Genomic DNA, 533,994 nt, shown 5'->3' on the forward strand with positions numbered 1-533,994 from the left:
CAAAATGCTTGTTTACAAAGCTATTATACTACCAACCTTACTGCATGCCTGTGAAACATGGACCACTTATGAATGCCATCTCCAACTCCTCGAAAGATTCCTTCAATGGTGTCTCCGAAAAATTTTACACATTACTTGGGAAGACAGGTGAACTAATATCTGGAAGAAGCAAAGATTCTTCAACATCAACTTCGTTGGACTGTTCATGTTGTTTGGATGCCTGATTATCGTCTTCCAAAGCAACTACTCTATTCCGAACTTGAAAATGGAAAGCGTAATGCTGGCGGTCAACAAAAGAGGTTTAAAGACTCTCTCAAGGCAAATCTAAAAAAATGTAGTATAAACACTGACAACTGGGAAACATTGGCCTATGAGTGCTCCATGTGGAGAACAGCCTTTGCCAAAGGTGTCATGGACTTTGAAGACACTCAAACCCAGGACACAAGGGAGAAACATGCTAAGAGGAAGGCACGCTTGGCAAATCCACACTGTGATCAACTCCCGTCCAGAAACCAATGTCCCCACTGTGGAAGGACGTGTGGATCCAGAACTGGCCTCCACAATCACTTATGGACTCATTGTTAAAACCATGTTTATCGAAGACAATCTTATTTGGCTATGAGTGATCGCCAAAGAAGAAGAAGTATCACCAGCCAAACATTGTGGTCTGGCGATATACCACAATGTTGAGAAAACAAGCTGTGTTGCCCTCACTCCACAAGGTGCTAGGTGAAACTGCCACAGCTGTCACCATGGGAGATGATGTGGTTTGACCCTAGCTCCTCATGGGCTGGAACAATGCAGCTTGTTTGCATGGCTCAATTGGGCGCAGGAGGGCTCTTGATCCCCAGCTGAGCCAGCCCCGGTGCTCCCACCACACTTGTGCGAGTGGTGGAAGCATTGGGGCTCCTTTGTGCAGCCAGTGTGGTGTAGTGGTTAAGAGTGGTAGACTTGTAATCTGTGAACCGGGTTCACTTCCCCGCTCCTCCACATGCAGCTGCTGGGTGACCTTGGGCTAGTCACACATCTCTGAAGTCTCTCAGCTCCACTCACCTCACAGAGTGTCTGTTGTGGGGGAAGAAGGGAAAGGAGAATGTTAGCCGCTTTGAGACTCCTTAAAGGTAAAGGTAAAGGGACCCCTGACCATTAAGTCCAGTCGTGGCCAACTCTGGGGTTGCGGCGCTCATCTTGCTTTATTGGCCGAGGGAGCCAGCGTACAGCTTCTGGGACATGTGGAAGCATGACTAAGCCGCTTCTGGCGAACCAGAGCAGCGCACGGAAACACCGTTTACCATCCCGTCGGAGTGGTACCTATTTATCTACTTGCACTTTGATGTGCTTTCGAACTGCTAGGTTGGCAGGAGCAGGGACTGAGCAACGGGAGCTCACCCTGTTGCGGGGATTCGAATCACTGACCTTCTGATCGGCAAATCCTAGGCTCTGTGGTTTAACCCACAGCGCCACCTGTGTCCCATTGAGACTCCGTAGGGGAGTGATAAAGCAGGATATCAAATACAAACTCTTCTTTTCAGCTGGGGGGCAGGAAAGCTTCTGCCCCCCCCGAGCATTAAACTGCTTGCGCCCCCCCAGCTGAGCGAGCCCCAAACTTCTCTGGATCCCGCGTCAGGTATTGGGGCTTGCTCAGCTGGGGTGGGTGGGAACAGTGGGAGAAGAGGTCGAGAGAGGACTAAGCTGTAACAGTTCCGTGGTGGCCAAGTGACACCAGCATGCCGCGAGACATGCTAATGTCATGTTTCCATGCTGCAGGGGCGTGCTGATGTCAGGAGCGCATGCCATGGGTGCTGACATCGGTCGGCCCCAGCCCCCCTCCATCGCTGGGTGAGGCAACGTGTGTGGCAAGCGAAGAGCTATATCAGGAACAAGGGGGTAAGAAAGATGGACGTCGGGATCCTGGGAATCCTGCCGCCTGAGGCACTTTCTCCTCATGGGTGGACCGGTCCTGACAGATCACACACATTAGGCTGGACACATGTAGGCAGGCCTCTGCTTGATGCATGTGAAAACAGATGCTGGACTAAATAAAAAAACTGTCCAGTAGCACCTTAAAAAGGTAAAGGGACCCCTGACCATTAGGTCAAGTCGTGACCGACTCTGGGGTTGCGGCGCTCATCTCGCTTTATTGGCCGAGGGAGCCAGCATACAGCTTCTGGGTCATGTGGCCAGAATGACTAAGCCGCTTCTGGTGAACTAGAGCAGTGCATGGAAACGTCGTTTACCTTCCCGCCAGAGTGGTACCTATTTATCTACTTGCACCTTGACGTGCTTTCGAACTGCTAGGTTGGCAGGAACAGGGACTGAGCAACAGCTCACCCTGTCGTGGTGATATGAACCGCCAGCCTTCTGATCGGCAAGTCCTAGGCTCTGTGGTTTAACCCACAGTGCCACCCGTGTCCCAATAGTAGAACCTTAGAGACCAACTAAATACCGGTATGTTCTGGGTACTGTATAAGCTTTCGTGTGCAGGCACACTGCTGGACTAGATGGGGTACTGGTCTGATCCAACAGGCGAGTCCTAAGCTCTCTTTTTCAATTTTTTCTTACTTCTGTACTTCAACGTGTAAATTTACTCTCAAGGAAACTTTCTTTAATAAGGAAACCACAACCTGGCTGGTCAGTATTTCCCAGGAACTGCATTTTGTGTGAAATGTACTCACTTCTTATTTCCCCCTGTGTTTGGCTGTTTAAACTCTTGAGCTACCCGTGTGCTGTATTTCCCTTTCCCCTGTTTAATTCCTTAGTGAACGCTTGTGCCTGCATGATAGATGAATGACCGCGTGACCTTCCCCAGCCGTATTTGCGTGCCTATAAGGCAGCGTTGATCTTGCTGAGAATGGAGGCGTTGTATGTTGAGATTCCTGCATTTCAGCGGGTTGGACTAGATGACCCCAGGGTCCCTCCCAACCCTACAAATCTATGTCTATGAATGAAGGTCCCCCTCTCTCTTTCTCATATTCCAATTGATTCCCATTTCCGCCGATCGATCCCCGAAGCTCTCTCCCAGCGAAATCCCCCGCCGTGCGTAATTACGCTTCGCCATCGCTGATCCTGACGCTTCCACCGGGAAATCATGACGGTGCGTTTCTCCTCTCCAAACTTTCCCCGGCGCTTTGCCGGCCGGCGCAGCCCTTTTGGCTACGAGCTCCCCTCCTTCTCGGCACGCTTCCGACCCCACCTCCCCGTCCGGCCTCCCTACCTCCTGAATAAAGGCGACGGCGCCGAGCAGGACACCTCCCGCAGCCATAGGAGAGAGGCGGGGCCGAGGGAGGCGAGCCAATGGGCGAGGCGGGGGTAGGTGGCCACGGGGGCGGGCGCTGCCGCAGTCCTCGGGTGGGCAAGGTAGGAGCAGGCGGAGGCTGGCCGGCCGCTCTGACAATAGGGGCGGGCCGAGGGCACGACGCGGCTGGGCGGGCGGCCTCGCCTCGCTGCGGAGCGCCGGCCGAGGGATCGCCAGCCGGAGCAGCCGCGGAGAGGAAGGCGGAGGAGAGGAAAGCCATCTCGGCTGCGCGCCCGCCTGGCCGGCTTGCAGCAACAGCAGGAGGAGGCGGGGAGAAGCCGGTAAGTCCCCTTAGCGCGATGCCACCAGCCGCACACGCGGAAGCAGCCGCAGAGCCAGCGCTGCTCCGACCAGCCGCGTCTCCAAATTCCCAGGCGCGCGCCGGCGCTGCGCTCCGGGCGCTGCCAAGTTTGCGCCTTCGTCGGCAAGAGTTCCTTCTCTCTCGCTCGCTCTTTTTCGCAGCGGGAAGGGCGAGGACGAAAGGGATCCTCCTGGTGAAGTTTTTTTTTTTTGGGGGGGGGGGTCCGATTAATTTTTTTGGGGGGGGGCGTTGCGTGGTGCATCTGCCGCACCAAAACAAGAAGGACACGACTGTATCGCCCTTCCTGAAAGGGCCGGTTCTCGTTCTTCTGCATTTCATAGAATCCCAGGTTTCCCCGCCCCCCCCAGGTGGGGGGGTGTGCGCACATGAAATTGATTTTCACACACACACGCCCCCACGCGAAAAAGGCACCTATGGAATTAGAAAAGGCGCTCGGCAGAATGCTTCCTTGTCTGAATGCAAAGCTGAACGTTTTGTTTGCCCACCTCTCCACGCCCCCTTCCCCAAATAAGCAAATAAGAAGATCTGCCCCCCCCCCCGAAAGTGGATGGTGATGGGCCGCCTCCGTGTCCCTTCCATTCAAAAGAATCTCCGCTCCTTCGATGGGCCATTTAACAAAGGGACTCGACTCTGGGCTGCCGGCGCCCCTCCTTTTTTCCCAGGCTGAGTTGAGGACTCCTTGCCTCCGGTGGGAGGATGGGGGCCGGCGGGTGTGTGAAGCACCTGGCTCCTTTTATCTGCCATCCGCTTGAGGAATTTAACAGCCCCCCTCCCACAACAAAGGCTTTTAAAATTGTTTGGGAGGCTTAACAGTACAATTCTCAGAAGTATGTCCACCGCTCCCAATACAATTAGGTTCATTGGGACTTACTCCCTGGGAAGTGTCTTTGGGGTGGCATGCTCAGCATAAATGCAATTTTTGCAGAACTGCTGAAATGTTTAGTTCCCCCTTTAAAAAAAAATCAGTTTTGTTTTGCTTTGGTATAATTGCAATGTGCTTTGGACACTGGAAGAAGAGGGTCAGAGTTAAATTTCCCTAGCATCTCAGGGAACAGGATGAAACAAAAGTTGATCTCTTTTGTCCAAAGCTCTAAAGTATTAGGGGGGTGGGTAGGTGTGAGTGAAATTTCCCAGCCTAGCCTTTTTTGGGGGGGGTGGGTGGGAGAATCTTCTCCAAATAACAAACCAGGGCTCTTATTTTCTAATTGCCCCTGTGCACCCTGGGGTATTTCTGGTGCTGGTGGGATTGCATACTCAATATTGCTTAATGCAAATTGATTGCGACTTAGTATGCCTTAAGGGACGAGGGTGGCGCTGTGGGTTAAACCACAGAGCCTAGGGCTTACCGATCGGAAGGTCAGCGGTTTGAATCCCCGCAACAGGGTGAGCTCCCGTTACTCGGTCGAAGCTCCTGCCAACCTAGCAGTTTGAAAGCACGTCAAAGTGCAAGTAGATAAATAGGTACCGCTCTGGTGGGAAGCTAAACGGCGTTTTCGTGCGCTGCTCTGGTTCGCCAGAAGTGGCTTAGTCATGCTGGGCACATGACCCGGAAGCTGTACACTGGCTCCTTTGGCCAATAAAGCTAGATGAGCGCTGCAACCCCAGAGTTGGCCACGACTGAACCTAATGGTCAGGGGTCCCTTTACCTTTAGTATACCTTAATCTTTTTGTTGACCGCAAAATCACTGGTATGGTGAGTTGGTTTTTTTTAATGCATTACTTTGCCCTTTGGAGGTGTTGATTCAGATCTGCCTGCAGATCCCTTGATGACTGCAACATGATGACTCGCATGGGGGAATGAGGCATCACAGAGCAGACCTTTATACTGTATTGGCCAACCACTCTGTTTCTCAGTGGAGGCAGTTCACACATCTGAGCAATGTACATTTCACATGTGAACTAGACTTGATGCTTTACTGGCTAAGGGAGCTATTTACCTTCCTGCCGGAGCGGTACCTAGTTATCTACATGCACTTTGACGTGCTTTCGAACTGCTAGGTTGGCAGGAACAGGGACTGAGCAACAGGAGCTCACCCCGTTGCGGGGATTCGAACTGCCAACCTTCTGATCGGCAAGCCCTAGGCTTTGTGGTTTAGACCACAGCGCCACCCGCGTCCCCTCCCAAATTGAATAGGATGCGCCAACACAATACTATGTAGGCTGGTGCTTCCACTTCCATAGCTGAGTGGTGGAGAGGTGCTTTGCATTCAGAAGGTCCCCTGCTCATTCCCTGGTATCCCCAGGTAGAGGGAGAAGGATCAGGTAGGTGGTGGGTAAGGCTGTGCTTCGATACTTTGGAGAGCTGCTTTCAGTTAGAATAAACTGAGCCTGGGTTAGATGGACCAGTGGCCTGACCCACTTTTTGTCGTTCTCGTTGGCACCGTATGTCTCGAGGCGCCTCCAGGGTTGAAGCCAAACCGCTGCCTTTGCAGCACAGAAATGATCTCCTTGGGGCACAAGCCTGGGCAGTGTGTATGGAGGCCCAGACGACAAGACCCCTCTTTCGGCCTCACTGATATGGTCCAAAGAAAAGCCGGGCAAGATGTTTGGCACCAGCTTTGCTGTGGGAGTCGCCAGGAGGCGGCATACAAGGTGCCATCCAACTGTTTTAGGGACTCCACTGGATTTGTGTAGCCTTTAATTAGCTGGAAGAAGCATTTTACAGGAATACGTACCTTGGATCTGAAAGCCTTGCGAGTCAAACATTTTGGCTCCCGAATGCTGCAAACCTGGAAGTGAATGTTCTGGTTTGCGAACATTCTTTGGAACCTGAAATTCCGGCACAGCTTCCGTGGCTTCTGATTGGCTGCAGGAGCTTCTTGCAGCCAATTGGAAGCCACGCCTTTGTTTCCAAACGTTTTGGAAGTTGAACAGACTTCCGGAACAGCTTCCATTCGGAAAGGCAAGAAATGGATAATTTCTGAGCATCAGATCAGTAATGATTTCCCCCAGCGTTCCTCTTCATCTCTCTCTCTCTCTCTCTCTCTCTCTCTCTCTCTCTGTGTGTGTGTGTGTGTGTGTGCTTAGTGGAAATACTTTCAGGAGAAGCCCTGGATTCCCTTCAAATTCGAGTAGCTCAGGCTTTGCGGGTGCCTTGTGACCAACCGTCTGTGGCAGCGCATGATTCCTGGGAAGGGTTTGTGTGCGCATTGTTTTATCCAGTTGGGGTCATCTTGCCTAAATGCCCTGGGTCAGTTTCCCCCACTGCTGCTGCGGAGAAGGAGGGGGGAATTGGGAGTGCAGAGATGGATCGTGCTCTTTCTGCAGGGCAGAACTCTATAGAGGGCATTCACTTTCAGAAAGGGATCCTCACCAAGAGGTTTCTTCTCTATTGAAGGCATTGTTCGCCATCCCTCAATGCAAAGTGTCGGGAATCGTGATCTTTGCTCCCGTTAATGGCCCCTGCAACCGTCCAATAATGCCAGCGTCTTCGGTGCTGGCAAAACAGAGCTGCAGCCCACGCATTTCCTCTGGGTTCAACTGAGCTTTTATGGGGAATTGGTTTGCACTAAGATAAAAAGGAGCAGAAGGCTGTTTCAGCACATGGCCTGAGTTTCCTGTAGGCAATCACAGCCAGCCCATCATATGAAAAACAAGATTTCAGAGCCATCTTATCAAAAATGGCAACTAGACATTCCGTTTTGACAATTGCAACTTTGGTTTAAGGGGCCATTTGGTACCTAGCTAATATATCTTCAGCTTCTTACGTTACTTTAAACCTCACCTCGTGTGTCATACCCCGAGTTCAAATCTCGCCTCTTCCCAGAAATGAGTCTCTATGCTATACAGGACCCTTTTTTTTTTAAAAAAAAAAAAAGCTTCAAGCTACTTCCTTTTCAGCGAAAGGGAGTTAATCACAGGGGTGCCTGATGGGTTGTTAAAGCCGTGAATGAAATAAACGGCCTTTATTCTGAAAGCCCTTAAAGACCTAATGGGAGGCTGGCCGGCCGCTCTGTTGGACACAAGGATCCTGATTGTGAGTGTACAATTTCTAATGATGTGTTTTAACAAGAACCATGTGTGATTTGAAAACATGCCAGAATAACCCCAAACGAGCCACGCTCCTCTATTCTTTTTCGTCCGCCCGCTCCTCATGCCGCCACCCCCTGACTAATGCCGGCCCACACACCATCTCGAAAACCCATGTTCCAAATTGCATGATTCCAAACACCTAATTTTTTTTTTTAAGTGATGCTGCAACCATGTCCTTTTCAACACCTCCTTTGTCTGAAACGGATTACACAACCGCTAGGGTTAGAAGTACACAAACTCACTGTGCAGGCTGTTTTGCTTCCCCGAGAAACCTGTACACAGCAGGGGTTAACGTTTAACCTGCCCCACCCTGCCCAATGACCCGGGCCAGAATGACAGACTATCAGTGCTTAAGGGAAGCAAGCCCTTGTTTGCAGCTTTGAGCAACTGAAAGGCGAGATGTGATAGGCCTCTGTGGGTTCGGGATCCAGGCCTCTTGCACACCTGTGGTTGTGCACTGCAATCTGGAACCCAGCTGGGGATCTGGTATCAGTAGATCAGTGCCTGGGCTGTTCAGCTTCAGGCTGTGGGTGGGAGTTCACAAGACTGACTGCGTCTCCTTGCAGAGGTTTTCCCCACACAGAGGAAAGTAGCATGTCTGGGAGAAAGCTAGGCTACAGCCCTTCTACCTGATATGCCAATACGACTTCTTGGTTCCTGAAATTCCTTCCGATTAATATAATATAATATAATATAATATAATATAATATAATATAATATAATATAATATAATATAATATAATATAAATGGTCTCGGCCCAGTATACTTGAAGGAGCGTCTCCTCCCCCATCATTCTGCCCAGACACTGAGGTCCAGCTCCGAGGGCCTTCTGGCGGTTCCCTCATTGCGAGAAGTGAGGTTACAGGGAACCAGGCAGAGGGCCTTCTCGGTAGTGGCACCCGCCCTGTGGAATGCCCTCCGATCAGATGTCAGAGAGATAAACAATTACCTGACATTCAGAAGCCCTGTTTAGGGAAGTTTTTAATGTGTGACATTTTAGTGTATTTTTTGTCTTTGTTGGAAGCCACCCAGAGTGCCTGGGGAAACGCAGCCAGATGGGTAGGGTACAAATAATAAATTATGATGATGATGAAGAAGAATAGAATTCTACAGGATGTGTTACTCGTGTGTGAAAATAGTCCCGATCCAAGGATCCCCAGGCATGCACCTCCAGATGGTGGCGACATCAGGCGCCATTCTGGCACCTGGGCATCTTCACTTGGTGAAGCCAATAGCGAGGTACAAATTTCGAACACTGTGCAGTTTGTTATGGGTGCTGAGAGTTATTAGGTAAAGGGACCCCAGACCTTTAGGTCCAGTCATGGCCGACTCTAGGGTTGTGGCGCTCATCTCACTTTATTTGCTGAGGAAGCCGGCGTACAGCTTCCGGGTCATGTGGCCAGCATGACTAAGCCGCTTCTGGCGAACCAGAGCAGCGCATGGAAACGCCGTTTACCTTCTCGCCACAGCGGTACCTATTTATTTACTTGCACTTTGACATGCTTTTGAACTGCTAGGTTGGCAGGAGCCGGGACTGAGCAATGGGAGCTCACCCTATCGTGGGGATTTGAACCGCCAACCTTCTGATCAGCAAGCCCTATGCTCTGTGGTTTAACCCACAGTGCCACCCGCGTCAGACTGAGAGTTATTAGGAGATCTCTGTTTGCCTCCCACAGCTAGAATCCCCATACAGTGGTACCTTGGGTTACATACGCTTCAGGTTACATACGCTTCATGTTACAGACTCCGCTAACCCAGAAATACTGCTTCAGGTTAAGAACTTTGCTTCAGGATGAGAACAGAAATCGTGCTCCGGTGGCGCAACAGCAGCAGGAGACCCCATTAGCTAAAGTGGTGCTTCAGGTTAAGAACAGTTTCAGGTTAAGAACTGACCTCCGGAATGAATTAAGTACGTAACCAGAGGTACCACTGTACTATTTTGGGGGGACAGGGGGAACAGTTTCAGGTTAAGAACAGACCTCCGGAACGAATTAAGTACTTAACCTGAGGTACCACTGTACTGGTTTAACAATCCATTTCTCTTCCCAGGGAACCCAGAAGCCACGATAGATCACATCCACACAATACATTTAAAGCACTAAGTCCTAAGAGGAGCAATTGAAAGAGCTGGGTAGGAGGATCTCCAGGCATGTACCTCCAGATGGTGGAGACGTAAGGCACCATCCTGGCACCCGGGCATCTTCGCTTGGTCGCAAGTGGCTGGTAGCCAGGTGCAAGAATGCTCCTGGGAGGAGTGGGAGATTAAGGCGGACATAATTGGCTGCCTTCAAATTTTTGAAGGGCTGTCGCTCGGAAGATGAAACAGGCCTGTCCTCTCTTGCTCCAAGTGAGCAGCACGAGATCCAGTGGGTGGAGATTGGGGCCAAACAGATTTTGGCGAAAGATTGGAAGGTACTTCCTGGTGGCAGGAGCTTCTTGATAGTGGAACAGGTTGTACCAGGAGTGGGCGAGCTCTCCTTCCTGGTAAGTACTTAAGGTGAAAGCCAGGTGGCCATCTGCCAGGGATTCTGGAATTTGCTTCTTGTGCTGCAGATCCTGCAATCTGCATGTGGTTGGACATCGTGACGTCCAAGGTACTTTCCAAGGTGCTTTGGGGGAAAGGCCATAGCTCAGTGGCACAACATCTGCCTTGTAAGCCTCTTCTCAGGTTCGATCCCCAGCTTCTCCAGGAAGGGCAACATCTAGATATATTGTTTGTTGTTTAGTTGTTTAGTCGTGTCCGACTCTTCGTGACTCCTGTCTTCTGGCACACTCCTGTCTTCCACGGCCTCCTGCAGTTTGGTCAAACTCATGCTGGTAGCTTCGAGAACACTGTCCAACCATCTCGTCCTCTGTCGTCCCCTTCTCCTTTTGCCCTCCATCTTTCCCAACATCAGGGTCTTTTCCAGGGAGTCTTCTCTTCTCATGAGGTGGCCAAAGTCTTGGAGCCTCAGCTTCAGGATCTATCCTTCCAGTGAGCACTCAGGGCTGATTTCCTTCAGAATGGATAGGTTTGATCTTCTTGCAGTCCATGGGACTCTCAAGAGTCTCCTCCAGCACCATAATTCAAAAGCATCAATCCTTCGGCGATCAGCCTTCTTTATGGTCCAGCTCTCGCTTCCATACATCACTACTGGGAAAACCAGAGCTTTAACTATACGGACCTTTGTTGGCAAGGTGATGTCTCTGCTTTTTAAGATGCTGTCCAGGTTTGTCGTTGCTTTTCTCCCAAGAAGCATCTAGATATATCACCACGTAAACTTTGCAATATACCCATATATCATGATGTCTGAAATAAGCATGGGGCTATGTAGAGGCATTGGCTGGTTTCGTATTTGCTGTTACTTCGGGATTCTTACGAACACCCATATCAGCTTTGAAAAGTCCATCCTGCCATCTTGACTCAAAATGATGTCCAGTTTTATCCAGATGTGGGCAACAGCTGATCTTACGAACTGTCTTGCAAAATTTGGTTACGACATCCTCAGAGGTATCCAAGTAGTAGATTTGGGCTGGCAGTACACAAGCAAACATGTATTTGCTTGTGTATATGTTGTGCAGCCAAGATGCATCTAATCCAGGGATAGACTGATTCCGTTGGCTGAATTCCCACATGTTGGCACTGGGTAGGCCAGAAGCCAAAGGGGGTGTGTCTCCTTTTCTGTCCCCTCCCTGCCCCCCCCAGCTGCCATGGAACGGACAGAGTATTCTTTCCAGAGATCAGACCTGATTTCTTACCAAAGGCTGCATACAACGTCCTGATCTAATCCGCTGCCCAGATTCAGTTTTGTATATCATTTTTAGATGTTCAGATTCTAAGTATGCATAGGGAGGTTGAGCAGCTGACTTAAGTCTCAATGTATGCATGGTCATTAGAATATACGTGCATGGAAAGCACTCTGTATGTGGCCAGGAACCCAGCAGTAGGGGCTCCCTATAGATGCCCCAACCCACATGTTTCCCATATGCCCTGCCCCACTGTCTGTTTGCTGTAAACCAGGGGTCAGCAAACTTTTTCAGCAGGGGGCCAGTCCCCTGTCCCTCAGAACTTGTGGGGGGCCGGACTATATTTTGAAAAATAATAATAATGAATGCATTTCTATGCCCCACAAATAACCCAGAGATGCATTTTGAATAAAAGCACACATTCTATTCGTGTAAAAATACCGGGCAGGCCCCACAAATCACCCAGAGATGCATTTTATATAAAAGGGCACATTCTACGCATGTAAAAACACGCTGATTCCCGGACCGTCCGCGGGCTGGATTGAGAAGGCGATTCGGCTGGATCCGGCCCCCAGGCCTTAGTTTGCCTACCCACACACTCTGGACATACCCAGCAAGGGCTCCTGTAGAAATCTGAAGAATTCTAGGGTAAGTTTGTATAAGCGAAACAATTTTTTTAAAGGAAGGGGAATAGGGGCACAGACTTAGCAGGGGGTGTCCCTTGCAAATCGAGACCGCTGGAGCGCTTGACATAAGTTGCAGCAGCTTCCCTGTGGGTGTTCTGAGTCCCTCTTTTCCCCCTGGTGCCTGTCAGTTGCAATTCCACTGCGAAAAGAGGACTGTCCAACTCTTAAGGCTTGTGGACAGAGGCACTCTGGTGGGAGCCTTGGGTATATCACCTGCTTGAGTGGCTCTTTGTGACATTCCTTCCCCTTCTCAACGCTGTAGCAAATCTGCCCATTTCCATCAAAGATCATTCAGTTTGGTTCTTCAAGATCAGTTCATGCGGGATGCTCAGCGTGGATCAAAGACTTGCAGCTTTGGCTTGCTGCTTCCTATCGATAGCCTTAATTAGGATTGCTCTTTATTTTTACGGAGTGACATAGAGGTCCGGTTTTCCTGGCAGTGATTTTTTCTGCATCGGCGGGGGAATTGGACTAGATGACTTCTGAGGTTCCTCCTCTAGTGACGCTCCTCTGTCAGCGCTCACAAAACTTTAGGAGGTGGAGGGCGGGGGGGTAGGAACTTGCCCCTAGGACCGTACAATCTAAAAAGCCTTCACCTATTCCCCCATTGGGGACGCAGGTGGAGCTGTGGGTTAAACCACAGAGCCTAGGACTTGCCGATCAGAAGGTTGGTGGTTCGAATCCCCACGATGGGGTGAGCTCCCGTTGCTCGGTCCCTGCTCCTGTCAACCTAGCAGTACAAAAGCACGAAGTGCAAGTAGATAAATAGGTACCTCTCCGGCGGGAAGCTAAACGGCGTTTCCGTGCGCTGCTTTGGTTTGCCAGAAGTGTCTTAATCTTGCTGGCCACATGACCCGGAAGCTGTACGCTGGCCAATAAAGTGAGATGAGCACCACAACCACAGAGTCGGTCACGACTGGACCTAGTGGTCAGGGGTCCCTTTACCTTTTTTCCCCCCACTGGAGCCTTTTAAGGGGCCTTTGGATGAAGGGTGTTATACAGTGGTACCTCCGGTTATGAACTTAATTTGTTCCGGAGGTCTGTTCTTAAGCCGAAACCATTCTTAACATGAGATGCGCTTTCGCTAATGGAGCCTTCTGCTGCCGCCGCGCTGACTTCTCCCTGTGTCTCAGGGCAAAGGTTGCAACTAGGGGCATCTACTTCCGGGTTAACGGGTCGCATTAGCCAAACCATTCATAAGGGGGACAGTACATAACATGAGTTTCCACTGTACAGATTTGATCATCATCAACAACATATTGCCAACTCTTATTACCCGTTGGTGAGCTGCCACCTACACTCTCATATGCCTCCTTGATTTATAGCAGTAGTGGCCAAACTCGGCCCCCCCCCAATGTTTTGGGACTACAATTCCCATCATCCCTGTCCACTGGCTCTGTTAGCTAGGGATGATGGGAGTTGTAGTCCCAAAAACATCTGGAGGGCCAAGTGTGGTCACCACTGATAGGATCCTAAACCACTGCTTGATGCGAACAGACACCCAGGGCTAGAGCATCTGTCTGTGGGTCCCCAGACGTTGTTGGACTACAACTCCCATCATCCCTGAGCTCTTGCTAGGTAGCTAGGGGTGTTGGGAGTTGTAGTTCAACAACATCTGGGGACCCACGGGTAGAGAAAGGCTGGAACTGGTGCTTGAAGGCCTTCAGCCAAAGAGAGTCCACCTTTCATACAGGAGAGAAATTAGAATCTTTGGGTACGCTCTGCAATATTTCTGCTGTTCAGCGAATGGTTTTAGGGCCATAATTCCTGACTTGATCAGCTACTGTGCTGTTAAGGAAGGAATAGCTGGCTGGAGCAAATGTTTCATTAAAGTGCTTCTCCATGCTAGAGATTTCTTGCTCTCTCTATAATTTATTGCTCTGGCTCAATCAGCCTGTGCTGGAGATGGTTAATGCTGCATCAGACGTAACAGCGGTTATAAGAGGCTGAGCCATAAACCTCTCTCATCTTTTTATTCCTATCTGCAACATGGGATAATAACGCTAGATTGCCTTACAGGGTGGTTGTAAGGATTATTAAGACAGCAGATGTTTTTGACACTCAAAGTGTGTTTTGAATGCAAGTAGCAGCACTTATTCCAGAGCTGCTGAAGAGTGACCCATCGTTGGAGGGAGACTGTTGTCTCTCTGCAAGAGTTGCTGCTCTGGCTTCTGTAACTGTTGCTTCTGTGTTTTGGGTATGTGGCTGGATCACTTGGTTACGCCTAGTTCAGAGATACAGCCAGCTGGCACTCAGAGGAGGCTTCATGGTTTTATCTCTGAGTTGCATTCGTAGCTCTCCATATCTTGGTAAAGACACTCGTGCAGAAACACGGGAGAGACTCGCCTCACCAGAACACGGGAAGAGCTCTGTTGCGTCGGACCAAAGGCACCTTTAGCACTCCTTTTCTGCAGTGGCCAAGGAGATGCTTCCAGAAAGCCCAGAAGCCGGGTGTGAAAGCAATAGCTTTCATAGAAGTTTTTTGTTACTAGCATGGGTCCAGTTGCAACCACGTAGCCCCTCCAGCTTGCTTAAACAGGTCAGCAGATGAGCTTTATCTCTCTTCTTTTTCTCCAGGGAATACATACTTCACCCCTACATCCTCAGTTATTTCCTACGACGAGCCTGCGAGGTAGGTTAAGAGACCGTGACTGACTCCAGGGTCACCTATTGAGCTTCCTGGCTGAGTGGGGACTTGAACCCTGATCTCCCAGGTCCTAGTCCGACACTCTAACCACTAAACCACACAGGCTCCCTAGAGTCCTTCTGCTATGGGGCAGCTGTATAAATTAAGTACAGTGGTAGTTCCGGTTGCAAATGGGATGTGTTTTGGAGTCCGGCTGCATCCCAAGAAATTCGCAACCGGAGGACCGCTTCTGCGCATGTGTGCAGCGCAGTTTAGCACTTCTGCGCATGCACGCTTGGCGAAACCCAGAAAAATACTTCTGGGTTTGTCGCGTTCGCATCCTGAAGATTACATATCCAGAGGGATACGTAAGCGGAGGTACGACTAGGTAAATAAATATGGGGATAGCAAAATGTCCCTTTGAGAAGGATCTGAAAGACTTTCCTGGAAGCTTGAATTCATTTTATTTTGTTTTATTTGGTGTTTCAATTTGTTGTAAACCAGTTTGAGTTTTTCTCTTTAAAATATAAAGAGGTATAGAAATGAAACGCGGGTGGCAGGACGCAGGTGGCGCTGTGGGTTAAACCACAGAGCCTAGGGCTTGCTGATCAGAAGGTCAGTGGTTCAAATCCCCACGACGCGGTGAGCTCCCATTGCTCAGTCGCGGCTCCTGCCAACCTAGCAGTTCAAAAGCACGTCAAAGTGCAAATAGATAAATAGGTCCCGCTCCAGCGGGAAGGTAAACGGCGTTTCTGTGCGCTGCTCTGGTTCGCCAGAAGTGGCTTAGTCATGCTGGCCACATGACCCGGAAGCTGTACGCCGGCTTCCTCGGCACATAAAGTGATATGAGCGCCACAACCCTAGAGTCGGCCTCGACTGGACCTAAAGGTCAGGGTCCCTTTACCTAATAACTCTCTTTTTTTATCAAATTTTTTATTAAATTTTTCCATAAAAACTCCAATCATACAAATTTCCACATCACATATTTTAACTTATTCGACCTCCCTCAACTTCTCTGACAATCATTCGTAGTTAAATTCCTGTCTTCACATTCCTTAATTTTAGTATTGCCTTTAAATACAATATTTCTATCCTCATTTACTTTCTTACAATATTCCTTATATTTTCACAAAGCTTCTTTAAAACACACTAGCGTTGTATATTCCTCACATACAGTTTTCAAGTACTCTGTAAATTTTCCCCAGTCCTCAAAAAACTTGTGGTCCTTTTGGAATCTGATTTTTCCAGTTAGTTTATCCAGTTCTGCATAATCTGTTAATTTTGTTCTCCATTCTTCCAAGGTCGGTACTTCTTCTTGTTTCCATTTTTGAGCCATCAATATTCTTGCTGCTGTTATTGTGTATTGAAAAAGTTTACAGTCCCTCTTATTTATATCCATTCTTGTTATTCCCAGCAAAAAGGTTTCTGGTTTCTTAACAAAGCTATATTTCAGCATTTTCATTATATATCGTCTCCCAGAACCCCTTTACTTTCTTACAGTCCCACCACATATGCATAAATGTACCTTCTTTCTCTTTACATTTCCAGCATTTGTTACAAGTTTTGTACATTTTTGCTAATTTTACTGGTGTCATATACCACCTATATACCATTTTCATAACATTTTCTTTTAATGTAATACATGCTGTAAACTTCAAATTTTCATTCCATATTTTATACCAATCTTCCATCTCTATGTTATATCCTAAGTCTCTGGCCCATTGAACTTTACCTAATAACTCTCAGCACCCATAACAAACTGCACAGTGTTCGAAATTTGCACCTGGCAAATGCTGGCCACATGACCCGGAAGCTGTATGCCGACTCCCTCAGCCAGTAAAAGGAGATGAACACTGCAACCTCAGAGTCAGCCATGACTGGAACTAATGGTCAGGGTTCCCTTTACCTTTACTTTATAGAAATGAAATGTATAATTATTATTATTATTATTATTATTATTATTATTATTCACCTAGCCATTTCATTGTGGCCACTGTAACCCAGGTTCAAGATGCCATTTGGCAATTAGCCAATTAGCGGCGGGAAGGTAAACGGCGTTTCTGTGTGCGGCGCTGGTGCTGGCTCACCAGATGCTGCTTCGTCATGCTGGCCAGGTGACCCGGAAGTGTCTTCGGACAGCGCCGGCTCCCGGCCTCTTGAGTGAGATGAGCGCGCAACCCTAGAGTCGGTCACGACTGGCCTGACGCGCAGGGGTACCTTTACCTATTAGTGTTTCTAACACTGCATCCTAGCCAGTAACCATTCATAGGGTTGTTCATGAATTTGGGTGGTTCCATTTTAGCAACACAGAAAGGCTGCCAGACCATTGAACTATATCTGGTTCAGTTCTGTTCACAGTGTTTAGCAACAACTCTTGGGACCGGCCCTATCGTTCGACAGAGTTAGGCAGCAGCTTTTGGGCATGAAGACTGAAAGCTAGCAAATTGTTAGGCTGGGGAGGGTGGGGGGCTTCAAAAGCTGGCAACAGCCGGCCTTTCACATATTTATAAAACTAATTCATTAAGACAATTAAGATACCTTTTTTTTTAAAAAAACAAACATATAAATTCCAAACTCCTTTTTCATGTGTGTGCAGAGGGGAATAATTTTACACGTTGCGACCTGGAAAGTGATATATCAGGGCAGTGGAAACACCCATTTCCTCCTCAGACCACAAAAGAGATTTAACTCTTGGTGACAGTTCAAATTTCCTGACACTCGAGACATTCCCTTGCAATGGACCACTGACGCCAAGTGGGTTTGGGTTGGCTAGGTTTTTCAAACCGCAAGACTTCGAGAGACTTCAGCAAGAGTCTGGCTTCGTCTCTCTGCTGTGCCAGTGGAGCATCGCAGATAAAAGCCAGTGCGAGATGATTGAGGGTTTGGGGGACGAATGGGGATACAGAAAGAGGGAAAAACGAGATTCTGTCTTCTTCTTTTGCTTGATAAAGGCCTAGAACAATTGCCTTAAAGTTGCTTTGCTTGCAGTTGCATGGATAAGGGAGGCTTTACTGAAAGCGATATTCTTTTCCTGCACTGCTAATTAATTTTGTACACATTGCAAGCCCTGCCTTTGCCCTTGCAGTCACTATATGCAGGGGCGCCGACTTATAAAAAATATTGGGGGGGCGGGGGCCCATACCGACTTATAAAAAATATTGGGGGGGCCCAAGACCTCCAAACCGCTGCTGCTGGGGGAACGAAAGGGGCGAGCCCCGGGCTGCCCCGACCTTAAGTGAACCTGTGAGGGCCCGCCCTTTGCGGCAGCCGATTGGCTGCCGCCGTGGGCGGTGAATATTAATGAGCTAGGGGGAATCCCCGCTTCTCGCGGGGCTGACGCCAGCCCCGCGAGATTGTTGATGGGTCGAGAGCCCGCAACCCCACCCTCTCTCTAGATCGGGAGTGGCTTTGTTTTAACTCATTACTGAATGTATTTTAAAAGGTAACTATCGTCAAACAAGGAAAATAAAAAATACCAACATAATTTTGTGATTTTACAAAGCATAATATAACTAATAATTTTCTTAAATTATTGGGGGGGCAGAACCCCCCCAAACGAATTTTTGAGGGGGCTCAGGCCCCCTCAGGCCCCATGGAGTCGGCACCTATGACTATATTACATGAGAATTGGCAGTCAAGCTTGGCAGGAAGAAGATGCAGGGAACTTTCAGATCTGCCTCTGAGGTGTCGTTCCCTTAAGGCAGGGGTAGGCGGAGTGTTTTCTGCCTTGGGTGGTCTCCTCCCCACAACAACTAGAATCCCCGCGGTTCACCAATGTGTGTTAACGTAGGAAACTGCCTTATGCCAAGTCAGATCACTGGTCCATCTAGATTACCGTATTTTTCGCTCTATAGGACGCACCGGACCATAGGACGTACCAGACCATAGGAGGGGGAGAACAGGGTTTTTTCCTTCTTGTTCTCCCCCTCTAAAACAAGGTGCATTCAAGGTGCATTCACCCAAAGCCTCCGGAGCGCAGCTATCCTTAGCGCAGCTACCTTGGAAGCCTGGAGAGCGAGAGGGGTCGGTGCGCACTGACCCCTCTCACTCTCCAGGCTTCAGTGAAGGCAACCCGAAGCCTCTGGAGCATGGGGGGAGTTCCCGCTGGGCTCCGGAGGCTTCAGGTTCCTTTCGACCTGCTCTTTGGGGCTGGTGGGGGGAAGCGCTGCTTTTCCCCACCGCCAGCCCCAAAGAGCAGGTCGGGGAACAGCGCAGCCATCCCCAAGCTAGAAGAGCAAGACGGAATGCTTCGTCTCGCTGTTCTGGCTTAGGAACAGCCTTTAGCCTCTGCAGGGCAGCGGGGTGAAGCCCTGCAGAGGCTTTTTGCGCGCAGCTATCCCCAAGCTAGAACACTGAGACGGAGTGCTCCGCAGCGCTCTGTCTCCCTGTTCTGGCTTTGGGCTTAGCCGCGCAGCCTGCATTCGCTCTATAGGACGCACACAAATTTCCCCTTAATTTTTGGAGGGGGAAAAGTGCATCCTATAGAGCGAAAAATACAGTAGTTCTGTCTACACTGACTGTCAGCAGCTGTCCAGGACTTCAAGCCGGATTCTCCCAATCCTAACTGGAGATCCTGAGGATTGAATCTGGGACCTTGCAAGGCAGACACTGCCACTGATCTATAGCCCATCCCCATAAATTTATTTCTTAGATTAGTTTGAAATCTCATAAGAGGTAAGGCAGTCTTCCCGCAAACCTCCAGAAGTTGGACTACAACTCCCTTCATCCCTGACCATTTGACCATGTTGGTGTTGGGCTGATAGTAGTTTTAGTCCGAAATATCTGGAGGGTCACCAAAAGCGATGTGTTTTTTCTTTCTTTCTGGAAAATGTTAAACTGTTCTCCATTTCCTGGGCGGGTGAACCAGAGCTGTAGCTGAAGTGAGGTTGCAGTTGAATCGGAATAAGCTGGCACTGCCTTTGGGAGCCTGATGGGGTACTGTTATCCCAGCAGAGGACGGGGAGAGACTCCAAGGCGGTGTTAGAAACTCAGATATAAAACCTGGGTGCCAAATGGCTCCTTAAACCAGGATTACAGTTGCCAAAATGGAATGTCTAGTTGCCATTTGGGGGACAGACAGCTCGTCAGTTGTATTTTTCTCTATGACTTTTTGCTTCCTGACATTTGTTCTGGTTGTGCAGATAAAATATCACAGATAGATAGTGCGTTTTTTAGTTTGTGAAAACAGCCCCGATACAATGATCCCCAGGCATGCACCTCCAGATGGGGGAGACGTCAGGTGTCATCCTGGCACCCGACCATCTTCACTCGGTTGCAAGTGGCTGATAGTAAAGGTAAAGGGACCCTGACCATTAGATCCAGTTGTGACCGACTCTGGGGTTGCGGCGCTCATCTCGCTTTATTGACCGAGGGAGCTGGTGTACAGCTTCCGGCTCATGTGGCCGGCATGACTAAGCCGCTTCTGGCAAACCAGAACAGCGCACGGAAATGCTGTTTACCTTCCCGCCAGAGCGGTACCTATTTATCTGCTTGCATTTTGACTTGCTTTCGAACTGCTAGGTGGGCAGGAGCAGGGACCGAGCAACGGGAGCTCACCCCGTCGCGGGGATTCGAACCGCCAACTTTCTGATTGGCAAGTCCTAGGCTCTGTGGTTTAACCCACAGCGCCACCCAAGTCCCAAGTCAGGTGCAAAATGCTCCTGGTGCCTGATGAATTTCAAACACTGCTGCGAGGTGTAAATAATAGCCTTGCTTAGCTCCTTCCTTTCCTGGTCATCTGCTGGGTTGCAGTGGTGAAGGTGGTGAAGGTCCTGTGTGAGTGTCTGGAGGCGGTTGGAGGATGGATGGCGGCCAACAGATTGAGGTTGAATCCTGACAAGACAGAAGTACAGTGGTACCTCGGGTTACATACGCTTCAGGTTACAGACTCCACTAACCCAGAAATAGTACCTCGGGTTAAGAACTTTGCTTCAGGATGAGAACAGAAATCGTGCTCCAGCGGTGCGGCGGCAGCAGGAGGCCCCATTAGCTAAAGTGGTGCTTCAGGGTAAGAACAGTTTCAGGTTAAGAACTGACCTCCGGAATGAATTAAGTACGTAACCAGAGGTACCACTATACTATTTTGGGGGGACAGGGGGATGGTGGGTGTGGGGGACTCCCTGGTCCTGAATGGGGTAACTGTGCCCCTGAAGGACCAGGTGCGCAGCCTGGGAGTCATTCTGGATTCACAGCTGTCCATGAAGGCACAGGTCAATTCTGTGTCCAGGGTGGCTGTTTACCAGCTCCATCTGGTACGCAGGATGAGACCCTCCCTTCCCGCGGACTGTCTCGCCAAAGTGGCGCATGCTCTAGTTATCTCCCGCTTGGAGTACTGCAAGGCGCTCTACGTGGGGCTACCTTTGAAGGTGACCCGGAAACCGCAATTAATGCAGAATGCGGCAGCTAGACTGGTGACTGGGGGTGGATGCCGGGACCACATAACACCGGTCCTGAGAGATTTACATTGGCTCCCAGTATGTTTCTGAGCACAATTCAAAGTGTTGGTGCTGCCCTTGAAAGCCCTAAATGGCCTCGGTCCTGTATACCTGAAGGAGCGTCTCCACTCCCATCGTTCTGCCCGGACACTGAGGTCCAGCGCCGAGGGCCTGCTGGTGGTTCCCTCATTGCGAGAAGTGAGGTTACAGGGAACCAGACAGAGGGCCTTCTTGGTAGTGGCGCCCACCCTGCGGAACGCCCTCCCTTCAAATGTGAAGGAAATAAGCAAATATCTTTAAAAGACATCTGAAGACAGCCCTGTTTAGGGAAGTTTTTAATATTTAATGCTGTATTGTTTTTAACGCTTGATTGGAAGCTGCCCAGAATGGCTGGGGAAACTCAGCCAGATGGCGGGGTATAAATAATAAATTGTTGTTGTTGTTGTAGTTGTTGTTGTTGTTATTATTGTTACCAAGCTGCCCTGCCTGGGGCTGAGGGTACTTGGAAGAGGCGCCAGATTCGGAAAGGGAGACCATTGCTACAGTGGCTCTGTGTTGCATCTGGCACACTGAGATGCGTGGAGTCCGAAAACTGGCAACTTTTGAAGCCTGATACTGCATAAACATATATATGGAAATAACTACAGTGGTACCTCGCAAGACGAAAAACGCGCAAGACGAAAGAGTTTTCCGTTTTTTGAGTCGTTCCGCAAGACGAATTTCCCTATGGGCTTGCTTCGCAAGACGAAACGTCTTGCGAGTTCTTGCGAGTTTGTTTCCTTTTTCTTAAAGACGCTAAGCCGCTAATAGCCGTGTTTTGCAAGACGAAAAAACCGCAAGATGAAGAGACTCGCGGAACGGATTAATTTCGTCTTGCGAGGCACCACTGTATTCATTCGTAAAATGCTGCAGTCCTGGGTGAGTTGATCTGAGGGCAAGTCTTGCTGATGTCGATGGGGTCCACCTCTGAGCGAAACACTCCTGTTTTTCCTGGTTTGTTTTACATACGGCCTTTTCACGGACGGGATATTTTAATCCAAATGTGGATGAAGAGCATAGGAGAACTCGTATTGTACATTCCGGGGATACCATCTCCCACCGCTCCCTCTCATTCCCACTCTCCTGTTTTTGATTCATAATGAATTGAACCTCCAAGCATCTCAAAGGGAAATTTTATCGCTGACCTTGAGTCGTATCAAGTTAGCGTTTCATCTGCTTATTCCTTTGCCTCCTGGTGAGTTAGGCTTGTGATGATGAGACACATTTAACAGCGCCGTGCTTGTGGTTTGCTATGGCTGCTCTGGGCTAGGAGAGAGTGCTAATGCTTATTTTTTTAAAGAAGCAGGTTTTAAAAAGGTTTTGTTTTTGGTCTATTAAAACAGAATGGCTTTTCCACAAGACTGGAAACAAAACCTGGATTTATGTCGCTAGTCGAAATCTCTGGATGGCTGCAATCGTATTGTACTCTCAGAAGTAAGCCCTACTGCTTTTGGTTGGCCTTCATTCTAACGTAGAATAATAGAAATGTAGGGTTGAAAGGGGAGCCAAGGGTCATCTAGACCAACCCCCCGCAATGTGGGAATCACAGCTAAAGAACACCCGGACAGGAAGCCACCCAACCTCTGTTTGGAAACCTCCAATGTAGGAGCGTCCACCATCTTCCATTTTCAACTCTGCATTCTAGTTGATTACCATATTTTTCCGCTCTATAGGACGCACTTTTCCCCCTCCAAAAATTAAGGGGAAATGTGTGTGCATCCTATGGAGTGAATGCAGGCTCCTTGGCTTCAGCCATAGCAACGCGAAGCCACCGAAGCCCAGAGGGAGCGCTCTTTCCGCGCTCCGAAGGCTTCGCATTGCTTTTGCGGAAGCCTGGAGAGCGAGAGGGGTCAGTGCGCACCGACCCCTCTCGCTCTCCAGGCTTCAGGGATAGCCGCCTGAAGCCTTTGGAGTGCAACGGGAACTTCCCCCCACCGCCAGCCCTACAAGCTCGGGGGGCAGTGGGAAGGCTGCGCAGCCTTTCCGCTGTTTCCCGACCTGTTCTTTGGGGCTGGCGGTGGGGGGAAGCAGTGCTCCCCCCTGCCAGCCCCAAAGAGCAGGTCGAAAGGAACCCAAAGCCTCCAGAGCCCAGCGGGAACTCCCGCTGCGCTCTGGAGGCTTCGGGTGAACGCACCTTGAACGCACAGAACACACCTTGTTTTAGAGGGGGAGAACAAGAAAAAAAATTCTCCCCCTCTCTGTGCAGCGCCCCTTCAGCGAAGCGGGAGCAGAAATTGAAGGGGCTCTGTTTCTCCTGCTGCTTTGCAGAAGGGGCGCTGAGCAGAGAGGGGGAGATATATTTTTTTCTTGTTCTCCCCCTCTAAAACGATGTGTGTCCTATGGTTGGGTGCGTCCTATAGAGCGAAAAATAGGGTAACCTGCTGATCCAATGCTTAGGCCGTAATAATACAGTGGTGCCTCGCAAGACGAAATTAATTCGTTCCGCAAGTCTCTTCGTCTTGCGGTTTTTTCGGCTTGCGAAGCACCCCTATTAGCAGATTAGCGCAATTAGCGGCTTAGCAGCTATTAGCGGCTTAGAAAAAGGGGGGGAAAGGGAAAAAACTCGCAAGACATTTTCGTCTTGCGAAGCAAGCCCATAGGGAAATTCGTCTTGCGAAGCACCTCAAAAGACGGAAAACCCTTTCGTCTAGCGAGTTTTTCGTCTTGCGAGGCATTCGTCTTGCGGGGCACCACTGTAAATTGGTTTCCTCTGCCCCAGCTCATTTTCCTTCCAACCTTTTTGGCACGAGACACCATCTGTTTCAAGTTTCTGCAAGGACAGTAAGTTACGTGTCTTAATTATTATATTCGGCTGTGGGGGTTTGAATGTTTGATTGGGGACAGGAGGAGGGGCTTTCACAATGAAACAGCTGTGATTGGCAGAAGCTGATCTCCATTAAGCGGGTTTTTTTGTTTTTTGAAAAAAAAGGTTATTAAAAATTCCAAAGCACCTTCTTACATTATTCCTGGTTCAGTTCCCCCTCTTTTTATGAACAGTAAGATTCTCCATTTGGAGCGCTCCAAAGGCATCAGAGCAAAAGGGAGGCTGTTTTATTTATGTGCAAGCTGTTCTGTTTTCCTGGGTTTCCTTTCATAGGTGCTAGAATATTGCAAGCAGAACCAGCAACAAATGGTTTGCAGTCTGAAAGATCTGCTCTTTAGGATTCCAGCCCCCCGATAAAAATAAAATAAAAATCAGGCCCAATCAGAAGAGGTATTAGCTGTTAAACCATTCTGGGAGTTGCAGCTCTCTGAAAGAAGTGGATGTCTCCTAGCAACTATCCGCACTCTTAAACTACATTTTCCAGGACTCTTTGGGGGAAGCGATGGCTGTTAAGGTTGTATCATAGTGCTTCCAGTTGTGCAGGTAAAATATAACTGATATAGAATCTTACGATTTGGAAGGGACTGTCAGGAGTTAAGCCTACACTCGAGTAGAACCCTGGTAGAAACGCATACCCGACTGGCATGTTCCCTCCCTCCTGGTCGATCGTTCGGGAGCTTCAAAAGCTTTCTTCTGCCTGAACATCACAGCTACCGATGTCAACAGACATCGGCACACTTAGGGATCCGCAGAGTCTTCCCAGTTGCGTAACAGACCTCAGCAACTCAGCATTTTGGCTAATCTACTTTATTTACATATAAACACACACGGAGCACTGCAACATGGCTCCCTCTCTCTCTAGCATCAGACAGCAAAGAGAAAAAGAACAAAGGACAATAGTCCCACTACACGGAACACAGTAATGCAAACATCCTGTCTTTGTCACTTCCCACTCTGTGGAGTCAAAACATACACTGTCATGTGAAAGACAAAGCTCCCATGACTGCAATCACGGATCAGGAATTCTAACAGGGACCCCGAGGGTCATCTAGTTTAACCCCTCTGCAATGCAGGAATCTCAGCTAAAGTATCCAGGACAGATGCCTGTCCAACCTCTGCCAAAAAGCTTCTAAAGAAGGAGAGTCCACCATCTCTTGTGGGAGTCTGTTCCACTGCTAAACGGCTCTTATTGTTAGAAGGTTTTTTCGAATGTTCAGTTGGAATCTCCTTTCGTGTAACTTGAAGCCATGGGTTCGAGTCCTACCCTCCAGAGAAGGAGAAAACAAGCATGCTCCCTATTCCATGTGACAGCCCTTGAGATAGCTGAATATGGCTATCATATCTCCTCTTAGTCTCCTCTTTTCCAGGCTTGATACAGGTGAAACTCGAAAAATTAGAATATCGTGGAAAAGATCATTTATTTCAGTAATTCAACTGTCAGGTCAGCAGCCTTCCCCATGATTGTTCTTCCTACTGAACCAGACTGAGAGACCATTTCAAGGCTCAGGAACCCATTGCAGGTGTTCTAGATTGAATAGCTACTGCACCTTCTCACAATATTCTAATTTTCTGAGATTGTTAATTTGGGGTTTTCATCAGCTGTATGCCATGATCATCACAATTATAACAAACAAAGGCTTGACATATCTCGCTTTGCATGTCACGAGTCTATCTCATATATTAGTTTCACCTTTTAAGTTGAATTACTGAAAGAAACGAACTTTTCCACGATATTCTAATTTTTCGAGTTTCACTTGCATACCCACTCCTTCAAGCGCTCTTCGTAAGGCTTTGTTTCCAGAATTCGGCAGGATGTGGTGGCATCAGTGTGTGAAAACAGTCAAAATCCAATGATCTCCAGGCATGCGCCTTCAGTTGGTGGAGATGCCAGCGCCATTTTGGTCGCAACAGGTGGAAACCCTGGTTAATTTCAGACACTGGAGACGGGGCCTTTTCAGTGTTGGCTCCCAACCTGTGGCATTTTCTTCCGCACAGCTGGCTCCTTCAGTTGCAAGTTGCAAAGGAAGCTGTAAAAGCTCAACCAGTTCCCCTTGCCTTTAATTTAATCTATTATACTTCTTTATTTTATTTACTGTATCGATGCTTGTTGTTTTTTGTCGGTATGCTTTGAATTGCACTGGATGTGTTCTGTTCTGTTGACATTTGAATTATGCCTTTTAATGTTCCTTTTTAAAAAAACACACACACGAAATGGTACACTTGTTTAATTTAGTGGCTTTGGGAAGGCTGTCGTTTTGAAAGGCAGCTCGGAAACATCCAAAATGGAATAAATGAAAGGAAGTAAGATGAAGAGCTGGTCTAATCCATCCGCTCTCTCCTTACGAGGCTGAGTCACTTAGCACAGAGCAAAGCCAAAAATCAAAAAGTGCTTTATGCTTTAAAAACAAAGCCCTACCTAGCTTTGTGCTGCTTGCTTTGATAGCCAGGCCACCTCCTGGGACTCGTGTCAAAGGTCTTTTCCCAGCACCTGCAACCTGGGAAAATACGAATTCTGCAAGGGCCTTTAGGACTGTTCCTCCACTGAACTGTTAGAATTCCTGCTCCATGATTGCAGTCATGGGATTTTTGTCTATTTGAGGGTTCTGGGCGGATATTTGCACCCCGGCACCACATCTGCTAAAGCCAGCCTTGACTGTATTTGCAGACTTTGACAAAGCTTAGGGTTTGCAGTGGAAATCAACAACCTTTAGAGCGTCCTCCTCCAAAAACAGCCCACGGAGGACTTGCTCGGTATCGCAGAATTGTAGAGTCGCAAGGGTCACCTCTCCCATCTATGAGACTTGTCTTATAATTTCTGTTCATATGTCTGTTCATATGTTGCTGAGGTCTGTCACGCGAGATGTGCAATCTCTGCAGATCCCTAAGTGTGCCGATGTCTGTTGGCATCGGTCGCTGTGATGTTCGGGCAGAAGAAAGCTTTTGAAGCTCCCAAACGATCGACCAGGAGGGAGAGAACAAGCCAGTTGGGCATGCGTCTCTGCCAGGGTCCTACTCGAGTGTAGGACGAGCTCCTGACATGAAATACACCCCCTTGCAGCTCCTTTCTTCTTGGGGAGCGAAAAAAATTGGCACCCTCCCCCACCTTAGTGTAGACTGTTTTCCCCAGGATAGTTCCCTAACATTATGCTGCTTTACCCCAAAGATTATCTTTAAATTGCAAACGACTTATCTCTGATTGATGTCATCTTCCCAGCAGCCTTCAGAGATGGAGGCATGTGAATTATATATTAATTAAGAGTGAAGAAGGAGCTGTTTGCACAACCCCATTCCAGAAATCTATATTGGGAGAGGCAAATGTGCCCTAAGGGATTGCCAGGGGCAAGGTGGTGGTGGGGGGTTGGGGCGGTCGGGCAGGCAGGGGGAGGGGTCTTGCCTAGAGAATCTGTCGAGCGCTGCATTTTTTATCCCATCCAATTGTGTTCACACACCGGGGATTTCCTTTAGCGACCGTAGCTGGTGGGATAAATCTGCACTGGAACAATTTCGTAAGAAGCTGCATGTCATATCTGTGTCGAATAGGCACACAATGTATAGAAGGGGAAAAAATTAACTCAAAAGTCTTAGCAAGCTTTTCTTGGTGCAGCAAGAACAAGCCAAGCGAGGGAAACAGTGTTTGTGTCTGTGTGTTTAAAAATGCAAAGTTGCTGATTCATATAGGACTCTTCCGTCAGACCAGGGTGTTCAGGGATGAAAAATGGTGTGTTTTTGTGTGTATTTATTTCATACAGTTCATATACCACTTGGTTGTAAAAGCAGTACCTCAAAGCAGTTTACAAAAGCGATGGAGATAAAATTGTCGATAGTTTTGACCATTTCAGAACCAACTCTTACATAGAATTGCCGAGTTAGAGGGACACCTCACCAGCCACCACTGTAAGCATGTAAAGGCCTTACATTTAATAGAATCGTATTAAATCGAGGGAGACCGTTCCACTGTTGAACCATCAGAAAGTTCTTCCTAAAGCAGGGATCAGCAAACTTTTTCAGCAATGGGCTGGTCCACTCAGACCTTGTGGGGGGCTGGACTATATTTTGAAAAAAATGTCTGGATCAATTCCTATGCCCCACAAATAACCCAGAGATGCATTTTAAATAAAAGCACACATTCTGCTCATGTAAAAATACCAGGCAGGCCCTACAAATAACCCAGAGATGCATTTTAAATAAAAGCACACATTCTACTCATGTAAAAATACCAGGCAGGCCCTACAAATAACCCAGAGATGCATTTTAAATAAAAGCACACATTCTACTCATGTAAAAATACCAGGCAGGCCCTACAAATAACCCAGAGATGCATTTTAAATAAAAGCACACATTCTACTCATGTAAAAACACCAGGCAGGCCCCACAAATAACCCAGAGATGCATTTTAAATAAAAGGACACATTCTACTCATGTAAAAACACACTGATTCCTGGACCGTCTGTGGGTCAGATTGAGAAGGCGATTGGGCCAGATTCAGCCCACGCACCTTAGTTTGCCTATCCATGCTATAAATGCACAGCTTAAAAGCGTTTAATTAATAGCACAATGAATAAATGGATATAGTACAGGATAAACCATTTTTTTCAGGCAACTACTCCTCAGAAGCACATATACTGTATTTATGCACCATCAATTTAATGTGTTGATAGTTCTCAGGGTCTTATTTCCACCACCGCCCCTTGAAATCTAAATAATGCAAGCAAAGTGGCACACTGTCGAGTTGTCATGTCTCAAAACATTTCTACAAGTGTCCTGATGAAATTAATCCCCAAGTAGAGATTTGCATTTGTTTGAACAGAAAGTGCACAGCGTGCTATATAAATGTTATTTACCTTATGGACCACCTGAACCATGTCCCAGTCCAATCCCTGAGATCTCCTGAAGGAGTGCTGTTAGTTTTCCCATGTATTTCAGAGGCCAAATACATGGCTGGAAGTTGGACTTTTAGTGTTGCAGGTTTCACGTCAGGGGTGCCAACTTAAATAAAATACTGTGGGGGCTCAGGTAAGCCCCACCCTGCATAACTGATCACAAGACGCAGTGCACACACACCATTTGAATGGCGATGGCCATCAACTTTGTGGGGGTCCGGTCCCCTCAAATATTTTCTTGTGGGGACTGACGTCCCACGGCCCCTAGGAGTTGGCTCCTATGTCGCATGCTGTCGAAGACTTCTTAAATTTCCAAAGATGGTGTTAAGTGGTGGGTGAACATATTAGACGACACAGCGATTCTTCAGACAGCTCTTGTTTATTCACAGGCCAGAACAGAACTGAGCTGAAGGGTTCAGCCAACCTGCTTATATAGAGCTCCAGTACAATGCAACTGTAACAACTTTCTGTAGCTATCCAATCACTGAATGTCACTTTCAATCTCTTATTTGCATATGTGGACCTGAGTGAAAACTATCTACAGTATCCCCCTGCTGGCCCAGGGTGAGAACTTCAGTACATAACAGATGGCTCTTTAAAAACATTCTTCTTTTTTCTGCCCCCCCTTTTCTTTTCACCAATTTAATTTTAGGGCTCATTCTGCGGTCTCTTTTAGCATTCCCACATGCTGAGCGTCTACGTAGGTGAGACCCAGATTTTTCGGGTGCTACTAAAATATCTCCCTTGGTCTGGTCTCAAGGGAAAGTCAGATGAACCCCAGCTATCAAACTGAGGAATACTTGTTAGAATTACTTGTTTCGGTTTCACACCTTACTGCTTTCTTCTCACCCCTTTTTTTTGGGGGGGGGCTAATTTGCTATTGTCCAGCCTCCCCCAAAGCAGGGAGCTGTAATATTGAAGGGCCTTGCTTAGGACTGTGTATTTATTTGTATAGCAACTTGATAGTCTGCTCTTAAAATAGTCCACCTTTCCTCATAGTGTCTGCTGCCCTAATTTAAAAGCTTCCTATCCAACAAAGCCATGATTTTCTTTAAAGAAAAACCCTCAAAAATTGAGAAAGAGCTGGTTCTGATAGAGTAAATCTTAAAACTGATAAGCAACTGAGGAGATAGATGGCTAAGTTTGTGGCTGATACTTTCAGAAACAATTAGTCTTGCATATGTCATCTTCTTGTCATGACACCAGAAACATGTGGACTTTCTGTAAACTTTTGAATCGGGAGGGTATTTTGCTGCTCTGTAAATTGAATTTGACCCAGTTTTTAGCATGTGCATTTGACTACAATTTAGTTAATGGGAAAAAAGGTACTGTTTTGGTTTTATGTGCTGCATAGCTGTCAAAATTTTGACCCGTTGCTTAAGAGCATTTGAACTAAAGGAAAAGGTAAATAACTTTTATATAGCACGCTGTGCACTTTCTATTCAAACAAATGCAAATCTCTACTTGGGGATTAATTTCATCGGGACAGTTGTAGAAATGTTTTGAGACGTGACAACTCGACAGTGTGCCACTTTGCTTGCATTACTTAGATTTCAAGGGGTGGTGGTGGAAATAAAACCCTGAGAACTATTAACACATTAAATTGATGGTGCATAAATACAGTATATGTGCTTCTGGGGAGTAGTTGCCTGAAAAAAATGGTTTATCCTGTACTATATCCATTTATTCATTGTGCTATTAATTAAACGCTTTTAAGCTGTGCGTTTATAGCATGGGTAGGCAAACTAAGGCCCGGGGGCCGGATCCGGCCCCATCGCCTTCTCAATCCGCCCGCGGATGGTCCGGGAATCAGCGTGTTTTTACATGAGTAGAATGTGTCCTTTTATTTAAAATGCATCCCTGGGTTATTTGTGGGGCCTGCCTGGTGTTTTTACATGAGTAGAATGTGTGCTTTTATTTAAAATGCATCTCTGGGTTATTTGTGGGGCATAGGAATTCGTTAATTCCCCCCCTTCAAAATACAGTGGTACCTCAGGTTACATACGCTTCAGGTTACATACGCTTCAGGTTACAGACTCCGCTAACCCAGAAATAGTGCTTCAGGTTAAGAACTTTGCTTCAGGATGAGAACAGAAATTGTGCAGCAGCGGCGCGGCGGCAGCAGCAGGAGGCCCCATTAGCTAAAGTGGTGCTTCAGGTTAAGAACAGTTTCAGGTTAAGAACGGACCTCTGGAACGAATTAAGTGCTTAACCTGAGGTACCACTGTATAGTCCGGCCCCCCACAAAGTCTGAGAAACAGTGGACCGGCCCCCTGCTGAAAAAGTTTGCTGACCACTGATTTATAGTGGTGGAAGAATTTCTGCGATAAACACAAGTCTGTTCCTCTTTCTCTCCTGCGCATTATGCATCGCCCTTCGGGGTGAAATTGGCGCATTCATCCCTAGCCTGAGCAACACTCCTCTGGGCATTTGAGAAGCCCAGAGATCTGTGAACAGAGGTGTGCACCCTGATTCCTTTGCACTCCAGGCTTGCCATTTCTTTCTTTCTTTCTTTTTTAAAAAAATAATATTTATTTTTATATTTTCAAGATACAAAAACATTTAAAGCATAAACAAACAAAAACAGGAAAAGGCAAAAGAAAAAAGAAAAAAAGAGAAAAAAGTAAACAAGATTCAAAATAACTTCATTTCATTATCTTGTGTCTTAGACCTCCTCATACCTCCCCTTTTTGTATTCCAATTTAATCATTGTTTCAGCAAATTCTTCCCATATTTATATAAAAAAAGAAAGAATAATTTATCTTAACAATCTATTTCAAATTTATCAATATTACCTTTAACTTTATCTTTACTTTCAAAGCCATATACCTTTAAGTTTGGACTTTAAATTATATTTATACTTATTATCTTCGAATCTTTCTACTAAAGCCAATTATTTCCTTTCCACCACAGTCTATTATTTCACAAATGTTACTCAGAAATAGCCAAATATATATATATATATTCAATTCAATTCAATATAAGTTCAATTCTAGTTTTGTCCATTTCAACCCTTGCAGTCCTCTTCTGCGGTGATTCACTCATTCCTCAGGGCCCTCAAAAGACTAGCTGTCAAAAAATCTCCCCCCCCCCCCCGGCCAATTTTAAAGGCTGCTTTCTCTCGCCCCTTGTGTTATTAAACTTCCCTGACAGCTGGCGAGATTTGATTTGCGCTTGTGTGAGGGAGCTCCCTAATTTGTGATTTAGCTGCCTAATCCGGGGGAAACGGTTTCGGGAATCCCTGCGGCTACGATTGGGCTTTGGGGCATGATGTGAAAGCAAAGGCAGAACAGAAGCAGGCTTAGTGTCAGCGACGCTTGCTTCTGCATAAGCAGGGTGTGGGGTTGCCAACTCCCAGAGACACCCCTCCCTGCCTGCTTTTTGACTCCCCAGCCCTCCTCTGGCACCCATGCGCGCACTCATCGTGATTCCCAAGGTATCGCCACGTCAAATACAGTGGTACCTTGGTTCTCAAACTTTATTCGTTCCGGAAGTCCGTTTCAAAACCAAAGCGTTCCAAAACCCAGGCACACTTTCCCCATAGAAAGTACAGTGGTACCTCGGGTTACATACGCTTCAGGTTACAGACTCCGCTAACTCAGAAATAGTACCTCGGGTTAAGAACTTTGCTTCAGGATGAAAACATAAATTGTGCTCCGGCGGTGCGGCAGCAGTAGGAGGCCCCATTAGCTAAAGTGGTGCTTCAGATTAAGAACAGTTTCAGGTTAAGAACGGACCTCCGGAACGAATTAAGTACTTAACCCGAGGTACCACTGTAATCCGTTCCAGACTTTTAAAAACAACGCCTAAAACAGCAATTTAACATGAATTTTACTATCTAACGAGACTGTTAATCCATAAAATGAAAGCAATAAGCAATGTACTGCGGTCACACAGTCAATCAATCAGTAGCTGAACTGGGTTCCACACAGTCACAGAAACGAAACAAAAAAGCCTCAAAAGCAAAAATGCAAAATAAATAGCAAAAATAGCTCTGGTCCATGGGGTCACGAAGAGTCGGACACGACTAAACGACTAAACAACAACAACAACAAAATAGCAAAAACGGACAGACTTCAGCGTAACACTCAAAGCGGAAGTGTGGCACTTAAAACGGAGCACGTTCGGCTTCCGAAAAAGGTTTGCAAACTGGAACACTTACTTCCGGGTTTGCAGTGTTTGGATTCCAAGTTGTTCAAGTACCAAGGCATTGGACAACCAAGGTACCACAGAAACTGTTTCCACAATTTCTATGGCTTGGACTACTGCAATGTGCTCTACGTGGGGCTACCTTTGAAGGTGACTCGGAAACTACAACTAATCCAGAATGCGGCAGCTAGACTGGTGACTGGGGGCGGCCGCCGAGACCACATAACACCGGTCTTGAAAGACCTACATTGGCTCCCAGTACGTTTCCGGGCACAATTCAAAGTGTTGGTGCTGACCTTTAAAGCCCTAAACGGCCTCGGCCCAGTATACCTGAAGGAGCGTCTCTACCCCCATCGTTCTGCCCGGACGCTGAGGTCCAGCTCCGAGCGCCTTCTGGCGGTTCCCTCATTACGAGAAGCAAAGCTACAGGGAACCAGGCAGAGAGCCTTCTTGGTAGTGGCGCCTGCCCTGTGGAACTCCCTCCCATCAGATGTCAAAGCGATAAATAACTACCTGACATTCAGAAGACATCTTAAGGCAGCCCTGTTCAGGGAAGTTTTTAATCTGTGATATTTTAGTGTATTTCTGGTTTTTATGGAAACCGCCCAGAGTGGCTGGGGAAACCCAGCCAGATGGGCGGAGTACAAATAATAAATAATAATAATTATTATTATTATTATTATTATTATTATTATTATTATTATTATTATTATCATCACAATGTGAACTTCAACCAATTTTGGATGTATTGATATATTGCCCAGCGCTAGCTATGAGAATCAGGATTCTGGGTGTGCTACTCAGCAGATAGGGAAGGAGACAGAGCAGGGATCAGCAAGGTTTATCTTCCCTGGGCTGGATCAGTCCCGCAGAGATCCTTCTGTGGGTCGGATTGTGCGCACGCATGAGTGCGTGCACCTGCGATTTCCGGCGGCTGCGCGTGTGCAGATGTGATTTCTGGCACCGTGGAAACGAGTCCCCATGCTGCGCCGGTTTAGCGCAGCACGTGAGTGGGCAGTTCAGTTCGGGGGCGGCTTGTGGGCTGGTCAAATGACCTTCGTGGGCTGCTTCCGGCCCATGGGCCTTAGGTTGCTGACCCCTTAGTTAGAGGAACTTGTAGGTGCCTCATCTCCTGAAAGACAAGGGGTGGTGAATGCCAGCCAGTGGGCCAAATACGGCCTGCGGCCAAATTTTACTGGTCTGCAGTGAGCTAGCTGAGATATCTAAGGCACTCACTGCCCCCCTATCCTCTGCCCTCCGCCTCCATTTGCCTTTCTTCGCCCTTCCCTTTGTTGAGCTTGTAAACTTGGTTTAAGGAGCCATTTGGTGCCTAGCTTATATATCCGAGTTTCTTTCTTTCTTTCTTTCTTTCTTTCTTTCTTTCTTTCTTTCTTTCTTTCTTTCTTAAAATAGTTTTTCAAATTCTGAAATTTACAGACAATTGTCAAACAACCAAAACAAAAAGAGAATTCTGTAGATTCCCCTGGAATTCCCTCCTCCCCTTTGTGGGTCCTTAGTTAACCTTTTCCTCTTGCATCTTCTGTATTAAATCTATTAAATTTCCATTACAACCATAATTCAACGTTAAACTACAAGTATTATTTCAACCCTACTAATAATTTTAATTGTTTAACAATGGTTTTTAAGGTAAATGATATATTCCCCCCATTCCTTATTAAAGTTTTGGTCTTCCTGATTTCTGATTCTTCCGGTTATTTTTGCCATTTTGACATAGTCCATCAACTTAATCTGCCCTTCTTGTGTGGTAGAGACTCTGTCTTCTTTCCATCTCTGGGCTAGTAACATCCGAGCAGCCGTGGTTGCATACATAAATAGTCTTTTCTGATCTGTTGGTATTTTGACACCTAGAATTCCTAGAAGAAAAGCTTTGAGTTTGTTTTTTTAAAAGAAAAAGTTATTTAAACATTTTTTTTCAGTTCATTGTAGATCATCTACCAGAATTCTTTTCCTGCTTTACAAGTCCACCACATATATTAAAAGGTGCCTTCTTTTTCTTCATACAGTGGTACCTCTGGTTAAGTACTTAATTCGTTCTGGAGGTCTGTACTTAACCTGAAACTGTTCTTAACTTGAAGCACCACTTTAGCTAATGGGGCCTCCTGCTGCTGCTGCGCCGCCGGAGCACAATTTCTGTTCTCATCCTGAAGCAAAGTTCTTAACCTGTGGTACTATTTCTGGGCTAGTGGAGTCTGTAACCTGAAGCGTCTGTAACCTGAAACGTATGTAACCCGAGGTACCACTGTATATGAGTTTCTAACACTGGCTGTCCCCTCTGGCCCTAGCCAACCATTCTGAGCTTGGTTGGATGGGTTGAGATGAATTGGGCAGCCTTCCCCATCTCTGATTTAAATCTGAGGCAGAGAAGAACTGAGGACCTTCTAATGTTTGTCTTCGCTATGAGGCGACCATTACCCAAACCCCTTAAATTTGTTCCTGGGCTTGAGCCCCGAATGTTTTGCCAGTATCACTAACAAGAACCATATTCCCTTTCAAACGAAGTATCAAAAGCTTACTGGAACCCCTGGTTTTCAGTTGTATTTTTAGCCAGTAGAAATTTTGCAGTTCTTTGGAACAGCTGCCCCATTTCCCCCATGTCTAATAATCTAGATACCCTTCTACATATTACGGGCATCTTGGCACAATTGGGTGTGCACAGAACCTATATGCAAGCAGATGTTCACACAGACTCCTTTGCTGCAGATGACCACAATAATGTCTATCTTGGGACCATGGCAGAAACAGAGGGCTGTGCATGTGCTTCAGAAAGAACCCAAATTCTTCCAGATTTCGTGATTCTAATGAATTATGCAAGCTGATCAATTTTACAAAGATCTGCATCTTTTGCATGCTGTATTGTGCTTGTGTTGGAACAACCAGGGGACGCAGGTGGCGCTGTGGGTTAAAGCCTCAGCGCCTAGGACTTGCCGATCGAAAGGTCGGCGGTTCGAATCCCTGCGGCGGGGTGCGCTCCCGCTGCTCGGTCCCAGCGCCTGCCAACCTAGCAGTTCGAAAGCACCTCCGGGTGCAAGTAGATAAATAGGGACCGCTTACCAGCGGGAAGGTAAACGGCGTTTCCGTGTGCGGCTCTGGCTCGCCAGAGCAGCGATGTCACGCTGGCCACGTGACCCGGAAGTGTCTCCGGACAGCGCTGGCCCCTGGCCTCTTAAGTGAGATGGGCGCACAACCCCAGAGTCTGTCAAGACTGGCCCGTACGGGCAGGGGTACCTTTACCTTTACCTTTACCTGGAACAACCACCTTCGCTGAACACCAAAATTATTTCCTTGGGCTACTGGGAATCCCGATGGGTCTTCCTGTAGCTTCGAAAATGTGACCAGATGTTGCCCATATGTCATATTTTGTTCTTGGTATAGTCTCTGTATCTGTAAAATCTATAAACTTCAATTTTCAAAGCCCTGGGTTCAAGTTTTTCAGGATACTGGATTCTGGACTTGGATACTAAATCCTGCAATTGTGTGGCGTAATTCGGATTATTTGCAGTTTGTTAGTTTATTGCATTTATATCTCACCCTTTTCCTCCAAGCAACTCAAAGTAAGCATACATGGTTTTACCTCACTCATCTTATTTAACCCCTGCAACAACCCTGTGAAGTAGGTTAGACTGAGAGGCAGTGACTGGCTCAAGATTCACCAATTGAGTTTCACGGCCAAGTGAGGGGTTTGAACCCTGCTCTTCCAGGTCCTAGTCCGACACTCTAACCACTACACCACACCGTTTCCATCACTGTACACAGCGCTTCTACAAATAAATGCAAGCAACAAAAATGTGTAGGTCTCTGTCCCGAACAGCTTACAAGAGGGGTCAGCAAACGTTTTTTTGGAGGGGGCCGGTTCACCGTCCCCCAGACCTTGTGGCGGGCTGGACTGTGTGTGTGTGGGAGGAAGGGTGTGAGAGGGAGGGGGGGAATATGGCACCGAAAAAAATGGTAGTGCCGTTGTTTTTTGTTTTTTTAAAAAAACAAAAACAGAATCGCCGATCCATGGAATGTCTGCAGGCTGGATCCTGAGGGCAATTGGGCCAGATCCGGCCCACGGGCTGTAGTTTGCCAACCCCTGGCTTACAACCTGAATTTGTATTTTATTGTTTGTATAATTGGCTTTTCATACACATACACGGTTCAGAACGCTAATTTGGCATCAAGCAGTATATAAAGAAATAATAATAATAATAATAATAATAATAATAATAATAATAATGATGCCACGTATGATTCTCAGGAAGGCATCAGAGGGGAACCAGAGATGGACGTGGAGAGCTTTAGATAACTCTGCCTTGCCTCCAGCTGGGGATGAGAGCCCAGGGAGGAAGGCTTGCCACCCAGGTTATGTTGAAGGGAAATTAAAATCCTGCTGACGTGGCTTTAAAAACATCCATATTGGTGGCCTTAGGGGAGACATCTTGCCTGCGTTATCTGTCACTCTTTGATTCCGTCTTTAGCAGTTTGACCGTTGGGGAGAATCATGCGACTCCAAAGGCCTTTAATGAGGCACTTGAGAGTTGATGGATGGAGTTCCTGATGACATCATGGAAAGCGTCTTCCCTCAGCACCAGGCGCACAGAGCCAGCTGTTCTCCGTTGGGGGACCTGCCTGCTACGCGAATCGTCTAGCTGCATGATAAAATAGACGCGAACCCTCCATGTAGATTTTTTTTGGGGGGTGCCCTTTACGGTTGTTTTGTCAGCAGTTTTTGGGGGCAGGAATATTTGCAAAGCGCAGTGGCGTGTATCTTGGGGGTTATGGGCCTGCACAGTCTGCCATGCTGCTCCTCTCAAAGCCGCCCCTCCCCACCGCGCGTTTGATTTTCGCTCCGTTCTTCAGGAACGCCGCTCTGTGCCGAAGGCCAGTGATGGAAAACGCAGCTCATTGGAATTGCAGATCGTTCTTCGCTCCTGCATAATGCATGCGGCTGGCGATACATCTGTGCGGGCCGGGTGGACGGCAAGCAAGGGACATGCTTGGGGAGGGGAGGAATCCTGCGCTAAAACCTTAAAAAATATACGACAGGATTAAATGACACACCCACCCGTGTGCCCTTAATTTCATAGCCCCCTGCCCTGTATGGACCTCATCCCTCGCTGCGTCTGGCCACCTCTGCTCTGGAAGTCTTTGTCAAAGGAAATTGGGGAGGGGGCACGTGGAAAGTCCCTGTCTCAGCTCCTTGTGTCTCCGATTAAAAGCAGCGGTGACTAACCGTTTAGGCTTGAGGGCCGCAGTCGCCGCAGCCCCGCCTTTCAGCTGCCACAGAGTTGTGGTGCGTGTGACCCAGGCAGTTTTACACACACTGTCAAAGAATGAGCCGGCCAGCTGTTTACTAGCAAAAACATGTTGAGCAAAGCAGCTCATCTCCGCTGGATCTTGCCCCATGCATCAGTTGCCGAGACTGAAAAGTCCCAGCCTAAGTCCCCTCCTCACCAGGGTTTGCCCAAGCAATAGGAGACTGCGCCTGCGTGCAGCCTCTCCCCTGCCCTTTTCATGCCTCTTCTGGTTCTGAGAGACAGCAGGGATGGGAGCTGGTCACAGCCAATGTTAGAAACTCAGGTGTATAAACTCAAATGGCTCCTTAAACCAAGGTTACAGTTGCCAAAACGGAATGCCTAGCTGCCATTTTTGGGTAAGACTGCTCTAAAGTCATATTTTTCAACTGATGGACTGACTGTGATTGATTCTCAGTTAAAAAATCTGGCTACTTCAGATGGCAGCCTTGAGCTAGGTTAAGAACTTTGAGAACTTAAAGAACAAAAGTCACTTGATCCAGGGACAGTCCACGTCTACATTGGCCTATTCCGACCTCTTTTTCCTAATGGTGACTGCTCCTGCTCAGGCTGCACAGAAAAAGCATCCCAGAAATTCATTCCGATTGTGCAGATAAAATACAACCGATAGAATTCTACAGGATGTAGAATTAGGGTGTGAAAACACAAGCAGTTTAACAGTCAATCCTTCTACAAAGGGAACTCTGGCAACTGTGAGTGGAATTAATTGTAACTGCACATTTTAATTTGATACAAAATAAAAAGAAGATTGTTATCTGTGTTGCTTCACAGAAATGCCTAATAAATCGTAACCCATTGAACCCACCAAATGTATCCAAACCTACATAAAAATGTAAACCGGGATGGTATTTCATTGAGATATTCCGGTTTTGCTGTATAATCAATGAAATCAGACCAAAATTTTCTAAAATCTGCAGGTTTTTTTTACCACCACCCTAAATAATTGCACTTTCTGGGTCAACTCCTTCGAAACTGCCCAAAGCGATACCTTTTCATACCACGCCTGTCTAGAGAAATTCTTGAGGGCTGACTACAGAGAGAGGAAGGATTGGCCTCATCCTGCCCTCTGGGTTTGAGATTCCCTACCCTGTGCAAATAGAAACCTTCCATCAGGAGGACACCTTTGAATTCAACCCAACATTTGCATCCAACTCATGATAGGACGCAGGTGGCGCTGTGGGTTAAAGCCTCAGCGCCAGGACTTGCCGATCTAAAGGTCGGCGGTTCGAATCCCTGCGGCGGGGTGCGCTCCCGCTGCTCGGTCCCAGCGCCTGCCAACCTAGCAGTTCGAAAGCACCTCCGGGTGCAAGTAGATAAATAGGGACCGCTTACCAGCGGGAAGGTAAACAGCGTTTCCGTGTGCTGCGCTGGCTCGCCAGATGCAGCTTTGTCACGCTGGCCACGTGACCCGGAAGTATCTTCGGACAGCGCTGGCCCCTGGCCTCTTGAGTGAGATGGGCGCACAACCCCAGAGTCTGGCAAGACTGGCCCGTACGGGCAGGGGTACCTTTACCTTTACCTTACCATGATAGGAAATGTATTCAAGTGCAGCAACTTTCCTGTAGGAGAATGACCAAGAATCCATCTCCCTCCAGAATATTGTGTGTGTGTCCTTATTTTCAGCTCTGAGCCGAGGTTATGTAATTCTGGCTAAAGAGAGAGGCAACGTGGGTCATCGTTGTTCAGCAGCATTTAGACAATGTTCAGGAAGTTATCCTACAGTTAATCCTGAGTTCCTGGGGCTGATGAGAGTTTTCATCCAAAATGCCCAGAGGACCCCCAGATTGACAAAGGTTGTTCTCCAGCTTCAGCTTATTTGTGTTGCAAAAGCCTTCTTTTCTTCTCAAGTATATGTAACTGGAGCACTTTTAACCCAACCCGGCAGGGTTATTGTCGTTTAGTCGTGTCCGACTCTACGTGACCCCATGGACCAGAGCACGCCAGGCATTCCTGTCTTCCACTGCCTCCCGCAGCTTGGTCAAACTCATGCTGGTAGCTTTGAGAACACTGTCCCATGATCTCGTCCTCTGTCATCCCCTTCTCTTTGTGCCCTCCATCTTTCCCAACATCAGGGTCTTTTCCAGGGAGTCTTCTCTTCTCCTGAGGTGGCCAAAGTCTTGGAGCCTCAGCTTCAGGATCTGTCCTTCCAGTGAGCACTCAGGGCTGATTTCCTTCAGAATGGATCGGTTTGATCTTCTTGCAGTCCATGGGACTCTCAAGAGTCTCCTCCAGCACCAGAATTCAAAAGCATCAATTCTTCGGCGATCAGCCTTCTTTATGGTCCAGCTTTCACTTCCATACATCACTACTGGGAAAACCATAGCTTTAACTCTATGGACCTTTGTTGGCAAGGTGATGTCTCTGCTTTTTAAGGTGCTGTCTAGGTTTGTCATTGCTTTTCTCCCAAGAAGCAGGCGTCTTTTAAACCTGGCAGGGTATCTCCAGGTAAAATGATAATAGCTCTTCTGTTTCTACGCAGTGGTCTCTTTCCAAAGCTCGTTTTGTTTTGTTTTGTTTTGAAGCAACTTTTAATTCCCAGCTTTATGCAACAGTTGCACAAGACATTCACTCGGCTGAAGTCTCTCTCTCCCTTCCTAAAATCTCCAGTGCTAAAGTTGGTTCCTGATGGCTTCTCTGCTGCCTCTCCCTTGAAAGTACCTGCAGTTCTTTAAAGAACAAATGCATTTTCTCTCCAGAGCATTCGAATGTAATACTGAACCTTAATCTAGCATTTTGTGCACGATTCTTGAGATTGTGTTCTCCCCTATTGTTGCATGCAAGAGACCAAAAATGCCACCTTTAATTTGAAATCAACTGGTTGGTTGCCCTTTCACCCAACCGGGGCAAATGTGGTGGGTTTAAACTAGGGTGGGGTGAACCTTTAAAGCCCAACGCCCTCATTCCCCGGAGCTGAATGCTACCGTATTTTTCGCTCCATTGGACGCAGTTTTTCCCCTCCAAAAATTGAGGGGAAATGTGTGTGCGTCCTATGGAGCGAATGCAGGCTTGTTCCATAGCGCAACCCCAGTGGCAGGGAGAGGCTGCACGGGGCTATGGCTTCTTTAGCCCCGAGCAGCTTCTCCCGGGAGGGAGAGGTTGCGTGGGGCTAAAGAGGAAGCCAAAGCAGCCAGCGGGATCCATCCCGCTTGCTGCCTTAGCTTGTGCCATAGCCGCGTGCAACCCCTCTGGCAGGGAGAGGTTTTGGGCAGCCTGTATGCTGCTCTTTGGGGCTGGGGGGGGAAAGAGATTTTTTAAATTGATTTCCCCATCTAAAAACTAGGTGCGCCCTATGGTCCGGTGCGCCCTATGGTGCGAAAAATACGGTATTTGCGGGTGAGGCCAGAGGCAAAAGTGTGTGTCTTTCATGGTGGCACTGTGCCTTTTCAGCCTATTGCTGGAGGGCACAGTGCAATGCATGGGTCTGATAACGGTCTATGCACTGATGCTCCTTCCTATACGAGGGGGAGAACATCTCAAGAAAAACAAACCAGGATTCCTTGAATGACACACAAGGAAAAAGGTACAGGGAGGGAAGAGGAAAAACCCAAACCCATTCTGAAATGGTTCTTATAATGACCAGCTGGCCCAGTTCAAGGGTAGGAGGTGCCTGGTGGAGCTGAGCTTTTGGCAAAGATGACGGGGTTAGCCCTGCTTTTCCCGTCTCTCCCGCTGAAGGAGTTTGCTGGAATGGCTCCCCCCAGGTGACAGGTGAGGGAGGGAAGGCCTGAAGGTGCTGGTCTGTCACAGCAGAACTGATGGAGATAATCCCTGTGTTGGGTAAGGATGGTCTGGCACTCTAACCATTGCACTATACCACCACTTGGACGGTGCTATTCCAGGAAGCGTTTCAGTGCATGGCGAAGACAACGCAGCGAGGTCTTTTGGTGATAGGAGAGCCCATTGCTGGGACTTCTGCTATTCCCTCTTTGCTGGAGGGCAGACGATGAACCGCGGTCGCTGTTTGAATCGTATCTCACGTAACGCCAGTAAATACATAATAGATAAATGCTGTTAGAGCAGCGGAAGAAAAGGAAGAGGGCTTTTCTCTTTTTTTTGCGGGTTCCCTCATCTTCCATGAAATGCTATTAAATCCGGCAACAAGCTTTGCTGGGTGCAATTAATCAACAAAATCTTAATCCAGTTTTAAAAAGCTCCAACAATGGGTCTGTCGACAAGCAAAGCGCTTGGGTTGGGGGCTCTGCCACGTCGTGGGTTTCAGAAATGTGCTGGCTTTATAATGAGAGTACGCAGCCTCTTTCTCTTTCCAAATTTATCTCGGAGACTAGGAGGGAGCCTGTCCTTTCCGAGGTGAAACTACAGTTCTTTTTGGTCAAATGATAATAAGAACCGCAGGTTGCCGAAGCTAACAAGGATTCGCTGGTATTGATGTATCTTTGCAAAATATGGGTCTTTCCATTCTTCTGTGTCCTTTTGAATTTATTTCTATATCTTTTCAGCCTCGTTGACTCTGCTGCGATAGGGAATGTTTTCTAGGTTGGAGAAAAATAATTAGTCCAGGGGTGAAATTCTGGGTGCACAAACTCAGAAGTTAGTCCTGTTGCATTCAGCAGAGTTTACTCTTCAGTAAGTGCAGACAGGATTGCAGTCCCAAAGTGGGTTTTTCCCTTGTGGTGCAACCTCTCTTTCAAATCAGAACCAGTGAAGGCGGTGAAGGTCCTGTGTGAGTGCCTGGAGGCGCTTGGAGGATGGATGGCGGCTAACAGATTGAGGTTGAATCCTGACAAGACAGAAGTACTGTTTTGGGGGGATGGGGCGGGCTGGTGTGGAGGACTCACTGGTCCTGAATGGGGGTAACTGTGCTCCTGAAGGACCAGGTGCGCAGCCTGGGAGTCATTTTGGACTCACAGCTGTCCATGGAGGCGCAGGTCAATTCTGTATCCAGGGCAGCTGTCTACCAGCTCCATCTGGTACGCAGGATGAGACCCTCCCTGCCCATAGACTGTCTTGCCAGAGTGGTGCATGCCCTGGTTATCTCCCACTTGGACTACTGCAATGCACTTTACGTGGGGCTACCTTTGAAGGTGACCCGGAAACTACAACTAATCCAGAATGAGGCAGCTAGACTGGTGACTGGGTCTTGAAAGACCTACACTGGCTCCCAGTACGTTTCCAAGCACAATTCAAAGTGTTGGTGTTGACCTTTAAAGCCCTAAATCGCCTTGGCCCAGTATACCTGAAGGAGTGTCTCCACCCCCATCATTCTGCCTGGACGCTGAGGTCCAGCGCCGAGGGCCTTCTGGCGGTTCCCTCATTCCGAGAAGCAAAGCTACAGGGAACCAGGCAGAGGGCCTTCTCGGTAGTGGCGCCCGCCCTGTGGAACGCCCTCCCATCAGATGTCAAAGCGATAAACAACTACCTGACATTCAGAAGACATTTTAAGGCAGCCCTGTTCGGGGAAGTTTTTAAAGTGTGACATTTTAGTGTATTTTTGGTCTCTGTGGAAGCTGCCCAGAGTGGCTGGGGAAACCCAGCCAGATGGGCTGGCTACAAATAATAAATTATTATTATTATTATTATTATTATTATTATTATTATTATGCATTTTTGGTCTCTGTGGAAGCCGCCCAGAGTGGCTGGGGAAACCCAGCCAGATGGGCGGGCTACAAATAATAAATTGTTGTTGTTGTTGTTGGACTGCAACTCCCATCAGCCCCAGCCAGTTTGCCCAATAGTCAGGAACGACAGGAGTTGGAGTCTAGCATCAATTGTCATTTCAAGCCATAGGAAACAGGCTTATCTCTGATCTTAATGCTGTAGATTCACAGCGCTAAGATAAGCCTCTGCTGCTGCATTTTTCCACTAAGCAGAAGCTTGTCTCCCACCATGGCGCTAAGGTCGGAGAATAGAGAAATGCTGGCTTCTCTTTGAGAGTTCACTGTGAAAGTGTAGGCAAAGATTTTAGCTCTGATATTAGCGTTCAGCACCACAGCGCTACAATCGGAGATGTTATCTTTCATTTTAGCGCTATGGTGCTTAGTGCTACAAGCAAAGATAAGAGATCCTTTATCTTCAGTCTTGATGCATAGCAGCTGAAAGGTGGCAATCCTTGCCCAAAATGCAGTGTTTGAAATGCAGGTATATCAGGTAATCACCAAATTGCACCTTAAATCTAGGTTACAGTCACCACAACAGAATGTCTAGGCACCTTTTTTTGCGGTGAATTTTAAAATTGTTGTTGTTGTTGTTCATTTCATTTCATTTCTATACTATATATTTTAAAGGAAAAACTCAAAGCGGTTTACAACACATTAAAACACTCAATAAAACAATCCAGAATAAAGCAAATTAAAGCTGGAAAGGTAATATTTCAGCTCCTTCTCTAAAGTGGAATCTAGACACATATAAAAAAAAGATGTGAAAATGCTTTTTTTAAAAAAAAAGTTTTGAAAAATATATACTGAATTTGCCATAGCTCACCATCGCCATCTAGTGTTACATTTGTATAATGCACATTTTAAACATTATATTTGCAGCTGTATAGCTGAGTCTTAAGTGACATTTTGCTTTCCCCATATTTATTTCCCTTCTTAATTTATAGAGCTGCTCCATAGCAGAAGGGCTCTAGGAAGCCCGTGTGGTGTAGTGGTTAGAGTGTCGGACTAGGACCTGGGAGATCAGGGTTCAAGTCCCCACTCAGACATGAAGCTCACTGGGTGACGCTGGAGTCAGTCATAGCCTCTTAGCCCTACCTCACAGGATCGTTGTAGGAATTATCTGATGAGGGGGAAGAACCATGTATTCCTTGGAGAAAAATGTGAGATGTAAATGCAATCTCGGTGTTTCGATTTCTGGGAATGGAGTTGAGAGATGACCTAACATGTGTTTCTTCCCAAGTTCAGCAACTGTTGTTATTGTTGTTGTTGTTTAGTCGTTTAGTCGAACCAGGTAGAGGGCCTTCTCGGCAGTGGCGCCTGCCCTGTGGAACACCCTCCGATCAGATGTCAAAGCGATAAATAACTACCTGACATTCAGAAGACATCTTCAGGGAAGTTTTTAATCTGTGATATTTTAGTGTCTTTTTGGTTTCTATGGAAGCCGCCCAGAGTGGCTGGGGAAACCCAGCCAGATGGGCGGGGTACAAATAATAAATTATTATTATTATTAGTCGTGTCCGACTCTTCGTGACCCCATGGTGCTGTCTGAGCCAGGTGATCTGTGGGCAGCGCAGCACTCAAAGACAGCATTATTTTTTTTTGCTGCGCTTCCCCGCAGATCAGCTGATTTGCACAGCAGTGCAGCACCAAAAGAGGCATTACTTTGGCTGTTGTGCCGCCCCACAAACCAGCGGACTGGCACGGCATGGCAGCAGTGCCAGCCAGCTAGATGGAGATGTTAGTTGCCAGATTTCGTGATCAGACATCTTCACTTTCTCGGAAAAGGCCAATTGCCGGTTGCAGTATGAGACTGGTGCCCGGTTAGTTTTGAACGTTGCTAGACACTGTTGAGCTAAGTAGACTCGTAGGTGCTACTGAGAGATTGTTGAAATATTACATGGCATATAAGTGCTTCCAAATGAAAAATATGCTTCTGTGTTGACATAATGTGCACAACCTTTTTGAGTTTTCTTATCTTTAGCTAGAGTTGTCTTATGTGTGGAATGTCTCAGACAAAGTTGGAATACAGTGGTACCTCAGGTTACATACGCTTCAGGTTACAGACTCCGCTAACCCAGAAATAGTGCTTCAGGTTAAGAACTTTGCTTCAGGATGAGAACAGAAATTGTGCTCCGGCAGTGCGGCAGCAGCAGGAGGCCCCATTAGCTAAAGTGGTACCTCAGGTGAAGAACAGTTTCAGGTTAAGTACGGACCTCCGGAATGAATTAAGTACTTAACCCAAGGTATCTTCTTCCTTGGAGGTATTTAAGCAGAGATTGGATGATCTGCATGTATGATCTCATAGAATCATAGAATCATAGAGTTGGAAGAGACCACAATGACCATCGAGTCCAACCCCCTGCCAAGCAGGAAACACCATCAGAGCACTCCTGACATATGGTTGTCAAGCCTCTGTTTAAAGACCTCCAAAGAAGGAGACTCCACCACACTCCTTGGCAGCAAATTCCACTGTCGAACAGCTCTTACTGTCAGGAAGTTCTTCCTAATGTTCAGGTGGAATCTTCTTTCTTGTAGTTTGGAACCATTGCTCCGTGTCCGCTTCTCTGGAGCAGCAGAAAACAACCTTTCTCCCTCCTCTATGTGACATCCTTTTATATATTTGAACATGGCTATCATATCACCCCTTAACCTCCTCTTCTCCAGGCTAAACATGCCCAGCTCCCTTAGCCGTTCCTCATAAGGCATCGTTTCCAGGCCTTTGACCATTTTGGTTGCCCTCCTCTGGACCCGTACCAGTTTGTCAGTGTCCTTCTTGAACTGTGGTGCCCAGAACTGGACACAGTACTCCAGGTGAGGTCTGACCAGAGCAGAATACAGTGGCACTATTACTTCCCTTGATCTAGATGCAATACTCCTATTGATGCAGCCCAGAATTGCATTGGCTTTTTTAGCTGCCACGTCACACTGTTGGCTCCTGTCAAGTTTGTGGTCAACCAAGACTCCTAGATCCTTTTCACCTGTACTGCTCTCAAGCCAGGTGTCACCCATCTTGTATTTGTGCCTCTCATTTTTTTTTGCCCAAGTGCAATACTTTACATTTCTCCACCCTTTATCAGTAGATCTCAGTGCAGTTCACAACATAAAATTACATCACAAAAACCCTAAAATAAATAATAAAAATATGTATTTGTAGTCCAAAGGAAAGCAGAGCAAGACGTTTGGCACCAGCTTGGTTGCAGAAGTTGCCGGAAGGAGGCGTAGAAGGTGCCATCCAACTGCCTTAGGGACTCGGCTCTGGGTTTGCGTAGGGTTTACTCCCAAGCATTTATTTGTCCCAAAGATATGTACAAGGCAGTGGAAGTTTAGGATCAGAGTTTTCCTTCTCCTAGATGGGTTCCCTTCCCAGGTGGATGAGCCCCATCTGCCCCACACATTTACAGCCTTTGGTCTCGTCCGCTCAGAGTGAAGATGGTCTCCAACTCCTGCTCCTGTAGACTGACATACGGTTTCTGGTTCTCTTACCTGGTTTTCGCAGCAGGGAGCTAGCGCTATTCCTTCCTCTGAATGGAAGGCCGCCGGGGCGAGGCATCAAAAACATTAGCTGGAGAGAGAAGCGTCCCTTGACAGGCGAGGCTAAGAAATGCTGGGCACCTGCCCAGTGATAGCCTTTCAGTGAATGGAGGGATACAGGGTTTTGCTGAGTGAGGTGCTTTATAATTAGAAACGCTCAGCTCCATCCAAGCAGCCCTCTTGGGAAGGGATGTCAGCTAAGAGAATAATGTCTCTGCACCTCTGGCGGTTGGCTGAAGCCAAGGCCGTTGCTTGCAGAAATCGGATGAAACCAGGACTCCGTTAAATGGGGGCTGTGGAAGCTGGCAGGGCTGTGTTTGTGCTCAAGGAGGTAGTTAGGAAGTTGGCAGTAGCAGCATGGGAGTTTTTTGGTGGAAGGTTGTTGTGGTTTTTCCTCTCTGTTGAAGCTAAAAGGTAAAGGTAAAGGTACCCCTGACCGTTAGGTCCAGTCGTGACCGACTCTGGGGTTGTGGCGCTCATCTCGCTTTATTGGCTGAGGGAGCCCTGCGTACAGCTTCCAGGTCATGTGGCCAGCATGACTAAGCCGCTTCTGGCGAACTAGAGCAGCGCACGGAAACGCCGTTTACCTTCCCACCAGAGCGGTACCTATTTATCTACTTGCACTTTGACGTGCTTTCGAACTGCTAGGTTGGCAGGAGCTGGGACTGAGCAATGGGAGCTCACCCCGTTGCGGGGATTCGAACCGCCGACCTTCTGATCGGCAAGTCCTAGGCTCTGTGGTTTAACCCACAGTGCCACCCACACCCGTTTCTGTTGAGGGAGCTCTGGATAAACCTGCCAAGTTTGTGCCAGATGTAATCTTGGTCATGGTTTCTGGACACGAGCCATGCCCCAATTAACCAGAAAATAAAACTTCCAGGTTTTATTAAATGATAGTTTACTGGTAGAGTTGCAACAGGAAACCATGGCTGATTCCTAACTAAAACGTAAAGGACCCCTGGATTTAAGTGGGATATCCTGGAATTACAGAAGCCATTCCTGGCTTCTGACTGGATCCCAGAATGTGTGTTTTTTTTGGCGCTCTGGTGATTCTGCTGGCTTTCATGGGACCAAAAAAATTCTGAGCATCCCAATTTGGATCACTCGGATGTTGATGGGTATGGTAAAGTAAAAGGCAAAAGGTAAAGGGCCCCTTTAGAGGTAAAGGACCCCTAAAGATGACTACGGGGTTGCGGCGCCCATCTCGCTTTCAGGCCGAGGGAGCCGGCGTTTGTCCACAGACAGCTTTCCGGGTCATGTGGCCAGCAGGACTAAACCGCTTCTGGTGCAACGGGACACTGTGACGGAAACCAGAGCGCACGGAAACGTCATTTACCTTCCCGCTGCAGTGGTACCTATTTATCTACTTGCAGTGGCGTGCTTTCGAACTGCTAGGCTGGCAGGAGCCGGGACAGAGCAATGGGAGCTCACCCCGTTGCCAGGATTCGAACTGCCGACCTTTTGATCAGCAAGTCCAAGAGGCTCAGTGGTTTAGACCACAGCACCACCCGCGACCCTCTTCCTAAGTAGCATGTTGGTTTCATATATATCCAAACACAAGTTGTTTCCTGAAGGAAGAAATAGTCTCAAGTGTTTCATTATATGTAGCCAAAACCCTACATATAAAGGATGCATAACTCGTCTCTGCTACGGGGGGATGCCTTGTTTGTTGGGTGAAAAACTGGCGATTTCTTGGCGAGGGGAGAACAGCTACAGCTGAGATCTTTTGCAGGATAGGTCAGGAAGCATTTCTCAGTTAGCAGGTGCAACCCACACTCAATAAAAAAAGAAAGATAAAAACTTGCATATGAAAGAAATGAGATTAGCTCAGCAGTTCTGTCTGCATCTAGGCGTGCATGAATTATAAATGCTTTGCTTTTATGAGTGCTGGTGAGACTCCAACAATCAATATGCTTTAGATAATCCTTATCTGTGTGCCCTTTAGATACCCTGTACCTGAACTATATGCTGCTGATGAAATGTGAGGGCCACAACTTACGTGACTTTCAGACAGAATTAAATGAAGGATATCGGTCTGTCGAAACCATTAGCTGCATCACCGAAATAGAGCCTCGATATTCAAAAGCAGTATATCCTATTATTGACAGCAAGCTGCTCTTCAGATCAGGGGTCTTTATGTACCCAAAATTTCTGTGTTGACATGCTGAGTTGACGGCTGACTTGAGGAACAACGGCGCCATTTTCAGAAGTACAAAAAATGGTTTTTTTGGGGGGGGGGAATCCCAAGCGGGATGTGGAGATTCAGGACCCCTGGGAGGTCTCTGCATGCTCAGTGGATGAGGGATGCTCACTGATTCTTGAGTGGGAGGGAATAGGAAATCATAGGGTACGTAATGGAGTGTTCTGGAAGTGGGCATGGCTGGCTGGAGGGAACACTGAGCAGCAGGAGCCTGCAGGGAAACACTTTATTGCAGACCACACATATACTTCTGAAATTTTCAAGGGAAAGCCATTGTTTCCGTGTTCTGTGTACCAGATGCTTCCGGCTATTTCTTTAGAGGTAGATTCTTGGACTGGAGATGTCATCACCATCTTCAGATATCTGAAGGGCTGTCATATGGAGGGTGGAGCAAACTTGTTTTGCTCTGGAGCAGGGGTCAGCAACCTTTTTTTACCTGTGGACCGGTCTACCATCCCTCAGACCATGTGGTGGGCCGGACTATATTTTGAAAAAAAAAAAAAAGAACAAATTCCTATGCCCCACAAATAACCCAGCGATACATTTTAAATAAAAGCACACATTCTACTCATGTAAAAACACCAGTCAGGCTCCACAAATAACCCAGAGATACGTTTTAAATAAAAGCACACATTCTACTCATGTAAAAACACCAGTCAGGCTCCACAAATAACCCAGCGATACATTTTAAATAAAAGCACACATTCTACTCATGTAAAAACACCAGTCAGGCTCCACAAATAACCCAGAGATACGTTTTAAATAAAAGCACACATTCTAGTTATGTAAAAATAACAGGTAGGACCCACAAATAACCCAGAGATGCATTTTACATAAAAGGACACATTCTACCCTAAACGGCCTCGGCCCAGTATACCTGAAGGAGCGTCTCCGCTCCCATCGTTCAGCCTGGACGCTGAGGTCCAGCACCGAGGGCCTTCTGGTGGTTTCCTCACTGCAAGAAGCAAAGCTACAGGGAACCAGGCAGAGGGCCTTCTCGGTAGTGGCACCCACCCTGTGGAACGCCCTCCCACCAGATATCAGAGATAAACAACTACCAGACATTTAGAAGACATCTGAAGGCAGCCCTGTTTAGGGAAGTTTTTAATGTGTGACATTTTAATGTATTTTAAATCTTTGTTGGAAGCTGCCCAGAGTGGCTGGGTACAAATAATAGATTATTATTATTATTATTAATGTAAAAACACGCTGATTCCCGGACCGTCTGTGGGCTGGATTGAGAAGGCAATTGGGCCATGAGAGTAGGACCCAAACTGATGTATTCAAGTTAGAAGAAAGCAGATTCCAGCTTAAAATCAGGAAGAACTTTCTGACAGTAAAAGCTGTTAGACAGTGGAATGGTGTCTCTCTGAAGGTTGTGGACTCTCCTTCCTTGGAGGTTTTTAAGCAGGGGTTGGACGGCCACCTGTCATGGATACTTTAGTTTTAATTCCTGCCTTGCAGGGGGTTGGACTAGATGACCCTTGGATCCCTTCCAACTCTACAGTTCTATGATTCAATTCTATGATTCTGTAACTGTGGTTTGATCCAGGAGGGCTGCTCTTCTGTGCTTGGATGTCTGCATGAAATCTTTTCCGCATGAGATCAGCTGCCAAGTAGGCTCTTGTCCACAGTTCAGCCTTAACGGTTTTAGTTTTTCTTTTTTACTTTCTCAGCCGAACGTTTCAGATTGTGATCTGAATTAATACGCACACTTGAAGTATCCAATTTGGTTTTCTTGGCTTCATGTTGATTACAGGACAGGTGGTGGCGACTTTGAAGCTGACGCAGAGGAGTCTAAATTTAGTAGTTTTGGGAGATGTGGTTAAACGTCGCTGTTGAGAATTAATAACGCTCTCCATTTAAATAATGCTTTCAGAGCAGCCTTGCACACATTATTTGAGTGTGAATGGCAAAGATACTTCAAAAGCTGCAATTACCACTGGTGTTTTGTGCCTTTGGATGGAAGACATCAATTTCTGAGCTTTAATTTCTCAGGCTTCTTTTGAAGAACTCTGCTTTACACAGCTATTTTATATATATAGTCTCTCCATTGGTTCATTTTCGGAGTCTTGACCTGGAAGATGATATACGAAGGCAGTGCGATTGTGCCAGAGCATGAAAGAATCGTCCCCATCTGAGTCGTCGTGAGAAGTTGGCTGCTTAATTGGGTTCTGCCTTTAATATTTGCAGATGATGAATTTGTAAGACGACTCTTCCTTCTCCTTTATAGCACTGTGCAAAACACTAAATATTGCATAGCTCATCAGCCTCTCTGGAATTTTTTTTTTTTTCTTTGTGCCCAGAAGACTTCCAACAAGGAGTGCGGGTCTGTGAGGGTGATGAGCTGGGGCCTCTTTGGCGCAACCATGGGCGTTGCTAAAAGTAAGGATTTGCAGGCAGCGCTGGGATTTCAGCAAAGTGTGAAAGGGACAGGCAGCCTTCCCCTGCCATGTCCTGCAAGATGTGGGGCAAGATTAGTTGGGAGGCACCGGTGGGGTGGGGAAGAAACTGCTGGTCTGAGTCTGCTCCCCCACCAAGCAGTAAATGTACCGTATTTTTCGCTCCATAGGGTGCACCGCCCTATAGGACGCACCTTGTTGTTTTTTTTTGGGGGGGGGGGAAATAAAGGGGAAAAAAATTATTTCCCCCTCCAGGGGCGGGGCTGGTGTGGGGGAAACCCGAGCTTCCCCCGACCCCAGCCCCCAGAACAGCCTGCTATCCGCAAGCCTAGGGAGCCCGGCGGGAAGTCGCGCCGGGCTCTCCAGGCTTGCAGAGAGCTGCGCGAAGCCGGGGACTGCAGGCAGCTCCGCACAACCCTAGGGAGCCCGGTGCGAAGTCGTGCCGGTCTCCCTAGGGATGCGCAGAGCTTCCTGAAGCACCGACCCCTCTTGCTCTCCAGGCTTCAGCGAAGCCTGCATTCGCCCCATAGGACGCATGCACATTTCCCCTTCATTTTTGGAGGGGAAAAAGTGCGTCCTATAGGGCGAAAAATCCGGTAACTTTTTAAATTTAAATTTTAATTTTTATTGAATTTTACAAGAAAAAAAGAGAAACAAAGAACAATACATAACACTGTAAACACATTTATATACATGTTTTCCAAAATGCAAACTAAAAAAAAGACAAAAGACAAATGGAAAGAAAAGACCAACACGGCCACCTACCTGTGACTAGGTGATGGCTTAGAAAGAGATCCATTCACATCAAAGGAGAGAAGTACAGTGGTACCTCGGGTTAAGTACTTAATTCGTTCCAGAGGTCCGTTCTGAACCTGAAACTGTTCTTAACCTGAAGTACCACTTTAGCTAATGGGACTTCCCGCTGCTGCCGCGCCACCGGAGCACGATTTCTCTTCTCATCCTGAAGCAAAGTTCTTAACCCGAAGCACTATTTCTGGGTTAGCGGAGTGTGTAACCTGAAGTGTCTGTAATCTGAAGTGTATGTAACCTGAGGTACCACTGTATATTAATGGCCATTATTCATGTAAGCATAACCAACCTGCAAGTCCAAAGTCAAGACTTGATTTTCATAGACCTGGGGTTCTAAACAGGTACCACAACACCTTCAGACACCCAATAGCATCTGCCAAGGCCCCTTACCTTTCTGAATTGTTAAATTTTGTGTGCATGTGGGGGAGCGAGGGCGGGTTGCTGCTTCTTCTTTTCCTTCTCCTCCTCCTGTTTGGGGGATTGGTTCTGAGAATCACCACTATATTTCTTCCGTGAGCTGAATATTTTTGTGAATGTTTTCCCACAGCAGTTTCTGGCGTTTCTAAGCAAGTCTTTGGTCCGGAAAAAGGTGGCCAACCCCTGAGATGGGGGATAATAACCTGTTATCCTGTTAATAACCCCCATCCCCCTCCCCCATTTTTAAGTTCCTTACTCCCTTGCGGTTCTGAGACTGCATGCAATTGCTGGCATGGTTCACCTTCCATCGTTAGACAATGTCCGCTGTTTAATGAGCATTCAGTCCGATTGTTCGTGGGGAGGTTGGACGATGTTGCGCCAAAGTGTCACCTCACACTTTCCAGTGCCTCTACCCCACCCGCACTGTCCTTAAAAATGAAAATCCAATCTTTTTGGGGAAGTGGATTTGTTGCCCAACTCCCCATTCCCAAATCCACTGCTCCGCCAGAATTTTGTGGTCTCTGATTGAATCCCACCCAAAAAGTGTGGCAGTCCGGAAGCGCCCCGTGTCACAAGCATAGCTGTCAACCATCCCTTATTTGGCAGGAAAGTCCCTTATCCCAGCGCCGTTTCCCGCTGCTGTCCCTTATTGATGATGTCCCTTATATTTCCTGGGTTTCAGAGGAAGCAGCTCCTCTCCCTCCCTCGCTGCCGGCCAGGGAGGAGGGAGGCTCCAACTGTGTTGCTTGGCTGCATTGCTCACCCAATAAGGAGTCTAAGAACGACTGGGGGGTGGAGCTTGCATGCCTTGTGCCGATCAAATCGGCCGCGTTGCTGGGGACTCACCTTTGCTCAGCGCTTCCCAGCGGAGAGGTGACGGTGGTTTTCCTTGCTGCATCCCCTTTGCCGGGTTGCTGCGCTGTGGGAACCACCGCTTGAGGCTTCGTTTGGCTGCTGGCTGGGCTTTCTGCCTTTGGCTCAGAGGGGCTCAGAAGTTGAACATACCTGTGTCTGCAAAATCCCTTATTTTGGCTGCTGATCCCTTATTTTCGAGGCTGCTGGTCCCTTATTTTCAAATCTGTAAGTTGACAGCTATGGTCACAAGTGATGTATTTTATTGACAAACACGACAGCGTGTTTTAAAATGCAGCCGAGGAGCCCTTTTCAAGCAGCTCTGATTCTCGTTCTCCCCTTTCCCCAATCCAGCTGTGCCTCCAGCTGTCAGTTTTCGTTTTGCTCTGGCCTGAGATCACGCTGGGGGAATGTCTAAGGTGGCCGGCAGCCAGGGGCATGAACAGCAGGCAAGGGAGAAAGTTGGTGTCTGAAACACCCACCTGGACTGCGGAGATTGCTGGAGAATGTCTCCATTTGCCAAGGAGAGAACTTTGCCCCGGACCACGTCAACAAATCCCTTCCTGCGGGGATTTCCTAATAGAAAAATGTTCTGGGTGCTGAGAATCAATTAAGGTGCCGTTCGTTTAAAATGCCTCCTGCACCGGTAAATCAGGAATGGACAGCTCTGAGCTTGGAATCCTGTAGGATGCCAGCTTGGGTGAAGTACACAGAGGCACACATAGGTTTTTGGTACTGTGTTTTAGGATTTTGCAAGGGTTGTGTGTGTATAAGATTTTGCATGGGTTGGAGAAGGAGACTAGGGAGAAAACTTCTGACATAACGCTTGAACTTTTGGACACCCAACGAAGCTGATTGCCGGAAGGTTCAGCACAGGCAAAGGAAAGGACTTCTTCCTGCAGCGCGTAGTTCAGCTGTGGAACTCACTGCCACAAGAAGTAACGGTTGGCTTTAAAAGAGGAGTAGGCAAGTTCACGGGGGGAGAGTGCTATTGATGGCTACCAGTCATGCTCTCCATGTCCTGCCCATGTCATGCTCGCGGAGTCCCCACAGCCATCAGCCACAGTGAGAACAGAAGGTTAGGTGGGCGTTGGCCTGATCCAACAGGCCTCTTCTTCCCATCTTGTAACCATCCAAAATACATTTTCATTACGTGAATAAATGCAATGCAGCTTACATAAGTAGCACACACCTGATTCTTTTATTTAAGACAGTTTCTCTCTTTTAATTCCTCCCCATCGGCCTTGGATATGTGAAAACAAAAACAACAACATTTTTTATTTATACCCCACCCACCCCCGGCCAGAGCCGGGCTCAGGGCGGTTAACACTAGTAAAATTACAATAAAAACATAATGGGGGGGGGGGGACCAATTTAAAATACAGGTTAAAATGCAGTTTAAAATGCAGCCTCATTTTAAAAGTAGCCCATAGATCAAAACCATAAGGGAAGGGAAACATAAGGGTAATAATATTTAATAATAACAATAACAATAACAATAATAATTTATTACTTATATGCCGCCCATCTGGCCAGGCCTCCCCAGCCACTCTGGGTGGCTGCCCACAGAATATTAAAAACACAGTAAAACCTCAAATATTAAATACTTCCCTAAACAGGGCTGCCTTCACAAGTCTTCTAAACGTCAGGTAGTTGTTTATTTCCTTGACATCTGCTGGGAGGGCCTTCCACAGGGCGGGTGTCACCACCGAGAAGGCCCTCTGCCTGGTTCCTTGAAACCTCGCATTTTGCAGTGAGGGAACACACACAAGCACACAAAATCAGTTTCACGGCATCACATAACGCAGGGAAGGAATTTGGATCCCTGGTGTTAGAATGCAGCGTTCTGACAACCATGGCCTTCATTCAGTTAAAGCAAGTTTCTAGACCTTACGGCAGTGGAGGCTTTTATGCCCTGATGCTTGGGGAAAACATCAGCAAGGCTGGGTGAGAGGTAAGCAAGTGCCGACATTCTCCCTAGATGTTTTCCCCTCTCTCTCCCGCCTCCTCCCCCCCCTCCCCCGGCCATGTTCTGCAGAGGCAAAGCAAATTATGCAAAATAAACCAGCCTGCTTTGCATATCTGATTTGAGATTGCTGTGTTTGCGTGACCTTGGGGAACACTCTGAATGCTTTCCTACACTGGTTCCCGTTTTGGTGGGAGCGGCGGTTTTCAGATTTCTCCTCATCGTGCCGAGAATCCTTCCTAAGTGATAATATATAATAATTTATTATTTGTACCCCGCACATCTGGCTGGGCTTCCCCAGCCACTCTGGGCGGCTTCCAAAAAAGATTAAAAATACATTAAAATGTCACTCATTAAAAACTTTCCTGAACAGGGCTTGGTCCTCTGCCGGCTGATGGAAGCACTGAATGACCTATGATCTGTGGGCTAATACAGTGGTACCTTGGGTTAAGTACTTAATTCGTTCTGCAGGTCTGTTCTTAACCTGAAACTGTTCTTAACCTGAAGCACCACTTTAGCTAATGGGGCCTCCTGCTGCTGCGCCGCCGGAGCACAATTTCTGTTCTCATCGTGAAGCAAAGTTGTTAACCTGAAGCACTATTTCTGGGTTAGCAGAGTCTGTAACCTGAAGCGTATGTGTAATGGTTGTGAGGGGTTACTTGTGCGTAAATTGCCTTCAGTTTAGTTAGTTTGCTTGCCCAACCATGCTTAGGGTCAGAGCTCGCCCTCCGTGACCTGTTAGTCACTTGCAGAATCCGAGAGTGGGCGTCTCTTGAACCTCTTCCAGCATAAAAGCTGTTTGACCCCGAGTCTCCTCCTATGTTCCCTGCGCGGAACGCGTCTGCGCAAGTAAGGGGAAGGCAGGAGCGTCCCAGCGCTCTCTCCACTAGTTTCAGGTGAAGGGTCTTGGAGCCCTGTCACCAATTCCTCCCTCTCCCTCTCTTCTCTATGGGTGTTACGCTGAAATCCTTCCCCCCTGCTAGTCCCCTCTCCGGCATCCCTTGGGAGCCCTGCCTCCGTTTCTTGCTCTGATGGCAGTTCCCTGACAGTATGTAACCTGAAGTGTATGTAACCCGAGGTACCACTGTATGCCCAAATGTGAGTCCCGGTTGCAAGTATTTATGCAGTGACTCCACCTTCCTTGGGGTTCTTCCCCAGGTAATACAATAATCTACAGAAGGTGCCAGATAGTTAGCAAGTCTGTCTTACCATAAGGTAAAAGGTGGCACTGTGGTCTAAACCACGGAGCCTCTTGGGCTTGCCGATCAGAAGGTTGGCAGTTCGAATCCCCGCGACAGGGTGAGCTCCCATTGCTGTGTCCCAGCTCCTGCCAACCTAGCAGTTCGAAAGCACACCCGTGCAAGTAGATAAATAGGTACCACTGTGGCAGGAAGGTAAATGGCATTTTCATGTGCTCTGGTTTCCGTCACGGTGTCCCATTGCACCAGAAGCGGTTTAGTCCTGCTGGCCACATGACCCAGAAAGCTGTCTGCGGACAAACTCCGGCTCCTTCGACCTGAAAGCGAGATGAGCGCCACAACCCCGTTGTCGCCTTTGACTGGACTTAACTGTCCAGGGGTCCTTTACCTTTTGCCTTTTACTTTGCCATACCCATCAACATCTGAGTGATCCAAATTGGGATACTCAGATTTTTTTGGTCCCATGAGAGCCAGCAGACTCACCAGAGCACCGGAACAAAAAAACATTCTGGGATCCAGTCAGAAGCCAGGAATGGCTTCTGTAATTCCAGGACATCCCACTTAAATTGGGACAGTTGAGCAGTATGTCTTAACACCTTCTTCCTCACCTTTCTCTATGTTGAGGTCCTCTTCAGCCACTCAGATACACACACACACACACACACACACACACAGTGATACCTTGGGTTAAGTACTTAATTCATTCCGGAGGTCCGTACTTAACCTGAAACTGTTCTTCACCTGAGGTACCACTTTAGCTAATGGGGCCTCCTGCTGCTGCCGCACTGCCGGAGCACAATTTCTGTTCTCATCCTGAAGCAAAGTTCTTAACCTGAAGCACTATTTCTGGGTTAGCGGAGTCTGTAACCTGAAGCGTATGTAACCCGAGGTACCACTATACACACACACACACACACACACACACACACAAAATATAGTACAAAGACCGGAAGAAACACTATGGACAGAACAAGAAGAATAAAGACAGAGTATGAATGCTTCACCTATAGGATTATAAATCATTTAATGTGTTAATGCGAATGGAAATCGCTAAAATTGTAGCTGTGGTATAAGGGTTTGTTTTTCTGACTGGTGTGTAATTGGAATAAGATTATGGAACACATAAATTATGTAAATAATCAAACTCTAGCATGCGGGTGGCCATATAAATTGTATAATTTGGCATTTGAAAGATTGGCATTATTAATTGTATTATAATTTGGTATGGACATAATGAGGCTTTTATTGCATTATTGCAGTGCTTTTTTTCTGGGGGTACGCATACCCCTAAACAGTTTGTGAATCTAAGTTTGACCTCATTGAGGGGCAGTATTTCAGTATGAGTAAGAAAATGAGAGTACACCTAAACATTTGGTTTTTTTTTTAGAAAAAAAGCACTGGGTTGTTGTAATTGAAAATTAATAAAAATTATTATTGGGGGGGAAAGGAACTCAGATATGTAAGTCTCTCCATTAATTCGTTTAATCCTCTTTTAAAGCCATCCAAGTTGGCGGCCGTCGCTGCCTGCTGTGGCAGCGAGTTCCATTGTTTAACTAAGTGCTGTGTGAAGAAGTACCGTATTTTTCGCTCCATAAGCTCCGTATTTTTCGCTCCTTCCTAAAAAGTAAGGGGAAATGTCTCTGCGTCTTATGGAGCGAATGCGTGGTCCCTGGAGCCAAATTGCCCAGGGGCGAAAAGCAGATCATGCTTTTTTTTTTTTTTAAAGAGGGAAGTGGGTGTTGAAACAAAGCCACTGATTGCAAGCGATCGGGAGCAAGATAAGGGAGGCTAGCAATAAAGGAGGCTGCCTGGGAACGGGGAGGTAAAGACAGCAAACTTGCAAGGAGAGGAGACAGGAAGACTAAAGCAATGAGGAGAGAAAATAGAAGAAAAGTAGGAGCAAAAAAATGCCCCAGCTAAGGAAAGGACACTAAGGCAAACAAGAGGGAAGGGAGTGTTGAAAGGAAGCAGCTGATTGGTGGGATCGGAAGAGAGATAAGGGAGGCTAGCGGAGGCTGCCTGGGAGGGGGGAGGTAAAAGCCCATGGATCCTCAGGATTTTTGCATTGGGTCACCCCAAATTCACCATCAGATCACATAGCATGTCCATGGCTACAGCCTGCACCAAAAAAACACGCACCCACTGTTTTGTGGGGTTGCAATGGTGCAAAAACCTGGGTACAAAGCACGGATCCACATGGATCCTCAAGATTTTTGCATTGGGTCACTCCAAATTCACCATCAGATCACATGTCTGTGGTCACAGCATGAACCACAAAAATCATACATCCACTGTTTCGTTCAGAATCTCCCCCCCCCCCCGTTTTCCTCCTTTAAAAACTAGGTGTGTCTTATGGTCAGGTGCATCTTATGGAGCAAAAAATACAGTACTTTCTTTTATTTACATACATTTCAGGCCAAGCACAGCTGAGGCTTGTTGGGTCTCCGAACTGGGCTGAAAAGTCCCAGTTGCTGGCGGAACAAGAGCAGGCACTGCCAGTTTTTCATCTGGCATCCCTAGTCCTGCCATCATCGCCAACTTTTCTCTTTTTGCATGTGGCTAAAAATAGTTGGAGCCACTTGCTTTCTAACCGCTGCCTGACCTGTGGCAATATAGCAGGGGGAAGCTTTTCCTACTGAATCGATAACTGGAAAAGCTTTGACTTCCTCAACTCTTGCCTGCCACAGAGATCTTTCAAAGGCACAGGTAGCGGCGACTCCTCGTTGGAAAGCTGGGGTCACGAGATCGAATCCATCGGTTTGGTTGAATTTTAACTAAACAGTTCTAATTGGATTTTGAATAAATATGCAATTATTCGTGACTGCTTCAAATGTCATTGTGATATTATCTTCCTTAGCGGTAGTGCACACCGCTTTCTGAATAATGCTTTTTATAGGCGAGGGGGCACTGGGGGCGAGTTTGGGAAAAAGTTTGGGAACTAGTGATACACCCCAGAATGAACTTAATTCATGTTCAGTTCACCCGATGATTACGAGAACTATTCTCAGGTGTAGTTCAGAGATTTTTTTTTAATGAATACAGTGAACTTTATTCTGCTCCTGAACTGGTTCTCATTCCAAGCCCAGTCCAAATTTTATTTTAGCCCCAAATCCATTGCTCATAAGGCAGCGGAATACAGTGGTACCTCGGTTCTCAAACGTCTCTGTTGACAAATGTTTTGGAACCCAAACACTGAAAACCTGGAAGTAAATGCTTCCGTTTTTGAATGTGCCTCCTTCCGCTGCGTGTTTTTCAATTTTCTCAATTGAATTGAGGCTTCCATATTGAGTTTTTGGTTTCCAAACGTTTTGGAATTTGAATGGTCTTCCGGAACGGATTACGTTTGAGAACTGAGGTACCACTGTAGCAGAATACCGTATTTTTCTGTGTATAAGACGAGGTTTTTTTCTTTAAATTTTTTGTTAAAAATTGGGGTTCGTCTTATACATGGATAGTACATAGGGGGGAAGTGTGATTGGTTGCTGCTGCGAGCTGGAGATTGTCAGCAGCTATTGGGTTTGTTATTGTTGACTGCGTCAAGGGCTGATAGGCTTTTGCTATGGGTTCGAGTGACAGCATAGGTCAGGCAGATGAGCAATTTTCGGCAATCCCCCCTAAAAAAGCTCAACAACTATGGGCAATCCAAATGCATTTTATATAATAGGGTATATTTTAAATATAAAATATATAAAATAATAGGGTATGTTTTATATACCCTAAAATGTATTTTATATAATTGACTTTTTATTTTTATCCTTTGTACAGTCATACCTCGTTTTACAGCTTCTTCAGGTTGCGTTTTTTCGGGTTGTGGACTGCAGAAACCCTGGAAGTACCGGAACGGGTTACAGTGGTGCTCCGCAAGATGAACGCCTCGCAAGACGGAAAACCCGCTAGACGAAAGGGTTTTCCGTTTTGGAGGCGCTTCGCAAAACGAATTTCCCTATGGGCTTGCTTCACAAGACAAAATGTCTTGCGAGTTCCTGCGGGTTCCCCCCCTTTCCCAAGCCACTAAGCCGCTTATCAGCTGATCCGCTAAAATCGCTAAACCGCTAATAGCGCTAATCCTCTAAGCTGTCAATGGGCTTGCTTCGCAAGACGAAAAACCGCTATACGAAGAGCCTCACGAAACGGATTAATTTCGTCTTGCGAGGCACCACTGTACTTCCGGGTTTCAGCAGTTGTGCATGTGCAGAAGCGCCAAATTGCAACCCATGCATGCGCAGACGCGGGTTGCGAACGCTGTGGGTTGAGAACATGCGTTCGCAACCCGAGCAAATACTGTATATCATATTGTTGTTTTATTGCTATGGCCGATGGCTGATGCAAATAAAGATTCAATCAATCAATCAATCAATCAATCTTCCCACCAAAAAACTCTGGGCAATCTCCACCCATTTTCTTAATTTGGAGTCCCCCAAAATAGGGGGCGTCTTACACACGGAGACATGTTATACATGGAAAAACGCGGTATACTCGCCTCTACCTGTTTTCCGTGCGCCTCAATCTACTGGGTCCAAACCCTGTGTTTCTTTTGATCCTAGTTGTAGCTGTCATCGCTGAAGATGTCCAATAATGGCCTAGAAGCAGAAGACAAGCCCCCGGCTCCTCCAATGAGGAACACTAGCACGATGATAGGCAGCGGGAGCAAAGAGGCGGGACCCTTGAACCACGGCTCCAAACCTTTGCCTCCTAATCCGGAAGAGAAGAAGAAGAGGGACCGCTTTTACCGTTCCATCTTACCGGGAGACAAAAGTACGCTGGCCTCGTTTTTTGACTTTTGCTCACTCGCTCATTGATTTCATTTGAGATTCGCTCCACGTGAAACAGCTGCTCTTCCAAGAGGAGGTTTTTAAGCAGAGGTTGGGTGACTGCAATTCCCCGCGTTGCCGGGTGTTGGACTAGAGACCTTTGGGTTCCCCTCCAAACCCACCTTTCTAGGATTCTGTCTCGGAATCGTGTTCCAGAATTGCAGAATTGAAAGGGACCCCAAGGATCATCTAGTCCAACAGGTCAATAGCGATCTACTGGTAGATCGTCGGGTGTTCCTGGTACATCCTAGTTGATCTCTGTCCCCCTCCCAACTTTGGCTTACTAAAAAGCAACCCCTCCCAACTCTGGCTTACTAAAAAAAAGCTCCACAACTTTGGCTAGATATCTGAAGGAGCGTCTCCACCCCCATCACTCTACCCGGACACTGAGGTCCAGCACCGAGGGCCTTCTGGCGGTTCCCTCGCTGCGAGAAGCCAAGTTACAGGGAACCAGGCAGAGGGCCTTCTCGGTGGTGGCACCCGCTCTTTGGAACGCCCTCCCACCAGATATCAAAGAGAAAAACAACTTCCAGACTTTTATAAGACATCTGAAGGCAGCCCTGTTTAGAGAAGCTTTTAATGTTTGATGCATTACTGTATTTTAATATTTTGTTAGAAGCCGCCCAGAGTGGCTGGGGAAGCCCAGCCAGATGCGCAGGGTATAAATAAATAAATAAATAAATAAATATGGTTAGATCAATGCCAGTTTTTTTATACTGTGATTAGATCGCAGTCTATTGGGAGTTGGCTGTCCCTGATCTAGTCCAATGCTGGACTAGTCCAAGAAATGCAATTGCTTGGTTTCATTGACATGAGCCCTTTGGATCATTTGACAGAGCCCTGTCTCAAGGCACCTCTGTTGCCCCCTGCAATCCTGGTTTCACACCCTTCTTTTTCTGGCAGGGTTCTTTCTGTGACAGGCCAAAGCTCAACAGGTGAAGCTCCGACACCGCTGCATCTCTATGCTGGGAAATGCCTAATCTGTTGGATGTCTGTCAGCCACATTGCCGTTTAAAAAGCAAACCCTTCTAACGGCAGGAGACGTGGCTTCGGCAAGTCAGATCAGGAAAACATCTCATTGCTGTTTCTTCAGTCGTGAAGAAATCAAACAAACCCTTTGCATATTTTTAGCAGCAAGTCAAGATTGTTTACTCTTGGGTTTAAGTTGCAATCTTGAGCTAGAATTCTAATTGAGGCTAGAATCCTCAAGACACGTCCTTGGGTGCAATTTATTTTTTTTTAAGCGAGAGAATTTGCGGCTCGAGTAAATATGTTTGGATCTGACATATTTACTCAGACGTAAGCAGCGACTTTGAGAGAGGCTACATCAATAAAGTATTTCCGAAGGAATTGCTTCTCATGAGGCACCTCCAAAGTGATTTTCGATATATGTATAAAACAGTTAAATATATAACATCTTGCTTACTGGAAAACAATTAAAAAAAATAGATACATATATTTTTTAAAAGCAACTGCACGGACACAAAATCAGTATACAGTTGTACCTTGGAAGTCAAACAGCTTAGTTCCCGAACATTTCGGCTCCCGAACATCGCAAACCTGGAAGTGGCTATTCTGGTTTGCCAACTATTTTGGGAAGCCGAATGTTCGACGGGGCTTCCGTGGCTTCTGATTGGCTGCAGGAGCTTCCTGCAGCCAATCAGAAGCCGCGCTTTGGTTTCCAAACGTTTTGGAAGTCGAACGGACGTCCGGAACGGATTCTGTTCAGCTTCCAAGATGCGACTCTAATTCCAAGTCAGATGCCAACGGGGATAAGGGTTTTAAAAGGCTTGTTGAAAGAGGAAAGCCTTTAACAGGGGCTGAAAAGTTGATGGAGAAGGCACCCCCTCTGATACTAATAGGAGAGAGATCCTATTAGTAGAGGAACCATCATATCAGAAGGCCCAATTCTGACATCATGAGGATCAGACCTTCCTGATAGAATGGTAGCCGTGGGGTGCACTTCTGAAAACACAGCAATCGGTTGGATATGTGGGAATATTTTGCCCCTCCCCAAGCTATGTAGCGGTTCGTACATCGAAACCATACCTTGTATAGTATTTCCTTACTATTTCTTTATTAAATTAATATGCTGCCCTTTATCCGAAGATTGTGGTGCGGCTCACAGTATAAAAATGCAGAAATGCATAACAAACAAAATAATACCCCCCTCCCCACACATTTAAAAGGCAATTATTTAACTATCCCAAGCCTTGGAGAAGAGAAATATTTTTGCCCAGCACCCAAAGTTATATAATGATGGCGCCCGTGTTGCTACCCTCCGGACCTTTCCTGCGGGAGGCACACAAAGAAGGGCCACAGATGATGGCGCAGGGGCCGGGTCAGTTCATATGGAGAGAGGCGGTCCTTGAAGTATTGCGCTCCTGAGCCATTTAAGGCTTTATAGGTCGAAACCAGCACTTTGAATCGGGTCCGGAAACCAATTGGCTGCCAGTTTAGTCGAGCCAGGATTGGTGCTCAAACCGTCTTGTCCCAGTGAGCGGCCTGGCCGCTGAATTCTGCACCAGACTGTATAATGTATTGCAGTAGTCTAACCCAGTGTTTCCCAACCGGTGTTCCACGGCACACTAGTGTGCCGCGAGACTTTGCCTGGTGTGCCGTGGGAGGGAGGCGGGCTCCATGTGCTTAGAGCAACAGGCTGCCGCCCCAAGCCTCGCGCGCCCGACGGGAGCTCCTGCCGGGTGCGCAAGGCTTGCAGACACTCGCCCGAAGCACGGGGCACCCTCCGGAGGGCTCCGCGTGCTTCGGGCAACAGGCTGCCGCCCCAAGCCTCGCGCGCCCAGCGGGAGCTCCTGCCGGGCGCGCAAGACTTGCAGACACTCGCCCGAAGCACGGGGAGCCCTCCGTAGGGCTCCCTGTGCTTCGGGCAACAAGCTGCCGCCCCAAGCCTTGCGCGCCTGGCAGGAGCTCCTGCCGGGCGCGCAGGGTTGCAGACACTCGCTGGAAGCACGGGGAGCCCTCCGTAGGGCTCCCTGTGCTTCGGGCAACAGGCTGCCACCCCAAGCGGCATATAGTCAATATAGGCACAGAGTTAATTTTTTAAACATTTTCTAATGGTGGTGTGCCTCGAGATTTTTTTCATGAAACAAGTGTGCCTTTGCCCAAAAAAGGTTGGGAAACACTGGTCTAACCAAGAGGTTAAGGGACGCGGGTGGCGCTGTGGGTTAAACCACAGAGCCTAGGATGCCGCTTCGAACCCCCGCGACGGGGTGAGCTCCCGTTGCTCGGTCCCAGCTCCTGCCAACCTAGCAGTTCGAAAGCACGTTAAAGTGCAAGTAGATAAATAGGTACTGCTCTGACATGAAGGTAAGCGGCGTTTCCGTGCACAGCTCTAGTTCGCCAGAAGCGGCTTAGTCATGCTGGCCACATGACCCGGAAGCTGTACGCCAGCTCCCTCGGCCAATAAAGCGAGATGAGCACCGCAACCCCAGAGTCGGCCACGACTGGACCTAATGGTCAGGGGTCCCTTTACCTTTACTTTAACCAAGAAGTTGCCAGCGCATAGACAGTAGTAGTTAGTGTTATATACTGAAGTTCTCACCCTGGGCCAGCAGGGGGATACTGTAGATAGTTATGCAAATAAGGGGTCGAAAGTGACGTTCAGTGATTGGATAGTTTTAGAAAATTGTTACAGTTACGTTGTCCTGGAGCTCTATATAAGCAGGCTGGCTGAACCCTTCGGTTCTGTTCTGGCCTGTGAATAAACAAGAGCTGTTTGAAGAATCGCTGTGTCGTCTGATATGTTCACCCACAACTTAACAGTTAGGCTATCCCTGTCTAAATAGCGGCACGGCTGGGCCACTGTCGCCACCTGAGCCCCAAGTGATAGCTGAGGGTCCAGAAGTACCCCTAAACTACGTACCCCCTCCTCCAGAGGAAGTGTAATCTAGCCCAGCTTGGCCCCCTACCCACAAATATTGAGGGGGACAAAGTACCTTCTGTCCCCTATAGTTGGCATCCGAGCATGCCATGATCTTCGGCACAACAACCTACAGGAAGCCACTGGTTTTTGGCTAACCTTCTACCAGTTTGGGGAAAGAGTAACCCGTTAGAGAAGGGAGAGGCCTGCTTTTATGAATCCTGGTTGTAAAGGTTTTAAAGTTCTGGCCTTGCTTTTAAAGGCCCCGTTGAAAATTCCCACAAACGCTATCAAAAGGGATTAGATTGCAAATCCGGGTTCAGCGGGCCTTAAAATTGCTAATCCCCATAAGCTCCTGCCTCACACTGCTCTGTACAGTGTTTTAGCATTGCGGGGGGAAAAAGAGATAGAGAAAAAAAGGGGAAAAAAGATTATAGCGTTAATATTTTAATGCGTTCAGACTCAGGCCACCAAAGCTCTTTGGATTTTGGTCGGCAAAAACCATCTGTTGCTCGTATGCTCATGTAATCCGCCCCCATCCCATAACAACGTACGGGCCAGTGGTATTTAACAGGGTTTGCAGGTAATTAATGTAGTTCTCCGTAGCTGCAGTCGTGTGTTTTGCTTTTAAACTGCTTATGCAAGGACACAGAAAGAGTTAATGGCATTAGCAGAGGACCCTCCATGCTGGGCTAATTTAGAGGGACTCTCTAAAGTGGGCAGCCCAGTAACCCTGGTTAGCGTGGGTTTCTGCATTTTAACAGCTTTAGGATAGCGTTAAAATACCACGTGAAAATTAAGAGCTAACTCCGAAAGGTTCTTTAAAAAATTGTATTCTAATATTCATGTTTTTTACTGAAAGAATTAGCATTTAAAGGAAATAAAGTGGTACTAAGAAAAAAAGGGGGAAGGGGGAGGGAGGAATGAAGATGTGTAAAATAAAGGGGGGGGGGAGAATCTTCAAAAATGCAATGTAATACACTCCCATAATACAGGAGGAAGTGCTGAACAGCATAACCCTGACTGTGCAGAAAAATTTACATCTCTCAGCAGAGAATATTCTTTCGAACTATATACCTGCAGTATGAAAATTAACAACAGGACATTGAAATGGATTCTACATGCCTTAATGGTGGCCAAGAGACTGATATTCATGAATTAGAAGAATAAAGACATGATACCCTTGAATCAATGGATCAAAATAATAATAATAATAATAATAATAATAATAATAATAATAATAATAATAATAATAAAAACATTATAGCATATGTATCCATGTTTGTTAACTGATGTGGTTAAATGATTTTTTTTTAAAAAAAACCTTAGACTGAGTTTTATCACACATGAAAAACTTAAAACAAATCCTTATTTCCTTATGAATAGTCTTTGGACTATAATGTAACAAATAGAAAACTATCTTTAAAATGGTTTTTCCTCCAAAAGCATTTTATTTTAAAAATCCAATTTAAATAAAAAAATTCCGACATAAATTTAATTTTTTTAAAATAAAAAAACCACCATTGATTTTTATCCAACCTCTTCCAAACTTTTCATGTCGGTGACACACTTTTTAGACACGCCATCATTTTGCGATGTAGTAATTCATTCGCGACACGCAGTATGGAAAGCTCTGCCATAGTCGTTTGTTACTTTCCTTGTGTCAGATTTCAAATGGGAAGCTTCTTGGGGCAGAGACCTGTCGTCTTGCGCTCCATGATGCACCCTGCGCCTTTGAAGCGAGTATAAACTATCTTGTCTGTCTATATAAATTGATAGTAACAGTGCTGGCTAACGTAGTCCTTTCCCTTTTGGGGGTGTTTTTTTTCTTCCCCTTGAAACAGCCAACAAGAAGAAGGAGAAAGAGCGCCCTGAGATCTCTCTGCCTTCCGATTTTGAGCACACGATTCACGTTGGGTTTGATGCTGTCACAGGCGAATTCACAGTAAGGAGAATGGGGGACAGCCGGGGTGAGGGGTGGCAGCGAGAGATATGAATGGAAATGGTGGACGGTTCTTACCGGTTGTGCTGATTGATATAAACTGCAGGCCATCCGTGATTTGTTTAGTAACTGATGGCTGGGGTATTTATTTTTTTCTCTACCCAGCGATTGATTCATGGGCCACACCGTGGTGTCTTCCCCTCAAACTTTTATCCTCACAACAACCCTGTCTTTTAGGGCTGGGCGATACCTGGTTTTCAGCACTGCAATATTATCACCAGTGATATACTGATAACATCACAATGTCCTAAATAAGGATGGAGCTTTTGTAGAGGCATTGGCAGATTTTTGCATAGCACACACGTAGAGCGTGATTCGCAATATATTGCCATGTTCAGACCCAGAAACCTTCCCCCTAAAAAAATTCACACTTGACTCAAATTTTGGTTTTTGGCAGAATTTAGGCCACAACTTTATTGATTACAGAAAGTGACTGGTTGCATAGGCTCTGGTTCGACTAGCTCCCTGCCATGCAGGTAGCGCTGACCCAGGGTTCCAGCATCGGTCAGCCAAGAATGAACACCCGGATGAGCGGAAAGCCGGGAATGGGCTAACTCCACCACCCAAATGCCCCCCTGGACTCAGGCACGGGCACAACCCCCTCTCAGGGCTTGACCAAACCATCGAGTCCCTGGATTCCTTTAACGGAATACCCTTCACATAGGGATGGTGACAGCGTTCTCCCACCCCTATCACCTGAACCACAGCCTATCCGCAACCTTACAAGTTGTGACGATTTGCTATGCGGCAGGCGAAACCCAAATGGCAACAGCCCATCAGCCAGGTGGGGGAAATTCCTGCCATGCCCCTGTCCCAACGACAGACGACACATGACGGCATAGCAAGGTCAAGCGCAAAGCCCTAAAAGTAGGGAGAGGTGGGCAGGTGTTCCGAATGCATGCGCCAAAAGAGGAAGCTCTGGGTCACGTTCATAAGCATAAATAGGTCTCTCGAACCGTTTGGACTGCGTCCCATTGGCCAGATTGCACCCAGCTACGAGGGACCTGGGACGTGGCTGGCGCTGTGGGTTAAACCACAGAGCCTAGGACTTGCCAATCAGAAGGTTGGCGGTTCGAATCCCTGCAACGGGGTGAGCTCCCATTGCTCGGTCCCTGCTCCTGCCAACCTAGCAGTTCAAAAGCATGTCAAAGTGCAAGTAGATAAATAGGTACCGCTCTGGCGGGAAGGTAAATGGTGTTTCCGTGCGCTGCTCTGGTTCGCCAGAAGCGGCTTAATCATGCTGGCCACATGACCCGGAAGCTGTACGCCAGCTCCCTCTGCCAATAAAGCGAGATGAGCGCCACAACCCCAGAGTCTGCCACGACTGGACCTAATGGTCAGGGGTCCCTTTACCTTTACCTTTTATGAGGTACCTACCAGTCGGTGTTGTGGCTGATCAATCGTACCCACCCACAACACAGGGTGTCGGTTATCCAGGTCTGACCACAACACGTGCCCTCTTTAAGGGAGGACCCAATTTATGGAACCGACATCACAATATGGACTTCCAAAGTGGTTTTGGATGATCTATTGATATACCGTATTTTTTGCTCTATAAGACTCATTTTTCCCCTCCTAAAAAGTAAGGGGAAATGTGTGTGCGTCGTATGGAGCGAATGCAGGCTGCGCAGCTATCCCAGAAGCCAGAATAGCAAGAGGGATCGCTGCTTTCGCTGCGCAGTGATCCCTCTTGCTGTTCTGGGTTCTGGGATTCAGAATATTTTTCTTCTTGTTTTCCTCCTTCAAAAGCTAGGCGCGTCTTGTGGTCTGGTGCATCTTATAGAGCGAAAAACATGGTATCACCCAGCCCTACTCTGCGGTAGGATGGGCTGTGAGAGAAGGTAGCTGAGCTACGCTCACCCATGGCTGATCGGGGAGCACCCTAACTGTTGAAATATGACGGCTCTCTTAACAGGGCATGCTGAACTGAGTGGCACCTTGATTTTGATCCCCGCCCCCTCCATAAAAAACCACACCTTGTGCTCTTTTAAGCAGCCTTGGCCAGCTGTGCTGGCAGGAGCTGGTGGAAGCTGTAGTTCACAATATCCAGAGGGCACCAGCTTGGCACCAGCATAAAGGCTGCTCTTTATGCGTGAGTTGCATGCGTGGGAATGCTTAAGGTAATAAAACTGCAGCCATTGCTGTGGTCCTGAATGGGGTAACTGTGCCCTTAAAGGACCAGGTGCGCAGCCTGGGAGTGATTTTGGACTCACAACTGTCCACGGAGGAACAGGTTAATTCTGTGTCCAGGGCAGTTGTTTACCAGCTCCATCTGGTACACAGGGTGAGACCCTACCTGCCCGTGGACTGCCCCGCCAGAGTGGTACATGCTCTAGTTATCTCTCGCTTGGACTACTGCAATGCGCTCTACGTAGGGCTACCTTTGAAGGTGACCCGGGAACTGCAGTTAATCCAGAATGCGGCAGCTAGACTGGTGACTGAGAGTGGCCGCCGGGACCACATAACACCGGTTCTGAGAAATCTGCATTAGCTCCCAGTACGTTTCCGAGCACAATTCAAAGTGTTGGTGCTGACCTTTAAAGCCCTAAACGGCCTCGGTCCTGTATACCTGAAGGAGCGTCTCCACCCCCATCGTTCAGCCCGGACACTGAGGTGAAGGTCTGAGGGCCTTCTGGCGGTTACTTCGCTGCGAAAAGCCAAGTTACAGGGAACTAGGCAGAGGGCCTTCTCAGTAGTGGTGCCTGCCCTGTGGAACGCCCTCCCTTCAGATGTGAAGGAAATAAGCAGCTATCTTCTCTTTAAAAGACATCTGAAGGCAGCCCTGTTCAGGGAAGTTTTTAAAATTTAACACTATATTGTTTTTAACACTTGATTGGGAACCGCCCAGAATGGCTGGGGAAACTCAGCCAGATGGGCGGGGTATTAATAATAATAATAATAATAATAATAATAATAATAATAATATTTATAACATTCTTCTTTGCGTGCAGAAGGTCCCAGGCTAAATTCTTGGCATTCCCAGCCAGGGCCGGGATTTCTCCCTGTTGGAAATCCTGGAGAGCTGCTGCCGTTCAGTACAGACAGTACTGGGCTAGACTGTCTGACTCTGTGCAAGGAATCTTCCCGTGTTGCTACAAATCTGTCCTCATGGCTGCGCTGCTTGCCCTCTTCCCAGGGGATGCCTGAGCAATGGGCCCGCTTGCTGCAAACCTCCAACATCACCAAATCGGAGCAGAAGAAGAACCCTCAGGCCGTGCTCGACGTCCTAGAGTTCTACAATTCCAAAAAGACCTCCAATAGCCAGAAGTATATGAGCTTCACAGGTAGGCCATGATGAATGGATGGATGAGAAACCCTTCCTTGCACAGGTAGCCAGGTACACTTGGTCAGCTTTTACTTGGTTTGCCTGTGGGGTATTTGTTGTTTTTTTGAGACACCAAGAGAATTTACACATATCCTGGCTACAAATCGACCTGCTGGATGTTCTGGTGGTGTTATTTATTTATATATATGTGTGTGTGTGTTAGGAGGATTCAGGTAAATTCAACAGTACAGTCGTACCTTGGTTTTCAAACAGCCTAGTTCTCGGACATTTCGGCTCCCTAACGAACGCAACATGGAAGTGAGTGTTCTGGTTTTCGAACGTTCTTTTGGAAGCCGAATGTCCAACAGGGCTTCCGGGGCTTCTGATTGGCTGCAGGTGCTTCCTGCAGCCAATCAGAAGCCACGCTTTTGAACATTTTAAGTGATTAAAAATGAGATGGTAGGTGCTCTCTTCTTGGTGGTTGAGGCAGGTCTGTTTTTGCCCTTCCTCAATGTGACGTTTAGGGACACAGGTGGCACTGTGGGTTAAACCACAGAGCCTAGGGCTTGCCGATCATAAGATTGGCGGTTCGAATCCCCATGATGGAGTGAGCTCCCGTTGCTCGTTCCCAGCTCCTGCCCACCTAGCAGTTCAAAAGCACGTCAAAGTGCAAGTAGATAAATAGGTACCACTGTGGCAGGAAGGTAAACGGCATTTCCAGGCACTGTTCTGGTTCGCCAGAAGCGGCTTAGTCATGCTGGGCACATGACCCGGAAGCTGTATGCTGGCTCCCTCGGCCAGTAAAGCGAGATGAGCACTGCAACCCCAGAGTCGTCTGTGACTGGACCTAATGGTCAAGTGTTCCTTTACCTTTTCCTTTAATGTGACGTTTAAGCCTCTCATACTGAGAAGTCTTTGACGGGGGACTAAAAGTGTGTAACCCTTATTAATTTAAAGGAATTTTACCCCACTCTGCAGCCAGAGCAGTTTGCAGTGGTCAGTTCTAAGATGCTCTCTGCCTTCGGCCTTAAATTAGAAAAGAAACATCACAAAAGGAAAAGGGACTGGGAGGGAGGAGGAAGAAAGCAAACTCCAGCAGTAGCTCTTGGTTACAAAGTTCTTATGGAGGAAAGGTTGTTCTGAAACAAATGGCTCTGCAGATTTAGTCTCTTTGCCTTTTCTGTTGGCGATTTTAGAGAATTGGTCTTCAGTGCTTTGATCTAGATTGCCTTTGGTTTGAATTTGATTTCATGTGTAGGGGATCTGAAAGGTGTTCTGTTTTTCTTTCCCCTTCCAGATAAATCTGCAGAAGACTATAACTCCTCCAACACGCTGGTAAGTCTAAGTTGAGTCTCGTAGCTATATCGAAGGCTGTAGTCGCAGGCGGAGTCAGCGCTAAAACCAGGAGGCTGATATGTCCCTAACTCAGGGGTGGGGAATCTGGGGTCTGCAAAGCCACCTTGCTCAGCGGTTCCTAAGCACCTGGCAATCTGCTGGTTATTGGGCGCTGCCAAGCCCTATCCTCATCACTTGGAATGCAGAACCTGTGTGACGCTTTCAATATTGAGAGATTCCAGTTTGCATGTGCCCCAGCTAGCATGGCAACATCTGGGGAGTCACAAGTTCCCCATTAACCCCCATCACTACACCAAATTTTCTTCTTCTTCTTTGGCGATCTCTCGTAGCCGAGTAAGATTGTCTTCCATGAACACGGTCTAAACAGGGAGTCTGTAAGTGACTGTGGAGGCCAATTCTGGATCCACACGTCCTTCCACAGTGGGGACATAGGTTTCCGGGCAGGAGTTGATCATGGTGAGGGTTTGCCAAGCGTGCCTTCCTCTTAGCTTGTTTCTCCCTTTCATCCTGAGTTTGAATGTCTTCAAAGTCCATGACACCTTTGGTAAAGGCTGCTCTCCAACTGGAACATTTGCAAGCCAGTGTTTCCCAGTTATCGGTGTTTATACTTCATTTTTTTATAGATTTGCCTTGAGACAGCCTTTAAACCTCTTTTGTTGACCACCAGCATTACACTTTCCATTTTTAAGTTTGGAATAGAGCAGTTGCTTTGGAAGACGATCATCAGGCATCCGCACAACATGACCAGTCCAACGAAGTTGATGTTGAGGAATCATTGCCTCAACACGGGTGATCTTTGCTTCTTCCAGTACACTGGCATTAGTTTGCCTGTCTTCCCAAGTGATATATAGAATTTTTGGGAGACGCCGTTGATGGAATCTTTCAATTTTCTCCTGGTTGAAGTGCGGAGTGTTTGAGGACCGAGACATTCGCAGGGAAACCAAAATGCTTGTTTACAAAGCTATTGTGCTACCAACCTTCCTGTATGCTTGTGAAACATGGACCACTTATAAACGCCATCTCCAAATACTTGATGGAGATGTCAGCGGAATGTGTGTGAAGACTTGATGTCCTCTTCTGAAGGGAAGGGGATGATAGGCATGTGGAGTTTTGGATTATCTGTTGCCCTGCTTCCCAGTTTGTCTGTGATTAGGCCCCTCCGATGTCACTGGCATAAAGAGAGCATTGTGATAGGTGGTGTTGCATCAGGGATGGGGGCCTGTGGCACTCGAGTTGTGGCTCCCATCATGTCTGGGGCCTGTGGCCTTTGGGGCCCGAGAACAGCTGGAGAGAAATAGGCTCCCCATCCCTGCATCACATCTTCGTTTTCCAGCCTCCACCTCTTCCATCCTACCATGGCAGATGTGCAAGTAAATGGGTAATCTCCTTTAAGATACCTTTTCTGTGCTACCCCAATGGTGGCCATAGTATACCCACCTTCGATTTCGGCCAGTTTGCTCAGTTACGCTCACTGGAGGCAGTTGGAGGATTGATGGCGGCTAACAGATTGAGGTTGAATCCTGACAAGACAGAAGTACTGTTTTGGGGGGACAGGGGGCGGGCAGGTGTGGAGGACTCCTTGGTCCTGAATGGGGTAACTGTGCCCCTGAAGGACCAGGTGCACAGCCTGGGAGTCATTTTGGACTCACTGCTGTCCATGGAGGTGGTCAATTCTGTGTCCAGGGCAGCTGTTTACCAGCTCCATCTGGTACGCAGGCTGAGACCCTCTCTGCCCGCAGACTGTCTCGCCAGAGTGGTGCATGCTCTAGTTATCTCCCGCTTGGACTACTGCAATGCGCTCTACGTGGGGCTACCTTTGAAGGTGACTCGGAAACAGCAATTAATCCAGAATGGGGCAGCTAGACTGGTGACTGGGAGCGGCCGCCGACACCATATAACACCGGTCTTGAAAGACCTACATTGGCTCCCAGTACGTTTCCGAGCACAGTTCAAAGTGTTGGACAGCAGCTCAAGAAGTTTGCTTCCCCTTTTAAAACGTTCAGGTGAGGCCTAAGGGCAGAGGGGACGTGAAATGAATCTGAAGTCAGGGAGAACCGGCAGGGCCAGTAAAAACTGTTTTGCAAATTGGGAAGTTGATCTAGTTTTGCTACTGTGGTTGTTGTTCTGTTCTTACTGGAATAAAGGAAAAACACACACACACAGACTTCTTTCTCGAGTTGAAATCGAAAACAAGCGCAGGAAAAATAGTAGGTATGATGTAATTGCATTAAAACCATCTCTTCCAAAGAACGAATAAAAATAAGACATCTGTATTTAACACCTACACATTCATCTGGCTTTCTCACTTTGGAGAGATCGTGCTCATTTTTCTTCTGCTGAAGATATTGTTGTGGACTCTCCTTCCTCAGAGATTTTTAAGCAGAGGTTGGATGGCCATCTGTCACGAGTGATTTAGTTGTGATTCCCACACTGCAGGAGGTTGAAATAGATCATGGGTAGACGAACTAAGGCCCGGGGGCCAGATCTGGCCCAATCGCATTCTAAATCTGGCCTGCGGACGGTACAGGAATCAGCGTGATTTTACATGAGTAGAATGTGTCCTTTTATTTAAAATGCATCTCTGGGCTATTTGTGGGGCCTGCCTGATGTTTTTACATGAGTACAACGTGTGCTTTTATTTAAAATGCATCTCTGGGTTATTTGTGGGGCAAAGGAATTCATTCATACCCCCCCCCCAAAAAAAAATATAGTCCGGCCCCCCGCAAGGTCTGAGGGATGGTGGACTGGCCCCCTGCTGAAAAAGCTGGCTGACCCCTGGACTAGATGAACCTCGGGGTCCCTTCCGACTCTAAAATTCCATGATTCTACGATATCCTGCAAGGCAGCAGAGATATAGGATCAAAAGCCCTCCTTAAAAATGTGGATTTATCAGGGACTGAGGGAAGTTTTAACTTCTCCCTGTCTTCCCCAAGTGTTCCAGAAATGAGTGCTTGCCCACCAGTTTTCTCCAGAAGCAGGGAGGAGCAAGAATTTGCCCAGACACTTTCTGCCACCTTCCAAACTCTTTTCAAGACTTCAGTGGAGGTGCCCTCTTTCCACCTGGCCCATCTAAAAGAATAAGCGTTTTATTGTCGTTTAGTTGTGCCTGACTCTTCGTGACCCCATGGACCAGAGCACGCCAGGCACTCCTGTCTTCCACTGCTTCCCGCAGTTTGGTCAAACTCATGTTTGTAGCTTCAAGAACACTGTCCAACCATCTCGTCGTCTGTCGTCCCCTTCTCCATGTGCCCTCCATCTGTCCCAACATCAGGGTCTTTTCCAGGGAGTCTTCTCTTCTCCTGAGGTGGCCAAAGTCTTGGAGCCTCAGCTTCAGGATGTGTCCTTCCAGTGAGCACTCAGGGCTGATTTCCTTCAGAATGGAGAGGTTTGATCTTCTTGCCGTCCATGGGACTCTCAAGAGTCTCCTCCAGCACCAGAATTCAAAGGCATCAATTCTTTGGCAATGGAAGTGGTCCAGCTCTCACTTCTATACATCACTACTGGGATGCGTTTTATTTGTCAGGTACAAAAGGCATGTGGCGTTCTTATTACCCAGCAGGTGAGACAGCAGTGTTTCCCGAACAAAAGAAGTCCGGGGAGAGCGAGCGAGAAAGTGCCCAGCGAGAGTTTTGATAACCGGAGCAATCAAAGCAGTTGGCGTGGGCCGTCGGCTAAACTGTCCTTCGTTAGCATGGCAAGAGCATGTTGCTGTGCCAACGAACTGCCTTTGATGTCGTCTGGTGGTTTTTCTAAAGAGCGAGTCTGGGGGAAATGGCTTCGCTCTCAAGCGTGGCGGTGGCAAATGGTCTCTTCCCTCCCCTTGCCCCCGGCGCTTCTGTTTTAAAAATAAATGGCTGTTTATAAATTATAATAACCACCTGAAGTTAGGGAAAGGTTCAGCCTTTTGGAAGCACGGGTCTGATTACAAAACATAACAAATGGTTGCCTTTTCTTTGAATAATTTAATTGGCCGACCTGTATCTTTCTTTGTTGTTGTTGTGTAGTCTTTTAGTCGTGTCCGACTCTTCGTGACCCCATGGACCAGAGCAACCCAGGCACTCCTGTCTTCCACTGCCTCCCTCAGTTTTGTCAAACTCATGCTGGTAGCTTCGAGAACACTGTCCAACCATCTCGTCCTCTGTCGTCCCCTTCTCCTTGTGCCCTCCATCTTTCCCAACATCAGGGTCTTTTCCAGGGAGTCTTCTCTTCTCCTGAGGTGGCCAAAGTCTTGGAGCCTCAGCTTCAGGATCTGTCCTTCCAGTGAGCACTCAGGGCTGATTTCCTTCAGAATGGAGAGGTTTGATCATCTTGCAGTCCATGGGACTCTCAAAAGTCTCCTCCAGCACCATAATTCAAAAGCATGTCTCTTTCTTTAATATGCCCAATTTATAGCCTTATCCATACATGCAGTTTCACAAGCCGCCAAAAGACGTTCCTTGTGGAACGGACTCCCTTGGGATGTTGTGGACTCTCCTTCCTTGGAGGTTTTTAAGCAGAGGTTGGGTGGCCATCTGTCATGGCTGCTTTAGTTGACATTCCCTCATTGCAGGGGGGTTGGACTAGATGACCCTCGGGGTCCCTTCCCAATCCACAGTTCTGTGATTCTTTATAGAAGACACAGATACTGTCCCTTTTTTCCAAGACCACCTTTGCTGCCACCAAAATATTAAGCGTGAATATCTTCTTTGCTCAGTCCAGTCTGGGTGGGGGCCTGTTTTAAGATAATTCTTGAATCACCCATGCTTAGATTCACATGAGTTACCTGAAAGATTTCTGTATTGCATTCCACCAAGGGACCTTGAGCTTTGACCACCTGATAGGATAGGATAGGATAGGATGGAATAGGGACTGAGCCTCTTGGGCTTGCCGATCAGAAGGTCGGCGGTTCAAATCTGTGCTACGGGGTGAGCTCCCGTTGCTCTGTCCCAGTTCCTGCCAACCTAGCAGTTCGAAAGCACACCACTGCCAGTAGATAAATAGGTACCACTGTGGCAGGAAGGTAAATGGCGTTTCCGTGCACTCTGGTTTCTGTCACAGTGTCCCGTTGCGCCAGAAGCGGTTTAGTCATGCTGGCCATATGACCCGGAAAGCTGGCTGTGGACAAATGCTGGCTCCCTCGGCCTGAAAGCGAGATGAGTGCCACAACCCCATAGTCATGTTTGCCTGGACTTAACCATCCAGGGGTCCTTTACCTTTTTACCTTATAGGCTGCAAATCTGCAACATTAGCACTGTACTTTCCTACCGTCTACGTGTGGGTGGGCAAACTGCAGCTGTGCGGCACAATGTGCCCTCTCTCGAACCCAGACCCCTTTCAGTGGACCACCCTGTTCTCTTGTCAACTACCCTGATAATGCTTCCGGCTTGCTTGCTTGCCTCTGTGGATCTCTGACTTCTGCCTGCCTGGAATGCAGCCAGCTGTACGAAATGACATCCATGGTCCCGCCCATGTTTTTCCTCTGGCCCCGCCCACCATTGGCATGTGGCCCCTGAAAGCCTTCCCAATAGAGAATGTGGCCCTCGGACTCAGGAACGTCCCCCACCCATGATCTAGCAAATTGACCTGAAATACATCAGCTTTTGTGACATCGTCGGTAGAGCCTGGTTCTCTTAATCTCAGGGTTGTGGGTTCAAGTCACACGTTGGGCAAAAGATTTCTGCATTTTAGGGGGTTGGACTAGATGACCCTCGTGTTCCCTTCCAATTCTATGATTCTAAACATTACTTCCTTCAAGGTCTGCAGTCTCCTCCCCACCTCCTTTTTTATAAAGTGTCTTCTTTTTATGAGGAAGAAAGAAAACAGGCCGGCTGGAGTTTGCCAGCAGGAGAAAAACTGATTAAGAGGAAAGTTTGGCTTTCCTTGGCAAAACAGCTGTCGTTATCATGCAGTTTGTACGTCAATTTTGCCAGTTCCACATAGTCCATCAATTTCTCTTGCCACTGTTCTTTTGTTGGGGTTTCTTCATTCTTCCATCCTTGTGCTATTAAGACTCTTGCCACCGTTGTCACGTACATAAATAAATATGTTCTTGATTTTCCTTTGCAGGTCTTTTTCTACCATCCCTAACAAAAATGCTTCTGGGTTTTGTTTTGTTTTTTACAAATGTTAATTTAAACATTTTCTTCAACTCATGGCCTGCTATACATTCCCACCCAGATACGCTATGCCCACAACTTACACGTAGGTTCCGGGGATCATGCCTGCAGCGAAGATTGCGCCTAATCAAAACACATTAGGTTCAACGGCGGGTGGGATTGCCAAAGCCTTTTCCCCCCCAGATGCCCGTCACTTTTATAATATTCTTAAATTTGTTTCGCCAAGCGTGTGAAAGTCAAGGCGCACAAGTTAAATGCGCGTAAATTGAGAGCTTGCCGTGGTTTCGTTTCCCTCCTCCTAAGCGCCTCTCTTTTCCATGCAGAATGTGAAGGCGGTATCTGAGACCCCCGCCGTGCCCCCTGTGTCGGAGGACGAAGATGATGAAGACGATGCTGCCCCTCCCCCGGTCATCGCTCCCCGACCTGAGCACACGAAATCCGTAAGTAGAAATCTCAAAGCAGCTGGGCTCCCACTTGAGTAAAGCATTGGGCCTTCGGAGAATTGATTCGAGTGTCTTCTGCCCCACAAGTATAATGTCGTCTGGGTGAAGGATGGACCCCTACCCATTGCATGAACGGAACCACAATAATAAAAAAATATTATTATATAAATTATGAGTAGGGATTTGAACTCTGCCCAGCTCCATCCCTGAAGCGCAGCTCCACTGCTTAAAAGTGCAGAATTATGTTATTCAGTAGCTGGATAGCCAGATGCCTGAAACTTGGGTCTCCAGCTGTTTTTGGACTACAATTCCAAAAGTCAGGGATGATGGGAATTGTAGTCCCAAAGCAGCTCGAGGGCCAAATTCGGCCATGCCTGTTTAGGCCAACTTTTTAAACACCCACCCACTGGATTTTCAGTTTTGGAGTCACTTTTCACAGGACTGCAGCACTGTGTACTGCAGTGGTGAATCTCAGGAAGTTTGGGACTAAGCGAGAATCTCCTTTTTAGCCGCTTGTAGTGTCTGATTCACCTCAGAACTATTTACATATATATTCTACCTCCCCTCCCCGCAGATATACACCCGGTCGGTGATCGAACCCCTTCCTCCAGCCCCGACCCGAGACGTGGCCACCTCTCCGATCCCATCGCCTTCCGAAAACAGCACGACCCCTCCAGACACGTTGGCAAGGAGTACGGAGAAGCAGAAAAAGAAACCCAAAATGACAGACGAGGAAATCTTGGAGAAATTAAGTAAGTCTTCTCACTGCTGGGTTTTTCAAATGGAACCTCAGGGAAATGGATATATTTCAGGTCACCTCACACTGTGAGGTTGTCGCCACTTCACAACTGCGCTCCCCTCCCTCTCTCACACACACACACACATTCTCCTCAGGCTCCACCTTGTGCTCCAGCCGAAGTGCAAAATTTAGCACTTTCATGACACCGAAGAGATGTTTTCGTTCTTCAAAACCCCCCAGCTTTCTGAATCCTCTCCCAGTGGTGTCAGCTGGTGGGTTCAGCTTCTTCAAAGGAGGAGAGATGCTCTCTCTGTGTGTGTTTGTGTTAGGTGTGAATGTCAGAGCTAACCTAGAAACTCCTTTCAGTTTCAAAACCCTGGTATGTGTGAGGCTGTATTCTACCCTTGCTGGGGAATGCAAAAACATTTCAAATGCAAGAGCGGCCCTGTTGGATGGGAACAAAGCCATCCTGTTTTCCAGAAGTGGTGAACCAGACGCTTCGAGAAAGCATTCTGGTTGTGTGCGAATGCAACAGCCTTCTCATTGCTGCCTGTCCTCTGACCCACACCCCACTATATAAACTGCATTTTCGTGCGCTGCTCTGGTTTGCCAGAAGCGGCTTAGTCATGCTGGCCACATGACCCGGAAGCTGTACTCCGGCTCCCTCGGCCAAAGCGAGATGAGCACCACAACCTCAGAGTCGGTCACGACTGGACCTAATGGTCAGGGGTCCCTTTACCTTTAACATGAATTTCATTATCGAACGAGACCATTGATCCATAAAATGAAAGCAATAAACAATGTACTGTGGTCACACAATCAATCAATCAATCAATCAATCAATCAGTAGCTGAACTGGGTTCCACACAGTCACAAAAACAAAAAAGATCCGCAAAAACGCAAAATAAATAGCAAAACCAGACAGACCTCAGTGTAACCCTCAAAATGGAAGTGGGGCACTCAAATCGGAAGCGTAACACTCAAAACGGAGCACGTTCGGCTTCTTCAAAAAGTCCGCAAATCGGAACTCTTAGAGTTTGCAGTGTTTGGGTTGCGAGTTGTTTGAGTACCAAGGTGTTTGAGAACCAAGGTACCATTGTATTTGCAAACTTTGACAAAGCCTAGGGTTTGCAGTGGGCCGGTAAGGAAATCAACAACCTTTAGAGCGTCCCCGTCCAAAAACACCCCACAGACAACTTGCTCGGTATCGTAGAATTGTAGAGTCGCAAGGGCCATCTCTCCCATCTATGAGACATATCTTATAATTTCTGTTCATATGTCTTAGTTGTAGTGGATTGGGATCAGCACGGGACTCATATATACCCCGTATATAATGCATATTTGTGTTAGAATTCCTGCTCCACGATTGCAGTCATGGGATTTTTGCCTATCACATGACATGGTATGTTTTGACTCCACAAAGTGGGAAGTGACGGAGACAGGATGTTTGTGTTACTGTGTTCTGTGAAGTGGGACTATATTGTCCTTCTTTCTTTTTCTCTTTGCTGTCTGATGCTAGAGAGAGAGGGAGCCATGTTGCAGTGCTCCGTGTGTGTTTATATGTAAATAAAGTAGATTAGCCAAAATGCTGAGTTGCTGAGGTCTGTTACGCAACTGTGAAGACTCTGCGGATCCCTAAGTGTGCCGATGTCTGTTGGCATCGGTCACTGTGATGTTCGGACTGAAGAAAGCTTTTGAAGCTCCCGAATGATCGACCAGGGGGGAGGGAACATGCCAGTCGGGCATGTGTCTCTGCCAGGGTCCTACTCGAGTGTAGGACGAGCTCCTGACAATTTGATGCAGGCACCCTGAAGGCAGCTCATATAAAGGACGAAAGCAGCAGCGGCACATTGATTAATGTATCAGCTAACAGCTAAAGCAATATTCCTGAATACCAGGGAACTTTAAATCACAAGACAACAGGAACGGTTTTGCCCGGTGCCTAAGAGGCAACAAAGATGGCACCAGGTGAACGTGTCCTTAGTTTATCTGCTTAGCGAAGCTAATTGCATTCCCAGGGGTCTGAGGTCTTGCAAGGAGCTCTGATTAGCTCAGATTCTGTCATGCTTGCTTTTGAATTTGTTTGTTCAGGAGAGCTGAGCTGCCTTCCAAAGCTCTTTCATTTTATCCTAATTTTTGTTTTCCTTCTTTTTTTTTTTGAAGGAGGTATTGTGAGTGTGGGTGACCCCAAGAAGAAATATACAAGTTTTGAGAAGATCGGGCAAGGGTTAGTATATGGTTTCCGGCTTCCTTCACCTCTTCTGCCTTCAGCATGAAATGAGCATGGAACTGGAATTGCTCAAAATGCATTTTATCCTTTCCTAGAGCATAGCGACCAGTTGTGATGGCTTATTAAAGGTAAAGGTAAAGGTACCCCTGCCCGTACGGGCCAGTCTTGACAGACTCTGGGGTTGTGCGCCCATCTCACTCAAGAGGCCAGGTGCCAGCGCTGTCCGGAGACACTTCCGGGTCACGTGGCCAGCGTGACATCGCTGCTCTGGCGAGCCAGAGCCGCACACGGAAACGCCGTTTACCTTCCCGCTGGTAAGCGGTCCCTATTTATCTACTTGCACCCGGAGGTGCTTTCGAACTGCTAGGTTGGCAGGCGCTGGGACCGAGCAGCGGGAGCGCACCCCGCCGCAGGGATTCGAACCGCCGACCTTTCGATCGGCAAGTCCTAGGCGCTGAGGCTTTAACCCACAGCGCCACCTGCGTCCCCGTGATGGCTTATTACTGAATCCCAATTGTCTGTGCTCTCAGGTATGTGACTGAATGCCTGAACACAATTGTGACTTATTAAAATTTAAAAATCCCTGGGCTGTTTCCCAGTTTGATTAGGTGTGACGAGATGACTCTACAGTTCTATAAAATCATAGGATTGTAGCTCTGGAAGGGACCCCAAAGGTCACCCAGTCCAACCCCCTGCAATGCAGGAATCTTTCCGCCCAATGTAGGGTTCGAACCCACAACCCTGAGATTAAGAGTCTCATGCTCTCCAGCTGCTGAGCTGTGAAAAAGCAGTCTTAGTTGATTTGATTGACTCAAATCCACATCTTCTGGTAGAAAACAGCAGTTTTAAAGAAACCAAAGCATATACCGTATTTCCCTGTCTATAAGATGCTGCCCCCCATGTATAAGATGCCCCCTATTTTGTGGGGACTCCAATTTAAGGGATGCGGGTGGTGCTGTGGGTTAAATCACAGAGCCTAGGACTTGCCGATCAAAAGGTCGGTGGTTCGAATCCTCGCAACAGGATGAGCTCCCGTTGCTTGGTCCCTGCTCCTGCCAACCTAGCAGTTCGAAAGCATGTCAAAGTGCAAGTAGATAAATAGGTACCGCTCTGGCGGGAAGGTAAACAACATTTCCGTGCGCTGTTCTGGTTTGCCAGAAGCGGCTTAGTCATGCTGGCCACATGACCCGGAAGCTGTATGCTGGCTTCCTCGGCCAGTAAAGCGAGATGAGCGCCGCACCCCAGAGTCGGTCACAACTGGAACTAATGGTCAGGGTCCCCTTTACCTTTTACCGATTTAATAAAATGGGGGGAGATACTATCCGTGTATAAGACGAGCCAAGATTTTGAACCTTAGTTTAGAGCAGGGGTTAGCAAACTTTTTCAGGAGGGGTCAGGTCCACTGTCCCTCAGACCTTGTGGGGGGCTGGACCCACCGCCTCCTGAAAGCACCCCCCCTCCCGAAAGGTCCCCTGGCCTATGCCACTCAAGCCGCAGCCACTGATGCTGCCTCTTCTTCGGCAGCGGCAGCGTCCTCTGTCTCTGTGGGGCACAGAGCCCAGGCCGTTGGCCTGGGCGGCGGAGGCAGCCTCCACACCGCTGCCGTTTCCTTCCTGCTCTGCCGCTTCCTCCCTCTTGACCACCTTAGCAGGAAGGAAGAGGCGGTGCCCAGAGGTGTCCACGGCTTCCTGCAGCCAATCAGAAGCCGTGCCACGTCGTGGAAGTCAGTCTCCGCACGGCGAGGCCTATGCACTGCGCCTGTTTACCTATGGGGGCTTGGTGAAGAGGTTGACTCACAGTCCGAGCTGTGAAAATCTTCAGCCGAGGCGAGCTTTTGCCTTGATGTCACGTGAAATGAGCTGGCAAGCGTTTGCAGAGAGCAGTTCAGAGAAAGTCTAGCTTAAGCATGTTAAAATTAGCTGAATGTTTGCCTCTAAAACAGTGAAGGTGAAAAGGTGCGCACACTATTCCTTTTGTGTGTATGCGTGCGCACAAACGCTCTTGACTCTCACAGCTATTGTGTTCACCTTCTCTATGGTCTATTCTGGGGCTGCTAACTTTCCCTCCCAGCGTGATCCCAACCAATTAGTGATGGTCGTGAGAGCAGAATGATGTCACAGCGCCATACAACCAATTGGCTCTTGCTGTGCAGTGATGCCGCCAAAGGGAAACAAAGCCTCAGTGAAAAACCCAAGAATTCTGAATCTCTGCTGGAATGACTAACCTTGGCTTCCTCCTACTGACTACCAAGCTTTCGCATACCTAAGTTGCTTGCGGGCCACTTAACTTGAGTTATTCTTTTTCCAAAATTTGCTCTATCTGTGGTTGTTTTTAGCTGAATCTGGCTTGCAACAGACTAACTTCCCCTGAAGGCCTATAACGTAGTTGCAGAATATCTGCTTTATGCGCAGGTATTTAACTCACCATAGCATCTCCAGATAGGATCATTCCCTGCTTGCAACCTTAGAGAGCCACTCCCAGTCCGTTCAGACAGTGCTAAGGTGTTGTTGTTTAGTCGTTTAGTCGTGTCCGACTCTTCGTGACCCCATGGACCAGAGCACGCCAGACACTCCTGTCTTCCACTGCCTCCCGCAGTTTGGTCAAACTCATGTTGGTAGCTTCGAGAACACTGGCCAACCATCTTGTCCTCTGTCGTCCCCTTCTCCTTGTGCCCTCCATCTTGCCCTAGCATCAGGGTCTTTTCCAGGGAGTCTTCTCTTCTCATGAGGTGGCCAAAGTCTTGGAGCCTCAGCTTCAGGATGTGTCCTTCCAGTGAGCACTCAGGGCTGATTTCCTTCAGAATGGATGTGTTTGATCTTCTTGCAGTCCATTGGACTCTCAAGAGTCTCCTCCAGCACCAGAATTCAAAAGCATCAATTCTTTGGCGATCAGTCTTCTTTATGGTCCAGCTCTCACTTCCATACATCACTACTGGGAAAACCAGAGCTTTAACTAGACGGACCTTTGTTGGCAAGGTGATGTCTCTGCTTTTTAAGATGCTGTCTAGGTGCTGTCTAGTGCTAAAGTAGATGGAGCAATGGTCTGATTCTGTATAAGGCAGCTTCCTATGTTCCTGTTACCGGGGGTGACTGGTTATTTAACTAGCTTCCCTGGCGTTCTTAGAAGAGCAATGTCATTTTGCAGTCACAGCAAAAGGAGGACACAAGGAGAAGGGGACGACAGAGGGTGAGATGGTTGGGTAGTGTTCTCGAAACTACCAGCATGAGTTTGACCAAACTGCAGGAAGCAGTGGAAGACAGGAGTGCCTGGCGTGCTCTGGTCCAGGGGGTCACGAAGAGTCGGACACGACTAAACAACAACAAAAAGTCCATGATCGGTCAGAGAATAATGGATGGAGACAGGATCCAGTGGAAGAAAGGCAGATTTTGTTTTTAGGTTGCAGCAGACACACACACACCCCTTCCAAGGAGGTGAGGACAAAGAACCAAGTGCACAGGAACCTTTAATTATTTTAGGCGTTGCCCAACCCCTTAGCTAAAGACCACCCAAAAAGCCCCATTCATACATGACAGAAAGAGGCAGCTCTCTCCTGTCTGTCAAGATGACCTGATAATGTTTTAACAATTGCATTACCTGGGTTGCCTGGCCATTCTTTTGAGACGGTAAGTAGGTCACACAGGCCTTACCCTATTCATACAGAAAATATACCCTTAAGACAGGATTTGTATGATTTGTAAGTGAAAAGAACTAAGGGGAAAGGTTTCTCCAATATATTTGCTTCCGCAGAGGAAATATTTGGGGTCATGAAGAATCAAGATGGCTTCAGGATTGCTTTCCTGTACTATTTCAGATGTGGGATTTATATACTTGGAGTACGTGTGTTTTACCTTGTGCCTTTATGAACATTTATTTATTGAACATTTACAATAATAGCATGCCTTAGCGGGTTGTCCTTTCTTTCAGAGCTTCAGGGACAGTTTACACAGCGATCGATGTAGCTACAGGTCAGGAGGTAAGTGTTATGGGGATACTGGAGCTGTTTCACTAAATGAGAGATGCTTTGATTTTGAGCCTCTCTTCTCGATCCCCGCTCCCCGATTCCCTCCAATTCAGAATTGTGAAAAGGGACACAAGAGCTGGAAACTTAAATTAGACCCAGCTTCAAACAACTAGAGACTTAATTGTAATTATTCCTCTTCCCTCTTCCCCGCCTTCATTTCAGGTTGCAATTAAGCAGATGAACTTGCAGCAACAGCCCAAGAAGGAGCTGATAATTAATGAAATTCTCGTCATGAGGGAAAACAAGAACCCCAACATTGTCAACTATCTGGACAGGTATCCGCACTTTTTTTCTAAGAGGGAATGTCATGTGTACAAGATTCAGGGCAGATGAAAGAAAGCACTTATTTACTAAGCGTGTTGTTAAACTGTGGAACTCTCTGCCACAAGAAGCAGTGGTGGCCACCAGATTGGATGGCTTTAAAAGAGGATTGGACAAATTCAAGGAGGAGAGGGCTATTGAAGGCTACTAGCTGTGATTGCTGTGTTCTACACACAAGGTTCCAGTAGTGATGTATGGAAGTGAGAGCTGGACCATAAAGAAGACTGGTCGCCGAAGAATGGATGCTTTTGAATTATGGTGCTGGAGGAGACTCTTGAGAGTCCAATGGGCTGCAAGAAGATCAAACCTCTCCATTCTTAAGGAAATCAGCCCTGAGTGCTCACTGGAAGGACAGATCGTGAAGCTGAGGCTCCAAGACTTTGGCCACCTCATGAGAAGAGAAGACTCCCTGGAAAAGACCCTGATGTTGGGAAAGATGGAGGGCACAAGGAGAAGGGGATGACAGAGGACGAGATGGTTGGATAGCGTCTTCGAAGCTACCAGCATGAGTCTGACCAAACTGCGGGAGGCAGTGGAAGACAGGAGTGTCTGGCGTGCTCTGGTCCATGGGGTCACGAAGAGTTGGACATGACTAAACGACTAAACAACAACACACACAAGGTTGGAGGCAGTATTGCTTTTGAATGCCAGTTTCTGGAGAGAAGGGCTCTTGTGCTCAAACTTGGTTAGGGACAAAACCTGATTGGAATACTAGATGTGCCTCTTTGTAGTATTGACCAGAGGAGGGGAGAAGGTAGATTGAGATCTGCTGGCAGATATTGGGGCAGTTTGAAATAGATCAGTGCTGATTTCTGACCCACCGTTGCTTAATAATGGCAACTACAAAATGACAACAGCAAAATGTAAAAATGGGAGGGAACTTTGGAGTGAGCTCTGTTCAGTTTTGGCATTTGAAATGAATTCCCCGGTTAGGAATTCATTAATTCCAAGTGCCTGTCTTTGGCCCCTGACCTCTATTTGGTGAATCTTGAGTGTCTAGTAAAAATAAAATAAAGCGAATTCCACAAGCCTCAAGTCTGCCTGCCTCTGCAACACAGAATCCCAACCACAAAAAGGCCTGAAGTTTACATCTGTATGCTTTGCACATATCCAAGTCCCCCCCCCCAATTTTAGTTTTTGTATATCATATCTGTTGATGCCTCCTTCTAGTGTGTGGATGATGCAGTTTTGGCCGCATAAAGAGCCTCAGAGAATATCTGCTGTTACTATGCAAGTTACATGCACTTTAAAAAAAAAAAGGGGGGGGGGAGAGACGATTTACTTGGAGAACAATGGCGTCCCTGATTAACATTCTCTTGAGCAAGGAATGTACACATCTCATGTTGGCCCAAACTGTCTTTTAAAATTAAACCACAGTTCAAAAGTTGAGAGGAGCATTATTTTTTTAGCAGCTTCTGAAGACCAGTGGTTTCCCCACAAAATGTGTGTCTTATTTTCCCCACCAGTAGTTTCCCCACCTCCTAAGTAGGATAGTAGCTTTGCGCAATAACAAAGGATAATCTCTTCAGGAGACAGGAAGATCTTCTTAACTTGATGCAGCCTCCAACTTTAGTGGACTTTGATTAAGAACATAAGAGCCTGTTGGATCAGGCCTGACTGTTAATGGGGAGGGAACAAAAAACTTTGGAGGTGGACTGGAGTATGGCAGAAGGGGGCATGGCTGGCTGACTGGCTGGCTGGAACAGGAGTGGCCACGTTCAGACATTTTTGGAATAGGGTAATATAGGGTAATAGCGGGTGGCGCTGTGGTCTAAACCACAGAGCCTAGGGCTTGCCGATCAGAAGGTCAGTGGTTCGAATCCTTGCAATGGGGTGAGCTCCCGTTGCTCAGTCCCTGCTCCTGCCAACCTAGCAGTTAGTTTGAAACCAAGTAGATAAATAGGTACTGCTCCGGCGGTAAGGTAAACGGTGTTTCCGTGCGCTGCTCTGGTTTGCCAGAGGCGGCTTAGTCATGCTGGCCACATGACCCGGAAGCTGTCTGCGGACAAACGCCGGCTCCCTCAGCCTATAGAGCGAGATGAACATGCAACCCCAGAGTCGTCCATGACTGGACCTAACGGTCAGGGATCCCTTTACCTTTACCTTTTAATATTGAATGATAAAATTAAGTATGTGATTGGAGATTGTTCAGCGAACATGGCAATGGATCATTAACCAATGTGAGCAATTCAATAAATAATATTAGAATCATAGAACTGTAGAGTTGGAAGGGACCACGATGGTAATCTCTTTGAACCCCCTGCAATGCAGGGATCTTTTGGGCAAAGTGTGTCTTGAACTCACAACCCTGAGAGTTGCACTCTGTACCAACTGAGCTATCCCAGCAACCTATTTAATCCCGTTCAAGCACTATGTACTTTGACACCGCAGAGGATCACGTTTGCAAAAACGTGGAAGAGTAGCCGAGGAAGAAAAGAATCAGTTGGAAGTCGTAACAGTAAGAAAGAAGCCCACGGGAACAGATGGCAGTTGTCAGGTTGACAATGATCTGTTTTTTTTAGAAAGGGGAATTGGCGACCTCTTATAAAAAAACTATTGAGAAGCTGGTGACCATACGGTCCTAAGACATTGGATGCTGTGAGTTCAGCTCAGAAGGGGGAGCATCATCTTCCTGCTAGCTTCTAGACCTGCTGCTTTTGGCTCGTTTTCTTTCCTCCGGGGAGGAGAAGTCGCTGCTGCTCTGAGCGCTTCGCTTCCTCCTTTCCCAGTGGGGCAGAAGTTGCAGTGGGGCCAGCTGAGCTGCTTTTGCCAGAAACATGTTTGTGCTGAGATTTTCTGGACTGAAAAAGTCCCCTGCTGCGGCTGTCCCCGAAGCAGCCATCACAGATGCCCTTAGCTGTCACAGTTCTCAGGCAGCCTGGTCCCTGTTCATTCATCTAAAGCCGTTTTAGCCTATTCTGAAAAACAGCACTGAGTTGTTTTGGTGGGGAGGAGGACAGAAACACCAGGATATTTTCGTTAAGAGATGGGGCACCTGTGAAAATTCATGGGTGGAAACGAAGGGTGGGGAAATTATTTTTTGCTCTATAAGACTCACTTTTCCCCTCCTAAAAAGTAAGGGGGGATGTGTGTGCGTCTTATGGAGCGAATGCAGGCTGCGCTGCTATCCCAGAAGCCAGAACAGCAAGAGGGATTGCTGCTTTCACTGCGCAGCGATCCCTCTTGCTGTTCTGGCTTCTGAGATTCAGAATATTTTTTTTTCTTGTTTTCCTCCTCCAAAAACTAGGAGTGTCTTGTGGTCTGGTGCGTCTTATGGAGCGAAAAATACGGTAACCTCGAAACATAGGAAAGGGGCTCGTCCTGAGTCAGACCACTGGTCCATCTAGCGCAGTGTTGCATACACTGGCTGGCAGCATCAGGATTTCAGACAGGGAAGACCCCTGGCCATAGCTGGAGATGCTGTAGTTTGAACCAAGCACCTTCTGCATGCAAGTCTAGTGCCCCAGCCGCTGAACGTATGGCCATCTCTAGCACGCACTGCTGCTAGAAGGGTCCTTTAGGTTGGAGAAGGGCTACAGTGATCATAGCTGTCAACTTACAGATTTGAAAATAAGGGACCAGCAGCCTCGAAAATAAGGGATCAGCAGCCAAAATAAGAGATTTTCAGACCACAGGTATGTTCGACTTCTGAGCCCCTCCGAGCCAAAGGCAGAAAGCCCAGCCAGCAGCCAAACGAAGCCTCAAGCGGTGGTTCCCACAGCGCAGCAACCCGGCAAAGGGGATGCAGCAAGGAAAACCACCGTCACCTCTCCGCTGGGAAGCGCTGAGCAAAGGCGAGTCCCCAGGCAACGCGGCCGATTTGATCGGCACAAGGCATGCAAGCTCCACCCCCCAGTCGTTCTTAGACTCCTTATTGGGTGAGCAACGCAGCCAAGCAACACAGTTGGAGCCTCCCTCCTCCCTGGCCGGCAGCGAGGGAGGGAGAGGAGCTGCTTCCTTTGAAACCCAGGAAATTTAAGGGACATCATCAATAAGCACAGCAGCAGGACACGGCGCTGGGATAAGGGAGTTTTCTGCCAAATAAGGGACGGTTAACGGCTATGCAGTGGATGCTTGGGTTGTGAATGTGATCCGTGTGGGAGGCATGTCCGCAACCCGCAGTGCCACATCTGTGCATGCATGGGTTGCGATTCAGCGCTTCTGCGCATGCGCAAAGCGTGATTTAGTGTACCTGCGCATGCGCGAGCGCCGAAACGTGGAAGTAACCTGTTTCAGCACTTATGGGTTTCAGCGCATCCGTAACCTGAAAATGCGCAACCTGAAGTGTCTGTAATCCGAGGTATGACTGTATATCTCAGTGTAGAGCATCTGTTTTCCCCATAGAAGGTCGCAGGTTCCATTCCTGGCATTGCCAGGAATGGAACCGCCCCCTGTCTAAAATCCCAGAGGACCACTAAAGGGCAGTGTAGACAAAATGGATGAAGACAGAACAATGGCCTTAAAAGGCAAAGGTAAAGGGACCCCTGACCATTAGGTCCAGTCGTGGACGACTCTGGGGTTGCGGTGTTCATCTCGCTTTATTTGCTGAGGGAGCCAGTGTACAGCTTTCGGGTCATGTGGCCAGCATGACTAAGCCGCTTCTGGTGAACCAGAGCAGCGCACGGAAACACCGTTTACCTTCCTGCCAGAGTGGTACCTATTTATCTATTTGCACTTTGACGTGCTTTCGAACTGCTAGGTTGGCAGGAGCAGGGACTGAGCAACGGGAGCTGGTGCCCTTCAGATATTTTGGCCACGCTGGGAATTGTCGTCCAAAGCATATGAAAGCTACCAGGCTGGCAATGTTTGATGCAGACCCCTCTTTCCCCTGTCATTTGACAAGAGACGTGTGACCCACCTTATTTCTATAATTATAATTTGTTTTCAATTTTAAATTGTTGTAACCTGTCCTGGGACTCGCTGGTGAAGGGTGGGTCATAAATTTGAGGATGATTTGTTTGCATGCCCAACTGGGGACTGGGGTGCCATCTCTTCAGGGTCGCAGAATGTGGGAACGCCCCACCGGAGGTCTCTCTGCTGGTGTTTCCTCCCTTTTCTGCTAGCAAAATACTCAAATGTATTCTCCCCCAAATTTCCCAGCAACTGCACATTCCTTTCTTGACTCATTAGGGACAGTTTTCAAGCTGGGGAGAAGACAATATACCATTTTTCTCTCCCCCAACCCATTTTGGGCCACGCACAGGGACTTTCTCGGCCACATATAGAAACAAAACCCCATTGATCCTGCAACCATCCCTTTCACGCTTTAGAAGATAGCCACAAGATTCCTGCCTGTTTCGCCCTCACAACAACCTTGCGAGGTGGGTTCGGCCGAGCAAGAGACTGCCTCCTCCCTGCACTTTGGTTTGCCGTGGTTTTATTGATTATAGTTTAGAAATTATTTATTGTAACTGTTGAGTGGATTTCTGTTTAACTTTTATACGTTACAGTCATACCTCGGGTTGAAGTAGCTTCAAGTTAAGTATTTTCGGGTTGTGCTCTGTGGCGACCCAGAAGTAACAGAGCGCGTTACTTCCGGGTTTTGCCGCTCAGGCATGCGCAGACACTCAAAATGACATCACGCGCATGCGCGGAAGTGGCAAAATGCGACCCGCGGACACGCAGTCACATCCTACGTTTACTTCAGGAAGCAAACGGGGCTCCGGAACGGATCCCGTTCATATCCAGAACTACCACTGTATTATTATTTAATACTATTCTAATGATTGTTGAATGTTACTTTTTTTGATATAGGTGGCCTCTTTTAAAGTTTTATTATCCCATTTTTGTATTGCATCAGATTGTACATTTTTTGTTTCTTCAGCTTGTAAACCGCCTTGAGTATTGTAAGATAGAAAGACGGTATACAAATTAAAAAATGATGATGGTGATGGCCACTCAGGAAGCTGAAACGCGGAGCAGGAATTTGAACCCAGGTCCTCCCCCAGCCCGATCCATATCTGACCCGCAAGCCTGTTATTTTCCACTGTCCATTTTGCGCTACCATTTCGCTCTGCTGTCAAAATAGCTCTGCTCTCTTGGTTTGGCAATGCGGGTGTGTGTCTCTCTCTCTGTGTGTGTGTGTGTGTCTGTGTGTGTGTGGTGAAAGGGACACAATGACCGTCTGTTATTTCTCTGGCTTCCTGCAGTTACCTCGTGGGGGATGAATTATGGGTAGTCATGGAGTATTTGGCAGGCGGTTCCTTGACAGACATGGTGACAGAGACCTGCATGGATGAAGGGCAGATTGCCGCCGTGTGCCGGGAGGTAAGGACTTAAACTCCGAATATATTTCATTCCAAATGGAAGTCCAGGGCTTTGCTGGCGAATGGGATGTGCAGCTTGGAGCTCCTATGCGCGTGTGAGAGAGATGGAATTATTTGAATTTCCTGGAGAGCCTCCAGACTGTCAGTATATTTCGGGAGGGGTGCAAGCACGTTCCAGGAACTCTAGGCGTGCACAACTGAAGTAAGTCAAAGTTCTCTGTTGCCCCAGCACAACAAATCCACTTTTTTCAAAAAAGAAACAACATTTTCTAAGTCAAAGGGAAATGCAATGCAAAGCATTGGGATGAATAAAAGATTAACATTTATGCACCCTGCAAGCGGATCAGGATGAATGCTGGATAAATGTTGCGGTTTAAATAGGTGCCTAAAAATAGAGCGGTGATGCTTAGGGGGTCGTGTTCAAATCCTGGCACGTCTAGTCAAAAAGATCAAGTAGCAGCTAATGGAAAAGACCCTTCTCTGCCTCAGTCCGAGGACAGCTGCTGCCAGTCTGTGATGGAGGAACCTTTGTCCTCCCTGAAGCATCAGGCAGCATGGCCAAAGACCAGCTGCGACGAGAGTAGTAGTATACTTGTTTCTTATTTTATTTATTAAAGTTATATACCGCCTTTCATTCGAAGATCTCGGGGCAGTTCACAAGAAAAAATACAGGATAGAAGCACAAAATAAATAGTTGAAACAAAACAAAAACAAATTTTAAATGCTGTAGAATATTAATCAGCCCAAGGATGGTTGAAGAGGAACTTTTTTGCCTAAAGGTGTATAATGAAGGCACCAGGCGAACTTCCCTGGGGAAAGCATTCCACAACCAGGGAGCCACTACAGAGAAGGCCCCGTTCTCGTGTTGCCACCCACCGGACCTTTCACGGAGGAGGCACACAAAGAAGGGCCTCAGAAGATGATCTCAGAGTTGGGGGTGGTTTATATGGGGAAAGGCAGTCCTGTTATTATATGCGCCAGAATGAATTTTCTGCAAAAGCATTCTGTGAGAAGTGACACACATATACTTACCTAATTTCATTTATGCACTGTCTTTCCTCAAAGAGCTTGAGCTGGTGTTACGTTGATCTCCAACCCCCATTTTGTCCGCACAACAACCGTGTGAGGTAGGCTAGGCAGAGAGTGAGTGACTGTTCCGAGGTCACCCAGTGAGTTTTGTGGCTGAGTGGGGATTTGAACCCTGGTCTCCCAGGTCCTAGTCCAGTGCTCTAACCACCACACCACACTGGCCTGCACAAAACCTCATTGTTGTTTGCAGTACTGATTGTTGCTGCCTGTTTTTTCTTCTCCCGCAGTGTCTCCAGGCATTGGAATTCCTCCATGCCAACCAAGTTATCCACAGGGACATCAAGAGTGACAATATTTTGCTGGGAATGGATGGCTCTGTCAAGCTAAGTACGTGGACAGGATGGCTGGGGAGAATTGTACATCTGGAATTTCAAAGCCACCCTCTTTTGTTTTGTTTGGAGGATGGATGGATGGTGGCTAACGGATTGAGGTTGAATCCTGACAAGACAGAAGTACTGTTTTGGGGTGATGGGGCGGGCGGGTGTGGAGGACTCCGTGGTCCTGAATGGGGTAACTGTGCCCCTGGTGCGCAACCTGGGAGTCATTTTGGACTCACAGCTGTCCATGGAGGCACAGGTCAATTTTGTGTCCAGGGCAGCTGTTTATCAGCTCCATCTGGTACGCAGGATGAGGCCCTACCTGCCCGCAGACTGTCTCGCCAGAGTGGTGCATGCTCTAGTTATCTCTCGCGTGGACTACTGCAATGCACTCTACGTGGGGCTACCTTTGAAGGTGACCCGGAAACTACAACTAATCCAGAATGCGGCAGCTAGACTGGTGGTTGGGAGTGGCTGTCAGGACTTTATGTAACACTGGTCCTACAGAATCTATATTGGCTCCCAGTATGTTTCCAAGCACAATTCAAAGTGATGCTGCTGACCTTGAAAGCCCTAAATGGCCTCAGCCCAGTCGACCTGAAGGAGCATCTCCACCCCCATTGTTCAGCCCAGACACTGAGGTCCAGCTTCGAGGGCCTTCTGGCAATTCCCTCCCTGCAAGAACTGAGGTTACAGGGAACCAGGCAGAGGGCCTTCTCGGTGGTGGTACCCGCCCTGTGGAACGCCCTCCCATCAGATGTCAAGGAACTAAACAACTATCTGATGTTTAGAAGACATCTGAAGGCAGCCCTGTTTTAGGGAAGTTTTTAACGTTTGATGTTTTATCGTGTTTTTAATATTCTGTTGGGAGCCGCCCAGATTGGCTGGGGAAACCCAGCCAGATGGGTGGGGTATAAATAATAAATAATGATGATGATGATGATGATAATGATGATGATGAAGGTGTTCCAGAAGGGAAGGAGCTGTAGCCCTGCTCTGTTTTCCTGCGTCCCCTGGGATGGCTCAGCCAGTAGAACGTAAATATTAAAGAAGATAAGACCTTGCAGTCTAAAACTTTGACGCGGAAACCTAAATCTGCCCGGGCTCTTCCAAAACAAAGGAAAACTGTTTCTTCTACTGCTGCTCTTTTTCTGATTTTCCTCTTCTCTTCTCTCCTTCCCTGTCAGCCGATTTTGGCTTCTGTGCTCAGATTACTCCCGAGCAAAGCAAGCGCAGCACCATGGTGGGGACGCCATATTGGATGGCGCCTGAGGTGGTGACGAGGAAAGCCTATGGACCCAAAGTGGACATCTGGTCTCTGGGGATAATGGCCATCGAAATGATAGAGGGGGAACCTCCGTACCTCAACGAAAATCCACTGAGGGTGAGCGTTTTCGTACTAACTGAGAGGCTTCCCGGATTCTCTGCCAGTTCGTTTAGGCCAGCTGTCCCACCGGGGATTATAAATGTTTCTCATTTATCCAGGGTGGATAAAAATCAATGAATTTGCTTTCGTAGATTTTCACGGGTACAGGAATGCAGGTTTTGGTGTCCTCGGGTGTCTTCCCGTGTAAAAGTTGGGGTGTCTAGGCGACGTTTCGACGAGGTCTCACTCGTCATCTTCAGGCTGGTGCTTTCGGCTTCTTGTTACTGGAACAGAGCGGGATCTCAATGTTTGAGTTCCTATAAATACTGTAGAGGGGGTGTGGTGTCTAGCCTCCAATGTTCTGGGCAGAGAGGAAGTTCCCAGGCTAGTGTGCCTTTTCTTCTTTTGTTCCTTAATTACTTGAGAGATACCTTGAGTGATTTCTTGAGTGATATCCTGAGTACCACTTAGGTGGGTCATTAGGTGTGGATTAGTTGCTAAAGTCTTTGTGTCTTGACCTCTTGAACTTTGTGAAGAGTTTTCCTGAGAAGATGGCTGTATTGCACTTAGTTGTGCTTTGGCTTGGCTTCGTGTATAGGGGCGAGCTGTGGTTTTGTGGCTTGTGTCAGCCAGATCTGTGTAGGGATTGCAGGGGGGTGCAGCATCCGGAGGTGCCACCATGGATTGGCTACTGGATGGTGTCAGTAATTCATCTGTGGAGAGGGTCTGGGTTTGGGTCTGGTGTGGTTGATTGGTGTTGGCGTTCTGTGTGCCTCTGGATCTGGTGTCAGTATTTGTGGGGAGGGCTAATTTCCAGATGTCTGGCAAGCGGGATGTGTCGTCACGCTTGTTCATGTTGTGAGGGTGTTTCTCTATCTCGATGGCTTCCATGATTATTCTCTTGTGGTGATGTTCCGTGTTAAAGAGCAATTTGGAATCTGCAAAATTAATTTCGTGTCCTGTTTCTTTCATGTGTTGGAAAAGAGAGGAAGTTTTTTCTTCTTTTTTGACGGCATTCTTGTGTTCTGCGATACGTGCATTTATTCGTCTGTTTGTTTGTCCAATGTACGTGGCTGGGCAGACTTTGCAGGGTATTTCATAGATCCCTTGGTTTTCCAACTGGATTTTATCCTTGGGGTTTCTGAGGATATTGGCTATTTTTTGGTTGGTGCAAAAGGCTGTTTTGATATTGTGTTTATGGAGGATTTTGCTAATTTTATCTGTAGTGCCCTTGATATAAGGAAGGAGGGCCATGCCATTGTTTTCTTCTGTGTCTTGGTTTTTGGGGGGTGTTTCCTTTTGGATTAGCTTCGTAATCCTGTTTTGCTGGTATCCATTGGCAATTAACACATTTGAGAGATTCTGTAACTCAGTTGTCAAGTGGTCTTTGTCAGCCAGGCGTTTGGTTCTGGAGATGAGAGTCTTGGCTACGGAGTTTATTTGTGCAGGGTGGTGGTGTGATTGTGCATGTAAGTAGCGGTTGGTGTGTGTTTTTTTCTGGTAGATAGTGTGTCCTAGGGAGCCATCAGGTTTTTTTGTAGATTAGGACGTCAAGGAAGGGAAGTTGGTTGTTGGCTTCTATTTCCATAGTGAATTGTATTTTGGGGTGTAAGTTGTTGAGATGTGTGAGGAAGCTATCCAGTTTTTCCTTCCCGTGTGGCCAAATTACAAAGGTGTCGTCAACATATCTGAGCCAAAGTTTGGGTTTGTGTTCTGACTTGTCTAAAGCATTGGTTTCAAAGTGTTCCATGTACAGGTTTGCGATGACCGGTGAGAGGGGTGATCCCATAGGTGCTCCTTCTATCTGTTTGTATCTTTGTCCATTGTGGATGAAGTACGTGTTGGTTAGACCCTCTCCACAGATGAATTACTGACACCATCCAGTAGCCAATCCATGGTGGCACCTCCGGATGCTGCACCCCCCTGCAATCCCTACACAGATCTGGCTGACACAAGCCACAAAACCACAGCTCGCCCCTATACACGAAGCCAAGCCAAAGCACAACTAAGTGCAATACAGCCATCTTCTCAGGAAAACTCTTCACAAAGTTCAAGAGGTCAAGACACAAAGACTTTAGCAACTAATCCACACCTAATGACCCACCTAAGTGGTACTCAGGATATCACTCAAGAAATCACTCAAGGTATCTCTCAAGTAATTAAGGAACAAAAGAAGAAAAGGCACACTAGCCTGGGAACTTCCTCTCTGCCCAGAACATTGGAGGCTAGACACCACACCCCCTCTACAGTATTTATAGGAACTCAAACATTGAGATCCCGCTCTGTTCCAGTAACAAGAAGCCGAAAGCACCAGCCTGAAGATGACGAGTGAGACCTCGTCGAAACGTCGCCTAGACACCCCAACTTTTACACGGGAAGACACCCGAGGACACCAAAACCTGCAAATCAATGAATATATATATATATATATATATATATATATATATATATATATAATCTAAAAAATTGGATTTTTAAAATTTTAAATTGGATTTTTTTATTATTTAAATTGCATTTTTCAAATAAAATGCTTTCAGAGGATTTTTTTCTTCTCAAGATAGTTTTCTGTTTAAGTTACATTATAGTCCAAAGGCTATTCATCAGGAAATAAGGATTTGTTTTAAGTTTTTCATGTGTGCTAAAACTCAGGTTTGTTTGTTTTTAAAATTTATTTAACCACATCAGTTAACATACATGGATACATATGCTCTAATGTTATTGTTTTAGTTAAATAAATTGTTATTAAGGAAATGATTATTTTTCTCCTTCCAATCAAGAACAGCAGAAAAGTTGTCCAAATAGACACAATTTACTTATTAAACCTCACAATAACTTCATAATTATCGGTCTATGTATTTCAAATAGGATAACCAAATAAGTAATTTTCGATATAACTGTAAAAACTACTCTGAAAACTTATTATTCCGAAAATGAAACCTTCATCTGGTTGTAAATATTAAGATGATACCAGCAAGAATGAGCCTTTCTGTGAAAATATGATATAAATCAAGTTTTACTGACTGGTGATTTAAATCATGGGTTCAAATCGATTTGATTTAAATCAAATCCACCCTGCGTTTGTCTAACTTTGCATTGGTACCTCTGGTATTTATTTATTACATTTATATCTCACCTTATTCTTCCGAGGAGCTCAGGGGCTAAACATGGTTCTCCTCCCCATTTCATCCTCACAACAAATCTGTGAGGCTGGTTAGGCTTAAGAGATGGTGAATGGCCCAAGGCCATGCTGTGAGTTTTATGGCCTAGTGGGGATTCGAACCCTGGACTCCAACACTGTAACCCAGACGTAGGCAAACTAAGGTCCATGGGCCAGATGTGGCCCAATCGCCTTCTCAATCCGGCCCACGGACGGTCCGGGAATCGGCGTGTTCTTACATGAGTAGAATGTGTCCTTTTATTTAAAATGCATCTCTGGGTTATTTGTGGGGGCTGCCTGGTGTTTTTACATGAGTAGAATGTGTACTTTTACAGTGGTACCTCACAAGACGAATGCCTCGCAAGACAAATGCCGCGCAAGACGAAAGGGTTTTTCGTTTTTTGAGTTGCTTCGCAAGACGATTTTCCCTATGGGCTTGCTTCGCAAGACGAAAACGTCTTGCGAGTTTGTTTCCTTTTTTAAAAAAACCGCTTGAAGAGGTGTAGTTGTGACTGACCGTGGGTTATTTATGGGTTATTTATGGGGCCTGCCTGGTGTTTTTACATGAGTAGAATGTGTCCTTTTATTTAAAATGCATCTCTGGCTTATTTGTGGGGCATAGGAATTTGTTCATTTTTTCCCTTCAAAATATAGTCCGGCCCCTCACATGGTCTGAGGGACGGTGGACCGGCCCACGGCTGAAGAAGATTGCTGACCCCTGCTGTAACCATTATGGCATAAAATAAAATCTCTGAGCTGAGCCCTTCTTTCTTCTTCTTCTATTCCCACCTGCTTCTGTCCTCTCTTTTAGGCTTTATATCTTATTGCTACCAACGGGACCCCCGAGCTGCAGAACCCAGAGAAGCTTTCGCCCATCTTTAGAGACTTCCTTAATCGCTGCCTCGAGATGGATGTGGAAAAGAGAGGGTCTGCGAAAGAGCTCCTCCAGGTAAACGCATCAATTTGAAGAAAGATTGCTTGTTGTTAGTCCTTTAGTCATGTCCGACTCTTCTTGACCCCCTGGACCAGAGCACGCCAGGCACTCCTGTCTTCCACTGCCTCCCGCAGTTTGGTCAGGCTCATGTTTGTAGCTTCAAGAACACTGTCCAACCATCTCGTCCTCTGCCGTCCCCTTCTCCTTGTGCCATCTCTCCCAACATCAGGGGCTTTTCCAGGGGCTCTTCTCATGAGGTGGCCAAAGTATTGGAGCCTCAGCTTCAGGATCTGTCCTTCCAGTGAGCACTCAGGGCTGATTTCCTTCAGGCATTTAAAGGCAGGATCGTACCACTTCTAAAGGGACAGAGCCTTTAAACCAAAGAGCTTAGGGCTTGCTGATCAGAAGGTCAGTGGTTCGAATCCCCGCGACGGGGTGAAGCTCCCGTTACTCAGTCCCAGCTCCTGCCAACCTAGCAGTTCAAAAGCACGTCAAAGTGCAAGTAGATAAATAGGTACCGCTCCGGCAGGAAGGTAAACGGCGTTTCCGTGCGCTGCTTTTGTTCGCCAGAAGCTCCTTAGTCATGCTGGCCACATGACCCGGAAGCTGTACACCGGCTCCCTTGGCCAATAAAGCGAGATGAGCGCCGGAACCCCAGAGTCGGCCACGACTGAACCTAATGGTCAGGGGTCCCCACAACACTGAGCTCATTGTATCAAAGGTCTCACCCAGGTCTCAGGCAGCTTCCCATGTGCCAGCCCACCTTCAAATTTACCCCCATTGGTTTATTGCTTGAGCCGGCCGTTCTTCCTTTGCCGAAACCTGTCTCCTTTTTTTCCAGCACCAGTTTCTCAAAATCGCCAAGCCCCTCTCCAGCCTCACTCCTCTGATCATCGCGGCAAAGGAGGCAGCGAAGAACAACCACTGACGTGCTCCGCGGGGCCGCCGTCGCTGTGCCAAACCCTCTTGGCTTTTAACTTTTCCTGAAAACACCTGTTTCAAAGAGCCCGGCTCTCCCCCGACTTTTATGGCCGCGCCTCGAAGCTTTTTATCCTGCGAGATCGGGACCGCGGCATCGACGTGCATCCGAAACTCAAAAGCAGACACCTGGGGGAGGAGACAGCTGTCACCCTTGAAACTGTGACCTCCCATGCGGAATGGGTGTGTGGGGCAGAATTTGTATGTTTGAAAGGGCCATTAAGGGGCTCTCTGATCTCGAACAAAATAAGTTGCCAAGCCAGTATGTTTTCATATCTTTTAGTGTGTTGTTGAATTTAAAAAGAGAGGAAAACATGATTCCATGCAACCTTTAGGACAATTGGAGGAATTGCATTTCTAACTGCCTGTGTTTTCTTTTACCTCTGCGAAAAGCCCCTTGTTCGTAAGACTACTGAGAGACGGGCATAGTTTGGATTACATGAAAACGAGCACAGGGAGTGTTTTTTCTTTTTTAAAAAATAATCTCAAGGGAAATGGAATTTCTTCCACTGAACCAGAAATGAGCATCCTGTATCTGTTGGAGGATGGCAGTTAATGAATGTTCATCATGCTGTGTGTTTGGGGGCTGGATGGTGGTGGGGTTTTTTGTGTGTGAAACTTAATTGCTCTCTGATTAAATTCTCGTCCTTGTTTCCACCCTTCTGACCGGCATCATCTGTGTAAATCTGTGCTTTTAATTGCGTTGTGAATTTGTCAGAAAGGTGAAAACAAAAAATTCCTTCTAGTAGCACCTTAAAGACCAGCTAAGTTAGTTCTAGGTATGAGCTTTCGTGTGCATGCACACTTCTTCAGATACAGTGTGCATGCACACTTCTGAAGAAGTGTGCATGCACACGAAAGCTCATACCTAGAACTAACTTAGTTGGTCTTTAAGGTGCTACTGGAAGGAATTTTTTGTTTTGACTATGGCAGACCAACACGGCTACCTGTCTGTAATCAGAAAGGTGAAGGCGCTTTTGTATACGCAGAGGGCTCTGTTGGCCAAAAGGCCATGTCTGATATCAAAGGACAATTGAAAGTACAGCAATTCAGAGAGACCAAAGTACCAGAGGCTAAACTGCGGGAGCAAGAGACATTTGGAGACAGACAGACAGACAGACAGACAGACACACACACACACACACACACACACACACACACACAGCTGTCAACTTACAGATTTGAAAATAAGGGATCAGCAGCCAAAATAAGTGAATTTCCAAGCACAGGTATGTTCAACTTCTGAGCCCCTCTGAGGCAAAGGCAGAAAGCCCAGCCAGCAGCCAAACGAAGCCTCAAGTGGTGGTTCCCACAGCGCAGCAACCTGGTAAGGGGATGCAGCAAGGAAAACCACCGTCACCTCTCCGCTGGGAAGCGCTGAGCAAAAGCGAGTCCCCAGGCAACGCAGCCGATTTGAACGGCACAAGGCATGCAAGCTCCACCCCCCAGTCGTTCTTAGACTCCTTATTGGGTGAGCAACGCAGCCAAGCAACACAGTTGGAGCCTCATTCCTCCATGGCAGGGAGGGAGGGAGGGAGAGGAGCTGCTTCCTTTGAAACCCAGGAAATTTAAGGGATATCATCAACAAGGGACAGCAGCGGGACACAGCGCTGGGATAAAGGACTTTCCCGCCAAATAAGGGACGGTTGACAGCTATGACACACACACAGACTGTATTTGTCTGTGTTTATATACTACTATAATACTAGACACCTCATGGGCGAGATGGGGCACTCTGATTTGCAAGACGGCCTCGATATGGTGCGTGTAACGGATCCTTGGAGGAACGGAGAGAATAATAGAATTGTAGAGTTGGAAGGGACCCCAGGGGTTATCTAGTCTAACCCCCTGCAAGGAAGGAGCGAGAAGTTGCACTGATGTTGGTGCCACTCTATACTTTAAAGAAGACATAAAAGCTGTCCCATATGGGGATCGAACCAGCAACCTGGGCTGACATGTTGGAAGGTATGAAATACCTGAAGCAGCTCACATCCCCTGCTTGTGTGTAAGGGGTTTATCCACACTTAACATTCCTCTGGTTGCCCGAAGCACAGTCCTTGCTTTAAAACTCCATGTTTTACACATGAGCGCTCTTTTTCTTGCTCTGCAAAAACTTGCTCTTTAAAGCTGAATCAAGCAAATAGCAATCCATGGAAAAACTGAATTGATGTTTGCTCCGATTGAGCACCAAAGAGCAGGTTTATATTGGGCAAAAAACCATACACTGATACGGAGCTTTTAAGGAGAAACCTGTGCCTAGAAAGAGCAGGGTGAAAAATAAGTCTGGATAAGTCAGGAAATGCAATTTGCATGATGATGTAGATACAACTCCCATCTCTCTTATTTCTGCAAATGCCTCTCTAGCAAATCCATGATAATTTTATTCATAATTTGCTGGCTATAATTTATATGCTATGTTATCTGACAGCGGCTGCACCTGAGACAGCTAAGAAATGAGTGAAAATGCAGTAAAATCCCATATTAAAACCACTTGTCGGTTCAGTTTATAAGCACGTAAAGGTAAAGGACCCTGGGACAGTTAAGTCCAGTCAAAGGCGACTATGGGGTTGCGGCGCTGATATCGCTTTCAGGCTGAGGGAGCCAGCGTTTTTCCGCAGACAGCTTTCCGGGACATGCGGCCAGCAGGACTAAACCGCTTCTGGCACAACGGGACACCGTGATGGAAACCAGAGCGCACGGAAACGCCATTTACCTTCCCACCGCAGTGGTACCTATTTATCTACTTGCACTGGCGTGCTTTCGAACTGCTAGGTTGGCAGGAGCTGGGACAGAGCAACGGGAGCTCACTCTGTCGCAGGGATTTGAACTGCCGACTTTTCAATCGGCAAGCCCAAGAGACTCAGTGGTTTAGACCACAGCGCCACCTGCGTCCCTGAAACATAAAACCTGGGCCCAAGACCTATCTTGACACAACCCTATAAAATCCGCAAAATGATATAGAAATGGCTCACTGGCTTTGATGCCACGAAGCTGTCTCCTCACCTCCAGATGTCATGGCGGGAGGGATGACAAATCTGTCACAGAAATGCCACATGATGGAGGGTGAAAGCTAGAAAGTTACTTTGAGATAGACTCAGTTACCTTTTGAAAGAATGTTATCGGGCTGCCTTTGGGCAATAATAATGGCATTCAGAAGCACAATTGCCTCCACAGCTGGAGGGGAGAGTTGGACTTGCGTTCAAATCCTGATTGCTGCATTCCCACAGGCATCTGGTCAGCCACTGTGAAAACAGGATGCTGAACTGGGTGGGCCATTGGCCTGATCCAGCAGGAAATAATAATAATAATAATAATAATAATAATAATAATAATAATAATAATAATAATAATAATTTATTTTTTATTTATACCCCGTCCGCCCCAGCCAAGACCGGGTTCAAGGCGGCTAATACCAAGTATAAAAACGATTGATAGAAATACAACTTAAAAACAACATTAAAATACAACATTAAAATGCAGCCTCATTTCAGTAGGAACTCAAATCAAAAACTTTGGGGGATGAAACCGTCAAGTCTTCACCAAGGCCAATTATCCAGACTGGTCCTATGTGGGCCAGAAAAAGCCAGGGAAGTCCCCAAATAGGAGTTCCATCACAGGAGAAAGGAAAGAGGGGGAGGGATTCAAACTGATTCCAAGCCAAAGGCCAGGCAGAACAACTCTGTCTTACAGGCCCTGCGGAAAGAAATCAGATCCTGCAGGGCCCTGGTCTCATGAGACAGAGCGTTCCACCAGGCCGGAGCCAGTGTAGAGAAGGCCCTGGTTCTGGTTGAGGCTAATCTGACTTCCTTAGGGCCCGGGACCTCGAGGGTGTTGCTATTTATGGACCTTAAGGTCCTCTGTGGGGCATACCGGGAGAGGTGGTCCCATAGGTACGAGGGACCTAGGCTGTGAAGGGTCCTTAACAATGATGAAATCAATGGTACTAATATAATGAACATCTACACACCTCCTGACACCTCCACTCTTTCAAATATTTGTTTTATTCATTCATAAAAGCATTTACTTGCCACCTTCTCTCAAATTGTTGGGGTGATATTATGGAGCGACACAAAAACATTTAATGCAATAAAGGGCAATCATTGAAATGACTGGTGACTTAAAAAACTGGACAACTGCATACACCTGTTGGCATAAAAAAGCTACTGAGAGGCAAATGAAAGTCAAAACTCAGGATTTTCACCGGGAGAGTGCGCCATAGCATGTGATCAGCAATGACACTCAGTGCTGGACTTCTGGTCGAGTCCAGTCAGGCCTCTGTAACATGGGGGACAAATGGCAGCGCTCCTCTGGAAACGGGGTGTGATAAAAGGGTTCAGGTGGACCAGCGGTGGTCAAGTCAGACAGATGCCTCTTGAGAAGATCACAACAGGACCAGAGGCAATGTGGCGTAGTGGTTAGAGCATCAGACTAGGACCTGGGAGACGAGGGTTCACATCCCCACTCAGTCATGAAGCTTGCTGGGTGATGGTGTTGACCACTCACTGCCTCTCAACCTAAGTAACCTCGCAGGGTTGTTGTGGGGGGTTCAATGAGGAGAAAACGATGGAGCCCCCCTTGAGAAGAAAGGTGGGAGTTAAATGCAGTTACCAACTGCACTGGCTCCCGGTGGAGTACAGGGTCAGGTTTAAGGTGCTGGCTTTTACCTTTAAAGCCCTACGTGGCCTAGGACCCTCGTACCTACGGGACCGCCTCTCTTGGTATGTCCCACGGAGGACTTTAAGGTCCACAAATGACAACACTTTGGAGGTCCCAGGTCGCAAGGTGGTTAGATTGGTCTCAACTAGAGCCAGGGCCTTTTCAGTACTGGCCCCGACTTGGTGGAACGCTCTGTCACAAGAGACCAGGGCCCTGCGGGACTTGACATCTTTCCGCAGGGCCTGTAAGACAGGAGCTGTTCCGCCTGGCCTTTGGTTTGGACTCAGCCTGACCCTTATGTTTCCCTCCCCTTATGATTTTGATCTATGGGCTACTTTTAAAATGAGGCTGCATTTTAAATTGCATTTTAACCTGTATTTTAAATTGGTTGTCCCCCCCCCCCCCCCCATTATGTTTTTACTGTAATTTTACTGGTGTTAGCAGCCCTGAGCCCGGCTCTGGCCACAGAGGGCAGGGTACAAATTATTAGTAGTATTAGTATTATTAGTAGTAAAGGTAAAGATAAAGGTACCCCTGCCCATACGGGCCAGTCTTGACAGACTCTAGGGTTGTGCGCTCATCTCACTCTATAGGCCGGGAGCCAGCGCTGTCCGCAGACACTTCCGGGTCACGTGGCCAGCGTGACAAGCTGCATCTGGTGAGCCAGCGCAGCACACGGAAACGCCATTTACCTTCCCGCTGGTAAGCGGTCCCTATTTATCTACTTGCACTTTGACGTGCTTTCGAACTGCTAGGTTGGCAGGCGCTGGGACCGAGCGACGGGAGCGCACCCCGCCGCGGGGATTCGAACCACGACCTTTCGATCGGCAAGTCCTAGGCACTGAGGTTTTACAAACAGCGCCACCCGCGTTCCATTATTAGTATTAGTATTATTAAAACAAATAAACAGAATTAGCAGTAACAGACACAGAGATAAATACCCCCCTCTGTGAATTGTTCTGCCTTTTTAAAGGCAGTGGGTGGCTGCAACAACAACAACAACAACAAACAACAAACAACAAACAACAAACAACAACAACAACAACGTAGAGTCGGAAGAGACCCAAGATTCATCTGGTCCAACCCCCTGCAATGCAATGAGTTGTTTATTGCTGTTTATTATATTGTTTATTATATTTATACCTCACCTTTCTCCCTGAAAGATGGGCAGCTGACAGATAAAAATAAGAACCGTCAAAACCACAGGAGAAAACCACTCATTTAAATCCTGCGTTTTATTACTAGGGCTTTGGACTAGGGCAAGTTACAGGGAACCAGGCAGAGGGCCTTCTCGGTAGTGGCACCTGCCCTGTGGAACGCCCTCCCACCAGATATCAAAGAGAACAACAACTACCAAACTTTTAGAAGACATCTGAAGGCAGCCCTGTTTAGGGAAGCTTTTAATGTTTATTAGGTTATTGTATTTTAGTGTTTTGTTGGAAGCTGCCCAGAGTGGCTGGGGAAACCCAGCCAGGTGGGTGGGGTATAAATAATAATAATAATAATAATAATAATAATAATAATAATAATAATTGAACATGAAGGCAGTTTATCCCAGTGGCCCAACTCCTCCTTCCCCTCCTTTAACCCGAACTAGTGGAAATGTGTGAGCTATGAAGCCTAAGCCGGACAGAACATTTTGAGTCTTTCAATCTGTGGTTAAAATGGGTCCTGCTTGGTGCTTTCCCTCCTTTTAATTCTTTGAGCACCAGGCCTTTTCTCAACCAGCTCCCTTTCCACGCCCTCTGAGAATGATCTCAGGCCTGAGCATTGTGACATCAGCTGCAGGCCAGATTCCAGCAGCCAGCCTTGGAATGGTTGGGGCTGAGTTCCAGGAGAGCATGTAGGCAAAAACCTTTCAAAAACTCTGGCTCTTGGGTGAGTAGCCAATGCTTGGATTTCTGCTTTCATTTCATCGCCTCCTTTTCTACATGAAACCAATCAGAGGCCCTGACCAGGAGTGCCAGCTTGGCCTCGCGACCGTAGGTGCCCGGGGCCTGAGTGCCATGCAGTGTGCCTGGCTATGGCATCAAACCTTTCACGGGAAATTTTCATATGTACTGAAGTTCTCACCCTGGGCCAGCAGGGGGATACTGTAGATAGTTTTCACTCAGGTCCGCATATGCAAATAAGGGATTGAAAGTGACGTTCAGTGATTGGATAGTTACAGAAAATGGTTACTGTCGCGTTCTAGTGGAGCTCTATATAAGCAGGCTGGCTGAACCCTTCGGTTCAGTTCTGTTCTGGCCTGTGAATAAACAAGAGCTGTTTGAAGAATCGCTGTGTCGTCTGATATGTTCACTGACAACTTAATAAATTTTGTGGGTGCTCAGACACCCAGGGCCCCCGGGAATTGGCACCTATGGCACTGGCATTTTGAGGTTGCTTGAATTTATTTCCACTGCGCCCATAGCATGTAACAAATGGCACCCACTTATTCTCAAATCCAAAACAAGGAGACGGGTGAGAAAGCAGTTTACAAAACGTTTCAAGCAATACAGAAATCAGCCCCATTAACAAACACAGAAGAAACTCAATATTGCAAAAGAAATAATCTAGACTGAAATAAGTAAAATGCTTTTGCGATTATTCGTTTCATAAAATTAATTCGCTGATTGATTGTAAAAAAAAACACAAAAACCCAACAGCGTCAACGTGGTTTTAAAATTATTGGGGGGAAACAGCTGTTTAAAACATTCAAAATATATAACCAGCAATGAACTAAAAACAGATTAAAACATGCATCAAAATTCTACACAGCTGGGTAGGCTTTTCTAAACAAAAATGGCTTTAGCGGGCGCTGAAAAGAGAAGAAGAAAAAGAAGAAGAAGAAGAAGAAGAAGAAGGAGGAGGAGGAGGACGACGACGACGACTTTGGATTTGATATCCCGCCTTTCACTCCCTTTAAGGAGTCTCAAAGCGGCTAACATTCTCCTTTCCCTTCCTCCCCCACAACAAACACTCTGTGAGGTGAGTGGGGCTGAGAGACTTCAGAGAAGTGTGACTGGCCCAAGGTCACCCAGCAGCTGCATGTGGAGGAGCGGGGAAGCGAACCCGGTTCCCCAGATTACGAGACTACTGCTCTTAACCACTACACCAGACAAGCAGTGAAGGCGCTTGTGTGATATCAATAGGCAGGGAGTTCCAAAGGGTAGGTGTTGCCATGCAAAAAGATGGATTTCTTCCAAACGTGGAGCGAGTGTTATGTGGCGTCTGCAAAAGTACCAGTCCTACAGACAGAAGCGTTTGTGGGGGTACACCTATTGGGTAAGGCGATCTTGCAGGTAAATTGGTCCCAAGTTGTGAATAAACTGTTGAATTGCAAAATAATCCTCTACATTTAAAAAAGCAAATTACAGAAGCATTAAAATATAAATAAAATATGCAATAAAATAATGCCATTCCATTGTTAAGTCCAGTCAAAGGCGATTATGGGGTTGCGGCGCTCATCTCGCTTTCAGGCCGAGGGAGCCGGCGTTTGTCCACAGACAACTTTCCGGGTCATGTGGCCAGCAGAACTAAACTGCTTCTGGTGCAACGGGACACCGTGATGGAAACCAGAGCACACAGAAACGCCATTTACCTTCCTGCCGCAGTGGTACCTATTTATCTACTTGCACTGGTGTGCTTTCGAACTGCTAGGTTGGCAGGAGCTGGGACAGAGCAACAGGAGCTCACTTTGTCGCGGGGATTCGAACCGCTAACCTTCTGATCGGCAAGCCCAAGAGGCTCAGTGGTTTAGACCACAGCACTACCCGCATCCCTATGCCATTCAAATAGCATAGCAGAGACCCTAGTATCATGCCATCATAGAATTGTAGAGTTGAAGGAGCCAAGTGTCATCTAGCCCCCTGCAATGCAGGCGTCTCAACTAAAGCATCTACAGTTCCATTCTTAGAACAGCTCTTACTATCAGAGAGTTCTCCATGAATTTGAGTTGTGCTCTCCTTTCTTGAAGCTTGAAGCCATTGGTTCGATTCCAGAGCAAGAGAAGAGGGACCAGCTTGCTCCCTCTTCCATGTGACAGCCTGTGGTGATCACACAGGGTCCCCGGACGTTTCACCGTCTATTGATCCCTGTGCCACCACTTTAGTTCTCGCTGCCACCACACAGGCCCTACCTGGTACAATACTGAGTCCAGTCAGGTTTAAATTGAAACATAAACTTCTGTTTATTTGTTGCAGTTTAACAAGCGTGTGGTTTCATAAACTGTATCGGTCAATTACATTCACGGGGTGCCTATCCAGACCTATAACTTCCGCTACCTGCTCTCCCTCACTAAACCACCTCTCAGATATTTACTCATCTTCCTAGCTCCTAACTGTTCCTGACTCAGCTTATTTCGCTACACTAACTCAACCTACCCACAGACTCTATCCCAATTCACTCCCACTCCAACCAACTCCCAACAAACTCCACCCTTTGCCCTCCCAGAGCTGGTTTTATAGTCCCTCTGACTTCACCCCCTGGGTCCTGATTGGGTAACCTGTTTAACTATTTCACCTCCAGCACTCTCATATGCTAACGTCACACAGCCCTTGAAATATTGAGAGCCCAAGAAAGATGAGATGTTGTTTATTCCCACATTGCCTTTTTCATCTCTGCAGAGCCCACAGCCCCTTTGTTCCTCTCAGAAGCCAAGCCCTGTCACACCATGGACAAGTCTGCGCTGTACCACCTGACAGATGCCAACGGGAATTTGAAAAACCAGATCTGGGACCTGAGAGAGACAGCCGCCAACCTTGACGCCGAGAAACAGGAGATCCTGACGGAGAACAGGAGCGTCAAAGAGCAGAACCGGAGCCTGGAAACCAAGATCGAGTGTTTCAAAGCCATGGCAGAGGACTTCGAAAAGGAAGAAGAGGAACTCCAGGGAGTTCTGAGGAAGCTGGAGGAGACGATTGCGCAGCTGGAATCCCAGAACACGGCCTTGAAAGGCACCAACAAGATGTTGAGGACCGAAATACAAAAGGTGTCCGGCCACATCGTTCTCTTCCAGGATTACAAGGCAACGCAAGACCAGGACATCTGTCGCATGAAGCAGGTGATGGAGCACATTGTGAGCTACTTCAAGCAGCTGGAGTCAAAGATCGAGACAGCCGAGCAGAGATTCGGTGATGAGCAGAGTGAAGCCGCCGAGCTCCAGCGCACCTTGGATGAGCTTGAGCAGATCCGCGAGGTCCAGGAGAACGAGATCCTCTGCCTGAAGGACCAGCTGGAAGAGGCGTCCTTCATGAGGCTGGAGAAGGACGAGAGCCTCAAGGTCCCATCTCTGCTGCACGAGATGGTCCAAGCCAAGCTGGTCCAGGATTCCTTGGCCATGCAGAGCAGCCTTCTCCTGCTGTTGTCCAAAGTCGTGTGGCTGTTTCTGGCGGTGGCCGTCTGCCTGGGGTTCCTGAGCGTCTTGGCCAAAGTCTACCTCTTCGTCTTCAACCAGGACCTGGAATCCGGAAGCCAAGCTCTGCTGTTCACGGATCGCCTCCGCCTGCTGGCGGAAGTCCTCTCTCCGCATCCCATGGGGAGGTCGAACGGCTTGCTGCCCTTTTGAGACGGACGCCGCGGCGCGGGAAGCAAACCCGGCGGAGCTAGCCGCGCATTCTTGTATCAAAACCATGTGCCTTCAAAAATTAAAATGACTCCCTTCCCCACTTAAGAAATGCCCCAGCCTAAATTTCCATCTGATTCTACTTGATCTTGCCGAAATATTCAGCACAGGTGCGCCCCCCAACCACTTACGTTCTGGTACCCCACCTGCATAAGTGAAAATTGCATAATTGGGGAATCCACCTCTAAACCCCCTTCAAGGGAGCCAGTGTGGTTTAGTGGTTAAGAGCGGTAGTCACGTAATCTGGGGAACTGGGTTCGCATCTCTGCTCCTCCACATGCAGCTGCTGGGTGACCTTGGGCCAATCACACTTCTTTGAAGTCTCTCAGCCCCACTCACCTCACAGAGTGTTTGTTAGCCGCTTTGAGACTCCTGAAGGGGAGTGAAAGGCGGGATATCAAATCCAAACTCTTCTTCAAACCCCCTCTCTGCCACTCTCTTTCCCACCCAGACCAAAATTTGAAATCCAGACCAAAATTCAAACTAGGATTGAAGCCCTGGGGCTGGCTGGAGGACGAGCAGGGAAGTAGCTGCTGCTGCTGCTGCTGCGCTACCACACATATCAGCTGTTTGGTGGGGAGGCTGAGCAGCTGTCAGGCAGCCAACAAGGAGAACAGGTTGCTTGCAAATCAGAGAAAGAAAGTGAAACTCTGGCTAACTTGCAGCTACCGTATTTTTCGTTCCATAAGACGCATTATTTCCCTCCTAAAAAGGGGAAATGTGTGTGCGTCTTATGGAGCGAATGCAGGGGGGGGGGAGGCAGGCAGGAAAAGCCCCCAAGAGCTGCACACTGCGCGACTCTTGCGGGCTTTTCCTCAGGAGGGAAAAGGGACTGACGCGGCCAGTCAGTCCCTTCTCCCTCCTTGTAGAAAGGGTGCACGGCTCCTGTGGGCTTTTGCGGGAGGTGGGGGAATTGCCATAGCCGCGTGCAGCCTCTCCCGGCTGGAGAGGTTGTGCGCGGCTAAAGAGGAAGCCAAGACAGCCAGCAGGATGGATCCTGCTTGCTGTCTTGGCTTCTTTGCTCTTTGGGGCTGGGAGGGGGGAAACCCGGCCTTCCCCTGGCAGCCCCGAGAAGCTCTGGGAGAAGCGGACAGGCTGCATACATATTTTTTTTCTTGATTTCCCCCTCTAAAAACTAGGTGCGCCTTATGATCCGGTGTGCCTTATGGAGCAAAAAATACGGTAGTTTCTTTATTAAGGAAGCAGAATAAAACGCAGAGATTACCGAGGGTTGCTCTTGTCTAGGTGAAGCAGTTGCTCATGCTGGCTTGCAACTCCCCCTTCGCTCCCCATCCGTCTTTGTCAGGCCCCTTCCTCTGTCTACAGCGAGCCCCAAGGGACCCTCTCTGTGTCTTCCGGACTCTCTGCTCTGTAACACGCAAAAGATGTCTTGTTCCGGGCCCATAACACAGTGAGCCCAATTCCCATTCTATACAGTGGTGCCCTGCAAGACGAATGCCTCGCAAGACGAAAAACTCGCTAGACGAAAGAGTTTTCCGTCTTTTGAGTCATTCCGCAAGACGAATTTCCCCATGGGCTTGCTTCGCAAGACGAAACATCTTGCGAGTTCTTGCTAGTTTTTTCCTTTTTTTTTTAAAGCCGCTAAGCTGCTAATAGCCGCTAAGCTGCTAAGCCGCTAATAGCCGCTAAGCCGCTAAGCCGCTAAGCCGCTAATAGCCGCTAAGCCGCTAATAGCCGTGCTTCGCAAGACGAAAAAACCGCTAGACGAAGAGACTCACGGAACGGATTAATTTCGTCTTGCGAGGCACCACTGTAGTTCAGTCCATATAATTATAGAATTGTATAGTCGGAAGGGGTCCTGAGGGTCATTTAGTCCAACCCCCTGCAATGCAGGAATGGCAACTAAAGCATCTAGGGCAGATGGCCCTCCAACCTCCGCTTAAAAACTTCCTATGAGAGGAAAGTCCATCAGCTCCCAAGGGAGACTGTTCCACTGTCAAAAGCTCTTACTGTCAGCTTTTTCTCATGTTTAGTCAGAATCTCCTTTCTTGTAACTTTAAGCCATTGGATCGGGTCCTACTTTTCCCTAGCAGGGAAAAACAAGCTTGCTGCCTCTTCCATGTGACAGCCCTTGAAAGATTTGAAGATGGCTTTTGGCTTGGGTTCAAATCCTACCGTCACCCATGAGCAATTACTCCATCTTTGTGGGGGTTGCCTTGTGGTTGGCTGAGACAAAACAAAAACTCTGTGTCAACACTTTCCACAGGCTAAATAGACGGTTGAGAATTGGCAGTTTGTGCTTCTGAACATTCATGACCAAGCATTATGGGAGCTCCCCCATGTGGAGTATGTTGAGAAAGTGCAGACTTAATTTTAAACATATTTTGTTGCACCCTCTGGAGGCTGTAGCTAGATGGTTTTCATCCACCATGCTCAGGTTGTGTTTATTTGCTTTTAAAAACAGTCTATGCTTTAAACATCTAATCTGATTTGCATATGTTAATTTGCATTATTGAGTCTTCTTTTTGCAGTCTGAAGGAGGAGCAAGGGAACATTTTGAACTGATATACCTTATGTACAACATCTCTTGTCCTTGAAACAGTCTCTCAGAACTTCCCACAAATGCTAAATGGCTATTGCTATCATTATTATCAATAGCGATGATTTATTTCCATTATGAATTGCTTCCCGTGAGAAATCCTGAAGTGGTTCACAATATAATAAAAACATTTTTAAACAATTGCATACATAAACATGATGTTTAAGTGTGTCCGTGCACACACACACACACGTCACACATTAATTATTTTCAAATACAACAGAGATACCAGTTGGTGAGTTGGTAAATATGGGTCAGGACTGTACCACTTCCGATTACAGGTGGAGAAAAACCTATGATGGAAGACTCCTTGTTTCTGGGGAAAGGAGGAAAGGAATTGAAATATACTTGGAGTCGAGAGTGGATTTCATGCTCTTTATTCAGTTCATTGTGGTGAGGAGGAATGAAATTTCCCCCAAAGTATCTGCTTTATATACATTATTTACACAATGGGCCCCACATGATTGGCTAATTCTGGGATTCTCCTGTAGGCCAGTCAGGTTGTGGATTCACTTCCATCTGGAGCTGGATTGGGTGGGTCCTGCAGACCAATCATACTGCTGCATTGTTCTAGGACCAATCAGACTGCTGCATTCTGAATCCTGTTGTTCTAGGACTAATCAGACTGCTGCGTTTTGGATCCTATTGTTCTAGGACCAATCAGACTGCTGCATTTTGGATCCTATTCAACTCAGTACATAACAGGAATAGAGTGCCTTTCCCTGGCATGGCAGATGCCAAGACTGAGGATATACAGTGAGGGGGGGGGAGTATTTGATCCCCTGCTAAATTTGCCCATTTGCCCTCTGACGAAGAAATGACCAGTCCATAATTTTAATGGTAGGTTTATTGCAGCTGTGAGAGACAGAATAACAACAAGAAAAAACCCCAGAAACCCAAAAGACAAAAGTCAGAGTTTGATGTGCATTATAATGAATGGAATAAGCAGCGTATTTTTCGCTCTATAACATGCACCCGACCATAACACGCACGTAGTTTTTAGAGGAGGAAAATCCGTAGGCATGCCACCCATAGGCATTACCTCCATAACACAGACAGACATTTCCCCTTACTTTTTAGGAGGAAAAAAGTGAGTGTTATGGTGCAAAAAATACAGTATTTGATCCCTTTGCAAAAGATGACTTAGTACTTGGTGGCAAAACCCTTCTTGGCAATTACAGAGGTCAGATGTTTCTTGTAGGTGGCCACCAGGTCTGCACACATCTCAGGAGATATTTTGTCCCACTCCTCTTTGCAGATCCTCTCCAAGTCAGTAAGATTTCGAGGCTGATGTGTAGCTACTCGAACCTTCAGAATAACCTTCTGTCGCTCACAGCTACAATAAAATTATGGACTGGTCATTTCTTCAACAGAGGGCAAACGGGCAAATTTAGCAGAGGATCAAATACTTTCCCCCCTCACTGTAGAGCATGCTCTTTCGCATTCCTTTGGGGAAGACCCGTAGATCAGTGGAAGAGCACTTGCTCTTTAATGTAGAAGGCCGCAGGTTCAATTCCTAGTGTCTCAAAAGACTTGCTGCCTGGAACCCTGGCGAGCTACTGTCAGTCAGTGTAAAGGTAAAGGTAAAGGGACCCCTGACCATTAGGTCCAGTCGTGGCCGACTCTGGGGTTGCGGCGCTGTTCTCGCTTTATTGGCCGAGGGAGCCGGCGTACAGCTTCCGGGTCATGTGGCCAGCATGACTAAGCCGCTTCTGGCGAACCAGAGCAGCACACGGAAATGCTGCTTACCTTCCCGCCAGAGCGGTACCTATTTATCTACTTGCACTTTGACGTGCTTTCGAACTGCTAGGTTGGCAGGAGCAGAGACCGAGCAGCGGGAGCTCACCCCGTCGTGGGGATTCGAACCGCTGACCTTCTGATCGGCAAGTCCTAGGCACAGCGCCACCCGCCATCTATTCAAAGCACATCCCCACCTGCAAAAGTGTAGGGTTGCCATATGTCTGGACATACCTGGAATACTGCAGTCGGCAGCAGTGTTTGGGCAGAAATTGGTTGAATGTCTGGGAAAATCTGGACAAATGGTATCCTGTTTCGGCAGTGCCTTTTCTGCCAATTTTCTATAAAAATAGCTTTAAAATGCGGTGGGGTTTTTTGTGATTTTGCCCAAAAAAGCTCAACAACTTTGGGCAAAACCAAAAAAGCCTCAACAACTTTGCCAAAAAAGGGGTCTGGATTTTCACTGTTTGAAATACGGCAACCCTACAAAGTGTGTCAAAAAAAGGGCTTCCTTGCTTAGGTGTTTCTTAGGTGTAAAGAAACTGCTTTTTGGCATTCAAAACAATCTTATCGGGCTGAGTCATTGCGTTATCTAGCTGTACTCTGTTTCAAGGCCAGGAATGAGGCCTGCTAAATGGGAAATGGTTTCAGCTGTGTGGGAATGCATGTATGCCAAGGTTCCAGAAGTTTCCAGCCTCAAAGCCTTCTGATTGGCTCAAGAGACCCACCTCAGTTGCTATGCCCTTTGCAATACCTGGAGACCAAGCCTTTTGAGGTATGGATTATAGCCTGCATAAATGATCTTATGGACCGTATAGAGTTAGTTCAAGTTAGCGTTGTTATTTTAGTCTGAGAGGTGCATCCATGTAATGGCCACAACCCAACAGAGCCTCAAACTTCCCCACTGAGAGCTAGGACTTGCAACCATGTGTTCTGGTGGCCTTGGGGCATATCCTGTCTCCTTGGCTAGCAAGACCTCCTGGAACTGGCTGTGGAACATAACTCTGGTCAACAGCGCTTCCAACTTCACCGGACTGGCCCTCTCTGGGATCGGAAGACAGGAATGGCCTGAGGGTGCCTCGACCCAAGGGTCCAGATGATCGCACCCAGTGATTTCATGTTGTTTGTTGTTGTTTAGTCATTTAGTCGTGTCCGACTCTTCGTGACCCCATGGACCAGAGCACGCCAGGCACTCCTGTCTTCCACTGCCTCCCACAGTTTGGTCAAACTCATGCTGGTAGCTTCAAGAACACTGTCCAACCATCTCGTCCTCTGTGGTCCCCTTCTCCTTGTGCCCTCGATCTTTCCCAGCATCAGGGATCTTTCCAGGGAGTCTTCTCTTCTCATGAGGTGGCCAAAATATTGGAGCCTCAGCTTCAGGATGTGTCCTTCCAGTGAGCACTCAGGGCTGATTTCCTTCAGAATGGATAGGTTTGATCTTCTTGCAGTCCATGGGACTCTCCAGGGTCTCCTCCAGCACCAGAATTCAAAAGCATCCATTCTTCGGCGATCAGCCTTCTTTATGGTCCAGCTCTCACTTCCATACATCACTACTGGGAAAACCATAGCTTTAACTATACGGACCTTTGTTGGCAAGGTGATGTCTCTGCTTTTTAAGATGCTGTCTAGGTTTCTAGTGATTTCGTAACAGATATCAAAAAGTATGGGGAGGCAGGATGGAAACATGGAGAACATCACAAGCTAAAGCTCGCTGGGTGGACCAGCCGTCTCCCAGACCACCTTCCATCATGGCTCTGGACTAGTGACCCTGAGATGCAGAGACCTCTTGCTTCAGGAGAGGGATACATTCTCCATTCCTTCCGGTAAGGACCAACTGGTACCAGAGCCTACATTTTGTCCCTGGAGGCATAAAGAAGCATCTCTGCCACTGGACACAGGTGAGTGGACTATATACTCCTCAGAGGACCAGGGAAGACCTGGCCATAATAATAATAATAATAATAATAATAATAATAATAATAATAATAATAATAATAATAATAAATTATTCATACCCCGACCATCTGGCTGAGTTTCCCCAACCACTCTGGGCGGCTCACAATCAAATGTTAAAAACAGTACAGCATTAAATTTTAAACACTTCCCTGAACAAGGCTGCCTTCAGATGTCTTTTAAAAATAAGATAGCTGCTTATTTCCTTGACATCTGATGGGAGGGTGCACCTACCCAGAAGGCCCTCTGTCTGGTTCCCTGTAACCTCACTTCTCACAATGAGGAACTGCCAGAAGGCCCTTGGAACTGGACCTCAGTGTCTGGGCTGAACAATGGAGGTGGAGACGCTCATTCAGGTATACTGGGCCGAGGCCGTTTAGGGCTTTAAAGGTCAGCACCAACACTTTGAATTGTGCTCAGAAATATACTGGGAGCCAATGCAGATCTCTCAGGACCGGTGTTATGTGGTCCTGGGGGCCGCTCCCAGTCACCAGTCAAGCTGCCGCATTCTGGATTAATTGCAGTTTCCGGGTCACCTTCAAAGGTAGGTCCATGTAGAGCGCATGGCAATAGTCCAAGTAGGAGATAACTAGAGCATGCACCACTCTGGTGAGACAGTCTGTGGGCAGGGAGGGTCTCAGCCTGCGTACCAGGTGGAGCTGGTAATCAGCTCCCCTGTGCCCAGATTTCACCTGCGCCTCCATGGACAGCTGTGAGTCCAAAATGACTCCCAGGCTGCGCAGCTGGTCCTTCAGGGGCACAGTTACCCCATTCAGGACCAGGGAGTCCCCCACATCTGCCTGCCCCCTGTCCCCCCAAAACAGTACTTCTGTCTTGTCAGGATTCAACCTCAATCTGCTAGCCACCATCCATCCTCCAACCACCTCCAGACACTCACACAGGACCTTCACCACCTTCACTGGTTCTGATTTGAAAGAGAGGTAGAGCTGGGTGTCATCTGCATACTGATGAACACCCAGCCCAAACCCCCTGATGATCTCTCCCAGCGGCTTCATATAGATATTAAAAAGCATGGGGGAGAGGACAAAACCCTGAGGAACCCCACAAGTGAGAGCCCAGGGGTCTGAACACTCATCCCCCAACACCACTTTCTGAACATGGCCCAGGAGGAAGGAGCGGAACCACTGTATGACAGTGCCCCCAGCTTCCAGCCCCTCAAGACGGTCCAGAAGGATGTTACGGTTGATGGTATCAAACGCCGCTGAGGCGCCCAAAGCCCCCCCGGAAACGAAGAAGGGGCTCTGTAAGGGGCTCTGGAACGCGAAAGGGGGAGCGGCGCTGTGAGTTCATCGCTCTTTTCGTGGATGCAAAGCCGCGCTGCTGCTGCTGATGAGCGCCGACCTTTCTTCTTGAAAACATCAAAATTGGCTGCTACATACCCGTGAGTAAGGGGAGTTAAACATCGGAAAATTTGGGAATTTGGTTGAAATTCGGCTGAAAACGGGAGGCGAGTAACAGGAAGTCCGTCTCCCGATCCTGCTAACCAGATTAAAGCAATTGCGCAGAAGAGCGCTGAAGCGCCGAAAAGGGACTGTAAAAGTAAAAAGAGGGTGTATTTGACAGACTTTGTAGTGAAAAGACAAGCAGGAAATCTTTGTAAAAGTTGTGGATTTTATTTTTGGGACCTTCTTCCTAATTTTGAGCTATGTGGAGTTAAAAGGGACAACCCAGCTATCGGGCTGTCAGTGTCCAAAGGAGAACTGTCAAACTGCTGATACTGTTATTGGAGCTTAACTGATACATAGACTGAGATACTAACGTTTAAACATTGTTGCTGGGACCTTTCTTGACACCTTGTGGCTTTTCTTCAAGACAAAGAAAGCCTGTGGAAACTTCCTTTTGTGCTCTGGAACTATTAAAGACTTAACATAGGGAATATAAGAACTTCAATGGCGGACAAGAGTTCTCTCCTTCCTTGAAACTTTGAAATACCCCCACCTAGAGGATTGTGGAGACATAGAGGCCTGGGAACTGTACTTTATTGTGATTCTCTGTGGTTAAATTGTTTACACTCTGGACTTTGTCTAACTTATGAAACAAAAGAAAATTTGACCTTGAACAGAGGCAGGTGTGGAATGAGTGGCACAGGGAGAACAAGAGCAGCTAAAGCTAAAGAAAAAGAAAAGAAACCAGGGCAACTTGTTCAAACAACCCTATCTCATCAACGAAGATCATCCGTCCCAACTGTGCTGACAGCACAGGAGGTGGAAATTGAAGAGCCTGCTGCAGAGCCTGCTGCAGAAGATATGGCAACTGGAGGATCTGAAATAGTCCTGAAACAAATCTTGGAACAACTTGGAATTTTAAATCAAAAAGTGGACAATCAATCATCAAAAATTGACCAAGCTACATCCTCTATTACTAAATTATCCGAGCAAGTTTCTCATCATACTCAGGCAATTGAAAAATTGCAAGGGGCAACGACTGAAAATTATAAGCTTGCGGTGGAAGCTAGTCAAAAAGCAGAACAGGCGAACAAAAAGGTTGATGAGATTAGGGGGGAAGTAAGGCCTCTGAAAAGACAGGTAGGGGAACAACAAGCCTACCTGTCATTGGTTGAATTGAAAAGTAAGGAAAATAATCTCAGATTAAGGGCTATCCCAGAATTGGAGGAAGGAAATCTACAGGGATTTTTAACACTTTTGTTCTCCAAATTCTGGGGGATAGAGGAAGATAAGGACTTTAAAATTGTGACTGCCTTTAGACTGGGAAAATTGATAAAGAAGGACAAGTCCAGAGACTGTTTGGCTATTTTGAGATCGAGAGAGGAAAGAGACAAGATACTAGGCCTACATTTCAAAAAATCTTTGGAGATAGAAGGTAAAAAGGCTGAAATTTACAGAGATATACCTAAACACCTTTTGGATCTTAGGACCACTTATATAGATTTGACCAAATTGTTGAGATACAACACAATCCCTTATAGGTGGGAGTTTCTGCAAGGACTATCATTTACCTACAAAGGAAGGAAAGTAAGAATTAAAACACCGGAGGACCAACAGAAGTTCCTACACGACCACGAGGAGGACCTCCAGAAAGGAGCTGCAGCTTCTTGGCCTCCACCACCACCGGGACCATCTCCAAAGCCTACACCGCCTGGATCTGGACCAACATTACCACCTCCGGGATCGGAGGGAAACCTAGACACCCCATTGTAGACCCACCAATTAGACCAGGATGTCGCTGCAGCTTCTTAGTTGGAATATAAACGGCGGAAATTCTCCGGAAAAAAGAAGAAAAGTATTTCATATTTTGAAAAAAGAACAATTGGACATTATTTGCCTGCAAGAAACACATGTGACAAGGCTCCACAGAAAAGTGCTAATTAATAAAAGACTAGGCCAAGAATTCATCTCTTCGGACAAAGTGAAGAAAAGAGGAGTGGTGATATATGCAAAGGAGAGCCTGTCACCGAAATTCTTATTCAAAGATGAACACGGCAGAATTTTGGCGATTGAAATTCAGACACAAGGAGAAAAATTTCTGATATTAGGAATATACGCCCCAAATGAAGGAAAATCGGAATTTTTCAGGAAGCTGCATGAGATTATGCTGGACTACCTAGACTACAACAACATCATCATGATGGGTGATATGAATGGGGTTGTGTCTGTAAATATGGATAAGTCGCAAAGTGCTAACATAACGAAAGATGGCAGACTACCTAAAACTTTTTTTGAAATGACTGACAATGTGGACTTAATTGACATATGGAGGGTTAAGAACCCCCTAGGAAAAGAAGGGACTTTCGTTTCTGAAGCTCATCTGACATGGACACGAATCGACCAAATATGGATAACTAGAGGACTGGCACCTAAGACTAGAAAGGTGGAAATCTGCCCAAAAACCTGCTCCGACCATAATGCTTTGAAAATGGAACTCAGACTAAATACAACCGGATCCTTCAGATGGAAAATGAATGACACCCTACTAAGGGATGAGAAGATTGTTAAGAAGGCCCAAAAAACTTTAAAGGACTATTTTGAGATAAATTTAAATACCACTGTGGAAAAAAGAATAATCTGGGACGCAAGTAAAGCAGTCATGAGAGGGTTTCTAATACAACAAAACACGATCAAGAAAAAACTCTGGAATGAAAAGAAGGAGAAGATATTGGAAAAAATAAGAGATGGAGAAAAAAAACTAAGATCCAGGCCCAAGTCGAAGGAAGTGCTGAGAGAAGTGAAATTTTTCCAAGCACAATATTTGAAATTGATAAATCAAGAGGTGGAATGGAGAATTAAACAAATGAAACAAAGATCTTTTGAATCAGCAAATAAGTGTGGGAAACTGCTAGCATGGCAGTTGAAAAAGAGACAAAAACTTAATACAGTTACAAATCTAGAGATTGAAGGGAGAATGGTACAGAAACCCGAGGAAATTAGAAAGTGCTTCCAGAGATACTTCAAAGAGCTTTATTCACAAGGGCCACAGAAAGATTCGGAGGTGGACCAATTTCTTAAAACCAACGGATTACAGAAAATACCTCAGGAAATGAGAACAACCCTGAATAGTAATATCACACAGCAAGAAATTGAAAGCGCCATTCAGAACCTCCAATTAGGCAAATCTCCAGGCCCCGACGGACTTACCTCCAAATACTATAAGGTTTTGAAGGACTATTTGATACAACCTTTGTTGGAGGTTTGTAACCAGATTATGGAGGGGAGGAAGGCACCGGAAACGTGGAAAGAAGCCTTCATCACATTGATACCCAAACTAGAAACTGAAAAGACTCAGCTTAAGAACTACCGCCCCATCTCACTCCTAAATGTGGATTACAAAATTTTTGCAGACATTTTGGCAAGTAGGTTTAAAAAAGTGCTTAATGAAGTGATCCATAAGGACCAGGCTGGCTTTCTTCCTGGTAGGCATTTGTTTGGCAACACAAGAAACATTATTGATATTTTGGAGCTTTTACAAACAAAGCTAAACACTAGAGCGGTGCTAATCTTTATTGATGCGGAGAAAGCCTTTGACAATATTTCCTGGATGTTTATGAAGAAAAATTTGGAAGGGATGGGAGTGGGGCGGGGGTTTGAAAATGGAATAGAAGCAATATATTCAGAACAGAAAGCGAAATTGATAGTAAACAATGTGGTGACAGAGGAGTTTAAAATTGAAAAAGGGACACGGCAGGGGTGCCCCCTATCCCCCCTATTGTTTATTTCAGTTCTGGAGGTGCTATTGAACATGATTAGAAAGGACCGGTTGGTACAGGGAATTGAGGTCGGAGTGAAACAATATAAATTGAAAGCATTTGCAGATGACCTGGTATTAACATTGCAGGAGCCTGTCTCTAGTACTAAAAGAGTGTTAGAATTAATTTCGGACTTTGGTCGGGTGGCGGGATTTAAGCTGAACAAGCAAAAAACTAAGGTTATAGCAAAAAATTTGACAAGTACAGAAACAGATGAGTTTGTGAAAGAAACAGAATTAAATGTGGTTAAAAAAGTAAAATACCTAGGGGTGTATCTGACCTCCGAAAATTTGAATCTGTTTAAGGACAACTACGAGAAATGTTGGTCAGAAATCAAAAGAGATTTGGAAACATGGTCAAGATTGAAACTTTCCTTGTTGGGCCGAATAGCAGCTATAAAGATGAATGTATTGCCAAAAATGTTATTTTTGTTTCAGACCCTACAGATCGTGGACAAGGTGGAATGCTTTGGAAGGTGGCAGAAGGATATCTCTAAGTTTGTTTGGCAGGGCAAAAAGCCCCGAATAAAGTTTAAGATATTAACTGATGCGAAAGAAAGAGGGGGATTTGCCCTGCCAGACTTGAGGTTATATTACGAATCCGCAGCCTTCTGCTGGTTGAAAGATTGGATCTTACTGGAAAACACTGATGTCCTAGATCTGGAAGGGTTTGACAACGCCTTTGGGTGGCATGCATATTTGTGGTATGACAAGGTCAAAGCGCACAAACTGTTTAAAAACCACATTGTCAGGAGAGCAATTTTAATGGTCTGGACAAAATATAAAGACTTATTGGAGAGTAAGACTCCGAGGTGGCTCTCACCGGTGGAGGCCAAGGCACGTAAGAGACCTAATATGGAAGCCAATTGGCCTAAATATGAGGAAATTATTGAAAAGATTGGAGACAACTGGAGGTTGCAGAGCTTGGAAAAACTAAAAAACAAGGTGCGAGATTGGTTGCATTATGCACAAATTCAAGAGGTCTTTAAAGTAGACAAGAAGGTTGGATTCCAGGTGGAAAAAATCGAAACTAGAGACAGAATTGTTAGAACCAAAAAGTAAACTACTTTCGAGAATGTATAACCTGCTGCTTAAATGGAATACTCAGGATGAGACAGTCAAATCCGCCATGATAAAGTGGGCGCAGGATTTGGGGCATAACATTATGTTTGAAGACTGGGAAAGGTTATGGAACACCGGAATGAAATTTACGGCATGTAGTGCCTTGAAGGAAAACATTATGAAAATGATATACCGGTGGTACATGACCCCAGTCAAGCTTGCTAAGATATATCACCTGTCTGATAATAAATGCTGGAAATGTAAAGAGGCGGAAGGGACATTTTTTCACCTCTGGTGGACCTGCCCGAAAGTGAAGGCCTTCTGGGAAATGATTCATAATGAACTAAAAAAGGTACTGAGATTTACCTTACCTAAGAAACCAGAGGCCTTCCTTCTGGGCATGGTGGACCGGAGAGTGTTTAAGAAGGACAGAACCTTTTTTATGTATGCTACTACAGCAGCAATGATCCTGATTGCAAAACATTGGAAGACACAAGATTTACCCACACTGGAGGAATGGCACACGCAGTTGATGGACTACATGGAACTGGCCGAAATGACTGGCAGAATCCGAGACTTGGGAGAAGAAACATTCGAGGAGGATTGGAGAAAATTTAAAGAATATTTGGAAAAACATTATAAGTTGTATGAATGTTAAAAAACGCACCTTTTAGGAAATTCTAGCTTCAGTAATGTTAAATTAAAGAAATGGAAATTAAGGTACAAGGAGTCAGAGATAGAATAATGAAACAACTTTATTGTGTTAAAATGAAAACGTACATGATTTGGGCCATAATATATTTGAAATTGGGTAACATGATAAAAAGGAAGATACAATAAGTATTGAAACAAGTTAACAAATTGCAGACGTTATGCATTACAGAGAATGCAGGGTTGGGAGGACGTGGGGAAGTCCAACAGATTTGGAAAAAAGAGTAAGAAAATATTGTAACTTTCCTTTTCTACTTTTATAATTTGCTCTTTATTCTTTTTTCTGTATTTCATAAAACTAATAAAAAATATTATAAAAAAAAAGATGGTATCAAACGCCGCTGAGAGATCCAGCAGAACTAGGTAACAGCTCTCACCTTTGTCCCTAGCCCACCGGAGATCATCAACCAGTGCGACCAAGGCAGTTTCAGTCCCATGATGAGGCCTGAATCCCGACTGGAAGGGATTCAAATGGTCTGCTTCTTCCAGGACCACTTTCTGAACACCACTTTCTGGACACAGCCCAGGAGGAAGGATAATATATTTATACCCCACCCATCTGGCTGGGTTTTCCAGCTTTGTAGCTTTAACCCTGCTGCCTAGATGAAGCCAATGGCTACAGGAAAAGGCGCCTGACATTTAACTGGAAAAGTGATGCTCACAAAACTCACTTGGGGTGCAGGGAAACCCCTTCCCAGCACAGAACACAGAGATCATTCTGACTTGGAGAAATCATTTCCTTAATGACGGGCAATTCTCTCTCCTGCTTGGTCTCCCATCTCCCGGACTTTTTATTCATTTCGGCAACCCCGTAGAGTTCAAGGTGTGATTGCCGTCGTAAAGGGCAGTGCACATGTTATAAAACGATGCCAATCCTCAGATTTCCCCCCCCGCATGCCACGCGCATTTCAGAAATCAAGTTTATGGCTTCATAGCTCTCTGGGGTAGTCATCAAATCAGAGCAATTTCCCCTTGAAGTAAAGGATGTTGACCCTCAGAGTGACACTGTGGCAGAGAGGCTGTTGTCAATTCAACATATTGCGACCCAGGAGTGGTTTTATGGTAGATAATCTTCGGAGTTTCACAAGCTGGCAATGAGGAGGGGAAAGCCCTCACTTCAGAGCAGGAGAATAAGCCTCATCTGCACTAGGCATTTAAAGCAGGATCGTACCACTTCTAAAGGGACAGAGCCATTAAACACAGAGCCTAGGGCTTGCCGATCAGAAGGTCGGCAGTTCGAATCCCTACGATGGGGTGAGCTCCCGTTGCTCGGTCCCAGCTCCTGCCAACCTAGCAGTTTGAAAGCACGTCAAAGTGCAAGTAGATAAATAGGTACCGCTCCAGCGGGAAGGTAAACGGCGTTTCCGTGTGCTGCTGTGGTTTGCCAGAAGTGGCTTGGTCATGCTGGCCATATGACCCAGAAGCTGTACGCCGGCTCCCTCGGCCAATAAAGCGAGATGAGCACCGCAACCCCAGAGTCGGTCACGACTGGACCTAATGGCCAGGGGTCCCTTTACCTTTACCACTTCTAAACAGTCATGGATTCCACCTCCCCAAAAAATCTCTCTCTCTCTCTCTCTCTCTCTTTTTAATGAGTTTATTTACAGCACATAGACAAACATTTGTAAAACTAAACATGAAAATAATAATACACAATCAAAAGAAAAAACAAGAAACCAAAGAAATACAAATAAAGCATAACAACGTACAAAAACTTATACGAAACAAATAGCCAACAATTTATATACACCATATTTCAGTTCTTCTTTTCTTCCAATTGACTTCCTCCATCCTCAACAAGGTTCTCTTTTCGTTTTTTTGTAAACTGTCTCCTCCTTAGTTCGTTATTACGCCTTTTTCTTACAACTTTTTTGTTCGGGTTTTCGCTTTTTGAAATATGGCAGCCCTACTTAACAGTCGACCCCTCTTCCCTGGGAACTCTGGGAATTGTAGTTCTATGAGGGGGTAATTAGGATCTCCCAGCACCTCTCGAGATGGAGGGACCATTGCCCAATTAGTTAATGATTTGAAAGGAGCATTTCAAGGCTGACAACAGGGCTGTGTTTCTTGAAATTCTCATGCCACTCAGGGGTGAGGTATGCGGTTCTCTAATCAGAGCTTCACGGATTTCCTGCTTTTCAAAGGGCTGTGGCCAAATTCATATCCCCGAACAGCCTCAGACAGTTACACAATAGCAAACAAACTTCCTTTTGTGCGGCTGGTAGTTCCCCCACTCCTTTATTCTTCGGCCTTCCTCCAGCTTCCCCAAAAAAGGCTCTTTTCTAATTGGATTTGCATTTTTTCAACTTCAAAGTGCTCTTGTCTGTCCAAGATAGTTCATCAGGATTTTTTATTAAGTTCAAGCACTGAGATCCCAATCTGCATGAGACATCAGGAGGAGGAGACTGAAAATGGAAAAATTATTGCATGTAATATGAACAAAACTGTTTTCTGTAGAAACCTTAAACAATGGAAATGATTCCTTCCCATTTGCCATACTCCAGATCTGCTTTATGATTTTTCCAAGTACAGATGCTCAAAAAAATAATATCCGTTGGCAGAATTTTTAAATCAAATTGTTTGTGTCTGATGTGGAAGCAGGAACACTGAGAACCAAATTCTTCCTTCTTCCTCCCTCCCTGTCTGTTGCACCGCCATATGGCAAACAACTTTCCCCATTTGGATTACATTTCAATCTTTTCCAGCCGCCTTTGGATTGAGCTTTTAAAGAAAAAGAACAACGGTCACAGATGGCAAATGCCCCACCCACTGTGGGAGGAGCTTAGCTGTTCGCAGCCCTCCTTTCCTACTTCGGAGATTCCAGCTATACCTCTCGTTGGCAGCAGAGATATAAGAACCAGAGGTCACCACCACGGAAGGGAGGCGGTGAATGGGAGGGCGCTCAAAGGAGGAGAACTTCAAATCGTTTTGGGAAGAGAAATCTGAGGTGAGTGGCATCTCTGTCCCTGGATGCTGCCTTGGTTGTTAATGCCCTTATTAAGATTCCCTGCAAAGTAACGGTTTGGGAAATGTGAGGATTTCTCTTCCTTTTGCCCCCAAACCGACCCCAGATCTCCATCCTCGGTGGATGGGAACAGAGTGCTAATGAAGTGACCTTTTGCTAACGGGCGAGCAGGAACAAATCCTTTGGCAAAGGGGAAAAACTCACCCTTGGCTCGGACGGATGCATTTTATTAAGAAGTCTCAAAAGCCGCTCGGCATTCCAAGTGATTTCTTCCTATATAACGAGCCGTGAGCACGCATCTAAAAAACCGATGGATGAGTAGGGCAACCCTCTCTTTTGGCCAGTGCCAACAGCAGGAGGGGATCAGTGGCAGCGAGAGTTTGCAAAACATCTGGCAAGGAGGCTTCCCATCAGCTTGCAAATGGAGCAGCAATAATCTGTGAAATGTTAACATCTGGAGGGAAGCCGTAGCCAGTTCCCAAAGTTGTCGCCGAAGCCAAAACAACCGAGAGGCAGAATCATACTTTCCCAAACTAAATAACTCTGTACAGTGGTACCTCGGGTTACATATGCTTCAGGTTACATACGCTTCAGGTTACAGACTCCGCTAACCCAGAAATAGTGCTTCAGGTTAAGAACTTTGCTTCAGGATGAGGACAGAAATCGTGCTCCGGCGGCATGGCAGCAGCAGGAGGCTCCATTAGCTAAAGTGGTGCTTCAGGTTAAGAACAGTTTCAGGTTAAGTACGGACCTCCAGAACGAATTAAGTACTTAACCTGAGGTACTACTGTATGTGGTTTGCAAAAGATTAATTGGATAGCTCATTCGGAAGAGTTGTTCTAGCTTGCAGCTGAACGACGAAGCGAGTTTAAAATTATATTTTGTTTTGCTGGTAGAGCATGAGACTCTTAATGTCAGGGTCAGGGGTTAAGAGCCCCACCTTGGGCAAAAAAAAATTCCTGCATTGCAGGGGGTTGGACTAGATGGCCCTTAGGGTCCCTTCCAACTTTGCAGTTATATGATTAGCAGTACGAAAATTCAACACCTTCTAGTACTTAAATGATATTTACAATGCCAAAACAATAAAGGCATACGCAACTCAATATCTCAAAGCCAAAGAGTCCAAATATTTCTCAACAAGTCCAAGAGAACAACTCTTTGTGAAAAATCACATTTTCAGCAAAGCACACATCTGTTGTTATAGATTTAAGCATAAGCAATCCATCAGTTTTAATAGCTTTTAACAGTATATGTAAATATGTTTTTTAAAAAACTGGGGTGATTACTGTTGCAAATCTATTGTGAACAGTGTTAGGAAAGTTCTTGCATATGCTAGACAACTACAGCTTTTTAACCTCCAGTAAAAGAGAGATGGGAAAAGGCTTAAAGTTGGGTTTATTTTTAGACACCTGGGGTTCAGTTTAAAGGTTGTCTTCTACAGGGCTGGAGAAGGAATTCGATTTTGTTTGCGTTTTAATGAGAAAACACCCAACCCACACTCCTCAAACCATTATGCAAAGTGAAACACAGCAGCCCTTTCTTTGAAATCTGATGCAATTTCCCAACCAAAATGCATATATCAAAGGAAAGTATATTAGAGAAAGATAACATACATAATGCATCAGATATGAGGAAATTACTGGCAAAAAGTATTTATTGTTTAAAGAGGAGTAGCAAAAAATGTGTTTATTAGGAGAAATTTGCACTAAAATGCTCATGAATTTTCACTATTGGGTTGTTTTTATTTTTATTATTTATTTTGTGGTTGTTTTATATCTTGATTTTATTCTGTGATCCACCCTGAGACTCACAGGTATAGGGTGGTATATAAATTCAATTAGTGATGAAGATGATGAATATAATTGCAAATTGCTGCTGAAATGTGAATTTGCTCAAACTCCAGCTTTGCACAGGATTCAGTGTTTGGTGCAAAGGCTCCTGGGTCTTGCACTTGCAAAGGCTCATGGGAGTCCTGTTTTTCTGCCCTTTCTTCGGGGCTATTTTAGGGCCTGTTTTGCCATTTTAAAAGTCACTTCCGGGGCCGGTGCAACACGTGCTTGTGCTATTAAAGAAAAAATTACTTTAAAAGGAGAGTCACCCTTAAAAATTCAGGCCTTTGAATGACTTGAGAAAAGACTCCACGAAGAATAGGATGGGAGCCACATAATCTCAAAGCAACTAACTTGAGAACTGGATTCCTCCACTCCCGTTTGCTTGGGGATCAGATCACTTTCTTGCATATTCTGTTTCTGTAATTCCTCCTGCCCTGAAATATCCAGTTACTCTCCCCACCCACCCCTTTGCTTCTGTTTGATACAGGATCCCTTTCAGTAAAGGAACCAGGACGGAATCCACTGGGTTCGTAAAACTTCCGTGCATTCTTACCACTTCTCTCACCATTGGAAATATAATGTGAAACTGAGTCCCACCTTTGCCTGGTCTAAATGGACTGGGTTGGAGGAGAGTTCTTGGACTCCCAGCTCCCATCCTGCTCCAGTTTCAGGTAGCAAGTGGTCAGGGATGATGGTAACTGTATCTTGGGCATTAAGAGTGAAGGGGGCCATTTTGGAAGGGAGGAGGGGGTGGTAGCCTGCAAGAGAGAATTCTCTATAGGGAGCTGTAACACTCATGCAAGCCAGTAGTTTAGTTTGTAGTAAAGTTAAAGGGACCCCCGACCATTAGGTCCAGTCGTGGCCGACTCTGGGGTTGCGGCGCTCATCCCGCTTTACAGGCCGAGGGAGCCGGTGTACAGCTTCTGGGTCATGTGGCCAGCAGGACTAAGCCGCTTCTGGCGAACCAGAGCAGCACACGGAAATGCTGTTTGCCTTCCCGCCGGAGCGGTACCTATTTATCTACTTGCAATTTTTGGGGTGCTTTCGAACTGCTAGGTTGGCAGGAGCAGGGACCGAACAACGGGAGCTCACCCCATCGCGGAGATTCGAACTGCTGAACCCAAGAGGCTCAGTATTTTAGACCACAGCACCACCTGCATCCCTTTTGTGATTGTGCGTTGTATTAAACTGTTCCTAATGTTGCTGATTATTGTAACATACCTTAGGAACTTATGGTGAAGGCCAGATGAAAAATATCTGGTGGATGATATTTTTAGAATTCCTGCTCCATGATTGCAGTCATGGGATTGTTGTCTATCACATGACAGTATATGTTTTGATTCCACAGAGTGGGAAGTGACGGAGACAGGAGCCCGGCTTCGGCTGGGGAGGGCGGGATATAAATAAAAATTATTATTATTATTATTATTATTATTATTATTATTATTACTACCGTATTCCATGAAGTGGGACTATTGTCCTTTGTTCTTTTTCTCTTTGCTGTCTGATGCTAGAGAAAGAGGGAACCATGTTGCAGTGTTCCATGTGTGTTTATATGTAAACAAGGTAGATTAGCCAAAATGCTGAGTTGCTGAGGTCTGTTACGCAAGCCGCAAAGACTCTGCGAATCCCTAAGCGTGCCGGTGTCGGTTGGCATCTGTCGCTGCGATGTTCGGGCAGAAGAAAGCTTTAGAAGCTCCCGAACGAAAGACCAGGAGGGAGAGAACATGCCAGTTGGGCATGTGTCTCTACCAGGGTCCTACTCGAGTGTAGGATGAGCTCCTGACAGATATCTGGAGGACCACAAGTTCATTGGTCCTGTGTTAAATGTAATAATAACTGGGGACAGGTTGAAGGCCTTTAGAGGACAGAGATGAAATGGGGAGCTCCCTTTTTGTGATATGGTTTGGCCTTGTGAAAATGCCCCCAATGCCCCCTTACCAATCTTCTGAGGGGCATGCAAATGTAAGTGGGAAAAGTGTTTGATTTCTTTCATGCCAAAACTTGTATTTTAAATATGGCATTCTTCAGCAGCATGCACAGCACGACCTCTGGGTTGCATTTGCCTAAAGTCCTATCTGCATCGTGACGCTTTAAACAGTCATGGCTTTCCCAAAGAATCATGGGAAGTGTAGTTTGTTAAGGGTCCAAGGGAAAGAAGCCGAGAAGGCCATTTTGCCAGCTGATCAGAACAAAAACCAACTTGGTTCCTCTTGGCCAACCTTTCCAAAAACTGCTGCCCTACAGATGTTCTGGACTCTACAATCTGGCCACTTTCTGAACTATTGTCCTCATCTAAGCATTCTTCATGGTGACCTGGATTTTTTGAAAGTTGCAATAGTGCTTGTTCCAACACATTAGAAGGTTCTGTGGCAGTTTAGTGCTTAACTGGGAGGCCTGTGGATGCTGCAATGTTGATTTTTTGGCAGGAAGATACCTTGGATTGAGTAGCAACCGAGGTACATTGGGTAAGGACAGGGAATGGAACTGGCTTCCTTGAGGGTACATAAATCAGATCAGTCAATTTATTCTGGATTACATAGTACCTGGGTGGGGACCGTTCTCTCTGTAGGTGAAGGGCAGACTCTTCTAGGCTCTCCTGAAAAGGTTCCTGCATTTAAAAATGTATATTATGCTCATAGCAAAGCCTCTGGTTGATGTTTAAAGGTAAAGGTAAAGGATCCCCTGACCATTAGGTCCAGTAGTGGCCGACTCTGGGGTTGCGGTGCTCATCTCGCTTTACAGGCCGAGGGAGCCGGCGTACAACTTCCGGGTCATGTGGCCAGCATGACTAAGCCGCTTCTGGCGAACCAGAGCAGTGCATGGAAACACCGTTTACCTTCCCGCCGGAGTGGTGCCCATTTATCTACTTGCACTTTGATGTGCTTTCGAACTGCGAGGTTGGCAGGAGCAGGGACCGAGCAACGGGAGCTCACCCCGTCGCGGGGATTCAAACCGCCAACCTTCTGATCAGCAAGTCCTAGGCTCTGTGGTTTAACCCACAGTGCCACCCGCTTAAAATCACAATACAAACAAGTAAATCAGACACTCCAAGTGCCCTATTTTCCAGGGACATCCCTGATTTAGAGAAGCTGTCCTGGTTTCTGATTTAATCCTGGAATGCAGCTACTAGATGGGGGACAGGGACCGGCTTCTGGGACCATCAGTCCTAAAGGATCTTCACTGGCTCCCAGTATGTTTAGGAGCACAATTCAAAGTGTTGGTGCTGACCTTTAAAGCCCTAAACGGTCTCAGCCCAGTATACCTGAAGGAGTGCCTCCACCCTGGACACTGGATACTGGAGTCCATCTTCAAGGGTCTTCTAGTGGGTCCTTCACTGCAAAAGGAATCAGGCAGAGGGCCTTCTCAGTGGTGGCACCCGCCCTGTGGAACGCCCTCCCCTCAAATTTGAAGGAGATAAAGAACTACACAACTTTTAGAAGACATCTGAAGGCAGCCCTGTATTGGAATGTTTTTAATATTTAATACAAAATAAAAAAATTCCTTCCAGTAGCACCTTAAAGACCAACACGAAAGTTCATACCTAGAACTAACTTAGTTGGTCTTTAAGGTGCTACTGGAAGGAAATTTTTTATTTTGTTTTGACTATGGCAGACCAACACGGCTACCTATCTGCAACTTTCAATATTTAATGTTCTATTATGTTTTTACATGCGTTGGAATCTACCCAGAGTGGCTGAGGCAACCCAGCCAAATGGGCAGGGTATAAATAATAAAATTATTGCGATTTTTATTATTACTCAGTGGTGCTCTCCGACTCCATAAAGTACCAGTTTTAGGACATGCTCAGGACTTGAAGTCGAAAGAGGGTTGCACGCGTGAAGAGAAAGTTTGTGCACAAGCTGCACACTTCACAACAGACTAGAGATGTGATTTTTTTTTAAAAAAACAAACAAATTCGGAACCCTTAGGAGACAGGGTCCTATATTCCCCTTTGGCCTCTCGCTGTAGCATACGCAAAGACCTGAGCAAAAACAGTTGACTCTCAGAGTTCTTATTTCAGGTGGAGGATAATGTAGAAGACCCAGAAATGGATGTCCGTCTTGTCACCGTTGGACAACTAAGGAAACCTTGGATGAGTTTGCTGCATCGATATGAACACCGATGCTTCATCTGCTGCCTGGCTGGTTTGTACAGCTGTCAGTGGCAACGGGATCGCCAGAACAGGATGGAGCGGGGCCAGTGCTGCTGCTGCAGGGTGAATGCAGATTCCTGTTAGATTCCTTCAGAAACAAGTCCCAGCCCATGGGTGGAAAACCTTGCCCCTCTCTTCCAGTGGTGTAGCGTGGGTGGCTGACACCCAGGGCTGCTCAGAGGTGGTAGGTGGGAACGAGGTAAATGGATGGAGGATGCATGCACATTCAATTGTCGAACGGCGTCCGCATCACCGAGGAGACCGCAGCCACAGAAATAATAAAAAAACCCAAGTTATTCCATTGTCTGGAGAGGTCACTTCCTGGTTCGCCCCTAACAATTTTGTGCCTGGGGCAATCGCCCTGTGGTGCTCCCAGGTTACGCCACTGCTCTCTCCCTCTGCCCAACGGCCCTATTCCTTTTGGGGGAACTGGCTGAGACACGGGCAGGTGGTGGTCAGAGCCCAAAGCACGTACACACTCCTGTTTCCTGGGGTGGAGGAAGGGGGGTGCGGTAGGGGTGGGTCGCCCTGGGTGTCACCACTGAGGGGGGTGACAGAATGCCAGGCGGCACTCAGCACGGGGCCTGCAGCGCGCCCAATCCATGCGTCTCTCCTGGGAGTGACACAGTGGCTTGGGCGCCCGCAGACTCTTACCACAGAATCAGTGGCCTTTTAGAAGTGGGTAGGATGTTTTAAATGCATTTCACTTGCTTTTAATGTATCTGGGGGGGGGGCGGGTTCCCAGTCTGTTTGGTTGTTTGGGTTTACGTCACTTTGGGTCGCTTTGGGCAAGGCGAAGCCACTAGCAAATGAAATAAATAAATGTATGAGAACATTTTAAAGAAATCACCTCTGTAGATAAGGAGAAAGCTTTCCTATTCAACCAAACCAGGGGCTGCCAGCCATTTTGCACATTTGCAGAGGAGAGTCACTTTCAGTTGAAAAAAAGAGCTTTTATTTTTATAATTACTGACCTCTCATTCGGGTTTTCTTTTCCTTTGTTTCCAGAGGGAGTGCATCTTTTTCCTCTTGGTGTGCCTGGCATTCTGCCTTTGGTTTGTCTTTCTGTACCTGTGGGGAGAAACCAAGAATGACTACCATAATTTTGACTGGTAGGTGCTCTGGTTATCTGACCTTTGAAAGCAACAATCTTAAAGAAAATGGTTTCTTCTAGGAGTGGAGGAAGTGGTAATACAGACCACGACCGATTTACATGTGTCCAATTGGCACACAACCGCACATGTGCGCATTGTGGTGACCCAGAAGTGGCTGGAAAAGGGTGCTTAATGTGGTGGAAGATGCTGCGTTATTTTTAACTGGGTATGTACTGCAGCTTTTATTTCTTGTATTGTATGCTATTGTGTTGCAATTTCAAATTACATAAACACCCGCAGGGTCTTGTTGTAAACAAAAATTGCCCTTTTCCTTCATGGGGTATCCAAGAGCCCATATAGAATCCTTACATAGGTTCCCTATTGGTAGGAGAGAATAACAGACGCCAACCAGAGAATATTTGAGAAGCAAAAGCAGCTAGTAAACTTGATCTTTATTGATCTGTTGCAACAGGGTGTTCCCCTCACCCGCAGGAGAGAGGAAGAACCCAGAAAAATGGCGCGCAAGGCCTTATAAAGACTTTTGAAATTATCACCCTGTAGATCAAGACCACCCCCAGAAACATCATACATACATCACAGAAGAGGTGTAACCTAAGACCACCCCTCAGATACATCACACCTACATCACAAAAAAGGCGGTCTAAAACAGAAATTTTGAATGTTGTTTATCTCCTGTCTGGCAGGTTACTTGATTGGATTGCCTGGGGAGCCTGGCCAGTCTTTTGTAGTGATAAATACTTAGTTCCTGGGCCAGGTCACAGGCTCACACCCTATTCATATCTTAAATGTGCCCTTAAGACAGGATTTGTGAGGAAAGAGACAATGGGGAGGTTTCCCACTTTGACCTTGCAGAGAAAACATTTGGTCAGTTTAGGAATCAAAAATGGTTCCAGGTTGGTCTTCCTGTGCTGATCTATGCATGTGCTTGGTTGGTACACTCATGGACATTACCATATATCTAAGACCATAAAATTCCTATCACAGTCCACATTGCCATTGTTTTTCAAAGATAGGACATGGACCATGGGAATGAAGCCCTTGGAACGGTGGTGTTCTGCAGACTGCAATCTGGGAGCCCCTGGTCTAGGATAATGTCAGGGACTGGACTGAGGAGGAATGGTGGAGAAATCCTTGTCGGATTACGCCAGGGCGTCCACGCAGCCCCCAAGATGAGACAAACCTCTCCGGGCATCTTCCTGAAGTTGCGCAGCTCCGTTACGTCCATAAACCATCAGTCCCAGCACACTCCAGTGACACATAGCAGATGCCTATGTGCACACACACTCAGCAGAGTTCAGCAGAAACAAAATGGAGATTGGTGTGCTCATTCTAAGCTTTTATTAAGCACTATATACAGGACAATGGACGCGGGTGGCACAGTGGGTTAAACCACAGAGCCTAGGACGTGCCGATCAGAAGGTCGGCGGTTCGAATCTCCGCCATGGGGTGAGCTCCCATTGCTCGGTCCCTGCTCCTGCCAACCTAGCAGTTTGAAAGAACGTCAAAGTGCAAGGAGATAAATAGGTACTGCTCCGGCGGGAGGGTAAATGGCGTTTCGCGACCGACTCTGGGGTTGCGGACAAAAGCCGGCTCCCTCAGCCTATGGAGTGAGATGAGCGCCGCAACCCCAGAGTCGGTCACGACTGGACCTAATGGTCAGGGGCCCCTTTACCCTTACCTTTATATACAGGACAATGGATGCGGGTGGTGCTGTGGGTTAAACCACAGAGCCTAGGACTTGCCGATCAGAAGGTCGGTGGTTCAAATCCCCGTGACGGGGTGAGCTCCCATTGCTCAGTCCCAGCTCCTGCCAACCTAGCAGTTCGAAAGAACGTCAAGTGCAAGGAGATAAATAGGTACCACTCCAGCGGGAAGGTAAAATGGCATTTCTGTGAGCTGCTCTGGTTCGCCAGAAGCGGCTTAGACATGCTGGCCACATGACCCGGAAGCTGTACGCCAGCTCCCTCGGCCAATAAAGCGAGATGAATGCCGCAACCCCAGAGTCGGCCGCAACTGGACCTAATCGTCAGGGGTCCCTTTACCTTTACCTATATACAGAACAAAGTGATCATGGCGTCTTCTCACTTCAGCTCCGAGAGAGAACAGAAAGGAAAAAGTACAAAAACACAACAGAGAGGAAGAGATAAGGCTAGCTTCTGTTCTCAGGTTTGCCAGGCCTAGAAAGTAAACACAGACCTGTGATATAAAATAAAAGACTCCATCAGGCAAGGTCACCTTCCACCTGCCTTGCCCCACTCTCTGTTTCTCAATGTGTATTGTATTGTGTTATGTACTGTGGCTTGCCGTTGTTTTATTGATTATAGTTTAGATATTATTGTAACTGTTGAGTGGATTTCTGTTTAACTTTTATATGCTGATATTATTATTTTATACTTTGCAAATAGCTGTTGAATGTTACTTGTCAGGGAACTGCCATCAGAGCCAAGGGTGGAGGTAAGGCTCCCCAATGACGCTGGAGAGGGAACCAGCAAAGAGAGAGGGTGAGCTTCCGCTGGGGAAGGAAATAGGCGTGACGCTAGGAAGAAAGGGGAGGCTGAGGGAGCTTCGGAGGGAGGGCTCCGAGACTGTTCCAGCGAGACCAGCGGGGAGAGCACAGAATCTCCGCTTGGGACGCCCACTCTGCGCAGAAAGCTTCCGCGCAGGGAGGCTAGGCGGAGACTTGGTGTCAAAGAACTTTTATGTTGGAAAAAGTTCAGGAAACGCCCACTGACGGATTCTGCCAGTGATTGAGACAGCCACGGAGTAAGGGCTGTCCAGCCGGGGGGAAAGTTTTAACCAAACAAGTCAGCTTGGAGCAGTTTGCGGCTTACGCACAAGCAACCCCAACCCCCATTACATTACTCTTTTGAAGCACATTGCTTATTTTAAAGTTATGTTTTATTATCACATTTTTGTATTGCATTAAATTGTTATAAGTTGTACATTTTTTGTTTGTTCAGCTTGTAAACCCCCTTGAGTATTGTAAGATAGAAAGGCGGTATACAAATTAAAAATGATGATGATGATGATAACCACCACACATCAGCAACCGAGGTGTGAAATGCTTACACTCCTCCTGAACCTTCCCGAGAAGAGGAGGACTGTTAAGTTGTGGCTGAGCATATCAGAGGACACAGCGATTCTTCAAACAGCTCTTGTTTATTCACAGGTCACAAGAGAACTGAAGGGCTCAGTCAGCCTGCATATATAGAGCTCCAGTACAACGTAACTGTAACAATTCTCTAAAACTATCCAATCACTGAATGTCACTTTTGATCCCTTATTTGCATAACTATCTACAGTATCCCCCTGCTGGCCCAGGGTGAGAACTTCAGTACATAACAAGGACAGTATGGATTTACAACAGTGGTTTGCAGAAGGCTGCAGAGGGGATAAGCTGAGAAATATTGGGAGAGGGGCAGGAGGAAGAAGAAGCGCCAGGGGAGAGACAGCTGACAGACTCAGTTTCTTTGGAAAGCATTCCTGATGCCCTCCCTCCCAGGACCCAATGGGCATTGAGAGTAGGAGAACAAAAAGCTCAGATTAGCCAATACTGGGATGGCGTAAAATAAGAGAGATGGAGGGGGTGGGACTTTACTTGGAGCAACGCCATTATCTAAGAGAGATGACATTTCTATCTCTCTGCCCCTGATGTTGGGAAAGATGGAGGGCACAAGGAGAAGGGGATGACAGAGGATGAGATGGTTGGATGGTGTTCTGGAAGCTACCAGCATGAGTTTGACCAAACTGTGGGAGGAAGTGGAAGACAGGAGTGCCTGGCGTGCTCTGGTCCATGGGGTCACGAAGAGTCGGACACGACTAAACAACAACAACAACTACTTCTTGTCTGCCACCATGGGAGGGGTGAAGCCTGACAGATAATGATTTTTATACTGTGTCTAGGGAAACCCAGGGATTCCTTAATGAGAAATGCAGTAATGGTAGGCAACCCTTTCTGAAATCCAGCTTCTTCTTGCCCGTCTTCCTTCTGCAACCCACAGGCCCCATAAGGAATGGCCAGGCAGGTACCGGAGCCACAATGCCTGCGAGGCACAACCGGCCCTACTATTAGATTAGATAATTTATTATGGGCAAAGACCAGCTCACATAACATAACACAATAAAAACAGTGTTCATAAAATATACAATATACAATATAAAATATACAATCGGAGCAGATTGCAGCAATAGCTCATGAGTTAAAATTGAAATATATACATACACCCATATAGCTGAGATTTGGGCTACCATAAAAAATTGACCCTGAGACACTCCAAAGGGCAACTTCAGCATTTTCCTAGTAAGCTATTGTCAGGGAACTGCCATCGGAAAGACAGGAGGTGGAGAGGCTCTCAGAAGGCAGGAGAGAGTCAGCAGCGGAGGAAGGCACCAGTAGGGGGAAATCGGGAAGTCTTAAGGAGAGAGAGATGGAGGCATGGCTCAGGGACTCTTCCAGCAGTAACAGCGGAGGAGTTTCAGATCCTCCCATAAGCACCCCCACTCCTCGCCGGAAACTGTCGCGCCGAGAATCCAGACGACGCGTTTCCGTCAAGGAACTTTTATGTTGGAATAAATTCCGTAGACGCCCACTGTCGGATTCTACCAGCGACTGACGGAGCCATGCTTTGGGGGCTCCGTTAGAGACAGAGGTTGGCTGGCTAGCCAAACCCCGGAGGGATCAAGCTTTACGCACAAGCAGCTCATTATCCCATCATAGCAATCCGACAGTCTCTGAAAGCAGCTTGTGCAAGCAGAGGCATCATGAGCAACCCAGCCGGAACCGGAGGAGCAGGAGCTGGAGCTGGAGCGGGTCCAAGCCTGGAAGAGAGGTACAGGGCGTTGGAGGTCCAGCTCGCGCTGCAAACGGCGAGGCTCGAGGAGAGGAGGGCTCAAGATGTGGATAAGGGGAAAACCACCCCACTCGCAAGAAAGGTGCCTGGATTGGTGCAGAAATTTGGGGGGGATCCCAGGAACTATCAAGCCTTTAGAACCGAGATGCAATATGCTCTCAATCTACAGTTTGATGACTTCCCCGATGAGGATTCTAGAGTGGCGTACGTTATTGGCCATCTAGAGGGATGGGCGAAGGACTGGGTTAGACCCCTGATGGCAGCCAACAATGAAATCCTAAAGGACACGAGGAAGTTTTTTCGCGCCATGGACCTGATGTTTTCCAGCGAGATTGAGCAGGGAGTGGTGCGCAGGCAGTTAATGGCGTGTAAACAGGGGAGCCGATCTGTACGTGAGTACTGGACTGAGTTCACCATGTTGATACATAGACTGGGTTGGGACCTAGCGAGTGAACCTATTCAAATGCTGTTTGAAGAAGGGCTCTCTCCGGCCATGAAAGATGAACTTTCCCGGGCACCTAGGGCGGAGTCTATGGACCAGCTGACTAAATCTGCACTGTCCATAGGAGCGTGCCAGGAGGCAAGAGCTTTGGAAAAGCGGGAAGGAAAGGGGGAACGTTGGAAGGATTTCCGCATTCCAGAGATTCCGGAGCAGCCTTTCCCGCCAGCAGAGCCGATGGAACTTGGAGCAGCGCGCGCGCGCGCAGTTTCAAACACCAATGAAGGGCGGAAGAAGGAGGGAAAGAGTGCCAAGAAATGTTATCTCTGCCAACAGCCAGGTCACTTTGCCAGAGTCTGTCCGCAAAGAAAGGAATGGCAAGGGATGGCGGGAACTGTTGGGGGGAAAGAGGAAGAAGAAATAAAGGAGCAAGTAAAAGCCAACGCCTGGTTGCCAACATCGGGGCACAGCAGCCAGGCCAAGGAGTAGTGAAAGTGCCCACGCCGGAACCCCCAAGACCAGCGCTTGTGATAGAGGTGTTGCTGGAGCTGCCAAACGGACACCCACTAAAGATAAAAGCGCTATTGGATTCAGGCAGCTCCTGTAATTTCATGAGTAAGGCGTTTGCAGCTGAACACCAGATACAGACTATCCTGTTAAGTAACCCTCTGCAGGTGACCACGATTGATGGGAGGGAACTGTTGGGAGGAGAAGTGAGCCAACAGACTGTACCAATGATAATGAGGGTGGCAAGACACACAGAACTGATAGCGTTTAACGTAGCCACCTTGGGAGGAGCTCCTATTATTTTGGGGATGAGCTGGCTGGCACTACATGATCCGCTAGTAGGCTGGCATCAGAGGGTGGTTTCCTTTGGATCAGCACATTGCCTAGAACACTGCAAGGAGGGAAAGGCTCAGGAAGGGGCCAAGGCCACTCTAGCAGGGATGGAAGTAACGGACAAAGGGAGGGTGCCACGACAATACGCTGACTTGATTGACGTCTTCAGCGAAAAGGAAGCAGATAAACTGCCCCCGCACAGACCTTTTGACTGTCAAATTACCTTACTCCCAGGAGCACAATTGCCAGTGGGCAAGCTGTATGCAATGTCAGACAGTGAGATGCAGGAGTTAAGGGAGTTCATTGACAAGAACCTCAAGCGAGGTTTCATCAGAGAGTCACGAGCGGTGGGGGGCAGCCCAGTGTTCTTTGTGGACAAAAAAACACGGATAAACCCAGGCTTGTAGTGGATTTCAGGGCCCTAAATGCAGTGTCAGAACCAGTGACTTTCCCCATGCCCAGAATTGATGACATTCTGACACGGGTTAGAAAAGGGAAAATTTTTACCAAGCTGGACCTTAGGGGGGCATATAATTTGATACGTGTGAGAAAGGGGGATGAGTGGAAGACCACTATGTTCACCCCCTTGGGGGCTTTTGAGTACTTAGTTATGCCTTTCGGATTACAAGGGGGCTCGGCCTGTTTTCAATCATTCATGAATCACGTCCTGGGGCCATTGCTCTACAAGAACTGCGTAGCGTTCTTAGATGACGTCCTGGTGTACTCAGAGAATGAGGAGCAGCATGTGCGAGATGTAAGAGAGGTACTGAGCAGGCTGCGAGAAAACCAGCTGTGGGTGAAACTGGAGAAGTGTCAGTTTCATACCAGGGAGGTGGAATTCCTGGGGTACCGGTTGTCTGACAAGGGATTGGCCATGGATCCCAGCAAGGTTCAAGCGGTACTGGAATGGAAGACACCAAAGACCAAGAAGGACGTGCAAAGATTCCTGGGCTTCGGAAACTTCTATAGGAAGTTCATCAAAAACTTTGCCCACTTAACGGCGCCCATCACGGATTGTCTTAGCAGCAAGAAGAAATTTGTTTGGACGGAAGAGGCGCAGCGGGCGTTCGAACGATTAAAGAAGGCGTTTGCGTCGGAAGAGCAACTGTTGCACGTGGATCTACAGCAACCAATGAGAGTGGAGACTGACGCGTCAGACCGAGCGGTGGGGGCCGTGCTTCTCCAGCCGGGAAAAGATACGTCAGAATGGAGACCGTGTGCCTTCTTCTCGCGGAAGTTGAACAAATCCGAGAGGAACTACACAGTATACGACCGAGAACTGCTCGCCATTCATGAAGCATTCCAGAGATGGCGGCACTTGCTGATTGGGGTGCAGCACAAGGTTCAAGTCAGAACTGACCACAAAAATCTGGAATACTGGAGAACAGCCCGAGTGCTGAACCAGAGACAAGTGAGATGGGCCCAGGAGTTCTCCAAATTCCATTTTGAAATTCGTTACATGCCAGGCTCGGAGAACGTAAGGGCGGACGCTCTTTCCAGGAAACCTGAGTACTTAGAGGGGGAGGGAGCGCCTGAGGACCACTGGGTGTGTGGGGCGGCATTGGTGGGGCAGAGGGAACTGATAGTGAGTACTGAGAACGATGAATACGCCCAAGAGAAACTCAGAGAACTCAGGAGGACAGAGGAGAACACAGGGGGGTTTGAAGAAAAGAACGGGGCGTTGTATTACAAAGGGGCACTGTACATACCCGATGGGGAACTGCGGGGTAGAGTACTCAAACAGTTGCACGACAGCCCCACAGCGGGGCACTTCGGACAGCACAAAACCATGTGGTTGGTTACCAGGGAGTTTTGGTGGCCCAAGGTGAGGGAGGACGTACGGGAATATGTCAGGGGGTGCGACAGGTGTCAGCGAGCGAAAGGGGAGAGGCTGGCACCAGCGGGGCTATTAGAACCCTTACCCACACCAGAAAGGCCATGGGAGGCAGTATCCATAGATTTTATGACGGACCTGCCAAAATCCAAAGGCAAGACAGCTGTCATGGTGGTGGTAGATCTATTAACTAAGATGTGTCATTTTATAGCCTGTTCACATGCGGTCACAGCGGAGGAAACCGCCAAGTTGTTTGTAGAGCATATTTTCAGGTTGCATGGCGCCCCCTTGAGGGTGGTCAGCGACAGAGGGAAACAGTTTACTTCCAGGTTCTGGAGGAAGCTCATGAGCTTACTGCACGTGGAGGTCAATTTTTCAACTGCCCGGCACCCAGAAACAAATGGGCAAGCGGAAAGGGCAAACGGAATTTTACAACAATACCTGAGGTGTTATGTAAGTGACCGAGAAAATGATTGGGTAGATAAGTTGGCCCTGGCAGAATTTGCCTACAACAACGCGGAGAATGTGTCCACTGGGATAAGTCCCTTCCTGGCAAACTATGGGTGTCATCCCAGGGCATTTCCAGGAGAAGGAGGGGAGAGGTGGAGTGTACCGGCTGCAGAACACTTTGTTGAAGAGATGGAAGCGATCCACCGGCAACTCCAACTTAACTTAGAGAGGGCCAAGGAAGAATACAAAAGGCAAGCAGACAGAAGCCGAAGGGAAGGTGAAACCATTAGGGTGGGGGACAGGGTGTGGCTATCCACCCAAGGATTGCCGTTCAAGGGAGGGTGTAAGAAATTAAGACCCAAACGGCTGGGACCCTTTGAGGTCATACAACAGGTCAATCCGGTGGCATTCAAGCTCAGATTGCCCAACCACATGAAACTGCATCCAGTATTTCACAGGTCTCTACTGTCGCCATACCGAGAGGGGCGAGAGTTGGGGGAACGTGAGGGAGAGGTCACGCAAACACCAGTAATAGAAGAAAGGGAACGCAACCCACATGTGGCAGGAATCATTGATTCCAGGTGGAGAGGGAATCAGGTGGAGTATTTGGTAGAATGGGAAGGGGAAGCGGAGTCGGAAAACACATGGGTACCGGCAGAGGAGGTCAATGACGAGATTTTAATAGAAACGTTTCATCAACGGTTTCCAAGGAAACCTCAGCCCGTGGGAAGGTTTAGGAGGGAACACTTTGGCACAACCGATGAGGAAGAGGAGTTTGAAGGGTTCCCAGAATCAGGGCAGGAAGAGGGAGCAGAATCTGACGAGGAAGAGAACACAGAGAGAAGAGAAGGGGGGCAGTGGAGAGAAGTGTTCGAATCCTCTGATGATGAAGAGGGTTCTTTCCGGGGTTTTCCACCCTCACCGCCAGTAGAAAAGGGGGCGGGAGGGGGTGAAGGGGGCCCTGGAGGGGAGGTGGATGTCAGGGAACTGCCATCGGAAAGACAGGAGATGGAGAGGCTCTCAGAAGGCAGGAGAGAGTCAGCAGCGGAGGAAGGCACCAGTAGGGGGAAATCGGGAAGTCTTAAGGAGAGAGAGATGGAGGCATGGCTCAGGGACTCTTCCAGCAGTAACAGCAGAGGAGTTTCAGATCCTCCCATAAGCACTCCCACTCCTCGCCGGAAACTGTCGCGCCAAGAATCCAGACGACGCGTTTCCGTCAAGGAACTTTTATGTTGGAATAAATTCCGTAGACGCCCACTGTCGGATTCTACCAGTGACTGACGGAGCCATGCTTTGGGGGCTCCGTTAGAGACAGAGGTTGGCTGGCTAGCCAAACCCCGGAGGGATCAAGCTTTACGCACAAGCAGCTCATTATCCCATCATAGCTATTTTATTCTAAAGGATGATCCATGCCTACAAATCTGGGCGCAGAATCTGGCTACCAGCCATGTCGTCTTATGATCTTTGCCTAAGAGGAGAAAATTAAGTTTAGACTTGTCTGAAAGATCGGCGAGCCTCTTCAGCAAAGGATCAGTGGTGTCTCCACAGATCTCAACATAAAAAGGACACCTAATAAATATATGTTCGAGGCTTCCTATTTCCCCTAATGGGCAGGTGCAAAGTCTCTATGTGCTCGGGACCCTTCTATAGGAGCCTTCCAGAACCGGTGAGGGCAAGGCTGAGCTTCTAGCAAGAGTAAAAGCCCTTCTTGTGTTTCTGTATGTGAGGAAATAGAGATATGCTGCTGGAGCGGCTATGTATCTCCCGTTTTCTATGGTTTTATAATCGGGGACCCTTGTACAGTCCTGTTGTCTCTCTGTGTCCATGACGCCCTGCTATCAGGCAAAGTGAGGTGACAGCCTCGGGTGGCAGGTTAAGGAGGCTCCCAGCAGTTCCTAAGCCCTGCCCCTGACCAGTCCCTTCTGTTGGAGTACAGAGATGTGTCTACCACATATCCTGGAAGATTGAGGAAGGACAAAAGTGCATAGTTAAATTATGGGATTTACTCACACGAGAAGTAGTGATGGCCACCAACTTTGTTGTTGCTGTTGTTGTTGTTTAGTTGTTTAGTCGTGTCCGACTCTTCGTGACCCCATGGACCGGAGCACGCCAGGCACTCCTGTCTTCCACTGCCTCCCGCAGTTGGGTCAAACTCACGCTGGTAGCTTTGAGAACACTATCCAACCATCTCGTCCTCTGTGGTCCCCTTCTCCTTGTGCCCTCCATCTTTCCCACCACCAGGGTCTTTTCCAGGGAGTCTTCTCTTCTCATGAGGTGGCCAAAATACTGGAGCCTCAGCTTCAGGATCTGTCCTTCCAGTGAGCACTCAGGCCTGATTTCCTTCAGAATGGAGAGGTTTGATCTTTTTGCCGTCCATGGGACTCTCAAGAGTCTCCTCCAGCACCATAATTCAAAAGCATCAATTCTTCGGCAATCAGCCTTCTTTATGGTCCAGCTCTCACTTCCATACATCACTAATGGGAAAACCATAGCTTTAACTATATGGGCCTTTGTTGGCAAGGTGGTGTCTCTGCTTTTTAAGATGCTGTCTAGGTTTGTCATTGCTTTTCTCCCAAGAAGCAGGCGTCTTTTAATTCTGTGACTGCTGTCACAATCTGCAGTGATCAAGGAGCCCAAGGAAGTAAAATCTCTCACTGCCTCCCTTTCCTCCCCTTCTATTTGCCAGGAGGTGATGGGACCAGTGGCCATGATGTTAGTTTTTTTTATGTTGCGCTTCAGACCATATTTTGTGCTCTCCTCTTTCACCCTCATTAAAAGGTTTTTTAATTCCTCCTCACTTACTGCCATCAAGGTTGTGTCATCTGTTTATCTGAGGTTGTTGATATTTCTTCCGGCAATCTTAATTCTGGTTTGGGATTCATCCAGCCCAGCCTTTCACATGATGAATTCTGTATATAAGTTAAATAAGCAGGGAGACAATATACAGCCTTGCCATACTCCTTTCCCAATTTTGAACCAATCAGTTGTTCCATATCCAGTTCTAACTGTAGCTTCTTGTCCCACATAGAGATTTCTCAGGAGACAGATGAGGTGATCAGGCACTCCCATTTCTTTAAGAACTTGCCATAGTTTGCTGTGGTCAACACAGTCAAAGGCTTTTGCATAGTCAATGAAGCAGAAGTAGATGTCTTTCTGGAACTCTCTAGCTTTCTCCATAATCCAGCGCATGTTTGCAATTTGGTCTCTGGTTCCTCTGCCTCTTCTAAATCCAGCTTGCACTTCTGGGAGTTCTCGGTCCACATACTGCTTAAGCCTGCCTTGTAGAATTGCCACCAACTTGGGCAGCTTCAAAAGAGGATTAGACAAATTCACAGCTATCAATTGGGCATTATGTTATGCATTTCCCACTCCTCTCCCTTCATTGCGAAGGATTGCAGCTTATTGGTAGAAAACCTCTTTTGCATGCAGAAGTTCTCAGGTTTGATCCTCACATCTCTAAGCAGAGCTCTCTGTCTGAATTCCAGGAGAACTGCTGGCAGCCAGTGTAGACAATATTGAGTTAGATGGACCATTGCTCTGATTCAATATAAGGCAGCGGCTTATGTTCTTCTCCTGCTTAAATGTTTGGACTCTCCACGGGGACATGGCTGTCACAAAAGCCCCTGCCTTTCAAGATTTAGAACCCTAGGTCTTCCTATACGTAATGAGTTTGCATCACATTTTTAGGTACAATTATGGGAACCTGGGCTTCTGGTTTCACTGGTCTGCCGTCTTCCTGATCCTCGCTGCCGTCGTTTTCACCTATCTCTTGCTATTACTGGTAAGCACAACTCTCTTTAGATTAAAGGCTTGCCAAGGGGATGGTTCAGGTTGGCAGCCAAACCGAGGTGCAGCACTGAGGCTGTAAAAGCTCTGGGAGGGAACCATATCTGTGAAGACTGGAGTCATGGGCCGTGTAGGTGGCATAATGTGCACATCGCTTGTAGAAAGTATTGGGTTCAACACCCAACGTCCCTTGATTTGTTTTAGCATATTTGCCCCCGGCCTTTCAACCCAAAGATATAAGGAGATATTTGATAGCAGTATCGGAACAGGAATAGATTCTTTGAGAGACCCTTGAGAGCTGCTGCTATTCTGAACAGACCTGGGGTCTCCAACATGGTGCCCATGAGACGCAGGGCACCCTCAGACACCCTCTGCAAAGCCCACCAAGGCCTCCCATTCATCCCAATTTTTGAAGCTTTGGTGGGGAGTTTGCCTGTTTGAGGTGTGTGTGTTTCTGAGCATCACCATGAGAGTTCCTTAGATTTCCAAATGTGTCTCCGGAGCCATAAAAAGTTGACCACCACGGGAGCGAACTGTTGTGGACTAGACGGACTCATCTTCATATACTCAGCATATCAAATGATCTTCAGATTGGCTCAGTTCCCAATTTTGTGTAGCTTTGTGCTTTTCTAACTGCTCTGTGATCTTCGGATGAAGGGCAATAAATGAATTTAATCGAAATCTATACCCCCTCCTTTGGTAAACTTCATAGAACTCTAGCCCAATGGTTGCCATTAATTTGATTCTGAATTGATTTTAGAATGAATTGATTTTAGAATGTATTTCAATTAATAGATGGTGATTTTATGTAAACTGTGTTACTTTTACTGTTGTTAGCTGCTCTGAGCCCGGCTTCGGCTGGGGAGGCGGGATAGAAATAAATTATTATTATTATTATTATTATTATTATTATTATTATTATTTGTTTCCACAGATCATAGCAGTGTGTCTGATATCAGAGAGGCAGCGGTTGTATCTGCACTGGAGTCACAAGGTAAATCGTTTAACCTGCTGCCCTTCCTTGTACTAAAACGATTTCAGGCCCAAGTCTCTGTGTAGGAACCGGAGCACCCTCTGAACTAGTGCCGTAAGAGTAGCTGTCAGGGGCTCAGGAGCAGAAGCACAGGGGAGGGAGGAAATGGAGAGCGAAGGGGAAGAATCTGAGGGCAGCGTAGGGGAGTATGACAGTGGCCCGAGAGATTCCATGAGCCTCTCCAGCGAATCGGAAGATTCACAGAAGGGGGCGCCGGTGGCCAGGGCAAGGGGGGTCCCAAGGGGGACACTCCAGAAGCAAGGGGCCAGCGGGGACTCCCAGAGCAGCAGTTGGAGATCAGGACCAGCTTCCCCACCAGAGCATAGTGGGGGGGAAGAGTCCCAGGTATCGGGGCCAGCGTATCCCCCAGCAGGGAGAGAAGATGAGTCAGGGCTGACCACGCCTCCATCGGAGAGTCAGGCAACGGAGGGGAGGTCAGGTCCAGCCAGCATCCCGGAAGAGGGAAGCAGTGATAGAAGCAGTGTAACGGTCAGGAGGAAGGTCACTGGGTTGGCGCGAGAGCCAAGTTCAAATGTACAGGCGCGCGGGACAGCAGAGAACGAGGATTGGGAACCAGGTCCTAAAGCCCGCCGGAGGCAGGGGGAGGAGTCAGGCGACTCAGCGTCAGAAGAGTCCAGAAAGGGGAATGCCTCAGCGGACAGGAGGACCCAGAGGAGGAGAGGGCAGAGGAAGAGGTGGAGCAGGGCTAGAATCTTAAACTGGTGTCAGGGGGGAGGAGATTCAGACGGAACTTCGGCGGTCTAGGGTTTAAGACGTAGAGCTGCGCGCTACGGCTTTGAAATGGAAACTGAACTTCAATAAAGACTTTTGTATATAAGGACGACCTGGCGTTGGTCCTCTGTGAGCTGGGACCTTGGGGCAGCTCTGACAGTAGCTGAGACTGGCAAGGGGACCAGCGGCAGAGCAACTGTGTCAAATCATGCCAGAGCTCTGCTGGTTCAGGTCAAACCCCCCACCTAGTCCAGCTTCCTATTCTTAAAGTGGTCAACCAGGTGTCTCATTGCACAGCGTACAAGCAAGACTTGGGCACAACATAATTTCCCCCACTTGGAGTGCCCAGCGACTGGGCATACTGCCTCTGATAACAGCTTGATTGGTTGATTGTATTTCTCGCTGCGAGAAGTGAGGTTACAGGGAACCAGGCAGAGGGCCTTCTCGGTAGTGGCACCTGTTAAGTTGTGGGCGAACATAGCAGATGACACAGCAATTCTTCAAACAGCTCATTTATTCAGAGGCCAGAACTGAACTGAACTGAAGAGCTCAGTCAGCCTGCTTATATAGAGCTCCAGAACAACGTAACTGTAGCAACTTTCTAAACTATCCAATCACTGAACATCACTTTCAATCCTTCATTTGCATAAAAACTATCCAATCACTGAACATCACTTTCAATCCCTTATTTAAAACAAAATAAAAAAAAATCCTTCCAGTAGCACCTTAAAGACCAACTAAGTTGTTCTAGGTATGAGCTTTCGTGTGCATGCACACTTCTTCAGATACACTGTGTATCTTCAGATACTGTGTATCTGTGTATTCTTCAGATACTGTGTATCTGAAGAAGTGTGCATGCACACGAAAGCTCATACCTAGAACAACTTAGTTGGTCTTTAAGGTGCTACTGGAAGGAATTTTTTTTATTTTGTTTTGACTATGGCAGACCAACACGGCTACCTATCTGTAACTAATCCCTTATTTGCATAACTATCTACAGTATCCCCCTGCAGGCCCAGGGTGAGAACTTCAGTACATAACAGCAGATGTCAAGGCCCAGCAGATGTCAAGGCAATAAAGAACTATTTTACTTTTAGAAGACAACTGAAGGCAGCCCTGTTTAGGAAAGTTTTTAATGTCTGACGCTGTATTGTTTTCAATATTCGGTTGGAAGCCGCCCATCGTGGCTGGGGAAACCCAGCCAGATGGGCGGGGTATAAATAATAAATTATTATTATTATTATATTCTGCTCCACATTTCATTCAAATGAATCCCAAAGTGGCTTACGGACAATAAATAATAACAGCACAACAGAGCATAAACTTAGAGGTAAATCATAGCCATTGCAGCTACTAGTCCATGGGTAGGCAAACTAAGGCTCAGGGACTGGATCCGGCCCAATTGCCTTCTAAATCCGGCCTGCGGACGATCTGGGAATCAGTGCGTTTTTACATGAGTAGAATGTGTGCTTTTATTTGAAATGCATCTCTGGGTTATTTGTGGGGCATAGGAATTCGTTCATTCCCCCCCCCCCATATAGTCCAGCCCCCCACAAGGCCTGAGGGACAGTGGACCGGCCCCCTGCTGAAAAAGTTTGCTGACCCCTGTTAGTCATTGACTTTGAAGAATCAGAGAACTGTAGAATTGGAAGGGACCTCTCAGGGTCATCTAGTCCAGCCCCCTGCAACGCAGGAATCTCAGCTGAATCATACATGGTGGACGGCCACCCAGCCTCCGGCAACCGCACACTTGCAGGGTTAAGAAATAATTTTTAACTCAGACTGAAATTCCCAGGAGTCAAAAAAGGTTGTTTATGTATGCCACTACTGCGGCCCGTGGGATGCGGGTGGCGCTGTGGGTTAAACCACAGAGCCTAGGACTTGCCGATCAGAAGGTCGGCGGTTCGAATCCCCGTGACAGGGTGAGCTCCCATTGCTCAGTCCCTGCTCCGGCCAACCTAGCAGTTCGAAAGCATGTCAAAGTGCAAGTAGATAAATAGGTACCGCTCCGGCGGGAAGGTAAACGGCGTTTCCATGCACTGCTCTGGTTCGCCAGAAGCGGCTTAGTCATGCTGGCCACATGACCCGGAAGCTGTATGCCGGCTCCCTCGGCCCATAAAGCGAGATAAGCGCCGCAACCCCAGAGTCGGTCACGACTGGACCCTTTACCTTTACCTTTACTGTGGCCCATGTTTTGTTAGCCCCCAAATGGAAAGTGAGCAAGTAAGAGCTACCAAGGGTAGGTAAAAGACTTTAATGTATGCAACGACGGTGTGCTAATCCCCGGTGGGAAGGTTACCGTAGGCGAAGTCAAAGTCCGGTCCTGGGTCACTAGCCTGGAATCAGTCCACAAGGAGCGGGGCGAGGTCCGAAACAGGAAGCCGGGTGGGGACAGGAGCACTGGAGAGTCAGGTCTGGGTCCGGGCAGGAACAGGAACTCAACAACGACGTTGCTCCCACAACCTGGGACCGGGCTGACTGGCCTTTATCTTCTCTGAGGCCAGGGGCGGCCCCGGCCCCCAGGAGACCCACCTCTCCTGGCCTTAAGGCGAGCACTCCTCCTGGGAGAAACCAGTTCCCTTCGCCTCTCTGCCCTTCGCCTCTGCAGTTCAGGAGAGGCTGTAGGGTTACTGGGCCCAGGGGGAGACTCACCTGTAGGCACTGAGTCCTCAACCACCTCCGGAGCCAGAGTGGATTCACCTGGTGCCTGCTCCTGAAGATCCGGCACAGGTGCAGGCGCTTCAGAATCAAGGCCCTGCCCCAGTTCAGCCGGCCCTGGAGGCAGGGACTCCTGTGCAGGCTGGGATTCCTCCGGTTCAGCCTCTGAATCGGAATCCCAGGCCATCACAGACGGCAGCAAGAGTGCTCCCAGCCCAGAGATGGAAAGCAGGAGGACTACAAACAGAAGAAGAGTGGCAGATGAAACTGATAGAATATGCGGAAATGGCAAGACTGATGGGGAAGATCCGAAACCAGGAAAACCAGCACATTTCCGAGCACAATTCAAAGTGTTGGTGCTGACTTTGAAAGCCCTAAATGGCCTCGGCCCAGTATATCTGAAGGAGCGTCTCCACCCCCATCGTTTTACACTGAGGTCCAGCACCGAGGGCCTTCTGGTGGTTCCCTCACTGAGAGAAGCCAAGTTACAGGGAACCAGACAGAGGGCCTTCTCGGTGGTGGCACCCACCCTGTGGAACGTCCTCCCTTCAGATGTCAAAGAGAACAACAACTACCAGTCTTTTAGAGACATCTGAAGGCAGCCCTGTTTAGGGAAGCTTTTAATGTTTAATAGGTTATTGTATTTTAATATTCTGTTGGAAGCCGCCCAGAGTGGCTGGGCCAGGTTGGCAGGGTATAAATAAATTATTATTATTATTATTATTATTATTATTATTATTATTATTATGTATTTTCTAAAGACTGGAGTAAATTTATAAAATATTTAAAAGACCACTGTAAACAGTTAAAATCATTGGCAGAGATATAATGACACTTGTAATGTGGAATTATTTATGATAATTATCGTTATTAAACAGATGGTTAAGGGTAAAAGATACAGCAAACTTAAATTTAAATAATGGAACCCATGGAGGGAGGGAAGGAGGTCTGATGGTTCAAAGGAACCATGTATTTTAATGTTTGAAATGGATTTGTTAAAATATGTAAAATTATGAAAAGCCAATTAAAAAAAATATTTTTTTAAAAAGAAAGTGAGCGAGGTCCTAACCAAAGAGGATTGGCAACTTAAGTTGACAGAATATGCGTAGCTTGCAGACTTAACATACAGAATAAGAGAACAAGAAGAACATACGTTTAGAGAAGATTGGGAAACGTTTATTGAATATATGGGAAATAACTGCATACAGCTGAAAATAAATGAAGATAACTTCAACAGTGTAAATAATTTTGAGGGATGCAATAAGGGAATACTGAATGGTATAGTTTTTGTAAAATATGCGGGGATTTTTGATATGTAAAATGAGCCATCAAAAGAAAAGAAGGGAAGTCACTGATATCTTAAGGATGTAAAAATGAGTACCTTAAATTGTAAAGCAGAACATTCAATAGAAATTATATATTTTTGAATTTATTTTAATATATTTTATATATTATATTATATTTTTATGTTATATTTTTATATTATATATTTAAATATTTTTTTTTTAAAAAAGGGGGGAGAAATTGTTTTTAATGTTTGATTCCCTTAGATCGCGACGTTGTTGGCCCTGGGTTTCTCCTGCTTTGCCTTTGCCATGGTAACGCTTCTCTGGGCTGCGCAGTGGAGCATTTTCTACCTGTCCTTTCAGGTGAGAAAACCGCTAGGCTTTATCTTCATGCTGCTTTATCTTCATGCTGCTTTATCTTCATGCTGCCGGCGTTTTCAGCTGTACACCATTATTTCCCGTATATTTAATAAACCTTTCCCAGTCTTCTCTAAACACATGTTCCCCTTGTTCTCTTATTCTATATGTTAAGTCTATGACTTGCGTATATTCTGTCGGCTTAAGTTGCCATTCTTCTTTAATTGGGACCTCGCTAGTTATCCATTTTTGTGTGTGTGTTTTTAAAGAGTTCTATGTGTCAATTTGTTGTTTAGTAGTATCCGACTCTTCTTGACCCCCTGGACCAGAGCATGCCAGGCACTCCTGTCTTCCACTGCCTCCCGCAGTTTGGTCAGACTCAAGTTAGTAGCTTGGAGAACACTGTCCAGCCATCTCGTTCTCTGTCGTCCCCTTCTCCTTGTGCCCTCCATCTTTCCCAACATCAGGGTCTTTTCCAGGGAGTCTTCTCTTCTCATGAGGTGGCCAAAGTATTGGAGCCTCAGCTTCAGGATCTGTCCTTCCAGTGAGCACTCAGGGCTGATTTCCTTCAGAATGGAGAGTTTTGATTTTCTTGCAGTCCATGGGACTCTCAAGAGTCTCCTCCAGCACCATAATTCAAAAGCATCCATTCTTCAGCGATCAGCCTTCTTTATGGTCCAGCTCTCACTTCCCTACATCACTACTGGGAAAACCATAGCTTTAACTATACGGACCTTTGCTGGCAAGGTGATGTCACTGCCCCTAGCGTCTCATGGGGACATTTTGTCTTCCCAACAGGTCACAGCTCCTTTCCTCCACATGGTTGCCGTATTCATCATGGTCCTCCTGGCGTGGCCAGTGGCTCTTCATTTCTTCTGGACAGACAACAAAGGTACAATGAGCTCTGGTTGCTAAAATGAACATCTATTTGCGGATAGCGGCTGGGGCTGTTGCTCCTGGGGGAAGGTGTCTGACTTCAGCGGGGTCCTTGGCATGGGTCTGCTGATGGGCCCCCCACAACCACAAAGTTTTCTTGCATGCCCCTCCTCCCCAGTCTCCAAGGGGCACAAGATCCGAGGGGTTCCAGGTACTTTCCAAAAGTTTGGTTTTCTTGGAATGAGAGTCAGCGGAAACGGTGGTGTTTGGTTTATTTACACATACCGTATTTTTCGCTCCATAAGACGCACTTTTTCCCTCCTAAAAAGTAAGGGGGCCACTTAAAAGTAAGCATGGCTCTCACTCTCTGGCTTCTGCCTGCAGCCTGTTTTCTGCTCTCAGCTCACACACAACTGCTTGGGCAACTGTCCCTCTGATACCAGCTGGGTGAGGTGGGGGAAAGACTCCTCATGGGGTCTCTGCCATGGGAGCATATTCACCCAGTGCTTTACCAGTTGCACTGGCTCCCAGTGAAGTATCAGGTCAGGTTTAAGGTGCTGGTTTTGACCCTTAAAGCCCTTTGTGGCTTAGGGCCCTCGTATTTATGGGACCGACTCTCCTGGTATGCCCCACAGTGGACCTTAAGGTCCATGAATAATCATAGATTAGAGGTCCTGGGCCCTAAGGAAGTCAGATTATCCTCCACCAGGGCCAGGGCCTTTTCAGTGATGGCTCCGGCCTGGTGGAATGCTTTGTCCCATGAGACCAGGGTCCTTCAGGATTCAACTTCCTTCCGCAGGGCCTGTAAGACAGAGCTACTCCGCCTGGCTTTCAATTTGAACTTAGCCTGATCTTTTGTTCCCCTTCCTTCCCCCCTCCCCCTTTTTAGGAAGATTACCTACTCTGGGATCCCACAGCTAATTCTCCCCTGGTCTCATCGCTGGCCCAGATAGGACTAATTTAGCCAGCTAACCCTGGTGATCATCTAATGTTTATTGGATGGATTTCCCCCCAAATTGATTTTTGAATTCTGAATTTATTGTTATTCATGTTTTATATTGTATTTTATGCTGGTTTTTTGTTGCAACAATTAAATGTTTTAAATTTGTTGTTAGCCACCCTGAGCCTGGTTTTCTGAACTGGGAAGGGTGGGGTATAAATAAAAATTATTATTATTATTATTATTATTATTATTATTATTATTATTATTATTATTATTTTCCCCAAAGGGCCCCATCACTTCTTTTGTTATGCAAATGATGACCGTTCTCTCGCAAAGAAATATGCCTGACTAGCTGAAGGATGGAATCCTCCATTAGAATTTAACGCTTGCTTGCTTCAGGACCAAAGGGACTCAGGCATCATGCAGACTAGCCCCACAAAGTTGCCCCCACAGTGCCGTGGGACAACCCTCTAGAGTGGGGGGTGGGTGGTTCTGACTTTTCATAGCAAGTGGGCCTCAAGAGGACTTCGACATGGGACCCGTCAGAAAGGCATCAAGTTTCAAACCGTGTGTTTTGAGAGAGAATCCACTAACAACCTGTATTTCTAGTTACAGGTAGGTAGCCGTGTTGGTCTGCCATAGACAAAATAAAATAATAATAATAATAATAATAATAATAATAATAATAATAATAATAATAATTCCTTCCAGTGGCACCTTAGAGACCAACTAAGTTTGTTATTGCTATGAGCTTTCGTGTGTGCTACTGCTCATGCCAATAACAAACTTTGCTGGTCTCGGTCCGTATAGTTAAAGCTATGGTTTTCCCAGTAGTGATGTATGGAAGTGGGAGCTGGACCATAAAGAAGGCTGATCGCCGAAGAATGGATGCTTTTGAATTATGGTGCTGGAGGAGACTCTTGAGAGTCCCATGGACTGCAAGAAGATCAAACCGATCCATTCTGAAGGAAATCAGCCCCGAGTGCTCACTGGAAGGACAGATCCTGAAGCTGAGGCTCCAATATTTTGGCCACCTCATGAGAAGAGAAGACTCTCTGGAAAAGACCCTGATGTTGGGAAAGATGGAGGGCACAAGGAGAAGGGGACGACAGAGGATGAGATGGTTGGATAGTGTTCTCGAAGCTACAAACATGAGTCTGACCAAACTGCGGGAGGCAGTGGAAGACAGGAGTGCCTGGCGTGCTCTGGTCCATGGGGTCACGAAGAGTCGGACACTACTAAACAACTAAACAACAACAAAGTGCTACTGGAAGGAAAAGAAAATGGTTTAGAAATGTGGGGTTTCTTGCTGGTTTATTTTTATTTTTATTTAATTGCATATTAGGGCAAAGAAATAAAGGAAGATGGACCTGTGGGTGAGAAACATGACATGACCCAGACCAGCAAATACTTATTCATTCCTACTTGGACTTGTCCCCCTTCCCATTCAGCATAGCAAAGACCATGACTATTCTTGTTTCATTCAGTTCTGCAGGTATTGATTATTTTCCCCTACTTGGCCATCCTCCTCTGCCTTCTCTTCATACCCCTGGGGTTCCATTCTCCCTGTATTATGGAGAAGGGGGCACTGGGTCCCAAGCCGCACCTGATTGGCCACAGAGGAGCACCAATGGTAGGTTGAGTTGGAAGGCGGGGGGGGGGGCAGGACTTCAGAATAACCTGACGCCATTACGCTTCCTCCTCTTTCGGATACAGTGGTGCCTCGCAAGACGAAATTAATTCGTTCCGCGAGTCTCTTCGTCTTGTGGTTTTTTCGTCTTGCGAAGCACGGCTATTAGCGGATTAGCGGATTAGCGCTATTAGCAATTTAGCAGCTTAGCAGCTTAGCGGCTTAGCGTCTTAGCGGCTTAGAAAAAGGGGGGGGAGGGAAAAAACTCAAGCCCATAGGGAAGCAAGCCCATAGGGAAATTCGTCTTGCGAAGCACCTCAAAAACGGAAAACTCTTTCGCCTAGCGAGTTTTTCGTCTTGCGAGGCATTCGTCTTGCGGGGCACCACTGTAGTTGGTTTGTTTTTAAGCTTTAAAGAAATCCAAACCATTTTTCTCGCCTGATGAAGAGCTCCTTTGCCACCATTTAATAAATAATAATAATAATAATAATAATAATAATAATAATAATAATATATTTATACCACACCCATCTGGCTGGGTTTCCCCAGCCACCCTGGGAGGCTTCCAACAAAACATTAAAATACAATAACCTATTAAACATTAAAAGCTTCCCTAAACAGGGCTGCATTCTGATGTCTTCTAAAAGTTTGGTAGGTATTTTTCTTTTTGACATCTGGTGGGAGGGCGATCCACGGGGCGGGCCCCACTACCCAGAAGGCCCTCTACCTGGTTCCCTGTAACTTGGCTTCTCGCAGCAAGGGAACCGCCAGAAGGCCCTCGGAGCTGGACCTCAGTGTCCGGGCAGAATGATGGAGCTGGAGACGCTCCTTCAGGTATCCTGGATGTTTCTGTTGGTCATACTCAACTAGGGACTTCGGACGACAGTCAACATGTGCGCCATTACACAATACACAAGACCATCGTGGCAAATATTTGTACAGTGCCTGGGTGGGGGGACTTTTTCAGCTCGAGGGCCACATTTAATTCAGGTTAGCTTTCCAGTGGCCAAGGCGAGAGGCAGAAAGAAGTGAATTTTACAAGTGTGCAGTTGTTTTGTTTCTCTACACTCTCCCATAGCTCTGTCCAGGCCAGGCAGAAGCATTCTCAGAATTCATTTGAAGAAAGAATGGGAAATATTTGTAATTTATTTTTTTCCCTTCAATTTTTTTATTGATTTTCCAAAATTTTAAACAAACAAACAAACAAACATCATAACTAAACTTGGTCTAATCTTAGTAACATTGTTAAATGACTCCCTCAAATTCCCTTGTCTGAATTTCATGATATTTCATTGTAACGGTTTTCCAAGATAAAATCTCATAAAATTTACTTAATCCTCTTAACATCTTTATCTCTTTTCATCTTCACTTTAAACATGTTGTTCTATACTTTCAGAAATTTAAATTATCTTTGTAATTTATTTAAGAGACCACTGCAAGCAAACGGAAACATTAGCAGGATTTTAACAACACTTGTAAATGTAACAAATACATTGGATAATATGGAGAGATATTAAAACAGTGAAATAATATGCAGTTGGAAAACATGACAATAGGACCCACGGAGAGGATGGAGGGAAGTCTAGAGATTCAGAGGAATCTCTAAATCTGAGTATGCATTTTATACTGTTAAAATGTTACACCTGTAAAATCAAATAAAAATTACTTACCCCCCCCCCCAAAGCATTCTCAGAGTTCCTTTCCGGGAAATGATCAAGGAGGTTGCAAAACAGGGATTGGGGCTGTTGACCCATCCGTCATGTCTTCTTCTCTCATTTATATAACAGGTAGCTCCCGAAAATACAGAGATGTCGTTCAGAAAAACTGCCGCTTACGGTGCTATCGGCTTTGAGACGGATGTCAAAATTAGGTGAGCTTCTGGAGCACAGCTTCCCAGATGGGGTCAATCTTTTTTTTCCATAGGTGCTCTGCTGTCTTAAGGGATCATTACTGCCTGCTGTGTTTAAGCCATCCCTTTCAACTCACAAACTGGCGCTGGCGTCTTGGTGCTGCTTTAAGAACCTGCTAGATCAGGCCAGGGGCCAGTGCTGGATTTACGTTGAAGCTAAACAAGCTATAGCTTAGGGCTCCACTCTCTTGGGGGCCCCCCAAAAAATTAAAGGGGAGAAAACGGGATGTACATTTCCAAAATATAAGATAAAAAAAACAAATAAATTAAAGCTACATACAGCGACAGTGTAGGCTCCTATGATGTAAGTCATGGTCCCCGCCCGCTAACCTGCTCCCTCAAATATCAATGGTTTCAGGCCGGCAGTTCGAATCCCCGTGACGGGGTGAGCTCCCGTTGCTTTGTCCCAGCTCCTGCCAGCCTAGCAGTTCGAAAGCACACCAGTGCAAGTAGATAAATAGGTACCACTCCGGTAGGAAGGTAAATGGCATTTCCATGTGCTCTGGTTTCCGTCACGGTGCCTTGTTGCACCAGAAGCAGTTTAGTCCTGCTGGCCACATGTCTATGGGCAAACGCCGGCTCCCTCAACCTGAAAGCAAGATGAGTGCCACAACCCCATAGATCTTTTACCTTTACCTCTCACAGGGCGTGTGAGAAGCCCACAAGCAGGGCATGAGCTCATCAGGACTCTGCCCACCTGCGATTCGCAGAGACTGCTATTCAGAGGCATAATTCCTCTGACAGTGGAGCCAGAACATAGCCATGGTTGTTAGCAGCCGTCCAAATAAATCACTGAATGACTTCCACCAGAGCAATAGACCTTTCCTCTCACCTGCTGTCCCTCATATCATTCCTCAAACCAGATCCCCTCTGAAAGGTGACAGGTGGTCAGGGTGGGGTGGGGTGGCGACCCAGACGACCCACAGCAGATTTGGTGGGGTGGAGTGTGTGAAATGACACATGAAATATATGCCACACATTTAAAGCACCTGGCTTCCTGCAAAGTATCCTGGGAACTATTGTTTGTTATGGGTTCTGGGGATTTTGAGAGGTAAAGTGCAATCCCCATGATCCTTTGTGGGAAGGCTATTGCTTTAAATGTACCGTATTTTTTGCTCTATAAGACTCACTTTTTCCCTCCTAAAAAGTAAGGGGAAATGTGTGTGTGTCTTATGGAGCGAATGCAGGCTGCGCAGCTATTCCAGAAGCCAGAACAGCAAAAGGGATTGCTGCTTTCACTGCGCAGTGATCCCTCTTGCTGTTCTGGCTTCTGAGATTCAGAATATTTTTTTTCTTGTTTTCCTCCTCCAAAGACTAGGTGCGTCTTATGGTCTGGTGCGTCTTATAGAGCGAAAAATACGGTATGCTGTAAAGGTAAAGGGACCCCTGACCATTAGGTCCAGTCGTGGCCGACTCTGGGATGGCGGCACTCATCTCGCTTTATGGGCCGAGGGAGCAGGTGTACAGCTTCCGGGTCATGTGGCCAGCATGACTAAGCTGCTTCTGGTGAACCAGAGCAGCGCACGGAAACGCTGTTTACCTTCCCGCCAGAGAGGTACCTAATGATCTACTTGCACTTTGAAGTGCTTTCGAACTGCTAGGTTGGCAGGAGCAGGGACCGAGCAACGGGAGCTCACCCCGTCGCGGGGATTCGAACTGCCGACCTTCTGATTGGCAAGTCCTAGGCTCTGTGGTTTAACCCACAGAGCCACCCACGTCCCTAAATGTATGCTGTGCATGCAGCCAAAGAAAATAATCTTTTTCTGGTGTGTCTGTGTGTGTAGCTACACTACGTTTACCCACGCTCTCCTGAAAACTGGAACCGTAGAGAATATGTGACACAGCTCAGCTGTTCTCAGGCAGCCTCACGAACGGCCCCAAGCGTGACGCGCGAAATTGTTTTTCTGTTTTGAACAGCTTGGACGGCGTCCCCTTCCTCATGCACGACGAGACGTTAGAAAGGACCACCAACATTGAGGCTGTCAATCGCACGTGGGCGAAGGTACCAGCTGCCTACTTCCCCTGGAGTGAACTGGAGCAGCTGAACTCTGGAAATTGGTTCTTTGAGGTATGTTTGAACGGGACTCAAAATGGAACTCAGCCCACCATATCTCCCAAGTTGGCTTCTGGGGAGCTGAGCAGCGGAATAGCCTTCCGAGAGCAGGTTTGCCCATGTTTCCAACTACGGCCCAGGCCCCTGCATGCTCTGCTTCACCCAAGCTACCACTGATTGCCTTAGGGCTACCACTGATTGCCTTAGGGTCTTACCCACGTTGCCCCCCATATTCACTCTTCTCCCCAGCCCCCCTCACTCAACAAACCCCCCTTCCCCTTGGACTTCACCAACTCTCCTGTATGCCTCTCCAACCCATTCCTCTTACAGCTCACCCAAACTCCCTCTCTCCGCTCTGAGGTCACCCAGACTTACAACTCACCCAGACAACCCCATCCTATAGACAATGGTTTCCATTTTGGGGGCCCTGAAGTTTGAACTGTTACGAGTGTCTCTTCTTAACCAGCAATGAGGTCTGGGTAACCAGTGATTTTACTACTACTACTACTACTACTACTACTATTATTATTATTATTATTATGGACACTCGGGTTGCGAACGTGATCCATGCGGGAAGCACATTTGCAACCCACAGCGCTGCGTCTGCCCACTCACGGGTTGCGATTTAGCATTTCTGCGCATGCGCAAAGTGTGATTTAGCGCTCCTGCACATTTGCAAGTGCCGAAACCCGGAAGTAAGCCGTTCCGGTACTTCTGGGTTCGGCGTGGTGCGCAAACCGGAAATTGCACAACCCGAAGCATCTGTAACCTGAGGTAAAGGTAAAGGTAAAGGTAAAGGTACCCCTGCCGGTGCGGGCCAGTCTTGACAGACTCTGGGGTTGGTGCGCCCATCTCACTCAAGAGGCCGGGGGCCAGCGCTGTCCGGAGACACTTCCGGGTCACGTGGCCAGCGTGACAAAGCTGCATCTGGCGAGCCAGCGCAGCACACGGAAACGCCGTTTACCTTCCCGCAAGTAAGCGGTCCCTATTTATCTACTTGCACCCGGGGGTGCTTTCGAACTGCTAGGTTGGCAGGCGCTGGGACTGAGCAGCGGGAGTGCACCCCGCCGCGGGGATTCGAACCGCCGACCTTTCGATCGGCAAGCCCTAGGCACTGAGGCTTTTACCCACAGCGCCACCCGCTTCCCGTAACCTGAGGTATGACTGTATTATTATTTACCCTACTCATCTGAATGGGTTACCAGTTCATCACAGAATAATTATGGGAAGGGGTAAACTTACAGGACAGCCAGCAAAGCCATACTGATGTTACAGACGCAGGCTAGACACCACAGCAGTGAGAAGTCATAGAACCATAGAATTGTAGAGTTGGAAGGGACACCAAAGGTCATCTAGTCCAACCCGCTGCAATGCAGGAATCTCAGCTAAAGCATCCATGGCAGTTGGCCACCCAACCTCTGTTTAAAAACTTCCCATGAGAGGAGAGTCCATCACCTCCCAAGGGAGACTGTTCCACTGTCAAAAGCTCTTACTGTCAGCTTTTTCTGATGTTTAGTCAGAATCTCCTTTCTTGTAACTTTAAGCCGTTGGATTGGGTCCTACTTTCCCGAGCAGGGAAAAACAAGCTTGCTGCCTCTTCCATGTGACAGCCCTTGAAAGATTTGAAGATGGCTTTTGGCTTGGGTTCAAATCCTACCGTCACCCATGAGCAATTACTCCATCTTTGTGGGGGTTGCCTTGTGGTTGGCTGAGACAAAACAAAAACTCTGTGTCAACACTTTCCACAGGCTAAATAGACGGTTGAGAATTGGCAGTTTGTGCTTCTGAACATTCATGACCAAGCATTATGGGAGCTCCCCCATGTGGAGTATATTGAGAAAGTGCAGACTTAATTTTAAACATATTTTGTTGCACCCTCTGGAGGCTGTAGCTAGATGGTTTTCATCCGCCATGCTCAGGTTGTGTCGAAATCTCTTTCTTGTAACTTGGAGTCCTACCCTTCTTTTTTGTTCCACGACAGAGTACCACAATTACATATTCTTAAAAGTACCGTATTTTTCGCTCTATAGGACGCACTTTTCCTCCTCCAAAAATGAAGGGGAAATGTGTGTGCGTCCTATGGGGGCAAATGCAGGCTTTCGCTGAAGCCTGGAGAGCGAGAGGGGTCGGTGCGCACCAACCCCTCTCGCTCTCCAGGCTTCAGGAAGCTCTCTGCAAGCCTTGCAAGCCTGGCGGGAGTTGCCACCGGGCTCGCAAGGCGTGCGGGCAGCAACCTGTTCTGGGGGCTGGGGTTGGGGGAAGCTCAGGCTGGGGGGGGGATATATATTTTTATTCATTTCCTCCCCCCCCCCAAATGAGGTGCGCCCTATGGGCCGGTGCGCCCTATAGGGCGGAAAATACGGTAACTACTACATCTTAGATTTTGATTAAAATGGCTGCACTGGATTCCCTCATATGTCAAAGTGTGAATAAAAATTTCCTCTGAAATTTTTGAGTCGTGTGACACAAATTGGGTCTACTAGACACAAAAAACAGGGACGTGGGTGGTGCTGTGGGTTAAACCACTGTGCCCCTTGGTATTGCCAATCGAAAGGCCGTCGGTTCGAATTCCCACGATGGGGTGAGCTCCAGTTGCTCGGTTCCAGCTCCTGCCAACCTAGCAGTTCAGAAGCACACCAGTGCAAGTAGTTAAATAGGTACTGCTCCGGCAGGAAGGTAAACAGCGTTTCCGTGCGCTGCTCTGGTTCGCCAGAAGTGGCTTAGTCATGCTGGCCACATGACCCAGAAAAACTGTCTGCAGAAGCGGACAAACGCTGGCTCCCTCAGCCTTTAAAACGAGATGAGCGCCGCTACCCCAGAGTCGTTTGCAACTGGACTTGTCAGGGGTCCCTTTACCTTTAGACACAGACACACAAAAATAAAGAAATGTGGACTTAGGACACTTCTGGGGCCCCTCTGTGATTGGGGGCCCTGAAGCCGAAATTTTGTTAGTTCCATAGTTGATCTGCCCATGACACTTTCATTGGTGTTAGATGGGCAGTGGCAGCAGAGCAGGACAATCGCTGGGGAGCTGATCTGCCCTGCTTTTCTGTTCCTACTCACCTGGGCTGCCCCTCTGCTCATGGAGGCCACCTTCCTGCCTGCTCAATCTCTTGCCTGGGCTACCTGCCCACCTGCCTCTGATCCTCAGCTGCCAAAGCTGCTAGAGGTTTAAAGACTCTCTCAAGGCAAATCTTAAAAAATGTAGTATAAACACTGACAACTGAAAAACACCTTTACCAAAGGTGTCATGGGCTTTGAAGACACTCAAACTCAGCACGCAAGGGAGAAACGTGCTAAGAGGAAGGCACACCTAGCAAATCCACACCGTGATCAACTCCCGCTCGGAAACCAATGTCCCCACTGTGGAAGGACGTGTGGATCCAGAATTGGCCTCCACAGTCACTTATGGACTCATTGTTAAAATTGTGTTTATGGAAGACAAACTTATAGTGGTACCTTGGGTTACATACGCTTCAGGTTACATACGCTTCAGGTTACAGACTCCGCTAACACAGAAATAGTGCTTCAGGTTAAGAACTTTGCTTCAGGATGAGAAATTGTGCTCCGGTGGCACAGCAGCAGCAGGAGGCTCCATTAACTAAAGTGGTGCTTCAGGTTAAGAACAGTTTCAGGTTAAGTACGGACCTCCGGAACGAATTAAGTACTTAACCCGAGGTACCACTGTACTTGGCTACGAGTGATCGCCATAGAGAAGAGGTATTCGGACGTTTTGGCTCTCGAACGATTGAAAACCGGAAGTGAGTGTTCCGGTTTGCAAACCTTCTTTGGAACCCGAACCTCCGATGGGGCTTCCACGGCTTCTGATTGGCTGCAGGAGCATAGTGTGAACAGGTTACTAGTCTGTATTCAGTCACGTTGATGCCACACATTTAAAGAACATTTATACCACCCCTCATTGATGCTGAGGTCCTCCTTTGAGGGCCTTCTGGTGGTTCCCTCACTGCAAAAAGCAAAGTTACAGGGAACCAGGCAGAGGGCCTTCTTGGTAGTGGCACCCTCCCATTAGATGTCAAGGAGATAAAGAGCCACACAACTTTTAGAAGACATCTGAAAGCAACCCTATATCGGAAAGTTTTTAATGTTTGATGTTTTACTATGTTTTATATATGCTGTAAGATGCCCAAGGGATGCTGTAAGATGCAAAAGACGTCGAAGGGACGCGGGTGGCGCTGTGGGTAAAACCTCAGTGCCTAGGACTTGCCGATCGCATGGTCGGCGGTTCGAATCCCCGCGGCGGGGTGAGCTCCCGTCGTTCGGTCCGAGCTCCTGCCCACCTAGCAGTTCGAAAGCACCCCCAAGTGCAAGTAGATAAATAGGTACCGCTTTCTAGCGGGAAGGTAACGGCATTTCTGTGCACTGCACTGGTGCTGGCTCGCCAGAGCAGCTTCGTCACGCTGGCCACGTGACCCTGAAGTGTCTGCGGAGAGCGCTGGCTCCCGGCCTCTTAAGCGAGATGAGCACGCAACCCCAGAGTCAGACACGACTGGCCCGTACGGGCAGGGGTACCTTTACCTTTACCTTTAAGATGCCCAGAGCGGCTGGGGAAACCCAGCCAGATTGGCAGGGTATTCTTATTCTTATCCTTAATAAATAAAATGGTCATGGCTCCCCTCACAAAGGAATTCTGGGAACTGTAGTTTACCTCTCACAGAGCTACAATTCCCAGCACCTTCGACAAGCTACTGCTCCTCCCCCCCCTAATTCCTTTCAGAAGAGGCCCTTCTTCGACATGCCCCAGCTCTCGCCTGAGGATGAAAAACTGGCAAGAAAACAGAGAGTCTACAAGCTCAGCGATCTCTTGAAACTTGCTTACCAGGAGGACAAACTGGTCCTCTTTGATCTTCAGCACCCTCCAGTGCATCACCCTTACAGGGACACCTGGATTGACAGAACCGTGGAGGTCCTCAAAAACGAAATGGGGAACAAATCTCACTTGGTAAGAGACGTCCCCTCCTCCGAAACCCTGCCCCTCTTTATCCAACTTGAATTTCCCCCCAAGTATGTTGCGTGTGGGCCAGATCCTGACCCAACAGGTATCAAATCACTGATGGGGATTAAAAAAACACCACCTACAGGAAGCTTGCCTATATGAAGTCAGGCCATTGGTCCATCGAGCTCAGTATTGTCCACACTGATTGGCCGCAGCTTTCTATGTCTGTATTCTGATCTGAACATGTCCCCCAGCTAGATCTCCATCAGAGACTTTGCTGCGATCTGTCCCTCCTGAGATAAGGGGGGTGGTTTCTCGGCATTAGGGATGATGTATTTTGCTCTATAAGACTCACTTTTTCCCTCCTAAAAAGTAAGGGGAAATGTGTGTGCGTCTTATGATGCGAATGCAGGCTGCGCAGCTTTCCCAGAAGCCAGAACAGCAAGAGAGATTGCTGCTTTCACTGCGTAGCGATCCCTCTTGCTGTTCTGGCTTCTGAGATTCAGAATATTTTTTTTCTTGTTTTCCTCCTCCAAAAACTGGGTGCATCTTGTGGTCTGGTGCGTCTTATAGAGCGAAAAATACGGTAAATTCATTTGCACACTCCAAAACAACGTGCAAACCCGAACGGGTTCACCCTTTGAAATTTGCGCTTCTCCGAATTTGACGATGTTGTTCTCTAGCCAGGTAGCGGAACAGAAACGCACCTTGTTTGCGGACGTTGCTTTGCAAAAGCAGCTTGTTCTCGCAGAGGCCCACTAGTTGCTGATAGGAAGCCCAGAAGCAGACCCTGAGTGCAGCAGCTCTCCCCACCCCCCCCAAAAAACTTGTGATTCCCAGCAACATCCATTCAAAGGAACATTGCCTCTGGCAACAGAAGCAGTTCTCCTCTGTTAATTTTGTCCTCATTCATTTAGAAAGCAAACGGTTTTCTTTGTTGCGTGGCAAGTTCCCGCCCCCCCCCCCCCGATGAAATAAAGACACAGGACACAAAAATTCAGGTTAATGGGTCAAATAAGGCCACAACTTTATTGATTACAGGAATTGAGCAGTATTGGCTTAGGCATTGGTCCTAACTACTAACCGGCTAGAGGCCGGAAGGGTTAATCACCAGAGGGAGGAGTCTTGCTGAGGCACATCAACTAGGACCTCCCCCGGGCGTCACCGCGTAGGGGCATGTCGTGGGCCCACACCTCCCTAGGCTTAGGACAAGGCCACGCCCCCCAGAATCCTTTACCGGACTACTTTTCCTTGGGGGAAGGTGATGGCGCGCTTTCCCCACTTCATTTGCATAACAATAGAACAGTACTCCTACCAATGCCTAACCGAAGAGTTGTGACGGTTTGCTACGAGGTAGGCGAAAACTAAATGGCTGGAGCCAATCTGCCATTTGGGAAAATTCCTACCAGGCCCCTTGACGGCGACCAACCATAGTTCATAGCAACGTTAGAGAACCTATCCTAACAGGGTGGGACGGGCAGGAAAACCGGGTCAACTGCAGCAGCGGAGGAAAAGAGGAGGAGCCTCGGCTACAGCAGGTTTAAATAGCCGAGGCCCCACCCCCAGAGCCAGCCAATTGGCTGGCCCGGGGTATGACACGGGCGGGGATTCCCTTAGGTATCGCGGGGGCTGGAGCCAGCCCCCGTGAATGTGGGGAAGGGGCGTGCCGCCCGCAACCCCACCTCCTTGTTTATCGCGGAAGTGGTTTCGTTGTAAGCCTGACTGAATATGCTTTATAGCCGGTTGAAAACATTCAAAATAAAACAACACAAACCTGTGACAACTGCAACAAAATGTTGCAGCATGAAGTGCTCACTGTTCCGGTCAGACAAACCCTTTGGTAGGATATTTTGGGATGTGTCCGGGGAGACGGGGAGCTGGCTCCAGCCCTCCTGCCGGCAGCCAGGTGAACTCTGATTCTCAGAACAGCATCAAAAACTGCGACTCAAGCCTCAGAGACCTTTAGAGACTGAGCACGCAAGCCAGCAGAGATAAAAACTCTTTGCAACGGAAGTAGCCGACAGAGGCATATGTGAGCATATTTACAAGCGTTTATTCAGCATCAGGACAAAAGAAAAACATGTCTGCTTCCATTTGTGTCCAAGTAAACAGCATAGGCGTGGGACGTGCGTGGTGCTGTGGGTTAAACCACAGAGCCTAGGACTTGCCGATCAGAAGGTCGGTGGTTCGAATCCCTGTGACTGGGTGAGCTCCTGTTGCTCAGTCCCTGTTCCTGCCAACCTAGCAGTTCGAAAGCACGTCAAAGTGCGAGTAGATCAATAGGTACCACTTTGGCGGGAAGGTAAACAGAGTTTCCATGCGCTGCTCTGGTTTGCCAGAAGCGGCTTAATCATGCTCGCCACATGACCCGGAAGCTGTACGCCGGCTCCCTCGGCCAGTAAAGCAAGATGAGCGCCGCAACCCCAGAGCTGTTCGCAACTGGACCTAATGGTCAGGGGTCCCTTTACCTTTGAACAACATAGGCAAAAGCTATATACAACGGAAGTTCCCAGCAGAGTGTTCTGGAAGTAAACAGACATACAACTCCATATGTCTGTTCTAATGTGGAATGGAACTATATCCTAACAGGAATAATTTCTGTTCATCTTCTGCCAATCGCAGGTCTTGTGGCTGGAACCAAAGTATAGATCCATTGTCCAGAGCTTAGCTCCTGAATTCCAGCAGACCTCAGGCGTGGCTTACCCAGTCGAGGTCCTCCAGACGTCTCACATTTCCAGGCTCAACTTGGACTACAGAGATTTGCGCTGGGTAGACATTCGGTAGGTTGACTGCGCCACCCACCCTCAGAGAACATATCGGGAAACCGAGTCTTGATTTCCGCAGTGAATGTTTCGGGCAAATTTCAGTGAGACGTTTATGAAGTGGCAGATCAGTGGTTCCCAAAGGGGGGGGCGGTACTGCCCCCTGGGAGGTGGTGGGATTGCCTAGTGGGGTTGCTAAGGAGCAAGGGGGCAGCTAGAGGGTGCTGGAAGTGGCGATTTAAGACCCCCGGTGAGTGACTTCAACCCACATATTGGGAAACTGGTATCCCTCCATCAAGTCCACTCATCACATTAAGAGTTTACCGAGTACCGTATTTTTCGCTCTATAGGACGCACTTTCCCCCCTCCAAAAATGAAGGGGAAATGTGTGTGCGTCCTGTGGAGCGAATGCAGGCTCCTTGGCTTCAGCGATAGCAACAGGAAGCCTCCGAAGCGCAGAGGCAGCGCTCCCTCCGTGCTACTGAGGTTTCGTGTTGTTTTCGCTGAAGCCTGGAGAGCAAGAGGGGTCAGTGCGCAACGACCCCTCTCGCTCTCCAGGCTTCAGGCAGCTATCTGCAAGCCTCCGGAGCATGGAGGGAGTTCACCCCGCGCTCCGAAGGCTTGTGGGTAGCAGCCTGCAGCCTGCAGCCCAGGGAGTGCAGCGCCAACTCCTGCTGAGCTCCCCGGGCTTCAGGCAGCTATCTGCAAGCCTTCGGAGCGCGCCCCCAGCCCCACAAGCTCCGGGAGTGGCGGCAAGGCTGCGCGGGTTCCATCCCGCTCGCTGTCTTGGCTTCTGCCAAAGCCACGCGCAGCCTCTCCTGGCTGGAGAGGTTGCAGACGGCTAAAGAGGAAGCCAAGACAGCCAGCGGGCTGGATCCCGCTCGCTGCCTTGGCTTCTTTGCTCTTTGGGGCTGGGGGGGGGGAATATTTTCTTTCTTTATTTCCCCCCCTAAAAACTAGGTGCGCCCTATAGTCCGGTGCGCCCTATGGAGCGAAAAATACGGTAGTTTCTAAGTGCCTAAAATGCAGAGGCTGAGTCAAAATACCTCCGGGGCAAATGCCTGTTCTTGAAGCTGAGCTATGGAACTCCTTGCCACAAGGCCGGTGCTGCTGCAGAGAATTTAGCAATACTGAAAGACAGCTTAGGTAGCACTAGGGCATGGTGTTGGCCCTTGCCAGCTGATTATGCCCAACTCGGCCTCTGCCCACTACTGGCTTTGCCCCGGTGTCACCATTTTGTGACTGGTGGGCTCCGTAATTTGTAGCCACTGAAAGCAGGGCCTCAAGAACCCCCCTGGTCTAAGAGGAACCCCTGTGCTCACTTGACAGGGAATATGCGAAAGCCAACATCTCAACCAACCTCTGGGTGGTCAGCGAGCCATGGCTGTTCTCCTTGGCGTGGTGTTCTGGGGCCGATTCCGTCACCACCAATGCTGTCCACACCCTGGGGAACCTCCAGCGGCCCCTATTCCTCTTGGTAAGTGGAGACAGCATCTCCCAGTCAGTGAAAGGGAACCATGACTACTTGTCGTGGTTGATAGCCACTGAGACACCAGCACACCACAAAATCTGTACTACCCTTGCAGTGGTACCTTGGTATTCAAACGCCTTGATTCTCAAACACCAAAAACCCAGAAATAAGTGTTCCGGTTTTTGAACATTTGTCGGAAGCTGAACATTCGATGCAGCTGTTGGCTTTTGTTTTCGGGGCGCCTGCGCCAATCAGAAGCTGCGCCTTGGTTTTTGAACATTTTAGAAGTCAAACGGACTTCCGGAACAGATTAAGTTTGCACTTTTGTTTTTGCTATTTATTTTGCGTTTTTGTTTTTGAGGCTTTTTGTTTTTGTGACTGTTTTGAACCCAGTTCAGCTACTGATTGATTGATTGTGTAACTGCGGAAATGGATAAAAGCCCCCCATCCAAACAATGACTATCATCAGTGCAGGGAAGAAAAAAAATTAATTGTAATTTTTATCGTCTACAATACTGTCTTATTTATTTTATAGTGCAGCACATTGATTATTGCTTTCATTTTATGGATCAATGGTCTCGTTAGGTAGTAAAATTCATGTTAAGTTGCTGTTTTAGGGGTTGTTTTTCAAAGTCTGGAACGGATTAATTCATTTTGCATTGCTTTCTATGAGAAAGCGCGCCTTGGTTTTGGAACGCTTTGGTTTTGGAACGGACTTCCGGAACGGATTAAGTTTGAGAACCAAGGTACCACTGTACTTAAAAAACGTGTTCACTTATGGCAGACTATCATTTATAAGAGAGCTGGTTTGAGTGAGGTTTCACTGCCTATCTCCAGACCCTCCAAGCACCCTTATTTTCCAGAGACAGGCCCAGATTTACAGAAGCCGTCCCGGTTTCTGATTTGATCCCAGAATGCCCCACTTTTCCTTAGGACGTCCCCATTTTCGCTGGAGAAATGTTGGCGGGTACGGATATGACGTCCCTATTTTCATCGAACTGTTTCGATGAAACAGTCAAATGGCCCAGATCCTTCTTTCTCGTCACTCTTTTCAGAGTCCCACCCCCTCTCTGCAGTTTCACCTTGAGGTGTGACTCCAGTTTCTCTGCTGTTCTGTTACAGACACCCAGCGAGTACCGGAGTATGTGGATAGTGACAGACGTCTTGGCGGTCCTCTTCATCCTTCTTATATTCACTTTTCACTGGTAAATACTTTCCCCCTCCCCATGCACCCCCAGCGTGACAACAAAATCAAGTCCTTCTCAAGGCCTCCAACCTTAGCTGGAGCTTCTAGAGCAGCGTCTCTCAACCTGTGGGTCCCCATATGTTGTTGGACTACAACTCCCATCTTCCCTGATCACTGGTCATGCTGGCTAGGAATGATGGGAGTTGTAGTCCAACAACATCTGGGGACCCACAAGTTGAGAAACACTGCTCTAGAGGTTGGATGCCCATCAGTCCCAGATGCTATAGTTGAGATTCCTGCATTGCAGCGTGTTGGACTAGATGACCCTCAGAGTTCCCTTCCAACTCGACAATTCTATGATTCTGCAATTCCTCCCGAGACATCTGCTGGTCCCGTGTCATCAATGGGTTGGGGCTAGGGTTTCAACTCACTTCTGGGTCCGGTGGCATCCCAGTAGCCCCCTCAAGTTGCTATGGGGTTTGGGGAGGGGCAGGTCCTGCGGTCTCCTGGCTGGCACAGTGCTGTCTTAAGAATATGTGGCACTGGGGTGCAAAGATCTGGCTGGCGGCCCCCCCCCCAGGTTGCCCAGTCCCAGGCGCACAGGATGGCAGAGCCGGCCAGCAGCTTCAGCGTCTCGCTGGCTCGGTCGTCCCCAAACTTGTGGCACAGAGCTGTCTGCTTCTACCAGTCCACAATAGAAAGTGTCCTTTCCTACTTCTTACAGATAGGTAGCCGTGTTGGTCTGCCATAGTCAAAACAAAAAATTCCTTCCAGTACCACCTTCCAGTGTATCTGAAGAAGTGTGCATGCACACGAAAGCTCATACCTAGAACTAACTTAGTTGGTCTTTAAGGTGCTACTGGAAGGAATTTTTTGTTCTTTCCTACTGCATTATGGTGTGGTACACTGGTTTGACATCAACTGATAGGAAGTGCCTACAGAGGGTGGTGAATACAGCACAAGATATTATGGGCTGTCCCGTGAATTCGCTGGATGAAATAGCGGAAGAACATTGCCTCAGGAGAGTGAGGAAAATTCCCAGGGATGATTCACACCCTGGCCGGCACTTTCTTGATCTCCTGCCCTCGGGCAGAAGATAATAGAAGCAGGATTAGTTGCACCAACAAGATAAAGAACAGCTTCTATCCGTGGGCTGTTAGGCTGCTGAATGAAAAGATAACAACAGGGCAACTGACTTTCGGGTTTAGTGTGTGTGTCAGTAAACGAGGGGAATTAAGACTAAGAGAGCTGAGTAGGGGGTGCTCGTGTAATCTCACTGTATACAAGTTGTACAAGTGACAATAAATTATTTCAAAAAAAGAGCCCACTGCAGCATTCCGACCAATGGGTGGGCTCAACTCTTGGGCCCCGGACTCTTAGCCTGGTGCCCCTGAGAGCCCAGCGCCTGGGTGCCCCGCACCCCTAGCGCCTATGGGAAAGTTGGCCCTGCCCCGAAGGCCCCTAGCCAGTGGACTAATTCCACTAATTCCTTGAGAGCTGGACTGGGGGGGGGGGAAACCTCTTCGCTGGGTCTCCTCCGCCTCCTGGGAGCAGCCGCCAAGAACACATAACACCGGTCCTGAAAGACCTGCATTGGCTCCCAGTATGTTTCTGAGCACAATTCAAAGTGTTGGTGCTGACCTTCAAAGCCCTAAACGGCCTCGGTCCAGTATATCTGAAGGAGCGTCTCCACCCCCATCGTTCTGCCCAGACACTGAGGTCCAGCTCCAAGGGCCTTTTGGCAGTTCTCTCACTGCGAGAATTGAGGTTACAGGGAACCAAGCAGAAGGCCTTCTCGGTAGTGGCACCTGCCCTGTGGAACGCCCTTCCATCAGATGTCGAGGAAATAAACAACTATCTGACTTTTGGAAGACATCTGAAGGCAGCCCTGTTTAGGGAAGTTTTTAATGTTTGATGTTTTATTGTGTTTTTAAAATTCTGTTGGGAGCCACCCAGAGTGGCTGGGGAAACCCAGCCAGATGGGCAGGGTATAGATATATTATTATTATTATTATTATTATTATTATTAGTAGTAGTAGTAGTAGTATTAGTAGTATTAGTATTATTAGTAGTATTAGTATTATTAGTATTATTAGTATTATTATTAGTATTATTATTATGCTAGCTGCCAGGGGATTGGACTAAATTACCCTTTGAGACCTTTCCAGTTCTACAATTCAGTGATTCCAAGTTTCTCCCAATTGACTCCAACCCTGCTGACATGTGAGCCCCTATGTATGCAATTAAAGGAAATTGTTTTTAGAGAGCACAGCTCACATATTCCCCTCCCCCACCAGTAATCCTTACAACGGCCCCATAAGGTACGCCAATATTTGCACACCCACCCACCCACCCACCCATTGCAAACAGAGACCTCTAGGTGAGTGTTGGGGTGTGTGTGAGAGAGAGTTTCATGGATTGTGAATAATAGCATATTCTCTCCCCCCCACCCAGGTGGAGAGAGGTGGGCCACACCACCTACGAAGCTCAAAGCAACGGGACCTTTGATAATGGTCCATGCAGCACACCTGAGACAGGTGAGCCTTGCCCTCTCTGGGGTTGTGCCCTCAGCAAACAACCTTCTAGCAGTTACAGATAGGTAGCCGTGTATCTGAAGAAGTGTGCATGCACACGAAAGCTCATACCTAGAACTAACTTAGTTGGTCTTTAAGGTGCTACTGGAAGGAATTTTTTGTTTTAACCTTCTAGCAGGCAAGAGTATTTGTCCACCCAGCACCAATCTGCCGCAGCTCTTAAGGAGAGCTTCTCCGCCTTCCACCTGATCCTTTAACTCAGGGGTCAGCAAGCTTTACTGACCATGAGCCGGATGACTCCCACAGAGATCATCCGTGGGCCGGACTGGCGCAGCGCAATGCCAGAAATCACATGCATGTCCGTGGCGCCGGAAATCGCTTCTGCACATGCCCAGACGCTGAAAATCATGCCTGCGCAGAAGCGATTTTCAGCGTCTGGACATGCGCAGAAGCAATTTCTGGTACCTGCGCATGGACAGACACCATTTCTGGCATCACTCGGCGAGTCCGTCCCCGTGCCGCGTTGTTTTAGCGCAGCGCACGGGGGACTTGCCGAGTGGGCGGCTCGGTTTGCGGGTGGCTCGTGGGCCGGTAAAATGGTCTTCGTGGGCCGCATCTGGCCCATGGGCCGCACGTTGCCGACCCCTGCTGTAACTGAAGATGGAAGGCCGTTTTGCTCAGTGAAGACCTATGTGGAACAGGAAGCCCTTGCAGTCTCCTTCCTGTCCAGGAGCATTCAATGGCCAGCTTGGGTGGACGGAGCCAGACAAGGACTGCTTTGCCGAGAGGCCAGGAAACTGCAGGTCAAAGGTTCACCACAAGGGGCAGGTGACGCAGCAGATTCTCACACCAGCAAGGGAAAATCCAATATATTTCTGTCCTGCGCGGGAGCTTTCCAAAGGGCACTGGACTGAGAATGTGATATACGTTGTTTGTACACACACACACACACACACACACACACACACACACACGTAGTAGAAGAGGAGGAGGAGGAGTTTGGATTTGATATCCCGCCTTTCACTCCCCTTCAGGAGTCTCAAAGCGGCTAACATTCTCCTTTCCCTTCCTCTCCCACAACAAACGCTCTGTGAGGTGAGTGGGGCTGAGAGACTTCAGAGAAGTGTGACTGGCCCAAGGTCACCCAGCAGCTGCATGTGGAGGAGCGGGGAAGCGAACCCGGTTCACCAGATTACGAGTCCACCACTCTTAACCACTACACCACGCTGGCCTGATACCCCTGCTTGCTCCAGTTGCCTACCCTATCCCCCACACCTGACTATACTCCCTTCGCTTTGTACCCCCCCCCTCCGCCACAGCTTGCCCCAAGCCCCACTAACTTTTCAAGGAGTGGAGAGGCGCTTCACAGAGCGGCTTGCTAAACCGCTGTATGAAGCAACGGCGCCGACTTCGGCCAACTTCTGCCCGCCCACACTGTGATGTCATGACGCACACACCATGACATCACGACGCACGCTGTGGCGTCATGATAGTCGGGGGTGAGCTCCAGTGGCGTGGCGACTGGCCTCCCCCTCCCGAGGGCCATTCTCTCTCTTCCTCCAACTCTGTGCTCCCTCTTCCACTCCACGCTCTTTCCATAGAGTGTGGTTCCTGCATGCCTGCCTCTGTGTTTTGTGGGTGACCAGCCCCTATATGGGAAATTTTGTGGGTGCTCATGCACCCAGAGGCCCGGGGAGATGGTGCCTATGATGGTGTGAAGCCTGCCTCCTGTTAAAATGCAGGCACATTTGATGGAGGGTGCAGGTGAACAGTGGCTTCCCAAAATCGCTTTATGAAGCGCACCTCCCATTGAACAACACACCTGGGCCGGCCTGCCATTCCTTCTGCTGCACTTGGCGTGGGCACCTATTGTGGTCACACACTACAATATATTACATTTCATATTTATGTGTACAGGAATATATATCGGTATCTGTATCTACACACACACACACACACACACACACAGCTTCTACATGTAATTGCTCAGTTGTTCAAGTTCTGACCGAAAGTTCATGGACTAAATACAGTGGTACCTCAGGTTAAGTACTTAATTCGTTCTGGAGGTCCATACTTAACCTGAAACTGTTCTTAACCTGAAGCACCACTTTAACTAATGGGGCCTCTTGCTGCTGCTGTGTCGCCAGAGCACGATTTCTGTTCTCATCTTGTAGCAAAGTTCTTAACCTGAGGTAATATTTCTGGGTTAGCGGAGTCTGTAACCTGAAGCGTATGTAACCTGAAGCATATGTAACCCAAGGTACCACTGTATCTTGATTGTCCACACTATGAGAACTGTATTTTATACATCCCGAAGACTGGATTTTGTAAATATAATCCCACGGTTTCAGGCTTCTGTGCTTGTGAGCTCCCCTCACCACTTTTCACGCACATAGGATCAGAAGATTGTGCTTCTGGTTTTAAGCAACCCACAGTTCCCCCATGACCTCTGAATTCAGGGACCTGTGAGCCATTTAAATGATGGCTAGTGAGAACAAGCTACAAAATAAATGGCTTCAGATCCTGGCTGTTCTCAAACCATGCTTTAAACTAACCACAGGCTTCTGAACCTTGTTCCACGTCACATGGAACCTTGGTTAGTTTAAACTTAAAAGCAACCATTCTCCTCTGGAATACGAGAGCAGTGGGGAGGAAGAAGTGTACAAACCTTGAGATTCACCATGGTACAAAACCAACCAGGTTTTCCTAATATTTATGAACTGGTCTACAGGCTATTCCCTGCATATAGTGGTGAGATATATTTCATCCTTATATTTTTTCAGAACTCGACAGGATGCCCATTGTGTCTTGAGAGTCTCGCATGCCAGCTGTTTAGTGAAGAGAATCATCTAGACAGAATATTCTTTCTCATCCAAGAGCTTTGCTCTCTAGGAAGCCTCACGGATGAGGACATTCACGGCACGGCGACTGGAATTGTTGGGAGAGACTGCCCAGCAGTGCTTGGATTTGCACAGCTGGCGTTACGCCGCAGACCAGCAATTCCCCATCTTTCTCCCTTTCTTCCCTGACTACTTCTTAGGAGATGCAGAATCAAGCTCAAGTAGATTGTATCTTGTCCACATGCACAATGCACTGGACCATTCTTTGGAGTGGCAAAAAGGCACCCACCTTTCGGACATTTTGGTTGGGTGTTTCTAGTGAAAATTGAGGGGTTCCTGCTGCAAGGTGCCACAAAAGTAGGGCTGTGCTGGCTCACTGGAGAGGGGTCTACAGCCAGTCTTTCCCCCATAATGCCCCCTGCTGCAAACCTAATCATTACTTTAACTTTTTTACATACATAAGAAAGATGAGTTTCTTAAGAAATAAAGGAAGTGAATTCCACACATTGAATCCCGTTCTGTTTACTTCTAAAGTTTGGTGTACCTTGATATGCTGGGTAGCTCTGGAACCGTCAGAATTTACAGCATCCTGCTTTCAGTGCTTACTCTTCTCCTTTGACCCAAGTCTGGAAAATTCCGGGCACAGCGTGAAAAATGCCTTTGCCAAACAACCCACCACACCAAATATTCCTGATCAGGTCTTTCCACTGAATTTCCTCAGGTAGGAGGAAGTTCTGTTCAAAGCCCCCTCGAATGACAGTCTCTACAATCTTACCAACCGAGAAAAGCCACCCGACCCCACTATGTTAAATAAATAAAAGGAATACGAAATAAACAGCCGTCAAAACCAAACCTCCTTAAATAAGTCCAGCTATTGCACATTTAAGCATTTCACACACCCCCACACCCCCGCAGCGTACGTTACATCTCAAGTCAATCTATGCTTTTGCCCTTCAGGTTATTATTATTTTTGTTTCCTTTCATGAAATGGGCTTCTCATCTTCCGAAAAGAAAGAAAGAGAAAGAATGAAAGCCCCGAATCCACTAGATTTTTATGAGATCATTCCGTTTCTGGCACGGGTCCATCTTGTTGCCGGTAATGTGTTTCAAAGGCCTTAAAACAAGCAGCGTGGAGCTTTCCCCTCCACACGGCCCTTGGCGTGTCCTGCCATTTTGGTTCCAATTTTCTTAAAAAACCACGCCGGAGTTTTGCTGTAGCCTCAGGGTGACGGAAGGTGCGTTGAGGCTTAAACCCAGGAGCGGGGAGAGGAAAGGCGAGGCGACGCAAAGGCTGTTCTCACAGATAGTCATCCTCGCTGGAAGGGGACGTCAGCCCACAGTCCTCGGAATCGGAGTCTGACATGCTTTCGGAAGGAGTCCGGCTCATCTTCCACACGTGGGTGGAGAAGGTCTTCCCCCAGCTGCAGGGGTATCCCACAGTCCTCAGCTGACAGAGTAACTCCAGGCCAAGAGGCCCGTGGCTCCTCTCACTTCACTTGCTGCCTTTTGTACTCCTCTGTTTGCTCATCGCCGTCAACATCTGGCTGATGTAAGATGTCAGGAGGTCGTCCATCTTGTAGCCCTGGGGGAAGAGTCGAGAGGGACAAGGTTGACACACCCTGATAGTGTTAGAATTCCTGCTCCGTGACTGCAGTCATGGGATTGTTGTCTTTCACATGACGGTGTATGTTTTGACTGCACAGAGTGGAAAGTGATGGAGACAGGATGTTTATGTTACTGTGTTCCATGAAGTGGGACTATTGTCCTTGGTTTATTCGATACGATACGATATGATATATCTTTATTGTCATTGTCCCATACAGAACAATGAAACTGAAAAATCTACATAAGACATTCAAAACCCCCTAAAAAAGTGATGCATACGATACGATACGATATATCTTTATTGCCATTGTCCCATACAGAACAATGAAACTGAAAAATCTACATAAGACATTCAAAACCCCCTAAAAACTCTGAAACCCCATTTTAAAATACAATACACTCCTATAGAGACTCCTTATACTGCGTTTAAAGCCAGAATTGCATTTGGGTAGAAACCAAATGCTGTCTGGTGCTAGAGAGAGAGGGAGCCATGTTGCAGTGCTCCGTGTGTGTTTATATGTAAATAGATTAACCATAATGCTGAGTTGATGAGGTCTGTCACGCAAGGTGCACAAACTCTGAGGATCCCTAACTGTGCCGATGTCAGTTGGCATCAGTCACTGTGATGTTCGGGTGGGAGAAAGCTTTTGAAGCTCCTGAACGATCGACCAGGAGGGAGGGAACATGCCAGTCGGGCATGTGTCTCTGCCAGGGTCCTACTTGAGTGTAGGACGAGCTCCTGACAGACAGCACCCCCCAGTATGTTTCTGAGCACAATTCAAACCCCTAAATGTGTGGGATGTAAAGGTGCCGTCAACTACAGCATTCCAACAGAGGACTAATGGCCTCCATGTTCTAACCGGTTGCTGTGACAACCAGTTTGTCCGTTGCTGGTAGTTTTGAAAGATAGCTGCTCAGTTTCAGTCGCCTCAGCACCAACTTCCCTCTGGTATAGTTTATTTGCTTGTTATGTAACCTAAGCCTGCATTCAGGTATGGTTCCGTAAACCTGAATGAATCTGAGAGGAAAATAGTTTTACATTAACACGAATCAGATTTGTGTGTGTACTCTCTAAGAGGGATTCAAAGGGATTTTAACCAGGAAGGCATCTTTGCTAGTAGAACTCAGACCAGTCAGCAACAAGCTGATCGCTGCATAAACTTCTAAAGGGGATTGTTTAACTCTGCTAAAGTAAGGTTACCAGATTTTTTCAATGAATCCGGGGACACTTTTCAACTTCCATGGATTTTGTATAGGGACTGATTTGTAAATCCGGGGACCGTCCCCGGGAAATGGGGACGTCTAGTAATCAAGTACTAAAGTAAACCTTCCCACAAATGGCCTCGGCCCAGTAGACCTGAAGGAGCGTCTCCACCCCCATTGTTCAGCCCAGACACTGAGGTCCAGCTCCGAGGGCCGTCTGGCGGTTCCCTCCTTGCTAGAAGTGAGGTTACAGGGAACCAGGCAGAGGGTCTTCTCGGTGGTGGCACCTGCCCTGTGGAACGCCCTCCCATCAGATGCCAAGGAAATAAAAAACTACCTGACTTTTAGAAGACATCTCAAGGCAGCCCTGTTTAAGGAAGTTTTTAATGTTTGGTGTTTTATCGTGTTTTTAATATTCTTTTGGTAGCTGCCCAGAGTGGCTGGGGAAACCCAGCCAGATGAGCAGAGTAATAATAATAATAATAATAATAATAATAATAATAATAATAATTTCTCCTCCGCCTCCTTGGGGGATCCTTCTTTCCAACCTCAGGTATCAAGGTGGGGTTCTGGATGTGGCCCCCCAGACCTCCCCAGCTGGCCCTCAGAATTCTCAAGCCACCACCCTGTCTGACACCCCAGGTCTTTGGCCTGGTTGATGTTTCTCCTTGAACGTGCCTGGAATGTGGGCAATCTATTTTGCACCGATCCATATCCTCCAACATTCCTCCGATGAAAATAGGGACAACCTGCCCCCTAATAATATTAATTATAATTTTATTATTTATACTCTGCTCATCTGACTGAGGTGCTCCAGTCACTCTGGGCAGCTTCCAGGATCCATAAAAACATAATAAACTTTTTTTAAAAAAAACCCTTCCCTAGACAGGGGTGCCTTCAGATGTCTTCTAAAGGTTGTATAGTTACTGATCTCCTTGGCTTGAGGGTCGCATAACTCCATACCCTCCAACATTTCTCTGATGATAATAAGGGCACAGAAGGGACGCGGGTGGCGCTGTGGGTTAAACCACAGAGCCTAGGACTTGCCAATCAGAAGGTCGGCGGTTCAAATCCCCACGATGGGGTGAGCTCCTGATGCTCGGTCCCTGCTCCTGCCAACCTAGTTTGAAAGCATGTCAAAGTGCAAGTAGATAAATAGGTACCGCTCCAGCGGGAAGGTAAACGGCGATTCCGTGCACTGCTCTGGTTCGCCAGAAGCCGCTTAGTCCTGCTGGCCACATGACCCAGAAGCTGTACGCCGGCTCCCTCAGCCAGTAAAGCGAGATGAGCGCCGCAACCCCAGAGTCGGTCACGACTGGACCTAATGGTCAGGGGTCCCTTTACCTTTAAGCAAAAGTAGACATTCTGAGCTCAAATCAGAAACCACGACAGCTTCTGTAAATCCAGGACTGTCCCTGGAAAATAGGGACATTTGGAGGGTCGGACATTTTTTTAGGAGTCAGTTTGCAGGAGAAAAGGGATCTCTGCTCTGAAGTGGGCTGTTGTGGGGAGAACCCCACACTTCCTCCCCGCTGCCTTGAAAATGTGCTTGGTTGGGGGAAATGGGGGCTGGGTCCAGCTCTGAAAAGCAGACCTAGTCCCAACTGTTCCTGTACTCAGGGTAATTATATTTTCTTCTCTCCATCTAACTTGGCAGGCCAATGCTAGCATATCAAGGTAAAGGTAAAGGGACCCCTGACCATTAGATCCAGTCGTGGCCGACTCTGGGGTTGTGGCGCTCATCTCGCTTTATTGGCCAAGGGAGCCGGCGTACAGCTTCCGGGTCATGTGGCCAGCATGACTAAGCTGCTTCTGGCGAACCAGGGCAGTGCACGGAAACGCCATTTACCTTCCCGCCGGAGCGGTACCTATTTATCTACTTGCACTTTGTGGTCCTTCGGAACTGCTAGGTTGGCAGGAGCAGGGACCGAGCAACGGGAGCTCACCCCGTCGCGGGGATTCGAACCACTGACCTTCTGATCGGCAAGTCCTAGGCTCTGTGGTTTAACCCACAGCGCTACCCGCATCCCTATGCTATCATATAGACACTACTTATTTTGTCATCACCTCAGTCTCCATAGACTTCAGTCATCTTTTTTCAGCCCTGAGGTCCAGAAAGCTTGTTATTACAGTGGTACCACTGGTTGCGAATGAGATCCATTTCGGATCCCCGTTTGCAACCTGAAAGGAATGCAACCCACGTCTGTGCATGTGCGGGTTGCGATTCGCTGCTTCTGCACATGCGCGTGGTTATTTTGCGTGTCTGCGCATGTGCGAGTGGCGAAACCCAGAAGTAACCCTTTCCGGTACTTCTGGGTCGCCGTGGGAGGCAACCTGAAAATACGTATCATAAAGCAAACATAACAAGAGGTTGGATTGTATTATATATATATATATATTTATGAAGCAAAAGCAGAATTTCTCATGCACTATTGGTTCTGTGCCAGGATCCAAATTCTGCCCTGTCAGAAGGAGCAAGGATCTGACAAACCCATGGCAGAGAAGGCTATCTTCTGTCTCAGATGCAGCAACGCTTGTGAATACCAATTACTGGAAACCTTAGAGGCAGGGAACAAAGGGCAGTGCTCTTGTGTTCAGATCTTGTTTGGGGCTTTCCCACAGCCATGTGGTTGGCCACTGGGAGAACAGGATTCTGGACACTAAGGTCCAGCATCGAGGGCCTTCTGGCAGTTCCCTCTCTGCGAGAAGTGGGGTTACAGGGAACCAGGCCGAAGGCCTTCTCATTAGTGGCACCCGCCCTGTGGAACACCCTCCCAGCAGATGTCAAGGCAATAACTACAGTCATAACTTGGGTTAAAGTTGCTTCAGGCTGAGTGCTTTCGGGTTGGGCTCCGCAGCAACCCGGAAGTAATGAAATGCGTTACTTCTGGGTTTCGCCGCTCGCGCATGCGCAGATGGTCAAAATGATGTCATGCATATGCGCAAAAGCGGCAAATCACGACCTGAGCAAGCGCAGACGCAGGTTGCGTTCGCTTCAGGATGTGAACGGGGCTCCAGAACAGATCCCGTTCGTATCCAGAGGTACCACTGTATTTTACTTTTAAAAGACAACTGAAGGCGGCCCTGTTTAGGGAAGTTTTTAATGTCTGACGCTGCATTGTTTTTAATATTCAGTTGGAAGCAGCCCAGAGTGGCTGTGGAAACCCAGCCAGATGGGCGGGGTATAAATAATAAATTATTATTATTATTGTTGTTGTTGTTGTTGATTGGCCACCGGCCTGATCCAGCAGGCTCTTCTTATATTGGTATGAGTGTATCTAAGCTAGGTTTGTGGGGCTGGGTCTGGCCAGCATTCCACATCATCTCCCCATCACCTCAGGGACCAGGTTTGGTCGGGAGGTGGTGCCATTGACCTGCCAGTCACCTGACATCACAATGGCACCAGGCGGCCATTTTAAAACTCAACCCATGCAGGCCAACTCAATGCCCGCAAAGCATGACCAACAGCGGATGGCCAAGGCCTTAGAGGAGCTATGTAGAGGCTCCACAGTCTGAAGGTTCATTTCCCTCCGCATTTGGGAACTGTGCGCTCCTGAAAGCATTTTGGGTGACTTACCAACGAAGTCTCGCAGAGCAGCTTGCTCCCCCTCACCAGGTTGCCGATGGTGATGTGAAAATAGGTGTTGCCGCTGCTCCAGTTGGAGATCTTTGTGAAGGGGTGCGTGATGAGAATATCCTGGGGACACGGGGAAGGAAGTCAGGAGTGTCACCACAGACCCGACTCTGGACCCTGTCTCCCCACTCCATCAACTCAGCCTTCAGCAACTCCATGGAAACAAGGGATCCACCACACACGGTCATGGGAGGCTTAGACAGGACATTCAATGGTAGAGCCGGGGGGGAAATGATTCGGCTCATCTGCACTTCCTGAAATGATGTGTGAAACTCACATTTCGCCAGGTTTTGTGATGCTGTTCTCCAACCAAAAGTAGTATATAAATATGGGAACATTAGGCATTGGTTGGTGGGCTGTCTGTCTCGAGACACAATGGAATGCACCTCTGGCAGTGAAGTGAAACCACTGCCTTAGCAGTACTGAAGTGAGCTCCCCGGGTGCAAACCTGGGTAGTTTCAGTGTAAATGTGCATAAAAATGCATATGTTGGTGAAACCGACATATAAAATGTGTTGCATTAGGGAAAATTGCATACAAGAATGTGCATTGTAGGAGAAATACATTCCAAAAGGTTGATGAATTTTTGGGACTTGGAGGACGTTAAAAGCAGCTATCACAAAGTGATGCACAAATGCATTGAACTGAATATAAGATCAAAAAACTGAAGCGCGCAAGTAGAGACATCACCTTGCCAACAAAGGTCCGTATAGTAAAAGCTATGGTTTTCCCAGTAGTGATGTATGGAAGTGAGAGCTGGACCATAAAGAAGGCTGATCGCTGAAGAATGGATGCTTTTGAATTATGGTGCTGGAGGAGACTCTGGAGAGGCCCATGGACTGCAAGAAGATCAAACCTCTCCATTCTTAAGGAAATCAGCCCTGAGTGCTCACTGGGAGGACAGATCCTGAAGCTGAGGCTCCAGTACTTTGGCTACCTCATGAGAAGAGAAGACTCCCTGGAAAAGACCCTGATGTTGGAAAAGATGGAGGGCACAAGGAGAAGGGGGCGACAGAGGACGAGGTGGTTGGACAGTGTTCTCGAAGCTACCAGCATGAGTTTGACCAAACTGCGGGAGGCAGTGGAAGACAGGAGTGCCTGGTGTGCTCTGGTCCATGGGGTCATGAAGAGTCAGACACAACTAAACGACTAAACAACAACAAGTCAGCGATAGAGTGCAGGGAAAAGGCCTTTAGGTTCCATCTCATCATCTACATCATGTAGGTGAAACTTTTTGGCTGCAGGCTGACTTTGACAGATGGGCAGGGCAACACACCTGTCAATCTTGATACTTTGCATGGATGACAGAGAAGCTATAGGGAAGCTGCGTGAAAGACTTGCCTTACCTTGGTTTTGCGATCAATGAGGCTGACGCCGTGCTTGTTGATGGCGATCAGGAGGAGTTCTGGGTAATTTGGATCAGTTGTTTGCTGTTTGGAGTGCAAAGGTAGAGACATGTTAAAGGACTGGGGTGGGGGTGGGAATGACATGCACATGCCAATCACCATGCCCCTCTCATTTTTTTTTAAGTAAGCGGTTTTTGTGTGTGTTGCTTTTTCACCGTGTGATGCCAACATTTTTGTCTGTGTTTCATTTGTCTGGCGTGTGCATGCAGATGTTTTGTCTTGTTTTCTGGCTGGGAGGACACTGCCTGCTTCAGTTCTGTGGGATGGCAGAGGGCCTTCTCGGTGGTGGCACCCGCCCTGTGGAACGCCCTCCCATCAGATGTCAAGGAAATAAACAACTATCTGACTTTTAGAAGACATCTGAAGGCAGCCGTGTTGAGGGAAGTTTTTAATGTTTGATGTTACTGTGTTTTTAATACAGTATTTTGTTGGGAGCTGCCCAGAGTGGCTGGGGAAACCCAGCCAGATGGGCAGGGCGTGTGCATGTGTGTGTGTGTATGTATATCAAATTTGGTACATACAACAATTCAAAGATTGGGGACCCCTGGCTGCCCATCTAGTAACTGATTGGGTTTCATTTGTTTATTTAATAAAATTTATGCACCCCTTGATTGTTAACAAAAAGAAAGAAAACACCTCAAAGTGGTTTACAAACAAGAAAACAATATAATCAAAGAAAAAAAAATCCCAACCCTACTTTAAAACATGCACAAGTGAAAGCAGATTAAAATTACCTCCACTCTCTAAGCATCAGGGTAAAAAGGTAAAGGGACCCCTGACCATTAGGTCCAGTCATGACCGATTCTGGGGTTGCGGTGCTCATCTCGCTTTATTGGCCGAGGGAGCCGGCCAGCATGACTAAGCTGCTTCTGGCGAAACCAGAGCAGCGCACGGAAACGCCGTTTACCTTCCCGCCGGAGTGGTACCTATTTATCTACTTGCACTTTGATGTGCTTTCGAACTGCTAGGTTGGCAGGAGCTCCGGCAGAGCAACGGGAGCTCACCCCATCGCAGGGATTTGAACCGCCGACCTTCTGATCAGCAAGTCCTAGGCTCTGTGGTTTAACCTACAGCGCCACCCGCGTCCCTTTGAAAGCATCAGGGTAGGCTTGTCTAAATGCCAATGTTTTTTGTACGCACTGAAAAAGAGTACAGGGCCTGCTTTATCTCAATAGGCAGGGAATTCCGAAGAGTAGATGCTGCCACCCTAAATGATCTACCAATTTATCTGTGTATATATTATTTTTTGTTATTTGTACCACGCTCCGGGGACTATGAACGAAAGGCAAGAATACAGATTTTGTCATGAAAAGAACCAAGCAAGCAAGCAAATATTTCTGATACCCGTTGTCCCAGCCTAGATCCCCGGACCCTCCAGATGACATAAAGAAGCAACCATATTGACCTTCACTTCGAAGAAAGCAGATCCAAACGTAGGCCACTTGAATACAATCTTCAGGAAGGCAAGCTTGGCTTCTTCTCTCGTTTTGCCAGCGTGCTTGTTGAAATAGGCCACAATGGACTGCACAGAAAGAGTAAAAAATATTTCGGTTTCTCATTCTTCTAAATTTGAAGTTCAGTTTCCCACATTTCCTCCACATCAATTTGCGTTTGTTTTTTTTAAGTCCTCATGAAAATTCACCAGCATTTTGGGGCGAAATTATAATTTTAATGCAATTTTGCCTCAAGTTCACTTTTTGCAAAGCAATTGTCCACAAACAATGCATTTTATATGCATTTATTTGCACATTTCACCCTAGGATATGCACTTTTGTACATATTAATTCAGTTGTGATTCCTGCATTGCAGGGGGTTCGACTAGATGACCCTTTGGGTCCCTTAGCACTCTAAGATACTATGATTCTATGATTCACTGCACTGGAAAAACAAAAAACAAAAGTGCTGATTTGAAAAGATGACTGTGTTTCAATTTGTATTGTATCAGAAAGTGAGAATTAGGGGGGGGGACTGCACTGAAAATCAACCGACGAACAACAACACAGAATAAAATGCCTCTTGCATGTTAATAGACGTACGGATTTGTTAAACATGATAGAAAGTCCTACACCAGTGATTGTGATGAAGATAAGGGGTTAAGATTGGAACTATGAGATGGAGAGAAAAGTAGGAACAAGTTAAAGATATATTCTCCTGATCAGCCAGAACATGGGAAGTCCTTCTAATTTTTTTTTTAAATTTGGAACGTACAATTGGCTTTATGATTTGTATTATGATGTGGCAAGATTTGATTTGATATGCATGTCATGAATGAAAAATTAATAAAAAATATTTTTAAATAAAGAAAAGTGAGAATTAGGTATGTTTGCATTTAAATGCAAATAGAACTGAATTCTACCTCCATCTGAACAAGCAATCAAGGACACCAACCACATACTGTATTTTTCGCTCTATAGGACGCACTGGACCATAGGAGGGGGAGAACAGGGGAGAAAAAATTCTCCCCCTCTCTGCTTAGTGCCCCTTCAGCGAAGTGGCAGGAGAAACGGAGCCCCTTCCATTTCTCCTCCCGCTTCTCTGAAGGGGCGCTGCACAGAGAGGGAAAACTGTGCAGCGCCTCTCCAGCGAAGCGAAGCCTGGAGAGCAAGAGCGATCGGAGTGCACCGACCCCTCCCGCTCTCCAGGCTTCAGGTGGCTATCTGCAAACCTTCGGAGCGCATCGGAAACTCCCACTGCGCTCCGAAGGCTTGATGATAGCTGCCTGAAGCCCCCTGAGCGCAGTGTCAGTTCGCGCTGCACTCCGGGGGCTTCAGGCTTCTCCTTTTGAGCTGCGGGGCTGGGGTGGGGGAAGCCCAGCTTCCACTGACCCCAGCCCCCAGAACAGGTCGGGGAGCGGTGGTCCTTTCTCCCTCCTGGGGAAAAGCCCGCAAGAGCCACGTGAAGCTTGTGTGCGGCTCTTGGGGGCTTTTCCTGCCTGCCTCCCCCTGCATTCGCTCCATAGGACGCACAGACTTCCCCCTTAGTTTTTAAGAGGGAAAAAGTGTGTCCTATGGAGCAAAAAATACAGTAATCTGTTAGCAATTTAAATGATATTAGAGATCTGCCTTTGCGATCTGGGAGCTGGCAGTGCTGCTGAAGACATGCAGGTGGGATGAAAAGGGTGCAACCGGGACATTGGGGTGGGTGCTGGAGCAGACCTACCCTCTTCCAGTCATCTGGAGACAGCTGCCGAATGAGAGACTCAGGCACCAGCTCCTTGAGGAGTTTGGGAATGGTGGGGAAATAGGACTTGTCGTCTTCAAACTTCACCCTATAGATGAGGGCCCCAAGTTGCAGGACTTCCTCCCTCGAGCATTTATGGTAGCCGCGAAGGTACTTTGGTAATTCCTGCACCAGAGTGAGAGAGACAGAGCATTTGCAAAGTCACACAAGCAAAAAGACGACTTCTCCCGTAGAGATGGAGAGCACCGTATTTTTCCGTGTGTAAGATGACATTTTTTTCCTTAGAAACAATAGGCAAAAATTACGGGTCGTCTTACACATGGATAGCAGAGGGGGGAAGGGCAATTGGTGGTGTGATAGGAATTTTGAGATCTTAGATATATGTTAAATGTTCATAAGTGTCCCAACCAAGCACGTACATAGATCAGCACAGGAAGACCGACCTGGAACCATTTTTGATTCCCAAACTGTCCCGAACAGACCAAATGTTTTCTCTGTGAGGTCAAAGGAAAATGGAAAAGCCTCCCCATTGTCTTTTCCTTTACAAATCCTGTCTTAAGGGTATGTCTGGGTTTGAATAGGGTGTGAGCCTGTGACCTGGCCCAGGAACTAAGTATTTATCACTACAAAAGAATGGCCGGGCTCCCCAGGATATCCAATCAAGTAACTTGCCAGACAGGAGATAAACAGTGACAGGAGAAAAACAACATTCAAATTTCTGTTTTAGACCACCTTTTCTGTGGTGTATGTATGATGTTTCTGGGGGTGGTCTTGATCTACAGGGTGGCAATTTCAAAAGTCTATATAAGGCCTTGCACGCTGTTGTTCTGGATCCCTCCTCCCACCTGTGTGTGAGGGGAGCACCCTGTTGCAACAGTTCAATAAAGATCAGGCTTACTAGCTGCTTTGCTTCTCAATATTCTCTGGTTGGCCTCTGTTATTTTCTCCTACCAATAGGGAACCTATGTAAGGACTCTATATGGGCTCTTCGATATGTTGTAAATAAAAATATGCCCTTTTCCCTTATGGAGTATCCAAGAGCCCATATAGAGTCCTTACATAGGTTCCCTATTGGTAGGAGAAAATAACAGAGGCCAACCAGAGAATATTGAGAAGCAAGGGAAAAGGGCAATTTTTGTTTACCGCAGTAGCAGTGGCCAGCAGGAGATTGGCAGCGGTGGTTGGGCGTGTGATTGGTTGCTGTGGCAAGGCCTGCTGATTACTGGCTGTGGCAACTGGGCAGTCAATTTACGGCAGCAGCGAGGCGTGCATGCAATCGGCTATGGTTGCGTTGAGTGGGCAGGTGGGCATTTGGCAGTGAGTGTACAGACGATGTGTGTGGTTTTCAGTGGCGGGCAGGCTGTAGAGTGATTGGCAGCCATGACCCCCCACCAGAAAAGGTCAACAACTCTGGGCAGTCTCCCCCCCAAAAAAAACCTCACCAAGTTTGGGCAATTTCCTGCCCAATTTTGTTGTTGCGGTCCCAAAAAACAGGGGCATCTTATATAAGGGGGCATGTTATACAACGAAAAATACGGCATATCTTTCTTTCATAGTTTCTGGATGGGTTCAAGGGATGGTGTCTTGCACAAAGCCTGGAAGAGTCTGTTGTTGCCTCTGACAAATAGTGAACGAAGCAAATTGTGCTTTGGCCATTTTGCAGAAGGCCTACTTCTCCCTCGCTGCTTCTAAAAGGATCCTAAATGTAGATGCCTGAAGTCAAGACTTAACTTTTCTGTTAACGTGACCTTTGTCTCATTGCTTTCGCATGTGAGACTGCAAATGCATAATCTGTCAATTTCGGTTTCTCATTTTTCCATCCTCAAGTACATATTTCTTTCCATATGCACATTTTGGCAAATCTTGCTTAATATAAGCTTTTTCTGGCAAGCAATTCCCGACTGATACGATGCGTTTTTGTACATTATTGCCGCAAACATGTGCTTTGCTTAGAGAACAGCATCGCAGTACTCAGAGACATGCAGATTCCCAATAATAGGTACATCACAGTTTGCATATCATTTCAGGATGCGAAAACTGGCGGGTTTGCGTCAAAATGTGAATGGAACCAAATTCAGCCCCGCAGCTCGCTGCTGTTCTCCGACTCCCAGGATTGGTTGCCCGAGGCAGCCGCCTCGCTTTACCTAACGATAGAGCCGGCCTTGATAGAGTCCTTTTTGTTGTTATCTTTCCTGGAGTTCTTGGGGAAAATGCCATCTTGAAAGGTGCTCAGCAAATGCACCTGTTAATCATCTTTTCGCTTTGAGCTATGTTTGGAGGCCTTGCCTGCTTTGGGTCTGTCCACACCCCCCCCCCCCGGGCTTCACGTTCCCTTGGTGTTGCTGTTCCTAACTCAGAGAGGCTGGGGTTCTGCTCCCCTAGACTGCTTCTTGAGAGAAAAGCGATGACAAACCTGGACAGCATCTTAAAAAGCAGAGACATCACCTTGCCAACAAAGGTCCGTATAGTTAAAGCTATGGTTTTCCCAGTAGTGATGTATGGAAGTGAGAGCTGGACCATCAAGAAGGCTGATCGCCAAAGAATTGATGCTTTTGAATTCTGGTGCTGGAGGAGACTCTTGAGAGTCCCATGGACGGCAAAAAGATCAAACCGATCCATTCTGAAGGAAATCAGCCCTGAGTGCTCACTGGAAGGACAGATCCTGAAGCTGAGGCTCCAAGACTTTGGCCACCTCATGAGAAAAGAAGACTCCCTAGAAAAGACCCTGATGTTGGGAAAGATGGAGGGCACAAGGAGAAGGGGATGACAGAGGACGAGATGATTGCACAGTGTTTTCGAAGTAACCAGCATGTGTTTGACCCAACTGCGGGAGGCAGAGGAAGACAGGAGTGCCTGGCGTGCTCTGGTCCATGGGGTCATGAAGAGTCGGACACGACTAAACGACTAAACAACAACAACAATACCTGATAATAGTGGAATATGGAGTCGGCCATCGAATCCTTTCCAGGCACAGTGTTTGTCCACAGCTTTTTCATGAAGAACACTTGGTAGGTGAGAGAAGGCACTATCCCTGCCCAAAGAAATCATTGCAAAATTAAGCTAGGAAATGGCTGTGCATTCTAGGGCAGCAGACTAATTCTCCCTGAGGCCTGGGGTGGACCACTTCAGATAGAAATGTGTGAACCAGACCATTTTGCTTTTTCTCTGTTGGCATCAGTTTGCCATTAAAAATCAAAGTTCTCATGAAAATTCATCAGTGAATATATGCATATCTGATGCATGCAGCTTTCCCTAATATACCCATCTTTGCATGCAGTTGTGCCAAATGTTCCCATTTTTGCAAGCGCTCCCCACAAATATAATGCATTTTTGCACTGCATTTTGTCTAATGTGATGAATTTTTGTGCCCGCTCCGCTGCAATGCGTTGCATTTTTCTTCATGTTACCTGGCTGTAGAATTGCACTACAACATTTGAAAAACCACCCTGAGATCTGCGAGTGAAGGGAAATATACAAATTGTAATAACAATAGCAATAATGGTGGTGATGTGTGAATTGTTTTGGGAATTGCAAAATGGGCACGTTTGCCTTTTAAATGTGGCCTGGACTGAATTTCTCCCCCATTGGTGGACAGTGAGGTGAAGAAATGCTCTTCCATTTTTTACACACACACACACACACACACACACACACACACCCTGCACATAGAAAACTAGTACGTCAGGGAGAAGGGTTCTAGTTCCAGCCTCAAAAGAGCAGGCAGTCATGTTAGTGTAGTGTAGTGGTTAGAGTGTTGGCCTATGACCTGGGAGACCAGGGTTCGAATCGCAATCTGCCATGTTGCTCACTGGGAGACCTTGGGCCAGTCATGCACTCTTAGCCTAACCTACCTCACAGGGTTGTTGTGGAGATAAAATTGGAGAACCATGCACACCATTTTGACCTCCTTTGAGGAAAAGATGGCATATAAATATATATTTTTAATGTGATAAATAAAAGAAAACTGATGTTTCCCTCAGGCTATTATTATTAAGTGCTCTCCAAATGAAAGAGCACAAGCAGTTATACAGGTATTTACCATCTTTTGGTGGTCTGGCTTTCTTGATCCAATCTGTCAGGTGCCTGACAAAGTCAAAGAAGAAGTCTCCTTCAGGTACGCTGATGACCTGGAAGAAAACATGGCAATGAACCAACGGCAAAGCGGCCTGCGATTCCACTTGCCAAGCAATTCGCACCTGCTGATTTATGCTGGCTTTGGAAGGTGCTCAGGCTAGGGCTTTGGTGAGTCTGCATGGAAAAAGCATTTATAGAGTGGAGGGGCAGCCAGCCACGAAGGATGCTGTGATACCTTGGGCTCATGGATGGCCAACTGCAAGGATATTCTTGGTCAACCTTTTCAACTACCCCATTTGCCCCAACCAGCCCCCTGAATTAAGCCTGGAGGAAGGGAAAGGAATGTCCACCTATCCGGTGGAAATATCTCCACATAGTTAAAGCTATGGTTTTTCCAGTAGTGATGTATGGAAGTGAGAGCTGGACCATAAAGAAGGCTGATCGCTGAAGAATTGATGCTTTTGAATTCTGGTGCTGGAGGAGACTCTGGAGAGTCCCATGGACTGCAAAAAGATCAAACGTATCCATTCTGAAGGAAATAAGCCCTGAGTGCTCACTGGAAGGACAGATCCTGAAGCTGAGGCTCCAATACTTAGGCCACCTCATGAGAATAGAAGACTCCCTGGAAAAGACCCTGATGTTGGGAAAGATGGAGGGCACAAGGAGAAGGGGACGACAGAGGACGAGGTGGTGGAACAGTGTTCTCGAAGCTACGAACATGAGTTTGACCAAACTGCGGGAGGCAGAGGAAGACAGGAGGGCCTGGCGTGCTCTGGTCCAGGGGGCCACGAAGAGTCGGACACGACTAAACGACTAAACAACAACAACAACATGGCGCAATGGGGATTTGTATGATTCCAGCGGGGGAAGCTGTCCACAATCCTCTGATATAATGCCAGATGAAGCACAGGTCGTCCACTCACCTTGTCAGAGATTTTGACAAAGAGGCTGAAACCCTCTGATGATTTAAGCAGCAGCCGATTGGAGATGTTCTGGCAGAAGTCCTTGGCTTTTGTGCTCGATTCCACTTCAAATGCCTGCCAAGAAAATGGAGCAGGAACTTGAGAAGGTTGTGGTGCTTAAGGCCTGAGACCTTATTTATTTAATGTAACGCTTAATACCAACATCATGTGTGTGGATTATTTCTCTCATTATGTGGGTATATACATATTGCAGAAACCACAAGAAGCCTTAGAAAGGTTTAAAGAGTTTTGTGACAAGGTTAAAAATGTTCATGATGCTAACATTGGTTGTCTTTTCACAGATGAAAAGCCAGTTTTTCTTTTGCAGGATTTTCAGGATTTCCTGGATAAGAAAAGGATAAGGCACAAGACTGCTGTTTCTGCAGGAGCATGGAACAAAAGTGTCTGTGTGCAAGTGAACAGAGAATTGCAAAATGGCATGAAGGCACAATTGCTGAGTTCACATTTGCCACATGAGTATTGGGCGGAATCGTTATTGTGTTATTGTTACACTTGCTTGAGAAAGGTTTCAAAAGGTTTGGGAAGTTCTCCTTTTGAAAAGCTATTTCATAGAAAACCTTCTGTTGCCCATTTTAAGGTTTTTGGATCTCATGTCTTGACTGAAGCTCCAGGTGGAGTAAAGAATGCTAGAGGCATTTTTGTGGGTTATGAAAAGGGTCTCTATAGAGTAATTTTGTCTGAATCTGGTCAGGTGATTCTCACAAAATTTCTAGAGAGTGCTCCTGAACAGGAGAGAGTAATTGTTCGCACATTTCCCACTGAGGACAATTCAGATGATTATGATGATTTTACTGATTACAGTGGTACTGAGAGTGACAGTGATAGCTCAAAGAGCTCAGTTGACAGTCATTGAGAGGAAATCTCACACAATGGCTAGACCTTCACAATTGAAGGATGAACCACTGTTTACTATTGGAACTGGTTCTCCAAAGAGTCCTGAGACTGAACCAGTGAGCAGAGAGGATCAACACCTCATACGCAGGTCTGAGAGAGTCACAAAGGGCGTACCACCCAAGAGGTATTCAAAAGAGTTTGCTAACTCAGCTGTTGCATGTGTTACTATTGTTGACAACTCAAGACAGGTTGAAGCTGTGTCTAAGTCAGAGACAAAAACACAACAGGGAGTTGCTAAGCGTAACACTACATTCCCTAGCCAAGGTAATGCAGATGCACTCATTCCTTGGAAGTCAGACAACCAGAGAGGTACACTGGGGAAACCAGTGGCGGGTAGTTCAAAGGGTGGAACTAAACAACAGGGGAGTGTTATATGTATAACAACTGTTTATTTTCTTCTCTGGATCAAGCTTTGTTCACAGCTCACATTGATTCATATGGGGGAGTATGTTACGATATAGAAGCAATGCAGCTGCGAGCTGCTAGCTTGAAAAGTAAACATGATGGGAATGTTGGGACTGTCCGTGGGAAGCAGAGGGACAGTCATTTCACAGGGCAATGCACCGGAATTAGCTCAGAGTGTAATATGAGCTCTTCCTATTGTTTCTGTACAAGAAGTACAGGAAGTGTTTGTTACTCGACTGCTGGAGCTTGAAGAGAGCAGTCATGTTTTTTGTAATGTTGCAAAGACAGAAATAAAGGCATGTAAATATGTTTCTGTCTATCTCTTTCCCCTGCCAGGGGGGCAGGAAAGAGGGGTGTGTGTTCTTCTCACGCTGAGAAGGATCGCCTATCGCGACCTTGCCTGAATCTTGCTGGGGAATGCAAACAGGGAGATCAACAGGAGATCAAACCGGGTGCCTGGAGAGTTACCAGTTACTACCGATATAGGCTTGAATTCCGACACTTTTGACCATAAAGGGTGTTCCTGTTCCTGTTTTCCTTATCTTGGGGTAAGAAGGTCACAAACTCTAAGAGTACTCCTGGTGCCGTCATTGTGGTCAGGATGTAAGATAAGACCCAGATGTGTAATCCCTGCTCAAACTTTGGAACTGACAAGGCCATTCATTAGGCGTCACAGACTGATAAAGGAGAGAGCTTTGTTTATACAGCTGTGTTCTTGTTATACATTTGCTCAAGAGCTCAAGTTAATGGTTTTTAGCTAATGCACCCATGGAGAAGGAAAAATGGGATTTTGGGGCCCGTTTCAGACTGACTGCACAGTCAGATTTTAGATTTGGGAAACCCATTCCTTCAATGGAATACATGATAAAGATAAAAACTGCTATGTACTGAAGTTCTCACCCTGGGCCAGCAGGGGGATATTGTAGATAGTTATGCAAATGAAGGATTGAAAAGTGATGTTCAGTGTCGTACATACTTTATGGGCTAATAGCCGTATAAATAAAGAATTGAATTGAATTGATGTTCAGTGATTGGATAGTTTTAGAAAATGGCAACAGTTACATTGTTCCGGAGTTCTATATAAGCAGGCTGACTGAGCCCCTCAGCTTAGTTCTGTTCTGACATCTGAATAAAGAAGAGCTGTTTGAAGAATCGCTGTGTCGTCTGCTATGTTCGCCCAGAACTTAACAAAAACAAAGACAACCAAATAGCCCTCCCCATTGCAACAATGCAATATAAGCATCCCTCATTAAAATGTGCAATAAAACAATCCCATTAAAACAAGAAAACGGTCACCCAGTCCTGCTTCCCATCTGTAGAAACCTGAACCCAGGATCTTCCTTGACTAAAGATACTCTCAACAGCCCTGTTCCCAACCCACAGACTACAGCTTCTCCACAGGCTGTGGCCTTGCTTATTTTGTCCAATTCTCCCCCCCTTTCCTTTTTTTGCTTTTACCTCATCTGTGTCATCTGGGAAGTACACTTTATGGAAAATCTGAGTTGTTTTGTGCTGAATTGCCTCCACTTCTACCAGATGGGGCGGGTACTTCCTAGATCCGTTCCTGAAAAACAAAACAAAACAAAAAAACTTGCTATAGAGAACAGCTTGGGGGCACCTCTTTATTTATTTATTTTAAATTACTCACTGTATTTAATATGTCCTTTCTCTCAAGCTGGGGTTCAAGGCAGCTCCCAACATTTAAAAACATCACTGATGAAATACAAAGCAATAAAAACAAACTATAGTTGTACCTCGGAAGTCGAACGCAATCCGTTCTGGAAGTCCATTCGACTTCCGAAACGTTTGGAAACGAAAGTGCGGCTTCTGATTGGCTGCAGGAAATGTTAAGATTCCTGCTCCGTGATTGCAGTCATGGGATTGTTGTCTATCGCATGAACGGTATATGTTTTTACTCCACAGTGTGGGAAGTGACGGAGACAGGATGTTTGTGTTAGTGTGTTCCATGAAGTGGGACTATTGTCCTTTGTTCTTTTTCTCTTTGCTGTCTGATGGAAGCTCAGCTGAGTTGCTGGGTTCTGTCATGCAAACTGCGAAGACTCTGCGGATCCCTAAGTGTGCGGATGTCTCTTGGCATCAGTCGCTGTGATGTTTGGGCTGAAGAAAGCTTTTGAAGCTCCCAAACAGTTGACCAGGAGGAAGAGAACATGCCAGTCGGGCATGTGTCTCTGCCAGGGTCCTACTCGAGTGTAGGACGAGCTTCTGACAGGAAGCTTCTGCAACCAATCGGAAGCTGTGGAAGCGCCATCAAACATTCGGCTTCCAAAAGAACATTCAAAACCCGGAACATTCACTTCCGGGTTTCGATCGTTCGGGAGCCGATTCGTTCAGGAGCCAAGGTGTTTGAGATCCAAGGTACGACTGTACAGTGGTGCCCCGCAAGACGAATGCCTCGCAAGACGGAAAACCCGCTGGACGAAAGGGTTTTCCGTTTTGGAGGTGCTTCGCAAAACGAATTTCCTATGGGCTTGCTTCGCAAGACGAAAATGTCTTGCGAGTTCCTGCAGGGGTTCCCCCCCCTTTTCCCCAAGCCGCTAAGCCGCTTATCAGCTGATCTGCTAAGCCACTAAGCCACTTAACAGCTGATCCGCTAAGCCGCTTATCAGCTGATCTGCTGATCTGCTAAGCCACTAAGCCACTTAACAGCTGATCCGCTAAGCCGCTTATCAGCTGATCCGCTAAGCCGCTTATCAGCTGATCTGCTAAGCTGCTTATCAGCTGATCCGCTAAGCCCGCTAAGCCGCTAATAGCGCTAATCCGCTAAGCCGCGAATGGGCTTGCTTCGCAAGATGAAAAAACTGCAAGACAAAGAGACTCGCGGAACGGATTATTTTCGTCTTGCGAGGCACCACTGTAGTTGAAAACAACTCCAAAGAAGATCGCAGGGTCTGGGTTGGTTCGTAAGGGGAGAAGCAGCTGTTGGGGTATTGTGGTCCCGATCCTTCTGCATGCAAAACAGCTGCTCCACCCGTGAGCTGACAGTCCCTTCCCAGCAGCTTACCTGAGTGCTTTCTGCAGCCTCTGAATGCAGTCCGTGGCAAGCAGGTGATGCTTCCGAGACTGAACAAACCGCTGAACATGGGGCAGGAGAACGTTACTGGGGGGGAAGAGGCCCGTACAAAGCCAAAGCAGCTCCCAGCCTCTCTCTTCGCTGTACCTTTCCAGCAAGAAAACAAGAGAATATGGTGAAGAAAACACACACCGAAAGCCCATTTGTTTTCCAATTTTAAAAAATAAAGAAATCTAAATCAATCAATCAAAAACACCATTCTCAGTTATTTGGTTTCCATTTGTCAAACTTGTGCCACAGCAACAGGGAGCAGTCCTTCGTCCAGATCTTCATCGTCTGCTATGGACTGGTATCACACCTAAACTTTTTTGGGTCCTTAGCTTAATAAAACATTTTTGTCGGCTGCTTCTACACCTTCTCCATTACTGGGTCTCCCCTTCTTTCTGTGCATTTACAAACATCACCGGGACAAATTTTATAGTTGAGTTTTGTTATGTGCATCTTATTTGTTACTGCGTATTTTTCGCAGATCTGAAAAAGTTCAATCAAACTATCAAAGTACCAGGAGATCAATAAAGAACAGAGAAGCTTATTGCTGCTTGGTTTGATTTTGTGACCTGTGCCAATAACCAAGAACACAGTCAGTCTCTGCCATTGTCGTTCAAACAGATCTCCCTTTTTTGTACCCCCGTTTCCTGAACCTGCAATATAAAATAATGCTTTTTTGTTGTTGTGCTTAAATTCTACGATCCTTGAAGATTGCCTGCCCAGTGTTCTTCATTTGCATTTATCCCCCTGCCATAATAGGGTATGATTTGGGGATTTGGGCTTGGTGTTCATCAGTATGCAGATGATACCCAGCTCTACCTCTCTTTTAATTCAGAACCAGTGAAGGCAGTGAAGGTCCTGCCTGAGTGTCTGGAGGCGCTTGGAGGATGGATGGCAGCTAACAGATTGAGGTTGAATCCTGACAAGACAAAAGTACTGTTTTGGGGGGACAGGGGGTGGGTGAGTGTGGGGGCTCCCTTGTCCTGAATGGGGTAACTGTGCCCCTGAAGGACCAGGTGTGCAGCCTGGGAGTCATTTTGGACTCACAGCTGTCCATGGAGGGGCAGGTCAATTCTGTATCCAGGGCAGCTGTTTACCAACTCCACCTGGTACGCAGACTGAGACCATACCTGCCTGCGGACTATCTTGCCAGAGTGGTGCATGCTCTGGTTATCTCCCGCTTGGACTACTGCAATGCGCTCTACGTGGGGCTACCTTTGAAGGTGACCTGGAAACTGCAATTAATCCAGAATGTGGCAGCTAGACTGGTGACTGGGAGCGGCCGCCGGGACCACATAACACCGGTCGTGAGAGATCTGCATTGGATCCCAGTATGTTTCCGGGCATAATTCAAAATGTTGGTGCTGACCTTTAAAGCCCTAAACGGCCTCAGTCCTGTATACCTGAAGGAGCGTCTCCAGCCCCATCATTCAGCCCAGACACTGAGATCCAGCACCGAGGGCCTTCTGGCGGTTCCCTCATTGCGAGAAGTGAGGTTACAGGGAACCAGGCAGAGGGCCTTCTCGGTAGTGGCGCCCGCCCTGTGGAACGCCCTCCCTTCAGATGTAAAGGAAATAAGTAGCTATCTTCTCTTTAAAAGACATCTGAAGGCAGCCCTGTTTAGGGAAGTTTTTAATATTTAATGCTGTATTGTTTTTAACACTCGATTGGAAGCCGCCCAGAGTGGGTGGGGAAACTCAGCCAGATGGGCGGAGTATAAATTATTATTATTATTATTATTATTATTATTATTATTTATTAAAAACACCTCTGTTATGCCAATTATTATTAAGTAATTGATTTGATATTTAGGATTTATCAAAGCTCAACAAAAATCTGTAGCAAAGAAAGAAATGAACAATGAACTGCACACAAAATTCCACTTGCACCTGCAAGCACGTTCTTGGCTGATTCAAATATGGGAAGGTAGAAAGGGCTTCACAGGCGGGACAGAGCTGCTACACACTGGCAGTAAATCTTTCTCTGTCCACAGAAAGTTCCACTGCAAACGTTATTCTCGTGCAGAGACGCAGAACCTCTTACTTAACGTGGTTGTCAGTGAGCTGTTTCAGGACTTGCGAGTAAATCTCATCTTTGAGTGGTTCGGCTTTCAAGGCGCCTTCAAATATTTGGTCTGTTAGCTCGTTCACCGAGCGGGTTCTTTTCGAAGGGTAGTCGCCCATATACTTCAGGATAGGTGCACAGGAAAGGTTAAGGGTGCAATAACAGGAACAGGCAGGAAATAATAAGGTAGCATTTCTACATCGCTTTTCTTGTGAATATTCAAGACGGCTTCAAAATCAATTTGAAACAATAGTCGTACCTTGGTTTTCGAACAGATAGTTCTCAAACGTTTTGGCTCCCGAACGCTGCAAACCCGGAAGTGACTGTTCTGGTTTGCGAACTATCTTTGGAAGCCGAACGTCTGGCGGGGCTTCCACAGCTTCCGATTGGCTGCAGGAGCTTCCTGCAGCCAATCGGACACAGTGCTTTGGTTTTCGAACGCTTTGGAAGTCGAATGGACTGTGTATACCATTTGGTTGTATGGCAAAAGCAGTGTGAGATGATGGGGGTCTGAGGGAAAAGAGGGTATTCTCATTTTGCCCATCAAGGGAAGATTTTTGAACCAAAAGAAGAGACAAAGTTGGCCTGTTTCGTTGGGACGATGAACTCTTCAAAGCGGCTTGCACAGGAGCCCTGGATGTTGTGAGGTTTGTGGGGTGCAGGAAATACTTGATCTCATTCTATTTTTTTTTTGCAGTAAAGTGGTACCTCAGGTTAAGAACTTAATTCGTTGTGGAGGTCCATTCTTAACCTGAAACTGTTCTTAACCTGGGGTACCACTTTAGCTAATGGGGCCTCCCGCTGCTGCCACACAATTTCTGTTCTCATCCTGAAGCAAAGTTCTTAACCTGAGGTACTATTTCTGGGTTAGCGGGAGAGTCTGTAACCTGAAGCGTCTGTAACCCGAGGTACCACTGTATACAGGAGACACAAGGCCTCTCCTTCGTAGGTTTTGTGATTTGGGTATTACAGACTTGTCTGTTGACGCTGTCTTCATAAAAGGGGCTTAGAGCTGGATAATTTATGTCAGTTTGTGAAAGTTCGGAGGCTTCCTGTGTGTGAAATGTGATCATACCATTGCCACACCATTAAACCAGAAGAGGAAAAGGAAGGAGAAGGAAGAGATGGAGGGAACAATACACAACAAGGGTCATGGGACTTTCCCTACAGAACTTGTTCTCTTTGAGGTGGGCTGGTGGGACGCCCACTGCCATTTCCTAACACTTCACTGGCTTAAGCCAAATGAACAGTATTTTGGAAGGAACAGAAACCATCCAGATTTCAGTGACCGTGCTGAGGAGGTATTATGTACTGAGTTGAATAGGATCCAGAATGCAGCAGTCTGATTGTCCTAGAACAATAGGCTCCAGAATGCAGCAGTCTGATTGGTCCTAGAACAATAGGCTCCAGAATGCAGCAGTCTGATTGGTCCACAGGAGCCACCCAATCCAGCTACAGGTGGAAGTGAATCCGCGACCTCACTGGCCTACAGGAGAGTCCCGGAATTAGCCAATCATGTGGGGCCCATTGTGTAAATAATGTATATAAAGCAGACATTCTGCGTGAACTTCCATTCCTCCTCACCACTATGAGCTGAATAAAGAGCATGAAATCCACTCTCGACTCTATTTCAGGAGGGCTGCACCGAGGAGCAATGGTGGGAGCCACCCCTTCTCCCTGCTCCTGAATCTTCCCAGGAACAGGAGGACAGTATAGATTTGGAACAGTGTTTTGCAGAGGGGCATAGTTCAGAAGGCAGAAGCTGGGAAAAACTGGATAGGGAACAGTTAGGAGAAGAATCACTGGGAGAGAGAGAGAGTTAACAGATTCACAGTCTCTGGACAGCACCCTCCCCGCTTCTCCAAAGTCACGGAGAACTCAGAAAGTGTCAGAACAGAAAGCACAGAGGCTACAAACTCAGATTACAAGACATAGGAGTGACGTAGATTAATAGGGACTGAGGGGAGAGTATCCCTTAATTGGGAGCACCACCATTTTTAGATGTGTTCTTTGTTCCCTCCCTGTGATTATTAAAGATTCTAACTGGTAAGGAGCTCCTTTCGTTTGATCTGTAATTTGGGTGTAATCCTTGTCGCCTCCCTTTCCATGGAGGCGCTGGTTACAGCAACAGCCAAGGCGACATTTTTCCACCTTTGCTGCATCAAGCAGTTGGTCCCTTACCTTTCCCACCCCGACCTGACCACAGTGATCCATGTGACCGTCACCTCCAGGCTTGACTACTGTAATTCGCTCTAGGCGGGGCTGCCCTTGAAGCTGTCCCAGAAACTCCAGCGGGTGCAGAATGCTGCAGCGAGGCTCCTCACAGGGTCTCTGCCATGGGAGCAGATTCACCCAGTGTTTTTCCAGCTGCACTGGCTCCCGGTGGAATACAGGGCCCTAATGTTTTAATGTTGTATTTTAATCTTGTTTTTTAAATTGTATTTTAATCAACTTGTTTTTATTATTGGTTGTTAGCCGCCCTGAGCCTGGTCTTGGCTGGGGAGGGCGGGGTATAAATAAAATTTATTATTATTATTATGTGTCACAGCTAAAAATTGGCCGCTGTTTCTTTAATGCTTAAAAAGCTGGGTCAGCATGAGTCAGCAGCCTGCACCGGGTTATATATATAGAGTGAGAAATGTTAGTTTGTTGGGTTGGTTGGTGAAAGCTGGTTGTGTTGATGTGTGTACAGTTGGTCAGTCGCTTTTGCAGAAAGACTTTTAAGAATAAAAGCAGAAAGTACTCTGCAAGGATACTCTTCTTATGGACTCTTTTGTGCTGACAAGGGTCCGAGGACCAGGCTGAGGCAACGAAGGGAAGTCAGAACCCTTTCTCTCTCTTTTTTTACAAACACTGACATCATCATCATCATCATCATCATCATTGGAGTCATTTTGGACTCACAGCTGTCCATGGAGGCGCAGGTCAATTCTGTATCCAGGGCAGCTGTCTACCAGCTCCACCTGGTACGCAGGCTGAGACCCTCCCTGCCCGCAGACTGTCTCGCCAGAGTGGTGCATGCTCTAGTTATCTCCCGCTTAGACTACTGCAATGCGCTCTACGTGGGGCTACCTTTGAAGGTGACACGGAAACTACAACTAATCCAGAATGCGGCAGCTAGACTGATGACTGGGGTCGGCCGCCGAGACCACATAAGACCTACATTGGCTCCCAGTATGTTTCCGAGCACCATTCAAAGTGTAGGTGTTGACCTATAAAGCCCTAAACGGCCTTGGCCCAGTAGACCTGAAGGAGTGTCTCCATCCCCATCGTTCTGCCCGGACACTGAGGTCCAGCGCTGAGGACCTTCTGGCGGTTCCCTCCCTGTGAGAAGTGAGTTTACAGGGAACCAGGCAGAGGGCCTTCTCGGTAGTGGCGCCTGCCCTGTGGAATGCCCTCCCATCAGATGTCAAAGCGATAAACAACTACCTGACATTCAGAAGACATCTTAAGGCAGCCCTGTTCAGGGAAGTTTATAATGTATGACATTTTAGTGTATTTTTGGTCTCTGTGGAAGCTGCCTAGAGTGGCTGGGGAAACCCAGCCAGATGGGCGGGGTACAAATAAATTATTATTATTATTATTATTATTATTATTATTATTATTATTATTATTTACTGCCATGGGGGGGGAGCCGATTCCCCGAAGCCTGTCCCCAGTTTGTCTTTCAGACTCTGCCAGACAGGCACACTGAGACCGCTGGATTGTGGCCGACTTCAGGAAAGGGTTGGGCAATGCTGCCCACTTCTCTCTCTGTGGCCTCATTCATGCCTGTTGGCTCAGCAGGGGCACAGCACTTGGAAGGATATCAATGAAGGCCATGCAGGCTTCTTGCGAGAGCTCCTCGCTTCCCAGGACCTTCTTCAGCAAAGGCTGCTTGATGGGCTCTCGGGTGTAGGACCACATTTTGTCTTTCCCTCGGTTCTTGGTAATCATGACTCTGCTGAGCGTGTGCTTGGGAGGAGGCCTGTGGGGAAGAAGACAAGGCAGTGAGGATCTCTCCCCTGCTTGCTGCTTTAGCTTCCAGTTCTGTTAAGCATCGTTGGCAGGGATATCCCCAAGGCCTTTAGGGAGGCGTTCTTCTATGCAACGGCCGCAGCTCGGACTTGGGTGGCCAAGGGGTGGAGGGAACAAGAAGCCCCGACAATAACAGGCTGGCATTAAAAGCTACAAGAATTTGCTGAAATGGCGCAGTTAACAAATACCCTGAGAGGCAATTCGAAACAAAAAAATTATGGAAAAATGGGATAGATTTAAAACGTATGTTCAAAAATACATTAAAGGTTCGCTATCTATGCTAGCGTTTGATTGATGCTGGAGTGAGACTGAGTTGAGAAATAAGACTAAGAGCACATATTGATATAGGAATGTATCAGATAATATGTAAAGAAATATACAATAATAAGAGTACATTCATTTGTAAAAAAAGAATATACAACAGGAAAGACAGGATGTCTAGGGTGTTGGTATGTATATGATTTTTTTGGGGGGGGAATTGTTTTTGTTTTTTCTCTTATTTCTTTCTTTTCTTTTTTTTCTTTTGTTTCATTTTCTTTCAAGGCATATACAATTTGTATATAATTTTTGTATGCATGTTGGAAATTACATTATAGTAAGTCCTGTAATGTAATATGTCAATGTTTACCGATGTAATGTAAGAATGTTAACAAATAAATAAAATGCAAATTCAAAAAAACAAAACAAAACAAAACCTTCCGGTTCACATCACAGTGCAACCTCCCCAAAGCTCTCAGCTCCCTTTTGCTTTGGTCCTTCTCGTTTTCTGCTGAGTTGAAGGAGGGCCATTTGCCATCTCCCACAGAGCCCCCTTCCTTTGTTCCCCTTACACCTCACCAGGAGGTTAGCCCTGCTATTCCCAAAATTAGAAGCCTTGAAAAGACGTTAACATTTGCTGGATCCGGAGATTAAAGGGGATTGACACCCAAAAACTCACAACAACACCTTGTCTTTTTATGTAACAGTATTACATTGCATTGCGATGCATTATAAGTGGCGCCTGCAACAAAAAGTTGCAGTATCTCTCCCTACCTAAGTAGGACGGCTGCCATTGGGACTCCATTTCTGTCCCACTGCCTGAGCTTGCTGTTAGAGGAAGTGATATGAAGCTCCAACTTTCTGCCTCAGTTAGAAGCATCAAGTTTAGAACAACAAATGAAACTAACATTTTTTTTAAAAAAAACAACACACACCCCACAACACACACAATTAACAGGCAAACCATCAGGCAAATGCTGACTTTGACAATGGAGGAGGAATGGCTTGAAGACACTGAGAGACTTCTCCTCTATAGTTTTGTCCAATTCTCTTTTAAAGCCATCTCTGTCTCTGGTAGAAACTAATTCCATATATGTGCTGTGTAATAAACTTTCCCTTGCATGTCCCAAATCAGGGGTCAGCAAACTTTTTCAGCAGGGGGACAGTCCACTGTCCCTCAAGCCTTGTGGGGGGCCAGACTATATTTTTTTGGGGGGGGAACGAACAAATTCCTATGCCCCACAAATAACCCAGAGATGCATTTTAAATAAAAACACACATTGTATTCATGTAAAAACATGCTGATTCCCGGACCGTCCATGGGCCGGATTTAGAAGGCGATTGGGCAGGATCCGGCACCCGGGCCATAGTTTGCCTACCCCTGTCCTAAATCTTCCAAAATTCAGCTTCATTGGGTTCAAACAGGTTCTAGCATTCTGAGAGACAAAGGAAAACTTCTCCCTGCTTGCTTTTCTCTAGCACAGAAAGGGATCCAGCTGATATTTCAAGAGACCAGTAGACATCTCTGCTCCCGTTTCTTTAAACGCTTACCTAAAATAATCGTAGGAGAATTCTTCCAGGGTATATGGCTTCATTCTTTCTTCACTGTCTGACGTCACCAGCTGAGCTGTCCTTATGACATCCTGCCTCTGGTCTGGTGTCATGGTAACCAAGGCCTGGGGTGCAGAGAAATGTCCACCATTAATTATGACACAGTATAACAATGAAATGACATTAATATGGCATGGAGCATTGGCTCTCAAAGGAGCGGCATCAGTCAAAGAAACAGTTAAACTTTTCAGCGTAGTATAGAATCAAAATGTTTTCCCAAGCTGATGACATATGTATGGCTGAACTCTGCAACTCAGACACCACTTTTGAACTTACATCTTGTACTTTTGTAACTTAGATAGTAGTTCTAAACCTGCCTTCCTTTTGCTACTTTAATTGCTTCTTGGAGACCTGGGATATGTAAGTAAATACTACTTTTATTTCTTCACAAGACAACATGTGTGTGATTGCTCTCTCTCTCTCTCTATTCTGTTTTACAATTTAGAGTACTCATTTAAACAACCTTAAAATATCAATGACTTCACTTCTTCTCTTTCCATGGTTCATTTTGCATAACATAAATCCCTGCATATTTTACATAAACTAACCCATTCTGTATTCCATTATTACATGCACCAATACTTATTTACACTGTTGAATTTATCTTAATGCTGCCAACGTTTTCAAGTGTACACAATGTCCCCCCAGATATTCAATAAACATTTTCCAATCTTCTCTAAACGTATGTTCTTCTTTTCTCTTATTCTATATGTTATATCTGCAAGCTGCACATATTCTATCAGTTTAAGTTGCCGGCTAAAGAAGAATGGCAACTGTGGTTGCTGTTTTTAACCACCGTTCCTGCAGCTTACCACAATCTCCATAGGAGGCATGGTGACTGTGGGCAGGACGTAAACAGAATCTGTCGGGAAGTCCCCTTTCTGTTTCGTCCTCTCATTGATCCCATTAGCCCAGCCGGAATTCATCACGTTCTCTCCTGTGTCCTGATCCAGAATGATCAAGTCTCCTTTGAGGAAGCTGAGGAACCCCGATTCTTCACCCGCTGTGGGAGACAGAAACAGCCGTTCATCTTAGTTATTCATCCAGTCCAATCCCCTCCAGTTCACAAATCCCACATAAGATATTGCCCAGTGGGGACTGTCGTCCGACAACAACTGGAGGGTGCAAGTTTGGTGAAGGCTGTTCTAGGGTACACACACAGGCCAAACACAATTTTTGTGTGTGCTTTTAATTTAGAAGATGCGCCCTTTACATAAAATGTACACTTTTCAATGGGTTTGTCAGTAAAAATGTGCATCTTGGTACATATCTTTTGCATATTGTTTACACACCCCCTTTTGCTTGACGGAAATACATTGCAAAATCCAGAAAAGTGTGTAAACTAGTTATCTCCCGCTTGGACTACTGCAATGCATTCTACATGGGGCTACCTTTGAAGGTGACCTGAAAACTGCAATTAATCCAGAATGTGGCAGCTAGACTGGTGACTGGGAGTGGCTGCCGGGACCACATAACACCAGTCCTGAGAGATCTGCATTGGCTCCCAGGAGGGAGCGTCTCCATCCCCATTGTTCAGCCTGGACACTGAGATCCAGCACCGAGGGCCTTCTGGCGGTTCCCTCATTGCGAGAAGTGAGGTTACAGGGAACCAGACGGAGGGCCTTCTCGGTAGTGGCGCCCGCCCTGTGGAACGCCCTCCCTTCAGATGTAAAGGAAATAAGCAGCTATCTTATCTTTAAAAGACATCTGAAAGCAGCCGTGTTTAGGGAAGTTTTTAATATTTAATGGTGTATTGTTTTTAACACTTGATTGGAAGCCACCCAGAATGGCTGGGGAAACTCAGCCAGATGGGAGGGGTATAAATAATAAATTATTATTATAATTATAAACCAACGGAACTGTGTTCTAATTCACAAGCAAGCTCAGGGGTATCCGTTCAGATCAGTCCACTACGAAAAGTGACCCAGACAATATCATCCCCCTTGATAGTGTTTGAAGGATTGAACCCTGATATTTCCCTAGGTACATTTTGTTCAGCTCAGTTTCCTTACTAGGATTTGGGTTGTCCTGGAGCGTGACCACAAACTTCGACCTCTTCCTCAGCCCTTCCAGGAATATGACCACCAGACCTCGGATGTCCTCTGCGTTGTTGGACGTGAAGGTGTATTCGTCTCCCTTGATCGTGGCCAAGGTGAAGCTCTGTCCCTGAAGCTTCCCACCTCTAGAATAGAAATACTTTATTGTCACAGTACCACTGTACCAGTGAGATTAAACGAGCCTCCCTCAATCTCTCAGTCCTTGTTACACTCTGTGTGCTGTCGTATGACCACCAAACCCGAACGTCAGCTGCAATGTTGCTGTCTTCCATTCAGCAGCCTCACGGCCCACCTGTAGAAACTGTTCTTTAACCTGTTGGTGTGTCTTATCATGCTTCTATATCTCCTGCCCGAGGGCCCCTTTTGCCAATATATACATTTTATGGACACCATACCTTTGGACATACCCTTACCCATAAAAGGTAAAAAGGATAAAGGTAAAGGACCCCTGGATGGATAAGTCCAGTCTAACGCGACTATGGGGTGCAGCGCTCATCTCGCTTTCAGGCCGAGGGAGCCGGTGTTTGTCCACAGACAGCTTTCTGGGTCATATGGACAGCATGACTAAACCGCTTCTGGCTCAATGGGACACCGTGACGGAAACCAGAGTGTATGGAAACGCCATTTACCTTCCCGCAGCAGCAGTACCTATTTATCTATTTGCACTGGTGTGCTTTCGAAACTGCTAGGTTGGCAAGAGCTGAGACAGAGCAACGGGAGCTCACCCTGTAGCGGAGATTCGAACCTCCAACCTTCCAACCAGCAGGCCCAAGAGGCTCAGTGGTTTAAACCACAGCGCCACCAAGCGTCCCAACCCATACCCGTATCAGCATACCTGTTGAAGAGGAAAGGGTCATAGAGACCTTTTCCTGCCCCTTTGCTTTCATGGAGAAAGTGGCTGAGATTGGGGCAGGGCATGTTACAGAGGGTTATCACTTTCCCCAAAGACCAGAGGACTGAACACTTCAGCATATTGCTTGGCTGCATGCTAACGGACTTACTGATTAGTTAGCATTTTGCCACCTTACCTGCTGCTGGAGACGGCAGTGATCTCTGGGAAGGAAAGTTCCAGAAGGACCTGCTCTTGTTCATCGACAAAGTACACTCCTGTCCAGTTCACAGCTACAATGACATCGTTTTTGGGAAGGCTGGGACCTGGGTTTGAAATAAGATGTAGCTCCATCAGGCTTCAGAATAGAGAAGGGAAGCAGGGCTATTCCATCAGGAATTTTAAGAGAGCAGCTGCCTCTGGTGCTTCCCAGTGATTACCAAATAGCAGCTGTTTCACCAGCCTCCTTGAACTGTTCCCAGCTGGTAATGAAGGGGGAAGGAATGGGTTTCTATGAAGTCAGTCTGAAACGGGACCCTAAATCCTCATTTTTCCTCCTCCAAGGGAGCATTTCTAAAATACATTAACTTGAGCTTTTGAGTCAATGTATAAACAGAAAGCCAGCTGTATAAACAAGTGCTCAAAGCCCTCTCCTTTATCAGTCCGTGACGGCAATGGATGACCTTGCCAGTTCCGTGGAGCAGGGATGGCGCATCTGGGTCTTATCTTACATCCTGACCACAAAATGATGCACAGACCTTGTCAAGTCTGACAAGAGACCCGGGAACGGTGCCAGGAGTGTTCTCAGAGTTGGTGACCTCCTGCCCCAAGATAAGAGTATAGGAACAGGAACAACCTTTTATGGTCAAGAGTACCGGAACAGGAATATCTATTTATGGTCATGGATGTCAACTTACGTGTATGAGCTGACGTGGTTGGATTCCTGGGGAAGGGGGGAGAAGATGCCTGGAGGATATATATACTGCATGAAGTTTCTCATTTCTTTGGACTTGCTGGGAACTGACCACGCAAGTGCCTTCTGCTATCCGGAGAGCAGAATAAACTCTTTCTCTGAATCAACCTCAGTATCATTTGACTTCCTCCCTCCCTCCCGGGAGCAACGCAGAACCAAACGGTGAACTCCAATAAGGCTATAGTCCTTATAAAAGAACGGTAACTAAAACTTAAGAAGTGAGCTTGCCGATAGATTGCCATTGTTCACCACCAACGTCTATAGTTAAGAGCGGTGCAGTCTATCATGAGGTCTAGTTTCTTGGGGTTACCTGAGAACTTGAAAGCTTCGTAGAATCTGGAGAACAGCAAAGGCCACTTGAAGCGAGCAAAATCCACCACATCTTCCTTGACTTTCTTCGGGTCTGTTCGCTTCTGGGTATAGATTCCCTGTAGGAAGGAGGAAACAAAACACCAAGTTGATAAACCTCAGTGAACATCTTGTAGGGTTTTGGGTGGACCAAGCAGCACTGAGAAATCTAAAACATATATTCAGCAGTTGTAGCCTGGTCCCACTACAAAGATACTGTTATGTACTGAAGTTCTCACCCTGGGCCAGCAGGGGGATACTGTAGATAGGTATTCAAATGAAGGATCGAAAGTGACGTTCAGTGATTGGATAGTTTTAGAAAGTTGCTACAGTAACGTTGTACTGGAGCTCTATATAAGCAGGCTGACTGAGCGCTTCAGTTCAGTTCTGTTCCAGCTTACAAATAAAGAGCTGCTTTGGAAGAATCGCTGTGTTGTCTGATATGTTCACCCACAACTTAACAGATACAGTGGTATCTCCGGTTGCGGACGGGATCCGTTCCGGAGCTCTGGTCAGATCCCGAGGTTTCTGCAACTAGAGGGACCCCTTCTGCACATGCACACACAGCGAAACCCGGAAAAATACTTCTGAGTTTGCCACGTACGTATCCTGAAGGATACATAACTGGAGGTGAACAGAAACAGAGATCTCACTGTACTTAGATCACAATCCTATATACCAGGAATGGGGAACCAGTGGCTCTTCAGCTGTTGCTGGACTACAATTCCCATCATCCCTGACCAATGACTATTCTGGCTGGGTCTGATGGGAGCTGTAGTTAAACAACAACTGGGTTGCTGCATGTTCCCCAACCTAGATAGATGGATAGAGTTGTTGTTCTCATGCGTCTGTCTCAAGAGACAATGGAATGCACCTCTGGGAATGAAGTCAAACCACTGGGGAATCACAGCACCTGCTGTGGCTGTAGAGATCAGGAACTCGTAACTGCTGCCTCCCGAATTAGCAGCACTGGAGTGGGATCCCTGGGGCGCAAGCCTGGGCAGTGTGTCTGGAGGTCCTGGGCTGCCCAGACAACTAAACCTCCCTCTCGACCTCATTGATGTGGTCCAAAGGAAGGAGCCGTACAAGTCGCCATCCAACCACCTTAGGGACCCCAGTCTGGCGAAGCCATAGCAGCGCACGGAAATGCCGTTTACCTTCCTGCTGCAGTGATACCTATTTATCTACTTGCATTGGTGTGCTTTCGAACTGCTAGGTTGGCAGGAGCTGGGACCGAACAACGGGAGCTCACCCCGTCGTGGGGATTCGAACCGCCGACCTTCCGATCGGCAAGTCCAAACGGCGCAGTGGTTTAACCCACAGCGCCACCTGCGTCCCTTAATTTGGTGCATATGCCCCCCCCCCAATTCCTGGGAGTTCTAGTTTGTTAAAGGCCCTGGGAGGCGGCAATAGGGGTGCACAGCAGAACAGTGGGAAGGAGAAGGAGTTTTCTGTTCGTATAAAGGATGGATGCAAATTTCAAATTAGGATAAAAGGTAAAGGTAAAGGTACCCCTGCCCGTACGGGCCAGTCTTGACAGACTCTGGGGTTGTGCGCCCATCTCACTCAAGAGGCCAGGGGCCAGCGCTGTCCGGAGACACTTCCGGGTCACGTGGCCAGCGTGACAAAGCTGCATCTGGCAAGCCAGAGCCGCACACGGAAACACCGTTTACCTTCCCGCTGGTAAGCGGTCCCTATTTATCTACTTGCACCCAGAGGTGCTTTCGAACTGCTAGGTTGGCAGGCGCTGGGACCAAGCAGCGGGAGCGCACCCCGCCGCAGGGATTCGAACCGCCGACCTTTCAATCGGCAAGTCCTAGGCGCTGAGGCTTTAACCCACAGCGCCACCTGCGTCCCTGTTCAAATTAGGATGCCGCCACTTAAAATGAGTGCTTTTTCCTAAACTCTGGCAGCCTCAGCAGAAGAGGAACGCTCAGCTCCTTGCCTTTTTGTGGGCAGCTATAATGTACTGGGCCCACTTCTCGATGGTTTTCGAAGGCGTGATCTCTCTGTCGGGGATGTAGGAGGGGATCAGGTTCAGGAGCCGCTCCAAGACCATTTCCGACCCGTAATCCACATAGTACTGCTGGGAAGCCAGCTCTGCCAGGTCTTCTTCCTGTGGGGAAAGGGGTTCCGGAACAGGAAAACACAGGAAAGACAATTGGGAAAAGGAAAATGGAAGCTGTTCTTCCTGCAGTACCAGAACATAAGAAGATCCTGCTGGACCTAATCCAGCTTATATACACACAATAATTACCAAAATAAGTAGTCATTCTTCTGAGAAAAAAACCTTGTGCAAAGGCACAGAGACTTACGAACTACCCAGCCTAAGATGAACTTATAATGTCTGGTTTCAATGGATTTTTCAAATGTTTAGCTCAGTCTTTTGTTTTCTTTATCTTTTTAGGTAAGTCCAGTGTTGTTCACAATACCGAGAGATGCTAGTGAAGTCGTAGATGGATGTAGTGGTCTAATCTCAAAGCCTTGATACGTATATTGATATTCAGTTTCATAGAGAATACTATTTCTTGGCTTAAGCTTAAGAGACTGATTTGCTTAGAAACTGTATTTTTTAAAAAGGGAAAAAAAGACTAAGACCACTCAAGAAGCCCGGAAAACTACCTTGGGAGTGTGCTACCTGAAAGCCCCAGTAAAAGGACCCCATCGGGGGCGAACAGCGGCTTTACTTGGACTGCCAGGGCAAAACAGGTGCAAAATGCCAGCACCCTGTCTACAACTTCATTAACATCCATCTACGACGTCACTAGCATCTCTTGGTATTGTGAACAATTCCAAACTTACCTTTTATTGGGGGAGAACAATGTACACCACCTTCATCTCCTTAGCAGAAAACATGGGATATAAATGCCATAAATAAAAATAAATGCATTATGGACTGGAGTGAAGTTCCACACTTAGAAACTTTTCTTTCCACTTCCTTCCAGTTTATTTAGAAAAGCGGGATAAAATGTTCAAACTAAAATCAATACATTACAAATGTGCCATGGTGTGTTTATGTGACAAATTTCGAGCAAGGGGAATGCTTTCTTGAAGTTTTTACTCTAAATGTTTTTGTACTGTATATACTGGAAGCAGCCCAGAGTGGCTTGGGCAACCCAGTAAGATGGATGGGGTACAAATGTTGTTGTTGTTTTTGTTGTTGTTGTTGTTGTTGTTGTTGTTATCATTATCATTATCATTATCATTATCAAACTTGAAGGACCACAGTCCGTCAGATTCATCTATGCCAGGGGTCAGGAAAATGTGGTCCATGGGCCGGATGTGGCCCACGAAGACCGTTTTACCGGCCCATGAGCAGCTCCCTCGGTGAGTCCTCCGTGCGCTGTACTACACCAGCGCAGCGCAGTGCGAGGACTCGCTGAGTGGCGCCAGAAATCGCGTCTGCACACACGCTGATAACGGAAATCGTGTCTGCACACACGCAGATACCGGAAATTGCGCCTGCGCATGCACAAATACGGGAAATCACGCCTGCGCATGCACAGATACCGGAAATCGCGTCTGCGCATGCACAGATACCAGAAATCGTGTCTGCACATGCAAAGATACCAGAAATCGCATCTGCGCAAGCACGATTTTCGGCATCTGGGCATGCGCAGAAGCGATTTCCGGTGCCGTGAACATGCACAGATGCGATTTTTGGCACCGCACTGCGCCAGTCTGGCCCATGGACGATCTCCATGCGAGTGATCTGGCCCATGGCCGGTAAACCTTGCCGAGCCCTGAAGATTCTATGCAGTCGCTGTACAAAGTCCGTCTGCTGTCAGAATGAGCAAACTCTGTTGACAGCCCCATCAAAAACCACAAGATGGGTTTTTCACATGGGATGCCAACGTTTGTCCAAAATTCATCCTCATAATTCATCTCAGCCCCGGTTTTTATGGGGGGAAATGTGCCCAGCTGCTTACCTTATCACACCGGTATTCCCCAAACTTCACCCCTCTCACGATCTGTTGATAGATGAGGTTGGTTGCGACGTTGTCCTCGTTGGGGTTGTGCCAAGGCGTGAAGATCTCTTTCCTGAAGAAGAGCCTCCAGGGGGCATTGCGTTCCTGAGCCCCCTGCTCTTTGGCGTACTGCTCGCACTGAGATACGGCATCCATCACGTGGTCGCTGCCACTGCCGAGGGAAGAGACCTGGAAAGGGGAGAGGAAAACAGGTAAACGTTTGGCGCCCTCCCCTTCCAATAAGTGGTTGTGAGGCCTTAAAAAAACGGGGTTCAAGCCAGCCCAGCCCAGCGGTTCCACCGACCAAAATCATTGCTTTTATCCCCTAATCCAGTGGTTCTCAACCTGTGGGTCCCCAGATGTTGTTGGACTACAACTCCCATCATCCCTGAGCTCTGGCCTTGATAGCTAGGGGTGATGGGGGTTGTAGTTTGGCAGCATCTGGGAACCCACAGGTTGAGAAGGCTGCCCTAATCGCTTCCAGCGGTTCGAGACCCGCAGGCGCTGCCTGGCTTTTTAAAAAATTAAAAAATTATTTAAAATTTTAAAAATTTAAAAACACCCCCCCCCCCCAAAGCAGGGTTCCCATGGTGGGAAATCCTGGTCCTCAGTGCATCCCTGTTGCTGTGTGGGGAGAGCTGGATTTAGGTTTGATGAGGCCCTAAGCTACTGAAGGTAATGGGGCCCTTTATATGTCCAGCTGTCCTTTGTCAACAACAAATTGCCGCTGTTTTTTGTGTTGGATATATGCTATATGGTAATTTAGGGTCCTAATAGGTATCGAAAACCATTTGCACATAATGAAATATGTATTTTATCAAAGTGATTGCTGAACTGAAATACAATTAAGAAGATTACTAAGCTCTAACCTAAAATTATTTTTTATTCGTAACAAACTGAATAATGCAAACATATTGGCATTTGGCAATAACAAAAGTTCCTTTAGAAACACAATTTCCAAAGACTCAGAAACTTGCTGTAACATGAAATAATCATAGGTGTAAATATATGATGCAAACTACTAATAATTATAAATAGCAGAATGTAGGCACCCTATATATAGATAGGAGCAAACCAGTGATAATTTAGGGAGCAGGCTAGCAGGCGGGGCCCATGACTCACATCATAGGAGCCTACACAACACAAAACACTATTGCTGTATGTAGGTTTTATTTTATTTTATTTTATTTTTATCTTATATTTTGGAAATGTACATTCAGTTTTTTTTTCCTTTAATTTTTTTTGGGGCCCCCAAGAGAGTGAGGCCCTAAGCTACAGCTTGTTTAGCGTATACGTAAATCTGACACTGGGTGTGGGGAGGGTTTGTCTATGGAGTCCTTTACAGTTTGGTCCTAGGTAGGGCCAGCCCACCCATGGGGCAACATGAGGCAACCGCCTCGGGCGGCAGCTTCCACAGGGGCAGCAGATCCCAGTGTAGATCTTTATCCCCCTCCCTTGTTCCTCAAATAGATATTGACTCACACCCTTCTTGAGGAGGTGGCACCATTTTGTGGTTTGCCTCAGGTGTCAAAATGTCTTGGGCTGGCCCTGGTCCTAGGAATTATTATTCCTGCTAACGTCATCGTAGCGGTAGCAGCAGCAGCAGTTATCTTATGAATCTTCTTCAACATGAGTCTTACATAGAAGCAATGAAAAGTTGCTTTAAAAACATCACAAAAATAGCAACGAAGTTAAAAAAAATGTAAGAAAATAGGTTTATTTCCTTCTCAAGGAAGAAATTTAGTGAAGATATACCATATTAATTATTTTTCTAAATTTAAAGTTATGATTTGGGTTTTCTTTCTCCTATGATAGTGGATGGAAAATTTTTTTCACACACATTTTGTATGTGCCAAGTAACGTGTACAAAAATGCATATACTAGGGTAAAGCATGGCTAAAATCATAAATCATGCATTTTTATGAACACTTCACCCTAGCATGTGCATTTTTATCACATATTAGGAGAAAATGTAGGAGACCCGCATTGCAAAATTCAGAGAAGTGCAAATTTTCAAGGCTGGTTGTGTTTTGGTTCTTGTACTGCTTTGGAAAATGCAAAATATGTAGGTCCACCATTAAATGTGAAGTGGATTTCTCCCTCATCTCTGTAAATAAGAACAAACAGTTTGTGTTGGGTGCTGGAGACTGGGGACCTAACTCCACGAATGCTGCCTTCCCCGCAAGATGGGTTTTGAAAGTAGCATGTTAAAAGCACACCCAGTTTCCCCTAGACCTGTGGCCTACCTTGTCGAACAGAGCAATGTAAAGCGAGAATCCAAAGTGGTCCTTCAGGCTTATCTTGTCCGCCAAAGAGTTGCAGAGCTCTTTGGCTGTTGTCGCAGAGTCTGTCAACAAGGTCTTGGTTGTCCCATCCATGAACGTCACGGGCAGCATTATGGGCTTCTTAGATTTGGTTGCCTAGCAGAAGGAAGGAAAGCCATTATTTTTTTAAAATTAAAAACATAATCTAAGACAACTGTAGATGCAGGCTTCGGATTTTCAAACTAATGTAGGACCTCCGGTAAAATCTCCTCCCGTGCTTGGTATTGTAGCAGATATTTAATGTTCTACACAATACCTCAAGGACCGCCTCTTCCCATATGAACCTACCCGGACCCTGTGATCACCTTCTGAGGCCCTTCTTCGTGTGCCTCCTCCTCGAGAGGTCCAGTGGGTGGCAACACGAGAACGGGGCCTTTTCTGCAGTGGCTCCCTGTCTCTGGAACGCTCTCCCCAGGGATGTTCGCCCGGCGCCTTCATTATCCACTTTTAGGCGCCAGGCAAAAATGTTCCTTTTTAATCAGGCCTTTGGTTGATACGATTTTAAAAAACACTGGGATCTGCTGCCCTGTGGAACCTGCCGCCCGAGGCAGTTGTCTCATGTTGCCTCATGGGTGGGCCGGCCCTGCCTAGGACCAAACTGTACCCTTTTAAAATGTTTTTTTTTTGGGGGGGTCACTATTGAGTTGCTGCTTTTATTTTTATTAAATATTTTGTGGTTTTATATCTTGATTTTATTCTGTGAACTGCCCTGAGACCTCCGGATATAGGGTGGTACAGTGGTACCTCGGGTTACAGACACTTCAGGTTATAGATGCTTCAGGTTACAGGCTCCGCTGACTCACAGCTAGTACCTCAGGATAGTTTTGTTGTTTCAGTTACTGTGTTTTCAACTTGTATTTGTATTCTGTGAACTGTCCTGAGATCTTGTGATGAATGAAGGGCAGTCTATAATTTATAATAATGGTGGCGGTGTTGATTCCCGGAAGCCGTAACAAACTACAGTTTCCAAGATTCTTTGGGGGAAGCTATGACTGTTTAAGAGACATCACCTTGCCAACAAAGGTCTGTGAAGAGCATGGCACATTTGTTTATTTGTTGTTTACTTAACAACCCAATATCGACAACCTCAGATATGCAGATGACACAACCTTGATGGCAGAAAGTGAGGAGGAATTAAAGAACCTTTTAATGAAGGTGAAAGAGGAGAGCTCAAAATATGGTCTGAAGCTCAACATCAAAAAAACAAAGATCATGGCCACTGGTCCCATCAACTCCTGGCAAATAGAAAGGGAAGAAATGGAGGCAGTGAGAGATTTTACTTTCTTGGGCTCCATGATCACTGCAGATGGTGACAGCAGCCATGAAATTAAAAGACACCTTCTTCTTGGGAGAAAAGCAATGACAAACCTAGACAGCATCTTAAAAAGCAGAGACATCATCTTGCCAACATAGGTCCGTATAGTTAAAGCTATGGTTTTCCCAGTAGTGATGTATGAAAGTGAGAGTTGGACCATAAAGAAGGCTGATCACCAAAGAATTGATGCTTTGGAATTCTGGTGCTGGAGGAGACTCTTGAGAGTCCCATGGACTGCAAGAAGATCAAACCTATCCATTCTGAAGGAAATCAGCCCTGAGTGCTCACTGGAAGGACAGATCCTGAAGCTGAGGCTCCAATACTTTGGCCACCTCATGAGAAGAGAAGACTCCTTGGAAAAGACCCTGATGTTGGGAAAGATGGAGGGCACAAGGAGAAGGGGACGACAGAGGACGAGATGGTTGAACAGTGTTCTCAAAGCTACCAGCATGAGTTTGACAAAACTGTGGGAGGCAGTGGAAGACAGGAGTACCTGGCGTGCTCTGGTCCATGGGGTCACGAAGAGTCGGACACGACTAAACGACTAAACAACAACAACAATGACTATTTAAAATGGTACAAGACTGCTTTATATGTATAATGCAGATGGGGCCCTAAAGAACCACAAAGGTTCTGGAAATATTAACTTTCTGATGTTTGTCCCCTCAAGAGTGCTTTTGTGTTCACAGAGGAAAACATCACCTTAGAGATTATATTGGGCTCTTGCAATATAGTTTACGTAAATCAAGCACTTTTTACCTGAAGTTCCAGCCAACTTGGCGGCTGAGTTCTTGTCCCATTGGCAAATGTCCTTCTGAGCCTCTCTTCACAATATGGAGCATAACCTGGAGGCCCTCCATTGATGAAGTTCCTTAAATACTGTACACCAAGACAAAAGACGGCAATGAGAACTTCCACATGGCTTTCAAACATTCAAAAATACAGTTGGCAGCACCATGTTTTTAAAAATTAGGTTTTTGATTTCATGCTTCCGATTTCCTGTCCAACATTTGATTCCTGACCGCACCCCACAATTTTTATTTTTGGAATGGTTGCAAATATGTGGTTCTGCTCTCAGGTGGAATGTGCAGAACAACCAGTCCTCCTACTTAAGTACAAATAAAAAAATCAAGAAAGAAGTTACAACTTACCCCCCAAAAAAGATTCCCCAGTAAGGATAGTTAGGTACGTATCACAACCATTCAAAACATCCCTCCATTCCGCAAAATAAATAAATAAAACAGGGAGGTGGCTTTGCATCATAGCAATTTTAGAAAAAGTTAAAAGCGCCAAAACGTTCCTGAAAACCTAATATGAGAAGTGGACTTTCCCAGTTACACAATTCCTTTTTGTTTTTAAGTAGTCTTATTGAATTTCATTTATTTGGTTTTTCAGATTACAATTTTACAGTCAAATGTCGAACATAAATCATAAAAACAAGATTCCAAGGAATCTCCTGGACTTCCATCCTCCCCTTTGTGGGTCCTATTATTAATCATTTCCTCCTGCATCTTTTACCCAAATCTTATACCTCTGCGTTGTATCCAGAATTCACCATAAAACTACAAATGATATTCCAATCCTACTAACAATTTTAACTGTTTACAATGGTCTTACAAAGATACGTTATAAATTTATCCCCATTCCTTATTAAAATTTTGGTTTTCCTGATTTCTGATTCTTCCGGTCGTTTTAGCCATTTCGGCATAGTCCATCAACTTCACCTGCCATTCTTCTCTGGTAGAACAGCAATTCCAACCAAGATCCAACATTACCTTGACAAACTTTTCTGAAGGGGCGAAGCAGCCCACACACAAGGAGACGAGGATCCACCCTCGGGCATGGCTGCTTTTGGAAGGGTTCTGGGTCAGCTGTTTGCAGATCTGGCAATAAATTTCATCCCTGCCGGAGGAAGAGCACTAAGTTTGGAACATAACTCTCAAGTTCCCCCATGGACAGAATCCATTTGCAAGCGCTAAGGAGAAGTGCTTCTTGCAGACAGGCTTGTGCACAGGTGGAAACAGTGAACAGAGCATCTCTTGGCTCAGCCGTCCCCATCTTGCAATACACACCCTATCATCTATCTATTATCTATCATCTATCTATCATCTATCTATCAATCATCTATCTATCTATCTAACTATCTATCTATCTATGCATTCAGACACATTATTTGCTTGGAGGAGAACTGCATCACAAAATTTGGATAAATGGGAAATTTTGAAGGCTAGCTGTGTTTGATTCAGAAAGTGTGAATCATCGTAAAAAAATTATCAGCATTGCAGTGCAAATTATTCCTAACATTTGCATATGCAATTTTGCCTAATGTACACATATTAGCAAAACCATTTTCTGTCATATAATGCATTTTTTGTATGTCATTTTCTGTCATATAATGCATTTTTTGTATGTCATTTTCTGTCATATAATGCATTTTTTGTATGTCATTTTCTGTCATATAATGCATTTTTAGGCACTCTTTACCTCCATCTGCACATCTTTGCACACATTACATTGTGGGAAAACTGCTTTGCAATATTTGGAAATGTGCAAATTTCAAAGGCCGTCTGTTTCAGTTGCATATTGTTTCGGAAAGTGTGAATTATGAAGTTTCTCCTTTAAATGCAAACTGAATCTAATTCCTCCCCCATCATCCCTAGAGAAGACCCGGTGACCATTTTAATGCCCATACAGAATGTTTCTTCTTTTTCATACTAATATCTAACCTTAATGCTGGCCTGAGGATGCCATTACCAATAATGAAATGGAGCTTTTCCAAATTTGAGGTAGGCCGGTCCTCTAGCATGCTGTTGCCTTGGACGGTGGACTCACCATCGTGAAGACGCTTGGTCACCTAACAAAACACAGGGAGGGAAGGAGTTAACCTGTGACATGTGTGAACGAGGCATCGTCTCCCCCTCTTCCCTAACTCCCACCCACATACAGACTGAGGGGTAGGGGACCTTGACAACCTAGCTCTGCTCTAATATGCAGCCGGGACATTGCTGAGGCAACTTGGATGCTTGATCTCAGCTGCAGGAGCACTCTCCGTGGTCCTGAAACCACCCCTTGCCCTCTCTCCAAGGTGCTGATTTCTGCATAGTCTTGCATAGTTATCGCCCACTTGGACTACTGCAATGCGCTCTACATGGGGCTACCTTTGAAGGTGACCCGGAAACTGCAATTAATCTAGAATGCAGCAGCTAGACTGGTGACTGGGGGGCGGCCACCGAGACCATATAACACCGGTCCTGAAAGACCTATATTGGCTCCCAGTACGTTTCCGAGCACAATTCAAAGTGTTGGTGCTGACCTTGAAAGCCCTAAACGGCCTCGGCCCAGTATACCTGAAGGAGCGTCTCCACCCCCATCATTGCGAGAAGCCAAGTTACAGGGAACTAGGCAGAGGGCCTTCTTGGTAGTGGCGCATTGAGCACATAGAGCGCATTGCAGTAGTCCAAGGGAGAGATAACTAGAGCATGCACCACTCCTGTGAGACAGTCTGAGGGCAGGTAGGGTCTCATCCTGTGTACCAGATGGAGCTGGTAGAGAGCTGCCCTAGACACAGAATTGACCTGCGCCTCCAAGAACAGCTGTGAGTCCAGAATGACTTCCAGGCTGCACACCTGGTCCTTCAGGGGCACAGTTACCCCATTCAGGACTAGGGAGTCCCCCACACCCACCTGCCTCCTGTCCCCCCAAAACAGTACTTCTGTCTTGACAGGATTCAACCTCCATCTGTTAGTCACCACCCATCCTCCAACCGCCTCTAGACACTCACACAGGACCTTCACTGGTTCCGATTTGAAAGAGAGGTAGAGCTGGGTATCATCCACATACTGATGAACACCCAGCCTGTATCAAAATGGCATCCCTGGGTATGTGCTGATGGGCCCTGCCAGGGCATCGGGAGCCACGGCAGCTGACCAAGGGGTCCAGATGTTGGACTGCTACCAGAGAACTTGTGCTTTCCATGCTGGAAAGAACTATTGCTCACCTCTTCGGTGAGCTTGGATTTCTTCTTGAGGGTCAAGGAGACCAGCTTGTGTCGCACGCTGTTCTTCTTGTGGCTGTCTATGTGAGCGCTCTGCAAAGGCAAGAGGAACAGTCTTATTTCATAAAACTGTAGAGCTGGAAGGGACCTCAAGGGTCATCTAGACCAACCCCCTAGAAATGCAGGAAACCTTTGCCCAACGTGGGGCTCAAACTCACAGCCCTGAGATGACGAGTCCCACGCTCTGCCAACTGAGCTTGAGAGAACTGATTCCATGTGCACAACACAGTGCTGTGCATGGGTTTGGGAGGTCTGGGTTCGAATTATGCCAACCCTGCAGGGCAGCTGGCACCCCCGTTTTGCAAATTTGGGAAAGTGAGGCTCCAAAAAGTCATTTAAGAAGTCTTGCATAGGGCACTGAGATGAGCCTCACCTCCCTGGTCAGTACAATGAGAACACCATGTGCCTCTTAGGTTTACCATGAGATAGGACAAGATAAGAAAAATGCTGTGCTTTCAATTTTTCAACTGCAGTGCCTTATAAATGTGCCAATAATAGCTTTATGGGTTTCTCTTTAGATGTGGAGATTAGCACCAAAAAAGGAGAAAAGGCTCTCAATATTATGTCTGTAGAGTGCATCACAACCAGAACATCAAAGTGCATTAAAAGGTAAAGGGACCCCTGACCATTAGGTCAAGTCGTGACCGACTCTGGGGTTGCAGCAGGTTGCGGCGCTCATCTCGCTTTACATGTGGCCAGCATGACTAAGCCACTTCTGGCGAACCAGAGCAGCACACAGAAATGCCGTTTACCTTCCTGCCAGAGCGGTACCTATTTATCTACTTGCACTTTGACATGCTTTCAAACTGCTATGTTGGCAGGAGCAGGGACCGAGCAATGGAAGCTCACCCCGTTGCAGGGATTCGAACCGCCGACCTACTGATCAGCAAGTTCTAGGCTCTGTGGTTTAACCAACAGCGCCACCCGTGTCCCTGTGCATTAAAAGGTAAAGGGAACCCTGACCATTAGGTCCAGTCGTTACCGACTCTGGGGTTGCAGCGCTCATCTTGCTTTATTGGCCGAGGGAACAACAACAACAACAACAACAACAACAACAACTTTATTATTTATACCCCACCCATACAAAAGACCACCATAGAAAGAATCAGCAAAATGCAATTCAACCTTAGATAAAAACTGAGATCTCAACTTGCAATTTGTGAACTAAATTCTCACTGACTACAGCAGAGAGTCTTGTGGCTCCTTAAATTCTAATAGGTTGGTTTTTATTCATTTAACTCCTCCTTTATACCATCCACTGGTATTAAACACATTTCTGCTACCCTGCCTCTTACCTCTGCTTCACCTTGTAGAGCTTGAAGTTCTTTTTTGTACGTCTTCTTCCCTAGGGTCTCATAAATTTTGGTCATCACCGGGATTTTCTCACTGCCATCGCTCATTGCTGTGTGGTATTTGGGCTCAGGAAGGTCACCCATGAAGCGAAGAATCGTAATCCACACCGCAAGGGCTGCCTGTTGTTTTTTAAAAAGAACCGTAATCATCAATTTGTCAGTTATCCTTGCTGGGACAGGAAGAGGCAGATCTCCAAATGGATCACCAAGGATTCTGACTTCCATACTTTCTTCAACAACAGCCTTTCCCCTCCCTTCTAAATTAGACTGCTGAAATCAATCAATTGTTTTATTTGTACGCCCCCTTTCCAACGTTAGAACCGTGCTGAAAGCAGCTTGCAAAATATCAAAAAGTTATGTGACTAAAAAAATGACAAAAGTACTCACGAGCAGTAAACAAAATTTCAAGAAGTACACAACCAAATTGAACAAGTCCCACATAAATCATAAGATCAAAGATAAAGATACAAAAATTTACTGTATTTTTTGCTCTATAGGACGCACCCCCCCTCCAAAAATTAAGGGGAAATGTGTGTGTGTCCTATAGAGTGAATGCAGGTTCCTTGGCTTCAGTGATAGCAACGCAAAGCCTCTGAAGCGCAGGGGGAGCGCTCCCTCCACACTCCGGAGGCTTCGCGTTGCTTTAGCTGAAGCATGGAGAGCGAGAGGGGTCGGTGCAAGTTCCTGCTGCGCTCTGCAGGCTTCGGGTTCCTTTCACTGAAGCCTGGAGAGCAAGACTCTCCTGGCTTCAGCAGAGAGGGAGAGCTGTGCAGCGCCCCTTCAGCAAAATGGGAGGAGAAATGGAAGGGGCTCCGTTTCTCCTGCCGCTTTGCTGAAGGCGTGCTGGGCAGAGAGGGGGAGAATTTTTTTTCCTTGTTCTCCCCCTCTAAAACAAGGTGCGTCGTATGGTCCGGTGTGTCCTATAGAGCGAAAAATACGGTAACAGCAACAACGCCCCTTTACAACGCCCTCCCAGGCCAATATTCTGTTCAGCAGTCTCAGATTTTGTAGTTGGAGTCAGTCTAGGCCCTGTCCTCCAGGTGGAAAAAATGCCTGCAAGGCAGGGAGAAGGTCTTCCAGGACTCACAGCCAAGATGAAGAAAGCTTGCGGGGAAAACCAGGAGTGGACAAAATCAGGTAAGATTCCCAGGGCCAGTTCACACAACCACTACTGGTTTCAGAGGGCTAGTTAACACAAAGCCACTTCCGACGTAGAAAGGAGGTGGGGTTGCGGGCTTCACCCTCCCACCATGCGCGCGGGGGGCTGGCTCTTAGCCTCCGCGCGATTGAGGGAATTCTGATCCTACCATCCCCTGGCCAGCCAATCAGCTGGCCTGGGGGGCGTGGCCAGCTCCATTTAACGCAGGGGCGGCCTGGGGTCTCCCTCTTTTGCCCCCTCCAGCTGCTCCAGTTTCCCACCCTCCCGCCCTTTAAGGTTTTCATCTTTGACCTTGTTATGGACCTTGGTTGGTCGCTGTTGAGGGGCCTGGTAGGAATTTTTCCACTTGGCAAATTGGCACCAGCCACTTGGTTTTTCACCTACCTCATCACAACTTCCTTGGTATTGGCGGTTAGGCATTGGTATTGGTATTGTTATTTAGATGGAAGGGGGGGAAGCGCCATCACCTCGCCCGCATATTGAAGGGTAGTCCGATAAAGGATTCCGGGGGGTGTGGCTCTGTCCGAAGCCTATGGAGGTGAGGGCCTAAGGCACGCCCCCTAGCGGTGACCCTGGGGGATTTCCTAGTTGATGTGCATCAGCAGGACTCCCCCTACTGGTGGTTAACCCTTCCCGGACTTCAAGCAAACAGGCTGAAGCCAGATAGTCGGTTAGGACCAATGCCTAAGCCAATACCGCTCATCAGCTGTACCCTATAAAGTTGTGGCCATATTTAGCCCATTAACCTTAAATATCTGTGTCATGTGTCTTTATTTCCACTGGGGGGAGGCAGGAACTCGCCACGCAACCATTACTGTTCTTCTCCAGGGCTGTTCACACAGACTCACCAGCTGGTCTCCCTCATCCTCGTGGTACAGGAGCGGCTGCTTGAGGGGCCGGCGTATGTAGGTTTGTGTGGTCGTGCCCTGGAAGTACGTAGCGGCAAACTTGGCGAATTTGTACTCCGAGAGGTCCTCTTCCTCCTCCTCTGGTAAGGGCAAGGCTGTTTCAAGGTCGTCTTCCTCCAACTCCTTTTGTGCCCTCTCGAGATCCTGGGGAGGGAACCAGCAGAAATTTAACCTGGTTCAGTCTGGGTCAGGGGCGCCAGCTCTTGGGAGATGAACCCTTTTGGGCCCCCTGAATAATTTGGGTGTGTGGGCTGGGCCCCTCCAATGTCCAAAAAGCGTGGAGGCGAATCGTGGAGCCAAACGAAGGAGGAGAAAGAGGAGGAGCTGCTGGCCATTGAAGCCATGCGGCCACCAGCTCTTCCCGACGTCGGGACGTCCCACACACGATGTTGCCTCTCCCCACTTCCCACAAATCACCTTCACAACAACAAAAAAAGCTGAGCCTAACTGCAAATCAACTCTGGATGGCTTTTGGGCTAGGAGAAGATGCTTCCTAAGCTTACTGTACTTTTCCGTGTATAAGACGCCCCCATGTATAAGACACCAACTATTTTGGGGGACTCAAATTTAAGAAAATGGAGGGGAGAGGGAACAGAGTTATTGAGCTTTTTTGTGGAGGATTGCCCAGAGTTGTTGAACTTTTTTGTGGAGCTTTTTTTAGGGGGGATTGCCGAAATCGCTCACCAAGACGGATCGCTATATCCACCTCTCGTCTGTCCCATTGCCGGCAGAAGCTGCCAATCACCCGCACAGCTGCCAGAGCGTCAGCCAATCAGCACCACCCATTGATGCAGCGACCAATAAAAAGCACAATAGCCGCTGACAGCCACAGCAGCAACCAATCAAACGCCAACCATATGCGCTACCCATGTATAAGACGACCCCCACTTTTTAGCAGGATTTTTAAAGGAAAAAGCATAGTCTTCTACATGGAAAAGTACGGTAATTTGATACATTGCTTCTCTAAACCAGCGTCGCCCCAAGTCGGTGCTGGATCGGGAAGATGGCAATTGTAGTCCCAAACATCTGGAGGGCACCAAGTTGGGGAAGCTGCTTCCTAAACATGCTAGCAGAGCCGTGATATGGAGTGTGGGGTGTGTGTGTGTTAATGTCTCCTTCCAGTTACCTCAAACCCATTGGGGGCTTGCCCTTCTTGGCCAGGAAAAGACGACGTGGTTCCCAGGAAGCCAAACATTTTGTCCACCATGTCGGAGTCGTTGACGGGTTCGTTTCGGGCCTTTTCCATTTTCTGCAAGAGCTCCTTCTTGCGCCGCGCTTCTTCTTTTTCCTTTACTTCCCTTTCTGCGTCTTCCCGAGCCAGCTGGGCCAGGCGTATCTAAGAGAGAGCTGTGGCAATGAGTAACCAGGATCCGAGAGGCACAGGGGCGCCAGGCAAAAGATTTTGCTCAGTCGTCGCAACACAAAATCCCGGGGCCACCATTCCTTGCCAAGAGACAATGATCTAGGCAAATCAATGGCACCGCCATTGGAAACAGCAGAAATTACTAACAGTAGAAGAATGGCGACAGAAGGTAATGGAATATGCAGAAATAGCCAAACTAACAGGGGAAATTCGACAGCAGGGGAAGAAAACATTTCAAAAAGAATGGGGAAAATGTTTGTTGTATCTAGGAAAGATAAGATGAAATAGTAAAACCAGCAGAATTGGAAACAAACCTCATATCGGGAAAGATTAAGAAAAGTGATGGATAATGAAAATAATAATAAGAAAAATGTATAAGGAAACGAATATAACTAACAGTAGTGGTAAATGAATACAGGCAGACAACAATAATTGTATAAACATTAGGACTTCTTTGTTTATGGATACACTATGGACAAATATGGAAAATGAATAACAATATATAAAATGGAAGAAAATAATGCGATAAAATTATATGTGATATAAAAAACCAAAAGAAGGAAGGAGGGAAGTCAGCTCTGAAGAGCAAGTATAAATGTAAAATGTAATACAATATGTGTATGTGGGGTATCTAATTGAAAAACTAATAAAGATTATTGGGGGGGGGAGAGAATTACTGCTTACATTAAAAGAAATTTTAAAATAGCTCAGAAATGAGGAGGGGGCATATCTCTTATGATATCTGAATGGACTGAAAAAATTTGGACCATAGTAAATATGATTAAGCTAGCTTACTACAAAGAAAAATATAAATCAGCCTAACAGAACTATGGAAAATTGGGTGGGTGTTTTATACTGTTTTGGAATAAGAATTCCAACCTTATGCTACTTTCAACCTGCTGTAACAGTATTTCTTCATGCTCTTTAGATTTGGTGTATTTTGTTTATTGATAAAAATAGTGATAAAGAAATCTCAAAGCACTTTGCAGTAGGGAAAATTCGTGCTAACACCATTTAAAGCAGTGAAACCAAATTGCAGACAACAGGGCAGAAGGACCCAGTGCTACTGATCAAGGAAAGTTTGGCAAACCTGATATTTTATTAAGTTGAGTGGGAAACCTGGTGCTATCTAGAAGCAATTGGATTCCAACTCCCATATGCACCAGCCAGCATGACCAATGGTTAGGGACGAAGGGCCCTGGAGTCCAGAAACATCTGGAGGGTCACAGAATCACACAACTGTCCGTGCCTCCAGAATGACCCTTGTACCGTTTTGTAAAGAAAATTTCAGTACCTAAGTAGTAAGCAATAAAAATGTGCTTTCTTCACTAGTGCACACACACACACACACACACACACACACACACACACATTTCAGACTGGCACGAATCCACCATCTATATCTTTGCTGCCCTATCAGAATGTTTGTTGGTTTTTATTGTTTCTTCTTCCATTATTTTTTCAAAAAATTATTTTTATATATATAGTATATTTGTGTAACTTTCATTATACATTAACAAATGAGCCCCATATTTTCTCTAGCCTAGATATAATAGCTCTATTCAAAGTAGCCCCAAATTATCTTTGACCTAGAAGAGGTAAGACCAATCTCTCAAAAGGGGTATATGATTATTGTAAGTTTAGGAAACACTCGTATAATCTATTTCAAGTTATGGGTTGAATTTATTTTTCCCCTCCCCCTCCATGATGTTCAAGGTGTTAAACATGGTTATCCTGCTCCTCCATTTACCCACACAACAACCCTGCAAAGTAGGTTAGGCTGAGAAGGCGTGGCCGTCCCAAAGGCCACCCAGTGAGCTTTGTTCACACCCGAGCGGGGATTTGAACCCTGGTCTCTGAAGTCCTAGGGATGTGGGTGGTGCTGTGGTGTGAACCACTGAGCCTAGGGCTTGCCAATAAGAAGGTTGGCGGTTCGAATCCCTGCGACAGGGTGAGCTCCCGTTGCTCGGTCCCTGCTCCTGCCAACCTAGCAGTTCGAAAGCATGGTAGTGCAAGTAGATAAATAGGTACCGCTCCGGCGGGAAGGTAAACGCCGTTTCCGTGTGCTGCTCTGGTTTGCCAGAAGCGGCTCAGTCATGCTGGCCACATGACCCGGAAGCTGTACGCCGGCTCCCTTGGCCAATACAGTGAGATGAGCACCGCAACCCCAGAGTCGGCCACGACTGGACCTAACAGTCAGGGGTCCCTTTACTCTGAGGTCCTAGTCCAAGACTCTAATCCCTACACCACCTTGGAAGCCCTCAATGTATTCTGGAGAGCCAGTGTGGTGTAGTGGTTAAGAGCAGTAGACTCGTAATCTGGTGAACTGGGTTCGCTTCCCCGCTCCTCCACATGCAGCTGCTGGGTGACCTTGGGCCAGTCACACTTCTCTGAAGTCTCTCAGCCCCACTCACCTCACAGGGTGTTTGTTGTGGGGGAGGAAGGGAAAGGAGAATGTTAGCCACTTTGAGACTCCTTAAAGGGAGTGAAAGGCGGGATATCAAATCCAAACTCCTCTTCCGGTCCCAAGTTCTTAAGGGCTGTGTCAACTAATATGAGAACTAGGGACACCCAGAAATGGTGGATTCTGCGCCATAAAAAAAGGGACACAGAACAGAAGCGTCAACCCACTTGGTGTTTCTTCTCCGCTTCCTCTTTCGCTTTCTTGGCACTCATCTCCTTTCTCAGGCGTTCCTCTTCCAGGAGGCGGAGTTTTTCTGCTTCCAGGCGGCGACGGTACTGGGGAAAGGAAATTAATAATAATAATAATAATAATAATAATAATAATAATAATAATAATAATACATTTTTATTTATACCCCGCCCTCCCCAGCCAAGACTGGGCTCAGGGCGGCTAACAACCAATAATAAAAACAAGTTGATTAAAATACAATTTAAAAGATTAAGATACAACATTAAAACAATTAGGGAGCAATCTCATCATAGGAGGAGAAAGGAAAAAGAAAAAGGGGGAGGGAATCAAACTGATTCTGAACCAAAAGCCAGGTGGAACAACTCTGTCTTGCAGGCCCCGCGGAAAGAGATCAGATCCTGCAGGGCCCTGGTCTCATGAGACAGAGCGTTCCACCAGGCCGGAGCCAGTGTTGAGAAGGCCCTGGCTCTGGTTGAGGCTAATCTGACTTCCTTAGGGCCCGGGACCTCTAGGGTGTTGCAAAAATGGACTTTAAGGTCCTCCGTGGGGCATATCGGGAGAGGCAGTCCCATAGGTACATGGGTCCTAGTCAAGAAACACTGCTTGAATGGGTTGCTCCATTCATTACCCAGCCTGCAGTTTAGAAGGTAAATGGCAACCAGGGAGAACAAGCTAGATATGAGGCAGGAGACATATGAAATGAACAAAAATGGAAAGAGCAGGAACTTCCAACACTGGAAGATTGGCAGGCGAAGATGGTGGAGTATGTAGAGATGGCCAAATTGATGGAGAAGATCCGGAATCAGCGTGACGAACTGTTTCGAAAGGACTGGAACAAATTTATACTAATTGTAAACATCTGAAAACGTTTGCAGGTTTGAACTGAAATGTTTTGTAATGTAAATATAAGGAACAGATTTACCGATAACAAGGTGAAAAGTTATAATAGGATAGAAGGTAAACGTGATTATAGAAAGAAAAGAAAGAAAGAAAAGAAAGGGGCGAGCCCGGGCTGCCCCAACCTTAAATGCACTCTTCTAAGCCCGCCCCCGCCGCCAGCCGATTGGCTGGCGTGGTGAATGATGAATCCTGGGATTCCCAAGTCCCGCGGGGCTGCAGCCAGCTCTGCGAGGCTATAAGTGGGGCGTGAGCCCGCAACCCCCCCTCCTTATGTCGGGAGTGGCTTTATAGAAATGCGAAATATACAGAAAGATGTGTAGAAGTCAGAAAGGGGGAGGGAAGGAGGTCGATGCTCTTACAGAGTAATGTATTAAGTTATAGAATTATGCAACAAAATGTGATCGTGATAAAAGTGGAAAACTTAATAAAAAAATCATTTATTAAAAAAGATATGAGGCAGGAGACATATGAAATGAAGGCTGTGGTGACTTGGCATTTGATGACAACTGTAGTGGGGGGAACATGCTTTCCCCACAAACCATCTGAGCACCCAACTTTTCCTTTCCCCAAGTAATTTTCTCTCCGCTGGACAGAAGGTATGTAAACTCAATATCTTTCCCCTGGTGGAACGGAAAGCAATTTTGTTTTAGGGGGCGGGAATCACCCATGAAGTGGGGGCAGATGTCAGGGACTTGACTGGACACTGAGGAGTGGGTACCAGGAGGAGTGGGTTAGCTGTGATTCCTTCATTGCAGGGGGTTGGACTAGATGACCCTCGGGCCCCTTCCAACTGTACAATTCTACGGTTCTGTGACCAAGTGGGCCACAGAACCTGGCTCCTCCAGGTCCTAGTTCAACACTAACTACTACTACTACTACTACTACTACTACTACTACTACTACTAGGTTTCTCCAGTCATTCTGGGTGGCTTCCAAAGGAGTATTAAAATACAATAACCTATTAAACATTAAAAGCTTCCCTAAACAGGGCTGCCTTCAGATGTCTTCTAAAAATCTGGTAGTTGTTTTTCTCTTTGACATCTGGTGGGAGGGAGTTCCACAGGGTGGGTGCCACTACTGAAAAGGCCCTCTGCCTGGTTCCCTGTAACTTAGCTTCTTGCAGCGAGGGAACCGCCAGAAGGCTCTCAGCGTCCGGGCTGAATAATGGGGGTGGAGACGGTCCTTCGGGTCTACTGGACCGAGGCTGTTTAGGGCTTTAAAGGTCAGCACCAATACTTTGAATTGTGCTCGGAAACGTACTAAAACTAAAACTAAAACACCACGCCGGCCCTCATCAAACCCTAGGATATCCCATACCTAAAATATCTATCACAGACACCATTCAGCTTCACAGCCCCTCCCAACAATATACTCCGCTGAACTGAAATGCATTTTTGTTTTATGAGATGCACCTCTTTCATTAAATTACTATTTTTCTGTTCCATTTGGAACAGTTGTATTTGTTTTTGTGACTGATATATGTTTTTGTGGCCCACCTTGGGACCTTATAGTGAAGGATGAATAAGGTATCTTTCTATATAAACAGACATGTAAGGTGGTCGTCACGCTGCAGTCAGTGTAAGGTCAGACCAGCAGGCGGGCAACTGAGTGAGTGAGCAAGCAGCGTGGCCCAGGCGAGATGTTTAATGGAGGGGGAGGTGCTCTGGGGTTGACCAGGTGTGGGGAAAGAGGGGAGGCAGGGCTGGCGAGTGGAGCGAGCAGGGGAGCAGACCCTAGTAAATTAAAAAAATAGAAATACGCCTCAGGGTGGCCTTTAGGGGCAACGCAAGAAGCACACTTACCTCTCCCTTCAACCGCTTATACAGGCGTCGAGCGATCATGCCCCTGGCGTAGGCTTGGATGGTGAAGACAGCCCAGAGGCGATGGCGGAAGGCTCTGCGCACCAAGAACCCCCGGCACTTGGCTTGGAACTCGATGATGCGCTTGCGGGCCATGTGGTACCTCTTGTGAAGCTTGCGGGAGCGGTAGAGGGCTTGCAGCCTCAGGAAGCCGATCCTCATCTGTTGGGGTGGGGGAGAAATTCAGAGAGCAATTCCTACGCACAAACAACTGACATAACGCACACTGATCTAAATTAACCCGGGGATCGAACCTGTGACCTTCTGCATTCAAAGCAGATGCTCTTCCACTAAGCTATGGGTCCTTAAGGTAAAGGTAAAGGGACCCCTGACCATTAGGTCCAGTCGTGACCGACTCTGGGGTTGTGGCACTCATCTCGCTTTATTGGCCGAGGGAGCCGACGTACAGCTTCTGGGTCATGTGGCCAGCAGGACTAAGCCGCTTCTGGCGAACCAGAGCAGCGCACGGAAACACTGTTTACCTTCCTGCCAGAACGGTACCTATTTATCTACTTGCACTTTGACGTGCTTTCGAACTGCTAGGTTGGCAGGAGCAGGGACCGAGCAAAGGGAGCTCACCCCATCGCGGGGATTCGAACTGCCGACCTTCTGATCGGCAAGTCCTGGGCTCTGTGGTTTTGAGCTCTAATGCGAACAGTGGTTGCATGGGCGAAGCAAAGAACGCAGGGGACTGGGGCGAAGGAAGGGGGTGCGGTGGGGGTGATCCACCCCGGGTGTCACCACTGAGGGGGGTGACAAAAGGCCAGGCGGCACTCACTGCAGGGCCTGCAGTGTGCCTGAGCCACGCGTCTCTCCTGCGAGTGATGCGGTGGCTTGGGTGCCCACAGGCTCCGCGCTACCCCAAGCGGTTCACTCACTGCCTCTTCCTCAGCTATAGGGCGGCTAAGTGGGAGGAGACAGGCAGATTCCTTGGAGGCCCCATGGAGTGTACTGCCCTGGCTGGCCCCGCCCCATGGGCAGCTGGCCCCACCCCCGCAGGCAGCTGGCCCCGCCCCTGGGCACAGGGCATGCACACCACCCCAGTCACCCAATCAGCTTGCTCTGCCTCTGGATAGACAATTGGTCCAGAATCCTGCATCTTCAGGCATACTTACAGCATCGTAATTTCTTCGACAATTATGCCCCCTCCAGGTCCGTTGGATCATCAGAGCTGCATTCCTCACTTTCAGGAAATTGGACCTGGGGAAGAGACAGTTACAATCCATTTTTCTCCTCGTGCACTCTTTGTTTTTAAGCCCAGACCCAGGAAGAAACGCAATTCTTTATGGATTACCTCAGAAAGGTGGACAAATACAATCGCTCTATTGTCATGTACAGCTCACAATCTCATTCAAAGCACCTTTCTGATTTCACATTAAAACTACAAACAGGAAACAAACTGTACCCTAATGTCTCTAGAGCATTGCTCCATTGGTGTTTGGATACTGAAAAGGGAAGTAATCTTTGACCAAATTCAAACCTTCGAGAGCAGGCGCTTTCAGGAAACAACAGTCCAAAGAACAAGTAAGAAATGTATTCTTGAGCAAGAAGCCTGAACAATTGTTTTTGCTGACCCGTTCCTTTACATATTAACTCAAAGGCGTAGGGAAAGAGGCCTCACTTCATCAACTAGCCATTTTTTAGGGGAACAGGCCTGTTCCACGTGGATATTTGTTTATTCAATTTCTTATCTGCCTCCCACCATGAAGTCCATGGGCAGGTCGCAATGATATAAACACCTGCCTGCCTCCTGTCCCCCCAAAAAACAGTACTTCTGTCTTGTCAGGATTCAGCCTCAATCTGTTAGCGCAAAATTCAAAGGATGCCTCTCTGTTTCATCTTGTGCCTTGTTTTGGAAAGACAGCAGGAATAAACAGGCAGTCCTTCTGATAGATGAGGGATGTTGAAAGTGGGTTCCCCTGAGGATAGGTGTGGGAACCCACATTTTTCAACTTGTTCATAACTGATCTGGAGTCAGGGATGAGCAGTTAGGTGGCCAAGTTTGCTAACAACCCAAGTGGTTCAGAGTGGAGAGACGCCCTGTTTGCATGCCATGCCCTCCCTGGTTAAGGAGGAAGAAGAAGAAGAAGAAGAAGAAGAAGAAGAAGAAGAAGAAGAAGAAGAAGAAGAAGAAGAAGAAGGAGAAGAAGAAGAAGAAGAAGAAGTGGAGTTTGGATTTGATATCCCGCCTTTCACTCCCTTTTAAGGAGTCTCAAGGCGGCTAACATTCTCCTTTCCCTTCCTCCCCCACAACAAACACTCTGTGTGGTGAGTAGGGCTGAGAGACTTCAAAGAAGTGTGACTGGCCCAAGGAGCGGAGACGCGAACCCGGTTCACCAGATTACAAGTCCACCGCTCTTAACCACTACACCACACTGGCTCTCTGGAGGAGAGTGATTAAAGATGTTTTGCAAGCTCAGGGATTTTTGTTTTTTAAAAAAAAATTAAAAAAATTTGAGATGATTATTGTAAATTAAATTGAATAAAGAAGAAAAAGGAAAGAATTGAAAACAAGAAGAGAGGAAGCGAATACATTAGAAACATTTTTTTAAAAAAACAGAGGAATAACAAAGTAACAAAAGATGTACTTAAAGCTACAAAACTATATAGTATATATGTGGATGGATAAACATATTTTTTATATGTTAATCTATGCGCCACTATGGTTTCGACAAATACGTTCCAAGTATCATTAAGTCTGTCCATGCACAATCTTCGCCTGAAGACGAAGAAATCAGTGTTCTTCCTTGCCACTTTTTCTACCTACGGGAACCGCAGAGGCTTCACTACGAAGAAATGTTAGTGAGAGAGAAATAGTGATAACCTTTGTTGGAAATGTAAAGAAAAAGAAGGTACTTTTTTCATATGTGGTGGACTTGTCCCAAGGTGAAAGACTTCTGGGAGAAGATTTATAATGAACTGAAAAAAATGTTGAAATATACATTTATTAAGAAACCAAAGGCCTTTCTTCTTGGAATAACAGGTTTAGAATTGCCCAAGAAAGATGTTAAATTATTTTTGTATGCCACAATGGCCGCCCGAATATGACTTGCTAAAAATTGGAAAACACAAGAACTACCAACAGTGGAAGATTGGCAGATGAAGATGATGGACTTTTCGGAGCTGGCTGACCTGACTGGAAGAATCCGCGACCAGAAAGAAGAGGAGTTGCAAGAAGACTGGAGGAAATTTAAGGACTATTTGAATAATTATTGTAATATAAAAAATTAGAAATTACTTGAAAGAAACAAATAGGCCTAGGATTAAATTAAGTTATAATTAAATAAATGGGATTTAGAATGTTAAGAAAAGTGAATAAGATGGACTATAATTGGAAATTGTTTTAGTTTAATAATGATATTGGAAAGCTGCTACCTTTAATTACAAGGAAACCCAGAAGGGAGGGATTTGAGGAAGTCAACCAAGATGTTTAAAAGGTTGGATTTGTGAAGAATTACGTTTGTTGTTATTGTTTATCTGTTTATTGTTCCCCCTTCTTTCTTCCTTTTCTTTTTCTGTTTTTGTGTATCATTTTGCTTTGTGGTTTGTGTTATCACTGTGGGAAATCTAATGAAAATTTTATTATAAATAAAAAGGAGAAATGTTAGTGAGAGCTGTTGTCTCCAGCCAAACTTCCTACCTGTCCTTAAATCCACGGACCACTTTCTGGATGAGAATGACTTTGTCCGTGATGGCCTTGTCTCTCTCTATCTCCAGCAGCATATCGTGGTGATCCTGAGGAGAAGAACAATTCAGCGGGCCGCTCGCTTCTGGAACTTCGCAGGACAGCAGGGAATTCATTTCATTTATTCATTTCATTTCATTTATTTATTATTGTGTGGGACGCAGGTGGCGCTGTGGGTTAAAGCCTCAGCGCCTAGGGCTTGCCGATCGAAAGGTCGGCGGTTCAAATCCCTGCGGCGGGGTGCGCTCCCGCTGCTCGGTCCCAGCGCCTGCCAACCTAGCAGTTCGAAAGCACCTCTGGGTGCAAGTAGATAAATAGGGACCACTTACCAGCGGGAAGGTAAACGGCGTTTCCGTGTGCGGCTCTGGCTCGCCAGATGCAGCTTTGTCACGCTGGCCACGTGACCCGGAAGTGTCTCCGGACAGCGCTGGCCCCTGGCCTCTTGAGTGAGATGGGCGCACAACCCCAGAGTCTGTCAAGACTGGCCCGTACGGGCAGGGGTACCTTTACCTTTACCTTTATTCTTATATATTTATTAATTGTGTATCCTGCCCTTCCCTCACAGCAGCGAACACGTCAATACCAATACATTGGCCTTCTACTGGAAGGAAGACCACTCCCTGCTGCAAGGTCCATTTCCACCTGGCCCAGACTCACCTTGAATAGGTGAAAGAGGCTCCTGGGATGCCAGAGGGACATTGCTGGAACAAGTCTTGGGTTGGGGCAAGTGTCTCTCAATTTTTTAAAAATGTTTTAAATGGTTCTAATCTTGGCTCCTCTGTTTTGATTTTGTTGGGCTGGTTAACTGTTTAGTTGGGTTTGGTGGTTATTTTAATTTGGGTATAACTGTGAGCTGTTTATTATTCTTTTTCTTGATTTATTATTTATACCTCGCCCATCTGGCTAGGCTGCCCCAGCCACTCTGGGCAGCTTCCAACCAAATATTAAAATACAGCAATACATCAAACATTAAAAGCTTCCCTAAAGCTCATACCAATAACAAACTTAGTTGGTCTCTAAGGTGCTACTGGAAGGAATTTTTTAATTTTGTTTCAACTATGGCAGACCAGCACAGCTACCTACCTGTAACAATTGTTATTGCTGTTATAGATTTATTGATTTGTTTGTTGTTTGCACAGTGGTACCTCTGGTTGCGAACGGGATCCGTTCCAGAGGTTCGGCCGCATCCTGAGGAATTCGCAACTGGAGGACCATTTCTGCGCATGCGTGCGGTGCTGTTTAGCGCTTCTGCGCATGAGCATGTGGCAAAACCCAGAAAAATACTTCTGGGTTTGCCACGTTTGCATCCCAAAGTTTACGTATCCAGAGGGCTACATTAGCAGAGGTACAACTGTATAGGATAGTTTGTTTTTTAATGTGTGATGTTATGTTTTTATATACAGTGGTACCTCGGTTTTCGAACGTCTCCACTGATGAACATTTCAGTTTTCGAATGCCGTAAACCTGTAAGTAAACGCTTCAGTTTTCGAACACGCCTCAGAAATCGAACATGCCGTGCAGCTTCTGATGAGTGCAAGATCCTGAGGCCTAGCTGTTGGCTAGTTTTCAGTTTTCGAATGTTTCAGAACTTGAACAGTCTTCTGGAACGGACAACGTTCAAAATCCGAGGTACCACTGTATGTTGCAAGCCACCCAGAGTAGCTGGGGAAACCCAGCCAGATAGGCAGGATATAAATTAAAATATTGTTTTTGTTTCTGTTAACAACAACAACAACAACAACAACAACAATAATACAAAGCAGTTTAAAATTCCACAAACAACCTTCAAAAAACAGTTAAAAGCTCCTAAAAGCAACCACCCAATTTCAGGGTTGCCGGTGACAGGACTTTGAGCCCTCAGCTGCCTGAGTAAGCAGGAATGTTCCTTATTTATCCCAAACGCTAATAGCGAGGGAGACTGAGGGTGGGCATTCCACAGGAGGTTGTGTGTTGTATAACGCATGTGCTGTTGAAGCGTCCCTTTGGCATTTCAGAATTGAAAGGAAAGAAAGAAAGAGGGGTGCCACAGGAAATGAAACAGATCCATTTCTCACTAGTGGGTGTAAGTGAAGCAGGTCCCACTCAACCCACAAGTTTGGCAGCCACCCCCTCTGCTACCGGGATGCGGGTGGTGCTGTGGGTTAAACCACAGAGCCTAGGACTTGCCGATCAGAAGGTCAGTGGTTCGAATCCCCACACCGGGGTGAGCTTCCATTGCTCGGTCCCTGCTCCTGCCAACCTAGCAGTTCGAAAGCACAAAGTGCAAGTAGATAAACAGGAAGGTAAACGGCATTTCCGTGCGCTGCTCTGGTTCGCCAGAAGCGGCTTAGTCATGCTGGCCACATGACCCGGAAGCTGTACGCCGGCTCCCTCGGCCAGTAAAGCAATCCCAGAGTCGGCCATGACTGGATCTAATGGTCAGGGGTCCCTTAACCTTTACCTTTTACCCTCTGCTACCACCGCTCAGTTCCTCTGCCCCTCCAGGGCCACAAAACTTACCTGGCCAGGAGAAGTGGGAGGTGGTAATGTAGGGGGCAGTGGGAAGGGAGTGAAACTACAAGTTCCCACACTCCCCGCAGGAGTTCCTGCCAGAAGCAAACCCCTGCCTCCCGTTTCTCTTGCCCCTTGGTTGGAGAACTGAACTGCAAAATTCAGAGAAGTCTGGATTTCAAAGGATAGCCGTGCAATGGTTTGCATGACTGCTTTGGGAAGCCTGGTGGGTTTGCATTAAAATTTTAATGGTACAAAATGTACTCCTCATCCCTAACTTCAAGCATTTTTGCAAGGTTTTCTGTGCTTGCAATGGAGCACGCACAAAAGATTTTGGGGGCAAGCCCATTTCTCACGCACCATTTGAAGAACATTTAGGAACTTCTGGGAATTTTGGAATTGACCATTGCGCAGTCCCCTAATTTTAAGGGAAGGAGGAAACAGGAAACATGTAGAAGCAAATGTTTGGGGGTTTTGAAAGTACCGTATTCTTCGCTCTATAAGACGCACCAGACCATAGTTTTTGGAGGAGGAAAACAAGAAAAAAAAAAATACTCTGAATTTCAGAAGCCAGAACAGCAAGAGGGATCGCTCTACAGTGAACGCAGCAATCCCTCTTGCTGTTCTGGCTTCTGGGATAGCTGCGCAGCCTGCATTCGCTCCATAAGACGCACACACATTTCCCTTTACTTTTTAGGAGGGAAAAAGTGAGTCTTATAGAGCAAAAAATACTGCAAACTGAACCCCAGCTCTCAATTTTAGGAATCTCTGCTTTAAGGATTTTCTTCCCTTGACCTTCGCTGTTTGATTTCTTCCTTGGGCCACTGATGTCAAGTCTGGGATATAGTCTTGCCTGCTTCCAGATTGACCCAACCCAAAGAAGACTTTTTGACAAGCTCGTTTCCCCATTTCCTCCTCATGCAGCTGCACAGCCCTGATAAGGCTCTCTGGAGGAATGGACTGGAACACTTAACTAACTAAGCATCAGGCGAGGAACATCCTTTTAAAAAAGAAGTGTACAGATAACAGTGGAGAGGTGATTAAAACAGCGGCAACACTCCTGTACAGAAGAGGTTTATTTCTCGCCTATTATTTCATGCTTCTTCGTGTGGAAAGCACCAGTTCCCTACAGAACCATAAAAAGTCCCTAGAGTAAGCGTTTGTTTGGTTGGAAACCTGAAAACGGCAAAGCTTTCCCCGTTTGTTTCTTTTTGGTGTTACGATGGCATTTCTGGTCACTGGGGAAACTTTGTGGGGAAGAATCTTGGTGCTTTGATAGCATCTCAGCCTTGAAAACAAGAGCTAAATGGTGGCTGTTGCCCCGTTTGAGATATCAGCTAGTTGCCAAACACACACGTTCTGCTTCTGGGCATATGCCCCCCAAAAACCTGCTTGCTATCTTACCTTCAGGAAAATCTTCGTCTTGCCAATCTGCCAGTCATCGTCTCTGCCCAACACGGCTTCAGCGATGCGCTGGCAAGTCCCACACAGGTCCCCCTGGAAGAAATGGTGGGGTTTTCATTGCTTTTACTTAATTCCATTCATCAATCGCTCCTCATAAAATGTCCCAAAGTGATTTCACAGGGTAGAAGATAGGAAAGCTTCCACCGTCCAAACAATATAATTATCAACATGGCATGCGTCACGTTTAGGGGGGAAATGTTGTAGCATTACTACGGATACCGCTAGACTCTTTGTCGAGACTGGCCTAAGATGTTTTGGCACCTGAGGCAAACCACAAAATGACACCCACTCCTGGTCAGGGAAGAAGGGGCGAGTGAAGATCTACAACAGGAACTAAACAGCTCAGGACTGCAATATTTCAAGGGATGCCTCTTCCCATATGAACCTACCCAGACCCTGAGATCATCTTCTGAGGCCCTTCTTTGTGTGCTCCTCCTCAAGAGGTCCGGAGGGTGGGAACATGAGAACAGGGCCTTCTCTGCAGTGGCTCCCCATCTGTAGATCACTCTCCCCAGGGAAGCTCACCTGGTGCCTTCATTATACACCTTTAGGCACCAGGCAAAAACGTTCCTTTTTAACCAGGTCTTTGCCTGACTTGATCTACACATCCTATACCCTTTTTAAAATGTGTTTTTTTGTGTGGGGAGGCTATTGGGTTATTGTTTTTATTTTTATTATTTATTCTGTGGTTTTATATCTTGGTTTTATTCTGTGAATTGTCCTGAGACCCCTGAGTATAGGGCAGTATATCAATTCAGTAAGTTATAATAATAATACAGTGGTACCTTGGTTCTCAAATGCCTTGGTACTCAAACAACTTGGAACCCAAACACTGCAAACCAAGAAGGAAGTGTTCTGGTTTGCAAACTTTTTTCAGAAGCCGAACATGCTCCGATTTGAGTGCCACGCTTCCGTTTTGAGTGTTATGGTTCTGATTTGAGTGCCATGCTTCTGTTTGGAGTGTTACACTGATATCTGTTTTTGCTGTATAGTTTGCATTTTTTGTTTTTACAGTTCTTTTTTGCTTTGTTTTTGTGACTGTGTGGAACCCAGTTCAGCTACCGATTGATTGTGTGACTGCAGTACATTGTTTATTGCTTTCATTTTATAGATCAGTGGTCTTGTTAGATAGCAAAATTCATGTTAGATTGCTGCTTTAGGGGTTGTTTTTAAAAGTCTGGAACGGATTAATCCGTTTTGCATTACTTTCTATGGGAAAGCACATCTTGGTTTTGGAATGCTTTGGTTTTGGAACGGACTTCCGGAACGGATTAAATTTGAGAACCAAGGTACCACTGTAATAATAATAATAATAATAATAATAATAATAATAATAGCAGCAGCAGCAGCAAATCCGGCCTCCAGGGAGTGTGCTGCAGCTGTTGCTGCCGCTGTAGTTAGCGAGTAATACATTCGTTGGAGGCCAGTTCTATTGGTCCTGTGGATCTTGCCACCTAAGGTAGCTGCCTCACCTTGCCTCAAGTGTGGGCCAGCCCTGCTCTCAGCATCCTTATTAATGCCACAGGATCTCTCTCTTTAGAGCTACGAGGATCATTTTCAACCGTACCTGCTTGTATGCTGGCTTCACCCCAGGCATAAGCACTCGGTACCGGTCCACAAACTCCACGAAAGTGTAGCGGATAGGGTAGCCAGCCCGGCGGATCCGGATGGTTTCCATCATGCCAGAATACCTCAGCTGGCGGACACAGAGCTCCCGGTCAAACAACTGCAGTGATGGGGGAAAATGACCTCAGTGTCAATGATTTTACCCGTTCGCTCCTGAGCTTATGAGCTTAAACATTTCTCCTTTTTAAGTATATCACGAGCTGCTGATTATTACTGGGGGGGGGGGACGCCTGACAACCAAAAACGCTTTGTAACAGAATAAATGGGCAAAAAATATATAGTGGTACATGCAGAGGTCACAAAGGAGGACATTTCTGAAGGCAAGGGGTTGGGCTGGATGTCCTCTGAGAGCCCCTTCCAGTTCTGTGGGATTTTTTTTTTTTTTGCTGTAAGGTTAGAGTCTGTAGGAGAGGAAAATGGCAAGAATAGAAAGGTCAAATAAGTTAATGCATTTGAGTGAAGAGCATGGCACATTTGTTTATTTGTTGGTATTTAACAACCCAATATCGACAACCTCAGATATGCAGATGACACAACCTTGATGGCAGAAAGTGAGGAAGAAGTAAAGAACCTTTTAATGAGGGTGAAAGAGGAGAGCGCAAAATATGGTCTGAAGCTCAACATCAAAAAAAACAAAGATCCATGGCTGCTGGCAAATAGAAGGGGAAGAAATGGAGGGAGTGAGAGATTTTACTTTCTTGGGCTCCATGATCACTGCAGATGGTGACAGCAGTCATGAAATTAAAAGACACCTGCTTCTTGGGAGAAAACTGATGACAAACCTAGACAGCATCTTAAAAAGCAGAGACATCACCTTGCCAACAAAGGTCTGTATAGTAAAAGCTATGGTTTTCCCAGTAGTGATGTATGGAAGTGAGAGCTGGACCATAAAGAAGGCTGATCACCAAAGAATTGATGCTTTTGATTTATGGTGCTGGAAGAGACTCTTGAGAGTCCCATGGACTGCAAGAAGATCAAACCTCTCCATTCTGAAGGAAATCGGCCCTGAGTGCTCACTGGAAGGACAGATCCTGAAGCTGAGGCTCCAATACTTTGGCCATCTCATGAGAAGAGAAGACTCCCTGGAAAAGACCCTGATGTTGGGAAAGATGGAGGGCACAAGGAGAAGGGGACGACAGAGGACGAGATGGTTGGCCAGTGTTCTCGAAGCTACCAGCATGAGTTTGACCAAACTGCAGGAGGCAGTGGAAGACAGGAGTACCTAGCGTGATCAGGTCCAGGGGGTCATGAAGGGTCGGACACGACTAAACAACTAAACAACAACAAGAACCCAACCCTTCACCATGTGGAGGGTTGTGTACATCTCAATGAAATTAAACCATGGTGTCCCTCAGGTCTTTTGTGGGGCAAATTTGTGTGCGTGACAAAGACAATTGCCCCAGAAGCAAATTCTGATCAAGAGAACCCTGGGTTCATGATTTAAGTAGGCCCAGATGTCTGATTTAAGGACAGAAGTGGATCTATCTGCCCAGACCTTTCTGGATCGTGAAAAACAGGAGGTTTGGCAAAATTTAGTCAAACTGAGGTCATATACCTGTGCAAAGAAGAGACAAGGGGTGATGTTCCCCACAGCCAGTAGCTGTAAAAATATAAGAAAGACTGACAAGACTTTAATCAAGCTGAGAAGATGCGCCAGAACTGAGGCAACTTATCAGTGGCCCAGAGAGACCTTCACGAGGCTCCATCTAACAGTGTTTACTTTTAAACTTTATAGATCCATAAGCAGCCTTTTAAAGCACAGGCACGAATTTTCCCAAGTAGGCATACTAAACGTGATGATAAAAATCCACGTAACCCTTTTCATCATGGACATTACAAAAACAGGCAACAGGAACGGCGATAAGCAAAAACGGGAATAAGGTTGTTTGAATTTAGGCGGCTGATTTAGCACCAAACCTAAACAGACCCATGGCAGCAAGATAACAAGGCCCTAAGCCAGGCACGCCGACTCTATGGGGCGAAAGGCACCTCGGCCCCCTCAAACTTTTTTTACGGGGGCCGGGCCCCCTCAATTTTGAGGCAGCCCTGATTTGTGTTTTAACCACTGGGCACGCAATTGCACTGCCCCAATTTGGCTGCTCGGAGAAAAACAATTTGTACCGGGAAGATTCACTCATAAACACCTGGACAGAAACAAAATCTGTTTCCTTTACATCTACAAAGCATGATTCGCCCACATTTTGCAAAATTAAATAAAAGTCCTAACAGGGAACGTAATGCAAAAACAGGCAAAGCTCTTTCCACTGTTTTTTTCCACCAGTTTCCTGAAATCCTGTTTCCTGTCACTATCAGCTCTCGGTCCTCTCTGACCTCAGGCATACAAATCCTCTCCTGGGGGGGGGAAAAAGATGTTTTTATTTCATAGGCTACTTTTACTTCCAGATTCCTATTGTGGTGCCATTCATTCTCTTTGGCTGCCCCGCGTATTTTAAGGGTTTTGATCACGACTTTCAGTGGTGGGGGAATGAACAGCACCTCGTGGTAAACAAGGCAAACACATACATAAGTATATAAGACATGTGTCTGAAATAGTGCAGGAGAGCAGTCCTGAAGCCATTTTGACTCTCCCAAATTAACCTCAAATATTCCTCTGCGAGGAGGAAGGAAATGGTCAGTCTTTGGACTGTAAGGGCTTACACCTCCCTTTTCAAACACAGTCTGGCGAGTATCTGTTAAGCTGAACAAACTATCAATATGCCTAAGAAATGCCTAAGCAAACTATCAATATGCCTAAGAAATACTAAAGTATTTACCATCTCAAAGGAATGGCCAGGCTACCCAGAAAATGCAACTGAGTAAGGCATTATCAGGTATCCTGGCAGACAAGAGAGAAGCAAGCCTCTCAAGTTTCTGCTGGAGACCGCCTCCTTCTCTGATGTATGTAGGATGTTTCGGGGGGGGGGGGGTCTTGGGCTACAGGGTGGGCAATTTCAAATGTCTTTATAGGGGCTTGCACACCATTTTCAGGGTTCTCTTCCCTCCTGCACATGGCGAGTGGGGACCCTGTTGCAACAGTTCACTGACAACTGAGAAACACTGGCCTGCAAGTGCTCCAATTGAAGAACAGCCTTTACCAAAGGTGTCATGGGCTCTGAAGACGCTCGAACTCAGGACGTAAGGGAGAAACGTGCTAAGAGGAAGGCAGGCTTGGCAAACCCTCACCCTGATCAGTTCCTGCCTGGAAACCTATGTCCCCACTGTGGAAGGAAGTGTGGATCCAGAATTGGCCTCCACAGTCACTTATGGGCTCACTGTTAAAACCAGGCTTCCTCGGCCCTCCAGATGTTTTTGGCCTACAACTCCCATGATCCCTAGCTAGCAGGACCAGTGGTCAGGGATGATAATAATAATAATAATAATAATAATAATAATAATAATAATAATAATTTATTATTTATACCCCGCCCATCTGGCTGAGTTTTCCCCAGCCACTCTGGGCGGCTCCCAATCAGTGTTAAAAACCGTACAGCATTACATATTAAAAACTTCCCTGAACAGGGCTGCCTTAAGATGTCTTCTGAACGTCAGGTAATTCTTTATCTCTTTGACATCTGATGGGAGGGCGTTCCACAGGGCGGGCGCTGCTACCGAGAAGGCCCTCTGTCTGGTTCCCTGTAGCCTCACTTCTCGCAATGAGGGAACCGCCAGAAGGCCCTCGGCGCTGGATCTCAGAGTCCGGGCTGAACGATGGGGGTGGAGACGCTCCTTCAGGTATACAGGACCGAGGCCGTTTAGGGCTTTAAAGGTCAGCACCAACACTTTGAATCGTGCTCGGAAACGTACTGGGAGCCAATGCAGATCTCTCAGAACCGGTGTTATGTGGTCCCGGCGGCCACTCCCAGTCACCAGTCTCGCTGTCACATTCTGGGAATTGCAGTCTCAAAACATCTGGAGGGCATAGCTGTCAACTTTCAGATTTGAAAATAAGGGATCAGCAGCCTCAAAAATAAGGGATCAGCAGCCTCACCTCCTGTAGATATCTAACAATCCGGGATAGCAGCAGGAAGCAGCAGGAAATGGTGCTGGAATAAGGGAACTTCCAGCAAAAAAGGTTGACAGCTATGGAGGGCTGAGGCTGAAGAATCCTGGTTAAAACAGTGTTTATGGAAGACAATCTTACTCAGCTACGAGTGATCAGCAAAGAAGATTCAAAAATGTTGTTGCCTCCAGCTGTGGCAGCAGAGCTGAGCCATTTTGGCTAGTAGCCTTCTGCAAATGACCTAGAGCCTGTCTCCTCACAGTTAAAACCCCCACTTTATGCAGAAGAAGGCAAATGGGCTTACCATGGGCTTCTTGTATTCGTTGGGCTTGATGCAGCGGACGAAGAATGGCTGGCAGACGCTGAGAGTCCTCATCAGCAGCTCCAGCGAGCGCTTGAACTGGCTGCTGAGAGTCGGGGAGCGCTTCCTGGTCTCTGCCCCCTGGAAAGAAAGGGGGGGAGCGCCGCAGAGGATCAGTGTCCGGAAATGAAAGGATAATGCAAACAGCAGCAGAGCATTTCCCTCTCAAGCTGGGTCACAGGGGACAGGAAGCCGTGTTTCAGCAAGGCAGGCTGTTCGTCCGCCTTGGCCGGGGCAACCAAGCCTTTTTGGATTACAGTCAAACCTCGAGTTACAGATGCTTCAGCTTGCGTTTTTTCGGGTTACGGACCCGAAAAAAACCCAGAAGTACCGGAACGGGTTACTTCCAGGTTTTGGTGGCCACACATGTGAAGAAGAGCTAAATCGTGCTTTGTGCATGCGCAGAAGCACCAAATTGCAACCCGTGCGTGCGCAGACGCGCCACTGCGAATTGCGAACGTGCATCCCGCACGGATCACGTTCGCAATCTGAGTATCCACTGTACTGCCTCCTGTTTCCATTAACTCATCCCCACTGCCCCCTACCCTTAGGTAAAGGTAAAGGGACCCCTGACCATTAGGTCCAGTTGTGACCGACTCTGGGGTTGTGGCGCTCATCTTGCTTTACTGGCCGAGGGAGCCGGTGTACAGCCTCCGGGTCATGTGGCCAACATGACTAAGCCGCTTCTGGCGAACCAGAGCTTCGCATGGAAAAGCCGTTTACCTTCCTGCCAGAGCGGTACCTATTTATCTACTTGCACTTTGATGTGCTTTCGAACTGCTAGGTTGGCAGGAGCAGGGACCAAGCAATGGAAGCTCACCCCATCGCAGGGATTCGAACCACCGACCTTCTGATCAGCAAGTCCTAGGCTCTGTGGTTCAACCCACAGCGCCACCTGCCTCTCTTTGCCCCCTACCCTAGACAAAGCATTATTCAGGATAGCAGATTGCAGGCCCCACTAAGAAAGATAACAACCCACCAAGATTCAAAAGAGTTAACAATTGGTTGCCGCCATCCAAGCTCTCAGGCAAGAGAAATTTGACACCCTGGAGATGGCAGGGGTTGGACCGGGGCCCTTCTGCACTCAAAGCATGTCTTCTGCCACTGTGGGAAGGGGACAAAGGCGCAGAGGGTATGCCCGTTCATGGAGGTCAGTTCTCACAGTTGAAGGAACCTCCACAGGTGGAGTCAATGTATCTTTGAATACCACGCGCTGAGAATAAACAACAAGGGAAGATTCCGACTAAACTTCAGGAAGAACTGTCTGACAGTAAGAGGAGGTCTCCCTTGGGCTCTCCTTCCTTGGAAGTTTTTAAGCAGAGGTTGGGTGGCCGTCTGTCATGGAGGTTTTAGTTGCGGTTCCTGCATTTCGGGGGTTGGACTAGATGACCCTGGGAACCCCTTTCCAACTCTACCATTCCATGATTCAGAAAATGTCACCAATAGGAACTCTGGACACTGCCTGGTACCAGGTGAGGCTATTTCTCCATCTACCCCAATGCTGTTTGCTCTGACCAGTAGCTGCTTCCTCAGATACCAGGCAGCCTCTGATTGGCCTGTTTGAAGCTGATGTTCAGAGGGGAAGTCCCGCCCTGAAATCCCGCCAGACAGGGGAAATCTCCAATGGCCAGCAAGCACGTGAGAACTGTCTGCAAGAAGCGAGGGGGATCGCAACCGCCGCCCACCTGAAAAAGGTGAGCGTCCATTCTGTTCAAGTTCATAGAAAAGATCCTCTGCATTCCCCATCCCACCAGCATTTAGAACGTTACAAGCTTCTGCGTCAAATTATAAAGCACACTTAAGAAAAGTAAGAAAACATCGCACAGTGCAATGTCAATGGCCCCGATAATTATGATCTTTAAGTTTAATGGCCCCCAAGTCCTAGGAGGAAAAAGAAAATGAATGCAAGAGAATGAACTTGAACTAAAAATTGTTCAAAGTTCTACCCCCAAACAGACTTAATTCACATTCCATTCACCCAGCAGTTCGTGGGAGCTACTTTCAGGTGTAGCGCAGAGATTTTTTCGAACTACTAATTCGTTAAAGCAAATTAGTTCGTTCTAACGTTCAGTGAACCTTGGCGTCTACAGAGCACATACTTTTGGTTCACATTTAAAAAGTGTCACGTCCCATTTTTACGGATTTGATTAAACCCTCAAATAAGCAACATGACTCAGGAAGTAAATTCCCTCCCAGCCACAAATAAACAGCCAGCATCCCTGAGCGACAAGTGTCCAATAAGCTTTTCCAATGCCTCTTCTGTGGCAGCCCCAGATGCTCAAAGGAAAATCCTGTGTAACAAAATTCCCCTTTGTTGCCTGCTGCCCATATAATAATTTACAGAGAATGGATTCTATTATCTATCTATTGATCTATCTATCATCTATATATCATCTATCTATCTATCTATCTATCTATCTATCTATCTATCTATCTACTGAATAAAAGTGGGGCCCTGAGACCTGTGGGTATAAAGCAGTATATAAATTCAAATAAGTGGGTATAAAGCGGTATATAAATTCAATAATTTCAATAAATGAAAATAAACTGTCCTCCCAACCACCCCTTGGGAATACCACACACAAACACCACACAATCTGTATCTGTATTGGATTTGAAATTGCTTTTACATGTGGTTTTTCGTTTGCTTGCTTGCTTGCTTGCTTTGGTAAGCAGGAAATACTTTTCTGCAAGTTCAGGTAAAGCAACAGTTTGGAAAGCTCTGGTCTAGCTGCTGCATTTTGAACTGGCTGGAGCAAAGTGCTCAGGGACAGCAGTCCAAGGCATTTGGCTGGACTTAACACATAAAGGTAAAGGTAAAGGGACCCCTGACCGTTACGTCCAGTTGTAGCCGACTCTGGGGTTGCGGCGCTCATCTCGCTTTATTGAGCAACGGGAGCTCACCCCGTCACGGGGATTCGAACCATCAACCTTCTGATCGGCAAGTCCTAGGCTCTGTGGTTTAACCCACAGCGCTACCCGTGTCCTGTCCGACCCATCCAGCCTTTCTTTACCTTTCACCTAAGCAGGTGGGTCTTACTGACTGCCATGGAAGGGGTAAGGAAACGTGCCTGGATGAGAGCAGACTGAGAGGAAATAGGCCAGCCATCTTCAAATAGCTGGAGGGCTGTCAGGTGAAGGATGGAGGAAGCTTGTTTTCTCTTGCTTTGGAAGGTAGGACCCAAACCAGCGGCTTCAAATTACAAGAAAGGAGATTCCAGAGTGGTGCATGCTCTGGTTATCTCCCGCTTGGACTACTGCAATGCGCTCTACGTGGGGCTACCTTTGAAGGTGACCCAGAAACTGCAATTAATCCAGAATGCGGCAGCTGGACTGGTGACTGGGAGTGGCCGCCGGAACCACATAACACCGGTCCTGAAAGACCTACATTGGCTCCCGGTATATTTCCGAGTACAATTCAAAGTGTGTTGGTGCTGACCTTGAAAGCCCTAAACGGCCTCGGCCCAGTATACCTGAAGGAGCGTCTCCACCCCCCATCGTTCAGCCCAGACACTGAGGTCCAGCGCCGAGGGCCTTCTGGCGGTTCCCTCATTGCAAGAAGTGAGGTTACAGGGAACCAGGCAGAGGGCCTTCTCGGTGGTGGCGACCGCCCTGTGGAACGCCCTCCCATCAGATGCGAAGGAAATAAGCAGCTATCTTCTCTTTAAAAGACATCTGAAGGCAGCCCTGTCTAGGGAAGTTTTTAATATTTAATGCTGTATTGTTTTTAACACTCGATTGGGAGCTGCCCAGAGTGGCTGGAGAAACTCAGCCAGATGGGCGGGGTATAAATAATAAATTATTCTTATTCTTATTCCAACTTTCTGATGGTGAGAGCTGTTCGACAGTGGAACGGTCTCCCTTGGGAGGTGGTGGACTCTCCTTCCTTGCAGGTTCTTAAGGAGAGGTTGGATGGCCATCTGTCATGGATGCTTCAGCTGAGATTTCTGCATTGCAGGGGGTTGAACTAGGCGACTCTCAAGGTCCCTCTACGATTCTATGTTCCTGGACCACAACTCCCACCATCCCTGACCACTGACCACGCTTGCTGGGTATCATGGGAAATGGAGCCCAACATTTAGAGTGCCACAGATCCACACCCCCCGAAAAAAAAATTATGGTGGCCATGCTTTTGATCAGCCTTCTCCAACCAGCTGCCCTCCGGACATCTTGGACTACATCTCCCAGAATCCTCAGCACCTAGTGCTGCCCCTGAAGCACTGACTTTGCTAGTCGGCCTCAGCCCAGTATACCTGAAGGAGCGTCTCCACCCCCATCGTTCTGCCCGGACACTGAGGTCCAGCTCCGAGGGCCTTCTGGCGGTTCCCTCATTGCGAGAAGTGAGGTTACAGCGAACCAGGCAGAGGGCCTTCTCGGTGGTGGCGCCCACCCTCCCATCAGATGTCAAGGAAATAAACAACTATCTGATTTTTAGAAGACATCTGAAGACAGCCCTGTTTAGGGAAGTTTTTAATGTTTGATGTTTTATCGTGTTTTTACTATTTTGTTGGAAGCTGCCCAGAGTGGCTGGGGAAACCCAGCCAGATGGGTGGGGTATAAATAGTAAATAATTATTATCATTATAGTCAACAACAATGGGTTCTCGGAACCTCCTCTTGCGCTCTGAGCTCTTGCAGGACAGAAGACTCTCCTGGCACACCCAACCAGGTAATTGCCAGACTAATGGAGGCCCAATTTAGCCTTCGATCCCTAGAGGAAAACCCCTGAGCCGCTTTGATTGCCCTTCGCCATCACCTTTTCCAGCATAATGTAGTGGCTCCAGGCATTCCTAGCAAAGGCAGAGAACAGCCTTGCTTCCCTAAGGCAAGCCCTCCGCGAGTCCGCAACCACCTCTGTCCTTTCACGAGCGATCTGCTGCAAAGGACGCAAGGAGAAGAGTAAAACCGGCGACAGAGGAGGGCAGGGGGGTGGGGGGGAGCAGGAGTGGGATGGGGAGGGGGAAGAGAAGAAATGAACATACCACACACAAGGGAGCTCTTTGGCTTATTTTTACCTTCAGGCTCGGTGCTGGCGACTGCCCAAAAGCACTGGACGCATAGCCACAGAGAAACTACAGGGGATCAAAAGACAAAAAAAAAAAAAACGAGAGACAGAGAATAGGAGAAAAAAAAGTGAAAAAGAAGAACGACTAAGACAGGACTTCTGAGCTATTCACTAACCACAAGCAGCTGGTTCGGGGGTGTTTGAAACCCAAGTATTTGCAACGGCTGCTTTTGAGTAGGCATTATATTCCTGCCACCCAATGGTAGGGATGGAGGTAGAGGCAGCTTGCTGGGTGGGGTGGGTTGCAGCTGCTACGCTAGCTTCCCTGCAAGGATGGGGGCCATGGCTGCTTAGCAGGACGGACAAAGTGGCAGGCAGGTTGGTGCAGCGCAAACCAGGGGTGTAAGAAGATATCGTTTCGTGCTGCATTCGTTGCACGCATCTGCGTTTCCATTCCGCTGCGGACCGTCTTCCGCTGTAAAATTCAGTTAACTAATGTAGTTCTTTCGCTGGGTTGATTTCTGTTCTGCACACCGGAGGAATAAGCCAACCCCAGCAACTTTGGCTCCCATTTCCATTTCATTGGAATTCAACACTCCCAGTGCAAATGGGCTGCGGGAACTAATTTAGCACTCCTGAGGACGTGTTTGCACCGCACCAATCCCCCCCCCCCCACTTCAGTAAGAAGCAATGGCACACCCACTTGGAAGCTAGAGCAGTGGCTTCACCCCATTTCTGAACAGAGGAAGAATCCATTTGGTCGGAGGCTACTCACTCCTCTGGATTTCGCATCACAGTTTGGGTGCTCAAAAAAGTGCCCACAAAAACACACATTTTACTGTTACGTGCATTTAACCCAAAGGCTCACTGAAGAGCATTGAAAAATACCATTTTTTTTGCTCCATAAGGCGTACCTGACCATAAGACGCGCCTAGTTTTTAGAGGGGGAAATCAAGGAAAAAAATATTATGCATGCAGCCTGTCCGCTTCTCCCAGAGCTTCTCGGGGCTGCCGGGGGAAGCCCGGGTTCCCCCTCCCAGCCCCAAAGAGCAAAGCCAGCAGGATCCCACTTGCTGTACTGGCTTCCTCTTTAGCCGCGCACAACCTCTCCGGCCGGGAGAGGCTGTGTGTGGCTATGGCCATTTCCCACCACCTCCCGCAAAAGCCCACAGGAGCCACGCACCCTTTAAGGAGTGCGCAGCTCCTGCAGGCTTTTCTACGAGGAGGGAGAAGGGACTGACTGTCCGCGTCAGTCCCTTCTCGCTCCTGGGGAAAAGCCCGCAAGAGCCGCGCGGAGCTTGTGTGTGGCTTTTGGGGGCTTTTCCTGCCTGCCTCCCCCCTGCATTCGCTCCATAAGACGCACACACATTTCCCCTTACTTTTTAGGAGGGAAAAAGTGTGTCTTATGGAGCGAAAAATACAGTACACATTTTGGGGGGCATGCATACCCAAAAAAAGATAATAATGTGTACAATTTTTGCTTCATTCTTCAAATAACTCTGCATAGAATGGGATACAGCAGACCGATGGTTGAGCACCAGCAAAAATGAATTGGAACAGACGTCGGCTGATCTGTCCCAGTGTGTGGATTTCAGTATAAAACTGCAATCTTTTTTCCTTTATTCTTTATCCTTTGCAGTGGAGTGGTGGAAGCTGTGTGCATCTGATCAGGCATCAGATTAGCTCATTGCAGCAAGCAGCTTTCATAGAATCTGGATTTCAAGCAGTAACCGAGAGCCTGCTCTTTTTCCGTGGGCTGACTTATCACAAAACCTATCTCCATCCCACCCACCCCCTGCGCATCCATTAAATACAAACCCCACAGATCCAGCCCATCCTTCAGACCCCAGGACCCCTAAATGCTCCAGCAACAGCACCATGAACACTGGGTCCCCTGGGATCTGTAGAATCTCGTGGCTCCAGTAAGGACTCAGGAGCCTTGGGAAACAGCAGTCCCCAAGCATCCCACGGCCCCCCACCAAGTACTGTTGCTAATGAGAACAATGCCAACAGCCTTTGCTACTGCTGTTGCCAGGTTAGATTAAGTGGGATATGGAAAAGGGTGTCTTTCTGGCCATTTGCCCACCGCCTGACAATTGACCACAGTTCAAGGACACCGACAAACTGGAACGTGTCCAGAGGAGGGCAACCAAAATGGTCAAAAGCCTGGAAACAATGCCTTATGAGGAACGGCTAAGGGAGCTGGGCATGTTTAGCCTGGAGAAGAGGAGGTTAAGGGGTGATATGATAGCCATGTTCAAATATATAAAAGGATGTCACATAGAGGAGGGAGAAAGGCTGTTTTCTGCTGCTCCACGGAGCAATGGATCCAAACTACAAGAAAGAAGATTCCACCTAAACATTAGGAGGAACTTCCTGACAGTGAGAGCTGTTCGACAGTGGAATTTGCTGCCCAGTCAGTCTGACATCAATACCAGGGAAGATTCTGGAGCAGATCATTAAGCAAACAGTCTGTGAGCACCTAGAAAGGAATGCTCTGATCACCAATAGTCAGCATGGATTTCTGAAAAATAAGTCATGTCAGACTAACCTGATCTCGTTTTTTGACAGAATTACAAGCCTGGTAGATGAAGGGAACGCAGTGGATGTAGTCTACCTTGATTTCAGCAAGGCATTTGACAAGGTGCCCTATGATATTCTTGTAAAGAAGCTGGTAAAATGCGGACTTGACTATGCTACCACTCAGTGGATTTGTAACTGGCTGACTGACCGAACCCAAAGGGTGCTCATCAATGGTTCCTCTTCATCCTGGAGAAGAGTGACTAGTGGGGTGCCACAGGGTTCTGTCTTGGGCCCGGTCTTATTCAACATCTTTATCAACGACTTGGATGATGGACTCAAGGGCATCCTGATAAAATTTGCAGATGACACCAAACTGGGAGGGGTGGCTAACACCCCAGAGAACAGGATCACACTTCAAAACGACCTTGACAGATTAGAGAACTGGGCCAAAACAAACAAGATGAATTTTAATAGGGAGAAATGTAAAGTACTGCACTTGGGCAAAAAAATGAGAGGCACAAATACAAGATGGGTGACACCTGGCTTGAGAGCAGTACATGTGAAAAGGATCTAGGAGTCTTGGTTGACCACAAACTTGACATGAGCCAACAGTGTGACACGGCAGCTAAAAAAGCCAATGCAATTCTGGGCTGCATCAATAGGAGTATAGCATCTATATCAAGGGAAGTAATAGTGCCACTGTATTCTGCTCTGGTCAGACCTCACCTGGAGTACTGTGTCCAATTCTGGGCACCACAGTTCAAGAAGGACACTGACAAACTGGAACGGGTCCAGAGGAGGGCAACCAAAATGGTCAAAGGCCTGGAAACGATGCCTTATGAGGAACGGCTAAGGGAGCTGGGCATGTTTAGCCTGGAGAAGAGGAGGTTAAGGGGTGATATGATAGCCATGTTCAAATATATAAAAGGATGTCACACAGAGGAGGGAGAAAGGTTGTTTTCTGCTGCTCCAGAGAAGCGGACACAGAGCAATGGTTCCAAACTACAAGAAAAAAGATTCCACCTAAACATTAGGAGGAACTTCCTGACAGTGAGAGCTGTTCGACAGTGGAATTTGCTGCCAAGGAGTGTGGTGGAGTCTCCTTCTTTGGAGGTCTTTAAGCAGAGGCTTGACAACCATATGTCAGGAGTGCTCTGATGGTGTTTCCTGCTTGGCAGGGGGTTGGACTCGATGGCCCTTGTGGTCTCTTCCAACTCTATGATTCTATGATACCCAGTGATATTTTTCTTACACAATATGGGTGGCTACCTGGTTTTGGCCCCAGCGTTGCATTCCCTGTTGGCTTGATGCCTTGGAGGCGAATATCCCAGTGATGGACGTGGCACACACCCAAGACCCACAATCCCCCATCTCAACTAACTTGTGCACATCACCTGATGTTGGTCGGGGGGGGGTCATCAAACTCACCCCACTCCTCAAATGATCAATCTGATGACTGGGGAGCAGGCAATTTGCACCCCCATTGGATGCAACGGAGACCCAGCTCTATGTATACATTATTTCCCACTCCCTTTTTGCAGCTGCCAAAATTTGCCTTGGGCAGGGGCTGATCCAACCATATACATCAGTCTTTACAGACCTGGTCATCCCAGCATCGATGCCACCACTGACATATGAAGGTTCCATCACAGGTAATATCCCTCCCCTCCAGTGTATCATAGACAAACATAGAGACCCTCTAGTCTCACACAAGGGTTACCATTTCCTTCCCACCCTGCTGATTAGATACAATTGAAGCCTCTTTTATGCTTTAAACCAGTTGTTCCACAAGTGGGTTGTACCACCCTCGGGGGGGGGGGAATTGCCAAGAGGGCAGCAGGGGAGGAGCTGAAGGTGTCAATGACTTTGAAAAGCTGGCGTCGCGGGACCAAGTTCATCCATTTTGTTGGATTAGTTAAACTACATCGCTTTAGTTTTCAAACAGATGTGCAACAAATCGTTACTCGCCAGAGTAGTTACTCGCCAGAGTAGTGCATGCTGTGGTTATCTCCCACTTGGACTACTGCAATGCGCTCTACGTGGGGCTACCTTTGAAGGTGACCCGGAAACTGCAACTAATCCAGAATGTGGCAGCTAGAATGGTCACTGGGAGCGGCTGCCAAGACCATATAACACTGGTCTTGAAAGACCTACACTGGCTCCCAGTACGTTTCTGAGCACAATTCAAAGTGTTGGTGCTGACCTTTAAAGCCCTAAATGGCCTCGGTCCAGTATACCTGAAGGAGCGTCTCCACCTCCATCGTTCTGCCCGGACACTGAGTTCCAGCACCGAGGGCCTTCTGGAGGTTCCCTCACTGCGAGAAGCCAAGTTACGGAGAACCAAGCAGAGGGCCTTCTTGGTGGTGGTGCCTGCCCTGTGGAACACCCTCCCACCAGATTTCAAAGAGAACAACAACTACCAGACTTTTAGAAGACATCTGAAGGCAGCACTGTTTAGGGAAGCTTTTAATGTTTGATGTATTACTGTGTTCTAGTTAGCTTTGATGTACCTTTCCTTGGTTTTGTTAATCTTTACATAGATTTTAAGAGCCAGGAAGAGAGTTCACAAGGAGATGGTAAATACTCTTTCCTTGCCATCCTTCCATCCTCACCTGTTTATTGCTGTTTATGATCTTTCGGATTTTCCTAAAAACATTCCTCTTTTATTTGCTCTGAACTGCATATGGATGCTCAAGTAGGAAATTAGCTCTTTGTAGTTTTAACTTTGTCCCCACGTGGGGTTTTTTGAAATTCTCAGAGGAAATCTGATTGGTTCTTACGTACACTGAGTAAAAAGTTCTTTTGTGAATAAAACGACCTGGGCCGGAGGGTGGACAGGAATTATTATTATACGCACCCCGCCTAGAGTCTTGCTGGTCAAGCTTCTGTGTGTATTTTATCAGAGTCCAATCCTTCCTTTGCTTTGGGAATACCACAAGAGATCCTTCTCCTCTTACCAAAGTTCCCGTCTTTTAACTGAGGTTGTTAGGGAATCACAAATCTTAGGTGTTTTCCCCCTTTCCTGACATTTATTGCTGCTTTTCTGCCCAAAGGAGTCAAAAGCGGAGCATATCATCAAATAAAAGAGAAAGTGCCCAAATGAACACAGACTGCAAAGCATGCATATTGAAATAACAAAATCTGAGCAAAACACAAATCCTCCCCCCCCCTCTCTCTCTCTCTCTCTCACACACACAGAGAAAGACACAGGCTGGCAAGGAAAGAAAACACCGGTTAAACAGCAGATGAGGAGAACATAAAAGCCATTGGCTTGATGGAAGTGGATGGCTTTTACCAGACACTGGAATGCCCCTAAAGTGAGTGGACAGACAGGTCTGGAAAGTGGGGAGGCTTCCAATTCCTGGGTGCTGCTACCAAGAAGGCCCTGTCCCTGCCAGGGACCAAGGAGGGAATATTGCATTCGTTTTCCTGATAATAGTGCTAGCATTTCTGTTTTCAAATGTTCCTTGCCAGAGCTATTTCTCTGGAAAAAGAGGTGCCAGAGCTCACCATGAACTTCCCCCCTTTTCTCTTAGAATGGCAATTGCGCCCACTGAGAGGTGCCGAGTTCCAGTGAACACCAGCTGAAAAAAGAGAGCTTTGCTTGCTGGTATTCTGCCCCAAATTATGTTGCTTTACTCTTGCGATTTGCCGGGTTAAAGGGGCTTCACATGGAGATCTTCCAGAATCAAATAACACCGAAATGAGCGCTAATCACGAGCTATATTCCATGAGTTTTCCACACTGTTATGATGTGTGAAAGATCACACACAAAGTGGAAATCAACGGTTTTTGGATTCGGCAACTGGAAATGACCCGGTGGGACCCGAGTCCAGCCTGCTCCCTTGAAAAAGGAGAATATTGGAGAAGGCTGGGCCTCCATCCTCAATAAGGGGATGATACTGACAAGGTGCTTGTAAGGAACACAGAACGACAATGCACATAAAATGCTACAAACGCTGTAAAGCAAATAACTACTAGAGTTGCTACAAATAGGTGATTTTGACTTTGGGAAACAAAAGAGGGCATGCATCGCATCCCTAATTCTCATTGCTTCCTTTCAATCTGACTTTTTAACGCTCTACCGGCTCAAAATTCAGAGATGCTATCTCTTTTATTCCTGCTGAAGCTGTTCTCTCTGCGGCACCCGAACATGATCTTTGCCTTTAAGCTGTTCAGCCGAGGGATTTGATGCGCCGGCAAAGAGCCGACCCCTGACCTCTTAACACTGAGCTAGCTCTCTATCTCCTTATATGCGTTACTCTTCTGCAAAAAGGCTGCGGTGAGCCTCACCTTTCCAATTCAGAGCAGCTTCTTCCATTCTCCAGCAGCCATGTGCTTAAGCTGCACCTCTTGACCTCACTGTGCTTAAGAGGTGTTTTATGAGTCACATCTTAAGTGACGCTTAAGGCTCCTGCTCAGCAGCTGATTTAAAAAAAACACAAATGTGGACAGTGTCATCAACTGAGCAGGGCCACCCATCATAGCTGTCAACCGTCCCTTATTTGGTGGGAAAGTCCCTTATCCCAGCGCCGTGTCCCACTGCTGTCCCTTATTGATGATGTCCCTTAAATTTCCCGGGTTTCAAAGGAAGCAGCTCCTGTCCCTCCCTCCCTGCCAGCCAGGGAGGAGGGAGGCTCCAACTGTGCTGCTTGGCTGCCCAGCCCGTCCCCCCTCTGGCCTCCTCTCACCAGCCTCGGCCCCTGAGAACTCCTCCCCGCCGGGACTGGTGGGAGCCTCGAGCCCTTCCGCCGCCATCCTCCTCACGGCCGCCGAACTGAGCGTCTCTGCCTGGGGCCTCCCCTCTGCCCACTGCCACTCCCGCTAGGCAGTACTGCGGCTGCGCCGCTGAAGGACCCGGATGAGATGGGCAGCCTGGCGCACCCTATGAATTGCTGAGGAGCCTTGAGAGGAGATCGAGGGCAACCATGGAGAAAGCAGTTCAGAGAGAGGAGGAGGCAGAGGTGCAGGCAGGTGCTCCAAGGGCTAACCATAGAGGGGGAAAGCGGAGGAAGGACCGCAAGTATAAATCCCATAGATTTATAGTGGTAGACTAGCATAGATGGTCTGATCTGTGGGTTTACTTCGGGCGCTATCCCCCCCCCTCTTCCTCCCACCCCGCCTGATGGAATTGAAAGCTGCAGATGGAGCACGAGAGAAAAGGTGCAGAACTGCAGCAGCATCTTCGTAGCTTGGACTTCGTTTTGTGCGAAAAGTGGTTGCTGCTTGTAGTTATTTAATTGCAGTGTTTCATCAGCTGATGTCTTGAGCAGCAACCTCTGGAAACGAAGGGCTAAAAACCGGCGCTGCTCTCCCAAATGATCTGGTCCCTTTTAACTTCGTATTTCAGCTGGTTAACTAAAATCCCTTATTTGGGCTGCTGATCCTTTATTTTCGAGGCTACTGGTCCCTTATTTTCAAATCTGTAAGTTGACAGCTATGCCACCCATGCCAGTAGAGAGGCAAAAGACTCTTAACCCCTTCCTCTCCAGCAACAAATGTTTTGGCAAAGGCCTCCCAGGCACCGGCCAAGATGCAAAACAGGGGTGCTGAGAGTTCTCTGCAATTGAGTGAGGATGGAAGGCCCACCCACACTGGCCCCACCCAGTGCACAAAGGGCTCGTTAACCCCTTCCTCTCCAGCAACAAAATTTTTGACAAAGGCCTCTCTTTGGCCTCCAAGGCGTTAGCAGAAGTGTCTTTGGCCGTTTCCCAAGTTGGGGAAGCTTGTTTGACAACAATGAGAAACCAAGACTTCAGTGTCATCGGCCCAGTCCTGCGGAACACCCTGCCACTAGATTTTCAGCAGGCTCCTTCTGTGCCAACTTTTAAACACCTGATGAAAACTTTCCTATTCTGCCAGACCCATGCAGGCAATTAAGAATACATCCTTCCCAACGGCCTATTGATGTTTGTTTTTAACTTATGTTTACTACAACTATTACTGCTAATAATAATAATAATAATTGTACCCTGCCCATGTAACTGGGTTGCCTCAGATACTGTGGGCAGCTTCCAACAGATATATAAACACAATAAAACATCAAACATTTAAAACTTCCCTATACAAGGCTGCCTTCAGATGTCTTCTAAAAGTTGTAGAGTTATTTATCTCCTTGATGGGAGGGCAGTAGCCAACTCCCCTATTTACTTGCATCTTGGCTGTTTTATTTTTTTCCCTTTATTTATAAAAATATGTATATACTGCTGCATTGTAAAAATACACCATAGTGCTTTGCAGCAATATGAAAGCATAAAACCAAACAATAAGATTGATTGATTGATTGATTGAGGTCAGTTGTGGTGTAGTGGTTAGAGTGTCAGATTGAGGGCCAGGAGTAAAAGGTAAAGGGACCCCTGACCATTAGTACCAGTCGTGACCGACTCTGGGGTTGTGGCGCTCATCTCACTTTACTGGCCAAGGGAGCCGGCATACAGCTTCCGGGTCATGTGGCCAGCATGACTAAGCCGCTTCTGGCGAACCAGAGCAGCGCACGGAAACGCCGTTTACCTTCCCGCTGGAGTGGTACCTGGACAGCAAGTCCTAGGCTCTGTGGTTTAACCCACAGCGCCACCCGCCAGGGTTCAAATGCCAGCTCGGCCAAGAAGTTCACTGGACGACCTTGGGCCAGTCCCTGCCTCTCTCAGCCTAACCTACCTCACAGGATTGTTGTGGGGATTAAAGGAGGAGCAGGGAGAACAATGGAAGGGAGAAAAGGTGGGAAATAAATGCAAGGAATAAAATAAATATTGCAGTTCCCGTTTCAGAACTAGCAGCGCTGGCCAAAGGAAAACTGGTGTTATCTTCAACATCAGTTACATGCGGCGGTACAAAGACATGGGAAAGGGCTGGCTGAGAGGATTCCGCGAGCTTTAGCAATAAATGCTGGAGAATGATCTGTTGGGAAACTGTGTACATGCAGCTACTCACACAGAGTCAATTAAGGTTTGGCAGACAGCCAGAAGGCAATCTGAAGGAGTAGGTCTGCCTGGAGATAACAGAGGCATGGAGACTGCTCCCTGATTGGTCAAGCTCTCTCAAAGGAGTGATAATTAATGGCCTACTAACTGGAATGCGTGGTTCAGTGTTTGTGAGTTCTGAGTTCTGTGTGTCACTGTGGGAGTTGTGAGTCGTGTCAGAGAGAGCTAGCATAAGATCCATGTTCTGTTCCTGTAAATAGTCCACTGTATATAATAAACACCTAACTACAAGTTCCTGGTTCTTGCTTCATCTATCCTGTCTGCAGCCAAGTCGCCAATTGCTTCTGTGGATTCTGCATGTACTCTGCTAGGTCTGGCTAAGGTCCTGCAACTAGTCAGAAGGCTGCGAAACTCCAAATAGGTTTTGCCGATATGATCATCTCCCCAGCCATTATGAAAAAATTCAGTGTATTCCTCAAAACATGAAAGAAAACAGGATCTGTAATGATAAAAGGGCTTCTTGTAGCAGCTTTATTAACTGGAGCAGGATTTCCCAAACTTGGGTCTGTTTTTGTTTTTTGGGTTGCAGTTCCCATCATCCCTAACCACTGGTCCTGCTAGCTAGGGATGATGGGAGTCCAAAAACAGCTGGAGACTGAAGTTTGGGAAATCCTGAATTAGAGAATATTTCCAAAAAGAAGGATATGCTCTCTGTCTCGGTTAACCCTTTATTTTTCCTTTCATACTCCAAGAGGCTGGTATGCTTTTAAATGGATGTCAAATTGCTCACAGTTACTTTTAAGTGGGCCCTTTAGTTTGTGCAAAGAATTGGATATCAAGAATGTGAAGGGGGAAGGAATGGGTTTCTGTGCAGTCAGTTTGAAACTGACCCAAAATCCCAATTTTTCCTCCTCCAAGGGAGCATTTCTAAAATGCTCTAAATTGAGCTCTTGAGCCAAAACCCAACTGTATTAACAAGTGCTCAAAGCTCTCTCCCTTATCAGTCCGTGACGGCAATGAGTGGCCTTGCCAGTTCCAGTAGAGCAGGGATGACGCGTCTGGGTCTTATCTTACATCCTGACCACAAAGACCACAAAGATGCACAGACCTTGTCAAGTCTGACAAGAGACCCAGGAATGGCGCCAGGACTTGGTGACCTCCTGCCCCAAGATAACAGTATAGGAACAGGAACAACCTTTTATGGTCAAGAGTACAGGAAGAGGAAAACCCTTTTATGGTCAAGAGTGCCGGAACAGGAATAACTGTTTATGGTCATGGATGTCAATTTACGTGTATAAGCTGACGTGCTTGAATTCCTGGGGAAGGGGGGAGAGGGTGCCTGGAGGATATATATACTGCATGAAATTGCTCATTTCTTTGGACTTGCTGTGGACTGACCACGCAAGTGCCTTCTGCTATCCGGAGAGCAGAATAAACTCTTTCTCTGAAGCAACCTCAGTGTCATTTGACTTCCTTTCTCCCTCCCGGGAGCAACGCAGGCCCCACCAGTCGGTAAAGTCTAATAAGGCTACAAATGTACAAATATACAAGTAGCCCAAAGGACCACCCAGCCCAGCATTCTGTTCTCAGCCAGATGACCCAATGAAAAGTTCAAAAGCAAGACGCCCAAATGAAGCAGCACTCCTGCCCAATTGTAGTTCCCAGCAACTTGGCATTCAGAGGTGTTCTGCCCACGTTCATATTCCGCACCCAACAACCCACCCTACCCCTCTGCAAAAGAGATTTATTACCATGGCCACATCAGCCTGGAAGATCTGTTTGATGAACTTGTTCCTCGAGGAGTGGACCAGCTGGATAATGTCGCCATGAAGTGTGTCCCTGTTTTTCTCCAGAAATCCTGTAGTGGAGAAGACAACAGCATGAGCCCAGAATTATTTACACTGCTGTGAGGTTTTTGGGAGGGGGGAGTGGGTCAATCAGTCAGTCAGTCGGCATGACGCTCTGAGTTCCTTCCAGTTCTTGGGATCATGTCTCTGTGCAGGGTAGAAAGTATGAGGAGCAAGAGTGCCAAACTAGCTCCTATGTCCTGGCAATGGTTGTGGCTGACTAGTTAAGCACCACGATTTGCATAATCATGCTGTAAAACAGGGGTCGGCAAACTACGGCCTGGGGGCCGGATGCGGCCCACCGGGCTTGTAAATCCAGCCCGTGTACCCTGTGGATCCTGCCGCCCTCTTGATCAGTCCCTGTGCTAAACCAACACGGTGTGGAGGCATCGCTATACAGGGACTGACTTCCGCCACGCTGGCATGACTTCAGATTGGCTGCAGGAAGCTGCAGGAAGTCTGAAGCCCATTTTCATCACATGATGGACACAGGGCAAGTTTTCGACTGCTTCCTGATGGGGACTCAGTATCACAAACAGGACATTCAGATACAATGGTACCTCAGGTTAAGAACTTAATTTATTCTGGAGGTCCGTTCTTAACCTGAAACTGTTCTTAACCTGAGGTGCCACTTTAGCAAATGGGGCCTCCCGCTGCCGCCGCACAATTTCTGTTCTCATCCTGAAGCAAAGTTCTTAACCTGAGGTACTATTTCTGGGTTAGTGGAGACTGTAACCTGAAGCATCTGTAACCTGAAGCGTCTGTAACCTGAGGTACCACTGTAGTAATAATAATAATAATCACCTGCCTCACACCTGCAGACTTCTGCTCTGGAAGGTAGGACCCGAACCCATGGCTTCAAGTTGCAGGAAAGGAGATTCTGACTAGACATGCAGAAAAACTTTCTGGCAGTAAGAGCTGTTCAGCAGTGGAACAGACTCCCTCAGGAGGTTGTGGACTCTCCTTCCTTGGCGGTTTTTAAGCATAGGTTGGATAGCCACCTGTCATGGATGCTTTAGCTGAGATTCCTGAATTGCAGCAGGGCTGGACTAGATGACCCTTGGGTCCCTTCCAACTCTAAGACTCTATGATTCTATGACCTTGACCTACCTTTCGTCTCATAGTACACGACTCCAGCAAAGTGGTTGATGCCAAACTGGGTGTCGTAGTTGTTTTTGGGAGGGATGTAGTTGGTGTTGAGCTTATGCTGGGAGTTAAGTTTGTGCAGCATGGTGGTGTCTGTTCCCTGTATCAATTAGAACACAATACCCAACTTTAAAAGGTTTGCTGCAGTGGTCCAAAAATGATCAGCTTGATCTGCCAACCTTTTTCTCCACCGAACCCTCCTTGCATCGTATACTACCTGGATGACTTTCTTTCAAGGGTGCAATGATCAGTGTCTGCATATGCAAATTTCTTTGCAAGCTCGTGGCTCTGTTTGGATGCAGAGGAAGGGTGGGAAGAATCAGCTGGGGAACCCCCAAGGGAAGAAGGCTCAGAGCTATGGGGAGTTGGTGGCGGGACAATGATGAGTGGTTAGAGGGAGACGACTGGGAGGAGGTGGTGTTGGAAGTTGAATGGACAACAGGGCTTAGTGAGCAGGTAGAGCCCGTGGCAGAGAGCAGTACAGAAGCAGAGGCAGAAGTGGAGGGGGGTCAAGAAGCAGAGATGGGTCTGGTTGGTGAAGAGTCACAGGTGTATCTCCCTCTTGCTACAACAAGCTACCCTTCCCTCTGGTCTCCCAGGACCAGGAGAGGCATGAAGTGGAAGGAGCAAAGGCAGGAAAACAGCCACAGTCTCTAATTGCTTGTGGGGGGGGGGAACCCTGGAGAGAAGGTAAAGGTAAAGGACCCCTGGACGGTTAAGTCCAGTCAAAGGCGACTATGGGGTTGCAGCGCTGATCTTGCTTTCAGGCCGAGGGAGCTGGCGTTTGTCTGCAGACAGCTTTCCGGGTCATGTGGCCAGCAGGACTAAACCACTTCTGGCACAACGGGACACCGTGATGGAAACCAGAGCAGACAGAAATGCCGTTTACTTTCCCGCCACAGCGGTACCTATTTATCTACTTACACTGGTGTGCAACTGATAGGTTGGCAGGTGCTGGGGCAGAGCAACAGGTGCTCACCTCACCACACGGATTTGAACCAATCGGCAAGCCCAAAAGGCCACAGTGCCACCCACTTCCTTGGAGAGGAGGAGACATTGGCAACTGTGGGAAGGGTTCCAATTTGATCTCATAAAACAGCTACACTGGTTGCCATTTCGTTTCCATGCCCAATTCAAGGTGCTCGCTTTGGTGTTAAGGTCCCAGATGATTCTGGCCTCAAATATCTGAAAGATCTCCTTCCTTACAGACCCCCTCAAGTGCTGAAATCAGTAGAGGGAGTTACTGTAATCAGATCATTCTTGTAGCCTTCTCATGGACCTGAGTGCAGCAACTGCTGATTTCAGCACTGGCGAGAGGGTCTGTTGGAAAGAAGGAGGTCTTCCCTCGATCCAGGACACAAGTTATTAATCCTGACCTTGGGGAATTTGCTCTCCTCGTCAATGAGCGAGATGATGTTCATTGGTTTGATGGCGATCATGTCGAGGGCATCCTGGTTGTCAGTGAACTCGATGTGCTGCCAGTTAATGTTCTCCAGGTTGTATTCCTCCTGCTCCAGCTTGAAGACGTGGCGGACGAAGAATTGCTGGAGGTTCTCGTTTGCAAAGTTGATGCAGAGCTGCTCAAAACTGGGGGAGGGATAGCAAGCATCATCAGCGAGGGAAATATAGAAACAGAAATTTTAAAAAAAAAGCCCAGGAATAATTTGGGAACAGATGCAAGACACACACACATATGTATGTAAAGGGACCCCTGACCATCAGGTCCAGTGACTGACTCTGGGGTTGCGGTGCTCCTCTCACTTTATTGGCCGAGGGAGCCGGTGTACAGCTTCCAGGTCATGTGGCCAGCAGGACTAAGCCGCATCTGGCGAACCAGAGCAGTGCACGGAAACGCCGTTTACCTTCCCGCCGGAGCGGTACCTATTTATCTACTTGCACTTTGATGTGCTTTTGAGCTGCTAGGTTGGCAGGAACAGGGACCGAGCAACGGGAGCTCACCCCGTCATGGGGATTCGAACCGCTGACCTTCTGATCGGCAAGTCCTAGGCTCTGTGATTTAACCCACAGCGCCACCCGCTTCTATATATATATGGCTAAGAATTAATTAGCCCATGTTGGGCTAAGAATTAATGCCCAACATGATGAATTGAAGGACCCCCTTCTCGCAGATATACCCATGTACTTAATGCAAACATGTGAAGTCCTCTTCTGGGTGCCCTCACCAGGTCTACCAGAAGTAGGGCCTTTTCAGTGTTGACACTCCTTATGCACTCCGGTATAGGGCCAGCCCTACCATTAGACAGAGTATGAATCCTACATTGAACTTCCCTCTTTAAACATGATCACTTTAATTAGGTGCCAGGATTGGATACCCCTCCCCCATCTCTTCAAATCCAAACAAAGGAGAGTGTCAGGCTTCGGGGATTCAACTTCCTCCTCTCCTCTGGCCGCAGATAAGCAAGACAAAGCGAAAAGAGTCGCTTACCATATAAAGAGTCTTTAATGATCACAGCAAAAGAACAAAGCAGCCATTCTTGAAATGAAGGTGCTTCCAATTAAGGTTTCCACCGCGCCTTGCAACCTGATCTCTCAACCACTGTGCTTTTTGTGTAGCCAACTTATCTGCTCGGCGTGTCTTTGGATTGATAGGCTGGACACTTTCCAGTGAGAAAGTCTGTTAGCTCTCTCTCTCTTCCAGTTCTTCTCCACTTTGCTGTTCACCCCCCCCAATGCTTCCCAACTTTTGTCTTCAGAACTATGCCCCTCTGCAAACCGCTGTTCCCAATCTATACTGCTCCACTGCTCCTGGGCAGCTTCAGGATCCTGGTCAGGAGCAGGGGGAGGGGAGGCCCTCCCAATTCCTCATCAGAGCAGTACTCCTCAGCCTGGTCTCTGACAGAGAGTTACAAAGAGGTTCTCACTGTGATCGAGCCTCACTTTCCCTTCTACATCCTGCCCAGATTTGGGCACTGGTGGATGGATGACTGCACCCTTTTACCAGCTACCAGGCACCACAGCAAATTTTTGCTGAACATTTCTCGCTCCTGTACCTGTTCACCGTGAAGTTCTCGAACCCAAAGATATCCAGGAGTCCAATGGATCTCCTCACACTTTTGTGTTCGTGGGAAGGAGGTCTGTAAATGGCAGCGTTGATCTTCTCCACAATCCACACAAAAAGCCTTCCGTAGATTCCCTGGAAAGGTTGGAGAAAGGGAAGGGAAGCAAATGCCGTTCATTTTATAGCTTGCCTCAAAAGCTTTGGCTCTTCAACATGCCTCGTGCTTGCCAAGGGACAGGAACTACTCGTAACAACTGGATTCTAGAAATTTACAATGTGCATTTTTTTATTTTTCAATTTGCAAACCTGTGCCAAAGGCCTTTGGCCTCGACTCAAGCAAGGGTGATGTTTGGCTCTAGTTTGGCTGAGCTCATGCATACAATTTGGCTGATGCCACATAACAAAACAGGCCGCTGACAGCTAATTAAGCCAGAACATGTTTGGCATTTCAGTTATCCAGAATATCTGATTGTAGAATATTAAGAGCATCTTATACTGGGATTTCAGCTATCTAAAGAATGACTGAAGAACTGGAAGAATATTTTGTGTGCTGTGTAGAGGTTTTATTTCCATTCAGATTATTGCATGGTACTCAGGGCCGGATTTAGGTTTGTCATTGACAAACATTTAGGTTTGCCATTAGGTTTGTCAATGACAAACCTAGACAGCATCTTAAAAAGTTGAGACATCAACTTGCCAACAAAGTGATGTATGGAAGTGAAAGCTGGACTATAAAGAAGGCTGATCGCTGAATAATTAGTGCTTTTGAATTCTGGTGCTGGAGGAGACTCTTGACTGCAAGAAGATCAAATCTATCCATTCTGAAGGAAATCAGCCCTGAGTGATCACTGGAAGGACAGATCCTGAAGCTGAGGCTCCAATACTTAGGCCACCTCATGAGAAGAGAAGACTCCCTGGAAAAGACCCTGATGTTGGGAAAGATGGAGGGCACAAGCAGAAGGGGACGACAGAGGACGAGATGGTTGGACAGTGTTCTCAAAGCTACCAGCATGAGTCTGACCAAACGGCGGGAGGCAGTGGAAGACAGGAGTGCCTGGCGTGCTCTGGTCCAGGGGGTCACGAAGAGTCGGACACGACTAAATGACTAAACAACAACAGGGCCGGATTTAGGTTTGATGAGGACCTAAGCTACTGAAAGTAATGGGGCCCTTTATATGTCCAGCTGTCCTTTTTCAACAACAAATTGTCGCTGTTTTTTGTGTTGAATATATGCTAGATGGTAATTTATGAACCTCATAGGTATCTAAAGCCATTTGTACATAACAAAATATGTATTTTATCAAAGTAATTGTTGAACTGAAATACAATTAAGAAGAAGTATATTAATAGTGAAATACAATTAAGAAGAAGTATATTAATGGTGAAACAATTATTAACTCTAATTGTACGTAAGTTTTATTTTATTTGTTTTTTATCTTATATTTTGGAAATGTACATCCAGTTTGTTTTTTTCTTAAATTTTTTTTGGGGGCCCCAAGAGAGTGGGGCCCTAAGCTATAGCTTGTTTAGCTTATACGTAAATCTGGCACTGGTGGTACTTCAAATGCTGAGGAAATATTATTTTGAGATACATTAGAGGCAACCAGGATGAAGCAGTGCACAAATTGTCAAAATAAACAAATGGAGCAAATAATTCTATTTTATGGCTCTATCTACTTCTGTTACTTCATAGCAGAATTTTTACACCTGGCATTCAGTTTTTGTGAATTTTGTATTGACTCTTCTCATCAGCTCCCATTTTTATGCAATGAATTTTGTTGACAATTTTATGGCCTCACATCCATTAGATGCCATGTAACTGGATGGTTAAGTCCAGTCAAAGGCGACTATGGGGTTGCAGCGCTCATCTCGCTTTTCAGGCCAAGGGAGCTGGCGTTTGTCCACAGACAGCTTTCCAGGTCATGTGGCCAGCATGACTATACCACTTCTGGTGCAACAGGACACTGTGACGGAAACCAGAGCGCACAGAAATGCTGTTTACCTTCCCACAGCAGTGGTATCTATTTATCTACTTGCACTGTTGTACTTTTGAACTGCTAGGTTGGCAGGAGCTGGGATAGAGCAACAGGAGCTCACCCCGTCACAGGGATTCGAACTGCCGACCTTCTAATCGGCAAGCCCAGGAGGCTCAGTGGTTTAGACCACAGTGCCACCCGCATCCCTTAGATTCCACATAGACAGAAGCTGATGATAGAATTCATCTAGGTTTGTTATCCTTGAATTCTTTAATGTCCCTGCATAATTTCAACCTGCTCCAGGGAAACTCACAAACCTGAGTATTTTGTAAACCGCTTTGACGGGTCCCTTCCTCCCCCCGAATCAAGCGGTGTGCAAATTTTAGAAAAATAAATAAGAGAGAGATGGGAGTGACTTTACCTTTACGAAAGCATCCCTGACATCCAGCGCCTGCTCCATGCTGAGAGGGGTGGAGACGGTCTCCCCCCTTGTGATGATAGTCCGGCTGGTGAGACAGTTCATTAGGTCCTGAGGGTCAACCTGCACGCATTGGAAATAAAAGCCATTCACTGCCCTCTGCAGCTCTCATCTGAGCAGCTATCGCCTCACCCCCAACTTCAACAACATGTCACGGCTAAAAATTGTCCACTGTTTCTTTAATGCTAAAAGAACTGAGTCAGCGGCCTACAACGACGCATGCAACCTTTCACCAAATTGTACTCTGTATAGAGTGGTCAATGTTAGTGTTTGGTGTGAGTTGGTTGGATGGTAGAAAGCTGGTTGTGTTTGGTGTGTGTAAAAGCTGTCAGTTGTGGTTTGAGAAGAAGACTTTTGAAAGAATAAAAGCAGCAATACTCTGCAAGAATACTCTTTTTCAAAGACTCTTTTGTGCCAACTAAGGTCTGAGGACTAGGCAAAGGAGTAAAAAGGAGGTCAGAACCTTTTCTTTTTCAAACACTGACACAACAAACTGAGGTGGTGAGGACAGGCTGCTCTATAGCTAAAAGGGAATAACTGAGAAACACGAGGGACTCGTCAGCAAGCTCTGGGAGAATCATAAGATCTGCAGAAGCACAGAATCTACATATGGGGTTTTCTGGGGCCAGTGGTACCTGTCTGGAATTTTGCAAAATGTGTCGAGGGCACCAATCAGAAAGGAGACGTGGCATGACACAAAATGCCTCATAACGGTGGCGTCGCATAACACAACATGGCCATTGTGGGGCCATTGCACAATCTTTTTGTTTTTGTTAGAGCGTTTATTAATTTTCCAATAAGAAACATCCAATGAACATATCAGATCATAATCCAATAAAAATAAAAAAATCAAATAAAAAAAAATCAAATTGTCTTCCGAATTGTAATTTTGATTTTACGGCTTCCCACAGTCTGAACCTTGAAGCGTATCCATATCTCAGTCCTGTCTCTCATGATATTTCCATATTTCCAGATCCGATTTTATCTCTCCAGACCTCTTGGGGCCATTGCACAATCTAAACTGGTTGCTGTATGGGCGGGGCATAACACAACATGGCTGCCATGTTCAAAAGAGAAGGAAAGGAGACAGGACCACAAAATGGCGCATGCATCCAGGGGTCTTTTACCCTCAGCAGTTGGCAGTTGCCTGCCTGCATAACCCAACAGGGAGATGTTCAGCTCACCTCTAGTAATGAAGCCGCGGTGATCAGCGATGCAGAGTGTACTACCTCGCAGGCATCCAAGTTGTCGTAGGTCCGAGCTGTGTGGGGGTTAAACCGAGATAAGATGGTTGCAAAAACGGTGGATACGGGAGCGCACCTTCTTACGGGTTGCGTCTAATGCAGCACTCATTTAAAGTCAACTAGCAGCACACTCGTTTCACTGGCAGAGCGTTGCGAAAGGAAAAAGGCAAGCCCCTTGCCAAAGATTATTGTGCATCGAGTTGCACGGCAAGGATCAGCTGTTTCACAACAAGAATCTGCTGGCACAACTTTTAGATTCCTTTGTTTACCAGTCCTTAAACCCTGCTATTCATTGGTGAAAGGACCCTCACACTAGTGGGGGAGAAGACATTGGATACAGCCCTTTGTAGCTGTGTTTTTTGTGTATGTGGGATGTATCGTTCACTGAAGCAGTCAAATTCAACATTTTCTGTTTCCTAGAGTGGACACGCAGGGGAATGTTGCTCCAGACTTCCTGCTATACCTGCTCTGGAGCATCCTCACTCTGTCTGTGACCAGGTAGATGGGGCGTGACCCTAGCAGACCCTATAAAAGGGCCAGACACACAGCCATCTTCCTTTTTTTTTTTGCCTTTTCTGCTCTCTTGCACTCTGCTGGCTCTTAGCCAGCAACACATGGCTCATCCTTACAGAGGATGGAAGCCGTAAGGTGGAAAGTCTGAGGCTTGGCTCAGACTTCTTTTCTCTACAAATGTACCTGTAACTACAAGATAAAACCTGCTGAATACTGTGAACTGAACTGAATGTGAGTAAGCTTTATCATTGCTTCTAAACAAGACTATTGTGTCATTATTGTTTTTAAGAGGGAGCTAAGGAGGTAATCTGCAAGCTCAATTTATATGATTGCTCAACTGATATGATTCTAATGCAGGGGTCAGCAAACTTTTATTTTTAAATGAAAGGACACATACTACTCATGTAAAAACACCAGAGAGGCCCCACAAATAACCCAGAGATGCATTTTAAATAAAAGGAAGGCTCCAAAACATTCACACTGTGGTAATGTTGTGGATAGTAGGAGAGGATATATTGATTCAATATTATCCTCCCTCACTCACGGTAGTGAGCAGGTAGCAGAGCACATTCCCTTGCGCATTGCTGGAAGCAAGTTGATGGATTCGTTAGAACATGGGTAGGCCAACTAAGGCCCTGGGGCTGGATCCGGCCCAATCGCCTTCTAAATCCGGCCCGCGGATGGTCCGGCAATCAGTGTGTTTTTACATGAGTAGAATGTGTGCTTTTATTTAAAATGCATCTCTGGGTTATTTGTGGGGACTGCCTGGTGTTTTTACATGAGTAGAATGTGTGCTTTTATTTAAAATGCATCTCTGGGTTATTTGTGGGGACTGCCTGGTGTTTTTACATGAGTAGAATGTGTGCTTTTATTTAAAATGCATCTCTGGGTTATTTGTGGGGCCTGCCTGGTGTTTTTACATGAGTAGAATGTGTGCTTTTATTTAAAATGCATCTCTGGGTTATTTGTGGGGACTGCCTGGTGTCTTTACATGAGTAGAATGTGTGCTTTTATTTAAAATGCATCTCTGGGTTATTTGTGGGGACTGCCTGGTGTCTTTACATGAGTAGAATGTGTGCTTTTATTTAAAATGCATCTCTGGGTTATTTGTGGGGCCTGCCTGGTGTTTTTACATGAGTAGAATGTGTGCTTTTATTTAAAATGCATCTCTGGGTTATTTGTGGGGACTGCCTGGTGTCTTTACATGAGTAGAATGTGTGCTTTTATTTAAAATGCATCTCTGGGTTATTTGTGGGGCCTGCCTGGTGTTTTTACATGAGTAGAATGTGTGCTTTTATTTAAAATGCATCTCTGGGTTATTTGTGGGGCCTGCCTGGTGTTTTTACATGAGTAGAATGTGTGCTTTTATTTAAAATGCATCTCTGGGTTATTTGTGGGGCCTGCCTGGTGTTTTTACATGAGTAGAATGTGTGCTTTTATTTAAAATGCATCTCTGGGTTATTTGTGGGGACTGCCTGGTGTCTTTACATGAGTAGAATGTGTGCTTTTATTTAAAATGCATCTCTGGGTTATTTGTGGGGACTGCCTGGTGTCTTTACATGAGTAGAATGTGTGCTTTTATTTAAAATGCATCTCTGGGTTATTTGTGGGGCATAGGAATTCGTTCATTATTTTCCCCTTCAAAATATAGTCCAGCCCCCCACAAGGCCTGAGGGCCAGTGGACCGGTCCCCTGCTGAAAAGGTTTGCTGACCCCTGCCTTGCATTTGAGAGAAGATCCACCAGGTATCCATTGGCACACAGCTATCCTGACGAAAGGTTTGGCAACCCACCAGCTGCAACAATATTAAATTTAACTGTCTGTCCAGGAAAATCCCATTTGCCGCCGTTATCCAACTCTTTGCCGGGGATACTACCTTCATACCGCAAGTTCCCCATATGCAAGATGGCGGCCAGGAGCCTGGAGATTTCCCAGTTCTCCGTGTCGGTGAACATGAGGACTTTCATTGCCGCTCGGATGTTTGAGTATTCTTTGCTGTCGTCTCGGCCGTCGCAAGTAATGCAGTTACCCTAATGAGGATGAGAGGACAGGATCACACTTCAAAACGACCTTGACAGATTAGAGAACTGGGCCAAAACAAACAAGGTGAATTTTAACAGGGAGAAATGTAAAGTATTGCACTTGGGCAAAAAAATAAATAAAAAAAATGAGAGGCACAAATACAAGATGGGTGACACCTGGCTTGAGAGAAGTACATGTGAAAAGGATCTAGGAGTCCTGGTTGACCACAAACTTGACATGAGCCAACAGTGTGACGCGGCAGCTAAAAAAGCCAATGCAATTCTGGGCTGCATCAATAGGAGTATAGCATCTAGATCAAGGGAAGTAATAGTGCCACTGTATTCTGCTCTGGTCAGACCTCACCTGGAGTACTGTGTCCAGTTCTGGGCACCACAGTTCAAGAAGGACACTGACAAACTGGAACGTGTCCAGAGGAGGGCAACCAAAATGGTGAAAGGCCTGGAAATGATGCCTTATGAGGAATGGCTAAGGGAGCTGGGCATGTTTAGCCTGGAGAAGAGGAGGTTAAGGGGTGATATGATAGCCATGTTCAAATATATAAAAGGATGTCACATAGAGGAGGGAAAAAGGTTGTTTTCTGCTGCTCCAGAGAAGCGGACACAGAGCAATGGTTCCAAACTACAAGAAAAAAGATTCCACCTAAACATTAGGAGGAACTTCCTGACAGTGAGAGCTGTTTGACAGTGGAATTTGCTGCCAAGGAGTGTGGTGGAGTCTCCTTCTTTGGAGGTCTTTAAGCAGAGGCTTGACAACCATATGTCAGGAGTGCTCTGATGGTGTTTCCTGCTTGGCAGGGGGTTGGACTCGATGGCCCTTCTGGTCTCTTCCAACTCTATGATTCTATGATTCTATGATTCTATGAGATGGTTCAATGAGCCATCTACAAGGAACAGAAGTACTTGTGCCTTGTGGTGCACAGTTTTGGACATCTGTAGCCTAGGGCTTAATCGGCTCATTATTATTTTTCAAGGACAAAAATAAGTGCATCACATGTTGAAGGCCTGTTATGTACTAAGTTGAATAGGATCCAAAATGCAGCAGTCTGATTGGTCCTAGAACAATAGGATCCAGAATGCAGCAGTCTGATTGGTCCTAGAACAATAGGATTCAGAATGCAGCAGTCTGATTGGTCCTAGAACAATAGGATCCAAAATGCAGCAGTCTGATTGGTCCTAGAACAATAGGATCCAGAATGCAGCAGTCTGAGTGGTCCTAGAAGAATAGGATCCAGAATGCAGCAGTCTGAGTGGTCCTAGAAGAATAGGATCCAGAATGCAGCAGTCTGAGTGGTCCACAGGAGCCACCCAATCCAAATCCAGGTGCAAGTGAATCCGCAACCTGATTGGCCCACAGAAGAATCCCGGAATTAGCCAATCACGTGGGGCCCATTGTGTAAATAATGTATATAAAGCAGACATTTCGGGGGAACTTCCATTCCTCACTACTATGAGCTGAATGAAGAGCATGATATCCACAATCAACTCTGAGTATATTTCAAGGCCCTTCAAAGAGGCGACAATATGAAAAAGTAAAGCATGACAACTAAAAACAGCAAGTGGGAGCCACTGAATAAACAGCAACTCATGACTAAGGGCTGCTAGGGGTTTAATGCAGCTGGAATTTCTCCAACAACTTCTTGCCGCAATAATAGAGCATCATCGGTGGTTTTCTTAGGCCTTACTGGTTGCTCTGCAAGGCTTTCCTGTTATAAGCATGTTAGTGCTGTCTGGAGGGATTATAACTGTTAAGTTGTGGGTGAACATATCAGACGACACAGCGATTCTTCAAACAGCTCTTGTTTATTCACAGTCCAGAACAGAACTGAACTGAAGGGTCCAGCCAGCCTGCTTATATAGAGCTCCAGTACAACGTAACTGTAACAACTTTCTGTAACTATCCAATCACCGAACGTCACTTTCGATCCCTTATTTGCATATGTGGACCTGAACTATCTACAATATCCCCCTGCTGGCCCAGGGTGAGAACTTCAGTACATAACAACAACACCTGTCAGAGTGGAGCCAAAGAACCACTAAAAAACCAAGGAGAGTCTTAAAACAGCAGAAACATAAAGAGGACTGATTTTGGAAATGGTTTTTTGGGGGGAGGAGAAACGTCTTCGGCAAACGTCACAATGCTGGGTGCGCTTCTGAGCATGCACAGAGTAACCATAGGAAGTTCCCTGCATGTAGAGATCTAGAACGGCATGCCCGGAAGAAGCAATCTAGCTTAGCCTCCCCTCCCTGACATGCTAGGTTTCTAAGTGCAGGTATTTTGTTTTCTTGGTATGGAGGAGTTTTCCATTGTGTGAGCCCCTGACCGCAGAGCGAAATAGCGCAGTCCACAGACAGAGGCTTACCACCTCAGTGAAAACTGGGCCTCAGATTCCAGTGAAAACTCATCCCCCTTAATTTTTTAAAAATGGCTTTGCACTCACCATTGAGAGGTAGTTGTAGTCTCCCGCTTTCCTAAGTCCAAGCAGCTTCTTCTGTTCTGGCGTCATTCCTTTCAGCATGCAGTAAAAGACGTGGTAATTTCTCTCATCCTGGGCCTGAAAGAGAAACAGAGGGAGAAGCAAAGCGCAATAATAATAATAATAATAATAATAATAATAATAATAATAATAATTCATTTCTACCCTGCTAATCTGCCTGGGTTGCCCAAGCCACTCTGGGCGGCTTCCAAGACATAAAAACATAATAAAACATCAAACATTAATAGTAACAATCTGATCCAATATAAAAGTCACAATAACTTTAAAATAAGCAACTTCTCTCAAACAAAGCAACATTCAACAATCCATCAGTATCTAATAGTAAACGGTAAAGGCCAACATCAGCAAATAATAATTAAACAGGCCACATCAGCCTTGAGTTCCGAGTCACTTGCGAATTTACAAATTATGATATGTGTTAATACGAATCAAAGTTACAGTAAGTCATTGTAGCTGTGATATAAGGGATTTTATCAAGAGTGGATTGTATTTGGTTTGAGCGAGAGTCTGGAGGCAGAATTAAAGGAAATCGGACCTTGAAGAACAGCACGTGGGAAGTCACACAAAATTTATAATCAACTATTCAGGTAGGTAGTCGTGTTGGTCTGACGCAGTCAAATTAAATAAAAAAATTGTCTAGTAGCCCATTAGAGACCAACTAAGTTTGTTTTGGCTTTCATGTGAATTTAAAGAAGGTATCTTTTGTGGTATCTGAAGAAGTGTGCATGCACACGAAAGCTTATACCCAGAACAAACTTAGTTGGTCTCTAAGGTGCTGCTGGACAATTTTTTTATGTATAATCAGCTATGTAATTGATTTGTATTTGAATTGCTATTGCTATTTGGTGTTAATATAATATGGCGCACATTGGATTTTTGTAACTGAAAATTAATAAAATTATTTAACCAAGTCAGATTCTATCTACCGTCACAACGACCCTGCGAGTGGGCCTAGCACCAAACTTTCCTAGTCTCCCAGGTCCTAGTCTGACCCCCTCTAACCATGACCCAACACTGGCTTTCCTCAATCCCACCTCCCCTCCCCTTGATAGTCTTGCGTCTTGGCTAAAAAGGGATACAGGTGGCGCTGTGGTCTAAACCACTGAGCCTCTTGGGCTTGCCGATCAGAAGGCCGGTGGTTCGAATCCCCATGAGGGGTGAGCTCCCATTTGTCTGTCCCAGCTCCTGCCAACCTAGCAGTTCAAAAGCACACCAGTGCAAGTAGATAAATAGGTGCCACTCCGGTCGGTGGGAAGGTAAATGGCGTTTCCATGTGCTCTGGTTTCCATCACGGTGTCCTGTTGAGCCAGAAGTGGTTTAGTCCTGCTGGTCACCCGACCTGGAAAGCTGTCTGTGGACAAACACCGGCTCCCTCGGCAACCCCATAGTCACCTTTGACTGGATTTAACCATCCAGGGGTCCTTTACCTTTAACTTTTACCTGGCTAAACATATCCCACTCTTTCTTACGTTTCTGAGATGACTATATTTCCAGGTGTGATGAGCATAAGGTTGCCTTGCTAGGCGTTATGTAAGATAGTCGTCTGGGCCTAAACAGCCGGGAGTGACATCATGCTTTGGGTTCCATCCTGAACCCAATGAAAGCTTCCGAACGACAAAGGGTGAGTCATACATGTGGAAAACCAACACCTAAACCTCTGCCACCCAAAGACCCTCACCTGTCGGCAAACACGAGACTTCTCCAGCAGGTACTGCTCAATCTTCGCTCCTTCGATAGCACCCCGTTTATTGAAATGGATGTCGATGTATTTACCAAATCGGCTGGAGTTGTCATTGCGAATCGTCTTTGCATTCCCAAAAGCTACGGGGGACAAAACAAAGGGGAAAAAACAGTAGCGTCCCCAAGAGTTCTCTCCAACTTTTTCATAATCGGCTTTTAGTAGGGCTGTTGCCCAGCTGAATAAACCTTAGTACTGTTGTGAGTTTAGGGGTGCGGATAGGCTGGATGCCTGAGACATTTCCAATTCCTGCATCCGGAAGGGATTCAATTGTTGAATCAAGGAGACAAGGGTCATCATAATCCGCTAAGCTGTTAAGGTAAAAAAGGAAGTGGCTCCGTGCCGGAGGGGAAATGGGCTGGGGCCTCCTCCCTCAACTGTGCGGTAGATAGAAAGGCAAAAGTCAGAGCTGGAGGTCTCAGCTAGAAGCTAGAAGCAGGCAGTAGGCTGGGAAGCTGGGAGACAGAGAGAGCCAGGCCTGATTTCTGTTTGAAGCCAAGGCTGTGGCAATGGGAGACGCAAGGCCCTCATGGGGTGACAATGCTGTGAGCCCCTTCATCGTAGGCTCAGGTTGTATATATGTGTCAATAAACCCTATATCCTAAATATAATAATCCTAAATATAATCCTAAATATAATATATCACCTTGCCGACAAAGGTCCGTATAGTTAAAGCTATGGTTTTCCCAGTAGCAATGTATGGAAGTGAGAGCTGGACCATAAAGAAGGCTGATCGCCAAAGAATTGATGCTTTTGAATTATGGTGCTGGAGGAGACTCTTGAGAGTCCCACGGACTGCAAGAAGATCAAACCGATCCATTCTGAAGGAAATCAGCTCTGAGTGCTCACTGGAAGGACAGATCCTGAAGCTGAGGCTCCAAGACTTTGGCCACCTCATGAGAAGAGAAGACCCCCTAAAAGACCCTGATGTTGGGAAAGATGGAGGGCACAAGGAGAAGGGGACGACAGAGGACGAGATGGTGGGACAGTGTTCTTGAAGCTGCCAGCATGAGTTTGACCAAACTACGGGAGGCAGTGGAAGACAGGAGTGCCTGGCGTGCTCTGGTCCAGGGGGTCATGAAGAGTTGGACATAACTAAACAACTAAACAACAACAACAAATATCCTAAATATACCACAGTCTCCAATGCCCCTCATTCCATAGAAACTGAACCCTGGGCAAGCGTCTGGAACCCCTGGAATCTTGAGCGCCCAGTGATTGGGGTGTCAAGAGTACATTACAAAGAAGCATCCCTCTCCACATTTACGAACTTGCCTTCTAGGATGGGATTGGCTTCCAGCACTTGCTGTTCGATCCAAGAGTGCTGCCCGCTGATCGCGGCCAGGAACTGCAAAATCAGTTTGGTGCTTTCTGTCTTCCCTGCGCCCGACTCACCGCTGCGACAAAAACAACAACAAAATTGGGTGTAACCATACGGCCAAATCTCGTCAAGACGAAGGACAGCAAAGCTTCTGTGCCTCCAATTTCCTCACTTCTGTGGTTCTCCACGATCCCAGAACAGTGCCAGATTTACGTAGAAGCTAAACAAGCTATAGCTTAGGGCCCCACTCTCTTGGGGCCCCCCAAAAAAATTAAAGGAAAAAAAAACCTGGATGTACATTTCCAAAGTGGCACATGGGTGGCGCTGTGGGTTAAACCACAGAGCCTCAGGCTTGCCGATCAGAAGGTCGGCGGTTCGAATCCCCGCGACGGGGTGAGCTCCCGTTGCTCGGTCCCTGCTCCTGCCCACCTAGCAGTTCGAAAGCACGTCAAAGTGCAAGTAGATAAATAGGTACCGCTCTGGCAGGAAGGTAAATGGCATTTCTGTGCGCTGCTCTGGTTCGCCAGAAGTGGCTTACTCATGCTGGCCACATGACCCGGAAGCTGCACGCTGGCTCCCTCGGCCAATAAAGTGAGATGAGCACCACAACCCCAGAGGCGTCCACGACTGGACCTAATGATCAGGGGTCCCTTTACCTTTACCTTACATTTCCAAAATATAAGATAAAGAACAAATAAAATAAAACCTACACACAGCAAGAGTGTTTTGTGTTGTGTAGGCTCCTATGATGTACGTCATGGGCCCCGCCTGCTAGTCTGCTCCCTAAAATATCACTGTTTCGCTCCTTTATATATATAGGGTGCCTATATTCTGCATGGACTGCTTGCATGGAAACATGTGCAAATGGCTTGAGAGACCTATTAGGTCAATAAATTACCATGTAGCATATATTCAACACAAAAAGCAGCGACAATTTGTTGTTGGCAAAGGACAGCTGGACATTTAAAGGGCCCCATTACCTTGAGTAGCTTAGGGCCTCATCAAACCTAAATCCGGCCCTGTCCCAGACCATAGCTGTCAACGTTTCCCTTTTTTAAAGGGAAATTCCCTTATTCCGAATAGGATTCCTCGCAAGAAAAGGGAAAAGTTGACAGCTATGTCCCAGACACAGGGAGATGTAAAAGACAGCTTCTAGGACCCACAGGGGAATTTAGTGTGAGCCTTCAGACTGGACCCCCAAAGGGAATTTTCTCCCGAAACAGCTCCTTGCTTTTGCCAGAACCAAAAGTCTGTTGACAAAATCCACAGTAAGTTTCTCTGTTAGCAAATCTGGGGGGGGAAAGAAGAAGAGTTTGGATTTGATATCCCGCCTTTCACTCCCTTTAAGGAGTCTCAAAGCGGCTAACATTCTCCTTTCCCTTCCTCCCCCACAACAAACACTCTGTGAGGTGAGTGGGGCTGAGAGACTTCAGAGAAGTGTGACTGGCCCAAGGTCACCCAGCAGCTGCATGTGGAGGAGCGGAGACGCGAACCCGGTTCCCCAGATTACGAGACTACCGCTCTTAACCACTACACCATACTGGCCTTGGCGTCAGTCTTGGGTAAAGTGGACCAGTCTTGGGTAAAGTGGACCTGACATAAGAAGCCACAGCTCCTTCAAAGCAAAGAGATGGAGCCTTTGACAGCCACGTACCTGTGGAATCCATCCACCCACCTTATAATGCAACACTGATCTTTGTTGTTCCTCTGCATGTTAAAGTAGCAGTTGTCTGCGATGGCGAAAATGTGCGGGGGCATCTCCCCAATTTTTTTGTTGGTGTAGAGGCGGATCTGTTCTGGTGAGTAGATCGGAAGCAGCTGGTAAGGGTTCACAGCCACCAATATTGAGCCGGTGTAGGTCTGGAAAGAGGAAAGATTTGTTCACACAAGGATAAAAACATAAGAACAGCTCGGTTGGATAGGGGTGGATGAATCGGTCAATTTTAGTTTCTCTCTGCTTCTTGGTTTTTCAGCCGTTAGATGAAACTTCTGCAGCAGTTTGCAATTTTTTAAAAAAGCACTCATGTGCCTGCATATTTATGTATGTGATTTGACATTAAAACACACACACTTTTGCAAGCAACTTTCCCTAATAAAATGCATTTTATGTCTTCTTGTCGTTGATAACATGCAGTTTTATGCACGCTTTCTTCTAATATTCTTAATTTATTCAGTGGTATACTCTAACGAATGTCCACTTTTTCATACACATTCTTTGGTTGCTTCCATGTGCCCTAAATTACTGGAAGGAATATATGGATCTTCACAGATAATCAAACCTGTTGCTATTGTTTATAAATGTTTGTTGGGAGCAGGTAAATAGAAGTTCAAGGACTTAAATAGTCCGGGGAATTAGAATATGTTCTACAAGCTAAACAATGGAAAATTGCTTTGGAATCCATACGAAATGTTCCTTGAGACTTAAAATTGAGATGGATTCAACAGAGAATTGCTATTTTGAGTATACTGGACTCCACAATGACTTTGCAGGAAGGCATTGTCTAATCACTATAGTTGCTGGAGGTGAAATTCCTCGCTGAGACACATAATATGATCACATTAGTGAGGAGCAGAGGCCCCTCCAATTTTCTATGGCTAGCAGAAGGAACAAAACAACAAAATCACATCATTACTCAGTGCCATTGTTTCTGTACATGCAAAAAATGGTGTCGTGCACAGGCAGTTAGGCAAAGCTTTTGGTGATGTTCATTTCACCAGAACGTGAATATTAAGAAACAAATCACTACAACTCCCAATACCGGTCTTCTCCCTCGTTTAGACACAGTTTGCTGCCAGTTCCTTGTTGTTAGCAAAGCTGCACAGCCGCACAGCAAGCCAATGGAGGATGAGGTTTAAACAAATGAGTTTACAAAGCAAATGCAGACAGATGGAAGAACTCCACAGTGCTGAGTATCAATGAAGGACCAAGCAGGTCACAATGAGATGACAAGGCTTTTTTGTTTGGCGTGTGTGAAAATGGGATGCCTCAGCATTTTGGCTAGTTAGACTTACCCTCCCGCCGCAGTTGGTCTAAAATTTGAAGAAGCAGAGGGGAAAACATGTTGTCTGTTATCAGCAGATCACAAAACTCTTTGTCAAACACATCTGAGGAAAGGAGGAGGAGGAGGAGGGAAGAGGAAAAGGATGCTCTACGCTGTCCCATGGCTGAGCATGTGATTTTCTAAGAGGCATAAACCACAAACTGAAACATACGGTACAAGGCATCTATGACACCATTGGGATTGTAACCTGCCCCATCAGCCTCATTTGGGGCATGAGTTTGACTGGCATGACCTGACAGCTGCCAGGATTGGAAGCGGGCAAAGAATCAGGGGACATGGAGATGGCATCTTAGGTCAATGTCCCATCCAGTCTTGAGTTTGTTTAAAATCTAAAACAGCTATCTTGTATTCCTTTCTTTGAATTTGTGCCATTTTGGTTTTTTAAACCTTTTTGTAAAGGCAACACGAGAATTTTCACAGCTGAGTCCTCAACTCTTTGTTACTGTGCTTTGCTTCTTTTAAGTTGGGCTTTGTCTAAAACTTGCCATTTAGTTTTTCAAACCTTTTTCATAAATTCAGTATTAGAAACTGTATCTTTGAGTCCTCAATCCTTTATTACTGCGCTTTGCTTCACCTAGGACGAGCTAGGATTATAATACAGTGGTACCTCAGGTTACATATGCTTCAGGTTACAGACTCCGCTAACCCAGAAATACTGCTTCAGGTTAAGAACTTTGCTTCAGGATGAGAACAGAAATCGTGCTCTGGCAGCGCGGCAGCAGCAGGAGGCCCCATTAGCTAAAGTGGTGCTTCAAGTTAAGAACAGTTTCAGGTTAAGTACGGACCTCCGGAACGAATTAAGTACTTAACCTGAGGTACCACTGTACTTCAGAATTTTTGAGAGTTCTACCCCCTTTTTTTGAATTTTGGTCATTTAAGGTTTATGATTTTTCTATTTCCTTCTGAGGAAACTGAATAGTTCAGTGGAACGAGGTTTGTAGCCAGCATCCCATTAAGGCTTTGTTCAATTTTAGGTTTTTCTAATTTTTCCCTTAAACTGTTTGATTTTTACTATTTAGTTTATTTCCATAAGATAATATTTCTAGTCGATTACTTCTCGTTTCAGGGATTTTCACGGTATTTCATTTGTTTTGTGCAATTTGTCGGTTCCATGACTGTCTTTTTTCTAGTGGGAATAGGATTTATGCAGATATTAGACTTGACAGAACCATTTTTTGCTTGGTAAATTACAAATTTCGGTTGGAAGAGGAAGGCCTTCAGCAAACACCGAAAAAGACAACAGAGCCAGTGCCTGCCTAATATTCATGGGGAGGGGAGTTCCAAAGGACAGCTGCCTAACTCCTATACTGTATTGAATAGGCTTCATGATAAGATGATAAGATGGTCTCTGCTGGAATCCTTTGCTTACAGAGCACAGTCGTCAGTTGGGTGAATAAGGGCCAAGTCAATCTTTTAGGTACCCCAGTCTCAGGTAGGTATGTAAAACCCTGGATGGTTAAGTCCAGTCAAAGGCGACTATGGTTTTGCGACGCTCATCTTGCTTTCAGGCTGAGGGAGCTGGCGTTTGTCCACAGACAGCTTTCCAGGTCATGTTGCCAGCAGGACTAAACCGCTTCTGGCGCAACGGGACACCGTGCCAGAAACCAGAGCAGCGCATGGAAATGCCATTTATCTTCCCGCTGGGGTGGTACCTATTTATCTACTTGCACTGGTGTGCTTTCGAACGGCTAGGTGGGCAGGAGCTGGGACAGAACAATGGGAGCTCACCTTGTCACGGGGATTCGAACCACTGGCCTTCTGTTCAGCAAGCCCAAGAGGCTCAGTGGTTTAGACCACAGCGCCACCCATGTCCAGTGACACAGGTCCCTAGGCTGTGTAGGGCTGTGTTGACCAAAAACACACCCTTAAACTTAGCCCAAGAGCTGATTTTCCGCCATTGCGACACTTCCAACATTTGATGCTTGGCAGTTGCTGATGCAACAGTGCCCTATAGATTTACCCCTTAATACAACGTCCTTCTGGACAGCTTCACTCCTTTGAGAGACACAGCTGCCCCCTCAAATGTGATGTTGACGAGTTAACCATTGGGACTCATTGCTTAAGAAGGCCAAAGTGTATGGGTCTTGGGGGTGGGGGTGGGGGTGGGGGAGCGATTCAGTAAGAACCATCAAGGAGCCTAGGGTTGCTAATCTGATGAAAAATTCATTGCTGCTTCAGGGTGAACCTCCTACGAGGAGACAGATATCCAAGACAGTGTTTCATGCACTTAATGAAAAGTTAATGCGCTGCGCTGAGGCCGGAGTGCTCAGATGCCTGTGGTCACACCAAGATATGGCTCCCTCTTCTCCTCCTCAACGCCCACCCACCCACAAATGCAAATTTAAATTCTAAGCAGAGGCAGGACTCAGCGGTGGAAGAGCATGGGGCTGTTTCTCACACATACAAGATAATAATAATAATATAAGGTAAAGGGACCCCTGACCATTAGGTCCAGTCATGGCCGACTCTGGGGTTGCGGTGCTCATCTCACTTTATTGGCCGAGGGAGCTTCCGGGTCATGTGGCCAGCAGGACTAAGCCGCTTCTGGCGAACCAAAGCAGAGCATGTAAACGCCGTTTACCTTCCCGCCGGAGTGATACCTATTTATCTACTTGCACTTTGATGTGCTTTCGAACTGCTAGGTTGGCAGGAGCAGGGACCGAGCAACGGGAGCTCACTTGTCGCAGGGTTTAGAACCGCCGGCCTTTCGATCGGCAAGCCCTAGGCTCTGTGGTTTAACCCACAGCGTCACCTGCGTCCCTAGGCGACCCTAGCAGACCCTATAAAAGGGCTAATCATGCAGCTATCTTCCTTTGCATTTTTTTTGCTCTTTTGCTCTCTGCTGGCTCCTAGCCAGCAGCACATGTCTCATCCTTACAGAGGATGGAAGCCACAAGGTAGAAAGTCTGAGGCTACAAAGTCTGAGGCTTCTCTACAAACGTAAAGATAAAGCCTGCCTTCGCAATACTACTGTGGACTGAATGTAAGTAAACTTTACTCTTACTTTCAATCAAGATTGTCATGTTATTATACCTGTACTTTAAATTGGTTTTTGTTTGTTTTTTTTAATTGTAATTTTACTGGTGTTAGCCGCCCTGAGCCTGGGCGGGGTATAAATAAATTATTATTATTATTATTATTATTATTATTATTATTATTATTATTATTGGGAAATAAAAGGGGAAACTTACCAGGAACAAGCCAGACTGGATTGCTTAACTTAAATGATTCTAACGAATCCATCAACTTGCTTCCAGCAATGCGCAATGCACAATGTGCTCTGCTGCTGACTCACTAGCGTGAGTGAGGAGGGATAATACTTGTTAAGTTGTGGGTTGACATAGCCGACGACCAGCGATTTCTCCAAATAGCTCTTTATTTCGTAAGCTGGAATAGAACTGACTGCAAACAGCTCAGCCGGCCTGCTTTTATAGGCAGCCGGCTGTCAACATTGTAACAACAACAGCCCAGAGTTCCCGCCTAAAATAACTGACGTGGACCTGAGGGAAAACTATCTACAGACCTGAGTGAAAACTATATACAGTATCCCCCTGCTGGCCCAGGGTGAAACTTCACTACATAACAATACTGAATCAATATATCCTCTCCTACGTTCCTCAACATTCCCACACTTTTCAGTGGCAGCCCTCCGTTTGTGTAACCCTGTTTCCCCCATCATGGACTTCCAGGAGGGATTTAATAATTTAATAATACTGTCCTCTGGTAGCTCTGAAATCATCATCGTAGAGACTGCTTTTAACTGTCTTTAGAATGCTTTTTTAGAATGCTTTTTTAAAATGCTTTTGAATTATGGTGCTGGAGGAGACTCTTGAGAGTCCCATGGACTGCAAGAAGATCAAACCTATCCATTCTTAAGGAAATCAGCCCTGAGTGCTCACTGGAAGGACAGATCCTGAAGCTGAGACTCCAATACTTTGGCCATCTCATGAGAAGAGAAGACTCCCTGGAAAAGACCCTGATGTTGGGAAAGATGGAGGGCACAAGGAGAAGGGGACGACAGAGGATGAGATGGTTGGACAATGTTCTCGAAGCTTCCAGCATGAGTTTGACCGAAATGCGGGAGGCAGTGGAAGACAGGAGTGCCTGGCGTGCTCTGGTCCATGGGGTCACGAAGAGCTGGACATGACTAAACGACTAAGCAACAACAGAATGCTTTTTAAAATGGTGGTGGTAAGGATTGTTATGGGTGAGTTCGCCACCCTGGGCTCCCTTTGGGAGGAAGGGTGGGATATTAACAGAACAAATAAATGAATAAATTGTTGTTGTTGTTAAGATTTCCTGCAAATAAAGTCTGATTAAGAGGGGATGAGTCTGGGACAGACACAGGGAGCAAAAGGGAGGCATGACCTATTGCGACACTCACGTAAATCAGGTGTTCCCGGTAGCGGATGAGCAGGTTGCGGAGGATGCCTGCCTCGTTCAGGTCTCCCAGACGGATCATGTCCTCCACCCCATGGATGGAGGTGGGGTGCATAGGCTTAATGTGGCTGGCATTCTGGGGGGAGATCCAGTGCTCCTGCAAAAGGGCAGGGGGGAGAGCAGAGTGTGCCGGCAGTTAGAAAGAGACAAGAAAAAGCAGACAGCATGATCAGGTGTAACAGCATTTGCAGAGGTTCGCGGGGCCACAAGCCGAGTCCAGGGAGGAATGCCCTGGCGACGCTTTACTGAGCAAAGTGAACAAAAAGAGCGTATAATTGAGCAGGAAGGTGTTTTTGCTAAACAAGAGGAGGAGAAGCTTCCTCTGAATTGCACAGCCAATTGGAGCACTTGTTAATAATAATAATAATAATAATAATAATAATAATAATAATAATAAATTATTTATATCCCGCCCTCCCCAGCCAAAGCCGGGCTCAGAGTGGCTAACAACAGTAAAATAATACAGCATTCTAAAATCAATTCATTCTAAAATCAGTTCAAATCAAATTAATGGTAACCATTGGGCTAGAGTTCTATGAGGATTACCAAAGGAGGGGGTCAGACTGTGCCCTGGCCAAAGGCCTGGTGGAACAGCTCTGTCTTGCAGGCCCTGCGGAAAGATGTCAAGTCCCGCAGGGCCCTAGTCTCTTGTGACAGAGCGTTCCACCAGATCGGGGCCACAGCCGAAAAAGCCCTGGCTCTGATTGAGGCCAGCCTAACCTCCCTGTGGCCCAGGACCTCCAAGATATTTTTGTTTGAAGACCGTAAGGTCCTCCGTGGGACACACCAGGAGAGGCGGTCCCGCAGGTACGAGGGTCCTAGGCCATATAGGGCTTTAAAGGTATAAACCAGCACCCCCGTAAGGAGTCTCGGCGTGGCATTCTGCACCCACTGGAGTTTCTGGGTCAGTCTCAAGGGCAGCCCCACGTAGAGCGAGTTACAATAATCAAGCCTGGAGGTGACCATCGCATGGATCACAGTGGCTAGGTCAGGGAGAGAGAGGTAAGGAGCCAACTGCTTAGCTTGGCGGAGATGAAAAAATGCCGCCTCTGTAATCTTCATGCCTGGTTGGTAAACAACGTTTCCAACACACACACACACACACACACACACACAAACACACTACTGAGTAGTTGACTGAGAACAGAATTAACTCCCAAATTACAAATTGAATGATCCCTGCTGTTGCACTTCCAACAGGACACTTAAAGATTGCAGGGAAGCAATTTGCAAGTGGATTTAATAAAATACCGTATTTTTTTGCTCTATAAGACTCACTTTTTCCCTCCTAAAAAGTAAGGGGAAATGTGTGTTTATCTTATGGAGCGAATGCAGGCTGCGCAGCTATCCCAGAAGCCAGAACAGCAAAGAGGGATTGCTGCTTTCACTGCGCAGCGACCCCTCTTGCAGTTCTGGCTTCTGAGATTCAGAATATTTTTTTTCTTGTTTTCCTCCTCCAAACACTAGGTGCGTCTTGTGGTCTGGTGCGTCTTATAGAGTGAAAAATACGGTAATATTTGCTGAACATCCGGTTGCAAATGGAGTCTGCTTAAGCACTCGTGTTCCTCAATACAAAATAGAGATCTCTCACGGCAGAGCAAGACCTAGGAGGAAGACACAGCCAGAATAAGACCGTCCATTTCCATTTCCATCTTACATACATTTCCTTCATCGTCTAGAACCTGGATTTGCCCAGAATCACACAGCTTGACCACTGCTCCGATGGGAACATCAAATTCCCGCCCGGTCTTCAGGTCCATCCATACATAATCTCCCTGGAAGGAAACACAAGGGGAAATTTAATTTTTGAGGAAATGCAATGGAAAACAAGCAAAGGAGAGCAGGACTGCAGGCGAAGCGGTAATAACTTTAATAATAATAATAATATTAATAGGAGCTTAAGCAGACAGAATATGCTCAGCTTGCACATTTAACATATAGAATAAGAGAACAAGAAGAACATACATTTAGAGAAAATTGGAAAACGTTTGCTGAATATATGGTAGATAATTGTGTACAGCTGAAAACGTTGGCAGCATTAAGATAAATTCAACAGTGTGAATAAGTTTTGATGGATGTAATAATGACGGAATACTGAATGGTTTCACTTATGTAAAATATGCAGGGATTTATGATATGTAAAATGAACCATGGAAAGAGAAGAAGGGAAGTCACTGATATTTTAAGGTTGTAAAAGTGAGTGTTTTAAATTGTAAAACAGAAAATTCAATAATAATAATAATAATAATAATAATAATAATATAAAAAGGTGGGTCTTTAGCATATGACAAAAGCTGTACACTGAAGGCACCAGGCACGGTCAGAAGAAAGATATCAAACACACATTTCTCTTGCTGCCTTTGTGATGCATGAACTCTCCACGTACCTAGAATTTCAAGAAGGAGATGCACGAGTTTGACCTTTGTACACTAAACAAGAATTGCAAAGAGGCACTTTTTCTGGCTTAGTGGAAAGCTAACAAAGCAATTTCTAGCAAATCCCCCAAAATTTGCTGGATTTTTTCTTTCCTTTTTTCGAATTTATTGTGTCTCTGATTTAGAATCCAACAGGAGCTCACCCCGTCACGGGGATTCGAACCGCTTACCTTCTGATCGGCAAGCCCTAGGCTCTGTGGTTTAGACCACAGCGCCACCTGCGTCCCATTTATGCCAAAGATAAACAGACATAAATCACAAGACAGAGTAACCAGTAGGAGAACACTTCAGTATCCCAGGACATTCAATACAAGATCTCAAAGCAGCTGTCTTATTACAAAAGAATTTCAGGAATAGACTTGAAAGAAATTTGCTGAATTACAACTTATTACTAAACTGAAAACTATGAAGAGACCTGGTCTGAATAGAGATATTGGATTCTTGTCTCATTACACATGCTAAAGCTATTTGTGGCCATCTGCCTACTATCCCTTGCTTTTTCCTGTAGGACTAATTGCAGTCGTTAACAGTCGTCAACAGGTTTACCATACCCATTGAGTCAATCACCCATCTCCTACTACCCTCCTGGAGAAAACCCACTCCACCCTCCCACTATATATAAGGGTCTGGTGACTTCTGTTTCAGTGTATCTGAAGAAGTGTGCATGCACATGGAAGCTTATACCCAGAACAAACTTAGTTGGTCTCTAAGGTGCTACGGGCCAATTTTTTTAAAAAAAAATTCTACATGAAATGTGTGTTTTACTTGTTTTTAATGCTGAGGTATTTACCGTCAAATCACCTTAAGATGTTTTCTAGGAAGCGACTTGTATAGGAAATTAAATACATTAATAATATATAGATATAGATCTTCTTGCAAAAATTAATTGCCGTCATAGGGTGCTCCTGTCACTCAGCTGGGATCTTCTGTTGGTGCCATGTCAAAGGTCTTCCCTCAAATCTAAAACTTTCATCAGTTCCGAATTGCTTTCTTCCCCATTATCTGCAGTCTTTTCTGAACCAATCCCTTCTTATCTGTCACGAGAGGTCAAAAGAGCAGCCCGGTCTTGTCCTTGTCCCCTGACTCTCTGCTCAGCAAAGAGCGTGCAGGACCAGAGGGAGAGATCATGTCCTCACGTCCTCTGTGGAGAGGATTTGAAAAGGAGAGCCAGCTGGATGGTCAGAGAGAGTGAAGCTGATCTCGGAAAAGGGAAGGACACAGCAAGAAGGATGGAGGGGAATGAAGGGAGGTCTAAGCCCGCCCACCCGCCCTCCAGGTCCGCTTTAGGCCCTGCCCTCCGGTGCCAAGAGCTCCGCCTCCCAGACCCCACCCACATTGTTTACCGTATTTTGCGCACCTGACCATAAGACGCACCTAGTTTTTAGAGGAGGAAAACAAGGGGGGGAAAGTCTAAACGAAACAGTGGATATATGATTTTTGTGGTTCATGCTGTGGCCACAGATAAGTGATTTGATGGTGAATTTGGGGTGACCCAATGCTCCAGGGACCACGCATTCGCTCCATAAGATGCACAGACATTTCCCCTTACTTTTTAGGAAGAAAAAAGTGTGCCTTATGGACCAAAGAATACGGTACTTCTTTAGGTGGTTTAGACACTGCTCCACAAAGAAAATCTCTAAAAGGTTTGCAACATCCCTTTAAAAAGACAAACGCAAAAAATTGCAATTTTTTTTTTTAAAAAAAAGCACTCATCCTATTTTAGCGCAGAACTGGCAACAATTGTTGTCATTTTTATTTCTATTATTAGAATTTATCACTCCACCTTCACTCCAAGGTCCCAGTTAAAACACAATATTAAAAGCAGTGCTTAAAACTGCAGAAATAAGGCGAAAAGGAACATCCCAAGTGCCAAAAGCCAGGGTAAAGGAGTGTGTTATCGATGAGAGAATATATTCTCTTGAAAATTAGCATAAACCGGAAGAACTGACATGGGGCAGGGCATAAGAGATCTAAAATGCAGCCGCAAGCAGCCTCGCCTACCAAATATACAAGCATGCATTGTTATAATCCCAGTATGTTTCCGAGCACAATTCAAAGTGTTAGTGCTGACCTTTAAAGCCCTAAATGGCCTCAGTCCTGTATACCTGAAGGAGCGTCTCCACCCCCATCGTTCTGCCTGGACACTGAGGTCCAGCGCCGAGGGCCTTCTGGAGGTTCCCTTCCTGCGAGAAGTGAGGTTACAGGGAACCAGGCAGAGGGCCTTCTCGGTGGTGGCGCCCTCCCTATGGAACTGCCCTCCCATCAGATGTCAAGAAAATGAACAACTATCTGATGTTTAGAAGACATTAGGGAGGTTTTATCTCCAATATTGATATTGGATCAAGTTCAGTTATGATTTGTGTTTGTTTCTTTGTCTAAAAATGTGGAAAACCAATAAAATTTTTGAGGGGGGAAAAGGGGAAGGTGTTTCAGAACTAGGTGCCACAGCCAAAGAATGAATGAAGCATACAACGCAAAGCCACCCCCGCTCTGGCCCCACCTGCCACTGGCCTGTGGCTGCCCACCCCCCAAAGTCCCCCACAATAGGAAGAGGTTTCGCCAGCCCTGCCCCAAACCGCTGTGCTCCTTCCTCCCCAAACAACTCTAAAATCTTTGGACTCTAAAATCTGCCAGGCTCATCTTTCCAAGGTGGTCAGAAAATCAGGACACAACAAAGGTCCACTATGGGGAACCTTCTACAGAGATCCGGAAGCTGCAGTTAGCACAGAATGCTGCAGCACGATTGCTGACACTGGTGAGGGTTGTCGATTTGCTACCAGGTGAAGTTGTTGTAAACAAAAATTGCCCTTCTTCCCTTATGGGGTATCCAAGAGCCCATATAGAGTCCTTATGTAGGTTCCCTATTGGTAGGAGAGAATAACAGAGGCCAACCAGAGAATATTGAGAAGCAAAGCAGCTGGTAAGCCTGATCTTTATTGATCTGTTGCAACAGGGTGTTCCCCTCACCCGCAGGAGAGAGGAGGGACCCAGAAAAATGACGCGCAAGGCCTTATAAAGACTTTTGAAATTGCCACCCTGTAGATCAAGACCACCCCCAGAAACATCATACATACATCACAGAAGGGGTGTAACCTAAGACCACCCCCCAGATACATCACACCTACATAACAGAAAAGGCAGTCTAAAACAGAAATTTGAATATTGTTTTCTCCTGTTGTTGTTTATCTCCTGTCTGGCAGGTTACTTGATTGGATTGCCTGGGGAGCCTGGCCAGTCTTTTGTAGTGATAAATACTTAGTTCCTGGGCCAGGTCACAGGCTCACACCCTATTCAAACACAGACATTCCCTTAAGACAGGATTTGTGAAGGAAAAGACAATGGGGAGGCTTTTCCACTTTGACCTTGCAGAGAAAACATTTGCGCAGTTTAGGAATCAAAATGGCTTCAGGTCGGTCTTCCTGTGCTGATCTATGTATGTGCAGTTATGAACATTACCATATATCTAAGACCTCAAAATTCCTATCACAAAGTCCAAGGCGTTGCTATTAGTATTTAACCACCTGGGACCTGTTTGCCTATGAGATCACCTTTCCCCTAAATGCGCCCACTGAGTACCTCTGATCTGCAGAAGTGGCACTATTACATGTGCCACGTAACACCCATTTCACATTTATAAGCAATCGATCTTTTAGTGTGCACAGCACACCTTTGGAACTCCCTGCCAATTGACAGGCGCCAAAAATGTACGCTTTTCAATGCCTGCTAAAATCATTGTTGCTCGGGTAAGCCGGTTGCTTGGAAAGCTGGTGTGAGTTTTAATTTCAGCCCATTGTGACTTTAGCTTTTCTCAAGTCTTAAACTATGGTTTGCGATAATTTCATCGCTTTGTGAACCGCTTCCGAGGTCTTTTGACGGCTGAGCGGTGTATAAGTTTTATGAAATACAGGTGAAACTCAAAAAATTAGAATATCATGGAAAAGTTCGCTGATTTTAGTAATTCAGCTTAAAAGGTGAAACTAACATAGGAGATCGACTCATGGCATGCAAAGCGAGATATGCTTCTACTTCTCAGAGATCCAATCTTGCTCTATTTGCAATCCTTGTTTTGCTGATTTCATTGAATATTCTAATTTTCTGAGATAGTTAATTTGGGGTTTTCATTAGCTGTACGCCATGATCATCACAATGATAACAAAGAAAGGTTTGGCATATCTCACTTTGCATGTCACGAGTCTATCTCATATATGAGTTTCACCTTTTAAGTTGAATTACAGAAATCAAGGAACTTTCCCACGATATTCTAATTTTTCAAGTTTCACCTGTAAATAAGCAAGATTTCAGCCTGCAACGCAGACCCAAGAGCTGGCGTGCCTGTCTCTTACCGATAGGAGCGTAGTGGCTTTCAGAACTTGGTTGACATTGCGGATGAGGGCCCATTTTTTCTGGTCCCTTTCGTGGACAGACGGGTTGCCGTAGCTTGGGAACATGGTGGATTCAGCCTTGCTGGCATTCCACGGAGGTTGCTCTTAACTCTCTCTCTTTCCTTTCTTTGAGCCTTAGACGAATTCCTTTATCTGGAGAAGCAGCAACATAGTTCTCTGAGACGGCAACTCCTATTTTTCTTCCCGTCTGTGAGGTTCCGGCTTACTGTTCTCAGTCACAAGCTGCCTCCTTGCTGGGACAGATGAGATCCTGCGCACATTCTTTGTTGTTTAAACGGCATTTCCCCAAGTCCACAGCAGTTTCAGCACTGCCTCCGAGGGAAATCCACACTGGATCTCAGGCTCCAGCTCTGGAAGAGGCTAGAAATTCATATCTGAGGGAGGTGTGTGTAAAAAAAGGGGGGATCTTCTCTTCCAGAGCTCCCAGCTCCCCTTATTCCAAGAAGAGGCTCCACGATGCTTCGTGCCTTTCAACAGCTCTCTCGGGTACTTATTAATCCACAAATGTAAGTCGGTTCCCCCGTGTAACACATGGCTTTTAATTAACCTAATACCTCGGAGCGCCAAGTTAACCAAAGCGCAAACGGGAACTCAAAACCAAAGGCCATCTGCGGACGCCTTAAACCCCGTCGCAGGGCTGCGGAACCATAGCAACGGAATTTTAAATAATTGAGCGTGAGGCATCCTGAACAGTTAATACCGACTAAGTGGATGGAGTTGCAGGATAGACCCAAGAAGGGAAACAACACATTATGGTGACTTCAGAAAATGCCTGTTGATTGGCAGAGCAATATTGCGCATGTTTACTCAGAAGTAAGTCCCAGAGGTATCTGCCCACAGATAAGCGTGTATAACAGGTGTAGGGGGAAATGAGGCCCTAAAAAGCCAATGTGGCCCTTCAGGCTTCTCTATGCGGCCCTTTGAACTATCCTCTGGTTACGCCATCTCCCCTCTAGTGACACTCCTCAATGACCCTGCTTTAGACCTCATGTTGCTGCCTGGCTAGAAAGTGTATCATATATTATTATTATTATTATTATTATTATTATTATTATTATTATTATTATTATTATTATTATTACAGTGGTACCTTGGTTCTCAAATTTAATCCGTTCCGGAAGTCCGTTCCAAAACCAAAGCGTTCCAAAACCAAGGCACGCTTCCCCATCAAAAGTAAAGCAAAACAGATTAATCCGTTCCAGACTTTTAAAAACAACCCCTAAAACAACAATTTAACATGAATTTTACTATCTAATGAGACCATTGATCCATAAAATGAAAGCAATGATCAATGTACAGTGGTACCTCCGGTTACGAACAGGATCCATTCCGGAGGCCTGGCTGTAGCCTGAAAATTTTGTAACTGAAGGACCACTTCTGTGCACGCACACAGTGCCACAGAGTGCCTCTGCGCATGCGCGAAGTGCGAGAGTGGCAAACCCACTTCCGGGTTTGCAGTGTTTGCAACCTGAAAATGATGTTATCCGAAGGTAACCTAATCCAAGGGTCCACTGTACTGTACTATACAATAAATAAAACAGTATTGTAGATGATAAAAACAAAAGCGCAAAACTTAATCTGTTCTGGAAGTCCATTTGACTTCCGCAATGTTCGAAAACCAAGGGACAGCTTCTGATTGATGCAGGTGCCCCAGAAACAATAACTGACAACTGCATTGGACATTCGGCTTCCAAAAATAGTTTGAAAACGGGAACACTTACTTCTGGGTTTTTGGCATTTGAGAACCAAGGCGTTTGAATACCAAGGCATTTGAGAGCCAAGGTACCACTGTATTATGATGATGAGGATGAGGATGACGATGATGATGATGGCCCTCTGCCTGGTTCCCTGTAACTTCACTTCTCGCAGGGAGGGAACCGCCAGAAGACCCTCAGAGCTGGATCTCAGCGTCCAGGCTGAACGATGGGGGTGGAGACGCTCCTTCAGGTCTACTGGGCTGAGGCCATTTAGGGCTTTCAAGGTCAGCACCAACACTTTGAATTGTGTTCAGAAATGTACTCGGAGCCAGTGAAGATCCTTTAGGACTGGTGTTATATGGTCCCGGCGGCTGCTCCTAGTTACCAATCTAGCTGCCGCATTTTGGATTAGTTGTGGTTTCCGAGCCCCCTTCAAAAGTAGCCCCACGTAGAGCGCATTGCAGTAGTCCAAGAGAGAGACAACCAGGGCATGTTCCACTCTGGCGAGACAGTGTGCAGGCAGACACACAAACACACCCAGAGAATCATAGAATTGTAGAGTTGGGAGGGACCCTGACAATCATCTAGTCCAGGTGTTTGCAGCTGTTCTATATGGGGATTGAACCTGCGACTTTAGTGTTCTCAACTCCATGCTCTAACCAACTGAGCTATATATGCACACACATATATGTTCCCTTCTTCTTCTTCTTCTTCTTCTTCTTCTTCTTCTTCTTCTTCTTCTTCTTCTTCTTCTTCTTCTTCTTCATTCGGGTTACAGATGCTTCAGGTTACAGACTCCGCTAAGCCAGAAATAGTACCTCGGGTTTAGAACTTTGCTTCAGGATGAGAACAGAAATCGCACAGCGGCAGCAGGAGGCCCCATTAGCTAAAGTGGTGCTTCAGGTTAAGAACAGTTTCAGGTTAAGAATGGACCTCCAGAACAAATTAAGTTCTTAACCTGAGGTACCACTGTACTGGCCTTTATCGAGAGATTTCAGGGTGGTGTAGTCAACATTAAATACATATTTTACAGAGCGTAATAATGAAAACAGAAAACAAAGTGGTAGAAGCTTGGGACCGGTTTGCCTGCAAGATTGCCTTCCCCCAAGTATTCCGACTCGACTGCTTTGATTTGCAGAACTGGCACTGTTAAAGGTGCCACATAACCCTCATTCCACAGCTGTAAGAAATCTATCTTTTAGAGTCAGAGCACCCCCACTTTGGAAATCTCCCTGCCTGTTGACACCGTTTTCACTGTGCAAGTCGTACCTTGGAAGCTGAACACCTCACCAATCAAACGTTTTGGCTCCCGAATGCCACAAAACCGGAAGTGATTGTTCCAGTTTGCAAACGTTCTTTGAAACCCGGACATCGGATGTGGCTTCCAATTGGCTGCAAGAAGCCGCGCCTTGGTTTCCAAATGTTTTGGAAGTCGAACGGACTTCTGGAATGGATTCCGTTCGACTTCCGAGGTACCATTGTACTCTTTTCGGGGCTTGCTAATAATAATAATAATAATAATAATAATAATAATAATAATAATTTTATTTATACCCCGCCCCCCCCGGCCAAGACTGGACTCAGGGCAGCTAACACTGAATATAAGTACAGTAAAAACCTTTTTAAAAAACAAAAAACAGTTGATTAAAATATAATTTATAATACAGTTTGAAATGCACCTTAAATACAATTTAAAATGCAACTTAAAGACACATGGTATATTGACATGTGTCTTAATCTGTTTTTTGTTTATTACTGTCCTGTGTGTGTATATTGAGTAAAAATTCATACAAAAATGAGTGTGCAGTGGTACCTCGGGTTACAGACGCTTCAGGTTACAGATGCTTCAGGTTACAGACTCCGCTAACCCATAAATATTACCTCAGGTTAGGAACATTGCTTCAGGATTAGAACAGAAATCGCGCGGCGGCAACGAGGGGCCCCATTAGCTAAAGTGGTACCTCAGGTTAACAACAGTTTCAGGTTAAGAACGGACCTCCAGAACGAATTAAGTTCTTAACCTGAGGTACCACTGTATTAGTGGAAATGCGGAGAATGCAACTTAAGAGAGGGAAAATGAGAAACTGAAACTGAAATTGAGATGGCTGGAATGTCAAAGGTTGCAGAAGTAGCATATTTTGTGTTAAGGGTAGACAGACTCCTGTGAGGCTTGGAAGTTTTGCCTTTCTGTAGCAGGAACGGCTGCCCCCAGAAAAAACTGACTGGAAGCTGGCATGGGTAGATCAGTCAATCGAACAGAGATGCATCTGGCAGCCTCCCCTACGTGTGGATCCTTTGGGCTCACAAGAAAGTTTATTTCTAACAGTACCGTGGTACATCTCTCATCACGGCTCGCAGCTTGGGAATTACTGTTCTCGTGTCTCAGGGCAACACCAGCTTCAGATGTTCTGGCGTTGCAAGCGGATACTGTCTCTATTGAAAGGAGAGCCACAAACTCAGGCTTTAAATAATACAGCAACCTCCTTGCACACCAATTTGTTCCCTAAGAAACCTGCTAGGACAAGAAATGAAAATATCGAAATCCTCTGCCCCAGAGTAACTGTTCTTAAAGCCCAAACAAACAAACAAAGGGGTTTAATTCTCGTATATATACGTATACACACTTTTTATTAATATTTTTTAATTTACATTTCAAAACATTCATTTAGACAACCTTAAATCAATGACGGGACGCAGGTGGCGCTGTGGGTTAAACCACTGAGCCTCTTGGGCTTGCCGATCAGAAGGTCAGCGGTTCGAATCCCCATAACGGAGTGAGCTCCCATTGCTCGGTCCCTGCTCCTGCCAACCTAGCAGTTTGAAAGCACGTCAAAGTGCAAGTAGATAAATAGGCACCACTCCGGTGGGAAAGTAAACGGCGTTTCCGTGTGCTGCTCTGGTTCGCCAGAAGCGGCTTAGTCATGTTGGCCACACGACCTGGAAGCTGTTTGCTGGCTCCCTCAGCCAATAAAGCGAGATGAGCGCCGCAACCCCAGAGTCGGTCACGACCGGACCTAACGGTCAGGGGTCCCTTTACCCCCCTAAATCAATGACTTCCCTTCTTCTCTTTCTATGGTTCATTTCATATACCATACATCCCTGCATAATTTACATGAACTAAACCATTCAGTAATCTATTGTTACATCCATCGAAACTTATATACGCTGCTGAATTTATCTTAATGCTACCAGCGTTTTTAAGTGGAACACAATTTTCACCCATATATTCAGTAAACATTTTACAGTCTTCTCTAAATGTATGTTCTTCTTGTTCTCTTATTCTATATGTTAAGTGCGCAAGGTACGCATATTTTGTCAAATTAAGTTGCCATTCTTCTTTGGTTGAGACCTCGCTCGTTTTCCATTTTGGGGCTAACAAAACATGGGCCACAGTAGTGGCATACATAAATAACCTTTTTTGACACCAGGGAATTTCAGTCTGAATTATCCCCAACAAAAAGGACTCTGGTTTTAAGAAACTGTTTTATATTGAGCCAGGCCCTTAGGTCTACCTCAGTATTGCCCACACTGACTGGCAGTGGCTGTCCAGGATTTCAGAGAGGGGGCAATCCCCTGGAGATGCGAGCAGAGATTTAACCTGGGATCTTCTGCATGCGAAGCCAATATTCTAGCCCTTCCCTTAGCAGACCAGCAGATCAGGATGCTTCCCTCGCTGCTTAGTTTCTTGTTGTTGTTGTTGTTTAGTCGTTTAGTCGTGTCCGACTCTTCATGACCCCCTGGACCAGAGCACGCCAGGCACTCCTGTCTTCCACTGCCTCCCGCAGTTTGGCCAAACTCATGCTGGTAGCTTCGAAAACAATATCCAACCATCTCGTCCTCTGTTGTCCCCTTCTCCTTGTGCCCTCCATCTTTCCCAACATCAGGGTCTTTTCCAGGGAGTCTTCTCTTCTCATGAGGTGGACAAAATATTGGAGCCTCAGCTTCAGGATCTGTCCTTCCAGTGAGCACTCAGGGCTGACTTCCTTCAGAATGGATAGGTTTGATCTTCTTGCAGTCCACGGGACTCTCAAGAGTCTCCTCCAGCACCATAATTCAAAAGCATCAATTCTTGGGCTATCAGCCTTCTTTATGGTCCAGCTCTCACTTCCATACATCACTAGCTTAGTTTCTTATCATGCACTTATTTAAGTCAGCAAATTCCGACTCTGGAGGAGGTCAAAATCAATTAGCAATGTAAAATCAAAAGAAGAGGAAGAAGTAGAAGCGTTTGGATTTGATATCCCACCTTATCACTACCCTAAGGAGTCTCAAAGTGGCTAACATTCTCCTTTCCCTTCCTGCCCCACAACAAACACTCTGTGAGGTGAGTGGGGCTGTGAGACTTCAGAGAAGTGTGACTGGCCCAAGGTCACCCAGCAGCTGCATGTGGAGGAGCGGAGATGCGAACCCGGTTCCCCAGATTACGAGTCTACCACTCTTAACCACTACACCACACTGGCTCTCTATACAGCTATATACAGTGGTACCTTGGTTCTCAGACTTAATCCGTTCCAGAAGCCCGTTCCAAAACCAAAGCGTTCCAAAACCAAGGTGCACTTTCCCACAGATAGCAATGCAAAACGGATTACAGTGGTACCTCGTGTTGCGTAACCTCCAGGTTACAGAATCTTCGGGTTATGGCCGCAACAAACCTGGAAGTGTACACTTCCAGGTTTCGCCACTCTTGCATGCACAGAGGTGCTCTGTGCGCCATGTGAATGAGCAGAAGTGCTCTATTGCGCTGTGCATGCGTGCTGAAGTGGCGCCTCTAGTAATGGATTTTTCAGGGTGGGCACGGCACCCCGAAATGAATTAAATCTGTACCAGAGGTACCACTGTAATCTGTTCCAGACTTTTAAAAGCAACCCCTAAAACAGCAGTTTAACATGGGTTTTACTATCTAACAAGACCATTGATCCATAAAATGAAAATGAAAGCAATAAACAATGTACTGCAGTCACACAATCAATCAATCAATCAATCAATCAATCAATCAATCAATCAGTACATGGACTGGGTTCCTCACAGTCACAAAAAGAAAACAAAAAGAGCCGCAAAAACAAAAACGCAAAATAAATAGCAAAAACAGACAGACCTCAGCGTAACACTCAAAACAGAAGGGTGGCACTCAAATCAGAAGTGTCACACTCAAAACGGAGCATGTTCGGATTCCAAAAAAAGTTCACAAACCGGGATATTTGCAGTGTTTGGGTTCCAAGTTGTTTGAGGACCAAGGCGTTTGAGAACCAAGGTACCACTGTATATCAAAATCAGAAATGTCACTCTTTCAAAAGCACAAACAATTCATTCTTGGCCCACCAGGGGGTCCCATTCGTACCACGAAGCCATTCCCCCCTGTTATGTACTGAGTTGAATAGGATCCAAAATACAGCAGTCTGATTGGTCCTAGAACAATAGGATTCAGAATGCAGCAGTCTGATTGGTCCACAGGAGCCACCCAATCCAGCTCCAGGTGGAAGTGAATCCGCAACCTGATTGGCTTACAGGAGAATCCCGGAACTAGCCAATCACGTGGGGTCCATTGTGTAAATAATGTATATAAAGCAGACATTCTGGGGGAACTGCCATTCCTCCTCACCACTATGAGCTGAATAAAGAGCATGAAATCCACTCTCGACTCCGAATATATTTCACCCCCCCTCAAAAACCCCATGCAAACCCTTTTCATCAGCTGATGTCCCTGGTGATGCCAGCCGATGGGCAGGAGGACAGGGTTTAATCCTGCATTAGCTGCGTACCCTGCTCCCAGCAGGGAACAGGGTCAGGCAGCCTGGGCAGCAGGATTTAATCTCTGCTTATCAACTGACAAGCAGACAGTCACCCAGCAGCTTGCAGGAGAAGCAGAACCTTTGAAAAACACTTTAAGACAGTCGCTGGCCCTATATCGGCTAAAATGGGACCACGGGTGTGGACGGGGGTGCTGCCTTAAACCCCTTTTCAAAAGTGATGTTTGAAGCATTCGCCCCACTTAAATAAAGGAGGGAGGAAGATGCCTCAAAATATGCTTTAAGCATCATCATCATTATCTTGGTTGCTGGTAAAAATAAAATACACAGTCTCTGATTTCACGCAACAGAATCATTCAGAAAAATCACTCATATTTGGAGTGAGACATTACTGTTGTAGGTAATATTTGAGTTGGGGGGAAAGAGTCACAAAAATCGAAAAGGAAGGGAGGGGGAAGTCAGTGACATTTCTTTTCTTTTTTTAAAGTTTTTATTGTTAAAATAATTCAGCATTAATACACACATATTGTGAATATACAAGCATAGTAAAGGTAAAGGTACCCCTGCCCGTACAGGCCAGTCTTGACGGACTCTAGGGTTGTGCACTCATCTCACTCTAGAGCCAGCGCTGTCCGCAGACACTTCCGGGTCACGTGGCCAGGGTGACGAAGCTGCTCCGGCGAATTGGCACCAGAGCAGCACACAGAACGCCGTTTACCTTCCTGCTAGAAAGCGGTACCTATTTATCTACTTGCACTTAATTGTGCTTTCAAACTGCTAGGTGGGCAGGAGCTGGGACCGAACAACAGGAGCTCACTCCGCCGCGGGGATTCGAACCGCCAACCATGCGATCGGCAAGTCCTAGGCGCTGAGGTTTTACCCACAGCGCCACCCGCATCCCATATACAAGCATACAAACATACATTTCATACAATCCTTAAAAATGTTCAAACATACCTACACTCAATCCCACAGATAATTCCTTTTCCCATCACCATCCACCACCCCTCACCCCACCTTTGTGTTAGACTTCCAATTAACCTAATTTCATACTTCTTTTTTATTACCCATTGTTATCCATCTTATTTAGTATTTCAGTATTTAAAACTGAACTTGTTTATTCTAATAGGAGTTATGATTTTTTTGATATGGTTTTGCAAGTATCCTTTAAACACCTTCCAATCCCTGTCTATCTTCTCTTTTGAGATCCTTCCAATTTCTCCCATAGTTTTGGATATATTGTAGTACTCCAATAATTTGGCAAGCCACTTTTCCAATTTTTCGCAGTCAATACCCTTGCAGCTACTGTTGTGTATAAATATATTGTCTTGTCTTCTTCCTTTAGACTTCCTGGTACTATTCCCAATAGAAAACCTTCTGGTGTTTTCCTAAATGAATATATGAACATTTTTTTCATTTCTTTATATATTGTTTCCCAAAATTGTTTGATGTTTAAACAATTCCACCATATATGTATCATGGTGATACAAGTCAGTGACATTTCATTCTTTTGCACTGCAACAGTTTTAAAAAAAATGCTTCTGAGAAGGGATTTAAGGCAGCCCCTGATGTCCCGATTCAGCTGGAATGGGATCATTGAGCTGCCTTTAAGCACTTCTCAAAAGCGAGGGCAATAGAAGGGTCTAGAAGCCAAGCCTTATGCGGAACGGTCGAAGCAGCTGGGTATGTTTAGCCTGGAAAAGAGGAGACTGAGAGGAAATATGATAGCCGTCTTCAAATATCTGAAAGGCTGTCACATGGGGGAATGACGCAATATTGTTTCTCCTGCTCCAGAAGCTAAGACTCGAACCCAGTGCTTCAAGTTGCAGGAAAGGGGATTCTAACTACACATACAGAAAAACTTTCTGAGAGTCAGAGCTGTTCGGCGGTGGAACGGTCTCCCTCGAGAGGTTGTAGACTCTCCTTCCTTCCAAGCAAAGTTTGGATGGTCCATCTGTCAGGGATGCTTTAGCTGAGATTCCTGCATTGAAGGGGGTTGGACTAGATGGCCCTTGGGTCCCTTCTATGATTCAATCTTAAAAGGGGAAAGCCTCGCAGAGACTTTGGCCAGCCTTCTCCCTTCCGCCTTTGAGATCAGAGCGAAAAGGATTTGGAAAGGCGCTGGCCACCTTTCCAAATTGGCCTGCGAGGCAGTTCCTGATAAGAATTTGGTCTGCAAAGACAGGAAGGTTCCTCAAACCCTGGTTCCTGGGACCTCTGTTGTGTCTGCCTCCTTTTCCAAATTAACAGCTCCCATCCTTTCTTCACAGGGAAGTTGCTTCAGCCCTTTGATCATTTTCGTTGCACCTTTTCCTGCAACATCCTTTATGAGATGCAGCAACCCAAACTGGACGCTACAAATTTGTCTTACTTGATGGTTTTATTTTCAGTCCTTCCCTTAATGGTCCCTAACATGGAATTCTCTTTTTTGCATCTACCAGACAGAGGGCCTTCTCGGTGGTGGCACCCGCCCTGTGGTGGAATGCCCTACCATCAGATGTCAAGGAAACAAACAACTATCTGACTTTTAGAAGACATCTGAAGGCAACCCTGTTTAGGGAAGTTTTTAATGTTTGATGTTTTATCTTGTTTTTAATATTCTGTTGGGAGCCGCCCAAAGTGCCTAGGGAAACCCAGTCAGATGGGCGGGGTATAAATATATTTAATAAATTATTATTATTATTATTATTATTATTATTATTATTATTAGTCCACCATAGAAACCAAAAAATGCAGCACGCGATAGATGGAGTTGATCCTTCAGCCATGGTGGGGGAATTGACCCTTGACCTGTGAATAATATTGGTGTTCCAAAAATGTTCCTGGATTCATTTGCGCCATATTGGGGTGTAGAGATGGCTTTTAGCAAGAGTCATATCCCGTCAAATAAAAGTGATCACATTTGTCTGTTCTTTGTTTCCTCTTCCAGCAGGAGAAAGGGAGAATCCGATCTCTTGCCTTCCAGCACACTCTCCTGGTAATAGTTGAAATTTCAGAACTGTGCTGCCAGTCGTTGAAGACAATGGCCAGATAGAGGCATATTTCACTATGCGCGTGCTCGCTCGCGCTCTCTCTCTCTCTCTCTCTCTCTCTCTATATATATACAGTGGTAAGGTAAAGGTAAAGGGACCCCTGACGATTAGGTCCAGTCGTGGCCGACTCTGGGGTTGCGGCGCTCATCCCGCTTTATTGGCCGAGGAAGCCGGCGTACAGATTCTGGGTCATGTGGCCAGCATGACAAAGCCGCTTCTGGCGAACCAGAGCAGCGCACAGAAATGCCATTTACCTTCCTGCCAGAACGGTACCTATTTATCTAATTGCACTTTGATGTGCTTTCGAACTGCTAGGTTGGCACTAGCAGGGACTGAGCAACGGGAGCTCACCCCATCGCGGGGATTCGAACTGCCGACCTTCTGATTGGCAAGTCCTAGGCTTTGTGGTTTAACCCACAGGCCACCCGCATCCCATATACAGTGGTACCTTGGGGTAATTACTTAATTCGTTCTGGAGGTCCATTCTTAACCTGAAACTGTTCTTAACCTGAAGCACCACTTTATAGGGTCTCCTGCTGCCACTGCGCCACCAGAGCACAATTTCTGTTCTCATCCTGAAGCAAAGTTCTTAACCTGAGGTGCTATTTCTGGGTTAGTGGAGTCTGTAACCTGAAGCGTATGGAACCCGAGGTACCAATGTATATATATATATATATATATATGCAGGTTTTGGTGTCCTCGGGTGTCTTCCCGTGTAAAAGTTGGGGTGTCTAGGCGACGTTTCGACGAGGTCTCACTCGTCATCTTCAGGCTGGTGCTTTCGGCTTCTTGTTACTGGAACAGAGCGGGATCTCAATGTTTGAGTTCCTATAAATACTGTAGAGGGGGTGTGGTGTCTAGCCTCCAATGTTCTGGGCAGAGAGGAAGTTCCCAGGCTAGTGTGCCTTTTCTTCTTTTGTTCCTTAATTACTTGAGAGATACCTTGAGTGATTTCTTGAGTGATATCCTGAGTACCACTTAGGTGGGTCATTAGGTGTGGATTAGTTGCTAAAGTCTTTGTGTCTTGACCTCTTGAACTTTGTGAAGAGTTTTCCTGAGAAGATGGCTGTATTGCACTTAGTTGTGCTTTGGCTTGGCTTCGTGTATAGGGGCGAGCTGTGGTTTTGTGGCTTGTGTCAGCCAGATCTGTGTAGGGATTGCAGGGGGGTGCAGCATCCGGAGGTGCCACCATGGATTGGCTACTGGATGGTGTCAGTAATTCATCTGTGGAGAGGGTCTGGGTTTGGGTCTGGTGTGGTTGATTGGTGTTGGCGTTCTGTGTGCCTCTGGATCTGGTGTCAGTTTTTGTGGGGAGGGCTAATTTCCAGATGTCTGGCAAGCGGGATGTGTCGTCACGCTTGTTCATGTTGTGAGGGTGTTTCTCTATCTCGATGGCTTCCATGATTATTCTCTTGTGGTGATGTTCCGTGTTAAAGAGCAATTTGGAATCTGCAAAATTAATTTCGTGTCCTGTTTCTTTCATGTGTTGGAAAAGAGAGGAAGTTTTTTCTTCTTTTTTGACGGCATTCTTGTGTTCTGCGATACGTGCATTTATTCGTCTGCTGCACCCCCCTGCAATCCCTACACAGATCTGGCTGACACAAGCCACAAAACCACAGCTCGCCCCTATACACGAAGCCAAGCCAAAGCACAACTAAGTGCAATACAGCCATCTTCTCAGGAAAACTCTTCACAAAGTTCAAGAGGTCAAGACACAAAGACTTTAGCAACTAATCCACACCTAATGACCCACCTAAGTGGTACTCAGGATATCACTCAAGAAATCACTCAAGGTATCTCTCAAGTAATTAAGGAACAAAAGAAGAAAAGGCACACTAGCCTGGGAACTTCCTCTCTGCCCAGAACATTGGAGGCTAGACACCACACCCCCTCTACAGTATTTATAGGAACTCAAACATTGAGATCCCGCTCTGTTCCAGTAACAAGAAGCCGAAAGCACCAGCCTGAAGATGACGAGTGAGACCTCGTCGAAACGTCGCCTAGACACCCCAACTTTTACACGGGAAGACACCCGAGGACACCAAAACCTGCATTCCTGTACCCGTGAAAATCTACGAAAGCATATATATATATATATATATATATATATATATATATATATATATGCATATAACACTTCAGAAATTCAGGGAAGTGGGCAAAGATCCCACTCACCATTTGCCGAACCAGTTTCAACAACTGTTTACACATGTGGTTCTATGTATACCACTTAGCAAATCATTGTGTTCATTCTGCATTTCAACGTTGACCAACAACAGGTTACTTTATTATAGTCAGGATGAAGGTGAAAGAGTGGATGTCACAGGTAAATATCAACATTTTTGCGCACCGGTGAAATCACACACTCTCCTGATGAGTCAATCAATGATGGCTGGCACACTCGCTAAATTTGGCTCCAAACCCCATAACAAAGCATACCTTCCAACATTCCTATGATGAAAATAGGGACGCCCTATTTAATAATAATAATTTTATTTGTATCCTGCCCATCTGACTGGGTTGTCCCAGCCACACTGGGCAGCTTCCAACATATATAAAAACATAACAAAACATTAAACTTTTTTTTAAAATACAGGGCTGCCTTCAGATGTCTTCTAAATGTTGCAGAGTTACTTATCTCCTTCGTTCGGGAGTCAGATAGCTCCATACCCTCCAACATTTCTCTGATGGAAATAGGGATGTCCTAAAGAAAAGCGGGACATTCTGGGATCAAACCAGAAACTGAGGTGGCTTCTGTAAAATGGGGACTCTTGAAAGGTCTGGAATTTGTCGGTTGGCCATTGTGAAACAGGATGTTGACCTACAAAGGCCAATGGCCCGACCCAGCAGTGCTCTTCTTATGTCTTTAAATTTAATAATGTTGCAGGAATTTATGTATAGGTTGGGTGGGTTGCCCCTCCAGCAGATATCATGCGCATGCAGCCCGCTACCAAAACAAGCACAATTGCTTTTGTGACTTTTGTGATTTGTCCCCACAAAACACTTGGTCACAATTTCTTCCTATCTATTCAAAGGGCCTTTGCTGCACGATACCAAATGTAATAATTCACTGATAAATGTATCTATGTACTGGCTCACTGGGAAAACTTCAGAAATTCATATAGACATGTGAGCTCAGCTACTCAGCAGCCCCTCTGCCTGGGTGATAATCCCTGGCATCCTGATACCTGAGTGCCAGGCAGGTAGCCATTTCAGAAATAACAAACCCCGATGAAGACAAAAGGGGGTGATTAACTTGGCTGGGAAACAGGGAAATGTAAATATCTCTTTTGTTACACTTGATGGGTGTTTGGTGGAGGGCAAGGAGAAGCATGGGGCAGGGTCCAGGATGCTCAGATCTGCCACCAGACCTCCCCTTTCATGATGTATGAGTGATGTATGAGTGATGTAGTTTGGGGGGGGTGTAACATGGGGATTAGCAGCTAATAAAAGTTTGGGGGCTCTTTTGTTCGGGGCTTCCATGACAGGACTTCAATAAAGACCAAGCCTACTGGCTGCTGTTTTGCTCTGGTATTCCTGGCTGGTGTCCTTGTTTTTTGTCCAAGGGAGCCCTCAGATTTCTCCGTTAACAATAATAAATAAATAAATGAAAGACTCCCACACCATATTGTCAAACAACAGCTGAGCATGTATAGATTCGCAATAACATTATCTTGGCAAAACACGCACAGTAGTTCTCGTTCTATGGCACCAACCCAGCCCCCCTGAAGGAAGGACGTGGAGAATGTCAACATAACTGATAGCATCTTCTGGCAGGCGATATTATGGTCAGATAAGAACAGTCGCCTGCTTCGCTGCAAAATGAGCCCCCTCCCCCTTGCAATAAATCTACGCGGAAGCCGCCTTCCAGGGAGTGATTTGTGGGTCGTGAAACTGCAGCCTGTGACCCAGAGAGAGGCACTGGTGGTGGGTGGCACAGGCAGTAAAATGGGCCTTGCCCTCTTCCTTGGCAAACGGCCATAAATCATTCACATTCCATTTGGCCTGGCTGTGCAAAAGAGGCCATTCGGCTGGGAGAAGAAAAACTCTCCGTTCTGTGCTGGTGAAATCAGCAGGAGGGGGTGCCTGGCATTTTGAGATGCTGGGATAACTCAGATCTCGTTTGCATTTTAATGAGGAAGTCCCTGATTGGCACCTCTCTTGCGAATCAGACCCAAAAAACAACCCCCAACCATCCTTCAAAATTCATACTCCGCTGAATTTTGGGGGACGCTGTTCTCCAATCAAGTGATTTGCACAAATCGCATTTTATTAGGAGGACCAGTGCATAATAACACACCTATTAGTGAAAGTAACAGACAGAAATGCATCGTAGTGGAAGGAATTTCTTTTTAGAATATGCAAATTAATCAAACCAGCATGGAATGTGTATATTAGGAGAAATTCACACTAGAATGCTAACAAACTTTCAAGAGGAATTGATAAAGAAAAATCTGCAGGAATGTGGGAAACTGGATTTAAGTTTGGAAGAACGAGAGAGAACCAAAATGGACTGGTTTGTGCATCTTTAGCAATAATTTAATAATAATATATTTTTTATATATACCCCGCCCATCTGGCTGGGTTTCCTCAGTCACTCTGGGTGGCTCCCAACGGAATATTAAAACAGGATAAAACATCAAGCATTTAAAAACTTCCCTAAACAGGACTGCCTTCAGATGTCTTCTAAAAGTTAGATAGTTGTTTATTTCCTTGACATCTGATGGGAGGGCGTTTCACAGGATGGGTGCCACCACCGAGAAGGCCCTGTGCCTGGTTCCATGTAACTTGGCTTCTCGCACAGAGGGAACCGCCAGAAGGCCCTCGGCACTGGACCTCAGTGTCTGGGCTGAATGATGGGGGTGGAGACGCTCCTTCAGGTCTACTGGGCTGAGGCCGTTTAGGGCTTTCAAGGTCAGCACCAACACTTTGAATTATGCTTGGAAACATAGTAGTGAATCACTAAGCTGAGTGTGGCCCACCAGGCATATTTGGGTACTCACCGGACGCCAAATTATGTGGTGGGGTTGGGAATGTTAGAGCACACACTCTACAGAGAGTCAGTATGATCTAGTCCCAGAATAGGGAATCTCAAGCCTGGAGGACAAATTCAGATCTCCAGGTCTCTCTGTCTGGCCCTGTGGCAGTAGTTTGTTAATGCTATATTGCTGCTGAGATGCATAGCATAAGAAATTCAAAACTTTGAAAGTTGGAACATAAGAAACAATACATGAAGACCAGCTTAATTTTGAACCATATTGTTGCTGCTGTTAAGCAGCCGTGTTTGACAGTGCAATCCTGTATAGGGAAGTTTTAAAAAAAAGTTTAATGTTTTATTATGTTTTTATATATGTCGGAAGCTGCCAGCGTGGCTGGGGCAACCCAGTCAGATGTGTGGGGTATAAATAGTGAAATTATCACTGTGGAAAGGGACGTCCCTATTTTCACCAGAGAAATGTTGAAGAATATGCAAGACACCCACCACCTGAATCTTCATTGCCCCATCGCACCCACTGTGGAGGCATTAATTGCCTCGTAAATCCATTTGATGGCCAGGATCCTGACAGTGGCTGCCATTAGAAATGCCAAACGCCTCAATCCCTCCAGCTAATGAGTAGGCCCAAGTGATTCACATTTCAATCTATATGCAAATGGACCATCCGGCAGGCACTCAGAGTGCCGTTTGTGGCCCTGTTTACTGCCGTCCAGAGAAGCTTCCAGGTTTGGACATCAATCCAGTACAAGACAAGAATGGACAACAGCTCGCGGAGCGTGTGATTTATGAGGGAGAGCTCACAGTCGTGGCGATGATGTCTGGGAGGCCAGCAGTAATTGCTGCCTTGCTTCACGCCCCTCACTCATCCAAAAGCACTTGGTGGTCTTATCTTCCCACAAGGGCCGACATTGATGCCGAAATCCAGCATCGCCTGAGCTCTGCAAGTGCGGCTTTCTCCTGATTGAAATTCAGAGTGTTTGAGGATTGGGACATTTGCAGGGAAACCAGAATGCTTGTTTACAAAGCTATTGTGCTACTGACCTTGCTGTATGCCTGTGAAACATGGACCACTTATAAACGCCATCTCCAACTCCTCAAAAGATTCCATCAACTGTGTCTCTGAAAAATTTTACGCATCACTTGGGAAGACATGTGAACTAATGCCAGTGTACTGGAAGAAGCAAAGATCACCAGTGTTGAAGCTATGATTCTTCAACATCAACTTTGTTGGGCTGGTCATGTTGTGCTGATGCCTGATGATCGTCTTCCAAAGCAACTACTCTATTCCGAACTTAAAAATGGAAAGCGTAATGCTGGTGGTCAACAAAAGAGTTAAACCTGTCTCAATGCAAATTTTAAAAAATGTGGTATAAACACTGACAACTGGGAAACACTGGTCTGCGAGCGCTCCAGTTGGAGAACAGCCTTTACCAAAGGTGTTGGGGGCTTCGAAGACACTCGAACTCAGGACGCAAGGGAGAAACGTGCTAAGAGGAAGGCACGCTTGGCAAACCCTCACCGTGATCAACTCCCGCCCAAAAACCAATGTCCCCACTGTGGATCCAGAATTGGCCTCCACAGTCACTTATGGACTCATTGTTAAAACCGTGTTCATGGAAGATAATCTTACTCGGCTACAAGTGATTGCAGAAGAAGAAGAAGAAGAAGAAGAAGAAGAAGAAGAAGAAGAAGAAGAAGAAGAAGAAAACTGAACATGTCCTGTCACATGGGGCCTAAATGTCACTCAGCCATCAATGACAATAGCTTCACCCAAGGGTTTTTAGACATTTAGATATATGGTGTGGTACAGTGGTACCTCAGTTCTTGAACGACATCCGTTCCGGAAGCCCGTTTGGGGAATCGGAGAAAAGGCTCCAGGACACTTCAATGGAGACTAGTGGGGAGAGCACGGGTGCTCCGCTGCCCACACCCTCCCTGCGCAGAAGACTTCCGCGCAGGGAGAGTAGGAGGAGACTTGGCGTCAAATAACTTTTTTGCTGGAAAGAAATGCCCACTGACGGATTCTGCCAGCGACTGAGACAGCCACGCAGTGAAGGGCTGTCCAGACAGAAAGGGTTCAACCAGGCAACCAAGCCAAGAGTGGCGGCAACGTACGCATGAGCAACCCCCCTAGAACCATTACAGGTGGGAATCGCAGGTGGGCTTCTGGTTGGCCCCTGTGAGAACAAGATTCTGGACTAGGTAGGACATTGGCCTCATCCAACAGGCCCTTTTTAGGCTCTTATTGAATCTGGACTCTTCTGCATTCCAAGCAAGTGTCCTACGACTGAGCTATGGGTGCCCCTCCTGGCGCAAGGGCACACAAACAACTCGCCTGGATTGTTCTAATTTGAGAGTTGCCACCTGAGCCATTATGAGCTCTGTAAACAAAGAGCAAGATACAATTGTTAGAAAAGTGCCGGCTTTTATCTTGGAGTACTTGACAACTAAAAGGGACACGGGTGGCGCTGTGGGTAAAACCTCAGTGCCTAGGACTTGCCAATCGTGTGGTCGGCGGTTCGAATCCCCGCGACGGGGTGAGCTCCCGTCTTTTGGTCCCAGCTCCTGCCCACCTAGTAGTTTGAAAGCACCCCTAAGTGCAAGTAGATAAATAGGTACCGCTTTATAGTGGGAAGGTAAACGGCGTTTCCATGCGCTGCGCTGGTGCCGGTTCGCCAGAGCAGCTTTGTCATGCTGGTCACGTGACCCGGAAGTGTCTTCGGACAGCGCTGGCCCCCGGCCTCTTAAGTGAGATGGGCGCACAACCCTAGATTCGGACACGACTGGCCCGTACAGGCAGGGGTACCTTTACCTTTACCTTTACCTTTACTTGGCAACTGTCAATGAGAGTTACTCCATCCAATAACTCAAACAGAACAGTTGTGTGGGTTCTCTGATGTTGTGTTGGGTTTATTGAGTTTTGACAAGCCTTCTTAAATCTCGGTATCTCAGATTAGAATTGGTTTCATGTATGTGACTTTTTTTATTACAGATATACCTTGGGTTACAGACACTTTGTGTTGCGCAATTTTGGGTTGCGCACTGTGTCGAACCCGAAACACGTTACTTTCTGGTTTCGGCACATGCGCAGTAGCACCGAATTGCGACCCGTGTGTGCGCAGATGCGGCACTGCAGGTTGTGACCCAACACTTTGAATTGTGCTTGGAAATGTACTGGGTCGGTCTTTCAGGACTGGTGTTATATGGTCCTGGCAGCTGCTCCCAGTCACCAGTCTGTCAGCTTTGTTAGTTATAGTTACTGGGTCACCTTCAAAGGTAGCCCCACGTAGAGCGCATTGCAGTAGTCCAAGCAGGATATAATCAGAGCATGTAATACTCCGGCAAGACAGTGCGCAGGCAGGTAGGGTCTCAGACCAATTTCAAGTACTGCAGGGCAGGAACACAGAAAGCTGGAGTCCAGAGGAGGGCAACCAAAATGGTCAAAGGCCTGGAAACGATGCCTTATGAGGAACAGCTAAGGGAGCTGGGCATGTTTAGCTTGGAGAAGAGGAGGTTAAGGGGGGATATGATAGCCATGTTCAAATATATAAAAGGATGTCACATAGAGGAGGGAGAAAGGTTGTTTTCTGCTGCTCCAGAGAAGCGGACACAGAGCAATGGATCCAAACTACAAGAAAGAAGATTCCACCTAAACATTAGGAAGAACTTCCTGACAGTAAGAGCTGTTCAACAGTGGAATTTGCTGCCAAGGAGTGTGGTGGAGTCTCCTTCTTTGGAGGTCTTTAAGCAGAGGCTTGACAACCATATGTCAGGAGTGCTCTGATGGTGTTTCCTGCTTGGCAGGGGGTGGGACTCGATGGCCCTTGTGGTCTCTTCCAACTCTAGGATTATATTATTCTATGCTTTCTATCATAACAAAACAATATTCCATCTAATTCAGTCTAGGCCAGCGGTCAGCAAACTTTTTCAGCAGGGGGGCGGTGCACTGTCCCTCAGACCTTGTGGGGGGCCGGACTATATTTTGAAGGGGGGGAAATGAACAAATTCCTATGCCCCACACATAAATAAAAGCACACACTCTACTGATGTAAAAACACCAGGCAGGCCCCACAAATAACCCAGAGATGCATTTTAAATAAAAGCACACACTCTACTGATGTAAAAACACGCTGATTCCCGGACTGTCTGCGGGCCAGATTTAGAAGGCGATTGGGCTGGATCCAACCCCTGAGCCTTAGTTTGCCTACCCATGGTCTAGGCTCCTTCAGGGGCAGAAAACATGGGGGCCTCAGGAAAATGATGGACTACAACTCCCATCAGCCCTAGCCAGAGTCACCAGTGGTAAGCAATGATGGGAGTTGTAGTCCAAATGTATCTGGAGGGCTCCTCTGACTGGCAGAATGTCTCCAGGCTCTCGGGTAGAGAGAGGTCCTTCGTGTCTCCTCCTCCCCTACCCTTTGACTGGGATGAGATCTGAGACCCATCTGCATGCAACACTTTCGTTTACTATGGAGCTACAGCTGGTACATAACTCTTTTTTAAAAAATGCTTTTTTATTGGTGCTTCCTTTAATACAAACAAATAAAATACAGTAAAATTCAACAATCATTTACCCACATTCCTTCCCCACACTCTGCTGAGCATTGACTTCCTTCCCTCACTTCAACAGGTTTTCTGATGTCAGTAACTTTTCCACAGTTTCATATTGTATATCCAGTCCTATCTACGTCGTAAGATTTATTTCAGTCCTGCCAGAGTCTTCAAATTTCTACAGTTATTATTTATGTACTCCATAAATTTACTCCAATCTTTTTGGAATTTTGCTTCCTCCTGATTTCGGATCCTACAGGTCAGTTTTGCTAGTTCCACATAATCAACCATCTTCGTCTGCCACTCCTCTATTGTTGGTAATTCTGGTACTTTCCATTTGGGGGCTAACAAAGTTCTGGCAGCAGTCATAGCATACATAAATAAATAAATAACCTTTGATCTGCTTTTTATTTTTCCTCTCCCATCAAGCCTAGGAAGAAAGCTTCCAGCTTTTTCGGGAAAGTGTATTTAAATCTCTTTTTCAATTCGTTATAAATCTGTTCCCAAAACTGTTTCATTTTCTCACATGTCCACCACATGTGGTAAAAATCTCCATCTTTATCTTTGCATTTCCAGCATGGCTTACTAATCATCCTGTACATTATCGCTAGTTTGTTGTTGTTTAGTCGTTTAGTCGTGTCTGACTCTTCGTGACCCCCTGGACCAGAGCACGCCAGGCACTCCTGTCTTCCACTGCCTCCCGCAGTTTGGTCAGACTCATGTTTGTAGCTTCGAGAGCACTGTTCCACCATCTCGTCCTCTGTCGTCCCCTTCTCCTTGTGCCCTCCATCTTTCCCAACATCAGGGTCTTTTCCAGGGAGTCTTCTCTTCTCATGAGGTGGCCAAAGTCTTGGAGCCTCAGCTTCAGGACCTGTCCTTCCAGTGAGCACTCAGGGCTGATTTCCTTCAGAATGGAGAGGTTTGATCTTCTCGGTAGTTTAACAGGTGTCAAATACTCAGCTGGTACATAACTCAGTGGTAAATAAAGGAATGCAAAACAGAGTTTTTAGTTCTTTCCCCCCCAGATGAACCATTCACCTGGTCTTGAACTACTGTATTTTTTGCTCCATAAGATGCACTTTTCCCCTCCTAAAATGTAAGGGGAAATGTGTGTGCGTCTCATGGAGCGAATGCAGGCGGGAGGCTCTGCTCATCGCTCCCTTTAAAGAGCCATGTGGAGCGTGTATGCGGCTTTTGGGGGCTTTTCCCCCAGGAGGGAGAAGGGCAGCCCATCAGTCCCTTCTCCCTCCTTAGGGAAAAACCCCCAAGAGCCCCAAGCCCCCACACATGCTCCGCGCGGCTCTTTAAAGGGAGCGCAGCTCTTGGGGACTTTTCCAGGAGGTAGGGGAAGGGACTGACAAGCTGCCCTCTGTCCCTTCCCCCACCTCCCAGAAAAGCCAGCAAGAGCCTCTGCTCAGCGCTCCCTTGTAAGGGTTCCCTTTTATCCCTCGTCCTGCAGAAGAGGTACTGCACAGCTATCACTCTTGCTCTGCTGGCTTCTGAGCGAAGCAGGAGGAGGGAAGGAAGGGTTTAAAGCAAGAAAAGCGAGAGCCGCTTACACGCCTTGCGCAGAATATTTTTTTTCTTGCTTTCCCCCTCTAAAAACTAGGCGCGTCTTATGTTGGAAATGTAAAGGGACTGAAGGTACATTCTTTCACCTTTGGTGGACATGCCCAAGGATTAAGACTTTCTGGGAGATGATCTATAATGAAATGAAAAAGGTATTTAAATATATCTTTCTGAAGAAACCAGAGGCCTTTCTCCTGGGCATGGTCAGCCAATTGGTGCCAAAGAAGGATAGAACTTTCTTTATGTATGCTACAACAGCAGCAAGAATATTTATTGTAAAGTATTGGAAGACACAAGATTTACCCACCCGGGAAGAATGGCAGATGAAGGTGATGGACTACATGGAACTGGCGGAAATGACCGTCAGAATCCGAGACCAGGGAGAAGAGTCGGTGGAAGAAGATTGGAAGAAATTTAAAGTTTATTTACAGAAACATTGTAAAATCAAGGAATGTTAGAAGGATGTTGGAATGAAGTTATGTGGTTTTAGCAGAAATGTTATAAAGGATTAAGTAAAAATAGATTGTTAATTGGTGAAAGGAGGGAATGTAAAGTTACATTATATTAAGATAAATTATAGAACAAAAACTGGGAAAGATGGAAAGGATTTGCTGAAATAGCTAACTGAACTAGAATACAAAAAAGGGAGGTGTGAGGAGGTCAAGGAAACAAGCAAATGAAAGATAAGTTATGGGAAGGTTCGATGCATTTTTAAAAAATTGTTTCTATTTTTCTGTTTTTTCTTCCCCCCCCCCTTTTTTCCTTTTTCCTTATTGTGATGTGTTGTCTTGTTTTTGCTTAATCTGGTGTTTTCTCTTTTTTCTTTTTGTAACCTTTAAAACTTTAATAAATATTACTTTTAATAAAAATAAAAACTAGGTGCGTCTTATGGTCAGATGCGCCTTACACAGCAAAAAATACGGTAAATCTGTATCACAGACAAATGTTATGATCCTTTCATGCAGCCCAGCAGTACCATAAAACACACACACACAGAGAGGCCACAGTTTTTACAGCTCCTCACCCGTTCCTCCTCTCTTTGTTTACCCAGAAAGCAGGTTGCCACAACCAATTTGCCAGCCGCTAAAGATGATAAGCTCTGGCTCTCAACAGACCTTCCCTCTGCCCAACAATATTTGCTTCTCTTTAAACTTACAATGCGGAAGGGAAAAGATGCAGGGATGAGCGGATAGGTTCTCTTAGCTCTTTGAGCGCTCTCTCTTCCTCAGACAAAGCTCGGCTTTCCCCTCCTTTTATGACAAGAGCTGATACAAACTGAGATTGCATCACAACTTTCATCAGCAGGGTAGTGGCCAATTTCCCCTTGTGAGAGTCACAGCCCCATGTAACGTTTTTGTAAAGATTCTATAAGGGACGCGGATGGCGCTGTGGGTTAAACCACAGAGCCTAGGACTTGCCGATCAGAAGGTCGGCGGTTCGAACCCCCGTGACGGGGTGAGCTCCCATTGCTCGGTCCCTGCTCCTGCCAACCTAGCAGCTCGAAAGCATGTCAGAATACAAGTAGATAAATAGGTACAGCTCCGGCGGGAAGGTAAACAGCGTTTCCGTGCGCTGCTCTGGTTCGCCAGAAGCGGCTTAGTCATGCTGGCCACATGACCCAGAAGCTGTACGCCGGCTCCCTCGGCCAGTAAAGCGAGATGAGCGCCGCAACCCCAGAGTCGGTCACGACTGGACCTAATGGTCAGGGGTCCCTTTACCTTTACTTTTAAGATGCTAAAATAATCTTATAATCATAGAATAATAATGATTTGGGAGGCATTGCAACAATCAGTGCAGATCTCCATGTGTTGCTGATATTTTCTGTTTATGTGCAAATGATTTAGAGTGCTCCAATATTTTATTTTGCAGTGACGTAGGCTGTGTTTTCCTTGAAGCTCAACTGCACATAACATAACTTGCACAGACCCTCCAAGTGTCCCTATTTTCTAGGGACAGTCCGGGATTTACAGGAGCCATCCCAGTTTCACAGGTCCAACAAATTTAGGATGGCTATATCCCCTGATTCCTTCACAATGGGAGTTGCTTTTGATCTCCGTTAATGCTATAGAGGAACTGCGCTGCCCACATCGTGAACAAAAATCAATTTTCTCTAATGTCTAATTTCCAAATATAAACAACTGGACACCGGAGGAGATCTAAATTTGTATGAATGCCTTTTATATTATGGATCATATGCAAGATTATTTGGGGGGGGGGGAACCATAGGTGAATTGTGTATTGACTTCCCTTTTTCCCCTTTTTCCTTTTGCATTTTCAGCAAGGTGTCTCGTTAAGTTCCCGCGATCTTCTCTAATCACTTCTGTGTAGTTACTTTATAGCTGTTTCCCCTCCAACCAGTTGAGAATGATATAATCTACTCCTTGCATGATGCCAAACACTTCCTAGCTAGTTAATCTACACAACACACGTCAGTGATTCCCTTTAAGCCAATCAAGGACTAAGGCCGATGAGATACAAGAGATAAAAGTGTCCACTTGCCCTCTTCCAGAAACGGGTGGGGTGTCACATAAAAATAGCCAGGGAACTATCCACCCCCTCATCTCTGACAAGGTTTCTTCTTAAGCCAGGGGAGCAACACAGTATCTTAAAATTAGCACTGTCAACAGAGAGCGGGAACGCAACTTACCTGCCGTAGAATAACCATGGCTCCTACGTAAAGTCATCGGCAGTCACCACCAGTGGACCTGAGGAAGAAAGAAGAATCAGAGAATCAGAGGGACTAGTTGGTTACCACTTGCATTTTGGAGAGGTCGAGATTACGATCAGCCAAGAAGCATCGTTTTGTCAAACACACACGCTTTGGCCCTGACTACGTAAGCAGCAACAACAACAGCACGCACCGCTATAAATGTGACAGCTATCGAACTCTTCGTTCTAGACAGCAGAAGATAATCCTCTAAATGCAACCAGGTTAATACCCACACAGCCTCCCTGCAGTGATAAGAATGAATTCTCCTTGTGGAGTTTCTCGCATAGGAGGCGAGCTGCAAACGAAACAGCAGGAACTGGACAAAATAACGCCAGGGTTTTGTGCATAGTTTGGAGTTAGGAGTTAGTTAGGAGTTCGGGGGAGGAAGCGTGTCAAGCGTAGAATGTGGCACTTTTGAAGAACAAGGAAATTTCATTTTTTTAATGTTTATATTTTATTAAGGTGATGTCAGTTAAAAGAAATAAAGTGATACAAAAAAGGAGGAGGAAAAGTGACTGGAGGAAAAACAGCAACACAGATAAATATAAAAGCGAAAATATTTTTAAAAAGCATTATATTATATTTTCATACATTCTTGTATAAATTGGTATACAGTGGTACATCGGGTTAAGTAATCATTAATTCGTTCCGGATGTCCGTACTTAACCTGAAACTGTTCTTAACCTGAAGCACCACTTTAGCTAATAGGGCCTCCTGCTTCTGCTGCGCTGCTGGAGCACTCATCCTGAAGCAAAGTTCTTAACCTAAAGCACTAGTTCTGGGATAGCGGAGTCTGTAACCTGAAGCGTATGTAACCTGAAGCGTATGTAACCCAAGGTACCACTGTAGTGTTATTGTCCTTGTTGTTGTTTAGTTGTTTCCAACTCTTTGTGACCCCATGAACCAGAGCACGCCAGGCATTCCTGTCTTCCACTGCCTCCCACAGTTTGGTCAAACTCATGCTGGTAGCTTCGAGAACACTGTCCAGCCATCTCATCCTCTGTCGTCCCCTTCTCCTTGTGCCCTCCATCTTTCCCAGCATCAGGGTCTTTTCCAGGGAGTCTTCTCTTCTCATGAGGTGGCCAAAGTATTGGAGTCTCAGCTTCAGGATGTGTCCTTCCAGTGAGCACTCAGGGCTGATTTCATTCAGAATGGAAAGGTTTGATCTTCTTGCAGTCTATGGGACTCTCCAGTGTCTCTTCCAGCACCATAATTCAAAAGCATCCATTCTTCGGTGATCAGCCTTCTTTATGGTCCAGCTCTCACTTCCATACATCACTACTGGGAAAACCATAGCTTTAACTATACGGACCTTTGTTGGCAAGGTGATGTCTCTGCTTTTTAGGATGCTGTCTAGGTTTGTCACTGCTTTCCTCCCAAGAAGCAGGCGTCTTTTAATTTCGTGACTGCTGTCACCATCTGCAGTGATCATGGAGCCCAAGAAAGTAAAATCTCTCACTGCCTCCATTTCTTCCCCTTCTATTTGCCAGGAGGTGATGGGCCCAGTGGCCATGTTATTGTCCTAGTGCTTATGTAAACGTTAATAGGCCTACTACTTTTTGTATAAACTCATTCCAGATGTTATGATGTTTATCCATAGAGGGTCTGCACTTGTAAGCAGTCCATTCATAAACTGCCAGTGATGTCATACTGTCAGTCCATTGATTGATGAGTAGAATATCTTTATTTTTCCAATTCCTCAATATCAATCTCTTGGCCACCATTAGGGCACGGAAAATCCATTTATGTTGCACTGTTGATAATTTCCATACTGCAGGTATATAGTTCCATAAAATATTCTCTACTGAGAGATTTAACTTTTTCTGCACAGTCATACTTACACAGTCCAGCACATTCTCCCCCAAAACTTGTTAAGTAAAGAACACTGTACAAACATGTTGCTTCAGAGAGGCATTGTCCTTGCCACATTTCCAACACTGAGCTATCTTAGCTAACGACTTTTCGGGTGGTGTTGTGGGTTAAACCAATCCCCGCGACAGGGTGAGCTCCCGTTACTCGGTCCCAGCTCCTGCCAACCTAGCAGTTCGAAAGCATGCCAAAAAAGTGCAAGTCGATAAATAGGTACCACTCTGGCAGGAAGGTAAATAGTGTTTTCGTGTGCTGCTCTGGTTTCACCAGAAGCGGCTTAGTCATGCTCGACACATGACCCGGAAAAACTGTCTGCGGACAAACGCCGGCTCCCTCGGCCTGTAAATCGAGATGAGCACCACAACCCCAGAGTCATTCACGACTGGACTTAACTGTCAGGGGTCCCTTTACCTTTAAAGGAGTCCAATAAACTCTAAGTATTATTTTCTGTTGTATTAGTCTTAATTTTAAATCTAATGACACCTTAGGTATTGAAGCTAATACATTTCCCCACTGTCTGTGTAATAATGAAAGTTCAAATTCTTTATTCCAATATTCTCTTATATGCATATTAATGTGTCTGCATATTAAACTTGTGTTTTGTTAATAGGATACAGTGGTACCACGGGTTAAGTACTTAATTCGTTCTGGAGGTCCGTTCTTAACCTAAAACTGTTCTTAACCTGAAGCACCACTTTAGCTAATGGGGCCTCCTGCTGCCGCCGCGCCGCCGGAGCACAATTTCCGTTCTCATCCTGAAGCAAAGTTCTTAACCTGAAGCAATATTTCTGGGTGAGCAGAGTCTGTAACCTGAAGCGTATGTAACCTGAAGCATATGTAACCCGAGGTACCACTGTATCTATAAAAAGTAATTGCTGGCTTTTTATTTTTGAATGAGTGGTCCAATTGTTCCAATATCTCAGGTATCTCGGAAGCTGAAAGGGCTGATTGCCCAAACACACTTGTTAGGAGATATTGTAATTGAAGATATTGAGCTTGGCCTGCATCTGAAATTCATCTTCCCCATCTATCAGCTGGTCCAATGTCAATACACCTGCTTCCATCCAATTTTTCCATATCACCATCTCTTTTTTGCCATTTTCAGTGTGGGGCAGTGGCGTAGCGTGGGGGGTGCAGGGGGGGCCGGCCGCACCGGGCGCAACATCGGGGGGGGGGGCGCTCGCCGCCTCTGGAGCCGCCGAAGAGCCTCGGGCGCAGGCTGTAGCAGAGCCCCATGTCTCGCGAAACCGACGAGCTGTGCGCGCGTCCGGGCTGAAGGCGTCCGGCAGGCAGCAGCTCTCAGCGCTCGCTGCGGTCCCCACACGTCAGGGCCGCGGAAGGTGCGCCAGGCAGCCCCTCCTCACAGCCCCCCCCGCCGCTGCTGCTGCTGCAGCTGCTGGGCCATGTTGTATTTTCCTCGGCTCTCTGCCCTCCTCCTCCCCCAGGCAAGTGGCGTCGTTTGGGCGCCAGCGCCAGCGGCAACTCGCCTCAGATCACCTGACACGGACCCACCGCCGCCGCCGTGGCTACCTTACCGTAAATACCCCAGCCCAGGCAGCAGCAAGAAGAAGCTGGCAGCGGTGGCAGGTTAGGGATTAGGGGCGCAAATTACTTGCCTTGCCCCGGGTGCTGACAACCCACGCTACGCTGCTGGTGTGGGGTTTCCCCACAGGGTAAGTTTAGCATGTGAAGAACAAGCAAGCTTCTAGCTCTCACGTTTGCGGAGATGTGCTTGTATTCTCAGGAGCCAGAGAGGCGGCGGAAGGGATTTCTAGCGGAGTTCCCTTGCCTGGCAAAGCGTGAATAAATTATGCAAATTGGGGCATGCAAATAGAAGAGCAAATTATGCAAAATAACGGGGACGTGGGTAGGCAGTCAATAAAAGCAGCTAAACTGCCTTGCTGAATTGGAGGGGGGGGGGAATGAGTATTGGCCTGGACTTCTGAAAATTAAAAGGGAGGGTGCCAAATAAAGATCCTTGGGGATGCATGCATTCCATAAGTGGGGAATCACCATTAAAAAGCCTCTGGGCCTCTGCATATAACCCTCCGGACTCTCACCAGATCACATTCCCCTCCCAGAACTCAGCAGCCTGCTGGGAGGTGTCCCTGAACTGTTTGCCTGGAAGGAGAATGGAAAAATAATAATAATAATAATAATAATAATAATAATAATAATAATAATGTGTGTGTATGCAGAAATCTGGCCCAGTATGTAAGCACTGCTTCGTGTGTGTGTGTTGTGTGTGTATAATTAAACTTTCTGTTTTACAATTTAAAACACTGATTTAAACATCCTTAAAATATCAATGACTTCCTCTCTTTTCATGGTTCATTTTGCCTATCATAAATCCCTGGATATTTTACAAAAACTAAACCATTCAGTGTTCCATCATTGCATCCATCAAAACTTATTCACACTGTTGAATTTGTATTAATGTTGCCAGTGTTTTCAACTGTGCACAATTTCCCCCCATATATTCCAATCTTCTCTAAACGTATATTCTCCTTGTTTTATTCTACATGTTAAGTCCGCAAGCCGTGTATATTCTGTCAACTTAAGTTGCCATTCTTCTTTCGTTGAGATCTCACTCATTTTCCATTTGGGGGCTAATGAAACATGGGCCGCAGTAAAGGTACCCCTGCCCATACGGGCCAGTCGTGTCCGACTCTGGGGTTGTGTGCCCATCTCACTTAAGAGGCCAGGGGCCAGCGCTGTCCGGAGACACTTCCGGGTCACGTGGCCAGTGTGACGAAGCTGCATCTGGCGAGCCAGCGCAGCACACGGAACGCCGTTTACCTTCCCGCTAGTAAGCAGTCCCTATTTATCTACTTGCACCCGAGGGTGCTTTTGAACTGCTAGGTTGGCAGGTGCTGGGACCGAGCAACGGGAGCTCACCCTGTCGTGGGGATTCGAACCACCGACCTTTTGATCGGCAAGTCCTAGGTTCTGTGGTTTAACCCACAGCGCCACCCGCGCCCCGAATTTAGCAAGCCTACTTGGAGTTAAATACCATCTGCAAATCGTCTACCATTTGTAAATCATCTATGGAATGTACGCAATTCTTCAAACTGCTTTAGTCTCTGACCCACAACTTACCCCACTTCTCTCGGCCATGAACCTCCCTCCTTTCTCCCTTCTGCAAAATAGAACGGGACCCCTGCTCCTTCCAATCCCAACCAAACACTCCCACTGGCTGAGCCTTCATTTAAATCACTGACTCCTCAGAGAAAATATGTAAAAGATGATGTATCGTTGGTACATCACCCCTGTGAAATTGCAGAAAATGTATAAGACTGGTGACAAAAGGTGTTGGAAGTGTAAATCTAAAGAAGGAAGCTTTTACCACATGTGGTGGAAATGTGAAGAAGTTAAAAAATGTTGGGACTCCATCTACAACGAACTAAAGAAAATACTTAAATACACCTTTGTCAAAAGGCCCAAAGCCTTCCTTCTGGGAATAATCGGAGAGGAGATTAAGAAAGAAGATTATATAATGTTTCAATATGCAACTGTAGCTGCCAGGATTCTGTTAGCACAAAATTGGAAAACCCCAAATACCCCGACCGTTAAAGATTGGCAAATTAAATTATTTGAGTATATGGATCTGGCAAAAATGATGCAGAACATTAGACAGCAAAACGGTACAAGGTTTATCGACAATTGGTCTAAATTCATAACATATATGGAAACAAATTCTAGAGATATAAAAATCACAGTAGGTTTAACATAACCCTTGCGATGTGTTTACGTTAAAAAATGAAAAACTGCAGAATGGATTTAATATTCACATAACCCAAAACCGAGATGGAGGAAAGTCAAATGTTATTTATTGTTAATTAATGTTTGTTTTTTGGTTGGTTTAGGTGTTTTCTTTTGGTTGATGTTTTGGTTGTCTTTTTTTTTTTGTATGTGTTGGCTATTTTTCTTTTTCTTTCTTTGCTGTTATTTGGTTATAGAAAATGAATAAAAAGAAGTTAAAAAATAAATAAATCACTGACTCTTTTTTTTTGGTATGTGTTGGCTATTTTTCTTTTTCTTTCTTTGCTGTTGTTTGGTTATAGAAAATGAATAAAAAGAAGTTAAAAATAAACAAATAAATCACTGACTCCTACATCTCCCATCATCTTTGACCCCTGGGCATGCTCGCTGATGGGAGATGGAGTCCAGCAACAAGCTCCCTATTCCTGCTCTTCAACCCAAAGGTGTCACCACGATTGCCTGCGTTTCAGTGATGGTCTCATCTCCCTCAGGGTGTAACCTATATTAGCAACCTCCAGCTGACCCCTGAGGGCAAAGATGCTAATTAATAAGGAATAAACAGGATAACTTTCCCAGCAAAGGTGCATCTTGGGGTGGGGGGGAGAAAACACGGGTGCAGGGAGGCGGGAGATGCACAAGTTCATGCCTTTGATGATGATGATGATGATGATATTTTATTTATATCCCGCCCTCCCCAGCTGAAGCCGAGCTCAGAGCGGCTAACAACAATAAAAGTAACACAGCATTCTAAAATCAATTCATTCTAAAATCAATTCAAAATCAAATTAATGGCAACCATTGGGCTAGAGTTCTGTGAGGATTACCACAGGAGGGGTCAGACTGTGCCTTGGCCAAAGGCCTGGTGGAACAGCTCTTTCTTGCAGGCCCTGCGGAAAGATGTCAAGTCCCACAGGGCCCTGGTCTCTTGTGACAGAGCATTCCACCAAGTCGGGGCCAGTACTGAAAAGGCCCTGGCCCTAGTTGAGACCAACCTAACCACCTTGTGACCTGGGACCTCCAAAGTGTTGTCATTTGTGGACCTTAAGGTCCTCCGTGGGGCATACCAGGAGAGGCGGTCCCGTAGGTACATCTGCTTTGTCATTCAGCTACAAGCCTGCACAACTTACTTATTTGTTGTTTTTGTATCTAGGTGGCATTCACAGTCCTCCCCCTCCTCATTTAATCCCCAGAACAACCCTGTGAGGTAGGTTAGGCTGAGAGGCAGTGACTGGCCCATGGCCGAACGCAGATTTGAACACTGGTCTCCTGGGTCCTTAAGGGACGTGGGTGGCAAAGGGACGCAGGTGGCGCTGTGAGTTAAACCACAGAGCCTAGGACTTGCCGATCAGAAGGTTGGCGGTTCGAATCCCTATGACGGGGTGAGCTCCCGTTGCTTGGTCCCTGCTCCTGCCAACCTAGCAGTTCCAAAGCACGTCCAAGTGCAAGTAGATAAATAGGTACCACTCCGGTGGGAAGGTAAACGGCGTTTCCATGCGCTGCTCTGGTTCTCCAGAAGCGGATTAGTCATGCTGGCCACATGACCCAGAGGCTGTATGCCAGCTCCCTCGGCCAGTAAAGCGAGATGAGCGCCGCAACCCCAGAGTCGGTCACGACTGGACCTAATGGTCAGGGGTCCCTTTACCTTTACTCCTGTATCCTAGTCCGACATTCTAACCACTATGCATCACTGCCACTCCCTTGGCTTTGCATCAGAGCCAGCAGCAAATGTGGAATGAGCAATGGCCTGACTTGGTGTACTGTAATTCCCAGCAGGTCCTGATAGTCAGAACACGAGGTGCTGTTGCTGTTTTTTAAAGAAGCTCATTGGGAGTTGAACCCAGGCTGAGGAGGAATGCTTGAAATTCCTTGCAACCGGTGGCAAACGAAGGAATGAATTTAACATCCAGTGCCAATGCCTCTGTGGATTAGTTGGCAGCCTGGCTGGTCATGAGATTTAAAATCAGCAGACAGCCAAACCAAGGGAGATTAAGATGAAAAATGCCAAGACTTGCTAACATAAGTGCAGGTTGATGACCAGAGTGTTTCTGGTTCGTTTCTGTTAAGTTGTGGGTGAACATATTAGACGACACAGCGATTCTTCAAACAGCTCTTGTTTATTCACAGGCCAGAACAGAACTGAACTGAAGGGTTCAGTCAGCCTGCTTATATAAAGCTCAACTACAAAGCAACAGTAACAACTTTCTAAAACTACCCAATCACTGAACGTCACTTTCGATCCCTTATTTGCATAACTATCTACAGTATCCCCCTGCTGGCCCAGGGTGAGAACTTCAGTACATAACAGTTTCCCCCTCTCCCCTCCCCAAGGCTGGATTCCCATGGTGGTTGCCAACTGACTAAATACCCTGGCTGCTCCTCTGCCTTTAAAAACAGCTTGAGCAGCTGAAGCTTTTTCAGGGCAGATCGAACTGCTGTGTAAGGCGCAAGAGCGATGAACACTTTAAAAGAAGAAGAAGTTGGCAACTCTACATTCAATAATATATATGTGAGCTTTCCTGCCCTATTGGGCAAAGTACCCGCTGCCTTGGGACGCGGGTGGCACTATGGGTTAAACCACTGAGCCTAGGACTTGCTGATCAGAAGGTCGGCGGTTTGAATCCCCGCGACAGGTTGAGCTCCCGTTGTTCGGTCCCTGCTCCTGTCAACCTAGCAGTTCGAAAGCACATCAAAAGTGCAAGTAGATAAATAGATACCACTCCGGCAGGAAGATAAATGGCGTTTCCGTGAGCTGCTCTGGTTTGCCAGAAGCGGCTTAGTCATGCTGGCCACATGATCCGGAAGCTGTATGCTGGCTCCCTCGGCCAGTAAAGCGAGATGAGTGCCGCAACCCCAGAGTCATCCGTCCCTTTACCTTTACCCGCTGCCTTGCAGAACATTTTTGAGAGAAGAAAAGTCTAGGGAGTTAACCCTTTCACAAATCCGGAGTGCTTAATATGAGAACGTCATGCAAAAATGCTGAGGGATTTCCACAAGGATTTTTAAAAATAGCCAGTTGCTTCAGGAACACTTAAGATTGGGGAAATATGAAATGAAGAGAGTGAAAACTGATATATCTGAAAGTGAGACCCATAGAACACAGTGGGTCTTAAAGGTAAAGGTAAAGGTAAAGGGACCCCTGACCATTAGGTCCAGTTGCGGACAACTCTGAGGTTGCACGCTCATCTCGCTTTATTGGCTGAGGGAGCCGGCGTACAGCTTCCGGGTCATGTGGCCAGCATGGCTAAGCCGCTTCTGGCGAACCAGAGCAGCGCACGGAAACGCCATTTACCTTCCTGCCGGAGAGATACCTATTTATCTCCTTGCACTTTGACGTGCTTTCGAACTGCTAGGTTGGCAGGAGCAGGGACTGAGCAACGGGAGCTCACCCCGTCGCGGGGATTCGAACCTCCGACCTTCTGATCGGCAAGTCCTAGGCTCTGTGGTTTAACCCACAGCACCACCCACGTCCCTTACAGTGGGTATTACTTTTGAGCAAATATACATAGGGATTGCTGTGCTTGTTTCCTCACAAGGAATTCGATGAGACTCAGTCAAGCGTGTACAGGATCGCAGCTTCAGTCTGGATCCAGCCCAGTGTGTTTCATTGCTCTATGTGGATTTCTATCCTGTTGCTCTCTGCCTTCTGCTCTTGTTTATTAAGATCGTTTTCAATGCTTAACTTCTTCTCTAGAGTATTTGCAACTCTTCCCAGTTTAGTGCCACCTGCGACACACGGACAGGTATGTTATCAAAGTTTCATGCGGGTTCTGACGAGACCCATCAGGAAACGCACATCAATTTTTCAGCCCTCTCAGAGAAAGCACAATGGAGCAGTCCCTAATTTCTGAACCTCAGAACGATATGCTGGAGAGAAGGGGGGGGGGTGAATAGTGTGGCCTTCTCCTCTTGCTTTTGGCTTTTTTGTCTAGCCAGTTTTGTAAGGTTGCCAAGGAATTCGATACAGGTTGGCCACAAAGGGACAGGCCAGGTGATTTCCTTTTGTTTGCAGGCTATTGTGTCTGAATCAGAGAGGAGATCATTTAGCAACACAAACAGGTTTAATTGTTTCAGCATGAGGGTAGCCTGATAGCAGATGCTACAGGATTCACATCCCTTGAAATTTGGGCCTGGTGCTCTATCTAAAAAAAAAAAAAAAGGCTTATTCAGAAGATCAGTCCAACTGAGCCCTCAACGATCTAAGATCATCCCGAGGGCAGCAGAGGAAATGTCTCCCTTAAAAAAAAGAGGATGTAGGAAATGAACACATTCAGAATATGGCTAGACCAATGCTGTTTTCTCTGACCTTCCATCCTCTCCTTTTCTACCATAGGGAGGTTTCTGATCGGCAGTCCACCCCCCGGCCCCAATGTGCCATCTGAAGTGGTACACTCCAGAAGGGGATCTACCAGGTGATTTTGCTGAATTTAAAAAACTGCTCCTTATTTTGTGCACACACCATTTCGAAAGAGATTTCAAGTGAAAATATTTGCTGGCTAGGAGTATATATATATATATATGGTTTCCTATTGCCATGCTGGGACGCGGGTGGCGCTGTGGGTTAAACCACAGAGCCTAGGACTTGCCGATCAGAAGGTCGGCGGTTTGAATCCCCGCGACGGGCTGAGCTCCCGTTGCTCGGTCCCTGCTCCTGCCAACCTAGCAGTTCGAAAGCACATAAAACTGCAAGTAGATAAATAGGTACCGCTCTGGCGAGAAGGTAAACGGCGTTTCCGTGCGCTGCTCTGGTTCGCATCAGAAGCGGCCTAGTCATTCTGGCCACATGATCCGGAAGCTGTATGCCAGCTCCCTCGGCCAATAAAGCGAGATGAGCGCCACAACCCCAGAGTCGGCCACGACTGGACCTAATGGTCAGGGGTCCCTTTACCTTTACCTATTGCCATGCTGGAAAATTCTCCTCCCGTGCTCCATCAATTAATGAGAAATAGGAATTGCAATCGAAAATTCATCCAAGGAGGGGAAGAATTTTCAGCGAAAAACTTGTGGGTGGGGTGCAGAGTTTTGATGCATGAACCTTATTTTTGAGGTGGCCGAGGGATCCTTGGGAGTGTCTTTTCCTACATTCTACAAAGTGCCTCACCTGTGTTCTGCACTGTGCAACCTCCCCAGCTGCCCGCACCTCAGTTAAAGCCAAGAGGATGATATCTTGAGGCAACGCTCTCATGGGGCTCTCCCCAGAAGCACGCACAGTGTTGAGTGTTGAGGGAAGTGCAAAGAGGACTCTGTGAACAGGATGCAACCTAAGACATATCAGTCTAAACCAGGCATCCCCAACCTTCGGCCTTCCAGATGTTCTGGACTACAATTCCCATCATCCCTGACCACTGGTCCTGTTATCTAGGGATCATGGGAGTTGTAGGCCAAAACATCTGGAGGGCCGAAGGTTGGGGATGCCTGGTCTAAACTTTAAAGGACATGGAAGTCAGCAAAGAGGTAAGAAGAAGAAGAAGAAGAAGAAGAAGAAGAACCTATTGCTTTTACCCAGCCATAACCATTGCTTATACCCCAACTAACAACCTATTGCTTATACCACCACCACAACAACATCTTATTGCTTATACCCCAACCATCTGGCCGGGCCTCCCCAGCCACTCTGGGCGGCTCCCAAATGAATATTAAAAACACAATAAAACATCAAACATTAAAAACCTCCCTAAACAGGACTGCCTTCAGATGTTTTCTAAAAGTTAGACAGTTATTTATTTCCTTGATTCCTTGACATCTGGTGGGAGGGCACCACCACCGAGAAGGCCCTCTGCCTGGTTGCCTGTAACCTCACTTCTCGCAGGGAGGGAACCTCCAGAAGGCCCTCGGCGCTGGTCCTCAGTGTCCAGGCAGAACAATGGGGGTGGAGATGCTCCTTCAGGTCTACTGGGCTGAGGCCATTTAGGGCTTTCAAGGTCAGCACCAACACTTTGAATTGTGCTCGGAAATGTACTGGGAGCCTGTGTAGATCTTTCAAGACCAGTGTTATATGTTCTCGGTGGCCGCTCCCAGTCATCGGTCTAGCTGCCGCATTCTGGATTAGTTGTAGTTTCCGGGTCACCTTCAAAGGTAGCCCCACGTAGAGCGCATTGCAGTAGTCCAAGCAGGAGATAACTAGAGCATGCACCACTCTGGCAAGACAGTCTGCAGGCCGGGAGGGTCTCAGCCTGCATACCAGATGGAGCTGGTCCGAGATACAGGGATAGTCTGGGAATCTGGAGGTCCCTTGCTCTGTGCAAGCCCCAGAGTTTCGCCCAATCTTCCAGCAGCAAGTCTCGTTGCTGTGGAGCTCTCCGTAGGGCTGGGAATGCTGTGCCTGTGACCTAAATAAGCCACATTCTTCTGAGATTGCTTGCAGGGCACTGTGTCTATTTGCAGAACAAAGTGCACGTTGACAGGCGCAGAAACTTTATGGACCCTTCGATTCCTGGAACTGGAAGCCTAAGGAACTCCCAGCTAGGGACTTCAGATGCCTCTCACCCACCTCTCTAGGACAGGTTGAACTGTGTGTGGCAAATCTTGTCCAATATGGAATCACAGAACTGTAGAGTTTTGACCTATAAAGTCTTAAATGGCTCTGGACTGCCTCTTTTCATATGAACCTACCCAGTCCCTGGGATCATCTTCTGAGGCCCTCCTTCGTGTGCCTCCTCCTTGAAAGGTCTGGAAAAAAGAACAGGGCCTTCTCTGCAGTGGCTCCCTGTCTGTGGAATGCTCTCCCCAGGAAGGTTTGCCTGGCGCCTTCATTACACACCTTTAGGCACCAGGCAAAAACATTCCTTTTTAACCAGGCCTTTGGTTGATCTTATTGACATCCAACACTCTTTTAGAATGTGACTTTTTTTAGGGGAGGAGTTTATTGGGTTGTTGTTTTAATTTTTATTAGGTATTTTGTGGTTTTATATCTTGATTTTATTCTGTGAACCGCCCTGAGACCCACCCACCCCGGGCATAGGGCAGTATATGAATTCAATAAAGAAATAAAATAAATAAATAGAGTTGGAAGAGACCCTGACAGTCATCTAATCCTGCCCACAGTCATCCCTGGGTGGTCTCGAACTATCCACCTTCTGGTTCACAGCCAAACGCACTGACCCACTGAGCCATTTGCATCTTGGGGCAGCCAAATCTTCAGCCCCCACCCTTGCCACTACCACAGTCAAGGCCGGATTTAGGTTTGATGAGGCCCTAAGCTACTGAAGGTAACGGGGCCCTTCATATGTCCAGATGTCCTTTGTCGACAACAAATGGTCGCTGTTTTTTGTGCTGAATATATGCTATATGGTGATATATGGACCTAATAGGTATAGAAAGCCATTTGCACATGTTGCCATGCAGCTAGTCCATGCAGAATGTAGGCATCCTATATATAAAGGTAAAGGGACCCCTGACCATTAGGTCCAGTCATGGACGACTCTGGGGTTGTGGCGCTCATCTCGCTTTACTGGCCAAGGGAGCCAGCGTACAGCTTCCGGGTCATGTGGCCAGCATAACTAAGCCCCTTCTGGCGAACCAGAGCAGCGCACAGAAACGCCGTTTACCTTCCCGCCGGAGTGGTACCTATTTATCTACTTGCACTTGGATGTGCTTTCGAACTGCTAGGTTGGCAGGAGCAAAGACCGAGGAAAGGGAGCTCACCCTGTTGCAGGGATTCAAACCGCCAACTTTCTGATCGTCAAGTCCTAGGCTCTGTGGTTTAACCCACAGCGCCACCCGCGTCCCTATATATAGAAAGGAGCAAACCAGTGATGTTTTAGGGAGCAGGCTAGCAGGCAGGGCCCATGACTTACATCATAGGAGCCTACACAACACAAAACACTATTGTTGCATGTAGGTTTTATTTTATATGCTTTTTATCTTATATTTTGGAAATGTATATCCAGTTTTCTTTAATTTTGGGGGGAGCCTCAAGAGAGTGGGACCCTAAACTATAGCTAGACAGTCCTTCACCGCCACTAGAGAACAATGCAAGGTGGCTTAAAAGAGAGCCATGGTTAAACAGGTGCCACAAGGGCTCAGAGTCCCCTCCCCGGTGGTGTTTTGTATACAGCATGGGGAGTCTCCATCTTCCCCTTCGCCTCAGGCAGAAGAATATCTTGAGCCGGGCTTGAATTCACAGATGAATCCGATGAAAAATTTGGTGTTTTTCCACAGGGGAGCATCAGCAGTCGCTTAAACGCCTGATGAAAGATTAATGGCTGCCTGTTCCCAGGCCAAGAAGAGAAACTCAGAGGTGGTCTGTCGAGAGGCGTTGTGTAATGTGAGGACATAATTTCCTTCAGGACATAATCCCCATCGCTGAGGGCAGCCAAAATGGCCATTTAATCCAGCCTGGAAATGGCAGGGGGAAGGCAGGAGAGAAAACAGATCGATGCAGAAGACAGATGCTCTACCACAACCCCTGCTGAGGGAGCTAAAGATGCTCTTTCGATGATGGGTGGGTTTCATTAAAGAACTGGGAAATATACCGTATTTTCCCGTGTATAAGATGACCTCTATGTTTTTGAACCCAAAATTAAGAAATGGGACCAGAGCCAAGGCCCAAACCTGTGCATTCACTATCCATGTATAAGACGCCCTCCAATTTTTGACTATTTTTTTCCAAGCACAAAAATCATCTTATACATGGGAAAATACGGTAACTGGACTCAGGGAAGTCCAGCCTAGTAACATGTACAGGAATGTATATACTGAGGCAAAGCTATTTGCAGAAATAGCTTTGCAAAAAAGAAGTGTATATTAGGGAAAACTGAAGATAAAAATGTGAGTTGCAGGAGAAATTCCCACTATACTGTTGATTAACTTTCAGCATTTAACAGCAACGACAAATAACAAAGTGATGTGGAGAATAGATCCGATCACTGCAAAAACCGGAAACTGAAATCAATAGATCTGCCCATCCTTACTCCTGAGTAGTCCCCCCCTGCCTCCCTAGCCAGCCTCCGCAGCCCCTGAAAAGGCTTTGGAAGCGGGTGAGCCAAAAAAGGCTTTCGTTCACGGCAGAATAATCCGTTCCATGGTAACCCGGCGATTGTGAAGTCACAAGTTAGCAAGCATGAGACAGAGAAGAGGAGCTGGACAGGGTGGGGAGAACAGAATCCTCGCGGAAAAAAAATGTTGTCCAGGGTTGTAAAGACTGCGGAGAGAATAATTGGGTGCACTCTTCCCACCTTAGATCAAATCTATGCTTCTAAGTGCCATAAGAAAGCTGCAGAGATAGTGCAGGATAGTGCACATCCCGGAAATGATCTCTTTCAGCTTCTGCCTTCTGGAAGAAGGTCCAGGGTTATAAAGGCCAGGACTAGATGCCTGAGAAACAGTTTCTACCCAAAGGCGATTTTGGTTTTAAATACAGTATAAGGAGTCTCTATGGGAGTATATTGTACAGTGGTACCTCAAGTTAAGTACTTAATTTGTTCTGGAGGTCTGTACTTAACCTGAAACTGTTCTTAACCTGAAGCACCACTTTAGCTAATGGGGCCTCCTGCTGCTGCCACTGTGCCGCCGGAGCCTGATTTCTGTTCTCCTCCTGAAGCAAAGTTCTTAACCTGAAGCACTATTTCTGGGTTAGCGGAGTCTGTAACCTGAAGTGTATGTAACCCGAGGTACCACTATATTTAAAAATGGGGTATCAGAGTTTTTAGGGGCTAACCAGGTTGGGATAGCTGGGATAGCAGGCTTGTTGGTTTTTGAATGTCTGATGTAGATTTTTTTCAGTTTCGTTGTTCTGTATGGGACAATGACAATAGAGATATCGTATCGTATCGAAATTCACCACCCCAAGATGTATGTCAGCCTGGAAAACTTTCAGAGGTTTGTCTTCCGGGGAATCTATGCAGCAGAACCTCTCTCTGGCTCCCGGCTGGTAACAACTACCAACAACGAGAAAAAGGAACTCTACAGAAGTTATATTTCTTTCCCCTTCAATGGGCTACAATGGAACACAGAGAGCTGCCTTACATTGAGTGGGAGTGCAGACAGACAAGGGTTTGAAATACTAAACCACTAGATACTTGCTCCCTCTCCCGTTTTAATAAAAGCTGGGGATCTGGGCCAACTAATATTCCAAATGGGTAGAGGCTGGCATGGCTTCAGTCAGGGCAAAATCTGCCCAACAGGGCCATATGGCAACCCCAAAGTGTCTCATCATATTGAGTATCTGATGCAGACATCTGGGAATTTGGGGACACTCCCTTGGAGAAGTGTGTTCGAATTCTGAGTCAGCCAGAGGTAAAGGCGTGAACTGCCCTGGGATAAATCCTACAAATAAATAGGGATGGAGGAGAAATTCAGCTAGCTTTAAAAGGTAAACCTTCCTAATTTGAGAACCAAAGCATAATAATAATAATAATAATAATAATAATAATAATAATATACCACCAATCTGGCTGGGTGGCTCACAGCACACTCATCTGAATTTTGTAATGCAGTTTTCCAGTCCCGGTGCTATGTATGAAAATGCATATACTAGCTGCATGTAAAAATGGAAAGATGAATGGAAATAGCAACGAAAGCTGCATTATATGAGGGGACATTGCTTTGCAAAAAAAAAAAAGTGCAGATCAGGCAGAATTGCACACAAAAATTTGTATATCAGGAGCACTTTGCTCTCTAAAGTGCTGGTGAATTATCACAAGGGCTTTTTAAAAGGGAAATCACAGACTGGTGTGGAGAACGTAACTTAAACGGCCTCAGTCCAGTATATCTGAAGGAACGTCTCCACTCGCATCGTTCTACCTGGACACTGAGGTCCAGCTCTGAGGGCCTTCTGGCAGTTCCCTCCCTGCGGGAAGCCAAGTTACAGGAAACCAGGCAGAGGGCCTTCTTGTGGCCCTCCCTGTGGAACTCCCTCCCACCAGATGTCAAAGAGAACAACAATTACCAGACTTTTAGAAGACATCTGAAGGCAGCCCTGTTTAGGGAAGCTTTTAATGTTTGATGTAATACTGTATTTTGATATTTTGTTGGGGGCCACCCAGAGTGGCTGGGGAAGCCCAGCCAGATGGGCAGAGTATAAATAAATTATTATTATTATTATTATTATTAAGAAATGATGTGTATTTTTGTGATTATATATTGTAAACCACCCAGTAATCCTCAGATGAAGATAAATTATTATTATTATTATTATTATTATTATTATTATTAGGAAATGATGTGTATTTTTGTGATTATATATTGTAAACCACTCGGTGATCCTCAGATGAAGGGCAACGTAGAAATGGCTTGAGAGCAGTACATGTGAAAAGGATCTAGGAGTCTTGGTTGACCACAAACTTGACATGAGCCAAAAGTGTGACGCGGCAGCTAAAAAAGCCAATGCAATTCTGGGCTGCATCAATAGGAGTATAGCATCTAGATCAAGGGAAGTAATAGTGCCACTGTATTCTGCTCTGGTCAGACCTCACCTGGAGTACTGTGTCCAGTTCTGGACACCACAGTTCAAGAAGGACACTGACAAACTGGAACGTGTCCAGAGGAGGGCAACCAAAATGGTCAAAGGCCTGGAAAAGATGCCTTATGAGGAACGGCTAAGGGAGCTGGGCATGTTTAGCCTGGAGAAGAGGAGGTTAAGGGGTGATATGATAGCCATGTTCAAATATATAAAAGGATGTCACATAGAGGAGGGAGAAAGGTTGTTTTCTGCTGCTCCAGAGAAGCGGACACGGAGCAATGGATCCAAACTACAAGAAAGAAGATTCCACCTAAACATTAGGAAGAACTTCCTGACAGTAAGAGCTGTTTGACAGTGGAATTTGCTGCCAAGGAGTGTGGTGGAGTCTCCTTCTTTGGAGGTCTTTAAGCAGAGGCTTGACAACCATATGTCAGGAGTGCTCTGATGGTGTTTCCTGCTTGGCAGGGGGTTGGACTCGATGGCCCTGGTGGTCTCTTCCAACTCTATGATTCTATGATTCTATGATTCTATGATTAAGAAATAAACATATAAGCATATAAATAAACATTTATTGTTTGGAGCTGAAGATACGTTAAGGTTGCAGTGCTATCTATAGCATGCTTACTGGGAAGTTAGTCCCGATGAACCAAATGTGCCTTTCACCCTAGCAGATATGCTTAGCACTACAGCCTTAATGACGTTCATGGAAGAAAGTTCCTCTTCACTGCCCCTGCAGTCCCCTACTATTATTGTTCAGGTTCAAGTTTAAATATCTTCTCCATTGGTGCAAAAGACTCCATGATCGCCAGCACCTGAGACCTGAGTCCGTATAGTTCAAGCTATGGTTTTCCCAGTAGTGATGTATGGAAGTGAGAGCTGGACCATCAAGAAGGCTGGTCGCCAAAGATTTGATGCTTTTGAATTCTGGTGCTGGAGGAGACTCTGGAGAGACCCATGGACTGCAAGAAGATCAAACCTCTCCATTCTGAAGGAAATCAGCCCTGAGTGCTCACTGGAAGGGCAGATCCTGAAGCTGAGGCTCCAATACTTTGGCCACCTCATGAGAAGAGAAGAATCCCTGGAAAAGGCCCTGATGTTGGGAAAGATGGAGGGCAGAAGGAGAAGGGGACAACAGAGGACGAGATGGTTGGATAGTGTTCTCGAAGCTACCAACAGGAGTTTGACCAAACTGCGGGAGGCAGTGGAAGACAGAGGTTCCTGACGTGCTCTGGTCCAGAGGGTCATGAAGAGTCGGACACGACTAAACAACTAAACAACAACAACAAACTTCCAGACGAGGCATGTCACTTTGCAAACACATCTCCTGGTATTCCACTGGGGAACTGGTTTCGGGGGGGGGGGAACTGGTATCCTCCTGGGGAACTGGTTTCGGGGGGGGGAACACAGAGAAAATTGCCGCTCTGCTGCAAGTCGCTCCCCAGTCTGAGCACTTAAGCCAGGCATGTCCAAAGTCCATTTCAGGGGCCTAATCTGGCCCGCCGGACGTTTTAATCCGGCCCCCGGGCAGCATACGTCCTGGGCTAAAATCCTAGAAAAAGCCCAACAACTTTGGGGTTAAAAAAAAAAAAGCTCTCAGGTAAACGTCAATCCTAAAAAAAGCTCAAGAGCTTGGGGGTTAAAAAAAAAAAAGCTCATCAACTTCAATCCTAAAAAGCTTGGGCACCCATTGGACTAACATTATAGGCAACTGCATTGCAATGTGTAGTTTGCCCTGATGTCATCTGCTAAACAGAATCTGTAAAGACGCACGTTCAACAGGTATAGTGGTCAGAATGTCTGTATTTACAGGCCATGTGTCCTGTACTATCCAGAAGAATGTCGGTTCTCGCGGCTTCCATTGGGGCAAAACAAAAGCTCTGCATTCCTCCCAGCAAATGGATTCTGCCGCCTTCTTGTTCGGAAGTTGTCCTGACCTGATTAAAAGCAGGTGCACAGAAAATGCCAGCATCCCGTGCTGTCCTTGCAAAGTTGTTGCATTAAATGTTTCTTTTTTATTTTTTTATTTCTTTCTTTCTTTCTTTCTTTCTTTCTTTCTTTCTTTCTTTCTTTCTCTCTCTCTCTCTCTCTCTCTCTCTCTCTCTCTCTCTCTCTCTCTCCTTCCTTCCTTCCTTCCTTCCTTCCTTCCTTCCTTCCTGGCAAGTGAACCCAAGCTCTGGGTTTATTTCAATGCCCTCTTGCAGAAGATCCAAAACTGTTCCATTCGCCAGCATGCCAGCCGATAGACGCAGCCACCACCCAATGCATGTAAGTAACTTGTGGTGAACGCCTGTCGGCTACTGAAGGCTGCTAACCAGCGCAGTTAGAGGCAGCGATGCTTCCGCAAACCCATTGCTGGAAACAACAGGAGGGGAAAGTTGCTCAAATCCAGGCTTCCGGTCGGCCCCTTTGAGAGCAGGATGCTGAACCAGGTGGGCCAGTGGTGTGATCCAGCAAGCTCTTCTTATGTTCTTTGTGGAAATGCCTTTTTGGTATAGGGACTCTTTCTCGGGCCCCCGCTTTGTATACCACCCTTTTATTTCTGCATCGGGCATTCTTCTCTCTCCTGTTTAGTTTGAGGCTGCTAAATTAGATCAGCTTCTTTGTGTTCTCTTATATCAGGGGGTCAGCAAACTTTTTCAGCAGGGGGCCGGTCCACTGTCCCTCAGACCATGTGGGGGGCCAGACTATATTTTGAAAAAAAACAAAAACGAATTCCTATGCCCCACAAATAACCCAGAGATGAATTTGAAATAAAAGTACACATTCTACTCATGTAAAAACACCAGGCAGGCCCCACAAATAACCCAGAGATGCATTTTAAATAAAAGCACACGTTCTACTCATGTAAAAACACACTGATTGCCGGACCATCGGCAGGCCGGATTCAGAAGGCAATTGGGCCGCATCCGGCCCCCGGGCCTTAGTTTGCCTACCCATGTTTTATATGATGTTTTATGGATTTGTTTTCTGTAATGATTGAGAAGACGATTGTTATTTAAGTGTTCTCAATATTTTTTGTTGTTGTTCTATGTTCTTCTTTTGATAAGAACATAAAAATAGGCTTGCTTAAGCAGGCCAGTAGACCATCCAGTCCCGGATCCTGTTCTCACTCTAACCAGCTAAATGCCTGCGGGAAAACAGCAGCAGGATCTGAGCATAAGAGCCTACTCTCCCCTCCTCTGGTTTCCAGCAACTGGTATTCAGAAGCATTGCTGTGAAGGAAGAGCAATAACCACCATGACTAGTAGCCACTGATGGTCCTTTCCTCCATGAATCTGTCTCTTTCCTCTTTTAAAGGAAAGAGGATCACACTTCAAAACGACCTTGACAGATTAGAGAACTAGGCCAAAACAAACAAGATGAATTTTAACAGGGAGAAATGTAAAGTATTGCACTTGGGCAAAAAAAATGAGAGGCACAAATACAAGATGGGTGACACCTGGCTTGAGAGCAGTACATGTGAAAAGGATCTAGGAGTCTTGGTTGACCACAAACTTGACATGAGCCAACAGTGTGACACGGCAGCTAAAAAAGCCAATGCAATTCTGGGCTGCATCAATAGGAGTATTGCATCTAGATCAAGGGAAGTAATAGTGCCACTGTATTCTGCTCTGGTCAGACCTCACCTGGAGTTCTGTGTCCAGTTCTGGGCACCACAGTTCAAGAAGGACACTGACAAACTGGAACGTGTCCAGAGGAGGGCAACCAAAATGGTCAAAGGCCTGGAAACGATGCCTTATGAGGAACGGCTAAGGGAGCTGGGCATGTTTAGCCTGGAGAAGAGGAGGTTAAGGGGTGATATGATAGCCATGTTCAAATATATAAAAGGATGTCACACAGAGGAGGGCGAAAGGTTGTTTTCTGCTGCTCCAGAGAAGCGGACACGGAGCAATGGTTCCAAACTACAAGAAAGAAGATTCCACCTAAACATTAGGAAGAACTTCCTGACAGTAAGAGCTGTTCGACAGTGGAATTTGCTGCCAAGGAGTGTGGTGGAGTCTCCTTCTTTGGAGGTCTTTAAGCAGAGGCTTGACAACCATATGTCAGGAGTGCTCTGATGGTGTTTCCTGCTTGGCAGGGGGTGGGACTCGATGGCCCTTGTGGTCTCTTCCAACTCTAGGATTCTATGATTCTGTGATTCTAAATCCATACTTTGATGGCAGAGTATATCCAATGTATCTAGTAGGCCTTGATAGTGCAATCTTCATGCAAGAGATGCAGGTGGCGCTGTGGTCAAAACCAGTGAGCCTCTTGGGCCTGCCGATTAGAACGTTGGAGGTTCTAATCCTGGGGTGAACTCCCATTGCTCTGTCCCGGCTCCTGCCAACCTAGCAGTTCAAAAGCACGCCAGTGCAAGTTGATAAATAGGTACCACTGCGGCGGGAAGGTAAACGGCGTTTCCATGCTCTCTGGTTTCCGTCACGGTGTTTCATTGTGCCAGAAGCGGTTTAGTCCTGCTGCCCACATGACCCAGAAAGCTGTCTGTGGACAAACGCTGTCTCCCTCAGCCTGAAAGCAAGATGAATGCCGCAACCCCATAGTCGCCTTTACCTTTTACCTTTACCATTCATGCATTTGTCTAATCCTGTTTTGAAGCAGTCCAAATTGATGGCCATCATTGCCTCTTGTGAGCCACACTGGCTACAATTTACTGAGGGGGTGGCAGACAAACAAACATGGTGTCTGATCCCTTCTACTCTATCTGAACACTAAAAAAACTAGGTATCGAACTGGAGGATCATCTAACCCAAGTCCTTGCTCAGTGTAGGAAATCCAGCAGTAGATCACCACCAGATTACCGCCCAGTCTCAGCTTGAAGATCTTCAACAAGGGAATAGCTCACTACCTTCCCGGGTAATGGTTCCCATTATCAAAGTGTTTTCAAAAGGTTTCTTCCAATTTGTTCGAAATCTACCCTTGCATGACATAAGCCCATAGATCTAGGCTTGTGGGGCGTAGAAAACACAGTTTTGTGTTGTTGTTGTTATTGTTGCTGTTGTTGTTGTTTTGTGTGTGTGTTTTTTGCAGGCTAGTGAGGAAGGGAGCGTTTGCAGTTGCAACAATTCAAAGGTAGCCTAAAATGTTCTGCAAGATCTCGAGTCTCAGCCAACATCGAACGCCCTGGAATGCAAATCTATAGCAACAACAGTCTGGGCACTTTTTTGTTCTTAACCCAACCTCAGGGGCCAGCTCAGTGTCTCAAACAACCCAGTTATTGTTTGTGGCGTCAATTTTATGGATGTTGATGAAGCAGCGTGAGATTTAAGAAGGTAAATCTGGCACCTGGGATGGCAGAGGGCAGAGAATTTAGTGAAGATGGTGGGATGCTTCTCACAATCAAGACGTTGTGGCCCCCTTCTCCTACAGCAACTTTGCAAGCGGGAATGGACTGTCTATTCGCTTAATTGGTTAACCAATAGAAAGAAATTGCCGTGCAACCCTACACGCCTTTTCGAAATAAAGCCTCGTTGAGTTCCATGGGGAAGCTCTATGTATAGGATTGCAGCTGTAATCAGTGAAAAAGGCGTCTCTGATTAACCAAGAAGCAGACATGTTTTATTAAATCCCCCCAAAAGTGGACGGCAAGGACGATTTTAGAAGTTTTTCTTTCCCCTCAAACAGGAGGCAATGCCTTTTTTTGATGCTTAAGGGCAATACATCACTTTAAAAACAATGTACAGTGGTACCTCAGGTTACATATGCTTCAGGTTACAGACCCAGAAATAGTGCTTCAGGTTAAGAACTTTGCTTCAGAATAAGAACAGAAATCGTGCTCTGGCAGTGCGGCAGCTGCAGGAGGCCCCATTAGCTAAAGTGGTCTTCAGGTTAAGAACAGTTTCAGGTTAAGAACAGACCTCTGGAACGAATTAAATACTTAACCTGAGGTACCACCGTATACATCTTGTTTCAGAACTGCTGTTTTCACCTGTATGCAAATCTGGTGGTTACACGACTCAATTGATTAACTAAAACTCATTTGATCACTCAGCTACAATGTATTTAATTGAGCCACAACTCTAATTACAAGAGGGGTTTTTTTGGGGTGTGGGGATCTGCCTCTTAGATCAGGGAAGGCAACGGTAAAACATCTCCCTGTTTGACCACAGAAATCTCTTTTTTGCTTTTCTTTTTATCTGTTTGCTGTTTGGGATAGACTCCCAAAAGTGACTGTCTCATCCAGCCTACATACACACAAAGGCAACAACAACAACAACAACAACAACAACCACCCACAAAGAGAAACAACCGTAACACTCAGCCCGTCTGTGGGAACAAGAGAAAGCCTGCGATGAAATCTCAGCAGCTCTAAGAGGCTTTTGAGAAAATCCCTATGAATTAAAATGGAAATCCAGACGAACTGTACTGGCCAGCTCTAGACTTGGGTCTGCCTGCTAGCAGCTTACCTTAGTGGTGCATGAAAACTTCCTCTCCGAGTCCACAGCCGATTTGCATCTCTTGAAAGAAACCCAAAGTCCAGTTCTCAGCGAGATCTCGGTGCAAGCAGAGTTCAGTTCAGATGGCAAATGAGTGCATCGCCTGCCTGTCAGTTTTCCCTTCTTCACCAGCTCTCTCTGCTTCCTTCCCATTCGCTCGCTGTCAAGAGCTGCTTTGCTCACTCCAACAGCCTCCCATTCATGCACACTGATCCGTCTTAGCCGGGAGGAGGAGCTGAGCAGAGAGAGATTACCGAACGAGACAAGAAAGGGGGCAGGAGCCGGACTCGCAAGCGCCGTTTCCACGACCCAACTTCTTTTGGGAAAAGTAAAAGCTAGGTGCCGACTTTTGCAAAGCCTGCTCCTTCTCACGTCCTGGCAGTTTTGGACGATGAGGTTTCCTGGTTCCGTAGCTGAGCCTGCCAGGACTCCTGGGTCCTTCCCAACGGTGTGGCTGATCGCCCAATAGGTGCTGCTGGAGGTGCAGAGAGGAGGGAAAACCCACTTATGAGCATGCGATCTGGATCAGGGCAAAGGGCTATCCAGCTCAGGGTCCTGGTCTCCCAGTGGCCAGACAGAGGTTCATTGGAAACTCATTGGGCAGGGTCTGATTTCAAACAAGAACAACAAAAATAATAATAATAATAAATTTTATTTATATCCCGTCCTCCCCAGCCGAAGCCGGGCTCAGGGCGGCTAACAACAATAAAATAATGCATAAAATAAAACATTCTAAAAACATTTCATTATAAAAATTAATTAAAATCAAATTGATGGCAACCATTAAGCAAAAATTCTGTGCAGATTGCCAAAGGAGGGAGTCAGGCTGCGCCCTGACCAAAGGCCTGGTGGAACAGCTCTGTCTTGCAGGCCTTGCAGAAAGATGTCAAGTCCCGCAGGGCCCTAGTCTCTTCTGACAGAGAGTTCCACCAGATCGGAGCCACAGCCGAAAAAGCCCTGGCTCTGGTTGAGGCCAGCCTATCCTCTCCGTGGCCTGGGACCTTCAATATGTTTTTGTTTGAAGACCGTAAGTTCCTCTGTGGGACATACCAGGAGAGGCGGTCCCGTAGGTACGAGGGTCCTAGGCCATATAGGGCTTTAAAGGTTAAAACCAGCACCTTAAACCTGATCCTGTACTCCACTGAGAGCCAGGGCAGCTGGTATAGTACCGGGTGAATGTGATCTTGCAGCAAAGACCCCATAAGGAGTCTCGCCGCGGCATTCTGCGGTATTCACACTGTATTAAATCCACGTTTTGGGATTACTTGAACCCCCTCAACTTCCCTCCCCTGGTTCCTTTGTGTTATCTTAATTTATGCACATCAATAAAGTCTCCATCTCTGATTATCTCCAAATTTAAACATCCTCCACAATCTTACAAGTGTTATAAAAATCCTGCTAATGTATTAACTTCTTTACAATGCTTTGGTACATATGCAATAAACATTGTCCATTTATATATATATATATTTGTTGTCATTTCTAAGTTTCCTAGTTAATTTGGCCATTTCAGCATACACCATTAATATGATATGCCAATCTTCTTTCGTGGGGACTTGTTCTTCGTTCAAGTGTTGGGCTACCAATATCCATGTGGCCATTGTAGTGTACACGAACAGATTCTTATATTCTTTAGGTATACTATCCATTCCTGTGATACCTAATAAAAAAGCTTCTGGTTTTTTTGACAAAGGTCGTTTTAAACATTTTTCTCAATTCATTATAGATCATTTCCCAGAAAAAATTAACAACCTTGCATTGCCACCACATATGATAAAATGTACTTTCTGCTTCTTTACACTTCCAACACTTGTTTTCTCTTGTTTTATACATTTTTGCCAATTTAACCGGTGTTAAATACCATCTATACATCATTTTCATGTAGTTCTCTTTAAGTGAAGTACAGGCCGTGACTTTTATATTACTCTTCCATAATGTTCCCCAATCTGTCATCTGAATATTATGTCCCACTTTATCATAAAACATTTGACCTCTTCATCCTTGGTTTCCCATTCCAACAATATATTATGCATTTCTGATAATAATTTAATATCACTTTCTATTATGAAACTTCAAATTTTCAAAGAGAAATATGTAAATCCTTTCTTTTTTTTTTCATTCTTAAATACTTCATTTAATTGAAAATATTGTAACCAATCTGTTACCTTTCCTTTTACTTCTTTAAATTCTTTCAATTTTAATTGGTTATCCATTTCCGTTAATAGCTGTTAGAGAGAGAGAGAGAGCAACTCTTGCTACTTGCGAAAGAGGTGGTTTTAGGGTAGCGATATTGGTTTAAGGTGCTGGTTTTTGGGAGAGCCAGTGTGGCGTAATGGTTGGAGTGTTGGACTGGGACCTGGGAGAGGATTTGAACCCTGACTCGGCCACAAAGCTCACTGGGGGACAGACTCACTGGGAATCAAGTCCCTGCCTCTCAACCTAACCTACCTCACAGGGCTGTTGTGAGGATGAAACGCAGGGGAGGGGCAGAGAACCATGTACAGTGTACCTCTGGTTAAGTACTTAATTCGTTCCGGAGGTCCGTTCTTAACCTGAAACTGTTCTTAACCTGAAGCACCACTTTAGCTAATGGGGTCTCCTGCTGCCGCCGCACCGACGGAGCACAATTTCTGTTCTCATCCTGAAGCAAAGTTCTTAACCCAAGGTAATATTTTTGGGTTAGCGGAGTCTGTAACCTGAAGTGTATGGAACCTGAAGCACATGTAACCCAAGGTACCACTGTACTGTGTTCCAAACTTAAAAATGGAAAGCATAATGCTGGTGGTCAACAAAAGAGGTTTAAAGACTGTCTCAAGGCAAATCTAAAAAAATGTAGTATAAACACCGACAACTGGGAAACACTGGCCTGCGAGCGCTCCAGTTGGAGAACAGCCTTTGCCAAAGGTGTCATGGGCTTTGAAGACACTCGAATTCAGGACGCAAGGGAGAAATGCGCTAGGAGGAAGGCACGCTTGGCAAATCCACACCGTGATCAACTCCTGCCCGGAAACCAATGTCCCCACTGTGGAAGGACGTGTGGATCCATAATTGGCCTCCACAGTCACTTACGGACTCATTGTTAAAACCGTGTTTATGGAAGACTATCTTACTCGGCTGGGACGCAGGTGGCGCTGTGGGTTAAAGCCTCAGCACCTAGGACTTGCCGATCGAAAGGTCGGTGGTTCGAATCCCTGCGGCGGGGTGCGTTCCCGCTGCTCGGTCCCAGCGCCTGCCAACCTAGCAGTTCAAAAGCACCTCCGGGTGCAAGTAGATAAATAGGGACCACTTACCAGCGGGAAGGTAAACGGCGTTTCCGTGTGCGGCTCTGGCTCGCCAGAGCAGCGATGTCACGCTGGCCACGTGACCCGGAAGTGTCTCCGGACAGCGCTGGCCCCTGGCCTCTTGAGTGAGATGGGCGCACAACCCCAGAGTCTGTCAAGACTGGCCTGTACGGGCAGGGGTACCTTTACCTTTACCTATCTTACTCGGCTACGAGGGATTGCCAAAGAAGAAGAAAGAAGTTCTGCCTCCACAGAGGCAGCAATAATTCTGAATCCCAGTTGCTGGAAACTTCAGCAGGGGAGAGATGCTCGTGTTCGAATCCTGATTGCTGGTTTCTCGAAGGCAACTGTTTGGCCACTGTGAGAAGATGATGCTAGACTGGATGGGTCCTTGGCCTGACCCAGGTGGGCTCTTGTTTTACTTATTATTTATTAATACCATTGATATCCTAGTCCGAATGAGTATTAGATTTAAAATTCTTTTCATATAAAGAAGTGCCGCCGCCCCCGCACTTTATGGAATATACAGAAATGGTGGAACTTACCGGAAGAATAAGAAATCAGGATAACAGATTTTTTTACACGAAACAATGGAAGTGGCTTATTGAATATTTAAAGATCAATTATAAACAGATAAAAAACGTTGGCAGGATTATTGTAATAACATGCAGCATCATAAGAGTATATTTTTTGAAGAAGATGAGTAAATTAAGTTAATTTGGATATGCAGAAGATATCAAACATGAATTTAAGGAACCGTAGAAAGAGGGGGAATGAAGACAAGTTTGGAATTGTCAATGTGATCGTGAAATAATTGAAATGTATAAAATCAGTGAAATGTATAAACGTGAAAAGTATAAATAGATAAATGTAAATAGAAGTGTCCCCCCCCCCAACAAAAATGAAATGTTGTAATTGTTTTTAGAAATGAAATTGAGTCATTGCTTTTATTGCCAACACCTTTATTGTGAAATCGCTCTGAGACCTTTCACGGGAAGCGATTCATGAATAGAAATAAACAAATCCTTATTTATGGCACCCATTTGCTGCCTTTGTTTGTCCCAAGTGGAATTCGTAAAATGGGGTAATATGCGAAGGAACAAAACTGACGGAAAACAAAGGCCAAAAAAACCACAAAAACCCCTATATACAAAACAGCAACAACAAAAAATCATCCAACCATACAATAAAAAGGACAAATCCTACACTCCCCTCAAAAAAGGGAAGCACTACAGCTATTCTATTTATTATTTGTTTTATTTAAAACTTTACTGGCCGAGGGAGCCGGCATACAGCTTCTGGGTCATGTGGCCAGCATGACTAAGCCACTTCTGGCAAACCAGAGCAGCACACGGAAACGCCGTTTACCTTCCCGCCAGAAGGTATCTACTTGCACTTTGACGTGCTTTTGAACTGCTAGGTTGGCAAGAGCAGGGACCGAGCAACGGGAGCTCACCCTGTCGCGGGGATTCGAACTGCTGACCTTCTGATCGGCAAGTCCTAGGCTCAGTGGTTTAACCCACAGTGCCACCCATGTCCCTTGCACAAATGGGTATGTTAGTCAAAACTGCATACAAAAAAATGGGTTTATTCGGAGAAATTCACACGAAATTGCGGCCGAATTTTCATTATGTAGATCTTTAAACCGCAGTTTGTTGCAGAAATGTGTGCTGAGTTTAAGACTGGGAAAAGGGGAACGAGAAAACCAATCCTTACCCAGGATGTGCTAAACTTGATTAGGATCGGTGCCGAAAGTTGCACCGGTTCCTAAATTGAAATGATCCAGATTACAGTGGTGCCCCGCAAGACAAATGCCTCGCAAGACGAAAAACCCTCTAGACGAAAGGGTTTTCCGTTTTTCGAGGCGCTTCGCAAGACGAATTTCCCTATGGGCTTGCTTCGCAAGACGAAAACATCTTGCGAGTCTTGCGATTTTTTTCGCTCCCCCCCCCTTTTTCTAAGCCGCTAATAGCTGCTAAGCCACTTAGCCGCTAAGCCGCTAATAGCGCTAAGCCGCTAATAGCCATGCTTCGCAAGACGAAAAAACCGCAAGACGAAGAGACTTGCGGAACAGATTCTTTTCGTCTTGCGAGGCACCACTGTAATTTGGGAAGTCCTTTGCCAGGTGGAAGTATCGGAGAAATTTCAAAGACAAAAGAGAGAAAGAAGAGATTTAGCAAGACAAGCAGTATTTCCACACAGCACTGTAGTTGTCGCCTAAATCGTCCATCCCTTCTGACTTTTCAGTAAGGATATCCCCCAAAGACAAAATTAACATCTTTCTGTATGCAACAACAGCAGCGAGAATGTTGGTAGACAGTCATTGGAAAGGAAATTATATCCCAACAAAAGGGGAATGGTTAAGTACCTGGAGTACCTGGAGTTAGCAAAATTGACGGATTTAATAAGGCATAAACCCAAAACTATAATACAGAAACAATGGGAATGCTTAAATGAATATCTATACAAGCAGGGCTCAAATACAAAAGTTTGGTTGTGCTTAGACTAACCTTGTGGAGAATATGGAGAACATAAAGATTTGATGGATTATGAAAGAACCTAAGGAAGAGAAATGATTGAAGAACAGATGTAAAGGCGAGCAAGATAACATGTGGTGAATGCGGTGGAAGTCTTTTAAAATATTTTAACCAGGATTTACATATTGTAATGTTTGAAGCATGAATTTGGTAATATTGGTTATGAAAAGTATTATTTTCTTTTCTTTTGTCTTTTTCCTTATTAGTCTATATTTTGGAAAACATGTACATAAATGTGTTTACAGTGTTATGTATTGTTCTTTGTTTCTTTTTCTTTTCTTGAATTTTTTTAAAAATAAAAATAAAATAAAGACTTTTCAGCTGCTGTTAGATCTGCATTCGGACAAGGAAGAAGGCCAGTGTTGGGCTCAGACCAAAGCGATCGGCCAATGCGAAACAAAAACAGAACCATCTCCTCTTAACAAGCAATATTCCAAGCACAATAGCTCCACGGTGTGGGGAGAAGTGGGAGAAACTACAAATTGTGATTGACTGCAACGGCTGGGCTCGTTAAACATTTTTAAATTATGACTTTTATTCTTGCCGAGAAGAAAGAGAGCATGGTTGCTGTTACAAGTGTTTGAAGCCCACCTCCAAATCATTGGCAATGCAGATAGGGGTCTTTTCTTGCTTTGCAAACAGTGCTATTTATATTGGACAAACAGACTAAACCCTACTATGCCAAAGAATTTCAGGAATAGACTTGAAAGAGACGTCGCTGAATTACAACTTATTACTAAACTGAAAACTAAGGAGAGACCTGGTCTGAAAAGAGATATGAGATTCTTGTCTCATTACATATGCTAAAGCAGGGGTCAGCAAACTTTTTCAGCAGGGGGCCGGTCCACTGTCCTTCAGACCTTGTGCAAGGCCAGACTATATTTTGAAGGGGAAAAAAATGAACGAATTCCTATGCCCCACAAATAACTCAGAGATGCGTTTTAAATAAAAGCACACATTCTACTCATGTAAACACACCAGGCAGGCCACACAAATAATCCAGAGATGCATTTTAAATAAAAGGACACATTCTACTCATGTAAAAACAGGCTGATTCCCAGACTGTCTGTGGGCTGGATTTAGAAGGCAATTGGGCCACATCTGGCCCCCAGGCCTTAGTTTGCCTAAAGTAAAGGGACCCCTGACCATTAGGTCCAGTTGTGACCGACTCTGGGGTTGCGGTGCTCATCTCGCTTTATAGGCCGAGGGAGCAGGTGTACAGCTTCCGGGACATGTGCCCAGCATGACTAAGCCGCTTCTGGCGAACCAGAGCAGCGCACGGAAACACTGTTTACCTTCCTGCCGGAGCGGTACCTATTTATCTACTTGTACTCTGACGTGCTTTCAAACTGCTAGGTTGGCAGGAGTAGGGACTGAGCAACGGGAGCTCACCCCGTCGCGGGGATTCGAACCGCCAACCTTCTGATTGGCAAGTCCTAGGCTCTGTGGTTTAACCCACAGCACCACCCGCGTCCCTTAGTTTGCCTACCCATGTGTTAAAGCTATTTTTGGTCATCTGCATACTATCCCTTGCTTTTTCCTGTAGGACTAATTGCAGTCGTTAACAGTCGTCAAGAGTCAATCACCCATCTCCTACTACCCTCCTGAGAAAAACCCCAGCCCACCCTCCCACTATATACAGTGGTACCTCAGGTTAAGTACTTAATTCATTCCGGAGGTCCATACTTAACCTGAAACTGTTCTTAACCTGAAGCACCACTTTAGCTAATGGGGGCCTCCCGCTGCCGCTGCGCCACCGAAGCATGATTTCTGTCCTCATCCTGAAGCAAAGTTCTTAACCTGAAGCACTATTTCTGGGTTAGCGGAGTCTGTAACCTGAAGCGTATGTAACCTGAGGTACCACTGTATAAGGGTCTGGTGACTTTTGTTTCAGTGCATCTGAAGAAGTGTGCATGCACACAAAAGCTTATACCCAGAACAAACTTAGTTGGTCTCTAAGGTGCTTACTGGACATTATTTAAAACCTTTTATTATTATTTTTTATTTCGACTGTGTCAGACCAACATGGCTATCTACGTGAACCTAGTGCTGTAAAGTTGAGGGGGTGATTTTAGCTCAGCCCTATTCACACACCCATCGTGAAACACCCTTCTCGTGTGCGTGTGAAAATGATGTGTGAATGCAACACCTCGGAGAAAGCGCGGAGAGGAAGAAAGAAAGAAAGAAAACTCAAAGTCATGTAATTTATTGATAACTCAGCCATTATTTTTGGCTTTTAATTGCAAATCTCATACAGCCAGTCAATTTCAACATTGTCTAAAATTGCGACCTCTCAATAATACATTTCCTCAGTTTGCATTCATACACGTCACGGGGCATTTATTGGATAAAGTGCGAGTGATAAGACTTCATAAAGGTACAAAAAACAACTGATGGAACCAGCAGGCCTTAAATCAGAAACATCACCTATGGATCACACGCCCAATCCTGATTGTCCATTCCCTCTCTGAAAACAATCTCAGTTTTACTAAGAAATGACAACTTCCAAGTACCAAAAGCCCAACTCTTATATCCCTAAAGAATGGGCGGAAACAGCGAAGGAAGTTTTGGCTAGAATAATAAACATTTGAGCCGTTCTTTTTATTTAAAAACAAACAAACAAACCCCAAAGTAAACATCTGAAGGTATTTTTGGTCCCGATAAACAGATTAAATTGAAAGCCCTATTGATGTTATGGCTTATTTATTACGGGCAATATTCCCATCACACACACAAACACACCACCCTGAAATGCACAAGTTGGAATTAAATCTGTGGTTGAATTCTCCAGATGGAATTCCCTCCCATTTCAGTCCGGAAATGCATTTTGCTAAGGCTCTCCAAAATGATCACCTTTTTTAAAAAACCAAAATCAAACCTTTCTTGCATATAGAAATCTAGCACACAGAACATCAGGGAGATAGAGACCTTCTTGCTCATGAGGCTAGTTTTCTACAAGCAGAGAGTGTCTCTTATATGGGAAATACATGACAAATACTGCCCTGGTTTTGCTGCACGTGCAATGCCGTTTAAAAGCAACAGCAGGCACCTTCCATATGGTTGCAGTATGTGAGACCAAAGGTGCATAGGAACGTGGGAAGGTCTATCTAGATCAGTATTGTCAACACTGACTTGGCAGCTGCTCTCTGGGGCTTCAGGCAGGGATATTTCTCAGCCCTGCCTGGGAACTGAACACGAGACCTTCCGCATGCAGAGAAGATGCTCTAACCACTGAGCTATACCACCGCTTGCTATGTTAACTATAAATGGTAATGGAAGGTCAACGCTTGTTGGAAGTCACGTGCAAGTCACCAAGTCAGTGGGTGTCTCCGCTACCTTGTAGTAGCGACTTACGTAGTTCCAACTATGCACTGTGTGAAATACTTTCTTTTGCCTGGTCTGAATCTCTTTACATCCATCTTCATTGAATTGTCCCCAAGTTAAAAGAGAGGAAGAAAAACTTCGCCCCGTCCACTTTCTCCAAACTGTGCATTTTCTACGAAAACTTTCCGCCCCTCTCCCACACAGAGACATTTCAACAAGTCTAGCATATCCAGACCATTCTTTATTCCCTTTATGAGACCCACCTCACCCTTTTTCCTCAGTATCTTCCAGGAAATGGTGATGCTTATGTAGCTGCGCATCTGAAACCCTGAACCAATCCTGCAACCTCTGGCAATCACGGAATCTCTGGCTAAATATTCACCTCTCATTTTTGTGCAATTGCATTCTGGGTTTTTGCTACTCAACGGGTGAGACGGACATGAGCCACTAAAAGCTCCACCCTTCTGCTACAGGAAATATGGCATTCTGAGATTTCAGTTGGCTTTGCCCACATGTTTGCACCCATGAGGTCTAGAAACTTGATCTCTTTAGGAAGAAAAAGAGAAATCTAAATCAGAGGCGCAGCAACGTCTGCCCTCAGTACGAGGTTTTCCAGACTTTTATTGGCCTGCCACAAAATCACAACACAGATGCAAGTCCTGGGCAGAGAATTTGCCTGCCCTAACTTGTGCATGGAGGGAGCATCGAAGCAACAAATTCCTGGTGTTTCTTCCTGAGCATCCTTCAAGCGAGACCTCGTCTACTCCCTGCCTTTTCCCGCCTTTGGGGACAGCACCTTCGGGGATATGGGAATTAAGAAATGAGCCCTTCGCCCAGGTTGGCAATATGTGGTTTTTTCTCCAGGCTGGGTACAAAGCCCAACCCCAGCCACGCATGTGCGCATGAGAGACAGATTTCTCTGTGTAAACATACAGCCCCGAGTGGGACTCCTTTATACTGCCCAGATGCCCAGAGCTGGCAGTAAAATTACGCTTTCCCCCCACTTCTTGAAAAGGCACCGTTGTATAAAAATCAAATCAAAACAAAACAAAACCGAACGCGCTGGTCCCCTTTTAAAAGTGAAGGCATGCACAGTACATGATGCAGGTACAGATATAGATATATGCTGTATATTACGAGATCGGATGTACAGGTGGCACGAAGGGAACCGTTCTTCTTTTAGATGTTAGTGAGGACGTTGCTGGTGAGCAACTGCACCTTGAGGGTCCCCGGAAGCTCGTTGACGCGTTTGCTGCCTTTGTCCTCCAGATGGAGAATGTGCATCGACAGGAGGTTGTTGGGGTCACCTGCAAGGCTCACCTGGCCCAAAAAGGTGTCACTGATTAGGTTATGGTCCCAGACCTGGAGGGAGAGAAGCAGAGGTTGGTGGACAATCAGAGAAGGAACGTGCCCACAGACCAGGGCTGCGTGCATCCGCTCGCATCCACGGTGGACCTAGCAGACCTCGACCAACCAAAATCTAAAAAACTAAGCATCTAGTCCTCAAGATTGAAGAGAAAAGCTGGACATGGTTAAAGGTAAAGGGACCCCTGACCTAGGTCCAGTCGTGGCCGACTCCGGGGTTACAGCGCTCATCTCGCTTTACTGGCCGAGGGAGCCAGAGTACAGCTTCCGGGTCATGTGGCCAGCATGGCTAAGCCGCTTCTGGCGAACCAGAGCAGCGCACAGAAACGCCGTTTACCTCCCCACCGGAGTGGTACCTATTTATCTACTTGCACTTTGGCGTGCTTTCGAACTGCTAGGTTGGCAGGAGCAGGGGCTGAGCAACGGGAGCTCACCCCGTCACGGGGATTCGAACCGCCGACCTTCTGATCGGCAAGTCCTAGGCTCTGTGGTTTAACCCACAGTGCCACCCATGTCCCTGCACATAGTTCTGCGATAAAAAGAACAGCCGCTCCAATACTTTGGCCACCTCATGAGAAGAGAAGACTCCCAGGAAAAGACCCTGATGTTGGGAAAGATGGAGGGCACAAGGAGAAGGGGACGACAGAGGACGAGATGGTGGGACAGTGTTCTCGAAGCTACGAACATGAGTTTGACCAAACTGCGGGAGGCAGTGGAAGACAGGTGTGCCTGGCGTGCTCTGGTCTGTGGGGTCACGAAGAGTCGGACACGACTAAACGAGTAAACAGCAAATAACAACAGGTTATGGGCCCAGTCCTGAGTGGGCAGAGACGGAGCGTGGAAAAGAACCCAGAGACTGGAAGCGACTCAGCGTTTCTCAAGCAGCTGGCTGTGTCTATTTGAGACCGGGAGGCGAACAATTCTTCAAGCCACGTGAGAGTAAAGACTGAGTGGAAAGCTGAAAGCTGGGTGGAGGTATGGCTGGACTTGGAGCTGGAGCTCAAGGGGGAGCTTCATATTTTCCAGTAGAGAAACTGGGAGAATCCAATTATATGTCATGGAATTTACAGATGTGGGCATTGTTAAAGAAAGAACAGTGTTGGACTGTTATTGTTAACCCTCCTGTAAAAGACGAGGATGAAGAAGTAGACGAAGCAGACCAAAGACTGGAGGACAAAGCCTATGCCAATCTAATTCTGAGTTTAGAGATGTCTCAGTTATCTCAGGTGCGAAACCTTGAAACAGCAAGTGAGATTTGGAAAGCACTGAGAGTGATACACATTAGAGATACTGCTGGCAGTAAAATTACTCTAATGCGAGCTCTGTACCGAGCCGGAATAAGTGAGGGTGAATGTGTTTGAAAACACCTTCAAAGATTGCGTGATTTATTTTCACAGGTAAATGAAATCTTCTTTTAGGGGAGCCAGTGATCTACCGCAGGCGTCCAGTGATCTACCAGTAGATCACGATTTACCTATTGGATGTGTCTGCTATAGTACTACGATCCTTTGATAAAGGAAACCTCACCTGAATGACAATGGGCTGCCCGGGCTTCTTGCGGTAGAACAGGCCTTTCACGTCAAACTCTGGCGTCACAGTGCTTTTCACCACCGGCGAACGGATCTTCTCGCCTTCACATTTAATGATCACGTAGGGGTCCGCGCCTGAATTAAAACGACAACAACGGTTGTTGAAGCCCCGAGTCTGGTTTGTCAGCAGCCCAAAGCTCCCCTGCTCTTTGGAAGCGACTCTCCCCCTCTCCTAGCTGTCAACGTTTCCCTTTTTTCAAGGGAAATTCCCTTATTCCGAATAGGATTCCTCGCAAGAAAAGGGAAAAGTGGACAGCTATGCCCCCTCTCCTCCTCATCCTCCCCCTGCAGATTTCGGGCGTGACGCATGGGTGTGGTTGGAAAAGGGGGTGGGATCGGGGCCCTGCACCTTCTTGCGAATCCTGGTTCTTCAGCCCGGAAGCCGAGACGACGTGGACTTGTGACACCATCTGCGGGTAGCCACACATCCCGCTCCAACAGGTGTGGGGGGGCTCATCCAGGGTCAGCTCCCTACAGGGTGGATAAAAATCAATGATTTTTTAAAAAGAAAAATCAATAAAAATCGGATTTTTAAAAATTTAAATCAGATTTTATTTATTTATTTTAAAATAATATTTATTAAAGTTTTAAAGGTTACAAAAAGAAAAAGAAAAAACACCAAGTTAAACAAAAACTTAACAACACATCACAATAAGAAAAAAAGAGAACAGAAAAAAGAAAAATAATAATTATAAAAAACAGAAAAATAGAAACAATTAAAAAAAAACACACAACGAACCTTCCCTTAACTTATCTTTCATTTGCTTGTTTCCTTGACCTCCTCGCACCTCCCTTTTTTGTATTCTAGTTCGGTTAGCTATTTCAGCAAATCCTTTCCATTCTTCCCAATTTTTATCCTATAATTTATCTTAATATAATGTATCTTTACCTTTCCTCCTTTCCTCCATTAACAGTCTATTTTTATTTAGTCCTTTATAATATTTCTGCTAAAGCCACATAACTTCATTCCAGCCTCCTTCTAACATTCCTTAATTTTACAATGTTTCTGTAAATAAACTTTAAATTTCTTCCAGTCTTCTTCCACCAACTCTTCTCCCTGGTCTCGGATTCTGCCAGTCATTTCTGCCAATTCCATGAAGTCCATCACCTTCATCTGCCATTCTTCCCGGGTGGGTAGATCTTGTGTCATCCAGTATTTTGCAATAAGTATTCTTGCTGCTGTTGTAGCATACATAAAGAAAGTTCTATCCTTCTTTGGCACCAATTGGCCGACCATGCCCAGGAGAAAGGCCTCTGGTTTCTTCAGATTTTTTTTATTTAAATCAGATTTTTAAAATAAAATGCTTTTGGAGGGAAAATCTTTCTAAAGATAGTTTTCTATTTAAGTTACATTATAGGCTATTCATCAGGAAATAAGGGTTTGTTTTTAAGTTTTTCATGTGTGCCAAAACTCAGTCTAAGTATTCTTTTTGAAAAAAAAAATTGTTTAACCACATCAGTTAACAAACATGGATACATATGCTATAATTTGTTTTAGTTAAATAAGTTGTTTAAATTGTTATTAAGGAAATGATTATTTTTCTCCTTCCAATCAAGCACAGCAGAAAAGTTGTCCAAATAGAAACAACAATTTCAAAATTGCCTGTCTTTGTGTTTCTAACAGTATAACTAAATCAGTAATTTTCAATAAAACCGTAAAAACTACTCTGAAAATTTATTATTCCAAAAATGAAACCTTCATCTGGTTGTAAATATTAAGATTATACCAGCAAGAATGGGTCTTTCTATAAAAAATATATATGATTTAAATCAAGTCTTACTGACTAGTGATTTAAATTAAGTCTGAAAATTTATTATTCCAAAAACAAAACCTTTATCTGATGGTAAATATTAAGATTATTTTAAAAAGTGATTTAAATCAAGTCTGCAAATTATTCCAAAATATTGTAATTGTAAATATTAAGATTATAAAAAAAATGATTTAAATCAAGTCTGAAAATTTATTATTCCACAAACGAAACCTTCATCTGGTTGTAAATATTAAGATTATTTTTTTAAAAAAAGATTTAAATCAAGTCTTACTGACTAGTGATTTAAATCGATTTGATTTAAATCCACTTTCTGCAATAAATGAATGAATGAATGAATGAATGAATGAATGAATGAATGAATAAATAAATAAATAAATAAATAAATAAAGTCTTACTGACTGGTGATTTAAATCAAGTCCTATTGACCAGTGATTTAAACCGTGATTTAAATCGATTTGATTTAAATCAAATCCACCCTGGTTCCCTGGAAAGAGGAAGGAGGGGGGAGACACCTGAGAGATGTCAGTGACTTTGCCCCTGAACTCCAAGCATCCTCTATTATCAGAGTCCCACTAAGCGCTGGGTGGGCAGGCAGCCAGGTGCAGATATGGTCCCAGCCAGGATCAAAAGGCTACAGGAAGCCTCCGCTCCATGGACAACAGCTTACTGGCAGTCGGAAGGCACATCTGTGAACACCCTGAGGAGGAACTCGCCCACGTGGCCGGCCTCGAAGGTGGTGGGGATGATGACATAGCGACCTTCCTTCAGGTCCGTCCTCAGGAAGACGATGCGGGAATTGATGTAGATGGAGCTGGCGACCTTGGGCTGCAAGGTGTGCATCCGGTAAGTTCGATTCAGCTCCACCTGGGCAGAATAAAGCACAGGAAAGAAGAAGAAGAAGAGTGTGAAACTACGGAACTCACTGCCACATGAGGCAAGACAGGTGGCTTTAAAAGAGGACCTTATCTAACAATCAGTAGATAAGGTTAAAGAAGAATGGGAATGTCATAAAAATTACTTGACAAAATTTGGTCCCAATAATAATGCTTGGCTGTGTCTAGATTCATTTCACAGACAGAAGAATAATTTCATACTCCAAGGTGGGGACAGATAATTAAACATAGATTAAAACGAGTAATACTGTAGTTGACTTGAAACTGCAAAGAGTAGACGGAAGTCAACAAATCTGAATATATTGAACACTGCTTACTGTTGATTGATAGATATTTATATTTTTTAATAGTTTTTCAGTTTTGCTCTTTGGTTTTCTTTTTCTTTTTTCCTTTCTTTCCTCTCTCTCTCTCTCTCTCTCTCTCTCTCTCTCTCTCTCTCATCTTTTGTCATTTATTCTTTGTAATGTTATTATATTTACCTATTTATATAGTTATCTTAGATTTCTTTTATTATGTACACCGTAACAATTATTTCAGTCTAAGAATATCCAATATAAGCCCATCTCTTTTTTTGGATGTTCTTTCGTGTGTGTGTGTGTGTGTAAATTGTGGAAAAAAGAAAGATAAGAGAACCGGGCAAATTCCTGGCTGCTGATGGCTACTAGTTACAACTGCTGGGCTCTACCTCCACGAAAAGCTTTTAATGCAGCAGTCTGATTGGTCCTAGAACAATAGGATGACAGAATGCAGCAGTCTGATTGGTCCGCAGGAGCCACCCAATCCAACTCCAGGTGCAAGTGAATCTGCAACCTGATTGGCCTACAGGTGAATCCCGGAATTAGCCAATCACGTGGGGCCCATTGTGTAAATAATGTATATAAAGCAGACATTATGGGGGAACTTCCATTCCTCCTCACCACTATGAGCTGAATAAACAGCATGAAATCCACTCTCGACTCCGAGTATATTTCAGGGGGTGTTACGATAGAAACAGACACAGGAGTAGAAATTGCTGGTGTTTGCTTTTTCATCTTGTGTGCGGAACGGGTATCAATCCAGCCAATATGATTAGCATTTGCTGCCACTGTTGCTTTCAGTCAGCAAACCACACCTATTCGATTATGTTTCCAAAGCCCCTACCCACATTTGCATGGCGGTTGCTCTGCGCCGAAACAAACAGAGCGAAAAAACGTAACGAAAACGTAACTGGTGCAACTTACGCTAGCCATGTAAAGTTGCCGCAGAAGATAGTAAGAATAACCATGCAATTTCTGCAGCAGAACCGCAGGAGAGTAGAAACAGCGCTGCGGGCAACGAACGTAGAGCAGAACAGAAAGCAATGCCTCCACGCGTCTCTAACTCACAGCTGTCCATGGAAAAGGTAAAGGTAAAGGTACCCCTGCCCGTAAGGGCCAGTCTTGACAGACTCTGGGGTTTGTGCGCCCATCTCACTCAAGAGGCCGGGGGCCAGCGCTGTCTGGAGACACTTCCGGGTCACGTGGCCAGCGTGACATCGCTGCTCTGGCGAGCCAGCGCAGCACACGGAACGCCGTTTACCTTCCCGCTAGTAAGCGGTCCCTATTTATCTACTTGCACCCAGGGGTGCTTTCGAACTGCTAGGTTGGCAGGCGCTGGGACCGAACGACGGGAGCGCACCCCGCCGCAGGGATTTGAATCGCCGACCTTTCGATCGGCAAGCCCTAGGCGCTGAGGTTTTACCCACAGCGCCACCTGCGTCCCTGCGGCTGTCCATGGAGGCGCAGGTTAATTCTGTGTCCAGGGCAGCTGTTTACCAGCTCCACCTGGTACGCAGGCTGAGACCCTGTCTGCCCACGGACTGTCTCGCCAGAGTGGTGCATGCTCTGGTTATCTCCCGCTTGGACTACTGCAATGCGCTCTACGTGGGGCTACCTTTGAAGGTAACCTGGAAACTGCAATTAATCCAGAATGCGGCAGCTAGACTGGTGACTGGGAGCGACCGCCAAGACCATATAACATCGGTCCTGAAAGATCTTCATTGGCTCCCAGTACATTTCCGAGCATAATTCAAAGTGTTGGTGCTGACCTTTAAAGCCCTAAATGGCTTCGGTCCTGTATACCTGAAGGAGCATCTCCACCCCCATCGTTCAGCCCAGAAACTGAGGTCCAGCGCCAAGGGCCTTTTGGCATTTCTCTCACTGTGAGAAACCAAGTTACAGGAAACCAGGCAGAGGGCCTACTCGGTGGTGGCACTTGCCCTATGGAACGCCCTCCCAGCAGATGTCAAGGCAATAAATAACTATTTTACTTTTAAAAGACAACTGAAGGCGGCCTTGTTTAGGGAAGTTTATAATGTCTGATGCTGTATTGTTTTTAATACAGGGGTACCTCGGATTCCACATTTCCGTGCACTGCTCTGGTTCTCCAGAAGCGGCTTAGTCATGCTGGCCACATGACTCGGAAGCTGTCTGCGGACAAACGCCGGCTCCCTCAGCCAATAAAGCAAGATGAGCGCCGCAACCCCAGAGTCGGTCACGACTGGACCTAATGGTCAGGGGCCCCTTTACCTTTACCTCGGGTTAAGTACTTAATTCGTTCTGGAGGTCCGTTCTGAACCTGAAACTGTTCTTAACATGAAGCACCACTTTAGCTAATGGGGCCTTCCGCTGCCACTGGAGCACGATTTCTGTTCTTATCCTGAAGCAAAGTTCTTAACCTGAAGCACTATTTCTGGGTTAGCGGAGTGTGTAACCTGAAGCGTATGTAACCCGAGGTACCACTGTATTCAGTTGGAAGACGCCCAGAATGGCTGGGGAAACCCAGCCAGATGGGTCGGGTATAAATAATAAATTATTATTATTATTATTATTATTATTATTATTATTATTATTATTACTAACGGTGAGAAGCAAGAAGCAGAAACAGGCCAGCGGTTCACACAAACACACACTCCTGACCTTATAGATGTCAAATCCGATCGCCAGGTTCTCCCCCTTTCCCTCCTTCCGACTGGTCTGTTTGGGCTTCTGCTGGATGCAAATGAGCACTTCATCTTCCGTTTTCTTGACGTCAAAAACGTACTGGGCAGGAAAAGAAAAGCAATGGAAAATGAGACGAATTTAAATTTTTTTTGCGGGGGGAGCACTTGGTTGGCAGCCTCCAAGACGTGGGGCTCTAGCGCCCACCGTTCTTTGGCGTGCCTTCTTGGCCAGAGGCTGAGCTACAAATCTGGGAGTTCCCGGTTCGACGGAGGTTTCAGGCCATTTCCCCATCTCTACCTGGCCTGAGCTCCGGAAATGGTTTGTAGCTCAGTGGCAGAGCAGTCGCTTGGCATGCAGAAGGTGCCAGGTTCAATCTCTGGGATCTCTAGGCATGGCTGGCATAGATCTCCGGCCTGAAACCCTGGAGAGAGCTGCGGCCAGCCTGTGTGGGTACCGTATTTTTCGCTGTATAGGACACACTTTTCCCCCTCCAAAAATTAAGAGGAAATGTGTGTGCGTCCTATGGAGCGAATGCAGGCTGCGGAGCACTCCGTCTCCCTGTTCTAGCTTGGGAATGGCTGCGCGGAAAGCCTCTGCAGGGCTTCAGCCCCACAAGCTCGGGTGAATGCACCTTGAACACACCTTGTTTTAGAGGGAGAGAACAAGAAAAAACATTTCCCCCCCTGTTCTCCCTCTAGAGCGAAAAATACGGTAACTCTGAGCTAGACACGCCAATGGTCTGATTCTGTATAAGGCAACTTCCTATGTTCTCACGTTCCTTGCTTAAGCTAGCCATCCCTAGCTAACAGGGATGATGGGAGTTGTAGTCCCAAAACATCTGGAGGGCTGAGTTTGTCTACGCCTGAACTTTCTAATAAGCTGAGAGCTGTTAGAAGACTCCTGTTTCCCTCCCAGTTTTGGATCCCTAGGGTAGTTTCACAGCCAATCTGCCCTTCCAAAGGGACTCTGGGAACTGTAGCTCTGCGATGGGAATAAAGGATTTCCAAACTACTCTCAGCACCCTTCAATCAATCAGTCAGTTTATTACGGTCATAGACCAGCGGTTTAAAAATACCTATTTTTCGCTCTATAGAACACACTTTTCCCCCTCCAAAGATGAATGGCAAATGTGTGTGCGTCCTATGGAGCGAATGCAGGCTTTCGCTGAAGCCTGGAGAGTGAGAGGGGTCAGTCAATATAAAAGCAAGCCAGAATTAGAGCAGGGAGACCAGAATTGGTGACCAGCAGCTTAAAACAACTAGAATTATGAAATAAAAATATACTACATAATAATATATCCATGTGACTTCCCTCTCCCACTACTCATCATCTCTTAGTCTTAGAGTTCTTGTTTACATTGCATCTTATATATCTCATCCTTAATGTTCTAAATACGGTTAATTTTTTCCTCTACAAACTTAATCTATACAGATTGAGGTTGAATCCTGACAAGACAGAAGTACTGTTCTTGGGGGACAGGAGGCGGGCAGGTGTGGAGGACTCCCTGGCCCTGAATGGGGTAACTGTGCCCCTGAAGGACCAGGTGAACAGCCTGGGGGTCATTTTGGACTCACAGCTGTCCATGGAGGCACAGGTCAATTCTGTGTCCAGGGCAGCTGTTTACCAGCTCCATCTGGTACGCAGGATGAGACCCTCCCTGCCCACGGACTGTCTCGCCAGAGTGGAGCATGCTTTGGTTATCAACTGCTTGGACCCACAATGCGCTCTATGTGGGGCTACCTTTGAATGTGACCCAGAAACTACAACTAATCCAGAATGCAGCAGCTAGACTGGTGACTGGGAGCGGCCGCCGAGACCATATAACACCAGTCCTGAGAGATCTGCATTGGCTCCCAGTACGTTTCCGAACACAATTCAAAGTGTTGGTGCTGACCTTTAAAGCCCTAAACAGCCTTGGTCCAGTATACCTGAAGGAGTGTCTATACCTCCATCATTCTGCCTGGACACTGAGGTCCAGCACCGAGGGCCTTCTGGCGGTTCCCTCGCTACAAGAAGCCAAGTTACAGGGAACCAGGCAGAGGGCCTTCTCGGTAGTGGCACCCGCCCTGTGGAACGCCCTCCCACCAGATGTCAAAGAGAAAAATAACTACCAAACTTTTAGAAGACATCTGAAGGCAGCCCTGTTTAGAGAAGCTTTTAATGTTTAATAGGTTATTGTATTTTAGTGTTTTGTTGGAAGCCGCCCAGAGTGACAGGGGAAACCCAGCCAGATGGGTGGGGTATAACTTATTATTATTATTATTATTATTATTATTATTATTATTATTAACCTGCTCAGTGCCAGCTTCCCCAGGTTTTTGAGTCCAGATGCAGACAGCGGAAGGAAGTATCAGTGGCAGAGACATGCATTGCCCCCTTGGGAACACCTTCCTCCCTCTCACCTGCCGCTCGCTGCCGCCTCACCTGTGGGTTCTGCAGGAAGGTGTCCCTGTTGTTGACGCAGCCCCCGCAGCGGTTCTTCAAGGGGTCTTCGTGCTTGGTCCAGGCCCCCCGCAAGACCACCTCCTCCCAGGTCTTATGGATGCTCAGGTACGACGTGTTGATGAGGCGGCACTTGATGATGTCGGTGAAGTACCTGCAGAAGTCTTCGAACGTCATCCTGCGGTGGGGAAGAGTTCGAATCTCGACTCAGGACCGCAATACCTCAAGCACCGCTTCCTTCCATACGAACCTACCTGGACCCTGAAATCATCTTCTGAGGCCCTACTTTGTGAGCCTCCTCCTCGAGAGGTCCAGAGGGTGGCAACGGGAGAACGGGGCCTTCTCTGCAGTGGCTCCCTGTCTGTGGAATGCTCTCCCCAGGGAGATTCGCCTAGCGCCTCCATTATACGCCTTTAGACACCAGGCAAAAACATTCCCTTTTAACCAGGCCTTTAGTTGATTTGATTGACATCGTATGCCCTTTCTTAATTTAGGGTGTGTTTTTTGAGGGGGGGCTATTGGGTTGTTGTTTTTATTTTCACTAGGTATTTTGTGGTTTTATATCTTGATTTTATTCCGTGAACTGCCCTGAGACCCCCAGGTATAGGGCGGTATATAAATTCAATCAATAATAAGTAAGTAAAGAGTTCGAATCTCGACTCAAAGCCTGGCCAGGTTAAACGGGCCTTGTATCCCTTTCTTCTGGTGTGGCGCCACCTTTAAGATACTTCAGTTAGCTGAATCTGACCCAGAAATGCTACCTGAGGACGATTGCTATAGCATGAGACTCTTCGTCTCGAGGTCATGGGTTCGAGTCCCAGGATGGGCAAAAAATTCCTGCATTGCAGGGGGTTGGACTAGATGACCCTCGTAGTCCCCTCCAACTCTACAATTCTATGATTTTGTGACCTGCAAAATGGCTTTCGATGGCTAGAAGCCACAATGGCTGGAGGAAGCAATGCTTCTATATACAGTAGTACCTTGGTTCCCGAATGCCTTGGTTCTCAAACACCGAAAACCCAGAATTTAGTGTTTCAGTTTTCAAACGTTTTTCGGAAGCCAAACATCCAATGCGGCTGTCGGCTATTGTTTCCGGGGCACCTGCACCAATCAGAAGCTGCGCCTTGGTTTTCGAACATTTCGGAAGGTCAAACGGACTTCCGGAACGGATTAAGTTTGGCGCTTTTGTTTTTGCTATTTATTTTGCGTTTTTGTTTTTGAGGCTTTTTCGGTTAATTTTATTTTGTGACTGTTTGGAACCCAGTTCAGCTACTGATTGATTGATTGCGTGACTACAGAAATGGATAAAAGCCCCTCATCCAAACAATGACTATCATCAGTGAGGGTATGAAAAATATTGAATTTTAGTTTTTATCATCTACAACACTGTCTTATTTATCTTATAGCACAGTACGTTGATTATTGCTTTCATTTTATGGATCAGTGGTCTAGTTAGATAGTAAAATTCATGTGAAATTGCTGTTTTAGGGGTTATTTTCAAAAGTCTGGAATGGATTGATCCGTTTTGCATTACTTTCTATGGGAAAGCTTGCCTTGGTTTTGGAACGCTTTGGTTTTGGAACGGACTTCCGGAACGGATTAAGTTTGAGAACCAAAGTACCACTGCACCCGTTGCTGGAAATCACAGAGCCCTCCTGCACTCAGGTAAGCTTTTTATAGGCATCTGGTTGTCTACTGTGACCGAGTCTAGCCCTCTAACCACTGCTCCGCGCTGTCCTATTTTGCGAGAGGGAAACCTCCCTCTATCCACTTTCTTGACAATGTACATCATTTTTGTACAGTTCCATCACATCTCCCTTTAATCATCCTCCCCCCAGAACCTAAATTTAAAAGCCCCGACTTTTTAACTTCTTAACTTTTTAAGAATGGAGTGGAAGTAATTTGAAGATTATATGTCAAAGTATTGTGCTAAAAAAAACATGCTAATAGGCTTAGAATAAAAAAATGTTAGCAATAACAAAACCCATAAAGAAAGAAGGAAAAATCAGAATTTAACAAAAATAATTTATTACGGAATGCAAGGGAAAAAGGTAGAAAGAAATATAAAGAAGTCAAATTGCTGTGGAGGAAAGTAGAGAGTTGGTGGTGGGATTTATAATTAAGTGCATAATTACATAGCTGTTGTGATTTAGATATTATATTTTATATGAGGGAATCACTGGGGATTTTGGTTATTAGGTATATATGTTAAGTTTCAATAAAGACCTTTGGAAAAGAAATTTAAAAATTAAAAAGCCCGTTTCTGCGTCAAAACCCAGCACCCCCGTAACAAACTTAAATCTGGGATTGGCAGCTTTTGTACTGAGGAAAAGACCTGATAGTTGCACTGGGCTATGATGAGAGAGATAAGGAATCATCCGCTTTTACTTCATACGCACAACTCACCAAAATTCCCCATCGTCTTGGACAGTCATTCCCAGTTTTTCTCTCTCGCTGTTGCTGACTTTCTGCCATTCCTCTGAGCTGCGGAAACGACAGGAGGACGCATGAGGGGAAACACAGAAATCATATTAACCATGGTTAGATATTTAGAAATCATATTAACCGTGGTTACATCTTTAGGTACCAGGCGAAAATGTTTCTTGTCATGATTAAATGGGCACAAGGTGTAGGTCACAACATTATGATGGAAGATTGGGAAAAATTATGGAAAACTGATTTAAAATTTACAGATTGTTCCCTATTGAAGGAGAATTACATGAAGTTGATGTACAGATGGTACACAACACCATTGCAGTTAGGGGAAATGTACAAAAGTAGTTCAAATATATGTTGGAAGTGTAAGGAAAAGGAGGGGACATTTTATCATATGTGGTGGGATTGTAAGGTAATTAAAAAATTTGGGAAATGATATACAACAAATTGAAGAAAATGTTCCATTTAACATTTGTTTAAAAAAACCTGAAACATTTTTGTTAGGGATTGTAGGGAAAGATCTGCCAAAAAAGCTGAAAAACATCTTCATGTATGTGACAACGGCTGCAAGAGTTTTAATAGCACAAGGATGGAAGACTGAAGAAACCCCAACTAAATAATCATGGCAAGAAAAATTGATGGACTATGCAGAACTGGCAAAACTGACATACAAGCTACGGGACAAGGATAACTGTCACTTTAAGGATGAATAGGAACCCTTTACAAAGTATCTGAAGACGTAACAAAGCGAACTGGACTCCTTGGCAGGTTTTGAATAAATATTCACAAACTTCTTATTGATAATAATCAGCTAAATAGTTTCAGGATCTATACAACTGTGTAACATGCAGAAAATAGCATTATTGGAGAAACCAAAGACTGGAACTGAGTGAAGTTGGGGGGTGGGGGTGGGTGGGTTCTGTGGGGGGAGGGAGGAAAAATGGGGGGGGGGAATAAGGATGATATGTTTCTGGATAATATGTTTTGTTTTAATTTTGAATAAAAAAGTTATTAAAAAAAAGAAAAGAAAATGTTTCTTGTCAACCAGCCCTGTGGTGGCTGATTAACATTCATTGTCCTTTTTCTTTTCAATTTTTTTTTACCAACAACCAAAACACAAACAGTGAAAACCTCCAGGCGGCTGATACATTGAGTATACATAATCAATAATAACATATTCAAATCAACCACATGTATAATTCTATACACCTTAACACTCCTCCCTCCGCAAGGTTTATTTAACTTTCAACATTTTAATTGCCCCAGATTGTTCAAACCTGCCCAAATAATTCAGTATCTTCTCAAACCAATCCTCCTTCTTCTCACTGACCTTAAACCCTTTCATTTTATGTATCTTCATGGTTAGATATTCTAAGATTATAATATTTTTCAATTTTTCCCTCCGTTGGTTCATGCCTAGCTCTTCTGCATTTTTCCAATTACTCGCTATAACCTGTCTGGCTGCAATTATCATCAATTTTAACATTCATTGTCCTTTTAAATGTTTTTTTTTGGGGGGGGGGAGTATGGGGTTTGGTTTGGTTATTGTTATGCATTTGGCCTTTTTATTTGGCGCATTTATGCAGTGAACTGCCCTAAGATCTTCGGATCAAGGGCAATATACAAATTTAAGTAAGTAAGTAGTTATGGGTTGTGTTTCTCATGCATATTACTGTATTTTTCCGTGTATAAGACTATATTTCCCCCCAAATTTTTTAAGTTTAAAATTGGGGGTCGTCTTATACATGGAATGTTGCAATGAAATATATAAACAAATTTATTTCTTAATTTTGGGCTCAAATATACATGGGGTCGTCTTATATACGGAAAAATACGGTACACGTATTTTTTTATTGATTTCAAGGAAACAATGGCCGGGTGTGTGTGTAGGTGTGGAACCAGCGTATATCTCTAGTATTTATACAATCTGTCTGAGGAACAATGAAATTGGGGTCTGGGAGCCACCAGCAGTCCACAATATGCTTCCAGGGGGTCAGTGAGACCACAATTAAAAATATAATATGATGCGATGCCTCTCACTCTCTCTCTCTCCTTCCACGCAGCAAAGTAAATGCCAAGGAGGAAAAAAAAAACAGCCCAGCATCTTTTCTTCCCTGACAGGCTAGACTTCTATGTGTGGGGAGGTCAATTTTTATTTTATTTTTTGTACGGTAGGACATTTTGCTGCCATCTTAACTGGTTTGCCCCATCAGTAGGAATGTGGTCAAAGCCATTTAGACAAGGTGGCCCCCGTTTCTGGTGGACTTTCCCAGAGATACTCACGTGTCACTCCAGGGTCCGTTCCACTCTTTCTCCCCCCAGGGGTTCCTCAGCCTGATCATATCGAGCTTTTCGGACTTGAAGTAGGACAGCAGGCCGTGGCCCAGGCGGACTCTCCTCACGTCCGTCACGGCGTAGGCGTGCCCTTTGACCAGGCCGCAGTCCAGCCGGGCTTCCATGTCGGCGGCGGAGGTGGCCTTGCCGAGGGGACAAAGGAAGCACAAGAATTAAATAGTGCACTTAGAAACATCTGCCCAAGGGACACTGGCAAAGGGTGAGGGGAGGTGAAGGAGCCAGGATGAAAAAAAAGCTGTGAGCCTCCACTCGAGGCTCGGCAATGAATTATTTCAGCAAGCACCTCAGCGCCGAGGCGTCAGAATAAGTGAGGCAGAAGAACAGGGCCTGATCAGTGGTGGCACCAAAAAGAGAACGCCCTTCTTGAAAGGGGAATAAATAGCATTCTGCCTTCTGGTGCCTGTTAAAGACTTCACCAGTCCCCTGCCTCTAATATATTTAAAGGGTTTTTTGGTTGGTGGTCTTTACGTTTCGTTTTACTTTCGCAACACGCTACTACCAGACTTTTAGAAGACATCTGAAGGCAGCCCTGTTTAGGGAAGCTTTTAATGTTTAATAGGTTATTGTATCCTATTAATCTCAGGGTTGCGGAATATTCCTGCATTGCAGGGGGTTGGGCTAGATGGCCGCCGTGGTCCCACCCAACTCTACAATTCCATGGACACCAATCCTAATGGATTAAGCAATGCTTACATCTTGCGCCAGATTCTTGGGAACCACTTAAGATTCAGGAGGCAATCAGGCCCACCCTCCTACAGTTACGCCAACAAGAACTGCTGGCTCCTTACTTTTATGGAACAACTGATGAGACCGCCCCGGTTGTACACCTTCAACACCCGCTCAAAGAGGACGTTGCGTTTGGCTTCGTCGTTCGCATAGCCGCCTTCCAGCAGGTCGATGGGTTCGGAAACGCCGCCGGTGAAGTCCACCAAAGCGTCAGCCGTGTTGCCTCCGTCTAGGGCCTCGTAGCATCCTGAGAGTCTATGCAGTGGGGAAGAGGAGCATAAGAACACGGGATGTGACAAAGATTATGCCCTGTTTTTGGAGTGGCATGACGTAAGCCAGGGGTCAGCAAACTTTTTCAGCAGGGCGCTGGTCCATTGTCCCTCAGACCTTGTGGGGGGCCGGACTATATTTTGAAAAAAAATATATGAAGGAATTCCTATGCCCTACAAATAACCCAGAGATGCATTTTAAATAAAAGCACACATTCTACTCCTGTAAAAACACCAGGCAGGCCCCACAATTAACCCAGAGATGCATTTTAAATAAAAGGACACATTCAACTCATGTAAAAACACGTCCGCAGGCTGGATTTAGGAGGCAACTGGGCCGCATCCAGCCCCCGGGCCTTAGTTTGCCTACCCATAGCATAAGCTCACGACTATGCCACATAAAGGTAAAAGTTAAAGGACTCCTGGATGGTTACGTCCAGTTGGGGTTGCGTTGCTCATCTCGCTTTCAGGCCGAGGGAGCCGGCGTTTGTCCACAGACAGCTTTCCGGGTCATGTGGCCAGCAGGACTAAACCGCTTCTGGCGCAACAAAACACCATGTTGGAAACCAGAGTGCATGGAAACACCGTTTACCTTCCCGCTGCAGTGGTACCTATTTATCTACTTGCACTGGCATGCTTTCAAACTGCTGGGTTGGCAGGAGCTGGGACAGAGCAATGGGAGCTCACTCCGTCGCCGGGATTCTAACCGCTGACCTTCTGATCAGCAAGCCCAAGAGGCCCAGTGGTTTAGACCACTATGCCACATATCACGCCCTCTGATAGCAAACGCAGCTGGTGCGTGTAAATGCTTAGAGGCAAGAGGCGTTGCAAGTTCAGCAGCAAAGATCGTTCTGCACGTAACAGGAGGGTTAATTCTATTTGAAGGGAACCAAGAGGGAGCTGATGGCGATGCTTAATAGCCAGGCAGAACAGCGTTCGGATTGGCTGCATCGTTCGGAGGGAGGTTTTCCTCTGGAAAGGTAAAGGTAAAGGGACCCCTGATCATTAGGTCCAGTCGTGACCGACTCTGGGGTTGCGGCGCTCATCTCGCTTTATGGGCCGAGGGAACAGGTGTACAGCTTCCGGGTCATGTGGCCAGCATGACTAAGCCGCTTCTGGCGAACCAGAGCAGTACACGGAAACGCTGTTTACCTTCCCGCCGGATCTGTACCTATTTATCTACTTGTACTTGTAGCTCACCCCATTGGGGGATTCGAACCGCCGACCTTCTGATTGGCAAGTCCTAGGCTCTGTGGTTTAACCCACAGTGCCACCCGCGTTTCCTCTGTACATCTGACTAAATGTCTTCCTGTCTATGTACAAGGCCTGAACAACAACAGACAAAAACCTCTGTTTGGTTCTCTTCAAATTATACTGTATATTGATTTGTTCAGTTTCCTCAGTCAAGCGTTAGCCTCAGGATTATTATCTTTCTGCGTTATTGAAGTGACTTTGTTAACAAGAGGGAAATATGAGTTCGAATCTTTTTAATTTTTGTCAACGGTGTATCCAGGGCGACACACTGTCAGGGCATGATGGTCTGGGTGCCAAGACAGGAATTGAGGTATTACAGAGAAACATGATGGCTGCTGGCCAGGTCATCCAGAAAAGAAATAGCCAAACGACCTTTTTTTAAAGAAAAACTGGCTGGTGGGGCAGTGCGAGGGGGAGGGAAAGTTACTAATGCCAATGTCCTAATAAGCCCCCTGCCCCTCAAAATAGGGAGAATGCTGCCTGGTTTTCACAACCAGAGGAACACAACAGGTAGCTGCAAAGTCAGACCTCTGGTCCATCTAACGCAGTGATGCCTACACTGACTGGCAGCAGCCCCCCATGACTTCAGGCAGGAGTCATTTCCCTAGGCGGAAAGCTTCGCGATGGGCAACTGGGGATTTCAACCCTGGTCTCCCAGGTTACTGGTCGCCCAGCTACTCTAACCACTAGGCCACGCTGCCTCACTCACTTGGCGTAGGCCTTTTCCACCAGCGCGCACCACAGCTCGTTCTTGGAGTTGGAGTGGCAGTAGATGAGCTGGTTGTGCAGCGTGGGCAGGCGGTCGTCAATCACCACATCCACCCAGTCGCCAAACCGCCAGAACTGGAAGTGGAAGATGCCGGCATAGTTCTCCGGCTTCTCAGCCGACCACTCTTGCTCCTTCCAGTCTGGGATGACCTGTGTCGGGGAGAGGAAAGAGACATGTTAGGTACCTACGCCGTCGGGCAGAGTTTGCCAGCATTTTTTAAAGAATTAAAGTGCATTACATCACTAGAGTAGGGTAAGTTTAACTGAAGGAGCGTCTCCACCCCCATCGTTCTGCCCAGACACTGAGGTCCACTGCTGAGGGCCTTCTGGCAGTTCCCTCCCTGCGAGAAGCCAAGTTACAGGCAACCAGGCAGAGGGCCTTCTCGGTGGTGGCACCCACCCTGTGGAATGCCCTCCCACCAGATGTCAAAGAGAAAAACAACTGTCTGACTTTTAGAAGGCATCTGAAGGCACCCCTGTTTTGTTGTTGTTTAGTCGTTTAGTCGTGTCCGACTCTTTGTGACCCCCTGGATCAGAGCACGCCAGGCACTCCTGTTTTCCACTGCCTCCCGCAGTTTGGTCAGACTCATATTGGTAGCTTCAAGAACACTGTCCAACCATCTCATCCTCTGTTGTCCCCTTCTCCTTGTGCCCTCCATCTTTCCCAGCATCAGGGTTTTTTCTCTCTTCTCATGAGGTGGCCAAAGTCTTGGAGCCTCAGCTTCAGGATCTGTCCTTCCAGTGAGCACTCAGGGCTGATTTCCTACAGAATGGAGAGGTTTGATCTTCTTGCAGTCCATGGGACTCTCAAGAGTCTCCTCCAGCACCACAATTCAAAAGCATCCATTCTTCGGCGATCAGCCTTCTTTATGGTCCAGCTCTCACTTCCATACATCACTACTGGGAAAACCATAGCTTTAACAATACGGACCTTTGTTGGCAAGGTGATCTCTCTGCTTTTTAAGATGCTGTCTAGGTTTGTCATTGCTTTTCTCCCAAGAAGCAGGCGTCTTTTAATTTCATGACTGCTGTCACCCATTTAGGGAAGCTTTTAATGTTTGACGGACTATTGAATTTTAATATTTTGTTGGAAGCCGCCCAGAGTGGCTGGTAAACCCAGCCAGATGGGCAGGGTATAAATAATAAATTATAATAATAATAAAAATTAGTTGTTTATTTCTTGCATTAACATTCCGCCTTCTTCTCCGAAGAGCTCGAGGTGGCAGATGAGGTTCTTCCTCCTCCTCACTCGTTTCCGACTCTTAGTGACCTCCTTAATTCCCCGCAACAACAACCCTTCGAGGTAGGTTAGGACAAGAGGCAGTGTGACTGGCGCATGGTGTCTGAGTGGAGATTTGAACCCTGGCCTAAAAAGGTCCTAACCCAACCCTCTAACCCAGGCATAGGCAAACTCAGCCCTCCAGATGTTTTGGGACTACAACTCCCATCATCCCTAGCTAACAGGACCAGCAGGCGCGGACAATGGGAGTTGTAGTCCCAAAACATCTGGAGGGCCGAGTTTGCCTATGCCTGCTCTAACCACTACACCACATGGGCTCCCTAAGTTACAAGGGCATGAGGGAATTCTATTAGTATGCTGGGGCTTCCAGAAAAAATCCCATCAATGGGAGCTGGAACCTTGCACACAGAAGGCAGTTAATACAGAATGTGTGAGGGAATCCAGAATATTTATCACTTAAATTTACTTACTTTGTTTTTCACATTAAAATTTTACAGTCACATATCCAACAGTCAACATTAAGAACAAGATTCTGAAGAATCTCCTGGACTTCCATCCTCCCCTTTGTGGGTCATGTTGTTAATCATTTCCTCCTGAATCTTTTATAATAATCCAAATCTTTTACCTCTCCATTGTGTCCAAAATTCACCATTAAACTACAAGTGTTATTCCAATCCTACTAATGATTTTAACTGTTTACAATGGTTTTTAAGATAAGTTATAAAAATTTCCCCCATTCCTTATTAAAATGTTGGTCTTCCTGATTTCTGATTCTTCCGGCCATTTTAGCCGTAATCCATAAACTTGATCTGCCATTCTTCTCTGGTCGGGACTTTATCTTCTTTCCAATGTGCAATATTTAAGGGAGCCTTCAGCCTTCGAGCAAATCATCTTCTACGTTAATCCTATCAATCACCGGTGTTTTTTTTACATCCCATACTTATTTTCTGCAGGTAGCTCCAGAAAGCCCCATTTGGAGGCTGCCTAGCAAAAGGACACAATTCTTAGATATATCTTAAAAACAATGGGGAACTGTGATAACATGAGTGCTCCTTCTCAGCGTACTCCATTCCACCCCCACCATAAGCCGGCATTCTGTAGACATTGAACAGACCAAGCCTTTACTGTTTTTCCTAAAGATTTGTGTTTCCTTGTTCCTGCAAATCTTAGGATTTGCTGGTGGTGCTACAGAAGCATTGATATTCAATGATACGATATGATAATCTTTATTGTCATTGTCCCATACAGAACAACGAAATTGAAAAAAATCTACATCAGACATTCAAAAACTAACAAGCCTGCTATCCCAGCCTGGTTAAAAACTCTGATACCCCATAATTAAATACAATATGCTCCCATAGAGACTACCTTACACTGCGTTTAAAACCAAAATCGCATTTGGATGGAAACTGTTTCTCAGGTGGCTAGTTCTAGTCTTTATAAACCTGTACCCTGAATGTCACTCTGGGTGGCTTCCAACTGAATATTAAAAACGATACAGCATCAGACATTAAAAACTTCCCTAAACAGGGCTACCTTCAGTTGTCTTTTAAAAGTAAAATAGTTGTTTATTGCCTTGACATCTGGTGGGAGGGCATTCCACAGGGCAGACGCCACCACCAAGAAGGCCCTCTGCTTGGTTCCCTGTAACCTCACTTCTCACAACGAGGGAACCGCCAGAAGGCCCTCGGAGCTGGACCTCAGTGTCCGGGCTGAACAATGGGGGTGGAGACACTCCTTCAGTTATACAGGACTGAGGTTGTTTAGGGGTTTAAATGTCAGCACCAACATTTTGAATTGTGCTTGGAAACATACTGAGAGCCAATGAAGATCTTTCAGGACCAGTGTTATGTGGTCTTGGCATCTGCTCCCAGTCACCAGTCTAGCTGCCGCATTCTGGATTAATTTAAGTTTCCGGGTCACCTTCAAAGGTAGCCCCACATAGAGCACATTGCAGTAGTCCAAGCGGGAGATAACTAGAGCATGCACCACTCTGGTGAGACAGTCTGTGGGCAGGGAGGGTCTCATCCTGCGTATCAGATGGAGCTGGTAGACAGCTGCCCTGGATACAGAATTAACCTGCGCCTCCATGGGCAGCTGTGAGTCCAAAATGACTCCCAGGCTGCACACCTGGTCCTTCAGGGGCACAGTTACCCCATTCAGGATCGGGGAGACCTGCCCACCGAAAAGGACCATAATCTTAAGCCTGCCTTATCTGATCAGATCATAGATTTGTAGAGTTTGAAGGGACCCCAAGGGTTTCCAAGCAGAGGTTGGGTGGCCATCTATCATGGATGCTTTAGCTGAGATTCCTGCATTTCAGGGGTTGGACTAGATGATCCTCAGAACCCCTTCCAGCTCTAGGATTCCACTATTCTATGATTCTATACCACCATCATCTGAGGTGCAGCTGGTCAGATTTAGTGAAGTCTTTGCCTGTTGCTGCAGCTGCATGGTGGAATTCCAAACCCCAGGGAACCCACTGGATCCCTCCCTCCAGGAAAGAATTTTGCAGTAGGTCAAAGACCTTTTACATTTCTCAGGAACTGATCTCCCTGGCTTCTTTCTTTGTGACACTTCTAATCTCTTCCACCTGCCTGGCTCTGCTTGTTAACTTGGTCTCTCTTTCCAGCAGGGTCAATTTTGCATTGTTTTTGCAAGATGCCTTGGCCTCGCGAAAGGCATTGCATTGGGGGGGGGAAAATCAACCAAGCAGTATTGAAATTGAATTGAAATGCCTTATTGTCACTTGTACAACTTATATACAGTGAGATTACATGAGCACCCCCCACTCAGCTCTCTTAGTCTTAATTCCCCTCGTTTACTGACGCACACCCACCCAACCCGAAAGTCAGTTGCCCTGTTGTTATCTTTTCATTCAGCAGCCTAACAGCCCATGGACAGAAGCTGTTCTTTACCCTGTTGGCGCGACTAATCATGCTTCTATATCTTCTGCCCGAGGGCAGGAGATCAAGAAAGTGCCGGCCAGGGTGTGAATCATTCCTGAGAATTTTCCTCACTCTCCTGAGGCAACATTCTTCCACAATGTCATCCAGCGGATTCACAGGACAGCCCATAATATCTTGTGATGCATTCACCACCCTCTGTAGGCACTTCCTATCAGATGATGTCAAACCAGCGTACCACACCGTGATGCAGTAGGAAAGGACCCTTTCTGTTGTTGACCGGTAGAAGATCATCAAATGTTGATTGAAATCATTCTTCTGCAATACTCTGAGGAGATGGAGTCTCTGTTGGGCTTTCTTAACCAACTGGGTTGTATTTATTTTCCAAGTACGGTCTTCACTAAGGGACGCGGGTGCCGCTGTGGGTTAAACCACAGAGCCTAGGACTTGCCGATCAGAAGGTCGGCGGTTCGAATCCCCACGATGGGGTGAGCTCCCGTTGCTCAGTCCCTGCTCCTGCCAACCTAGCAGTTCAAAAGCACATAAAACTGCAAGTAGATAAATAGGTACCGCTCTGGCGGGAAGGTAAATGGCGTTTCCCTGCGCTGCTGTGGTTCGCCAGAAGCGGCTGAGTCATGCTGGCCACATGACCCGGAAGCTGTATGCCGGCTCCCTTGGCCAATAAAGCGAGATGAGAGCCGCAACCCCAGAGTCGGTCACGACTGGACCTAATGGTCAGGGGTCCCTTTACCTTTAAGGTCTTCACTGAGATAAACTTCTAGGAATTTAAAGGAAGAGACTCTCTCCACACAGCCCTCCCCGATGTACAGCGGGGCTAGCTCTCCTCTCTTCCTCCGAAACTCCAACACCATCTCCTTTGTCTTGCTGTTATTAAGGTTGTTCCCTAGGCACCATGGAGATATTTTTTGGACCTCCCCTCTATACACTGATTCGTCTCCACCTGTTATTAAACCCATTATGGTGGTGTCATCTGCAAACTTAATAATTGCAGTAGATGGGTCAGATGATACACAATCATATGTATACAATGAATACAGGTAGGGACTTAGCACACATTCCAGGCATATTCCCTGACTAACACTGGAACCGTTATGGGGGTCAGGCCAAAGGAACCAGCAGAAGGGCAAAGATCAATAAATTCTGGCTGCATTGCACCAAGGAAGTTTACTGCAGAAGTCGACAACTTTGTTGGGGTCTGTCAAGACCTTTATTGTAAGAATCTTGGCCGCATCAAGAACGAAGTACCCAAGTTTCCTTGTTTTCCTCTTCCCTCCTCATTCTTCTTTCCTTTTGTGTCGTGCCCTTTTTTTAAGATTGTGAGCCTGTGGTGGTCTTGTTTGTTACTGGACCGTGAGTCACTCCAAGAACCCAAGTTTGCTTGTTTCCCTCTTTCTTCCTCATTCATTTCCCCCTTTTTGTTAGATTGTATGCCTGAGTGGCATGGAACGCGGGTGGCATTGTGGGTTAAACCACAGAGCCTAGGACTTGCTGATCAGAAGGTCGGCAGTTCGAATCCCTGAGATGGGGTGAGCTCCCGTTGATCAGCCCTTGCTCCTGCCAACCTAGCAGTTTGAAAGCACGTCTAAGTGCAAGTAGATAAATAGGTACCGCTCCAGCAGGAAGGTAAACAGCGTTTCCGTGCGCTGCTCTGGTTCTCCATGCTGGCCACATGACCTGGTTCTCCATGCTGGTTTAGTCATGCTGGCCACATGACCTGGAAGCTGTACGCCGGCTCCCTCGGCCAATAAAGCGAGATGAGCGCTGCAACCCCAGAGTCGGCCACGACTGGACCTAACGCTCAGGGGTCCCTTTACCTTTACCTGAGTGGCAGAGGTGGCCTTGCTTGTTACTGAACTGCGAATGGCTCCAAGAATCTTTTTCGGCCGAAGGACAGGATAAAAATGCTTTTCTTGGCAGCACCAGATGTACTAGGAATGAGTGGCTGAAAGATTCCCAGCCCTCTCTCAGGAAGATCTAGATAAAAGCAAATGTGGAATCGCTAATAGCTTCTTGTGGTCAGAGAAAGGGGGCAAATGCATTGTAAACGTAACCCCTGAAAGGTCCATTAGTCCATTAGCTACTGATGCATTGTACATACAGAAGATATATGCCCCACTCAAGGCCAGAGAGAGAAGAAATCTCTTTAATATTGATGCTGATATCTGCCTCCAAGAGCCATATATTAATAAAGGGGGAGAAAGATGCAGTTCATAGGGGGGAGTGTCAATTAAAAACAGAGCTCTGCACTCTTGTAACCGTTCGCTAAACACAAAAACAATTGAGCTGTGTGTCAAAGGACAGCCTTAGCACAGTGAAATGGAGCAAATCACTAAAAAAATAAAATCAAACATAAATTAAAAAATGATTTTTTGGTGTAAGAAAACAACAACAAGACTTTTAAAGGTATCGCTTTCTAAAAGAACCCCAATCTAAAATTAAAGTGAATTTAAGGCATTTTTTAAGCAAAGGACTACGAAGTCCCAGGGAGGAAACCAAAACGTCACCTCAGATTCCTAAAGGTACTTGCAAGGGGAGTTTAAAGTGAATGCACTGATCTTTTTTTTTTTGCACGGCGATTGTTCCCTAGAAACCCAATGAACCACACCTGCGTCTCAGGGGCAAATGTTACTGCAGAGCAAGCATGGGGCATATCTGTGCCCCTCCAGATGTCGGTGGACTACTACAAATCCCACCCCACCCCCCACCCCCCAAGCTAGCATGGTCAATGGTCAGAGATTCTGGGGCACTGCATATATTTATTTAAATATATACCGCTTAACACTGTAGCCTCTAAGGAGTGCGATAAGTGTAAAATTAGCTGGAACCATAAAAAATACTTCTGCTGTCTTCAAGAAGTGTCAGAAGTTTAACAGGGACAGAGGGCCTGTCAAGGCTTCCCCTCCAAAAAATAATAATCATGGCAATTGCAGAATGCTGAGACTTGTTAGGTAACCTCTCACAGGACTACAATTCCCGGAAAAAAACTGATTTTAATAAATAAATACATAATATTTGTTACTTAAGAGAAGTGTTGAAGCTTCAGAGAGATCGAGGGAAGTCTACTAATATAGCAGGGATGGAAACTAGTTTTAAAGAAAAGAAAAGAAAAGAAAAGAAAAGAAAAGAAAAGAAAAGAAAAGAAAAGAAAAGAAAGATTATAAATGTATTTCTTTCTGAGAACCTGGCATATAGGATCTTCAAATTACTGTTTGTATCCTTTGAATAATTTTGTGTACATGTTCTTTTTTGTGCTTTCTCCCCCCCTTTCTCCCTTTTTATATTTTCCCTTCTTATGTATTTTTTACTTTTATTTTTGAATAGTTGGATGTAATGTTTAATTGATGCTTTCTTTGTGATTTTAAAAAACGTAATAAAGTTTTGGTGTTTTTTCAAATACAATTCCCGGCACTCTCACATAAAAAATGTAGTTCCCAGGAAGGTACCATGTGGATGTGAGCTCAGAAGGGCTTTGCAAGCAAAATATCCCTCCCCTAATCACAAACCTCTGTATTCAGGGTACCTGACTACCAGACCCCTGCGTAAAAAAAGTTAAGGGGAGACAAAGCAGCCTCTTTCGAGTACCCTGGCGGTCAGTGCCAGATTTACGTAGAAGCTAAACAAGCTATAGCTGAGGGCCCCACTCTCTTGGGGGCCCCCAAAAAAATTTGAAGGAAAAAAAACCCTGGATGTACATTTCCAAAATATAAGATAAAAAACAAATAAAATAAAACCTACATACAGCAACAGTGTTTTGTGTAGGCTCCTATGATGTAAGTCATGGGCCCCGCCTACTAGCCTGCTCCCTAAAATATCACTGGTTTGCTCCTTTCTATATATAGGGGACGAGGGTGGCGTGTGGGTTAAACCACAGAGCCTAGGGCTTGCTGATCAGAAGGTCGGCGGTTCGAATCCCTGCAACGGGATGAGCTCCTGTTGCTCAGTCCCTTCTCCTGCCAACCTAGCAGTTCGAAAGCATGTCAAAGTGCAAGTAGATAAATAGGTACCGCTTTGGCGGGAAGGTAAACGGCGTTTCCGTGCGCTGCTCTGGTTTTGCCAGAAGCGGCTTAGTCATGCTGGCCACATGACCCGGAAAAACTGTTTGCGGACAAACACTGGCTCCCTCGGCCAGTAAAGCGAGATGAGCGCTGCAACCCCTGAGTCGTTCGAGACTGGACTTAACGGTCAGGGGTCCCTTTACCTGTTTTATATATAGAGTGCCTCCATTCTGCATGGACTGGCTGCATGGCAACATGTGCACATGGCTTGAGATACCTATTAGGTCCATAAATTACCATCTAGCATATAAAGGTAAAGGTAAAGGGAACCCTGACCATTAGATCCAGTCGCGGATGACTCTGGGGTTGCGGCACTCATCTCGCTTTATTGGCCGAGGGAGCCGGCGTACAGCTTCCAGGTCATGTGCCCAGCATGACTAAGCCGCTTCTGGCGAACCAGAGCAGCGCACGGAAACGCCGTTTACCTTCCCGCCGGAGCGGTACCTATTTATCTAGTTGCACTTTGACGTGCTTTCGAATTGCTAGGTTGGCAGGAGCAGGGACTGAGCAACGGGAGCTCACCCCGTCACGGGGATTCGAACCACCAACCTTCTGATCGGCAAGCCCGAGGCTCTGTGGTTTAACCCACAGTGCCACCCATTCAACACAAAAAACAGCAACCATTTGTTGTTGACAAAGGACAGGTGGACATATAAAGGGCCCTGTTACTTTCAGTGGCTGAGGGCCTCATCAAACCTAAATTTGGCCCTGCCTGACGGGATGCCCCACAGGCAACGGGGCATATTTACCTTCTGTTCCTCCAGAGAGAAATGGCTGGAATGGAAGGGCAGTGTTCAGTTAAGAAACCTCCCAGCGGCAAAAGTTGATTGACAGGGGAAGAGACCGGTGCTTGGAAGGTTGTGGTCGGGTCTTTGCTACCCAAGGTTTAAGCAGAGGCTGGACAGGACATCTTTCAGGGATGAACAGCAGCCTTGAGTGAATCTTCTCCCTTCCCGCTTTACGATATACTAAGAAAACCTATACAGTGGTACCTTGGGTGACATACGCTTCAGGTTACAGACTCCACTAACCCAGAAATAGTACCTCGGGTTAAGAACTTTGCTTCAGGATGAGAAGAGAAATCGCGCTGCAGTGGCGTGGCAGCAGCAGGAGACCCCATTAGCTAAAGTGGTGCTTCAGGTTAAGAACAGTTCCACGTTAAGAATGGACCTCTGGAACGAATTAAGTTCTTAACCTGAGGTAAAGTAAAGGGTAAAGGGACCCCTGACCATTAGGTCAAGTAGCAGACAACTCTGGGGTTGCGGCGCTCATCTTGCTTTATTGGCCGAGGGAGCTGGAGTACAGCTTCCAGGTCATGTGGCCAGCATGACTAAGCCGCTTCTGGCAAACCAGAGCAGCTCACGGAAACACCGTTTACCTTCCCGCTGGAGTGTTACCTATTTATCTACTTGCATTTTGACTTGCTTTCGAACTGCTAGGTTGGCAGGAGCAGCGACCGAGCAATGGGAACTCACCCCGTCGCGGGGATTCGTTAAGAACGGACCTCCGGAACGAATTAAGTATGCAACCAGAGATACCACTGTCGTTGTTATAGCTATGGTTGTTTTTCAACCACAGCACAATTCCAGTGTCGTTTTTAAATGCAAAGGCAGCACCCCGATATTCTGAAACGAACAAGGGACAGTCAAAAGAGAACCTCACCCTTAAAATAAAAAAAAGACCACGAGCTGGAAATTGCGTTCCAAATAATAATATATATATATATATATATTTATCTTTTATTACAATATTTTTTTTTACACAAAAAGGTTATTCCGAAGGAAGCTTTGAGAGTACAGGCTACTACATTGCAGATGGGTGCATTTAAATGCCGGTATACCAAGAAATTGCAATTGCCATAGATTGTTGTATCATTTGAGGCAGGATTGTGACCCCGAGGCAAACCACCTTCTGATGAACCCTCAGCACAGAAGTTAGCAGAGCCAAGCTTCACGGCACATTTTCTTTCCATTTACTTCCCCAAAGGGCTAATTGTTTCTCAAGCAAGGTGTTTCTCAAACGACGGCCGGCTGAAGACTGCGGAACTTTTCAAAGAACCCAGAACCCACCGGTTCACGGACGTCATTACTTATAAAGCGATCTGGAAGCTCACAGAGACGCTGGATGTCGCCGAGAAATTGAAATCGGCAGCTGAGCTGCAGAAAAGCCATAGATCTAGGAGGGCCCACACTCTGCAAAGGGAGGTGCTGAGCTAATGGCCTGGCCCCCCAAAAGCCACAGCACCAGAAAAGGAAAATATAGACCCAGGTGCACATATTGCAGTTGCATCTCGTGGCACCACAAGGCGACCAAGGGCATGGTGCTACGGAAGCCCATCCAGGACAACTTTCGCACACACAAAGCAAGGAGAAAGTTTTAGGCTCCTCCCCCTGGCCTTGGAAGACTCCACCCCTAGGGGCTTTGCAAACAAACAAACAAACAAAAATGCACTAGGGATGAAGGTCTATGGCGTAAAGTTTGCATGTGTTAATTCAGGCTTCCTCAACCTTGGCCCTCCAGATGTTTTGGGACTACAACTCCCATCATCCCTGACCGCTTGTCCTGCTTTGGGGGAGGGGGGCGACATTGCACACGTGACATTTTGACGTCCTGCCATTGCATGCAAGAGCATCGTGCCTCCTTCCCTAAGCCAGACAGAAGCTTCCCAGGTTTGGGGAAGTAGGTGGCAGGCTTTAATACTTTCATACTCTAATTTGCCGGGAACATTTAGGGGCCTAGCTTAGTCCCCCTAGTTAACTGGACACACACCACTGTTAAGAATGATGTTGGCAAGCTGGAAAGTGTGCAAAGACCAAGATGATCAAGGGTCTGGAAACCGAGCCTGATAAGGAACGGTCAAGGGAGGTGGGTAGGTTTGGCCTAGATAAGTGGAGACTGAGAGGTGATACGATAGCCATCTTCAAATAGCTGAAGGATGGAGCGAGCTTGTTTTCTGCTGCTCCGGACGGCAGGACTCGAACCCAGACCCGTGGATTCAAATTACAAGGAGATTCCGACTGAACATCAGGAAGAACTTACTGGTGGTAAGAGCGGTTCCGACAGTACAATTCTACAACAAGGCAGCCTCCTGTGTTTAAAATTATAATTTTTAAAAAGGGGGGGGAGGCAGGAGATCTGGAGCCCTGTTCCCACGGGTCACCCCTAATAACTCCTCAGTTCCACTGTGTTTCTTAACTTCCCTTCGACCCACTCTGCACAGAATGGGGGCAACGACTTTGTCACAACCTAACAGGAACCAGAGCGGCAAGGATATGCTTCCATTTGGCCTCAGGGATGGATGCTCACGCGCAGGGAAGCCTTGCTGGAAAAAACAAACCGCCATTGAGGCCTCGCGGGACCGCGAAAGATTTTTGCTTTTGATATTTTGAAAAAAACATGAGAGCGGGGTATACATGCTATTTTCTGTTTCTCCTGCTGGGAAGGGGCTCATATTCCAGTTTCCTCAATGGGATTATCGAAAGCTTTGAGCGACTGAACACCTGCGGCCAGAGCGGTCGGGAAATGTCTCAAAAATTAAGAATCAAGCCAGACCCATCTAGCCCAGTAATGTCTACACTGGCGGCAGCAGCAGCAGCTCTGCAAAGGTGTCAGGGAGAAAGGCAATCCCAGCTCTAGCTGAAGAAGTTGAGGATTGAGCTATAGCCGTAAAGAAACAAACAAACAAATAATAAATAAATACAGCCACAAGGGAACGCAAGAATGAATAAATAAAAATCCAGATTCACTGGCAGAAGGATTCTCAGATGAACAGAAATATTGGTTTATATAACAGCAGGGTTCAATTTCTGCCTCCCGCTTAAAGAATAAATTTCCAGTAAGTGCCAACAGCTCCAATCTGCAAATGTTTCTTTTAAAAGAAAGTAGTTTTACATTTATAAGATTTTATACACCTTGTGCAACTGGGGTAGGCTCTCTTGTTTCCAAAAGGCAGGGAATAATTTACTCTTAGGGGTACAGGAGAGGGGAAATGTGATCTGGGGGGGGGGGAGACTTAATTCACCCCCCCAGCCACAGATCAGCAGGAAAACAGGTTCTTTTCTCTGAGCCTTGGCTCCCAATTTGCAAAGCGGTAACTACTTCAAGCCTAGACAGCATCTTAAAAAGCAGACATCACCTTGCCAACAAAGGTCCGTACAGTTAAAACTATGGTTTCCCCAGTAGCGATGTATGGAAGTGAGAGCTGGACCCTAAAGAAGGCTGATTGCCGAAGAATTGATGCTTTTGAATTATTGTGCTGGAGGAGACTCTTGAGAGTCCCATGGACTGCAAGAAGATCAAACCTCTCCATTCTGAAGGAAATCAGCCCTGAGTGCTCACTGGAAGGACAGAACCTGAAGCTGAGGCTCTAATACTTTGGCCACCTCATGAGAAGAGAAGACTCCCTGGAAAAGACCCTGATGTTGAGAAAGATGGAGGGCACAAGGAGAAGGGGACGACAGAGGACGAGATGGTTGGACAGTGTTCTCGAAGCTACCAGCATGAGTTTGACCAAACTGCAGGAGGCAGTGGAAGACAGGCGTGCCTGGCGTGCTCTGGGGTCACAAAGAGTCGGACACGACTAAACGACTAAACAACAACAACCTACTTCATGCTAAACACTGGGGGGGCGTTGGGGGTACATATCTGTAACACTCTATGCGATAAAAATGCTCTGACGGTTGCCAGGGTGGTGGTGGGGAGACATGAAAAGAAATAAGTCAACAAGTCTTCATCCCTAGACTCTTCCCCTTTTATCCCTTATATCTGCACCTGCATTTCTCCCAGAACCCATGAGGACTACCAGCTTGCTTCAAAAGAGGCAAAAGGAAAATAAAAATCCGAACAGTCCCATGTATGAGGTCCTTGGCTCCATGATATACCCTTTGCTCTGGAGGGCAGTCAGAGCTGTGCAGGTGCGCAGCTCTCCCGGTGTAAAGAATCGGGGCAAGATGGGAGTCGGCCACCCGGGGTGCCCTTGCTTCATCCAGCCCGGCTGCGTCGCTTTCTGAGATTGCCAAGGGGTCTTTTTGCCCCAGCGTTGCGTGGATGTCTTGACTCGGGAGGTCTGTCTGCGCCCGTGTGCGCGTCCGTCCATCCCAAAGCTTCAAAACAGAAAACGCACCTCACTTCCCGGCAGGAGACTTTGCCACCTAAACTGTGTCACTCGCCGCTTCTCTGAATCCTACGTTGAAAGCGCGTCAAAAAAGCGTGGCCTTCCAAGTTAGAGAAGCAAAGAAATAAATAGAAGGAAATAAGCAGACTTCCCAAACTGAGGCAGGCACCTGTGGCGATCAGGAGGAAATAAACTGCAGTGCAATTTTGTCTTAGAAGATGAGAAAGCAGCCACAGAGTCGACAGCAGCGGGGAGAAAACAGGAGAAGTTAAGGAGGTTGGGAGGGCAAGAGAGGCCTGACTCAGACGTTGAACACGACTGAGCACTTGAGCTGGGCTGGTTCCAGGCCGTCTGTGTACGCCAGGAGGAAATACATGACTTTACGGATCCTGGCCAGCTCCACCAGCCTCTCCCCAAACTCCAGAGCATCGGCCTCGTTCCAATCGACCTCCTGGGCGCCTGCCTTCTTCCAGAAGACGGCCACAGGCTCCAGGAGCTGCCTGCGCATGAGATTGGTGAGATCCGGCGTCCAATGCTGGGAGGTGCCGATGATGGTGACCTTCCCGGGTTTCTCCAGAACCACATTCCAGCGCAGGAAGCGGAGGCCTTGCTGGCGCGAGAAGTCCAGGCGGTAGACAAACTCGTTGGCTTGCAGCAGCTTCTCCCCGTCTTGCGGTTTCTCGTTCCTCTGCTGGAGGCTCTCGACGCGCAGACGCATGCACCGGGTCAGTTCGACGTCCTGCACCAAGTGCAGCTCCAGCTCGGCCGCCTCCGAAGCCATCGAGACCCTCGGTTTGCCCTCTCCTCCCTTCCCCTCGGCCGTGTTTTGCAGCACTGCCTCTCTGTCTTTCTCTGAGCGTCCGAGATGTAGGAAGAAAAATATGACACTATTTGCAAACTTCCTCTCTCTCTCTCTCTGGCCGGCCCTCCCCTGTCCCAGCGGTGCTAGGCAACCTGCTTCGGTGACGCGAAGCACCCTCGGGGGCTTTCCTCTGGGTGCCCTCGCCTCATTTGCAGGCGAGGGACGGATCCCGGCGCTGTGCGATAAATCTATAGGGGATGCGGTCTCTGATGTCAGCTTCCCTGGCAACTCGCCTAGTGACCATTCCCAAACGAGGCGCGTGGCATTCTCGGTCAGGTTTAAACGAGGTCTCCTATGTGCTTCGGATGGGGCCTGCCTCTCGGGATGGGGCCAGGGCTGGGGACATATGCTGGAAATTCAGGAGGGGAAAGCAGGTTTCCTCTCTCCTCACCCCATATGGCATCGAAGCATGTAAAGAAGGCTAGGCTCATGCTGGAAACATCCCCATATTCTTCCCCCCTGCGTCCCATTCATCTGACGCTTTCCCCAGTGTTGATAATTTTATACTGCAAGCTCCTTATGTCAAACCCTGACATGAAACCAGAATTGTAATAATAATAATAATAATAATAATAATAATAATAATAATAATAATAATGATGATGATGATGATGATGTCATACTTTGGGTTACAGACGCTTCGGGTTGTGCAATTTCGGGTTGCGCACCGGGCCAAATCCGGAAGTACCGGAACGGGTTACTTCTGGGTTTCGGCGCTTGCACAGAAGCACTAAATCGCATGCGCAGAAGAACTGAATAGCAACCCGCGCGTCCGCAGACATGGCGCTGCAGGTTGCGGACGCTGCAAGTTGCAAACATGCTTCCTGCACAGACCACATTCGCAACCTGAGCGTCCACTGTAATAATAATAATAATAATAATAACACTAACAACAACAACAACAATAATAATTCATTACTTATACCCCAGCCACTCTGGGTGGCTTCCAACAAGATATTAAAAACACAATAAAATATCAAACATTAAAAGCTTCCCAAAACAGGGCTGCCTTCAGATGTCTTCTAAAAGTCAGATAGTTCTTTATTTCCTTAACATCTAATGGGAGGGAGTTCCACAGGGCGGGCGCCACCACCGAGAAGGCCCTCTGCCTGGTTCCCTGTTCCCTTCTCGCAATGAGGGAACCGCCAGAAGGCCCTCGGAGCTGGACTTCAGTGTCCAGCCTGAACGATGGGGGTGGAGACGCTCCTTCAGGTATACTGGGCTGAGGCCGTTTAGGGCTTTCAAGGTCAGCACCAACACTTTGAATTGTGCTCAGAAATGTACTGGGAGCCAATGCAGGTCTTTCAGGACTGGTGTTATATGGTCTCGACGGCCACCCCCAGTCACCCGTCTAGCTGCCTCATTCTGGATTAGCTGTAGTTTCTGGGTCACCCTCAAAGGTAGCCCCATGTAGAGTGCATTGCAATAGTCCAAGCGGGAGATAACCAGAGCATGCACCACCCTGGGGAGACAGTCTGCAGGCAGGGAGGGTCTCATCCTGCGTACCAGATGGAGCTGGGAGACAGCTGCCCTGGACACAAAACTGACCTGTGCCTGCATGGACAGCTGTGAGTCCATGGTAAATACTTCATAGTTCCTGAAACCATTGTAGAAATATATTTTAAAAATAAAAAAAATTGTCCAGTAGCACCTTAGAGACCAACTAAGTTTGTTCTGGGCATAAGCTTTTGTGTGCATGCACACTTCTTCAGATGCACTGAAACAGAAGTCACCAGACCCTTATACAGTGGTACCTCAGGTTACATACGCTTCAGGTTACAGACTCCGCTAACCCAGAAATAGTGCTTCAGGTTAAGAACTTTGCTTCAGGATGAGGACAGAAATCATGCTTTAGAAAGTCAGAAAGTACTTCCTGAGGTTTCGTCGGAATCTCGTTTCTTGTAGCTTGAAGCCATCGGTTCAGATCTGACCCTCCGGAGCAGGAGAAAACAAGCTTGTAGATCAAGGTGCTTGCTCATCTCCCGCGCTTTCGACAGGACCAAGAGCAAAAGTTTGGGAACATCTAGCAACGTTGTACTGTGCGAGGCTGGGGAAAAAACAACCCTTGAAGCGGAAACAGTCTCCATCATCATGTACTTCTCTGGAGGCCCAGATGATGGCTGTGAGATAAGGAAAGTTGCATCCCTGCGGGAGGCGTGATGCAAATCCAACAGCTTTGCGGAGAGAAATGTCTCAAACAGCCTTACCCCAGTTGCTCTCCAACACAGGTGATCCAGAGTGTCCTTTGGCCAGCGGGACTTGCATTTGCCAAATTTAAAGTTGGTGACCAGCTGATCGGCGCTGACTTCTAGCCCAGTTGGGACCCTGCTGCATTCCAGATCTTCCAGGCAGCGATCCCAAAACAGGGGGTTGAAGACAGTGCTGACTGAGAATTTTGGAGCACAGCTGATCCCGCGAGGCTTGGTCGCGGTCGATCACCAGTGCTTGGGTCTTCCTTCGTAGGTTGGCTATGCCGGTCACCTGATGTCATGGTTATGTCAGGTGATTGACAGGTGGGCGCTCTGCTCACTCATCAAAGCAGCCTGCCAGCCACACAGGACCTCAGGGTTGGGTCAGCCAGACTGAAAAGGGTATAGTGTTTAGAGTAAGGGCAGGGGACTTTTGGCCCTCCAGAAGTTACTGGACTGTCAGCCACAGACAGCATGGCCAATGGTTAGGTATACAGTGGTACCTCAGGTTACATACGCTTCAGGTTACAGACTCTGCTAACCCAGAAATAGTGCTTCAGGTCAAGAACTTTGCTTCAGGATGAGAACAGAAATCACACAGCAGCAGCGGGAGGCCCCATTAGCTAAAGTGGTACCTCAGGTTAAGAACAGTTTCAGGTTAAGTACGGACCTCCGGAACGAATTAAGTACTTAACCCGAGGTACCACTGTAATGGGAATGCCACATCTTTTATCGCCCTCTTGCTGGAGATCAAAGATAATAATAATAATAATAATAATAATAATAATAATAATTTATATCCTGCCCATCTGGCTGGGTTTCTCCAGCCACTCTGGGCGGCTTCCAACAGAATATTAAAATACAATAACCTATTAAACATTAAAAGCTTCCCTGAACAGGGCTGCCTTCAAATGTCTTGTAAAAGTCAGATAGTTGCTTATTTCCTTAACATCTGCTGGAAGGGCGTTCCACAGGGTGGGCGCCACCACCGAGAAGGCCTTCTGCCTGGTTCTCTGTAACCTCACTTCTCGCAGTGAACTACCAAAAGGCCCTCGGAGCTGGACCTCAGTGTCTGGGCTGAACGATGGGGGTGGAGATGCTCCTTCAGAGCCAGAGATTGAACCTGGGACCTTCTGCATGCGAAGCAGGTGTCCTAACATCTGAGCTAAGGACCATGCGTAGGCCAGAGAGATGCTTTTGTTCCTCCCGTTAGTCCGTTCTCACACACTGAAACCCTGCAGAGCTGCTTTTAATTAGAAACGCTATTTATTTTATTATATTTTATTTCTATTCCGCCATCTGACTGCATTGTCCCAGCGAATCTGGAGAGGTCTGTGGGTTGGTCGAGTTGTGTTGTGAGAGAGTGAGAGGAACTGTTAGGTGGAGTCAGATAGATAGTTGAGATAATCAGTTTGAAGTTATTATGAATGAATAGGTCAGTAAAGAAACTAAAATTAAGAAACTGACAAGTAGAATTAACTGAAACCTTAAACTTGTACATACTTATAAAAATAAACTTGATTATTTGTCAATGTTAACAACTGTCTGGACTCTGTGTGTACCCGAGGGAAACGGGTTGGTGGCAGCGAAGAGGCGATCACAGTGGTGGCACAGGGATCAATAGACCGTCAAACGTCCGAGGACCCTGTGTGATCGCCACACAGAGCAAAAAGTTTCCAGCGTCAACCCCATCTAGCAAGTAATACGAAAAGACTCCCGAGAGGCAAGCGATGCTTTCTGCTCTCTACCGGGAGAGCGAAGCGATTGGAAAGTTAGCATCGAGCAAACAAACAAAACAAAACAAAAATCGGGTTGCCGGGGGAGGGATGGCAATGTCTGAAATAATGAGTTCCTCATGGGTCCTCTTCTCCTCTTTGAATGGAGTCTCCTAGGACCAAGAGACCGGAGCAGATTGGGAGGCAATTTGCGCAGCTGAACTCAATGCTCAGGAAGGAAGTCAAACAGGGGGAGAAGCCAGGCAGTGACTGGCAGCTGGCACAGGAAGCGCATAATGTCACAAGTAAAAAGCAGAGACATCACCTTGCCAACAAAGGTCTGTATAGTAAAAGCTATGGTTTTCCCAATAGTGATGTATGGAAGTGAGAGCTGGACCATAAAGAAGGCTGATCGCTGAAGAATTGATGCTTTTGAATTATGGTGCTGGAGGAGACTCTTGAGAGTCCCATGGACTGCAAGAAGATCAAACCGATCCATTCTGAAGGAAATCAGCCCTGAGTGCTCACTGGAAGGACAGATCCTGAAGCTGAGGCTCCAAGACTTTGGCCACCTCATGAGAAGAGAAGACTCCCTGGAAAAGATCCTGATGTTGGGAAAGATGGAGGGCACAAGGAGAAGGGGACGACAGAGGATGAGATGGTTGGACAGTGTTCTCGAAGCTACTAACATGAGTTTGACCAAACTGCGGGAGGCAGTGGAAAACAGGAGTGCCTGGCGTGCTCTGGTCCATCGGGTCACGAAGAGTCGGACACGACTAAACGACTAAACAACAACAACAACAACAACAACCCTGCTAAACGATAATAACTCAGCCTTCCAGAATCAAGCAGGTCTACTCCAGAGATGGCCAATGTAGGGACATAGGAAGCTGCCTCATACAGAGTCAGAAGGTAAAGGGACGCGGGTGGCACTGTGGTCTAAACCACCAAGCCGCTTTGGCTTGCCGATCGGAAGGTTGCCGGTTCGAATCCCCGTGACGGGGTGAGGTCCCATTGCTCGGTCCCTGCTCCTGCCAACCTAGCAGTTCGAAAGCACGTCAAAGTGCAAGTAGATAAACAGGTACCACTGCAGCGGGAAGGTAAACGGCATTTCTGCGAGCTCTGGTTTCCATCACGGTGTCCCGTTGTGCCAGAAGTGCTTTAGTCCTGCTGGGCACATGACCTGGAAAGCTGTCTGTGGACAAATGCTGGCTCCCTTGGCCTGAAAGCAAGATGAGCGCCACACTTCACAGTCGCCTTTGGCTGGACTTAAGACTTAACTGTCCAGAGGTCCTTTACCTTTTCTTTTTTTACAAAAACAGACCACTGATAAGGTCAAGGTAAAGGAACCCCTGACCATTAGGTCCAGTCGTGGCCGACTCTGGGGTTGCGGCGCTCATCTCGCTTTATTGGTCGAGGGAGCCGGCGTACAGCTTCCGGGTCATGTGGCCAGCAGGACTAAGCCGCTTCTGGCGAACCAGAGCAGCGCACACAAACGCTGTTTACCTTCCCACTGGATTGGTATCTATTTATCTACTTGCACTTTGACGTCCTTTCAAACTGCCAGGTTGGCAGGAGCAGGGACCGAGCAACGGGAGTGCACCTCGTCGCGGGGAATCGAACCGCCAACCTTCTGATCGGCAAGTCCTAGGCTCTGTGCTTTAACCCACAGCGCCACCCGCGTCCCTAGACCACTGGTACATCTATCTCAATGGTGTCTGCACTGACTGGCAGCAGTGGCTCTCCAGAATTTCAGGGATAGAGCAATTGTAGAAACACTCCCCTCCCCCAAAGGAGGGCATCAGGTAACCAAAGGATGAGCACAACCAGTGGCTCTCAAACTTTTTCAAGCCACCATAAATTCATCCCCGGTGCCCCCAACCCATAATAAGAAGCATTATTCGGAATAGCGTGACCCACTAAGGCATGGGTTAGCAAACTAAGGCCAGGGGGACGGATCCGGCCCAATTGCCTTCTCAATCCAGCCCATGGACGGTCCGGGAATCAGCGTGTTTTTACATGAGTAGAATGTGTCCTTTTATTTAAAATGCATCTCTGGGTTATTTGTGGGGCCTGCCTGGTGTTTTGACATGAGTAGAATGTGTGATTTTATTTAAATGTGTGCTTTTATTTTATTTGTGGGGCATAGGAATTCTTTCCCCCCCCCCCAAAAAAAATATAGTCCGGCCCCCCACAAGGTCTGAGGGACAGTGCACCGGCACCCTGCTGAAAAAATTTGCTGCCCCCTGCACTAAGGTAATAACACAAAATAATTCAAAACAGTAACAATGCATCGGGCATTTCTTCAAAAGCCAGTTAAAGTTAAAGGTTTACTCAGCAAAACTGATGAAATTGATTTGGCAGTAGCAGTTTTTCAAAGTCTGCTAGTCATCTGCACGTCCCAAGACTCTTAATCTCAGCCTTGTGGCTTCAAGACCCACGTTGGGGATAAGATTTCTACATGTCAGGGAGTTGGGCGAGACGACCCTCGTGCACAATTCTATGATCTGACGAACACATCAGAATCACAATTTGCTAAGTGTGGACAGGCAGAAACCCAGCGTTTGTCCACTAGAGGGCAGCAGCTATCACAAGCATCTTTTCCAGTGATGGTGAAGATAACAAACAGGAACAGGCTTTTAAATTATATTTTTGTTCGGGCGTCATGGGCACATCAATTTCTGGTGCCGGAGGTTGGAATACACTCATTGCAACGTCTAGTCCTTGGCAGCCTTTTGTCCCTGTATGAATCTGTCTGTTTCCTTTGAAAGCCCTTGCAAAGTTCAAAGGCTGAGACTCAAAAATTAAACAGTGAAACAGAGAATAATCCCTCCAGCCTCTGGCTCTCAGTTTGGCCAACGAGACGCCCCGTGGGATTTGCACAATCATAACAGTGCTCTCCCCTCCAGCAACAGCCGGTAGAGAATCTCAAGCTCAGGGCTGTGGGTTCGACCCCCAGGTTGGGCAAAATATTTCTGCCCTGCAGGGGGTTGGCCTAGATGATCTTAGGGGGTCCCCTTCCAACCCTACAATTCTATGATTCCCAGCAAGCAGTAAAGCTTTCAGAAGGGAGTACGTTCCTTCCTCTTCCCCCTCTCTCACATACACCCCAGCAAGCAAACGATTCATACACAGTCCTGTGGGATTTGGGGGCTGTGGGTTAAACCACTGAGCCTCTTGGGCTTCCCGATCAGAAGGTCGGCGGTTTGAATCCCCGTGACGCGGTGAGCTCCCATTGCTCGGTCCCTGCTCCTGCCAACCTAGCAGTTTGAAAGGACGTCAAAGTGCAAGTAGATAAATAGGTACTGCTCCGGCGGGAAGGTAAATGGCGTTTCCGTGTGCTGCTCTGGTTCGCCAGAAGCGGCTTAGTCATGCTGGCCACATGACCCGGAAGCTGTACGCCGGCTCCCTCGGCCAATAAAGTGAGATAAGCGCCGCAACCCCGGAGTCGGTCACGACTGGACCTAATGGTCAGGGGTCCCTTTACCTGAATATTCCTTAGCCAAGAAGAAGAATTATTTATTGTTTACACCCCGCCCATCTGGCTGGGTTTCCCCAGCCACTCTGGGTAGCTCCCAACAGAATTAGAAACTTCCCTGAACAGGGGCTGCCTTCAGATAGATTATACAGTGGGTTATACCTAGGGTTAAGAACTTAATTCGTTCTGGAGGTCCATTCTTAACCTCAAACTGTTCTTAACCTGAAGCACCACTTTAGCTAATGGAGCTTCCTGCTGCTGCTGCCGTTGCATGATTTCTGTTCTCATCCTGAAGCAAAGTTCTTAACCTGAGGTACTATTTCTGGGTTAGCAGAGTCAGTAACCTGAAGCGTATGTAACCTGAATCATATGTAACTCGAGGTACCACTGTATAGTTATTCATCTCCATGACATCTGATGGGAGGGCGTTCCACAGGGTGGGTGCAACCACAGAGAAGGCCCTCTTCCTGGTTTCCTGTAACCTCACTTTTCGCAGGGAGGAAACCGCCAGAGGGCCCTCGGAGCTGGACTTCAGTGTCTGGGCCGAATGATGGGTGTGGAGACGCTCCTTCAGTTCTACTGGGTCGAGGTTGTTTAGGGCTTTCAAGGTCAGCACCAACACTTTGAATTGTGCTCGGAAACGTACCTTATCGACTGCAGTGTGAAAGGGTGCAGTGTCTGAGCAGTGCATAATGAAGATTGTAGTGCGTGTGTTCATGTGCTGATGTGTATCTGCGTAGCCCCCACTCCTTCGGCACATGGCTCAGGCAGCGGCAGCCCTGGGCAGCCGGCCAACAAACAGCCAACAGCCAAACGGCATAATCTAGTTGATGGGAGTCAGGGCGGATACTGTGGAGGAAGGGCAAAACAGAAAGCCCGGCTAGGATAGGCATTGCAGGAAGGGCAGGAAAAGTATAACTCTTTCATCGAAACCACGGGGGACTCTGAATCCGGAAGACGCATGGCAGGCAGGAAGAGAAGGCTCAAGTTTTTGCATCAATGCGGTCGCCTCCATTGGAACGGTCTTTGCCAGCCTGGGCTTTTCCGGGTGTTTTGGATAACAGCTTCCATCGGATTCAGGAAGCACACTGCTGATGGAAGCTATGGTCCAAAATTTCTGGATGGCACCGCTTTGGCGAAGGTTGCATTAAAAAACAACAACCCCCGAACTGTTCTTGAAATCTGTTGATTTTTTCTGCATTTCATCCCCTCTGGTGAAAACAGGGAAATCCTGTTCCATCCCTTTCGACATTTCTCAGATGAAAACAGGGACATCCTATTGCATCCCAGCCAAGATTTTTCCAGTGAAGGAAAAGCGGGACATTCTGGGATCAATCCAGAAACTGGGATAATAATAATAATTAATAATTAATAATAATAATAATTTAATGGTTTCCCCAGCCACTCTGGGCGGCTTCCAACAAAAAACTAAAATACAATAACCTATTAAACATTAAAAGCCTTCAGATGTCTTCTAAAAGTTTGGTAGTTATTTTTCTCTTTGACATCTGATGGGAGGGTGTTCCACAGGGCGGGTGCCACCACCGAGAAGGCCCTCTGCCTGGTTCCCTGTAGCTTTGCTTCTCACAATGAGGGAACCGCCAGAAGGCCCTCGGAGCTGGACCTCAGTGTCCAGGCAGAACAATGGGGGTGGAGACACTCCTTCAGATATACTGGGCCTTTGAGGCCATTTAGGGCTTTCAAGGTCAGCACCAACACTTTGACTTGTGCTCGGAAACGTACTGGGAGCCAGTGTAGGTCTTTCAAGACCAGTGTTATATGGTCTCGGCGGCTGCTCCTAGTCACCAGTCTAGCTGCCGCATTCTGGATTAGTTGGGATGGCTTTTGTAATTCTGGGGCTGTGCCTGGAAAATTGGGGCACTTGGGAGGGTCTGGTATTTCAATAATTTCATTGGGTCTCTGGAATGCTAGACAACACAGTCCTTTGGTCTGATCCAGCAGCATTCGTCTTATGTCCAATTCCAAAATTCTGTTGCATCTTATCTGAAGGAGTCTGGGCCCAATCACAAAGCCATCAAAAGTGAATAGGATAGGATTGAAGGGAAGTTAAAAAGAGGGCAGAAGTCCTTCAGACCCTGTCTTTCCTCCCTTGATGTCGTTTTGGCTTTGGAGAACATTCAAAACATTTCCAGACTTTCCTTCCCAATCATGACGACTAAAGACTTGTGTTTTCAAAACAAGAAGTGGTGAAGAGAAGTCTTTCAGACCCTGTCTTTTCTTCCCTGGCATTGTTCTGGCTTTGGAGAACCTTCAAAACATTTCCAAACTTTCCTACCCAATGATGAGGACTAGAGACTTGTGTTTTCAAAACAAGAAGTGGTGGAGATTTGCAAGGAGCCAGGTTCTGCGGGCTTAAGCCCACGGAGGTTGGCTTTGAAGGAAGGGAAATGTGCCTTGACAATGTTCCTAAAGTAAACAAACAACAACCCAATTTCCAAGGTCCGCCATTACCTTTTGCCACAGGGCTTCTCTCGATGCCAGGGAGGAGCAAGCCGCTACAAACCAGCAGTTCCCCACCTGGCCCTGGTGCAAGTCGTGAGAGCTGATTCCATCCACGAAGAGGTGGGGGTCCTCACAGATGTCCTGCACGGAGAGAGGAGAAAGAAAACACGAGATGAAGAAGAGGCCGCCCAGTGTCAACAATACTGAGCTGGGTGAGCCGGAAGATCAGCTTCGCCCCCAAATACCGTGCGCCCCCAAATACCTTAGGGCGCACCGGACCATAGGGCGCACTTAGTTTTTAGAGGGGGAAATCAAGAAAAAAAATCTCAATTTTTGGAGGGGGAAAAGTGTGTCCTATAGAGCGAAAAATACGGTATTTGGAAGACCCAGAAACATCCTGTGCCAGAAACCAGATTCCTGCACAACAATAATAATAAAAGCATCATTTCGGCACAGAGCAGGGAACATCTGCTTAGGAAAATGCCCAGCAGGGAACCCGAGTCGCCGTTTGACCTCTCCTCCTCCGCTTTCCGGACAGTTTTGACAAAGAACGTAAGTGAGCAGAAACACAACATTAAGGGACTGAACTAGGCTCATTTGAAACTCGTTGTATATATATGACTGTAGTTCACCTGATCCATCCACTGTAATTATTAAGTTTGCAGATGATACTACCATAATTGGTCTAATTACAGCTGGAGATGAATCAGCGTATGGGGGGAGGTTCAAAAAGCATCTACATGGTGCCTAGAGAATAACTTGCACCTAAATATTAGCAAGACAAAGGAGGTGGTGTTGGACTTTTGGAGGAAGAGAGGGGAACTAGCCCCATTGTATATCGGGGGGGGGGGGTTGTGTGGAGAGAGTCTCTTCCTTTAAATTCCTGGGAGTTTACCTTAGTGAGGACCTCACTTGGAAAAACAATATACAGTGGTACCTTGGGTTAAGTACTTAATTCATTCCGGAGGTCCGTTCTTAACCTGAAACTGTTCTTAACCTGAGGTACCACTTTAGCTAATGGGGCCTCCTGCTGCCGCCGCGCGATTTCTGTTCTCATCCTGAAGCAAAGTTCTTCACCTGAGGTAATATTTCTGGGTTAGAGGAGTCTGTTACCTGAAGTACCACTGTACCGTATTTTTTGCTCTATAAGATGCACTTTCCCCCTCCTAAAAAGTAAGGGGAAATGTGTGTGCGTCTTATGAAGCGAATGCAGGCGGCAGGCTCAGTGCTCCCTTTAAAGAACCGCGTGGAGCGTGTGTGTGGCTCTTGGTGGCTTTTCCCGAGGAGGGAGGACGGCTGCCCTTCTCCCTCCTTGGGGAAAAGCCCTCAAGAGCCGCACACACACTCCCCGAGGTCTTTAAAGGGAGCGCGGCTCTTGGGGGAGCCTTAGCCGCGCGCAACCTCTCGCGGGCAGGGGATGAAGGCTCCCCTTCGGGAGAGGCTGCGCGCGGCTAAATAAGAAGCCAGGACGAGTGGCATCGCTGCGCTGCGATCCCGCTGGCTGTCGGGGCTTCTGGCTTAGCCGCGCATTGCCTCCGCAGGGCATGGGGAGCCTTCATCCCGCTGCCCTGCGGAGGCTTCGCGTGGCTATCCCTGGCTTTTGCGGGAGGTGGGGCTCTGTCCCTTCCCCCACCTCCCACAAAAGCCCCCAAGAGCCACACTCCCTTTAAAGAGCGCACATCTCTTGCGGGAGGTGGGGGGAAAGCCAGTAGGCTTGCCTTCACTGAAGCCGGGAGGGCAAGAGGAATCGGTGCGCACAAATCCCGCTTGCTCTCCCGGATTCAGGGATAGCCCCGCAAAGCCTCCTGAGTGAAGAGGGAGGAGCGCTCCCTCTTAGCTCAGGATGCTTTGCGTTGCTTTCTTATTTCATAGAATCATAGAATCCTAGAGTTGGAAGAGACCACAGGGGCCATCGAGTCCAACCCCCTGCCAAGCAGGAAACACCATCAGAGCACTCCTGACATATGGTTGTCAAGCCTCTGCTTAAAGACCTCCAAAGAAGGAGACTCCACCACACTCCTTGGCAGCAAATTCCACTGTCGAACAGCTCTTACTGTCAGGAAGTTCTTCCTAATGTTTAGGTGGAATCTTCTTTCTTGTAGTTTGGATCCATTGCTCCATGTCCGCTTCTCTGGAGCAGCAGAAAACAACTTTTCTCCCTCCTCTATGTGACATCCTTCTATATATTTGAACATGGCTATCATATCACCCCTTAACCTCCTTCTTGTTTTCCTCCCCTAAAAACTAGGTGTGTTTTATGGTCCGGTGCGTCTAATAGAGCGAAACATACGGTAACTCAGGTGGTTAGGAAGGCCAAACAGAGTACCGTATTTTTTGCTCAATAAGACTCACTTTTTCCCTCCTAAAAAGTAAGGGGAAATTTGTGTGCGTCTTATGGAGCGAATGCAGGCTGCCCAGCTATCCCAGAAGCCAGAACAGCAAGAGGGATTGCTGCTTTCGCTGCACAGCGATCCCTCTTGCTGTTCTGGCTTCTGGGATTCAGAATATTTTTTTTTTCTTGTTTTCCTCCTCTTGTGGTCTGGTGCATCTTATAGAGTGAAAAATACGGTAAATTGTTTTTATATGCAACAACAGCGGCAAGAATATTGTTGGCCCAGAAATGGAAGCAAGAAGAAATTCTGACGAAAGAAGAATGGCAGATAAGATTAAAGGACTACGCGGAATTAGATAAAATGAGAGGAACGATTCGAAACCTGCAGGACCAGAGATTCACAGGAGATTGGAAGAAATATGTCAACTATTTGAAGAGCAACTGTTATCAACAAATTACGTTAGTAGGACTACAAGACGTTTTGTAAGGAGAAATATATGAAACATTGCAAAGTAGAAAAAGAACAGGGATATTAGTTATGAGATTCAAATGTAATAGTGAAAGTAAGAAAGGTATATTAAATGATTAGATTGGAAAATTTCCAGAGGTGACTGATGGAATTAAAAAATTGTATAAGATGTAAAAGTATGTTTATTACTGTTGAAAATGATATGTTAAAAAACATATATATATATATATGTATATATATATATATATATATATATATATAGGAAGGCCCAACAGAGACTCCATTTTCTCACATTCTTGCCTGTTAGTTTTTAGCTGAATTGGTGAGCCACTAACAATTTAAATTTAAATTTTGCGCCTCCGTGAAACCTCAGCGCAGGCGACAGATACTTAAGGGAGATTAATTCAATCCCTTCCTCATTTGCTTAGCCTTCAATTCTTTGCTCCATGTCACAGGGATGCAACGAAACAAGCCAATAATATTTTGCAAATTAATTAGCAGCCCGCCAGCTGACATCAGCCAAATTTTAGGCAATTTATCCACCGATCAAAGCTTGCAGCCCTAATAACCGACATTCCTCTTTACAAGACCATCCGCTTTGCAACAAGGATTGTCTTGCAGGTGGCAAACTAAGGCTGGGAGTTGTGACAGGAATATTATGGTCTTAGATATATGGTAATGTTCATAAGCGTACCAACCAAGCACGTACATAGATCAGCACAGGAAGATCAACCTGGAACTATTTTGATTCCTAAACTGAGCAAATGTTTTCTCTGCAAGGTCAAAGTGGAAAAGCCTCCCCATTGTCTCTTTCCTCACAAATCCTGTCTTAAGGACACATTTAAGATATGAATAGGGTGTGAGCCTGTGACCTGGCCCAGGAAATAAGTATTTATCAATAAAAAAGAATGGCCAGGCTCCCCAGAAAATCCAGTCAAGTACAGTAACCTGCTAGACAGGAGAAAAACAATATTCAAATTTCTGTTTTAGACCGCCTTTTCTGTGATGTAGGTGTGATGTATCTGAGGGGTGCTCTTAGGTTACACCCCTTCTGTGATGTATGTATGATGTTTCTGGGGGTGGTCTTGATCTACAGGGTGGCAATTTCAAAAGTCTTTATAGGGCCTTGCATGCCATTTTTCTGGGTTCCTCCTCCTCTCCTGCGTGTGAGGGGAGCACCCTGTTGCAACAGATCAATAAAGATCAAGCTTACTAGCTGCTTTGCTTCTCAATATTCTCTGGTTGGCCTCTGTTATTCTCTCCTACCAATAGGGAACCTATGTAAGGACTCTATATGGGCTCTTGGATACCCCATAAGGGAAAAGGGCAATTTTTGTTTACAACAGAGTGGACCTCCCTTCCAAGGCCATACAAATAAACCCTGGGATGAATTAATTTCCAATCTAGGCCATAGCGGCTCTGAATGACAGAGAAGTCACTTTCCAACAGCAGACGCTGCAATCCAAACCACGCACCACGAATGAAGAAGAAGCAAATTTGCCCTCTCCAGGATATTCCCTTCAAGCATAAAAACAACAACAGAAAAAACCAGCCCCTGCCCAAGTCCAATTCAATCAGGCTTGTGTCAAAGTCTCAGGTCGCAGAACAAGACAAACAGACGAACACACAGATTGCATATTAAGTTTGGGATGCTCAGAAAAGAGAGCTCTGTTTTCCATTAAGCAGGCATTACGAGACGCAAGGCTCTTCCAAGCACCACAGCCAAGATGGATCGCCTCCTTGGAACCACACAAGGCTAATTGAAAGAGAAATGTTACGATCTGGCAGCAGGCGGGTTGTGTAGCTTTATTGCGCTGGTAGTCACTCCCCACCGGTGCAAGAAGGGGAGCATTTAGGCTGCCTGAATTTCCTTAAGGATGTAAACTGAGCCGGCTGGATCAGGCCCATGGCCCATCTGGTCCAGCATCCTGTTCCAAAGGGATTGCCTGTGGGAAACCAACAAGCAGGATTCATAGAATTGTAAAGTTGGAAGGGACCCTGAGGGTTATCTAGTCCAACCCCCGGCAGGAATCTCAACGAAAGCATCCATGGCAGATGGCCATCCAATCTTTGCTTAAAACCTCCAGGGAAGGAGAGTCCACAACCTCCTGAGGGAGACCCTTCCCCCATCGGAAAACATCCGTTAAAAGTAATTGCATGTGGAAAGGATGCTGAAGGATGATGTATGTGTGTCTCCTGCGACCGCATCTGTTTTGAACATAATGGAAAGCCAAGCAGAGGAACTGCAAGGAGGAAAAGAAGGATGAAATATTAAAACCAGGAGCCAGTTCCTCCTACATAGCCTCAAGGGATGTGCACTGGGGAGCCTAGCAATCGCTTGGCCCGACAGCTTTGAAGTCTGCCTTGGGGTCCTTGCAAGGACGGGCTGGTCTTCTTTTGAAAGCATTTGTGCTGCTTTCCTTTTTTAAAAAAATAATGCTTTATTTTAATGTATTTTAAATCTTTGTTGGAAGCCGCCCAGAGTGGCTGAGGAAGCCCAGCCAGATGGGCGGGGTACAAATAAATTATTATTATTATTATTATTATTATTATTATTATTATTATTATGTTGAAAAGTTTATAACAGAAATATGCAATAGATGTTACTCATTCTTTAACTAATACTTGCTTTGTACATCCATTTGTGATTAAATTTGACAAGACCTCCGATCTTCCCTTTGCGTTCCCAAATTATGTTCCTTAAATACGCGCTTAAACTTTACTTTCTCTTAGAAAAGTGAATAAAATGGACTATAACTGGAAATTGTTTTAGTTTAATAATGATATTGGAAAGCTGTTACTTTTAATTACAAGGAAACTTAGAAGGGAGGTATTTGAGGAAGTCAACCAAGATGTTTAAAAGGTTGGATTTGTGAAGAATTAAGTTTGTTGTTATTGTTTATCTGTTTATTGTTCCTTTTTTCTGTTTTTGCTTTGTGGTTTGTGTTATCATAGTGGAAAATCTAATAAAAAAATTATTTTAAAAAATAAATAAAAGATAAATTGTACTTTCTCTGTGTTATTTGACTGACTATAAATTTCATTTTATAGAAACATCCTGCTTACACACTGAAGCTCAGTCAAGACCTGCCAACATATTGATCTTTTGACAGCGTTCTTTTACATGCACTCGGTATATATCCCACTGATAAATTTTTCATCGACAACGTCTCTTAGCCTCGCTGACAATCTCGCCAGCTCAGCGTACTCTCTGATTTTGTTTTGCCATTCTCATTTAGATGGAATATCCTCTCCCTTCCAGCCTTTTACGATTAGAATTCTGGAAGCAACTGTAACATACATAAAGACCCTCCTGAAGTTTTTTGGGGGGATTTCATTACCCATAATTCCTAGCAGGAAGGCTTCAGGGGATTTTTTAGGGAAGGAGCATTTGAACATTTTCTTAAACTCGTTATAAATCATTCCCCAAATTTTGGGGAAATTTATTTCTGCGGCTTTCTGGCGCCCGTTCCAAGACTCTGAGACGGAGCAGGGTGCAAACCAACATTTGCAAAGTGTCCTCATTGCCGCACACCTTCCTTTCAGACATGAATTTGTTGTTGTTTAGTCGTTTAGTCATGTCCGACTCTTCGTGACCCCCTAGACCAGAGCATGCCAGGAACTCCTGTCCTCCACTGCCTCCCACAGGGACTCATCCTGAAGAGCAGCTGCCAGTTTGTGCAGACAGTACTGAGCTCGATGGATCAACGGTCTGATTCTGCAAAAGGCAGCTTTCTAGATTCCTCAATCGTCCTGATGAGTTCTTTCGAGATCTGCCGTCCTCCTTCTTTACAGCAACCTATTTTTCAGGCTGTCTTGAATCAAATGTCCCCGCAGCATTTGAAAATGCCAATTTGTAAACCGCAGGAGAGATATACGTAGACTGAAGTTCAACCTCAGCTAGTTTCTCACTGCCAAAGTTGGCGAAGCAGAGATACTCTGGCTTAAGTGGTTTGTGGATCGCGGCCAAAATTACACTCCTAAGTCCTGAAACATTTAATATTCTCCAAACCCATCCCAATTGCTCAGGTTTTAAGAAACAGCAAATGGAATTATGCTGGTGTACTGTCAAGCAGGTGAAAGAATACAATTTATTCAGGGTCCGTTCAATGACATCCCTAAATCAGGGTTGGTTAACCCTTTTTAAAAAACCTTTCGAGGGCCACATTCACCCTCAGCCTATGAGCATGCTTACATGTGAACAAACACACAGCCTTGCCATGTCTGATCTGTGCAGATCAGCTAAAGAGATCAGCTGATCCCCATTCACCAAATTACTTGTCAGCTGACCAGGGAGGGGGCAATTTGTATCGGCACCAGGGATGCTATAATTGCATCCTGCATTGAAGATTTGGCATTGAGGATGGGGGTCAGGCTAGAGGATCTCCAAGATCCCTTTGCAACCCCAACGCTATGACTGCAACCTCAGGCCCAGGAACGTAAATGAAAATGCACCAAAAATGTCCGTGTGGGGTAGGTGTGTAGGTAGGTATTATATAGAGTAATGTTGATATGTTTTATGTTATGAAAATAAGCTAGTGCATTATGTATGTGTATTATGTAAATATATATGTATGTGTTTTATATGTTAATAAAAATAAAAAAGAAAGAAAATGCACCGAACATGCAGTGCTCATGATCTGACTTCTGTGGTCTTATCCTGTTCCTCAATCACTGACCCGGACCGTAAGAGTTGCTGGATATATCTCAGCCGAAACTGTTGTGTCATCTTCTTCCATCTGTTTTTAAACTTCTTTTATTGCATGTAGCAGCTACATAACAGCATTCTGTGGTCAAGCCATACAAAGATAACATCGAGCCGCACAATAATAAAAGATGTTGTCATTGCAAATGGGGTTTGTGTGTTTACACAGGGCATATTTCTAATAGATGAATGCAACAAGATCCATGGTACAGTGTTGTTGGTTTTCTTTTTTCTTTTTTAAAGTAACTGCTATGGGTGGAGAAACCTCTTCAGCAATGCACAGTGAAGGGATGGTGGCGTGACTCTGACTCTTGCTGAACATTGTTGTTTAGTCGTTTAGTTGTGTCCGACTCTTCGTGACCCCATGGACCGGGGCAAGCCAGGCACTCCTGTCTTCCACTGCCTCCCGCAGTTTGGTCAAATTCATGCTGGTAGCTTCAAGAACACTGTCCAACCTTCTCGTCCTCTGTCATCCCCTTCTCCTTGTGCCCTCCATCTTTCCCAACATCAGGGTCTTTTCCAGGGAGTCTTCTCTTCTCATGAGGTGGCCAAAGTATTGGAGCCTCAGCTTCAGGATCTGTCCTTCCAGTGAGTGCTCAGGGCTGATTTCCTTCAGAATGGAGAGGTTTGATCTTCTTGCAGTCCACGGGACTCTCAAGATTCTCTTCCAGCACCATAATTCAAAAGCATCAATTCTTCGGCAATCAACCTTCTTTATGGTCCAGCTCTCACTTCCATACATCACTACCCCTTCATGGATCACTGCCTTGCCGTGGCGAAGGGGCTTGAATAACTCAGAGAAGCTATGAGCTATGCCAAGCAGGGCACCCAAGATGAACAGGTCATAGTGGAGAGTTTTGACCAAACGTGATCCACCTGGAGGAGGAACCGGCAAGCCACTCCAGTATCCCTGCCAAGAAAACTCCATGGACACAGTCAACAGGCAAACATGAATATACCTGTCTTATTTTTAAAGTAGGACCTGCTGTCAACTCTGCTCCGCTAGGCGGGTTGCACACCTCGGGCAGGTGTGAAATGCAGGAATTCATTTCGCTCCGGGCCTCTGATCCTCTTCTTTGCTCTCATCCATGCATGAAACCACTCAAATTAACACCCTTCGCTTGGCTGAGCCGTGCGGCTTTGCTGATAATGCTGCTCCGCTTTCGTGGCTGTGCATCTCGCCTTGGCTTCTCTCTCGCAGGCAAGGCATGCACAGCTGGACGGCAAAAGGATGTTCGGAACACAATCGATTAGCAGCAATGCGCCCTCCTCCCCATATCGAGGCCCCCAGATGACCTTCACTCTCAGGACGCCGAGCTCGCCTTGCCAGCAAACGCAGCTGCAGCTGTTTTGTGTGAGCCATCGATCAGGCCCAGATTTACATCACAGAATCGTAGAGTCGTCGAGCTGGAAGGGAGCCAAGGGGTCATCTAGCCAAACCCCCGGTAATGCAGGAATCATAGGCTCAGTCCACTGAGTTTTTCCCTTTGATAAATAGCTTTTTGTTGTTGTTGTTTAGTGGTTTAGTCGTGTCCGACTCTTCGTGACCCCCTGCACCAGAGCACGCCAGGCACTCCTGTCTTCCACTGCCTCCCGCAGTTTGGTCAAGCTCATGCTGGTAGCTTTGAGAACACTGTCCAACCATCTTGTCCTCTGTCGTCCCCTTCTCCTTGTGCCCTCCATCTTTCCCAACATCAGGGTCTTTTCCAGGGAGTCTTCTCTTCTCATGAGGTGGCCAAAGTCTTGGAGCCTCAGCTTCAGGATCTGTCCTTCCAGTGAGCACTCAGGGCTGATTTCCTTCAGAATGGAGAGGTTTGATCTTCTTGCAGTCCATGGGACTCTCAAGAGTCTCCTCCAGCACCAGAATTCAGAAGTATCAATTCTTTCGCGATCAGCCTTCTTTATGGTCCAGCTCTCACTTCCATACATCACTCCTGGGAAAACCATAGCTTTAACTATACGGACCTTTGTTGGCAAGGTGATGTCTCTGCTTTTTAAGATGCTGTCTAGGTTTGTCATTGCCTTTCTCCCAAGAAGCAGGCGTCTCTTAATTTCGTGGCTGCTAAACAGCTTGGGGTTCCCCAAAACAACTCATGCCAGACAAATCTCATTTTTGTAATGATGGCGTTACAAGCTTGGTGGATCAGGGGGAGGCTGTGGATGTACCGTATCGTGATTCCAGTAAGGCTTTTGACAAAGTCCCCTGTGATATGATAGTCAAAATGTGGGTTGATTTGTAGCTGGTTAACCAACCGAACCCAAAGAGCACTCATTGATGGTTCCTCGCCATCCTCTCTTACGGGCAGTGCTGTGTACTGTACTTTTCTGTGTATAGTCATACCTCAGGTTACAGACTGACTTCAGGTTGCGTTTTTTTTCAGGTTACAGACCCGCCAAAACCCGGAAGTACCGGAACAGGTTACGTCTGGGTTTCAGGGGTCGCACATGCGCAGAAGCGCTAAATTGCGCTTTGCGCATGCGCAGAAGCACCAAATCACAACCCACGAGTGTGCAGACGCGCCGCTGTGGGTTGCGAATGCTGTGGGTTGTGAACGTGGATCCTGCACGGATCACATTCGCAACCTGAGCGTCCACTGTATAAGACTAGGTTTTCCACCTTTAAAATCATGCTAAAATGTGGGGGTCGTCTTATAGGGTGGATGTTTGATTGGTTGCTGTCGCAAATGTCAGCGGCTATTTTGCGTGTTATTGGTTGCTGCGTCAATGGGTGGTGTTGATTGGCCAAGGCTGCGGCAATTGGGCGGGCGATTGGCGAGGGGACAGACGAGAGGCAGATTTAGCAACACGTGCAGGTGAAAGATTTTAGCAACACGTGCAGGTGAAAGATTTTCAACAACCCTTGTTAACCCCCCCCCCCAAAAAAAGCTCAAAAATTCTAGGCAATCCTGCCCCCAAAAATCTCAACAGCTTTTTGCCATCTCCACCCATTTTCTGAAATTTCTGTCCCCCCAAATAGTGAGCGCTTTATACATGGGGGCGTCTTATAGATGGAAAAGTACGATATATCCTGCTCTAAAACAACCCCCAAAAAGAATTTGGCACACAGGGTCTCTAAGCTCTCGAGCCAGGAAAAGCTGAATTGGATCAGCCTCTTTAATAAAATTATGCAAACTGAACAAGTTTGCAGAATTAATGCTATAACTTTTTTTCGGGTGCCATGGTTTCTTGCTACTAGGTTTTGGTGCGTGGAGGGGGGGACACTGGAAATCTGCAAATAGATTTCCCGTTCTCTGTAAAACTTCTTTTCGAAGGAGCTGAGGGACCAGATGGGGATGGAATCAAGGGCCTGTTCGGCTGTAGCACCAACCTTGTGGAATATCCTCTCCAGAGCGAGAATCTGTAAGCTCCACCTCCTGGATATCTCAAGTATCTCATAAAAACCTCAGCTGTTTACCCAGGCCTTTGAGGGGATTATTCTGTCCATTCGCTGATTTGCTGCTTTAAAACGGCACTTTTTAAAACAGTGCGTTCGATGGCTTCTTCCGTTTCTTATGTTGTATTTTATTGTATGGCATTTTGAATTCTATGCACCACAGAGTTTGGGAATCGCTGCTCTAGTGTGTGTGCGATAATGCAGTTTAGTTACAGGATAAAATCTAAACCGTTCTTTACGGGCAGTCTCTACAGTACATGGCCGTGGAATGAACCAGTTATCTCCTTGGAATATCAGACACATGGTCTGTCCTGCGTCTAAGGCCGTATAAAATAAGCAGCTCTGTCCCTGAAGGAAAAACTCTCCCAAAATTATGCAGGTTTTGCCACCACCACACTATGACTCCTCTCTCCCCCCCCCCCCTTTCTCTCTCACACACCTATTAATTATTTTTATTATTTACTTTAACTATTTTTATTTTTACCTGCCTTTTTCCCTAACAGGGAAAGATAAAAACAAAAACAGGTAAAAACAGGTAACCCTCCCCCCAATAATTAAAAAGCAATTAAATTAAAACACACACACACATATACACACACACCATACAAATAATCACAATGAAAACAGCACGGTCTCCATCACCAGCCCTGTCATTAAAAGCAGTCCATTCTCAACTGTCTCAGAAAAAAACAGGGCAACCCATTTTCCCACACGCGATCACTGGGGCCATTTTGGGTGTTGCGATCCCACCCTGAAGAAAAGCACTTTTTCCAGGGTGAGACCATGGAGCGGGTCACGTGACTCGCCTGGAAGCGCGTCCTGGAAACCACGTGTCCCAGTTTTTGGTGTGGAAATATTTGAGGACATGTGCAAGACGGTCTTCACCTGCTAGTAGAAGGACAACAAGGACGGGACCAATCTGGCTTATCCAGGGGGAGAGTTCCAAAGTTAACTGGGAGGAGCCAACACCGAGAAGGCCCTGCCTTGCATCCCTGACCAACATGCCTTTGAGAGTGGTGGGACCAAGAGAAGGGCCTCCCCTAGAGATCTCAAAACCTGGGCCGGTTCGTATGAGTGAATACGGTCTCTCCCCTCCCTATAGAACTACACTTGCATTGATAAGCGAGAAGGGCGGCCAAAACTGTTAACCTTTTTAAAGTTAATCTTCCTGGGACAGTTGTACAAGGCGAGGTCTCCCAGCGAAAAGGCCGTGAGTTGCTTTTAGCAGTTCCCAGAAACTGCCCCTCCTTCCCATAGTGGTGGAAAATTTGCAAGATGACAAATGCGTTTGACTCTTCCCTGCAGGGCAAAAGCAAACTTTGGTCCTTCGGTTTGTACCAGCCGAGGTTCCGAGAATTGTGCAGGCTCCACGTTCTCAGGTATGCTGAAAATCCTGTTAGACCTGCAGCTGAAGGCGTGGACAGAATCAACTGCCCATTGTCCTACGTGTCCACCAGGTCATCCTTATCCATTTCTGGACATCGTTTGTTTTGGTAACTTTCTCTTTCGTTATTTCAACACCAGTATGGGCAACACTGAGCCGCTTAATGCAGGGTCAGAGGATTTGTCGACCTAGACCAGTCTAGTCCTTCAAAAGGGGGAAATAAGGTCTACCTCATTTGGCCAGCTCATTTTTTCCTGCCCTGGAGGGCAGGACTCGAACCCATGGCTTCAAGTTTCAAGAAAGGAGATTCTGCCTAAACTTCAGGAAGAACTTTCTGAAAGTAAGAGCTGTTTGACTGTGGAACAGACGCCCACAAGAAGTTGTGGACCTTCCTTCCTTGGAGGTTTTTGAGCAGATGCTTTAGCTGAGATTCCTGCATTGCAGGCGGTTGGGACTAGATGACCCTTGGGGTCCTTCCAACTCTACAATCCAATGAATTCACCTTAAGTGCTTGATCGTTCCTTCATAGCCACAATAGTGTGTGCCCCAAACCTGACGCTCACATCAAATTTCAGGTGTGGCGCAGGTGGGCTTCAGGATTTGAACCTGGGATCGTCAGCGTGTAAAACACGAGCGCTGCTTGAAGGTGCAGTCTGCAACTGCTGGAGGTCACTAGGTAAGCTGAGCTAACAGACAACCTCCACATACCCATGCCACCCCGATCTCTGAGCTGCCCCTCTCCTGCCCCCAAGAGAGGTGCTTTCCAAAGACACCATTTGCCTAGGGAGCTTATAGCCAGGACTGCTGCAACCAACAGCTGTTTACGATTACAATTACGATATCTTTATTGTCAATGTCCCATGCAGAACAATGAAAAACTACATAAAACTACATAAAAACTACATAAAACTACCACAAAACTACATAAAACTACTACAAAACTACATAAAACATTCTAAAACCCCTAAAAACTCTAAAAACCCCATTTTAAAATACACTATACTATAGAGACCCCTTATGCTGCGTTTAGAACCAGAATTGCATTGCGTAGAAACTGTTTCTCACGTGGCTAGTCCTGGCCTTTATAACCCTGTACCTTCTTCCAGAAGGCAGAAGCTGAAAGAGATCATTTCCGGGGTGCGCACTATCCTGCGCTATCTCTGCCGCTTTCTTATAGCACCTGGAAGCATAGATTTGATCTAAGGTGGGAAGAGTGCACCCAATTATTCTCTCCGCAGTCTTTACAACCCTGGATAGCATTGTTTTTCCCCTAGTCGTGCAGCTCCCAAACCACACACACAGACCATAAGTTAGTACACTCTCCACAGTGCAATGGTAAAATGCCATCAACAGGTCCTTTGAGAGATTGTTTTTCCTTGGCGGAAATGACTGGCAGAATCCGAGACCAGGGAGAAGAGTCGGTAGAAGAAGACTGGAAGAAATTTAAAGACTATCTACAGAAACACCGTGAAATTAAGGAATGTTAGAATGATGCTGGAATGAAGTTATGTGGTTTTAGCAGTAATGCTATCAAGGGTTGAGTAATAATGGATTGTCAACAGTTCAGAATGTAAAGTTATAATATATTAAGATAAATTAGTAAGATAAAAACAAGGATGGAAAGGATTTGCTGAAATAACCAATTGAACTAGAATACAAAAAAGGGAGGTGTGAGGAGGTCAAGGAAACAAGTAAATGAAAGACAAGACATGGAAAGATGGACTTGTTTTTAATTGTTTCTTTTTTGTATTTTGTATTTTCTGTTTTTCTTTTTCTTTTCTTTCTTTTTGTAATTTTTTGAAACTTTAATAAATATTATTTAAAAAGAGAGAGAGAGAGATTGTTTTTCCAGAGGAGTCTCAGAAAATATAACCTCTGCTGTGTTTGGGAGGCAGAGACATGAGAGGGCATCAAGGAGGGCAGTAAAGAGCAAGGGACAGAGGCTAGAATTTCCTGTGGCACCCCTGAACACCATTCAAGGCACCCCAGGGTTGAAAACCACTGGGCCAGACCAACTCTGTGTTAAAAAGGTGCCTGAAAACGTGACACAAAGGCTGGAAACGTCAGTTGCTTCCTTGTGGAAATCAATTGCAGATGACCACAGCAGTGACCAGAGGAGGAATGGCCACTGGGAGAAAGCATAGGGAGAAGAAATGGCTTGATGCATCTGCGGCAGCAAAAGCAGACGCCTTCTTATGCCCCAGCTGCAACAAAACATGTCTCTCCTGTGTCAGTCCCTGCAGCCAACAGTTTGACTTAACCAGCAACCGCACATTCCACTGTAGTCCGAGGCAGATGGACGCCAACCAACTAGTGATGATATAAGGACGACGAAAGCAACCGAAACACACTGTTGTTGTTCAGTCGTTTAGTCATGTCTGACTCTTCGTGAGCCCATGGACCAAAGCACGCCAGGAACTCCTGCCTTCCACTGCCTCCCGCAGTTTGGTCAAACTCATGCTGGTAGCTTCAAGAACACTGTCCAACCATCTCGTCCTCTATTGTCCCCTTCTCCTTTTGCCCTCCATCTTTCCCAACATCAGGGTCTTTTCCAGGGAGTCTTCTCTTTTCATGAGGTGGCCAAAGTATTGGAGCCTCAGCTTCAGGATCTGTCCTTCCAGTGAGCACTCAGGGCTGATTTCCTTCAGAATGGATAGGTTGGATCTTCTTGCAGTCCATGGGACTCTCAAGAGTCTCCTTCAGCACCAAAACACACAGATATCCAGAAATAAGGATTTTCTGGTGGGAATGTGGCATGTAGCTCCCACAAGGGCCAGTTGATTCTGCCCACGCCTTCTGCTGCAGGTCTAACGGGATTTCCAACATACCTGAGAACGTGGAGCCTACACAATTCTCAGAACCTCGGCTGACCAAAACAACAACAACAAAAAACGACGCTTGCTTTCGCCCTGCGGGGAAGAGCTAAGGACATTTGTCATTGTGCAAGCTTTTCAAAGCTATGGGAGGTGCAGGGAGGGGGGGAGAGATTTCCTAGGAACGACTAAAAGCAGTCCATGTCCTTTCGTTGAGAGACCTCGCGCTGCACAACTGACCCTGGAAGATTAATTAAAGAGGTTAAGAGATAAAGGCGCTTGCCAGTGTTATCAATGGTGGAGCGAAAAACACGCTACTTTAACGATACGTTCAGAACTATCGCTGGAACCAGCTTTCCTTTATCAAAGTGCTGGTATGAGCTCAAAAAATTCAGCAATCCCGTTGAAGATACTGCACAAAGAGGGCTTCTGCTAATGGTCTTTTTGCCGCGAAACCTTGTGATTCTGTTCATCTTTATCCCCCCCTTTTTTTGCATTTTAAGAACAGTCTGTGGTGGCTAATCTACTCCAGAGGCCTGTTCTCACAGTGGCCTCTGTTTCTCATCTTTCTCAATACCAGTCACGGGGAAACCACAGCAGGAGTGCGCTGCCTTCCGAGTCTCAACACATGCTCAGAGGCGCTCTGCTCCTGCATGCCAGTTTCTGAAAGCAAAACATCCATAGCCCCAGAACTGCCACAAATTATCCTAGCCCTTACAGTGCAGTGAGTAGCCCAGAGACTCAGAAAACCAGGTTCAAAAATCACCTTGCCGTTGGTCACTTTCTCTTGGCGTGATCCACCTCACAGGGTTGTGAGGGAGTTAAACCGCCACACGTTCCTAAGCTTCTTAGAACAACATGATGCGAAAGCGACAGGGGACCACGTTGTCCTCAGAAATTTGGCTTCATTTTGCCCTCCTGCCTTCCCAGATATCCTTAATATTTCAGAACTGTCGTCATTTTTAATCTTGCCCTACCTCCAATAATAATAGTTTTTTCTTTGTCCTAAACAGTGGTTCTCAACCTGTGGGTCCCCAGATGTTGTTGGACTACAACTCCCATCATCCCTGAGCTGTGGCCTTGCTAGCTAGGGGTGATGGGAGTTGTAGTTCAACAACATCTGGGGACACACAGGTTGAGAAAGGCCCTAACATGTAGCACTTTTTATCTCCTCGTTTATTTTTCTCTTCTTGACCAGCAGCTCCCCACACCAGCCCGGGGTGCCTTGCAGATGTTCTGTACTACAACTCCCATCAGTCAGTTCTGCCAGCTGTGGATGATGGGAGTTGTAGTCTAGAATACCAGGAGGCAGTCCTGGACCTCTCTTTTGCTATGGCTCTCTCTCTCTGAACCTTTTCCAAGACTTTGGCAACGTCCACAGTGGCACAGGGAGCCCCAACGACAGGGAAAAACTCCGAAACGAAGACCATCCTTGAGAGAAGAAAAAGGGTTTCTTCACAGCCATGGGAAACGCTCTGAGGCACCAGTCAACAATGAGGCAAAATTGCTCCAGCTTCCACTTCCCTCCATGCTCCCTCTCCCATTCTTGACCAAACCAGACAATTATTGCCTTGTCCTTCTTGAGATTCAAGTGCTTTGTTCGTCTGGGCCAATTTTGAAGCTGAGGCAAAAGGAGGGGGAGGAGGAAGGAAAGAGTGTCTCTCTTGAGAAATGCACGTTTATGCAGTTTGCCGGAAAGCACATCAATTCAGAAATCAAATTAATGCACTAAGCTCATTTAGAGACACCCAATTGGTGCCAAAATGACCCATCCTAGGAAAACGTAATGTGAGCAATTGTTTTGTACTGTTTTGCTATTAGGCCTAAGAGACTGTCTGAAGAAGCAATCTTTTCCACCTTGGTACCCTGCAGATATTAAGGGACGCGGGTGGCGCTGTGGGTTAAACCACAGAGCCAAGGACTTGCTGATCAGAAGGTCGGCGGTTCGGATCCCCGCGACGGGGTGAGCTCCCATTGCTCGGTCCCTGCTCCTGCCAACCTAGCAGTTTGAAAGCACGTCAAAGTGCAAGTAGATAAATAGATACCGCTCTGGCGGGAAGGTAAACGGCGTTTCCGTGTGCTGCTCTGGTTTTCTAGAAGCGGCTTAGTCCTGCTGGCCTCATGACCCAGAAGCTCTACGCCGGCTCCCTCAGCCAGTAAAGCGAGATGAGCGCCGCAACCCCAGAGTTGGTCACAACTGGACCTAATGGTCAGGGGTCCCTTTACCTTTACCTTTACCTGGCAGATATTAGGGACTACAACTCCCATCAGCCACAGCCAGCATGGGCAATGGTCAGGTATGATGGAAGCTGTATTCCAAAATACCTAGCCAGGTTAAGGGAGGCTGCCCTATGGTCAGATCCATCATCATCATATCCATGTGGTGGACGGATCCTGAGGAATTTGCAACTGGAGGTGCCTGTTCTGCGCATGCATGTGCGGCTAAACCCGGAAAAATATTTAGGACTTCATTCCACAATTTCACCCAAGCAACATATTCGATGTTATACCCATTTCACCTTTTCCTCTTAAAAACATCCCCGCAAAGCTTTGCCTTACCTTTGGCCGTTTCCATTGCACACCTTGAATTCTCGACTTGTAGAAGAGGGAGTCGTCGTTGGCTGGGAACAAGGGGTCCTCAAAGAGGATTTTCCTCCTTTGGCAGTCTTTCTTCAAGGCAGAGTAGCGCTGGTTCTCATATGGCTTTACGGATGAGAACATTGTTCCCGGCAGCCTCTGCGGGAACAGAAGGAAGAGGGGTACCACCCTTGAGTGAGAGACAGGCAGGGCTGGATTTAGGTTGGATGAGGCCCTAAGCTATTGAAGGTGATGGGGCCCTTTATAGGTCCACCTGTCCTTTGACAACAACAAATTGTCGCTGTTTTGTGTGTTGGATATATGCTAGATTAGGGGTCAGCAAACTTTTCCAGCAGGGGCCCGGTCCACTGTCCCTCAGACCTTGTGTGGGCCCAGACTATATTTTGAAGGGGGGGGGGATGAACGAATTCCTATGCCCCACAAATAACCCAGAGATGTATTTTAAATAAAAGGACACATTCTGCTCATGTAGAAACACCAGGCATGCCCCACAAATAACCCAGATATGCATTTTAAATAAAAGGACACATTCTACTCATGATTCCCGGACTGTCCGCAGGATGGATTTAAAAGTCGATTGGGCCAGATCCAGCCGCAGGCCTTAGTTTGCCTACCCATGTGCTAGATGGTAATTTATGGACCTCATAGGTATCTCAAGCCATTTGCACATAACAAAATACCTATTTTATCAAAGTTATTGTTGAACTGAAACACCATTAAGAAGAACTATATTAATAGTGAAATGATTGTTAAGCTCTAACTTAAAATGTTTGGGGGCCCATTACTTACAACCTAGGAGCCTACGCAACACAAAACACTGTTGCTGGATGTAGGTTTTATTTTATTTGTTTTTTATCTTTTATTTTGGAAATGTAAATCTAGTTTTTCCCCCCTTTAATTTTTTTGGGGGCCCCAAGAGAATGGGGCCCTAAGCTATAGCTTGTTTAGCTTATACGTAAATCTGGCACTGCAAATAGTGGGGGCCACACAGCCCAGCGTGCCAAATCTCATGTTATTCCCACACAGTGGGAAACTGTTTTAACTGCTATAACAAGGGTGTCTGTGGACCTTAAAGTGAGGCTCATACAACAAAAAATAATATTTAGAATATACTGGACCCCATTAAATTTGTTTTAAAAGGGGCTATCTAAGGTATCTTAGCTGTTGGAGATGAAATAGGGGTAATGCTTCTCTAAAACGTATGTTTTTTCATTGTCCTATATGGAAATATTTTTGGCAGAAGGTAACTGAAACCATCAAAACAGAACCGAACAACCTTACATTTACAGAGCAAAATATCCTCTTTAATTCTATAACCAGCACTTGGAACCTTACAAAAGGACAATATGAGAGGATTCTACTTGCCCTGACAACGGCAAAAAGATGAATACTGATGAAGTGGAAAAATAAAAATGCGGCTCCCTTCTACGATTGGATTGAAGACGTATACAAACTCGCAACATATGCACAACTTGCATATACTGTAAACCAAGGCTTTGCCATGGACAAATTCAACGATATTTGGAATCCATTCTTACAAATACTGTAATAGGTTAAGATCTGGTGAAGGACAATAACAACCTTGTAAAATATACAGAAACGGGTCAGTTTCTGGCAGCTGCAGTTAAGAAGCAACTTGGAGAACAGGGCTGAGAGGCGTCTGCTGAAAAACGACCACCAGAATCCTGGCTGGCCATGAGTTCAAATTATGCCCCCAATTCAAAACAAAACACGAACACAGCACTGGAGGAGCTCATTGATACAGTGGTACTTCGGGTTAAGAACTTATTTCGTTCTGGAGGTCCGTTCTTAACCTGAAACTCTTCTTAACCTGAGGTACCACTTTAGCTAATGGGGCCTCCTGCTGCCGCCGCGCGATTTATGTTCTCATCCTGAAGCAAAGTTCTTAACCCGAAGTTCTATTTCTGGGTTAGCGGAGTCTGTAACCTGAAGCGTCTGTAACCCGAGGTACCACTGTATGTGATTGCAATTATTTTGGATGCCCTCTGTTATGTACTGAAGTTCTCACCCTGGGCCAGCAGGGGGATACTGTAGATAGTTTTCACTCAGGTCCGCATATGCAAATAAGGAATTGAAAGTGACGTTCAGTGATTGGCTAGTTACAGAAAGTTGTTACTGTTGCATTGTAGTGGGGCTCTATATAAGCAGGCTGGCTGAACCTTTCATTTCAGTTCTGTTCTGGCCTGTGAATAAACAAGAGCTGTTTGAAGAATCGCTGTGTCCTCTGATATGTTCACCCACAACTTAACACCCTCCAAACGAGTGGCACTGCATCCTTTATTGGTGCCCAGGAGGCATACATGTGCATCAACCAGGTGGGACCGGAGGCTGGGCACAGAGGGGGAACAAAACCTGCCATGCCAGCCAAACCCTTGTCACCACCGGGGCAGTGCAGAGTACAGAGGGTTCACATGGCCACACTGTGCTGTGCCCACTGCCTGCCTGACCATTGGCACACAGGGAGGCTGGGTAGCCAGTAAGACCCTGGGTGGGCACATCTCCCCAATGCTGACCAGATGACCATTCAGCGAGGGGGCCAGGCACAGTGGAAAGACCATGCCAGGGCCCAGAGACCCTCAGCAGCAGGCAGGGCAGGGATCCTGCACCTAGATCAGGTCCCTTCTAAACCATGCGCCCGGGGCTACAGGCCCCCTGGCCCTCCCCACACCATGCCCATGCTCTTTCTCCTTCTTCTTTGGCAATCCCTCGTAGCCGAGTAAGATTGTTTTCCATAAACACTGTTTTAACAGTGAGCCTGTAAGTGACTGTGGAGGCCAATTCTGGATCCACTCATCCTTCCACAGTGGGGACATAGGTTTCCAAACAGGAGTTGATCACGGTGAGGGTTTGCCAAGCCTGCCTTCCTCTTCACACGTTTCTCCCTTGTGTCCTAAGTTCGAGTGTCTCCAAAGCCCATGACACCTTTGGGAAAGGCTGTTCTCCAACTGGAGCGCTCGCAGGCCTGTGTTTCCCAGTTGTCAGTGTTTATACAGTGGTACCTCAGGTTAAGAACTTAATTCGTTCTGGAGGTCCGTTCTTAACCTGAAACTGTTCTTAACCTGAAGCACCACTTTAGCTAATGGGGCCTCCTCCTGCTGCCTCGCCACCAGAGCACGATTTCTGTTCTCATCCTGAAGCAAAGTTCTTAACCCGAGGTACTATTTCTGGGTTAGCAGAGTCTGTAACCTGAAGCGTCTGTAACCCGAGGTACCACTGTACAGCCATACCTTGCATTTTCAGGTTACGCTCCGCGGCGACCCAGAAGTAACGGAACATGTTACTTCCGGGTTTCGCCGCTCGCGCATGCGCAGACGCTCAAAATTACGTACACGCATGCGCAGACGCAGCGAACTGTGACCCATGCAGTCATGGGTTGCATTCTACTCAGGATGCAAACGGGGCTCTGGAATGGATCCCGTTCGTATCCAGAGGTACCACCGTACTACATTTTTTTAGATATGCCTTGAGAAAGTCTTTAAACCTCTGCCAACAAACTGAGTTCTTGATCCTCAAACTGGGAGCCATGGGGTATCCCTCCGAAATCCGACATTGTCCGATTCACTCCAAACCAGTGCCAAACACGTACCGTATTTTTTGCACCACAACACTCACTTTTTTCCTCCTAGAAAGTAAGGGGAAATGTCTGTGCGTGTTATGGAGCGAATGCCTACGGATGGCGGGGGGATCTGCTGCAGTCGTGAGCAGAGGATCCGTGGTTCCCCTTCCTTCCCTCCTCCGTGGCTCGCTTTGAAACAGCAAAGCGGGAGAAGAACTGCTGAGTGGGGAGGAGGAGAGGGACAGAGAGCCTGCTTCTTTAAAGGAGCAAAGCAGGAGAGGAGAAGAGCCGCTTACATGAGTGTAAGTGGCTCCTGTCTGGTTGGCTCCTTTAAAGCAAGCAGGCTCTCTGTCCCTCTCTTCTCCCCACTCAGCTGGCTAAATAGCAGCAAAGTTTTTCAGCGAGCTGGGGAGGAGGGAGAGAAGCAGAGCCTGCTTGCTTTAAAGGAGCAAGGCGGGAGAGGAGAGGAGCCTTCTCCTCTTATACCCCTCTTCTGCATTATTAACAGCATCCTTCTCCACCCACCCCACGCGTGTTCCTTGTCCCTTGAGTGCTTTTCCTTCCCTCCCCACTTAAAACGTGGTTACAAAGCACGGATCCACATGGATCCTCAGGATTTTTGCATTGGGCTACCCCAAATTCACCGTCAGATCACATGTCTGTGGCCACAGCATGAACCACAAAAATCATATATCCACTGTTTCGTTTAGAATATTTGTTTCTTGTTTTCCTCCTCTAAAAACTATGTGCTTGTTATGGTCGGGTGCGTGTTATAGAGCGAAAAATACTGTAAATGAATTTTCCCGGAGGCACAGCAGCATTGACTCTGCCTCTGCATAAGCGCAGAGGGCTGTTTCATCCCATTTCCCCCACTGACAGGCACTGCAAAGGGTTTCTTAGACACTTCAATGACTCACTAACGCTAGAGCAGGGATGGAGAAAGGCTGTATTCCTCTCTGAATAATATTTGGAGGGCCACATGCCTCTCGTGAGTGGGGCCAGAATCGAAAGCGGGAGGAGGCTTGTTTTTACACAGATACCAGAGCCTTCGGTGCAAAGAGGCAGAAACGGCAGATGTTGGCAAGTCCCGCTGAAAGAGCGAAATGCCCCTCTGTACCCCACAGATGTAGATATTCTGCTCTGCACGGATGACACTAAGATTTAGCAGCGGTTCTTGAACAAGCTGCTCTTTTCCCCCTCTTTTAATTAAAAAGGCCTCCTGGATCCGAGCCAAGGACTTCCTGATTAATTACTTTCTCTCAAGAGCAGCTGGAATTTGCAGACACAGAAATGGCTTTACCCAGCCCAGAGGAAATCGGAAGAGCTGTGATTTCTCCATCAGTAGGACTAAGAAGTCCAGGCTCTGTTTGACCTCCTGTTGTTGCTGCTGCTTTTTTGCATGCACAATGCAAAGGCATCACTTCCGGTTCAAATGCTTGGGCTGATCCTGAAATTTTGCTGCCCGAGTCAATGGGGAAGATGGTGCCCCTCTAATAATAATAATAATAATAATAATAATAATAATAATAATGGTAATTTATTTATACCCCACCCATCTGGCTGGGTTTCCCCAGGCACTCTGAGCAGCTCCCAACAGAATAATAATAATAATAATAATAATAATAATAATAATAATACTGTGATAAAACATCAAACATTAGAACTTCCCTAAACAGAGCTGCCTTTGGATGTCTTCTAAAAGTCAGAGAGTTGCTTATTTCCTTGACATCTGGTGGGAGGGCGTTCCACAGGGCGGGTGCCACCACTGAGAAGGCCCTCTGCCTGGTTCCCTGTAACCTCACTTCTCGCAGGGAGGGAACTGCCAGAAGGCCCTCAGAGCTGGACCTCAGTGTCTGGGCAGAATAATGGGGGTGGAGATGCTCCTTCAGGTCGACTGGGCTGAGGCAGTTTGCATTGTAGAATATTGTTGAATTGTAGAGTTGGAAGGGACCCTAGGGTCATCTAGTCCAACCCCCCAGTAGTTCCTTCAGGTCTACTGGGCCAAGGCTGTTTAGGGCTTTCAAGGTCAGCACCAACACTTTGAATTGTGCTCGGAAACGTACTGGGAGCCAATGTAGGTCTTTCAGGACCGGTGTTATGTGGTCTCGGTGGCCGCTCCCAGTCACCAGTCTAGCTGCCGCATTCTGGATTAGTTGTAGTTTCCGGGTCACCTCCAAAGGTAGCCCCACATAGAGCGTATGGCAGTAGTCCAAGCGGGAGATAACCAGAGCATGCAGCCCTCTGGCGAAACAGTCTGCAGGCAGGTAGGGTCTCATCCTGTGTACCAGATGCAGCTAGTAGAGAGCTGCCCTCGACACAGAAGGCGACCAATCTGACAACTGATCTTGTTCCCAAACTGGTGATGGGGTAGCATCCTTCACCTTGCAAGGGACAGAAAAAATGGCTTCGGGAGCATAGAGGGTGTCACGGACTGGCTTGGACACGGAGGAACAGTGGGAGGCACCAGCTAGGGAACCCCCAAGGGGAAAGGGCCCAGGGCCTGGGGAGTGGTGGTGGGACCACGATGAGTGGTCTGAGGGAAAAGATTGAGAGGAGGTGGTGCCGGAAGCTGAAGAAGGAACAGGGCTTAGTGAGCGGGGTGAGTCTGTGGTAGAAAGAAGTCCAGAAGCAGAGACAGAAGCAGAGGCTGGCGAGGAGGAAGGCCAAGAGGCAGAGATAAATCGGGCCGGTGAAGATGCCAGGGAGTCTCCCCCTCCTGCTGCAACAAGCTCCTCTCCCCTTTGGTCTCCCACGACCGGGAGAGGTATGAAGAGGTAGGAGGAGAGGTTGGCTGCAAGCAGGCGCAGTCTCAAAAGGACCTAGGGGAGAAGGGGACTTAGGGAGCTGTGGGAAGTTTGGGGCCTTCAGTCTCTTCAGCTGTCTCATAGGGGCAAGATCTAACCGGAACAAGTGCTGTACTCACTAGGCCTAGCACTCCTGAGCAGATCCTGTAGCTGTTAATAAAGAACCAGCTTCATTTTGTGTGATTTATTGCTAGCTCATCCTCACAGAGGGCAAAACCAAGGGGTACCCACATCTAGGGATATAAGAAGGCACCGTTCTCCGTTCCATCGCACGTTCATCTCAAGCAGCAATGTTTCTGTTCTGCTGCAGTTCATCTGCCACCCAAAACAACATTACTCCTTTTGCGCAAGGTTTCCACTGATGGATTCTGCCCAAACGTACAGCTTTCCAAACTATATAGTTAATATTGTTTTTCCCCCCTAATGTGCATTTTCTGCTTTTCTTTCTTGTTAATGTTAATTTGGCCAAAAAATTTGGACTGTGCAATCTGTCCAGCACCTTAAAAATCACACAGACTGGAATGACATTGACAGTCCACCTGCAATTTGCAAGGCTCTGGTGCAAGAATAAAAAATTGTGCCCTGTTTTGAAGCACAAAGCATAGCTGTCAACTGTGCCTTATTTGGCGGGAAAGTCCCTTATCCCAGCGCCGCGTCCTGCTGCTGTCCCGGATTGATGATGTCCCTTAAATTTCCCAAGTTTCAAAGGAAGCAGCTCCTCTCCCTCCCTCCCTGCCGGCCCGGGAGGAGGGAGGCTCCGACTGTGTTGCTTGGCTGCGTTGCTCACCCAATAAGGAGTCTAAGAACGACTGGGGGGTGGAGCTTGCATGCCTTGTGCTGATCAAATCAGCCGTGTTGCCTGGGGACCCGCCTTTGCTCAGCGCTTCCCAGCATCCCCTTTGCCGGGTTGCTGTGCTGTGGGAACCACCGCTTGAGGCTTCGTTTGGCTGCTGGCTGGGCTTTCTGCCTTTGGCTTGGAGGGGCTCAGACGTTGAACATACCTGTGCTTGAAAAATCCCTTATTTTGGCTGCTGATCCCTTATTTTCGAGGCTGCTGGTCCCTTATTTTCAAATCTGTAAGTTGACAGCTATGGCACAAAGTGGTAACAAGCAGTGAGGATACAGGCATGGGCTTAGGTGGAGAAAAGTAACAATTGATGCCCGAAGAGGTTTGGGGGTAAACTCAGGACAAGAAAGCGAGGGGCTTTGCAAGGAATCTGAAATTCTCGTATTAAATTGAAGCAAATCAGCCTACTGTTCTCTGTGAATATCCTGCCTTAAGAATTAGATGCCCTCTAAATATAAAAGAATTGGTTATATGGAGGACTTTGAAAGTTATTCATTTTTCTATTCATTTCCATAGAAATAAGCTGCAGTTTTCATCAGCCTTCCATTTCCAGACATGAAAAGTCCTCATTGTATGTCTTTCTGCTTCATAAAGCAGGGGGGGAGGGGGGCATGAATTGCAAATTCGAGAGACCGTGCAAGCCCCAGCCAGCTAATCCAAAAAGGTTCATAACAGGCCCAAGAGAACAGCATAAATGTTTGCGCCAAAGCCTCGGATAAAACCGCTGGCTGCTTCTGAAGGCCTGTGCAACAGTTTAAGTGAATGCAGATTGTTACAACTGGAAAGTTTGAAACCTTGGCCGGATATTTTATTCAGGCTCCCGGTCATGTGAATACTGCAACTGCCAGGGCAGAAAACTGTTAGAATCCCCAATTTGCAAAAATAAAAGAGTATACGTTTTTGCACTTGCACTCGCCACAGCCCTGAGCTTCCAATACAAGCTCACCGCGGAAGAAAAACGAATGAACACATTCCCAAAGAGGAACCTCGATGGGCACACAGCCTGCCTACCACAGAATATTGCGCAAGAAGGAGTCTTGATCCAATCAAGCAAGGAGGCCTCCAGTGTCTTCTCCATTTCTCAAGGTTTCAGGGCTTGGGAAACTTTTGCAGGGAGGTTATTGTAGGGACGCGGGTGGCGCTGTGGGTTAAACCACAGAGCCTAGGAATTGCCGATCAGAAGGTTGGTGGTTCAAATCGCCGCAACGGGGTGAGCTCCCTTTGTTTGGTCCCAGCCAACCTAGCAGTTCGAAAGCATGCCAGTGCAAGTAGATAAATAGGTAACGCTCCAGTGGGAAGGTACACAGCGTTTCCATGCGCTGCTCTGGTTTGCCAGAAGCAGCTTAGTCCTGCTGGGCACATGACCCAGAAGCTGTACGCCGGCTCCCTCAGCCAGTAAAGCGAGATGAGCGCCGCAACCCCAGAGTCGGTCACGACTGGACCTAATGGTCAGGGGTCCCTTTACCTTTTTAAGTCCAAGCAGACAACATGGATCACAGGTTTAACTTGGCAACTAGTAAGCTAAAGAATAGTCCTGCTGTAGGTATTTCTACAGTGGTACCTTGGTTCTCAAATGCCTTGGTTCCCAAACACCGAAAACCCAGAAGTAAGTGTTCTGGTTTTCGAACGTTTTTCGGAAGCTGAACGTCCGATGTGGCTAACGGCTATTGTTTCCGGGGCGTCTGCATCAATCAGAAGCCGCACCTTGGTTTTCGAACATTTCGGAAGTCAAATAGACTTCTGGAATGGATTAAGTTTGGTGCTTTTGTTTTAGCTATTTATTTTGCGTTTTTGTTTCTGAGGCTTTTTCAGTTCATTTGTTTTTGTGACTGGGTGGAACCCAGTTTAGCTACTGATCGATTGATTGTGTGACTGCGGAAATGGATAAAAGGCCCCCATCCAAACAATGATCAGTGCAGGGAAGGGGGAAAAATGCAATCTTAATTTTAATCATCTACAATCCTGTCTTACTTATTTTACAATACAGTACATTGATTATTGCTTTCCTTTTATGGATCAATGGTCTCAATAGATAGTAAAATTCTTGTTAAGCTGCTGTTTTAGGGGTTGTTTTTAAAAGCCTGGAACGGATTAATCCGTTTCGTATTACTTTCTATGGGAAAGCGTGCTTTGGTTTTGGAACATTTTGGTTTTGGAACGGACTTCCAGAACGGATTAAGTTTGAGAACCAAGGTACCACTGTGTGAGATCGGGATCCTCCTGTATGATGGATGTGTATTTTAATGAACTGAATTATCCGTCATTGGGAGAGAGCGTGTGTATATGAACTTTAAAGGGTTTAGCTTATCTTTGTAGTTGTATGGTTGTAATTCCCGATATTGCTCTCTTGCCCTCTAGTAAGGTGGGAGAGCCGGGGGGAAGAAATCACATCTGGCAAATAATGCACCCCTTTGGTTTAGTCAGTTCTGGATTTTCGTATAAGCTAAACAAGCTATAGCTTAGGGCCCCACTCTCTTGGGGGCCCCCAAAAAAATTAAAGGGAAAAAACCTAGATGTACATTTCCAAAATATAAGATAAAAAACAAATAAAATAAAACCTACATCCAGCAACCGTGTTCTGTGTTGTGTAGGCTCTTTGGATGTACCGTATTTTTCGCCCTATAGGATGCACTTTTCCCCCTCCAAAAATGAAGGGGAAATGTGTGTGCGTCCTATGGGGCGAATGCAGGCTTTCGTTGAAGCCTGGAGAGCAAGAGGGGTCAGTGCGCACCGACCCCTCTCGCTCTCCAGGCTTCAGGAAGCTATCCGCAAGCCTTGGGAGCCCGCGGGAGTTCCCGCCGGGCTCCCTAGGCTTGCGGATAGCAGCCTCCACCCTGAAAAAAAATAATTCTTTATTCCCCCCCGCCCAAAGTAGGTGCGCCCTATGGGCCGAAAAATACGGTAAGTCATGGGGCCCCCTGCTAGCCTGCTCCCTAAAATATCACTGGTTTGCTCATTTCTATTTATAGGGTGCCTATATTCTGCATGGACTGGTTGCATTTCAGTTCAATAAAATACATATTTTGTTATGTGCAAATGGCTTTGATACCGATTCGGTCCATAAATTACCATATAGCATATATTCAACACAAAAAGCAGCGACCATTTGTTGTTGACAAAGGACAGCTGGACATATAAAGGGCCCCATTACCTTCAGTAGCTTAGGGCCTCATCAAAGCTAAATCTGGCCCTGGTTTCAGATAGTACACGGGTAGACAACTCTACAAAGACCAGGACACAATTTTTCATGGCCCTCTAGCAGTGATGGTAGCTCCTTTGCCGGAAGTAATGTATTGAGCTTTAACTCTGGAAGTGTATACAGAGCAACCTCATCTCCTGAATGCCTTGGAAGCCGAACGTCCGGAGCGGCTTCCAATTGGCTGCAGGAAGCTCTAGCAGCCAATCGGAAGCCTCACCTTGGTTCCCGAACTGTTCTGGAAGTCGAACTGACTCCCAGAATGGATTACATTCTGCAACCAAGGCTCCACTGCACTTGATTCTGACCAAACGAAACCTCCTGGTGTATATTTTGCTGTAGGAGGCTTAGTTTGGTCAGAATCTGACTCGTGCCACAGGGAAGAAGCAGAAAATGTAGGTCTTTTGGTCAAGCCAGAACAGGACAGCTGGGATTGGAATCAGAAGACAGGAAGATTTCTGTCGCTCGGTGGTGTGACACTTAAAACGGGGCAGTTGCACGGTATGTTTAGGTCACGAGGACATTAGGAGAGCTGCACTGGATCCGGCCAATGGCCTCCCCAGCCCAGCAGCCTGTTCTCACACTGGTCCTCCAGATCCCTGTGCAAAACCCCAAAAGCAGGAGCTGAGCAAAGCAGCTGTCTCCCCAACCACCATTCCCAGGCAACTGGTTTTCAGAAGCAGACTTTGTCCAACCGTGAAGGGTAGAGAATCATAGAATCATAGAGTTGGAAGAGACAACAAGGGCCATCGAGTCCAACCCCCTGCCAAGCAGGAAACACCATCAGAGCACTCCTGACATATGGTTGTCAAGCCTCTACTTAAAGACCTCCAAAGAAGGAGACTCCACCACACTCCTTGGCAGCAAATTCCACTGTCGAACAGCTCTTACTGTCAGGAAGTTCTTCCTAATGTTTAGGTGGAATCTTCTTTCTTGTAGTTTGGATCCATTGCTCCGTGTCTGCTTCTCTGGAGCAGCAGAAAACAACCTTTCTCCCTCCTCTATGTGACGTCCTTTTATATATTTGAACATGGATATCATATCACCCCTTAACCTCCTCTTCTCCAGGCTAAACATGCCCAGCTCCCTTAGCCGTTCCTCATAAGGCATCGTTTCCAGGCCTTTGACCATTTTGGTTGCCCTCCTCGGGACACGTTCCAGTTTGTCAGTGTCCTTCTTGAACTGTGGTGTCCAGAACTGGACACAGTACTCCAGGTGAGGTCTGACCAGAGCAGAATACAGTGGCAGAGAATACAGAGAATAGCCATATGCCCAACTCGCAGGCTTAGCATATAGAATAAGGGAACAAGAACACCATACGTTTAAAGAAAATTGGAAGCCGTTTATTGAGTACATGGGAAATAATTGTGTACGGCTGAAAACTCTGGCAGCATTAAGGTAAATTCAACAGGGTAAACATGTTTTGATGGATGCAATGATGGAATACTGAATGGTATAGTTTTTGTAAAATACGCAGGGATTTGTGATATGTAAAATGAACCATGGAAATACAGTGGTACCTCGGGCTACAGACACTTCAGGTTACAGACTCCTCTAACCGAGAAATAGTACTGTTAAATAGTGGGGAGACATAGCCTACTCAGAGACGCTGGAGTCGCTCATTAATGATCACCAGTGTCGAAGCAATGATTCTTCAACATCAACTTCGTTGGACTGGTCATGAAGATCGTCTTCCAAAGCAACTACAGTGGTACCTCGGGTTACATACGCTTCAGGTTACAGACTCCGCTAACCCAGAAATAGTACCTCAGGTTAAAAACTTTGCTTCAGGATGAGAACAGAAATTGTGCTCTGGCGGCGCAGCGGCAATGGGAGGCCCCATTAGCTAAAGTGATACCTCAGGTTAAGAACAGTTTCAGGTTAAGAACGGACCTCCGGAACGAATTAAGTTCTTAACCAGAGGTACCACTGTAGAAGAAGGGAAGTCACTGATAACTTAAGGATGTAAAAATTTGCGTTTTAAATTGTAAAACAGAAAATTTTACAAAAATTATATACACACAAAAAAAAGAGAATAGCCATCCATCATGGCTAGAATATGAGTCTAGACTGGATCCAAATTGAGCATATAAACATGAAAAAAGATTATTCGTATTAGTACAGTGGTACCTCTAGTTACGTACTTAATTCATTCCGGAGGTCCGTTCTTAACCTGAAACTGTTCTTAACCTGAAGCACCACTTTAGCTAATGGGGCCTCCTGCCAGAGTCTGTAACCTGAAGCGTATGTAACCCGAGGTACCACTGTACAACATTAATGAATTTAGCTCACAGCTAACAAGTCCTACATCTTGCCCTTTCTCTCCACAGTAGGCTTGTATTTCTTTATGCCATAAGAAAGTGTCGGGAGGGATATTACAATCATTTATTTGTTCATTTGCTCAGCCCCGGCTGCAAATAATGCCATTCCGATCTGCAGCAAAGCAGAGACTGCTCCGGATTGCTGAAACCTGGAGGCTCCCCGTTCCCTCCTCCTAGTCAAACACAGGTCAACAAAGATGGAAATTTACAGTGTACACAAGAGGGACAGGTTCTCTGTGTGCCCTCTTCCCTCCCACGCTGTGAAACACAGGACAGTCCACCGCACTGAGTCACTGCATTCTTCCACTTCTTCATGGGAAATGTTATCTTTTTTAAGAGCACACCCCGAGCTCAGGGTGTTTCCAGATCAATAAGAACGGCACTGAACAAACTCACGGCGCCCTGTTTCCAAACAGAGCAAGGCACACACATACACACAGAAGCTAATAGCCAAAGCCTCTTGGTTGCTAAAAACATGTCGTAATTCGTAGTGATGGGAGAAAGATAAACTTCATCAGATAAGTCTCGGGAAAGGCTGAGGGAAAACTTAAAAGTTCTCCCACAACTCCTAAAGTCGGGCTTTGGGTTAGTTTGGTTTTTGAGCAGAGTCTGGGAAACAATAGCTAACTTCCACCAACTGACTTCCTAGATTAAGGTTACCAGATTTTGTTCAATGAATCCAGGGACACTATACCAGGTGGACGGGGTATACATAATTGTTGTTTAGTCGTTTAGTCGTGTCCGACTCTTCGTGACCCCCAGGACCAGAGCACGCCAGGCACTCCTGTCTTCCACTGCCTCCCAGTTTGGTCAAACTCATGCTGGTAGTTTTGAGAACACTGTCCCACCATCTCGTCCTCTGTCGTCCCCTTCTCCTTGTGCCCTCCATCTTTCCCAGCATCAGGGTCTTTTCCAGGGAGTCTTCTCTTCTCATGAAGTGGCCAAAGTATTGGAGCCTCAGCTTCAGGATCTGTCCTTCAAGGGAGCACTCAGGGCTGATTTCCTTCAGAATGGAGAGGTCCAGGGGGTCACGAAGAGGCGGACACGACTAAGCGACTAAACACCAAAAGCAGTGTGCAGTGTGCTTCCATGAGAGACAGCAGTGGCTTGATGGCGACGCTTTGCCTCCATGGTTAGTCATGCTATTGGGTATCAGTTTCTAGAAGCCACAGGGGGAGAGAGTGCTCTTGTGATCAGGTCATGTTTTCAGACTTCCCAGAAGAATCATCAATCCCTCTGAGGAGAGGATGCTGAACTAGATGGGCCATTGGCCTGATCCAGAAGTCTCTTCTTGTGTTCTGAATTAGAGCTCATGCTCGAGATCTGAGCCCTGGAGCTAGGAAAGGAAACTGAGACACAATCACCATCTTCAAATATCTCAAGGGTTGTCATATGGAAGATGGAGCAAGCTTGTTTGCATCAAGACCCACCTGTAGAGCAGGAAAAAACAAGCTTGCTCCATCTTCACGTTTGAATGGTCTTTTCCTGACTATCCTCTCCAGGCTGCGGTCATCCCTGCTGCTTGTGCACCTTTTTCTTCCACACTTTCCCCTTCCACATAACTTTCCATTAATGTGCTTCGATACAGCACTTTGGGAACATCCAACTTCTTCTGCAATTACCTTTTGAGGCTTTCCCTCCTTATGGAGGGGTCTCAATGATGGCTTTCTGAACAACTGTCAGCTCAGCAGCCTTCCCCAATATTGTTCTTCCTACTGAACCAAACTGAGAGACCATTTAAAGGCTCAGGAACCCATTGCAGGTGTTCTGGATTGAATAGCTACTGCACCTTCTCACAATATTCAAGTTTTCTGAGATTGTTAATTTGGGGTTTTCATCAGCTGTACGCCATGATCATCACAATTATAACAAATAAAGGCTTGACATATCTTGGTTTGCATGTCATGGGTCTATCTCATATATTAGTTTCACCTTTTAAGTTGAATTACTGAAATAAATGAACTTTTCCACGATATTCTAATTTTTCGAGTTTCACCTGTAGAGTCTATGACCTGAACCAATGGGTTCAAGTTATAAGGAAGGAGATCCCGCCTCAACTTTCTGATAGCGAGAGGAACAGACTCCCTCGGGAAGTGGTGGACTCTCCTTCCTTGGAGGTTCCCAAGCAGAGGTTGGATGGACATCTGTGCTGGATGCTTGACCTGAGATTCCAGCATTGCAGGGGGTTGGACTAGATCAGTGTTTCCCAACCTTGTGCCTCCAGCTGTTTTTGGACTACAATTCCCATCATCCCTTGCCACTGGTCTTGCTAGTCAGGGATGATGGGAGTTGTAGTTCAAAAACAGCTGGAGGCACAAGGTTGGGAAACACTGGACTAGATGACCCTTGGGTACAGTTCTCTACAGTTCTAGGATTAAGACAGAGAACTTTCACAAGGTAAAGTGGGATGGGCTGGCTGGAGCTGCTGGAAATCGTAGTCCAAAACATCTTGAGGACACCAGTTTGGCAAGGGCTGGCACGGGTTTTCCCCTCACTCAGCAAGAACAAAACTTGAAAAGGAGCAGGTACAGTTGTACCTTGGCTCTTGAATGCCTTGGTACTCACATTTTTTGGCTCCCGAACGCTGCAAACCCAGAAGTAAGCTTCCCCATTTGCGAACATTTTTCAGAAGCCGAACATCCGATGCGGCTTCCTCTTGACTGCAGGAAGTGCCTACAGCCAATCAGAAGCTGCACCTTGGTTTTCGAACCGTTTCGGAAGATGAATGGATTCCCAGAACGGAGTAAGTTCGAGAACCAGGTGTTATGGAAATTACGGGAGGGGCCACATCTTTAAAGTTGTTAAATGTTACAAATATTATGCATAAATGTATCCTTTCGACTTGACAGCTCAGGGAAGTTACCTAGCTTTAACAATCATACAAAATCAACTCCTTTGCCAGTTTCCTCCAAGTAAACACACCGTCTACCCCAGGAAGTGCCCAGAGCTGATAATTGCTGAGCTGTTTGTTGGCCAAGGAAAGTCTAATCCCATCACCAGACTTGCCAAGGGGTCCAGACATGCAAAGGAAGTTCTCTTGTACTTTGGGTGGTGGGACTTCAGAGGTGTTTGCCTATGCTCATCTTATACCTGGGTCTTGCCCTGCCATGTCTGCTTATGCTAATCTTGTACCAAGGACTTGTCTGGACATGTTTGCCAAGGTTAAACCAGTGTAACCCCTGTCTACCCCTCCCCTTTTGTGACACTTACAGATAGGTCGCCGTGTTGGTCTGCCATAGTCAAAACAAAAAAAATTCCTTCCAGTAGCACCTTAAAGACCAACTAAGTCAGTTCTTGGTATGAGCTTTCGTGTGCATGCACACTTCTTCAGATACACTGAAACAGAAGTTTCCAGACCCTTCTATATAGTGAGAAGGTGGGGAGGGGTATTACTCAGAAGGCTGGTGGGAATGGGTGATTGGCAGATAGCTGTGATGAGCCTGTTGACGACTCTTAACGACTGCAATAGGTCTTACAGGAAGAAGCAAGGGGTGAAAAGGTGAAAAATGGCTTTGTCATGTATAATGAGATAAGAATCCAAGGTCTTTGTTCAGACCAGGTGTCTCCATGGTTTTAAGTTTGGTGATAAGTTGCAATTCAGCAGCTTCTCTTTCCAGTCTATTTCTGAAATTCCTTTGTAGTAAAACAGCTACTTTGAGATCTTGTATAGAATGTCCTGGGAGATTGAAGGGTTCTCCTACTGGTTTCTCTGTCTTGTGATTCCTGATGTCCGATTTATGTCCGTTTATTCTTTGGCGTAAGGTCTGGCCTGTTTGTCCAATATAGAGAGCTGAAGGACACTGTTGGCATTGAAGCTCATACCAAGAACTGACTTAGTTGGTCTTTAAGGTGCTACTGGAAGAATTTTTTTTTCTTTTGTGACACGTCAGTGATGTAGCAATGATGCTGTACGAACTGTATTCTGGGATATGGTGGGAAACTTTAAAAGTCCTTGTCACCCCATCCTCGGGGTTCAAAATTCCTCTTTGAACCTGTTGCGCAATAAACTTTGGTCTACAGCTATTTGCTCCGGTTGGTGGCTGGGCTCCTTCCTTTATTCGCAGGGACCCGCGGGCTCTGCCCGACCAGCTGGGGGACTGAGCAGCCTTGCACCTAGATTTTTCCATAGCGCAAGGTACCACTGTACAAAATCTGCAACCCCCTGGGCTGGTGCAGGACTCCCCAGCCTATATCAGATCCCTAAATTGCATGACAAAACACACGTTTTCAAGAAGGGAGAGGATTTTGTGTCGCATCCAAACTGGATCGTTGCGTTTGGGCCAGTGATGCAGGAAAGCTAGGCTGATTCTCAGCATCCTCACCCTCATCTGACTTTTCCCTCTTTTAAACAATGGCTGTCTAGACCGCGGGCTTCTAAAATTGGCACCTATTCCACAGAAGTAATAGTGCCACTGTATTCTGCTCTGGTCAGACCTCACCTGGAGTACTGTGTCCAGTTCTGGGCACCACAGTTCAAGAAGGACACTGACAAACTGGAACGTGTCCAGAGGAGGGCAACCAAAATGGTCAAAGGCCTGGAAACGATGCCTTATGAGGAACGACTAAGGGAGCTGGGCATGTTTAGCCTGGAGAACTAGAGGTTAAGGGGTGATATGATAGCCATGTTCAAATATATAAAAGGATGTCACACAGAGGAGGGAGAAAGGTTGTTTTCTGCTGCTCCAGAGAAGCGGACATGGAGCAATGGTTCCAAACTACAAGAAAGAAGATTTCACCTAAACATTAGGAAGAACTTCCTGACAGTAAGAGCTGTTCAACAGTGGAATTTGCTGCCAAGGAGTGTGGTGGAGTCTCCTTCTTTGGAGGTCTTTAAGCAGAGGCTTGACAACCATATGTCAGGAGTGCTCTGATGGTGTTTCCTGCTTGGCAGGGGGTTGGACTCGATGGCCCTTGTGGTCTCTTCCAACTCTATGATTCTATGATTCTATGACAGAAGTGCTGTGTTCATATTTTCTGCATAAGTGGTCAAAATTGCCCATTGAACCTTTCCATGCCACCCCCAGCCGCTGAATCGCTGTGCTGGGAACAAGCTCGCCTGGGGATTTAATCCTGTTACGTTTCTGTGTTTAGCCATAAAAAAACCACAGCAAACCATCGTTTTACTGGTCCTATGAAAGTATCACTAGCCAGGTCAGGAGCTAAGCCTGCCACACCCAAGAGGCGATGTTTTCAGAGAGTGGCAACGTGAGAAAATTGTTTGGCAAAGGTGTCGGGCGTCCCAGAGGTGTTTGCTCCTCTGAATGGTTCAATAATGTATTGACATTGGACAATTCTTTTTTTTTTTTTTTTAAACATCCTGGCCAAAGGTAGTATGTTCAGTTTAAAGGTACGTTCTGCCATAGAGGTCATTCACTTTGGCTGTGGCGGAAAAAGCCACAACCTGGGAACACTGGGGTAACTCTTGTAAATAAAAGGGTAATTAACCTCATGGTTGTCTAGACTTCCTGATGAGCTATACTCAGTATTAGAAACTCAACTTCGTTGGACTGGGTCATGGTCGTTCGGATATCTGATTATCGTCTTCCAAAGCAACTACTCTATCGTCTTCCAAAGCAACTACAGTGGTACCTCAGGTTAAGTACTTAATTCGTTCCAGAGGTCTGTTCTTAACCTGAAACTGTTCTTAACCTGAAGCACCACTTTAGCTAATGGGGCCGCCTGCTGCTGCCGCACCACCAGAGCACGATTTCTGTTCTCATCCTGAAGCAAAGTTCTTAACCCAAGGTACTATTTCTGGGTTAGCGGAGTGTGTAACCCGAAGCGTATTTAACCTGAAGCCTCTGTAACCCGAGGTACCACTGTACTCAAAGCAACTTAAAAATAGAAAGCGTAATGCTATTGGTCAACAAAAGAGGTTTAAAGGCTCTTTCAAGGCAAATATTAAAAAATGTAGTATGAACACTGACAACTGGGAAACACAGGTCTGCGAGTGCTCCAGTTGGAGAACAGCCTTTACCAAAGGGGTCATGGGCTTTGAAAACACTCAAACTCAGGACAAAAGGGAGAAACGTGCTAGGAGGAAGGCACGCTTAGCAAACCCTCACCATGAACTCCTCCTGCCCGGAAACCTGTGTCCCCACTGTGGAAGGATGTGTGGAACCAGAACTGGCCTTCACAGTCACTCATGGACTCATTGTTAAAACCGTGTTTATGGAAGACAATCTTACTCGGCTACGAGGGATCACCAAAGAAGAAGAAGACAAGCTAAACAGCTCCTTAAGCCAGGGTTACAGTGGCCAAAACAGTACAGTGGTGCCTCGCAAGACGAAAATAATCCGTTCCGCGAGTCTCTTCGTCTAGCGGTTTTTTCGTCTTGCGAAGCATCCCTATTAGCGGCTTAGTGGCTATTAGCAGCTTAGCGGCTTAGAAAAAGGGGGGAGGGGAAAAACTTGCAAGACGTTTTCGTCTTGCGAAGCAAGCCCATAGGGAAATTCGTCTTGCGAAGCGCCTCGAAAAACAGAAAACGCTTTCGTCTAGTGGGTTCTTCGTCTTGCGAGGCATTCGTCTTGCGGGGCACCACTGAATGCCTAGTTGCCATTTTGGGACAAGACGGCTCAAAAGTCGTATTTTTCAATAAGATTTTTTGGTTCCTGAAATTTGTTCTGATTGTGCAGATAAAATATCAAGGATAGAATGCTACAGGGTGTGTTTTTAGTGTGTGAAAACAGACAAGATCCAAGGATCCCCAGGCAAGCACCTCCAGATGGTGGAGACATCAGGCGCCATCCTGGCACCCGGGGGTCTTCACTCGGTTGCAAGTGGCTGATAGCCAGGTGCAAAATGCGCCTTGCAAATGTCAAATGCTGGCTATGCCTATTGGTGCATACTACTTTTCCATAACAGTTTTTTTTTAGATATACAGTCATACCTAGGGTTACAGACACTTCAGGTTGCGTTTTTTCGGGTTACGGACCCGCCGAAACCCGGAAGTACTGGAACGGGTTATGTAATGGTTATAAGGGGTTGCTTGTGCGTAAGTTACCGTCGCTGCTGGCTAGATTGCCTGGTTAACCTTGTCTCGGCTGACAGCCCTTCACTCCGTGGCCGTTCAGTCGCTCGCAGAATCCGTCAGTGGGCGTTTCTTGAGCCTCTTCCAGCAAAGAAGTTGTTTGACGCCAAGTCTCCTCCTACTCTCCCTGCGCGGAAATCTTCTGCGCAGGGAAGGAGTTGGCAGAGGTGTGCCCATGCTCTCCCCACTAGTTTCGGGCGAAGAGTCTTGGAGACCCCTCTCCGGATCCTCCATCTCCCTCCCTTCTCCACTGGTGTTGCGCTGATTTCCTTCCCCTCTGCTGGTCCCCTCTCCTGCATCGCTCGAGAGCCTTGCCTCCACCTCTTGCTCCGATGTCAGTTCCCTGACAGGTTACTTCCGGGTTTTGGGGGTTGCGCATGCACAGAAGCACTGAACTGCGTGTGCGCAGATGCACCGCTGCAGGTTGCGAACGCTACAGGTTGCGAACATGCATTCGCATGGATCACATTCGCAACCCGACCGTCCACTGTATAGCGAAGAGTTGTTGTTGCTTAAATGAATCTGATTATTTTAGAGTACACACACAGGATCTCTTCAAACTGACTCAAGAAGCCCTCTCTCTAGTTAAGGCTTCCTTCCTGCATAAAAGATTGGACTACTGGGGACGGGTGGGGGAGAATATCTGTCTTGAAGTCAAGCGTTTTTAAAAAACAGCACTATGGGTCACATACTGTATTTTATTATTGTGGAAGGAGATGAATATTTATGACTCTGGCAACCGCAAAGCACAGACATTTATTTCCAACCTTGCAAGAGCACAGTAATTGCCAGCCCTTGCTTCTAGAAAGTTCTTGCCCTCTAAAGCAGGGGTGGGCAACCTAAGGCCCAGGGGTCGAATCCGGCCCAATCGCCTTCTCAATCCAGCCCACAGACAGTCTGGGAATCAGCGTGTTTTTCCATGAGTAGAATGTGTTGTTTATTTAAAATGCATCTCTGGGTTATTTGTGGGGCCTGCCTAGTGTTTTTACATGAGTAATCATAATAATTTATTATTTATACCCCACCCCTCTGGCTGAGTTTCCCCAGCCACTCTGGGCAGCTCCCAATTGAGTGTTAAAAACAATACGGAAGAATTGTCCTTTTATTTAAAATGAGTCTCTGGCTTATTTGTGGGGCCTGCCTGGTGTTTTCACATGAGTAGAATGTGTGCTTTTATTTAAAATGCATCTCTGAGTTATTTGTGGGGCATAGGAATTCGTTCCCGTTCCCCCCCCCCAAAAAAAATTATATAGTCCGGCCCCCCACAAGGTCTGAGGGACGGTGGACCGGCCCACGGCTGAAAAAGGTTGCTGACCCCTGATCTAAAGCTACTCTGGTTTGTGGAAGGGGTCCCAGGAGGTCACTGGTGTGGCACACATGGGTGCCAACGTTTCCACCAACCGCACATAGTGCCCGTGAAATGTCTCAGGAAGTTATCACCTCAAGAATGACAGGATTGCGGAGTTGGAAGGGACCCCTACGGCCATCTAGTCTAGCCCCCTGCAATGCAGCCATCCCAGCTAGATCATGTACGACAGGGGGCAATGTGACCTCTGCGTTTAAAAACCTCCAAGGAAGGGACTGTTACGATCAGAGATTCTTAGAACACTGGAGTAAATATACGAACTATCTGAAAAGTAATTGTGATGAACATATTACGCTAGTAGGTCTGCAAGAAGTTTTGTAAGGTGGGTTATTTGAAATACTGCAAGAAAGACTATGAAAAGAATTATTAGTTAAGGGTAATAAAATGTAATATAGAAGTTAAGAAATGCAGAATAAGTGATAAAGAACAGAAAATCATCAGAGGTATTGACGGAAGTCTAAAATATTGTATAAGAAGAGAATCATAGAATCATAGAATCAGAAGATATATTGTATGACTGTTGGAACTGAGATGTTAAAAAATCATTTTATATATATATATATATATATATGCAGGTTTTGGTGTCCTCGGGTGTCTTCCCGTGTAAAAGTTGGGGTGTCTAGGCGACGTTTCGACGAGGTCTCACTCGTCATCTTCAGGCTGGTGCTTTCGGCTTCTTGTTACTGGAACAGAGCGGGATCTCAATGTTTGAGTTCCTATAAATACTGTAGAGGGGGTGTGGTGTCTAGCCTCCAATGTTCTGGGCAGAGAGGAAGTTCCCAGGCTAGTGTGCCTTTTCTTCTTTTGTTCCTTAATTACTTGAGAGATACCTTGAGTGATTTCTTGAGTGATATCCTGAGTACCACTTAGGTGGGTCATTAGGTGTGGATTAGTTGCTAAAGTCTTTGTGTCTTGACCTCTTGAACTTTGTGAAGAGTTTTCCTGAGAAGATGGCTGTATTGCACTTAGTTGTGCTTTGGCTTGGCTTCGTGTATAGGGGCGAGCTGTGGTTTTGTGGCTTGCAAAGTCTGCCCAGCCACGTACATTGGACAAACAAACAGACGAATAAATGCACGTATCGCAGAACACAAGAATGCCGTCAAAAAAGAAGAAAAAACTTCCTCTCTTTTCCAACACATGAAAGAAACAGGACACGAAATTAATTTTGCAGATTCCAAATTGCTCTTTAACACGGAACATCACCACAAGAGAATAATCATGGAAGCCATCGAGATAGAGAAACACCCTCACAACATGAACAAGCGTGACGACACATCCCGCTTGCCAGACATCTGGAAATTAGCCCTCCCCACAAAAACTGACACCAGATCCAGAGGCACACAGAACGCCAACACCAATCAACCACACCAGACCCAAACCCAGACCCTCTCCACAGATGAATTACTGACACCATCCAGTAGCCAATCCATGATGGCACCTCCGGATGCTGCACCCCCCTGCAATCCCTACACAGATCTGGCTGACACAAGCCACAAAACCACAGCTCGCCCCTATACACGAAGCCAAGCCAAAGCACAACTAAGTGCAATACAGCCATCTTCTCAGGAAAACTCTTCACAAAGTTCAAGAGGTCAAGACACAAAGACTTTAGCAACTAATCCACACCTAATGACCCACCTAAGTGGTACTCAGGATATCACTCAAGAAATCACTCAAGGTATCTCTCAAGTAATTAAGGAACAAAAGAAGAAAAGGCACACTAGCCTGGGAACTTCCTCTCTGCCCAGAACATTGGAGGCTAGACACCACACCCCCTCTACAGTATTTATAGGAACTCAAACATTGAGATCCCGCTCTGTTCCAGTAACAAGAAGCCGAAAGCACCAGCCTGAAGATGACGAGTGAGACCTCGTCGAAACGTCGCCTAGACACCCCAACTTTTACACGGGAAGACACCCGAGGACACCAAAACCTGCATTCCTGTACCCGTGAAAATCTACGAAAGCATATATATATATATATATATATATATGAAGGGACTGTTTGCATTTCCTTCTTGCATTGCCTTGGCTTCTCCTACATTCAACACAATCCCTTTTCATCGGATGCCAGAATCGGACACCCAACGTCTCTTCCCATCTGAACAGAGGTAAAAAAATAATAATAACAATAACAATTCAGAAAGCTTGAGCGTTAAGAGGCAGAATAGTTTTTCTAATAACCACTTCCGGCTTAGCAAAACTGCTAAGCGCATAATAAATCCATGAAATCGCCAGCTTTTCCACCTTGGCGCAGTGAGGTTGCCCGCTTTTGGGGGCCAAGAAGCACATCCGCAAAGGGGCGTAATTGTTGTGGACACCACACACAGAGAGCCCACGATGAATTGGCTACAAACGAATGCTACTTTCACATGCAAATTCAGCAAAGGAGGAGGGGACTCGGGGGCCACCGCCCTAAAAAGTGCTGATCTGAATTTCTTTCTCTCCCCCCCCCCCCATGCCACCAAGATAACTATACGGCACATGCCAGTGTTTTGTGAATTAAAATCAGAAGCTGAAAGACTTCTGGGAGAAGATTTATAATGAACTGAAAAAAATGTTGAAATATACATTTATTAAGAAACCAAAGGCCTTTCTTCTTGGAATAACAGGTTTGGAATTGCCCAAGAAAGATGTTAAATTATTTTTGTATGCCACAACGGCCGCTCGAATATTACTTGCCCAAAATTGGAAAACACAAGAACTACCAACAGTGGAAGATTGGCAGATGAAGATGATGGACTTTTCGGAACTAGCTGACCTGACTGGAAGAATCCACGACCAGAAAGAAGAGGAGTTGCAAGAAGACTGGAGGAAATTTAAGGACTATTTGAACAAATATTGTAATATTAAAAATTAGAAATTACTTGAAGGAAACAAATAGGCCTAGGATTAAACTAAGTTATAATTAAATAAATGGGATTTACAACGTTAAGAAAAGTGAATAAGATAATTGGAAATTGTTTTAGTTTAATAATGATATTGGAAAGCTGTTACTTTTAATTACAAGGAAACTAAGAGGGGAGGGATTTGAGGAAGTCAACCAAAATGTTTAAAAGGTTGGATTTGTGAAGAATTAAGTTTGTTGTTATTGTTTATCTGTTTATTGTTCCCTCCCCCCCCCCCGTTTTCTTTCTCTTTTTCTGTTTCCGTGTATCATTTTGCTTTGTGCTTCGTTTTATCATTGTGGAAAATCTGATAAAAAGTTATTTAAAATAAAAATAAAAATCAGGAGGTGCACTCAAGGGAAGATGGGAGGAAGCGTGCGCAGAACAGCAACTCATACAGAGATCCAGCTCCGAGAGGCGGAATTCCACAGTCGCTCCCAACACAGAGCGAGACATCGGCACAATTGCCTGAACTCATAAGCAACTCAGTGGAAACAGGTTTGCAAGAGATCTCCCAGGAGCCTATAATTAAATTCCCATCTCACGACACCCTAGGGGCTCTGTCTAAGTGACATATGTGCAGCAGGATACAGGAATAAGTCTCATCTCTATTCTCAGACCCCCATATCTATACACACAACACACACACACGCACATACCAGCGATGGGAACTTCAGGTTTGGGCGATTGCGATGCTGTCTACTGGCCCCAAACCAAGAGTCGCATCAATTCTTTTGCCCAGTTTTGCCTCCTGACTTGTGCCCCCCCCCCACTCAAAGATTCCCTACCAGCAGCGTTAGAAATTAGCCAGGCGCCAGGCGCGTTTTGCTACTGGCATGGGTTCAGTGCTGGATTTACGTATAAGCTAAACAAGCTATAGTTTAGGGCCCCACTCTCTAGGGGGCCCAAAAAAAATTAAAGGAAAAACAACAACTGGATGTACGTTTCCAAAATATAAGATAAAAAACAAATAAAATAAAACCTACATATAGCCACAGTGTTTTGTGTTGTGTAGGCTCCTATGATGTAAGTCATGGTCCCCGCCTGCTAGCCTGCTCCCTAAAATATCACCAATTTGCTCCTTTCTATATATAGGGTGCCTCCAATCTGCACGGACTGTTTGCACGGCAAAATGGGCATATGGATTGAGATACCTATTAGATCCGTAAATAACCATACAGTGGTACCTCGGGTTACATACGCTTCAGGTTACACTGCTCCACTAAGCCAGAAATACTGCTTCATGTTAAGAACTTTGCTTCAGGATAAGAACAGAAATTGGGCTCCGGCGGCGCGGCAGCAGCAGGAGGCCCCATTAGCTTCAGGTTAAGAACAGTTTCAGGTTAAGATCGGACCTCCGGAACGAATAAAGTACTTAACCTGAGGTACCACTGTATAACATATATTCAATGCAAAAAAACAGTGACCATTTGTTGTTGACAAAGGACAGCTGGACAAATAAAGGGCCCCATTACTTTCAGTAGCTTAGGGCCTCATCAAACCTAAATCTGGCCCTGCACGGGTTCAATTGCGACGATGTGGAGATTTCTGGGCACCAGGTTGGCGACCCCAGTTTATAAACCTCTGCCTTAATCCATATACAGTCATACCTCGGGTCGAAGTAGCTTTGGGTTGAGCATTTTCGGGTTGCGCTCCGTGACGACCCAGAAGTAACGAAGTGTGTTACTTCCGGGTTTCGCCGCTCACGCATATGCAGACGCTCACAATGACGTCACGTGCATGCGCGGAAGCGGCGAATCGTAACACACGGACGCACAGATGCGGGTTGCGTTCGCTTCAGGATGAGAACGGGGCTCCGGAACGGATCCTGTTCACACCCAGAGGTACCACTGTAGTTCACAACATTTCCATTTCTGTGTGTATCTTTCCTTCTTGCACACTGGGACAAGGGAGATGTTGTAAGAGCAAGCTGCAGTCAAGCAATGAAGTTGGGATCATGGAATCGTGGGATTGTAGAATCTAGTAAAGGCATCCCCAAACTCAGCCCTCCAGCTGTTTGGGGACTACAATTCCCATCATGCCTGACCCCTGGTCCTGTTAGCTAGGGATGATGGGAGTTGTAGTCCTAAAACAGCTGGAGGGTCGAGTTTGATCTAGTCCAAGCCCTGACAAACAGACATTCCGTTAGGGCAATTGCAACCTAGATTTCAGGTGCTTTTTGGTAGCTAGCTTATATATCTGAGTTTCTAACACTGTCTACAAGGGGGTGCAGCCTTGGGAGCAGGGGATTGGTTCCCCACTCTGCTCTAGGGGTTATACAATGAAGTCTCCCCTCCTCACTTCCTGTCTGATCCCTTTAACCAAAGATGCCACTGGAGACTGGAGTCTCTCTGTTATCAAAACAATTTGGGCTGAATAATATTTTGCACACCGTAGACTTTCTCCCTTTTTGGTTTCCACACTGGGTCCTTTCCTCACGAAAAAAAAACCAGACAAGGAAACCTTTCACTACTGGAATTTGTTACCGTCTTACTGCTGACCACAACGGCTCTTTGCAATTACTCTGTGGTGATCAGGGTGGATAAAAATCAATGATTAAAAAAATAATAATCAGATTTTTATTTATTTAAATCGTGGTTGTTTTTTTAATTCAAATTGGATTTTTTAAAATAAAATGCTTTTGGAGGAAAAATCTTCGTAAAGATAGTTTTCTATTTAAGTTACATTATAGTCCAAAAGCTATTCATCAGGAAATAAGGATTTGATTTAAGTTTTTCATGTGTGCTAAAACTCAGTCTATGTTTTGTGGGGTTTTTTAAATTGTTTAACCACATCAGTTAACAAATATGGATACATGTGCTATAATGTTATTGTTTCAGTTAAATAAATTGTTTAAATTGCTATTAAGGAAATGATTTTTCTCCTTCCAATAAAGCACAGCAGAAAAGTTGTCCAAATAGAAACAGTTAACTTCTTAAACCTCACAACAATTTGATAATTATCTGTCCCTGTGTATTTCTAACAGTCTAACCAAATCAGTAATTTTTGATATAACTGTAAAAGCTACTCTGAAAATTTACTATTTCAAAAATTAAACCTTCATCTGGTTGTAAATATTCAGATTATACCGGCAACAATGAGTCTTTCTGTAAAAAGAAATCATTTAAATCAAGTCTTACTGATTTAAATCGATTCTATTTAAATCAAATCCACCCTGGCAGCGAGGAATGCACTCTGCCAGTGCTCAGAGGCACATTCATCTTTTCTAACTTCATGTCCTCCAGCAATAAAACTGCATGTCAGAGCTGACCCACAGACACACCCATCAGCCAACATATTGAATATTTCTCAACTGGGGTGGGGATGGGGAATCAGATAAGAAGCGAAGTGAAACCCATTTAATTTGCCACAGATTTTGCGCATGTTTCCTCTCTTGATGCATCATCAAGCAATGACTTGCATGTGCCAACAGGGCCAGAGACCCCGTCTTAAAAGCATCCAGTCTGCATTTAATGGGAATATTGGAGAATGCCAAGCTAGCAGAATAGAGAGCACGGCTCAGGGCTGCTTACACACCTTATATTTAAAGCATATGACACTCCCCCCCCCCCAAGAATCTTGGGAACTGTAGTTTGCACCCACGCAGTGCTACAGTTCCCAGCACCCTCAAGGCACGACTGTTCCCAGCATTTTCTGGGGGGAGGCCATGAAAGGCAAATGTGTTTCAAAACTGCTTTCAATGTAACCAGAGTTCGCACAACCCAGGAATGCAGATTGCCTGCTTGCCTCGGAAAGAAAAAAAAAAATTATGGCTAGTCTCATGTCATGTGAAGGGACAGGAAGTGGTTTGGTGGGTTTTCAGAGGAAAACCCCCGAGGAAAGCTTTGAGATGGGCAAAAAGAGAACGAAAGCAGCGAACTGATAATGCTTGGAACAGAGAAACTGCAAAACCCATGTTAAGTAGGATAAGGTAAAGGTAAAGGGACCCCTGACCATTAGGTCCAGGCGTGGCTGACTCTGGGGTTGTGGCGCTCATCTCGCTTTATTGGCCGAGGGAGCCGCCGTACAGGTCATGTGGCCAGCATGACTAAGCCGCTTCTGGCGAACCAGAGCGGCGCACAGAAACGCCGTTTACCTTCCCGCTGGAGCGGTACCTATTTATCTACTTGCACTTTTTGGCGTGCTTTCAAACTGCTAGATTGGCAGGAACAGGGACCGAGCAACGGGAGCTCACCCCGTCGCGGGGATTCGAACCGCCGACCTTCTGATCGGCAAGTCCTAGTCTCTGTGGTTTAACCCACAGCGCCACCCACGTTCCTCCTGTTAAGTAGGATGTCATGCCGTAAATGAGGATGCTTAATTTCTTAAAAAGAGTCACACCCTTTGCTCAGGAGGAGATTCCTCCACAAGCCAGACATAATCTAGTCTAAAATCACCAGTTTGGGGGTGGAGGGGGAGAAAATAACTCTATAGTTGCTTTTTATTATTTAGGAGAGAACCCTGCTTTTGTTTTTTTAACTCCCAGGGCTCTCTTTTGAGACACAATCCCTTTATCACAAGGACTAGAAACCTGACTTCCAGGACCTGCACAGAGTACAGTAGGAAACACTGGGATAGATATAAGATATATGTTCAAAAATACAGTAAAGGTTCTCTATCTATGCTGGCATTTGATTGACGTTGGAGAGAAATCGAATTGAGAAACAAGATTAAGAGTTCAATTTGATACACGAATGTCATAGATAAAATGCAAAGAAATATATAACAATAAGAGTACATTCATCTGTAAAAAAAGGATTCTACAACGTGATTGATAGGAAGTATGCAGTATATACAGGAAGTATATATATGATCTGGGAACAGTTTTGTGTTTTTCTTTTTAGATATATAAATTTTGTATATAAACTTTGTATACATGCTGGAAGTTATGCTATAAATAAGATATGCAATGCTATAAATAAGATATGCAATAAGAGAATGTACACAGATGTAACATAAGATGGTTAATAAACTGGTTTTTTTTAAAAAAAGGAAAGACTGGTCTGTGGATTAAACGCATGGGAGGAATTTATTAAATAGGGAGGGCTGTGTACTGCAGGCATTGATTCAATCTTCTCTGCTGCCTTGTTGCAGTTATTTTACTATCAAAACACACTCTTTAGAGACCCACACGCCCTGTAGCTTCTAACAAAAGTAGGCTCATAATTGCCTACGACAACAATTTGGTTCACATATCCGTAAGCAAGTGCTGCTTCCTGCTCCCCCCCCAACAAAAAAAACACCCCAAATTTTCTTTGCATGCAGATGCAAGGGGGTAGCGCTAGACGACCATTGGTGTTCCTTCCGACTCTACAATTCTAAGACAAGCGAACAAGCTAGACCTTTTCTGGCTTTCTTTTTCCTTTCTCCTCCTGTGAAGAGGCTGCACTCTAATGTTGTGTTTTAATCTTGTTTTTAAATTGTATTTTAATCAACTTGTTTTTATTATTGGTTGTTAGCCACCCTGAGCCCGGTCTTGGCTGGGGAGAGCGGGGTATAAATAAAATTTATTATTATCAGAAACAGCTTCCAGGATATGGGTTTATCATTTAGGATACATCTTCATCTGGCAAAGCACCATGTTAAAAAGGTAAAGGGACCCCTGACCATTAGGTCCAGTCGTGGCTGACTGGACCTAAGTCTGGGGTTGCGGCGCTCATCTCGTTTTATTGGCCAAGGGAGCCGGCGTACAGCTTCCGGGTCATGTGGCCAGCATGACTAAGCCGCTTCTGGCGAACCAGAGCAGCGCACGGAAATGCCGTTTACCTTCCCGCTGGAGCGGTACCTATTTATCTAAATGCACTTTAACGTGCTTTCAAACTGCTAGGTTGGCAGGAGCAGGGACCGAGCAATGGGAGCTCACCCCATCGCGGGACCTTCTGATCGACAAGTCCTAGGCTCTGTGGTTTAACCCACAGCGTATAAAAGGTGATTTTAAAAAATGCTTTTGAACGAAAGGAACGTGATGTTTATTGGGGGACAGAGGACAGTGGCAGGTGGGCTCAACCTGAACACCTGGAGACAATTGTTACATAACTCGCCGCATCCAGACGATACAGGACTTTCTCTGCCCAGGAGGAAGCAAAATCGACCCCCTGGAAACTCACTGCAATTCAGGGAAGCACAGAGCGTGTCGAAGACCTCAGAGTTTGAAAGGCCGAGAGGGGAAAGCGATCTAAAACGAAGCAGGTTTCCAAAATCGCGCGTTTGTGTGTGGTTTTTGCGCGTGCACAAACGCACAGCAGCGCAAAGAGGTCTCAGGATCCCGGTTGCAAGCCTTCTGCTCTTCCTCCTGCAAGGAGAGCTTGCTCGAAAGTAAAGCCCCACTGGACCCAGCAGAACTTCCTTCCAGGTAGATGGATTCCTCTTACCGATTGCTGACCGCCTTCCAATCAATCAATCAATAAATCAATCAATCACAAAGCAAGCATGCACCAATATCCTAGTCACAAGACTTTAAAGCAAAAAGGGAAGGATGTTTTGTTATTTTTGGCAAGGAAGTCTCTCTCCATCTCTTCCCTCATCAGCCCGACATCTGCATCCTCCCCGCTTTTCAAAGAACAGAAAACGAAAGGCGAATGCGTCTCCGCAAACCCCGCGCTTTTCCCATTCGTTTTGTCTGCGTGTGCGCGCATACACACATGCAAGATGCGTGCAGATGCAGGAGATTTTCTGCGGGTCCAGAGGGGGAAGAGAGAGCAGCTTTTTCTCCCTCCCTCGAGTCCCATGGCATTGACACGGGGAAGTGGGGAGCTTCTGCAAAGCTCACGCACACCGCATGCACAAGAGGGAAACCGGATTCAGTCCGGATCCACCCTACCCTGCCCGCTTTGCCTTACCTTCCTCCCAGGAAAGGCAGCTCCTGCAGAATCTGGTCTCTTTTCTCCTGAGCTCCCCTCTCTCCAGGACTTTGCTTGCCCGGGGCGGGGCTTCGGGAGGCAATGGGCGGGGCATGGGGAGGGGGAGGGGCTACAGTCAGCGCATGCGCCTGGTGCGCGGCAGCTGCTGTGCGTGGGAGTGTTTCCATTCACAGAATTCGTTCATTCAGTCCTTTGCTCGGGGGAAAGTGGTTTTTAACTTAGGCACGAGCAAGACCGGGTCGCCCAGGGACTCTTAAGGGTACGCTCCTTCCTCGGGCTGCTTTTACTCGCGAGTAAGCCCTGCATACATCCCGAGGATGTCATGTAGCAATATTGCCACCTTCCACGGAACGGATTGCATTGAATTCTTCCGCGGAGTTTATGAATTGCGCGAAGAACTTTCGTTTGCCTTTCCCGATTGAATGCCCTGGCTCCCACCAGGGGAGTCGTAGGATTGTAAGGGACCTCGAGGGTCATTTAGTCCAACCCCCTCCAGTGCAGGAATAAAGGAATAATAGTTAAAGCCATGGAGATTTCTTGGCAGGGATACTGGAGTGGCTTGCGGGTTCCTGCTCCAGGTGGATCACGTTTGGTCAAAACTCTCCACTATGACCTGTCCATCTTGGGGGGCCCTGAACTGCATAGCTCATAGCTTCTCTGAGTTATTCAAGCCCCTTCGCCACAGCAAGGCAGTGATCCATGAAGCTACCAGCATGAGTTTGACCAAACTGCGGGAGACAGTGGAAGACAGGAGTGCCTGGCGTGCTCTGGTCCATTGGGTCACGAAGAGTCGGACACAGCTGAACGACTAAACAACAACAACAAATTAAAGCCAGGCATAGGCAAACAGCCCTCCAGATGTTTTGGGACTACATTCCCATCATCCCTGACCACTGGTCCTGTTAGCTAGGGATGATGGGAGTTGTAGTCCCAAAACATCTGGAGGGCCAAGTTTGCATATGCCTGGTTAAAGCTATGGTTTTCCCAGTACTGATGTATGGAAGTGAGAGCTGAAGCCTGATCGCCGAAGAATGGATGCTTTTGAATTATGGTGCTGGATGAGACTCTTGAGGGCCCCATGGACTGCAAGAAGATCAAACCTCTCCATTCTGAAGGAAATCAGCCCTGAGTGCTCACTGGAAGGACAGATCCTGAAGCTGAGGCTCCAATACTTTGGCCACCTCATGATAAGAGAAGATTCCCTGGAAAAGACCCTAATGTTGGGAAAGATTGAGGGCCCAAGGAGAAGGGGACGACAGAGGACGAGGTGGTGGGACAATGTTCTCGAAGCTACCAGCATGAGTTTGACCAAACTGCGGGAGGCAGTGGAAGACAGGAGTGCCTGGCTTGCCCCGGTCCATGGGGTCACGAAGAGTCGGACACGACTAAACGACTAAACAACAATGTTCAGCAAGAGTTAGAGTCACGCCACCATCCTTCACTGTGCATTGCTGAAGAGGTTTCTCCACCCATAGCAGTTACTTTAAAAAAGAAAAAAGAAAACCAACAACACTGTACCATGGATCTTGTTGCATTCATCTATTAGAAATATGCCCTGTGTAAACACACAAACCCCATTTGCAATGACAACATCCTTTATTATTGTGCGGCTCGATGTTATCTTTGTATGGCTTGACCACAGAATGCTGTTATGTAGCTGCTACATGCAATAAAAGAAGTTTAAAAATAGATGGAAGAAGATGACGCAACAGTTTCGGCTGAGATATATCCAGCAACTCTTACGGTCCGGGTCAGTGATTGAGGAACAGGATAAGACCACAGAAGTCAGATCATGAGCACTGCATGTTCGGTGCATTTTCTTTCTTTTTTATTTTTATTAACATATAAAACACATACATATATATTTACATAATGCACATACATAATGCACTAGCTTATTTTCATAACATAAAACATATCAACATTACTCTATATAATACCTACCTACACACCTACCCCACACGGACATTTTTGGTGCATTTTCATTTACGTTCCTGGGCCTGAGGTTGCAGTCATAGCATGTTGGGGTTGCAAAGGGATCTTGGAGATCCTCTAGCCTGACCCCCATCCTCAATGCCAAATCTTCAATGCAGGATGCAATTATAGCATCCCTGGTGCCGATACAAATTGCCCCCTCCCTGGTCAGCTGACAAGTAATTTGGTGAATGGGGATCAGCTGATCTCTTTAGCTGATCTGCACAGATCAGACATGGCAGGGCTGTGTGTTTGTTCACATGTAAGCGTGTGCATAGGCTGAGGGTGAATGTGGCCCTCGAAAGGTTTTTTAAAAAGGGTTAACCAACTCTGATTTAGGGATGTCATTGAACGGACTCTGAATAAATTGTATTCTTTCACCTGCTTGACAGTACACCAGCATAATGCCATTTGCTGTTTCTTAAAACCTGAGCAATTGGGATGGGTTTGGAGAATATTAAATGTTTCAGGACTTAGGAGTGTAATTTTGGCCGCGATCCACAAACCACTTAAGCCAGAGTATCTCTGCTTCGCCAACTTTGGCAGTGAGAAACTACCTGAGGTTGAACTTCAGTCTACGTATATCTCTCCTGCGGTTTACAAATTGGCATTTTCAAATGCTGCGGGGACATTTGATTCAAGACAGCCTGAAAAATAGGTTGCTGTAAAGAAGGAGGACGGCAGATCTCGAAAGAACTCATCAGGACGATTGAGGAATCTAGAAAGCTGCCTTTTGCAGAATCAGACCGTTGATCCATCGAGCTCAGTACTGTCTGCACAAACTGGCAGCTGCTCTGATTGGCCTACAGGTGAATCCTGGAATTAGCCAATCACATGGGGCCCATTGTGTAAATAATGTATATAAAGCAGACATTTTGGGGGAACTGGCATTCCTCACTACTATGAGCTGAATAAAGAGCATGAAATCCACACTGGACTCCGAATATATTTCACATTCCTTCGGCAAGGGCAAAACACTTTCTCTACCCTCTCCGCTATAATAGTAGGGAATCTGATAATAATACTTTCCTTCTTTGAGTAAGGTTCACCTAAAAGGGGAGATCCCAGCCAAGGGGGAAAGGGAGGGGAAGCAGGAAGTAAAGGTTAATATTCAACCTGTTTCAGGCCTGAAAGCGAGTTTCGAACTGGTTGGGCATTAAACTTTCTCCTACCCCTTTGTTAAAGGCTGACAATTGACCAGAAAAAAAGAGACAACCTGATCTGTACATTTAAGAACACCTTGATCTGGAGAAATCAACAAGGGAAGTATTTGCAGGGAAAGGAAAGAAGCACTGCTGCCTGATTAAAACGAGGAAACAAAGCTGCTGTTAAAGGCAGAGGAGCAGGATCTGGTAAATAAGTTGGCAACCTTCTGAATAACTCTTTGGAAGCGCTGGATAGCAGGGGCTTGTGCTACCATTTCAACCCCAGAAATGCCCATGTCTACTCAGGTGTGTTATTATTGCAGTCAGTAAAAGAAGGAAGTTCTAGTCAAGTAATTTTGAGCAAAACAACGGTCAGGAGACCATGATCTTTATTGTTGTGCAACAGGTCCCCACATGAGCAAGAAGCCAGAGCATGGGGCGATATCCTCTTTTAAAACTTCTTGCGGTCACCCAAAATACAGTTTGCGCAGCATCATCGATACATCATCTTTACATTGTTGTAAATAAAAATCTGCCCTTTTCCCTTGTGGGGTATCCAAGAGCCCATATAGAGTCCTTACATAGGTTCCCTATTGGTAGGAGAGAATAACAGAGGCCAACCAGAGAATATTGAGAAGCAAAGCAGCTAGTAAGCCTGATCTTTATTGATCTGTTGCAACAGGGTGCTCCCCTCACACGCAGGAGAGGAGGAGGACCCCGAAAAATGCTGTGCAACGGTTTATAAAGACTTTTGAAATTCCCATTCTCTAGATCAAGACCACCCCCAGAAATATTATGCATACATCACAGAAGGGGTGTAACCTAAGACCACCCCTCAGATACATCCCACCTACATCACAGAAATTTAAATGTTTTTTTTCTCTTGTCCTTGTTTATCTCCTGTCTGGCAGGTTACTTGATTGGATTGCCTGGGGAGCCTGGCCATTCTTTTGTAGTGGTAAAAGACTTATTTCCTTGGCCAGGTCACAGGCTCACACCTTATTCATATCTTAAATGTGTCCTTAAGACAGGATTTGTGAGGAAAGAGACAATGGGGAGACTTTTCCAGTTTGACCTTGCAGAGAAAACATTTGGTCAGTTTAGGAATAAAAATGGTTCCAGGTTGGCCTTCCTGTGTTGATCTATGTATGTGCGGTTATGAACATTACCATATATCTAAGACCATAAAGTTCCTATCACAACATCAATGACATGTCACAAAAGGGGAGGGATAGACAGGGTTTAACAAGATCAGCATCGGCAAACATGTCCAGACATATCCTTGGTACAAGATTAGCATAGGCAAAACATGTCCAGACACCTCTCAAGTACCCACCATCAAAGGAAAATAGAGCTCCCTTTGCACATCCCTAAAGGTAAAGAGACCCCTGACCATTAGGTCCAGTGGTGGCCGACTCTGGGGTTGTGATTCGAGGACCCTCCACCCGCACAGGATTAAAATAAGAAACACAGACACATTACGTTAATGGGCAAAATTAGGCCACAACTTTTATTGGTTACAGCATGTGAGCAGTATTGGCTTAGGCATTGGCCACCTCATGAGAAGAGAAGACTCCCTGGAAAAGACCCTGATGTTGGGAAAGATGGAGGGCACAAGGAGACGGGGACGACAGAGGGCGAGATGGTTGGATAGTGCTCTTGAAGCTACCAGCATGAGTTTGACCAAACTGCGGGAGGCAGTGGAAGACAGGAGTGCCTGGCATGCTTTGTTCACAAAGAGTCAGATACAACTAAACAACTAAACAACAACAAATCCCACATGAAGTTCTAGCGTTATGTGAGAGGGAGGAAAAGCTTTTCTCTGTGGACTTCCTGCCATGCATAATTTTATAAACACCTATCTTGTTGCTTTTTACTCGCCTTTTCCCTACCCTAAAAAATCCCAAATGTTGTAACCTTCCTTCATAAGGGAGCCGCTTGAACTTTTGGGTGAACCTTTTCTGAATTTTTCCCTATTCAGATCTCTGCAATGACAGAAGGGAGAAATCAGATCCAAGAGGGATTTCTCGGCAGATGAAAATGACGGATTTTTCGGTGCTGGCCGATCTGACCAGAAGAGTCCGCGACCAGAAGGAGGAGGCGTATCAGGAAGAATGGACAGAATTTAAAGACTATTTAGTTAAATATGTTAAATATGTTAAGTTAAATTAATTGGAGATGCTTGCAAAAAATAGATAGGCTTAGGATTGAAATAGGTAATATGATGGATTAATATGCTTAATGTGGAATTTGAAAGAAAGAAAGATGTTAAGTGATTAAGTTAATTTTATAAGAATATTTTTTTTATATGCCTGTTGTCTTTGTCCATGGAGTTTTCTTGGCAGGGATACTGGAGTGGCTTGCCGGTTCCTGCTCCAGGTTCCTCACTGCAGATGGTGACAGCAGCCACAAAATTAAAAGACGCCTGCTTCTTGGGAGAAAAGCAATGACAAACCTAGACAGCATCTTAAAAAGCAGGGACATCACCTTGCCAACAAAGTTCCGTATAGTTAAAGCTATGGTTTTCCCAGTAGTGATGTATGGAAGTGAGAGCTGGACCATAAAGAAGGCTGATCACCGAAGAATTGATGCTTTTGAATTATGGTGCTGGAGGAGACTCTTGAGAGTCCCATGGACTGCAAGAAGATCAAACCGATCCATTCTGAAGGAAATCCGCCCTGAGTGCTCACTGGAAGGACAGATCCTGAAGCTGAGGCTCCAAGACTTTGGCCACCTCATGAGAAGAGACGACTCCCTGGAAAAGACCCTGATGTTGGGAAAGATGGAGGGCACAAGGAGAAGGGGACGACAGAGGACAAGATGGTTGGCCAGTGTTCTCGAAGCTACCAGCATGAGTCTGGCCAAACTGCGGGAGGCAGTGGAAGACAGGAGTGCCTGGCGTGCTCTGGTCCAGGGGGTCACGAAGAATCGGACATGACTAAACAACTAAACAACAACCACATAAGAATATTGGTTTTGGAAAACCGTTAAAATGATACCCACTGAAATTCAACCAGGGGGATATGAGGAAGTCACTTAACAATGTTACTAAGTTTGGGTTAATTACGGTTGAGATTTACATTATGTTTGTTTGTTTGTTTCATTTTTTTTGGGAAAATCAATTTAAAAAATTGGAAAAAAGAAGGATTCCTCCCTCCTTCCCTCCTGCAACCCTTAAAGGAACAGACAGTACCTGCCCCCCATGCCCACCCCTGGGGGACCCAGCCTTGGCAGCAAGCCTTCCTCACATTTCAGCTCTCCACAAGAAATGACCAGCTTCTTCCAGTATTTAAAGCATGCAATTCTCAGCAAACAGTCCATTGTGAGCCAGAAGGCAGCTCAGAAACTTGGCTTCCGGTTGCTGTTTTGGCACAACAGCTTTGCAGGTTGGATTGCTCACTGGGCAACTTTTTTTTGGTAATTCTCCGTAGGCCGGAAGCTGTGGGCATCACAGCAGCTGATTCCAGGCAGCAAAACTTAACAAGCTGGGTTATCGATGTAAAGTCACTAGGTATACTGGAAAATCTCACATCTGCGCTACCACAAGCGGATAAGCATCAGACTGTGGCAAAACAAAACAAGTTCTGTTTGATAGCTCAGTCAGTACAGCATGGGAATCTCAAGGTCACGGGTTCGAGCCCCATGTTTTAATAATAATAATAATAATAATAATAATAATAATAATAATAATAATAACAACAACAACAATAATTTATTATTTATACCCCGCCCATCTGGCTGGGTTTCCCCAGCCACTCTGGGTGGCTTCCAACAAAACACTAAAATACAATAACCTATTAAACATTAAAAGCTTCCCTAAACAGGGCTGCCTTCAGATGTCTTCTAAAAGTTTGGTAGTTATTTTTCTCTTTGACATCTGGTTGGAGGGCGTTCCACAGGGCGGGTGCCACCACCGAGAAGGCCCTCTGCCTGGTTCTCTGTAACTTGGCTTCTCGCAGGGAGGGAACCGCCAGAAGGTCCTCAGAGCTGGACCTCAGTGTCCAGGCAGAACGATGTGTGTGGAGACGCTCCTTCAGGTATACTGGACCGAGGCCGTTTGGACGGAAGATTCCTGCATTGCAGGGGGTTGGACTAGATGACCCTTGTTGACCCTTCCAACTCTACGAGTTTGTGATTAATGTCCTTACTGGAGTGGAACATTGTGTTATAAGAAAAACTGCTCCCTTTCCCTTATGGGGTATTCCAGAGTCCGTATAGAGCAGTGGCGTAGCGTGGGGGGTGCAAGGGGTGCCGGCCGCACCGGGCGCAACATCTGGGGGGGCGCACTCGCCGCCTCCGGAGTTGCCGAAGAGCCTCGGGCGCAGAGTTTAACTCTGAGCTGCCTGTGATGTGGAGGGCACGACTGTTCCGTGGGGGGCGTGGTGTGGATCTGTACCGTTTGCCGCTTTGATCTGGCGCCTTTTGCGGAGAGCACAAGACGGGCACGTCGCTTTGCGGGAGCCGGGAAGAGGAACCTGGTTCAGTCCCGCGGGGCTCGCTTCTCTTGCGAGCCCCCCCCAGCCGCCTCCCGCTGCCCACGCTGCGCTTCTCCGCCCCCGCCCCTTCTCCTCTCTGTCAGCAGCCGTCTGTGTCTGATTTGAGAGGAGAACGGAGGCGAGGCGAGGCGGCTGCAGCCAGCGACCCCCCTCCGCCTCCCACCCCGGGGCTACCAGAAGCCCTCCTCGGCTTCAGCTGGGGACAGAGAGCGCGCCTGCTCTTCCCTGCGGGCCGCTGCCCCATTGGAAGGGCGGCGGCGGAGCTGCAAGCCGGGGTGCGCGCCATGAGCCTCAGCCTTGGGGTTCAGGGGCCAGTGGTGGAAGCAGGGCCAGTGGTGGAAGTGCGGCGCTTTCCCCGGGTTGCTGGGCGCGGGGAGCCCTCGGGGCGCAGGAAGAGGCAGCGCTCCTGGCTGCAGGTCCGAGGCCCGGCTGCTGCCCGCCTCTCGCGGCAGGAGGGAGTTGCGCTGCCGCCGCCGCCCGCAAGGAGCCAGCCACTCGCTGCCTGCGAGGCTCCTCTCTGGCCGGCCTGCCAGCTGGGCTCATCCTCCTTGCCAGCGCAGGCAGCGGGCTCTGCTCCCGGGGGACCTCCTGGGGGAGCGCAGCAAAGGGACGCCCTTCTCAGCCTCCCCAGCAAAGGGGCACAAGCAAAGGGCACGTCCCGGCGCCGTGGTCGTGCCCTTTGCTCCGCTGCAAGCCACGCTGCCGCTCGCCTTCGCCTTTCACAACAGCCCCGCAGGGTAACCCAGGCTGCGAGGTCAACCCAGCGAGAACTCTCCGAGGCTTCTCTCGGGCCCCAGACCAGCCCTCCAGCGCCGCCACGGCCGGTCTCTTGAGTCCGTTGCCAGGCCACGGAGGGCCAGCAGCCAAGCCTGACAAGCGCAGAATATAGAGGCTTGTGGGGGGGGGCACCATGGCGTGGGGCGCAAATTACTTGCCTTGCCCCGGGTTAGGGGGCGCAAATTACTTCCCTTGCCCTGGGTTAGGGGGCGCAAATTACTTCCCTTGCCCCGGGTGCTGACAACCCACGCTACGCCGCTGGTATAGAGTCCTTAAGTGGGTTCCCTGTCAGTAGGAGAAATTAACAGAGGCTAACCAGAGTATAATGAGAAGCAAAGCGACTAGTAAGCCTGATCTTTATTAACTGTTGCAACAGGGTCCCTGCTCACGACATGCAGGAGGGAGGAGAGAACCCCAAACAATGGTGCGCAAGCCCTTATATAGACTCTTGGAATTGCCCACCCTGTAGCCCAAGACCACCCCCTGAAACATCATGCATACATCACAGAAGGAGGTGGTCTACAGCAGAAATCCTGCCTACCCGGGATACCTGATAATGGTCACTGATTACATTACCTGGGCAGCCTGGCCATTCTTTTGTGATGGTTAATACTTTAGTTCCTGAGTCCAGGTCACAGGCTCCTCACCCAATTCATACACAAATACGCCCTCAAGACAGGATTTGCAAGCAAAAAGACAATGGGAAGGTTTTCACCATTTGCCTCCCTTACTGCAGAGGAATATTTGAGGTCACTGGGAGAGTCGGAATGGCTTCAGGATTGCTCTCCCGTACTCTTTCAGACATGTGGTTAATTTATTTAGGTATGTGTGCATTTATGAATATTTATTCTATATTTGAGACCTTGAAATTCTTTTAGGTAACCTGGTCCAGAGTTGTTTTGGGGCTTTATAGGAACATAGCAGGGCCTTCAAACTGGTTTGATGGACTGCAGGGTTCTGTACCAGCGGTAGCCTCTGGACCAGCTGCAAGGGAAGCCCCAAGTAGATTGTGTTACAGTAGTCCAGGCATAAGGATACCAATGCATGTGACCGAGTGGCCACATTATTCCTGTCCAGGAAAGGGCGCATTTGACACAGCAGTCAAAGCCGTTGTAGGTTCTTTTAGAGGCTACCTGGACTACAGTGGACAAAGATGGTTCCAAGAGAATCTCTAAGCCTTGTTCTTTCAGAGGGAGTGCAACCCCATGTAGAATATAATATATAAATAAATAATGTATACCCCACCCATCTGGCTAGGTTTCCCCAGCCACTCTAGGTGGCTCCCAACAGAATATTAAAAACACAATAAAACATCAAACATAAAAAAACTTCCCTCAACAGGGCTGCTCTCAGATGTCTTCTAAAAGTCTGGTAGCTGGTGTTCTTTTTGACACCTGGTGGGAGGGCATTCCACAGGGAGGGCACCACCACCAAGAAGACCCTCTGCCTGGTTCCCTGTAACCTCACTTCTCGCAGTGAGGGAACTGCCAGAAGGCCCTCGGAGCTGGACCTCAGTGTCTGGGCAGAACAATGGGGGTGGAGACACTCCTTCAGGTATCCTGGGCCAAGGCCGTTTAGGGCTTTAACGGTCAGCACCAACACTTTGAATTGTGCCCGGAAACATACTGGGAGCCAATGTAGGGCTTTCAGGACCGGTGTTATGTGGTCTTGGCGGCCGCTGCCAGTCACTAGTCTAGATGCAAATCCCTCCAAGATAATAGAATCATAGAATCGAAGAGTTGGAAGGGACCCTGTGGATCATCTTTTTCAATCCCTTTCGATCCCGTCTGGGGATCGAACCTGCAACCTTGGCATTATCAGCACCACATTCTAGTGTGGACGATTGTATTAAGTTGCTACCTGTTTTGCCCAGCCTCAGCGTGCACAGTTGGACCGCACAGCAGGCAGAAATTCAACAGGTAAAGCAGCGACAGGACCTGCCTCTGAACAGCACCCTACGTGGTGATGCTAGGCTGTTTGGTGGCGCAGGGAGAAGGTTACCGATCGGGAGGCGATGCCAGCCTAGCAGCTTGCAGGCGGAAATCCCACTTCGATTGCAAATGCGACGCAGCTGCCTTCTGCTTTGCAGAGCAGAAAAGGCCATTAATTCAACCATTCCTGCCTCGTCAGCTGCCCCAGCGCCAACTGTGAAGACATTAAGATCAAATTAGCCCAGCGCTGTCAGGTCTGAAGCATCCTTGTGGAGAAGGGGGGTGTCACAGAGGTGGGGTGGGGAGAAGAAGGGGAGGGAAGGGGTGAAGTTGACTCAGCACTTGGGGCCCTTTCAGCTGAGTCGGTGTCACCAGATGTAAATAAGGAGGACCCTCATTCGACTTTTCTTAGGAAGGTCCGGCAGGTCCAGCTTCTCATTGTTATTTGGTTTGGGGTGGTTGTTGTTTTTTGCGTGGCCTAACAACATGTGAGGGACGCGGGTGGTGCTGTGGGTTAAACCACAGAGCCTAGGACTTGCCAATCAGAAGGTCAGTGGTTCAAATCCCCGCGACGGGGTGAGCTCCCGTTGCTCAGTCCTTGCTCCTGCCAACCTAGCAGTTTGAAAGCACGTCAAAAAGATGTATGCCGGCTCCCTCGGCCAGTAAAGCGAGATGAGCGCCGCAACCCCGGAGTCGTCTGCAACTGGACCTAATGGTCAGGGGTCCCTTTACCTTTAACAGTATATGAATTGTTGCTGTTTAGTGGTTTAGTCGTGTCCGACTCTTCGTGACCCCCTGGACCAGAGCATGCCAGGCCCTCCTGTCTTCCACTGCCTCCCGCAGTTTGGTCAAACTCATGTTCGTAGCTTTGAGAACACTGTCCAACCATCTTGTCCTCTGTCGTCCCCTTCTCCTTGTGCCCTCCATCTTTCCCAACATCAGGGTCTTTTCCAGGGAGTCTTCTCTTCTCGTGGGGTGGCCAAAGTATTGGAGCCTCAGCTTCAGGATCTGTCCTTCCAGTGAGCACTCAGGGCTGATTTCCTTAAGAATGGATATGTTTGATCTTCTTGCAGTCCATGGGACTTTCCAGAGTTTCCTCCAGCACCATAGTTCAAAAGCATCCATTCTTCGGCGATCAGCCTTCTTTATGGTCCAGCTCTCACTTCCATACATCACTACTGGGAAAACCATAGCTTTTACTATATGGACCTTTGTTGGCAAGGTGATGTCTCTACTTTTTTAATTATAACTACTTTTTAATGTATATGAATACAAAATAGCATATGCAGAAGGAGAAAAGAAGAAAGGCTGTTATAGGCAGTTTCCTGGGAATAATCTCTCATTTGCACTTGACGGCGGCTTACTGCTGACGGCATAGGTTCAAGGTGTAAAACACGATGAGAAATAAAACCAACCTTGCAAAGAAGATTTCCTTTGACTCCATCAAAGGAAAGAATTATCCACTCTGCTGGATTAATTTCATCGTTTCCGAATTCTTGGGTGCAGATGACCTTTCCCCTTGAAGTCTTAAGAACCCTCTTCTAGGTTCAGTATTCTGCTTCCAAATGCACACAAATCAAATAGCTTAGTTCATTGTTCTTATAATCTTACAGGGTTAGAAAGAGTATGTGGGGGGGGGGGGAATCCAGTATCCAAGTAACCGATGAAGATCTGGTGCTCCCTGCTGGCCACTAGAAAACATGACCAGCTGGTCTGGTGGCCTGTATATTGTATATGTATATTGTTGAACTTTTGGGGGGAGGATTGTACAGAATATATATATATATATATATATATATATATATATATATATATGTGTGTGTGTGTGTGTGTGTGTGTGTATTCTGTACAATCCTCCCCCCAAAAAGTATATATAATCCCCCCAAAATATATATAATTAGTTTTTTAACATATCATTTCCAACAGTAATTAAACATACTTTTACATCTTATTCAATTTTTTTGGCTTCCATCAATCCTGTCTGAAAATTTTCCAATCTAATCCCTCAGTATGCACTTCTTATTTTCCCTGTTACATTTCAAACTCATAACCAATATCTCTATCTTTTCCTACTTTGTAACACTTCGTATATTTCTCCTTACAAAACTTCTTGTAGTCCTACTAGCGTAATTTGTTGATTACAATTTCTCTTCATATAGTTCGTATACTTCTTCCAATCTTCTGTAATCTCTGGTCCTGCAGGTTTCAAATCCATCCTGCCATTTTGTTCAATTTTGCATAGTCCATTAATTTTGTCTGCCATTCTTCTTTCGTTGAAATTTATTCTTGTTTCCATTTCTGGGCTAACAATACTCTTGCCGCAGTTGTTGCATATAAAAACAATTTAGCATCTTGCTTATTAATGTCCTAACCTAAAATACCAAGTAAAAACGCTTCTGGTTTTTAAGAATTTTTAAGCTTTTCCCCTGTAACTTTTTGTACACGATAAGGATCCCGCGATCTGTCAGGATCAGCCAGGGATCTACCGGTAGATCGCAATCTACTGGTTGGACATCCCTGCTGTATGCTGCTGGCATATGTCTACCTTGAGAGGCAATGGAGCATGCCTCTGGGGGTGAGGTCAAACCACTGCATTAGCAGCACCGAAGTGAGTTCTCTGAGGAGCAAGCCTGGGCAGCGTATATAGAGGACCCCCTTCTCGGCCTTGCTGAGGTGGTCCAAAGGAAAGCAGAGCAAGACGTTTGGCAGCAGCTTGGCTCTCAGTTCCCTCTACAGCCATAGCTGTCAACTGTCCCTTATTTGGCGGGAAACTCCCTTATCCCAGCGCCGTGTCCCACTGCTGTCCCTTATTGATGATGCCCCTTAAATTTCCCGGGTTTCAAAGGAAGCAGCTCCTCTCCCTCCCACCCTGCCAGCCAGGGAGGAGGGAGGCTCCAACTGTGTTGCTTGGCTGCCCGGCCCACCCCCCTCTGGCCTCCTCTCACCAGCCTTGGCCCCCGGGAGCCTCAAATTGGCCCCTGGGAGCCCCTCCCCGCTAGGACTGAGGAGCCTTGAGAGGAGAGCGAGGGCAACCATAGAGAAAGCTGTTCAGAGAGAGGAGGAGGAGGCAGAGGCGGAGGCGCAGGCAGGTGTTCCAAGGGCTAACCATAGAGGGGGAAAGCGGAGGAAGTGCTTCTCCCATAGATTTGTAGTGTTAGACTAGCATAGATGGTCTGATCTGTGGGTTTACTTCGGGCGCTATTCCCCCCCCCCTCCTGCCCCGCCTGATGGAACTGAGAGCTGCAGATGGAGCACGAGAGAAAAGATACAGAACTGCAGCAGCATCTTCGTAGCTTGGACTTCGTTTTGTGCGAAAAGTGGTTGCTCCTTGTAGTTATTTAATTGCAGTGTTTCATCAGCTGGTGTCTTGAGCAGCAACCTCTGGAAACGAAGGGCTAAAAACCGGCGCTGCTCTCCCAAATTATCTGGTCCCTTTTAACTTCGTATTTCAGCTGGTTGACTAAAATCCCTTATTTGGGCTGCTGATCCTTTATTTTCGAGGCTGCTGGTCCCTTATTTTCAAATCTGTAAGTTGACAGCTATGTCTACAGCATGTGCAGAAACCACCGTCTTGACTGTTGGACACACTCTTGGTCTCGTCCGCTCCATCCATCAGAGCCTGTCTTTGAATGCAGGGATAGTCCTTAACTCACTGAGGGTTTGAGACCCATCAGCTACCCTCACCTGGTTTAGCTGGCCAGTTGAAGCAATTCTTGGGACCCATTGCCTGCAGGTGCTCCATTCTCAGCCCCGTCCGGGGAAGCTGAGGTTGCCTCTGGGTCCGGTAACCCTCCATCTTCTCCTGAGCTGCACAGGCTCAGGGCAGAGAGGCGGAGGGAACTAAGTTCCTGCAGGAGGAGTGCTCGCCTCCAGGCCAGGAGAGGCGAGTCACCTGAGGATCGGGGCCGCCCTGTGCCTCGGGGCAGATAAAAGCCAGCCAGCCCCAGGCATAAGTTGCGGGAGCAACTTTATGGGTTATTAGTTCCTGCCTGAACCCTATCCTGCTGGAGCTCCTGACCTCACCCAACTCCCTGCCCTGCACCCAGCTTCAACTTATTTGGACTGCCTCCATACTGCACCTTTGACTGGACTCGGACCTTGCCTCTCGGTTAGCCACCTGGTTTAGCCAGCCAGTTGAGCCATTCCTGGGATTGTGGCTGCTGTCACACGCTGACAGCTTCTAGGAGCTGCAGGTGAGAGCTGAGTGCAGAGTGGGCACAAAAGGTGGAGAATTTACCCCAGAAGGAGGACAACATACTCCCCAGCAGAGGTACTACCCCTCCCCTAACACTACCCCCCATCACCACATGCAAGCTACCATGTGCATGGTATTATTTTTGTTTATCAGCAGGTGGCAGCATTGACCTAACAGTTTAGTGACTTGAAATCCCAACTGCAACTTAACATTTTTAAAGCACATTCTCCCAGTCTTCTTCTTTGGTGATCCCTCGTAGCCGAGTAAGATTGTCTTCCATGAACACAGTCTTAACAGTGAGTCCGGAAGTGACTGTGGAGGCCATTTCTAGATCCACACGTCCTTCCACAGTGGGGACATTGGTTCCCGGGTGGGAGTTGATCATGGTGAGGGTTTGCCAAGAGTGCCTTCCTCTTAGCTCATTTCTCCCTTTCGTCCTGAGTTTGAGCGTCTTCAAAGCCCATGACACCTTTGGTAAAGGCTGTTCTCCAACTGGAGCACTCGCAGGCCAGTGTTTCCCAGTTGTCGGTGTTTATACTACATTTTTAAAAGATTTGCCTTGAGAGAGTCTTTAGACCTCTTTTGTTGACCACCAGCATTATGCTTTCTGTTTTTAAGTTCATAACAGAGTAGTTGTCCAGGGTTATAAAGACTGCAGAGAGAATAATAGGGTGCACTCTTCCCACCTTAGATCAAAACTATGCTTCCAGGTAACATAAGAAAGCTGCAGAAATAGCGCAGGATAGTGCACACCCCGGAAATGATTATCTCTTTCAGCTTCTGCCTTCTGGAATAAGGTATAGGGTTATAAAGACCAGGGCTAGCCGCCTGAGAAACAGTTTCTACCCAAATGCAATTCTGGTTTTAAAGCAGTATAAGGAGTCTCTATAGTATATTGTATTTTAAAATGGGGTTTCAGAGTTTTTAGGGGGTTTTGAATGTCTTATGTAGATTTTTCAATTTCATTGTTCTGTATGGGACAATGACAATAAAGATATCGTATCGTATCGTTGCTTTGGAAGACAATAATCAGGCATCCGAACAACATGACCGGTCCAACGAAGTTGGTGTTGAAGAATCATTGCTTCAACATGGGTGATCTTTGCTTCTTCCAGTACACTGGGATTAGTTCACCTGTCTTCCCAAATGATGTGCAAAATTTTTCAGAGGCACCGTTGAGGGAATCTTTTGAGGAGTTGGAGATGGCGTTTATAAGTGGTCCATGTTTCACAAGCATACAGTAAGGTTGGTAGTACAATAGCTTTGTAAACAAGCACTCTGGTTTCCCTGTGAATGTCCTGCTAAGGCTGAGGTTCCAAGAAGAACCAGAGAACTAAAGAACACCTGGTAGATAAAAAAAAGCCCGAGAGATCAAGCACTTAGCTGACACTCATGACGCACAGACAGAGCCGTCTTTCCTCTTTCTTTTTTTATTAATTTTTTATTAACAATTTCAACATAACAAATTATCAAAACAAATCATCTTCATTATTTCCCCCCTTTCCCCCCTCTCCCAAGACTTCCCTCAGCTCCTCTCACTGATTTCTCAACTCATGTTATTCTCCGCATCCTGTAAAATTGTATATATCCTTTTATTATCAGTCTACTATATTAACCCTCAATAAACTTGTGTATGTTTATTCAAAACCTGCCAAGGAGTCCAGTTCATTTTGCTGTCTTTTTAAATAATTTGTAAAAAGTTCCCATTCTTCTTTAAAGTCGCAGTTGTCCTTATCTCGCAATTTCGCCAGTTCTGCATAGTTCATCAGTTTCTCTTACCACTGTTCTTTTGTCGGGGTTTCTCCATTCTTCCATCCTTGTACTATCAAGACTCTTTCAGCTGTTGTAGCATACATAAGTTCTTTATTTTCCTTGCCAGGTCTTGTCCTGCAATCCCTAATTCAGAGCCGTCTTTCTCATAGGGTTTAGTGGCGCATTGCGCCAGGGTGCCGGCCTCTCAGGGGCATCTCAGCGAGTGGGAGAGCTGCGCGGCTTTGCCGGCGGCTTCCCCTTTCCCTCCTGCACGCCCACCAGCTGTGCCCTGTCAACTATATGGCTGGTGGGCATGCAGCTTGCCTCCCAAGCCTCCGTGAGAGGAGGGCGATCCCCGCAGAGGCTTGGGAGAAGGTCGACAACTCTGGGAAACGGTGTGTGTGTGTGTGTGCCTGAGGGATCTTTGCACCACAGCGCCAGATATGCTTAAGACGGCCCTGTGCACAGAGTTTCTTTAAAGCCAAAGACCCCCTATGGGCCAATAAATCATGGTCTATGCCCCCTACACTCAACAGACATGCTACTTTTGTTTTTTAAATATTTTTTATTAGTAATTTCAACATAACATTTTATTTTTTTTTAAATATCATCCTTTAAATCCCCCCTATTTTCCCCTCCCCCTCCCCAAAAACATACCTTCCCACTGGAGCGGTACCTATTTATCTACTTGCACTTAGATGTGCTTTCGAACTGCTGGGTGGGCAGGAGCTGGGACTGAACAACAGGAGCTCACCCTGTCATGGGGATTTGAACCGCCGACTGTGGTTTAGACCACAGCGACACCCGCGTCCCAATAATCAATGTATAAGACACTATTGTAGATGATAAAAAAATGAACATTTATTTTTTTTCTTCCCTGCACTGATGATAGTCATTGTTTAAATGGGGGGCTTTTATCCATTTACGCAGTCACACAACCAATCAATCAGTAGCTGAACTGGGTTCCACACAGTCACAAAAACAAACGAACCAAAAAAGCCACAAAAACGCAAAATACCGTATTTTTTGCCTTATAGGACGCACTTTCCCCCCTCCAAGAATGAAGGGGAAATGTGTGTGCGTACTATGGGGCGAATGCAGGCTTTCGCTGAAGCCTGGAGAGCGAGGGGGGTCGGTTCACACCGACCCCTCTCGCTCTCCAGGCTTCAGGAAGATATCCGCTAGCCGTGGGAGACGCAGCTCTCCCACGGCTAGCGGAGAGCTTGTCTGCACCCAGAAGCTTGGGGCGCGCTGAGCTCAGCACGCCCCAGGCTTCGGGCAGCTCTCTGCTAGCTGTCACGCAGCTCTCCCACGGCTTGCGGATAGCAGCCTGTTCTAGGGGCTGGGGTCGGGGGAAGCTCGGGCTTCCCCCGCCCCAGCCCTGCACCGGGGGGGGGGGAATAATTTTTTTTTATTTCCCCCCCAAAAATCTAGGTGCACCCTATGGGCCGGTGCGCCCTATGGGGCGAAAAATACGGTAAATAGCAAAAACAAAAGCGCCAAACTTAATCCGTTTGACTTCCGAAATGTTCGAAAACCAAGGCGCGGCTTCTGGTTGGTGCAGGCGCCCCGGAAACAATATCCGACAGCCGCATCGGACGTTCGGCTTCCCAAAAACGTTCGAAAAGCTGAACACTGACTTCTGGGTTTTTGGTGTTTGGGAACCAAGGCGTTTGAGAACCAGGGTACCACTGTAGAAATGCTTACAGCAGGACTGTTCTTTAACTTATTAGTTGCCAAGGTAAACCTGTGATCCGTGTTGTTCCAGGTTTTTGGAGTTTTGAGAACCAAGGCGTTTGAGAACCAAGGCACCGCTGGACTCATAGCATGATGGGGATCAATGCACAGGAATCAGAGCAGCAGAACCCCTCACCAGAGCCACAGGGGCTCCTGTCCCCATGAACACGACAGGCTTCGAGGTGCAGGGAGCAGGATGAGGGGTAAGCTAGGAAGCTGAGGCTGGCAAGAGTCCACAGCCGAGCTCCCTAGCTGGCCTCCCACCTCTGGGAGAAGGTGCGTGATTCCTCAGTTGGAGTAGGCTCAGGACAGGTGAGGGTCACACCTGCCTCATCAAGTCCAGATGCTGCAATCAGCACGCAAAATATTGTTACAAAAGTGGGGTGCTCTGCCAAGCGGTGGCAAGAGCCCATGGGGTCCCAAGCACTCACACAGGGTCCAGGGCCGGATTTAGGTTTGATGAGGCCCGAAGCTACTGAAGGTAACGGGGCCCTTTATATGTCCAGCTGTCCTTCGTCAACAATATATAACAACATGCATGCAACAAGATGCATCAATAGGAGTATAGCATCTAGATCAAGGGAAGTAATAGTGCCACTGTATTCTGCTCTGGTCAGACCTCACCTGGAGTACTGTGTCCAGTTCTGGGCACCACAGTTCAAGAAGGACGCTGACAAACTGGAACGTGTCCAGAGGAGGGCAACCAAAATGGTCAAAGGCCTGGAAACGATGCCTTATGAGGAACGGCTAAGGGAGCTGGGCATGTTTAGCCTGGAGAACAGGAGGTTAAGGGGTGATATGATAGCCATGTTCAAATATATAAAAGGATGTCACACAGAGGAGGGAGAAAGGTTGTTTTCTGCTGCTCCAGAGAAGCGGACACGGAGCAATGGATCCAAACTACAAGAAAGAAGATTTCACCTAAACATTAGGAAGAACTTCCTGACAGTAAGAGCTGTTTGACAGTGGAATTTGCTGCCAAGGAGTGTGGTGGAGTCTCCTTCTTTGGAGGTCTTTAAGCAGAGGCTTGACAACCATATGTCAGGAGTGCTCTGATGGTGTTTCCTGCTTGGCAGGGGGTTGGACTCAATGGCCCTTGTGGTCTCTTCCATGATTCTATGATTTTAACATATTGTCGCTGTGTTTTGTGTTGAATATATGCCCTATGGTAATTTATGGACCTCATAGATATCTCAAGCCATTTGCACATAACAAAGTGTGTATTTTATCAAAGTAATTGTTAAATTGAAATACAATTAAGAAGTATATTAATAGTGAAATACAATTAAGAAGTATATTAATAGTGAAATAATTAAGCTCTAACTTAAAATGATTTTTTATTCGTAACTTAATAATGCAAATACATTGGCATTTGGCAATAACAAAAGTTCCTTTAGAAATGCAATTTGCAAAGACTCATAATCTAGTCTCTAGAAACTTGCTGTAACATGAAATAATATGTGTAAATATGATGCAAACTACTAATAATTATAAATAGCAGAATGTAGGCACCCTATATATAGAAAGGTGCAAACCAGTGATATTTTTTTGTGTTGGATATATGCTATTTGGTAATTTATGGACTTAATAGGTATCTAAAGCCATTTGCACATGTTGCCATGCAACCAGTCCATGCACAATGTAGGCACCCTATATATAGAAAGGAGCAAACCAGTGATATTTTAGGGAGCAGACTAGCAAGCGGGGCCCATTCCTTACATCATAGGAGCCTACGTAACACAAGATGTAGGTTTTGTTTTATTTATTTTATAACTTATATTTTGGAAATGTATACCCAGTTATTTTTTCCTTTAATTTTTTTGGGCCCCCTAGAGAGTGGGGCCCTAAGCTATAGCTTGTTTAGCTTATACGTAAATCCGGCACTGGGTGGTGCTGTGGGTTAAACCACAGAGCCTAGGGCTTGCCGATCGGAAGGTCAGAGGTTCGAATCCCCGTGACAGGGTGAGCTCCTGTTGCTCGGTCCCAGCTCCTGCCAACCTAGCAGTTCGAAAGCACGTCAAAGTGCAAGTAGATAAATAGGTACCACTCCAGCAGGAAGGTAAATGGCATTTCTGTGCACTGCTCTGGTTCGCCAGAAGCAGCTTAGTCATGCTGGCCACATGACCCGGAAGCTGTATGCCGGCTCCCTCGGCCAATAAAGTGAGATGAGCGCCACAACCCCAGAGTCGGCCATGACTGGACCTAATGGTCAGCGGTCCCTTTACCTTTACCTTACTGTAAATCCGGCACTGACAGTGTCCTGCTCCTTTGGACGACTGAAGGCATGGCGGAGACTGTCGTGGCTTTAAGAAAGATGGTTTATTCAACTTTTTCCCCGCCTTCAGTCTGCATGGAGGGAGTCCAGATCTTACGCCATGGTGATGTTGAGAGGGGCTTGTACCCCGCAGCAGTGCAGGCAGCCTTCAGCCAGCCTGCCCAAGATGGATCTCCACTCTTTTGCCTGCTTCTTCTTCCCAGAAACCATTGCTCCCATCACCTCAAACACACACACCCTCACTGCCTTGGTAAGATCTCATTCCCCAGGCCAAAATATTATTCCCTGATGGCCCATCAACACTTTTTGCCATGCCAACAGATTTGCTCTTCACCATAGCTGTCAACTTACAGATTTTAAAATAAGGGACCAGCAGCCTCGAAAATAAGGGATCAGCAGCCAAAATAAGGGATTTTCAGAGAACAGGTATGTTAAACTTCTGAGCCCCTCTGAGTCAAAGGCAGCAAGCCCAGCTAGCAGCCAAACAAAGCCTCAAGCAGTGGTCCCCACAGTGCAGCAACCCGGCAAAGGGGATGCAGCAAGGGAAACCACTGTCACCTCTCCGCTGGGAAGCGCTGAGCAAAGGCGAGTCCCCAGGCAAAGCGGCCGATTTGATCGGCACAAGGCATGCAAGCTCCACCCCCCAGTCATTCTTAACACTCCTTATTGGGTGAGCAACACAGCCAAGCAACACAGTTGGAGCCTCCCTCCTCCCTGGCCGGCAGGGTGGGAGGGAGAGGAGCTGCTTCCTTTGAAACCCGGGAAATTTAAGGGACATCATTAATAAGGGACAGCAGCGGGACACAACGCTGGGATAAGGGGCTTTCCCGCCAAATAAGGGACGGTTGACAGCTATGCTCTTCACCAAGCTAGCCAGGCTGGTTGGCATAAGCCAGCTCAGGAATTCTCTGTCTGGCGCAGCTCTGTAGCTTGTACTTTCACCCATATCTCAGTTAATCAAAATCCTAGCATTTATTCATTTCTAGAGTTTAGGGGAGTCCCCCTCCTCAATATATAACAGTATAAAAGGGAACCAGAGTTGTCTTCTCAACTGCCCATGTTGGCAACATACACTAGGCATAGGCGAACTCAGCCCTCCAGAAGCTCTGAGACTACAATTCCCATCATCCCTGACCATTGGTCCTGTTAGCTAGGGATGATGGGTGTTGTAGTCACAAAACATCTGGAGGGCCGAGTTTGCCTATGCCTGACATACACACACAGAAACTACATAGAACAGGTGACTGAGAATTTTTTGCAACTTATGCCAAGTGGGATGTTGGCTTTCGACCTTGACATGAGCCAAGGAGCTATTTGAATGTGATTTGGTAGGCAAATTAAGTTTAAGCATCTGGAGCGCATTAGTCAATTGGTGTTTGAATCATACATACATTTTGATGTATTTTTTTAGACACCGCGTAACAAAATAGGCCACTGAAGAAGGCAGAGCAGGTGAAATGTGTTTGGTTTTTAAGCGATCTAGAAAATTGGATCGATGGATGTTAAGAACATATTAAGCAGGCATTTTAGGTGTCTAAGGAATAGGACTAAATATAGGCACATTTCATGCACCATACAGAGGTTTTCTTTTTATACAGTTTATTGCATAGTTCCTCACATGTTGTGGATATATTATTTTGATGTATGTAGAGTTTACTGATTTATATTGATGTATCCATGTTTTATATTTGGAGTGTAGTTTCTTGCATTTTTGTATATTCCTGTCTTTTCTGCTATAAAGGTTCAACTCAATTTTTATTTAATAAATTTTCTTAAGACCTCTATGGGCATCACAAGCATTAGATTTTGTGTGTATTTGTATATAGACCTCTACTTTTACTTACCCAGAATTTGTTCAACAGGTGCAAGAAAAGGAACCTTAAAACTCATGAAGGCACACCTCAAAAAGAACGAGCAAGGGGGAAAAGAACGAACAACAGAGTCCTTAATTAAATCAAAAATCCTTTAATAATTATTAGCTAGAAAGTCATAATTAATGCTGAAAGGGTAAATTGATTAAATACGTCATTTAAATCTGAAAAAGCCACTTTTATTGCAAAATAGCATTATATATTATAAGCTTATTTGTTGAGAAATAAGTCCCATAGAAAGATTTCAATATAGTATATCAAAATGCTTGCAGAGTATTCATCACAATGGCTTTTATATACAGTTTTCTGCTGTTTTGTGATACAACCACAGTTAAGTTTGTCTGTAAAGGAAAACATTTCATTACAAAATAATCCCACAGGTCCAGAACAACAGCGAAAACAACAAAAAAGGTTGAAAAAACCAAGTTTGGTCACTTGACATAAGATATCCACCACATCCCTTTCGACAGGCCGGTTCCATTTCCATTTTAAACAATAATAATAAGCGACATCTTAAAATCAGTGCATTAAAAAATGTGTCCAATAATCAAACATTCATTTGACACGATAAGAAGCAATACTCGTTTTAGAGGGTTTCGGAAACATGGAGGTCTGAGATGCCAATCTGACGGGCAAGATCCGCTGCTACAGCAGCAGCGCCGGAAACTGAGAGGGGGCTTCTGGGTAAAGGAGTAAAACCAGAAAAATATGGACCGCCCCACTCATCACGCCCTGGGAAATCTGGATGCTGGTTCTTTAACGTGGAAGCAAAGCAATACTTTGCACATGGGAAAGCGTTAATGGCACAGAGGGATAAGCAGCAATAAATACAGAAAGCGTAATAGAGAGGTAGGGTGGGGAGCGTTTTCCATTCTGAGAATCACATTCCTTCCAGACCTTCTGGGGTCCAAAGTGGGCAGAGCACTGTACAAGCAGGCTGGTTTCTACACATGGTTCACCCAACTCTCTCTTCGGCAAGGAGCGCAAGAGGCATCCGTCTCAAGAATTCAAGGACATATTTCAGCCAGGCAAAAGCACCCAAGGGTGGGGCAGAGAGGGCAGGATTAAGACTACAGTGGATGCTCGGGTTGCGAACATGGTCTGTGTGGGATGCACGTCCAAAACCCGCAGCGTCGCATCTGCGCAGGTTGCGATTTGTCACGTCTGCGCATGCGCAAAGAGCGATTTAGCACTTCTGCGCATGCGCGACCACCGAACCCCGGAAGTAACCCGTTCTGGTACTTCCGGGTTTTGGCAGTCCGCAACCCAAGAAAACACAAGCTGAAGTGTCTGTAATCCGAGGTATGACTGTACGGCCTGGGGAAAATTTAGAGAGCCGGGTACAGAGGACTGGCTCCCCGAAACCCAAGGATCCCCACTCCTGGTGCAATGGGACAGATAAACAGGCAGAGATTCCAAGGAGCAGAGTCGGAGGTGTGGAAAGGAAAGTTGAGCAGAGGAACCAGGGGTTTGCTCAGCAAAATTGGGAGAGAAGGCAGTTTAGGTGAGCCTGCACTGAACCCCCCCAGCCTTCAAGTGAGAAGGTTGCATAGCTGAAACGGTTCTCCGCGGATAAATTAATTCTCCACACAGAAGCCTGGAGTGGTGCAGAGCAGAAACAGGTTTGCTACCTCACCTAAAGAACATTTGCGGAAGGTTTCTGCATTTTGCATGTGTCTGATATGTACACCACCACTGCCTCGCTGTGAATATTCATGGCACCCTTTGAACCCAAACTGCCTCCCCCTGCTCCCTTCCACCGCCCCACTTTCAGCTTCCGCTAAGAAGAGTCACCGGCAAATATTTTACCGCCGTTGCCAGAATAAATTTCAGCCCAAACCGCCTGGTTTGTGAAGACGGGCCGACTGCATTCCTGATTCTCCCCCGAGCAAAATGGGAAGACGGTTTGCTAAGGAGCACATACAGTTGTGCAAACTTCTCAGAAGGAGGGCTTTTATTTAATACTGTTAAATACCAACATTGTCCCAATCTTCAATTGCTAGCTGTACGTTCAGCCGCTCATCAGATCAGATGCTCAGATTCAGTATATGGCGGTATCCCATGTTCCTTCCTCAATCCGTCAGATGATCCACATTGTCATTATGACGGAGAAAAGGCAATTTTTATTTTTTTTAAAAAAGAGCAGAATACAATCTGTGCGCCTCTCTGGGATGCCAAAAAATACCCCTGCAGCAACATCTACTGTCATTGCCAAATCAAACATTCAACCACAAACAAGTCTTGAGATATGGGAAACGTTCCTCTTGATTTTTTTTTTAATGACTAGACTGGGCAGCTAATCCAGGTTGGCAAATAAAAATGCAAAGTTCACCGTCCCACTTTCCTCCACGTAAATCTATTTCAACGGTTTGTGGCACTGAAAGAAGTTCTGCAAGTTCCCGCTGTTGGGTTCACCTGGGGAGAAGATTCAGATCCTTCACAGGTGAGACCGTACACAGCTAGAGAGAGCAGAACTAGATTGTTTCAAGGCAGAACTAGATTGTTTCAAGGCAGGCACCCCCAAACTTGGCCCTCTAGCTGTTTTGGAACTACAGTTCCCATCATCCCTGACCACTGGTCCTGTTAGCCAGTGATGATGGGAGTTGCAGTCCCAAAACTGCTGGAGGGCTGAGTTTGGGGATGGCCAAGTTAGGGGCAAAGACCTTGCTCCTCGTGGATGTGAGTTGTTTTCCCCCATTATGGGTCCAGCCCCAGCCTTTGGCTCCATATTGGATATAGTCTTAAGATACATTCCAGCTGGGGTGGAGATTGCAGCTCATCACCTCCTGGCTGCAGGTCACAGGGATTGATTTCTTTTTTTAAAAAAAAACGGGCCCTCTGGTTGGGGAGATACAATCATAGTAAATACAAGCTTTAACTTCTGGGCTCCACATTTTAGCTGGCAGCATCTCAGGGGCAAAGTGCACACGGCGTTTACAGGCTTCCTAATGTTGTGCGTCTCTTTCTTGTTGCAGCAAAGAGTGTGTGACAGGGAAGAGCATCAACAAGACTCAGAATAAGGCTTTAACTCCCCACCCCAAAAAAGCACAGTTTCAACACACAAAGAGCAGGAGGGGCGGATTTTCTAGAGACACCACACATAATTCCGCTTTTATTTTATCCATGCCATTTATATTCCTTCTGGGCGAAGGCAGCCCCGGTTTCCCCCCACAAGCTCCAAAGCATTCACACACAACTTTCAGTATTGCACAGGTTCAGTAAAGCCAGGAAGGGAGTTCAGAGGCACACAGTCTTTAGCAGGGATAGCCAACGTGGAGCCCACGTAGACACGGATCCCCAACTGTTGCGGCAGTGTTAGGAGTCAAACGTCACCCGGAATGCTCCATGTTGGCTACCTCCGGTCTGAAAATATTACATTCTTTTCTTCCGGCGGCACTTTTTAGAATACATTTGGACCAAGCATTGCTCTTTTCGACTACATAAAGTGAAGAAGATGCCCTAGCCGCCCCAGATTTTGCTACAGGAGATGCAAACAGGTGTGCTAAGACGACTCACTTTAAACAGGCCCCTTTCCTTAGCTAGCAGAGCTCTGCTGCGGCCCTTGCAAATTTTACACCCCTAAAAGGCTTACTTTAAGAGGCATTTGCCCCCAGCCAGAAGTTAAAAGTTCTTTGCCAAGTTCGTACTTCTACTGAAGGGAGACGTGCCTCCAGTCTCAATGATGCGTTTGGGACGTATGGCAGTACAGAAAAAAAATCTGCCTTAGAAAATTTGATTGAAATGCTTCCAAAGTGCTAAGGTGGTTACCAGTCCAAATCGGAGCCCCGTATAATAGCTGTGCTAGGGGTTTAGCTTGGAAGACTTCTAGGGCTGATGGTATATGTTTGCCACCCTTTGTATGGAAAAAAATCAGAATAAGGGCCACTAACTGACTGCTGATTCAGGACTTTAAATTCTGCTTTTATATCAAATTTCCTTTTCTGCATATACTGTAATGTTTTACTGTTGCTATGGCCATTGGCTAATGAGAATAAATTTTTATTTTATTTATTTGCCCCCAGCCACTCTGATGGGCTCTGAGCACATCTCCTGAAAGAGGATTGGCCCTAACAGCAAGTCCCATAAAACCAGGAATATTTCTTTGATGGACTTTTAAAAAAAATAAAATTGGGAGCAGCTGAATCCAGTCACTCCAAACACATCCAAATGGGGAGATGGGGTAGAGCCCTACTTCCTGCCCTCCAACGAAGGGTGGCTGGGAAGGAGGCAGGGCCATGCCATAGCTCCGGGTGTTTTTATTTCTTGATGCCAGGAGTTTGCCCACGGCACCTGCCCGCTCCTGGGCATCGCCACGGAAACAGCGCCTGGAATGCCACACTCTGGTATAAAAAGCATTAACAGCTACGGCCCGTTGTGGTGGGCGGTAGGCAAGTCATGGAATTTCGCTGCAGAGAGCTCTGAATGGCACTCATGAGCCTCTCCCTCTGTGCTGGGCCCATACCCAAGAGGCTTTGCCCTCTCTGCGTGGGCAAAACATTGGGCACTCTCAATGCAGCTGAGCCAGTCTTGCTTCTCTGCACAGCAAAGAGAGAGAGACACACACACTGGGTTTTCTTTAAAGCCCTAAACGGCCTCGGCCCAGTAGACTTGAAGGAGCGTCTCCACCCCCATCGTTCTGCCTGGACACTGAGGTCCAGCTCCGAGGGCCTTCTGGCGGTTCCCTCGCTAGGAGAAGCCAAGTTACAGGGAACCAATTGGTCCAGTCATGGCCAACTCTGGGGTTGCGACGCTCATCTCACTTTATTGGCTGAGGGAGCTGGTGTACAGCTTCTGGGTCATGTGGCCAGCATGACTAAGCCGCTTCTGGCGAACCAGAGCAGCACACGGAAACACCAGTTACCTTCCCAGCAAAGGGGTACCTATTTATCTACTTGCACTTTGACATGCTTTTGAACTGCTAGGTTGGCAGGAGCAGGGACCGAGCAACGGGAGCTCACCCCGTCGTGGAGATTCAAACTGCCGACCTTCTGATCGGCAAGTCCTAGGCTCTGTGGTTTAATCCAAAGCACCACCCACGTCCCGACAGCCAGGTGCTTGGCAAATTCCAAACACAAAGCAATGCCCTTCCTCAGACTTCACGTAGGGAAAATGATCTTGTGAATGCAGTCCTTTTCAGCAGAGCAGGGGTGGGCAACCTTTTTGGCCCCTGACCCCCATTCCCCCCCCAGGCCAATGCTGTAAGTCAGCTGGGACCATGCACCTGTTAATCATCTGATGTTATAACGGCATCAGGTGTTTGACAGGTGGTTGTAGCGTCTACCTGTCAGCCAGCTTGCAGGGTTGAGGGGGAGATAGCAATGAACAGCTTATGCATGGGAAGTTCAATCTAAGAAGCAGTGACCCCTAATCTCAACCGCTTGGGAACTCTTATTGCATGAGCACAAGGTGTGGGTGGAAAAATGCACTTTTGTGATTCTTCCCCTTTTAAGCGACTGGAAAACTCAGGAAGGCAGCAAATATTTCAAACGAAGAGAAGCAAAAGCAGAGCAAAAAAATAGCCTGAGTGTTTGTTCTGGGCATCTTGGTTATGAATAGTCTGTGCCTTTTTGCTTAAGGGATGTGGAGGTTTCGGGTACCAGTGCCGTTCAGGAGCTTCTTAATCAAACTGAGCTGCCTCGTTAGCTCAAGAGAGGCTGCTGACTTTCGCCTAAGCACCCAGGAGCTCAAAGCATGCGGGGAACAAAAGCAATGCAACAAAACCACATTTCCTTCACCATCTGGCAGAATCTGACAGAAGCCGAACAGCCCAATTCTTAGCTCCTCACAGTGTAAAAAGCACCCAAGGCAAAATTCCTGCTCAACGTTCAGGGATGCCTACCAAACTGCAAAACACATGCACACGCCATCAGTTCTCAGGTAGCATAACTGTAGAATTAGGCATATGTCTCTTTTTAAGAACCTCTGATGCAATAGTCAAGAAAAGGGCAGATGGCCAATTGACACTTTTCTTTTCTTCGTTTTAGGAAGGCACAATCCTAACTTTCATATTACGTTTTTATTCTGCCCATCCTCCAAGGAGATCAGGGTGGCATACCCAATATTCTCAAAACAACCCCGTGAGGTAGGTTAGGCTGAGAGATAAAAGACTCAAAAGATGTCACGTGTGCATCTGAACAGTTGTGCATGGATTTTGTACTCCGGAAGGCAGGCAGGCATGAATTAAATTTGTTTGGGAACGAGAACCGGCGATTGGTTACCTCCAGGTAACTATTTAGGACTGCAATGAAAGTCCAGCTTCACAGTTCACATCTCCAACTGGTCGGAGGGCGAGAGCTAAGGCAGTTTTGTTCCTTTGGCCTACAATTATCCCATGGAGAGGGAGTGGTTTTCGAAGGGGTGGTTCTCCTACTCTGGTTCAAAACATTTTGCAGCTGCACAGTGATCAGAGAAATGTGTCTCAGCATCCTCTACTGTTCCACAAGGGATCCTGGGCCACACCTCTCTAGCTAATACTGTTTTATTGGTTCTGCAAGTAACCACTGGGGTGGACAACTGGACTTCTGTTTATGGTGCGAGTATCACTGACTTAACAGCAAATTTCACAAACCACCTGTATGTGGAAAGACACTCCCCCTATCAAATTAAAATCCCACTGTCTGTAAAGGAAACAGGACATTTCACTCAGTTAAGAGAATAACACCCCTACCCCAGCTCCCCTTATCGTGTGCAAATTGCTAAAGAAACCAGTTTTTGGAAAGCCAGAGTAAAGCCCCGGACTGTTAGGATGTAGCAGCAGACATACAGAGTGCGCCCGAGAACACAGAGACCCCTATAAAGATCAAATAAGATGGTCTGTCCGTTCCTGGCTGGCTTCAATGATGCTCAGATGCGTTAGGTTTTCACCCACAAATGAAAATTCTGGCCAGCCAAACGAAAACCTCTGTAACCCACCATCAAGAACAGAAGACACACTTGCTTTCTGTGAGCAGCACAATCTGCCAGGCCAGCAGCTCCAAAAGTATTGTACACAGAAATCCCACGCCCTCGTTTTGATACCTCAAGCACAGAAAAACCTCTAATCGTGGCTTCTGTAGATAGGCTGGCTCTTGTTTCTACAGATTCTCTGCAGCTCCAGAGGGAAGGGAAGGGGGATATTCCTTTGCAAGAATGTTCAACACGCCAGTCCAAGTGGTTTATTGTAGACTCTCCTGATGAATCTGGGGTAAGTTGTCTCTTCAGCGTTGGTCAAATGTCCTCGTCATTGCTTCTTTGCAGATTCTTGCTTATTGGTCGATTCTACTAAGAGAACAGGCCAAATCCCAAAGAGAAACTATTGAAAGGAAGGGAGAAAAGGGGTTCTTAAGACTGCTGGGCCGAAACATAGAAACACAACACACATACCTCCCTGGAGATTGCCAACTGATCAGACAAAACGTTCCAGTTTTGGCTCCTGTTCATTTAAAAGCAGCTTGATCTATGTAGAGGCCAGGGGGTTTTCATAGCACACAAGAAAGGAGATTGTCACTTGCTAATGTCCACAGACCAAGCTGCTGTTAAAGACACAGGAGCCAGGAGAATGAATGTGATTCATAAGTAGTAATTCCAGTTTATGCAGTGTTTATACACAAGAGCATCTGGGTGACTCTCTCTTCTGAGAAACGTTTATTGGTTTAATAGGCAAAAAAAGATGAAGAGCTGTCATACTGTGCATGTCTGATACTCTGATACTGAGTTGAACCCTTGGTCCATTTAGCTCAGTATAGTCAACACTGACAGCAGCTCTCCAGGGTCCCAGGCTTCAGGAAGCCTCTCCCAAGCCCGCAAGACTGAACCTGGGACCTTCTGAATGTATACGCACAAGGCAGATGCTCTCCCACTGAGCCGTGGCGTCTCGTGGACTCAGTGCACAAGCAACCAGGAATTTTAGCCGGCTTGGGAAAGATGTTAACCTTCACGTTAGAAGAGGCAATTCACATGGCCTGGAGATAGGCGCAAGAGCAGCCGTTATGTGCAGAGAAGCGTTCTCACTGCTGCAATCCCGGGATCCCGAACCCTAGCACTGCGGCACTGGGAGAAAGCCATCGGGGGACCTCTTGTCATCAGAACTAAGGCACCTTTGTGAAGGCAAGAGGGGAGACTGGCCTGTCCCCAGCCTTCAACCCGAGGAGTGCAGTTGCTGAAGGAAGTTTGCCTCCCTGCCAGAAACTGAACGCTCTGATCCAACTGCCCCCGGGACTGCAGAAGGTGGCACCCTGTGGCCCCATTTGCCAGCTGGGGGTGCATGGGCTCCTAGGTTTTTAATATTAATGCAGGCACCTCCATGGCACTGCTTTCAATGCCTACAAAGAACGGTTTCGTTTAGGCAACCATACCCAGACACGTAATTTTAATTTGTACGTCTGCTTTTCACACTGTTGATTTTCTCTACATTTTGATGATATTATTCCTGCACTGCAGGGGGTTGGACTACATGACCGTTGGGTCCCTTCCAACTCTATGCTTCTTTGTCTGCCGCTTTTAAAGTCTGTTTTTAATTCCTACGTTCGCTCAGCGTTTTATATCGCCTTATGCTTTCTTTAAGAGTACCTGCTATACAAATCTTGTTAAGAAAATTACTATACACATGAAAGGCAGTGCAGTTATTCGATCAAAAGGCACCTTCAAAAATGACATTTACTTTATTATATTTCCATTTTTACGCATTTCACAAGGCCAGAGCGGGTTACAACATCAAAGGTAATACAAGGAAACAGCAACAACGGTCATCACCCATCTAGATGCAAACCGGTTAAATCACTAAACAGAAAATTCCTTAACAGCCTAAACAAAACAGCAAAGCGAGAAAGCAAGACAATCCTTTATCTCCTCCCAGTGACACAAAGCTTTAAAATGCTGTAATGCTGCATGCTAGAGACGCTGCCCCGCTCCCCTTGCCCCCTCCGTCTGTCCAAGCAAATGACTTGGCAAGGACTTCCAAAGCTTAGCTCCTCCTTCCTCTTGTTTGCCCTAGAAAGCACTGAGCGTTCTGCGAAAGTGAAGCAAGCTCTTAGCAGCTGGGCTGTCTCATGGAAGCTTTTCCAACTGTGGCACTGGGCAAACCTATTTTAAAGTAGGTTCCCGCTTGGATGCCTGCCTAATGTGCGAGTTCGGTGCTGCATTTGAAGTGGAAGATTTTCAAGACAATTAGGCATGTCCCAGCAATAGGGACGGGAGAAAGCGACAACCACCACACTGAGACTTAGCAATATTATCGCCCGGAGTGTGTCCTTGTTGCCTCCACACACGAAAAAAGGGTGCAAGCTGTTTCATTACTCTTGTGGGACAAGTCGTTCTGGTGGTTCAGAACAATGTTTCAGAACAGCCATGTTCTGATGGGTTTTTTTAAAGAGACTTGCTCCTTAGGCCCCAAGAGAAACCCTCAAGGTGAGGCGTCCAATCTTGTATACAAGTTTGGATCCAAAAGCTGACAGAATATGCCGAATTAGACGGTCTATCGGAAAAAATAAAGAATAAATCAAAACAGGAATTTGTCTCAAAATGGGAGGTTTTCAAAGAATATTTGAAACACAGTAGTTTAAATTCTGTTGCAGCATTTGAGGAACTTCAGTAATAAGTTCCAAGATAGATGTAAGAAATTAGATATATTAAGAAAAAGTTTAATTATGATAAAAGTGTGTGTTGGCAATAAGTAATATGAAATCGAAATATGGAATAGATGGGAGGTTGGGTCTCTAGCGTTAAGACCAATTTATGTTTTATTGTTTGTTAGAAAAATTATGTGTCTATAGTTATTCCCGTGTGTAATTTGGTATTTGTGTTTTTTCTTCCTTTCTTTCTTGCTGTATCAATACATAAATAAAAAAGGCAAGTGAGGCGTCAAGTTAATTGTGTGAATGCAAGCGACATGCTTGGGTTCTGTTTTTTTATGTGAATAGGAAGCAAGAGCAGTGTAGGGGTTGGTGTTAGTTGGAGTTAGGGGTTAGTGGAGGCACTGAAATGCAAGCCGCAGCTTCTGAGAGACCTCAGAATCACTTACACCATGGTAAATTTGAGGTGCTCTTGGACTCCCGATGCCCATCAGCCGTCGCTAATGGCTCCGGCGAACAGAACCAAGGGAGCTGGGAGTCCCACATCTAGAGAGCCTACATCTGGTTTAGAGTTTGGGATAAATGCACACATGCAAAACCAGAGATGCTTTCAAGTGATTGTGTATTGATTAGTTACGCTTACTAAGAAAACGAATCGTTCTGAAGTCAAAGATTGCTCCTTGTTCTATGCTGACACACGCATCTAACCGCGGAATGATCCACCCTGGAAGAGGCAGGCTCTCTTGTAAAGGGGGAGCAGGGAGGGTGCTCTCGGCAAAACGGCCAGCTGCCACTGAAGGATTTGCAAGACGTTAAGGTGAATTTTAAAAGCAGTTCAAACCGACGAGGGATACATGTTTTTCAACTGATCCAAAAGTTTCAAAACTACTGTTCTTATTCATTTGTCAATGAAAACATTGCTTCATTTACTCAGAGGGGGAAAACAAGCACTGTATCAAAAACCCAGGGATGTAGGAAATGCTGCGGGAACAAAGGAGGCAGCCTTAAAACAGATCATTTATCCATCCAGCCCGGTATTGTTTACCCTGGTGGTTCTGAAAATCCCCCTCTATGGATCACTGGAAAATTGCTGGTCTTGACAGATCATTTAATTATTATTATTTTGCGCCTGTTGCCGCATGCTGTATTTTTTATTGATTCTTTTATCTCCTATATTGTATTTTACTGTATGATAATCTGAATTCCACAGAACTCAAACTGTATGCATTCTTCACAGACTCATTTTGGTCTGCCTGAACAGAGCCTGTGGTCCACTGACCACAGTTTGGGAAGTCCAGTGGCTGGCACAAGAATTCCAGGGCTATCAAAAAATTCCCAGGTTCAGAGAAAAAGAGGGAGGGAGAGAGGACTCCTTGCCTGATCCTGCTAACAAGGGAGGCATGCCAGGGACTGGCAACCTTCTGCATGCGCTCCACCACTGAGCTATGGGTCCTTGTCTACACATGTGAAGACAGGGAAACTTAAAAGCCTCGCTGGAGCAATTCAAAAGAACATTTTGGACCTGAATGCCGCCTCTCAGCCCCAAGGAGGAACACCACAATGTTACAGAATCTTACTTCAAAGAAAGCACACCGTCACAACCTGCCAAGCTGCAAGATCAATTGTGCCTCAACACCTGCACCTTCCGTCTATGCAATTTGGTTGTGTCCATTAATTCAAAATTCCTGCAGAACTGCTTCAGCTACGATTGCTTAAAACGCCTCGAGACCCCGAAGTGGTTTTGCTGGCGCTACCCTCGATCGCCTGGTCAATGAATCGCATTCGGAAGATGCAATAAATCTCCTTACAGCTGCAGGCTAACTGGAAAACGCTTATGGATCCCTTCGTTTCTCAAGAGGCCCTTCCAGATGTGGACCATTGTGCTGGTGACAAAATTAACTCACTACAAAAGGACTCAAGCAGGTTTTAAAACTCAATAAAATTTATTGGTGGGGGCGGAATGACAGTGGTTCATTATGTTTTTTGAATGATATAGCTCAGGATGCGTGTGCCCTTTTCTCTTCTTTCTCAATGTTAAATTGACACTGCAGATTTTATGTATGCCGTATCTTTTGTTTTTCCCTACAGTGAAAAGCAAATCAAAAAAGGAAAAAAATAAATAATCCATCACTACCGATCTCAAATGCTTCTGTCCTAACAAGCCCCGTCACCTGCGCAAGCCGTAAATTACTGTAGAATTCCTTACCTTGACCTTTGGCCTGTACTTCAGGTAAAGTGTCCTTGAATATAAGCTAAAGAGGAGAGGTGAGTGGAGAGAAGGAAATGAAGATTAATAAACAAGCGCTTGGGTACATCAGCTTAGGTGAGACGACAGAACACGGCCCCAACTCAACTGAACACCGGAGCTGCTGGACAGCTCAGTCGGCAGAGCACAAGACTCTTAAATCTCAGGGCTGGGAGTTTGAGCCCCACGCTGGGCAAAAGATTCCTGCATCCCAGGGGGTTGGACTAAATGACCCTCGGGGTAACCTTCCAACTCTACAAAGGCAAAAGCAACTAGCCTCCTGTTTTGCGTGCCTGGGACTGTGAGAGCAGGAGGGGAACCATGGAGGCCAGCTGGGCCAGCATCTGATGGGACCGGGAAGCCCATCGCTGAGAGCAGCTTCTGATTTAAGGTGTTGGTTTTGACCTTTAAAGCCCTTCACGGTCTAGGACCCTCGTACCTACAGGACCGCCTCTCCCGATATGCCCCACAGAGGACCTTAAGGTCCATCAGCAGTAACACCCTAGAGGTCCCGGGCCCTAAGGAAGTCAGATTAGCCTCAACCAGAGCCAGGGCCTTCTCAACACTGGCTCCAGCCTGGTGGAACGCTCTGCCTCATGAGACCAGGGCCCTGCAGGATCTGATTTCTTTCCGCCAGGCCTGTAAGACAGAGTTGTTCCGCCTGCGCTTTGGCTTGGAGCCAATTTGATTCCCTCCCCCTCTTTCTTTCTTTTTTTCCTTTCTCCTTCTGTGTTGAAACTCCTGTTTGGGGACTTCCCTGGCCCATGTAAGACCAGTCTGGATAGTTGACCTTGGTGAAGACTTGACGTTTTTATCCCCCAAAAAGTTTTTGATTTCCACTGAAATGAGGCTGCATTTTAATGTTTTTATGTTGTATTTTAATCTTAAGCTGTATTTCAATCCATTGTTTTTATACCTGGTGTTAGCTGCCCTGAGCCCGGTCTTGGCTGGGGAGGGCAGGGTATAAATAAAATGTATTATTATTATTATTATTATTGCTGCTGAAGCTGGGGCTGCTGTGCAGCGATACTGAGGTGGGGGATCATAAGAGGAGCCAGGCTCTGTTAGATCAGGCCAAAGGCCCACCCTGTCTAGCACGCTGCTCTTCCGCTTGGCCAGCCACATGTCTATGAGAAGCCAATATGCAGGGCCTGAGTGCAACTACCTTCTCCCAGCTGGCAATTCCCAGCAGCTGGTATTCAGAGCTAAGGTGGAGAGGGCAGGCGGGCAAAGCTATAGCCAGAGCCAGCGACAGGCATTTTGCCTCCCAGGGCAGTTGTCTCCTCTGCCCCCACGAGTCCAGCTGTATAGTCAAATTATTGTGGCACCTGGATGAGTTAACCCCACAAGTAGGGCTGGGCGATATATCGCCCAAAACCGGTTTGAAGTCCATGGCGCGTCATCGGTTTCATTTTTTGACCTGGAAATGTATCATAAATCATAACGTGCGTGCATGTGTGCTAAGCAAAAATCGCAATGCGGGGAAAACCATGAAGCCAGCGAATGCCTCTACAGTCATACCTCATGTTATGTCCGCTTCACATTATGTTCTTTCAGGTTACGTCCCGTGGCGACCCGGAAGTACAAGAAAGGGTTACCTCCGGGTTTTGCCGCTCGCGCATGCGCATAAGCGCAAAAGCGCAAAATGACGTCCACAGATGCGACGCTGCGGGTTGCGCTCTTTTCATGTTGCGAATGGGCCTCCAGAACGGATCCCGTTCGCAACCAGAGGTACCACTATACATAGCTCCACCCTTATTGCAGACATTGTGATATATCAGTGTATCGTGACGTTTAGCTAGTGATATATCAAGAAGTTGAAAACCAGATATTGCCCAGCCCTGCCCTACCCACAAGTGCCTTCTCCCCCCCCCCCCTTCCTGACAGGGAAAAATAAAATAAGAGTAAATTGCTATTTATTCTGTTGCACTTTCAGAAGAGTCCCATGTCAGCTGCCTGAGGCGGCTGCCCCACTCTACCTAATGACAGGGCCGGCGCTGCACCGGTTGCTGCCGTTCCTCCCTGCCAACCCCCTTGCCACCTGTCACCCACTGCTGCTCCTCTCCAATGCATACAGCCCCGGACGCAGCTCCTAATCTTATTAACAGAACTTTTTATCAAGAAAGCAGTCATGCTTTTCCGGAAGGAAGGGGAATGGTTTACAGCTATGAAGTTGGCAGCACATGGGTCAGGAGTTTCCCCACCCAGAGCCCACGAGAAGGGGAGGCCGTCACACCTGAACAAGATATGAAGGTAGGAGCCGAGGCCTGTAAGAATGTGCCACCAGGCGTGAAACTGTGTCATGACGCTCACAAGTGGAGGTAGCCTCGCCCGCAAACCCCTGTGGAGGGAGGAAAAAAAACAGGACAGAGTCACAACCTGGACCTCTAAACAGCTCAATTTATATACCTGTCAGACTAGTTTCCTGGGTGTCTGCTTTCTAGGAATATCTGGAGATACTAACTCAACATTTTCTTTGCCTGGCAGCTTGCTGAAACAGTGCTTTCCATTCTCTTGCAGAATATACAGGTGAAACTCAGAAAATTAGACTATCGTGGGAAAGTTTATTTATTTCAGTAATTCAACTTAAAAGGTGAAACTAATATACGAGATAGACTCATGACATGCAAAGCGAGAGATGTCAAGCCTTTTATAATTGTGATGATCATGGCATACAGCTGATGAAAACCCCAAATTAACAATCTCAGAAAATTAGAATATTAAATGAAATTAGAATATTAAATGAAATCAGCAAAACAAGGACTGCAAATAGAGCAATATTGGACCTCTGAGAAGTAGAAGCATGCATATGTACTCAGTACTTGGCAGTGGCGTAGCATGGGTTGTCAGCACCCGGGGCAAGGCAAGTAATTTGCGCCCCCTAACCCCTGGATTTTAGCACTCGAATGTGAGCGCGCCCCCCCAGATGTTGCGGCCGGCCCCCCTGCACCCCCCCACGCTACGCCATTGGGGCTGGGGGCGAGTGAAGGAACCAAGGACCCCCCCTTAAGGCTCAGCAGGAATTTATTAAATTTATTATTTGCGGAGCCCCCGCGGGCCGAGGCAGCCGAAGCCCCCTCCCCTCGGGCGCCTCCCCGCCCTCTCCTCCCCCCAGCCTGGTCCGGGGGCTTCCAGCCGCGCTCCGTCCTCGCCCGCCGCCCCCGTGGCTGAGGCTTGCACTGAGAGCCGGAGCCAGCGGCGCCCCCTTCCGCTGGGAGACCCTCGCTCGCCCGCTGGCTTCCTCTCGGAGGGTTTGGCTCCTCCCTCCCAGTCGGCAGAAGCAGCAGCCGCCTGTGGCTGGGCCGAGGGGATGGTGGCGGCGGGGGTGTGTGGAGGCTGCCCGTGCCCGGCCAGGCGTTGGTGGCGGCATTGGCGCTGCTGCAGCGGCTGCTCCTCCTGCGAGCAGTGAGTGGAGCGCAGCCGCAGTGGCGGCGGCGGCGGGCGCGCGCTACGGCGCAAGGCTGGAGGTGGCGGCGGGGAGCCCGGCGGAGGAAGGAACTTGTCCCTTCCCTCTGGACTTGCGCCCCCCCAGATGTTGCGCCCGGTGCGGCCGGCACCCCTGGCACCCCCCACGCTACGCCACTGGTACTTGGTTTGGGTCCCTTTTGCATCAATTACTTCTCAATGCGGTGTGGCATGGATGCTATCAGCCTGTGGCCCTGCTGAGGTGTTATGGAAGACCATGAAGCTTCAAAAGCAGCCTTCAGCTCTTCTGCATTGCTCGGTCTCATGTCTCTCATCTTTCTCTTGGTAATGCCCCATAGATTTTCTATGAGGTTCAGGTCAGGCGAGTTTGCTGGCCAATCAAGCACAGTAATCCCATGGGCACTGAACCAGGTTTTTGTACTTTTGGCAGTGTGGGCAGGTGCCAAAGTCCTGCTGAAAATTGAAGTCAGCATCTCCATAAAGCTCCTCTGCAGAAGGAAGCATGAAGTGCTCCAAAATCTCCTGGTAGATGGCTGCGTTGACCCTGGACTTAATGAAGCACAGTGGACCAACACCAGCTGATGACATGGCTCCCCAAATCCCTTTTCTGATGAGAGCAACTTTTGCATCTTATTTGGAAACTAAGGACCCAGAGTCTGGAGGAAGAATGGGGAGGCACACAATGCCAGACGCTTGAAGTCCAGTGTGAAGTTTCCACAGTGTGTATTGATTTGAGGAGCCATGTCATCAGCTGGTGTTGGTTTAAAAGTCTAAAAGGTGACCTTCGTCAAAGCTGCACACTCGAGGAAAACATGGGCTTGCCTGACAGAGGAACTAGCGTCAAAGGTGTCGGTAGCTTTTTTGGTGCACCCGGGTTACCTTTCTGTGCGCAATGAGGCTTCCTTGCGTCAGCGAAGACAAGCTCTACTTTTTGTAACCGCATGTTCAATTTGACATTTGTGTGGGTTACAGGGCAGTTTATTCCACCCCCGGTGGCTGTGAAAGAGACCGTGGAAAAAGACTTGTCTGACCAAAGCACGTCTCACAGCCCATTTGCAGGCCAATGAGGTGGACGTAACGTCACTAAAGCAATCTCTCTGGCTGAAGCTCACTCAGATTAGATCTTCCATGTAGCTCAGGACTGTCTGAGAAAAAGCTGCTCACATTCAGTCCAACACGATCTCTAGAGTGCATGCAATCGCTGTAGCAGCAGGATCAAAGACATGCAGTTGTTTAAGTAACTTTTAAGTTTCTGCAATTCTCTACCATGGAAGCTAAATGCCACAGCTGCAAGGGGACCTTGGCCAAACACAGTTGCCCTCCTAAAACCAGCTTTCCCCCCCAACCTTAGACCTGGGGGTGGGGGGAAAACCATGTTCTCATCACAACCTCCTAACCCAGAATCTTCCAGTATTGTTTGTCAACGCTAACTACAGTCTGACAGATGGCACCCTATCGTTTCCCCAACTGTGTGGTCTACCTTCAAACACTACGGTTGAAAGAGTACAGTTCTGGACGCGAGTGGCACCATAATCTAAACCACTGAGCCTCTTGGGCTTGCCGATCAGAAGGTTGGTGGTTCGAATCCCCTCAATGCGGTGAGCTCCCATTGCTCAGTCCCAGCTCCTGCCAACCTAGCAGTTCAAAAGCACGCCAGGGCAGGCAGATAAATAGGTACTGCTGTGGCGGGAGGGTAAATGGTGTTTCCGTGCGCTCTGGTTTGCATCACGGTGTCCTGTCATGCCAGAAGCGGTTTAGTCCTGTTGGCCACATGACCCAGAAAGCTGTCTGCGGACAAACGCCGGCTCCCTCAGCCTGAAAGCAAGGTGAGCGATGCAACCCCATAGTCACCTTTGACTGGACTTAACCATCCTTTGCCTTTTACAGTTCTGGACAGACTGAGACAGTGAAGCTACGATTTAGGAGCTGCAACTTAAAACAAAGTGTACAAGGGTGATGCAACGCCAAGCGGCCCACTGGGCGATTTAGTACTGCATGTTCTATAGGCAACTCTCCACTTACGCAGGGGTTACATTCCAGGGCACAGAGAGGCAAATCTCATCTGGACAGCCCAGGACCTCCAGACGACACACTGCCCAGGCTTGTGCCCCAGGGAGGTCACTTTGGTGCTGCTAACACAGCGCTTTGATTTCACCCCCAGAGGCACACTCCATTGTATACCTGAAGAAGCACCTCCACCCCTATTGTTCTGCCCGGACGCTGAGGTCCAGCACCGAGGGCCTTCTGGCGGTTCCCTCATTGTGAGAAGCAAAGATACAGGGATTCAGGCAGAGGGCCTTCTCAGTAGTGGCACCTGCCCTGTGGAACACCCTCCCATCAGATGTCAAAGAGATAAACAACTACCTGACATTCAGAAGACATCTGATGGCAGCCCTGTTCAGGGAAGTTTTTAATGTGTGACATTTTAGTGCATTTTTGGTCTTTGTTGGTATTTGTTGGAAGCCGCCCAGAGTGGCTGGGGAAACCCAGCCAGATGGGCGGGGTACAAATAAATAAATTATTATTATTATTATTATTATTATTATTATTGGATCTCAAGACAGACAGTTGCCAACTACAACCATTATTAACGTCGACGATAACAAGGTCTCAGGGTGGGTTACAATATTTCAAAAACAGTATTAAAAATGATGGGGTTTTGGAGTTAAATCCCCCCCCCCCAAACTGCAAAGTCAGTGAATGAGAAAAATCGCATGCCGTAGTTCACTTACCTCAGTTTATCGCAGAAAATATTGTCTACGTTCCAAAGGAAAAACCCCAGCAAAAATACCGTCAGGGACGTATAGCCTAGGCCCCTCAGCCACGGGTATACCCTAGAGAGAAGCAAATGAGAGTTTTTTAATACCTTAAAGCAGTTTTAACAACAGGAGAAGAGCCCTGTTGGACAAGACCAAAGGCCCATCTAATTCCCATTTTCAATCCCTGGACTCTCTAGGCATGGTGGAAATCTTGGGAGAGCCATCGCCAGTCGTGTTGGCAATGCTGAGAAAGGAAGACCAGTGGTCTGACTCAGGCAAAGGGAGCTTCCTGCGCTCTTGGAAGACCGTGAGCAGGACCTGAGAGCAACAGCCCTCTCCCCAATTGCCGCTCTCACCAACTGGTATTTAGAAAATGCACCTCCTCCAGCCGTGGAGGTGAAACACAGCTATTGCGGCTAGAAGACACCGATGCTCTTATCCTCCATGGACTGGCCTAATTCTCTTTTAAATCGATCCAAATTAGTAGCCATCACAGCTTCTTGTGGGATCAAACTCCACAGTTCAACTATGTGAAGAAGCCCTTCCTTTTCGTCTGTCCCGAAATGTCCGTTTGGCTCGGTTGGATGTCACCGGGTTCAAGCTACTAGGACAGGGGTTGGGGGGGAATCTCTTGCTACCCACCTTCTCCAAACTCTGGGTAATTCTGCACACCTCCATCATGTCCCCTCCTCCACTCAAAACTAAAAACCCGCAAATGATGAACCCTTTCCTCATAGAGGAGCTGCTCCACCCCCGTTTATTCTGACTGTCCATTTTGGTTTTAGTCAATAATAACAATAACAATAATAATTTTATTTATACCCCACCCTCCCCGGCCAGAGCCGGGCTCAGGGCAGCTAACAACCAGTAAAATTACAGTAAAAACATAAGGGGGGGGGGGATTTTAAAATACAGGTTAAAATGCAATTTAAAATGCACCCTCATTTTAAAAGTAGCCCATAGATCAAAACCATAAGGGGAGGGAAACATAAGGGTCAGACTGAGTCCAAACCAAAGGCCAGGCGGAACAGCTCTGTCTTGCAGGTCCTGCGGAAAGATGTCAAGTACCGCAGGGCCCATGTCTCTTGTGACAGAGCGTTCCACCGAGTCGGGGCCAGTACTAAAAAGGCCCTGGCCCTAGTTGCGACCAATCCAAGCATCTTGCGACCTGGGACCTCCAAAGTTTTGTCATTTGTGGGCCTTAAGGTCCTCCGCAGGGCATACCAGGAGCAGCGGTCCCATAGGTACGTGGGTCCTAGGCCGTTAGAGGTCATTATGTAGCCAGGTGGACGCCAGCCAGAGTGGGGGCCCTCTCTGCATTGCAGAGGGATTAGATGATCCCTGGGATCCCTTTCCAACTTCACAATTCTATAATTCTATGAATTAGCCTGCAGTTCTGGACCCCTCCGCAACTCTCCCATGTCCTCGCTGAACAAGCCTAGCCTGAAGGCTGCATGCTATTTTTGACTCAGGCTTGTTTGCTGGCTAAAAATGAAAAAACGAGACCACTAAAACATAATAAACAAAAAAGGAAAAAAGCCCAATAACTCCCCTCCCACAAATGATCAAGTGCAAGCGTTTTAAAGTTAACCCGTTCCTTACCATAAGACTATATATACAGATCGCAGTACTAGAACAGCCACCAGCGTTCCATACATAACCTGTACGACAAAGCAGAAGGAAAAATGGTTTAATTTTCTCTGGGTCTCTCCCCTCTACAGGTAAATTAATAGAATACTATGCTTCCCTGCATGAAAGGTGTTGCGCTTTGGCAAACATATGCAAGGCTAGCTAAAATTTAGCCTTCCATTGCTTTAAGAAAACGCATGCCAAGAGGGAGGGACCAGTCGGATTTACAAGAGGGAAGAAGAAAAACTGAAATAAACTGACTTCGATTCCCCCCCCCACTGCCTCCCAAGACCATGTTATTCCAGTTCACGCACCTGACAATTTTTGCTTTTAAAAGCTCATGTAATATGTTGGTTGGTAGTGTGACCCAATGATTCCTGCGAAATCAATCGTGATTTCCCCCTTAACACCCCATTTGCTGCTAAAGCTGACGCTCGGACTGTCATTCCGCATCTTTGCTTTTGTTAAATTTGGTTTCTGTGCCTCCCACTCTGCGCTGAACCAAAGGGGAACTGTTCTGCCTGCAAGCACCGTCTTGGTAGCCAAGATAACCCCACAATTAATTGGTAGTTGTTGCAATGATGAGCTCATATATATTTGCCCTGACTTGCTCTGATCTATGCTAACTGGCTTGCTTTGATGTTGCGTTTATCTGTGCTGGGCTCTTGGGATGCTGGGTTCTTGGCCCAGAGAAGTGAGCTGTCTATAAACCTTGGACAGTTGCCAACTACGCCTTCGTGGGTCAGGTGGGTTGCTGGAAGGTTCTGGCCAGACTGCCCTACACTGTCTTGCCTATAAGTATAGTATACACATTTGCCTGGGGGCGGACAAGCCATCATAACATCCACCGTGTTTTCCCTGCGTTTGCAAAGGAGTCAGGGCCTCTCCACCTTTCTTTACTAAAGCTCTAGAAAGCCACCATGTTTAGGGAAGCCTTTAATATTTGATGAATGATTGTATTTTAATATTTTGCTGGAAGCTGCCCAGAGTGGCTGGGGAAACCCAACCAGATGGGTAGGGTATAAATTTGTTGTTGTCGTCATTTAGTCGTGTCCGACTCTTCGTGACCCCATGGACCAGAGCACGCCAGGCACTCCTGTCTTCCACTGCCTCCCGCAGTTTAGTCAAACTCATGTTCGTAGCTTCGAGTACACTGTTCAACCATCTCGTCCTCTATTGTCCCCTTCTCCTTGTGCCCTCCATCTTTCCCAGCATCAGGGTTTTTTCCTCTCTTCTCATGAGGTGGCAAAAGTATTGGAGCCTCAGCTTCAGGATCTGTCCTTCCAGTGAGCACTCAGGGCTGATTTCCTTAAGAATGGATGCATTTGATCTTCTTGCAGTCCATGGGACTCTCAAGAGTCTCCTCCAGAACCATAATTCAAAAGCATTAATTCTTCAGCGATCAGCCTTCTTTATGGTCCAGCTCTCACTTCCATACATCACTACTGGGAAAACCATAGCTTTAACAATACGGACCTTTGTTGGCAAGGTGATGTCTCTGCTTTTTAAGATGCTGTCTAGGTTTGTCATTGCTTTTCTCCCAAGAAGCAGGCGTCTTTTAATTTCGTGACTGCTGTCACCATAATAAATTATTATTACTATTATTGGATATTATTGACATTTATTATTGGATAACTCAGTTGGTAGAGCATGAGACACGTAATCTCAGGGTCGTGGGTTCGAACCCCATGTTGGGCAAAAGATTCCTGCATCGTAGGGGGTTGGACTAGATAACCGTCAAGGTGCCCTTCCAACTCTACAATTCTTTGATTCTGGCATTTTTGACATCCTTCTTTGGTATTCCTGCATCAACCCACTTGCTCAAGCCCTGCTTTGGACCTGCGGTTCTGAACACCACCACAAATAAGCTTCTATCCCCTCCCTCCCTCCACACCACTTGGTCTCCAGCCAGAAGAAAGTAGGTTTGCAATGGTCATCTGACTTTAAATGCCCTCTCTCCCATTTATTGATCCAAGTAGCATTGTGACCGACATGTCAAGAGACCCTGACCCTCAACAATTCACAGGTATACTGCCAATATCTGTAGCTCCCCTCTACAGCTGTCCCTTCAATGTTTGTGGTGTCAACCTCACTCTTTGCTAGATTTCTTTGCTTCCACTGTCTTCCACAGCTGAAAAAACTCTTCTCCTAAAAAATACACCATGTTCCAGAACGTTAAACCAACGTGCAAATTAGCCTGTGCATATCAATTACCAAAAGGGAAGTATCTTGCTGTTGGTTCTCTAATATAGTCAGAACGTATAATCTGCCAGCGTGCTCGCTGTGACATTTATCACATGAAAAGGGATTGTCAAACTAGGAAAAGGAGGGAGAAGAACCAGCAGGAGCTGGAGAGACAGCAGCAAGAGAGCAGATTCTTTCAAAAGACAGGTAGCAGATTATATTAGATACTGATCCATTTGGAAGACATGCAGTGGCGACGTACGTTCATGCATCTAGTTGCTGCAATTCTAAAATGCAGAAATTATGCATCTACATACGGGAAATCAAAAATAGCACGGCATAATGAGAGACTCCAGACACACTTGGAACGCAGTCATGTCTGCATGTGTTCTGACAATTAATTGCAGTAAATGAGGAGTGCTTTCTGCTCGCTTGCCAAGGTACGTTATTTATATCATGCTTACAAAGCTACTGCTATTAAAAACACATCGCCAGAGGACAGGGTTGAACACTGCTCACAATTAAGCAAATTTCTCAGCCCGACCTGCAGTCTCTAATTCGGCACATCTGAATTATCAGCAGCTTGTCTACACAGGTGTGATTTTACCCAACACAAGTATGTTAACTCCGAAAAGTAGCTCTTAATCCCCCCCCAAAAAAACCCCCCAACCCATATCCATTCAGAAATGTTAGACATTTGCTGGGGAAGAGGAGACTAGATGGCTGAGTTCTTTGTCTCTTGCAGCAGAGATAGTAAAGTGTCCCACCTAACTGGCTGCCTGGGCATTTAGAAATTTGATGCAGCCGCCTAGGAAATCTAAATATTTTTCTCTATGCATGTTTACCCAGAAGTAAACTGCACTGTATTCAGTGCAGCCCTCTCCCTAGTCAGGATTGCACCTTCAGTCTGGTACCAAAACCATTCTTCATAGACATCTGTCTACAGGCCTTAAAATGTTGGGAGCTATATATCTTTCTTGGACCATAAAAAGGCTAATGCCGAAGAATTGATGCTTTTGAATTCTGGTGCTGGAGGAGACTCTTGAGAGTCCCATGGACTGCAAGAAGATCAAACATATCCATTCTGAAGGAAATCAGCCCTGAGTGCTCACTGGAAGGACAGATCCTGAAGCTGAGGGAATGGAAGAAAAATCAAAGCAAAAGAGTAACTAAAAAGGCAACAGGTGAATGAGTGTATGAAACAAAAATAATAGATTTAGCAAAATTTAAAATCACCTTGCTGACAAAAGTCTGTATAGTTAAAGCTATGGTTTTCCCAGTAGTGATGTATGGAAGTGAGAGCTGGACCATAAAGAAGGCTGATCGCCGAAGAATGGAAGCTTTTGAATTATGGTGTTGGAGGAGACTCTTGAGAGTCCCATGGACTGCAAGAAGATCAAACATATCCATTCTGAAGGAAATCAGCCCTGAGTGCTCACTGGAAGGACAGATCCTGAAGCTGAGGCTCCAAGACTCCTCATGAGAAGAGAAGACTCCCTGGAAAAGACCCTGATGTTGGGAAAGATGGAGGGCACAAGGAGAAGGGGATGACAGAGGACGAGGTGGTTGGACAGTGTTTTCGAAGCTACCAGCATGAGTTTGACCAAACTGCGGGAGGCCGTGGAAGACAGGAGTGCCTGGTCCATGGGGTCACGAAAAGTCGGACACGACTAAACAACAACAATGTATATTTCTCCTTCCTCTCTGCAGAACTACCCAAACCAGGTTGCAACACCAGGTGCAACAAAGCTGGCATGAACACATGCCTGTGGTGGTACTACACATCAGTGGAAGCTGGCGGAGGGTGGAAGGGAGAGGCTCCAAGCGGTTTGGAGGATGTAAAAGGAAGAGAAGCAACAGAGTGGGATATTTTCTTGATGGGGGTGACTTTCTCCCATAGATTTAGCCACATAATAGGTCTGCTTGCTGTATGCCAATCATCAAATGTTAGCCACCCACAGATACGACTAAGTTGGCAGTTGCGCACTACAGAACTTGATTTCTTTGCAAAGGGATGGGGCTGTGATAGATCTGGGAAATCATGGCAGCCCTCTTACGTTCTACTCAGGATGCGGTAAGATGCCTGACTACAGTTTTGAAAGGAAGGAAAAGAAAACGATGCTCCAAGCTTGAGTATTACATCTCTAGTTCTGATCTTGCGCCCAACAGACTTTGGTTTGCAATGCAGGGCCCGAGCATCACTTTAGCATGGCACCTGAGAGAACGGGTTGTGCGGCAAATGATTCGGTGCCAAGAAACACTGATTTCCCACCAGTCGTGCCCGAGAAACGATGACCGATTGCATCCCCTCTGTTTAAACCGACAAATGAGCAACTGTTTACCTGATGAAACACCGGCTGTTTCCAATTTAGGTATACCTGCAGAAAAGGAAACACAAAGAAATATATGCATAAGGCAGCTGTTGCTGGTGTGTACCGCAGGTGACCAATCTGTGGCATGGGAACAGGAGGGTGCCCAGGTGTGATGCCCAGGTGTGGTGTGGTGGCGCTCCTGGGACAGACTGTGGCTTTGGCTGGCATTTTAGCCCAATGCTCTCATTCTAAGTGACTACAGTGGTACCTCGGGTTACATACGCTTCAGGTTACATATGCTTCAGGTTACAGACTCCGCTAACCCAGAAATAGTGCTTCAGGTTAAGAACTTTGCTTCAGGATGAGAACAGAAATCGTGCTCCAGTGGAACAGCGGCAGCAGCAGGAGGCCCAATTAGCTAAAGTTTTGCTTCAGGTTAAGAACAGTTTCAGGTTAAGTACTGGGGAAGGGCAAGGAGGTCCCAGGCTACAAATGACCGCAGGGCATACCTGAGACAGCTTGCGGCATGCAAAGGGAGGGTTGCAGGGAACAGCAAATGCTTTGTATATGGTCTCCGGCACCTCCAGTTAGAATGCTCTCAGGGACAAGGAAAGGCTTCTGTTTGAGCTGCTGCCCTTCAGCACTGGCCAGATAGGCTAGCAACCTGACTCAGAATAAAGTAGCTCTGTAGGTTCTACAGCTCTGAATGCATCTATAGCAGCTCTGTGGGAATACTCTGTTTGCCATGTATACAGTGGTACCTTGGTTCTCAAACTCCTTGGTTCCCAAACCCCGAAAACGGGAAGTAAGTGTTCTGGTTTTCGAATGATTTTCGGAAGCTGAATGGCCCATGCGGCTGTTGGCTATTATTTCCAGGGCACCTGCACCAATCAGAAGCTGCACCTTGGTTTTCGAACATTTGGGAAGTCAAATGGACTTCCGGAATGGATTAAGTTTGAGACCACGGTATTTGGCGCTTTTGTTTTTGGTATTTATTTTGCGTTTTTGTTTTTGAGGCTTTTTGGGTTAATTTATTTTTGTTTGACTATGTGGAACCCAGTTCAGCTACTGATTCATTGATTGTGTGACTGTGGAAATGGATAAAAGCCCCCCATCCAAACAATGACGATCATCAGTGATTAATAGAAAACTTTAATTTTTATCATCTACAATATGGTCTTATTTATTTTATAGTACAGTACATTGATTATTGCTTTCATTTTATGGATCAATAGTCTCGTTAGATAGTAAAATTCATGTTAAATTGCTGTTTTAGGGGTTTTTAAAAGTCTGGAATGGATTAATCCATATTGCATTACTTTCTATGGGAAAGTGTGCCTTGGTTTTGGAAAAAACTTCTGGAATGGATTAAGTTTGAGAACCAAGGTACCACTGTATTCGCCATTGCCTTGTATACCTGAAGGAGCGCCTCCACTCCCATTGTTCAGCCCGGACACTGAGGTTCAGCTCCGAGGGCCTTCTGGCGGTTCCCTCCCTGCGAGAAGCCAAGTTACAGGGAACCAGGCAGAGGGCCTTCTCGGTAGTGGCGCCCATCCTGTGGAACGCCCTCCCACCAGATATCAATGAGATGAGTAACTATATAACCTTCAGAAACATTTGAAGGCAGCCCTTTTTTAGAGAGGCATTTTAATGATTCGTTATGTTTATATAGGTGTTGAAAGCTGCCCAGAATGGCTGGGGCAACCCAGATGGGTGGGGTACAAATAATAAAATTATTATTATTAATGCAAGCGCTCTGATGCTGAACTACAAAAGGGTGCAGCAAATCACTCACAAATCAGATTGGCAGACTTTGTCCTGCCTCCCCCCCCCGCCCTGCTATTTTTCCCAGTGCCAGGAGGAGTGCCCTGTGCCACTCAAGGCTGCAGAGCCATCTGCAACTGGGCACAGGAGAGGGTTATTGTAGTATATTCACAGATGCAATTTGCAAAGGGCAGGGACAGAGGAGGAGGAGGAGGAAAGGTCTTCTAAAAAAGAAACCACAAAACTGTGCCGCTTACTATGCTGACGCCAATGCTGTAGCCTATTAGTATAAACAGGAGGGGATAATTGATTGTTTTCTTGTACTTGAAACATTCATACCTGAAACAGACACAAAGATGAACAGTGATGAGAGGCAGCAGTGACAAAGGCATTTATTTCAAGGTCTTTTAAGGCTGGGGAACAGGTTGAGTTTCTTTTGCTGGTGATTGGAAAGGGGGAGAAGCACACCACACTTGCTTGGTGGAACATGCAAGAACTGGCCAACACCCCAACTTTGGAGTATGTCTCTCCCTCCCTCCCTCACCACTAATTTTTAAATACTAACGCAAGGCAGGAGGAAAATTATAGTCCTTTAAAGAAAATGTTTTTCCACATTGAAGATGATTTGAAAGATTGTGCAATATGCACTCAGTGCATAATCTGTTCTGGGAAGCAGGGATGGGTTTCTGCGTTTTCAAAAACCTCCCAGACTTGTTTCACGGAACAGTGGGACGAAATAAATGAATGGCCAACGATAGGAACCAAAGCCTTGTTGGGCAACTGTAAAAAAAAAAAAGCATTTGTGGCTCTTCCAGACAGCCTGTTGCTTGAGCATTCATTACAATTTCTTTGCACTGAAGTTAGACGTCAGTGCCTTTATTCCACTCTTTCTAGGGCATTTCCCCATCAAATCTGGTCATTACAAAATTTCTGTTTGTTCGCTCTGTAAGCAGGTTTGTTGCAAAAGAGCGCCAAGTCCACTTTCATGGTGCAACCTTCATCTGCCAGTGCACAACTAAACCCTGCTCGCCAAGTGGACTGGAAGTGGACTGCCTGCCCTCATTCTAAGTTAACTATTTCACGGTGTCTAAAAAATAATACATCGCCATAAACATAATTCATCATGGGGTGAAGGAAAAACGTTATCGTTTGGAGGAAGACACTGAGGCAGGTTCAGATGTTCTGAACTTACCTGTGAGAGGAGGCGGGGGAAAAGAACAGCGAGTACAAAATGAAGTGCAGAAAGACATAGCTATTAAGCTGGGCAGGAGTGTTCAGCTGCCTACTGCCGTGAAAATTACGTAGCACAGCCAGGTTATAATTGCTCTTTGTGCAGGGTGTGCAGCCAAGCAGAAGGTGTGCGTAGGTTCTGCAGGCAGCAGGTTTTGCTCCACGATGGGGATTTTTTTATTCTGTTCTAAGTGATGCTCAGACTCGGCAGGTCTACAGGGCTATCATGAAAGCACAAACGATAGTGCTTTGCAAGATTCAGCACCTGAGAGTCGCAGGGAAAGTGACCAAGATGATCAAGGGTCTGTAAACCGCCGAGGTCAAGCGCAGAGGGCCTTCTAGCGGTTTCCTCATTGTGAGAAGCAAAGCTACAGGGAACCAGGCAGAGGGCCTTCTCAGTAGTGGCACCTGCCCTGTGGAACGCCCTCCCATCAGATGTCAAAGCGATAAACAACTACCTGACATTCAGAAGACATCTTAAGGCAGCCCTGTTCAGGGAAGTTTTTAATGTGTGACATTTTAGTGCATTTTTGGTCTTTGTTGGAAGCCGCCCAGAGTGGCTGGGGAAACCCAGCCAGATGGGCGGGGTACAAATAAATAAATAAATAAATAAATAATAATAATAATAATAATAATTAGATCTCAAGACAGACAGTTGCCAACTACAGCCATTATTATACACATTTTAGTGTATTTTTGGTCTCTGTGGAAGCCGCCCACAGAGGTGGGTGGGGAACAAATAATAAATTATTTATTTTTATTATTATTATTATTATTAACCAAGCCTTATGAGGAATGGTGGAGGGATGTTTTCCCTGATAAAGAAATGACCAGGAGATTTGATAGCCATCTTAAGATACCTAAAGGAACCTGCGATCTTGGCATTCTCAGCACCATGCTCTAAACAGCTGTTCAACCATTATGGCTTCCAGGATTTCATCAGCCAGTGCCTAGTCACTTTCAAGTGCACCGCTGTGAACACAAAGGTTAGAAATTTGTTGCTTTACGAAAAGGGGAAGCAGAGATTTTTTTGGGGAAACTGAACTCTGAACCAATGGCGCAGTCTGTAAAACCGCACAAAACACACACACACTTCTGACTATAATCAGGCTGCATTTCATCCATAACTGGGCCTCTTGACAAACTCCTGGAAAATGGCTGCTTTCTTTTCCTTCATACAACTTCCTAGGTCCTGCTGAAAACAAGACTGAAATATCCTAGGTAAAGGTACAGGGACCCCTGAGCATTAGGTCCAGTCGTGACCGATTCTGGGGTTGCGGCACTCATCTCGCTTTATTGGCCAAGGGAGCCAGCGTACAGCTTCCGGGTCACGTGGCCAGCATGACTAAGCCACTTCTGGCGAACCAGAGCAGCACACGGAAACAGCGTTTACCTTCCCGCCAGAGCGTTACCTATTTATCTACTTGCACTTGATGTGCTTTCGAACTGCTAGGTTGGCAGGAGCAGGGACTGAGCAACGGGAGCTCACCACCAACCTTAAATATCCTAGCTGAGATTATATCCAACTGCTGTGCATTTTCAAGCCTGCATTTACCTTCGCAATGCGGACGGCAAGAGTGCAGTGGAATCAGATCAAAGGCCCATCTAGCCAAGCGAGCTGTTTAGCACAGTGGCCTCTTGGAACCACTGCTTCTTGGAAGCCTACAACCAGCTGATGAAAGAAACATCCCTCCCGTGTCAATGGTTCCCTGGCAGTAGGGACTCAGAGACAGACAACCACATAACAAAGAGGTTTTATGTAACCGTTAGGACTAGTAGACACTATCCTCCATGGGGAGAAGAATCAGAAAAGGAGGGATGCTTGGAACTCGTGCATCCTCAAATATTCTCCCCCTTTCACCTTTGCCAGGTGTGCTTCCAGGAAGGTTTTAAAAGGAGGGGGGACACACACACACTGCAGGGGAGAATCAGGGAATAGGAAAAGGTCTGCATGCTCCGTGCCCCGTGTCCATCAGTTCTCCTGTAAATGTTGCTTTGGGGGGCGGGGGGAGAATCCTAAAATTTCCCAGCAGCTATAAAAATAGGTGGTAAGAGGAAATGGCTTTCAGTCTGGCGTGAGCACTGCAGGTTCAGTGCTCTGTGGCCCAGTGGTCATTTTAAGACCTCCCCCCCCCCATGTTAGCAAGATAAAGAATACACCTATAAAGTAGAGGCAATTGGCATAAGGTTTTAGCGAGACAAATACTTACAGGCAGTAGACAAACATGCAACAACTGTAGATCATGGGCAGCTCATCCAACAGCTACAAAGAAAAAAAAAGCAGAAAAGCATTTACAATTTAATCCACAGAAGATTCGGGGAGGAGGAGGTGATCTAGGGTTGCATTTTTTAATGGCAGCGCTGAGTCAAGAGCGACACACAATGTTTTGTGAAGTGATCAAGGAGGTCAGAGACAGCCTGGAACGGGATTATCTCTCTACGTGGGATTATAAAGGCACCACCAGGTCTAGTAATAGGCCACGCTCCATGATGGCAGACAATAGCGGTCAATTAACCAGCAGTTAAGAGGACAGCAAGCGCCAACAGGAGGAAACTGCTATATTCAAAGAGATAAATTAATGTACATGCTACAGCCAAGCTGGCTGGCTGGATAAACTCTGACCATCACATAATAATAATAATAAAAATACAAGAGCCATTATCAGAGGAGATACTAAGCTGTGCAATGATAAGACTCCCCTGTGTAGCAGCTGGGCATCCTGTTATCAACTGCATTTGGGCAATGCTTACTGGCTTGCCTAAGAGCACCTAGGGATATTTCTCTTAGTCACTATGCTACAGAGGACTTGAAACATATTCGCAGCCAAGCTAGTCTCAGTTTCTACTGACCACCCCTCTTCCCCAAGTAACATGTTCACAGACTGGCTCTTCATATTTATTTATTTATTCTAGGTCAGTCAGGTTCGGTTTTTAAAAAGGCTTCTGTCTTATTTCCAAGATTTCTCAATGTACTTTGTAGAAAGGACATTTTAACCATTTGGTACAGTTACCATTTTGCACACAGGGTATTTGCTTACTTAGATTTGTCTGTAGTAAAAACTTACAACTGCTCCAAGCACCCCCATAAAGAGTTCTAGGAAGGAAAAAACACACACCCATAAAAGGTGTGTGGACATTTTAAAGCAGTACTAACCTGCATTTCATACTTTAGGGTCATGTGAAAGCACCACGAGCCCAAACCTACGGCTGAAATCCAAGGAAGAAATTGTTAGGGAAGGAAGGCATGTTTTGGCAAAATACTTGGATACTGTAACATCAACCTTCAACAAGAATTGATCACAGTTGGAACCTATGCTAAGGAAACTACCAGAGTTCATTTCAGGGCCTTTCCATGGCAGTCAAATGAATTTATGAATGGAATACACACAACTCCAAACACTCCCTTCTTCCTGCAGCCTAATGTGGACCTGCAAGCTCCTAAACTGAAAGGAGGAAACTGAGCAGCAAGATTGGAGTCAATCAAATTAGAAAATATTGGGCTAGACCAAGGTTTTCCAAACTTTGGTCTCCAGCTGTTTTTGGACTACAAATCCCATTACCCTTAGCTAGCAGGACCAGTGGTCAGGGATGATGGGAACTGTGGTCCAAAAACAGCTGGAGGCCCAAGTTTGGAAAACACTGGGCAGGACAAACCAAGGTCTTCCTTGTACCCAAACCAACTTTGTATTCATGAGTGAGAAAAGGCAACAAACCTAAAATGGCTGTTCAGGAGGTGGGGCTGTTTCACCCGACAAGTTAATTGAGACTTCATTATTAAACACTTGCGGAAACGTTGGCTTTTCCCTTGGTTTCTTTGCTCTCCCAGCAGGTCCTATGAAATTATTCGCCCAAGGAGTTTTCAGAAACTACCGTATTTTTTGCTTTATAAGACGCACCAGACCATAAGACGCACCTAGTTTTGGAGGAGGAAAACAAAAAATATATTCTGAATCTCAAAAGCCAGAACAGCAAGAGGGATTGCTGCGCAGTGAAAGCAGCGATCCCTCTTGCTGTTCTGGCTTCTGGGATAGCTGCGCAGCCTGCATTCACTCCATAAGACGCACACACATTTCCCCTTACTTTTTAGGAGAGAAAAAGTGAGTCTGCTATTGAGGCAAAGCCTGCCTGCCTGGTCTTGCAAGCTGCCTGGCAAGAAAACCTATTTCTAGCCACGAGACACCCCAAGCACTTTGGAGGAAGAATGAGGTGTAAAGGCACCAAAGGGGTGGGGAATGAACAAAAAGAGACTCCGACAATTATGCTTGTCAAAGCGGTTGGACCAAGCCTAAAGTTTTCAATACTAACTTAAGCAAGTTGGGACTTGGCGAGCCGAGGGAGCGCCTTCTCCCATATGGACCGACCCAGTCAGCAAGATCAACTAAAGAGGATCCCCAGCTTATTAAGCAAGCTGCAGAGACCCAGTTCAAAGTGACCAGGGCAAAGGCATGTTTTGCTGCGGCACCTACTCTGTGCAACCCCCCCCCCCCCAAAAAAAATTAAGCCTAGGCCCAACACAGGTGTGCTCCCAACACTTGGAAAAAAAAAGTGTTAATTTCCCCAGGTCTTTGCTGGCAGTTACCGTATTTTTTGCTCTGTAAGACGCACTTTTCCCCTCCTAAAAAGTAAGGGGAAATGTGTGTGCGTCTTATGGAGCGAATGCAGGCGGGAGGCTCTGCTTAGCTCTCCCTTTAAAGAGCCGTGTGGAGCGTGTGTGCGGCTCTTAGCCGCGCGCAGCCTCTCCCAGGCAGGGGATGAAAGCTCCCCTTCCCCGGGAGAGGCTGTGCATGGCCAAGCAAGATGCCAGGACAGCCAGCGGGATCGCAGCGCAGCGATCCTGCTGGCTGTCCTGGCTTCTGGGATTCAGAATTTTTTTCTTCTTGTTTTCCTCTTCCAAAAACTAGCTGCATCTTATGGTCTCGTGCGTCTTATACAGCGAAAAATATGGTAATGCCAGTTGGTTTTAAATGGAATTCTCAATTTGCCCTGGCTAGTATGCTGCTGCTGACTACTTTATTTGTTGCATGTGAGGTTTTAGGAAAGACGGTGCCAAAAAAATATTATAAGTAACAGCAAATGAAGTGCTGCTGCCCTCTGTTGCGTGACCATCCTTCCTCCCAGCTCTGAAGCTGCAAAGTTGGTTAGGGATCACCCAGGAAATTGCATGGCAGTCCCCTCCCCATCTCAAGCTCCAAAGTTGGAAGGAAGGCCCTAGGGCAGGCATAGGCAAACTCGGCCCTCCAGATGTTTTGGGACTACAATTCCCATCATCCCTGACCACTGGTCCTGTTAGCTAGGGATGATGGGAGTTGTAGTCCCCAAACAGCTGGAGGGCAGGGTTTGCCTATGCCTGCCCTAGGGTGTACCCAATGCTGTCGTTCCACCGGTGTAACTGACCTTCCATCTTTTCTCCTACGCAGTCCACACCCCGCCGTGCATCTTCTAAATCTGCGAGTGAACCCTCTGGAGCAGATTTCGGGTCAAGGCAGCCCTCATAACCTCTCCTGCTCCAGTGCAGGAAAGGTTGGCAACTCTAATTTTTCACTTGGTTATAAAGTCCAGCCAAAAACTGTTGACCCCTTTGTGTGATGGCTGTACTTTAAGCATACTTCTCCAAACGGCAGGGTAGGCTCATTTTAATCCTCCTTTTTAGGGGGCAAATGTTGGCACATACTAGCTACCTTTGCAATTCAACAATTTACTCCCCCACCTCTTGCGCTCTAAAAAATAAAGTCACATTCGTGCGGAAGAATAATTAGACCTGACCTGGAGAATACTTATAGCCATCTCTTATGGATTTTTTTTTAAAAAAGCTCTGTTCCTTGAAACAAACTTCAAGTCCTGGCTTGTTTGAAAGCCACAGTTCCGGTTCCTCTAGAATGGGAAGCTACGGTTAATTGCAGTTTTCTAGTTTGTTTCTCTACTCAAGCAAAAAGAGGAGTGAATGTACAACACTTAGGCATCTCCTCACTAGGACTTAATTGTGTGAACGCTCTCAGGGACTCTCCTTCGGGAGCAACAACTATTCAAGGTGTGCTTTTCTATCCACTTGTGTTTCTTAACAAGTGATGCAATGCCAAAGACTCTTTTTAAGCTGTTCCCAGCAGAAGAGTACTTAACAATGCCTCACAGTTACAGGGATTCTTGCTTGAGGAAAGTCAGGGACATGGTCACACCAGGCCATTTTAAAAAACAGCAAACAGGCTCCAAGGAAAGCATCTTGGTTTCCCTTTGCCATAGGGACATAATCTGGGGAAAGCAAGGATAAAACTTGTCACTACTTGTCACTCGAAAAGTCACCTGACTCCCCACACCATCAGGACATAAAGTACAAGCTGCCCCACTTACCTGTGACACACAAATAAGCTATTATATATCGTGTTTCGAGGCCATCTCTGTAACTCTGAATTGCACCATAGATTGGAGGTAGAATGAAAATCAAATTACTAACGGTGTTCCCTGCATGAGAAAAACAAAAAGCAAAGCAAAAAGGGATTAGCAGTGACTAATGAGCAAACTTTAGACGATTTAAAATCTATTCAGCAAAAAAGAAAAAGACTTCCAACAATAACGAGACGAAAACAACTGAGGTTATCCCAAGCTTCTCTGCTCTTCTTAAGAAGAAAAAGCTTTATTTTTCATACAAGTTGGTATTGATGAAACATTCAAAATGGCTATTAAGAACTCTTTTGAATTTCTACGGTCTAGCACAGGAGATGATATGCAAGAATAACTCTTTCTTTGTAGTGTAACATTTTCCCTTTAAAATAAGCGGAGGGATTGCTGCTCCTCACAATCGTGCCAGTGGCATTTGAAAAAGATAACACAGCTTTATTGATAAAGATCTCCCAGTAGCTTCGAGGAATGATTTCTAAAATCCATGTTCCGTGGCAGCAGACAGGTGACCTGACGTCAGGGTCAGGTAACAGAGGTCCAGCATCGCCACCTTGCTATGCTTGAAATTAAGGAGGATCTCTAAAGAGATTTTGCAATCTCTTTCCGCAGGGCCTGAAAGACAGAGCTGTTCCGCCTGGCCTTTCATTTGGACTCAGTCTGACCCTTATATTTCCTTCCCCTTACGGTTTCATCCATGGGCTACTTTTAAAATGAGGCTGCATTTAAATTGCATTTTAACCTGTATTTTAAATTGTCCCCCCCCCATTATGATTTTATTGTAATTTTACTGGTGTTAGCCACCCTGAGCCCAGCTCTGGCTGGGGAGGGTGGGGTATAAATAAAATTTATCATTATTTTGCGGCAGCTAGACTGGAGACTGGGGGTGGCCGCCAAGACCACATTGGCTCCCAGTACGTTTCCAAGCACAATTCAAAGTGTTGGTGTTGACCTTTGAAGCCCTAAACGGCCTCGGCCCAGTATACCTGAATGAGCATCTCCACCCCCATCGTTCTGCCCAGACGCGGAGGTCCAGCGCCGAGGGCCTTCTGGCAGTTCCCTCATTGCGAGAAGCAAAGCTACAGGGAACCAGGCAGAGGGCCTTCTCGGTGATGGCACCCGCCCTGTGGAACGCCCTCCCCTCAGATGTCAAAGTGATAAACAACTACCTGACATTCAGAAGACATCTGAAGGCAGCCCTGTTCAGGGAAGTTTTTAATGTGTGACATTTTAGTGTGTTTTTGGTCTCTGTGGAAGCCACCAAGAGTGGCTGGGGAAACCCAGCCAGATGGGCGGGGTACAAATAATAAATTATTATTATTATTATTATTATTATTATTATTATTATTAATAATAATAATAATAATTATGCCACATACAACTGGCAACTCACATCTTTTAAAGTGTTCTTAACCACAGTATCATAGAACTGTAGAGTTGAAACGGTCCTCTAGTCCAACCCCTTGAAATTCAGGAATCGCAACTAAAGAATCCCTGATAGATGGAGACCTGAGGAGAATTATCACCAAGGCTAAAGTGCTGGAAAAAATGTCCACTTCCAAGGCCCACTTTCAGGTGGCTTACTACGTGTTTGCTTGCCCACTCCCAGTAGTAATAAACATTTTTCATGTGTAATCTGGGCAGTAAACATTTCCTCGTCGAATTCTTTCAAGGTGGAGGGGAGAAAGGCACTATGAAACTGTTTGGAGGTAGTAGAATCAAGGTAAAGGTATTTTAGTAACTTAGAAGACATTCTGCAGGTAAGCCCTAAAGCGTGAGGGTGGCTGGCCGGGCGAAAGAAACTCTCTTTCTCCATGTGCTACTAAATGCCATCAACACAGGCATGTATCAAAGGAAAATTCCATGGTGGCGTGGAGTGCTTCTTTGACTTGCCTAGGGGGTCCTTACATAATGCTCCATCGTCTTGGGTACTTTTGCACCACTGCCCCGAAGAAAAGAAGTTCAAAAGGAAGCTGCAGTTCACCTGGCAAGCAGGCACGGGTAAATAAGGGGCAGCAGGGTAACTTGCCCATGACAAAGGGTGGGGAGAACACTTGCATTTCAACCCATATAAAATTATTGCCCAGGAGCACCTGAGCACTGAAGGCACAGCCACACCATAGTTTTGTAGAAATAAGCTCTCTCTCTCTCCGATGAAAGCTCGGAGGTGTTATTCAGGGAGGGTATCTCAAATAAAAATCTCAGCGCCATCACAAACTACAATTTCCTGGCTCCTTTGGTGGAAACCAATACACTTATCCCAATAGAAAATACACCTAGGTTTTCTGCAGGTATATGCCCTATGGTGACTGAAGTTAAGTTGGGCCCTTGTAATTAATTAATTAATAATATGCCACCCATCTGACTGGGCTACCCCAGCCACTCTGGGCAGCTTCCAACAGAATATTAAAACTATGATAAAACACAAAACATGAAAAACTTTACTATACAGCGCTGCTTTCGGATGTCTTCAAAAAGTCAAATAGTTGCTTATTTCCTTGGAGGTAAGAAAGTCAAAAGCACAATTTTTTACTTGAGTTACACTGCTATATAATATATTTTAAAATGTTCTTAAAGGTGCACCGCTTTCTTGTGAGGCAGGGAGGCCATTTAAATGGACTATATCCAAGAGCAGGATTTACGGAGAAGTTCCACCCTCCATGCAAGGGAATCTGCAAAGTGCTCCTGGGCATCAAAAGAAGAGGGAAAATAGTTTCAAATGGTTGCCTAAATGTCCAACAGAAGTGAACTGGACACTTTCAGAGGCATTCTAAGGCTTTACCTTTTTTTTCCCTTCCTAATCAGAGAACTATCCCTACATGGTCTGCATCATTTCAAGTGACACACTCTAAAGCTTTCCACACCTGGGAACCACCTGTACATAATGGAAAACCCTTCTCATGTTTTTCTCCCTGAGTCCAAATTGTAGTGTTGCGGTTAGTGCAAACCCTCAACTGGTCCTGACACGTGAGTCGAAGGCCAATGGTTTAAAGCAGATCTCGTGGGGAGCACGACCCAGTTGCCAACATGAAACCCGTGCCTGGTTTAAAGCATGGCTTGAGAATGTTTTCTGCCAGAATGGGAAATACCTGTACGTTGGGGTCCCTTTCAACTCTACAATTCTATGACTTTTGGTGAAAAGGACCCTGCCACACACATAGGTAAAGGTAAAAGTACCCCTGCCCGTACGGGCCAGTCGTGTCCGACTCTGGGGTTGTGCGCCCATCTCACTTAAGAGGCCGGGGGCCAGTGCTGTCCAGAGACACCTCCGGGTCACGTGGCCAGCGTGACATCGCTGCATCTGGCGAGCCAGCGCAGCACACGGAAACGCCGTTTACCTTCCCGCTAGTAAGCGGTCCCTATTTATCTACTTGCACCCGGGGGTGCTTTCGAACTGCTAGGTTGGCAGGCGCTGGGACCGAACGATGGGAGCGCACCCCGCCGCGGGGATTTGAATCGCCGACCTGACGATCGGCAAGTCCTAGGCGCTGAGGTTTTACCCACAGCGCCACCCGCATCCCTGCCACACACACATAGAAATCTGCAAATGACACATTTCCTACGTGGAAACTGACCATTGAATCATCTGAAGTTGCCTTTGACTGCTTTCATGAGATACATTAACTCTACCCCCCCTCCCAATTTCCTGCACTTGTAAGATGCTATTACGCAGACACACACTGTACATGGTCAAATGTTAACGCTTTTCAGGGTACCAGTTTTCCATTGCCAGTCTAGCTGCATCCATTATTTGTTGAAGACTGCCATGGCTCACGCTGCCATAAAAACTCTGAACGCTCAACAGGAACCTTTCGGACCCAAGAACACAACCTGACAATAGCCCACAGGTGGCTTCTCGTCATAAAAATGCCATTCCCCCATAACCCCCGGAGGAAAAAGAGTCAAGGCATGGCCACATTGTTCCTGGAAGAAAGCTCATTCTTGAAAACAATGTTATCAGGCGTGTGCTATTAAGGGCAGAGAAGTATCACAAACCAATTCCGCACAGCTTAATGGAAGCCGACGGATTAGGCAGGGAGAGTTTCAGCAACTAAACCGAAGACTGAAGAAATCCTGCTCAAAACTAAACCAACTTTTAGCCTTGCTTGTCTAGCTTCGCTTTAAGGTAGCATACCCCTGCTTCAGCGACTAATGATAACTGATACTAAAAATATGATGCTGATATTTATATATATTTTTAGTGTGGATAAAAATACTGGTTGAGATCCAACACTTCACAAGCAGCAGTCTAGTTATGCAAAGGGATCGTCTCCTTGCTAAAGTGCCATGGATATCCACAAAACCTGTACCAGGGGGTTCGGGGAATCCTCTAGAGGTTCCATGGGGGTCTAGAAGGAATTCAGAAATCAGCCACCAGGGTGATCACTGGAGCAAGACAGTTTGAGCATACAGTCAAACCTCAGCTCCCAAACATCTCCGTTTCAGAACATTTCGACTCCCAAACGCTGAAAAACCCAGAAGTAAATGCTCCGGTTTTCAAACATTTTTCGGAAGCCAAATGTCTGACACGGCTTCCGCTGAGTGCAGGTTGCATTCCGCTGAATGCAACCAATTGGAAGCCATGATTCGGTTGTCGAACGTTTTGGAAGCGGAACGGGCTTTCAGAACAGGTTACGTTCGACAACTAAGGTTTGACTGCATTACACCGAACCTGGCCTGACTGTCCATTAGTTTCTGGCCCCAATTCAAAGTACAATGGTACTTCGGTTACATACGCTTCAGGTTACACACGTTTCATGTTACAGACTCCGCTAACCCAGAAATAGTACCTCGGGTTAAGAACTTTGCTTCAGGATGAGAACAGAAATCGTGCTTTGGTGGAGCGGCGGCAGCAGGAGGCCCCATTAGCTAAAGTGGTGCTTCAGGTTAAGAACAGTTTCAGGTTAAGAATGGACCTCCAGAATGAATTAAGTTCTTAACCCGAGGTACCACTGTACTGGTTTTCCCCTATAAAGCCTTAACAGCTCAGAACAGCACGGACCGCCTCTCTTGGACTCTACGCTAATCATCTCTCTTGGACTCTACGATAATCCTCGTTTACCCCCTCCATGAGAATACAGAGGGTGGCAAAACAAGAACGGGGCCTTTTCTGCGGTGGCTCTGAGTCTCCGCAGCCTGTTTGTGACAAGAGGTGACGACAGCAGCAAGGAGGTCTTGCTGGAGACCTTCCTTCATGGTGCCTGCCGACTGCGCCAATGGCTACAACTCAGGAAAGCTTTCTGGGCACAGCAACTTCTGGAGATGAATTGCTCAGCCACCACTATGGTTCAACGATCACACCAAACCACCGTTAAGCTTCCTTAACCGTGATTTTTAAATGGTGCATGGGAAGCACGACCGGTTGTGGTGCTGTATCACTTGTCACGTATTTCCAAAAGATGCACCAAGTTCTAAATAAAGCACCCGTCATGCAAACATTCTATTACGAGAAAAATAATAATCGGGATTTCCATAGCCATTTGAATAACTAGCTTTCTTCCTAAGCCGCTCACTTGTCCTGCATGGTACATAATAAAAACACATTCTAAAACTGCCTGCCCGCAGTGGATGCTGTTACGCAAGAGGGGATAAGCACCGTCACACGTCACATGGTCTGTTGCAGCAACACAACATCTATGCGTCAGGGAAATCGGCAGCCAGGCAAAGAGTCATCCAAATATTTGGGCGGAGCAAGCAGAGAGGTTCAGAAGGAAGCTTTCGCTATGTTCAAAAGCGTGCCAGCTTTTATACAGCTTTATGCAATTTCATATTGCTCACTAAGTGGCAGTTGCTGCTTCCAGGTCTCTGGGCTTATTCCAAACAGCTGGGGGCAGGAATCTCACACTGCAGGTGCTGCCAGTTCGCCACCCAGGATTTCTAAGGTGGGTAGAGAAGGCAAGCAGCTCTTTACTCCAAGCCACCCACGTTCCACTATTCCTTGGGTTAGCACCTCGTTTGAACATGCTTTCGCTCTTCCATATCCATAGCTGGCACTGTCTGACCTTCCCTTCTCTTTTTCCTCCTCCCCTTTCCTTATTCTAATTTTAAGGTTTCCACTTTCTGACATTAGTGAAATACAGTGGTACCTCGGGTTAAGTACTTAATTTGTTCCGGAGGTCTGTTCTTAACCTGAAACTGTTCTTAACCTGAAGCACCACTTTAGCTAATGGGGCCTCCTGCTGCCACCGCGCCACATTTTCTGTTCTGATCCTGAAGCAAAGTTCTTAACCTGAAGCACTATTTCTGGGTTAGAAGAGTCTGTAACCTGAAGCGTATGTAACCCGAGGTTACCACTGTAGTGCAGAGAACCATTTTAAAACCTGGCACACCCACATTTATGAATGGTGGCGGTGGTTCCTGGATTGTTTAAATGGCACTGAGAAAAAAGCTCGCTGCCTTAGGAAATCTGCGCTACATTTTGTGAATGAGGAATGGGGGTGCAAGTATTCCTGTATGGTAACTGGTAGCGACAACGCTGAGAGGAGGAGGAACTCATTCTGGAATATTATCAATACCACTTTGGTGACTGACATCTCCATCTGGCTGACCCCTCCAGCTTTCTTTAGCAGGTCAGCAGAAGGGCTTATTTACTGCATTCGTATCTCACCTTTTTCTCCAAGGAGTATATGGTTCAACCCCCCCCAGTAAATTCCTACAACGACCCTGTGATGGAGGTTAAGAGGCTGCGACTGACTCCAAGCTGAGCTTCATGACCGAGTGGGGACTTGAACCCAGACCTCCCAGGTCCTATCCGACACTCTAACCACTACACCACACGGGCTTCCCAGATTCCTTCTGCCACGAGGCAGCTCTATAAAGTAAGTCGGTAAATAAATATGGGGAAAGCAAAAGGTCACGTAGAGAAGGATCTGAAATATTTTCCTAGAAGCTTGAATTTGTGTTACTCTGAAGAGCTTGCTTTGCTGTTGTAAACCGCTTTGAGATTTTAAAATATAAAATATAAAGTGGTATAAAGATGAAATTAATAGCAACTCATGCCCTCATTGGGGGGAGGTGCCTAGACATATCATGGCGGGGCTGGGTTTAGGGGCCGTTTGGCAATTAGCATACAGTGGTACCTCGGGTTACAGACACTTCAGGTTACAGACTCTGCAAACCCAGATATAGTACCTCAGGTTAAGAACTTTGCTTCAGGATGAGAATAGAAATTATGCAGCCGCAGCGGGAGGCCCCATTAGCTAAAGTGGTGCTTCAGTTTAAGAACAGCTTCAGGTTAAGAACGGACCTCCGGAACGAATTAAGTTCTTAACTCAAGGTACCACTGTATATCTGAGGATGGCTGGCAGAGCTGAGGTGGACTGAGCACAACCAACACAAGCAGAAGAAACAGAAAAGTACTGCTTCCTCTTAATTAAAAAAAGACATCATTGCAATCATGCCCCCAGAATAAGCCAACCACTGATTTCCCTTCTTGTGGTTTGGGTGGGGTGGAGAGGAGCCGGCAATCTCCCTCATATTCTTGCCGCCGTTCTCTTTCCCCTGCATGCACCTTACGGAGAATGCAGAAGAAGGCAGTTGTTTCCCAAACCCAAGATCCTTCTGGAGACGCCAGCTATTGAACCCGGGACCTTCCCTGTCTCAGAAGACAAGAGGCAAAAGGATCTCAAGGCACGGACGCTTGCAAGTGTGAGCGGCAGACACTCCTACGTTGCCTGTGTGACCCACAGGGCACCTGCGAAAAAGGTTGGCCATAGCGTGTTAGGGGAACTGTCATATCGCTGTCAGAATCAGGATATGGCAACTATGCTTTTAGCTGCAGACAGAATATTCAAAAGCCGATTGGTTGAAACTAACGGCATGCCTCACTGAAGTGTTTAATCTACTAAAATAGGAATGGAAATGGCATTGGACACCAAATAAGTCGATATTTTACCAGGAAATGCTATGGAATGCCTAGATTCCACACATGTGCACATATGTACAGTGGTACCTCGGGTTAAGTACTTAATTCGTTCCGGAGGTCTTAACCTGAAGCACCACTTTAGCTAATGGGGCCTCCTGCTGCCGCTGGAGCACAATTTCTGTTCTCATCCTGAAGCAATGTTCTTAACCCGAGGTACTATTTCTGGGTTAGCGGAGTCTGTAACCTGAAGCGTCTGTAACCCGAGGTACCACTGTATTTAATTTACTGGATTTGCTGCCGGAAGATGATCTCTACTCTGCATCAGATGATGCTGTATTATCCATTTCACTGTTGTTTAGTTTAACTTGTTTGTTTTTAACCTGTAAGCCTCCCTCAGAACTGGTGGTTATAAAGATCTGAAATAAATATAAAAGCACACAAAGGTTCAGAGGCTGTATGCCACCAAATGCCAGCTGCTGGGAGGCAAACAGGAGGAGAGGGTGTCTGCCGTCATGGCATGTCAAAGGTCATATGATATGATACAAGGGCTTTCTTGCCTTTTTAAACAGGGAATGGAAGAAAAATCAAAGCAAAAGAGTAACTAAAAAAGCAACAGGTGAATGAGTGTATGAAACAAAAATAATAGATTTAGCAAAATTTAAAATCACCTTGCTGACAAAAGTCTGTATAGTTAAAGCTATGGTTTTCCCAGTAGTGATGTATGGAAGTGAGAGCTGGACCATAAAGAAGGCTGATCGCCGAAGAATGGAAGCTTTTGAATTATGGTGTTGGAGGAGACTCTAGAGAGTCCCATGGACTGCAAGAAGATCAAACCTATCCATTCTTAAGGAAATCAGTCCTGAGTGCTCCCTGGAAGGACAGATCCTGAAGCTGAGGCTCCAATACTTTGGCCACCTCGTGAGAAGAGAAGACTCCCTGGAAAAGACCCTGATGTTGGGAAAGATGGAGGGCACAAAGAAAAGGGGACGACAGAGGACAAGATGGTTGGACAGTGTTCTTGAAGCTACCAACATGAGTTTGACCAAACTGCGGGAGGCAGTGGAAGACAGAGTGCTTGGTGTGCTCTGGTCCAGGGGGTCACAAAGAGTCGAACACGACTAAACAACAACAAAAATTTAATTTAATGAAGCTGGAAAGGAAAAACGGAGGGGGAGGAAAGCAAAAAGGCAGCTTAAACCTTGAAGTTAGTACTCTGGAATCTGAAGTACTGATATCCAAACATATGATGTTACTTCTCAAGAATTAGGAACATTCTTGCAATGCTAGAGTTTTTAACACTGGACCGTAAACTATGTTTACATGGTGCTGAAGAGCCCATGAGCTAGAACTATTTTTAGGAATTATTCTGAATGATATTCGTGCACCTCCCCAGATACTAAACAACAACTAACTGGACAGTACTTCTTCCTTCTGACAGCACCCAGAGTTCTAACCTTGGGTTTAGAAAATGCCGCAGGCTGAAAACCACAAAGGCACGATCTTAACCGTGGATGACTCCCGCGTTGTACCTTGGACAGATTCCAGCACGGGTGACGGAGTTTTTGCCCATTCAAGGTTCTCCCACTATATCAGTCGGACACAGAACATAATGCTTCCTGACTAACCCTTCTTAGGGTGCATTGCTGAAAGCAAGAGGAATTAAAACAAAGAACTGCAGTCCAGCTGATAATAGTGTGGGGGAAGAAATGTCTCCCAGGATGAAGAGGAACCAAAGGTACAGTGGCCAGAGAGGGGGGGGGGGACGACTGCTGAATGGCCAAGGGAGCATCTAGTCTAGAATCCTACTTCCAGCCGTGCCTAGCCAGCTGTTTCCGGGAAGCCCCAAAGCAGGGCACGAATGCAAAATTCTCCACCCTCCCACAACAATAGCAAGAGGTTAATTAAATGCCATAGCTAATGGCAAATGATGTATCAATTCTCTATGAATCCCCTTTTCTAAAGCTGTCGAACGTAACACACAGTACAACATCCTAAAGCAGCAATTCCGTAAGTTAATTATGCACTGTGTGAAGAATCTTCTTTTGTTCAACCAGCAATTTCACTGGATGATCCCAAGAGACTTTTCCCTACACCATGCAGTCTGTCACGTCCCCATATCTGTCATTTCCCCCCTCTAAACTAAAAGCCCCAATGCTAAGTTTAGCCTTTCCTCTTGAGGACACAGTTCAAAATCCTTTGGTTATCCCTTTTCTGCGTCTTTTCCAGCTCTGTATCACCCTAAGTGAGACAAGGCAACTGTAACTACGTAAAACATTCCAAATGCAGCTAATTCACAGAGGCAGAATTATACCGGCAGTTTATTTTCAATCCCTTTCTTAGCAATTCCTTTCGCTGAAGTTGCTGTTTGTGGAACAGTGAGCTATCAATGAGAAGCCCCAAAAATTATTTCCTAGGTAATCACAACCAGTTCACACCCGAGATATATATATATATATATATATATATGAATGTGTGTGTGTGATTAGCTTTTTTTGCTGCTATGCACATCACGTCTGAACTCTCTTACATTGAACCCTGTTTGTTATCATGTTGTCCATTCACGCAGTTTGGAGAGATGCTTTTGGAGATGTCCAGGCAGCTTGAGTTGCTCCATCCTAAAACCAAACCTTGCCACTCATTCCCAACTTGATACCAAATAAATGGTCTCAATGTAATCCTTGGGAGAGCTTGCTCTCTACTTCCTTCCATTGTAAAAACTGCCTGTTTATCCATACCCTCTGCTTCCTGTTGGTTAACCCCTTACTTACAAGACAAGACCCGTCCTTTTATCCCATGATTTACAAGCTTTACTCAGAAGGCTTTGGTGACAAACTCTGTCAGAATCCTCTGAAATGCCATGTCTAATGAATTGTTCCATCTACACTCAGGGGTAGGCAACCTAAGGCCCAGGGGGCCAGATCCGGCCCAATCGCCTTCTCAATCCAGCCCACGGACGGTCCGGGAATCAGCGTGTTTTTACATGAGTAGAATGTGTCCTTTTATTTAAAATGCATATCTGGGTTATTTGTGGGGCCTGCCTGCTGTTTTTGCATGAGCAGAATGTGAGATTTTATTTAAAATGCATCTCTGGGTTATTTGTGGGGCCTGCCTGGTGTTTTTACATGAGTAGAATGTGTCCTTTTATTTAAAATGCATCTCTGGGTTATTTGTGGGGCATAGGAATTCGTTCTTTTTTTTTTCTTTTTCCACAATATAGTCCGGCCCCCCACATGGTCTGAGGGACGGTGGACCGGCCCACGGCTGAAAAAGGTTGCTGACCCCTGACTACACACTTGCTGACATGCGGAATTAATTCTAAAAGCTTGGAAAGGCAAGGCTTCTCTCTGCAGAAGCCATGCTCATCCTTCCTCAGCAACGCTTCTTCTTCTCTATCAGGGGCTGGGAATATTTTGCAGGGCCACGTATACCAGGTGCATGGGGCCAGCCAAAGGGGGGAAATGGGTAGAGCAATGGGCTTTGTACAGTAGGCTACATTCCAGCCACACAAAAACCAGAAGTTTCAACACACACCTCCCTCCACTCAGGCAAGCAAGAGTCATTATCACAATATTTACTGTTGTATTTAAACCCACTTTTCCTCTAAGGAATTCAAAGCAGCATACAGTGGTACCTCGGGTTAAGTACTTAATTCTTTCCGGAGGTCCGTTCTTAACTTGAAACTGTTCTTAACCTGAAGCACCACCTTTGCTAATGGGGCCTCCTGCTGCCGCCGCACCGCCAGAGCACAATTTCTGTTCTCATCCTGAAGCAAAGTTCTTAACCCGAGGTAATATTTCTGGGTTAGCGGAGTCTGAAACCTGAAGCGTATGTAACCCGAGGTACCACTGTACATGGCTCTCCTCTTCCCCATTTTATCCTCACAACAAACCTGTGAGGTGGGTTAGGCTGGGAGACTGTGACTGGTCCAGGGTCACCCACGGAGTTTACTGGTGGCTGAGTGGGGGATTTGAACCCTGGTCTCACAGGTCCTAGTCTGACCCTCTAACCACTCCACCAACTGCTTAAGAAAGTGCTTCAGTCAGGCAAAACACTTGAGGAAAATGTGAAGGAGGGCGAGTGAAGGATGTGGCTCAGAAACCCTGTTCTATATGTTGAATATCTCAAGTTTAAGTAAAGCCTTCCCAAGACAGATGTTAACGGATGTGTCATGTTCATCAATTTGGCCCCCCTGAGTATCTTTTTAGGGACTGCTGTTACACTGGCCGATTTCAAGGCCTCTAATAAGAAGGCTGATTTTAATGACAGGTTGCATATTTATTTTAGATAAACCATTTCACGTTTGAGTCCTTATAAGAATTATTGGGTGTAACTGTTCTTCTTGCACCTGATAGCATCTTTAACACACCTAACTCTTTGGACTTGGGATGCTTGAATTGCTCAACGTTTATTCTCCATGTACCTGCTAAGATCTCTGTAAATGCCAAGTGACATCAGCCCAGATTACTCTAGGACAGACTTGTGCGGCTGAGTCACAAAGACCCAACGCTGTCATTTTACCAGCAGAATGGCATGTCGGCTTCGAATCACCAGAACAATAACACTCTGTTGAGTGGAACAGCCTTCAGAGAGTAGGGCAGGGGTCAAAATTTCCCCAGCCACAAAGGGTCTGAATTCAGGCACGTGTCAGCATGCAACAGCTGCGGTTTACAGCAACCAATTCCTACTCTTTTTACTAGCAAACCATATCAAATGCCGCCTCTGCAGTGTGTAGTGTGGGGTTCTAGCTAAAGCTATGATGATGCGGCCTCACTAAAGGTTTCTTGGATTTTCCAAGCATCTGTTCTGCAAATCTCCTCCTCCAGCCTTGCTCGCTCTCTCCCACTTAACCAGTGGTCTGAACTTTCAATGCTTCACGGTGTGGGTTCGTAGTTGAAGGTGGCACATTCATATTGATTTTTTAAACTGTATTTTACTGCTTATTTTATTATATTGCATTCTACTGTATTGAAATTCGAATTCGATGAATTCAACAATAAAATACAATATTTAAGAAACAAAAGAAGCAACAAAAACGATCTAGCACAGTGTACTGCAATTGCCACAAGAGGCAAGTGGTCTGCCAAGACCCTCACCAATTTTCAAGTGGTCCATGGGGAAAAGAAGTCTGGGAACCACTGACCTAGTCTGAGGGAATGCAAGAATCCTTACTGTTCATGAAGAATGACTGCTGGTTCAGACTACGCTTTCCCTTGGCTGTTGGCCATGGTTGGGCAAAGGGGAATGGTAGAAATCATGATCTGACAATTCTGACCAAAACTTGTGATGTGGTTTCCAGGACTGTGGGAGAAGCCGCTAACCTGCAAGGGTCTAGCAACACAGATCCTGTACAGCTACTTTACTTTCCACAATGGCAAAACTGCACAAAAGGTTCCCTAGGGATTTGCACCAATATTCAGCTGTTCTAAACTTTAATCAACGCCACCTGGTATTCATTTACATGTCTCAATTCTGTATTAGAACTGCAAGTAAAATCTGGATACAGGAAATAATAAAAGAATTCAATCTGGACAGGGTAGCATTCAATCTGAATTTTAAGTCCCTTTTTAGGGACGGGCCTGAAAATTGTGCATGGACACAGCTTGAACTGCTAAACGAATTAAGATGAGCCACTAAGAAGCCCAAAATGGCAATTTAGGTCCTCTGGGCATTCCCTGACCCTGATTGTTATCAAAAGATGGTGCAAATACAACTTATTAAATAGTCCAAGTATTTCTTAAATAAAGGCTGGCACCTAACACCATTGCTACATTATACTAATTTACTTATTAGACTGCAACCAATCAGAAACGGCAGGCAAGATTTTTACGTAATTTATAGTTATATATTGCACACATTGGATTTCAGTCTTTGTGTCTGGTAACGAAGTTGGCTGTTTTTTACGGGGTAGCTGTGACTTCCACTTTAGCAATTAAAGGGTTTGAGACTTTACTGGCATTAACTAGGCTACAGGTCTTGATGAGACTACAGCTAGTAAGCTATTATAAGAAGAGTACACAATTCTTATAAATGTTGACTGCTTGTTTGACCAGAACAAAGTGTGCTTTTGTCCATGGACCCCTTTGGGTTCAAAGTGGTGAAGCACAGAGTGCATGGCAGTAATCCTGTATGAACGTACCCACTGAACCCAATGGGGCTTACTTCCGAGTAGACAAACAGGATTGTACAGTAAGGGTGTGAGGCCTCAGCCACGCCACAAACTCAGAAGCATGCCACCCTCCACACTATGGGAATTATAAAGCTGCCCTACATTGGAGGGTTTCTGTAAGGATTAACGAGACTACGTTATGTGTTTTAAACAATTCCATCTGTGCCGTAAATTGCAATAAGCAAAACACTTATTGCATTATGACTTGTTGGACATGTGTGAAGGTAGGGCCTGTATGGTGAAACGGCTCTAACGTAGGAGAGGCAGAGAAATCTCTACTCCCTCTTGGAAGATTGCTAACGGTGGATGCTCACCAATCCAGTATTATGGTATAGTATGCCACCCTGCAAACTGAAAGGGCAGGTTATATACTTTAAAATAAACCAGTAATAAAGAGGCAGAGGGCAAACAGTACTTTTCTGGTCACCTACCACCAAGACACACACAGCAGTAAATGGCAACCATGAGAGAAAGTTATTTTTTTAAAAAAAGGTTTACTGCGTGATCCCAAACTTGTACTGCCCCAGGTAACTATGGGTGAAGGTTGTGCTTATAAGCTAGGGATGGGGAACATCGATCCCAATCTGGCCAATGCTCCAGATTCTTATCTCCCCCATGGGGCAAGTTTAATTAAGAGGGCCACCTACTCCTCAATCATCTGATGTCACAGTGTCAGGTAATCCAATTTTACCCTGAGCACAGCAGTTTCGGGCTCCCACAATCAGCTGCCATACATCCGATCCTATCTTCCACAGTAAAGAAATTTCCACATGTGGCCCTGAATACCATTCTTAAAATGCAAGTCGCTAGGAGTTACAGACTCCACAGTACTTAAATATGAAATCAGAGTTGCGTCATACTTTCAACAAAGCCCTTTCTCCTTGAAAAAGCTGTGGTTATCCAAGCAGGGTGTGATTCAGTACGCCAGTGGCTTTCAAACATGGCACCCTGGAGTGCCGTGAATGATGGTCAGGGTGCTGCGGGCAACTCTGGCCTCCATCCCTCTTTCCTTCCCTCCCTCTTCTGATGCCCTCTCGCCTTCTCTGCCTCCCAAAGCCTTGTGCAGTTGTTTCTTGCAGAAGCTGGCCAGGGGATGCTGGTTGCCAGGAGCTGAAGCGGCTTCAGGGTAAGCAAGCAAGTGGGTGAAGGAGCCCAGCTCTTGCTGTTGGGAATGGATGGGCAAGTGGGACGCCAGGCAGGCAGGTGTCACACCGGGCTTTCTTGTGCTTGCTGTGTGCAATGCCTGCCTGGGAGCTGAGTGTCAGGCACCAAAGGGGCACCAAAGCCCATGGCACCTGCTGCCGCCACTGCTGCCTCATGTTCATCTTTGGCCAGTCTCTGTCGGGTCCCTGAGGCTGGGGGCATCTTCTCAGGCCCCTATGGGGCGATGTGAAGAGGCACCTCTCTTGGGGGTGGGGGTCCCCCTTAGAGACCAGGGGCGGTGGATGCCCAGAGGACTCCCAAGGAAAGGGGAGAGGAGAGGCTGAGGGAACACTCCACAGGAGAGGTTGTTTGAAAAGGGGTGAGGGGCTGCCGGCTCTGCAGACAAGGGGTGACATAGCTGGGTTTTTGAGGCTCGGAGGGCATTTCTCCACAGGGGAGCTGCAGAAAGAATATAGTTGGTCAAGGGAGCCTTGGACTCAAGAAGCTTGAAAACCTCCAATAGTGTTAAGGGAAACTGTGCAGAGGCCCCTGAATTGCTCCTAATAGTTGCGACTGTTGGCTGCCCTGGCCCCTGGACGGATCCATTTAGTTTTTGAAGTGAATTTATGCAAAGAGTGGGATTGAGAAAAGCAAAATTAAGAAGGGAACCATACAAGCAGGACGTGTTCATCAGGTTAAGGACTTGCACCCTGGGATTAAGTAGGATTAAGGAAATGCACTAACAAAGGCAGGGCTCTGGTATCGTGTACTTCATTGCTTGTTCAAATTATAAACTGTGCTATCGCCCAAATCAGGTGAACTGCAATCAGCATATTGGGAATTGCCTCTGCAGCAGAAACTGTTTCACATTGCTGTTTGGAGGAGATTCCTGGTTAGTGTGGACCAAAGCTTCTCCAACTGGAGCAGAACAGCAAACTTTGACTAGGACAAACCAGGCATGAGATGAGAGAATCCACGCACATGGGGAGAGGAGGGAGTGTGTGAGCCTGAAGGGAATTCCTGACCATTATTTGACAACTAGCTGCCATGACATCCTTTCCTTGGGGAATGGGAAGGGATGCATATGAAGTTGACAAACATTTAAAAGGGAGATGCTAATTTCCATCTGCTCCAGCAGTCTGTTCGAAAGAGTAAAGTCATAGGCTCTTGAGCATCTCTGTATGTAGGGACAGCAACGCTTTGCCCTTTGGAAAATACCCCCGAGATATCCTTCCGATAAATGAAACTGAAATGAATTTTGCCTCCACTGCATAATATCATCTGGGATATATGAAAGGCTGACTCATCTACCACACAACAGCACGAGAGAGTATCACAGTGTTTTGTCCCATGGGGATCCTTGGGGTCTCTAACGGTTAGATCACAACTAAGTGGCAACAAGTGACCTCGAGCGCACAGCCTTATTTAAGAACTAAGGTGCCTGGCAGGAGCAGACCAATGTCCCCAAAATTCAGCATTCTTGAGTTTCAAGAATCTCAAATCTCAGTTATGCAAATGCATAAACTAAGATATGAAACCAGCATTGAGTCACGGGGAAACTAAGAAAGCTGAACAAGCCCTGTACCAGGGGTCATTAATGTGGTGCCCTCCACATATTGGACTACACCTCCCAACAGCTCCAGCCAGCATGGCCAATGGTAAAGGATGATGGGACTTGTAATCCAACATTATGAGGACACCGTGCTGACGACCCTTGCCATTCACTTTCAAGTTTGTAATAAACCACTATGCATTTGGTGGTCCAGCAGTGGTCCACCTCAGACTGTGCTCCTCTTTCTAACCTATCCTGATCTCTGCTGGAGGCAGCATCCTATTCTCTGGGTGTTGCCAGTGAATCAGATTCTTCTGTGCGTTGTTCAGAATGGTTTTGGGAATCTAGTTATTTTTGTTGTTGCTGTGGTTCTGGGTGGTTTTAAGCAGGTATTAATCTATTCTAGATTAGGTGTCTAGAAGCTGTCAGCAGGCGAAAGCAGTCACACCCTGGGAATGGCTTCCAATGGCAGGTTAAACCAGGTGATGATATTGGATGGGTCTCAAACCCTCAGTACATCGAGGGCTTCCTTTGCATGCAAAAACAGGCTCTGGCAGATTGAGCAGACAAGACTAACAGTGGGTCCAACCGTCAAGAGGGCAGTTTCTGCATGTGCTGTAGAGGGAATTGAGGGGCAGATGGGGCTCATCCACCTGTGAAGTTGGCCACCTAGGAGAAATAAAACTCTGATCCTAAACCTCTGCTGCCTTGCGGGATATCCTAGGGGGGTAGAAAAGGCTAAGGAATAAACCCTACACAAATCCAGAGTCCCTAAGACAGTTGGATGGCGCCTTGTACACCTTCCGGCAACTCCTGCAGCCAAGCTGGTGCCAAATGTCTTGCTCTGCTTTCCTTTGGACTACATCAGCAAGGTCTGGGCAGCCCAGGACCTCCAGACACACTGCCCAGACTTGTGCCCCAGGGAGATCATTTTGGTGCTGTTAACTCAGCGGTTTGACTTCACCCCTGGACATGCACTCCACTGTCTCTTGAGACAGACAGATGCCAAAAACAACAAGTCTGATAGTGTTTTAGCTTAACCTTTAGATGGTGGCTTGTCACCCAGAGTATTTTTGTTATTTTTATTTAAAAAGGCAAGCTATTGATACCTAAAACAGATTTTAAAACATTCCCTTCCTGAAATATTATCTGTGAAGTGGCACTCGATATTCAGGGTATTAAAACAAAAGCAAACCAGCGGAGAATATACACTGCAAGATGTTTCTCTCACCACTATCTGGCAGGACACCCCAGCCAAATTCTATAGGGTGGGGTGGCTGATTTAGAACGTTTCCAAAACGTCCCCTTGGCCATCTGCATAGGATACCACTAAGTCTGAGGTGGGGAACTTGTGGTGTTCAGGCGCTGCTGGACTCCCCAAACCCCACCAGTCCCAGTGGCCAACCATAGTTCAGCAACACCTGGAGAGCCACAGGTTCCTCGCACCTGCAAAAAGGCGTCCCTATTCCACCCCCTACAAGCTCCATCCAGGTGGGGTGAGCTAAGTGGAAGGTTAAAACCGTGTTTATGGAAGACAATCTTACTCGGCTACAAGTGATCGCCAAAGAAGAAGACCCTCTTATTCCAACAGGCTTTTGGGAACGGACTGCTTTTAATGAAAGTGCTGGCGCTGTGCTGTTTTTATCGTAATGATCTGTAGGTTTTTAATATATTTGCTATGTTTAATTGTTTCTTAATGCCTCCTCCTATTGTTTTAGCTGTTCTTAGTTTATCTATAAGCCACCTTGAGCCCTGGGGGAGGCAATTCCTTCATCCAAGGATCACAGGACAGTTTGCAATTTTTCAATTAGGAATAATCGCGCCTCGGATTAACCTCCCTGGGATAAGTATATAATTATGATACCCACAGTGGGGTAGCCATCAGGCACCAAGGTGTTTTGTGCGGTCTCTCTCCAACCTAATAATCTAACATAACCCTAATTGGAAGGGGAAGCATGATTTGCAAAGGGCCCTTTTTGCTACTTCCCCATGCAAAATGCATGCATGGCACAACTATCTGCCACAGCGGGACTCTATTAAATCAGTCAGAGCCAATGTGGTGCAGAAGTCAGAGGGTCAGACTGGGAAAGATGGGACTTCAAACCAGCCGCCTTCTCTCAGCCTAACCTACCTTGCAGGGATGTTGTGGGGATTCATTTATTTATAATTGCCCTGCCCGTGGCAAATTTGCAATGAAGAGAATGAAAAACACTTTTGAGATCCCTGGAGGGGGGGGGGGAGGAAGGGCAGGATGCAAATGCAGCAAATACATAGAAATTATTATAACAGGCTGGTGCTGTGCCAGTTCATTGCAATTACTGGTACGGTTTTAACTGATTTTTATATATACGCATATATAATATATATATGCACATGGTTTGAATTCTACTTCCCTCTTTTTCCCCGTTACCTAGTTCATGTTTGCATTCTTATATTGCAAACCGCCCTGCATGACCTTCGGATGAGGGGCGGCGTGCGAATTTAATAAAATAAAACAAAATCCCCGCGTGTGGTGGTTTTTTGCAGCCATGGTTTCCCCACTCCTGCCCTATCTACGCATTTAGAGGGTTTTTTAAAAAAAATAATAATCTGGAAGCCGCCTCTAATCCCTAAAGACCCGGGGGTCAAAATTACGGTTAAGGGAATGATAATAATCCTAATTATTTTCCGGAGGGGGGTGGCGGTGCTCACGACCTTCCCAAATCACGCCTCCCACCCCTCCGACCCCCAACCCTTGAGGGGATGTTGGGGAAGAAGCGGACCCGTCAATCCCCCCCCCCCCACCGCGCGTTAAGGAGGCCGCGCTGGAGCGCCTCCGCCGCGCACGTCTGAACGCGCCGACCCGCGTCGACTCACAGAACTCGGCGATGTAGTGGGAGACGACGTAGTTCTCCTCGCACCAGTCCAGGGTGGAGGTGGGCTTCCCCCAGTAGCCCTCGCGGTCGCCGGCGGGAGCCATGGCGCTGCGTGACGCCGGGCGGGCGGGCGAGGCGGGATGAGGGAGAGAGAGAGAGAGAGGCGGCCGGCGGGCTTCAGGGAAGGAGGGCGGCGGGGTTAAAAAGAAAAAGGAGGGCGGCCGCCGCTCCCCGGATGGGCCGTCCGCCGAGCTGGCCCCGCCCTCGGCGGCGGCGAGAGAGGCCCGCCTCGCAAGGAGGAGAAGGAGGCCTGCTCCTCCTCCTCTAAAGCGGGGCCCGGCCTCCGCGTCGCCATGGAGACGGTCTGAGGCCTACGCACTCCGCCGCGCCTGCCGCGCCTACGCGGCCGCCGACCTCACTGCTAATGGCCACGGAGGCCTCACTACGTCGACCTCCCGACTGGGAAGGAGGAGGAGGATAGAGGCACTGAAAGAACTCATAATGATGATAATAGTGATGAAAATAATAATAATAATAATAATAATAATTAATAATAGGCCGAGCAGGGGGAAGGAGAGCTGGGAGAGGGCCTGCTTATTGACAGGGGTTCTGGAGGCAGAGAAAGAACTAATAATGATGATAATAGTGATGAAAATAATAATAATAATAATAATAATAATAATAATAATAATAATAATAATAAATAATAAGCCGAGCAGGGGGAAGCGGGGGCTGGGCGAGGGCCTGCTTATTGACAGGAGGGCTCTGGAGGCAGGGAAAGAACCAATAATGATAATAATAATGAGGGCGCTAATAATAATTAATAATAGGCGGAGCAGAGGGAAGAGGGTGCTGGGCAAGGGCCTGCTTTTTGACAGGGGCTCTGGAGGCAGAGAAAGAACTAATAATGATGATAATAGTGATGAAAATAATAATAATAATAATAATAATAATAATAATAATAATAAGCCAAGCAGGGGGAAGCGGGGGCTGGGCGAGGGCCTGCTTATTGACAGGAGGGCTCTGGAGGCAGGGAAAGAACCAATAATGATAATAATAATGAGGGCGCTAATAATAATTAATAATAGGCGGAGCAGAGGGAAGAGGGTGCTGGGCAAGGGCCTGCTTAGTGACAGGGGGCTCTGGAGGCAGAGAAAGAACTAATGATAATGATGATGATAATAATATGAATTAATAACAGGCCGAGCAGGGGGAAGGAGTGGCTAGGCAAGGGCCTGCTTATTGACAGGGAGCTCTAAAGGCAGAGAAAGAAATAATAACAATAACAATAATAATACACTGGACCAGGCTAAAAACATCCATTATTGCAGCCTGTGAACAAACTATTGGATACCAAACCAAGAAACACCAGGACTGGTTTGATGAGAATGACAGTGAGATTGAACGCATGATTGACAAGAAAAGGAAGGCCTTTCAGATCTGGTAAAGAGATAGAAACTGTGCCACTAAAAAAACAACCTTTGCCAATGCTAAGGCTGAGGTTCAAAGAAGAACCAGAGAACTAAAAAGCACCTGCTGAATTAAAAAAAGCTCAAGAGATCCAGCACTTAGCCAACACTCACGATGCACAGAGTTTCTTTAAAGACACATCTATGGGCCAATAAATCATGGCATACGCTCAGCAGATGGTATCACACTTCTAAAAGATAAATAAGTTATTGCATTGCGCTGGAAAGAACATTACCAACATCTCCTTAATCACAACTACCCCGTAGCTGCTTAAGTCCTCTCACAAATCCCGCAAAAACAAATTAGAGATGAAATTGCAGTATGTCCAAATCTGGAGAGTTGTTTACAGCTACTAACCAAATGAAAAACAACAAAGCCAGTGGATCTGATGGGATACCTGCCCAAATCTTCAAAGCGGGCGGAATTGAAATTACACAACAATTTCACATAGAAACAAATCGTGAGGCGACGGCGCAGCAACAGCGGGAGGCCCCATTAGCTAAAGTGGTGCTTCTGGTTAAGTAAACTTTCAGGTTAAGAACGGACCTCCAGAAAGAATTAAGTTCTTAACCCGAGGTGCCACTGTATAAGCACTGACAACTTGGAAACACTGGCCTGCGAGTGCTCCAATCGGAGAACAGCCTTTACAAAAAGTGTCATGGTCTTTGAAGACACTTGAAGTCTGGACGCAAGGGAGAAACGTGTGAAGAGGAAGGCACGCTTGGCAAATCTACACCGTGATCAGCTCCTGCCCGGAAACCTATGTCCCCACTGTGGAAGGACGCGTGGATCCAGAATTGGCCTCCACAGTCACTTACGGACTCATTGTTAAAACCATGTTTATGGAAGACAATCTTACTTGGCTACGAGGGATCGCCAAAGAAGAAGAAGAAGGGGGTGGGGCTAGGCCTGCTTATTGACAGGGGGCTCTGGAGGCAGAGAAAATAATGATGATGATGATAGTAATAATAATAATAATAATAATAATAATAATAATAATAATAATAATAATAATAATAAAAAGTTAAGGAAGGGGGGGCTGGGCGAGGGCCTGTGTGGCCACCTGCCGACTTATGGCGAGGTGGAGACTGCAGCCTTTAAGGGATCATGAGGAGAACTTTTGAAAGCGGTGCTGCTGGAACTTGTAGTGCCTTTTTCTATAAGCATACGGTAGTTTTATTGATTTCCAATACGTAACAACAATTACAATCTACAGAATAGATTTCTTCTATGGCGTGTTGTTAGCAGTTCTGGAACTACCCTGAGATCTGTGGGTATAGGGCGGTATACCCATTGTAGTAGTAGTAGTAGTAGTAATAATAATAAAAATAAAATAATAGTTACACGGAAAAGAAAAATGAAAGGACAACATCCCAATGTTCCCTGCTCCAGGCTAGATCAGTTTATTTAAGTGTGCCTAAGCCCAGTCTGTGACTTCAGTAGCAGCTGTCCTTCAGGTTTATCAGTAAAGTCCTTTGTAAAAGGACGCCGTGTTTCAACAAAATTGTCTACATCATTTGCATTATTCAATATATGTAATCTCTTGGTTAATATTCCAGATACGGCGATGGGCCATACATTCCATTTCCAAGGAGACATGGACAGATGTTGCATTCTGTGCCGCTAGTAGGCGTCCTGCTACTAAAATAAAAGTAATTAGTTATTTGCAGCAAAGGTCAGATTGCCCTTCTTTAAAAATAGTTACCTATCCCAAACGTGGGGTAGGTTATTTCTTGTCATGCCTTTATCGTCAAATCTGTTTCCATTTTATTTACTTCCTTTCATATCCATTCATTTGTTCCTTCCCTCTGCACCACTTCTTGTAAAACAGCAACAAGTAGTGGCCTGCAAAAGAGATGTAGGCATTGGGGAAAGTGGAGCAGGCACCACCTGCTTAATAATAATAATAATAATGTTATCATTTATACCCTGCCCGTCTGACTGGATTGCCTCAGTCACTCTGGAGGGCTTGATCTCAATAGGCAGGTAGTTCCCACACTAAATAGTTGTGTTCTTACAAATGCAGAAAAGGTGTATAGAATTGTAGAACAGTAAATTTGGAAGGGACCACAAGGGTCATCTAGCCCAACCTTCAGCAATGTAAGAATCTTTTGTCCAACGTGGGGTTGGTGGGAGCTAAAGTCCAGCAACACGGCCTCGGTCCAGTATACCTGAAGGAGCGTCTCCACCCCCATCATTCTGCCCGGACGCTGAGATCCAGCGCCGAGGACCTTCTGGCGGTTCCCTCATTGCGAGAAGCAAAGCTACAGGGAACCAGGCAGAGGGCCTTCTCAGTAGTGGCGCCCGCCCTGTGGAACGCCCTTCCAGCAGATGCTAAAGCGATAAACAACTACCTGACATTCAGAAGACATCTTAAGGGTTAGGGTTAGGGCAGTCCTGTTCAGGGAAGTTTTTAACGTGTGATATTTTACTGTATTTTTGGTTTTTAGGGAAGCCGCCCAGAGTGGCTGGGGAGGCCCAGCCAGATGGGCAGGGTATAAATAATAAATTATTATTATTATTATAACACCCAGAGAGCCACACCTTCACCTGCTCTAAAACAATATGTAGAACAATCAATCAATATAATTAGCATCCCATCCTCTCCCACTGAGCAGAACGTGTTTGTGGGTTGAAGTTAAGAAGCCAGTACTACCGTTCCCACAAACAGATGTTAGGTGGCTACTCAATTCAGCTGAGAATGGCCTCTTCCCACACATGGAATCTGCGCACCAAAGAGCACCCTCCGCTTTTAGAGCAGCACAGTTCTGGATTCCATGCTTCAAACACACATCCAAACAAACTTGAGCATTTCCCAGAAATGTTGAGCAATACTTTTAGGCTGGCTAGTTGTACCCTTCACCGAAAGCGAAACTTTCAGAAATGTTTGTGTAGGGTGCTACTTGAGAGAAACATCTGAGGAATTTGAGGGAAAGCCAAAGGACAGTTCCGATAAGGCTAGCAAATATTTCTATGGGAGTTTCCCACTTCCCTCCCCTCTGGCTTTTGCCTACCCCAGGCAAATGGTGACGCTTGAATGTCATTTCTCTGTGGAGTTTTTGCACATTTCTGCTTGTGGGATGCTAGCTTGTATGATTTTGGATGGGTTTTCATGGAAATGGTTACATCTCTTAAGCCCTAGGGATGAGGCTGCTGGTTATATACTGTTAAGATGGTGCCACCTAGAGGAACCAAAAGAGCTTTGCTGGGTATTTACTATATTGCAAAGATTGAGGGTACAAGGAGAAGGAGACGACAGAGGACGAGATGGTTGGACAGTGTTCTCGAAGCTACCAGCATGAGTTTGACCAAACTGCGGGAGGCAGTGGAAGACAGGAGTGCCTGGCGTGCTCTGGTCCATGGGGTCACGAAGAGTTGGACATGACTAAATGACTAAACAACAATTCTTCAGGACTTTTCCTCCCAGACAGGAGATGGCAGAAGAAGAGAGAAAGAAACCATACCATAGAAAACTGCCTTATTTCTGGTCAAACTATGTGGAGCAGCGATGTTGCTCATCCTGGACCTGTGTTCTTGACGTGGTGCCACTTCCCCCAACAACTCCAGGACTTCTCCAGTGGGTCCCAACTTTGGAACTCCCTTAAAGGAACCTTCATGCCCTGGTGCAAAGCCTGTCTGAAGCCCTGGAGAGCCACTGCCAGTCCTTGCTGACAGTATTGAGCTAAATGTACTAATGCTCTGAATTAATAGAAAGCAGCTCCTTATGCTCCTAGGTACCAGCTGATTCTGTTTTTGTTGTTGTTGTATTGTTATTATTCAAGGACAGGCCAGTAGAGGGCAGTGGGCCAATGCAGATCAGACCCTCAAGGAAAGGCAGTGCTTGTAAACAGGCTGCTTTCACTTCCCAACAGGAGACTTGGCAGGAGAAATGGAGACGGACGCACAAAACCGCCCCAACATCTCCTTGTGCTGTGAGAAGAAAAGGGGGAAATGGAACTATTGAACGGTTAACCCGCATGGAATTCAATAGAGTGCAGAGTTCTTAAGTGAAATCTCTTATACGGCACCATAAAAGACCTCATTATCCTTCACTTTTGCAGAAATGGAAAGGGCTGGTTGGGTAAAGGAAGAGGTAGGGCTGGGATTTTTTTAGTTTGAAAAAGGGCAGTCTTTCAAAGAGGAAACAGAGATGTTTCTCGATGAAATACAAAGCGGGCAGTACCGTAGCTTTTAGTCAAGCAAGTTAGGGCTGGTCTCCATTGCCAGCAGCCGGGATTTTATTAAGGCCATAGATGAGCTGTAGAGCTCATGCAAAGCAGAGGTTTGGTCCCTTGTTAAAAATGGTCAGGTGGCAAGGGATGAAAAAGATGTTTTTTCTGCCTGAGACCCTCGAGATCTGCTGACAGTCAAAACCAGGAGTAGGCAACCTAAGGCCCGGGGGCTGGATTCGGCCCAATCGCCTTCTAAATCCTGCCCGCGGACTGTCCAGGAATCTGCATGTTTTTACATGAGTAGAATGTGTGGCTTTTATTTTTATTTTATTTGTGGGGCATAGGAATTCGTTAATTCCCCCCTCCCCCCCCAAAAAAAATATAGTCAGGCCCACCACATGGTCTGAGGGATGGTGGACCGGCCCACGGCTGAAAAAGGTTGCTGACCCCTAGTCAAAGCAGACAAGACTGGGCTGGATGGATCAGTGGTCAGCCTTGGAAATGGACTTCATAGGTGTGCCTCTGGGGGTGAAACCAAGCTGCTGGAGAATCACAGCGCCTGCTGTGGTTGCAGAGACCGGTAACTCATAACTGCTGCCTCTCGCGTTATTTTTGCTGCATTAGCAGCACTAACATGACCTTCCCGGGGCACAAGCTTGGGCTGTGTGCATGGAGGTCCTGGGCTGCCCAGACGATAAGACCCCTCCTCTCAATATCGCTGATGTGGTCCAAAGGAAAGCAGAGCAATACATTTGGCACCCGCTTGGCTGCAGGAGTTGCCAGAAGGGGGCATACATTGCGCCATCCAACCACCTTAGGTGGATTAGATTTTCTTCCCACAAAGATTTCCTACATAGATTTACAATAACAACACCTGATCCTGATTTGACATATGTCTCGTTCTTCCCTCCCCTTCTCCCCATCTCAACCTTAGAAAAGCAAGGGATGGTGACGGGAATAATTCCACATGCATTACTGTATTTTTTGCTCTATAAGACACACCAGACCATAAGACACACCTAGTTTTTGGAGGAGGAAAACAAGAAAAAAAAAATCTGAATCCTAGAAGCCAGAACAGCAAGAGGGATCTGGCTTCTGGGATAGCCTCTTGCTGTTCTGGCTTATGGGATAGCCGCGCGCAGCCTCTCCCGGGCAACGGGAGGAAGGCTCCCACTGCCCGGCAGAGGCTGCGCTCGGCTAAGCCAGGACAGCAAGCGGGATCGCTGCGCACACACATTTCCCCTTACTTTTTAGGAGGGGGAAAGTGCATCTTATAGAGCGAAAAATACGGTACATCTTGATTGTTACGGCAAACCAATGGCTTTCCAGATGATGTGGGACTCTCCATTCCCATCTGCCCCAGTCAGCGTAACCAAAGACCTGGGGTAGCTCAGTCGGTAGACCACAAGACTCTTAATCTCAGGCATTGCAGGGGGTTGGAATAAATTGTCCCCGTGGTCCCTTCCAGCTCTACAGTTCTTTAATTGGTGGGACTTGCAATCTTGCAACATCTGAAAGACCACAAGTTTACCACCCCTGCTCTAGATCAGCGTTTCCCAACCTTGGGCCTCCAGCTGTTTTTGGACTACAACTCCCATCATCCCTAGCTAGCAAGACCAGTGGTCAGGGATGATGGGAATTGTAGTTCAAAAACAGCAGGAGGCCCAAGGTTGGGAAACACTGCTCTAGATGAATAACACAGGTGTGGTGCAGAGCATAGGGGGACAGACCTCAGGGTCTACTTGCCAGATCTACTTTTCTCCTTTATTAGAACACCAAGATCTACCAACCAGAGCCAGGTGCAAAAGACAGCCTGTTCTTTAATTAAAACTAAGAACAGGCTGTCTTCGAGCACACACTAAACCTAGGGCTACATTCACACAGCAGTATCCTCTACCTGTTAATTTCTGCCTTTTCTCTGATATTTCACAAGTTACCATCACTGCAGATGGTAACAGCAGCCACGAAAAGACGCCTGCTTCTTGGGAGAAAAGCAATGACAAACCTAGACAGCATCTTAAAAAGTAGAGACATCACCTTGCCAACAAAGGTCCGTATAGTAAAAGCTTTGGTTTTCCCAGTAGTGATGTATGGAAGTGAGAGCTGGACCATAAAGAAGGCTGATTGCCAAAGAATGGATGCTTTTGAATTATGGTGCTGGAGGAGACTCTTGAGAGTCCCATGGACTGCAAGAAGATCAAACCTATCCATTCTTGAGGAAATCAGCCCTGAGTGCTCACTGGAAGGACAGATCCTGAAGCTGAGGCTCCAATATTTTGGCCACCTCATGAGAAGAGAAGACTCCCTGGAAAAGACCCTGATGTTGGGAAAGATGGAGGGCACAAAGATAAGGGGACGACAGAGGACGAGATGGTTGGACAGTGTTCTCGAAGCTACCAGCATGAGTTTGACCAAAATGCGGGAGGCAGTGGAAGACAGAAATGCCTGGCGTGCTCTGGTCCATGGGGTCACGAAGGGTTGGACACGACTAAACAACAACAAAAGCCATTTCGGGAAGTCTGGCGGAACATAGCGTCACTCCCAGAAGAAAACTGCTGCCTCTCTTAGCCCTGAAAATAATGTAGTGGGAGTTTCTCACCGCAATTTCCTTGCCGTTTCATGGATCACGCCATGTGGCAAAAATCAGCTCATTCCGGCTCGCAGTTCTTGCTGATTCGTGGGAGAACAGAAGCACACGTGTGCCCAAGGGGCGGCAACACGTCTGACGATGTCCTCTGCTGCGTCACACCAAGCCAACTGGCGTGGATGAAATTTAGCGTGACATGGCAGCATATTGATCGAAAAGCCACAGCTCTATAAGCCATCGAGGGCTGCAGGGCGAAAGGAACATCACAAAATGGGACAGAGGCACAAGGATCGTAATCAGCAAAGCTAATGCGATGGTTTAACCTAGGGATTTATCATTCCAGAACTGAGCTGAGCTCCTAGTCCTTTCATTAGAAGCTCAGAACTGGCTCATTAGTCCAATCCCTGTACTTTCACACAGTATAATCCACAGCCCAATGTAGGTGGGGCACCCTTGCTAATCTACTGCAAACCACTCCTACTGGTAGATCTTCATCAACCTTCTGTCCACCCCTGGCTTAGGACGGTCACAGCTACAGTGCTGGGAGCATAGCAACTCCTCTGATATCATTTCAGGAATCAAATGGGCAGGCACCTCTGGAGAAGCCCTGTCATAATTAAGGCAGGATAGCTGCAGGGATTATTGAGATTGGCAAAAGGCTTGGGATGTAATCAGCTCGTTGACTTGATTGGCCAGAGCTGTCATTTCCAATCCATCATCTCCCATCTCAGTAATTAGGTGGTTTCTTTCCCGCCACCCAGCACAATGCATTTGCTTTCAGGGAGGAGGACAGGAAGCAACTGCATCTCTCCGTCTGCAAATGGATTTGCTTATTAAATGAATTTATCCATTAGTATTGGAATGGGACTTTTCCAGGGAGGAGGAGTTTTCCTGTCCCTTAATGCTGCTGTTTATCTGTTTGTTTGAAGTATTTATGTGCTGCTGTTGGGGTTAGCTCTCATTAAGTGGCATACGACTTGGAAGAGATCTGATTTAGACACGGGTGGCGCTGTGGGTTAAACCACAGAGCCTAGGATTGCTGATCAGAAAGTCGGCGGTTCGAATCCCCGCGATGGGGTGAGCTCCCGTTGCTCAGTCCCTGCTCCTGCCAACCTAGCAGTTCGAAAGCACCTCAAAGTGCAAGTAGATAAATAGGTTCCGCTCAGGCGGGAAGGTAAATGGCCTTTCCATGTGCTGCTCTGGTTCGCCAGAAGCGGCTTAGTCATGCTGGCCACATGACCCGGAAGCTGTACGCCGGCTCCCTCAGCCAGTAAAGCGAGATGAGCGCCGCAACCCCAGAGTCAGTCACGACTGGACCTAATGGTCAGGGGTCCCTTTACCTTTAAGTAGTGAGCACACGCACAAGTCTCAGGAATCATCAAGCATAAAAAGGGGTGTTAAAAAAAGGCAGACTGGAAGAAATGAGTGAGTCTAAAAGGCACATTTGAAGGTCTTGTATTGAATGGACCATTTGTAGTTCCATAGGAGGGAGTTCCACAGCGAGAGTGCCACCACTGAAAAGGCCCTTTGACTTGGGTCTGCCGTGATTGACTGTATTTGTGGGTACTCGAGGAAGGGCTCTTGGTGTATACAGTGGTACCTCAGGTTGAGAACTTAATTCGTTCTGGAGGTCTGTTCTTAACCTGAAACTGTTCTTAACCTGAAGCACCACTTTAGCTAATGGGGCCTCCTGCTGCCGCTGCACCGCCGCTTACACAATTTTTGTTCTCATCCTGAAGCAAAGTTCTTAACCTGAGGTAATATTTCTGGGTTAGCGGAGTCTGTAACCTGAAGTGTATGTAACCCGAGGTACCACTGTATTCGATTCTGACCAAACTAAGCTTCTGCTCTCATAGGCTTAGTATGGTCAGAACTAATAATTATAATAATAATACATTTTATTTATACCCCGCCCTCCCCAGCCAAGATCGGGCTCAGGGCGGCTAACAAGCAATAATAAAAACAAGTTGATTGAAATACAATTTAAAAAACAAGATTAAAATGTAACATTAAAACATTAGGATGCAGCCTCTTCACAGGAGGAGAAAGGAAAAAGAAAAAAGGGGGGGGGGGAGGGAATCAAATTCATTCTAAGCCAAAGGCCAGGTGGAACAACTCTGTCTTACAGGCCCTGCAGGAAGAAATCAGATCCCGCAGGTCCCTGGTCTCATGAGACAGAGCGTTCCACCAGGCCGGGGCCAGTGTTGAGAAGGCCCTGGCTCTGGTTGAGGCAAATCAGACTTCCTTAGGGCCCGGGACCTCTAGGGTGTTGCTATTTATGGACCTTAAGGTCCTCCATGAACTGAGTATATACTTCCAGAGTTAACACTAAATACTCTACTTCTGGTAAATGAGCCACCATAGCGGCTAGAGGGCCGTGAAAATGTGTGTTACAGGCATTTTAGACTCATCTACCCAGGTACTATCTGCAACTAAAGGGGCACATTGGTTGCCAGATGTGAATTCTTTTCAGCTCTCCTACCCCACTAACCAGCCCAAGACATTTTATTGCCCGAAGCAGAGAAGCGTATGACATCTTCTCCTTCCCAGAGTCAAGGTACTCAAACCTAGCCAGGGTATTTTTAACATCCCACAAGCACCTCTTCCTCTCCCTGGCAGTTAAAATACAATAGTAGCATCTTAAATAATCAACAATTTGCTGTCTTTTCAGCTGCCTCTGGTGGCCTCCTCACTCTACCTAATGGTTGGGCCGGCTGTGGGTCCCTCCAGTGAGCCACACCCCTTAAACATCCCAAAAGACTGTCCTTTCATCTCTGACTTCCTAATTTGCTTGTTACAATTTTTTTGGTCATCCCGTTTCAGCGCGGAATGATTCTGATTACCCTCAGAAAATATTCTCTAATTAATTTGATAAATTCCTGCAAGTTCCGCATGACAGACCTCCCGCCCCTTTCCAAACAACAGCTTGGCCCCGTGAAATCTGTTCCTGCCGCACTTTGCAGGCACATTAAAACGTTTCAGATGCTTCCCCTTTGGAGAATTTTAATGGGCTGAGTGAACAGAACCCTTTGGAGAAATCAAAGGGACAGAAATAATCAACGCGGCTATTTTCTGAGAGGAAGCGAAAGAAAAGACTCAAACCTGCTCATTTAACAACTGTGGAGAAATGCAACATCAAACCAGGGTGTAAATAAATGTAGGTAATTAATTCTTTTTTAAAAAAGAAATCCCAGTGTTTTATTCTTCCCTTCAAAAGGCGGAACTGAGAAAACTTTCTGCGTTTTATTGGGAGAGAAAACAGATTCCCACTCAAGTCCTCTTGAGCAACAAGAAGCACATTTATTGCTAGCTATGATGTTGCAGTTTTTAACTAACTGGTATCTGGGCTGGTTCAAAACATTTTGCTGCCTGAGGCCAAGGACTTAGATGGCGTCTCCTGCCTGCTCAGAAGCCCGCTGGAATAAAAGTTGCCTCTTATTTCAATAGCTGTGAAGAGATACTGTCTTCCACCACATCGGAAGCCAACTGGACAGGAGATTAACTCTTATTTCAGCACTCATGATCAGGTAAGTCGTCTTCTGCAGCAGCAAAGCTAGTTTAGGATGGCCAGGACACATAGTGTTGTGTACACCACTCTGTTCCCCAACAGTAGGACTGGTCTGGGGGTGGAGGGTGCTTAGGAGGAGCAGTCAGACGACTGGCACTGCTTCACCCCCAACCCAATATCTGCCACCTTGGTCTCATGGTAGGGCACGCCTCACCTAGTTTGCCTAGCACTGAATGCTCAGCTCTATTGCACGTCAAATGCCATTTCCCCCAATACATGGGGCTACCTTTGAAGGTGACCCGGAAACTGCAATTAATCCAGAATGCGGCAGCTAGACTGGTGACTGGGAGTGGCTGCCGGGACCACATAACACCAGTCCTGAGAGATCTGCATTGACTCCCAGTACGTTTCCGAGCACAATTCAAAGTGTTGGTGCTGACCTTTAAAGCCCTAAACAACTTCGGCCCAGTATACCTGAAGGAGCATCTCCACCCCCATCGTTGAGCCCGGACACTGAGATCCAGCGCCGAGAGCCTTCTGGCGGTTCCCTTATTGCAAGAAGTGAGGTTGCAGGGAACCAGAGAGAGGGCCATCTCGGTGGTGGCGCCCAACCTGTGGAGCACCCTCCCTTCAGATGTCAAGGAAATAAGCAGCTATCCTATCTTTAAAAGACATCTGAAGGCAGCCCTGTTTAGGGAAGTTTTTAATATTTAATGCTGTATTGTTTTTAACACTCGATTGGGAGCCGCCCAGAGTGGCTGGGGAAACTCAGCCAGATGGGCGGGGTATAAATAATAAATTATTATTATAAATTATTATTATTATTATTATTATAGTCCTTGGTTGGTTTGGAATGTTAAAATGAAATTCTGCACCTACGCTGTCAGTGTTTTGCAAACCAGAGACTCCACACCAGTTGCTCTGTAGAGAGGGCTGCGCCTGATTCAGCACATCTCTGTCTTATATGTGCACCATGTTCTCTGCTTTGAACCGGTCCTCCTGAGCCCAAAACCTGTGGCAGAATTCTACAGCAACTTCCAGAAATCAGTTGCAAAAGGACAGGGCCTGCCCAAGGCATTTTGCTGCCTGAATCGGACAAGAATTCACTGTTCTGAGATGGTGTAGAAGCTGACCAGGCTGGTGCAATGGGGCAAATCGAAGAACAATTACGGGAGGAAGAGGTTAAAATGGCCTCTTTCCATGAGGCTTCCCTGGCCTTCAGAGCAGCTCCTTGGGGCTCTGTTGTAAATAAAAATTGCCCTTTTCCCTTATGGGGTATCCAAGAGCCGGTGTAGAGTCCTTACATAGGTTCCCTATTGGTAGGAGAGAATAACAGAGGCCAACCAGAGAATATTGAGAAGCAAAGCAGCTAGTAAGCTTGATCTTTATTGAATTGTTGCAACAGGGTGCTCCCCTCACACGCAGGAGAGAAGGGACGCCAAAAAATGGTGTGCAAGGCCTTATAAAGACTTTTGAAATTGCCACCCTGTAGAGCAAGACCACCCCCAGAAACATCATACATACATCACAGAAGGGGTGTAACCTAAGACCACCCCTCAGATACATCACACCTACAAAAGGCGGTCTTAAAACAGAAATTTGAATGTTGTTTTTCTCCTGTCTGGCAGGTTACTTGATTGGATTTCCTGGGGAGCCCGGCCATTCTTTTGTAGTGATAAATACTTAGTTCCTGGGCCAGGTCACAGGCTCACACCCTATTCATATCTTAAATGTGCCCTTAAGACAGGATTTGTGAGGAAAGAGACAATGGGGAGGTTTCCCACTTTGACCTTGCAGAGAAAACATTTGGTCAGTTTAGGAATCAAAATGGTTCCAGGTCGGCCTTCCTGCGCTGATCTATGTATGTGCTTGGTTGGTACACTTATGAACATTACCATATATCTAAGACCATAAAACTCCTATCACAGCTCTTAATTGGTAAAACAAAACCTAGGGTTGATCCAAACTGCAGCTGCCCCATGCAAAATCCAGCTGGCATGGGGAGTTTGTGCATCAGCTCCACAAGTACCATTCAGGAGCAACCCCAAGTCACTGACTCAGCAAAGAAGTATCGAGCAATATGATCAATTTAAACAAAATTAATAAAGGAAGCTGGCAACCAGCCCGCATTTTGTACGAAGCTAATGCACTCTTTTTGAACCCTGTTTGCTGCTGATTTAACTATCAGCGTCACAAGAGCGGAACAGACAAAAATCAATGTGGCCGATAATTATGTAAGCTTCATATTTCCATGGGAGGAGTATAGTGGGAGACCAAGGCCATAGGTTAGGGTTTGAAACTGGCACAGGATGGTATAAGCATCTTCCCCAAATTGCATGGAATGAATGGGCTTTCAGAACGCCAGTTTCGAGACAAGGTAGGAAGGGCTCAACTCATTCCCTCGCTAAGAACTTAACTCAGCCACCCTGTGCATTTATACCTCTTTTTTAAAAAAATAAATATGTGTGGATCTTTGCAAAAATCATCACTCCCGGAGGTTTTAAGTTGCCCATGACTCACTTCCATAAAGATAGATCATACTGGGACCAACTGTACCGATGCTATGATCTACACAGCAACAAATCCCAGAAAAAAATCAGAATGGCAACTGTCATTGCACTATTTACTCTGAATGTTTAACCTATGGCACAGAGTTCAACTGATGTCAAGTGTTATGTACTGAAGTTCTCAGCCTGGGCCAGCAGGGGGATACTGTAGATAGTTATGCAAATAAGGGATTGAAAGTGACGTTCAGTGATTGGATAGCTTTAGAAAATTGTTACAATTACATTGTACTGGAGCTCTATATAAGCAGGCTGGCTGAACCCTTCAGTTCAGTTCTGTCCTGTCCTCACCTGTGAATAAACAAGAGCTGTTTGAAGAATCACTGTGTCTTCTGATATGTTCACCCACAATTTAACATCAAGAGCTGCTTCTGCTGCTGTTTTCCTGTAACTGTATACAGTGGTACCTTGGGTTACATGCGCTTCAGGTTACAGACTCCGCTAACCCAGAAATAGTGCTTCAGGTTAAGAACTTTGCTTCAGGATGAGAACAGAAATCGTGCTCCAGCGGCACGGCGGCAGCAGGAGGCCCCATTAGCTAATTTGGTGCTTCAGGTTAATAACAGTTTCAGGTTAAGTACGGACCTCCGGAACGAATTAAGTACTTAACCCGAGGTACCACTGTAGTTTGTTTAAACTAGTGGAAATTCTAGACCACAGCAAGGTGGTGTAAACAAAAACTGCTCCCTTTTCCTTATGGGGTACACAAGAGCCCTTATAGAGTCCTTTGTAGATTCTCCATCGGTAGGAGAAAGTAACAGAGGCCAACCAGAGAATATTAAGAAGCAAAGCAACTAGTAAGCTTGATCTTTATTGTTCTGTTGCAACAGGGTGCTCCCCTCACATCCAGGAGAAAGGAGGAGGACCTAGGGCAAAGGTGTGCCTGCCCTTATATAGACATTTTAAATTGCCCGCCCTGGAGTCCAAGACAACCCCCAGAAACATCATATATACAGTGGTACCTCGGGTTCCATACGCTTCAGGTTACAGACTTCACTAACCCAGAAATAGTACCTCGGGTTAAGAATTTTGCTTCAGGATGAGAACAGAAATTGTGCTGCGGTGGCAGCGGGAGGCCCCATTAGCTAAAGTGGTGCTTCAGGTTAAGAACAGTTTCAGGTTAAGTACGGACCTCCGGAACGAATTAAGTACTTAACCCGAGGTACCACTGTATATCACAGAATGGGTGTAGCCCAAGACCACCCCCCAGATACATCATACCTACATCACAGTAAAGGCGGTCTACAACAGAAATCTGAGTGCATTGTTTTTATCCTGTCTGCTAGGTTACCTGATTTTATTACCTGGGCATCTGGCCACTCTTTTGTTATGATAACTACTCAATCCCTGAATCCAGGTCACAGGCTCACCCTATTCATATATGTCTCAGACATGTCTCAGACATGTGGTCTGTACATTTATGTACGTGCTTGCTTGGTACATTTATGAACATTTACTTTATATATATAAGACCTTAAAATTCTTATAACAAAGGGTATTAGTTGTTTTTTATTACGAAAAAATCCATACCCCACCCCCACCCCTCCTGTGGAAATACAACAAAAGAGAAACCCAAGGAAGCCGTTTACTTTTCCTTCCAAGAAACGGAATTCCCCAGAGAGTATTTACATTGCTATAAAGAAGAGAATGGTTATAGCTAGTAAATTGGCTTTCCTGTATTTGTTTTGGAACAGAAACAGCATTCAAAGGAAACACTTGTGAAAGGGGAGGGGGCGAGAAATGAAGGGAAAGGTGTCACACGTGGCGAGGTCTATTTAAGTTGAAGGAGAGTCTCAAATATCCCCAAAGCGAGAGGCTTTCTGTGGAAAATACGAGGAGAACAAAAGATTTTTTTAGTAGCACTGAATAGTTTCTCAAAACTATTCAGTGAAAAATTCTGTGTCGGTTAAGAAACCCAAATTACTTAATTGTTTCATGATTAAAAGCTCCGTCGGTTGCCTGAAACGGCAACCCTGATTAAGTGGGAAACACCCTTTTAAAAAAATGTTAATTGATTTTAATAAGTACCTATGCAAATGTCGAGGGTGGCGCTGTGGGTTAAACCACAGAGCCTAGGACTTGCTGATCAGAAGGTTGGCGGTTCGAATCCCCACAATGGGGTGAGCTCCCGCTGCTCGATCCCTGCTCCTGCCAACCTAGCAGTTCGAAAGCACGTCAAAGTGCAAGTAGATAAATAGGTAGCGCTCTGGCAGGAAGGTAAATGGCATTTCCGTGCGCTGCTCTGGTTCGCCAGAAGCGGCTTAGTCATGCTGGCCACATGACCTGGAAGCTGTACACCGGCTCCCTCGGCCAATAAAGCGAGATGAGTGCCGCGACCCCAGAGTTGGCCACGACTAGACCTAACGGTCAGGGGTCCCTTTACCTATGCACATGACAGCTAACATTTAACAGAGGCACCCACTCTTGCCATAGAACTCTTTGAAGACACACCAGTCAAGAGCAGGGCCGGCCCACCCATTGGCCTCAGGTGGCCGGCTGGGGACAGTTGGGTGGTGTGGCAGATTTGGGCCCCCAAACGCTGTGCTGCTCGCTGCCACCTGCTCCTCTCCAGCCTCCTTTTTTCTCCTCCCATTGCCTTCAGCACGCTGGGGCTTCCATCAACTCAGGCGGCAGGAGTTTGTGGCAGCGGCAGCAGGGCATCCCAGCAGCGTAGCGTGGGTTGTCAGCACCCGGGGCAAGGCAAGTAATTTGCGCCCCCTAACCTGCTGCCGCTGCCAGCTTCTTCTTGCTGCTGCCTGGTCTGGTGTGGTTCTCTCCCGTGCTCAGCGCTGCGCTGGGTGGCTGCTGCACTGTCCCTCCCCCAGATAGTCCCCCGCTCTCTCTCCGCACCGCATGCCTGGCACCCACCCCCTCCAGAGTGGGCGGCGACCCGGCGGCTCGGATTCGCACAGCCAGCACTGCAGTGAGAGAGAATGAGTGAACCAGGTAGGGGCAGAGAGCTGTGAGTGCGAGCGCGCCCCTCCCAGATGTTGCGCCCGGTGCAGCCGGGCCCCCCTGCACCCCCCACGCTACGCCACTGGGGCATCCTCCACTTTCTCTCTTGCCTCAGGTGGCAAAATGTCTTGCGCCAGCCTTGGTCAGGAGGTTAAGGAAGAACATTATTGGTCCCTTCCAGACTGATGGCGGGTTTTTCCCTGTCTGTTTTTGTGGGTGTGTTCTGCAATTGGTAATTGATGTGGCAATAGTGCATTAAGGTAAAGGGACCCCTGACCATTAGGTCCAGTCATGGACGACTCTGGGGTTGCGGCGCTCATCTCGCTCTATAGGCCGAGGAAGCCGGCGTACAGCTTCCGGGTCATGTGGCCAGCATGACTAAGCCACTTCTGGAGAACCAGAGCAGTGCACTGAAACGTCGTTTACCTTCCCGCCAGAGCGATACCTATTTATCTACTTGCACTTTGAGGTGCTTTCGAACTGCTAGGTTGGTAGGGGCAGGGACCGAGCAACGGGAGCTCACCCCGTCACGGGGATTCGAACCGCCAACCTTCTGATCGGCAAGTCCTAGGCTCTGTGGTTTAGACCACAGCGCCACCCATGACCCATTAGTTCATTAGTGGTGTATTTATTAATTCTTATTAAGCGGTGGACCTTCCACATTATGAGTGGTTCTGCAATGCTTCCCCAGTGCTATTGCATTATTGCAGAAATGGGAGACTCCCCAAGTTCATTAAATCCAGCACTACTTTAGTGACAAAACAATATAATTACACTATTCTGCACATTTCCTTCTTATGCAGGAGGGAACGCATCGTGTAAGATGGTACTTGCTAAAACACATACAGGTCCTGCGAGTGGAATTGCCATGGACTGGCTGGACACAGAGAGGAAGGGTGGGGGGAACCAGCTGGGAAACCCCCAAGGGAAGAAGGCTCAGAGCCTAGGGAGTGGTGGTGTGCTGGGGCCCAGGGTAACCCATGAAACGCGGTCCAGGATTGGTCCAGAATCCAGAGGTTCCGCTGGGAGTCAGTCTGACAGGGCCGAGGCAGGAAACCAGGCAAGGGCAGGCACAGGGTCTCAGGCAGGATCTGGCATACAGCAATGATGCTCCTGCAACCTGGGGTGGGGTCCGACAGCCTTTTATCTTTGTCGGGGTAGCGGCCGGTCCTGATCCCCCAGCGACTCACCTCCCTGTTTCGCCCGAAGGCGAGCACTCCTCCTGCGAGTACTCAGGTTTCTCCTTCTCTCCGACCTGAGTCTCTGCAGCTCGGGAGACGTCGGTGGATTACTAGACCCAGAGGCTGCCTCGGCCTCCCCTGACCCAACCGGTAGTGGAGCAGCTGTAAGTGATGGCCCAGCTGGAGGCAACGAGGTCATCCCCGCATCTGGAGCCAGGGCAGGCTCAGGCCCCTGACTCAGCCCAGCTGGTGCTTGTTGCAGGGGAACCTGTGCAGACTGGGACTCTTCAGGATCAGGCCCCAGACTTGGTTCAGGTGATGCCTGAGGCAAAGGATCCGGTGCGGACTGAGACTCCTCTGGTTCCGAGTCTGAGCTCGAGTCCCAGGCCAGCACACCATCTTACCTTCAAGACACTCGTGGTCCCTAAAAAATTCTGTAATGCAAAATCTATACATCAGAATCATAGAATGGTGAAGCTGGAAGGGACCATAAGAGTCATCTAGTCCAACCCCCTGCAATCTTTTGCCCAATGTGGGGCTCGTACCCTGAGATTAAGAGACTCATGCTTTACCCCATCTTTGTGTTATTGGGGCAGTTTGGACACACAGAGAACTTCTGCCATCACGGCGAGTTTGAATTCGTGGCTGGAGTTTTAAGTGTGCCTGAGGAGAATTTAGCAACCAGACACCAATTACCAGCGAGGCAGGAAGCGCTTGGGCATAAACGTCAACTCAGTTGAAAACGAACAGGGCATCGTAAAGGCCTTTGAGAAGGAGTAACGGGGAGGCTCGTAATGTTTGCCTTGAAGCTGGCCTAGCCCCGAGATGCGACTCAAAAGAGGAACAGGAAAGGTTAATGGTCCTTTCAGAATGCACGCCGAAACTCCCAGCGTGGCAAAACGGCAATTAACGGGAACGTGCCAATAGCTTCCCTTGCTAAAAAGGATGTAATAGACGTCATCTTTTATTTATCCTACTCGTTTAAGGCCTTTCCTGATGTTCTGGTAGGGAAGGACGTTAGGATTAGGGCTGGCGTATTAAAGGGAGGGTTTGGGAAAACCCCAGGGCCGGCTCTGTATGGTGTCAAAGGGTACAGTAAAGAGGTGCATGACAAAAGCCCTGTGTGTTAAGGGCTTCCCTCCATTTTTGTTCCATAGGCTTGATTTCTAATCTATTTTGATGTTCGCTGCTTCATGATAGAGAAGGAAGAGGAGGCCATTTTCCACAAGGGAATAACTGCACGGCCATTTCCTGTTTGTGTCATGTAAACTCAGCCCTACTTGCTGGGAACGGATGGTCTCTTCCTGGCATCCAGCGAAGCAGGGTTTTGTTTTGTTTTGTTTCATTTGCAGGTCATTGCTGCATCTACAGAGCCAGTGTGGTGTAGTGGTTAAGAGCGGTGGACTCGTAATCTGGTGAACTGGGTTCGCTTCCCTGCTCCTCCACATGCAGCTGCTGGGTGACCTTGGGCCAGTCACACTTCTCTGAAGTCTCTCAGCCCCACTCACCTCACAGAGTGTTTGGTGTGGGGGAGGAAGGGAAAGGAGGTTGTTAACTGCTTTGAGACTCCTTAAAAAGGTAAAGGAACCCCTAACCGTTAGGTCCAGTTGCGAACAACTCTGGGGTTGCGGCGCTCATCTCGCTTTACTGGCCGAGGGAGCCGGCGTACAGCTTCCAGGTCATG

General features: G+C 46.6%; 7 protein-coding genes across 10 annotated transcripts; 3 read left to right on the top strand and 4 right to left on the bottom strand.

Annotated features, from left to right (window-relative positions):
• Positions 1 to 2,923: 2,923 nt before the first annotated feature.
• On the top strand, positions 2,924 to 101,254 carry PAK1 (p21 (RAC1) activated kinase 1). 2 transcript variants are annotated; one of them, XM_083736837.1, is made up of 16 exons: positions 2,924 to 3,576; positions 23,881 to 23,942; positions 61,866 to 62,076; positions 67,857 to 67,957; positions 71,151 to 71,298; positions 72,577 to 72,614; positions 79,054 to 79,170; positions 79,748 to 79,925; positions 82,076 to 82,139; positions 86,067 to 86,115; positions 86,326 to 86,438; positions 92,634 to 92,751; positions 94,067 to 94,166; positions 95,344 to 95,540; positions 99,491 to 99,628; positions 100,455 to 101,254. In XM_083736837.1, the coding sequence occupies exons 3-16, from the start codon at positions 61,887 to 61,889 to the stop codon at positions 100,539 to 100,541; spliced, it is 1,638 nt and encodes a 545-aa protein (XP_083592963.1). In that variant the 5' UTR covers positions 2,924 to 3,576; positions 23,881 to 23,942; positions 61,866 to 61,886; the 3' UTR covers positions 100,542 to 101,254. The 2 variants fall into 2 exon arrangements, with proteins under 2 accessions (XP_083592963.1, XP_083592962.1); XM_083736836.1 differs by lacking the exon at positions 23,881 to 23,942.
• Positions 101,255 to 106,857: 5,603 nt separating this feature from the next.
• Positions 106,858 to 110,904, top strand: LOC310843686 (uncharacterized protein). The gene is made up of 2 exons (XM_083737337.1): positions 106,858 to 107,125; positions 109,855 to 110,904. Exon 2 carries the CDS (start codon positions 109,902 to 109,904, stop codon positions 110,793 to 110,795), a length of 894 nt encoding a protein of 297 aa, XP_083593463.1. The 5' UTR covers positions 106,858 to 107,125; positions 109,855 to 109,901; the 3' UTR covers positions 110,796 to 110,904.
• Positions 110,905 to 126,858: 15,954 nt separating this feature from the next.
• Positions 126,859 to 176,088, top strand: GDPD4 (glycerophosphodiester phosphodiesterase domain containing 4). Of its 2 annotated transcripts, XM_083736803.1 has the most exons (16): positions 126,861 to 127,042; positions 132,917 to 133,111; positions 134,057 to 134,160; positions 146,264 to 146,357; positions 147,297 to 147,356; positions 152,336 to 152,434; positions 153,227 to 153,320; positions 155,735 to 155,880; positions 157,665 to 157,747; positions 159,704 to 159,854; positions 164,575 to 164,799; positions 167,416 to 167,573; positions 168,885 to 169,032; positions 170,149 to 170,231; positions 172,667 to 172,749; positions 175,530 to 176,088. In XM_083736803.1, exons 1-16 carry the CDS (start codon positions 126,986 to 126,988, stop codon positions 175,556 to 175,558), a joined length of 1,809 nt encoding a protein of 602 aa, XP_083592929.1. In that variant the 5' UTR covers positions 126,861 to 126,985; the 3' UTR covers positions 175,559 to 176,088. The 2 variants fall into 2 exon arrangements, with proteins under 2 accessions (XP_083592930.1, XP_083592929.1); XM_083736804.1 differs by lacking the exon at positions 152,336 to 152,434 and having other exon boundaries at positions 126,859 to 127,042.
• Positions 176,089 to 176,427: 339 nt separating this feature from the next.
• On the bottom strand, positions 176,428 to 338,287 carry MYO7A (myosin VIIA). The gene is made up of 51 exons (XM_083735822.1): positions 338,028 to 338,287; positions 314,532 to 314,589; positions 285,116 to 285,229; positions 283,399 to 283,551; positions 278,965 to 278,982; positions 277,628 to 277,812; positions 275,907 to 276,028; positions 274,572 to 274,714; positions 272,837 to 272,950; positions 270,233 to 270,386; positions 267,784 to 267,860; positions 266,543 to 266,662; positions 264,138 to 264,280; positions 262,503 to 262,713; positions 261,091 to 261,226; positions 259,885 to 259,991; positions 248,701 to 248,757; positions 243,630 to 243,767; positions 239,267 to 239,425; positions 237,640 to 237,732; positions 233,701 to 233,795; positions 231,176 to 231,260; positions 230,004 to 230,222; positions 227,280 to 227,387; positions 224,412 to 224,621; positions 223,226 to 223,429; positions 221,162 to 221,338; positions 219,810 to 219,899; positions 218,539 to 218,666; positions 217,588 to 217,714; positions 216,572 to 216,691; positions 214,420 to 214,593; positions 212,135 to 212,362; positions 210,151 to 210,321; positions 208,168 to 208,285; positions 207,084 to 207,210; positions 206,011 to 206,180; positions 204,811 to 205,001; positions 203,939 to 204,063; positions 201,922 to 202,079; positions 198,092 to 198,245; positions 195,992 to 196,147; positions 194,428 to 194,533; positions 191,611 to 191,724; positions 190,653 to 190,740; positions 189,538 to 189,644; positions 186,593 to 186,778; positions 184,839 to 184,955; positions 183,374 to 183,457; positions 181,972 to 182,091; positions 176,428 to 177,168 (listed from the first exon to the last, which is right to left on the bottom strand). Exons 2-51 carry the CDS (start codon positions 314,547 to 314,549, stop codon positions 177,079 to 177,081), a joined length of 6,609 nt encoding a protein of 2,202 aa, XP_083591948.1. The 5' UTR covers positions 314,550 to 314,589; positions 338,028 to 338,287; the 3' UTR covers positions 176,428 to 177,078.
• Positions 338,288 to 346,065: 7,778 nt separating this feature from the next.
• Positions 346,066 to 438,736, bottom strand: CAPN5 (calpain 5). Its single transcript, XM_083736752.1, has 13 exons — positions 438,633 to 438,736; positions 407,727 to 407,903; positions 390,080 to 390,211; positions 365,970 to 366,178; positions 363,800 to 363,992; positions 362,940 to 363,133; positions 360,627 to 360,704; positions 358,203 to 358,398; positions 355,755 to 355,877; positions 352,593 to 352,789; positions 350,503 to 350,624; positions 350,092 to 350,228; positions 346,066 to 348,561 (listed from the first exon to the last, which is right to left on the bottom strand). The coding sequence occupies exons 2-13, from the start codon at positions 407,886 to 407,888 to the stop codon at positions 348,379 to 348,381; spliced, it is 1,926 nt and encodes a 641-aa protein (XP_083592878.1). The 5' UTR covers positions 407,889 to 407,903; positions 438,633 to 438,736; the 3' UTR covers positions 346,066 to 348,378.
• OMP (olfactory marker protein) lies at positions 379,016 to 380,275 on the bottom strand. Its single transcript, XM_083737535.1, has one exon. The coding sequence runs from the start codon at positions 380,142 to 380,144 to the stop codon at positions 379,665 to 379,667; it is 480 nt and encodes a 159-aa protein (XP_083593661.1). The 5' UTR covers positions 380,145 to 380,275; the 3' UTR covers positions 379,016 to 379,664.
• A 29,209-nt stretch (positions 438,737 to 467,945) lies between the features above and the next one.
• On the bottom strand, positions 467,946 to 514,194 carry ACER3 (alkaline ceramidase 3). 2 transcript variants are annotated; one of them, XM_083737372.1, is made up of 11 exons: positions 513,875 to 514,143; positions 494,249 to 494,359; positions 491,058 to 491,110; positions 490,114 to 490,166; positions 486,931 to 487,012; positions 484,940 to 484,975; positions 480,387 to 480,445; positions 478,758 to 478,859; positions 474,836 to 474,940; positions 472,561 to 472,606; positions 467,946 to 468,097 (listed from the first exon to the last, which is right to left on the bottom strand). In XM_083737372.1, the coding sequence occupies exons 1-11, from the start codon at positions 513,975 to 513,977 to the stop codon at positions 468,026 to 468,028; spliced, it is 822 nt and encodes a 273-aa protein (XP_083593498.1). In that variant the 5' UTR covers positions 513,978 to 514,143; the 3' UTR covers positions 467,946 to 468,025. The 2 variants fall into 2 exon arrangements, with proteins under 2 accessions (XP_083593498.1, XP_083593497.1); XM_083737371.1 differs by lacking the exon at positions 467,946 to 468,097 and adding an exon at positions 472,275 to 472,436 and having other exon boundaries at positions 513,875 to 514,194.
• Between the last annotated feature and the right edge of the window lie 19,800 nt (positions 514,195 to 533,994).

This window comes from Podarcis gaigeae (assembly GCF_964106915.1).
Source record: "Podarcis gaigeae genome assembly, chromosome: 4".
NCBI classification, from domain to species: Eukaryota; Metazoa; Chordata; class Lepidosauria; order Squamata; family Lacertidae; genus Podarcis; species Podarcis gaigeae.

Coding starts and splice junctions, on each gene's coding strand:
- PAK1 (XM_083736837.1), top strand. CDS start 61,887: ATGTCCAATAATGGCCTAGAAGCAGAAGACAAGCCCCCGGCTCCTCCA. Junction 86,116..86,325: donor ATGTAGCTACAGGTCAGGAG/GTAAGTGTTATG, acceptor CCTTCATTTCAG/GTTGCAATTAAGCAGATGAA. Junction 94,167..95,343: donor GGATGGCTCTGTCAAGCTAA/GTACGTGGACAG, acceptor CTTCCCTGTCAG/CCGATTTTGGCTTCTGTGCT.
- GDPD4 (XM_083736803.1), top strand. CDS start 126,986: ATGGGAGGGCGCTCAAAGGAGGAGAACTTCAAATCGTTTTGGGAAGAG. Junction 152,435..153,226: donor TTTTCTACCTGTCCTTTCAG/GTGAGAAAACCG, acceptor TCTTCCCAACAG/GTCACAGCTCCTTTCCTCCA. Junction 169,033..170,148: donor AGCGGCCCCTATTCCTCTTG/GTAAGTGGAGAC, acceptor GTTCTGTTACAG/ACACCCAGCGAGTACCGGAG.
- CAPN5 (XM_083736752.1), bottom strand. CDS start 407,888: ATGTTCTCATCCGTAAAGCCATATGAGAACCAGCGCTACTCTGCCTTG. Junction 350,625..352,592: donor GATGTGCCTTCCGACTGCCA/GTAAGCTGTTGT, acceptor TCCACCCTGTAG/GGAGCTGACCCTGGATGAGC. Junction 348,562..350,091: donor GGCAGCCCATTGTCATTCAG/GTGAGGTTTCCT, acceptor CTCTCCCTCCAG/GTCTGGGACCATAACCTAAT.
- OMP (XM_083737535.1), bottom strand. CDS start 380,144: ATGGCTTCGGAGGCGGCCGAGCTGGAGCTGCACTTGGTGCAGGACGTC.
- ACER3 (XM_083737372.1), bottom strand. CDS start 513,977: ATGGCTCCCGCCGGCGACCGCGAGGGCTACTGGGGGAAGCCCACCTCC. Junction 478,860..480,386: donor TCTGTATATATAGTCTTATG/GTAAGGAACGGG, acceptor GCTTCTCTCTAG/GGTATACCCGTGGCTGAGGG. Junction 474,941..478,757: donor ATTTTCTGCGATAAACTGAG/GTAAGTGAACTA, acceptor CTCCCTCCACAG/GGGTTTGCGGGCGAGGCTAC.
- LOC310843686 (XM_083737337.1), top strand. CDS start 109,902: ATGGACAAGTCTGCGCTGTACCACCTGACAGATGCCAACGGGAATTTG.
- MYO7A (XM_083735822.1), bottom strand. Junction 184,956..186,592: donor CTCCAGATGACTGGAAGAGG/GTAGGTCTGCTC, acceptor CTTTCTGTGCAG/TCCATTGTGGCCTATTTCAA. Junction 183,458..184,838: donor CTGCTTTCTTCGAAGTGAAG/GTCAATATGGTT, acceptor CACTCCAAACAG/CAAACAACTGATCCAAATTA.